Here is a 531,314-nt window from a genome sequence, read left to right as displayed (position 1 = left end):
AGCTGCTTCATTATTAGCATGTTAGCATGCTAACATTAGCATAGGTGAATTTTTTTTTCAAGATTTACGTTAGCATTGCTCACGTCCTAATATTAGCATAGCAACATAGTGGCTGTTTTCATGAGTACAAACATATTAACATTTGTGTTAGCATTCTAACATTAGCATTGTAGCATTTTTTTTATATTTTAGTATTAAAATACGCAGTTAATATACATATAGTATACAATACGAGAGTTAATAACTAGTTGTAATTTTCCAAGAGCTCATTTGTGAACAAACATTCGCTTTCCGAGGAAGACATTTTGCATGCTAGCTGTACCAAATGCTTGTTGATGTGGGGGGGGGGGGGGGGGGGTGAATCCATGGAGCACACAAACCTGAAACGCCAGCGCCACAGTGTTTGAAAAAGACACAAGGTTTCCCAAAGACCTCCGTGGCCTCACAGGGGCTGCTCGGAGCGTGTGCCCGAATACAGTGCACCTTGCTGGGCCACAGCAGGTTGCTCCTCCCCCTCTATACTCTGGTTCTCCTGGTAGTAGTCATGTCATGATGTTCCATTAGGACACATCTTCATTTCCTCCAGTCCTCCTTAGGTCCAACAACGCTTCCATGTAGATTGGATAAAGGTATACGTGTAGCGTATAGAAAGGTTAGAAAGGAAAGTTACGATGCAAGTATTGAGTACAGTAATTGTGTCCAGTATAGTATTGTTTTGTAGTACAATGGCGTGCATGAATCAGTCTGCTGCTAATGATTCATGTGCTTTTATTCCCGAGGATGCTGGCATGATGACGGACGATGAGGTCAGAGGTCGTAACAGTTCCCGCACGGCCATGTTTGGAAGCGGTGACAGGAGTAAGGAATGGCCTTCCTGTTGATGCTCAACACGCGTTCCCTGCTCATTCATGAACGTTGTATCGGGACAGGAATGTGCTGGACTTCACCTCGGATGGTGAGACACTTCCCGGTCGGGACACACTGTCGGCAGCATGTCTGTTGCCCCCCCCCCCCCCCCCCCTCCCTGCGGGAAAGGAAGGAACTCTCCATCCAGGTGGTCCCGACTGAAGGACGCCTGGCACACGAGGCTTCCGATGCTGCTCCTGGTTAGTGCTGCTGTTTTCGTCTGAAGGGAACACGGTTCCGCCAGGGACCTCCGGGTTCTCCATGGTCCGCCAGAGTCCTCCATGGTTCTCCATGGTCTTGCCAGGATCATCCAAGGTCTTGCCAGGGTTCTCCAGGGTGCTGCCAGGGTTCTCTATGGTCTTGCCAGGGTCCTTCACGGTTCTCCAGGGTCTTCTAGCGTCCTGCCAGGGTTCTCCAGTGTCATCCAAGGTCTTTCCAGGGTCCTCCACAGTCCGCAGAGTTCTCCAGGGTCATCCAAAGTCTTGCCAGGGTCCTCCATGGTCCACCAGGGTCCTCCAGGGTCTTCCAGCATCCTGCCAGGGTTTTCCAGGGTCCACCAGTGTTCTCCAGGGTCATCCAAGGTCTTGCCACGGTCCTCCATGGTCCACTAGGGTCCTCCAGGGTGCTGCCAGGGTCTTCTAGCGTCCTGCCAGGGTTCTCCAGGGTCATCCAAGGTCTTGCCAGGATCTTCCAGGGTTCTCCGAGGTGCTGCCAGGGTCATCCAAGGTCTTGCCAGGGTCCTCCAGGGTCTTCCAGGGTCCTCCAGGGTCTTCCAGCATCCTGCCAGGGTTTTCCAGGGTCCATCAGTGTTCTCCAGGGTCATCCAAGGTCTTGCCAGGGTCCTCCATGGTCCACCAGGGTCCTTCAGGGTCCTCCAGGGTCTTCTAGCATCCTGCCAGGGTTTTCCAGGATCCACCAGTGTTCTCCGGGGTCATCCAAGGTCTTGCCAGTGTCCTCCATGGTCCACCAGGGTCCTTCAGGGTGTTACCAGGGTCTTCTAGCGTCCTGCCAGGGTTCTCCAGGGTCCTGCCAGGGTCTTCCAGCATCCTCCAGGGTCATCCAAGGTCCTGCCAGGGTCCTCCAAGGTCTTGCCAGGGTTCTCCAGGTTCCCCTGTGTGTACACAGAGGTGAGTGGCAAACCACCCTAACATGCATCAACGTGCACACTATTTTTGGAGCAGCGGGAAGGATGTTGGTGGGAATGGGAAGGGGGGTGGGGGGGGGGGTCTGGACTGTCCTTTTGGTAACAAACAACAGGCTGGTGTTGGCAACCGTCCTTTTCCATGCAGCCAAAATCCTTTTCCATTTCCTGAAGCATAAATCATGAAGGGACACGAGCATCCTCTCCACATCCTCATCCTCCAAAGGAGAGGAAGACGTCGCACATGGGGGGGTGTTATTTCACGTCCAGAGGGCTCTAATGTTAAAAGGTGGATTTAGAAGGTTTCCTTTGCTCTACAAAAGTAAGGCACAGGGGCCACCTGCAGCACGCAGCTGTTTTTTTATTGCCCCGCCGCAATTTTCACTTAACGAAAAAATACAATCGGCACTAATTTTATAACATCGAATTTAGGAGGAAAAAAAGTCATATATTATATATTATATGATCTTAGTAGCATCAAGTGGACTCATCCAAGACTAACAGACTTTTTCCAATGCTGGAGCCTAGCCAGCATAAAGACAAAACATCATGAAAATAGCAGTAGACGAGCGGTGTCCAAAGGGTGGCCCGGGGGCCAATTGCAGTCAATGGCTTTTTTTTAAATTCATAAACCCCACTGCACTTTCTAAAATGAAAAAAGAACAACAGCGAAAATTAAAAAATCTGCAATAAATTTACTGGATTAAAGAAGTAATCGGGAATGGAGGTGACATATGTAACCCAATGGCGCCATCTAGTGGAGTCAATAACAGCCAGCATGATTGGGATAAAAAAGGCAATAATCCTCACTTCCGTTTCCAACAGTTGGACTTTCTTCTTCTGAATCTTCTTCTCATAATTCTGGCTTTATTCCCATCAAGTGTGGACTTTATTCTTGGAACATTACAACTTTTTCCGCAACCGAATTTGTCACAAAAAAAATTTTGATTTTTTTTTCCTCACCTCATAATATTAGTGAATAATATTTTTTGATAATTTTAACATTAAAATACTGAGGTTTTTGTAAGATAACATTTTTTTTACTCTTGATATTTTTTAAAACTTTATCTTAACTTTATCTCTAAGCTTTGTAAATATTACAATGTTATGATGTTATTGTCATAACTAATATTCTTACCTAATTTTCCAAAAATTACAACTGGCATTAGAATATTGAAACTTTTTACAAAATGTATTTTTCTTTCATATTTCAACTCTACTAATATTACAACTTTATTCCCAGATTTTTTTTATTTTTATGTTGTTTCCAAAGTATTTTGACTTTTCATAATATTGTGACTTCTTAAAATGTATTTTTCCTTTTATATTTCAACTTAAAGATACTAAAATGATTACTAAAATGGTATTTTGACATGTAAAATGCCTTTTTTGCCGAGTGATGATTCCAGGTGACTCAGCATGAGCAGTAGTATGCTGCCCTCTTGCGGCCACTTGCAGTATGAACGCTGGTATGAATTCCCTCGATGCTGTCCCTCAACAAACCACCAGAGGACATCAAAGTGACTGTCAGCCCTTAAGAGAAAAACAGGAAATAAAAGGTGAGACGTCATGACACTTGAATGTGTTTTTAATCTGTTTTGGGGGTTAATTTCAGCTTCACGAGGCATTTTAGTGTTTTTAAAAAATTCACTAAATCCAATAAAATCAGCAAAAACCAACTAGTGAAAACGCCCCCCACTTAATAAATAGCTGGATCCTTCTATTAAATGGGAGGGAAAAGGAAGAGAGGCAAAGAAATCCAAGAAGTGTAGAGGAGGCCCATAAATATTTTGTGGCCAATAAAAGGAGTCATGTCAGCATTTATGACTTTGGCCTCAACGAGCCAATTAGTCGGCCTTGTTAAATAGCAAATGAATCGGCCTTTTCAGCCTTCATCTTCTCTATGTCATAATCTCATATTGTCATAATGTCATATTGCCATAATGTCATATTGCCATAATGTCATATTGTCATATTGCCATAATGCCATCATGTCATAATGTCATATTGTCATAATGTCATATTGTCATAATGTCATATTGCCATAATGCCATTATGTCATATTGCCATAATGTCATATTGCCATAATGCCATATTGTCATAATGCCATCATGCCATATTGCCATAATACCATCATGTCGTATTGCCATAATGCCATCATGTCATAATGCCATCACGTAATAATGCCATCACGTAATAATGCCATCATGTCATAATGCCATCATGTCATATTGCCATAATGCGATCATGTCATAATTCCATCACGTAATAATGCCATCACATAATAATGCCATCATGTCATAATGCCATCATGTCATATTGCCATAATGCCATCATGTCATATTGCCATAATGCCATCATGTCATAATGCCATCATGTCATATTGCCATCATGACATATTGCCATAATGCCATCATGACATATTGTCAAAATGACATAATGCCATACTGTCATAATTTCATAATGCCATCATGTCATATTGTCATAATGCCATCATGTCATATTGCCATAATGCCATCATGTCATATTGTCATAATGCCATCATGCCATATAGTCATCATGCCATCATGCCATATTGCCATAATGCCATACTGTCATAATTTCATAATGCCATAATATTATAATGCCATAATATTATAATGCCATAATATCATAATGCCACGATGACATGATGTCATAATTTCATAATGCCATAATATTATAATGCCATAATGTCATAATGGCATATTGTCATAATGCCACGATGACATGATGTCATAATTTCATAATGCCATAATATTATAATGCCATAATGGCATAATGCCATAATAATATAATGCCATAATGTCATAATGTCACATTGTCATGATGTCATACTGCACGGCTCTTTAATCCCTTCACGTGGCGCATGTTAGGAATAATCTGGTGCCACATGAGGTGTAATCTGTCAGGGAGGGAGTGGGGGGGGGTGGGTGGCCGAGGTGGTGGGGGTGCTCGTGGGGGGGGGGGGGGTAGTGGTTTCCTTGGAACCGGAATTAGCTGTGAAGTGCGACCTTGAGGTGTGAAGGCGAGCTTCTCGGGGAAAAGACAAGAACATCTCGGCTACTTTGCACCTCGTTTGCACGTGAATATGCCCCCCCCCCTCAAAAAAAAAAAAAAAGAAAAGAAAAACAACAACAAGAAAAAGCGGACTCGGCAAACTCCCACCTTAGATAGAAAGTCATAGAAAAGTGAAAGTAAAAGAGAGACACGCAGTCTGCCGTTCAGTAGTGAGACTGGAATATCGATACTTCGATATCGATACTTTGGATTATTGATTGAATCAGGACTTTTATCGTTGACAAAAATACTTTATGTTTCAATCTGAGACCAGACCAGAAAGGTATGGGTTCACGTATCCCTCCTCTGGACGCCACTATGGGCCCACTGTCACCTGATGACCGGGGGAGGAGGGGGGGGGGGGGGGGTCGGAAGGGAAGCAAAGTGATGGGGGGGGTTGGGGGGGGGTCTTTCATTCGGATGCAAATGTCCGTCAGAGTTGACGTCAAGGCAGGGAAGAGTATACCTTTAGCATCTTGTCAACATCCCCACATCATGTGAGACCTCCACCAAGGCTGGAAGACCCGGACCCGGACTATACGTCGAAGTCGCCCTCGGGATCGCTTTCGGACTTGTTTTCCTTTGCTTGCCCTCCCCGAAGCATGTCACCCGAGAATTAAGCCTTTTATCGCCGAGCCTTCCTTCCAGCGTGAGCCGAGCCATGTATGTGGGGTACCTACTGGATAAAGAGACCGGCATGTATCACCAAGGCCCAGTCAGAAGATCCAGCATCAACCTGCCCCCCCAGAACTTCGTCTCCACGCCCCAGTACCCCGACTTCAGCGGATACCACCACGTCCCCAACGTGGACTCCCACGCTCAGTCGGCGGGGAGCTGGGGGCCCTCGTCGTACGGGGCCCCCCGGGAGGACTGGGGCGCCTACAGCCTCGGACCCCCGAACGCTCTCCCCGCGCCCATCAACAACTCGTCCCCCGCGCAGGTGCCCTACTGCTCGCCCGAGTACACCCACATGCACCCGCCGGCCTCCGCGGTGCTGCAGCCGCCGCCGCCGGACAACGTCGCCGGGGCCCAGCTCTCCCCGGACCGGGAACGACGCAACTCCTACCAGTGGATGAGCAAAACCGCCCAGTCGTCCTCCACAGGTGGGTGTCCCTCCCCGGGACCGGGGTCCCTTTTCGGCCAAACCGCGCGGGCCTCGTCCGAGGCCGGTTTCCGGGTCTGATCGGGACTTTGTCGCCCCGAAGTCGCTCCGTTCTTAGAAAAACCTTCGTCTTGGCTTCGTTCTTTTCCGGAGGTGGAAACTCGTTTGTCCGAACCCGGAGACAATATGCATCATTTTTATTACTTTTTAAAAGTCATACTTCATCTAATTTATGACTTTGCTAAAAAAAAAAAAGACTGCAGGCCTCCTTACAGAATGGATTCCACTTCTCTTCCTAGCCCACCAAGACCGGGACAAGTCCAGGAGACCTCCTTTTTGGGACCGAGAAAAAATTACAAAACGAAAAAAATATGAAAAGTTTGATTTAGAAAATGTGGTCCTTTTCTCTTTTTAGATGGAGACAAATATAGAAAAAAAAACACTTTGGAAAAACTCCTCATGAATCTCATTTCAAATCAAGAAAATGAAAATGTGTTAAATTTCCCCAAATTCCCTAAAAATCATCTAAGCAGCTCGTGCAGAAAATATGATTTTAAAATAGAGGAAATGTACTCAATATGGCTCGTTTCTTTTTTAATTCCCCATTCATATTTATAATTATTTTCATGAAGGGAAATGTCTTTAAATATCCCCAAATGTAATTTAAAAGTCCATTACTTCGTTTTAAAATTGAGACAAATGTGTACAAATATTCAATTTCCTTTTTTAAAAACGAATGTAACGAATACTTCACATCTCATTTTGGAAGGAAGGAAAATATTAATATCAAAATAGCAACAAACTTTTGTCATCTCAATCTTGAGGTCATTTTTCAACGAAAAACATTTATTTAGAAAAAACCTGATGACAATAATACTGTATATACTATATTTTATACTGTATATCTAATACTGAATATAATTTTATACTGTATATATATATCTTATACTGTATATCTAATACTATATATTATACTGTACAATATTCTAGCAAATATTGCAAACAAAATCCATGAGGTTTTGAAAAGGAGAAAAGTGTGTAAAATTGTATATTATATTATATTATATATAATATTATATTATATCTCCTTTTGAAATGGAGGAACAATTTCTATGTTGCAGTAGAAATGATTTCCAAATGGAGTTAAAGACCCTCGTGTGGTTTCATATTTCATCATATTTCATTAAACAAATGATAGTATATATATATATATATATATATACATATATAATGGAAAATACCCTCGTGTGGTTCATACGGCATATTTCATCATATTTCATTCAAGTAAGACTAATGATAATATAAATATATATTGAGAAATATCCTTATGTGTTTCATGCAGTCTATTTCATATTCAAATGAGGAAAAAACACAGTATATGTATAAATATTTTTTAGGGATGTGATTTATAGAGTAAATGTAATTTTTAAAGGAAGAAATATGAGGTAAAATATGAAATATGCCAAGTAAATTAATTAGTCTATGGAGAAAAAGGATGAATAAAACAAATGAGCTGACTATACGTTACTGTATGTACTTAGTACTTTGTACTGTATTGTTGTAGTGGTGTACTAAAGTGTACTATAGTGTACTATAGTGTAGGTGACGTGGTGTAATCGTGCCTCCGTGCATGCCCAGACATCCTGGTGTAGCAGTCCTGGTGGAGATGGTAGATGATGGTAGATGCGGGTACCCCCGACGGCGGAGGTGCGTGGGTACGGGGAGCGTGGGAACGTGGAGCCGGCGAGGCGTCCCATCGGACGGGAGGCGTGACGGAGCGGCGCCAGGCCGCTTGTCATGCTAATAACGGCGGCCTGGCTGGGCCGTCACTTCCCCGCAAGACTGACTGGGCAGACCGGGGTTTGACTTCTTGTTTGTGTGCGTGTGCGCGTGCGCGACGGCCGTCATATCCGAGCTGCTTTCGACACCTCCTCACTTTGATATGCACCCACGGGACGGGACGGGACGGGACAGGAAGGGTCCTCTTTCAACAGACCTCCGTGTACCCAACACGGATGCATGTGTACTGCATGTACTCTATACTGCATGCATGTATACTCTATAGTATATTATAGTGCGTGGAATGCGGCTTCAAGCGTGCAGACACATTCTGGACCCCCCCCCCCCCCCGACCCCCCCATCTTATCTCCGTGTTTCTTTGCAATCTGCAAGGAGAATCATTGCGATGGGCTTCATCATCAAAGGGCCCATTTGCGTATGAGTAGACCAAAGCCAGGAGATGTGGATTTGGGGTCTCGGCCCATAAAGATGCTCGGAGCCGATAGGCCGCTTGAGGCATGCGGTCCGACCACCTGGCCGCCTCCTTTTGCCTTCCTCCTTCCTTCCTTTCCTCCTTCCCTCGCTCCCTAACAGACAATCATGTGTTTTTTTTCTTCCTCCGCAGGGAAAACGAGAACGAAGGAGAAGTACCGGGTGGTCTACACGGACCACCAGAGGCTGGAGCTGGAGAAGGAGTTCCACTTCAACAGATACATCACCATCAGGAGGAAAGCCGAGCTGGCTGTCAATCTGGGGCTCTCGGAGAGACAGGTTGGTGCAAGACACGTCACGTGATCACGGCAGCACATAAACTACATTCATCTCAACCACTGGAGGAAGACATCTAGTTATTATTTATCCATATATCCATCTATCTATCTATCTATCTATTTATGTATTTACTATCCCATCAACATGCAAGGACAGTAAAACCCTATTGACAAATCACATAAACATGCAAGCTATATACAGGTGTATATCATTATATATACCTATATATATAGGTGTGTGTATAGGTATATAGGTGTATATATGGGTATCTGGTGTATACAGCAGCATGTATAGATATATATAGGTGTGTATGGGGTATATAAGTGTGTATATATAGGTGTATACATAGGCGTGTATATATATGTGTGTGTATATATAGGTGTATACATAGGCGTGTATATATATGTGTGTGTATATATAGGCATATATAGTTATATCTAGGTGTATATATAGTTATATATAGGTGTGTGTATATATATGTATAGGTGCATATATATAGGTATATTGGTGTGTGTGTATATATAGGCATATATAGTTATATCTAGGTATATATAGATATGTCTGGTGTATATATAGGTATATACGTGTATATATAGGTATGTATAGGTGTGTATATATAGGTATATAGATGTGTATATAGGCATATATAGTTATATCTAGGTATATATAGATACATCTATATATAGAGAGATGTCTGGTGTGTGTATATATAGGTATATAAGTGTGTATATACAGTATATGTAGGTATATAGGTGTATATATAGGCTTATATAGTATAGTATATATAGTAAAAGTAGGTATACAGGTGTATATATAGGTATATAGGTGTATATATAGGTATATAGGTGTGTATATATAGGTATATATAGGTGTGTATAGGTATATGTAGGTACAGCAGCACCAAATTATCACTGATATAGATATAGCACATGTTGCCCAGTCATAGCAGCAAAAATTGATTTAAAAAGCACAAATATGCAAAAATGGTTAGAAATGATATCAATGTGTACCAAATATGTTAGAAATGATATCAATACGTACCAAATATATTAGATATGATATCAATACGTACCAAATATGTTAGAAATGATATCACTACCTACCAAATATGTTAGATATGACATCAATACATACCAAATATGTTAGATATGATATCAATGTGTACCAAATATGTTAGATATGATATCAATACGTACCAAATATGTTAGAAATGATATCAATGTGTACCAAATATGTTAGAAATGATATCAATACGTACCAAATATGTTAGAAATGATATCAATACATACCAAATATGTTAGAAATGATATCAATACGTACCAAATATGTTAGAAATGATATCAATGTGTACCAAATATGTTAGATATGATATCACTACCTACCAAATATGTTAGAAATGATATCAATACGTACCAAATATGTTAGAAATGATATCAATGTGTACCAAATATGTTAGAAATGATATCAATACGTACCAAATATGTTAGAAATGATATCAATACGTACCAAATATGTTTCCCCTGAATGAGCATGGATTAAATATTGATGAAATGTTTCCAAATGGATTCCAGGTGAAGATCTGGTTCCAGAACCGCCGCGCCAAGGAGAGGAAGCTGATCAAGAAGAAGATGGGTCAGTCGGACGGCAGCGGGGGTTCGGTGCACAGCGACCCGGGCTCGGTGAGCCCCCTGGCCATGCCGGGGTCCCTCAGCCCCTGCACGGACATCCACGGCGGCCTGTACCCCCCCCAGGCCATGAACACGTTGCCTTCCATCAGGAACATACAGCCCGTGACTGTCACCCAGTGATCGCACCGTTCACCTTTTGTGGACCCACGGAACCAAACGGAGCACTCCGACACGCTGCAGGACACTTGACCGGCACGGGGCCACCAGGGCACCCGGTCTGGGCCCCCGGTCTGGGCCCCCGCACTCCCTCCCAGCCGCTACACCTTGGGATTTACTACCGTTAGGACTGCTGGAGCTTCTATCCTCACATAACGGCCTTTTATAGAATAGTTCAAATTACATTAGGGCAGGGTTGCTGGAAAGATTCCCAAACAACCTTGACATTGTTTGTGACTTAATAACATATAAATATTGGGGGGACGGGGTGGGGGGGTTGTATGTGATGTGTGAATGTGTGAACTGTTTTTTTTCCCCTGCACATTCAATCAAGTGTAATAAGGTTTGATGTTGACAATGTAAATAAATAGCTTTTTGCAGTTTTTCTATTATTTTCATCCTAGCATTATTGTTTTTATTGGTTTTCTTTATTGTTTTGCAGCAAAAAATTATTTAAAAAAAAAAGACAAAGCAGCAAAAATTGTACACATGAGATAAATACATAGCAGGCTAACAAAACTACCAAATTTCTCTTATTTGGTCCCAGTGTGTTAGCATCGCTACCATAAATGACAGCAGGTTGTTGACCCAGTAGAACACCCCAAACCCCAATAAAGTGGGAGCCAACATAAATCAGCTTGATGATGATATTTAGGAAATATTCATCATTGTAAATGGCCAAGGGTCAAGGAGGTCAAACAACTAATTTCCCTGACAGATTATTTATGAGCTTGTTGTTCTAACAACATAACAGCCTGTCTGAAAACCCATAATGTTTATTTCTATCCAGTTTATGGTCTTATGTACTGAATTTTAAAGACAAATGTCTTCCTGTGAAGTTAATGTTTATTTCTAACTTTTTAGTTGATATTCAATAGGCTAGTTTACTAATCCATATAACACATAACTTTAAAATAATAGTATAGTAAATAATACGTCTAAACTAATGTGCTGTTTGGCATTTTCATCATTGAATTCGGCCTCTGCGTGCTCGCTCCCTTTGACGATGGCGTGCGCAGCCCCGCGAGTGACGTCATGAGCGCCTCGCTGCCCACCAGCCAACATGGCGGACTTTGATACCATTTATGAGTTAGAAGATGACGACGACGAACGCGTAGTCATCGAGGAACACTTGTCCAGATACTTCCCGGAGCCCGTGGTAATGCGCGGGGCCGGCCACATCACAGTGTAAGTGTTTCGCATGTTTTCTTTGTGCGTCACACGCCGCCTCGTCGTCGCTTGTTGTGGTGTCTTCCATCATCAGTTGCTAGCATGCTAACCAACGAGCGAATTGACGCGTCCGCTAAAAGCAGCAGGAGTGAACGCGTTGTCACTCTTCGTGTTGTTACGACATTAAGGTAACGTCGACTGTACTTTGCGTCACCTTGGCAACCTTTATGCTCCCGCGCTTCTAGCTGTGGCTCGTGAGGTACCTAGCAAAAGTACCTAGCTAAAGACTCGTAAACACGTCACCAACAGCAAACGTAAACACGTATAAACAACAAATGTAAACATAAATAGCTTAGACGGGACAATGTGGGGAATTTAACCTCTTACATTACTTGATAAAACTAATAGCTATTAGTGTTGCTTTGCACAGCCATGTTTGTTTTTGTTCCAAATGTATTCAATGTAAACACTTAGCACGTGCCGTTGCACCGATATGGAATAGAAGCTAAGCTACAAATTCCCCCACTGAGGGACGAATAAAGGCGTATCTTAATCGTAATCTAATCCTAAAAGTATGTATTTCATGACATGCCTATATGTAAACAATGTGTTGTTAATGCACACTTATGACAATCATTTTGTGGTAGACTTCATTGCATACTGTAACATTTATTTACGTGTGAAAAGTAGAAGTTATGCTAAATACTTTTTGCTATTTTTAGCTTTTTCTTTAAAAAAAAGATATTACTTAATTTTTTTGTGGTGAAATGGTTCTGATAGTATGCTACTAAAGAGACGTAAACAAAATGACGCATCAAGTCTGTGTAAACAAACACACAGTCACAGAAACATGATATAAAACTATAGTTCCTACGTGTATTGATCGTGTATCATTGACGTACGTCATATTTGTCATTTTCAATCAGTCATGAATTTTCTGTGGCTGGAGTTATTTCACTCTGTGTAAATTGGAGCTACATATGTATATAATGTCATGTATTCAGACACAGAAGTGGTCACTATAGCAGGGGGTGTCCAAAGTGCGGTCTTTTTCCTTACATGGTCCCACAGAATATTTGGAACCAAAATGAAAGCCGGTCGGCCACGGAACATGATGAATTAGGAATAGGACGAATTGGGCACAGCTAAAAATGACCAATAATGTAATGCGATTGGAATATTTGTGTCCATGTGTACGTGGCTAGTGTGTTAGCATGCTAACGTCAGTTTTCTTCTTGTAATATTTATTTCCATAACCATTTCCATGATCAATTTCATCAAGTTGTGACCGTTTTCTGGATAGGATACGACTTTTTCTCTCCATATTTTGACTTTATTCTCATCAAATGTAGCCTATATTATTTATTATATAATAGGGAGAGAAATAATGAGTTTTTATTATTTGTGTTTGTCCAGGTTCGGTCTGAGCAACCGCTTCGACACAGAGTTCCCCTCCGTCCTCACAGGAAAGGTAGGTGATGGATTTCCACGTTGCTAGCATGTGTGCTACCTTGCGGTGGAGATGAATCCCACAGCTAACGCCAGCGTCATTCCTTTGTCCCGCCGGGGGCCTTTCAAGCGCTTCCCCAAAGCGGGACCTATTGAGTGGCGAGGCCTAGCCGGGCAGGGCCGCGCACCCTCTGTCAATGAGTAAGCCGTGTGTAGGGCCCGGGCCGGTCGCGGCGGTGGAGGGGTCGGACGGCGGGTGATAAAATAATGGCCGGGACAAGAAAGGGCGGCTTCCTGGGTCAGACGCAGGAAGACAAAAAAGGGCTGCGGGGGCCGGAGCAATGCGGAGGGAAGTGGGGGGCAATAAACACGAGCTCCGCCATTGTGAGCCACGCTGACACGTGATGGACGAGCTCCCAATTATGATGATTGAAGGCTGCGGATCAGGATCAGGCCCCGCTGGCCTTTAGTCCTGGGCTCTTTGGCCTGTTTGCAAAGAGACCTTAGCATCCTGTCATAAAACATTACGACCCTTTTATGGCGTACACACCGAGCCAGGAATGAGCATCTATTCAGTCAGCCGCCTTTCACCGCCGCCGCCGTGCGGCCAGCAGGCCAGCAGGCCAGCAGGCGCGATGCTTATCTTTCCTCTTGGCCTCTTCTGGCGAGGCATCATGGCCGCACCTCCTCTATACGCACGCACACGCGGCCTGAAACTTTCACTTTTTCAACATATACAACATTTATTTTGACAAGTTTACACTTTTTAATATTTACACTTTATTCCCCATCATATTTGGATTTTATTCCCATAGTATTTTATTATCAGTTCTATTTTATTTAGCCCTTATTCCCATAATAGTATGACTTGTTTCCCCTAGTATTTTGATTTTATTACCATAATATTTAGCCCTTATTCCCATAATAGTATGACTTTATTCCCCTAGTATTTTGATTTTATTACCATAATATTTAGCCTTTATTCCCATAATAGTATGACTTTATTCCCCTAGTATTTTGATTTTATTACCATAATATTTAGCCCTTATTCCCATAATAGTATGACTTGTTTCCCCTAGTATTTTGATTTTATTACCATAATATTTAGCCTTTATTCCCATAATAGTATGACTTTATTCCCCTAGTATTTTGATATTACTACCATAATATTTAGCCCTTATTCCCATAATAGTATGACTTCATTCCCCTAGTATTTTGATTTTATTCCCATAATATTTAGCCTTTATTTCCATAATAGTATGACTTTATTCCCCTAGTATTTTGATTTTACTACCATAGTATTTAGCCCTTATTCCCATAATATTGACACTTTATTCCCAGAATATTGTGACTTTATTCCCATAATATTGTGACTTTATTCCCATAATAGTATGACTTCATTCCCCTAGTATTTTGATTTTATTACCATAATAGTATGACTTTATTCCCCTAGTATTTTGATTTTACTACCATAGTATTTAGCCCTTATTCCCATAATATTCACACTTTATTCCCATAATATTGTGACTTTATTCTCATAATAGTATGACTTTATTGCCCTAGTATTTTTATTTTATTACCATAATATTTAGCCTTTATTCCCATAATAGTATGACTTTATTCCCCTAGTATTTTGATTTTACTACCATAGTATTTAGCCCTTATTCCCATAATATTGACACTTTATTCCCATAATATTGTACCTTTATTCCCATAATATTGTACTTTTATTCTTATAATATTGAGACTTTATTCCCATAATAGTATGACTTTATTCCCATAATATTGTGACTTTATTCCCATAATAGTATGACTTTATTACCCTAGTATTTTGATTTTATTACCATAATATTTAGCTCTTATTCCCATAATATTGTACCTTTATTCCCATAATATTGAGACTTTATTCCCATAATAGTATGACTTTATTGCCCTAGTATTTTGATTTTATTACCATAATATTTAGCCCTTATTCCCATAATATTGAGACTTTATTCCCATAATATTGTGACTTCATTCCCATAATATTGAGACTATTCCCATAATATTTAGCCCTTATTCCCATAATATTGATACTTTATTCCCATTATTTTGAGACTTTATTCATACAATATTGTCCCATATTGTAATTCTTCCCCTGCCTAGTATTCCCAAAATGCCAACTTTGTTTCTGACATTTTTAGGACATAAAAAAGCCAAGATGTTTTTTCCTGAATCTTCCAACTAAAGCGGATTTATTTTCCCTTTTCATATTAGGAACTTGTTCTTGTAAAATTGCAACTTTTTTCTATTATGAAAATTATATTCTATATATTCTATTCTATTACCTATTTTCTATTATTATTCTTTTATGAAATCACAGCTGTTTTTTCTACTATTTTGTGTGTGCTTATTTCAGCTTCTTGTAATATTATTCTGACTTTATTCCCGTAATATTCTGACTTTATTCTCGTAATATTCTGACTTTATTCCCGTAATATTCTGACTTTATTCCCGTAATATTCTGACTTTATTCCCGTAATATTCTGACTTTATTCCCGTAATATTCTGACTTTATTCCCGTAATATTCTGACTTTATTCCCGTAATAATCTGACTTTATTCCCGTAATATTCTGACTTTATTCCCGTAATATTCTGACTTTATTCCCGTAATATTCTGACTTTATTCCCGTAATATTCTGACTTTATTCCCGTAATATTCTGACTTTATTCCCGTAATAATCTGACTTTATTCCCGTAATATTCTGACTTTATTCCCGTAATATTCTGACTTTATTCCCGTAATATTCTGACTTTATTCCCGTAATATTCTGACTTTATTCCCGTAATAATCTGACTTTATTCCCGTAATATTCTGACTTTATTCCCGTAATATTCTGACTTTATTCCTGTAATATTCTGACTTTATTCCCGTAATATTCTGACTTTACTCCTGTAATATTCTGACTTTATTCCTGTAATATTCTGACTTTATTCCCGTAATATTCTGACTTTATTCCCGTAATATTCTGACTTTATTCCCGTAATATTCTGACTTTATTCCCGTAATATTCTGACTTTATTCCCGTAATATTCTGACTTTATTCCCGTAATATTCTGACTTTATTCCCGTAATATTCTGACTTTATTCCCGTAATATTCTGACTTTATTCCCGTAATATTCTGACTTTATTCCCGTAATATTCTGACTTTATTCCCGTAATATTCTGACTTTATTCCCGTAATATTCTGACTTTATTCCCGTAATATTCTGACTTTATTCCCGTAATATTCTGACTTTATTCCCGTAATATTCTGACTTTATTCCCGTAATATTCTGACTTTATTCCCGTAATATTCTGACTTTATTCCCGTAATATTCTGACTTTATTCCCGTGATATTCTGACTTTATTCCCGTGATATTCTGACTTTATTCCCGTGATATTCTGACTTTATTCCCGTGATATTCTGACTTTATTCCCGTGATATTCTGACTTTATTCCCGTGATATTCTGACTTTATTCCCGTGATATTCTGACTTTATTCCCGTAATATTCTGACTTTATTCCCGTAATATTCTGACTTTATTCCCGTAATATTCTGACTTTATTCTCGTAATATTCTGACTTTATTCTCGTAATATTCTGACTTTATTCCCGTAATATTCTGACTTTATTCCCGTAATATTCTGACTTTATTCCCGTAATATTCTGACTTTATTCCCGTAATATTCTGACTTTATTCCCGTAATATTCTGACTTTATTCCCGTAATATTCTGACTTTATTCCCGTAATATTCTGACTTTATTCCCGTAATATTCTGACTTTATTCCCGTAATATTCTGACTTTATTCCCGTAATATTCTGACTTTATTCCCGTAATATTCTGACTTTATTCCCGTAATATTCTGACTTTATTCCCGTAATATTCTGACTTTATTCCCGTAATATTCTGACTTTATTCTCGTAATATTCTGACTTTATTCTCGTAATATTCTGACTTTATTCCCGTAATATTCTGACTTTATTCCCGTAATATTCTGACTTTATTCCCGTAATATTCTGACTTTATTCCCGTAATATTCTGACTTTATTCCCGTAATATTCTGACTTTCCCCCAACCTTATTTTCTTTAGTTATTTGTTATTATTATTTATATTATTATTTATTATAGTTAGTTATTATTACTTATTTTACCACTTTCAAAAAGTTTTTTAATGCTTTTTCCTGATGCTACTAAAATGTTATGTTTTTTCTCATAATATCATTATTTAGAGTCATTTTATTGGAATGTTTATTTTTTCCCACATTTTTCCATTTGTACTCCTGCTTTGTGTTTTGTTCCTGGCGAAAGCGTACTCTGAGAATCTCCCGTGCGCCTCCTAGGTGGCGCCGGAGGAGTTCCGCACCAGCGTGGGCCGCGTCAACGCCTGCCTGAAGAAGAACCTTCCGGTGAACGTCAAGTGGCTCCTGTGCGGCTGCCTGTGCTGCTGCTGCACGGCCGGCTGCAGCCTGTGGCCCGTCATCTGCCTCAACAAGCGGGTAAGCGTGCTGCCTTCAAGGACGTCCCGGCCGTGGCGGCACGTTCACGGTCCTCAACTTCTCTCTGCTGCGCTCGTCTTGCAGACCAGACGCTCCATTCACAAGCTGCTGGAGTGGGAGAATAACAGATTGTACCACAAGGTAACGCACCCACACCACACCTGTCTACCTGTGTGGGGGGGGGTCATTGGGGGGGGGGGGGGGGGGGGCGTTTCCTTTCTTTGTTGAAAGGAAACGCACTTTGACCTCTGACCCGCCTCACCGACCCTCCTGGCCGTGTGAGCTCTTATTCTTTTTATTTCATACGCCCCCCCCCGAATATTATCATCATATTCATCATATTATTGGTCCTGAAAATTAATTTGTTTCTAAGGACTTTTGTCTCTTTTTTTTATTTTGTTTTTTAGCTCTAGTTTAACTTTCTTCTCATAATATTATGACTTTATTCCAATAATATTTTAATATTTAATTAATAATATTTATATTATATATTATATTATAATATTAATATAATTTAATATAAATATTATAATATATATTTATATTATAATATTTATATTAATATTTAATATTTTAATTCGTTAAAAATTAATTAAATTAATAAATTAAAAAAAATAGTTTTATATTAAAAAAAAATAGTTTTAAATTTGTATGATTTTTTTCAATGCGAAATATCAGTGGAATATTTTCTTCTATTTCCCGATATTGTACATCTGCAGTATATCTGTCTTCCTTTCCGTGTACAAGTACATACAGTATGTATATACAGTATGTACATACAGTATGTACATACAGTACACCCCCCCGATAGGCTGCTTTTTAACATGCGCAATATGATGCATTCATGGGTCTATAAAAGGGCCGTGATAGATAGCTTTAACTTTTTCTTCTTGGAATATTTACACTAATATTCCAACCAATGTATGGATTCATATTTTCATATCTCTGTGTGTGTTTGTGTTCAGCTGGGCCTGCACTGGAAACTGAGCAAAAGAAAATGTGAGAGCAGCAACATGATGGAATATGTAAGTACAGCAATCATTATCATTATTATTATTGATTATTATGAGGATCATTGCGATATCAAATGAGCCATAACCTTTTCATCATATTACCACGTTCATATCGAAGGTCTCTCTTCTTTCATATTCCAACTTTATGCTCCTCCAATGACTTTATTTTCATTTTATTCATAATTACGGCTCTTTATTTTTAATTTAAATAATATTTTAGTGCTTTCTCATAATATTTGAACTTTATTAATAATACAGTAGCAGCAATTTGATTTGATGATGTAAAGTGTCCCAGTCTAATGTCATGACACGTGTCCACTGATTGGCTGGGATCAGTCACATGCTTCCACCTGCTCCAAAAAAAAAGCTGTAATAATAGAATATTTAGACTTTATTCTTTAGAAAAAATGTTTTTTAAATGTCAACTTTGTTGTTTGTTGTGATATCATTTTGTGTGTACGGCGTGCAGGATGCCAGTAATGTTTCTCCTTCCTGTCCCTGTCCCCCCCCCCAGGTGATTCTTATAGAATTCTTACCTAAATATCCCATATTGAGACCCGACTGAGGACCGCCGCCTCCTCCTCTCCTCTTCAGTGCCTTGTGGGAAGGAACTTGCAACACTGTCACTTTTGCTTTGGAGCGCATTTTGCACATTTTCTCCAGTCAACTCTTCTACGACCCCCCCACCCCACGCCCATGCCCCCCCGCCCTCCTTGCACTTGCCCTTTTCTTCCCCAGCAGAGGAAGAAGCAGCATCCACCTGGACGTCCTTCTAATGTTACCTTCTAATGTTACTTCCGCTTTTGCTCCAGTTTGGACGGAGAAAGGATGCCCGACGTTTGACCACAGCAGGAAAGCCGGGGGGGGGGGCGCCCCCGGACCCCCCCCGGCCTAAACGTCCAGTGCAGGTCATCATCCCCCTCCATCTTCTTCTTTCCTTCCTGTAGACTTGACGTGCTGTTTATCATCCATGTGCATTGTTTACATAGCGTAGCTGTTTGTGTCGGCCAATGAGACGAGCCGTACCGTAGTTGGACCCGTTTACCTTGGAAGCCATAAATACTGTACAGTATATCCATATGGGCCACGTACAGTGGCGTCGCAAACATGCCACCCGTGGGTCTCGCGGCTCCGGTGTTCTGCCAATTACTTTCAGCCACGCCCACTAAAGTATTTTTGTGCAAGATTGGAAACGAGCACCGGCGCTCATTTCAACGTTTGTATTTATTTCACCCGTTTTTACTCTTTTTGTTGGGAGTCCAATGTTGCTGCATCCGTTTGTACTTAGAGTGCCTCTCCCATACTTCAACCACGCATCCCACCTGCCCCCCCCCCCGGGACCCCTGCCCCCACCTCCTGACTACTGTCTTGTCAATGTTTGTTCAAAAAAAAAAAAACAATCCTCGCAAGAAAATAAACTCATTTGGACTTTTCTCAACGAGTGTTTTTTTCACTGCTGCTTGGCTGGTAAGTTCACCTCATCCTGATCCTGAAAAGTGCATTTTGAGCAAGTTGAAAAAAATGAAAAAAAGGACATACTAACCCCTTACGTTTTTTTCTAAAATGACCAATTCAAAAACTGGCATTTTATGCCATTTTTGGATGCTCCTTGGGCCCCTGTTGAGCGTGTGTGAGGTTTCCCGTGTTTATTTTAACAGAAAAGTGCATTTTGAGCAAGTTGAAAAAAATGAAAAAAAGGACATACTAACCCCTTACGTTTTTTTCAAAAATTGACGCCCTAAAATTTTGTCAGTTTATGCCATTTTTGGATGCTTCTGGGGCCCCTGTTGAGCGTGTGTGAGGTTTCCCGTCCAAAAATGGCATAAACTGACAACATTTTAGGGCGTCAATTTTTGAAAAAAACGTAAGGGGTTAGTATGTCGTTTTTGTCATTTTTTTCAACTTGCTCAAAATGCACTTTTCTGTTAAAATAAACACGGGAAACCTCACACACGCGCAACAGGGGCCCCAGAAGCATCCAAAAATGGCATAAACTAACAAAATTTTAGGGCGTCAATTTTTGAAAAAAACGTAAGGGGTTAGTATGTCGTTTTTGTCATTTTTTTCAACTTGCTCAAAATGCACTTTTCTGTTAAAATAAACTCGGGAAACCTCACACACGCTCAACGGGGGCCCCAGAAGCATCCAAAAATGGCATAAACTGACAAAATTTTAGGGCGTCAATTTTTGAAAAAAACGTAAGGGGTTAGTATGTCGTTTTTTTCATTTTTTTCAACTTGCTCAAAATGCACTTTTCTGTTAAAATAAACACGGGAAACCTCACACACGCTCAACAGGGGCCCCAGAAGCATCCAAAAATGGCATAAACTGACAAAATTTTAGGGCGTCAATTTTTGAAAAAAACGTAAGGGGTTAGTATGTCGTTTTTTTCATTTTTTTCAACTTGCTCAAAATGCACTTTTCTGTTAAAATAAACTCGGGAAACCTCACACACGCGCAACAGGGGCCCCAGAAGCATCCAAAAATGGCATAAACTGACAAAATTTTAGGGCGTCAATTTTTGAAAAAAACGTAAGGGGTTAGTATGTCGTTTTTTTCATTTTTTTCAACTTGCTCAAAATGCACTTTTCTGTTAAAATAAACTCGGGAAACCTCACACACGCGCAACAGGGGCCCCAGAAGCATCCAAAAATGGCATAAACTGACAAAATTTTAGGGCGTCAATTTTTGAAAAAAACGTAAGGGGTTAGTATGTCGTTTTTTTCATTTTTTTCAACTTGCTCAAAATGCACTTTTCTGTTAAAATAAACACGGGAAACCTCACACACGCGCAACAGGGGCCCCAGAAGCATCCAAAAATGGCATAAACTGACAAAATTTTAGGGCGTCAATTTTTGAAAAAAACGTAAGGGGTTAGTATGTCGTTTTTTTCATTTTTTTCAACTTGCTCAAAATGCACTTTTCTGTTAAAATAAACTCGGGAAACCTCACACACGCTCAACGGGGGCCCCAGAAGCATCCAAAAATGGCATAAACTGACAAAATTTTAGGGCGTCAATTTTTGAAAAAAACGTAAGGGGTTAGTATGTCGTTTTTTTCATTTTTTTCAACTTGCTCAAAATGCACTTTTCTGTTAAAATAAACACGGGAAACCTCACACACGCTCAACAGGGGCCCCAGAAGCATCCAAAAATGGCATAAACTGACAAAATTTTAGGGCGTCAATTTTTGAAAAAAACGTAAGGGGTTAGTATGTCGTTTTTTTCATTTTTTTCAACTTGCTCAAAATGCACTTTTCTGTTAAAATAAACTCGGGAAACCTCACACACGCGCAACAGGGGCCCCAGAAGCATCCAAAAATGGCATAAACTGACAAAATTTTAGGGCGTCAATTTTTGAAAAAAACGTAAGGGGTTAGTATGTCGTTTTTTTCATTTTTTTCAACTTGCTCAAAATGCACTTTTCTGTTAAAATAAACTCGGGAAACCTCACACACGCGCAACAGGGGCCCCAGAAGCATCCAAAAATGGCATAAACTGACAAAATTTTAGGGCGTCAATTTTTGAAAAAAACGTAAGGGGTTAGTATGTCGTTTTTTTCATTTTTTTCAACTTGCTCAAAATGCACTTTTCTGTTAAAATAAACACGGGAAACCTCACACACGCGCAACAGGGGCCCCAGAAGCATCCAAAAATGGCATAAACTAACAAAATTTTAGGGCGTCAATTTTTGAAAAAAACGTAAGGGGTTAGTATGTCGTTTTTGTCATTTTTTTCAACTTGCTCAAAATGCACTTTTCTGTTAAAATAAACTCGGGAAACCTCACACACGCTCAACGGGGGCCCCAGAAGCATCCAAAAATGGCATAAACTGACAAAATTTTAGGGCGTCAATTTTTGAAAAAAACGTAAGGGGTTAGTATGTCGTTTTTTTCATTTTTTTCAACTTGCTCAAAATGCACTTTTCTGTTAAAATAAACACGGGAAACCTCACACACGCTCAACAGGGGCCCCAGAAGCATCCAAAAATGGCATAAACTGACAAAATTTTAGGGCGTCAATTTTTGAAAAAAACGTAAGGGGTTAGTATGTCGTTTTTTTCATTTTTTTCAACTTGCTCAAAATGCACTTTTCTGTTAAAATAAACTCGGGAAACCTCACACACGCGCAACAGGGGCCCCAGAAGCATCCAAAAATGGCATAAACTGACAAAATTTTAGGGCGTCAATTTTTGAAAAAAACGTAAGGGGTTAGTATGTCGTTTTTTTCATTTTTTTCAACTTGCTCAAAATGCACTTTTCTGTTAAAATAAACTCGGGAAACCTCACACACGCGCAACAGGGGCCCCAGAAGCATCCAAAAATGGCATAAACTGACAAAATTTTAGGGCGTCAATTTTTGAAAAAAACGTAAGGGGTTAGTATGTCGTTTTTTTCATTTTTTTCAACTTGCTCAAAATGCACTTTTCTGTTAAAATAAACACGGGAAACCTCACACACGCTCAACAGGGGCCCCAGAAGCATCCAAAAATGGCATAAACTGACAAAATTTTAGGGCGTCAATTTTTGAAAAAAACGTAAGGGGTTAGTATGTCGTTTTTTTCATTTTTTTCAACTTGCTCAAAATGCACTTTTCTGTTAAAATAAACACGGGAAACCTCACACACGCTAAACAGGGGCCCCAGAAGCATCCAAAAATGGCATAAACTGACAAAATTTTAGGGCGTCAATTTTTGAAAAAAACGTAAGGGGTTAGTATGTCGTTTTTTTCATTTTTTTCAACTTGCTCAAAATGCACTTTTCTGTTAAAATAAACACGGGAAACCTCACACACGCTAAACAGGGGCCCCAGAAGCATCCAAAAATGGCATAAACTGAGAAAATTTTAGGGCGTCAATTTTTGAAAAAAACGTAAGGGGTTAGTATGTCGTTTTTTTCATTTTTTTCAACTTGCTCAAAATGCACTTTTCTGTTAAAATAAACACGGGAAACCTCACACACGCTCAACAGGGGCCCCAGAAGCATCCAAAAATGGCATAAACTGAGAAAATTTTAGGGCGTCAATTTTTGAAAAAAACGTAAGGGGTTAGTATGTCGTTTTTTTCATTTTTTTCAACTTGCTCAAAATGCACTTTTCTGTTAAAATAAACACGGGAAACCTCACACACGCTCAACAGGGGCCCCAGAAGCATCCAAAAATGGCATAAACTGACAAAATTTTAGGGCGTCAATTTTTGAAAAAAACGTAAGGGGTTAGTATGTCGTTTTTTTCATTTTTTTCAACTTGCTCAAAATGCACTTTTCTGTTAAAATAAACACGGGAAACCTCACACACGCTCAACAGGGGCCCCAGAAGCATCCAAAAATGGCATAAACTGACAAAATTTCCGGGCGTCAATTTTTGAAAAAAACGTAAGGGGTTAGTATGTCGTTTTTTTCATTTTTTTCAACTTGCTCAAAATGCACTTTTCTGTTAAAATAAACACGGGAAACCTCACACACGCTCAACAGGGGCCCCAGAAGCATCCAAAAATGGCATAAACTGACAAAATTTTAGGGCGTCAATTTTTGAAAAAAACGTAAGGGGTTAGTATGTCGTTTTTTTCATTTTTTTCAACTTGCTCAAAATGCACTTTTCTGTTAAAATAAACACGGGAAACCTCACACACGCTCAACAGGGGCCCCAGAAGCATCCAAAAATGGCATAAACTGACAAAATTTTAGGGCGTCAATTTTTGAAAAAAACGTAAGGGGTTAGTATGTAGTTTTTTTCATTTTTTCAACTTGCTCAAAATGCACTTTTCTGTTAAAATAAACATGGGAAACCTCACACACGCTCAACGGGGGCCCCAGAAGCATCCAAAAATGGCATAAACTGAGAAAATTTTAGGGCGTCAATTTTTGAAAAAAAACGTAAGGGGTTAGTATGTCGTTTTTTTCATTTTTTTCAACTTGCTCAAAATGCACTTTTCTGTTAAAATAAACTCGGGAAACCTCACACACGCTCAATGGGGGCCCCAGAAGCATCCAAAAATGGCATAAACTGAGAAAATTTTAGGGCGTCAATTTTTGAAAAAAACGTAAGGGGTTAGTATGTCGTTTTTTTCATTTTTTTCAACTTGCTCAAAATGCACTTTTCTGTTAAAATAAACACGGGAAACCTCACACACGCTCAACAGGGGCCCCAGAAGCATCCAAAAATGGCATAAACTGACAAAATTTTAGGGCGTCAATTTTTGAAAAAAACGTAAGGGGTTAGTATGTCGTTTTTTTCATTTTTTTCAACTTGCTCAAAATGCACTTTTCTGTTAAAATAAACACGGGAAACCTCACACACGCTCAACAGGGGCCCCAGAAGCATCCAAAAATGGCATAAACTGACAAAATTTTAGGGCGTCAATTTTTGAAAAAAACGTAAGGGGTTAGTATGTAGTTTTTTTCATTTTTTTCAACTTGCTCAAAATGCACTTTTCTGTTAAAATAAACATGGGAAACCTCACACACGCTCAACGGGGGCCCCAGAAGCATCCAAAAATGGCATAAACTGAGAAAATTTTAGGGCGTCAATTTTTGAAAAAAAACGTAAGGGGTTAGTATGTCGTTTTTTTCATTTTTTTCAACTTGCTCAAAATGCACTTTTCTGTTAAAATAAACTCGGGAAACCTCACACACGCTCAACGGGGGCCCCAGAAGCATCCAAAAATGGCATAAACTGAGAAAATTTTAGGGCGTCAATTTTTGAAAAAAACGTAAGGGGTTAGTATGTCGCTTTTTTCATTTTTTTCAACTTGCTCAAAATGCACTTTTCTGTTAAAATAAACACGGGAAACCTCACACACGCTCAACAGGGGCCCCAGAAGCATCCAAAAATGGCATAAACTGACAAAATTTTAGGGCGTCAATTTTTGAAAAAAACGTAAGGGGTTAGTATGTCGTTTTTTTCATTTTTTTCAACTTGCTCAAAATGCACTTTTCTGTTAAAATAAACACGGGAAACCTCACACACGCTCAACAGGGGCCCCAGAAGCATCCAAAAATGGCATAAACTGACAAAATTTTAGGGCGTCAATTTTTTAAAAAAACGTAAGGGGTTAGTATGTCGTTTTTTTCATTTTTTTCAACTTGCTCAAAATGCACTTTTCTGTTAAAATAAACACGGGAAACCTCACACACGCTCAACAGGGGCCCCAGAAGCATCCAAAAATGGCATAAACTGACAAAATTTTAGGGCGTCAATTTTTGAAAAAAACGTAAGGGGTTAGTATGTCGTTTTTTTCATTTTTTTCAACTTGCTCAAAATGCACTTTTCTGTTAAAATAAACACGGGAAACCTCACACACGCTCAACAGGGGCCCCAGAAGCATCCAAAAATGGCATAAACTGACAAAATTTTAGGGCGTCAATTTTTGAAAAAAACGTAAGGGGTTAGTATGTCGTTTTTTTCATTTTTTTCAACTTGCTCAAAATGCACTTTTCTGTTAAAATAAACACGGGAAACCTCACACACGCTCAACAGGGGCCCCAGAAGCATCCAAAAATGGCATAAACTGACAAAATTTTAGGGCGTCAATTTTTGAAAAAAACGTAAGGGGTTAGTATGTCGTTTTTTTCATTTTTTTCAACTTGCTCAAAATGCACTTTTCTGTTAAAATAAACACGGGAAACCTCACACACGCTCAACAGGGGCCCCAGAAGCATCCAAAAATGGCATAAACTGACAAAATTTTAGGGCGTCAATTTTTGAAAAAAACGTAAGGGGTTAGTATGTAGTTTTTTTCATTTTTTTCAACTTGCTCAAAATGCACTTTTCTGTTAAAATAAACATGGGAAACCTCACACACGCTCAACGGGGGCCCCAGAAGCATCCAAAAATGGCATAAACTGAGAAAATTTTAGGGCGTCAATTTTTGAAAAAAAACGTAAGGGGTTAGTATGTCGTTTTTTTCATTTTTTTCAACTTGCTCAAAATGCACTTTTCTGTTAAAATAAACTCGGGAAACCTCACACACGCTCAACGGGGGCCCCAGAAGCATCCAAAAATGGCATAAACTGAGAAAATTTTAGGGCGTCAATTTTTGAAAAAAACGTAAGGGGTTAGTATGTCGCTTTTTTCATTTTTTTCAACTTGCTCAAAATGCACTTTTCTGTTAAAATAAACACGGGAAACCTCACACACGCTCAACAGGGGCCCCAGAAGCATCCAAAAATGGCATAAACTGACAAAATTTTAGGGCGTCAATTTTTGAAAAAAACGTAAGGGGTTAGTATGTCGTTTTTTTCATTTTTTTCAACTTGCTCAAAATGCACTTTTCTGTTAAAATAAACACGGGAAACCTCACACACGCTCAACAGGGGCCCCAGAAGCATCCAAAAATGGCATAAACTGACAAAATTTTAGGGCGTCAATTTTTTAAAAAAACGTAAGGGGTTAGTATGTCGTTTTTTTCATTTTTTTCAACTTGCTCAAAATGCACTTTTCTGTTAAAATAAACACGGGAAACCTCACACACGCTCAACAGGGGCCCCAGAAGCATCCAAAAATGGCATAAACTGACAAAATTTTAGGGCGTCAATTTTTGAAAAAAACGTAAGGGGTTAGTATGTCGTTTTTTTCATTTTTTTCAACTTGCTCAAAATGCACTTTTCTGTTAAAATAAACACGGGAAACCTCACACACGCTCAACAGGGGCCCCAGAAGCATCCAAAAATGGCATAAACTGACAAAATTTTAGGGCGTCAATTTTTGAAAAAAACGTAAGGGGTTAGTATGTCGTTTTTTTCATTTTTTTCAACTTGCTCAAAATGCACTTTTCTGTTAAAATAAACACGGGAAACCTCACACACGCTCAACAGGGGCCCCAGAAGCATCCAAAAATGGCATAAACTGACAAAATTTTAGGGCGTCAATTTTTGAAAAAAACGTAAGGGGTTAGTATGTCGTTTTTTTCATTTTTTTCAACTTGCTCAAAATGCACTTTTCTGTTAAAATAAACACGGGAAACCTCACACACGCTCAACAGGGGCCCCAGAAGCATCCAAAAATGGCATAAACTGACAAAATTTTAGGGCGTCAATTTTTGAAAAAAACGTAAGGGGTTAGTATGTAGTTTTTTTCATTTTTTTCAACTTGCTCAAAATGCACTTTTCTGTTAAAATAAACATGGGAAACCTCACACACGCTCAACGGGGGCCCCAGAAGCATCCAAAAATGGCATAAACTGAGAAAATTTTAGGGCGTCAATTTTTGAAAAAAAACGTAAGGGGTTAGTATGTCGTTTTTTTCATTTTTTTCAACTTGCTCAAAATGCACTTTTCTGTTAAAATAAACTCGGGAAACCTCACACACGCTCAATGGGGGCCCCAGAAGCATCCAAAAATGGCATAAACTGAGAAAATTTTAGGGCGTCAATTTTTGAAAAAAACGTAAGGGGTTAGTATGTCGTTTTTTTCATTTTTTTCAACTTGCTCAAAATGCACTTTTCTGTTAAAATAAACACGGGAAACCTCACACACGCTCAACAGGGGCCCCAGAAGCATCCAAAAATGGCATAAACTGACAAAATTTTAGGGCGTCAATTTTTGAAAAAAACGTAAGGGGTTAGTATGTCGTTTTTTTCATTTTTTTCAACTTGCTCAAAATGCACTTTTCTGTTAAAATAAACACGGGAAACCTCACACACGCTCAACAGGGGCCCCAGAAGCATCCAAAAATGGCATAAACTGACAAAATTTTAGGGCGTCAATTTTTGAAAAAAACGTAAGGGGTTAGTATGTAGTTTTTTTCATTTTTTTCAACTTGCTCAAAATGCACTTTTCTGTTAAAATAAACATGGGAAACCTCACACACGCTCAACGGGGGCCCCAGAAGCATCCAAAAATGGCATAAACTGAGAAAATTTTAGGGCGTCAATTTTTGAAAAAAAACGTAAGGGGTTAGTATGTCGTTTTTTTCATTTTTTTCAACTTGCTCAAAATGCACTTTTCTGTTAAAATAAACTCGGGAAACCTCACACACGCTCAACGGGGGCCCCAGAAGCATCCAAAAATGGCATAAACTGAGAAAATTTTAGGGCGTCAATTTTTGAAAAAAACGTAAGGGGTTAGTATGTCGCTTTTTTCATTTTTTTCAACTTGCTCAAAATGCACTTTTCTGTTAAAATAAACTCGGGAAACCTCACACACGCGCAACAGGGGCCCCAGAAGCATCCAAAAATGGCATAAACTGACAAAATCTTAGGGCGTCAATTTTTGAAAAAAACGTAAGGGGTTAGTATGTCGTTTTTTTTCATTTTTTTCAACTTGCTCAAAATGCACTTTTCTGTTAAAATAAACACGGGAAACCTCACACACGCTCAACAGGGGCCCCAGAAGCATCCAAAAATGGCATAAACTGACAAAATTTTCGGGCGTCAATTTTTGAAAAAAACGTAAGGGGTTAGTATGTCGTTTTTTTCATTTTTTTCAACTTGCTCAAAATGCACTTTTCTGTTAAAATAAACACGGGAAACCTCACACACGCTCAACAGGGGCCCCAGAAGCATCCAAAAATGGCATAAACTGACAAAATTTTAGGGCGTCAATTTTTGAAAAAAACGTAAGGGGTTAGTATGTCGTTTTTTTCATTTTTTTCAACTTGCTCAAAATGCACTTTTCTGTTAAAATAAACACGGGAAACCTCACACACGCTAAACAGGGGCCCCAGAAGCATCCAAAAATGGCATAAACTGACAAAATTTTAGGGCGTCAATTTTTGAAAAAAACATAAGGGGTTAGTATGTCGTTTTTTTCATTTTTTTCAACTTGCTCAAAATGCACTTTTCTGTTAAAATAAACTCGGGAAACCTCACACACGCTCAACGGGGGCCCCAGAAGCATCCAAAAATGGCATAAACTGACAAAATTTTAGGGCGTCAATTTTTGAAAAAAACGTAAGGGGTTAGTATGTCGTTTTTTTCATTTTTTTCAACTTGCTCAAAATGCACTTTTCTGTTAAAATAAACACGGGAAACCTCACACACGCTCAACAGGGGCCCCAGAAGCATCCAAAAATGGCATAAACTGACAAAATTTTAGGGCGTCAATTTTTGAAAAAAACGTAAGGGGTTAGTATGTCGTTTTTTTCATTTTTTTCAACTTGCTCAAAATGCACTTTTCTGTTAAAATAAACTCGGGAAACCTCACACACGCTAAACAGGGGCCCCAGAAGCATCCAAAAATGGCATAAACTGAGAAAATTTTAGGGCGTCAATTTTTGAAAAAAACGTAAGGGGTTAGTATGTCGTTTTTTTCATTTTTTTCAACTTGCTCAAAATGCACTTTTCTGTTAAAATAAACACGGGAAACCTCACACACGCTCAACAGGGGCCCCAGAAGCATCCAAAAATGGCATAAACTGACAAAATTTTAGGGCGTCAATTTTTGAAAAAAACGTAAGGGGTTAGTATGTCGTTTTTTTCATTTTTTTCAACTTGCTCAAAATGCACTTTTCTGTTAAAATAAACACGGGAAACCTCACACACGCTCAACAGGGGCCCCAGAAGCATCCAAAAACGGCATAAACTGACCAAATTTTAGGGCGTCAATTTTTGAAAAAAACGTAAGGGGTTAGTATGTCGTTTTTTTCATTTTTTTCAACTTGCTCAAAATGCACTTTTCTGTTAAAATAAACACGGGAAACCTCACACACGCTCAACAGGGGCCCCAGAAGCATCCAAAAATGGCATAAACTGACAAAATTTTAGGGCGTCAATTTTTGAAAAAAACGTAAGGGGTTAGTATGTCGTTTTTTTCATTTTTTTCAACTTGCTCAAAATGCACTTTTCTGTTAAAATAAACACGGGAAACCTCACACACGCTCAACAGGGGCCCCAGAAGCATCCAAAAATGGCATAAACTGACAAAATTTTAGGGCGTCAATTTTTTAAAAAAACGTAAGGGGTTAGTATGTCGTTTTTTTCATTTTTTTCAACTTGCTCAAAATGCACTTTTCTGTTAAAATAAACACGGGAAACCTCACACACGCTCAACAGGGGCCCCAGAAGCATCCAAAAATGGCATAAACTGACAAAATTTTAGGGCGTCAATTTTTGAAAAAAACATAAGGGGTTAGTATGTCGTTTTTTTCATTTTTTTCAACTTGCTCAAAATGCACTTTTCTGTTAAAATAAACTCGGGAAACCTCACACACGCTCAACGGGGGCCCCAGAAGCATCCAAAAATGGCATAAACTGACAAAATTTTAGGGCGTCAATTTTTGAAAAAAACGTAAGGGGTAAGTATGTCGTTTTTTTCCATTTTTTTCAACTTGCTCAAAATGCACTTTTCTGTTAAAATAAACACGGGAAACCTCACACACGCTCAACAGGGGCCCCAGAAGCATCCAAAAATGGCATAAACTGACAAAATTTTAGGGCGTCAATTTTTGAAAAAAACGTAAGGGGTTAGTATGTCGTTTTTTTCATTTTTTTCAACTTGCTCAAAATGCACTTTTCTGTTAAAATAAACTCGGGAAACCTCACACACGCTCAACAGGGGCCCCAGAAGCATCCAAAAATGGCATAAACTGACAAAATTTTAGGGCGTCAATTTTTGAAAAAAACGTAAGGGGTTAGTATGTCGTTTTTTTCATTTTTTTCAACTTGCTCAAAATGCACTTTTCTGTTAAAATAAACACGGGAAACCTCACACACGCTAAACAGGGGCCCCAGAAGCATCCAAAAATGGCATAAACTGACAAAATTTTAGGGCGTCAATTTTTGAAAAAAACGTAAGGGGTTAGTATGTCGTTTTTTTCATTTTTTTCAACTTGCTCAAAATGCACTTTTCTGTTAAAATAAACACGGGAAACCTCACACACGCTCAACAGGGGCCCCAGAAGCATCCAAAAATGGCATAAACTGACAAAATTTTAGGGCGTCAATTTTTGAAAAAAACGTAAGGGGTTAGTATGTCGTTTTTTTCATTTTTTTCAACTTGCTCAAAATGCACTTTTCTGTTAAAATAAACACGGGAAACCTCACACACGCTCAACAGGGGCCCCAGAAGCATCCAAAAATGGCATAAACTGACAAAATTTTAGGGCGTCAATTTTTGAAAAAAACGTAAGGGGTTAGTATGTCGTTTTTTTCATTTTTTTCAACTTGCTCAAAATGCACTTTTCTGTTAAAATAAACTCGGGAAACCTCACACACGCTCAACGGGGGCCCCAGAAGCATCCAAAAATGGCATAAACTGACAAAATTTTAGGGCGTCAATTTTTGAAAAAAACGTAAGGGGTTAGTATGTCGTTTTTTTCATTTTTTTCAACTTGATCAAAATGCACTTTTCTGTTAAAATAAACACGGGAAACCTCACACACGCTCAACAGGGGCCCCAGAAGCATCCAAAAATGGCATAAACTGACCAAATTTTAGGGCGTCAATTTTTGAAAAAAACGTAAGGGGTTGTTAGTATGTCGTTTTTTTCATTTTTTTCAACTTGCTCAAAATGCACTTTTCTGTTAAAATAAACACGGGAAACCTCACACACGCTCAACAGGGGCCCCAGAAGCATCCAAAAATGGCATAAACTGACAAAATTTTAGGGCGTCAATTTTTGAAAAAAACGTAAGGGGTTAGTATGTCGTTTTTTTCATTTTTTTCAACTTGCTCAAAATGCACTTTTCTGTTAAAATAAACACGGGAAACCTCACACACGCTCAACAGGGGCCCCAGAAGCATCCAAAAATGGCATAAACTGACAAAATTTTAGGGCGTCAATTTTTGAAAAAAACGTAAGGGGTTAGTATGTCGTTTTTTTCATTTTTTTCAACTTGCTCAAAATGCACTTTTCTGTTAAAATAAACTCGGGAAACCTCACACACGCGCAACAGGGGCCCCAGAAGCATCCAAAAATGGCATAAACTGACAAAATTTTAGGGCGTCAATTTTTGAAAAAAACGTAAGGGGTTAGTATGTCGTTTTTTTCATTTTTTTCAACTTGCTCAAAATGCACTTTTCTGTTAAAATAAACACGGGAAACCTCACACACGCTCAACAGGGGCCCCAGAAGCATCCAAAAATGGCATAAACTGACAAAATTTTAGGGCGTCAATTTTTGAAAAAAACGTAAGGGGTTAGTATGTCGTTTTTTTCCATTTTTTTCAACTTGCTCAAAATGCACTTTTCTGTTAAAATAAACACGGGAAACCTCACACACGCTCAACAGGGGCCCCAGAAGCATCCAAAAATGGCATAAACTGACAAAATTTTAGGGCGTCAATTTTTGAAAAAAACGTAAGGGGTTAGTATGTCGTTTTTTTCATTTTTTTCAACTTGCTCAAAATGCACTTTTCTGTTAAAATAAACTCGGGAAACCTCACACACGCGCAACAGGGGCCCCAGAAGCATCCAAAAATGGCATAAACTGACAAAATTTTAGGGCGTCAATTTTTGAAAAAAACGTAAGGGGTTAGTATGTCGTTTTTTTCATTTTTTTCAACTTGCTCAAAATGCACTTTTCTGTTAAAATAAACACGGGAAACCTCACACACGCTCAACAGGGGCCCCAGAAGCATCCAAAAATGGCATAAACTGAGAAAATTTTAGGGCGTCAATTTTTGAAAAAAACGTAAGGGGTTAGTATGTCGTTTTTTTCCATTTTTTTCAACTTGCTCAAAATGCACTTTTCTGTTAAAATAAACACGGGAAACCTCACACACGCTCAACAGGGGCCCCAGAAGCATCCAAAAATGGCATAAACTGACAAAATTTTAGGGCGTCAATTTTTGAAAAAAACGTAAGGGGTTAGTATGTCGTTTTTTTCATTTTTTTCAACTTGCTCAAAATGCACTTTTCTGTTAAAATAAACTCGGGAAACCTCACACACGCTAAACAGGGGCCCCAGAAGCATCCAAAAATGGCATAAACTGACAAAATTTTAGGGCGTCAATTTTTGAAAAAAACGTAAGGGGTTAGTATGTCGTTTTTTTCATTTTTTTCAACTTGCTCAAAATGCACTTTTCTGTTAAAATAAACACGGGAAACCTCACACACGCTAAACAGGGGCCCCAGAAGCATCCAAAAATGGCATAAACTGAGAAAATTTTAGGGCGTCAATTTTTGAAAAAAACGTAAGGGGTTAGTATGTCGTTTTTTTCATTTTTTTCAACTTGCTCAAAATGCACTTTTCTGTTAAAATAAACACGGGAAACCTCACACACGCTCAACAGGGGCCCCAGAAGCATCCAAAAATGGCATAAACTGACAAAATTTTAGGGCGTCAATTTTTGAAAAAAACGTAAGGGGTTAGTATGTCGTTTTTTTCATTTTTTTCAACTTGCTGAAAATGCACTTTTCTGTTAAAATAAACACGGGAAACCTCACACACGCTCAACAGGGGCCCCAGAAGCATCCAAAAATGGCATAAACTGACAAAATTTTAGGGCGTCAATTTTTGAAAAAAACGTAAGGGGTTAGTATGTCGTTTTTTTCCATTTTTTTCAACTTGCTCAAAATGCACTTTTCTGTTAAAATAAACACGGGAAACCTCACACACGCTAAACAGGGGCCCCAGAAGCATCCAAAAATGGCATAAACTGACAAAATTTTAGGGCGTCAATTTTTGAAAAAAACGTAAGGGGTTAGTATGTCGTTTTTTTCATTTTTTTCAACTTGCTCAAAATGCACTTTTCTGTTAAAATAAACACGGGAAACCTCACACACGCTAAACAGGGGCCCCAGAAGCATCCAAAAATGGCATAAACTGAGAAAATTTTAGGGCGTCAATTTTTGAAAAAAACGTAAGGGGTTAGTATGTCGTTTTTTTCATTTTTTTCAACTTGCTCAAAATGCACTTTTCTGTTAAAATAAACACGGGAAACCTCACACACGCTCAACAGGGGCCCCAGAAGCATCCAAAAATGGCATAAACTGACAAAATTTTAGGGCGTCAATTTTTGAAAAAAACGTAAGGGGTTAGTATGTCGTTTTTTTCATTTTTTTCAACTTGCTCAAAATGCACTTTTCTGTTAAAATAAACACGGGAAACCTCACACACGCTCAACAGGGGCCCCAGAAGCATCCAAAAATGGCATAAACTGACAAAATTTTAGGGCGTCAATTTTTGAAAAAAACGTAAGGGGTTAGTATGTCGTTTTTTTCATTTTTTTCAACTTGCTCAAAATGCACTTTTCTGTTAAAATAAACACGGGAAACCTCACACACGCTCAACAGGGGCCCCAGAAGCATCCAAAAATGGCATAAACTGACAAAATTTTAGGGCGTCAATTTTTGAAAAAAAACATAAGGGGTTAGTATGTCGTTTTTTTCATTTTTTTCAACTTGCTCAAAATGCACTTTTCTGTTAAAATAAACTCGGGAAACCTCACACACGCTCAACGGGGGCCCCAGAAGCATCCAAAAATGGCATAAACTGACAAAATTTTAGGGCGTCAATTTTTGAAAAAAACGTAAGGGGTTAGTATGTCGTTTTTTTCATTTCTTTCAACTTGCTCAAAATGCACTTTTCTGTTAAAATAAACACGGGAAACCTCACACACGCTCAACGGGGGCCCCAGAAGCATCCAAAAATGGCATAAACTGACAAAATTTTAGGGCGTCAATTTTTGAAAAAAACGTAAGGGGTTAGTATGTCGTTTTTTTCATTTTTTTCAACTTGCTCAAAATGCACTTTTCTGTTAAAATAAACTCGGGAAACCTCACACACGCTAAACAGGGGCCCCAGAAGCATCCAAAAATGGCATAAACTGACAAAATTTTAGGGCGTCAATTTTTGAAAAAAACGTAAGGGGTTAGTATGTCGTTTTTTTCATTTTTTTCAACTTGCTCAAAATGCACTTTTCTGTTAAAATAAACACGGGAAACCTCACACACGCTAAACAGGGGCCCCAGAAGCATCCAAAAATGGCATAAACTGAGAAAATTTTAGGGCGTCAATTTTTGAAAAAAACGTAAGGGGTTAGTATGTAGTTTTTTTCATTTTTTTCAACTTGCTCAAAATGCACTTTTCTGTTAAAATAAACACGGGAAACCTCACACACGCTCAACAGGGGCCCCAGAAGCATCCAAAAATGGCATAAACTGACAAAATTTTAGGGCGTCAATTTTTGAAAAAAACGTAAGGGGTTAGTATGTCGTTTTTTTCATTTTTTTCAACTTGCTCAAAATGCACTTTTCTGTTAAAATAAACACGGGAAACCTCACACACGCTCAACAGGGGCCCCAGAAGCATCCAAAAATGGCATAAACTGACAAAATTTTAGGGCGTCAATTTTTGAAAAAAACGTAAGGGGTTAGTATGTCGTTTTTTTCATTTTTTTCAACTTGCTCAAAATGCACTTTTCTGTTAAAATAAACACGGGAAACCTCACACACGCTCAACAGGGGCCCCAGAAGCATCCAAAAATGGCATAAACTGACAAAATTTTAGGGCGTCAATTTTTGAAAAAAACGTAAGGGGTTAGTATGTCGTTTTTTTCATTTTTTTCAACTTGCTCAAAATGCACTTTTCTGTTAAAATAAACACGGGAAACCTCACACACGCTCAACAGGGGCCCCAGAAGCATCCAAAAACGGCATAAACTGACCAAATTTTAGGGCGTCAATTTTTGAAAAAAACGTAAGGGGTTAGTATGTCGTTTTTTTCATTTTTTTCAACTTGCTCAAAATGCACTTTTCTGTTAAAATAAACACGGGAAACCTCACACACGCTCAACAGGGGCCCCAGAAGCATCCAAAAATGGCATAAACTGACAAAATTTTAGGGCGTCAATTTTTGAAAAAAACGTAAGGGGTTAGTATGTCGTTTTTTTCATTTTTTTCAACTTGCTCAAAATGCACTTTTCTGTTAAAATAAACTCGGGAAACCTCACACACGCTCAACGGGGGCCCCAGAAGCATCCAAAAATGGCATAAACTGACAAAATTTTAGGGCGTCAATTTTTGAAAAAAACGTAAGGGGTTAGTATGTCGTTTTTTTCATTTTTTTCAACTTGATCAAAATGCACTTTTCTGTTAAAATAAACACGGGAAACCTCACACACGCTCAACAGGGGCCCCAGAAGCATCCAAAAATGGCATAAACTGACCAAATTTTAGGGCGTCAATTTTTGAAAAAAACGTAAGGGGTTAGTATGTCGTTTTTTTCATTTTTTTCAACTTGCTCAAAATGCACTTTTCTGTTAAAATAAACACGGGAAACCTCACACACGCTCAACAGGGGCCCCAGAAGCATCCAAAAATGGCATAAACTGACAAAATTTTAGGGCGTCAATTTTTGAAAAAAACGTAAGGGGTTAGTATGTCGTTTTTTTCATTTTTTTCAACTTGCTCAAAATGCACTTTTCTGTTAAAATAAACACGGGAAACCTCACACACGCTCAACAGGGGCCCCAGAAGCATCCAAAAACGGCATAAACTGACAAAATTTTAGGGCGTCAATTTTTGAAAAAAACGTAAGGGGTTAGTATGTCGTTTTTTTCATTTTTTTCAACTTGCTCAAAATGCACTTTTCTGTTAAAATAAACACGGGAAACCTCACACACGCTCAACAGGGGCCCCAGAAGCATCCAAAAATGGCATAAACTGACAAAATTTTAGGGCGTCAATTTTTGAAAAAAACGTAAGGGGTTAGTATGTCGTTTTTTTCATTTTTTTCAACTTGCTCAAAATGCACTTTTCTGTTAAAATAAACACGGGAAACCTCACACACGCTCAACAGGGGCCCCAGAAGCATCCAAAAACGGCATAAACTGACCAAATTTTAGGGCGTCAATTTTTGAAAAAAACGTAAGGGGTTAGTATGTCGTTTTTTTCATTTTTTTCAACTTGCTCAAAATGCACTTTTCTGTTAAAATAAACACGGGAAACCTCACACACGCTCAACAGGGGCCCCAGAAGCATCCAAAAACGGCATAAACTGACAAAATTTTAGGGCGTCAATTTTTCAAAAAAACGTAAGGGGTTAGTATGTCGTTTTTTTCATTTTTTTCAACTTGCTCAAAATGCACTTTTCTGTTAAAATAAACACGGGAAACCTCACACACGCTCAACAGGGGCCCCAGAAGCATCCAAAAATGGCATAAACTGACAAAATTTTAGGGCGTCAATTTTTGAAAAAAACGTAAGGGGTTAGTATGTCGTTTTTTTCATTTTTTTCAACTTGCTCAAAATGCACTTTTCTGTTAAAATAAACACGGGAAACCTCACACACGCTCAACGGGGGCCCCAGAAGCATCCAAAAATGGCATAAACTGACAAAATTTTAGGGCGTCAATTTTTGAAAAAAACGTAAGGGGTTAGTATGTCGTTTTTTTCATTTTTTTCAACTTGCTCAAAATGCACTTTTCTGTTAAAATAAACTCGGGAAACCTCACACACGCGCAACAGGGGCCCCAGAAGCATCCAAAAATGGCATAAACTGACAAAATTTTAGGGCGTCAATTTTTGAAAAAAACGTAAGGGGTTAGTATGTCGTTTTTTTCATTTCTTTCAACTTGCTCAAAATGCACTTTTCTGTTAAAATAAACACGGGAAACCTCACACACGCTCAACAGGGGCCCCAGAAGCATCCAAAAATGGCATAAACTGACAAAATTTTAGGGCGTCAATTTTTGAAAAAAACGTAAGGGGTTAGTATGTAGTTTTTTTCATTTTTTTCAACTTGCTCAAAATGCACTTTTCTGTTAAAATAAACACGGGAAACCTCACACACGCGCAACAGGGGCCCCAGAAGCATCCAAAAATGGCATAAACTGACAAAATTTTAGGGCGTCAATTTTTGAAAAAAACGTAAGGGGTTAGTATGTCGTTTTTTTCCATTTTTTTCAACTTGCTCAAAATGCACTTTTCTGTTAAAATAAACACGGGAAACCTCACACACGCTAAACAGGGGCCCCAGAAGCATCCAAAAATGGCATAAACTGACAAAATTTTAGGGCGTCAATTTTTGAAAAAAACGTAAGGGGTTAGTATGTCGTTTTTTTCATTTTTTTCAACTTGCTCAAAATGCACTTTTCTGTTAAAATAAACACGGGAAACCTCACACACGCTAAACAGGGGCCCCAGAAGCATCCAAAAATGGCATAAACTGAGAAAATTTTAGGGCGTCAATTTTTGAAAAAAACGTAAGGGGTTAGTATGTCGTTTTTTTCATTTTTTTCAACTTGCTCAAAATGCACTTTTCTGTTAAAATAAACACGGGAAACCTCACACACGCTCAACAGGGGCCCCAGAAGCATCCAAAAATGGCATAAACTGACAAAATTTTAGGGCGTCAATTTTTGAAAAAAACGTAAGGGGTTAGTATGTCGTTTTTTTCATTTTTTTCAACTTGCTCAAAATGCACTTTTCTGTTAAAATAAACACGGGAAACCTCACACACGCTCAACAGGGGCCCCAGAAGCATCCAAAAATGGCATAAACTGACAAAATTTTAGGGCGTCAATTTTTGAAAAAAACGTAAGGGGTTAGTATGTCGTTTTTTTCATTTTTTTCAACTTGCTCAAAATGCACTTTTCTGTTAAAATAAACACGGGAAACCTCACACACGCTCAACAGGGGCCCCAGAAGCATCCAAAAATGGCATAAACTGACAAAATTTTAGGGCGTCAATTTTTGAAAAAAAACATAAGGGGTTAGTATGTCGTTTTTTTCATTTTTTTCAACTTGCTCAAAATGCACTTTTCTGTTAAAATAAACTCGGGAAACCTCACACACGCTCAACGGGGGCCCCAGAAGCATCCAAAAATGGCATAAACTGACAAAATTTTAGGGCGTCAATTTTTGAAAAAAACGTAAGGGGTTAGTATGTCGTTTTTTTCATTTCTTTCAACTTGCTCAAAATGCACTTTTCTGTTAAAATAAACACGGGAAACCTCACACACGCTCAACGGGGGCCCCAGAAGCATCCAAAAATGGCATAAACTGACAAAATTTTAGGGCGTCAATTTTTGAAAAAAACGTAAGGGGTTAGTATGTCGTTTTTTTCATTTTTTTCAACTTGCTCAAAATGCACTTTTCTGTTAAAATAAACTCGGGAAACCTCACACACGCTAAACAGGGGCCCCAGAAGCATCCAAAAATGGCATAAACTGACAAAATTTTAGGGCGTCAATTTTTGAAAAAAACGTAAGGGGTTAGTATGTCGTTTTTTTCATTTTTTTCAACTTGCTCAAAATGCACTTTTCTGTTAAAATAAACACGGGAAACCTCACACACGCTAAACAGGGGCCCCAGAAGCATCCAAAAATGGCATAAACTGAGAAAATTTTAGGGCGTCAATTTTTGAAAAAAACGTAAGGGGTTAGTATGTAGTTTTTTTCATTTTTTTCAACTTGCTCAAAATGCACTTTTCTGTTAAAATAAACACGGGAAACCTCACACACGCTCAACAGGGGCCCCAGAAGCATCCAAAAATGGCATAAACTGACAAAATTTTAGGGCGTCAATTTTTGAAAAAAACGTAAGGGGTTAGTATGTCGTTTTTTTCATTTTTTTCAACTTGCTCAAAATGCACTTTTCTGTTAAAATAAACACGGGAAACCTCACACACGCTCAACAGGGGCCCCAGAAGCATCCAAAAATGGCATAAACTGACAAAATTTTAGGGCGTCAATTTTTGAAAAAAACATAAGGGGTTAGTATGTCGTTTTTTTCATTTTTTTCAACTTGCTCAAAATGCACTTTTCTGTTAAAATAAACTCGGGAAACCTCACACACGCTCAACGGGGGCCCCAGAAGCATCCAAAAATGGCATAAACTGACAAAATTTTAGGGCGTCAATTTTTGAAAAAAACGTAAGGGGTTAGTATGTCGTTTTTTTCCATTTTTTTCAACTTGCTCAAAATGCACTTTTCTGTTAAAATAAACACGGGAAACCTCACACACGCTCAACAGGGGCCCCAGAAGCATCCAAAAATGGCATAAACTGACAAAATTTTAGGGCGTCAATTTTTGAAAAAAACGTAAGGGGTTAGTATGTCGTTTTTTTCATTTTTTTCAACTTGCTCAAAATGCACTTTTCTGTTAAAATAAACACGGGAAACCTCACACACGCTCAACAGGGGCCCCAGAAGCATCCAAAAATGGCATAAACTGACAAAATTTTAGGGCGTCAATTTTTGAAAAAAACGTAAGGGGTTAGTATGTCGTTTTTTTCATTTTTTTCAACTTGCTCAAAATGCACTTTTCTGTTAAAATAAACACGGGAAACCTCACACACGCTCAACAGGGGCCCCAGAAGCATCCAAAAACGGCATAAACTGACCAAATTTTAGGGCGTCAATTTTTGAAAAAAACGTAAGGGGTTAGTATGTCGTTTTTTTCATTTTTTTCAACTTGCTCAAAATGCACTTTTCTGTTAAAATAAACACGGGAAACCTCACACACGCTCAACAGGGGCCCCAGAAGCATCCAAAAATGGCATAAACTGACAAAATTTTAGGGCGTCAATTTTTGAAAAAAACGTAAGGGGTTAGTATGTCGTTTTTTTCATTTTTTTCAACTTGCTCAAAATGCACTTTTCTGTTAAAATAAACTCGGGAAACCTCACACACGCTCAACGGGGGCCCCAGAAGCATCCAAAAATGGCATAAACTGACAAAATTTTAGGGCGTCAATTTTTGAAAAAAACGTAAGGGGTTAGTATGTCGTTTTTTTCATTTTTTTCAACTTGATCAAAATGCACTTTTCTGTTAAAATAAACACGGGAAACCTCACACACGCTCAACAGGGGCCCCAGAAGCATCCAAAAATGGCATAAACTGACCAAATTTTAGGGCGTCAATTTTTGAAAAAAACGTAAGGGGTTAGTATGTCGTTTTTTTCATTTTTTTCAACTTGCTCAAAATGCACTTTTCTGTTAAAATAAACACGGGAAACCTCACACACGCTCAACAGGGGCCCCAGAAGCATCCAAAAATGGCATAAACTGACAAAATTTTAGGGCGTCAATTTTTGAAAAAAACGTAAGGGGTTAGTATGTCGTTTTTTTCATTTTTTTCAACTTGCTCAAAATGCACTTTTCTGTTAAAATAAACACGGGAAACCTCACACACGCTCAACAGGGGCCCCAGAAGCATCCAAAAACGGCATAAACTGACAAAATTTTAGGGCGTCAATTTTTGAAAAAAACGTAAGGGGTTAGTATGTCGTTTTTTTCATTTTTTTCAACTTGCTCAAAATGCACTTTTCTGTTAAAATAAACACGGGAAACCTCACACACGCTCAACAGGGGCCCCAGAAGCATCCAAAAATGGCATAAACTGACAAAATTTTAGGGCGTCAATTTTTGAAAAAAACGTAAGGGGTTAGTATGTCGTTTTTTTCATTTTTTTCAACTTGCTCAAAATGCACTTTTCTGTTAAAATAAACACGGGAAACCTCACACACGCTCAACGGGGGCCCCAGAAGCATCCAAAAATGGCATAAACTGACAAAATTTTAGGGCGTCAATTTTTGAAAAAAACGTAAGGGGTTAGTATGTCGTTTTTTTCATTTTTTTCAACTTGCTCAAAATGCACTTTTCTGTTAAAATAAACTCGGGAAACCTCACACACGCGCAACAGGGGCCCCAGAAGCATCCAAAAATGGCATAAACTGACAAAATTTTAGGGCGTCAATTTTTGAAAAAAACGTAAGGGGTTAGTATGTCGTTTTTTTCATTTCTTTCAACTTGCTCAAAATGCACTTTTCTGTTAAAATAAACACGGGAAACCTCACACACGCTCAACGGGGGCCCCAGAAGCATCCAAAAATGGCATAAACTGACAAAATTTTAGGGCGTCAATTTTTGAAAAAAACGTAAGGGGTTAGTATGTCGTTTTTTTCATTTTTTTCAACTTGCTCAAAATGCACTTTTCTGTTAAAATAAACTCGGGAAACCTCACACACGCGCAACAGGGGCCCCAGAAGCATCCAAAAATGGCATAAACTGACAAAATTTTAGGGCGTCAATTTTTGAAAAAAACGTAAGGGGTTAGTATGTCGTTTTTTTCATTTTTTTCAACTTGCTCAAAATGCACTTTTCTGTTAAAATAAACTCGGGAAACCTCACACACGCGCAACAGGGGCCCCAGAAGCATCCAAAAATGGCATAAACTGACAAAATTTTAGGGCGTCAATTTTTGAAAAAAACGTAAGGGGTTAGTATGTCGTTTTTTTCATTTTTTTCAACTTGCTCAAAATGCACTTTTCTGTTAAAATAAACACGGGAAACCTCACACACGCTCAACAGGGGCCCCAGAAGCATCCAAAAATGGCATAAACTGACAAAATTTTAGGGCGTCAATTTTTGAAAAAAACGTAAGGGGTTAGTATGTCGTTTTTTTCCATTTTTTTCAACTTGCTCAAAATGCACTTTTCTGTTAAAATAAACACGGGAAACCTCACACACGCTCAACAGGGGCCCCAGAAGCATCCAAAAATGGCATAAACTGACAAAATTTTAGGGCGTCAATTTTTGAAAAAAACGTAAGGGGTTAGTATGTCGTTTTTTTCATTTTTTTCAACTTGCTCAAAATGCACTTTTCTGTTAAAATAAACACGGGAAACCTCACACACGCTCAACAGGGGCCCCAGAAGCATCCAAAAACGGCATAAACTGACCAAATTTTAGGGCGTCAATTTTTGAAAAAAACGTAAGGGGTTAGTATGTCGTTTTTTTCATTTTTTTCAACTTGCTCAAAATGCACTTTTCTGTTAAAATAAACACGGGAAACCTCACACACGCTCAACAGGGGCCCCAGAAGCATCCAAAAATGGCATAAACTGACAAAATTTTAGGGCGTCAATTTTTGAAAAAAACGTAAGGGGTTAGTATGTCGTTTTTTTCATTTTTTTCAACTTGCTCAAAATGCACTTTTCTGTTAAAATAAACACGGGAAACCTCACACACGCTCAACAGGGGCCCCAGAAGCATCCAAAAATGGCATAAACTGACAAAATTTTAGGGCGTCAATTTTTGAAAAAAACGTAAGGGGTTAGTATGTCGTTTTTTTCATTTTTTTCAACTTGCTCAAAATGCACTTTTCTGTTAAAATAAACACGGGAAACCTCACACACGCTCAACAGGGGCCCCAGAAGCATCCAAAAATGGCATAAACTGACAAAATTTTAGGGCGTCAATTTTTGAAAAAAACGTAAGGGGTTAGTATGTCGTTTTTTTCATTTTTTTCAACTTGCTCAAAATGCACTTTTCTGTTAAAATAAACTCGGGAAACCTCACACACGCTCAACGGGGGCCCCAGAAGCATCCAAAAATGGCATAAACTGACAAAATTTTAGGGCGTCAATTTTTGAAAAAAACGTAAGGGGTTAGTATGTCGTTTTTTTCATTTTTTTCAACTTGATCAAAATGCACTTTTCTGTTAAAATAAACACGGGAAACCTCACACACGCTCAACAGGGGCCCCAGAAGCATCCAAAAATGGCATAAACTGACCAAATTTTAGGGCGTCAATTTTTGAAAAAAACGTAAGGGGTTGTTAGTATGTCGTTTTTTTCATTTTTTTCAACTTGCTCAAAATGCACTTTTCTGTTAAAATAAACACGGGAAACCTCACACACGCTCAACAGGGGCCCCAGAAGCATCCAAAAATGGCATAAACTGACAAAATTTTAGGGCGTCAATTTTTGAAAAAAACGTAAGGGGTTAGTATGTCGTTTTTTTCATTTTTTTCAACTTGCTCAAAATGCACTTTTCTGTTAAAATAAACTCGGGAAACCTCACACACGCGCAACAGGGGCCCCAGAAGCATCCAAAAATGGCATAAACTGACAAAATTTTAGGGCGTCAATTTTTGAAAAAAACGTAAGGGGTTAGTATGTCGTTTTTTTCATTTTTTTCAACTTGCTCAAAATGCACTTTTCTGTTAAAATAAACACGGGAAACCTCCCACACGCTCAACAGGGGCCCCAGAAGCATCCAAAAATGGCATAAACTGACAAAATTTTAGGGCGTCAATTTTTGAAAAAAACGTAAGGGGTTAGTATGTCGTTTTTTTCCATTTTTTTCAACTTGCTCAAAATGCACTTTTCTGTTAAAATAAACACGGGAAACCTCACACACGCTCAACAGGGGCCCCAGAAGCATCCAAAAATGGCATAAACTGACAAAATTTTAGGGCGTCAATTTTTGAAAAAAACGTAAGGGGTTAGTATGTCGTTTTTTTCATTTTTTTCAACTTGCTCAAAATGCACTTTTCTGTTAAAATAAACTCGGGAAACCTCACACACGCGCAACAGGGGCCCCAGAAGCATCCAAAAATGGCATAAACTGACAAAATTTTAGGGCGTCAATTTTTGAAAAAAACGTAAGGGGTTAGTATGTCGTTTTTTTCATTTTTTTCAACTTGCTCAAAATGCACTTTTCTGTTAAAATAAACTCGGGAAACCTCACACACGCTAAACAGGGGCCCCAGAAGCATCCAAAAATGGCATAAACTGACAAAATTTTAGGGCGTCAATTTTTGAAAAAAACGTAAGGGGTTAGTATGTCGTTTTTTTCATTTTTTTCAACTTGCTCAAAATGCACTTTTCTGTTAAAATAAACACGGGAAACCTCACACACGCTCAACAGGGGCCCCAGAAGCATCCAAAAATGGCATAAACTGACAAAATTTTAGGGCGTCAATTTTTGAAAAAAACGTAAGGGGTTAGTATGTCGTTTTTTTCATTTTTTTCAACTTGCTCAAAATGCACTTTTCTGTTAAAATAAACACGGGAAACCTCACACACGCTCAACAGGGGCCCCAGAAGCATCCAAAAATGGCATAAACTGACAAAATTTTAGGGCGTCAATTTTTGAAAAAAACGTAAGGGGTTAGTATGTCGTTTTTTTCATTTTTTCCAACTTGCTCAAAATGCACTTTTCTGTTAAAATAAACACGGGAAACCTCACACACGCTCAACAGGGGCCCCAGAAGCATCCAAAAATGGCATAAACTGACAAAATTTTAGGGCGTCAATTTTTGAAAAAAACGTAAGGGGTTAGTATGTCGTTTTTTTCATTTTTTTCAACTTGCTCAAAATGCACTTTTCTGTTAAAATAAACACGGGAAACCTCACACACGCTCAACAGGGGCCCCAGAAGCATCCAAAAATGGCATAAACTGGCAAAATTTTAGGGCGTCAATTTTTGAAAAAAACGTAAGGGGTTAGTATGTCGTTTTTTTCATTTTTTCAACTTGCTCAAAATGCACTTTTCTGTTAAAATAAACACGGGAAACCTCACACACGCTCAACAGGGGCCCCAGAAGCATCCAAAAATGGCATAAACTGACAAAATCTTAGGGCTTCAATTTTTGAAAAAAACGTAAGGGGTTTGTATGTCGTTTTTTTCATTTTTTTCAACTTGCTCAAAATGCACTTTTCTGTTAAAATAAACACGGGAAACCTCCCACACGCTCAACAGGGGCCCCAGAAGCATCCAAAAATGGCATAAACTGACAAAATTTTAGGGCGTCAATTTTTGAAAAAAACGTAAGGGGTTAGTATGTCGTTTTTTTCATTTTTTTCAACTTGATCAAAATGCACTTTTCTGTTAAAATAAACACGGGAAACCTCACACACGCTCAACAGGGGCCCCAGAAGCATCCAAAAATGGCATAAACTGACCAAATTTTAGGGCGTCAATTTTTGAAAAAAACGTAAGGGGTTAGTATGTCGTTTTTTTCATTTTTTTCAACTTGCTCAAAATGCACTTTTCTGTTCAAATAAACACGGGAAACCTCACACACGCTCAACAGGGGCCCCAGAAGCATCCAAAAATGGCATAAACTGACAAAATTTTAGGGCGTCAATTTTTGAAAAAAAACGTAAGGGGTTAGTATGTCGTTTTTTTCATTTTTTTCAACTTGCTCAAAATGCACTTTTCTGTTAAAATAAACACGGGAGACCTCACACACGCTCAACAGGGGCCCCAGAAGCATCCAAAAATGGCATAAATTGACAAAATTTTAGGGCGTCAATTTTTGAAAAAAACGTAAGGGGTTAGTATGTCGTTTTTTTCATTTTTTTCAACTTGCTCAAAATGCACTTTTCTGTTCAAATAAACACGGGAAACCTCACACACGCTCAACAGGGGCCCCAGAAGCATCCAAAAATGGCATAAACTAACAAAATTTTAGGGCGTCAATTTTTGAAAAAAACGTAAGGGGTTAGTATGTCGTTTTTTTCAGTTTTTTTTCAACTTACTCCTAACGCACTTTTAGCCATGCTAGTACATCCAGCGGTTCATTTTGCCATTTTGTGCTTTGACTTTATTGAAAGGGAGGACAGCAGTGCACGAATGCTGCTGGTCAAGCTAGGAAATAATGACGGAAGACGGATTTTTAGGATAGAATTAAGGGCAAATATACATTCCTAGCCGTAAGAGTGCCGGTGTAAATACAAATAAATAGAAATATGGAGAAAAAAGCATGAACATCTGCATGTTCTGCATCATAGGGAACCTTCTAAAAGGGCATCAAGTTGGAAAAAGTGCAGCAAAAGTAGATACTTTGGTCTTTATAGTCGCCATCATCATCATCATCATCATCATCATCCTCGGGATTTGGTGATGAGGAGCCACCTTCATCCTTCATCTCAACTGTCCGGCTGAAAAACAGTCCCCAAAAATACAAGTGAGACTCAGAAAAGGATGAAGAATTTGTCCCAAATAATGAAAGACTTGGATGGCCATCACATCAAACCCACGCGCCGGCCCTTTAAGAAGGGCATCCCACAAGTCCTGTGCTGAGTCAGCAGTAGCAAGGCCGCAGCACAACGCTGTGTGGGCGGGGCTACACCAGACTCCCCGGCCAGGACACCACGGTCAGCGTGACTTTATTCTTCTGCAGCTTCAGCATGGGGATGAGCGACGAGTTGTTCATCCCCACCGTCGTGGCTCCGTTCACCGCCACGATTTCGTCGCCGCACCTGTGGGGGGGGGGGGGGGGGGGGGGGCAAACCGGCGTAGCGTTAGGGCGGGAACAACCCGAGATGTGGTGCGGTGGAGCGTGATACGTACTTGAGGCGCCCGTCAAAGTGAGCGGGCGTGCCCGGCACGATGGTCTTGATGAAGAAGGGCTGCTGGCCGCCAATCTCCTCGTAGCCTCCCACGATGCTGAAGCCCCAGCTCTCGTTGTTGCTCTTCTGGAGGACGATGTCCCGACACCAGTGCATGTGACTGTGGAAGCCCGCCGCGTCAGTTAGCATCAACGCTAACACAACGCAAGTGACAGGTTCACGTTCAGATGAAGTGACGAGGGTACCTGGGTAAGCCCAGCCATCTCGTCCACATCGGCGTCCAGTTGAGGGCGTCCTCCCGAGCGTCCTCCGGGGCGTCCGCTCTGTCGCCGCCCACGCCCTCGCCGTCTTCTTGGGAGTCTTGGGAAATGGTGTGAATGACACGTAGCGCCACCTGGGGTTGAGCCGCCTGCGCCTTCAGGGTGGAGACGGCCTCGCCGTACGTCAGCTGGGTCAGGTCCACGCCGTTGATGCTGAGCAGAATGTCACCTGACGCCAACAAACCACAATACGATGATGATACCGATAGCCGTCCATCCATCCATCCATCCGTCCATCCATCCGTGTACCTCTTTTGATGGTGCCGTCTCGGTGCAGACATCCGACAGGCTGCACGCTGGTGATGTAGACGGGAAGGCGACTGCGACCGTCCCTCCCTCCAGCGATGGTGATTCCCAGGGAGAGACGAGGCTCCTTCTTTAGGCTCACCGTCTTCTCCTGACTGGAAAAACCACCAGGAGGGTCCTGGAAGACCAACAACCACTTTCAGTACACTGACCATACACACTACATTTCACTTTCATTTCACAGCAGGTTTCTTGACATCTCATACACACTTATGCACTTAGTGTACTGCATTACACTTTACTTCTCACACACTCACGCACTCAGTGTACTGCATTTCACTGTACTTCTCACACACTTATGCACTTAGTGTACTGCATTTCACTTTACTTCTCACACACTCACGCACTCAGTGTACTGCATTTCACTGTACTTCTCACACACTTATGCACTTAGTGTACTGCATTTCACTCTACTTGTCACATACTTATGCACTCCGTGTACTGCATTTTACTCTACTTCTCACACACTTATGCACTTAATGTACTGCATTTCACTCTACTTTTCACATACTCGTGCACTTAGTGTACTGCATTTCACTCTACTCACACACTTATGCACTTAGTGTACTGCATTTTACTCTACTTCTCACATACTTGTGCACTCAGTGTACTGCATTTCACTCTACTTTTCACATACTTATACACTCTGTATACTGCATTTCACTCTACTTTTCACATACTTATGCATTCAGTGTACTGCATTTCACTCTACTTCTCACACACTTAGTGTACTGCATTTCACTCTACTTCTCACATACTCAGTGTACTGCATTTAAATCTACTTCTCACATACTTATGCATTCAGTGTACTGCATTTCACTGTACTTCACACATACTCAGTGTACTGCATTTCACTCTACTTCTCACACACTTGTGCATTCAGTGTACTGCATTTCACTGTACTTCTCACACACTTATGCATTCAGTGTACTGCATTTCACTGTACTTCTCACACACTTATGCACTCAGTGTACTGCATTTCACTCTACTTCTCACATACTCAGTGTACTGCATTTCACTCTACTTCTCACATACTCAGTGTACTGCATTCCACACTACTTCTCACATACTTATGCATTCAGTGTACTGCATTTCACTGTACTTCTCACACACTTATGCACTCAGTGTACTGCATTTCACTCTACTTCTCACATACTCAGTGTACTGCATTTCACTCTACTTCTCACATACTTATGCACTCAGTGTACTGCATTTTACTCTACTTCTCACACACTTATGCACTTTGTGTACTCATTTCACTCTACTTATCACATACTTATGCATTCAGTGTACTGCATTTCACTGTACTTGTCACACTTATGCACTCAGTGTACTGCATTTCACTCTACTTCTCACGCACTTAGTGCACTGCATTTCACACTACTTCTCACATACTTATGCATTCAGTGTACTGCATTTCACTGTACTTCTCACACACTTATGCACTTAGTGTACTGCATTTCACTCTACTTCTTACATACTCAGTGTACTGCATTTCACTCTACTTCTCACGCACTTAGTGTACGGCATTTCACACTACTTCTCACACACTTATGCACTTAGTGCACTTATACACATACAGAGTGCATCTGAGTAGTAGTAGATCCTTAAAACCAGCAGCGCATTGCTGTCATATAGAGGATCTTTCCTCACTGTTTTTGTTGTACGTCTTCAAGACAGCAAAGCACTCCTGTCATATATTAGATCTTTGACTTGCCATTTTTTCCCAGAAGACCCTTAAAAACAGCGTACACCGGCCATATAAAGGATCTTTGATATGTTTTTGTGCCCCCCCATCATAAAAAGCAGATCATTCCTGGAACTCTCCATCCATTTGGAAGATTTGATTCATCTTCCATGTAGCAGGAAATGCCCTGCTGACTAAAACAAACAGAAATAGGGAGCCCCCCGCCCCCACCGTGTGCTCCCACGTTAGCAGTAGCTCCATCCTGTTTTGAGGGCGTGGTCTGAGACCCACGGCAGACGTTCCAGTTCCAAGTCACATGCATGGAGTGGTGCCGCCAATCAACTGTAACAACCGGCCTTAATTGATTCCTCTTCTCAAGTCTCGCTAGTAACAAATGTGAAGCATGTGAGCGGGGTGGGGGCGGGGGATGTGGGGTGGTGGGGGCTCGGCGGAGGCAACGTGTGACCTCCCACACTGCGTTCTCGTAATGGAGATGTGTGGAAGGCAACAGCTCCCGCCAACCTCCTGCTTGACTCGGCGGAGACTGTAAACTGTCGGGAAGGGAAGCTTGGGGGAGGTGAGGGCTCTTCCTCCCCCCCCCCCCACAGCAGGGAATCCACCCCCCCCGGCGAGACGAAAAGGCTCGACTCTGCAGGCGAAAGCTAACTGTTACCCGCTTTGATCCTCTGCCACCCAAAGAAACAAGGCCCCCCAAAGAAAAACAACAAGAAGGAGGCAGCGGCCCCCATTGTGGCAGACTAGCAGCACCCCGGGCCTTTTGATCAGGACAGAAGGAGACCCTCCACCGCTGCTTTCATCTCCGCGCTCCGACGCAGGTGTCTGCTCTCAGAGCTATTCACCCCCCAGCTGGCGGGGCCGGGGGGGGGCCGCTGTTCTTCCTGGTGACGCTGTATGAACAACAGAGAGGGACTGACAAAGCGGCTAACGTCATAATTACACCACGTGAAGACAAACGATGGCTTTTTAAGCACGCTAGAAGCTGCCATGTACGCCGTTTGTAAACGATACAACCCACTCGTGTGTTCAGTACGTACATGGACGCAAGCTAACGCTGCTACCAAGGAATGGCTGCACACCAAAGGGCCAAAATGTGTCAGGACTTTGCACCCCTGCTAAGTCGCCCAATGCGGTGTCTGATAGACACGCCGCCACACGGTGGCAATGGCGTTCAACTCCAGATTTGACCTCATTTGTGTGATCCAAAAAATTCTGGTATCTGTAAAAAAATTTTTTTTTTTTCTGTAAAATTTGAGAATGATTCGTTGGAAAAAAGATGGCCGCCGTGAATCAAAACACGGGCAGGACTTGGCAACTAATGGCAACTGCATTCCACACTACTTCTCACATACTTATGCATTCAGTGTACTGCATTTCACTGTACTTCTCACACACTTATGCACTTAGTGTACTGCATTTCACTCTACTTCTCACATACTCAGTGTACTGCATTTCACTCTACTTCTCACATACTCAGTGTACTGCATTTCTCTCTACTTCTCACATACTCAGTGTACTGCATTTCACTCTACTTCTCACATACTCAGTGTACTGCATTTCACTCTACTTCTCACGCACTTAGTGCACTGCATTCCACACTACTTCTCACATACTTATGCATTCAGTGTACTGCATTTCACTGTACTTCTCACACACTTATGCACTTAGTGTACTGCATTTCACTCTACTTCTCACATACTCAGTGTACTGCATTTCACTCTACTTCTCACATACTCAGTGTACTGCATTTCACTCTACTTCACACATACTCAGTGTACTGCATTCCACACTACTTCTCACATACTTATGCATTCAGTGTACTGCATTTCACTGTACTTCTCACACACTTATGCACTTAGTGTACTGCATTTCACTCTACTTCTCACATACTCAGTGTACTGCATTTCACTCTACTTCTCACATACTTATGCACTCAGTGTACTGCATTTCACTCTACTTCTCACATACTCAGTGTACTGCATTTCACTCTACTTCTCACATACTCAGTGTACTGCATTTCACTGTACTTCTCACACACTTATGCACTTAGTGTACTGCATTTCACTCTACTTCTCACATACTCAGTGTACTGCATTTCACTCTACTTCTCACGCACTTAGTGCACTGCATTCCACACTACTTCTCACATACTTATGCATTTAGTGTACTGCATTTCACTGTACTTCACACATACTCAGTGTATTGCATTTCACTCTACTTCTCACGCACTTAGTGCACTGCATTCCACACTACTTCTCACATACTTATGCATTCAGTGTACTGCATTTCACTGTACTTCTCACACACTTATGCACTTAGTGTACTGCATTTCACTCTACTTCTCACATACTCAGTGTACTGCATTTCACTCTACTTCTCACATACTTATGCACTCAGTGTACTGCATTTCACTCTACTTCTCACATACTCAGTGTACTGCATTTCACTCTACTTCTCACATACTCAGTGTACTGCATTTCACTCTACTTCTCACGCATTTATTATGCCTGGATGTCTTCACCAAATGAAGAGAAACACAAAGAGGAACAGTAAGCAGATATTCTGATCACCGATTACTGCGGAAGTGCAATTTGCTGCATTTAAGAATGCTTGGAAATCCCAAAAGTGGTGTCTTTGAATGCAACCCTCCATGGCTCTTCATAACTGGGTCAAAGTGCGACTATGATAATAATATTAATACACAGCAATATGGTAAATGGTATTTCACTTGTCTTTTGCTTTTCCACCTCCAAGGCGCTTTGGCACATTTCCCTACGGATGAAAATTTCCCTACGGATGAAAATTTCCCTACGGGTGAACTTTTCCCTACTGGGGGAGCAACTGGGGGTTCAAGGATACTTTGACATGATCACAGCAGAACGGAGGATCGAACCATAACCTTCAGGTTGGGGGAGCACCACATGCCACCCCATATCATGCTGTCATTTATCTTATAAAATATGCAAATTAATCATGATTAATTCATTTGAAAAGTCTGATTAATTTGATACAAATGTGTAATATTTTCCCACCAAGGTGAGATTACTGAACAGCCTTCTTCCCGCTAATTGATGAGTCAGTGAAAGTCCCACTGATTGGTCCTCCATTGACAGGATTAAGGTTCCTTGGTACCTTCATGTAGGTGGAGCGGCGTCTGAAGTACTGTGGCTCGGGGACCCTCCTGGCTGCCCGGCCCTGGGGTCCGCCCTCCTCCATCGGCTCCGTCGGCCTCATGACCACAAAGTTAACACGCATCTCGCTGGCCTGCGTGGGAAGAAATGATGGATGGGATGAATGGAACGTGTCATGAAGGATGGCTTTACTTTCATTTTCACTTTACTTGCATCCGCGCCAAGCTAAATGAGCTAGCGTGACGATGTAACCGTGCGTACCTGTATGATCTGGGCGGCGCTCTCGGGGGTCCCGTGCCTCAGGTCGTGTCCGTTGATGGCCAACACTTTGTCGGTGTTCTTCAGCTTGCCGTCCTTGGCCGCCAGCCCCCCGGACAGCAGATCCAGGATGAAGACCCCGCTCTCCTCGGATTTGCGTATCAGCTTTATGCCCAGGGGCTCGGCGCGCTGACTCTTGATTAGCGTCACCTGCAGCACCGTGCCAGGGTTGTGGGCGGAGGACGTGTTGCCGTGGGCGCTGTGCGAGGGCGGCGGCGTGGCGGTGGACGAGGGAGGGTGATGATCGGAGCGCGGTTCCCTGGGTTTGAAGCCTTTCTCCTGCATGACGGTGAGCCTGAGGAGGGCGGGCTGGCGCAGCACGGCGATGGCCCGGGCGTGGGGGACGGACGCCAAGCTGATGTCGTTCACCTGCAAACGCCATGAAACAAGCGATACGCGTTTACTTCAGCTCGCCACCGTCATACACTAGGGAGCCTTTTGATGCTGATCTGACCCAAGAAGGTCTGGTTCTCTTCAAGGTGGTTCCTCGCTTGCTCATGGGGGGGTCGGTAGCTTTTCCTTTCTGCTCTTTATGTAAACATTTGTTGTCAATTGCCGGTACGGTGGTGCCTTGGTTAGCATCGTTGATGCGTTCCAGAAGGTCCAACTTAAACCAAAATGGACTCTAACCAAGGAGCTGTTCATGCGTGCAAATATACTATATATTCCTGCTCTGTCATTTATCATTTATGAATAAAATAAAGTAAAAATTAGCATATTTCTCACATACAGTGGATCCTAAATTAAATTGTTCCGGAGGGACCGACTAAAAATAAAATAAATAAAAATAAAAATAAAAATAAAAATAAAAATAAAAATAAAAATAAAAATAAAAATAAAAATAAAAATAAAAATAAAAATAAAAATAAAAATAAAAATAAAAATAAAAATAAAAATAAAATCAAATCAAATAAAAAATAAAAAATAAAAAAATATAAAAATCAAATAAAAATAAAATAAAATAAAATAAAATAAAAAATAAAAAATAAAAAATAAAAAATAAAAAATAAAAAATAAAAAATAAAAAATAAAAAATAAAAAATAAAAAATAAAAAATAAAAAATAAAAAATAAAAAATAAAAAATAAGCAAGTTTTCCCATATAAAATAATGTCAATCCAAGGAATCCATTGTTTGGTTGCAAATAGGGAGAAGAGAAAAACTAGTTTTTGTGCATACCAAAATCTATGCAGAGGGGTCTGCTGAAGACTTGTTAGCAAAAGTAAAAGTACTATTCAATGCTAGCATTGGGCATCTAATCATCTCCTAAATCCTGATACTACGTGTGAAGAGAAACTCCAAGTTTGGGCATGTTTTTGGCAAGATACTAAAACAAACGTTCCTCGCTCACAACCACCAGTTTACACACCTGACACCCTGCTGGCCGAGGTCTTATTTACATATCGATGTTGAAGTGCTGCCTTGCTGAAGGACTGACACCAAAAAAAGTACTTTGGTCAGTGAGTGACAGCAGAACCGAAGAGGAACCGAGAGAGAAAGAGAAAGAGAGCGAGAGAGAGCTCACGGCAATTACCGGTAGTAACCACACCTTGTTGCCATGGAGACCAAACCTGTCTATCATGAATATCTGCTTTCACATTCTCCTCAGTGTTTACAAAACTTGAGGGAACGTGGCAAAGAGCAGTACTACTACTCAAGAATGATCTAATATACTGCATCCTTTACTCGCTTACTTTGAATATCATTTCAAGCACTTCGGACAAGATATGTCGTCATGTGAACGCCCCCGACCCCCCCCAACACATTAGCACGTCCGTACAGGGCGCCCACCTCACCTCTAAGATGTGGTCGCCGGGTGCCAGACGGCCATCGCGGCCCGCTTGGGAGTCACGGAGCACCTCCTGGATGACGATGTTGCCCAGGGGCGTGTCTTTGCCCCCCACGATGCGCAGGCCCAGCTCTTCGTCGGGCTCCTCTCTGAAGAGCTCCACCACGTTGGACTCGGCCACCAGGCTGGAGCGCAGCGGCGTGTTGTCTGCGAACCACCCCCACAATACTACCATGAAACATATACTATGGAGCAGACAGATGTACTACTACTAGATGTACTATCTATCACGGTTTTATGGGGCTTTGGCTGCATGAAGGCTGCCCCACAGCATGGAGCTGCGGTTCATTCAATTGAACATGGTCTATTTTTAATCCACGTCTCTATGGATGCCGTCATGGAAGCTAAAAGACCTTCAGGGGTTAAGATGTTACATACCGTTGTGTCAATAACGTGCTGCTGAACGATACACGTGATGCTGGATTTTATGGTGTACAATGTATGTTGATGTACCTTACATAACCAAATGAGACAATATTGCAAAACACACATAATTAACTATTAACATTTTTTGTAATTACCTGAGTTTACTTTGATGACTTGCACTGAATTGAACCAGCCAGGGATGCATAGTCCGGACAGTAGCTGCTGATAGCCAGCCTCAAGCACACTTCCAAATGTTTATCAGTCATGGATAATATCCGTATCATAATATCCGTATAATATTCCATATCCGTATGGAAGTGATATGTTTTTTGCCTTTTTACTTGGTCCAGTTTTTGCCTTTTTACTTGGTCCAGCTCCTTCACTCATTTTAGTGACCATAAACTTTAGCGAGGGCTTTAAAATCTCGCAATTCGCCGACTAGCTTAGCACTTTGCATCATTGTTTACGCATGAGCGGTGACCTAAAGGTCAAAATTCAGTTGTCATCTGACTGGTTGTCCTGTATGTCAATCAAGTAACGGGGATGGATGATAGGCTGACATTGTAAGTTCTGCTGCACTTAGAGACGTCGTTTGATTTGATTGGTCGCCCGAAGGGCAACATTCAGTTGTCATCTGAATGGCTGCCCTGTATGTCAATCAAGTGACGGCATTGATGCTGGGATGATATTTTTTTAATGTCACGCCGCGATCGACCAGCGATCGACCAGTACCACCTCCGCGATCGACCGGTAGCTCGCGATCGACTTAATGAGCACCCATGGTGTACACAGTTAAACAAACAGGAGAGCTCAGAGGACATCTGGCACGCTTGGATCTTAAGGAGGTTCTAAGTAGACCTTGATGAAAAATGTGGATTCAATGTGAGGCTCATTGAACTAAAACAGCAGGATCCCATTTGTTGTCCATCAAGACACGGGACCATCCTGGACCCCAATGAAGCTCAGTACCGGTGCCATCAGACGCCATCTGCCAGAGAAGAAACATCTCCAAAGGCCTGGTCTTCCTTCAAGGTTTGGAATGAGCAGGAGAGCATCAAACATGGGACATTGAAAAGTGGAAGAAAGTCTTCTTCTCCCTGGACGGTGTTGATTGCTTCCATCCTTCAATGGGACAATGGAGCTTCAGGTGGTGCAGGGGCGTCAAATGTCAGATGTGGAGATGTTGCTCGTGACTGAAGGCCCTGGTCTTTGTGGTCATGACTGGCTTTTCAACACTTTAGCTGACTCTTTTGGACCACCCTGCGTCTTCATCTAATCTGGATTTATAAATCTGGACATGAGATCCAGACAGTGAAGGCATCTTCAGCACCTGGAGAAACATTCCCACTGGCCTCCAGGGAAGACGGGCATCAAGTATGACCAAAGCATTCACAAAACTTGGGCAGCTAACATTTGATTTCTATTTCAGGTTTGTTTTTAGCTAATAGCTTTAGCTTCTAATTCACTTTAATGCTAGTTTTCCATAAATTGCTTAGTTTATAATGGGTTTGGTTCTTCTTTTTGCTCTGCTTAGAACCCCCTCAAGATCCAACAGCGCTAAATGTACATTGGTGCCATTTTCCAACTGGCCTTATTATTTCCATACGCATGATATTAGTTTGCATGCTGGCTGTAGCTACCATGCAAACTAATATTTATTTCCAGACAGGCTTGCAAAACGCTGATGGTGATTTTCCAGTCCAAGGGCGTCTACGTGTTCCTACAGCTACACTAATGATTCACCTGTAGCAGACTTTGGACTCATGAGCAATTCTTCCAGGACTACAACCAACCCCCAACTACAACCTCTATTGGTCTTGTGTAAACATTAGCCAGTCATCACGATCATGCTTAGATAATAGATAATAATCACTTATGCAATGTTTTTTTTTACCCTCCTCGCTTTCTTCGTAGGCGGGGTTAATGAGCCCAGGATCAGGCTGGTCTCTGGTGGCACTGCGAGGTGGAGTTTCCGAATGTTTGGCGTCAGCAGCAGGCAACTCGCAGTCGCCTTTACGCCCCTTCAGTTCGTTCCACGAAGGTCTCTTCCTCTTCTCCGCTTCCTCTCGCAGTCTCCTGAAGGCAGGACATCTGAGGGGAAGGCGGGAATAAAAGTGATGACAGATCACTGGCTTTGTGTCAGGTGGGAGGGAGAGGCGTGGACGTGATAATGGCGACAAAAAAAAAAAAAAAAAAAACACGTGACACCGGGGCCGCCGACCACAACAGGCTGCGTCACGGCCGACCTCGGACGTGATAAGCATCTCGCTGACCGTGTGGATAACAAGGCTACTGATTTACAGCTCGGTAACCTCCGCTGTCGCGTGTCCGAAGCTGTGCGTCCATGAGGTGTTACACAATTTAGGGGTCACATGACTGGGCTCTCATGTTAATTATTTTCAACATCAGACCAGCATGTGACACATTTGATACTTGATGTCACATCATCCACACAGGACACTTCATTAGGTACATTATAAGAAGCTCATGCACAGTTCACTGCAGGTTGCAGACGAGGTGCACCGAATCATAACCGTGTTTATGAATCATATGATAGCAAAAATTTCAATATACCCGCTGTGGCCCAGCAAGGTGCACTGTATTCGGGCACACGCTCCGAGTAGCAAACCTTCAGCACTTTTCAAATCACTGCGGCGCTGACGTTTCAGGTGACCGATAAAGTTTTTTTTTTCCTGGACACGACATGTCCAGGGAAAACAGGACATTTGGTCACCCTATACAATTAGGGATGTCCCAATCCATTTTTAATAATTTATTTTGCCCTCACGTTTTTAATGCTTGTGTTTTGGGGTTTTTTTTCTCTTGAGTTTTCTTTTTTTAGTCATTTTTCCTTTGAAGCAATCTGTGATACTGAAGAATGGAAAGTGCATTATATATTGAATATATTATTATTATTATTATTATTATTATTATTATTATTATTATTATTATTATTATTTATAATAATAATAATAATAAAAAAATAAATAAAACAAATACATAAATACATAAATAATAAATATTATTATTATTATTATTAATAATAATTATTAATAATAATAATAATATTTATTATTTATGTATTTATTATTTTATTTATTATTATTATTATTATTATAAATAATAATAATAATAATAATAATAGTAATAATAATAACTATTATTATTATTATTAATCATCAGATATTGATATCGGGCCAATAAAGGGCCCAAAAAAAATCAGATTATATGGGTCTGCGTCGCACACCTCCAAGGTGAAGGAGGGGAAGGCAGGAGAAAAAGGAGTGTTTGATTTGCTCACCTCACTGGCTAATTTTCTTAATCTGTTATCTATACTATTTTTAATATTATCCGATTTATCACTCCAATGTCCAAACTCCCTCACATTTCATGCACTTCTGGGTTCTAATAAGGCGTCCCCCTCGTGTCGCCATATAAGTTAACCCAAGGTTGCATACGGATGACATGATTGGACAACGTTTAGTTGCCGCTGCAGGCCTATGTACCTACTGTTGTGACGGGTAAATTAAATATATGATCTATCAGTTACAAATATGCTTTCAGACGATCAATACCACTCTGGTTCGTGCGCTCTCCTCACCATCAACCAGTTAGCTTAGCTGAGGGATGTTGCCTGGCAACCAGCAAAGCTCATCCAGGAAGTTACTGTCCCGGGCTGAGGAAGTACCCCAGGCAATCTGGGACTAAGAAGATGCATCTCCGCTTTACTTTTAGGGCCTGCTATGGCCGAAAGGTCAAGCTAGCTAAAAGTGTTTTTTTCATCCTTTGCACTTTCTGTGTTCGACTGTTTCATTTCTTACTCTTGCTTTTGATATTTCTTTTATTTGAATCTATTTTTACTTGACCTATTTCTCTACTTTTTATGTTTTGTTTATACTCCTGTAGTGGATTCTGACTGTCACAGCCATTATGAAACAAGTAGTATGACGGGTACCTATTGTGCAGATGAGGCTGGAGTTCACAGCGTTGCATCTGCTGCTGGCACTCCGCGGAGTGAGGACACATGACGGTCAGCTTGTCCAGCAGATTCCTGACCAGCAGGCTGGACGGGCGACACTGGTGCAGCTGCAGGCGCTGGCGATCCACGGGGCAAAAGTCCTGCTCTTTCAAGAAGCTGCCCAGACAGTGGAAGCAATACGTGTGGCCGCAGGGGGTGTCCATGGGTCTGATGAGGGGCTGCAGGCAGATGTGGCACACCAGCTCGTCGTCCACGTCATCGGGGTACTCGTACAGGTGGCTTTCCTGGCCCTCGTGCGGCTGCCCGCACTCCTTGCAGACCCTCGCCCATGACAAGCCGGCGGCGGCGGCGGTGGCGGTGCCGCCAGCGCTCTTGCTTTCTGTTGCAGCCATTGAACTTCTCAAAGGTACATCCACTCAATTGGAAACGAGGTCCATCACGTCCATATCTTCATGTTCTGTGGAGAGAGAGACACACTGGGGTGTAATGAGGCGCTTCAGGAACTATTCCCGCTCATGGTGGCCACAGGAAATGACAAATCAAGCGAGCGATAGCAACATGGCGGCGAGCCGCAGCTGCTTCCTCTCAGCAGGCTTCCTGAGGGACAAAAGGAATTCTCATTTCAGCTGAAAAAAAAAATCCCGCTATATTCCACAAGAGGAGCTAAATGAGACAAATGAGAGCCGACTACAAGTCAAATCTTTGCTCAGACAAAACAAGTTTGAACCAAGCGGGCAGTAAAGTAGGTCCTGTCGCTAATGACCCCTTGCACTCCATCAGCAGCGCTCCCTCCCTTTGTGTACTTAATCTACTTACATTCTCCCTCGTAAGGACAACCCAAGTAGGAACACATTCTTGGTACAAACAGTTCACCTCCTAGACCACATACACTCAACATATAGTACAGTCAGGGAGGGACTAACCGTTAGGCAACATATAGTACTGTATAGTCAGGGAGGGACTAAGTACTGTATAGTCAGGGAGGGACTTACCATTAGGCAACATATAGTACTGTATAGTCAGGGAGGGACTTACCATTAGGCAACATATAGTACTGTATAGTCAGGGAGGGACTTACCATTAGGCAACATATAGTACTGTATAGTCAGGGAGGGAATTACCATTAGGCAACATATAGTACTGTATAGTCAGGGAGGGACTAACCATTAGGCAACATATAGTACTGTATAGTCAGGGAGGGACTAACCATTAGGCAACATATAGTACTGTATAGTCAGGGAGGGACTTGCCAGTAGGCAACATATAGTACTGTATAGTCAGGGACGGACTTACCATTAGGCAACATTTAGGACTCGGGAGGGACTTACCATTAGGCATCATATAGTATAGTTATGGAGGGACTAACCTTTAGGCAACATATAGTACTGTATAGTCAGGGAGGGACTAACCATTAGGCAACATATAGTACTGTATAGTCAGGGAGGGACTTACCATTAGGCAACATATAGTACTGTATAGTCAGGGAGGGACTAACCATTAGGCAACATATAGTACTGTATAGTCAGGGAGGGACTAGCCATTAGGCAACATATAGTACTGTATAGTCAGGGAAGGACTTACCATTAGGCAACATATAGTATAGTCAGGGAGGGAGTAACCATTAGGCAACATATAGTACTGTATAGTCAGGGAGGGACTAACCATTAGGCAACATATAGTACTGTATAGTCAGGGAGGGACTAGCCATTAGGCAACATATAGTACTGTATAGTCAGGGAAGGACTTACCATTAGGCAACATATAGTATAGTCAGGGAGGGAGTAACCATTAGGCAACATATAGTACTGTATAGTCAGGGAGGGACTAACCATTAGGCAACATTTAGTACTCGGGAGGGACTTACCATTAGGCAACATATAGTACTGTATAGTCAGGGAGGGGCTTACCATTAGGCAACATATAGTACTGTATAGTCAGGGACGGACTAACCATTAGGCAACATATAGTATAGTCAGGGAGGGACTAACCATTAGGCAACTAATAGTTCTGTATAGTCAGGGAGGGACTAACCATTAGTCAAAATATAGTAGTGTAGTCAGGGAGGGACTTACCATTAGGCAACATATAATGCTGTATAGTTAGGGAGGAACTTACCATTAGGCAAGATATAGTATAGTCAGGGAGGGACTAACCATTAGGCAACATATAATACTGTATAGTCAGGGAGGGACTTATCATTAGGCAACATTTAGTACTCGGGAGGGACTTACCATTAGGCAACATATAGTACTGTATAGTCAGGGAGGGACTTACCATTAGGCAACATATAGTATAGTCAGGGAGGGACTAACCATTAGGCAACATATAGTACTGTATAGTCAAGGAGGGACTTACCATTAGGCAACATATAGTACTGTATAGTCAGGAAGGGACTAACCATTAGGCAACATATAGTACTGTATAGTCAGGGAGGGACTAACCCTTAGGCAACATATAGTACTGTATAGTCAGGGAGGGACTAGTCATTAGGCAACATATAGTACTGTATATACTGCATTAGGCAAACAAGACAAACCACCATAGGATTTTTAGTTTTAAAAGTTTAAAAACGTGCTAAGCTAAGGCATAGGCAAGATCAATTCTCAGTTCCTAACGATGAAAGAGAAAACGGAGCAGATGACACCACAAAAAAGGCTCCAGAAACTTGGATTCTCAGGTGTCAGGGAGGCCTCATCCATGTTTTGTTAAAGGACTACTTTGACATACTTGGAGAACCCCGAGGGTAGACTCCTTAATCCTTCAATCTACCAAGACATGTTGGACTCTTCTATTCTTCCCACGTCCTTTTTTCTGTTCTAGCATGAACGTGTCCTTTGGAATACAAAGACGTCCGTCTCTCAATCCAACATCAGTGACCTCGGATCTCCCAAATGTTCTTCTGGATGGAATGACAAAAATTCCCAAAGACGCTTATACATTGTCTTCCCAGGAGACGGTGAAGTGTAGCTTTTTCTTTTATGTTGACTTCCCTCCATATAGCGTCTGTGGGGGGGAAGAACCATGCCAAAAATGTACACATGCAACAACTCATGAATATTACATAACAAGCGCAAGTAAAGTTGCCGTAAATGTCAGCGCAACAAAAGGAGTTTTAAGACCAACTCTTCTCATTGTTCTACGTTCAGACTTGCACAAATGACACAAAAACTACTACCTTGGCTTGTCTGAGTACATGAAAACAAGCCGCCCGTATTTACTGCTACTATCTGCGTATGCTACTCACCACGGGCGATATCTCCGGCGTGGAGCGGCGAGCAGCCAAAGCACGCAAACATGAGACTAACCTCGCAGCTGCCTCCCGTCTGAATGAAACCAGAGCCCTGCCTACCCTGCACGCTGTCAGGATAAAGTCTGGGCGTGCATGTGTGTGTGTGTGTGTGTGAAAGAATACTCGTGTGCTGTACAGGCATAAGGAATGCAGTAGTGAGTTGGTGGAACTGGACAGCGTGCTGATGTTGCACTTTCACAGGTAAAGTACGCTGATTGACCGAATACAAACACAAAACATCTGATTGGTAGACGCACACAATGGCTCTGGACATTTGTACTTGGTACACATGATACCTGCTGGTACTTGATAGTGTTCATTGGGGGGGGGGGGGGGGGGGGTCACAAGACGAGAACATGCAAGGTTTAGCATGCTAACTGCTGGCACGTTGAAATTAGCAAGTTGGCATTTTTGTTATTTTCAAACTTCGAGAGGGCTGCACGGTGTTCGAGTGGTTAGCGCACAGACCTCGCAGCTAGGAGACCCGGGTTCAATTCCACCCTCGGCCATCTCTGTGTGGAGTTTGCATGTTCCCCCCACATTCCAAAAACATGCTTGATTAATTGGCCACTCCAAATTGTCCATAGGTATGAATGTGAGTGTGAATGGTTGTTTGTCTATATGTGCCCTGGGATTGGCTGGCCACCAGTCCAGAAGACAGCTGGGATAGGCTCCAGCATCCACCGCGACACTCGTGAAGATAAGCGGTAGAAAATGAATGAATGAATAAACTTACATAAACAGTGTTTTCATGTTTGGTGTTAGCATGCCAACAGGAAACATGTTAGCGTGCTAAAATTAGCATTATTTTATTATTTTGCTATTCTCAAAAGCATACATTTACACACACAGTGGGTTCGTGTTAGCATGCTAACAGTTTACATGTTAGGCTGCTGGTATGCTAACATTACCATGTTAGCATTTTTAGCATTTGCATTTTTCCAGGTATTATCTTATATTGACACTATCATGCTAGGTGTCAACTTGTTAACTTGTTCCATTTTTGACAGCGGAGGCGATCAAACTGTGACTTCAGTAGTCGTAGACGTTGATGCCATGAGGGGAAAAACCTCCTTCCTATTGGACGTCCTCCTGCTGATGACCCGCCCCTCACTAGAGGAGACAGAAGAAAACAAACAAAACAAAACCAAGCGTGTGTACAAACACAACACATTAGCATTAGCATTAAAGTCACTGACATCCAAACGCTGTGTTTCCCGGTAGGGCTTAATAAAAGCACTCCTAAAGGTTCTAAATTCCAGAATCAAGGCTAGAATTTGACTATCACACTTTTCGCCATCACCTGAGACTCAAATAGTTGAAAAATATCATGACCTTTTACCACTAAATGCCTTGCCATCATGTGACAGCGTAAGCCCCACCCGCCCACAAGGGAACGTCGGTGGTCCTACAGTGTCCTTTAAGTCCCACAAGGGATTAGCAGCCTGGGCTCAAGTGCATGCTATGACGGAGGTTACCAATGCTTGTGGTTATGAATCACATGCGCCGCCACGCCCTCAAGTCAACTTAGGTGATGCTGGCGATCCAGACGCATGACTTCACACGTGCGTCATGTCGGATTACCAGAAAGAGGAATTACTCGGGGTGTCACCCGAGACACGAGATTGGGTCTACGGCCAAACTACGGCCCGGGGGCCACATCCGGCCCGCCAAGTGTTTGAATACGGCCCGCCCAATCTTTCCAAAGTATTTCATTTAAAGTCAACATACACCCTGGCATCATGGCCTGAGCCAACCTTTTGATGGTTTTATCAATTTCGTTTTTTGACATGGTCTGTTGTTTACAAAGTGCTCCTGAAAAAAGGGACACAAGCACATAATAATAATGAAAATTATTATTATTATTATTAGATTATTATAATAATTATTAGAACTATTATGATTATTATATTAATGCTAATTATTATATTAATTATATATAATATTATTGTTATATTTGCATATTTTACATAATAATAATATAATAATTATTATTTTAATTTTATTGTAATTAGAATATTTTATTATTTTTAAAATATTAAAATATAAATATAAAATAATAAATAATAATAGCAGATTGCATGACAATTTTACAGATACAATAATACCAGGTGGACTGTTACGTGTAAAATATATAGTCTGCCCCCGCCCCTGTAAATTTTGTCATATCAATGCGGCCCGCGAGTCAAAAAGTTTGCCCACCCCTGGTCTATGAGAACGGGACAAGACGAAAAAAGTACAGCGAAAAAAATATAAAAAAAGATAGCCGCCGCCAAGCTGAAGCTGAGTGACGGCCAAGGCGAAGGGAGTCGACAATGATGCCAGAAAAGTGGCACTGAGTTTGATAGGCGAGCGATTGGCACTCTGGCATTGATTGGCTTAGCCTGTTGTCAATGGAATCCACTCGTGCTATTTTTAATGTCAATAAGACTTTTTTTTTCTGAAGCAGAAATCTTGTCACTGTGACTAGTAAAGTGAGCATAAGATCTAGCGACTGCGAACAATCTAACATGTCGGGTTTAATCGATCCACGCAAGGATGAGTTAACGATTAACAAAGCCTTGTTTCACGTGTGCAGCAATGTCAACGTGAAAAATGTGGCGTTTGTCCCAGTGCTTTTTATAACTCCTAATGCTTTATTTAACATAGGTTAACCACACCTGCTCCACTGTAAACACATTTGAAGGTCGTATCCAACGTCATGACAACAGGATAGCATGATGCTACGTTTACATTTCACATCAAAACATCCTGATGCAAAAGGTGGAATCTGATAGGATCACTGCATGGATGGATTCACCGTTAAACGGGTAGTCCTCTTTTTATGATGCTCCGTGTTACTACGCACTGCCATGAAGTATTACAAAGACAACTACGTGGGTAGGCGGAGCAATACGTACTTTTTACCCTTCATGATGTCTCCCATGCATTTGATTGCAGTGTGTCAAAGAACATTGTTCCCTCACTATGTTGTCATTTTCCAAAATATTAATTATAGCAGTTTCGTGGTTCGTGGTCAAGTCTAAAGCCAATTAAAGCCACCATTACTACAGTCGTACAGTATATTGTAATGGCGCAAGTACGCTGTCCAGAAAAAAAAACAACATGCTAACATAAACAGCAATTCACTCATTGCAGTCGGGTCTGGAACCAATTAACCCAAATTAACTCGAGATGGCTGTATACGAGAAATAACACTGCGACAGTCATCTTTACGCTCCTATTATACTTTGTTTACACCACATTGCGCAACATTAATGCAAGTGATGTAATCACTGCAGCGACATAAGAAATGGCCGCCGCTCATAGCATATAACAAGCTAGCCTCCAATTTGTTTGTTTGAAATTAAGAAGCTAAATAAAAAAAAATACCACTTCCACATGTGACGGGAGGGCAACTTTTTTTTTTCACTACCATGCCATGCCATGGCTGACTACATGTACTGTTGTACTGTAATATGTTATCACTGTATCATTACTGATGCCTGGTGAGCAGAGTACTACATAGTACTTGTGTTTACCAACATGTATTAATATTAAAAAGGTGTTTGGTTTACGCTTAGAGGCAGCCATGAAGCGCAAATGGAGGTAGAACTTTTACTCGACTTACAACGCCATTGTAGGAAGGAGACTTGGTTGTGGACCTCCTGCAAAGACCCCCTGTCGTTTACTACCTAGCACGTGTGTTCAGTAGTTACATTTTTATGATATTAGTAATCAGAATCATGGAATGTGGAAGGAAGCCAGAGCAGAAAACCCACGCCAGCACAGGAAAGAACATGCAAACTCCACACTTTTCAGTTCAATAACAGCCTTCAAGCCGGATCTCCAGACTGTTATGGTCCACAACAATGCAGTACTTCACAATATCATGAAACAATGCAGTACTTCACAATATCATAACTACAAACACAAAAGTAATTCAATCCAATTAAGCCTGCCACCATAGTGGATCAATATTAGCAGCATTTTGAAGCAAATATGAAATATGAAAAGGGTGTGAGGGCTGCATGGTGTAAAAAGTGGTTAGTGTGCAGGCCAAACAGCTAGCAGACCCGGGTTCGATTCCCCGCTCGGGCATCTCTGCGTTAACACCGGTGTTCCCAATCACTTTCATTAACGCCAATAGCAACACTTGTGATTGATAATACTCATATTAGCTTTTCTGCAAGGTAATCCAGCCATAAAGCGGTCATTTGTAGAAGCAATGAAGCACAATGGCGGCGGCAGTACAGATTCAAAAGTGTCAGTTTCCATGTCGAGTCATAAAAAGTTGCCAAGGTGGGACGTTTATGACACGCTGCTTGTTTACAGCCCGCCTCATAAATAACTCACTGTCTCCATGTCAACGCCGGCCTTTGTTCATTTGTGCCTAATCACGCTCATGTCCAAATAAAGCACAAAATGTTCAATGACGCGAACAAGTCAACAATTCTATGTTTTCCAGATCTATACTTCCTCATCAGCTAACCTGCACGCGCTCACCCACGGGGGCATTTACTGTACAATATATTCACCCGGAAATGTCGTCTTTATGTTATATTATATGATCTTAAAGCGTTTCTTGTGCATATACTGTTACATTATGTGTTAAAAGTTGTAAAAGTTAGACCGAAACTCGCCTACCTGTGACTTGGTTTGTCGTCCCGGAAGTAGCTGACCTGTCTGTCGGCAGCCAGCAACAAAAGAAACTTATGGATTCAAAAACGACGTCAAAAGACTCCAAAAAGAAGCAAATATCCGCGTCTTCCTGGTGAGTTTGTTGTCATTTTATGTCGCCGTCGGTGAAACGTAGACCCGGGTGTTTGTTTCAGGTGTAGTTGTTCAACCTGCTGGAGCGGGGGGAGGGGGGCGTACACGAGTTTAGCAAGCATGCTAACCTGAAGGCAGGTGCATTAGCAACATGGAGTCTTTGTTTACACAGTAAAAACACGCCAGCTCCCGGGACACATGGGAAATAATTGACTGGTCAAAAAAAATTTATTTTTGCGAGATCTAGCAATGCTGTTTACATTAAGAAGTTATTTTTTTACTAATGTTAATTTTCCTTATAGGTTCAATCCAAACTGAATTGTCTCAAAAGGAAAAATATCAGTGGTGCAGTGGTGGAAAATGTTTGGAAAAGACCCCAGACCAGTTAATTAAACAACTTTGGTAACTAGTGTAACTAGGAAATAATTATTATAATAACAAAAGAGCTCCTAACTAACTAACTAACTTTTTTTCAACTAGCTAGCCGCCGCCAAGCTGAGGCCGAGTGATGGCGAATTCAAAGGGAGTCGACAATGATGCCAGAAAAGTGGCACTGAGTTTAACAGGTGAGCGATTGGCACTCCGGGATTGATTGGCTTAGCCTGTTGTCAATGGAATCCACTCATGCTATTTTATTATGTGATTTGTCCAGTGATAGGGACATATTGTTTCCCTTGTTTATGGCGGATAATTGGTTCTACACGTGACTTAAATCACTGAATTGCCACAAAATGTTGAAGAATGGAATATTTTATTTTTTAATAAATAGAAAACATGTTTACAATCTATTAAATCAGACTTCTAGCATTATTAGAGATTAGATTAGATTAGATTAGATTAGATTAGATTCAACTTTATTGTTATTGCTCATGTCACTTGTACAGGGCAACAAAATGCAGTTAGCATCCAACCAGAAGTGCAATTTTTTATTAGTACATTAGTATGGACAGATCTATGTAAATAAAACTATACAGGCTATGACTATAATACAGTGAGGATATGTACAGGGATATAAATGACTATAATATGGCTATTGTAGATTATACAGATTATAAACAGTATGGGTATGACAATATATAATAACAGTAATATATACAGTATTGCAATGGAGTGACTAGGGTATGGAAATGACTATAATATGGCTATTGTAGATTATACAGATTATAAACAGTATGGATATGACAATATATAATAGCAGTAATATGTACAGTATTGCAGTGAAGTGACTAGAGTAGAGTATGGTTATTGCAGATTATATAAATTATAAACAGTATGATCAATGAATCAACAGAGCCCTCAAGTCATGAAATAACACCTCTACAGTCACTTTTACAATTTGTATTACCCAACAAATTCATTCATTTTTTACCGCTTATCCTCACGAGTGTCACGGGGGTGCTGGAGCCTATCCCAGCTGTCTTCAGGGCTAGTGGCCAGCCAATCACGGGGCACATATAGACAAACAACCATTCCCACCACACTCACGTATTACTCAATATAGTAGATATAATCAGACAAAATAAGAAGAAAATGTATAAATGTTATTTATGATGAAAATGAAAACCAACAAATCATCGAAATACAAATTGGAAATGACAAATATGTCAATAGGATTCCGTGCAGCCCTGCGGCACTGTAAATGACCATCGCCATAATAAACTCCTGACAGCGTTATTAGCTTTTTAAAATTACAGTTGAGTTGTAATAATTATATGTAAAGGTTTCACAGCAGCAGCACACAAGAGTAAGTATCAGTATCCAAAAATTCCAAGTGTCAGAATATCTGTGAAAAATCATCAGTATCAGAAAATGTGGCTTTGTTTCCGAGCTTTCCTTCCCTGGCTGTAAATCGTGTAGGGGGTGGGGTGGGGGGGTGGGGGGGGCAGTGCTTTCACAGAGAGCTTTTACGGCACAAGGACTTCCCTTCCATCCTGCAGGGGGTACCATGCTTGACACCGTTCATGTGTCACGGCCCTTTTAACTGGCACATGCCCCTGCAGTCCCGTCCCATCCTTCCCATCCTTCCAAATCAATCCGTCCATCCATCCCATTCCGTCCCACCTCCGGAAAAGTAGCTCTTTCCCTTGCAGGCATGATGCGTTGTTTGCCAAGTTCTAGCATGTTCTGTATCATTGGCATGAACCATGTCTGCTATAGGCCAGTAATACTAAGATTGTTACTTCAATAAATACACATGATGTAAGTCAGTCACTGCAATAGTGAGTCTTTACGGAGTATAAACATGAGTGCTTGGAAAATGTAACATTCTTAGCAGTCATACAAGTTTTTGGTTATTTTATTAATATGTTTACAGTAGTTTTTCTTCATAGTAGATTACCTGCTTGTATGCGTCTACTGCTGTAACATCTAAATGTCCACACTGTGGATTAAATAAAGTATAATCTAATCTAATCTAATATTATGAGTGGCATAAAAACAATAAAATAATCAGGCTTGGTTTTGATTTATGACCGGTTAAGTATATGAAATGAGTATGGATGCTGGGAAAATGTGGCATTTTTGCGAGTCGTGCAAATGTAAAATAAGTCAAATTGTCTGATCGATATGTGTGAGTATTACATATGAATGAATATATGAAGTAATATTTCAACAAATAATCATTTCATTATCCCTAATGAATTCATGAAGGAACTGTTGTGGGGTACTTCAGCCTATGTGAATCATATAATGTGCTATTATAATGTACAGTACAGTCAATGTGTAGTACTGTCTATTGTACTGTATGGTGGCTCATAGCATAGTTAAGAAAGGCTGCCGCCTGGTGGTCAGTTGTGGTATCAGTTAACTTGCTTGAAGGGCAGTGGAGTGATGTGATTGTATTTACAGTGCACAGTCGCCCATGAGCCAAGCATGATATGGAATACGGGTGAAATATCTCCATTGGTGGCGGCGTGGCGCTTGAAGTCAACACATGAAGCCAACGCGTCTCTACGTTTGGCAAAGGTCTGCTTCCACAGCATTGAATTTGGTCATCTCATCGGCAGCTGGGAAACTTGGAAGTGGGGTGAAAGGAGGGAGACAAGATAAACACAGAGCTAACAATGCGCCACATCCTGGCCGTTGCCCGCGGCCCTTGTGTTTGAGCCCCCCGGTATATACCCTACAAACAAGACACACGTTGTTTGTCTTTCCTGGGATCGGTAAACATCCTCGACACAAACCAGTTCCTCTGCCGAGAGAAGAGGAGAGAAACTCGCACCAACGGGGGCAGCTGCACTCTCACTCCAGACACGCCTTTGATGTGCTGCAGCCTCGGCTGATCATCAGCACGTCTTGCTGGATATCTTCATGTCTTCTTACGCAACTTGACATCTTCTCCTCTGTTTGTGCCTCCAAGACCAAAAAAAAGCACGGTGATCTAATGACTCCTCGTCTATTTTTGGATAAAAAGGTCCACGTGCTTTGTTTTGGTAATGAATTGGCGCCTTTGCAGCTGTCTCACACAATCAAAGTGGAAGTACCACCACTCATTGGTCAGGCTGGTGGTAGTCTACACTCCTGATCAAAAGACACTTCACAGCGCTTGAAAAATGGCAAGAAAGTCAAAATAAGAATACAAATGTTGATACGGAAATTGGATGTGGATCAGCTTCATCTTTTCAGTGTCTCGCTTATTGTTACACTTGTATGACTCGTAAGAATGTTACATTTTCTGAATGTCCACACTCATTTTACATACTCCTTAACAAGATAGGACTGATTTTAGATTGTTTTTATAACAGTGTTTCACTTATTTTTACATTTGAATGACTTGTAAGAATGTTACATTTTCCCAGCATCCACACTCGTATTATATACTCCTTAACTGATAATAAAAAGTTAAGACTGTTAATATTTTTTGTTGCTTTTTTTTCTCATAACAGTGTCTCACATACAGTATTTTTACATTTGTATGCGTTGTAAGAATGTTACATTTTCCAACATCTACACTCATGTTATATACTCAGTAACTGATAATAAAAGGCTAAGACTGTTTATTTTTATTTTTTTTATGTTTCTCATAACGGTGTGTCACTTGGATTTATGCTTGTATGACTCGTAAGAATGTTACATTTTCTGAATGTCCACACTCGTTTTACATACTCCTTAACAAGCTAGGACCGATTTTAGATTGTTTTTATAACAGTGTTTCACTTATTTTTACATTTGAATGACTTGTAAGAATGTTATATTTTCCCAGCAGCCACACTCGTATTATATACTCCTTAACTAATAATAAAAAGCTAAGACTGTTAATTTTTTTTGTTGCTTTTTTGTTTCACATAACTGTGTCTCACATACAGTATTTTTACATTTGTATGCGTCGTAAGAATGTTACATTTTCTGAATGTCCACACTCATTTTACATATTCCTTAACAAGCTAGGACTGATTTTAGATTTTTTAAAATCAGCATCATAACAGTGTTTCACTTATTTTTACATTTGAATGACTTGTAAGAATGTTATATTTTCCCAGCATCCACACTCATATTATATACTCCTTAACTGATAATAAAAAGCTAAGACTGTTAATTTTTTTTGTTGCTTTTTTGTTTCTCATAACATTGTCTCACATACAGTATTTTTACATTTGTATGCTTTGTAAGAATGTTACATTTTCCAACATCTACACTCATGTTATATACTCAGTAACTGATAATAAAAAGCTAAGACTGTTTATTGTCTTTTTTTTATGTTTCTCATAACGGTGTGTCACTTGGATTTATGCTTGTATGACTCGTAAGAATGTTACATTTTCTGAATGTCCACACTCATTTTACATATTCCTTAACAAGCTAGGACTGATTTTAGATTTTTTAAAATCAGCATCATAACAGCGTTTCACTTATTTTTACATTTGAATGACTTGTAAGAATGTTACATTTTCCCAGCATCCACACTCATGATATATACTCCTTAACTGATAATGCAAAGCTAAGACTGTTTATTATTTTTTTGCTTTTTTTTGTTTCTCATAACATTGTCTCACATACAGTATTTTTGCATTTGTATGCGTTGTAAGAATGTTACATTTTCCAACGTCTACACTCATGTTATATACTCAGTAACTGATAATAAAAAGCTAAGACTGTTTATTGTCTTTTTTTTTATGTTTCTCATAACGGTGTCTCACTTAGACTTATGCTTATATGACTCGTAAGAATGTTACATTTTCTGAATGTCCACACTCATTTTACATATTCCTTAACAAGCTAGGACTGATTTTAGATTTTTTTTTTAAATCAGGATCATAACAGTGTTTCACTTATTTTTACATTTGAATGACTTGTAAGAATGTTACATTTTCCCAGCATCCACACTCATGATATATACTCCTTAACTGATAATGCAAAGCTAAGACTGTTTATTATTTTTTTGCTTTTTTTTTTGTTTCTCATAACAGTGTCTCACATACAGTATTTTTGCATTTGTATGCGTTGTAAGAATGTTACATTTTCCAACATCTACACTCATGTTATATACTCAGTAACTGATAATCAAAGGCTAAGACTGTTTTTTTTTTTTTTATGTTTCTCATAACGGTGTGTCACTTAGATTTATGCTTGTATGACTCGTAAGAATGTTACATTTTCTGAATGTCCACACTCATTTTACATATTCCTTAACAAGCTAGGACTGATTTTAGATTTTTTTAAATCAGGATCATAACAGCGTTTCACTTATTTTTACATTTGAATGACTTGTAAGAATGTTACATTTTCCCAGCATCCACACTCATGATATATACTCCTTAATTGATAATAAAAAGCTAAGACTGTTAATTTTTTTGTTGCTTTTTTGTTTCTCGTGTCTCACATACAGTATTTTTACATTTGTATGCGTTATAAGAATGTTACATTTTCCAACATCTACACTCATGTTATATACTCAGTAACTGATAATAAAAGGCTAAGACTGTTTTTTTTTTATGTTTCTCATAACGGTGTCTCACTTAGATTTATGCTTGTAAGAATGTTACATTTTCTGAATGCCCACACTCATTTTTTAAATACTCCTTAACAAGATGATTTTAGATTTTTTTTATCAGGATCATAACAGTGTTTCACTTATTTTTACATTTGAATGACTTGTAAGAATGATACATTTTCCCAGCATCCACACTCATGTTATATACTCCTTAACTGATAATTAAAAGCTAAGAACGTTTATTGTTTTTTTATTTTTTTGTTTCTCATAACAGTGTCTCACATACAGTATTTTTACATTTGTATGCGTTATAAGAATGTTACATTTTCCAACATCTACACTCATGTTATATACTCAGTAACTGATAATAAAAGGCTAAGACTGTTTTTTTTTTATGTTTCTCATAACGGTGTCTCACTTAGATTTATGCTTGTAAGAATGTTACATTTTCTGAATGCCCACACTCATTTTTTAAATACTCCTTAACAAGATGATTTTAGATTTTTTTTATCAGGATCATAACAGTGTTTCACTTATTTTTACATTTGAATGACTTGTAAGAATGATACATTTTCCCAGCATCCACACTCATGTTATATACTCCTTAACTGATAATTAAAAGCTAAGAACGTTTATTGTTTTTTTATTTTTTTGTTTCTCATAACAGTGTCTCACATACAGTATTTTACATTTGTATGCGTTGTAAGAATGTTACATTTTCCAACATCTACAGGCATTTAATATTCAGTAACTGATAATAAAAAGCTAAAACTGTTTGTTTTTTATTTTTCTCATAACAGTCACTTGGATTTATGCTTGTATGACTTGTAAGAATGTTACATTTTCCCAGCGTCCACATCATTTTATATACCCTCTCGCCGGTAATAGAAATAGAGTAAGAATAAGTTAACCTCTGCTGCTAGTCAAAGGGAAAGTCAGGTGTAATGCATTTCCCTTTTTCAACTCTTCTGCAACCTGACGTAATAATAATAATAACAATAATAATAATAATAATAATAATAGTAATAATAAGGAAACCTACAGGAGGGGTAAAGCATCTGGAGTGCTGCCATGAACTAATCATTAATAGGGGCCGTGTTTTTATAAGGCCAGCATCTGCTGTTTTGGTCAACAGTTGCTAAGGGGAAACCAAGGACGCTCCAGCTCGTCGTACACCCCCCCCCCCCCCCCCCCCCCCCAACCCTCTCCCCCGCCCCTCGCCCCTCTGGCCGCTATAGTGGAGACCAGAGCATCTTGCCCCGGGGAGGAGAGCAAGGCATTTGGATCAGGCCACAGCCTGTTCCTGCACCCCCAACCCCCCAACCCCCCCAGACCCCAAGGCCCTGTCTGGCCTCCACATGATGGCTTTTAATCAGTGACTTATGAGAGGAGCATCATGTGGTCACTTTGCTGATTGCGGCGTCCAAGACTTGGATTGGTGTTCCCTGCTACAGGACACAAATTGAATCATGGCATATAAAATTAGTGTGGACACTCGGAAAATGTTGCATTATTAACTATTAAATTATTAAATGTTTTAGAAGTCACATAAAAACAATCAAATAATCGATCTTAGCTTTGGTGTTCATTACCGGTTAAGGAGCATATGACATGAACTTGTACGCTCAGAAAATGTAACATTCTTACAAGTCATTCATTCATTCATTCATTCATTTTCCATCGCTTTTTCCTCACGAGGGTCGCGGGGGGTGCTGGAGCCTATCCCAGCTGTCTCCGGTACACCCTGGACTGGTCACAGGGCACATATAGACAAACAACCATTCACACTCACATTCATACCTATGGACAATTTAGAGTGGCTAATTAACCTAGCATGTTTTTTGGAATGTGGGAGGAAACCGGAGTACCCGGAGAAAAACCCACGCATGCACGGGGAGAACATGCAAACTCCACACAGAGATGCCCGAGGGTGGAATTGAACCCTGGTCCTCCTAGCTGTGAGGTCTGCGCGCTAACCATTAGACCGCCGTGCCGCCCCTTACAAGTCATACAAGTGTAAAAATAAGTGAAACGCTGATGAGTCCTTCTTAGCTGTGATGTATATTACTGGTTAGGGAATACATTAAATGAGTATGAACGCATGGAAAATGATGATTTTTCAATGGAACAATGGCGTATGAGGTCGTGCAGGGGCGTCAAATGGCATCCCTCATGACTGTGGTCTGTGTGGTAATGACAGGACGACGCTGCACTTCACAAAGGCGGCTAATGGAACCCCCCAAAGTGTATTTTTTGGCTACATATTTAAGTAGCGAACCGCTAATCATTTTGGCTAAGAAATGAGAGTGACTAGCGCTAAGGGCGCCGAGGATTTTATTGTGAAACGTCAAGGAGAAAAAGCCTCGCCATCTCTCCTCTCTGCAAATTTGCGGAGGCCCGGATTATCTTCAAGGGCTGGCTTGTTTGTACCTGCCGCGTCGTTGTGCTCGTCCACCCAGCATGACACCCCGTAGCCCAGGATCAGCTCCTCCGACATCAAAAGAGGCCGCTGATGCTTATCAGATAATATTCTTGTCCCCTTTGAGTCCAGCCTCCTCACACTGTTGACCCGAGCCGTGCACACGGTTCCTTACGGCCCCTTGGCCTTTCCTCTTCTTATCAGTGCGATGGCCAGGCCGTGATAAGGCAGGTCCAGCCTGGGGAGAAGGAGGGTGCTGTCCGCGTCCTCTTCTTGCATAACTGGGACCCTGTGCAGGCGCACTGGGGAGGTCGTTTCAGGGGTGAAAAGCCACTTCCGAGTAGACGCCACACAATCGGGATTCTGGGGCCCCGATCAGCAAATAGGGATTTTAAATCCAGGCGTCTCCAGCTTGAACCGCGATTAGCGCTACTTTATACTTTACAGGCGTGAGTAACAGTATGTGATGCTACACCGTCATCACCCGCCTCTTGCCCTGAAGACAGCTGGGATAGGCTCCAGCATAAGGATAAGCGGCGGAAAAGGAATGCATCAATGAATAACACTATTCCCTCTAGAGAGAGAGCCCTCTAGACAAGAAATAACACCCCTATAGTCACCCAAAGACAGCTGGGATAGGCTCCAGCGTAAGGATAAGCGGTAGAAAACGAATGCATGAATGAATAACATTATTTAGAGCCCTCTAGACAAGAAATAACACCCCTACAGTCACCCGAAGACAGCTGGGATAGGCTCCAGCATAAGGTTAAGCGGTAGAAAACGAATGCATGAATGAATAACACTATTAGAGCCCCCTAGACAAGAAATAACACCCCTATAGTCACCTGAAGACAGCTGGGATAGGCTCCAGCATAAGGATAAGCAATAGAAAATGAATGCATGAATGAATAACATTATTAGAGCCCTCTAGACAAGAAATAACACCCCTACAGTCACCCGAAGACAGCTGGGATAGGCTCCAGCATAAGGATAAGCAATAGAAAATGAATGCATGAATGAATAACATTATTAGAGCCCTCTAGACAAGAAATAACACCCCTATAGTCACCCGAAGACAGCTGGGATAGGCTCCAGCGTAAGGATAAGCGGTAGAAAACGAATGCATGAATGAATAACATTATTAGAGCCCCCCCTATAGTCACCCGAAGACAGCTGGGATAGGCTCCAGCATAAAGATAAGCGGTAGAAAACGAATGCATGAATGAATAACATTATTTAGAGCCCTCTAGACAAGAAATAACACCCCTATAGTCACCCGAAGACAGCTGGGATAGGCTCCAGCATAAGGATAAGCAATAGAAAATGAATGCATGAATGAATAACATTATTAGAGCCCTCTAGACAAGATATAACACCCCTATAGTCACCCGAAGACAGCTGGGATAGGCTCCAGCATAAGGATAAGCGATAGCAAACGAACGCATGAATGAATAACATTATTAGAGCCCTCTAGACAAGAAATAACACCCCTATAGTCACCCGAAGACAGCTGGGATTGGCTCCAGCATAAGGATAAGCGGTAGAAAACGAATGCATGAATGAATAACATTATTTAGAGCCCTCTAGACAAGAAATAACACCCCTATAGTCACCCGAAGACAGCTGGGATTGGCTCCAGCATAAGGATAAGCGGTAGAAAACGAATGCATGAATGAATAACATTATTTAGAGCCCTCTAGACAAGAAATAACACCCCTATAGTCACCCAAAGACAGCTGGGATAGACTCCAGCATAAGGATAAGCGGTAGAAAACGAATGCATGAATGAATAACATTATTAGAGCCCTCTAGACAAGAAATAACACCCCTATAGTCACCCGAAGACAGCTGGGTTTTCTGGCTTTGCATCCATACTGTGAGAACTCGGAAGCTAGTCGCTAGCCGCTGTGGTGAGGTGTCACTACACCAGTAATGTAGTTCTTAGGTGTAACAATGTTGATGATGGACATGCAGACTCGGTGGTACTCTTTGGAGGTTTTGACTCCGTTTAGGATCAGTGACTCAAGTATCCAAAGTCGGTTTGAGAGCACGAAGAGCTGGTATCGGCGGTATCGACGTTTCAGTACGGATAGTAAGCATGGGCTTTTTGTCATCACGCCGTCACGTGACCACAGCGCACTGGTCTGGCAGACAGACCAGTGGAGGCGAGACTGGTGTCCAAAGTCACGACCCTGCCCTGACCCGGATGAAGGAAATGGTCACGCTGGTGGAGACAAAGCAGGGCAAAGGAGAGTCTGAGAGGGGCTGGCCTGGTCGGGCCTCTAACAATGGCTGCATGCTCTAAATAAGAGCTTTAAGAGCACTGGGGGGGGGGGCGGGGGCGCGGGGGGGCACACAAAGGCCAAAGAACCCCCCCCCACCCATCTCCTCCTTCTCCTGCTCCCACATTGCAATAGAGCTGGCATTTCACACCGGCCCGTGAACAGCCATTCAATCCAACTACTGTTTGACCCCGCCCCTGGCCTACGCCGCCACGTCATGCGTACACGTCATGCGTACACGTCACACGTGTTTCATGTGCAACATCTGCACACGCATCTTATCCATGAGAAGAAGTCACATGTCTGCGGCAGTAATAGCTCCCTCGGGACGGAGAGACGGCTCGCTAGACCCTCCGTCTGGGTCAACTACCCCGCAGCGAGGGCTGAGAGAGGCCACCACGTGACCCCCGTGTCCTTCTCAATGGGCCGCCCCTCCCCTGTACCTGTATCAAGGTGTGGGGGCCGCATATCAAACAGGGCGCCGCGGCCTTTGATGTGGATGGAAACACAAACAGAGTCGTAATAGCTTATTTGTTCCCTTTAGTCATTCATTGAGCCGCTTGTTGAATGTGTATGCCTTCAAAGGGAGGCCCAGCGCCACGCGCCCGCGCTACAGTAGCCGAGAGGGGCGGCCCGGTACGGCCCGGCCCGGCCCGGTACGGCTTGGAGCCCCCGCAACCTCGCAAGGGAGGACCATCTGGCTTCCTGTTCCTCCTTAGATTTGATATTGATTTATTGGCTGTACGTGGCCAGATAAGGGGGGACACCAGCTGACACCAGACAATGGGCCTCCTGGTTATCTACTTCCTGCTAAATAGCTCATGCGTCAGTCCTTCTTGGGACAAAGTCACTCAAATACAACATCAAATGGCTGCATATGCATACTGTATAGTATCAAATAGCTATAATTCCTCATAATACAGTATGTATGTTATATACAAATATCAACAAATAGCTACCCATACTGTATATACTGTACATATACCAACATATTGAAATGATTTCCACTCGCGCTTGTGTTTACAAATACGCTTATTAGCCCCCCTGCATCTCTTTGAGGCGGGGCTGACGACAACCGGATGTGACGTGACGTGAAAGTCGGCAGCAAGGATGCTAACGAGGAAGGATGTTTTCCGATGGCGGCGTGGCGTGTATTAATAGGAGGACCAGACGCCGAGTAGAGGATGCAGGCTAACCGGCGTAGCGTAGCTTAGCTTAGCTTCCACCGCGTAGCAAAGTTTAAAGTGGCCCCCGCTTTCTTCACTTTTCTCTTTCCTTTAATATTCATTCATTCATTCATTTTCTATCGCTTATCCTCACTAGGGTCACAGGGTATGCTGGAGCCTATCCCAGTTGTCTTCAGGCGAGAGGCGGGGTCCACCCTGGACTGGTGGCCAGCCAATCACAGGGCACATATAGACAAACAACCATTCACACTCACATACATTATTACTTCTAACTTATTATTATTACTTACATTGTTCATTATTACTTATTCTCCTAACATCATAACTTTTTTCCATAATCAACGTTATTTGTTGCTTTGTTTTTCACAATGTTACAATTTGAAGAATATAATTTTTTCTTTCATATTTCAGCTCTATGCTACTAACACGACATGATTTTTTTAATTCTTGTAAAATGGATACTTCATAGTATTTCTTTTGTTTTTCATATTACAATTTTTTCCACCTTTTATGCTACTAAAATATCATATTTTTCCTCATAATATTGAGATTTTATTCTTGTTAAATGGCGGCTTTTTTATTTTCATATTTTGTCTGTTGTAAAATGACTATTTACTATTCCTATTACTTCTAGTTAATTTTCTTCTTGTAGTTATTGCTTTAATATTTGGTAACCAAATTTTCCAAAAAATTGCGACTTTATTTGTAATAATATTTTTCATAATATTGCAACTTTATTTTTTTCTTTACTATTTCAGCTTTATGCTAGTAAACTTCAATTTTTTCCTCATAATATTATAAGTTTATTCTTGTAAAATTATTTCTCTTCATGTTTTGTCTATTTTTTCCTCCTTTTTTTATTTTTTTAACTTTCTTCATGTAAATGTCATTATTATTATTATTATTAAGGTCTAATTATTCCATCATATTTTTGACTTTTAACATTAGAACTTTTAGTTTTCATAATATTTTGAGTTTAAAAGAAAACAAATAATTCAAATAAACATATAAGAATAATAAAGATAATTATTTTCATGAATATTTTAACTTTAAGCTCCTAAAATAATGTATTTTTCCTCATAATATTGAGAATATTCAGTCCCATAAAGATACCACTTATTCTTGCTAGGTTGCATAACATTCTTTTAATATTTGGACTTTATTCTTGTAAAATTACTGCTGTTTTTGTTTTTTGTAGTTTTCCGCGTGCCAATATCGTCCCCTGGAGTGCAATGCTGCAACACGATGATTCCCCCCCCCACGGCTGTCGTGGACGTGAGGTCCAACCTCGACTGTGTGGTACGTTTTTCAAATCCTGGCGTTGCTTTGAGGCCCATTTTGCTGTTTTTTTACGTCGGCGGCCTCCGTGGACGCGGTCGCGTATCTAAAAGGTGAAAGGTTAGCTCTAATGAGGTGCAAGATGGCGTTGGCTATTCCTAACAAACCCTGACGACCCTTCAGTGATGGAAAGCATATTTAAAAGCGGGGGGGCTCTTTTGCATAACATGTCTCCCGTTCCTGCTAAGTGAGCCAAAGAGAGAAGTGGGGGGCGGGGGTGTCAACACGGAGTTGTACTTCTGCCTGATTTTTCTCACCCCTGCACCCAAGACACATACAGACTGTGGTGTGGCTCCCCAGCCCCCCCCCAGCCTTTCTTCATACGCCCCTCCCCTCGCACAACACAAGCCTGTGATGTGACTGTCTCAGATAATGAGGTGAGAATTTTATTGCGGCCCTCTGTGAGCCTGGCACCAGTCTGCGAGGATGACAGCACCACCCCCCAAGCTCTTAGAGTCCCCAAGCGACCCGGATCAGTTGGCGGTGGGCGCCCTCTCTTGACCGCTTTCCCCCCCCAGCGCCTTCCGCTTAATGCACTTCAAAGTGAGAGATCAAGGGTGGGCTTGCGCATGACATGCAGGGAATGACAATGCCGGGCCGGCCTACGCCGACCGCTACGTGCCGCTCCCCGACACACAAAGGCGGGGCCGGCTGCTCCAGCACTGAGGAAGACTGAGGAAGACTGAGGAAGAGCGGGATATACATACAGGAAGGCGCTGGTCTGACTATTCTATGCAAAGGGACGACGCCGGGGCGCTTGTTGATAAGACAACACATGGAATGTTGCTTCAATTCCCAAATACTAGCACTCCACACTGACTATATAATATCCATAATGCCTTGCTTAGTGGCAGAAGCACCATTCCGGATACTATGATCCAGAATATGAAATATAGGACACCTTTGGAATTGTAGTGCTAATGTAGAACTAATATTGAATATTTATGCTGAATTAGATCCCTCTGAGTACTTTTCTCGTTACAAATTAAATCTGCAAGCAGGTTCAAGTTGAGGTGCGACACAGATTAATTCAGGAAGTGAGCTACAAGTGGTTCCAAGGGGTCGTGGTGATCATTTGTACCAATTACGATGGAGATCTGACCTTGTGGAGTCAAGTTATTCACGTTTACAGCATTAGGATCAAAGTTCTTACGGAATAGCTTAAAATGCTTCGTGTTTGTGTTTGGGAACCCCGAAATATGAACATTTGGGGGTGAAATAGAGATTTCGGTGGGTGTCTTATCTGTTTCTCGTTTTGTCTCTAGCGTCTTGTCTTAAACCATCTTCTTTTGGACAAAAAAACAAGCTTACAGTATGACCGGGATACTATGAACATCCAGCAGCAACACTACATTTTAGCATGACTGCTATTTAAATGGAAAATATACTGAACCAAGTCCACCATCTCCTTGGAGAAATGTTTTTTTAATCTGCTTTAGCCACTTCAGAGAATGAAAGAGCTAGCTTGTCAACATTTGCTTTCAAATATGGAACATAATTACAAACATTATAAACTTTTTCCTACACAGACAGTTTTTTTTCATCCTTTGCACGTTTTGGATTACGGATTATCCAGAAAACTGAGATCCCCAAACTTTTGATTCGTAGTATAAACCACATTTATAGTAATAATTACAGTTATTTTAGTACTACTGTACATCACTGCCAACAATTGGGTGCTACTGATATAAACATGGCCACTTGGCGCCCTCTAGTGGTGCTGTGGCGTCAGTCCATCCTCCTGTTTAGTCATGTGACATCGCCAGACTTTGATAGGCAGCCGATATCAATGAAATATCGGACCCGTATTGCTACTCATACTTTGGTATAAATTTGATATACACTTTTACTGTGTTATTACGGGCCACGAAGTGTTGCGTTCAAAGACACCAAGTCATATTAATTGAAATGCACATGTTTTTAGATGTATTTTGAAATTGACGTGTATTTTATGGGATGTCCGAGTATACTTGAATGCAGCACATTTTACTTCCTTGGTAAGAGTTACGCTAGTAAGTGACACGAATGTCCACTCGCTGTTTTTTTAGCTTTCTGTTCATTTACACCACATGGAAACGCACAACACAGATGTAGTGATTTTCGCAGTGTCCATGAACGCATCTCGCCATTGTCTATTGACAATGAGGAAGTGTTCCGAGGAAGACTAGAGACTTGTTTGTGAGTTGGACCGCCCCCGGCCAGTCACCTGAAACTGGTGCCGGCTGCCAAAACAGGATGCACTTCATCTTCTTCTAGGAATAGATGTCCGGCTCATGTCAACAGATTGTTGTTGTTGTTGTTGAGGAGAAACTAGCGTTCCGGCCAACCAAGGCCAACTAGTTATGGCCACTGTTAAAAAGGACAACAGGCTGACGAGTTGTCAAAGCTTCCTGTGTGCCGGTTTCGCTGGCTTGTTTAGTAAAAGCGCCACGTCTCCTTTGGAAGTGGTGAAAATTAAAAGCCAGGTGGGTACTTTTCACTGTAAGGAGGGCTTTTGGCAAAGTTTCCCCCTCATCTACCACAATGAGGGACTTAAGGGATTCTGGAAGGGAAACCTCGCCTCCTGTCTGCGATTGTTCCCGTACACTGCAATCCATCTGGCAACATACAGAAAGTAAGTGCGAGAGACTTTTATCCACATGTGCGGATGTTTTGTTGTTGTTTTGGGCTAAATGCTATGTTTGGTTGTTAGCCACACTTTGCTTCGGTGACGGCGTACTAGTGCGAGTACACTATTGTTGGACATAAGGAATTTAGTATAGTAAGGATTGGTGGGAATCAGGCACTTTTAATAAAAGTTGTCTTAAAACTTCTAAAATACCGCAATTTGTTGTAAAAATGTTAGTTTTGTTGTTGGTTATTCACTTCCTGTTTCAGTGCGCCTGTTTATTTTCAGCCAATCAGGTGGTTTTATTTTCTCAGTCGATTTTCTACAAGTACACAGCGGAAGTGCAGCCCTGAGTTACGTCTCGCAGGTACTCGTAATGGCGCTTAAATCGATCAGTAATCAGTAATGTAATCTCGCATTCGTGTTTGGTGAATATAATTGTTAATACGACACTTGTCTGATAAATGTCTTTAATAAGAGTTGCTACTCTGAAGACAACTACTGATGCCTGTCAGGTCAAACTCCGGGTGAATAAACAGAGATGTGCGGTGGGTTACTGTAGGTCAAAACGTGATCTGGTGGCACCGTGTGGTTGATAAATAAACACTTTGCTGATATATCTACACAAGGCAGTGGAAACTACACACACCCACACACGTTAATGCAACCACAATCACCCCACTTCCTCATTTGTTGTATTGTACACTACATTATGTTCTGGAAAAACACCCAAAAAGTACATAAATATAATGAAAAACACAATGTTTTCTCTGCTCTGTGTCTAGGATAGTCCACATTCACATGGATGAATTGGGCTTCATCTCCCAGGCGAGGGCCATCTTGGCAGGGGGCCTCGCTGGCGTGGCGGCCGCCTTGCTCACGTACCCTCTGGAAGTAGCCGAGACCAGGCTGATCGTGCAGCACTGCAGGGAGCCCACATACGTTGGCGTTGTGCACGTCATGTCCAAGATCCAACACTCAGAAGGGCTGCTGGCTCTCTACAGGGGCTTCTCGCTCACCGTTTTGGGTATGCCAGACGCAATCACGAAGAAAACATCTCCAATGGGCCTTATCCTTGTCGACAATGTGCTCTGCTTTGCTTCCAGGTGCGTTCCCCTTCTCTCTGGGATGCTACGTGGTTTACATGAACGTGGACAAGCTGTGGCAGGAGCCCCCGTTCCGCTTCTCCCCTCTGCAGAACTTCATCAACGGCTGTTTTGCCGCAGGAGTGGCTCAAACTCTTTCCTATCCTTTTGAAACTGTCAAACGCAAGATGCAAGTAAGTCACTGCTGCGCTTTCACACCTTATATAATGCAGTTATTGTATTATATAAATTATAGAATGCAGTATCACATTATGGATTCATCCTCACACAGTTTGGACTTTTCTGTGACGTCATATCTTTGTTTCTTCTTGGTGTGTATCTAATTTTTAGTACAGCATGATTGACATGTGAATTACAGGTTGTCATAATATTCTCACTTGAAAAAAAAATTAATTACATGAACAACAAAAACTTATGATGCCTTTGGGAATGGAGAAAATATGTCATTTTTTTACTGGTTGATTTAATTAAGAGTCCATCTTTGAATCTTAATGAGATTTCCAGCTTTGAATTCAATATTGAACTTGACTTGTTGTACTACCAGCCTAAACCCACAGGGGGGCGGTGTTGGTGTTCTTTACTCACTCACTCACTCGTTTCCGGTGTACAATGGCATCAGTGCTCAAATCTTTTCAAGTTTCCAGGCCAAATGTGGCGGTACAGACATAGAGGGTGCATGCTATAGGGTGTAGTATGCTATAGGGTGTAGTATGCTATAGGGTGTAGTATGCTATAGGGTGTAGTAACAGTCCACCTGGTATTATTGTATCTGTAAAATTGTCATGCAATCTGCTATTATTATTTATTATTTTATATTTATATTTAAATATTTTAAAAATAATAAAATATTATAATAATTAAAATAAAATTAAAATAATAATTATTATATTATTATTATGTAAAATATGCAAATATAACAATATTATTATATATAATTAATATAATAATTAGCATTAATATAATAAATATAATAATCATAATAATAATATAATAATTATTATTTTAATTTTTATTATTATTATGTGCTTGTGTCTCTTTTTTCAGGAGCACTTTGTAAACAACAGACCATGTCAAACAACGAAATTGATACAACCATCAAAAGGTTGGCTCAGGCCATGATGCCAGCTTGTATGTTGACTTTAAATTAAATACTTTGGAAAGATTGGGCGGGCCGTATTCAAACACTTGGCGGGCCGGATGTGGCCCCCGGGCCGTAGCTTGCCCACCCCTGCTATAGGGTGTAGTATGCTATAGGGTACCTGCTATAGGGTATATGCTTTGGGGTGTGTGCTATAGGGTGTATGCTATAGGGTATAGTTATATGCTAAGCTAACACGAGCTAGCATCACATTGTGCCCCGTATGCGCTGAGAAGGACACGAAGGGAAGGAACAATGGCGGCGCCAAGGACAGAATACTACATCCGCTTTTATCTGCCTATTATTAGCCGCTACCATCGCCTTTAACAGCAGCTGGGAATGTGAACGCATGGCGGGGGGCGTGCAGACGTTTTGGATAAAATGGCTAAAAATAGCCAACCAGCAGCAGCAGCAGCAGGCCAGGGATTCACTTTCCTTCAAACTTGGATTCTCTTTTAAAAAAAAAATTATTATTAATAATATTAATATTTGGACACATGTAAGAGAGCAAAATCACGGAGGAATAGAAATGATCCGTTCCAGGGTCAAACTGTCGCTGTGATAGCAGCTTTACCAATGGATTTATGAAGTGTGTAAACGTGTTCAAACGTCTTCCACTGGGGGCCACACGGGGACAATGAAAGGATGCATGTGGATGGACTGTATTGATTTAAGGAAAATATTAATTATGAGGTCCATTTGACTCAAAATTATTTTCCAATTTATGTTAATATTTCACTTTTTTCAATCATTTTAAGACATTTTCTTTTTATAACATTTCGACTTAATTGCCATAATATTATCAATTATTTCAAAATTTTAAGTTTCTCATAATATTCAAATATGGAAAAAAATAGCATAATTTTTGCTTTAATATTTCAAGTTAATGCTACTAAAATGAAATGTTGTGATGGCAAAATGATAGCTTTAATTCTCGTTATAATGGGACTTTTTCACAAGTGTATTCTCAACAAATTGCAACTTTTTCAGTTTTCATCATTTTTTCAGTATTTAAAAAAATTTTTTGCAATAGTTTTTTTTATTTTTTTTAAATTGGCCAACTATTTCAACTTTCTTCTTGTATATTTTCATCTCATAATCGTGACTTTATTGCCATATTTGGACTTTTTTGCCACCTCATTTTGCAAGAATGCTAACTTTTATGTTGTATTGTTATTTCCAAACTAAACAAAACAAAAAATATATATTTTCTTGTGATGGCAAAATGATAGCTTTAATTCTCGTTATAATGGGACTTTTTCACAAGTGTATTCTCAACAAATTGCAATTTTTCATTTTTTCAGTATTTTAAAAAAATTTTTGCAATAGTTTTTTTTAATTTTTTTTAAATTGTCCAACTATTTCAACTTTCTTCTTGTATATTTTCATCTCATAATCGTGACTTTATTGCCATATTTGGACTTTTTTTGCCACCTTATTTTGCAAGAATGCTAACTTTTATGTTGTATTGTTATTTCCAAACTAAACAAAACAAAAAAATATATATTTTCTTGAATATTATATTAAATGACATAAAATAAATATTATATTAAAATGACATTATTTTGATACTGCAATTTTTTCATCTAATATTTTGACTTTATTTTTGCAAAAATAAAAATTTTAAAATAATTTTTGCTGTTATTCTTAATGTAAATCCTCCACATGGTGGCGCTGTTGTTAAAGTCCATAAGGCAAATGATCACTGCTGTTCCAGACGAGCAGGCGTTGCATAAAGTGACTTTCCTACTTTCCTCCGTCGGGTGCGTTTGAGAGCTGTAAAAATGTCTTCTTTTGCGGTTCAGTCGGGTTAACGGCGTGCAGATTTGGCGGCGCAGTGAGAGTAAATGAAGCATGCAAACGTTATTTCCCAGCGGGAAGTGGCATATTGCATCATCAGGATGACAAACGGCCAATTAAGGAAGGAAAAAAAAAAAAGGCTCATTCACATTCTTCCTTCCTTGCAGGCCCAGAGTTCCCGTCTCCCCCATTTTGGTGGCGTTGATGTGCATTTCAGCGGCGTCACCGACTGCTTCGTACAGGTGGTGAGAAATAAGGGCGTCCTCTCGCTGTGGAGCGGCCTCGGTGCCAGCACCATTAAGGTACAAATCCTTTATTTATGGCTGTCAATCACACGCTGCTTTGCGTTTCCGTCACAAATAGAAAGAACGACTTCCAGGTATAAACTATGACCAACATAAAGCCATAAAACATTTTAGTAACTCCAAAGGCGACATTTGAACCTTTTGAGCCATTGCTCTCCAATGTGCGGCCCAAGGGCCGTTTGCAGGCCGCTGCTTTTTTTTTTATAGGCCTGTAAAAATATAATTAAACAAAAAAATTAATTAAAAATAATTTTAATTTTAATAATTAAAATAAATATAAATAATAAATATAAATATTAAAATAAATATTGACTGTAATTTTACCAGAAAAAATTATGACAAAAAGTTGTAATTTTAAGCAAATAACGTTGGAATATTATGAAGAAAACTAACATTGTCGAAGTACTAAAGAATAAAAAATATTTTAAAAAGTTAACAAAACAACAAATAAAGTTATAATTTTATGAAAATTATTACTTATATAATATAATATACAATGTAATATAATATATAATGATATAAAATATAATGATAATTAAAAATAATAAAGTCAAAATATTATGGCAATAAAATCATCATAAAAAAGTTAACAAAACAACAAATAAAGTTATCATTTTATGAAAATTATGACTTATATAATATAATATACATCGTAATATAATATATAATGATATAAAATATAATGATAATTAAAAATAATAAAGTCAAAATATTATAGCAATAAAATCATCATAAAAAAGTTAACAAAACAACAAATAAAGTTATCATTTTATGAAAATTATGACTTATATAATATAATATACAATGTAATATAATATATAATGATATAAAATATAATGATAATAAAAAATAATAAAGTAAAAATATTATGGCAATAAAATCATCATAAAAAAGTTAACAAAACAACAAATAAAGTTATCATTTTATGAAAATTATGACTTATATAATATAATATACAATGTAATATAATGTATAATGATATAAAATATAATGATAATTAAAAATAATAAAGTCAAAATATTATGGCAATAAAATCATCATAAAAACGTTAACAAAACAACAAATAAAGTTATCATTTTATGAAAATTATGACTTATATAATATAATATACAATGTAATATAATATATAATGATATAAAATATAATGATAATTAAAAATAATAAAGTCAAAATATTATAGCAATAAAATCATCTTTTCCACAAGAGAAAATTTACAAGAAAAAAGTTGAAATAGTTAAAAAAAAGCTAAAAAAAATAAATAAAAAGCTGTAATTTTTGAGGAAATATTGTGGCATTTCAGTAGTAGTTGAAAAATAAAAAGTAGTAATATTATGAGAAACAAACAAACAGAAAGAAAGTATATAGTAATAGTAATAGTACCAAAAGAAAATGTATTGTTAGAGAAAAAAGTAAAAAAAAAAAAAAAAAAGCTGAAGTCTATATGGATAAGTGTCATGTGACCATGTGGCCACGTGTCATGTGACCCTTGGCCCATATGGGAGGGGGCGGGGCAGGCATGGGAAACAATGCGGAGCGAGTCATTAATAGCGGCCCTATCCCCGGCGAGGTGAGCGGTCTGTCGGGGACAGCGTGACCCCCCCGCCCCCCCCCCCCCCTCTCCGATTTCAGCCACAAATGTCAAGGTGGCTTGTGTGTGTCGCCGGACGGACGCCGCGTCCAAAAGAGAAATATCCACGTGCCGTTTTTTGAACAGATCGTCCCCTACTTCGGCCTCCTCTTCACCTGCTTCGAAACGTGCAAGCGGGTGTGCCTCTACCGCAACGGGTACATCGTGTCGCCCCTCAGCTACAAGCCGGCGCCGGGCGTGGACCAAAGCCTGCGTCCCGCCGAGCTGCAGGAAGTCAAGCGCTACCTGAGGAACAGGAAGTTCGGCGCGGCGGGGCAGACCACCTTGGGGAACCGCTGGTGAAAACACTCACGCTAATAAAAGACACTCCATTAGGTACACGTGACAACCCCCCCCATCATCATCATCATCATGCTCACTTTGAAAAGTATTATTTATTACTCTTTGCTACTCAAATGAACTCAATTATACTACACATGCAGTATCCCGAGTATTTATAATATCTGCTGTACTTTTAAAAGTGTAGTTTGTGTACCTGGAGGTATGCAGGACTGGACCTAATCAAACATCATGACATGACTACTACCAGGAGAACCAGAGTACAGAGGGGGAGGAGCCGCCTGCTGTGGCCCAGCAAGGTGCACTGTATTCGGGCACACGCTCCAAGCAGCCAGTGGGACACCATGGAGGTCTCTGGGAAACCTTTTTTCACTTTTCTGGCGTTTCAAGTAGCTGATATGGTTTTTAGTGTGCTTCTTTGAAATATTTTATACAGTAGTTTTTTTTTGAGTACCTCATGATGTCGTATTGAGGGACAGTACTCCACAGTACTCCGCAGTAAACGCAAACATTACATTGTATGTTTTGTATTCCATGTTTCTACCTCTAAACATTGGACTTCCTGCAGTGTTTTGACTTGTGCAGGAAGTAATAACACCAGTGCCATTCAAACACAAAGCCCCGCCCACTTTGGAGTACAGTAATCCCTCGCGATATCGCGGCTTCTCAAATATAATTGTTTACATATGGCGTCTGTTTCGTGGTTATTAGTCAAAACATTTTGTTATACTTTGTTGTACTCCTACTTTGTTTATAACACTTATGTTTAACGTTAGTAACTTTCGAAGGCTAACGAGGTAGCGCGCTAGTTTGCTAGGCTAGCTGTGTAACCGTGCGGCTGTAAAATGACCATCGGTGTGTTATTTAATATCTCTGGGGCGCTAATAATGTTAGAAGCCGTATTTAGAAAGTCACAAACAAATATTTTTTGCTCTCACCGTGAAAAAAATCGATTTATTGATATTGAGTCATATAACTCGGAATTTCATTGAATGGATAAAAGGTGACGGTACGATTTCGTTTCTTTTGTCGTCTTTTCCTCACTGCCTTTGAAACACTTTCTTAGCTTTAGAATGCAAATTGGCAAGTCGAATTAGCTAGCTAGCTTGCTAACTATAGCTCGCTAGCTTGCTATGCTATCGCGTATGTTGGTGATTCCGTCGTTAAAGAGTAGTAGAATTGTTGGGGTGTCATGTCGTCAGGGCTCTAATAATATTTTAGAAAGCTATTTAGCTAGCTTTGTATGCTACAACTCCCCAAATCTTCTATTTATTCCATTTATTGATACGAATATGATAAGTAAATGATAAGTATATGATAAGAATATGACCGGCGGGTCTCCAACCAATCAACCGCAATAAACGAGGGATTACTGTCGTGGGTGATTAGCATGGTAACAATGTGTGCTATGTGCCTTGAAAGTTATTTATTCCGGTGCCTTAGTCAGTTATGACATAAAGCAGATCATAACATGCTGATTATTGCTGTCAATGAATGAATATTTATTCATAAACATCGTGTTGTTTGGGGAAGGATTTGTGTTACCTTCATTTCAGGGTCATACCATCTCACAGCAACCTAAAAGGTAATGTACCCCCCCCCCCCCCCGCCCCCCGCCCCCCTTAAAGTGTGTCAGCGGTCAGCTGATTGACACGTGGTTTGCCACCCGCTCCGCTTGGAGTGACAGCCAAAGGAGCGAAACAGCTGGGCTGACCTTTATCCGCCATAGCGGAGGACCCGGCCTCCGCCTCAGCTGCTTCGGCTGACCTCCCGACACGACCTTGAGACGTTTCTCACCATAAAAATATTTTTTTTATTTTTATTTTATTTATTATCGCTGTTCATCAATAAATGAAAAGACTTTGCAGAGGTTAGTCGTCGAAGTTAAGGATGTCGGAAGAATTCATCCAAGTGGACGATCTGACTTCTCCAATCAAAATATTGATATTTCCGTCATTTCAGGTCATGTTTGTTTGTTTAAATAAAGTTTTCAGCCTTCTATGCTTTTTAATAATCAGTCGTGTTCATGGTTTTATTATGATTTTTGTTTATTTTCACATATTTGACATGATTCTGTACTCTGTTTTTAGCTTGTGAATCACTTTGCTTCATCAATATGCTTTAGGGTTTTAAAAAAATTAATTACTTGATTTAATTAATTTAAAAGTATTATTCAAATTCAATAAAAATTTCAATATATTTTTAAAGTAAATAAATTAATTTTATCCGTAGATTGTATTATTTAAAATTAAATAAAATTAATACATAAATTTGAAGTCAAATATCTGAGCAGCCACTTGTGTGCCGACTCTATTTCATTTAGTGATTCAGTGACTCTTTTAAAAAAGAGTCGGAAGTCTCTTGACCAATAAAGAAGCTCACCACCAGTAGAGTTGAAGCAAAAGGAGCTAAGCCCCGCCCACTGACTCAGACGCTCCAATCACAGCGAAAGGCGGAAGTTGCCAGGGACTTCTTTCCTCCCACTTGGGCACTCCCGGCTCTTTAAATCCCTTGTGCCCCCCCCGTGAACTCGGCCATTTCACCCGGAGCGGCGAGCCACCCTGACCGAGAGACTTTGTTTCGAGAGCCCAGGAGGATGAGCGAACAAGCCGTTTCCTTCGCCAAGGACTTCCTGGCGGGTGGGATCGCCGCAGCCATCTCCAAGACGGCTGTTGCCCCCATCGAGAGAGTCAAACTCCTGCTGCAGGTCAGTCGTTTAACACCCCCCCCCCCCTTGGAGCCCTCTTTTTTTATTATTATTTTTATTTATTATTTTTTAAACTGTTTTTTTACTTAAGTTTTGTTGTAAAATTCTATTTTTACAAAGTAGAAATGATGTATGCTGCTAGAATGAAGTTATTTTCCTCCTAATATTACTTCATTATTCTCTGAAAATTCACTTTAGTTTTGGAAATTGCTGCTGATTTTTTTTCCCAGTTTTCTTATAAAACTTTTATTCTTGTAACATTTTGACTTTATCTTCATAAAATGACAACAGAGTCTTCATTTCTGTTGTTTTTGCTCCAACTATTATAACTTTCTTCTTGTAATCGGGACTTTATTTTCATAATATTTCAACTTTATGACAATAAAAGGAAATGAGTTGTCCTTATAATAGTCAGTGGCGTCATTAGAACCATTTTAGGGGGGGCTTCAGCTTGATATTTTTTATTTGTTTATTATTTATTTTTACAAAATTTCATATAATAGGGCAAAAGCAGGCTAATACTAGCCTACCAGAATAATGATGATAGTAATAATAATAATAGGCTAATGAATAATATAATAATGATTATTATATCATTGATCACTGTCCACTGGTTTTGTAGTGTAGATTGTGTGTACTTGTGTACATTTAACGGTGGCCTAAAATAATTGAGTATCTCTACTAAATCTGTCCAATATCACTGTTTTATACGAGGCCCCACTGCTAAAAGGCAGGCCAAAGATCATCTATTTCACATGAATGCTCTGCACCCACTTTTGACCCACTCTAGACATTTTTTCAAAGATCCTCTATATGACAGCAGCACCCTGCTGTGTTGAAGGAAGCACTGTACTGCTAAAACATCAATCAAAGATCCTCTATATGAAGGAAGTACTGTACTACTAAAACAATCGAAGATCCTCTATATGAACGAAGTACTGTACTGCTAAAACAATCAAAGATCATCTATATGAAGGAAGTACTGTACTACTAAAAAAATCAAAGATCCTCTATATGAAGGAAGTACTGTACTACTAAAACAATCAAAGATCCTCTATATGAAGGAAGTACTGTACTGCTAAAACATCAATCAAAGATCCTCTATATGAAGGAAGTACTGTACTGCTAAAACATCAATCAAAGATCCTCTATATGAAGGAAGTAGTGTACTGCTAAAACAATCAAAGATCCTCTATATGAACGAAGTACTGTACTGCTAAAACATCAATCAAAGATCCTCTATATGAAGGAAGTACTGTACTACTAAAACAATCAAAGATCCTCTATATGAAGGAAGTACTGTACTACTAAAACAATCAAAGATCCTCTATATGAAGGAAGTACTGTACTGCTAAAACATCAATCAAAGATCCTCTATATGAAGGAAGTACTGTACTGCTAAAACATCAATCAAAGATCCTCTATATGAAGGAAGTACTGTACTGCTAAAACATCAATCAAAGATCCTCTATATGAAGGAAGTACTGTACTACTAAAACAATCAAAGATCCTCTATATGAAGGAAGTACTGTACTGCTAAAACATCAATCAAAGATCCTCTATATGAAGGAAGTACTGTACTGCTAAAACATCAATCAAAGATCCTCTATATGAAGGAAGTAGTGTACTGCTAAAACAATCAATCAAAGATCCTCTATATGAAGGAAGTACTGTGCTGGTAAAAAATCAAAGATCTTCTATATGGAGGGAGTACAGTACTGCTAAAACATCAATCAAAGATCCTCTATATGAAGGAAGTAGTGTACTGCTAAAACAATCAAAGATCCTCTATATGAAGGAAGTACTTTACTGCTAAAACAATCAAAGATCCTCTATATGAAGGAAGTAGTGTACTGCTAAAACATCAATCAAAGATCCTCTATATGAACAAAGTAGTGTACTGCTAAAACAATCAAAGATCCTCTATATGAAGGAAGTACTGTACTGCTAAAACATCAATCAAAGATCCTCTATACGAAGGGAGTACTGTACTGCTAAAACAATCAAAGATCCTCTATATGAAGGAAGCACTGTACTGCTAAAACATCAATCAAAGATCCTCTATATGAAGGAGTACAGTACTGCTAAAACATTAATCAAAGATCCTCTATATGAAGGAAGTACTGGACTGCTAAAACATCAATCAAAGATCCTCTATATGAAGGAAGTAGTGTACTGCTAAAACAATCAAAGATCCTCTATATGAAGGAAGTACTGTACTGCTAAAACATTAATCAAAGATCCTCTATATGAAGGAAGTACTGTACTGGTAAAACAATCAAAGATCCTCTATATGAAGGAAGTACTGTACTGCTAAAACAATCAAAGATCATCTATATGAAGGAAGTATTGTACTGGTAAAACAATCAAAGATCCTCTATATGAAGGAAGTACTGTACTGGTAAAACAATCAAAGATCCTCTATATGAAGGAAGTACTGTACTGCTAAAACAATCAAAGATCATCTATATGAAGGAAGTATTGTACTGCTAAAACATCAATCAAAGATCCTCTATATGAACAAAGTAGTGTACTGCTAAAACAATCAAAGATCATCTATATGAAGGAAGTACTGTATTGCTAAACCATAAATCAAAGATCCTCTATATGAAGGAAGTACTGTACTGCTCAAACATCAATCAAAGATCCTCTATATGAAGGAAGTACTGTACTGCTAAACCATCAATCAAAGATCCTCTATATGAAGGGAGTACTGTACTGCTAAAACAATCAAAGATCATCTATATGAAGGAAGTATAGTACTGCTAAAACATCAATCAAAGATCCTCTATATGAAGGAAGTACTGTACTGCTAAAACATCAATCAAAGATCCTCTATACGAAGGGAGTACTGTACTGCTAAAACAATCAAAGATCCTCTATATGAAGGAAGCACTGTACTGCTAAAACATCAATCAAAGATCCTCTATATGAAGGAGTACAGTACTGCTAAAACATTAATCAAAGATCCTCTATATGAAGGAAGTACTGGACTGCTAAAACATCAATCAAAGATCCTCTATATGAAGGAAGTAGTGTACTGCTAAAACAATCAAAGATCCTCTATATGAAGGAAGTACTGTACTGCTAAAACATTAATCAAAGATCCTCTATATGAAGGAAGTACTGTACTGGTAAAACAATCAAAGATCCTCTATATGAAGGAAGTACTGTACTGCTAAAACAATCAAAGATCATCTATATGAAGGAAGTATTGTACTGGTAAAACAATCAAAGATCCTCTATATGAAGGAAGTACTGTACTGGTAAAACAATCAAAGATCCTCTATATGAAGGAAGTACTGTACTGCTAAAACAATCAAAGATCATCTATATGAAGGAAGTATTGTACTGCTAAAACATCAATCAAAGATCCTCTATATGAACAAAGTAGTGTACTGCTAAAACAATCAAAGATCATCTATATGAAGGAAGTACTGTATTGCTAAACCATAAATCAAAGATCCTCTATATGAAGGAAGTACTGTACTGCTCAAACATCAATCAAAGATCCTCTATATGAAGGAAGTACTGTACTGCTAAACCATCAATCAAAGATCCTCTATATGAAGGGAGTACTGTACTGCTAAAACAATCAAAGATCATCTATATGAAGGAAGTATAGTACTGCTAAAACATCAATCAAAGATCCTCTATACATGTTGCATGTCAAGCGTGGGGCTAAACGGGAGGGCGGGCCTGTCGACATTTGAAAGGCCCGGCGCGGCGTCGGAGGAGACAAGGTCACCGCAAGGTTGACGGCCCCCCCACGCGAGCACGGTGTAGTGACGGCGTCCCCCCTACTGTCCCCCCCCCCCCCAGGTCCAACACGCCAGCAAGCAGATCGCGGCGGACCAGCAGTACAAGGGCATCATTGACTGCGTGGTCCGCATCCCCAAGGAGCAGGGCTTCCTGTCGTTCTGGAGGGGGAACCTGGCCAACGTCATCCGGTACTTCCCCACTCAGGCCCTGAACTTCGCCTTCAAGGACAAATACAAGAAGGTTTTCCTGGATGGCGTGGACAAGCACAAGCAGTTCTGGAGGTACTTTGCCGGGAATCTGGCGTCCGGGGGCGCGGCCGGGGCCACCTCGCTGTGTTTCGTGTACCCCCTGGACTTCGCCAGGACGCGTCTGGCCGCCGACGTGGGCAAAGCCGGAGGGGAGCGCGAGTTCAAAGGTCTGGGCGACTGCCTGGTGAAGATCTCCAAGTCGGACGGCGTCAAGGGTCTGTACCAGGGCTTCAGCGTTTCCGTGCAGGGCATCATCATCTACCGGGCCGCCTACTTCGGGATCTACGATACGGCCAAGGGTGAGGTGTGGGCGGGGCGTGGGCGTGGTTGTGGGCGGGGCTCCTCCCCTCCGTTTCGCTGACCTTGTGTTTCCTCGCCAGGCATGCTTCCCGATCCCAAGAACACGCACATCGTGGTGAGCTGGATGATCGCTCAGTCTGTGACCGCCGTTGCCGGCCTCGTGTCCTACCCCTTCGACACCGTCCGCCGTCGCATGATGATGCAATCCGGCCGCAAAGGAGGTAATCCTGAAAAACATCACATTTCTTTACCTTCTCCGGGAACCAAACGCGCTCGTATCGCGCTCGGAATAGGAATGGATCCTCTATATGAAGGAAGTAGTGTACTGTAAAACAATCAAAGATCCTCTATATGAAGGAAGTAGTGTACTACTAAAACAATCAAAGATCCTCTATATGAAGGAAGTAGTGTACTACTAAAACAATCAAAGATCCTCTATATGAAGGAAGTACTGTACTACTAAATCAATCAAAGATCCTCTATATGAAGGAAGTAGTGTACTACTAAAACAATCAAAGATCCTCTATATGAAGGAAGTACTGTACTACTAAATCAATCAAAGATCCTCTATATGAAGGAAGTAGTGTACTACTAAAACAATCAAAGATCCTCTATATGAAGGAAGTAGTGTACTACTAAAACAATCAAAGATCCTCTATATGAAGGAAGTACTGTACTACTAAAACAATCAAAGATCCTCTATATGAAGGAAGCACTGTACTACTAAAACAATCAAAGATCCTCTATATGAAGGAAGTACAGTACTGCTAAAACAATCAAAGATCCTCTATATGAAGGAAGTAGTGTACTACTCAAACAATCAAAGATCCTCTATATGAAGGAAGTACAGTACTGCTAAAACAATCAAAGATCCTCTATATGAAGGAAGTACAGTACTGCTAAAACAATCAAAGATCCTCTATATGAAGGAAGTACAGTACTGCTAAAACAATCAAAGATCCTCTATATGAAGGAAGTAGTGTACTACTAAAACAATCAAAGATCCTCTATATGAAGGAAGTACAGTACTGCTAAAACATCAATCAAAGATCCTCTATATGAAGGAATTACTGTACTGCTAAAACATCAATCAAAGATCCTCTATATGAAGGAATTACTGTACTGCTAAAACAATCAAAGATCATCTATATGAAGGAAGTAGTTTTCCATCCAGAAAACCTGATACGGGATAGATCTAGGTCCTGTTCGTACCAGAACCACCGCCTAGAACCGCTAGGTGTGGAGCTGTGACGCTCCGAACCGCTTTCCAAGGATAATGTTGGAATTACGTCCATGATTGATTTAGAATCCCGGGAGAATGTCACATCCGACATCTGACATAATAGTCGTATGTTATGTTGGCTTCTTGGGCGGCACGGTGGTCGAGTGGTTAGCACGCGGGCCTCACAGCTAGGAGACCCGAGTTCAATTCCACCCTGGGCCATCTCTGTGTGGAGTTTGCGTGTTCTCCCCGTCCAGGGACTCCGGTTTCCTCCCACATTCCAAAAACATGCTAAGCTAATTAGCGACTCCAAATTGTCCATAGGTATGAATGTGAGTGTGAATGGTTGTTTGTCTATATGTGCCCTGTGATTGGCTGGCCACCAGTCCAGGGTGGACCCCGCCTCTCGTCCCGAAGACAGCTGGGATAGGCTCCAGCACCCCCCCCCCCCATGAGGAAAAATGGCAGAAAATGAAAGAATGTTGGCTTCTCATCCCAGATTTCCCAACCTGGAAGTCGTTTTCCAAAGATACCATCTCAGGTCACCCAGAAGACGGGACGAGGGTTCACTCTGAGCATTTTCCTCTCCCCCAAAGACAGCTGGGATAGGCTCCAGCACCGCCCTTGTGAGGATAAGCGGCAGAAAATGAATGAATGAATGAATGAATGAATGTTGGCTTCTCATCCCAGATTTCCCAACCTGGAAGTCGTTTTCCAAAGATACCGTTTCAGGTCCCCCAGAAGACGGGACGAGGGTTCACTCTGAGCATTTTCCTCTCCCCCAAAGACAGCTGTGATAGGCTCCAGCACCCCCTCGTGAGGAAAAGAGGTAGAAAATGAATGAATGAATGTTGGCTTCTCATCCCAGATTTCCCAACCTGGAAGTCGTTTTCCAAAGATACCGTTTCAGGTCCCCCAGAAGACGGGAAGAGAGTTCACTCTGAGCATTTTCCTCTCCCCAAAGACAGCTGGGATAGGCTCCAGCACCCCCTTGTGAGGAAAAGCGGTAGAAAATGAATGAATGAATGTTGGCTTCTCATCCCAGATTTCCCAACCTGGAAGTCGTTTTCCAAAGATACCGTCTCAGGTGACCTAGAAGACGGGACGAGGGTTCACTCTGAACATTTTCCTCTCCCCAAAAACAGCTGGGATAGGCTCCAGCACCCCCTCGTGAGGAAAATCGGCAGAAAATGAATGAATGAATGTTGGCTTCTCATCCCAGATTTCCCAACCTGGAAGTCGTTTTCCAAAGATACCGTCTCAGGTCCCCCAGAAGGCAGGAAGAGGGTTCACTCTGAGCATTTTCCTCTCCCCAAAGACAGCTGGGATAGGCTCCAGCACCCCCTTGTGAGGAAAAGCAGTAGAAAACGAATGAATGAATGTTGGCTTCTCATCCCAGATTTCCCAACCTGGAAGTCGTTTTCCAAAGATACCGTCTCAGGTCCCCCAGAAGGCGAGACGAGGGTTCACTCTGAGCATTTTCAGAAGCTTTGTGTATTATCATCCCAAGCCGACGCCCACCAGGCAACCGTTTTTTTTCCGAAATTCCGGGAATCAAACCCCTGTAGTATGGACGTAGCCTCACGTTTCTCCCCCCCCCCCCCCCCTTTCCCATGCAGCCGACATCATGTACAGCGGCACCGTGGACTGCTGGAAAAAGATCGCCCGTGACGAGGGCCCCAAGGCGTTCTTCAAGGGGGCGTGGTCCAACGTGCTGCGAGGCATGGGCGGAGCCTTCGTGCTGGTCCTGTACGACGAGCTGAAGAAAGTCCTGTAATGTTCTACGTACGTTCTACGTCTCCATGCTTTTTACCGGAACTTATCTTCTACATTCGCATGGACTCCGAGGCTACACGTGTATTTCTAGGGACCAACTAGTATTGGGCTACTAGTTGTACCGGAGGGGGGGGGGGGGGGGCTGCTATGCACCTTTAGCCTGTCTTCTTCTTCTTCGTCTTTTGTTTTTGGTGGTTCTGTTTGGGCCTTCCAGAGAAATAGAAATAAAGATCCTGAATCAACCTCCATCTTGACCTTTTTCTGCATGAACCACTGACCTTGGCGCCGCGTACACAAACCACCCCCCCCCCCCCCCAGGTTGTATTTGGGGCGGAGCCAAAATCAGCCGTGAAAGCCATGAGTGTCATCTAAGACGGGCGTCTGTCACTTTGCCAGAAAGTCTGACTTTACACGTCCAGATTTAGGGATGACCTGACTTATCTCCTGCCCGGCTGACACCCACTCCAGACTCTCCTTGGACCTTGGACCTTGGACCGTACAGACTACAGACTATAGACTACAGACTACTGATTGCAATACAATCCATAGCATCCATACCATCCATATAATCCATACCATCCATACCATCCATACCATCCATCCATATAATCCATATAATCCATATCATCCATATAATCCATACCATCCATAGCATCCATATAATCCATAGCATCCATCCCATCCATATAATCCATACCATCCATATAATCCATACCATCCATATAATCCATACCATCCATATAATCCATACCATCCATAGCATCCAAGCACAGCACCCTGGGCTTCATCAGGACTGAGTGTTGAGGTGAATGGATTACTCACGCTGGGCTGTTAAAGGATCAGGGGGTGGGGGGGGGGGGGTTGCGTAATGTCAGCTGTCAGACAGAATTGCATCATCATGGCTCAGCCGGCTCGTGACCTTGTGACCTTTCTTTAATTCACCTCCCCGACATCCTGTGGGATTGAAAAATACTACAAAGTACAAGAACAAACATACGCTTTCATCAACACATCTACATACAGTATATATACATATATATATATATTATCCATACATGTAATATCATCATTTTGACATTTAATCTCATCATTCTGACATTTAATCTCATCATGTTGACATTTAATCTCATCATTCTGACATTTAATCTCATCATTTTGATATTTAATCTCATCATACTGACATTTAATCTCATCATGTTGACATTTAATCTCATCATTTTGATATTTAATCTCATCATTCTGACATTTAATCTCATCATGTTGACATTTAATCTCATCATTTTGATATTTAATCTCATCATTCTGACATTTAATCTCACCATTCTGACATTTAATCTCATCATTTTGACATTTAATCTCATCATTCTGACATTTAATCTCACCATTCTGACATTTAATCTCATCATTTTGACATTTAATCCCATCATTCTGACATTTAATCTCATCATTTTGATATTTAATCTCATCATTCTGACATTCAATCTCGTCATTCTGACATTTAATCTCATCATTTTGATATTTAATCTCATCATACTGACATTTAATCTCATCATTCTGACATTTAATCTCATCATTTTGATATTTAATCTCATCATACTGACATTTAATCTCATCATGTTGACATTTAATCTCATCATTTTGATATTTAATCTCATCATTCTGACATTTAATCTCATCATTTTGACATTTAATCTCATCATGTTGACATTTAATCTCATCATTCTGACATTTAATCTCACCATTCTGACATTTAATCTCAGCATTTTGACATTTAATCTCATCATTCTGACATTTAATCTCATCATTTTGACATTTAATCTCATCATTTTGATATTTAATCACATCATTCTGACATTTAGTCTCACCATTCTGACATTTAATCTCAGCATTTTGACATTTAATCTCATCATTCTGACATTTAATCTCATCATTCTGACATTTAATCTCAGCATTTTGACATTTAATCTCATCATTCTGACATTTAATCTCATCATTTTGACATTTAATCTCATCATTTTGATATTTAATCTCATCATTCTGACATTTAGTCTCACCATTCTGACATTTAATCTCAGCATTTTGACATTTAATCTCATCATTCTGACATTTAATCTCATCATTCTGACATTTAATCTCATCATTTTGACATTTAAACTCATCATTTTGATATTTAATCTCATCATACTGACATTTAATCTCATCATGTTGACATTTAATCTCATCATTCAGATGTTTTCCTTATAATTCTGACATTTAATCTCATAATTTCTATTTTTTCTCATAATTCTGACATTTAATCTCATCATTTTGACATTTAATCTCATAATTCTGACATTTGATCTCATCATTTTGACATTTAATCTCATCATTTCTACATTTAATCTCATCATTTTGACATTTAATCTCATGATTTTAACTCATTGTTTTGTTCTATTTTGTTCCTGAGTGGTGGAAGTGATGTTCCATTTGTATCAGACGGATCCTGCCTGCCATAAGACCTTCTGTAACGCGGAGCCAAGTCACCATCACACACTTCCTGCATGTGCTTGACGTTAACCGAAGATCATTCCTCTTTCTTCCTCCTTGGAGATTCCTTGTTTTCTTTGGCCGCGCCCCCTTTTAAAGCCAATAAGAATTCAATCCTCACAGGAGCATTTATTCAAGTTGCTTTGCTTCTCGTCTTCCTCCTCCGGGCTCTTTTAAAATATAGTCTTCTTCATTTATGCATATGGGGGGGTATGGGGGTATGGGGGGGTGTTTGATTTGTGCCAATTAGTGTTCCAGAGTTTACCAGAGGCTAAAATGAGACTGTGGAAGCTGAAATTGGATTTCTTCCAAACACTTTAGAGTGAAATTCCCCCGTCACGTCAGTTGGCTTATCGGGATCTTTTTTCTTCTTTAAAAGGAGGCTTTCATTGCTTCAAGTTGACTTCCATTTGCTCTGCAAGGAGCAGGTTTGAAGGTTGCCTCCTGACTCCAAACAAACAACAATGGAACTCGATAAAAATATTCTCATTTATTGATTTTTTTTTTTACACTTTAGCTAACTAAATCCGTTTTTCAGCATCAAATTACGCTAAAAATGTCATTGAATAAAATAATTTGTGATTAGAAAATAAATTTGTTAAAATATGTACGGTGTTAATAATAATTTGAAAACTCACACAGACTTCCGTTTTTGGAAGACTGGTGTCACGTGACTATCCACGTCACACCTGATTGGCTGGCTGAGACGCAATTGATCTATCGAGTCTTAATTTCGTGTCAATTTTGAAACATCAAATTTATTTTCACTGTATTTTTAGAACACTATCTTAGCTAACAAAATGTGCTTATAGTTTTTTGTATTAATTGAAAATATTCATCATAAAATAAATGGACAAAATAAACAAATTGAATGAATTGTGTGTGTAAACAAAGCTTCGGCATTCAAGAAACAAACTATCTTTGATAGATGTAATTACATATACCAGTCGCTAGATGTCGCCTTCTCCCCGGTGACACGCGGACAGCAATCAGCCAATCACAGCGTCGCTTTTACCGCGTTAAGAAAAGTTTCATGTTTTCCGCAGCCGGTCTTGGACTTTTGCTAGCAAACATCACCCGATTCTTCGCCACTTTGACGATGCGGCTCGACGGAAGGGCCGCCATTCCGCTCCGTGTTCGGGTTCGGGGCCGAAAGAGAGGCTAATCATCACGACGAGGAAAAGATGTATCGATGGCGTCTGTCCATCGCGGTGACGCTGGGCCTGCTGTGGTACTTCACCGACTGTGGACGCACACTGGCGCAGTATTTGCTTTGTTTCTTCTTCTTTTGCTTGTCCACTCCGCTTTTAATGGCGAACAGCGGCCAGGAGAGCAGCACGCAAACCGAGGACGACCCACTCCAGGTGAAACTTTTAACGAAAAAAGCAAAGCCATCATGGAGTCGGAACGCTCGTTCACTTTGCATTGTAGCGTGACGAGGAAGGTGTTTTTGTGTGTACCAGGACACCGTGGATGAGCTCCGGTGTCCGGACCCCACTGCCACGGAGTCGGACGGCAGCAAACCCACCGGAGTCTCCCCTGGCTGCCACTATCCTCACGTCAAACGATCTTTGCAGCTAGGTGAGTGTACCAAACCCCCCCCCCCCCTGCGTGTCGTGGAGTGAAGGTGGTGTCACAGCAGCACCTTCTCCTTTTCCACATCAAGCTTGTTGTGGCAGCAAATGCCGTGGTGTGTTATGACTTGACACACTTTGAGGAGGAAGGAGCTCATGTTACATCAAACAAGGGAAGGGGGGGGGGGGGCTCCACCCCCCCACAGAAGATGGATGCTAGTGTACATGCATGCCTTATGTCAGGAACAGGAAGTAACATGTCTGCTGCTTAGTGGGCCTCATGGACGTGTCTTCACATGAGGGGCCACAGAGGACTGGGGTTAAATAATCATATTGTGTCATAATAATATCATGATATTAATAATTATTAATAATACTATGACGTTATGTCATCATTCAGTTGTGGAAGTGCCATCTGTGAAATGTTTGCAGCATTTCTGGAAACGCTGCGTTTCGACCGTATTAAAGAGCAGCGTTTCTTTTGGCACGACCTTCTGTGAATGCCCACCATTTAGCTGTTGTATTTTCTCACAGGACATGTATGCCGTCTGTGAAATGTTTGCAGCATTTCTGGAAACGCTGCTTTTCGACCGTATTAATGAGCAGCGTTTCTTTTGGCACGACCTTCTGTGAATGCCCACCATTTAGCTGTTGTATTTTCTCACAGGAAATGTATGCCGTCTGTGAAATGTTTGCAGCATTTCTGGAAACGCTGCTTTTCGACCGTATTAAAGAGCAGCGGTTCGTTTGGCACGACCTTCTGTGAATGCCCACCATTTAGCTGTTGTATTTTCTCACAGGAAATGTATGCCGTCTGTGAAATGTTTGCAGCATTTCTGGAAATGCTGCTTTTCGACCGTATTAAAGAGCAGCGTTTCTTTTGGCACGACCTTCTGTGAATGCCCACCATTTAGCTGTTGTATTTTCTCACAGGAAATGTATGCCGTCTGTGAAATGTTTGCAGCATTTCTGGAAACGCTGCTTTTCGACCGTATTAAAGAGCAGCGGTTCTTTTGGCACAACCTTCTGTGAATGCCCACCATTTAGCTGTTGTATTTTCTCACAGGAAGTGTATGCCGTCTGTGAAATGTTTGCAGCATTTCTGGAAACGCTGCTTTTCGACCGTATTAAAGAGCAGCGGTTCTTTTGGCACGACCTTCTGTGAATGCCCACCATTTAGCTGTTGTATTTTCTCACAGGAAATGTATGCCGTCTGTGAAATGTTTGCAGCATTTCTGGAAATGCTGCTTTTCGACCGTATTAAAGAGCAGCGTTTCTTTTGGCACGACCTTCTGTGAATGCCCACCATTTAGCTGTTGTATTTTCTCACAGGAAATGTATGCCGTCTGTGAAATGTTTGCAGCATTTCTGGAAACGCTGCTTTTCGACCGTATTAAAGAGCAGCGTTTCTTTTGGCACGACCTTCTGTGAATGCCCACCATTTAGCTGTTGTATTTTCTCACAGGAAATGTATGCCGTCTGTGAAATGTTTGCAGCATTTCTGGAAACGCTGCTTTTCGACCGTATTAAAGAGCAGCGGTTCTTTTGGCACGACCTTCTGTGAATGCCCACCATTTAGCTGTTGTATTTTCTCATAGGAAATGTATGCCGTCTGTGAAATGTTTGCAGCATTTCTGGAAATGCTGCTTTTCGACCGTATTAAAGAGCAGCGGTTCTTTTGGCACGACCTTCTGTGAAGGCCCACCATTTAGCTGTTGTATTTTCTCACAGGAAGTGTGTGCCGTCTGTGAAATGTTTGCAGCATTTCTGGAAATGCTGCTTTTCGACTGTATTAAAGAGCAGCGTTTCTTTTAGCACGACCTACTATGGATGCACGCTATTTAGCTCTGTTGCCATTTTGTTTACTTTGCCGACCAAACATCCTAGGGAGTGTTGGTTGTCGGGGCGAATCCTCTGCATCTCCTTTTTATTTTCAGTAAATCAGCACTGCTATACAAGCTGTACACTGACTACTCTAAAGTTTATTATCCCTTAAGAAGGTCCAGCATAATAATTGATGTTTACACGCAAACCGTGCTTTTGTGTGGCGTGTCTCCGCAGTGTTCCATCGCGTCTACGCGCGTCTGGTGGTGCCGTGGTACGACGTCCCCGAGCCGTTTGAGCGTCAGCCTCTACACCAGGTGCTCAGCAGGGAATTCGACACCGTCATCGACCGCGTGATCGCACACACGCGAGACTTTGACGTCTGCCAGCTGGTGGTGGGCTCCATTCGGATTCTGACGCAGCATCTGCACAATGCAAAGCAGTCCGACAGGTGACCATGTTTGATTTTCGGGAGAAGTAGCGACTTATAATCGGGAATTGATGGGAAGTTTTATTTATAAGAGTTAAAATGAAAGACCTATTACATATTTTTATTGTTTTTCCTTTATTCTTTCCCATGGAAAATACCTTCAGTGTCCAAACAAATGAAAGCACAAAGACTCAGCCGGAATGTATAGTGTCCCCAAGGGGGGTGTATGTTCTAACACCCTCCAAATTGATGCGTTCGCTGCCTTGCTGCTCTTTGCCCCCCATAATGTATCAGGATGTTTTACCACCTATGAATAATTGACCACCTGTTATGGGATTTACCTGCAGTGGTGGCTGTTTTTCTTGCCAAAATGGAGTCTTACATGTGATGGTGAACATCATTGCAGGCCGTTGAATGTTCTTCATCTGCTCTTTTTTTTTTTTTTTTTACCAGGGAGGTGATGTTCGGCTGCAGAGTCGAGGAGATGGCTCTGCTCAGGGAGCTCTCCGATGCTCTGGTGCGTAACCTTCTGCCTGAGCATCTCTGGAGCCAAGAACTCAACCGCTGTGCCTTGAATGAGATTGTTGCCTTAAAGGGTAAGGATGCATTCAAGGGATTCTGTTGTGGTACCTCCATGAGGTACAGAGGATCAGTGTTTGTTAGTAGAGCAATGCCAAAACTCCATAATGGAATTTCTATGGAAGCTGGTGGCACATACCGGAAGAATAGCTATGCTAGTGTGACAAACATTGATAGCATTCAGTGGGGGCGGAACCGTGGAGCATCGCTCAAGTGGCCGCAGCGTCACGTACAGCATGTACGTGTTGATAAAAGTACTTTAAAAGTATTACCACCTTTTAGACGGCCAAAAATACCACCTTTTTTGTCCACAACAAAGCATCATGTTTTTGTGTTGACATAAAATTGCTGTAGCATTGTGAACATAAGAGGGAATCAAACCAACAACCACCATTAAATATCCGCAGTCCAGCCATACGAGTGTAGTAAAAAAAAAAGTCCATTCACGTGCATGTTCTCGCGGCCTGATGATGCAACCCCAGCAGTGGGATGCTAAGTCGCTACGCTCCCTCGGCTGCCGACTATCTTATTAAATACTAACGTCAACTCGAGTGTTAGTCCTCTATTAGACAGCCATGTTGTGTTGCGGCGTCTACTATGTCTAGTATGTCGGACAAGTGCACACTTGCAGTGTTTATGTCAAAGTGGGTTAAGTTCACCACGGAGCTCGTTGGGGGTGACGGGCGAGGTCAAACACGGTATTAGAATTAAAGCTGCAGACACGCTAAACCGCGTGTAAGGTTAATTAAAAGCACTTTAAGGCGTCTAAAAGCCAACATGAAGGCTAGACGAGTTCCAATACTGAACTGGAATATCCATTTTTTGGAGCATTTTTCTGCAGAGATTTACTTTAGCGCCTTTAGGGTTTTGTCTTTAAACAGAAAACACAGAAACATAAAATCTCTAATCTTTCTGCGCGACACACTTTTCCGTGCGTTTGCTATAAATGACTTTTACAACCATAATTGAAGAATTATCTCTCAAGTCCAGGCTGCCTTGCTGCTATTTTTGTTGGCCGGCACCCAATGAATGAAGTATTGATGAAACGTTGTATTTATACACCGCATAATTGGCTTGGCAATATCACGCACGGCAATTCTCTCCCTCATAATGCCGTTTGTATCAGCTGTAATTGGCTTTATCATGCTGATAGCAGGACTAGCTTTTTTAAAAGATGCTTTCATGCAAGATATTAGACGTCTGGGATATGACAAAATATACAATATAGAGGTGCCGAATGCACCTTTGTGTATCTCCACTCCCTTGTTAGTACCGTCATTTCCTGACAACAGAGCACCCTGTCATGTAAGCCACACCCACAACATAAAAAATATTTGTATGTTTTTGCATCTTTCCACATCAGGACGGGGGATATTAAGAACACAGAAAGATATTACATAAACAGAAAAGTGGGCTGTCATGGCCGCCTGGATCCTGCTCTTTAAAGGACCAGCTTACATTGGAACCTGGAAAGTGGCCCATCTTGGGTACACTCTCCAAGTGGTTGGCAGAACCAGGCTAGAGAGCAGGTGGAGCCACATGGTGTGGCCCAGTAAGGTGCACTGTACCTGGACACACTCTTGGAGCACCCTGGTGTGCTGCCCTGGAGGCGGGTAGAACCAGGATATATAGGGGGTGGAGCCACCTAGTGTGGCCCAGCAAGGTGCACTGTACTTGGACACACTCTTGGAGCGCCCTGGTGTGCTGCCCTGGAGGCGGGTAGAACCAGGATATATAGGGGGTGGAGCCACCTAGTGTAGCCCAGCAAGGTGCACTGTTCCTGGACACACTCTTCGTGAGCCCCGGTGTGCTGCCCGGAGGCGGGTAGAACCAGTATATAGGGGGTGGGGCCAACCTGGTGTGGCCCAGCAAGGTGCACTGTTCCTGGACACACTCTTCGAGCTCCCTGGTGTGCTGCCCGGAGGCGGGTAGAACCAGGATATATAGGGGGTGGAGCCACCTAGTGTAGCCCAGCAAGGTGCACTGTTCCTGGACACACTCTTGGAGCGCCCTGGTGTGCTGCCCGGAGGCGGGTAGAACCAGGATATATAGGGGGTGGAGCCACCTAGTGTAGCCCAGCAAGGTGCACTGTACCCGGACACACTCTTCGAGCTCCCTGGTGTGCTGCCCTGGAGGCGGGTAGAACCAGGATATATAGGGGGTGGAGCCACCTAGTGTAGCCCAGCAAGGTGCACTGTACCTGGACACACTATTCGAGTGCCCTGGTGTGCTTCCCGGAGGAGGGTAGAACCAGGATATATAGGGGGTGGGGCCACCTAGTGTAGCCCAGCAAGGTGCACTGTACCTGGACACACTCTTGGAGCGCCCTGGTGTGCTTCTCAGAGGCGGGTAGAACCAGGATATATAGGGGGTGGAGCAACCTAGTGTAGCCCAGCAAGGTGCACTGTACTTGGACACACTCTTCGAGCGCCCTGGTGTGCTGCCCGGAGGCGGGTAGAACCAGGATATATAGGGGGTGGAGCCACCTAGTGTGGCCCAGCATGGTGCACTGTACTTGGACACACTCTTGGAGCGCCCTGGTGTGCTGCCCGGAGGCGGGTAGAACCAGGATATATAGGGGGTGGAGCCACCTAGTGTGGCCCAGCATGGTGCACTGTACTTGGACACACTCTTGGAGCGCCCTGGTGTGCTGCCCGGAGGCGGGTAGAACCAGGATATATAGGGGGTGGAGCCACCTAGTGTAGCCCAGCAAGGTGCACTGTACTTGGACACACTCTTGGAGCGCCCTGGTGTGCTGCCCGGAGGCGGGTAGAACCAGGATGTTGGGGGTGGAGCCACCTGGCCTGAAGCGTTTGTGGACTTATGGTAACCATATGTTGATTTGAAACAGTAGCCGCGTTTACATGGACCCAAATATTCCTGTTCCCTCACCGAGTGTCTGTTGCCCCCCCCCCCCCCAGGCCTGGGCCTGCTGGTGACATGGCTGTCTGACCCTGACAACCTCAACCAGCTGGTGGTGAGCCAGCTGGACAGCGTGACACCCAAAGGGTCCATGGAGGAGCTGTGCGCCTCCGACCTGGAGCAGGTCTCTCTGACCTCGTCGCAGGAGGAGGGCGAGCGTGGTGAAGGGTGAGGAGTAACGACGCGTGGACATGACATCCACGTCTCTGTCCTCCTCGCTGTCCTAACTTGTTGTCTTTTGTTTTCCAGGAGCTCGGAGGGAGCGGAGATTCCTACCGGGAGCAGGATCAAAGGGAAGAGCAAAGGTGTGCTTCATGGTCTTTTTATTGCGTATTTAAACTTTTACACCATCCTTAAAGCAAAATGCACCTTTTGGAATCGTACACAGTCCTGATGGACATGAACACAACACTCATTAATGCACATTATGGGACACACCCATTCCACGTAGAAATCCTGCTATAGAACACAATCCACAAATGTTATGGCATTAACATCTCCATTCATGATAACGTGGAATACTTAATACAGTACTTAATACTTACTTAGTACTTACTACAGTACTTAATACAGTATTTCAATCATTAGTGGAGCTTCTTTCCTGGCTGCATTGAAGGCACCGCAACAAGAAAGCAACATAGAAAAGAAAAAACAGCACCATTATGTAGCTTTACCTTTTGCTAGCCAGCTAGCAGCTAGCCGTCGTAATCGTAGGGCGTAAAAATGTTAATTACTCGTACTTCGAGTAATTACTTGTAGTACATTATTAAAAAAAAACAAAAACAAAAAAACCTTAAACTGTATTATGGAAAGCAGGAAGTGAACAAATGTAACAGTTAGTGATTGTAAAAGTACCAGATGGAGGGGTAGGATTTAATAAGCTTTGCTTCTTCCTACTCCTTTTGGACATGTGGAACTGAACTGATTATGGGATGCATTCAATTGTAATCTGATGCATGTTTAAATGAAATAAAACATTACCATTACTATAATAATAACTATATCACTGCTGCTCGGAGCGTGTGCCCGAATACAGTGCACCTTACCAGGCCACAGCAGGCGGCTCCTCCCCCTCTGTACTCTGGTTCTCCTGGTAGTACTCATGTTGTTTTTCTTATTCCAACATCTCGGTGTCCCACAGGGAAATCATGTACACATCATAAAAGTATCAGTATTGTTTATACTGTATTTTCATATTTTTTTTTTTTCCATGGTGCGCCGTCAGAACTGCGTTGTATTATCACAGCGGAAGTCCCCGCTGTCTATTGTTTGTTTGAGCTAATATCATGTCGTTTATTTGCTGCCTTGACGACGGGCTGTATGCAAACAATCATTACGGTGTCGTAATGAGCCCTGTGCATATGAGACTATCACCGCCCCGAATTTACATGATGCAGACAAACAAGCAGCCTACTAGAATGTGCAGCATCTATTTATCATCTATCTATGATCTATTTATCATCTATCATCTATCAGGTCTTCTCGTCAGCTTCTTTAACCACCAAAGCGTTGCTATGACTCCTCACAATGTTGCTTTATTGGTGTTTTTCTACCAAAGGTCAAGGTAGGATTCCGAGATATATCCTTTGTAAATATGAGATGGGGGGGGGCTGTCTGGGGGTGGACACGCTCACACGCTCACAGCATGAGGTCTGCCTCGTCTGTGCAATAACGAGATAGAAGCAAGGCAGCTGGACTCTTCTTGGTTGCTGTAGATGTTTTACCAAACAATAACAAAGCAAAAATTATGTCCTGGTGGGTGTGTCTACGGGGGCGGGCACAATAGCGGAGTGTCGCTTGGTGTGGTTAGTCAGCCTGGCGGCGAAGCGGCATGCTGGTGGACGCCATGAAACGATGCATAGGGTTGAGATGTTAGGACATTGATGGACAGGTGATGGTACGGATCTTCTCTTTTAGTCGGGGTGCATGATGAGGAAATGATCACATGATATCCATAAATCTCACATTAAAAAAACTCCCCAACGCCGGCTGCTCGGAGCGTGTGCCCGAATACAGTACACCTTGCTGGGCCAGATCAGGGCCATTTGGGCAACCGTTCATATCATGTTTTTGGTTTATGGACGATTACATGGACGCCTTCTGATGCTGAGAAGACTGCCTCAGCGCCACAGACGGCAAGAGGCCGCTTTTTGTCCACTGACCTCTATTGACCTTGGCTGTGTTTATGTCACTAATTGCGTTTATTTCATACATTTGGTGGGAAAAATTCCTATAATTCGATATTTGTAGAGAAGAACAAATAACTCTTGGTAAATCTTTCTGCTCCTTCCCTCTGTTTTTGTGTTTTGTTTGCAGAGGGTTGCATTTTTACAATGTGGGCCACCTGAGCCGCAGTTTGGACACCCCATGTTGTAGGATGCTTGAATGTGTTTTAATGTGAATGATGCAATTTTAGTGCTTGACGTTTTGTTGTAGATATTGTACTCGGCAACCAGACGCTTTGTAAGTTCCATTTCCTGTTCTATGGCTATCGTTACACTTTTTCTTTTCTTCATCACTGGTACCTTCTCTGGTGACGTCACACAAAAAAAGGCCAAGTAAAAGTAAAACACTATTCTATCCACTGAGCTGAAGGTTCCCAGGATTTAGTTTGACCTTTGAGGGCATCTTGTCCAGATTGTTTTCGTTCAACTCCTAATTGTTTGACTTTGGAGTTTTTCGTTGTTTGATCTGCTTTTCCGTCTTCTGGCAGGTAACAAGCTAAAAGCAGGCTGGTCCAAATTTGTGGACAAGATGAAGACCAAGAAAGCCAAGAAGAAGAAAATGAAAAAGCTGGAGCAGGAGCTGGTGTTGAGGCTGATGGCGGCCCAAGGCGACGCGTCCACCGAGGACGAGGTCAGCAGCAGAGAGGGCTCGGTTCACAGCCAGCACGAGTCGGACCGGGTGAGGCCCGTCGTCGCACTCCGTCACGCCGCTTGTGAAACATGGCAGACTCATTGTCGCTCCGCGGCCAAACCCCATTAGGAGGACAGCGATCTGGAGAACTACCTGACAAGCGTCCAAGAGGATATGATGGAATTCAAGCTGTCCTATGAAATGTGGCGTGTGGGCTGCTGGGCTGTCAGCATCCCTCATGTGAGTTATAAATATCCTGACGGGGGGGGGGGGTGCGGGGGGTGCCCTGCGGGGCCTGTGATTTGTCTGCAGAGGCTCCGTGAAAGCTTGTCCTTGGACGGTATTTTATCTCTGAAGCACATTTGGAGTGTTGGTGTGTGTGTGTTTGTTTGCTGTAGGCCGAGTGGGAAAATGAGGAGCTCATCTTCACGGTTCACCTGGAGGAGAGGGACAGCCCTGAAAATCTACACTGGGACATCAAGAAGAAATACATGGAATTCATCTACTTCCGAAACAGGTGGCAGGTACGTGGGCGCCCCTCAAATGATTCATTCAGCTTAAATAGCGTCCATATTCTTTGGAATGATGTTCTACGTTCAAAGCAAACGGTAAATTAGCAAGAATGACCTTTACAGTGGATTTGCCAGCAATGACGAGCTAGCTCTCACAGTTCAGCCTCAGTTCCGGAAGTGATGTCATCGGGTGTTCCATCAAGTGTTAGCATGCTAAAATTCATAGTATTTTTTATCAATAGAACTGAGAAAAACGTGTTTGCATGCTAACATTAGCATGCTATCATGCTAATGTTGGTGATAGCATGGTAACATTAGCATGATAGCATGGTAACATTAGCATGATAGCATGGTAACATTAGCATGATAGCATGGTAACATTAGCATGATAGCATGGTAACATTAGCATGATAGCATGCTAACATTAGCATGATAGCATGCTAACATTAGCATGATAGCATGCTAACATTAGCATGATAGCATGCTAACATTAGCATGATAGCATGCTAACATTAGCATGATAGCATGCTAAATGTTGGTGTTTGCATGCTAACATTAGCATGATAGCATGCTAACATTAGCATGATAGCATGCTAACATTAGCATGATAGCATGCTAACATTAGCATGATAGCATGCTAACATTAGCATGATAGCATGCTCATGTTGGCGTTTGCATGCTAACGTTGGCGTTTGCATGCTAACATTAGCATGATAGCATGCTAACGTTGGCGTTTGCTTGCTAACATTAGCATGATAGCATGCTAACGTTGGCGTTTGCATGCTAATGTTGGTGTTTCAGCCAAAGCAGAGTAAACAAGAGTAAAAAAGTCAGTAGAGTTTTCAAAGTCATGCCGAAATGATGTGTTGCTGCTGGATGTTCATCATAATCATGGTATGCCTGAAAAGCGTGTACTGTAGTTTTTGTACTGTTTGTGTTCTCTGTACGCAAAAATGACACACTTGCATTTTCCAGGACTCCACTAGCTTACCTGCTATCTTCCAACTCGACGAGATGGAGGTCAGCGATGAGGCCAAAGAAAAAGCCAAACTCTCGGTTGAGCACTTCCTCCAGGTAAGGAAGAAGGGACTTTGGTATCGTCCATGACTTAAAGCATCATCCACATTCTTCCTATGAGACATGAACACATGCCTTTCTCTTTCCTGGAGCTTCTAAAGATATCAAAACAGATAAAAAGAGACGAGGATAAGAATACACCTATTGGGGCGCACCTATTGCGCCTCCAAAAAGCACCACCAAGGCTCCATGTCCATCCTAAACCTGATCTTTGCTTTCCCAGGACTTGGTACGGGACCCTCTGATTGGACACACTCAGCCCGTATTCCAGTTCCTCTGTCCTCTGGAGAAGCTGCTGAGTGAGGAGCAACATTACGGGGGCGTCTGGGGTCTTCTGAGCGGGTTGGCTTACTTCCTGACCCCAGGTCAAGAGGATGAAGAGGTAACGTTTTTTTCTTTTTTTGTGTGTTCAAAGTCGACGATGGGGGGCTCTAGTATGGGACCACGTTAGATACCTGGGGGTACCTCATGTACCCATGTTGGATACCTTACCTGGGGGTACCTCATGTATCCACGTTAGCCCACTGTTGATGTTCCCACCATGTTGCTAAGAAGATCCCCCAGAAGGCAAGGACGCTATCTGAGGGATGCTAAGAGGAGTCCACATCAAAGTCATTCCTAATCCAAAGAAGCTCTCTTCCATGACGGGCGTCTTCCCGCCAAGCGTCTGTGTTGTTCCTAGGAGAGGCCAGCGGAGCCAAACGGGCCAAGCGGCTGTCATCCTAAGTGGCGTCTGGAGGGGAAACACGTTAGACGGGTCTTTTACGTATCTCGTATGCCGTGTTGGACCATGGAACACCATGGCTGGAGAGCAAAGGGCTCCGTGTCCGATAATGAGACAGCTTGGATCCGATTGGAATAGCTGGGCTTTATTTTTAGCATTGTTCCCTTGCTCTCTGATCAACTAGGAACATGCAGTAGTAGTAGTAGTAGTTGTAGTAGTAGTAGTAGTACTGTAGTAGCAGCAGTACCACAGGGCTAACGCTGCACATGGTGTTCCATGATGTTCCGAGGGGTTCCGTGGTGTTCCATGATGTTTGATGTTCTGAGGGGTTCCATGGTGTTCCATGGTGTTCCATGGTGTTCCATGATGTTTGATGATCTGAGGGGTTACGAGGGGTTCCATGGTGTTCCATGATGTTTGATGTTCCGAGGGGTTCCATGGTGTTCCATGGGGTTCCATGGGGTTCCATGGTGTTCCATGATGTTTGATGATCTGAGGGCTTCCAAGGGGTTCCATGGTGTTCCATGATGTTTGATGTTCTGAGGGGTTCCATGGGGTTCCAAGGGGTTCCGTGGTGTTTCATGATGTTTGATGTTGTGAGGGGTTCCGTGGTGTTCTGAGGGGTTCCGAGGGGTTCCATGGTGTTCCATGATGTTTGATGTTCCGAGGGGTTCCATGGTGTTCCAAGGGGTTCCGTGGTGTTCCATGATGTTTGATGTTCTGAGGGGTTCCATGGGGTTCCGAGGGCTTCCATGATGGTTGATGTTCTGAGGGGTTCCGTGGTGTTCTGAGGGGTTCCGAGGGGTTCCATGGTGTTCCAAGGGGTTCCGTGGTGTTCCATGATGTTTGATGTTCTGAGGGGTTCCGAGGGGTTCCATGGTGTTCCATGATGTTTGATGTTCTGAGGGGTTCCGTGGTGTTCTGAGGAGTTCCGAGGGGTTCCATGGTGTTCCAAGGGGTTCCGTGGTGTTCCATGATGTTCTGAGGGGCTCCGTGGTGTTCTGAGGGGTTCCATGGTGTTCCAAGGGGTTCCGTGGTGTTCCATGATGTTTGATGTTCTGAGGGGTTCCGTGGGGTTCCGTGGTGTTCCATGATGTTTGATGTTCTGAGGGGTTCCGAGGGGTTCCATGGTGTTCCATGATGTTTGATGTTCTGAGGGGTTCTGTGGTGTTCTGAGGAGTTCCGAGGGGTTCCATGGTGTTCCAAGGGTTTCCAAGGGGTTCCGTGGTGTTCCATGATGTTTGATGTTCCGTGGTGTTTTGAGGTGTTCCAAGGGGTTCCATGGTGTTCCGTGGTGCGTGTCTTCCTGATGTGTAATTGTTTTATTTTCCTCTCACAGAGCTCCATCCCACCGACAGAAGCTTCAAAAGAAATGAGCACAACGGAAGGTTCAAATCCCGGCGCCACCTCAGAGACCGCCTGTGTCCTTCACGGCCTTTCAGTTCCCACGATCGTCATCTCGCCATGCGAGCCTCTGCTGGAACCGCCTGAGGAAGCCGAAGCCGAGAAGGAACCCCAATCATCTTTAAACTACGACTCCTCCAGTCCGACTTGTGGGCGGGACAAGTCGGAGGACTCGGACAACCCTTTGACACACTTCAAAATGATCATCAAGGGTCTGACGCGCTCCAAATCCCAAGAATCTCTGGCCTCCGTCAAAAACCCCAGTGAGGAGGATCCGGATGACACGCCCACCACCTGTGGCCAAAACGGAGACCCTGACGGGGGGAACACGGAGGGGCCGTCATGGTTGCATTTCAGCGCCAGGTCAACCAAGAAGGAGAAGGCGTCCAACAAGGAGCCGAGGAGCCAAGGATCCTGGGAGCAGCTGGAGGCCACCAAAGCCATCTTTGATCTGCTGAAGGAAATCTCAGGTGGGTTCCTGCCCCCGCCTCGCACAAAGATGCCGAGCGGAGATTCCTTACATTATTCCGAGTTTATTCAGATTTTTCCATTTTTGTGTTTTTCTTTCCCCAAATCATTTCTCCTTGTTAAGTCATTTGATTCGGTATCAGACACTGAGTTGGATGATATCGTCTGATATTGATATCGGACACTGAGAGTTCGACGATATCGGCTGATATCGATATTGGACACTGAGAGTTTGACGATATCAGCTGATATCGATATCGGACACGAGTTGGACGATATCAGCTGATATCGATATCGGACACAGAGAGTTTGATGATATCGGCTGATATCGGTATCGGACACTGAGTTGGTGATATCGGCTGATATCGGTATTGGACACTGAGTTGGACGATATCGGCTGATATCGTATCAGACACAGAGTTGGGCGATATCGACTGATAACGGTATCGGACAGAGTTGGGCGATATCGACTGATAACGGTATCGGACAGAGTTGGGCGATATCGACTGATAACGGTATCGGACAGAGTTGGGCGATATCGACTGATAACGGTATCGGACAGAGTTGGGCGATATCGACTGATAACGGTATCGGACAGAGTTGGGCGATATCGACTGATATCTGTATCGGACACAGAGTTGGACGATATCGACTGATATCTGTATCGGACACTGAGAGTTGGATGATATCGACTGATATCTGTATCGGACACAGAGTTGGACGATATCAACTGATACCTGTATCGGACACTGAGACTTGGACGATATCGGCTGATATCGGTATCGGACACAGAGTTGGACGATATCGGCTGATATCTGTATCGGACACAGAGTTGGACGATATCGGCTGATATCGGTATCGGACACAGAGTTGGACGATATCGGCTGATATCGGTATCGGACACTGAGTGTTGGACGATATCGGCATCTTGGTTTTTGCAATAAAGCCGATATCGGACATCCCTACTGTATTCCCATCCTATTCCGTCTGTATTCCCACGATGATATCCATGTTTCCCAGAAATTAGGTGAAATGCTAGCTTAGCTTAGCATGGATGGATAGCTATGTTGACTACAATGGAGGAGAGGCTGCCTCCAAGCTGGGGTCCGCGTGCTGCTGGCGGCCAGTATGTAGGCATCTGTGTGTTCGGGCTCCACGACTAACGTTGCTGTCGTCTTCCTAGGAAATTCCATTCTCATCAACATATTTGACGCCATTTTGAAACCCGTCATGCCCATCTTAAAAAAGTGAGTGAGGTCGCCGCCTTTTCCTTCCCCACGCACGCCCTCTGACCTCGCGGCGGTCTCTGCTGGTCTCCGCAGGAAAGTCAACTCCTTCCTGAACAAGATCAACCCGACCGAGGCGGAGACGGCCGCCTACGTCAACACTCTGTGCGACAAAGTATGGCCTCCGGATCCCCTCCCCCCGGGGCCCCCCCGCACGGAAGAGGAGAAAAAGGAGAGCCGGGAGCGAGCGCACCACCTCGTCAGTGCTCGATGTACGACGCTGGCGGGATGAGCCATGGTGGCTGCGTGACGTTGGCTGATGCTTTCTTCTCTCCTAGACTCTCACTACCTTGTCCTCAAGAAGACTGACATGGAGAACGTGTTGAACCTTTTCCAGGACGCTGGCAAAAACAAAGCACTGGTTTATGTGAGTCACTTTTCCCTGTTTTTATCCTCATTAGATTCCATGGACACGCCTCTTTTTAGCACTAGAATCCACGCAAGAAAATAGTATGCTAACATTAGCGTGCTCATTTTTAAAACTGTTTAGTACAAACTTATAGAAACAATGCTATAATGCTAAGTGTTAGCATGCAAACATTCGTAGTATTTTTTTTGCCATTTTTATCAATAGAACTGAGAACACTGTCGGTGTTTGCATGCTAACATTTGCATGCTAGCGTGCTCATGTCGGTGTTTGCATGCTAACATTTGCATGCTAGCGTGCTCATGTTGGTGTTTGCATGCTAACATTTGCATGCTAGCGTGCTCATGTTGGTGTTTGCATGCTAACATTTGCATGCTAGCGTGCTGATGTTGGTGTTTGCATGCTAACATTTGCATGCTAGCGTGCTGATGTCGGTGTTTGCATGCTAACATTTGCATGCTAGCGTGCTCATGTCGGTGTTTGCATGCTAACATTTGCATGCTAGCGTGCTCATGTCGGTGTTTGCATGCTAACATTTGCATGCTAGCGTGCTCATGTCGGTGTTTGCATGCTAACATGTGCATGCTAGCGTGCTCATGTCGGTGTTTGCATGCTAACATTTGCATGCTAGCGTGCTCATGTCGGTGTTTGCATGCTAACATTTGCATGCTAGCGTGCTCATGTCGGTGTTTGCATGCTAACATTTGCATGCTAGCGTGCTCATGTCGGTGTTTGCATGCTAACATTTGCATGCTAGCGTGCTCATGTCGGTGTTTGCATGCTAACATTTGCATGCTAGCGTGCTCATGTCGGTGTTTGCATGCTAACATTTGCATGCTAGCGTGCTCATGTCGGTGTTTGCATGCTAACATTTGCATGCTAGCGTGCTCATGTCGGTGTTTGCATGCTAACATTTGCATGCTAGCGTGCTCATGTCGGTGTTTGCATGCTAACATGTGCATGCTAGCGTGCTCATGTCGGTGTTTGCATGCTAACATGTGCATGCTAGCGTGCTCATGTCGGTGTTTGCATGCTAACATTTGCATGCTAGCGTGCTCATGTCGGTGTTTGCATGCTAACATTTGCATGCTAGCGTGCTCATGTCGGTGTTTGCATGCTAACATTTGCATGCTAGCGTGCTCATGTCGGTGTTTGCATGCTAACATTTGCATGCTAGCGTGCTCATGTCGGTGTTTGCATGCTAACATTTGCATGCTAGCGTGCTCATGTCGGTGTTTGCATGCTAACATTTGCATGCTAGCGTGCTCATGTCGGTGTTTGCATGCTAACATTTGCATGCTAGCGTGCTCATGTCGGTCTATGCTCGCTAACATTTGCATGCTAGCGTGCTCATGTTGGTCTATGCTCGCTAACATTTGCATGCTAGCATGCTCATGTTGGTCTATGCTCGCTAACATTTGCATGCTAGCGTGCTGATGTTGGTGTTTGCATGCTAACATTTGCATGCTAGCGTGCTGATGTTGGTGTTTGCATGCTAACATTTGCATGCTGATGTTAGCATACAGAGTTTTAGCTGCAAGTACAAACACAGAAATACTTAATGCTATCATGCATTAACTTATTTTAGCATGCTAACGGAAGCAGAGTATCATTTTTGGCTGTTTTGAAACGCATGCTAAAGTTAGCATGTTAGCATGACGACTTGTGTATGATTTGAAGATGCTTGAAGACCTACAGAGTTGGAAGTGTAATATCATTAGTTTTTTTTTTTCCCTTTTTTCCAGATGCTTTTGTCATTCCTCTTCCGGGAATTTTTCCCTCAAGACCATTCCCTCAGCCTGAGCACTGCTGTCCTGCAGAAAGTGACCAACCTCACCACTTGACCTGTGAATGTATTTTTAATGGTGCTTTTTAATCCCGGTGTTTTTTTTTAAAGAATGTCCACGTATTTATGAAAGGCCTTCAACGCTGTACATCCTGAATGAAAACTGTGCCAGTCGCTTGCTGACATTTGACCTCAAGGTAAAGACGATGCCACTTTGTCACCAGATTTAATTGAAAAATGTCTTGGATTGTGTTGGATTCACGTTGTGACACACGGTGAAACTCCGAGACGACGACATGAAGCTACAAGTAGATTTCCTTTCTTTCACGCCTTCATTTGAAGCAATGTCACTTTGCGCACGTCGCCATCGCTTTGACTTTTCTATCCTGATTGACAGGACCTATTTACACCACGGATCATCTCCTCCTTTAATAATCGCATCAGACGTGACCGCCGCAGAAAACTTGAACATTGTCAGCTGTGAAATGTATTTTCTATGTACGGTATAGCTACCTGTTTTAATAAAAGACTTGACACTTTCACTTGGAGGTGGATGCTCACATCAAACATGCCAAGCTAGCTGTATATACATACATGGGTAAATTGGCTAAAATGATAGCATGCTAACAGTTAGCATGCTATCATCAAACATGCCAAGACTGTCCTTCAATGTCCCTACATCATACCATAGCTGTATATACCTGTAAATACATGAGAAAATTGGCTAAAATGATAGCATGCTAACAGTTAGCATGCTATCATCATACGTGCCAAGAATGTCCTTCAATGTCCCTACATCATGCCATAGCTATATATACCTGTAGTATATACATGGGTAAACTGGCTAAAATGATAGCATGCTAACAGTTAGCATGCTATCATCAAACTGCCAAGACTGTCCTTCAATGTCCCTACATCATGCCATAGCTATATATACCTGTAGTATATACATGGGTAAATTGGCTAAAATGATAGCATGCTAACAGTTAGCATGCTATCATCAAACATGCCAAGACTGTCCTTCAATGTCCCTACATCATGCCATAGCTGTATATACATGGGTCATTTGGCTAAAATGGTAGCATGCTAACAGCTAGCATGCTATCATCAAACATGCCAAGAATGTCCTTCAACGTCCCTACATCATGCCAGTTGTATATACCTGTAAATACATGAGAAAATTGGCTAAAACGATAGCATGCTAACAGTTAGCATGCTATCATCAAACTGCCAAGACTGTCCTTCAATGTCCCTACATCATGCCATAGCTGTATATACATGGGTAATTTGGCTAAAATGATAGCATGCTAACAGTTAGCATGCTATCATCATACGTGCCAAGAATGTCCTTCAATGTCCCTACATCATGCCAGTTGTATATACCTGTAAATACATGAGAAAATTGGCTAAAATAATAGCATGCTAACAGTTAGCATGCTATCATCAAACATGCCAAGAATGTCCTTCAATGTCCCTACAACATGCCATAGCTGTATATACATGGGTAATTTGGCTAAAATGATAGCATGCTAACAGTTAGCATGCTATCATCATACGTGCCAAGAATGTCCTTCAATGTCCCTACATCATGCCAGTTGTATATACCTGTAAATACATGAGAAAATTGGATAAAATGATAGCATGCTAACAGTTAGCATGCTCACATCAAACATGCCAAGAATGTCCTTCAATGTCCCTACATCATGCCATAGCTGTATATACATGGGTAAATTGGCTAAAATGATAGCATGCTAACAGTTAGCATGCTATCATCATACGTGCCAAGAATGTCCTTCAATGTCCCTACATCATGCCATAGCTGTATATACATGGGTAAATTGGCTAAAATGATAGCATGCTAACAGTTAGCATGCTATCATCATACGTGCCAAGAATGTCCTTCAATGTCCCTACATCATGCCAGTTGTATATACCTGTAAATACATGAGAAAATTGGATAAAATGACAGCATGCTAACAGTTAGCATGCTATCATCAAACTGCCAAGACTGTCCTCCAATGTCCCTACATCATGCCATAGCTGTATATACATGGATAAATTGGCTAAAATGATAGCATGCTAACAATTAGCATGGCCCCCGGGCTGCACTTTGGACACCGTTGGTTGAATATTTGAGTTTTTGCAAAAATGTTCATCCTCGTCATAACCTCCTGGGAGGTGATGTCATTGCCTGATGGGCTAGACGTGCATCAGAACAGGAAGCAGACACTAAGCTAGTCGGCCATCTTGGTTTTCATGTGGCATTTTTGGGAGGGTTTGGACCGTGTCTTGGCTTTCTGTGCAATGTGCTGTCGTTGAATTTGGTGTACGATACAGTATACTGTGAGCCAGGAATATAAACAAGTTTGGTGCTGTTATTGGCCTGGGGGCCGCACTTTGAACACCCCTGTACTTGGATGAAAAAAAAAAAAAGTCGTCTGACAGTTCATGTGAGGCAGCAATATTCATTATTTAGTACTTTTCATAGCTCGAGGCAATCCCTAAACAAATGGTGATAAAAAGTACATGAAGCAAGCGAGCGTATGGAAAGGAGGGAAAGAAAAGAAAAGCATGAATAATAAATCATCCCAGCATTAGCTCTTGTTTGGCTTTGTTCACTTGGGTCACACGGGACGCAACCTCCAGGCAGCGACTCTTATTTAGTTCCGAGTGGCCGAGTCCCTGCTTTTTCATCATGGGAATGTCCAGTAATTAATTGCGGGATGATTCAGGTCCGGGTCACCTCAGGGAGATTATTAGAAAGCGTGTCATTCTTCATGTTTTATTGTTTTTTTGACTACAGGGTTGTCCTGCAAGAAGGGCACGATTGGGAATCTCGTATCGGCATCTTAGCCTCTTGGGATGTTGATTTCTTTGTTTCAGCCTCCGCTAATAAATGTTCAATATATGGATGATTTCCTCATGAAAATACAGCAACTTCCATAACTGACATTCACAATATCATGTAGCGCCTTAGCTAACTTGCTCCAACAAAGTCCCACAGCAGTTGTATAGTGTCCTTACATCATGCCATGTCTGTATTTACATCTGGCCGTGAAGAAATTAGCAAAAAGGCAAACATGCTAACAGTTATCATGTTAACACCTAGCATGATAGCACTGGGTACCGAAAGTGCAAAGGCAGTTCTATAGTTCTACATCATGCGACATCTCCATTTGCATGTAGAAATGAGTAAATGAGCTAAAAAGCTAACTGTTAGCATGCTACCACCTAGCAAGAAAGCACTAAGTACAGGAAATTCAAATATGGTTCTATAGTGTCCCTGCGTCACCCCTTAGCACCAGTATTTGCATTATTTGAGACATGACAGAATTAGCTAAGATGCAAATAGTTAGCATGCTAGCTGCAAAAGTGCCAAGGCTGTCCTATAGTGTCCCTACATCATGCATGTGTGTATTGGCGTTTAGACATTATGCCATGCATGTTTTTGCATGTCAATATATGTAAGTACCTTAGCTAAAATGCCAACAATTAGCATGTACCTAGGTGTATACCACCTAGCAAGTTAGCAATATGTACCGAAAGCGCCAAGGCGGTTAAATAGTGTCCTTACATCATGTCATAACTGTAAATAGCTGTATATACGTGGGCAAACAGGCTAAAATGATAGCATGCTAACAGTTAGCATGCTATCATCAAACATGCCAAGACTGTCCTTCAATGTCCCAACATCATGCCATAGCTGTATATAAATGGGTAAATTGGCTAAAATGTTTGCATGCTAACTGTTAGCATGCTATCATCAAACATGCCAAGACTATCCTTCAATGTCCCTACATCATGCCATAGCTGTATATACCTGTATATACATAGGTAAATTGGCTAAAATGATAGCATGCTAACTGTTAGCATGCTATCATCAAACATGCCAAGACTGTCCTTCAATGTCCCTACATCATGCCATAGCTGTAAATACCTGCAGTATATACATGGGTTAAATTGGCTAAAATGCTAGTGTGCTAACAGTTAGCATGCTATCATCAATAATTTGCAGTTTTATCATTAAAACCCAGTCCACAGTCTCAAATAAAACCTTCTAATACCAAAATGAAGGTTGGGTGAATAATGAAACAACAGAGCTGATGCTCATTGCGTGTAGTGGTTCTCCAGGCCGCCGGGTGGCGCTGCGGGGACGAGCAGCAGCAAATAAACAAGCGTGGTAGAAACCAACATGTCTGCGCCCTGAAGGGTAGCAACGCGAACGGCGACCAACGTTAGCGTAACCAGGCAGGTAAGACTTTATGTTGTTCCTTTTCAGGGTGTCGCGGGTGCTTTTTGTGTTTGTGTTTTGTGCTCCGTTGTGGTCTTTTATTTGGTCGAATGTGCGGAGTTGACGTGAGAGTCAGGTTAGCTTTTGACGTCTAATGTGACTCGGTTTAAAATGAATGAGCGATAATTGGTTCCTAGTTGTGTTCCAATGTCATGGAAGTGTTTTTGCTTCGATGTTTTTTTTAAGGACATCTGCTGCATTTCGGATTACTTTAGCTCTGCTATTGGAAGTATTCTTAGCTCCTTTTAATTAAAGCCTTTTCGGGTCTTAACGTATTACATTTCCCTGTCTAGTTCTACTATATTCACCGAACATTGTTATTTTATTAAACAACTCATTAAAAAAGACGCACTAAGCACATAAACGCAACAGCAAGCTGTAGTTGCCTAGCTTCATTTCTGAGGAGTGACATAATGACATGGATATAAGACGACGTGTCTTTTTCAACCCTAAATTAATCTTACAATAACATTTTGAGACACCTATATGTGTCGATGTGTGAGTGACGGGTAGAAAAGCTCTCCTGAGGTAGAAGTGGTTTGGTGGTGGGTTTACATGTCTACATTAGTCATAATTAGCCGGCCTATTCCAGGGAATTATGTCATAGCGATAAATCCGACAGCATTAAAAAATAGCTCAGATAACTGATCATAAAAAAAATGACAAGTGTGGCTGAGGAAATCAAACGCTCATTTTTTGTTAGCGCTCCTTTGTAAAGAAAACACTTTAGGAGGAAGAACATTGTTCCAAATGCACCACGATGAGGGGCTAATCTGTTTGAAAAGGTTCCCCAGAGACCTCCGTGGCGGCACACTGGGTGCTCGGAGCGTGTGCCCGAATACGGTGCACCTTGCTGGGCCACATCAGGTGCCTCCTCCCCCTCTATAGTCTGGTTCTCCTGGTGGTAGCCATGTCATGATGGCTTTGGTTGATGAAATCCTAATTTGTTCCAGTCCAGTCGCCCCCCCCCCCCCCCCCCACACACATATTGCACTCTCATCTATATAACACATTTAAAAAAAAAACACTGTTAAGTTTAGAATAAGTAAATAGGAGAGGCTAACTGGTTAACTGGAACCAGTTGAGCTCGATAAACAAGGATGGATTGTATGTATATGTACACTTCCGTGAGGTGAGATTCCGCGTTTGACAAGAGCCTGGGATAGTCTTGGTCCCTCGTTCTGTTTGGGTTTTCCATGGAAATTTGACAACTTGACCGGATATATGCAATGTGGTGCTAGCAAGACATCAGGCGGCCGTATGAACATTTGCTTCTTGATTTTTATCAGGCTAAAATGTCAACAATTAGCATGTACCTAGGTGTATACACCTAGCAAGTTGTACTGCAATATGTACTGAAAGCGCCAAGGCAGTAAAATAGCTTCCCTACATCGTGTCATAACTGTATATACCTGTATCTACATGGGTAAATCGGCTAAAATGATAGTATGCTAACTGTTAGCATGCTATCATCCAACATGCCAAGACTGTCCTTCAATGTCCCTACATCATACCATAGCTGTATATACCTGTAGTATATACATGGGTAAATTGGCTAAAATGATAGCATGCTAACAGTTAGCATGCTATCATCAAACATGCCAAGACTGTCCTTCAATGTCCCTTCGTCATTACATAGCTGTATATACCTGGAGTATATACATGGGTAAATTGGCTAAAATGATAGCATGCTAACAGTTAGCATGCTATCATCAAACATGCCAAGGCTGTCCTTCAATGTCCCTACATCATACCATAGCTGTATATGCCTGTAGTATATACATGGGTAAATTGGCTAAAATGATAGCATGCTAACAGTTAGCATGCTATCATCAAACATGCCAAGGCTGTCCTTCAATGTCCCTACATCATACCATAGCTGTATATACCTGTAGTATATACATGGGTAAATTGGCTAAAATGATAGCATGCTAACAGTTAGCATGCTATCATCAAACATGCCATGGCTGTCCTTCAATGTCCCTACATCATACCATAGCTGTATATACATGGGTAAATAGGCTAAAATGATAGCATACTAACAGTTAGCATGCTAACAGTTAGCATGCTATCATCAAACATGCCAAGACTGTCCTTCAATGTCCCTACATCATGCCATAGCTGTATATACCTGTAGTATATACATGGGTAAATTGGCTAAAATGATAGCATGCTAACAGTTGCTATCATCAATCATTTGTAGTTTTATCATTGAAACCCATTTCACAGTCTCAAATAAAATAGGCTATTTTGTGGTGTTGAAGGTGCCTTCAAGTGCAATGTAGCGTTAAAGCTATGAAATACACACGGCAGAGTGGCTTGGCAGCCCCCCCCCCCCCCCCCCACACACACACCCCCAACCACCCCAGTCCAGAGGCTGTTGTGTTTATTTAGCTTCACATACTCGGCCATTATCATAAATATTTGATTCCCCATTGACCTTGAATGTAGCGACGCAATGATGAATAGTCGTAATAACAAATATGAATACTAGTTATGTCACATCAAGAGCAGCGTGTCGACATGAAGCATCATAATAGAAAAGTTGTTTTGAATGTGAAAGCTGCACGGAGACGAGGCCAAAGCGTGCGGGAAGCTCGATGCGCTCGCTGTTGTTTTAGCGAGTGGATGCTAATTACGAATTGAATGCGCTCAAGGCCGTCATGAAGCTTCGTTGGATTTTATGAATAAGACTCAATCAAAAATAAGTTAGCTCGCGGTAACGATACCAAGACCGCACAAGGACCTTGAAGACTCCATCTTCTCGGGCTCCGTGACGGCTCGGCTGGAAGAAAAGCTTGATGTCGTTCCGCCAGACTGGACTCTCAGGCAGTTGTCACACTCGGCTTGGCGTTTGTGAAGAGGGAACTTTATATAAAGTCGCAGCCTTTTGTGTCGCCGCAGATGACTGATGCTTCTCCCGAGAGTTCAATCATTGGAATTGCAGACGGGATTGCTATTGGTCTTGTGAAGTCCAGACAGAGTATGTTCAGAGCCGAGACGACCCCCATCCATCGCCTCGGCCTCATCTTCATTTTTCCTCCACGCTACATTTGCACTTTTTTTTGAGACTTCAATATCAGCGCCGTATCATCCCTGCAAATATGTTAGCATGTGAGGGTATGTAGATCAATAATGCTATCTGCCCCAATGGCTGGACAGGGCAAAAAAAATAAAAATGTGACAAATCAAGTCAATCTAAGTAAATAAATATTTCTTCAGTTAAAATGAAGCAAAATGCAATCACAAGGTTCAAAAAGAATAAATAATACAAATAATAAAAAATACAAAAGATCATATTCACAATTGCTCACTTGTAAACGTTAAACTTAAAGAGGAAGGGCGTTGTAGCAACCCCCCCCCTGCAGTGAGGAGGGGGGGGGGCCCATCGTCCCACCTGAAACACCACCGCTGCAGCGTTGTGCCAAAAGTTTGCCAGAGACCTTTGTGGCGGCACACTTGCTGCTCGGAGCGTGTGCCCCGGGTACAGCACACCTTGGTGGCTCGATGGCGGCTCCAATGGTGGCTTCAGTAGGGGCTCCAATAGGGGCTCCAATGGCGGCTCCAATAGGGACTCCAATGGCGGCTCCAATAGGGACTCCAGTGGCGACTCCAATAGGGGCTCCAATAGGGACTCCAATGGCGGCTCCAATAGGGGCTTCAGTGGCGACTCCAATAGGGGCTCCAGTCGCAGCTTCAATAAGGGCTCCAATGGCGGCTCCAATGGCGGCTCCAATAGGGACTCCAATGGCGGCTCCAATAGGGACTCCAATGGCGGCTCCAATAGGGACTCCAATGGCGGCTCCAATAGGGGCTCCAGTGGCGGCTCCAATAGGGGCTCCAGTGGCGGCTCCAATAGGGACTCCAGTGGCGACGCCAATAGGGACTCCAGTGGCGACGCCAATAGGGACTCCAGTGGCGACGCCAATAGGGGCTCCAGTGGCGGCTCCAATAGGGACTCCAATGGCGGCTCCAATAAGGACTCCAGTGGCGGCTCCAATAGGGACTCCAGTGGCGGCTCCAATAGGGACTCCAATGACGGCTCCAATAGGGACTCCAGTGGCGGCGCCAATAGGGACTCCAATGACGGCGCCAATAGGGACTCCAGTGGCGGCGCCAATAGGGACTCCAGTGGCGGCGCCAATAGGGACTCCAGTGGCGGCTCCAATAGGGACTCCAGTGGCGGCTCCAATAGGGACTCCAGTGGCGGCTCCAATGGCGGCTCCAATAGGGACTCCAATAGGGGCTCCAATAGGGACTCCAATAGGGACTCCAATAGGGACTCCAATAGGAACTCCAATAGGAACTCCAATAGGAACTCCAATAGGGACTCCAATAGGGACTCCAATAGGGACTCCAATAGGGACTCCAATAGGGACTCCAATGGCGGCCCCATTGGCGGCCCCAATGGTGCCTCCAATGGCGCCTCCAATGGCGGCTCCAACGGTGGCTCCATGGCGGCCCCCCCGGCTTCTCACAGCATGTGTCCCAATATAGTGCACCGAGCCGGGCTACAGCAGCTGCCTCCTCCTGCTGTATACTCTGGTTCTTACCTCCAGGTCCAGTTGAGTCTAAGTAAAAATAGTAGACATAAGAAAGGTATGTGTACCATATCGGCCATGAGTATTGTTTATGTGTTTTGTATACATTTGGTTAAAATATATAATCATATTGGGATACCTTGTACTGTATATGAAGAATATATCTCCGTGCATGAAGAATATTGTTCCTTTTTCCCTGTTTTGAGTAAAAGTGTCCCAGTCAGCCGCCATGACGCTCATTTTGATGTGGAGTAGTAGCTGTTTGTGACATCCTGTGATCTGCCAATCAAGCGTGATTGTGGGGGAGGGAATGTTATTTAAAGAAGCCAGTCAAGAAAACAGCCTCCCAGGGATTTGCAGGAAGTGGAATTGTGCTCGCTGTTCGAGTTCGGGGCTCCTGGTTTTGAACTGGGGATGCAGTGATGGGCGATGCTGATGCTGATGCTGATGCTGATGCTGATGCTGATGCTTCTTCTTCTTCTGCTGCTGATGCTGCTGCATTCGTTATTTTTTTCACACAGCCATGCGCTCGCTAAATGTTTTATATCTCCGCCGTGGTCTCCTAACAAATGGCACATCAGCCATCTGGAATCAAACACGATCTGCACAAAACTGCCGTGTATTTTTTATGACCTCTTTGGACCCAAACGGTTGGTGATGAGTGAGGGCGACCCCCCCCCCCCTTGATGATACTCCATCACGCTTGTCATCCTAAGTAGTTTCTTTTTAATACCAAAATATCCTTTGATGGAACGCTGACATAAGTACTTGTATTCAGTAGAATACAAGTAGTATGAATACAACACAGTACTGCATGAAGGCGACTGAAGTAGATGGGCACTCTTTAGCGTTCATAGAAATATGAAAATAATGGTGGAATCATTCATAACGTTAAGACTCACAAGCATCGGGCTCGATTCCAACTTTATTGACAAAGGTGATTTGTGTTGCTACAGGAAGTCAATGCGCAGTATTGCAGTAGTATTGCAGTATTATATGATATCGTCAATGTACCTGTCCATGGATATCGAACCTTGTTGGTGTTTTTTTTTTTTTTACAGGGCTTTGCATGCATTGTTAGCTTCCTCATGCTAAGTGTGTTCTCAGAAAAGGGAAAAATAATAAAAATAATAACTTGTTGGGAAAAAAAATGTTGGAAAGACATCAACGCCGGCGTTTGAGAGTCGGGTTAAAGCAGGTAGCGGCGGTAGCGGCGGTAGCGGCGGTAGCGGCGGTAGCGGCGGTAGCGGCGGTAGCGGCGGTAGCGGCGGTAGCGGCGGTAGCGGCGGTAGCGGCGGTAGCGGCCCAGTTGGACGTGATGAATGCTAACGTGGTGGAACAGCACACGACGGTCGTTTTGGGACCGGGGTCCCTCATCCCTCACCGGTAGCGGCGGTAGCGGCGGTAGCGGCCCAGTTGGACGTGATGAATGCTAACGTGGTGGAACAGCACACGACGGTCGTTTTGGGACCGGGGTCCCTCATCCCTCACCGGTAGCGGCGGTAGCGGCGGTAGCGGCGGTAGCGGCGGTAGCGGCGGCCCAGTTGGACGTGATGAATGCTAACGTGGTGGAACAGCACACGACGGTCTTTTTGGGACCGGGGTCCCTCATCCCTCGGCGGTAGCGGCGGTAGCGGCGGTAGCGGCGGTAGCGGCGGTAGCGGCGGTAGCGGCCCAGTTGGACGTGATGAATGCTAACGTGGTGGAACAGCACACGACGGTCGTTTTGGGACCGGGGTCCCTCATCCCTCACCGGTAGCGGCGGTAGCGGCGGTAGCGGCCCAGTTGGACGTGATGAATGCTAACGTGGTGGAACAGCACACGACGGTCGTTTTGGGACCGGGGTCCCTCATCCCTCACCGGTAGCGGCGGTAGCGGCGGTAGCCGGCGGTAGCCGGCGGTAGCGGCGGTAGCGGCGGTAGCGGCGGTAGCGGCCCAGTTGGACGTGATGAATGCTAACGTGGTGGAACAGCACACGACGGTCGTTTTGGGACCGGGGTCCCTCATCCCTCACCGGTAGCGGCGGTAGCGGCGGTAGCGGCGGTAGCGGCGGTAGCGGCGGTAGCGGCGGTAGCGGCGGTAGCGGCGGTAGCGGCGGCCCAGTTGGACGTGATGAATGCTAACGTGGTGGAACAGCACACGACGGTCTTTTTGGGACCGGGGTCCCTCATCCCTTGGCGGTAGCGGCGGTAGCGGCCCAGTTGGACGTGATGAATGCTAACGTGGTGGAACAGCACACGACGGTCTTTTTGGGACCGGGGTCCCTCATTCCTCGGCGGTAGCGGCGGTAGCGGCGGTAGCGGCGGTAGCGGCGGTAGCGGCGGTAGCGGCGGTAGCGGCGGTAGCGGCCCAGTTGGACGTGATGAATGCTAACGTGGTGGAACAGCACACGACGGTCTTTTTGGGACCGGGGTCCCTCATCCCTCGGCGGTAGCGGCGGTAGCGGCGGTAGCGGCGGTAGCGGCCCAGTTGGACGTGATGAATGCTAACGTGGTGGAACAGCACACGACGGTCTTTTTGGGACCGGGGTCCCTCATCTTGGAGTGCTTCTCATGAGGCTTTCCAACTCCTTTCCTCGGTCAGATGTTCAAGTCCGTGGCCTTTACCGAACAAAAGGCTGCCCTCTACAGCGAATGGGACTTCCCAGAATTCCCCGCTGCCGACGAGGCGCTCCTCGGCGCCGTGGGCGTATATTTAGTATTCACAGCTTCTGCTCGTTTATTGAGGTCTCTAATGACTTTCAAGCGTTTGTGCCAAGACGGGCAGGGACATGAAATTGCTTTTATGGTTTTGTTAGTTGCTATTTTGCTTTGCGTATCCAAGGACAGCAGCTCGTCTCCAGGGCTTCCCTCTTCCTCTTCTTCTTCCTCCTCCGCCGCCGCTCCTGCTGCGGCGAGGACGTGAGCTGCTGGCAAAGTACGCTGCATTTAGGGGGCGTGGCCAAAGTTCCACGTGTGGAACGGTGGCGATATTTAATCGATATTTATCGCTTTTTTCCCCCCATTTCCGGTGGAACCTTGGTTAGTGTTTTTCAGTTAATGACCACTGATGCCTTTTAGTACCTGAAGGTAAAAATAAATTGAATATATCCCTTTTAATCATCATTATTATTAATTTTTTTGCATGTCAAACTATCATTGTAAAATTATGAAAACGTGTTTTTGGCTTTTTGGAATGGATGAATTAAATTTGCATTGTTTACGGCAAAAATGGATTCAGTTAACATCCGTTTGGAAGCAAATTAGTGTGGAGCAACTTAGTGACGGGGTGTCGTGAGATCGAGTTCACGAGAATGAGACAAAACGAGATTATTACTTTTAAGGACAGTAAAAAAAAAAAAAATTATTAAAAATAATAAAATTTTTGACGACGTTATCCGACCACCAGACAGGATTCCTTATTTATAAGTGGAATATTTTCTTAGTTGGAGCTAAAAAATCTATTTGAGACCTTCTAAATGTATTTTATTTTTTTATTATTATTATTTTATTTTATTATGTTATTATTATAACTATATTATACTATTATATTATACTATATATGACTATATGCGTTACATTAACGCTCAGTTTGGACTCTTAGAAAAAACAATCAGACTGCACTTCCGGAATAACAAACAATAAACAGACTGTGTACATATATTTATACTGTTTATTGTGTATATTTTGTACTTTCATATTTTAATAGATGTGTCTGCACCTACTTCACCAAAACAAATTATAGTATGTGTTTGATCATACCTGGCAATAAACCATTTCTGATTATTATATTATTTTTATTTGGTAGTTGGTGCATGGAAAACCTGTTTAAGACCTTCTAAATGTATGTTATTTTGTATTATTATTATTTTTTATTGCGTTATTATATTATATTATTATTTTATTATTATTTATCTAAATTTATGTAATTTTTTGTTTAAGAATCCCAAATAGTACAACCTTGAGAAATTGAAGTGGTGACTAAGTTGTACTTTGCTACAATGTGAAAGTGGTTAGAATAGGAGATATTATTTTGTTCATTTATATGTAAATAAATTAAATTATCCATAATTCCTACTAAATGTGATGTAATGAGAGCTAAATCCTTCAAGTTACTTTTCCATCATGTGTGAAGAGTGGAAAAAAAAGTGTTAATCTATATTTTTAATCTTCAAGTCGGCCCCCATTGATGAGTCCTGAAAGCTTTTCATACAATGTGGATCCAACTTGGAATATTAATGCGGAGCTTAGTGGGAAGCGCTTTTATTTATTAAGCACCACGGGTAGCTTCCATCGTCACGTCGGCGTTCCGTCTTTAAAGCTCCAGCATCCTCCATGTGGCCACCGAAATAGGACTTGGCGCAATCCGGATCTGAAGCGGTTTTTGCTCGTTTGTTTCCACACACGCCGTGTTTTTGCCGACTCCTACTGGGAATGTCGCGCTTCTTTTTGAGGCGGTGGGGGGGCATTCAGTCGGTACAATGTGTGTGTTTTGGTGTTTTGCGGCCCCCCCTGAGGAGACGAGCAACAGGTTCTGTTCTTTTCAGTCCAACGAAAGAACAAGCAGGCCCCCCGCCGTCCGTTTTTTAGGGACCATTTTACCTTTTCAGGCTTCAACATTCACATGCAGCCGGAATTGTTTTACGGAATTATTTACAACATTTCGTGCTTCTCCTGGCTCCGCCATGTTGCACCACATTAATAACTATTACCCAATCCGTAATAGTTCAGTTCTTTATGTTGCCATGTCAACCACGCATTAATAAATCAAACATACTTAGCCTCCATATGGTAATACATCTTTAATAATAATCATTTACTATTTAAATGAGTCATTATTTTCTATTATGGGCTGCACGGTGGTCGAGTGGTTAGCATGCAGACCTCACAGCTAAGAGACCCGAGTTCAATCCCACCCTCGGCCATCTCTGTGTGGAGTTTGAATGGTTGTCTGTCTATTAGAATTATTTTCTATTAGAAAAATTTGCTTTGGTTAGAGTCCATTTTGGTTTGAGTCGGACCTTTTGGAAAGTATTGATGTTAACCAAGGCACCACTCGTGTGGGACCTTGACTTGGTTCTCCCGTCCACTGTCATTTCTGTGACTGACTTAGCATCGGCTACTTTCAAAGCCAAACCAGACCCGAGTTCAATCCCACCCTCGGCCATCTCTGTGTGGAGTTTGAATGGTTGTTTGTCTATTTGAATTATTTTCTATTACAAAAATTTGCTTTGGTTAGAGTCCATTTTGGTTTGAGTCGGACCCTTTGGAAAGTATTGATGTTAACCAAGGCACCACTCGTGTGGGACCTAGACTTGGTTCTCCCGTCCACTGTCATTTCTGTGACTGACTTAGCATCGGCTACTTTCAAGGCCAAACCAGGATCCGAGACCCGAGTTCAAATCCCACCCTCGGCCATCTCTGTGTGGAGTTTGAATGGTTGTCTGTCTATTAGAATTATTTTCTATTAGAAAAATTTGCTTTGGTTAGAGTCCATTTTGGTTTGAGTCGGACCCTTTGGAAAGGATTGATGTTAACCAAGGCAACACTCGTGTGGGACCTTGACTTGGTCCTCCAGTCTTCTGTCATTGACGTGACTGACTTAGCATCTGCTACTTTCAAAGCCAAACCAGGCTCCGAGACCCGAGTTCAATGCCACACTCGGCCATCTCTGTGTGGAGTTTGAATGGTTGTTTGTCTATATGTGCCCTGTGATTGGCTGGCCACCAGTCCAGGGTGGACCCCGCAGGACCCCCGGGGACCATTGTGAGGATAAGTGGTAGAAAAGGAATGAATTATTTTCTATTGGAAAAATTGCTTTGGTTAGAGTCCATTTTGGTTTGAGTCGGACCTTTTGGAAAGTATTGATGATAACCAAGGCACCACTCGTGTGGGACCTAGACTTGGTTCTCCCGTCCACTGTCATTTCTGTGACTGACTTAGCATCTGCTACTTTCAAAGCCAAACCAGGCTCCGAGACCCGAGTTCAAATCCCACCCTCGGCCATCTCTGTGTGGAGTGTGAATGGTTGTTTGTCTATATGTGCCCTGTGATTGGCTGGCCACCAGTCCAGGGTGGACCCCGACCTCTCGCCCCAAGACAGCTGGGATAGGCTCCAGCACCCCCATGACCCTCGTGAGGATAAGCGGTAGAAAATGAATGAATTAATGAATTATTTTCTATTGGAAAAATTGCTTTGGTTAGAGTCCATTTTGGTTTGAGTCGGACCTTTTGGAAAGGATTGATGTTAACCAAGGCACCACTCGTGTGGGACCTTGACTTGGTCCTCCAGTCTTCTGTCATTGACGTGACTTAGCATATGCTACTTTCAAAGCCAAACCAGGCTCCGAGACCCGAGGAGACCCAAGTTCAAATCCCACCCTCGGCCATCTCTGTGTGGAGTGTGAATGGTTGTTTGTCTATATGTGCCCTGTGATTGGCTGGCCACCAGTCCAGGGTGGACCCCCGCAACCCTCGTGAGGATAAGCGGTAGAAAATTAATGAATTATTTTCTATTGGAAAAATTGCTTTGGTTAGAGTCCATTTTGGTTTGAGTCGGACCCTTTGGAAAGGATTGATGTTAACCAAGGCACCACTCGTGTGGGACCTAGACTTGGACCTCCAGTCCTCTGTCATTGACGTGACTGACTTAGCATCTGCTACTTTCAAAGCCAAACCAGCCCCCCCCCCCCCCCCCCCCAACTTGTAAATCCAACAGATTGACTTTGAACGTTGGTCACCTTGAAGAGGATTAGAAAGGAGCCTAATTGCCTAAACAAGACACAGCGGTGGGCCTCACTTGCGCAATTAAGTGCACATGTTTAATTGCGAGCTAATTAATCTCTCCAAAACGAGCTCTGCCCTTGAAGCAAACTTGTTTTTCAATTATTTTCCAGCAGAAATGGCTTTTACACTTCTGATATTGCCGAGTGCTGGGAACGAATCGCTCGTTAAAAAATAAAAAAAAATTAAGAGAGAGAGAGAGGAAAAAAGAGCAACCTGTGGGGAGGAGCGCCGCGCATCATCATCATCATCACCTCACTCGAGCGTTTATGTCGACCTGGCATAACGGAGACAGACAATTGTCTGCCAGTGTAAACACTATCGAAAATGGCTATAAATATGCTAATGTTAGCATGCTACTAAACACTAAAGTATGTTCAAAGTGCAAATGTTTGTCTCGCGGCGTTTAAAAAAACAGGACAAAGAACCTCTGCGGCCAGTCTACGGCTCTACTATGCTAAGTTAGCATTTTAACAGTGTGTTTGCCAGTGTTGATGAAAATGACTAAAAATGTTACTATGCTAACATTAGCGTGCACCATATTGCATCGTGTTTCCGCGTATGTGTTCATGATATCAAAAATGTTTTATAATGCTAATGTTATCACGCTAGCGCTAACATGCTAACACCTCACATGAACGCACTGCTTACAGACGTTTCTACTCATGAAAACGATAAGTGTCTGCCAGTGTTAACACTATTGAAAATGGCTATAAATATGCAATTTTTTTTTACTATGCTAATGTTATCATGCTAGCGCAAATATGCTAACACCTCACATGAACGTGCCGCTTACAGACGCTTCTACTCATGAAAATGTTACTATGCTGATATTATTATATTACGATGTCATCATGATAGCGATGAAAATGGCTATAAACATGCTAATGTTAGCATGCTACTAAACACTAAAGTAATAGTAAATAGTAAATGTTTGTCTTGCGGCGTTAAAAAAACTGGATAAAGAACCAGTCTACGGCTCTACTATGCTAAGTTAGCATTTTAACAGTATGTTGATGGAAATGGTTAAAAATGCTAATATGCTAATGTAGCCTACCAACCTTGTTTGAGATGACAACGTTTCACCACATCAGCTCTCTTTTAATAAGGCGCTAATTTGAACGTCAACATGTCCGCGCCTCGTTCATCAATCGGGCATCGAACAAAGCGCATCAACGGCGCACAGGCCCCGGCAAACGGCTTTTACCGACGGACAACACGGATGCCAGGCATCGCCGAGCGTTCAGCCCCACGAGAAGCTACTCCGTGTTGGATCCCGCTGGCTTTGATTTGATTCTTCCCTGCAAATCGGCGGCGGTTGAAGCTTATTTTGCAGCCTCGAAGCGCGTTGCCGGCGCCGCGCCGTTAGCTGCGCCTTTGTTCCTTCAATGTAATGTAAATTCCGCAGCATGAAACGTGCTCTGAGTGCAGTTGCCGCGCTTTTATGTAGGTCAGTTCTTCACCGCCTTTTGCCTTGTGATGCCTGATTTCACTTAGCGGCGGTCTGAACCCTGGCTTTTATCGCTCATAATCCCAGCCGGAGTTTGCCTTTTTCTCTGGGCTGTTATTCCATTTTTCCCTAAATTGGAATTAAAATCTTCCCCTCCACCCTCGCCGTCGCGGTCCTTGGTTTGGATTGGTGGCTATTTTTGCACCCAGCTCTTCCACTGTGGTTATTTTCTGTTTCAGTTCCCGAAGAAGAGTCTTTACGTGAGCGCCCGCCGCCTCCGCGCCGCACTTCCTCTCGACTGAAGTAGCTTATCGCCCAAGTCGAGAGACTAAACGGCATCGTGCAAAAAAAAAAAAACGGCCTCATTGGGTTTGAACTTGAAGTGCTCACAAACGGGGAACCGTTTGCGTCTGTACCGCAGCGCTAAAACGGCGCCAGGCCCAATCCATCTCAGCAGTATTTTCTCCTCCGGTGATCTAATTGGATATCCTCTGTTGCTGACCGGGAATCATCGCCGTAACGCTTCTCTTCCCTCAAGTACTTTCTTTTATTGAATGGCGAATCACAAGGCGCAACCTTAAAACTTCTATTTGTCCCAAGGCCCCCCCCCCCTCATTGATCTTTGCTTTTTCTCTCTCTGACGGTTTTTTTTTTTTTTTACGGCTGCGCCGGTATCACATTTATTCCATCAGAGGATTAGAGGCCGCCGTTTATGTGCTCTGACCCCCCCCAGGGAAAGACCAGGACTTCAGGCTTTCTCTCCGCTAATTGACCCTTCGTTTGTCGTGTGCTTTTTGAAGTGGAGGTCCTCATCCTGGATGCGTGTATATAATCATACATCACATTAACCATTAATGTAAAGCATCCAAACATCACTGTGATAACTGAATTTCCACAATATTGGATTCAGTGTTATTAAATAAAACCTGTTACTTTCTAAACAAACTTTAAAAAAAAATTAAAAATTAAAAAAAAAATTAGAGCCCTGTAGACATGAAATAACACCCCTATAGTGTCACCTTTATGCTTCTATTGTTCATTATTTACTATTTATTATGATTTATGTCTTTATTTATTATCTATTATTATCATTATTTATTATTTAGAGACCGTTGCTAGCTAGAACGTTAGCCGCAAATGTATTTTTACCGAAAATGTACCACTTCCACATGGAATGGGAGAACATGTTTTCACTCTGTGATGTGTTACATGCCATTCATGTAACACATGCAGTGTTAAGGTAACGTCATGTAAGCTAATGTGTCACTACTGCCACCTAGTGACCGCAATACGACATATCAATATGGACCAATAATTGATCATAGTCCCACCAAACAGCCATCATTTCATTTATTCATTTCTTTATGAAAAACCGTGATCTAGCAAGGAAGCGATAATTGCTCATATTGCTAATATAGGCAAGACTATATAGATTTACTGTAATTAATCAAAGTTAATTAGTTCCAGGTCCGACTGTGATCAGTACATTTACACAAAGTAGGATATTCATATATATTCATATTTTTATTAGAGCATAGAAAACATGTCTGGCACCTTCTAAATACGGGATTTAACATTATTAGAGCCTTCTGAACGTGAAGTAACACCCCTATAGTCACCTTTACACTCTTATTAGCCAATATATTAGACATAATGCAACATTAAAATACATAAATAGTGGAGTATATGCCAATTCCCATGATAAAGAGTGTGGCCATGTTATTTGCAGCCTTGATGAAATATTATTTTCATATTTTGTCATCATAGAGCGACTGTGAAATATTAAAAAAATAGCTTTTTATGAAACATTTTCCTTTTTAAAGTAAATTTTCCACTTTGTGGCGTATGTGGCGTTTTCTTCCTGGTCCTTGACACTTACCCCCCCCCCCCCCCCCCCCCCCCCGGGAGGAACGTCTCTCGTCGAGCCGATCGAAGAGAAAGACTTTTTTCTTTTAATTACTCGCCCGCTGCCGCAGAGTGGCGAGGATGAGCCGTTTCTGCCCGTGGGGGGGTTCTTATTGACGTTTTCAACTTTATGATGTCGGATTGAACCACGTGCGTCTACGGGACTTTAGGGCGCTTTTGCGAATTCGATGTGGGGGTGTCGCAAGATCTCGCAGGATTCAAACACGGAGACGAGGCCTGTGACCATAATAATAAATCCACTCATGAATGAATCACACAACACATGAAAATGAATCATTTTTCTGGCTTGGACATTGGAGAGGCAGGATATTGTTTTTGCTTCTTTTTTTCTAAATTATATTAGGAAAGCAGGAAGAGAACAAATGATTGTAAAACTGATTGTAAAAAAATAAAATTAATAAAAAAAACTTAAATGATATTAGGAAAGCAGGAAGTGAACAAATGTAACAGTTACTGATTGTAAAAATTAAAATAAAAAAAGTAAAAAAATTAAATATTAGGAAAGCAGGAAGTGAACAAATGTAACAGTTACTGATTGTAAAAATTAAAATAAAAAAAGTAAAAAAATTAAATATTAGGAAAGCAGGAAGTGAACAAATGTAACAGTTACTGATTGTAAAAATTAAAATAAAAAAAGTAAAAAAATTAAATATTAGGAAAGCAGGAAGTGAACAAATGTAACAGTTACTGATTGTAAAAATAAAAAAAAATGTAAACAAATTAAATGATATTAGGAAAGCAGGAAGTGAACAAATGTAACAGTTACTGATTGTAAAAATTAAAAAAAATGTAAAAAAATTAAATGATATTAGGAAAGCAGGAAGTGAACAAATGTAACAGTTACTGATTGTAAAAATTAAAAAAAAGTAAACAAATTAAATGATATTAGGAAAGCAGGAAGTGAACAAATGTAACAGTTACTGATTGTAAAAATAAAAAAAAATGTAAACAAATTAAATGATATTAGGAAAGCAGGAAGTGAACAAATGTAACAGTTACTGATTGTAAAAATTAAAAAAAAATGTAAAAAAATTAAATGATATTAGGAAAGCAGGAAGTGAACAAATGTAACAGTTACTGATTGTAAAAATTAAAATAAAAAAATGTAAAAAACTTAAATGATATTAGGAAAGCAGGAAGTGAACAAATGTAACAGTTACTGATTGTAAAAATTAAAAAAAAAATGTAAACAAATTAAATGATATTAGGAAAGCAGGAAGTGAACAAATGTAACAGTTACTGATTGTAAAAATTAAAATAAAAAAAAATGTAAAAAATTAAATGATATTAGGAAAGCAGGAAGTGAACAAATGTAACAGTTACTGATTGTAAAAATTAAAATAAAAAAAAATGTAAAAAATTAAATGATATTAGGAAAGCAGGAAGTGAACAAATGTAACAGTTACTGATTGTAAAAATTAAAATATAAAAAAATTTTAAAAAATTAAATGATATTAGGAAAGCAGGAAGTGAACAATGAATGGCATAATATCAAAAACAGTATCAGTATAATTCAACGTCATAATTCCCTGATATCAGCACCCCCAATCAATATATCACCTCTGTTTTGCTCGTCAAACAGGCAGGAATCACCTTGGTGGGTTTGTTCCGTAGAACAACGGCATGAACGGAGTGAGCTCTTTTGTCATTCTCTTCCTTTTGTCTTTTAGAGGCTCTCCATCTCCAAGATGTCCAAGATCTCCAGGACAGCCAAGGCTGTGAAGAAGGTGGATCCAGGCGGTGTGATCCGGGCTATCGTGAGGTCAGGACAAGCGGCTCCCGGCCCCCCGCTGGGCCCCATCCTGGGACAGGTAAGAGCGCTTTTTTTTTTCCCCATCACTTTTCACAGTTGTCTGCGTGGCCCCCTCCTGTCAAGCCCCACTGCGCCTCCCGGAGCGCCTTTCCTATTCTTATTCTAGTCGCAAGCCTCCTTTGGTGCAGGTGGGTGCCTCGGCCTGACCCCGCTGCCTTGCTTTAGCATCGGATAGCAAAACCGTATGTGTATCCGTATCCATTAGAGTCCCTTTTTACGAGCCCGATGGCGTTTTGTCTTGGATGCATTATCCCGCTTTTATCACTGCAGACAAACATTCCAGATATACATGCTGTCATACGTGGAAGACCTATCCTAGGAGTAGCCTAGTCATTCCGGAAATGGAAATGGCCCCCGTTTTGTGGACAATTATTTGCAAAGGTCCGATGTCATGTTTTTCAACCAATCTCGCTCAAATTTGACACATGTTTGCTTCTAAGTTCCCCGAATCATTCCGGGTGCAATCGTACGTTTGTGTTCCGGTTCAAGGTTTTTTTTTTTTTTCCATACGAAAAAGAACTTTACCTTCTGGAATTGGAATTGGAATTCAAGAACCAATACAAGCAGTTGATGTTTGCTAAATACAAGGATGAAGAGTCTTCAACCGGTCATGATGTGCTATATATATCACTATATTGACACGCACTATGGTACACATTATGGCATTGGATGCTCATATCACCTCCTACTTCGGTACAGGACAAAAAATAAAAATAAAAATTTAAAAATTTTACATTAAAAAATGTAAAGTTTAAAATTTTTTTTAAATAAAAATAAACTTCAATTATATTAGGAAAGCAGGAAGTGAACAAATGTAACAGTTACTGATTGTAAAAAAATAAATAAATAAATGATATTAGGAAAGCAGGATGTGAACAAATGTAACATTACTGATTGTAAAAATTAAAAATTGTAAAAATTAATTTAAAAAACTTAAATTATATTAGGAAAGCAGCAAGTGAGCAAATGTAACAGTTACTGATTGTAAAATTAAAACTAAAATGTAAAAAAATCAATAATAAAAAAAATTATTAGGAAAGCAGGAAGTGAACAAATGATTGTAAAACTGATTGTAAAAAATAAAATTAATAAAAAAAAACGTAAATGATATTAGGAAAGCAGGAAGTGAACAAATGTAACAGTTACTGATTGTAAAAAAATAAAATAAAAAAAATTAAAAAACTTAAATTATGTTAGGAAAGCAGCAAGTGAGCAAATGTAACAGTTACTGATTGTAAAATTAAAACTAAAATGTAAAAAAATTAATAATGATTGTAAAAAATTAAAATTAATAAAAAAAACTTTAATAATATTAGGAAAGCAGGAAGTGAACAAATGTAACAGTTAGTGATTGTAAAAGTACCAGATGGAGGGGTAGGATTTAATAAGCTTTGCTTCTTCCTACTCCTTTTGGACATGTGGAACTGGGAACTGATTATGGGATGCACTCAATTGGAATGTTCAATGATGCATGTTCACATGAAATTAAACCATGACCATAATTTTATGAAAGTATAAGACCAAGAAGAGCAGCATATAAAAATAAATGTATATGATGGAGAGCCATGTGGTGCATTCTTAGCGCCGAGTCATTTGGTGAGTGATATGAAATAAACCGATGGAAGTATTGAAGCTCCATTATCCATATGAATATATTCAATGAGTCACCAAGACCATAATTCACCTTTCACTTTTAGTTAGGAGCCTGGTGCCAAATGTTCAAAGGCCACTTTAGCGCTGATGAGTGACACGTGAGACGCTTTTTAGCGGTCCAAGCGGTCCAAGACCAAGACTGTAGTGATGCAATACATCAATGACTTAAGCTTTGTCAACATATGACCATGAATCTACACTCTAAGCATCATGGGAACTGTAGTTCTTGATTAGCCCATGAAAGTAGCGGTCTCCAGCCTGAAATGGAGGGTGTATGTCCTCCTGACAGGAGAGTAAAACAGGCGGTACTGGAGAACCGGATGCAGACTATTAGGCAGCCATTTTTATGAAGATCATTTCATCGTGAAGGCTTTTCGCTTTTAAAAGTGTCTCGTCAAAGTGAAGTGTGCGTGGCTTTAAACCCGCGGCTTGTAAAAACGTAACGCTGTGAAGGAGCAATTAGCTACCGGCTTAATGGGCGTCCTGCAAATGGAACTTTAATTGTCTTTTGTATCATTTGGTGACAAGTGGCTGAAAGTGATGTCATTGTTACTTTCTTGCTTAGACACTATGGGTCAACTGGGGATACTATTTTTGTTTTTTATTTTTATTTTTATTTTTATTTTTATTTTTATTTTTATTTTTATTTTTATTTTTATTTTTATTTTTATTTTTATTTTTATTTTTATTTTTATTTTTATTTTTATTTATTTATTTATTTTATTTTTTTTTTACAGTTTTTAACTTGTGTGGTATTTGTATTTATGTTTATGTTCTAGCTAATCCAGCCTACCTGTTGTTGTGTATACAATCGGACAGCAACAATTGCTTTCAACACAACAGGAGTGTTAAAAAAAAAATAGAATTTAACAAGACACAAACAGGAATAATGAACATTAATTTTACAAAAAAAAAATGAAACTATTTAGAAAAAATAAAATTGTAATCCCACATGAAAAAGTTGTCATGAATAACATAGTTAGCATTTTAGGAGCAATATTTCTCATGTTTCCGTGTTGAAAGTCATGTTATGACTTTCTAAATACAATGTTTACCACTATTAGAGCCCTGTAGACATAAAATAACAGCCCTATAGTCACCTTTTACGCTCTTATTATTCATTGTTTACACCACATTGCTCAACTGTAATGCATAGGCGACAGGATCACTGCAGCACAAGCCACGGCGGCCACGGCTTGGACCGTTAGCAAGCTAGCAAGCTAACTGGTTAGCCTCCAGTTTATTGACTTACATCCATTCATTTTGTATACCACTTCACTTATTATTATATTTATTTCTTACTGATTGATTGATTTTCGGGGCGGCACGGTGGTCTAGGGGTTAGCGCACAGACCTCACAGCTAGGAGACCAGGGTTCAATTCCACCCTCGGCCATCTCTGTGTGGAGTTTGCAAGTTCTCCCCGTGCATGCGTGGGTTTTCTCCGGGTACTCCGGTTTCCTCCCACATTCCAAAAACATGCTAGGTTAATTAGCCACTCCAAATTGTCCATAGGTATGAATGTGAGTGTGAATGGTTGTTTGTCTATATGTGCCCTGTGATTGGCTGGCCACCAGTCCAGGGTGTACCCCGCCTTACGCTTTAATGGTCGCCTTCCATTAAAGCGGCGCCATTCGTCATGATGCTAGCTAGCGCTTGTTGTCTTGGCTGCTTTAGGCTGGAATTACAGGCCGGGATTAGCGGACACTTCGACTAATGAACGCTCTCACACGGGGAATTCATTTGTCGGGGGGGGGGGGTGATGGGGGCGGGAATGACAGAATGCCGAGACATTGAGAGGATCCGCTTTGGCGACTCCAGGATTGGATCTCTGCTTTTTGCAGATGATATTGTTCTGCCCAGGGTTCAATTCCACCCTTGTCCATCTCTGTGTGGAGTTTTCAGTTTTCTCCGGGTACTCCGGTTTCCTCCCAACATTCCAAAAAAAAACATGTTAGGTTAATTGGCGACTCCAAATTGTCCATAGGTATGAATGTGAATGAGTGTGAATGGTTTGTTGTCTATATTTGCCCTGTGATTGGCTGGCAACCAGTCCAGAGTGGACCCCGCCTCTCGCCCCGAAGACAGCTGGGATAGGCTCCAGCACCCCCGCGACCCTCGTGAGGAAAAGCGGTAGAAAATGAATGAATGAATGAATGATTGATTTTCTTTATTCTTGATTTTATTCATTTTTAATCTTATTTTGTGTAGAAAAATAAAAAGTAAGATATTTGAGAACAGTGGAATGTTTTATCAGAGCTTTTTTTAAATTTTTTTAATTTTTTTTGTTTTTAGTAAATGCGTTTTTTTTTTTTTTTTGGGGGGAAAAAAACCAAAACAACAACAACAAACAACCCAACAACCCAAAATCAATTGATTTAGTTTTAGTCTTTTTAGTCTTAGTAGCTTCCATTTTAAAAGAAGTCCCATGCAGACTTATAGGAAAGGACATAAAGACCGTCTTTTTTTAATACTTGTTAAAACATATACACTCAGTGGCGACTTTATTAGCATCTTCTGTCGTTAATTCCGCTTTTACGAACCTTATAACGTTCCTGTTTTTATTGACACTGGCGGAAAGGCCATCATTCTTCTTTACGTTCGTCATTTAAGCCCTAATGGGTGTCAGTGAAGCACTGGAGTGAATCATCTCCATCACGTGGGCTCCCTCTTCTGCATCCTAATGGACCAAAGACACTCCTGGTCATCACAAGAACCGTTGGGAAAAATGGCAGGAATTTACCTTTGGGAATCTTAGATCTTAGGAGGTTCTACGTAGAGCTTGAAGAGCACAGACTTTAGAAGTTGGAATGTTGGGTATTCCCAACTGTCGTCATCTCCGGATGGCAACATCAGCAAGGCCTCTGGTGGCCATCCGTTGCTGCTGAGCTCGGACGCAGTAAGACGGTCATTTCTTCTCCAGAACATCCTGAGGCTCATGGAACTAAAACGTCAGGCTCCAAATGGTTGTCCGTCAAGACACGGGACCTTCCTGGACCCCAATCTGCCAGAGGAAGAAACATCTCCAAAGGCCTGGTCTCCTTCAAGGTTTGAAATGAGCAGGAGACATCAAACATGGGACATTGAAAGGTTGGAAGAAAGTCTTCTTCTCCCTGGACGCTCCTGATGGCTTCCATCCTCATCCATCCTCATCCTCCTTCCACGGACGGATGGACAGAATGATGGACGGACAGGATGATGGATGGACAGACGGACGGACGGACAGGATGATGGATGGACGGACGGACGGACAGGATGATGGATGGACGGACGGACAAAAAGATGGACGGACGGACGGACAGGATGATGGATAGACAGACGGACAGACAGGTTGATGGATAGACGGACGGACGGACAGGATGATGGATGGACGGACGGACAGGATGATGGATGGACAGGATGATGGACGGACGGACAGAATGATGGACGGACGGACGGACAGAATGATGGACGGACGGACGGACAGAATGATGGACGGACGGACGGACAGAATGATGGACGGACGGACGGACAGAATGACGGACGGACGGACGGACAGAATGACGGACGGACGGACGGACAGAATGACGGACGGACGGACGGACAGAATGACGGACGGACGGACGGACAGAATGACGGACGGACGGACGGACAGAATGACGGACGGACGGAATGACGGACGGACAGAATGACGGACGGACGGACGGACAGAATGATGGACGGACGGACGGAATGATGGACGGACGGACGGAATGACGGACGGACGGACAGAATGATGGACGGACGGACGGACGGACGGAATGACGGACGGACGGACGGAATGACGGACGGACGGACGGAATGACGGACGGACAGAAAGATGGATGGATGGATGAACGGACGGACGGACAAAAAGATGGACGGACGGACAGAATGACGGACGGACGGACGGACAGAATGACGGACGGACGGACAGAATGACGGACGGACGGACGGACGGACAGAATGATGGACGGACGGACGGACGGACAGAATGACGGACGGACGGACAGAATGACGGACGGACGGACAGAATGACGGACGGACGGACAGAATGACGGACGGACGGACGGACAGAATGACGGACGGACGGACGGACGGACGGACGGACGGACAGACGGACGGACGGACAGAAGGACGGACAGAAGGACGGACGGACGGACGGACGGACGGACGGACGGACGGACGGACGGACGGACGGACGGACGGACAGAAGGACAGACAGAAGGACGGACGGACAGAAGGACGGACGGACGGACAGAATGACGGACGGACGGAATGACGGACGGACGGACGGACGGACAGAATGATTGACTGATGGACGGACGGACGGAATGACGGACGGACGGACAGAATGATGGACGGACGGACGGACGGACGGAATGACGGACGGACGGACGGAATGACGGACGGACGGACGGAATGACGGACGGACAGAAAGATGGATGGATGGATGAACGGACGGACGGACAAAAAGATGGACGGACGGACGGACAAAAAGATGGACGGACGGACGGACAGAATGATGGACGGACGGACGGACAGAATGACGGACGGACGGACGGACAGAATGACGGACGGACGGACAGAATGACGGACGGACGGACAGAATGACGGACGGACGGACAGAATGACGGACGGACGGACGGACGGACAGAATGACGGACGGACGGACGGACGGACAGAATGACGGACGGACGGACAGAATGACGGACGGACGGACAGAATGACGGACGGACGGACGGACGGACGGACAGAATGACGGACGGACGGACGGACAGAATGACGGACGGACGGACAGAATGACGGACGGACGGACGGAATGACGGACGGACGGACGGACGGACGGACGGAATGACGGACGGACGGACGGACGGACGGACGGACGGACGGACGGACGGACGGACGGACGGACGGACGGACGGACGGACGGACGGACGGACGGACGGACGGACGGACGGACGGACAGAAGGACGGACGGACGGACAGAAGGACGGACGGACGGACAGAAGGACGGACGGACGGACAGAAGGACGGACAAAAAGATGGACGGACGGACGGACAGAATGATGAACGGACGGACGGACAAAAAGATGGACGGACGGACGGACAAAAAGATGGACGGACGGACGGACAGAATGATGGACGGACGGACGGACAGAATGACGGACGGACGGACAGAATGACGGACGGACGGACGGACAGAATGACGGACGGACGGACAGAATGACGGACGGACGGACAGAATGACGGACGGACGGACGGACGGACAGAATGACGGACGGACGGACGGACGGACAGAATGATGGACGGACGGACGGACGGACAGAATGACGGACGGACGGACAGAATGACGGACGGACGGACGGACGGACGGACGGACAGAATGACGGACGGACGGACGGACAGAATGACGGACGGACGGACGGACAGAATGACGGACGGACGGACGGACGGACGGACGGACGGACGGACGGACGGACGGACGGACGGACAGACGGACGGACGGACAGAAGGACAGACAGAAGGACGGACGGACAGAAGGACGGACGGACGGACAGAAGGACGGACGGACGGACAGAATGACGGACGGACGGAATGACGGACGGACAGAAGGACGGACGGACGGACAGAATGATTGACTGATGGACGGACGGACAGAATGATTGACTGATGGACAGACGGCCATGTTTTCCTCCAATGATTAAAATGGTCTGACTCTGGATTTAAAGCTGTGGAATAATATTTTCTATGATATATTATATCTTCTATTTTAAAACTGGCACTGGAACTTGGACTAGTTGGTGTTTTTCCGAGATCTGAGTCTCGTCAACTGATCTTTTTAACTTGCGGCCGATCTGACGAAGACGTCCGCTGGGGTTTTCTTCTGCCATAAACGAGCTCGCCGCCTCACTGAAGTGGTTGTCTTCCTGATGGATGGATTGTTGAGCGGAATGTCGCGTCCTGGCCTGGTAATCACTTCCCACCAGCGGCGTGTTGAATTATGGATGGGAGCCTACATTTAAAGCCCTTTTTTTTTGTACTTACTTTGTCGGATTCGTGTATTTCCGTATCGTATCTTTACTGGGTTCCGTGTTTGTCTTCCGGTATGTTGACAGGTTAGATGAAAATCCCTTTAATTAGCTTTGCCGTTGCGAGCAAATCCCGACTGTCTTTGATATTTACAGTCGGATTCCTTGTAGAAATTCTTCCAAAGATGTTTACGTTACCTTTTGTTGAGAAGCCGTGCATGATTCCATCATTAGCATATTTAATAATAGACCAACATTCATAGATGGAAACCATATTTGATGTGCGTCCGGAGGATTACCAGCAATAAATCCTAATCTAGTTTCATAGCTGCACTGCAGATTGAGCATTTGGTAGCCATTGGGGGTCCAACGACGCGCCATCATGGCGGTTTGGCCCATCGCTCTTTTATCGCAAAATTTTGAAACATAAATCATAAATAAGTCATATATGTTGTGGAGTGCAACAGTAAGAGTTTGAAACCTGGAAAACCCAGTAGGTGTCATCAAATCCTTACCTAGGCTCTAGCATACTCCGTTGACCCTAATGAGGATAAGCAGTATTGGGGACGGATAGGTGGACACATGGATGGACGGATGGGTGGACGGACGGACTGATGGACGGACAGATGGGTGGACAGATGGGCAGGTAGATGGGTGGACGGAAGCGGCATCAAGGGTGGAGGGATGGACAGACGGACTGATGGACGGACAGATGGGTGGACAGACGGGGAGGTAAATGGGTGAACGGATGGGTGGACGGATGGACGGACCATAATGAGGGTAAGCGGCATCAAGGGTGGATGGATGGGTGGAGGGATGGACGGACAGACTGATGGACTGATGGACGGACAGACTGACGGACTGATGGACGGACGGACTGATGGACTGATGGACGGACAGACTGATGGACAGACAGACTGATGGATGGACGGACTGATGGACGGACGGACTGATGGACTGATGGACGGACGGACTGATGGACTGATGGACGGACAGACTGATGGACAGACAGACTGATGGATGGACGGACTGATGGACGGACGGACTGATGGACGGACGGACTGACGGACGGACTGACGGACAGACGGACGGACTGATGGACAGACGGACGGACTGATGGACAGACGGACGGACTGATGGACGGACTGATGGACGGACGGACGGACTGATAGATGGGTGGACGGACAGACGGACGGACTGATAGATGGGTGGACGGACAGACGGACAGGCAGGTGGATGGGTGGACGGATGTTTGGACGGACAGAATGATGGATGGACAGAAGGGTGGACGGACCAATGGACGGACGGACGGACGGATGGATAGACAGACTGACCCTAATGAGGATAAGCGGCATTAAGGGTGGATGGGTGGATGGACGGATGGATGAATGGATGGACGGATGGACAGACGGACGGACGGATGGAGGGACGGACAGACAGATTGATGGACAGTATTCCACTTCATGTCGGAGTCTTTTGCATCATTTCTCCTCCGTGGTGCACACTTTCATATTCTCTCCTCCAGCTGCGCTGCTGATGAAAGATTTAGCGGGCTGGATGCTAAATTGTGACGCGTGCCCCCGGTGTCGGTGGAATGTAGCTGCATTGGGGGGGCGGGGGGGGGGGGGTGGATGGCGTGCGAGTGTGAAGCCACACCAAAGCTCGGCCACGTGTCGTGTGGAGCAAACGGTAAATAAACGGCTGCGCTTTCGGCGGTGGCGTCAGCCCTTTAATCTTTGCCGGTCCCTCCCCCTCGGCGTTCCTCTCCCCCTCAGCCTTGTCGACTGCCGGGGCAAACGCAAACAAACCCGGGAACTAAAAGAAGGAGTGGGAGACAAAAAAACTGACAGCTTTGGCTCGGAAGAGTAATTACAGCCTAGACTGAAATTAGCGCAGACGGAAAAGAAGCGAGGGCGGCCGGGAACGCTATGAAAGGAACGGGAATATGCGAGGGAAAATTGCAAAAAAAAAAAAAGTCTATTCGGAATTTCACAGGTGCGATCATTTGAAGGAGGTAGTGATTTGCGGAGGATGATGCCTGCTTTTGTGTCTGGGAAATGTGGGAAGTTTTCCCAAGAGGGCGATGCACCGGGATTGAAATGGAGAGGGAGCGAGGGGGGGGGATGAAAGGAACGGGGTTGACGGGAGTTGGATTGCTGTTTACTACCCGCCCTCTTCCGCTTTTCTTTTTTTCCCCTGAAAGTGTCCTTTAAGTCTCATCATTCCCACCAGAACCAGGCGGCCATCTTTTTCCGACGGCGGGGGGCGGGGCGGCAGCCTCGACACAGCCTCGACGGGGAAGCCCAGACTTCCCTCGCCCCTCCTCGAGGCGTTCTCAAGTCATGCTCCGGGTCTTCCCAGGAGGTCTCCTACCGGATGTGTCCGGAACACCTTCCCCCTATCCCTGATGACAGTGATTCCCAGCTCATCCCAATCAGGAAACATTTGTAGCCGCCATCTTGTCTTTAGGTCACGACCCAAAGCTCACGACCTTAAGCGAGGCGAAGGAATTTAAATTAAGAGCTTTCCCTACGGATCGATTCCGATCCCGCCTGTCCGTCTCACGTTCCAAGCTTCCCTTCCCACGCTACTTGAAGGATCTCATTCCCGATCCATGAGAGTCGGAAGCCAGCAGGACAACATTCAGCCTATCCCAGCTGTCTTGGGGCAGGAGGCGGGGTCCACCCTGGACTGGTGGCCAGCCAATCCCAGGGCACATATAGACAAACAACCATTCACACTCCACACAGAGATGGCCGAGGGTGGAATTGAACTCGGGTCTCCTCGGGTCTTGGAGCCTGGTTTGGCTTTGAAAGTCAGTCACGTCAATGACAGAGGACTGGAGGACCAAGTCAAGGTCCCACACGAGTGGTGCCTTGGTTAACATCAATCCTTTCCAAAGGGTCCGACTCAAACCAAAATGGACTCTAACCAAAGCAATTTTTCCAATAGAAAATAATTCATTTTCTACCGCTTTTCCTCACGAGGGTCGCGGGGGGTGCTGGAGCCTATCCCAGCTGTCTTCGGGTGAGAGGCGGGGTCCACCCTGGACTGGTAGCCAGCCAATCACAGGGCAAATATAGACAACAAACCATTCACACTCATTCACATTCATACATATGGACAATTTGGAGTCGCCAATTAACCTAACATGTTTTTTTTGGAATGTTGGGAGGAAACCGGAGTACCCGGAGAAAACTGAAAACTCCACACAGAGATGGACAAGGGTGGAATTGAACCCTGGGCAGAACAATATCATCTGCAAAAAGCAGAGATCCAATCCTGGAGTCGCCAAAGCGGATCCTCTCAATGTCTCGGCATTCTGTCATTCCCGCCCCCATCAGCCCCCCCCCCCCGACAAATGAATTCCCCGTGTGAGAGCGTTCATTAGTCGAAGTGTCCGCTAATCCCGGCCTGTAATTCCAGCCTAAAGCAGCCAAGACAACAAGCGCTAGCTAGCATCATGACGAATGGCGCCGCTTTAATGGAAGACGACCATTAAAGCTCGGAGAGAGACGATTCCGACGGTGAGTTCAGGTCGGCTCCGAGAAGCGCGGCGCTTGACTCGATGCGCCACGCATCAAGACTTTTATCTCCTCACCCGAGGACGCCGATAGGACCCGCGTTGATGGCGGCGCGTCAACTTAATTGTGACGAATAAGCGTTGTGTCGTCGCTGTGGCGCTTGCGAGCTTTTTGTGCGTGGATGTAGCGTTTATGTGGTCTCCATTCAAAGGTAAAAACATGGAATCGAACCAGGCTGCCAAGCCGAGGCTGAGTGACTTTATCAAAGCGGAGGAGCCGCCAGTTATTCATCCTGAAGGTCTGATTGGCCTTCAGTTACTTTGGGCGAGATGGTGACAGCCTGCCAATAGCGGGCCCACGCCGCGCTCCATGAACCGCCGAGGCCGGCATCAACCACTTTAAAATTAAAAATAAAAAAATTATTAATTTGAAAAAAAACTTTTATTAAAAAAACTTAAATGATATTAGGAAAGCAGGAAGTGAACAAATGTAACAGTTATTGATTGTTAAAATTAAAATTAATTTAAAAAAATTAAATGATATTAGGAAAGCAGGAAGAGAACAAATGTAACAGTTACTGATTGTAAATTTTTTTAATTAAAATTATTATTTTTTAAATTAATTAAAAAAACTTACATTTGTTCACTTCCTGCTTTCCTAATATAACAGTTACTGATTGTAAAAATTAAAATTAAAAAAAAATATAAAAAAAACTTAAATGATATTAGGAAAGCAGGAAGTGAACAAATGTAACAGTTATTGATTGTTAAAATTAAAATAAAAAAAAACTAAAATGATATTAGGAAAGCAGGAAGTGAACAAATGTAACAGTTACTGAATGTAAAAATTAAAATTAAAAAAATTATTTAAAAAAATTAAATTATATTAGGAAAGCAGGAAGTGAACAAATGTAACAGTTACTGATTGTAAAAATTAAAATTAAAAAAAATTATAAAAAAAACTTAAATGATATTAGGAAAGCAGGAAGTGAACAAATGTAACAGTTATTGATTGTTAAAATTAAAATAAAAAAAAACTAAAATGATATTAGGAAAGCAGGAAGTGAACAAATGTAACAGTTACTGATTGTAAAAATTAAAATTAAAAAAAATTATAAAAAAAACTTAAATTATATTAGGAAAGCAGGAAGTGAACAAATGTAACAGTTATTGAATGTTAACATTAAAATAAAATAAAAAACTAAAATGATATTAGGAAAGCAGGAAGTGAACAAATGTAACAGTTACTGATTGTTAAAATTAAAATTAATAAAAAAAAATTATGACATTAGGAAAGCAGGAAGTGAACAAATGTAACAGTTACTGATTGTAAAAATTTTAATAAAAATGTAATGTTTTTTTAAATTAATTAAAAAAAACTTAAATGATATTAGGAAAGCAGGAAGTGAACAAATGTAACAGTTACTGATCGTAAAAATAAAAAATTATTTTAAAAAAATTAATGATATTAGGAAAGCAGGAAGTGAACAAATGTAACAGTTACTGATTGTTAAAATTAAAATTAATTAAATTTTTTTATGATATTAGGAAAGCAGGAAGTGAACAAATGTAACAGTTACTGATTGTAAACATTTTAATAAAAATGTAATTTTTTTTAAATTAATTTAAAAAAACTTACATTTGTTCACTTCCTGCTTTCCTAATATAATTTAACAGTTACTGATCGTAAAAATAAAAATGAATTTAAGAAAATTAATGATATTAGGAAAGCAGGAAGTGAACAAATGTAACAGTTACTGATTGTAAAATGTTTAATTGAAATTTAAATTTTTTTTTACAAATAAATAAAAAACCACTTTTTGTCCTGGAGACGTGTAGCATGACGACGGATGTCGGAATATCTTGACGCCATCCTGGACGGCGCTGAAACAAGACGCTAGGCTCCGTTGTGCACCCGTTGCTGTGAGCTACATATGACGTAAATATAACCAGCGCCGCCGTTTAATAATGTAGACGTCTGGCTGCTGTTTTTTTTTTATTTTTTTTCTCCCACCTCCAATGAAAAAGGGTTTTTGGGATTTGCCTGGTGGCTAGACATTTTATTTTGAAGGCTAAAAAAAAGTGCAAACAGAAGATGAACGTTGAATGTTTGTGTTCTTCCCTCCATTAGCTACATTGTTTATCAGACTTAGGAGTATTTTGTGTTCTAAATGGATTATTCATATGATTCACAACCCTTTATACCGTGTCTGGAAGCCGCAGTGCAGCAACAATATCCCCCCCCCCCCCCAAAAAAAAAAAGATGGCTGCTTTGTGCTTGACTAGGGCCTATTTATTATTAGGTGCCATAGAACAATGGCATGAACGGCGTGAGTCGGCAATGTGATGTAAACAATGACAAACAGGAGCGTTCATGTGACTATAGGGGTGTTATTTCATCTCTGCGGGGCTCTAATAATGGTAAAATTGTATTTAGAGCAGGCCATAAACGAATAAACGAATCGCAGATAATAACATGGTGCCATAGAACAATGGCATGAACGGCATGAGTCGCCAATGTGACGTAAACAATGACAAACAGGAGCGTTAATGTGACTATAGGGGTGTTATTTCATCTCTGCGGGGCTCTAATAATGGTAAAATTGTATTTAGAGCAGGCCATAAACGAATAAATGAATCGCAGAGATTACTGGATAATAGCATGGTGCAATAGAACAATGGCATGAACGGCGTGAGTCGGCAACGTGACGTAAACAATGACAAACAGGAGCGTTCATGTGACTATAGGGGTGTTATTTCATGTCTGCGGGGCTCTAATAATGGTAAAATTGTATTTAGAGCAGGCCATAAACGAATAAACGAATCGCAGATAATAACATGGTGCCATAGAACAATGGCATGAACGGCGTGAGTCGGCAATGTGATGTAAACAATGACAAACAGGAGCGTTCATGTGACTATAGGGGTGTTACTTCATGTCTGCGGGGCTCTAATAATGGTAAAATTGTGTTTAGAGCGGGCCATAAACAAATAAATGAATCGCAGAGATTACTGGATAATAACATGGTGCCATAGAACAATGGCATGAACGGCGTGTGATGTAAACAATGACAAACAGGAGTGTTCATGTGACTATAGGGGTGTTATTTCATGTCTGCGGGGGCTCTAATAATGGTAGAATTTTATTTAGAGCAGGCCATAAACGAATAAACGAATCACAGAGATTACTGGATAATAACATGGTGCCATAGAACAATGGCATGAACGGCGTGAGTCGGCAACGTGACGTAAACAATGACAAACAGGAGCGTTCATGTGACTATAGGGGTGTTATTTCATGTCTGCGGGGCTCTAATAATGGTAAAATTGTATTTAGAGCAGGCCATAAATGAATCGCACAGATGAGTGGATAATAGCATGGTGCCATAGAACAATGGCACGAACGGCGTGAGTCGGCAACGTGACGTAAACAATGACAAACAGGAGCGTTCATGTGACTATAGGGGTGTTATTTCATGTCTGCGGGGCTCTAATAATGGTAAAATTGTATTTAGAGCAGGCCATAAATGAATCGCACAGATGAGTGGATAACAACATGATGCCATAGAACAATGGCATGAACGGCGTGAGTCGGCAACGTGATGTAAACAATGACAAACAGGAGCGTTCATGTGACTATAGGGGTGTTATTTCATGTCTGCAGAGCTCTAATAATGGTAAAATTGTATTTAGAGCAGGCCATAAACGAATAAATGAAGACTAGCAAGGTCGGCAGCAGCACGACGGCCAATCAAAACCGTGGCAGACTCACACAATTCGCTCTCGATGCGAACTTGGCGTACATGGTTCGCTACGTGTTGGCGACGAGTTTCGCCAACCACACTTCCTGTGTGTGGCGGCCATAAGAGTCGGCAATGTGATGTAAACAATGACAAACAGGAGCGTTAATGTTACTATAGGGGTGTTATTTCATGTCTGCAGAGCTCTAATAATGGTAAAACTATATTTAGAAAGTCATGTTTTTTTTTTTGTTTTTTCAAAACTATACCATTTAACATTGAATACTTATATAGATGAAATACCGTGGGTGTAATATTTGTACTCCTAGTACTACTTCTTTGTGTTGCAGTGCTTCATCTCCTTCTGTTAAACAGTATAAATATTGCCGGTAAACTACTAAGTGGAGTTAAAAACTAACGTTGTTGGATACAGTAGCGGCGATAACAAAGAAAGACGATCATTTCCGCAGCGGAGTTGGAACGCCATCAATCAATCAGACAAAGAGAGAACGTTCCGGTGTTTCCCCAAAGACCTTCATTTTCTTTCACCATTTCGACAACGCAGAGTGATTAGCAAAAACAGTTTCACAGTGTTCCCAGCCAAGACGGATGATTGAATGGGATTGGGTTTTGTTTTTTTTTTTAAAGATGTACAAATAAGTTAATTGCAGCCTCAACGCCACACGATGACTTGACTCTTGGTCTTGAAAAAGAATTGAAAGCTACAAATGCAGGACGGACGATACAACCGGCACTATAAAACACAAAGACACATACGTACATTCCCGGGAATAATCCCAAGTTAGGAACCTTCAGATGTGAAACATGACCACACGTCTTTCCTTTCTCTGTGCTATAAAGACAGAAAAACAGCTAGCATGTGGGAGCTAACGACGCGTGTCATAATTACGCCACGTTGTATTTACATACTGTGACCTCCGTATGAACCAAGCTCCGAATGTAACAGTTATTGATTGTTAAAATTAAATAATTTTTTAAATTAATTTAAAAAAAACTTAAATGATATTAGGAAAGCAGGAAGTGAACAAATGTAAGTTACTGATTGTAAAAATTTAAATTTTTAAAAATGTATTAAAAAAACTTACATGATATTAGGAAAGCAGGAAGTGAACAAATGTAACAGTTATTGATTGTTAAAATTAAAATTAATTAAAAAAACTTAAATGATATTAGGAAAGCAGGAAGTGAACAAACGGAACAGTTACTGATTGTAAAAATTTTAATTAAAATTATTTTTTAAATTAATTAAAAAAACTTAAATTATATTAGGAAAGCAGGAAGTGAACAAATCTAACAGTTACTGATTGTAAAAATTAAAATTTAAAAAAATGTATTAAAAAAACTTAAATGATATTAGGAAAGCAGGAAGTGAACAAATGTAACAGTTGATTGTTAAGATTAAAATTAATTTAAAAAAATTAAATGATATTAGGAAAGCAGGAAGTGAACAAATGTAACAATTTACTGATTGTAAAAATTTTAATTAAAATTAAAAAAAATGTTAAATTAATTAAAATACACTTAAATTATATTAGGAAAGCAGGAAGTGAACAAATAACAGTTACTGATTGTAAAAAGTAAAATTAAAATTAGTTTAAAAAATTAAATGATATTAAGAAAGCAGGAAGTGAACAAATGTAACAGTTTTGATTGTAAAAATTTAAATTTAAATTTAAACAATTTTAAAATTAATTTAAAAAAACTTAAATTTATATTAGGAAAGCAGGAAGTGAACAAATGTAACAGTGACTGTTTTGTAAAAATTAAAATTAATTAAAATTTTTTTTTTATGATATTAGGAAAGCAGGAAGTGAACAAATGTAACAGTTAGTGATTGTAAAAGTACCAGATGGAGGGGTAGGATTTAATAAGCTTTGCTTCTTCCTACTCCTTTTTGACATGTGGAACTGGGAACTGATTATGGGATGCACTCAATTGGAATCTGATGCATGTTTAAATGGAATTAAACCATTACCATTACCATTACCATAAACCATCCATGCTAGCACGTTACGTTACCGTCAACCTTCCTGGTGGGCTTCATAATTAGACCCGCGATGTGCTTTGTTAGCTCCCTCATGCTAACTGTTTTTCCTCGCTTGTGTGTTCACGTGTCACATCAGGATTGGGAATGAGGTTTCCTTTAACGCCCATCAACACGCCATGACGCCAAGTCGTACAAGAAAACAAAATCCGAGTTTTTTTTTTTTTGCAGTGGGTGTGCATAGATCTGCATCCGGTGTTTTTGTGCCCGCGTTGGAGTCTAGAGTTCATGGGAGATGAAGGACTGAGCCAAGGGTGCTTCCGTGTGCCCGGGGCTGACGTGGGCGAGGGCGTGGCTTTGCGAGCACGACAGTGTGTGATAGTGAGAGGAGGCCACGCCCCCTTGGGACTGGCCCTCCCCCCGCTCCGAGCTCCGGCTCGGCGTTGTCGACTCTTTGGGTTCGGCTCCGGCCGCCGCCCCGGCCCCGCCGGGACCGCGCTCCTGCTTGTGTCTCCCCCAGGCCGAGGTCAGCTTCACGGCCAGCGCCAGCAGGTTCTTCCCCAGGAACACGGTGGACACTCGGGGGTCCCTGTACCACAGCATGCCCGCCCCCCTCAGTCCCAGGGTGAAGATGTTGATAGTGACCAGGCTGAGCCACGGGTACAAGGCCTCCTTACGGGGCCCCCGCTGCCCCGGAAGACCCGTGGCCCCCAGTTCCGTCAGCGCCACGCACGGCAGCAGCAGCAGGAGGGCGTAGCAGTAAAAGAAGACCAAGCCTTCCGCCCAAATGGGCAGCTTCGGCCCCGGAGCCCCGCCTTGGGCCTCCCACAGGCCGGCCTGCAGATCCAGCACGTCCAGAAGGTCCACCACCACCCACAGCAGCCGTCCCCGCACTTCCTGTTTCCTGCGTTGCGGCGTCATGTAGTCGGCGCCTGTGAGGATGAGAAACAGCGACGGCAGGCAGATGGACAGCAGAAGCGTCAGGACCTTCCTGGCGAGCGGGTCGGGCGGCCGCCGCTCCTGCCTGTAGTTGTGGCACACGAAGAAGAGCTTGAGCTGCAGCAGCGACAGGAAGAGGAACCACAGGGCGTTGGCGAAGCCTCGCCGGGACGAGCGCGCCTCCGACACCACGCCGGCCGACACGAAGCGCAGCGCCAGGAGGAAGCCCAGGTCGCCCAGCAACACGGCCACGCACTGCCACGCGCTCGGGCCCGGGGCCCCGCGAGGCCCCAGCATGCTCTGCTCCAGCAGGTAGAGGTCCACCACCGCCATGGTGCTCACCGTGACCAGGGTGGAGACGCACACCTGGGGCGTGGGCACCATGCCTGGAAACACATTTTTTTTTTTTTTTTAGCGGCGATGAAACGAAACTGGCGGTGACGCTCTTCCATGGCGTTCCCGCCGTATTCCTGATGAATCATGCTAGCTAGGTGCCGTGTCGCTACGTCTGTGCTCCGTGCTGTTTTGACGCCATCTTGTATCAAAGAAAGCCTGAATTGACTTTGATTTGCGCGGCGTCTTGTTTGACCGCTGTGTTTGTGGACACTACGCCCGGGGGGGTCGGGGGGGGGGGGGGGTGCAGACGCCTTTTGGCAGCTCATAACTCTGAGACCGCATAAACCTCGCTATTGATTTCCCGATGAGGAATGATCATCGACTTCCCAGTCATATCGAATGGACGTCTCTTTATCCTATGGCGGGACACGGAGCGCCGCGCCGTCCCGGAGCGCGTTGACCCTTCCGATGGGGGGGGGGGGCCGTGCTATTGTAATAGCAAATCCATAGCGGACTAGGTGTTTTGTAATGGCGACGCGTGGGCGTGATGGAGCAGGGGGGGGGGGTGGCTGCCTCGGAATAACGTCTGGTGTTGAAACAGGAATATTGATAGTTTGTCACTTCCTGACCCGCTGAAGGCACTATGCCCACGAGGCCATTTATCCCGTGGATTCGTCTAGGACAGGGGTGGGCAAACTTTTTGACTCATGGGCCGCATTGAGTTAACAAAATTGTGCGGGGGGCCAGAACATATATTTAACACACATGACTTTACGCTTATAATTTTAATAATTTTAATAATTTTTAATAATTTTAAATTTTTTTAAATATTGTTAAAATATTTTTTAATTTTTTACAATTTTAAAATATTTTTAAATAATTTTTAAATTTTTTTAAATAATTTTTAAATATTTTTTAAATATTTTTAAAATATTTTTTAAATATTTTTTAAATATTTTTAAATATTTTTTAATAATTTTACGCCTTAAATTATTTGTCTAATTTTAATTGTCATACTACCATCAGCTATATGTTCTTGTTTCTACGATTTATTTATTTATTTTTTAACTGAATAAGACATCCGACTTGAAAGTCATTTTGCCAGCTGGTATGTTAAAAGTTGAAATACTTAAAAGCAACTGGCGGGCCGGATTCAAACGTTTGGTGGGCCGCATGTGGCCCCCGGGCCGTAGTTTGCCCAACCCTGGTCTAGGAGCATCCATTGATGCGACTTGCGTTACAAGTGAACGCATCGTTTAAAAAGAAGTCACATGATGAAGATGAACACAAACAGGCTGGTACGACGAAGGCGTGTTAGCATCTCCAAAACAGACGTTTCTTCTCCCCAGATAAGGAAGTACAAATCAACAGCCGCTCGCCGACCCGTGGCGTCGACCCCTGTCCATCTCGCTGCCGAGGCGCTAGGAGGAATATACGAGAGCTGGGAGACTAAACTTGGGAGGAGGAGGAAAAAATGACTAAAATATGATGTTTGCTAAATACAATAAACCTGTCATGGATGTTCAGATCACCTCATACTTTGGTAATTAAAAATTAAATTAAATTAAAAAAACCTAAACTATATTAGGAAAACAGGAAGCGAACAAATGTAACAGTTACTGATTGTAAAAATTTTAATTAATTAAAAATAAAATATTAGGAAAGCAGGAAGTGTACAAATGTAACAGTTACTGATTGTAAAAATTTTAATTAATTAAAAATAAAATATTAGGAAAGCAGGAAGTGTACAAATGTAACAGTTACTGATTGTAAAAATTAAAATAAAAAATAATTTAAAAAAAACTTAAATTATATTAGGAAAGCAGGAGGTGAACAAATGTAACAGTTACTGATTGTAAAAATTAAAATTAATTTAAAAAATTAAATTATATTAGGAAAGCAGGGAGTGAACAAATGTAACAGTTACTGATTGTAAAAATTTAAATTAATTAAAAAAATTAAATATTAGGAAAGCAGGAAGTGAACAAATGTAACAGTTACTGATTGTAAAAATTTAAATTAAAAATAATTAAAAAAAAACTCAAATTATATTAGGAAAGCAGGAGGTGAACAAATGTAACAGTTACTGATTGTAAAAATTAAAATTAATTTAAAAAATTAAATGATATTAGGAAAGCAGGGAGTGAACAAATGTAACCGTTACTGATTGTAAAAATTAAAATTAAAAAATAATTAAAAAAAACTTAAATGATATTAGGAAAGCAGGAAGTGAACAAATGTAACAGTTACTGATTGTAAAAATTAAAATTAAAAAATAATTTAAAAAAAACTTAAATGATATTAGGAAAGCAGGAAGTGAACAAATGTAACAGTTACTGATTGTAAAAATTAAAATTAATTAAACAAAATAAATATTAGGAAAACAGGAAGTGAACAAATGTAACAGTTACTGATTGTAAAAATTAAAATTAATTAAAAAAAATAAATATTAGGAAAACAGGAAGTGAACAAATGTAACAGTTACTGATTGTAAAAATTAAAATTAAATTAAAAAAGTAATTTAAAAAAATGCTGTGGGCGTGTCCCATGGCGTGCATTCTTAGCCACATCTTTTTTTTTTTTTTTTTTAGCTCTTTTTATATCTTTAGAAGGCACAGAAATGTGAAATACATGTGTTGTGCGGATGATGGGCAAAATTCAAAGACTTAGCCGATAGCACGGTAGCGGGGGCCGAGCGCGGGTGCCCCCCCCAAAAAAGCTAACCGTGGTGTCCTGAGCGTGGGCGTGGAAATGAGCGCGTGTCTCCAAGTGAAAGATGAACACGCCTCTTGGCTTTAGGAATATCTCGGACGTTCGTATAGCGGCGTGTCCGGGAGCCGATGAATCAAAGCGAGAGCGGTTTCATCTGCCCGGATCCCCGGTGGGGGGGGGGGGGGGGGCGGCCATGTGCGGATCACACCCGCGTGTGTAATATGTGATTGTCTGAAAGCCCATTGTTTCATCAGCCTCTAAAACTTGATTACGGCTGGCCTAAAATTGGATGAATTCCTCATGTTCCCCTCCGGGGGCTGGCAAAGCTGATAATCTGCAAGATGGCGGCGGGGGAACTTTTATAGCCTTTTTTTTTTTTTTTTTTTTTGGCGGCCTCTTCAGCGATTCCACCTGCACGTTTAACCGTACGATGGAAACCTTCTCCCCGTGTGTTTGTCGTCTTGTTGCGTGTCAGCGCCATGTTCGCGAGCGAGGGGCCGTGCTGACGGCCCACCTGTCCGCTCGGCTCATCAATCACATGCCGATTCATCACGCGCGTTCCCTCCTTCCTGTCTGCCAGGTGACAGTGTTGTTGACAAGGTGAGGCAACCAATTTCGCTTTAAGCGTGAGTAATGGCGTACGGGCGAGTGTGCGCCGGGGAAATGATTTTTCCTCCATAAATATGCGCTTTGTTACCTCCGCCAAGGGCAACGTCTCCATCCTTGTTGTTGTTTGTTTGCTAATCGCACAAAACTATCTTCCCGTAAAATGGATGCGGTGGACATTTTCCTTAACGTCACGTGACGGGGCATTTTTCTACGTTTCCTTTAAAGCAGGGGTGGGCAAACTTTTTGACTCACGGGCCGCATTGATATAACAAAATTTCCGGGGGGGGGGGGGGGGGGGGGCAGACTATATATTTTACACGTAACAGTCCACCTGGTATTATTGTATCTGTAAAATTGTCATGCAATCTGCTATTATTATTTATTATTTTATATTTATATTTAAATATTTTAAAAATAATAAAATATTATAATAATTATATATAATTAATATAATTAATAATTAATATATTTAAATATTTTAAAAATAATAAAATATTATAATAATTAAAATAAAATTAAAATAATAATTATTATATTATTATTATGTAAAATATGCAAATATAACAATATTATTATATATAATTTTTGGCACCTGAATACACTGTAGGATAACACAAGTACAAGTACCTATTCTTTCTTTGTACTTTTCTTTAAAGTAATGTCCAAATCCGGTCTTGTTCTCACAGAGTATTGTTGTCACATCTCATTCGGTGACACCCACGGTGATTAATCATGATTAATTTAGTTAATTTAGAATGACATACGTATGTCAAAAAAGTACTTTTTGAGAATGAACGTGGTGGGAAAGACACCACAGGATAGTAAACTAATTCATTAGCGGGGTGGGGGTGGGGGGGGGTCGGTAAGGGGGGGGGGGGTAATCTAACCGAATCAATGTTCGATGTGAAAGCGGAACATCTGTTGATCTTTCAGGTAGCTGGCCAAGTGTCTCCCGGGGCTGGGGGGTCCTGGGGGGGGCATGCTCACCCCCCAACCCCCCCAACCCCCCCAGCTGTAGGAGATGTACCATAAGAAAATATGAAGCCTTATGTATCCCTGCCACCTGTTTCATAAGCGCCCCACGACGGAGGAGACGATCAGGGCGGATGTCGAAGTGAAGGAGACGGTAGTTACCGGAACCATTCGTCTTTGCACCCGGGCTGCTCCGAAGATGCTCCAGGCTCGATTCCCACCAAGTCGAGGCGATGTCTGTGACCAATAAAGTGGCTTTTTTTTTTTTTTTTTTACTGCCGACGATGGAGTCTCAGGGTCCGGGTTGCGTGCGGAGGCGAGTTTATCCCAAGAAGAAGAAGAAAGACATCCTCCGGTGCAGATGTGGCATCGAACACGGGCTCCGTGCTTTGGGGGATCCGAGAGGAGGAGATAGAGGAGGCGGAGGAGGATTCGATCGGCTCGCCGCAGTGTCGCTTCGCCAAGCGGAGAGCATCCGCTGTTGCTTGCGCTCGGCCGGGGGGCTCCGGTTCGGGGGGCTCCGGTTCGGGGGGCGGGGGGCTGCGAGGAGGGGGTCCGAAGTGGAGCGGAAGCGCTCGGCGGCGGCGATGCGCAACGCCTCCGAAGTGTGGCGTGCGGAGCGTGTGCGAGTTCGGCTGGGCACGTTGTTCATTTGTAAGCAGGTTACGTGCTCCTCCGCGGACCTCCCACTCTACCCCCCCACCCCCACACCCCCCTTACTCCCACCCAACCCCCCCACTTGTGGGAAGTTTACACGGGAGCATCCTTTGCATGTTTTTCATTGATTGATTAATTGATTGCTGTAATCATGACATGACACTTTTTTTGGGGGGGGGGGGCAGAATTTCCGGTGGGGGGGGGGGGGGGGGGTCTATTTTGCCCTCCCCACGTGACGATGAGGAGGAAGTAGAGCGAGAGATGCTTTCAGGCTGTAAACACAGAAGGCAGATGATACAACTTTAATTAGTCCTCCTTCCTCCTCTTCTTCTTCACTCCTGCAAGTCTTCCTCATCCTCTAACCCAGGCGGGGGGGGGGGGGTCCAAACCTGCCCCCCCCTCCCACCCCTCCGACAGACCCACAGTGAAAACTCCAAGCTTGAAACTTTACTCCAAGTAACCGTGGAGATGGATGAAAATTCAATTATTAGGACCAACATCCATTTTTGCCCCCCCCCCCCAAAAAAAAAAATATTAATTTAATATTTCAGTGCTGGAGCCTATCCCAGCTGACTTTGGGTCCACCCTAGACTGGACTCCATCCAGTCTATCGCTGAATATTCCGACTTTCTTTTGTAATATTAATCATAAATGCGATGCTATGACTTTACAGCCGCCCCTGGTTTATGCCGGTTAATCGGTTCTAGACCCGACCCGGGTCAACTAGGATCCAATGTTAATAAATGCATAATTAATAAATAAATGTTTTATTTTGACTCGGGTTTGAGTGCCTCATTCTCGAGGAGAACTTCTTTAAAAGTCTTAAATGAGGCAGATTTATTTTTAACCTTTGACCCCCCATGGTCCCAGAGCCAGGTCTTTATGCTCTTTATGCTAACAGCTAGCTTAGCATAGGGGTAGCCGCATGCGCCGCCCCCCGCTTTCCCGCTTTTAATCGTATATAGCGAAGTCCTGGCGAGTCATCCTTCTTGTCAGACTCAGCGATGCAACCTTTTGCTTCCCGGGACACATTTTCCATTTTTTTACCCCCCCCTCACAACCCCCCACCCCCCTCCGCACTCTAATTTCCCAACTCCGTGGGTGTGGTTGAAGGTCACGATGCAAAACCCGGTGACTGTCAAAGACCAAGTGGGAAGCGGTGTGTTGGGACGTCAGCGACGTTGGGGATTTTCCTGTCATATTCCATCAGGGAGTCTTGGAAGGATTCGGGGGGGTATAAACTATCCTAGCCTCATGGGGGGTGGGTGGGTGGGGGGGGGGGGGGGGCATTAGGCTGACCTCCAGGAGTGCAGTCGACTGCTTCATTTTCATCTCAAAGTCAGAGGAAGTCGCTTCTTAGGCCCAAACAGCAGATGCAGTTTTCGTTTAATAGCATCACTTATTTCTTCTTCCGCTGTCATTTTTATACTTTTATTATTCTTTTCATTGATGATAACATGTCACACTTGGAGTATTTTGGGAACTTCCTGTCTGGGTACTTGGATTTCTACACCAAAATGGCTCTAATACGTAATGGTAATGGTTTAATTCCATTTGACCATGCATCAGATTCCAATTGAGTGCATCCCATAATCAGTTCCCAGTTCCACATGTCCAAAAGGAGTAGGAAGAAGCAAAGCTTATTAAATCCTACCCCTCCATCTGGTACTTTTATAATCAGTAACTGTTACATTTGTTCACTTCCTGCTTTCCAAATATCATTTAAAGTTTTTTTAATTATTTTTTTTTAATTTTTACAATCAGTAACTGTTACATTTGTTCACTTCCTGCTTTCCTAATATCATTTAAGTTTTTTTTATTAATTTAAATTTTAATTTTTACAATCAGTAACTGTTACATTTGTTCACTTCCTGCTTTCTTAATATAATTTAAGTTTTTTAATTAATTTAAATTTTAATTTAAATTTTTACAATCAGTAACTGTTACATTTGTTCACTTCCTGCTTTCCTAATATCATTTAAGGTTTTTTTAAATTATTTTTTTTAATTTAAAATTTTTACAATCAGTAACTGTTACATTTGTTCACGTCCTGCTTTCCTAATATCATTTAAGGTTTTTTTAATTAATTTTTTTTACATTTTTAATTTTTACAATCAGTAACTGTTACATTTGTTCACTTCCTGCTTTCCTAATATCATTTAAGGTTTTTTTAAATTAATTTTTTTACATTTTTAATTTTTACAATCAGTAACTGTTACATTTGTTCACTTCCTGCTTTCCTAATATAATTATTATTATTATTTTTTTTTTTACGTTTTTTTCTGATTGAGAACATCGTAGCGTTACCTCGATGCATCGGGAGCCGGTGTGCGCTTAAGCTAGTCGTTAGCCGGCGTGCTGTGGCGAGGTGTCGCTACGCTAGTAATGTAGTTCTTTGGTGTAACAATGTTGATAACAACGTCGCTGTAGCTTGGTTCATACGCGGCTCCCATGATGGAAAAGGAGCCATCTTGGCGCCTTTTGGGGGCGGAATTGGTGCCTCTTTTGACCTTTGTTTATATCTTGAGAAGACACAGAAAAGAGAAAGACGTGAGGTCACGTCTCACGTAAGGTTTGATGATGGAGGAAACGTTTGAGCGATTAGCATGGCCTTGTTCGATGCCGTGAATATGCGCCACCGCATGTTTATGCATGGCGTCCGCGGCCTCGTTCGGGTCTGACAAGAGCGGATGCGAGCGCATATTCAGGCTGCTGACGGAGGGGAAACCTTCGTGCGGTCGCAGGTGCGTCGGCAACTGAGGGAACTGAGCGGGAACAAAAATGCATGAGGGATGTCGGGGGATGGGAAGGAGACGCCGGAATAGGTCAAGGGAGGTATTGTGCTTATGGAAGCGTTGCAAACACGGAGATAAAGGGCACAGACGTAGAAAAGGGGCCTCCGGCAGGCAGGATTAATCGCCCCTGGCAGACGAGGCCGCGGGAATAATTGCCCCGTGTAGCCGATACGATGAGCGGTTTGGTGGGAGGCCAGGTTAATGAAACTCTTGAGTGTGAAACACTCTCATTCATTAACTCCATTACCTCGTTCCTTTCATCTGGCCCGCTGGTGGCGCTTTACGGCATTCCGCCTCGCTAGCGCGTCATCCGGCTGATTAGGTTTTATGTCCCGGCCGTCAGATGCCCGCCCGCCACATCGCGGACGGCGTCGGCCAGAGGGAGCCGACAGACGGCGCCGCACGCTGCAGAGTAAATCTGATCCAATCAAAATTGGTAGAGAAACATTTTCCAGTTTCCAGTGGGGTGTGTGGACTGGTGGGACTGGTAACACTACGATTGTTTACAGTCGGGTGGAGAAGGGAGCATCAACGCCGACGCCGGCTGTTTGCGTCCAGCCCAACAGGAAGACAAACGTCCCGTTAGGAGGCCACACCCAAAGCTACGCCATGGCTGACAAGTGGATTGCATCATGCCTAAACGTTCCATTTTCAAGTCCATTAGGTCTCCCTCGGTCTTGACGGCGTTGTGCTGCTGTTGCCACGCCGCGTGATTGATCACTTGTGGGGGGGGGGGGCTGGACCACAAACACTAGCGGCCCTAATAGCCCCAGCAGCCCTAGCAGACCAAGCTCAGGGCAGAATAATGAGGAAGAAGAAGAAGAATTCACCTTGGGAGCGACTATGAAAGGTTGGGCCCTTGGACCACGGCTTGGTCCTTGCACCACGGCTTGGCCCTTGGACCACAGTTGGGCTCTTGGACCATGTTTGGGCCCTCGCACCACGGTTGGGCTCTTGGACCATGTTTGGGCACTCGCACCACGGTTGGGCTCTTGGACCATGTTTGGGCTCTCGCACCACGGTTGGGCTCTTGGACCATGTTTGGGCCCTCGCACCACGGTTGGGCTCTTGGACCATGTTTGGGCCCTCGCACCACGGTTGGGCTCTTGGACCATGTTTGGGCACTCGCACCACGGTTGGGCCCTTGGACCATGTTTGGGCCCTCACACCACGGTTGGGCTCTTGGACCATGTTTGGGCCCTCGCACCACGGTTGGGCCCTTGGACCATGTTTGGGCCCTCGCACCACGGTTGGGCTCTTGGACCATGTTTGGGCACTCGCACCACGGTTGGGCCCTTGGACCATGTTTGGTCTCTCACACCACGGTTGGGCCTTCGCACCACGGTTGGGCTCTTGAACCATGTTTGGTCCCTCACAGCACGTTTGGGCCCTCGCACCACGGTTGTGCCCTCGGACCACGGCTGGGCCCTTGGACCACGGTTGGGCTCTTGAACCATGTTTGGTCCCTCACAGCACGTTTGGGCCCTCGCACCACGGTTGGGCTCTTGGACCACGGTTGGGCTCTTGGACCACGGTTGGGCTCTTGGACCATGGTTGGGCTATTGGACCATGGTTGGGCCCTTGGACCACGGTTGGGCCCTCGGACCATGGTTGGGCTCTTGGACCACAGTTGGGCTCTTGGACCACGGCAGGGCCCTAGGACCACGGCAGGGCCCTTGGACCACATGTTGGGCCCTCACACCACGGTTGGGCCCTCGCACCACAGTTGGCCCCTCGCACCAGCATGTATCCCAGCATGAAGGTTGCCGGTTCGATCCAAGGTACCGAACCCCCAGTTGCTCCTGATGTTGCGTCATCAGTGGGTAAATGTGGAAGCGACCTGTTTTATCTCTTTTTATATCTTTACAAAGCGAGAGAGAGAACAACGTGGATGATGGGCAAAACTTTCCAATTTTCCTTGAATGCACCTTAGCCCCGCCTCTGGGGTCGCCGTCCACCCCACCTCCCATTCCTGCCACAGAGCAACCACGGTGCCCCCCCGCCCTCCCATCACCAGCGCTGTGTCTTGTTAAAAAGAGTTATTGAAGCTGAAAGGCCAATCACATTAAGACGTGTCAAACCCAAAAAAAAAAAAAAGCCTGAGAAGAAGATGGAGAATTTTCCGTGCGGGTCAAAATGGAATCGGCACGTCTGCGGAATTTCATTTCAAATGTCTAATTGCTCCTGTCATTGTGAGGAATAAAGACTCCCTAGCACGCGTGTCAAACTCGGGCCCGGGGGCCAAATCCGGCGGAGACGATATTCTACATAGCACGAACGTAGCAGCAACGTTGGAACTCTAGCAAAGCATGCTGGGAAATACTTCACGCTTCCACGGATGTTGATGAGAGAATGAGGAAGAGGTGGTTGACCTTTACCAGATTGACGAGACGGCCACCAGACGACATTGTGACTATTCCAACAGAATAGTCAACGGGGCATGCCCAGTAAAACGTAAACATCAACATTACGTGATACCGACTTCCCAGAGTTTTTCTTCCACTTGTTGGAATAACTCCGTATTGCCAGTTTTTGGCAATGGTATCCAAGGAAAGGAATATTCCAATCTCCTGTCTACATGTGTTGCTATAATCCAACAGAATAGTCAACGGGGCATGCCCAGTAAAACGTAAACATCAACATTACGTGATACCGACTTCCCAGAGTTTTTCTTCCACTTGTTGGAATAACTCCGTATTGCCAGTTTTTGGCAATGGTATCCAAGGAAAGGAATATTCCAATTTCCTGTCTACATGCGCCGCTATAATGCAACAGAATAGTCAACGGGCATGCCCAGTAAAACGTAAACATCAACATTACGTGATAACGACTTCCCAGAGTTTTTCTTTCACTTGTTGGAATAACTCCGTATTGCCAGTTTTTGGCAATGGTATCCAAGGAAAGGAATATTCCAATTTCCTGTCTACATTCGACGCTATAATCCAACAGAACAGTCAACGGGCATGCCCAGTAAAACATTAACTTTCCGTTTGAGCGGGTACAAGATACCTCAATCGGATTAGGGAAAGGAATATTCCACCCCCGGGAATCCCATTATATATTCATCGGGATTGGCACTTTTCTTTGGGAATGAGGCGTAAACAAAGGTTACGTTTTTTCCGTTTCAGCGAATAAACGGAATGCAATTGGAATTTTTGGGTCCATGAATACGCGGCTAGTGCTTCTCAGTTATTTTCTGTCATGCCCCCTCCCCCCCCCGGCCCCCCCACAGGGGACATATATTTTTTGGGTGTTAGAAGTACTACATAAACTGCTCATGTATTTATGTACATGAACTTGAACAATGGAGAGCATCCCGTCATATAAGAATGAAATTGCACGTTGAGTACTATAAATGTGTACATGTTGGTAGGAGGCGGGCCCCTTAGTCTATGTCCCCCCCCCCCCAGGGGACATACATTTTTTGGGTGTTAGAAGTACTAGATAAATTGCTCATGTATCTGAACTTGAACAATGGAGAGCATCCCGGCATATAAGAATGAAATTGCATGTTGAGTACTATAAATGTGTACATGTTGGTAGGAGGCGGGCCCCTTAGTCTATGTCCCCCCCCAGGGGACATACATTTTTTGGGTGTTAGAAGTACTAGCTAAACTGCTCATGTATTCGTGTATCTGAACTTGAACAATGGAGAGCATATAAGAATGAAATTGCACGTCGAGTACTATAAATGTGTACATGTTGGTAGGAGGCGGGACATAATAGTGATGGCTGACCTCCAGTACGAGTGGCGGGCGTATTAGCGTTTAGCCTTTTCTCAGCACCCCCCCCCCCCCCCATTGCTTTTCCTTTTGTGTGTTCTTTTTTCAACGGATGCCGTCTGTTGAGGAAGTCTATGTTTAGCCGTGTCTGCCCATTGTCGGGGCTTAAGCACGTCGTCGGGGGGGGGGGGCATTATCTGCGGCTGGTCAGCGGGGGCTTTTTCAAGCGCTTTGTGCCGCATGAAAAGGAAGCGTCTGATTCGCCGACAGATCATTAGGCGACACAAACACGAGCACGGGAAAGGGACCGCCATTGTGCCGGGCGACACCACCGGCTTTCTTTGATTCAGACGCCGCTTCGCAAGCTTTATGTGAATGCATCGTTAATTAATTACCCCCCCCCCCCATGATGCTTGATGGTTTATGGGATGCAAAGGAAGGGAAGAGTCTGTTGACATGGGAATACTATTAATAAGCACAGCAGGGAGGGGAAGGTTTGTGCAAAGAGAGGCTCTGAGGGGGAGGCCATTATTTCATTTTTTTTTGCTTCAATTCAAATAATCACCTCGCCGAGTTGGCCTCTTCTATCAGTGACCAGTGACGCTAGTACGAGTCCCGTTTGGAAATGTAGATGGAGGTGGAGTTTGTTCACACCTGGAGGTCAAGTTAGCATTTGATCAAGTACACCTGTTGATGGGAGCTCTTGAAATACAGACAGGAAGAGGGTTCACTCTGGGCATCGACTTTAACGGCTTCCATAGAACAACGGCGTCAACATCAACGGAGTGAGCCCTTTTGCCAGTCAAACAGTCGCTTTGTCTCCAGGAGGGATATATTGTTCTGTTTTTGTTAAAATATATATATTTTTGTTATTTTATTGTGAAAAATCTCATCTCATCCTCGTAATCCCAATCTCGTTATGGCAGCCATTTTGAATTTTACTTGCGGTGTCACATGAGCTCATGTCACAAAATATTGCCACATTAAAAAAAATGAGAAAATTTCAGAAAAAAATCGGTATGCGCCATGTTTTCCTCGCCTCTAAAACCGGCAGTACAGGAAGAGGGTTCACTCTGGGCATCGACTTTAATGACTTCCATAGAACAACGGCATCAACATCAATGGAGTGAGCCCTTTTGCCCTTCATACAGTCGCTTTTTTTTGTCTTTGTATTTTTCTGAAAAATATTGTTAAAAATCTCATCTCATTCTCGTAATCCCAATCTCGTTATCGCAGCCATTTTGAATTTTACATGCGGTGTCACATGAGCTCATGTCATAAAATATTGCCACATTTAAAAAAAAAAAAAAAAGACAAAATTTCAGAAAACAATCAGTATGCGCCATGTTTTCCTCACCCCCAAAACCGGCAGGACAGGAAGAGGGTTCACTCTGGGCATCGACTTTAATGACTTCCATAGAACAACGGCATCAACATCAACGGAGTGAGCCCTTTTACCAGTCAAACAGTCGCTTTTTTTTGTTTTTTTTTTGTGTTTGTATTTTTCTGAAAAGTATTTTTAAAAATCTCATCTCGTCCTCGTAATCCCAATCTCGTTATCCGAATTATTTCATTTACTCGTCACGTAAGCTCGTGTCACAAAATTTAAATAAAAAAAAATAAAAAAACATTTCAGAAAACAATCAGTATGCGCCATGTTTTCCTCGCCTCCAAACCCGGCAGGACAGGAAGAGGGTTCACTCTGGGCATCGCTTTCAGCACCTTGCCGTGTTGCTTCCTACAGTTTCTTAGTCTCAGTGGGTGGAGGCGGGGCCTCGAGCATACACACAGGGTGCAGAGGAGTGTAATATAGTGGAAATGAATTATTAGATTGTAACATATTGTCATATATTTGTCTTTTTGGTGTAATTTAATCCAAATCTTGTCCCGTTCTCGTAGCCCCAATCTTGTGTATGATTAGCTTAGCTATTTTTAATGTTATCAAATGTATCCATTATGATGTCATAATTGCCTCCTGTGGGTCCAGCCATTATACCCCCCCCCCCTCCCACCCCCCACGATAAGGACCCATGGCTGACATTCATGAGATGCTTTTGGAGTTATTAGTGGAGTTAGTAGTGGAGTTATTAGCGGAGGGAACTTTCTAGTCCATTAACCCCCAAGGAATGCCTCGGTGGTCCCGTCACAGGAATGTGTCGGGATGACGACCTTGTCATCAGAAGGTGGCTCCATGAAAGCGTATGAACCCCCCCCCCCCCCCCATTCCATTTCCAAAATGAATGTTTCTATCAGCGTGTTTCCTTCGGGAAGGATGTCGGGGTGAAGGCCAATTGAAATTCCGGCAATACTAATTAGATTCTTTATTGGACTTTTTTTTTGGTCAGCGAGGAGGCGCGGGGGCCGCATGTTGACTTAATGTCAGCCATCCATTTTGCTTTGGCTCCGCTTGGCCTGGCACGGGCCCGCAGAATGGGGAGGCTCATTCATCACTGGCGTTCCGTGGCTCCGGGCGCCCCAACCCCGGTGACAGACGCGCACATAAACAATCCTCCTCGCGCCACGGGCACGCACACGTGCGCACGCTTGACTGTGACTTTAACAAGGAGTCTCATATGCAGTGTAAAAATGTCAGCCGCTGAAAAATGACACCCACCCCCACCCCCCCCCCCCAACAGCGACACATGCAGATGTGGCCTGCCTGTCAAACTGTGATTGATGAGTGACGTGCAAGCTCCTCATCCATTTCAAACAGGACTGTCTCAGGATATCATGATGCATTTTAACCAGATTAATCACACGAATTAATCAGCATTAATCACCATTTTAACTATGCCATGGTGTCTGCATTTTCTAGAAATCATGATGCATTTTAACCAGATTAATCACACTAATTAATCAGGATTAATCACCATTTCAACTAAGTCCATTGTGACGGCATTTTCTAGAAATAATGATGCATTGTAACCAGATTAATCACACTAATTAATCAGGATTAATCACCATTTCAACTAAGTCCATTGTGACTGCATTTTCTAGAAATCATGATGCATCGTAACCAGATTAATCACACTAATTAATCAGGATTATTCGCCATTTCAACTAAGCCCATTGTGACTGCATTTTCGAGAAATCATGATGCATTTTAACCAGATTAATCACACTAATTAATCAAGATGAATCACCATTTGAACAATGCCCATTGTGACTGCATATTGTATAAATCTTGATGCATTTTAGTCAGATTAATCACATGAATTAATCAGGATGAATCACCATTTGAACTACGCTCATTGTGACTGCATTTTCTAGAAATCATGATGCATTTTAACCAGATTAATCATACAAATTAATCAGGATGAATCACCATTTCAACTATGCCCATTGTGACTGCATTTTCTAGAAATCATGATGCAGTTTAACCAGATTAATCACACTAATTAATCAGGATGAATCACCATTTGAACAATGCCCATTGTGACTGCATATTGTATAAATCATGATGCATTTTTGTCAGATTAATCACTTGAATTAATCAGGATGAATCACCATTTGAACTACGCTCATTGTGATGTTTTTAGCTAACCTTGGTTTTGGCATATCCCATGTCCATGTCGCCCTTGAACACAACATTCAGTGGGACTTGAAATATCAGTCCGAATCATCCAAAATGGCCGGCTTTGGATTGAAAGAGTGTAAGAAATAAATGCGTTATTGGTGTAAAAGTGCTATTTTTGACAGCCCTAATTTCAAAGCATCCATGTTTGCCGCCCCCCCCCCCCCCCCCCTCTTTCCCCCCATGCAGAGAGGCATCCCCATCGGCCAGTTCTGCAAGGACTTCAATGAGAGAACCAAGGAGCTGAAGGAGGGCATCCCTCTTCCGATCAGGATCAACGTGAAGGTACGTCCCCCGCCACCACCACCACCTCCGCTTGACCTCCCGTGTTTTGTCCCTGCCCCCCCCCATTGCCCACCCACGGCTGTGCTCGTTTACGGAGTGCTTCCATTATTCATACTCCACTGCGGAAGTGAGCCTTCTCCATTTGCATTCATTAATGAAGTCGTACCCGCAGGAACGCACGCAGTCAGGAAGCATTAAGTGATGTGAATGAGTGAAAAGACACGCCCCCCCCCCCCCCCCCCAACATCACCACTCATTATTTGACTCGACACCTCCCTCCCTCCCACCTGGAGTGGGCTTAGCAGAATATGTGTGTTGTAATTTGTGTTAAGAGGAGACTAATCCTGATGCTGGAGGAGCTGGAGGAGCCGATGCTCCTTGGCGGCCCTTCGCTGCCTCCTGCTGGGGAAGCGGGCATTACACTTTGGCCTGTCACGTGACAGCAGTGACAGAAGATAAGGCGAGTCATTGGAGATCAAACCACCGATGGCGCTTTTACGTTGGTGGAACCCGGAGATAATTAGCGCTGGAATCATAACAAATCAGGAAGTAGCCTGCTCATCTCCTAACGGGACGTCCTTCTTGGTCTCCTCAGCCCGACAGGACCTACGACCTTCACATCGGCCAGCCCACGGTCTCCTACTTCCTCAAGCAAGCAGCCGGCATCGCTAAAGGAGCGGGAAAGACAGGTGAGATGTCTCCTTGACTCCACTGGAACATCCGCATCCACGGCAGCATCTCCTTGCTTTGGAGCTTCCCCTTCACTGATGTTGCTTTCAAGGCCTTCAAGGCATCGTAGCGACACAGTAAAGGGAATTCTCCAGTGATGCTAGCCTGGGTTTCACACACGGAACATCAACCTTCAACGCTTTTAATGTCGATCAAGGCCACGAAACAGCCGGGATGGTGACGGTGAGAGCCGTGTACGAAATCGCTCAGGTCAAAGGCCAGGACGAGTGCTTCAAAGTGAGGAACACGTCCATGGAGAACGTGGTCAAGAGCATCATCGGATCGGCCAAGTCGCTCGGCATCAAGATCGTCAAAGAGTAAGTGTCGCTGACGCTTTTTCTCCCTTGAAAGAGAAACAATCAATGGAGTAGATGCATCTTCTTCATCTGGAGTCATTGTCCATTCTCCATCTTCTTCATCTGGAGTCATTGTCCATCAGCTCTAATGGTCCTTCTCACCAAAGAGGATCTCAAAATTTAGGATTTAGGAGTACCGTACTCCACATCCAATTTGATTCGCTTTTGCTTGTCTCTTCCATGTTCTTGCTCTGGTCGCCGCGTCTCCTCAGCCTCTCGGCAGACGAGTACAGAGTGTTCCTGGAGGAGAGGGAGGAGAAGTTGAAAGCCGACGCGGAGGCGGCAGCAGCGGCCGCAGCCGAAGCCGCCGGAAGCAAGAAGAGATGAAGGCTGGAGTTCTTCAACAGTGTTGTATGGGACTCTCCGTGGTGGCGCGTTACTGACACCTGGTGGTGAGGCCAAGTCCTGCACCACTTGCTAATTCCTGGACTTGTTTCTTCCGTGGAATAAACACTTCCGTGTTGTGTTCTTTGGTGTGTTTTTTATGTTCCAGTGTGTCGGTGTGTTAGTTCTCAACAGAGGAATGACATTTTGGGGACATTTTATTCCAATTTCCTGAAGCAATTTGGCTTCCGGTCAATCCAGGAAGTACACATGCTGTCCTTCTCATGGTGCATTCATTTCACTCACGCTTGATGGGTGTTGAAGGTGCTGCCCCTCTTTGGCTCCAAATGACACCCCCAAAATATAAGACCACCACGTCTAGTATCTTCTACTAATAGTATTTTACAAAAACAAATTGCGTATTTTATTGATATTTTGTTTTGAGAATTGATTTTATCGATCCGCACATCACCGATGTCGAATATTACATTTACATTTGAATGCTCCACGGGGGAATTTTCAATGTTCTTTACATCACGTGGTCAGCCTACGGGATTCTCGCAGGGACAAAGGAGACTACCGGTGTAGCGAGCTAACTGGTTAGCATCTCCAATGTACCAATTCTACACCGAAGAAAGTGTTTGAAATGGAGTGGTGAAGGAGAACAAAGTCGACAAAACTTAAACCCTAGCCTTAAAACGAAACCTTAACCCAAACTCCAGAAGGAATGAGAGGAGAACCCCGTTTTTCATCCATTCTCCGCCATGTTTGACTGCTGAAGAAGACCCTGGTCTCCAAACTCAGTTTGACAGGTAATGTACCGGGTTCTCTCCGGTCTCATAACATTACTGTTGCCTATTGACCACAATACTACATATAACTTGTATTTCTTTCTTTTTTTTTAGTACAAAAATGCAATAGTCAACGATGAAAAGCTATGATTTATTATTTGAAAAGGCGCGAAATGACGTAGCAAAATGTTTACAGTAAGAGTACTTCCGTGTTCAGAGCGGATGTTTGCTGTCGAATTTCAAATTAAGAGCAGCACGTTGGTTGAGTTTTTGTGTTTAATTATAGGACATGCAGCGCACACAAGTGAAATAATGCGATATATGGCTAATCGAGCTATTCCTGTGTGTTTTCAGCAACACTCGGACCGAGTGTTAGCATTTGTTTTTCAAAAGACGAGGCGAATGACCAACACGGAACTGAAAACATAATATAACTATAATTATTTTTATACAAATTTCCCCACTGATGGACGAATAAAGGTATATCTTAATTACACTATCGCTTTATAGTAAGCGATGCATAAATGCTGAAGCTGGAAATTCGATTATGTTTGATGATGTTTTGATCACACACTTGCATCATGTCGAGTGCAGTTTCAGCTTCTTACCAGACGATGGCAGCAGATGACTAGTTCCGAGCAGCTCATCTTTACTGCACCACTGACAACCGCAAAAGGTCGGTATGGAACAGAATGTACACCTTAATAGGAAATATGTCATAAATTAAATAGATATGTCATCAATTATGTTGCTTTTGGCTTGCAGTGATGCGAGTTACTTCATGTATTTCCTTAACAGGATGAGGATAACATGAATTTCTATTTGTTTCATGACATTTATTGCCATTGATCATCTTCCCTCCGCATCCGTCTTTACTGTACCTCTAAATTTAGCCTCCCTTCACTCTCTTTGTCTCCTCAGTCCGGCCCTCCCCTCCCTGAGCAGCTGAATGGGTGCTGAGAATAGACTTGGAGGGCTGCTGAGCAGGAATGCCTATATATGGAGCCTCACAGGTACATCCAATGAATGTGGGTAAGTGTGCTTTGTCAAAGAAAGCTGTGTGTGTGTGTCATCATCATCATCCTCATCATCATCATGATGGGTGGGAGGCCAAGCTTTTGAACGCGAGTGCGCATGCTCGTACGCACAAAGCTCCGTGTGCGTCACTCTGAGTCAGATGGAGTCTCATTCTGTCTCGTCATGCGTGTGCGTCAGTGCTGTTGCTGAGCGAAACGCGCTCCGGGGGAAGAAAAGGGGAGGAGGTGGGGAAGGATGCTGGGGCGCCGCCACCACCACCACCACCGCCGCTGATGATGCTGATGATGATGCCGGTGCTGATGCAAGCTGCGCTGTGACGACACATGAGCCGCATTAAGTGCACTTTATTATAAATGCATTTGTCGACAATCAAATACACTTATAAGCAACACCATTAGAACACTGGTCCACAATGTCCGTTCTGTAAGTATATAGTCCTATTTCAGCCATAGAAATATGTCATATGTACAAACATTTTCATACAAATCCATTTTTCATACAACCTTCTTGAAAAGATGCAAAATATGCTCTTAGCGTCCTCCAGTGTCTCACACACACACACACAAAATAGTTTACACAGTATATTAAGTTAGCCGTTAACAGCTAGAACGTAGGAATCAATCCTTTACTTGACCGTAGACAACTCTACGTGAGCGTGTCGACACCGCAGGAATCGTACCGTCCTCAAGCCGTACGTCGCTTGGTGAACGATAGTAGCGGGTAGCACCCCAAACCCCTCTCAAAAAAGAAGAATCGCTCGTCGGCGCCAAAGTCGATTGTGCCTCCATTAACACACACACCCCCCCCCCCCCCCCCTTGCCTCCGAGCGGAGTCGTGATGTCACATTGGATGATAAGCGGGCGTACAGAAGCCGCTATAAGCTGCCAGCATTGCAAATATTGATGCTGCAAGAATATCCGGCTCAAACCGAACACCCCCCCCCCCCCCCCCCCCCAAAAAAAAAAAAAAAAACCCGGAGTCCACATTCAGAGTCTCAATGTACAGTACGAGGAAAGGGGAGTCCGCCGTGGAAAAGTCTTCACATGCGTCACTCAGTTTGTTTGTTGCACATCACCAAAGGTCAACACAAGGTCAGATGGACGGAGACACGGATGGAACGTTGAAGGTTTGAAGCCGCAAACTCAAAATTCAAACGTTTGAAGTGTGCTATCTATCAGGTGACTGTCCTCGTACCTTTTTATTTGAGTTTTGAGTTTGCGTCGCTGCACGTCAGGCAAAAAAGTGCGAGAAGTCAGGCTTTTTTTTTTTTTTTTTTTTTTTTTTCTTTGTGTCATGTCCACAACCATTTTTCACTACGAGTGAATACAAATGCATGTCTGTAAGTTAAACAAGTTAACAAGCTCAGAGCTCAAATCCGCACCACATGGACTCAGGACTCAGTCAGTCAGGCGTCCATGTTGTTGTTGTTGTTGTTGTGTGTAGTTTAAACGTCGCACCAGGTGTCGTAGAATACAGCTTCATGGTTGAACAAAAATAGGAAGGCCATTTTTGTTCCCGGGAGACATGGAGGCGTTAAGTTGTATATACATTATGTATATTTATACACTTCAATATGTTTTACTTTGCAGTAAAAGTGTCTCCACAAAATATGACAATATGCCATACTTGATGAAGTAAGTCACAGACTTATTTTAGAACGGAGGGATGCTTCCACTCCCATCTGGAAGACAAAGAAAAGGGCAAAAGTCAGCATTGTCAGGACATTGTCCTCCCCCAGGAGGAGACGGGCGGGGCTGTTCTCACCTTCGTGGAAGCACTGCGGCGATGGATGACACTGGAGTTGATACAACTCAGGTTGTTGCCCTAAACCAGGGGCGATCGAGGCACCTGCCCCAAACATGGGCTCCAGCACGGCCAGTTCCTCCAGGAGGGACTGAGCGCAGGACACGGCGGCAGGCGCGGGGGAGACGACCGGTGTGGAGGAGGCGGCGGAGACGGCGGCGGGTGCCGGCGAGGCGGTGAGGAGCAAAGGAGGAGAAGTCGGTATGGAGGAGCAGGAGGACATGGGAGATGACGCCACCTCGATCTCCATGGCTTCCTCCGCTGGCTCCTCCTCCCTGTCGGCCTCGGCCGTCGTGGTCTCCCCGCGCACGTCCGCGGAGTTAGCTTGCGCCGATTGGACGCTACAGAATTGGCCCGCTCCCTCAAACTGGGAGGCTTGGTGCCAGCACACGGGGGTCTGGGGGGAGACTGGGCTGGGGGGGCTGGGAGGAACGTCTTGGAGGATGCTTTCCAGGATGCTCTCTTCAAACAGAGAGTCGTCGTCCTCCAGGAACGTGGGAACGTCCAGACCTCGCCACACTTTGATGGGATAAAACTCCCGAAGCACTTGGATGGAATAGGCCGTGTCGGCAGAAGACAGGAAGGGGGAAGGGGGCGAGGACGAGGGGGACATGGACGGAGGGGACAGCTTGGACAGGAGCGGGTCCAGGTAGAATCCCTCCGCCAAGGAGCTGATGTGCTGGGCCAGGAGGGAAATCTCCGCCCTTTCCTTCTCCCGTTCTCTCTCCACGGAGAAGAAGGAGAGGCAGGGCTGCTTCCCGGGTGACGCCTCCGGGGTGAGGAGCCCCTCGGGGGGGCACTGGAGAGGCCCCAGCGGCACGTCGACATAGAGCGGACCCCGAACCTCGGGGAGGGTCATCACCGTGCAGTCGCCGTCTCCGGGGCTGTCTGGGGTGGGGGGCAGTTTCTCGTACAGGGCCCCGCAGCAGGGCTCCACGGGGAACAGGAGTTCCGTGGTGGGGAGGCTGAGTGGGAGTTTGGCGGACAGGGTGGTCGGGGGAGCCGGGCTGGAGGCGGTGGTCGGAGGGGCCGAGGGGGACGTGGAGGGGGCCAAGGAGGTGGTGGCGGTGGCTGTGGTGGCAGAGGGCGGGGGCGTAGTGGTACCGGTGGGGTCGAAGCTGAACAGGGGTTCCCCGAACGGGAAGCTGGCCCCTCCGACGTGGGGGGTGTACGGCGGCGTGCACACAAACTCTTTGGTCTGCTGAGCTTGTGAGGTGGGCACGGGGGGCAGCGGCAGGGGCAGGGCGGGCAGCGGGGGGTCAAGTTCGAAGGAGGGCGGCATCAGGATGTTCTGCGTCAAAAAGTCCAAGTCGGACACCGTCTCCACCGTGACCGGAGTGGGAGACGGCGCCGCAGGGGGGCTGGGCACGGGAGGCGGCTGGAAGAAGGCCTCCTCCTCCAGAGAGGAGATGCTGGATCGGGGCTCCCCCTCCAGGCGCGCCACCTCGGCAGCCGAGCTGGCCCGTTCGTCGGACGAAGCCACGCTGCAGCCGGCCGTGCTGAAGTCGAAGGACTGGCCGGACAGGCCGCTGCTGCCCGGGGTGAAGACCTGGTCTGGGCTGGAGAGGGTGTCTGGGGACTGCAGGCCCACGCCCTCCTGCTGCGAGGGCCCGGCGCTGAGAACCAGACTGAGCTGGCCCTGCTCGGAGCTCAGCTGCTGACGCACCGACCAAGCCTCCGACTCGCTGAGGGGGACAGAACCAAAGCGGGTTAGGACTCGAACCTTTTTCATTGTTTGCTTTTCCTGCCTTCTAACCGAAATCACTTTTAACCCAATACGGTTCCTCGCATAGAACATCAAGGAACATACTTTAACCTCAGAACTTCACGTTTTATTAAGATAGCGTTTTCATTCCCTCCCGGGTTGTGCTGATGCCAGATCGCCATAGCAACAGAGCGTACCTGATGACGTAGTTGCTGCTGCTGACGGGGATCTCGCCAGGCTGCAGCTGGAGGACCATGTAGATCCAAACCCACGTCTGGTCCCGGGCTTGCACTCGCACCACCATTTCAGCTCGGCCCTCTCCTCCCTCTCGCACTGGTGAGTCACAGCAGGAGTTAGTAATCCCGTTAATCATCCGCCCCCCCTTTTCGCTTTCCCTCTCTCTCTCTCTCTCTCTCTTTCAGCATGGCATCAGTGGGCACGGTGTGTGTGTGTGTGTGTGTGTGTGTGTGTGTGTGCGGGCACACTTACGCAGGCTACGGTGTTGAGCGGAGGCATGTGCCAGATCCTGCGGGTGGAGGAGGCTGTACCAGGAGCAGGACCGTAAAGCTGCCACATCAAAGCCCAGATAGGAGCTCACGCTGCAGGAAAGAGTGGGCGGTCATTCGTGACGTCAACGTCAAACGCCAAAGATCAAAGGTCACGCTACACGACCTACCTGTCCTGGGCAGCCTGCAGCCGCATGTCGCGGTCGTGCTGCGAGTGGAAACAGGCCAGGAACGGGTTGGCGTCCCCCTGAGGAGCGCCGGGCGCGCTCTCGGATGCCCCCGAGCGGGCGGGGTGAGGCTCCAAAGGGGAGCAGAAGCACACCCAGACCGGGTTGGAGGACCAGTAGGTGCCGGCGGCGGCGGCGGGGGCGGTCGGCGAGACGGAGGGAGCAGAAATGCAGCGAGCTCGGATCAGAACCAGCTTGTTCCCGGCGCTCTGCCTGCGCACCGACTTGGAGGTGTTGAAACGACAACGGAAGAGGCGATCTGCGGATGGGAGAGAAGATCATCAGGACTCGAACGCAACACAAAGACGCATTTCAAAAGCGTCCCGTCTTCTCACCCGTCTCAGGGGAGGTGGATCTCGCCAGGTTGTTTCTCATGGCGAGCTGATCCGAGGCGTCGATGATGTCGTACACGCTGTCCCCCTGCGCCACGAGATCCACCTGACGCGACAGACGAGCCCACCGGATGAAGCAAAAGCGCGCGCGGCGGCTCCGACGCATCTTTAATCAGGAGCGTGGACTCACCATGGAGTGGCCCAGGTGCTCGGAGACGCTGTCGGACAGGTAGAGCAGCTTCCCCTCTCCTGTGAGCAGCATCAGGAAGCCCGGCAGCGCCTGCATCAAGTCGGCGAGCTCGTGGAAAGACAGGAAGCCCGCGCTCTGCTCTCCGGGTGCGCTTCCCGCTTCTAGATTTGGTCAAAAAACACACACGGGGGGAGAATCAGCTGGGTTTCAGGCTGCAGCGCATCAGCACCACGGATAGAGACCAAGTGTACTATACGCGCTGCGTTTCAGCACCACGGACAGCGCCGTGTGTGTTGAAGAACACTTGTTGATGTGCTCTTACCCTGTGAAGTGAAGAAGACGGATTTCCTGGTGTACATGCAGGCAAGGGACATGATGTGCAGGTACGACAGCCTGGCTTTGTCCGTGTCCGAGATGGGCAACAAGTCCTTCAGGTTCCGGATCTCGGCGTTGATCTGGTCCCGGCGAGCCTTGGACGCTCCTTTGGTCGAGCGGTACATGCTTGCTTGATGCTGCAGTGCAGGTCGGAGGATGGAGAAAAGGAAGGACAATCCCACTTCACACTCGCAGGTGCCGATCTGTGGAAGTGATGTTATTGGACTTTCATCGCAGCTCTTTTTTTCCAGATATTTTGGGAAAGGTTCTCCTGGAGCTCCTCTCCTCTCCGGATGGAGAGCGGCTGAACGGGCGGCTGTGCTCGCCGCGTCTCTCAGCACTGAAGTCCGGATTCGGGGAATGTGTTTGAGCGGGGACTCTGCTCGCAGGGCTCTTATATAGCTTGGGACCAGGGGGGCCCCCGACGCGCCAACACCGACGTAAGAAGAAGGAGGGAGGAGGATGAGAGAGATGTCTCATATCAGTGGATGCTGGAGCTCCCTCCTCCCTCCCTCCTCACCTCCCTACTCCCTCCTTCCTCCCTCTCCTCTCGGTGACTGTGCCCGACGTCAGCTCTTCCCTCTCCCCGGTGATGACGTCGGGATGAAATCGGGAGCTCCGGCGACGCAAAAAGCCCGATTTGGACAAAACCGAGTAAGGGGCGGAGCCAGCGTAGAAACGTAAACGGAGTCACCGAGCTCAGGAAGGGGAGGGGGAGGAGGAGGTTGCGTCGAAGAATGTCTGACTACAATTCATCTCGGAGCTTGTTAGTGAACGGTGCTTGTTTTTTTTTTTTTTTTTTCAGGCGACATCGAACGTCTCATTTTGAATGGAGGTCAGTCGTAAAAGATTACAGCATTAGAACCAACACCCGCCCGTTTATCTAGCAGATCTTATCTAACAGATCTTATCTAGCAGATCTTATCTATTTTTCGGCAGCTGCCGAGTGAATGAAGAAAGGAATGAATGAATGCAGCATCCTGCGGCAGCCATGTCTCTCCCCACGTGAGAAGATGTGATGTTTCTAAAAATAGATCCGTGTACCTATCCATCTACTGGATCTCTAGCTGGCTTACCGGCGCCCCCTGCTGACGCCCCCCTGGAGCCACCCCCCCTGCTATTTAGACCACTTAGGAGGGAAAAATACATATTTTTATTATTATTTATTGTTATTATTATTACATATTGGAGCTAGGATGTGTGTTTTTATGTATATTTTATTGGTAATGATTCTGCTATGCTTTTATTTCCCTATTCCAAAGTGGTGAGCATGTCATAGGAAAACACACTTTCTTTTTTCTGTGCGTTCTAAAGATATAAGAAGAGGTAAAAAAAAAAGGCAGCTAATTAATGCACGCCATGGGACGCGGCAAAGAGCTCCAAGGTTTTTGTGAGCGTGTAGTAAAAAGGCACGCTGATGCTAACATGTCATATCATGTCAACGTGTCTTGGTGCGTTGATGTCACATGGCAACATGGAAAGGAAGCAACAAGCTCCATTATGTAGCGTCACTTTTGGCTAGCGGCCTGAGTCTGAAGCTAGTCGCTAGCACTCGCTCGCTAACTACGTATACGCCAGTAACGTAGTTCTTGGGCGTAATAATGTTCACAACAATAATAATAATATCTTTGTTTCATATGCAGCTTTATGAAAATTCGAGTTCCTCGCTAAGCATGTTTGAAACAAAGAAGCCGGCAAAGAAGAAAAGACCAACGCATGAGTGTTTCCAAAAAGGGAAACACAAACATGGCGGGTCATGACATCACTTTTCCCTTTTTAGCATTTCTGTGCGCCGCGTCACACGCTCCTTCATCAATAGAAGGATCAATTGATGTCCTTAAGTACGTCAGCGTGCAAAGCTTGTGTGCTATTTCTGGTTTGCATGTGACAATTTGAGGAGCAAAGGTCATGTGATTCATGCCGTCTTTCATAGGAACACGGGAGAAGCTGTCATGCGGTTGGAAGTGGCGCCATCGAGTCTTCATCCTCAACACAGGAGGACGAGGAGGCTGGAGTGTAAAGGTGAGGATGTCGGGGGCAGGGGGGTGGGGGTGGTTGGGGGGGTTAATGAGTGGTCAGCCACTGTCATTTTGTGAAGCATGGTAGAAGTGATTTATGCAGACAAACACTCCACGCTGTTGTTGCAAGTGAAGCATCCTGGCGCTTGTCATGCTAATGTCTTCCATTGAGAGCCATCATTGGGGGGGGGGCAGAGGGCCGCGTTTCAACCGCCGCCTCCTCTCCTTATTCACGGTTGTTGTTTATTAATGTACAAGATCGATGGAAGTTGAAATAGTTGTTAAAAATAACAATAATGTAGTATATTTTGCCACTGCTAGCAAAAAAACTGAATTTTTTTCGCTGTTTTTTTTCTTTAAATGTAAAAAACCGTTAGGGATGCTCTGATAGATCGGCTACCGATTATATCGACCGATTTTTGTAAAAACATGATCGACATATGCCATTAAATACCTTTCAACGCCGATCACCTGTTGCTAGCAACACTGTAGCCCACATCGACTCTTCCATGCGGTGTTGTGTCTTGCCCTAACTAACATCTTTGGCGGCTTCGTCCTCTCACTTCCTACACAACAAAGGCAAACATGGCTGCCGCTGGAAGCTAACTGCTAACCCTACCGCGAAAAGTACCTGGCGTTGGTAGCACGTTAAAAGGCTTGAATACGGCGTTTGAAGAACAACACTCGGTGGAGTATGGTGACTTTTGGAGGCAGCTAACGCTCAGCACACATAGATAGACCCTAGCATGGAGTGGGTTCGTCCGGCTGTGATACGTCGACGTCGTCGCCATTTTGGATGCGTCAATGTTGAGTAAAAGTATTGTATATTGGGAAACACCATAAATGTGAGAATATAAAATGCAGCGTTTTAGTCTCTAACTGTTTCCCAAGTATATTGGTACGTGTGAATGTATAAACGAAATGAATTAACTGACATTTCTTTGTAGAAAGGCGGTTTATGGAAGTGCCGTCGTGACATATCTAATATGGCGGCGACGTTGACGTACGACTCAGCGCTGGATGAGTCTGCACTCGCCTGTCAACACGGCTAAGCTAATAACCCGAAAAATGATTGAATTCATCGGACGAGAGCAGCTTTTCTCAGCGGAGAAAGACACAAAGTCTCCGTGAAGAAGACTGCTCAGCTTCTGGAAGTTTCACAAGTCTTCAGAAAGTAAGTGAAATGTGTTTTTGTCTAAATGAAGGTTGTTTGATGGTTAGTTTTTTTTACATGGAATAGCCATTAGCAGGGGTACAGCCATGAAAAACATCACGTTGTCACCCCCTTTTACTGATTATGACTATTTTTTATTTGTAATTGCCTATTTTTTGACCAATAGCACTCATTAGAAATACTTAAATTACTTTGTAATGTGTTATGAAACCATATGATTGGTATTGGTAGCATCCCGCCATGCTTAGGGCTTTGGTTTTGCAGTGGGTGGGCCTTGCTGGAAAAATGTTGGACATTAGCAATGGCGTCATTAGGCCTATTTTAGGGGGCCTTAAAATGATCATAAGCCCCCCTAAATAATTTTATATTTTTTAATTTATTAAAAAAAAAATTTTAATTGATTTTACATTTTTTATCCAAAAAAGGCACACAAAGCATACAAAAAAGGCAAAAGCAGGCCCCCTAAAATGTTCATAAGCCCTCCAAAATAATTTCATATTTTTTATTGTTTTTTTTTTCTTTTTTTTTTTTTTACTAAAAAAATCTCTGACAAATTTCATATTATAGGGCAAAAGCAGGCCCCCTAAAATGTTCGTAAGCCCTTCTAAATAATTTGATATTGTTTATTGATTTTTTATTGATTTTTTTTTTTACTAAAAAAATCTCTGACAAATTTCATATTCTAGGGCAAAAGCAGCCCCCCTAAAATGTTCGTAAGCCCTTCTAAATAATTTGATATAGTTTATTGATTTTTTATTGATTTTTTTTTCAAACAAAATCTCTGACAAATTTCATATAATAGAGCAAAAGTAGGCTAATAAGCAAGCCAATAAGCAGGCTAATACTAGCCTACTACTAAAAATAAGAATAATGATGATAGCAACAATAATAGGCTAATGAATAATATAATAATGATTATTATATCATTGATCACCGTCCACTGGTTTTGTAGTGTAGATTGTGTGTACTTGTGTACATTTAATGGTGGCCTAAAACAATTGAGTATCTCTACTAAATCTGTCCAAAAGTGGGAAAAAGTTATATCCCGGTTTTTGTTCCTTATTTGTTTTTTGGGGAGATTTTTTGGAATATCTACTACATTCATTCATATCCTGTGCATCTCCAGTGGCTAAGGCCCCCCTGTCCTCAGAACCTAGTGACGCCCCTGCACATTAGACATTAACTCCTGCTGCCTTATGTACTTAATGTCATCTGCTGGCTGCTTTTGGTGGCAAAATCACATCCACTTCATGCTTCCACTCGATCAAGCAATCAATCACCTCATCAATGGCTTGCACTCCTGCTCTCACCGCCTATGCTAGCTGCCATGTTCATTGGCTCTCATTCATTCACACTGACTCTGTGTTCCTGCCTTGCATGAACACACATACACACCGGGGGGGGGGGGGGGTTTAGAGAGGAAGGTGTGCCGGTCACAGACTGTACGGAATGTCAGTGGATTTGTTGTGCAGCCGGCCGGCCGCCAGGTGTGACTTTCACAGCACCACAAGACAGACATTTGTCCATGGGTCGGCGTGTTCCTGTTCCTGTTCCTGCACGGCTTTAGTCATCATCACCTCGCATTGACACAACATCGTCATCATCATCATCCTCATCATCATCATCAGCAGCAGCAGCCTGAGCTGACACTTGTCAAAGTTGCTGCAGATCAAGCATGACGAGCCAACATGCAAAACAAGCTCAGAAATAAGACAAGTGCTTTATTTTGGGAGCACTCCGGCGTGGCGGGGGGGGACAAAGTCGCATAGAAAAGACACGCTCATAGGCGTCCTTCCTCCAAGGTGCTCTTTTTCTTTCTCAGATTATTTTTACACCAAGACGTTCAAGGCCCGCACTTTGTTTCTTGCAAGAAAGGAAGGAGCTAATCTGTCGCCTGGCAACACCTCCTACTGCTACATCCAAGCCGGAGCAAAATAGCATGGGCTTTAGAAAGACACACAAAGGTGAATAGACATGACATACTTTCATTCACATGCATATCCGCTCCCTCGGCTATTGCAGCAAATGACAAGGACCGCGTCTTATCTTGGTATCCATCCATGAAAAATGACAGATAATAGTCATAACTGAGGGTGGGTGATATGTTTATATAGTGGTATACCGCTATAGATTCCTCCAATGATAAGAAAATTACTTATAGCGGTACAAATGATGGCGGATACATCATTTGGGTGTGGAAGTATTTACTCGCAGACCGCTCAATTCCTGGCACAAAATCAATGATCACACCGATCAATCCATATAGGAAGGTGCCAACCCATGTTCTATTTTTATATTTTGGAGACAATAGCACGACTTTAAAGCGGCATCTTAGACCTCTAATAGTGATTTATTCATGTATTATTTGCTAATAATATTTTTTAAAGATCTTACTGTTCATGATATGTGAACTAAATATGTCTATTTATTTCTATTTTTTTTATTTTGAAGACAATAGCACAACATTAAAGCGACATCTTAGACCTCTAATAGTGATTTATTCATGTATTATTTGCCAATAATATTTTTTAAAGATCTTACTGTTCATGATATGTGAACTAAATATGTCTATTTATTTCTATTTCTATTTTTTTTATATTTTGGAGACAATAGCACGACTTCAAAGCGGCATCTTAGACCTCTAATAGTGATTTATTCATGTATTATTTGCTAATAATATTTTTTAAAGATCTTACTGTTCATGATATGTGAACTAAATATGTCTATTTATTTCTATTTCTATTTTTTTTTATATTTTGGAGACAATAGCACGACTTTAAAGCGCCATCTTAGACCTCTAATAGTGATTTATTCATGTATTATTTGCTAATAATATTTTTTAAAGATTTTACTGTTCATGATATGTGAACTTAATATGTCTATTTATTTCTATTTTTTTTTTATATATTTTGGAGACAATAGCACAACTTTAAAGCGACATCTTAGACCTCTAATAGTGATTTATTCATGTATTATTTGCCAATAATATTTTTTAAAGATCTTACTGTTCATGATATGTGAACTAAATATGTCTATTTATTTCTATTTCTATTTTTTTTATATTTTGGAGACAATAGCACGACTTTAAAGCGGCATCTTAGACCTCTAATAGTGATTTATTCATGTATTATTTGCTAATAATATTTTTAAAGATTTTACTGTTCATGAAATGTGAACTAAATATGTCTATTTATTTCTATTTCTATTTTTTTTATATTTTGGAGACAATAGCACGACTTTAAAGCGCCATCTTAGACCTCTAATAGTGATTTATTCATGTATTATTTGCTAATAATATTTTTTAAAGATCTTACTGTTCATGATATGTGAATTTAATATGTCGATTTATTTCTATTTCTATTTTTTTTTTATATTTTGGAGACAATAGCACAACTTTAAAGCGACATCTTAGACCTCTAATAGTGATTTATTCTTGTATTATTTGCTAATAATATTTATTAAAGATCTTACTGTTCATGATATGTGAACTTAATATGTTGATTTATTTCTATTTCTATTTTTTTTTATATTTTGGAGACAATAGCACAACTTTAAAGCAACATCTTAGACCTCTAATAGTGATTTATTCATGTATTATTTGCTAATAATATTTTTAAAGATTTTACTGTTCATGAAATGTGAACTAAGTATGTCTATTTATTTCTATTTCTATGCTTTACATACTATAGAGATGTTTTATCATAACTATTACTTTATATTTTATTTTATTTTTTATAAATATATAAAAAAATTATAATTTTTGTATATTTTATTTTACTTTTTTCTCTTATTTCTCACATTGATTGTTTAAATCATACATGAGCATTTTTAAAATGCATTTATTATTCTTGAGAATCAGTATAACTGATGATACTTTCTTCTCCCTGGTCTTTAGAAGAAGACGTTTTCCTCGTCGCCGTGACTCCCAAAGTTGATCCCAGAGAAATGGTCTTCATGAAAGAAGTGCACGGTGGTGAGGAGGTGTGAAACGTTGCTGCAGCGTTGAGTAGAACTTTTTCATCCACTACAGTGCAAAGTGATGCAAGCTGTGAACAAGAAGCGTCTCCCTCCTCCTCCTCCTCCTCCTCCTCCTCCTCCTCCTCCTGGCTTGTCTCTTGTAGCCTTGCACCTTTTCTTTGTGCTTTTCAATAACCACTCTATTTTTAGCAGCCAGGGCGCACCGCACAAGGCGCTTTGTTTTGTTTTTGGTGGCGTCGAGTCTCCCCAAGGTCGCTAGACTGTGGCAGTGGCACAATGGCCGCCCTAAATATTGCACAAAAGTGTGGGGGCATCGTGCACCGCTGTCAAGGATGGCGACTTTTCAAACGGCTTTGGCTTCTTTTCATTGGCGTTTTATGGAACGCTAGAAAGACATCTTCGCAGGACACTTTATTAGGGACACCAGATACATCCTTTTACATGCTAAAAATGATTGTCGTCATTTTGCTCCTCTCCTGCAGTTAAACATCCAGAGTATAGAGGGAGGGGGGCACATGCTGTGGCCCAGCAAGGTGCACCGTATTCGGGCACACGTGATGCCATGGAGGGCTCTGGAAAAGCGCAACAAGTAGCCATGCTATTGAAATATCAAATATCCTCACTAGGGTGTGAGTATGCTGGAGCCTATCCCAGCTGACTTCGGGCGAGAGGCGGGGTCCACCCAACCCCAGGGCACACAGCCAAATATGCCAAATTGAAGAACTCTATTCATAAAAAGCATGATATAATATTTTATAAGCCACATTGTCAGTGTTTCCATGACCTTTGTCCACTGATTGGCTAAGAGAAGTCACATGGCTTCCACTGTGGCCATGCCGTAAATGCACATATGTGAGCCATAGCTTTTATCAAAGTCGTTTTTTTTTTTTGTGTGTGGGAGCAGAGGAGGATTTCATCGGCGCGACGGCAAAGATGGCGGCGCGTACGGCGTGTCCTGTTACATACCGACACAGACGCTCCCGCTCCCGGTCGCCACAGTGGTGCTGATGCAGGGGTTGCCATGGCGACAGCATGTTGGATGGTGAGAGACCTTCTAGCAGCAGCTCTCTCTTATTTGGAAGAAAAGGCTCCAGAGGGGAAGAAGAAACGTCCACCGGACATTGGTCTCTCCTGTCAATCATCTTAGGAAATGAGTAATAGTATAATGAGGGAGATATTCATTATTTTTTTAAGTTGTTTTTGAAAATGAGTTTGCGGCGAATGTGACAATGTTACGAGAATCCAATCCAAATTACGTGGGAATTATTCTCATAACTACGAGAAGAAGAAAGTTGAAATGAAGACAAAAGATATGAATCATATGCATTTGTAGCTATGGTGAAATATCCTGTGTACTGTCTACACTCTAACCTTTCAGCATATTTTTCATATTTACCCCAGGTCTTGACGGTTCCCGGCCTGGCTGAGATCTTCCACACCAGCCTTGTGAGATGTCACCTGCATCGGGTTCCTTCTGGATCCACCTTTGGGGGGGCAACAGCTCACACCCCTCCTTTACATTCACCAACCTTCTCGTCGGGGTTGAGAGTCTTGTGTAATATACTTGGCTTTCGTGGCAGCTCGCCCCCGCAGCCGCACCGTAGCAACGCTTTGTTGTTTCTTGGTAACGGCCTTTATATAACATCTAAGGAAGCCAAGGTAGCAAGCATACTTCACATCCTTATGGAAATACTTTTGCAAAACTCTGAAAAGCTGACTGTGTGTGTGTGTGTGTGTGTGTGTGTGTGTGTGTGCGCGCAGATTTTGAAAGCCAGAAGTCAACCTGAGGTGACGGCATGGCTGTGCAAAACACACTTCCTGCTTCCTCTCAATCACATGTCATACAAGACATTATTAGAGACCTCTAGACATGAATTAGCACCCCTATAGTCACCTTTAGACTCCTATTACGCAGTAGAGTAGGCATAATAAGGGAAACTAAGACACAGTGTTCACCCCCGTCCAAAAAGCTGCAGGTTTGGGACCCTACACTATTTTTTTTTGGAGCGATGATGAAATTAGAACAAGGTGTGTGTGTGTGTGCGCAGATTTTGAAAGCCAGAAGTCAACCTGAGGTGACGGCATGGCTGTGCAAAACACACTTCCTGCTTCCTCTCAATCACATGTCATACAAGACATTATTAGAGACCTCTAGACATGAATTAGCACCCCTATAGTCACCTTTAGACTCCTATTACGCAGTAGAGTAGACGTGATAAGGGAAACTAAGACACAGTGTTCACCCCAGTCCAAAAAAGCTGCAAGCTAACACTTAATTAGCTGCTAAGCTAATCAAGTGTTGCCTTGTAATGAGGCACTTCCAGAAAAAAAGCATTTCACACTCAAGCTTGATTTGATTTTGTGATTTTTTTTTGTTCAAGATGCTTTTTGAAGTTTGGGATGGCTCTGGACGCTGGCTTTCACAGGAAGTCATCACAGGAAGTTGCGCCTGAGTCCAGGCGAGGAGAAAAAAAATGGGACTATGGGAATATGTCTTTCCAAGGTTTGAGTCAAGAGCACGAGATGTAAGTACCGGTTTCTGCTCGTCTGTGTAGCATTATAACGTGTGCATACAAGGGAATGCTAACACAGCAGGTGGCCCCTCCCCCTCCATACTCTGTACTATACTTCTGTACTGTACCGTATGTAAACACTCACATGTACACCATGTATGCATTCCCACGCGCGAACACATCTCTACTTTCTATGCCAACAGGAAATGATGCCACACACACACACACACACAGCCCGCCTACCCCGCTAACACACTTAACGCCAACGCCAGACGAGGTTACGTAACGTTCGTGTGGCCCACTACTCCTATTGAATATTTTTTTTTTAAACGTATGTGTTGATGAAGAAGGCATAGAAATGTAGGCTGGATGACCAGGATGTTATAAAAGCAGGCAGGCTTAGATCTCTGGGATGTGGCGCCCCCTGGCGGACACACGCGGCGCCTCATGATTACGTAAGGGAGAGCTGTGAGTCATCACCCCCCCTAGCGAGGACAGATGGAAGGTGTGTTGGGGAGGGGGTAAGGTTTTCCTCACCTCCCGTTTTGGGGATGGTGGTTGAAAGAACAGGACGCTTGAAGGTTAAAAGGAGTTCCCCGATCTTTTTAAAATTTATATTCCTGTAATTTTGGTGCATTAATAGAAATTATTACATGACTGTATTATAGTATATCGTGGTATTTCATGAAAATATACACCACAAATACATGATTATTCCCATAAAAGTACATGTATTATATTTAAAAAAACACAAGTCACAAGTAAGTGAACAAATATAACAGATGGGGGGGGTAGGATTTAATACGCTTTGTTTCTTCCTACTCCTTTTGGAACTGATTATTAATTATTGATTATGTTCTATGGCCCTACCGATGCCCAGAGTGAACTTTCTTCCTGCCCGATAGGAGGGGGGGGAAACAGACACTTCGTGTTTGTTTGCTGCGTGATGAACTTATTTCTTTGTGACACCCCAGCTTAATCGTGCATCCAAACCATGTGATCTGCAGGCACGCCCCCACCCCCTTCAACAGGAAGGCGGCATGCAGTAATGAAGGTGCATTCAGGGACACGGGTAAAATGGTATATTGTTTAATAGTAGTTTGAAAAAGTACAAAGACAACGTGACAAACCTATGAGGTGAAACGGTGAAGGTCGTGTGCACCCTGAGGTGAGACGGGACGGGGGGGGGGGTTGGGGGTGGTGGTAGTGCACCAGAAGGCAACGTGTGTTACGGGCCCCGAAGCCAGGAGCGGAGCGGTGGAGCAGTGGAAGAGCGGCAGCCAGCAGCTCTTCGCTGGCTGATGCCGACTAAAACCGAAGAAGACGTGGTAATATTTCACTTAATAAGCTGGCCTGGCGTCACAGTTTTTTCATCTTCCTCTTCCTTCCTCCCGCCGCGTCCTTTAAAAGGTGTACGGCCCAATGTAGATGGAGAGTCTGAGGGCGGAGCTGCTCTGGTAGCTGCCCTGGTAGCTGAGCAGGGGGTTGACGGACACCATCTCCAGGTCCAGCGTGTACTCTCTGGGTCCTGAGACGGCACGGGCCAGGACCAGCATGGCGCTGATGTTGTTGATTTGCTGCGAGGGCGCACACACAACGGCAGGGACGTCAGCACGGCGGCCACGAATCACGGACGCAAGACCTTCTCACCCTGATGTAGAAGTCGCCGTTGTCGTCGCCCGAGCGGATCCTGAAGGTGTTGTAAGCCCCCGGGGACACGCTGGTGGCCTGGATCTGGAAGATGTCGGAGGGCACGGAGCGCTCCGAGGTGATGCTCATGTAGCGGTGCACGATGGAGAAAGGTACGTCTCGACAGGCGGGCTTGGTGGCGGGACACACGCAGCGACTACGAGAGAATAAAAACCATCACAGCTGCAGTTCTCAAGTCAGCCAGCAGAGGGCAGTAAAGCGTCACTAATGACCCAGTAACGTTTTCACTCATTTACTCAGCTGTACTTTAGAAAACTAAGTAGTTTGATTGATTAATGTGTTTTAAGTACTTTATACTAAGTTGCAAAAATCCAGCCCAAACTATTAACACCCTGGATTTATTTATTTTATAAGTGATAATACAGAAAAACACCCAAAAAATTAATAAAAACCAAAATTTGACATTTATTTATTTATTGTTATTAACATTATAAATATCTATTTATTTAAATATTTATGTATTAATATATTTATTAATTTTATTTATTTAAATAATATATTCATATTTTATTTGACTTTTAAATTTGAAAATTTGCAAAAATAAATTTAAAATAGAAATGTAAATAAAAACAAAAAATAGATATAATTAAGATGAAGGGGTATTGCAATTTGATGAGAGTAAATTTGTAATATTGCGGGGGGGAAATAATATCATTTTAGTAGCACTGAGCTGAAAATACTACAGAAAATAAATATGATGTAATATCAGAACCAAATAACATTTCCATATTTTGGAAATGGTGCTGGGTAAGATTTGTAATATTGTAATCTGAAAGTGAAAGTGTTATGGGAATAAAGTCCAAATAAGAAGTGACGTTGGAAAGGAAGGTGGACTTACTTATCCGACACCTGCACGTACGGGTCCTGGCAGCGGTTGGCGTCCACACACTGGTAGCGGCCATGGAGATTGACGCAGGTCTGCGTGTCAGTGCACTGATGCTCGCCCGTTTCGCACTCATTGACGTCTGTGAAGGACACAATGACAGCTGCAGAGGCTGGGGGTTTGAGGGGGGGCGGCGGCGGTGTGCGGGCGCGGTCACTCACCCTGGCAGAGTCGCGTGCCTTGCAGCCGGTAGCCCTCGGGGCAGACGCAGGAGAACTTTCCCGGCTCGTTGACGCACTGATGCTGGCACAGGTAGCTGGAGTAGCTGCACTCGTCCACATCTGTCACAGCGGACACCTTGTCACTCAAATGGAGGCGGGGTTAAGGGTCGGCGTCGGGTCGAGGTCTTACCGTTGCAAGCAAAGCCGTCCGGGCCCAGCTCGTATCCGTGGTCGCAGCGACACAGGAAGGTGCCGTATGTGTTGTAGCATCTCTGAGAGCAGGGAGCCCCCATGTCACACTCGTTCACGTCTACCATGGACACACGGACAAGCACACGCTAAGAAAATGGCGGACATTGATTCACACAGTTTGATATTATACTCTACATTCTTCACTAATTGAAAGCCGACGTTAAATTACCAAGAATGACATTTAAAGTTGATGGTTCCACCCATGATGAGCTAGCGTTAGCTGGTCAGCACCGTTTCTGGAAGTGATGTCATCAGGGTGGCGAGTAAACAAACATTTGTGGAGGTAGATGCTGGACTTCATCCAAATAGTAGTAATACCAAAAGTGATGTGTTGCTGCTGGATGTTCATCATATCCCAGTCATACTGTAAGTTTGTTTTCTTTTCCAAAAGAGGAAAATTTAAGACTAAAATGGAGGAGGAAAGTTCCGTTGTTTGCAGTGATCATTTCACTGATGACTGCGATGAAGGAACACCTTGAAAGTATGCTAGAAACGCATTTTGAAAAAGGATGCTATTCCGCCGGTACGCAGGAAGTCATGTCTTGGTCCTATAATGTCTTCTAGACAGTATTCCATGGTAGCGACAAGGCTGTAAAGGCCCTTTACGGATAAGGATAAGGAACTCCGCAGCCATTTCCATTACCAACATCTCCATGTCTTCGGGCTTGAGTACTGAAATGGTGACTGTAATGACCGTAAACATCCTCCATGGTACACCGCCATGTTTGTTTACCTGGGAGATACTACGTACTCCCATGGCGTCGCTATCATGTCATCACATAGCTAGCTCGTCATGGCTTTGCCATCAAGTACAAATGTCATTCTAGATCTTCTATTGTTGGTTTTCCAGAAGCGACCAATGTAGAACAACATTCCATTGATCCGTCGACGTTCCGTTTGGTCGGGATTGTTTAGGGAGTCCTTCCGGAAATACAATGCCTTATTACTCACCCACGCACGAGCGGTTGTTTCCCGCTAGCTGGAATCCGGGCTCACACTGGCATGAGAAGGAACCGGGAACGTTGACGCAGCGATGCTGACAGTATCTGTACCTGCACTCGTCGATGTCTGAACACAGACGGGGAATTAAATTCTGTTGATTCACACCACACATACGTGTCCCTGAATGCACCTCGCTGTGACAGCAAGGAGGTGTTTATGAGTTGGAGATATTTGGTGTTGGAATGGCGCTGATGTTGATGCGTTCAGGTGGTCACCGTATGAACGAGCGTCAGAGGTCCGGCCTACCATGGCGTGCATGTGGTAATTACGTTAAAAATATTACCGTAGTCAATGAAAACAATATCTTCAGACGGGCGTGTGTGCTGAGTTCAAGAGACATAAAAAAGAGCGAGGCGCGGCCGTTCCTCACCGATGCACTCGGTGCCGACCTTGCGGTAGCCGTCGGGGCACTGGCAGCTGAAGGCCCCCAGGGTGTTGATGCACTGCTGGCTGGGCTGGCAGTCGTGCTCGTCGCGCTCGCACTCGTCCACGTCTGGGTCATGTGACAGAGGAGACACAGGAATGTTGTTATGGTGCGCCCCGCAGCTGGGGGGGGGGGGGTGTCGTCATGTTGAAGTGTGGCTTGGACACGGCAGCTGTCCTCGTGTCCAATTCCCCCCTCCGTCCCTCCCCCTCGTTTAGCCACCTGTCCCCCTCCCTAACATGTCCGCCATGCCCCCCCGCGCACACCCACCCACGCAGCTGTCTCCCTGCGGCTCGTAGCCCAGAGGACAGGGGTTGAAGGCCTCGGTGGGCGCGATGGGGGGCTCGGGGGCCGGGATGACCGAGGCGGAGCGGGGGAGACACAGGTAGCCTCCATAATGGTTGAAGCACTTCATCTCCCCCTTGCAGGCATCCGGGATGGTCTCGCACTCGTTTATATCTGATGGGAGGGGGGGGGGGGGGGGCGGAGGACATGTCACATGACGTCATAAAAACACAGACGTAGACAGAAGTCATGTGACCAGCGTCACCTTTGCAGTGCTCCGTGTGGGGGTCCCAGTGGTAGCCATCTGTGCATTCCTGCAGGCAAGCCAACAAAGGAGGACATGATGATGATGATGATGGTGAAGATACGCTACGTTCAAATCTCACATTAAGATGAAAACGGACTTCAGATTATTTAAAAAAAAACATGCAGCAATGAGGCAAGATGCCCACACTGTGTGGGTGAGCAAACCAAGTGCTCCTTTTCCCTCCTGTGGCCTGTGGTAATGTCCCTGAGCTCACTGGTAAACAAACGTCAGGGACGTTAGGACTCCATGCTAGTACTAGTAGTCGCCATGAGGGGGAGACAAAAACCTGACTGGTAATTATGACTTTATTCCCATAATATTTGGACTTACTCTCACGTCTAATGACAGTATCCACTCATCACAGATGTAATCTCATGTGTCAGTACTGCCACCTAGTGGCCACATATCATAATAGACCTATAGTATAGTCTACCAGCACACGGCCTCATTTATCCATCCATCATCTATGCTGCTTACCCTCACCAGAGATAAAGGAGGGAGCGATAATGGCAGCGCAATGTGGAGGAGCTTACTGTATAATAATACACTGAATATAATATACACTGAGTATAAATAAAAAATAAGTATCTCTATTATTATACGCTCAGCCAAACCCAGCAGGCACATTCATGGCATGGAACATTTAGTTGAAATGTTGTATCCTTAAACTATTTTAGTCTTATTTTATTATTTCTACTTGGGGTTTGTCAAATGTAGAGGCCAAATGTCCAAAGGGTTCATGAAGGGTTCATGAAGGGTTCACAAAATCACAGTAGTTAGTGAGGAAGGAAGCACCCTACTTCACCAGTTAGTGAGGAAGGAAGCACCCTAACACTCAGGAGTTAGTGAGGAAGGAAGCACCCTAACCTTTACGACTTAGTGAGGAGGGAAGCACCCTAACCTTCGCGAGTTAGTGAAGAAGGAAGCACCCTAACCTTTACGACTTAGTGAGGAAGGAAGCACCCTAACCTTTACGACTTAGTGAAGAAGGAAGCACCCTAACCTTCACAAGTTAGTGAGGAAGGAAGCTCCCTACTTCACAAGTTAGTGAGGAAGGAAGCACCCTAACCTTTACGAGTTAGTGAAGAAGGAAGCACCCTCACCTTCACGAGTTAGTGAGGAAGGAAGCACCCTACTTCATGACTCAGTGAGGAAGGAAGCACCCTAACCCTCAGGAGTTAGTGAGGAAGGAAGCACCCTACTTCACAAGTTAGTGAGGAAGGAAGCACCCTAACCTTCACAAGTTAGTGAGGAAGGAAGCATCCTACTTCACAACTTAGTGAGGAAGGAAGCACCCTAACCTTCACAAGTTAGTGAGGAAGGAAGCACCCTACTTCATGAGTTAGTGAGGAAGGAAGCACCCTACTTCACGAGTTAGTGAGGAAGGAAGCACCCTACTTCACGACTTAGTGAGGAAGGAAGCACCCTAATCCTCACAAGTTAGTGAGGAAGGAAGCACCCTACTTCACAAGTTAGTGAGGAAGGAAGCACCCTACTTCACAAGTTAGTGAGGAAGGAAGCACCCTAACCTTCACAAGTTAGTGAGGAAGGAAGCACCCTAACCCTCAGGAGTTAGTGAGGAAGGAAGCACCCTTCTTCACGACTTAGTGAGGAAGGAAGCACCCTAACCTTCACAAGTTAGTGAGGAAGGAAGCACCCTACTTCACAAGTTAGTGAGGAAGGAAGCACCCTACTTCACAAGTTAGTGAGGAAGGAAGCACCCTACTTCACGACTTAGTGAGGAAGGAAGCACCCTACTTCACGACTTAGTGAGGAAGGAAGCACCCTACTTCACGACTTAGTGAGGAAGGAAGCACCCTATTTCATGAGATAGTGAGGAAGGAAGCACCCTATTTCACGAGTTAGTGAGGAAGGAAGCACCCTATTTCACGAGTTAGTGAGGAAGGAAGCACCCTACTTCACGAGTTAGTGAGGAAGGAAGAACCCTACTTCACGAGTTAGTGAGGAAGGAAGAACCCTACTTCACGAGTTAGTGAGGAAGGAAGCATCCTACTTCACGAGTTAGTGAGGAAGGAAGCACCCTAATCCTCACAAGTTAGTGAGGAAGGAAGCACCCTAACCCTCAGGAGTTAGTGAGGAAGGAAGCACCCTAACCCTCAGGAGTTAGAGGAAGGAAGCACCCTTCTTCACGACTTAGTGAGGAAGGAAGCACCTTAACTTTTACGAGTTAGTGAGGAAGGAAGCATCCTACTTCACGAGTTAGTGAGGAAGGAAGCACCCTACTTCACGACTTAGTGAGGAAGGAAGCACCCTACTTCACGACTTAGTGAGGAAGGAAGCACCCTACTTCACAAGTTAGTGAGGAAGGAAGCACCCTACTTCACAAGTTAGTGAGGAAGGAAGCACCCTAACCTTCACGAGTTAGTGAGGAAGGAAGCACCCTACTTCATGACTCAGTGAGGAAGGAAGCACCCTACTTCATGACTCAGTGAGGAAGGAAGCACCCTAACCCTCAGGAGTTAGTGAGGAAGGAAGCACCCTAACCCTCAGGAGTTAGTGAGGAAGGAAGCATCCTACTTCACGAGTTAGTGAGGAAGGAAGCACCCTAACCCTCAGGAGTTGGTGAAGAAGGAAGCACCCTTCTTCACGACTTAGTGAGGAAGGAAGCACCCTAACCTTTACGAGTTAGTGAGGAAGGAAGCATCCTACTTCACGAGTTAGTGAGGAAGGAAGCACCCTACTTCATGAGTTAGTGAGGAAGGAAGCACCCTAACCTTTACGAGTTAGTGAGGAAGGAAGCATCCTACTTCACGACTTAGTGAGGAAGGAAGCACCCTACTTCATGAGTTAGTGAGGAAGGAAGCACCCCAACCCTGAGGAGTTAGTGAGGAAGGAAGCACCCTAATCTTTACGAGTTAGTGAGAAAGGAAGCACCCTTCTTCACGACTTAGTGAAGAAGGAAGCACCCTAACCTTTACGAGTTAGTGAGGAAGGAAGCACCCTACTTCATGAGTTAGTGAGGAAGGAAGCACCCTACTTCACGACTTAGTGAGGAAGGAAGCACCCGAACCCTGAGGAGTTAGTGAGGAAGGAAGCAAGGCGACCCACGGGACGTAGACACGGACACAAGCGAGCCACCCATACCGTGTAGGTGTCACTTTCTTGGGGCGGCTGTGAAGTAGCACGATGGAGGAGCACGCACACGCACAAGATAGACACACACACCCCCTGCATGCTAGTACGCTAATGGACGGGAGACAATAACACACACGCAGCTGGGATCAGGTGACTCGGGGCAGCCAATGAGCATCTGGGGAGAGAAAGAAACATAAACATTACAAATAGCCCCCCAGGACGCCATCATGGACTTTACTGCCGTTTACTACATAAGCCGACCAAGGGAATCAAACCCAGCAAAGCCACTAAAAGTAGTCCATCATAAGCGAGGCAGCTGGGACTCCAACAAACAGTACGGCCTTGATCGTAAGCAGCAACACGCTCGCGTCCTGTTCTCCTGCCGTGCCAGGTAGGAGAACATAAACATGGGTGATGTAGCATCACAGGAATACTTGTTACAGAAAGCCCTCTGTGTCTGGAAGCTGGCGGGAACGCCAGCCCCCGGAATAATGGCTTCCCTCGGCCTTCCGCTGAGTCACGGTGGGAGTACGTCTAAACTCTCAATGGTGATTCAGTCTTTCAAACTAACTCTTAGCCCGTGTCACCGTGTTTGGTACGCTGCACACGCTACACCGTCATCGTCAAGTCTTTATTTGGGGAATATTTGGCTTTATTTGGTACTACTACTACTGTTACAAAAAAATAATAATAATAATAACTCTAATTTTCTAAATGATTATTATGATTATTATTATTGTGTTCTATGGCTACATGGACGCTACAAAAAGGAAAGATTAGACTCCCGTCTTTCATCTTTACCCTTTTCTGTTCTTTAGTAACCAGTAGAGGAACGTAGGCATGTTTCAGGCAAATATCAGTTCCCCACTACAAAAGGAAGAAAAGCAGCTTTTTGTGAAAATTCCAAGCATGAATTTCACTTTGAAATATCACTATTTCTTTATAAATATAACACCATCAACTATATTATTACAATTATTCACATTCATATATATATATATATATATATATATATATATATATATATATATATATATATATATATATATATATATATATATATATATATATACCAAATAGATAAAAATCTAACATAAAAAATTCTACTTTGTTTCTACACTGGTTATTTTTTTTAGTTGAACAGTTTTCTCAGGCTGATGTAGCAGCTGTCAATCATGAGTGAAGAACAGTACACAACATAGTACTATACTGGATGATGTACAATAACATCTATCCTGTTACTTTGCCTCCATGACATCAAGAGTATCAGTTGTTGTAGTGATGGCAGATGTCCACTAGGGGGGTCATGGGACGCGAGGAGGGTCCACGGGACGTGAGGAGGGTACACGGGATGCGAGGAGGGTAGAGGAGACGAGACGCGAGGAGGGTACACGGGACGCGAGGAGGGTACACGGGATGCGAGGAGGGTACACGGGACGCGAGGAGGGTACACGGGATGCGAGGAGGGTAGAGGAGACGAGACGCGAGGAGGGTACACGGGACACGAAGAGGGTACACGGGACGCGAGGAGGGTACATGGGACGAGGGGAGGGTACACGGGACGAGGGAAGGGTACACGGGACGAGGGGAGGGTACACGGGACGAGGGGAGGGTACACGGGACGAGGGGAGGGTACACGGGACGCGAGGGGAGGGTACACGGGACGCGAGGAGGGTACACGGGACGCGAGAAGGGTACACGGGACGTGAGGAGGGTACACGGGACGCGCGGAGGGTACACGAGACACGATTTCACACCTCAGCCATCGGTTCGAAAGTGTGACAGGAAGTTCTAATCCGGCTGTCTGAAAAGACAAAGAGCAGGCCACAGACTGACGTGGTCCCCCCCGCCCCCCACCCCATGACAGGAGCGTGACATCACATGGTATTTATGAGCCGTGCGAGGGAAGGGGGGGAGCAGCACAAACATGTCCTCCGTGCTAACGCATAGCGGCGTGAAGTCAGATGGCCGCGGTACGTGATACGTGACCTCTCGGGACCGACGGGGGCGGAAATGAGAAGCGAAAACAAAGTGACCATCCGTCTGGGGTCCAGTCACGGACTGCGTGGGCGTCGGCCCGCTACCGCCGGAGATCAAGCGGCGGCGGACCTCTGGAATGCCCGTGGCGAGGATGTGGGCGCCGTTTCTCAGCTGGGATGCCCTGGCACGGTCCTCGTTCCCACAGTATCAGTTTCCGGGAAACCCCCCTCACGGATCACATAAGGGACAGCGGTGCACACGGGGTGCGTTTGGACTCTGGGAGGGGCTTGACATTATTTTCATCCAATAAGCGTCTGCGACCCGACCTCTGCACGGCCATTTTTAAATTGGCAGCCGGACCAATTTAACAGGCAAAATGTCAGCTGGCTTATTTCACAAGTGGCCACCTGTGGACTTGGAAAAACACACATGGGACCACACGTGGACCCGCGTGGACCCACGCACGTCCACACGGCGAGATGGCCCGCCTCCTCTTACTCGGCCGTACACGGAGAAGCCGGGGTGCACGGAGGCCCTGGTAAAGCTGGGACACCCTTGGATGCGGGGTGAGGAATGGGGGGCTTTTCCAGGGATTACTCTTCCAGAACACCCTGCCAAGTGGGTCATTATTATTATTATTATTATCATTATTATTGTTATGATTATTATCATCCCGGGCCCAACGCCAAGCGAGGCCCCCTGCTGTCGGCCAGCGAAACAATGAAACGTCCATCAAACTGTCAACAGGTGTTACGCCATAATTCCACTATTGAGCCCCCCCCACCCGACCAACCCTCAAGCCAAGCCCCCTAAGGGTTTTGATCAGAATGCTATGTCGGACATGCTAGCATGCTAGCGCACACACACACAATAGATATTGTCGTCATCAAAAAAAATGTTCAATGCCATACGGACAATTGGTTGACTGCATAGACGGCGGCCATGTTTTTCGAGTTTTCCCCAAAGCTAAAGTGCAGTGGTTTGCAGTCAGGGCCTTCAAGGCCTTCTCTGCTGGCCTAACCATCACCAGACGCATTGACTTACATTACAAACTTTTATGTTTATGTTCACTTTGGTTCTTGGCCGCAATGCTTCCAGTAGTGTGTGTGTGTGGGGGGGTTCTCTACAGCCATGTTTCATCTCCTATGTTCCCAGGGCCTTCAGGATCAGGAGTGCTGGCCTCTGTTGCATCCACACTAGAAGCAAGCGGGGCTATAACTAAGCTGACCTCCGATTGGACTTCCTGGTGGACAGATCAGGTGACGTTATGGCCGCCCTCTCCGTGAGTAGATAAATATTCATGATGATGATGATGATGACAACCTTTCATCACGAGGCCTTCTATTGGGAGCGCCAACGTTACGAGATTATTGTCGTATTTTTTCATACCGTTTGGGAAAAGAAACTCGGTGACCGACTGAAGGCCTCGCCATCAAACGCATCGCCGCCATCGGTCACATGTGGAGGCATGCCCACACTTCCTGTTCTAAAAGTCACACAATTAGGTTCATTAAGTCCAGTATTAAGTCCAGTACACCTGTTTGTGTCGTACACCCCGACTTGGACCATCCGCCTGTCCGTCAAGCTGAGATGGCGACCGCGTCCCCGTGACGACGTCCCCCCCCTTCCGTTACGGATCCGAGCACAGCGCCCGTGGGCCGCGTCATTTCCACCCCACAAGTCATCGAAATCCTCTCACCTCTTTCCGGCTTCTCAGCCGGGATGTGAACTCACCAACAAGTCCTCGGTGGGCTTCAGACGGTGCGGACCCTGGCGTGGGACCTCCGGACTGGTCAGGGAAGTGGTCCCTAGATCTCCGAGCGGGGCACCCTGAGAGGGAGAGAGTGAGCGGAAGACAGCTGGAGCAGCTGAACACATGCGGAGGGAGGGGGGGCGAGCGAGCCTGAGACAAGAGAGCAAGCTGGGACCGCCCACTCTTCTTACCCCCACCCCCCCCCAAGCCGGCCCCCTGCACAGCCACCACCACCACGTCTAAGATGCGAATTCCTGGTCTGTGGCCCAAATCCCAAAAAATCCATCCAAATGGCGGGAGAACAACAACTTCACAGATTCACACACACATGACCCCCCCCTGGACCCCGCCCCTCCCTCCCACACTAAACCGCCATCCATCCTGGTCCAACAACACACCTGGTTTCATTTAAACTAAACCCCCCCAAGCTCTCCCACCCTTCTCTCATTTTACCCCCCATACACCTATATTTACCCCCCCCAAACCCAAACCCCAACCCCACACACCGCCGTCTTTCTCTTTTTCCATGAGGCCACTAAAAAAAGCTTCTTCCAATCTGACGTGCGGGGTATTTATAGCCCGGCAGCCACGGAGAAATACATGGAATGTTGACAAAAATTAGAGAGTGGAAGAGAACGAGAGTGGAAAAAGTGTCTGCTTACTCAGCAGAAAGAAGCGGCGGCCCTTTTTCTGCCTCGCGATGCCTTCAAGCAAACTCCTATCATTATCCTTCTCCTGCTCCTTCTCCTGCTCCTTCTCCTGCTTCGCAATGACTAATCCGTTGCTCCGCTCGGAATCATTTCCGGCTGCGGCGTGACTCCCTAAACATGCATCCCCCCATGTGTCGCAAACAGGTTGGGATGTTGCTTAACCCGCGTCCGTGTCAGCGTGACTCAAGCTGGACTGTGCTACGGATTCATTCCAGAACATTAGGACCAATCCCCCCCCCCATTTTTGGGCGGCGGGACAGCGTTTGTCCTGCTGTGTCCTTGCAGCGTCTTCCTGGGTGGCGGCAGCTGTCCTTACAGGAGGATCTTGTTAAAAATCACACTGTCACCCCCCCTCCACCCTACGCCTGGGCCAACTGTGCGGAACCCCCACCACCACCACCACCCCCCCGTGTGGTCCCCTTCTTACTCTGACCACACACAGGCGTGTCACAAATTGGTCAAATGAAATCCAGCTTTTAAAGGATCCCTCACACTGTGCTAAAATATATTTAATATATATTCAATATTGTTTACATTGTTGGTTCGACATGTTTTATAACTCTACATTTGCTAAATATGACTTCTCTAGTTCAGGGGTGGGCAAACTTTTTGACTCGCGGGCCGCATTGATATAACAAAATTTCCGGGGGTGGGGGGGCAGACTATATATTTTACACGTAACAGTCCACCTGGTATTATTGTATCTGTAAAATTGTCATGCAATCTGCTATTATTATTTATTATTTTATATTTATATTTAAATATTTAAAAAATAATAAAATATTATAATAATTAAAATAAAATAAAAATAATAATTATTATATTATTATTATGTAAAATATGCAAATATAACAATATTATTATATATAATTAATATAATAATTAGCATTAATATAATAAATATAATAATCATAATAGTTATGATAATAATATAATAATTATTATTTTTATTTTTATTATTATTATGTGCTTGTGTCTCTTTTTTCAGGAGCACTTTGTAAACAACAGACCATGTCAAAAAACGAAATTGATAAAACCATCAAAAGGTTGGCTCAGGCCATGATGCCAGCTTGTATGTTGACTTTAAATTAAATACTTTGGAAAGATTGGGCGGGCCGTATTCAAACACTTGGCGGGCCGGATGTGGCCCCCGGGCCGTAGTTTGCCCACCCCTGCTCTAGTTGATGGCACCAAACATGACTTCCAGCCGTTCGGCCTAATTCCAGAAGTGACGCCGTGGGAGCGCCACCACTCAGGTAAACAAACAAACATGGCGGCGTACCAAACAGAGAGGATGCTTCCTGTGATTCCTGCCGAGATTCGAGTCACGTGTCAATCGTTTTTCAGGAGACAAGAAGGGGAGAAACGTTTGGACTTAAGCCTGAAGACGTGGAGATGAAGATTGGGTGGCCTTCAAAACACTGAATGGTAAGTGGAAATGACCGTGGAGTTCCTTCTTCTATAACCTTGGATGTCATTCGTCTTTTTTCTGTGTACGGTCGGAATAGCATCCTTTTCCAAAACGTGTACATTCAAGCCTAACCCTTCCTGTGAAGGTGTTCCTCCATAGCGGGTCCTCAGTGAAACGATCATTACTAAGACCGCAACTCCACTTACGTCATCCATTGTTGCTTTAAACGTCCCCTTTTGGGAAAGAAACACTTAGTAGACTTAGAGTAGGACTCTAATACTTAAGAGTATGACTGGGATATGATGAACATCCAGCAGCAACACAACAAGTGATGTCACTTGGGGAAAGGCTGAACAGCGACAGCTAGCTGGCTGTCAAAAATGGAATTATTTATTCTAAATTATTTGTACAAATTACTGTTTATGCTGTAAATTGTTCGTATTTGATTATTCTCCACATTATTATTTATTATTATTATTATTATAAGGGAGCCAGGCAACGACATTTCACTGCTGTGTTATTGTGCAATGACAATATATATAATATATATATATTGTCAAAAAATAATAAAATATATATAATAAGTTTATCTATCAATCAAAATATTGAAGCAAAGTTAGTGAAACAAGTCATGGACCCTTTAAGGCAGGGGTGGGCAAACTACGGCCCGGGGGCCACATGCGGCCCACTAAGCGTTTGAATCCGGCCCGCCAGTTGCTTTCTATGGTCATGGTTTTATTTCATTTGATCATGCATCAGATTACAATTGAATGCATCCCATAATCAGTTCCCAGTTCCACATGTCCAAAAGGAGTAGGAAGAAGCAAAGCTTATTAAATCCTACTCCTCCATCTGGTACTTTTATAATCAGTAACTGTTACATTTGTTCACTTCCTGCTTTCCATAATACAGTTTAAGGTTTTTTTTGTTGTTTTTTTTTATAATGTACCTCGTACCGAAGTACGAGGTGATGTGACCCTACAATGACATAATAATTTGATCACTTCCTGCTTTCCTAATATGGTTTAAGGTTGTTTTTTTTTTTTTTTCGTTTGTCACGTACCGAAGTATGAGGTGATATGACCATACCATGGCATAATGGGTACCATAGTAACTGTCAATATAGTGATTTATTGTATTTATTAGTGATTATTTAGCAAACATCAACTGCTTCTAAATATTTCAAATTTTAACAATTTTAACAACAGCTGGCAACATAAGTCAAGTCGGATGTTTGATTCAGAAAAAACAAAACTGTAAAATTAAATTTCGTAATTTGCTGTGGTCTGATAGTGACAGCTGATAGTATGATTTACAGATAAAATTAGACTAATAATTCAATGCGGACTGTCAGAATTATAAGCGTAAAATAGTGTGTATTAAATATATATTCTCCCCCTTCCCCCCCCGGGACAATTTTGTTAAATCAAAGTGGCCCGCGAGTCAAAAAGTTTGCCCACCCCTGCTTTAAGGTCTAATCCGCAGCTAGGGTCACTTTTGCTTTCAAAATGTGTCCTTTATTCTCCCGTCTCGTCTCTCATCTCCATCCAGGGAGTGAAGCCAGCGATGTGGACTTTAAACGTGTTTAATGTAAGCCTGAGGCGGATAAAACAGCAGACCAACATTAGACGATAAGATGACATGTTAGTGTAAATATGCTCTTTATTTACAAAGCATACGTAAAGACAGAGAGAGGACATGAGGAATAAAATAACACGTAAGAATTACTCATAAGACAAACAAGGGAAGCAGAAACCGAGGGAGCCAAGATAACAGCTTAGCCGGGGGGGTATTTTTTTGGGGTGGGTGGGGGTTAACCCTTGTATTATGTTGCGGGTCAATTTGACCCGTTTCAGTTAAGGTTAACAAGGTTAACTAGCATGATTTGTTAACCCTTGTATTATGTTGCGGGTCAATTTGACCCGTTTCAGTTAAGGTTAACAAGGTTAACTAGCATGATTTGTTAACCCTTGTATTATGTTGCGGGTCAATTTGACCCGTTTCAGTTAAGGTTAACAAGGTTAACTAGCATGATTTGTTAACAAATCATGCTAGCATCATGGTAGTTAACCCTTGCATTATGTTACGGGTCAATTTGACCTGTTTCAGTTTTTGTGTTAATGACCCTAGATGAGGAAAAGTCACAAAATTTCATGAAGAAAGAGAAAGGATAACCAGTACTTTGGTCAACACAAAAACTGAAACGGGTCTAATTGACCCGTAACATAATACAAGGGTTAACAAATCATGCTAGTTAACCTTGTATTATGTTACGGATCAATTTGACCCGTTTCAGTTTTTGTGTTCATGACCCTAGATGAGGAAAAGTCACAAAATTTCATGAAGAAAAAGAAAGGATAACCAGTACTTTGGTCAACACAAAAACTGAAACGGGTCTAATTGACCCGTAACATAATACAAGGGTTAACAAATCATGCTAGTTAACCTTGTATTATGTTACGGATCAATTTGACCTGTTTCAGTTTTTGTGTTCATGACCCTAGATGAGGAAAAGTCACAAAATTTCATGAAGAAAAAGAAAGGATAACCAGTACTTTGGTCAACACAAAAACTGAAACGGGTCAAATTGACCCGTAACATAATACAAGGGTTAAAGAAAACAACAAGGGCGAGGGAGTGTAGAGAAACCTTTTCAGTCGTGATACATTTTGAAGATGCAGCTTTTGATGACGCCCATGTATCGGTCCCACACCACCTGATGCCTGATGAGGGAGAGAGAGAGAGAGAGAGATGGAGGTCAGTGATTGGCTGAGGAGAGACAGGCGGCCTGTGTCGGCTCAGCAATGCGGTGGGCTGTTCGTTCTTTTATGAATATGTCTTTGTTAAGGCCGTGGAGGTGCCAAGCAGACCTGTAGTGGATTTCATTCCACGGTGGAAGCCATGCGGCTCCACGCCCATCGGGCACAATTTTGGCGGATAATTGCTTCTATGAAGTTCCAATCCAATCCACTTTATTTATATAGCACATTTTATAAACAGAGTTTCCAAAGTGCTGCACAGACGAGTAAAAATAAAAAGTAATAATCCAAAACTAAAAGAGCATTTAAGAAATTAAATAATAAAATAGATATTAAAATATTAAAAACAAGAAACAAAGCAATAAAAGTATAAAAAAAATAGAACCAATTACAATAAAAACAAAGAACTAAAAGACACAGGACCATACGACTCACTCTGAGTTAAAAGCCAGAGAATAAAAGTGGGTTTTAAGACGAGACTTATAGCTTAAAGTTGCGCAAAATCAAGTGCTGTCGAATGATTAATCGTGATTAATCACCATTTGCAAGTATGTCTGAAATATGCCCTTTTTACTATTTTTATTGAAAGAAAAAAGAGGGAATTATGACATAATACTAAATAATAATAAATCCATTAAAAATAGCTGAGATAACAGCAGTTTTTTAATGCTCCACCGAGGTGAGGAATGTTTTGTTTGCGCCTGCGTGTGACGTTTAGGGCCTGTCGTAACTCCACTGGCTTCGCTTGTAAACAAACACTGACTTTCTGAGGAACACATTCCACGTGCTAGCTCTACCAAATGGGCAATAAACCGATCCTGCACTTTTGCCAGAGACATCCATGGCGGCACAGCTGGTGCTCGGCACATGTGCCAGAATACAGCGCACCTCGCTGTATTACTGTGTTTCTCCTGGTAGTAGTCACGGTGTTGGATTAGAACAAACTATGTCATGGATACCAGGAAGCCATATTGAGACACTGGAGGACGTACAACGTGACGAGGAGCACCAAATGGCCAAAGTGTTGATGTGACCGTGTTTACTCTTCCCAAAGTTAGCCCACCTTAAAGGGAGGTTATAAAAACACCCCTGGTGGGCCTGGTGCCACCCCAGCAATACTCACTTGAAGGTGTCCAGTATGTGTACGGAGTTGGCGTAGTGAGTCAGATACAGCTTCGTGTCCGACGCCGTCCATCGGTCGGAGCGACACGGCTCGATGAACTCCAGGCAGAAAGGGGGGGGTGTTAACATCAACGCAGCTTCTAGCCTTTCAAAAAAAACACAAAAAAAAGAAGTAGAAAAGCCCACACCTTCTCCACCAGGTCGATGAAGAAATCCCGGACATCTTTGGTGTTGGTTAACTTGGCTGCGATGTTTACGAGGCCTCTGGAGAGATTCTGGAACGATGGAAAGTCAAGACTGTTTGGCATTTGACCAAAGGATACAGTTGGAAAAGTGCAGCTTCACACGGACACTCCTGATCAAAATGTACATCTGGCGCTCTTTGGATCTCAAGGAGCTTCTAAGGAGAGCTAGAAGATGCCACAATAAGAAATGGGCTGTTGGTGAAAATGTGGTATTCAGTCATGATCTCTTGATGGCAAAGGCAAAAAAGCTTTCTCTCTTTGAACGAGATGGGATTGTTAAGCTTTACTCCATTTCTTCTTAACATTTTGAAGCTCCACTAAGAACCTCCTGAAGATCCAACAGTGCCACATGTACAATCTTGACATGAAAGCTTTCTTCAGGAGTGTCCACGCTAGTAGCACGATGAGAAGCCTCTTCGTTGCTTTTTTCACCTTAAAATTGGCCTCCATGTCGTTGTAGGCTTTAGTTTTCCCCCTGAGGGCGGTGCACACGAGACTGCGTGGACACAAAGGACGGAAGGGACAAACGATGAGGTTGATATGTTCCCTATTCAGCATTATTCGGGCGAGCGGCCGTCAGACCTTTTGTGTTGATCCAGCAGATCTTTGTCTGAGATCAGAATCTTCAGCTCCTTCAGCTCTTGTAGGAATTCTTTATCCAGATCCACGTCCATGTCCTCCACCATGTTATCTGGAAAGACGAAGATGCGTTGAACGTCACGTTACAGGATAGCACGGTGCTTTGTTTGTGTTGTTTCGGGCCAAATGTCAGCTCCACACTAACTCCAGACTTGACTAATTTAGCTTCCTTTCTTTCAGGAACAAGGAAGTGGACCCAACACGGCCAATATTTAAAATAAATTTTAAAAAATATATATTTATAAATAATAATAAAAAATATTTAAAAATATTTTATAATTAATAATATAAATTTAAATTTTTTATATAATTTTTTAAAATATTTATATTATATAAAAATATTTTATAAAAATAAAAATTATTTATTAAAAAATTTTAATAAAATTATTAAAAATAATAAAATAAATAATAATAAATTCAATGATCCCCACTTAAACGCACCTCCTTTCATTTCTACTACGTTGTGGTGGAGTACCACGGCTGTCACCGTCCAAATACTTCTGCAGCGCCGCATTATATCATCTCGCTGCTAATGCGTCCTGCTGCTGTAGCAAAACAACGGCCGTCATTCCTCGTGCAGGCGTATGAGGACCTCTGGTGGCCATCAGAGGTAGGAACAACTCTGACATAGGACTGCCGAGGGAACCGTTGCCACGATTACTGAAAAGCTGTTTAGCAAGAAGCCGTAGCGTTTTGGTGCAGACTCCCTTTCCACTGTGATGCTAATGTAATGCTAATATTACTGTAATATTCCTAATAGAGCTGCCAAGCCATTACAAGTTTTGGCCTCAGTGGAGGTCGGCCTTAAGCGAGCCATCCTGGTATCCATTCCCCCTTTTTCTTGGGCGCATCCCTCGGGCGTTATCTCCTGCATTGCACCCACAGTTAAGACGCTTCGAGAAAACGAAATCCCTCACCGACGGCTCCGACTGTCCAGTTGTTGATAAGCTGCCCGGCGCAGAAAGCAAAGTCCTGGAATGTGAGATACTGCAGCTTCCTTTTCCCCGTCTCAAAGCGATTGTTGGCAAAGAAAACAATGGCGGCGTAGTCCCTGAAACGGGCCGAGGAAGGCGTTAGTTCGAATCTCTATCATGCTACGTAGTGAAACATAAACATCAAATTAGCAACACTTTGGGAGTAAACTCAGAGCCCCAAAAGGTTTGTTTTTTTTTTACCTTGCCAGCTTGTCTGAGAGGAGGAAGTGCTGACGTATGTTCTCCACTAGGGGGCCCTTGAGCTCTTCCACCACTTTGAAAACACGCTTGAAGTTGTCAAACTGAAGGGAAAAACAAGCACATGAGCTCCCTTTCAATAAACATACTGGATATACGATGATGGCGTTTAGAAAATAGCTTGTTTACTTCTGCTTTGTCTACAGGAAACGACCAGAGGTGGAACGGAGCGAGTGAAATATTTAGGGGTGGGTGGAGGAATGATGGAATGGAACGTCCATGTGAGCATCGCCTGCTGTACACAGTCAGCAACAAAGCAATGGACAAGGTCTGGTTCTTTTAAACCGTATCCGTTATTATGGGTGACTTGTACACTCTTCCCAGCATGACACAGTACAGTAATCCCTCTTATATGTCGATTCTTTGGATATTCATTACACAAAGTATGATTCCTTATTTGCAAATGGGATATATTTATGATTAGAAGCATAGAATACATGTTTAAGACCTTCTAAATATGTTTTTTTTTACATTATTAGAGCCCTCTAACATGAAATAGCACCCCTATGGTCATATTTACACCCGCATTTTGGACTGGACATTGATTCATAGTGGACTGGACTCTGTATGAGACTGACCTGACGTCTGCAGCTTTTCAGAGTCACGCCCGTCTTGGCACTGATATCGTCCAAGTCTTTCTTGGTTCCTTTGGAGAGCTTCTTCCCCAGAACTTCACGCACAAATGCGTCATCGAAGGCGTAGTATCTGAATCGGGGAAACACCAATTGGGAAAAAGAGGTGGGTGTGTATCTATGTGAATATGAGACAGCGGCGAGTGACCAATCATCTTAGTCGGGCCAAATGACAAAAGTATGCTAGCTGGTGGTCTTCATCTTCAGCCGGTGACATCCAGCAGCTGTTACGCTTTATTAAGAGTCCCTTAAAGGGGACCTGCTCATTTTTCGGCCCTTGGTATTGAGTTGTGGTCTCCTATAGAGCAGCTACGCAGCATAAGCTTTCTAGTGCTTCCAGAATCTGCACCTATTCTTTGGATTTCATGCTTCCCTGTTTTAATGTATTCCACCCACAGCCCGCCTCCAGACACACCCACTCCACAGTGGTTGGTCACATTCTGAAGCCGACCGGACGGTCCCACGTTTCTCAACAAAAGAGGTTACTTCAAGACCGTCTCTCAATGGTAAGTAGCTTTAGCATTTTAGCATTAGGTTTTCCACGTCGTCGCTAACGTCCAGTGTGGCCACTAATTGTGGTGGAAAACAGCTATTAGCACCCCCCCCTCTCCCCCCACCGTATGCACACTCTATCATGCTACGCCGACATCACGCCTCATTGCATCACCTCTCTATGAGCATGGCTTGTCGATGAGGCGGGATCTGGAACAGCAGCTGGTTGGCCAGTTTGGCCGGACTGTGCAGCAGACGCTCACACATCTGGAAGGTTCGGTACTGGTCCATGGTGTCGCTCAGCAGAACATCTGCGCTGGCTTCGCACTCCTCCAGCACGCCGCCCTCCATTCTGACCTTCACCGCGTCATTTACTGTCGACGTCAACAAATCGTTGTTAATTCCACGTGAACGTACGTTCATTTTCTATCCCACTCTCAGCACAACATATGTACATTATAGACATCTTATTTATTTGGAAATGAGGAACGGGTGTCCTACATCACCTGTGTATCCATCCAACCAGAGCTGATAAACCTCCTCGTCCATGATAGTGGTGTTACCCACAAACACATCCAGCTCTACAGCCATCTGCACTCAAAATACATGTTTAAAACACAGTGAAACATACAATCTGACAGTAGCATTCGTTTAAAGTGTTAAATATTTAGTCACTGTGAAAACAATACCTTGTTTTTGTGTCCTCCAAACACCTTAAAGCGACAAACTACAATGACATGACTCTTGCTAGCTAGACTTTATGCTACATGCTAGCTTACCGTGCTAGCTACGTCGAAAAGGAAATGCCAATAAACACACTGGAATATAATAAACCGGAATATCATAAAATAGAGCAGTAATGAAGTAAATTCTCCCGTAAAGCCGAAACCTTTTTTTTTTAAATATACTTCACGTCGATGTAGTTACAATGTTGTCAACACCAGCAGTCGCCACACATCTACTTCCGGGTTTCTAACGTCACCGGAAGTATCTCGGAAGCCTCGACGCTATACGTAACATGTCTCACTTGATCATGACGTAATGTCCAAGCCGCCTAATAATAAAAACAGCATTTCTGTTCAAAAGATTGCAATCGTATCATTCCGCTCGGTGTATTTATCTTATATAATCCAAAAGCACATTACATAATGGCGTCTGTTGTTGAGCTCTTTTACATATTACCGAACGTCTGCAATTATTATGCTCTTTTAAGAGCTTATCGTAAGTTCCATGTTAAATTGTGATGTTTCCCATGCAGCTTAAACCCATCTTGTATATAAAGGACTGCCAATGTATTACGATAAATATTGCAGTGAAATCCTACACATTATTTGAAAAAGTATACTCAAATGTCTATGTTTCGTACATGGTTGGATTCGCCTATTAATTATTTCCTAGTTTCTTCAAATATTCAGAGCACATCCGCCGGAGAGGTGGGACATGAAATACGCAATCTGCTCTCTTTTCCTCCGGCGATTAATCTAAATAAATCCCCGCAAATCCCTCGTCTCACCCTCCCTTTTCCGTGTTGCTGCATGTGTCCTTCACAGTGACTACACGCATCCTTTTTTTGGCGGATCCCTCGGCTGCACATTTCATTTCTAAACTCACATGACAATCTCCGATTCCGCCATCAGTAGGTTAACACCCCGCATTGTTGGGGTCCGCTTGTAACAATGGAGGTGGGACACAGGGCGGAAGGATGTGTATGAATGCCCCCACACCACACCGAGCTATTGAAAAGGGGCCCCCCATTGTTGTTGTTTGAAAAGAAACGAGCAGACCACAAACGCATCTTTGCTTTGGGGATTGCGTCTGTCATTCCGCTCCTAACATCCCACAGGAAGTGGCTTTAAATGCATGACATACTTTACAATATCGGTAGCATTGGAACAAAACTAGCAGTAGCACCGTGCATGTTGTTTACATCCTGCAAGGAACATCCTACAGGAAGTGGTTTCACAGGCATTTCCTTGGAAATGTGATTGTGTGTGATTGTTGTTGTTGTTGTTAGAAAGAGGCTAGCAACTACGTATTTTTATATTTAGGGCGTTTATGGACCCTAAACTCCACAGTATTTTCTTGGAAATGGGCTTCATTCCGTGGAAACGGTGGGACCTGTGCCAATACTCCCATTTTAGATAACAACATAGCCTTTTAATATACCTCTTATGATTTTTTAATGATGTCTACAACAACCGGGAGAGACTTAAGGAGATGACAAATATTTATGATCTACCACTGATAAAAGCATCAAAACTGTGCTAAAAGACTGGTGCTTCCTGTAGATGTCAAAATAAAACTTTATTTAATATTAAGAACAGCAAACGAGCATTAAATGGAAGTGAAAATTACAATATTAAGTCTTAAATTGTTGGAATTGTACAAGTTTGTCTGTTTTAAAAACAACGCTTGGCTTGAGCGTAAACAGTCGGACTATTGGGCTTTTATTTTGAAGTACAAGCAAAGCTATTTCCGGTGAAGTCTTTAGCTTGATGCAGTTAGCTGCTAGCAGATTCACAAACCGTGAAAGTGGCGGAGGAGGCGGACATTGTGGCGCTGACCCTCCGGCCCAATGAGGAGCAGAAACCCCGGCGGTCAGCTGAGCAAAAAGGAACGTTTTTAAATTGTGCTTTGTTTTTTTTTTACACGCGGAGTAATGAACCCTTCGTGAGAAGCCCCCTGCTTTCTCCCCCCCGTTGGCAGCCACCGAACCGGGGAAGAGCCGAGTCCATTCAGCCGAGGCGAGCGGAGGACAATCCGATCAGACGATGGCAGCGGCGGTAGAAAGCCAACATCTGCGGGCCGTCAATCACCGGAGCCTGATGGAATAAATAGGAAAAAGAAGCAGTGGATCGAAGTGGGTTCCGTATTTGCCTTGAAAACACCCTCCAAAATAAGCACAGTTCCTTTCCTGTTCCTGTGGAGGCCTCTGCTGGAAGAAGCTGCTTACAGGTTGATTTAGTTTCCTTTGTGGTGCATTTCACTCATTCGGCACTGAAGATCTCCCAACTGGAAGCTTTCTGCCTCCGGCGTGATGCTCACACCTGGAAGACAACACTGCATGAGGGTGTCGAGCTCCTGAAGCACATTTTCCATTCTCAGGGATTACCGTAGTAGTGGGGGGGTCGTTGTGACATGACGGAGAAGATGAGCAGCGAAAGCGAGCTCCTGAACCGGGAGCTGTCCAAGATGTCCGACGAGGACCTCTTGGCGTGCTCCAAGGAGGAGCTCCTGAGTCGTCTGCGCAAGGAGGAGTCGGAGAAGATCTCAGCCCTCATCCAACGCGGGAGGCTCATCAAGGAGGTGAACAAACAGCTGCAGGGCCACCTCCTGGAAATCAGGGAGCTGAAAGTCATCAACCAGCGTCTGCAGGAGGAGAACGTGGAGCTGAGGGACCTGTGCTGCTTCCTGGACGACGACCGGCTCAAAGTGAAGAAGCTGGCGCGGGAGTGGCAGCTCTTCGGGCACCACGCCGCTAAAGTGATGCGGGAGGACCTGGGGGGCTACTTGAAGAAGCTCGCCGAGCTGGAACGCATGCAGGACGGCCTGGTGAAGGAGAACCTGGACCTGAAGGAGCTGTGCCTGGTCCTGGAGGAGGAGTGCGTGAGCAGGAGCGACTCCAGCCCCGGCGGCTCCACCGAGCTCGCCCTGCCTTGCATGGTGGCCCGGGACCTGGGCGACGGGAGTTCCAGCACGGGAAGCGTGGGGAGTCCGGACCAGCTCCACTTGGTCTGCTCCCCGGATGACTGAAAAAAGGGCTCAAACGTGGATGCTGAGGGCTAGACGAGCGGCGACGGCTTTGTCGGGCGTTTCCATCGAAGCCTTCGAACGCTGCAGGACTTTCCCGGCGCCGCCATCGCCGGCGTTTTCATAGGCCGGATAACCCGAGGTCGATTTTACAGCTTTTTCTAACGACTCGTCTCTTTTTCGAGGGGCACAATTCTCCTTTTGCAGTTCTTTGTTGTTTAAAAAAAGACGGACCCATCTGGGGGTTCCTTGAACGCACCGTGCACTGGACTAGCCGACACTGCTGGAAAAAAACCCAGCGGGCACGCGACGCTGAAACGACGTCAATCGGCTGTTGACGTCTGTCATCGTCGGGTTCCGACGTCAGTTAACATTCGGACTCAACGTTGCAGTTCGACATTCCTTAAATGTTCCACTTCAATGTTGTCCCGATTTTACGAATACGGTTTTACTGGAAATGTTCAACGCCACGAGTCGTTCCTCAACGTGGCGTGCCTGCTGGGTGAGCCTTTTCTTCTGGACTTCCACTGGACTATCGTTGATCTTCTTCAAATCAAAGATCGATTCCAATCCAGTTTTGAGCCATATTTAGTCCATGGAATCCCAAGCACTGAAACCGGATCGTAAAAGAGCGTATTTGATATTCCATATTAGACGCGAGTGCCATAAGACGTGCATGATGCTTGTTTTTCTCAGCGCTATGATGTGGCGGCCCCTTCAGGTTTACAGCGGCGGGTACAAGACCGGACCCGGCACGCCACGTGGATGTTTTTGGACCTCGCTCGGAACTGGTAGTTTGACGCTTTTTCAAAACGAAAAAAAAAAAACAAAACGGGAAAATCCAACTGGAAAGTCTTTGTATCAGACCGGAAAGGTTTCTGTTTCCATTCTACTGCGTTTTTTTTTTTGTTTCTTGCTGTTGTTGTTCACTTTTGGGGTGCCTTCACACTTGTCAGGTTTGGTGGGGGGCGCCGTCATTATGGCTCCGATAACCCGTTGTTTAAAAAAAAAAAAAGAAAAACTCTAATAAGGCGAGATTACCCGTACTGTGCTAGTATTAGCCTCCAATACAAAAAGACACCAGCTCCAATATGAAACTAGTCGCTAAGTGGCTAGCAGGCTAACCGGCTAGCAGCTAGTTTCATGTGGTGTCGCGAGGTCAAAATCGGATTAAAACTAATTTAATCTCTATGCTACTAAAATTGGATTATTTTTCCTCATAATACTACAAGTTTATTCTCGTAAAAATGTGACTTTTTTCCCGCAATATGACTTTTTTTTTTTTAGCCGCAAACCGGCTAGCGGCTAGTTTCATGCGGTGTTGCGAGGTGTTGTCACGCCAGTCAAAAACGGATTAAAACTAATTTAATCTCTATGCTACTAAAATTGGATTATTTTTCCTCATAATACGACAAGTTTATTCTCGTAAAAATGTGACTTTTTTCCCACAATATGACTTTTTTTAGCCGCTAACTGGCTAGCGGCTAGTTTCATGTGGTGTTGTAAAGTCAAAATCGGATTAAAACTAATTTAATCTCTATGCTACTAAAATTGGATTATTTTTCCTCATAATACTACAAGTTTATTCTCGTAAAAATTTGACTTTTTTTTCCCACAATATGACTGTTTTTAGCTGCTAACTGGCTAGCGGCTAGTTTCATATGGTGTTGCGAGGTCAAAATCGGATTAAAACTAATTTAATCTCTATGCTACTAAAATTGGATTATTTTTCCTCATAATACGACAAGTTTATTCTCGTAAAAAATTTACTTTTTTTCCCGCAATATGACTTTTTTTAGCCGCTAACTGGCTAGCGGCTAGTTTCATGTGGTGTCACGAGGTCAAAATCGGATTAAAACTAATTTAATCTCTATGCTACTAAAATTGGATTATTTTTCCTCATAATACGACAAGTTTATTCTCGTAAAAAATTTACTTTTTTTCCCGCAATATGACTTTTTTTAGCCGCTAACTGGCTAGCGGCTAGTTTCATGTGGTGTTGCGAGGTCAAAATCGGATTAAAACTAATTTAATCTCTATGCTACTAAAATTGGATTATTTTTCCTCATAATACTACAAGTTTATTCTCGTAAAAATGTGACTTTTTTCCCAAAATAGGACTTTTTTTTTTAGCCGCTAACCGGCTAGCGGCTAGTTTCATGTGGTGTCGCGAGGTCAAAATCGGATTAAAACTAATTTAATCTTTATGCTACTAAAATAAGATTATTTTTCCTCATAATACTACAAGTTTATTCTTGTAAAAATTTGACTTTTTTTCCCACAATAGGACTTTTTTTAGCCGCTAACTGGCTAGCGGCTAGTTTCATGTGGTGTTGTGAGGTCAAAATCGGATTAAAACTAATTTAATCTCTGTGCTACTAAAATTGGATTATTTTTCCTCATAATACGACAAGTTTATTCTCGTAAAAATGTGACTTTTTTCCCGCAATATGACTTTTTTTTTAGCCGCAAACCGGCTAGCGGCTAGTTTCATGCGGTGTTGCGAGGTGTTGTCACGCCAGTCAAAAACGGATTAAAACTAATTTAATCTCTATGCTACTAAAATTGGATTATTTTTCCTCATAATACTACAAGTTTATCTTGTAAAAATTTTACTTTTTTTCCGCAATAGGACTTTTTTTTTTAGCCGCTAACGGGCTAGCGGCTAGTTTCATGTGGTGTCGCGAGGTCAAAATCGGATTAAAACTAATTTAATCTCTATGCTACTAAAATAAGATTATTTTTCCTCATAATACTACAAGTTTATTCTTGTAAAAATTTGACTTTTTTTTCCCACAATATGACTTTTTTTAGCCGCTAACTGGCTAGCGGCTAGTTTCATGTGGTGTTGCGAGGTCAAAATCAGATTCAAACTAATTTAATCTCTCTGCTACTAAAATTGGATTATTTTTCCTCATAATACTATAAGTTTATTCTCGTAAAAATTTGACTTTTTTTCCCCACAATATGACTTTTTTTAGCCGCTAACTGGCTAGCGGCTAGTTTCATGTGGTGTTGCGAGGTCAAAATCGGATTAAAACTAATTTAATCTCTATGCTACTAAAATTGGATTATTTTTCCTCATAATAAGACAAGTTTATTCTCGTAAAAAATTTACTTTTTTTCCCGCAATATGACTTTTTTTAGCCGCTAACTGGCTAGCGGCAAGTTTCATGTGGTGTCGCGAGGTCAAAATCGGATTAAAACTAATTTAATCTCTATGCTACTAAAATTGGATTATTTTTCCTCATAATACGACAAGTTTATTCTCGTAAAAATGTGACTTTTTTTCCCGCAGTAGGACTTTTATTTTAGCCGCTAACCGGCTAGCGGCTAGTTTCATGTGGTGTCACGAGGTCAAAATCGGATTAAAACTAATTTAATCTCTATGCTACTAAAATTTGATTATTTTTCCTCATAATACGACAAGTTTATTCTCGTAAAAAAATTACTTTTTTTCCCGCAATATGACTTTTTTTAGCCGCTAACTGGCTAGCGGCTAGTTTCATGTGGTGTTGCGAGGTCAAAATCGGATTAAAACTAATTTAATCTCTATGCTACTAAAATTGGATTATTTTTCCTCATAATACAAGTTTATTCTCGTAAAAATGTGACTTTTTTTCCCGCAGTAGGACTTTTATTTTAGCCGCTAACTGGCTAGCGGCTAGTTTCATGTGGTGTCGCGAGGTCAAAATCGGATTAAAACTAATTTAATCTCTATGCTACTAAAATTGGATTATTTTTCCTCATAATACTACAAGTTTATTCTCGTAAAAATGTGACTTTTTTTTCCCACAATATGACTTTTTTTTAGCCGCTAACTGGCTAGCGGATAGTTTCATGTGGTGTTGCGAGGTCAAAATCGGATTAAAACTAATTTAATCTCTATGCTACTAAAATAAGATTCTTTTTCCTCATAATACTACAAGTTTATTCTCGTAAAAATGTGACTTTTTTCCCACAATATGACTTTTTTTAGCCGCTAACTGGCTAGCGGCTAGTTTCATGTGGTGTTGCGAGGTCAAAATCGGATTAAAACTAATTTAATCTTTATGCTACTAAAATTGGATTATTTTTCCTCATAATACTACAAGTTTATTCTCGTAAAAATGTGACTTTTTTCCCAAAATAGGACTTTTTTTTTTAGCCGCTAACCGGCTAGCGGCTAGTTTCATGTGGTGTCGCGAGGTCAAAATCGGATTAAAACTAATTTAATCTTTATGCTACTAAAATTGGATTATTTTTCCTCATAATACTACAAGTTTATTCTCGTAAAAATGTGACTTTTTTCCCGCAATATGACTTTTTTTTTTTAGCCGCAAACCGGCTAGCGGCTAGTTTCATGTGGTGTCGCGAGGTCAAAATCGGATTAAAACTAATTTAATCTTTATGCTACTAAAATTGGATTATTTTTCCTCATAATACTACAAGTTTATTCTCGTAAAAATGTGACTTTTTTCCCGCAATATGACTTTTTTTTTAGCCGCAAACTGGCTAGCGGCTAGTTTCATGCGGTGTTGCGAGGTGTCGTCACGCCAGTCAAAAACAGATTAAAACTAATTTAATCTCCATGCTACTGAAATGAGATTATTTTTCCTCATAATATGACAAGTTTATTCTCGTAAAAATGTGACGTTTTTCCTTTTTTTTTTTTACCCGCTAGCGGCTAGTTTCATGTGGTTAGGGTTAGCGGCTAGTTTCATGTGGTGTTGCGAGGTGTCGTTACGCCAGTCAAAAACAGATTAAAACTAATTTAATCTCTATGCTACTAAAATGAGATTATTTTTCGTCATAATGCTAAAAGTTTATTCTCATAAAAATGTGACTTTTTTTCCCGCAATAGGCTTCATATTTGAACGTTAGTCTGCTAAAATGACTGCCGTGTTTTGCATTTCTGCTGTTTTGCTACTTTTATGACTTTATTCCCATAATATTTTGACTTTATATTTGTAACATTATGTGAGGGATGTCTGATATCAGCATAAAAATGTGATATCGGTCTACATCGGTATCGGATTATTTCCTGACCATGAAAACCGATATGAAAAAAATGCTGTATGGTATCGGTTTTCGGCAAAAAAAAGCGAAAATCGGACATCTCAAAGTTATCTTTTTCCAGAACCTAGTTTGTTTCTCATAATATTTCCATGTTTCAGAATATGATTTCTCCTTATAATATCACATTATTAGTTACTAGTAGAATCCATTTTTCTTGTTAGACTAGCGTTGTAAAATGCCATGCTTGCATACGTGCTGCAGGCCGCACTTTGGACACCTTTTGTTTCCTCGTCTTCACCGCACCGCAAACTTGACAAAAGTATCGAACCTGACGTGTGAACGCAGCCTCGGTTGCTCCTCTTTTGGTCTCCTGTGTATGCTTTGTATTTGCCCTGCAACACCAAGGACAGTTTGACCTTGGACTCTTCTTGCTTTGTATGAACTGGAAGGACCAAGGAACCCTTTTAGTTGACGTGAAGCCATGCCCAGGATGTTCCCGGAGATGTTTGATGGCGGGCTGTGTGCTTGGTAGTGCATTGAAGAGCTTTAAATACAGTACAGTGCTACGACACGATTCCGACGACCTTTCTTTGTGTGTCCGCCGTTTCGCCAACACGTGCTGACCGGATTGATTTGCGCACGTGTTGTTTTGACCTTCACGCCGGGCCGCGTCCATGCTCTGACTTTACAGATGTTCATCAGTTTTATTTTTGGGTCCCGCGCTGACGAGGCTGATGCTTAGTCAAGTGTTACAATGACAGCAGTTAGCATTGCTAGCATGCTAACATTAACATAGTAGCATTTTAGACATTTTTATTAACACTTAGCACTATTGTCCTATTTGCTAACGTGAATGTTTGCATGTTAGCATTGTTAGCACGCTCGCTAACATTAGCATACTGGCATTTTTAGCCGTTTTCATTGGTAGACACCATGCTACCATGTTAATGTTAACATGCTTTCATTTTTATCCATTTTCATAAGTAGATATTGATATAAATGGCAATATTATGCTATATTTTAGCATGCTTGCAAATAATTTTAACATTAGAATGCTAGCTTGCTAAGATTAGCATAATGGCTTTTTCCCTTTTTTTAAGTAGAACTCTCATGTTAGATGTTAGCATAGCATGCTAATGTTAGCATACTAGCGTTGTTATATATCATGATTGTCATATGCCATTATTGTTATATGTCATATTAGCATAGTAGCATTTTTTCAATTTTCATTGACATTTATATAAACAGCAATATTATGCTATATTTTAGCATGCTTGCAAACAAATCTAACATTAGAATGCTAGCTTGCTAACATTAGCATAATGGCTTTTTTTGCCCTTTTTCTAAGTAGAACTCTCATGTTAGGTGTTAGCATAGCATGCTAATGTTAGCATATTAGCATTGTTATCCTGCTAATATTAGCATGCTAGCATTTTTAGCCATTTAAAGCCAAGTAGAGACATATATACACAATTACTGCTTTCATGTTAGGTGTTTGGCGTAAATGCTAGTATTACCTTTTTTAATGTGGGACCTTGAACACCACGTTTGTGTTTGCGTTTCATATATATGAAAAATTGAAATAATTTGCCACCAGCAGCAGTCAAACAGTTCCTTTTATTGTCTCTGAAACAGCGCAGATGAAAATATGAAAAGTAAGGCACTGCCCACCCGAAAATGGCACCCTTCAGAGAACATTATCAAAAATATATTACACTCTCCATAATAAATATAGTATCTCTATTAACTCCTACGGCCCAGCCTTAGTGGTCAATATATTGTCAATATGATCAAATATGTAAAAGAGTAATAATAATAATAATAATAATCCCCGGCATGCTGTTCATCCTAAACAAGTCAAAATCTATAATCTATAATTTCTATAAAGTAGGAGCATAATCATGAATGCTTTTAGATGAAATGAAGCACATTTTGAAATGATGGTTGATGGTTTGTTTCCATGTTGCCTAGCGACCCCCCCCACCCCCTCCAGGAGGACGTTCAATCACAGTGTGAGGATAGTTGGCGAGTGCAAGGAGTGATCCGATTGGTCGCCGCTGCTGCTGCTGCGGCGATGCGCCACGCCGCAAGCCTGCGGCGCCTGAGACGCGGGGAAGTTGCCCAGAGGCGCCGCCGCGCCCGCCGACACCGCGGGGGTGCCGCCGTCCGAGGGGTAAGTGAAGATCATGCTGGCGGTGAAGGGCGTGAGAGACGGGGTGGATGTGAGGACGGGGGTGTGCAGGGACTCCGACTCGTGGCTGACGGCGGGGGCTAGCGACGATGACGTCGACAACGACGACGACGATGATGTCACAGGTTTTGTCGGGATGGTGATTTTCGGTTTGGGCTTCTCCAACTTTGCCGCTTGCTTCCTCGATGGTCCCGCTCTGCCGCTGTAGTCCTCGGGCTCCATTTTGATGCACGCCAAGGACGACAGCGACGAGCTGGGATCCGAATCCGAGTCGGAGTCCTCGATTTTGCAGATGGGGCGGTGGGCCTCCAGGACCAATTCCAGCTTTTCTTTCTCTTTTTGCAAATCGGCGATCTCCTTTTGTAAACGAGACTTCTCATCCTCAAGCTCGTCGGTCTCCTAAAAAACAAAGTAGAAGACAATTAAGGACCCACCGAGACCCACCCGTGGAACCGTTAGACTCTAGACCAGATCGGTTTCTGTCGTGTCTCCATGTAGGACCGCCTGATTTAAAATATTTCTCCAACCATGAGAGCATTCCCGTATCCATGCGTTACATTGGATGTTGACTACTCTAAATGTGTACATGTTGGCAGGCCAGTCAGTGAGGAGCTTTCTACCGACTAATTGGAAGTTGGACTGTGTTTGCGGTGATCCCGAAAAGCCAGGCTTACGTTTTGCAGCGAATCCGTCAGCTCCCGACGCCGATTGCGACATTTTGCTGCAGCCAGCTTATTCCGCTCTCGTCTTAGCCTTCGCCTCTCCAGCTCCTCTTGAGACAACTGGGAAAGAAAACATCAGTTTTTCAGTGCAGGTCTTTAGCTCGGACTACGGAGACGTCTTCTTTTGCAGTCCGAGTGCTTTGATTTTTATTCAGCATCGCTCAAAAGTTTTCACATTCCGCTTTCAACTTGATGGCAGTGGTTTTCTCAAATGTGGCAATAATTGTTTCTGCGTCAATACGTCTTTTTCTACTATGCCAAAAATATGATTTCATGTCAATAATATAATAATGTCAATAATATAATAATGTCAATAATATAATAATGCCAATATTTCAAAAATGTAAATAATGCCAATAATATAATGTCAATAATGTCAATAATATGTCAATAATGTCAATAATATAATCATGTAAATAAATAATATAATAATGTCAATAATATAATAATGTCAAAAATGTCAATAATATAATGTCAAAAATGTAAATAATGCCAATAATATAATGTAATTAATATAATAATGTAAATAATATAATGTCAATAATATGTCTATAATATAATCATATATATAATATAATAATGCCAATAATGTAAATAATGTCAAAAATGTCAATAATATAATAATGTCAATAATATAATGTCAAATATGTAAATAATATAATGTCAATAATATAATAATGTCAAAAATGTCAATAATATAATAATGTAAATTATATGTAAATAATATGTCAATAATATAATCATAAATAATATAATAATGTCAATAATATAATGTCAAATATGTAAATAATATAATGTCAATAATGTAAATAATATAATGTCAATAATATAATAATGTCAAAAATGTCAATAATATAATGTCAATAATGTAAATAATATAAAGTCAAAAATATAAAAAATGCCAATAATATAATGTAAATAATGTCAATAATATAATGTCAATAATATAATCATACAAATAATATAATGCCAATAATGTCAAAAATGTCAATATAATAATGTCAATAATATAATGTCAATAATATAATCATACAAATAATATAATGCCAATAATGTCAAAAATGTCAATATAATAATGTCAATAATATAATGTCAAATATGTAAATAATATAATAATGTCAATAATGTAAATAATATAATGTCAATAATAAATGCCAATAATATAATAATGTCAATAATGTAAATGTTAATAATATGTCAAAAATGTCAATGTAAATAATATAATAATGTAAATAATATAATGTCAATAATGTAAATAATATAATAATGTCTAATATAATAATGTAAATAGTATGATAATGTCAATAATACCAATGTAAATAATATGATAATGTCAATAATGTCAATGTAAATAATATAATGTCAATAATATAATAATGTCAATAATATTCATTCATTCATTTTCTACCGCTTTTCCTCACAAGGGTCGCGGGGGGTGCCGGAGCCTATCCCAGCCGTCTTGGGGCGAGAGGCGGGGTCCACCCTGGACTGGTGGCCAGCCAATCACAGGGCACATATAGACAATAATATAGAATAATATAATAATATGAATATTAGTCATCAATTGTCTGCTCCTGTGTGTGCGCCGCCCTGGCCCCGCCTTCATTGGCATCGTATTGAACGATTGCCACCCTTTCAAAGACCGATGAGTCACGCTCAGACCCAACGGTGACTCAGGTGTGAGTCATATTACATGACTTGCTAACCCCCCCCCATGTGAGTCATGTGCAGGCCTGTACTTCCTGTACAATGAACTTCTGTGATACTAGCGTGACGGAAGCGGACTCATCAAAAAAAAAAAAAAAACAGGACTTTTGGTGAAAGTGAGTCGGGTCATTAGCATCTTTTTTTTTTTTCCTTTTTGCCATGCAGCCTTGCTCTGTCGGCCATGTTTGTTTGTCGCAGCTCATCATTTCACTCAGTCAATATTGTCTCCGAGTAAACCGGGGAAATAAACAACACGCACTTAGTCATCAAATATGGCGTTTTGGATGAAGCTGAAGCATCAAGTCGTTGCGCAAGTCGCACCGTGACGCCACGTACGTATGTGTCATGGCGGCCGTCGCAGGATATTGCACACCCGTTTGGACGCCACTTCCCGATAAGTCAACGCCGTTGAGACACGCGTTGGATCATACCAATTATTTCTGCCTTACGTGTTCGTCCATCCTGCGTCGCGTGGAAACGGTTGCCGTGTTGGCGCTTGCCCTTATGACCCCCGGCCTGATGAAATGGGAGTGTGGCGGGCGCGCCCCGGAGAGGGACGGCGACGGGTAGGGTGGCGCCGGAGATGGCGAGGGACCGGGCGGATGCATTAGGGAGGGCTGGACCAACCACTGGAGGTCCTGGTTGGTGGTGATGGCGTTGAGGCTTGGTATGAAGTGGCTGCTGCCCGCCATGGTGTATTTCTGAGAAGAAAAAGTTAATTAGAATAAATGAAGCGCCATTATCGCTATAGTAAATAGTAGCTGATGTGTACTAATAGTGTACTGAATTTCCCTTCAAGCAAATGTACACAAATGCAGGTATTTAGGTAGGCTAGGGATACAGGTTTGACACACTTTCTATTCCTCTTACACCAAAGCACGTATGTTAGCATGTTATACATATTATACATGTTATACATGTTATAACAGCCATAATCCAAGCATAAATACGGTAAATAGAACAGGTATAGTCTCACCTGTTCCGGCTGTGTAGTGTTGGTGCTAGTCGTGCTTTCCAGGGAAGCAGAATTAGACCCAGAAGCGCCTCCCGGGTAGGCTGGGTCGCCTCTTCCGTGGCCCCCTAAGTTCCTGTACATCCTCTTTGTTGATATTAATTCAAATTTAAAAAATAAATAAAATAAAAGCGGTCCCGGACGTGGATTATATACTCCTCGTTGCTAGCTAGCTAGCAAAAAAGTAACTTTCAGTTTGTGTGGCGGTTCAAAGTGACAGCGAAGCCGGAGGTACAGACGAAGTCGGTCGAGTCCAAACGGCTACGAATCCAAGGGGTGGTCGGGAAGGAAATGGCGGCTTTTTTTTTCTCCCCGGTCGTCCTTCAATGTTTAAAAATGTCTCTCATGCAACACATCGCGCTTAGTCACGCATCTACGAGCCAAAGTCTGGGAACGATCGTGTCGTTGTAAAGTCTTAAAGCGGCAAGATAGTTTCGCCACGCCCCCTCCCCACTTACGGGAAATAATGGTTGCCTGGAATCTCTCGCGGAATCCACCACGTGACGTGACGTCATTGACCTAATATGGTGAAGAGAGAGGGATTCCTGAGGCGTCTTCCGCCCTCGTGGAGAGACCATACCAGCATGTTCTCGATAGAAAGCGTTGGGGAAATATTACACAACATGCTAAGTGTTTAAAGTCAACAAACGAGGGGCTGGCGAACCATTTCAAATTTGAATCCAATTTAAACGTTTTCATCGGTATTTTACAAACGTATTCGTGTGTTTTAACAGCTACTAAAACTGTCATTTTAGTAGCATAAAGTAAAGAAAAAGTTGTAGTATTATGAGAAACAAACAAAACAATAAAGTTGTAATTTGTGGAAAATTAGGTTTTGCTAAAAAATTGCTAAAAGAAAGATTAAATAGTAAAAAAAAAAATGAAATGGAAATGGAAAAAAAATTACCGGAATAAAGTCAAAATATTACACATTACACGTACCAACTTTTTTTTGTTTTACTTGTAATATTATGAGAAATAATCAATCTCTATGTTGCAGTTTGTTCACTTCCCAACTTTTTATGAGGAAAAAAATAATATATAATAATGTGTAACATTATTAAGTGTAAGTGAAAAGAGTGTAGATTGGTAATTAAAAAATAAATCAATCATGAAGTAAAAATCTTAGTGTTAGTTGATGTTAGTGTCTATTTTATTTCTTACAACTCATGAGCATATGTTATGTTATATTTGTTTATTATCATTCAAATTTTGCTCTCATTTTTCTTATTTTAGTCTTCCAGTTCTATTCCCTGTAGGGCAGCACGGTGGTCGAGTGGTTAGCATGTAGGCAACACAGTGATTGATTGTTTGTGCAGCCATTGTCGGCGACCCTAGTGAGGATAAGTGGCGTAGATGGATGCAATTCAAGTACTTTGTATTGTACTAATGTATTTTTTTTTACATGTATTATGCAGGCCACGTAAAATAATGTACGATAACGCCTGCATTTGATTGGCTAATTCACTCCAATGAATGGTTACAACTCACTGATCAAACATACTTCATCTTTGCACTGCTAGTGTTACAAAACGGGATGATCATTTCAAGGGTGCACTTCAGGGCAATTATGAAATACGGGGGTGTGAGCAAATTGCGTTTGCGGTTTTAGAGAGTTGCCCTCCCTTGACAAACCACATCAATGTCACATACATGCCTGTGGAGCTGAGTCAGCGTGCTACCGCAAAGCTGCCGAATTACATCTCCATGTCCTTCTTTCTTCTTCTTCTTCTTCCTTTTCTTGTTATTCACGCCACGATTCCACCGAGGCAAAATTGGGCTAAGTTGTCACAACAGCTGCCGCTGACCTTGCCGTCCCTCGGGAAAAGCGAGTTCCCGGCACGGGCTGATGTGTCCCGGCTGCCGACCTGTTGAGCCGACGTCTCACGTTACCGCTAATACTTGGTCCTGAAAAGGCGGCTGATCGTTTTTATGGCGAGACTTACTCATCGTGTCATAGTTAGCGCTTAAGAGGAAGAGGAAAGGCACACTACTTGGTCCTGGTCGCAGGAAGTCGCCCCAACTTGTTGTTCGTTGAGCCAATTTACTGTCAGGTGTCCCGTTTCGGAACGCCGTCTCGTAATAACGAGGGCAAGTTTACAGGAAGTTGTTTGTTCTGAGTGGATCGTATGGCAATAAGGTGCGCGCCACATGACTCAAGCTTGTGGAATGTGGTGGCGAGGATGATGATGATGGTGATGATGATGACACGTGTCAACCTTTCACCCACTTACACTCCATCCTCATCAAATGCCAATCACACCCCGCCATTTTCACTCATTCCAGCAATAAATTGCTATTTTTTTTTTCTGTTTTCATTTCCTCTTTTCACTTTCCCTCCAAAGAAAGTGAACCTCTAAAGGAAGTGTGGATTCCAATGCCGTTTACTCACCCTAAAAGCTCCATATTTATTCACTTAGTCATCCACTATAGCACACGGCCCACCCACATCCTACATATAAACACCTACTAGTACAGCTACAATGTGGATTGAATGTGATTTAGTGTCAGGTATTCATCATCTCTGGATGGCAAAGGCAACAAAGCTTTCTCTCTTTGAACATCCTGCGTCTCCCCCTCGTTTAAATCCAATGGAGAACATTTGGGGATTTATTTATTTAGAAAAATGGCCGATGGTCGATGTCCCAGATGATAAAATCATTGTATCCTAAAGCAGTTCCAGGACAGTACTAACCGTGCCAGTCAGGAATTGATATGTTGTACTGATAACATGACATCTGTGATAAAATAGGATAAAACCTGTGTGAAATATCACTAGGGTACAAATAAATACGAACTGTATTTGATAGTGGAAATCTTTGTTTACGTAGTAGCGTGGCTAATGTGCGTCTTGTGTGACATAACAACAAATATCAGTTTAATTACAAGCAGGAGTTCCAATGATTACATTTTAATGTATTAATTACCTTTCTGTGACCACTCACACAAATATTTTTTTATTTTTTTTTATGTTTTATTGGAACAGAGCACAAACAATGAACATACAAAGAGTATATACATACAAAAGTGGCAACAATTTTGAGAAAATTTCAAAATAAAGACAAAGCAGGCTAATGTAAGAGACAAAAGGGCTAAAGTAAAGGTAAACGATAAATAAAAGGCAAATAAAGTAGCAAAATACAAATAAGGGGAGGAAAGAAAATAACCCACACAAACAGTTAACCCCGCTGTAGCAACCTTTTTTATTTTTAAATAGTTAAATTTTGTAATTTAGTAATGTAGTAATTTTTTATTTTTTAAATTTGTTATTTTTTTTATATTTTTACATTTTTATTTATTTTTATTTTTTATTTTTTCCCGCTGTAGCAACCTTTCCACACGGAAGTACTAACTCTCACTGTCCCTCAACCCATCCTGTACGTTCACTGCCACGCAGGCAACGTCAAGTCAACCAATCACATCAGAGTGGGCGGGTCCAGTCGAGCACTTTTGATAGCCACGTAGCTAGCTAGCAAACGTTAGCAGACTTGGTAAGTTTTCTTTCTTATCCACGTTGTATTCTCTTTTAAATAGTTAGATGTCAGGTTTGTAATCTTGCCAAAGAGATGTTTTGGTGTTTGGTGGTAGCGGTGCCATTTATTAAGACCTTATCATTTTTAGTGTGTTAGCGAGCTAACGTGGGGCGGCGTTAAAGTTTAGGAAAGGTACTGTTAGCTGTATATTTTGATTTGTATAAAATTAATTAATCGCCACTAACATTTTCCAGTGTTGAGTGTTATATGTCTTTAAAAACATGCATTAGCTAATATGTCACTGTTTCTATCTCGGAAGCTAACGTCAGCGAACGTTACCATGGATTTGCCACATCATGGATACCGAGCAAGTAAGTAGAAAATGAATCACCATTTTACCGTAATACTCTTTTCGCAAAAATAACACCTTTCAGCCATTTATGAGTACTTACTTTCATTTTTTTGCTCGCCAAATAAAGAGGTCAGAGTCCTTCATTGCTGTCATAAGGAAGCAAAACATGTACCATAACAGTAGTAAAGTTCCCCTATTGTACGCAGTATATTCCACGTTTAAACTGTCTAAATTCTAACATAATGGCGAGTATTTTAACATACACTTCCAAATACATTATTGTGGCACCTCCTGAGACTTACTAAAACTGTAATATTTCAGTTCTTCTCATGTATAGTTATCAAAACCCTTATGACTGATTTCATGTAGTGTTAAGGTAATGCAATGTAAGCTAATGTTTGGTGTCATTACTGCTACCTAGTGGCCAGAATACTACATATCACTTGTATTTCCATATTTTTGAGCTAATAATAAAGTATATTTATTATTGCTGTGCTTACCCAGGTAAACAAAGAGGTCGTCAAGCTCCGATGGGTGGAGAATCCGTGCTTTTTGACGACACTAGCACATCCGCTAGTCAGGGCTATTACACTCCAGGTTACAACATGGCGGCGCCCTCCAGCGACATGCAAGCTGGCGTGAACAACTTGTTCACCGACCCCATGGCCAACGCCGCCATGATGTACGGCTCGTCCATCGCCAACCAGGGCAAGGATATGGTCAACAAAGAGGTGAGCGTCATCGCTTTATAGCCGCCTCCCCCCCCCCCGTAAACATACATATGGCTGTGAAAGGATGTTTTGCTAAGATGTTGCTATCATGGAATAGTGTTTAGAAGACGTTGACTTAATTTGTTCTGAGACAACTTTAACATTGTTTATGTTGTCTTTTTTTTGTACCGGCGGAATAGCATCATTTTTCAAACTGCGTCTACATCGTACTTTCAAGCCATTCGCGTCTTGTAAAGGTCCAAAGAACCGAATTCGAGGTGGGCGTCCATTTGCCTATTGCTCTCTGCACTTTTTGTTTTAAAGTCTCCTCTTTTGGAAAAGAAAAAAATAACTTTCAGTAGCACTTGGATTCGGTGAACATCCAGCAGCAACACAACATTTTGGCATGACTAGTATTTGGATGAAAAAAAATACTAAACCATGTCCATCTGCCTCCAGAAGTGTTTGTTTACTCTACAGCAGGGGTGCTCATTAAGTCGATCGCGAGCTACCGGTCGATCGCGGAGGTGGTACTGGTCGATCGCTGGTCGATCGCGGCGTGACATTAAAAAAATATCATCCTCGCATCAATGCCGTCACTTGATTGACATACAGGACAACCAGTCAGATGACAACTGAATTTTCACCTTTAGGTCACCGCTCATGCGTAAACAACGATGCAAAGTGCTAAGCTAGTCGGCGAATTGCGTCAGATTTTAAGCCCTCGCTAAAGTTTATGGTCACTAAAATGAGTGAAGGAGCTGGACCAAGTAAAAAGGCAAAAACTGGACCAAGTAAAAAGGCAAAAAACATATCACTTCCATACGGATATGGAATATTATACGGATATTATGATACGGATATTATCCATGACTGATAAACATTTGGAAGTGTGCTTGAGGCTGGCTATCAGCAGCTACTGTCCGGACTATGCATCCCTGGCTGGTTCAATTCAGTGCAAGTCATCAAAGTAAACTCAGGTAATTACAAAAAATGTTAATAGTTAATTATGTGTGTTTTGCAATATTGGCTCATTTGGTTATGTAAGGTACATCAACATACATTGTACGTACAAATAATCCTCAATACATTTGAAAATAAATAGATGTTTTGCATTTTTGTAGTGGGTAGATCATTTTGACTCGCTCATTTTAAAAGTAGCTCGCATGCTGAAAAAGTGTGAGCACCCCTGGTCTACAGTATATTACATATTTAAGCAAAAAATGAAGTCTCAAACGACTCATCCGTGTTTATTGACTCTGGAAAAACGAGTGTAGAACATCCAGCCCAAATGTTTGCCCTTTGTTTGCCTTTCAGATCAGCAGGTTCATGTCGGTGAACAAGCTGAAATACTTCTTCGCCGTGGACACCAGATACGTGCTGAGGAAGCTCATGATCCTCATGTTCCCGTACACGCACCAGGTAATCGCCACTTCATCGGGAAACGGCACTCTGCTACTCAATCTCAAGGGACAGACTCCTGGCCTTACCCAGTGTCCGCTGACGTTTAGGAACGCCATTATGCTGTATGTAAAAGCACACCGCACATATAAAGCCCTCTAAAAAAGCTCCCAACAAGTTTTATGGTTTTTATGTCACACAAAAAGAGTATTTTGCTTTATTTTGGTCTTTTGGCATAGCAACATTGAAAGCAACAGTAACTTAGCGTACACCTAGAGTCCAAAAAAAACACTAAGTGAGAAACTTGTTAGGGACTGGCGTAAAACGGCGGATACTCTTACCGCCATGAAGACAACAAAACAGTTGGTGTACTTAAAACTGTTTGTTACATAAACGTGTGTAGCTGAATAAGCATCGTGTTAGCATATATTCCACATATTTATATTTATTGTTAGAACTTGCCTTCCAAGATGACGTCATGTTTGTTTTGGTCAAGTAGTTTAGAAAATAAATTACCTGCAAAAAATGCCACTTATTACTTACTTGGCCTTGTGCGGCTTATTTATAGTCCAGAAAATACGGTAATTGTGGCTAATGACTTTTTGCCGTCCTTTAGGACTTTCTCACGCTTAGCAGATGTTGGTTTGTTCGAGGTAGCCAAAGGTTTCTTTCTTCACCTCCCAAGGTTCTTGAGAAAATCCTCACGCTGTTTTTTTTTTTTTGTGCGATACTTCTTCAACTGCAGCATCTTTTTCGGACTTGAACAGAAAAATACCGACACACGGCCGACATCACACCTCTGCTTTTTTTTTTTGGAACTTTATTTTGGACCTTAGCACGCCAACAGCGGTGAACCTGCAAACAGGTCCGTCTACACCAGGGGTGCTCACACTTTTTCAGCATGCGAGCTACTTTTAAAATGACCGAGTCAAAATGATCTACCCACTACAAAAATGCAAAACATCTATTTATTTTCAAATGTATTGAGGATTATTTGTACGTACAATGTATGTTGATGTACCTTACATAACCAAATGAGCCAATATTGCAAAACACACATAATTAACTATTAACATTTTTTGTAATTACCTGAGTTTACTTTGATGACTTGCACTGAATTGAACCAGCCAGGGATGCATAGTCCGGACAGTAGCTGCTGATAGCCAGCCTCAAGCACACTTCCAAATGTTTATCAGTCATGGATAATATCCGTATCATAATATCCGTATAATATTCCATATCCGTATGGAAGTGATATGTTTTTTGCCTTTTTACTTGGTCCAGTTTTTGCCTTTTTACTTGGTCCAGTTTTTGCCTTTTTACTTGGTCCAGCTCCTTCACTCATTTTAGTGACCATAAACTTTAGCGAGGGCTTTAAAATCTCGCAATTCGCCGACTAGCTTAGCACTTTGCATCGTTGTTTACGCATGAGCGGTGACCTAAAGGTCAAAATTCAGTTGTCATCTGACTGGTTGTCCTGTATGTCAATCAAGTAACGGGGATGGATGATAGGCTGACATCGTAAGTTCTGCTGCACTTAGAGACGTCGTTTGATTTGATTGGTCGCCCGAAGGGCAACATTCAGTTGTCATCTGAATGGCTGCCCTGTATGTCAATCAAGTGACGGCATTGATGCTGGGATGATATTTTTTTAATGTCACGCCGCGATCGACCAGCGATCGACCAGTACCACCTCCGCGATCGACCGGTAGCTCGCGATCGACTTAATGAGCACCCCTGGTCTACACTATTGGTGCCAAACTCTGTAGCGTCAGGGGCCACAGCTTTGATTCTCCTGACCTCCGCAGCGGCATACTTGCTGCTCGGAGCATGTGCCCGAATACAGTGCACCTCGATGGGCCACAACAGGTGGCTCCTTCCGCTCTATCCTCTGCTTCTCCTCGTAGTAGTGATGCAATATTTGAGTAGCACAAACCGACAGGTACGCTTGGTCAAATCCTAAATTGTTCCACTCCTCCTTACCTCCAGGTGTGAACAGGCTACGCTTGCATCTAAATGTTAAAAAGTAGTTATCGGTTCTGGTGGCGCTGGAGTCGTGCAGGCAGCGCTTTGAATAACTTCCTGTGTACATTCGGCAGGATTGGGAAGTTCGCTACCATCGGGACACTCCGCTGACTCCGAGACAAGATGTGAACGCGCCTGATCTTTACATACCAAGTAAGCTAGCGCGTCAATCACCCCGGGATCCTGCATTTTCCACACAATGACGTCTCCTTCTGCTTCCTCAGCCATGGCTTTCATCACCTACGTTCTACTGGCGGGGATGGCTCTGGGCATCCAGAAAAGGTGAGGAGTTCGCCCTCGTTCCTTCATTTGGCACCAAGTCACACCTTTTAGAAGCTGGCGGCTGATTGGCTCGTCGTGCTGTGCGCCAAGGTTCAGTCCGGAGGTGCTCGGACTCTGCGCCAGCACTGCCCTGGTGTGGATCATCATCGAGGTCCTGGTCATGCTGCTCAGTTTGTACTTGCTAACAGTACACAGCGACTTGTCCACCTTTGACCTCATCGCCTACAGCGGATACAAATACGTCGGGTAAATGTTTGTCCACGACAGGAACAACACGGTACCGTCATACTCACGGCCGTGTTCTGTCCAGGATGATCTTCACCATGCTGTGTGGCTTGATCTTTGGCAGCGATGGCTACTTCGTGGCCCTGGCCTGGTCCTCTTGTGCCCTTATGTTCTTCATAGTAAGTACCCAAGTACAGTACTCGCCGATTGACGGCAGGTAGGTGCTTCCACAACCGACTGTGGGCAGTTAATAAACACCAAGCACTTATCTTCTTTCAGACTAGTTCCCTAAAAGCTAGCTCTGTAGCCCGCACTCGGAACTGCAGGTCAGACCGAAGCTATACACCCGGATCGTTACTGACACCTAGTGGCCAGTGCACCACATATCACTTCTCATCACGTCTTATTTTGAAGTTTTGATTGATTTAGGCCAAGAATGTGTCCAATTTGCTTGAGTCTGCATATTTTTTGGCTTAATAACGGGCCAAAACGACAAAGTGGTGACGGTGTTCCTCATTTTTGGTGTTTAATTGCTTCCAGAGTTCCTCAAAGTTGCAACATGAAATAATCACCTTTAAACTCATTACCCAATATACTAGATAGAATGACATAATATGAACTGTTTAAGACACAAGCATGTGGACAGGAAGTCCTGGTAACCTGGGTTACTATTATGGCGATGGTGACGACTATTATTCATTCATTCATTCATTTTCTACCGCTTTTCCTCACAAGGGTCGCGGGGGTGCTGGAGCCTATCCCAGCTGTCTTCGGGCGGGAGGCGGGGTACACCCTGGACTGGTCGCCAGCCAATCCCAGGGCACATATAGACAAACAACCATTCACACTCACATTCATACCTATGGACAATTTGGAGTGGCCAATTAACCTAGCATGTTTTTGGAATGTGGGAGGAAACCGGAGTACCCGGAGAAAACCCACGCATGCACGGGGAGAACATGCAAACTCCACACAGAGATGGCCGAGGGTGGGAATTGAACCCTGGTCTCCTAGCTGTGAGGTCTGTGCGCTAACCAACTAGACCGCCGTGCCGCACGACTATTATTATTATTATTATTATTATGTTAGCTTTGTGACTGAGATAAATAAATAGAAAATAATGAAAGCGTGTCACTAGTGACACCCAGTGGCCAGTAGATGTCAGTTCATCAATGTCTTGTATGGCCTTAAGGTGTTAGCATTCAAGTTCATTGAGGACATTTGAATGCTACATTTGTCGTCTCATCAAAACTGCGGCACAGCCCAGCGACCCGTCACAGCGTCACAGCACACGTCGGAGTCCGCATCTTGTCTCAATGAACCGCAGCTGCCCGGTGTCGCCAGCACTCGTGCATCCCCAGACCATGCCGCTACCACCGCCATGCTGCATCTGTGTTTCTGTAGCGTTCACTCGACGAGAAGGAACACCGGCGTTGTCGCTTTTTGGGAAGACGCCACCAGCGTCGACGTTCCTCACCCAGCTTTTCCTATGTGCGCAGGTCCGTTCCCTGAAAATGAAGATCCTCACCTCTCTGGCGTCGGACTCCATGGCAACCGGCTCCAGCGCCAAACCCCAGGTCCGCATGTACATCACCGTGGCGACCGCCATCTTCCAGCCCGTCATCATTTACTGGTTAACGTCTCACCTGGTCAGGTGACTGTGAGGCGTTCACGGGACCGGACGTCCCAAAAAAGAAAAAACAAAAAAAGCGTGTGTGACTGTTTGTACACTTGCCTTCTTTAATATACGTTTTTGCCAGCCAAGTCCAGCCATGCCTGCACGGTGTTGACTTTGTCAAGCGGTGAAAATACAACGTTGTGTGTAGTGATTCCGACAAATACTCATTTTTTCCGCTGCTTAACGTTTTGTTGTTTTTTAAACAAGGGCTGTTAAGATTGGAAGGTTTGTCAATGAGTGGAGAGTCGCTAGCACACAAACATGACTCAAATGTCTGTATCGATTTTATTTATCTAAATATGACAAAGCATGATGTTTGGATTTTTTTTTGTAGGGGAAAAAAATAAATATATTCAGCTTTGTGTAGTCAATTGTCGATTGTAGGCTTTTTCTATGAGCTTCAGTGTCGTCATGAAAGGTGCTGTCTTTCACGGTTAGCTACATCCCGCCCTTTATTTTGCTTATTTTGGATAGTTCCTTTGAGACAACAGATACAATAATTACACAGTTGTTGCCGTATATGGTTCATAACGCGATATATGACTTATTTGGCTGTGTTTACATGACGTGGACATGCTCCGGCATCATTGCAGGGACATAACAGACGGCTGCAGCTAGCTTAGCAAGCTAGCTGGTTAGCTTGCTAAGCAAGCTAGCTGGTTAGCTTGCTAGCTTATTCGAAAGTCGCTATTTTTCAAAAAGAGTGGGGAAGAAGGCCAAATTAGACAAACTTAATAATGGTAGTTCAAACTCTTAATTTATTTATTATTTTTTACTTTATTTTCTATAATAATTTTCACGTATTTGATTTTGTCTTGTTTTTTGTGCCCCTGTATTGGCTAGCAAGATACGCTGCTTCCTTTAAATACTTAAGGCGGAAGGACAAATCTTCACTTTAAGTCATTATAGTGAAGAATATAGATATAGAATGTAGAATATAGGTTATTCTGATGGAGCACTGGGGTGACAAAGATACAAAAATAGCCGACTAGCATGATTTTTACAGACTGTTGCCACGAGAGTAACAACTTCCTGTTGGTGTCCATGTTTTTTTTTTTAATATGTATTTAATCCATCATCTTTGGCTTTTTGCTGTCTCGTGACGCTCCTCCACCGGGAGCGCGCTCGCGGACACGCACGAGGCAAAGCGTCTCTTTGGTTTCCACGGCAACGCCACCACAACTCAACACGCACCAGGAGATCCGCCTCTCTCCCGGCTGTAGGTTTTGGCCCCCCAAGAAATCCACCTTTAACCCCGACCAAGGTACATTTTGACCTCCTTTGTGTCCACTGGAACTCTTTGGGCTTCTTGGGTGAGTCGAATCCTTTCCTGTTTTTGTTCGTGTCCCGAAACAAGAACGATTATGAACGAGCCTCACCTGAAGGGAACAAAAGGCGGCTTTCTTGAAACTTTATATTGTTCCGCCATTTGCTATTTGAACTGCGTGCTTTGTAGACAACAAGAGCCTTGTGGTGCACGTAGTGTGCTAAAAGGGAACACGTCTAGTCCCGAATATACCGGTTTATAACGTCATGATGGCGGTGGAGGTGGTGGACACCACCGGTGCATGTCATGGACTTTGATCGTTATGGTGGATGAACAGAAGAAAGTGGAGCCCATGGCTAACATTTAACTGCACACTTAGCACACTAAGTTATTGATCATGACTTAGTTATTGATCATCATTGTTGTTGCACCTTACGCTACACCTGCAAAATAATACAACTTTTGTAAATGAGGGATGCTACCCTGTAGGGACCCTACAACAAATCAACATGTCCATATTAGGACTTATTTTATCTTATTGTCTTCACTATATTGGTTAATATGAGTGGACAGATTATTATAGGGGTGCTATTTCATATCTAGAGATCTCTAATTACGTTAAAGTCATATTTAGAAGGTGCTAAACAAGTTTATTATGCCTAGTGGGCCTTATTTAATATTATAATCTGTATTGGGAGTGTAAATATGAGTGTAAAGGTGACTATAGGGGTGTTATTTCATATCTAGAGGTCTCTAATTATGTCAAAGTCATATTTAGAAGGTGCTAAACAAGTTTATTATGTCTAATGTGTCTTATTTAATATTGTAATCTGTATGGGGAGTGTAAATAGGAGTGTAAATGTGACTATAGGGGTGCTATTTCATATGTAGAGGTCTCTAATTATGTTAAAGTCATATTTAGAAGGTAGTAAACAGGTTATTATGCCTAGTGGGCCTTATTTAATATTATAATCTGTATTGGGAGTGTAAATATGAGTGTAAAGGTGACTATAGGGGTGTTATTTCATATCTAGAGGTCTCTAATTATGTTAAAGTCATATTTAGAAGGTGGTAAACAGGTTCATTATGCCTAGTGTGTCTTATTTAATATTGTAATCTGTATTGGGGGTGTAAATAAGAGTGCAAATGTGACTATAGGGGTGTTATTTCATATCTAGAGGTCTCTAATTATGTCAAAGTCATATTTAGAAGGTGCTAAACAAGTTTATTATGTCTAATGTGTCTTATTTAATATTGTAATCTGTATGGGGAGTGTAAATAAGAGTGTAAATGTGACTATAGGGGTGCTATTTCATATCTAGAGGTCTCTAATTATATTAAAGTCATATTTAGAAGGTGGTAAAAAGGTTTATTATGTCTAATGTGTCTTATTTAATATTATAATCTGTATTGGGAGTGTAAATAGGAGTGTAAATGTGACTATAGGGGTGTTATTTCATATCTAGAGGTCTCTAATTATGTCAAAGTCATATTTAGAAGGTGCTAAACAAGTTTATTATGCCTAGTGTGTCTTATTTAATATTATAATCTGTATTGGGAGTGTAAATAAGAGTGTAAATGTGACTATAGGGGTGCTATTTCATATCTAGAGGTCTCTAATTATGTTAAAGTCATATTTAGAAGGTGCTAAACAGGTTCATTATGCCTAGTGTGTCTTATTTAATATTGTAATCTGTATTGGGAGTGTAAATAGGAGTGAAAATGTGACTATAGGGGTGCTATTTCATATATAGAGGTCTCTAATTATGCTAAAGTCATATTTAGAAGGTGGTAAACAGGTTTATTATGCCTAATGTGTCTTATTTAATATTGTAATCTGTATTGGGAGTGTAAATAAGAGTGTAAATGTGACTATAGGGGTGCTATTTCATATCTAGAGGTCTCTAATTATGTCAAAGTCATATTTAGAAGGTGCTAAACAAGTTTATTATGCCTAGTGTGTCTTATTCAATATTATAATCTGTATTGGGAGTGTAAATAGGAGTGTAAATATGACTATAGGGGTGCTATTTGATATCTAAAGGGCTCTAATTATGTTAAAGCCATATTTAGAAGGTGCTAAACAAGTTTATTATGTCTAATGTGTCTTATTTAATATTGTAATCTGTATGGGGAGTGTAAATAGGAGTGAAAATGTGACTATAGGGGTGCTATTACATATCTAGAAGTCTCTAATTATGTTAAAGTCATATTTAGAAGGTGGTAAACAGGTTTATTATGCCTAGTGTGTCTTATTTAATATTGTAATCTGTATTGGGAGTGTAAATAAGAGTGTAAATGTGACTATAGGGGTGCTATTTCATATCTAGAGGTCTCTAATTATGTTAAAGTCATATTTAGAAGGTGCTAAACAAGTTTATTATGCCTAGTGCGTCTTATTTAATATTATAATCTGTATTGGGAGTGTAAATAAGAGTGTAAATGTGACTATAGGGGTGCTATTTCATATCCAGAAGTCTCTAATTATGTTAAAGTCATATTTAGAAGGTGGTAAACAAGTTCATTATGCCTAGTGTGTCTTATTTAATATTGTAATCTGTATTGGGAGTGTAAATAGGAGTGAAAATGTGACTATAGGGGTGCTATTACATATCTAGAAGTCTCTAATTATGTTAAAGTCATATTTAGAAGGTGGTGAACAGGTTCATTATGCCTAGTGTGTCTTATTTAATATTGTAATCTGTATTGGGAGTGTAAATAAGAGTGTAAATGTGACTATAGGGGTGCTATTTCATATCTAGAAGTCTCTAATTATGTTAAAGTCATATTTGGAAGGTGGTAAACAGGTTTATTATGCCAAATATGTCTTATTTTCTCATATCATGTCCGCTATATTTGGTAATAGGAGTGTAAAGGAGACTATAGGGGTGCTATTTAATGTGTAGAGGGCTCTAATTATGTTGAAATCATATTTGGAAGGTGTTAAATGAGTTTATTATGCCTAATATGTCTTATTTTCTCGTATCATGTCCGCTATATTGGGTCATAGGAGTGTAAAGGTGACTGTAGGGGTGCTATTTAATGTATAGAGGTCTCTAATTATGTTGAAATCATATTTAGAAAGTTGGTAAACGGGTCTATTATGCCTAATATGTCTTATTTTCTTGTATCATGTCTGCTATATTGGGTAATAGGAGTGTAAAGGTGACTATAGGGGTGCTATTTAATGTATAGAGGTCTCTAATTATGTTGAAATCATATTTAGAAAGTTGGTAAACGGGTCTATTATGCCTAATATGTCTTATTTTCTCGTATCATGTCAGCTATATTTGGTAATAGGAGTGTAAAGGTGACTGTAGGGGTGCTATTTAATGTGTAGAGGGCTCTAATTATGGTGAAATCATATTTAGAAGGTGGTAAACTGGTTTATTATGCCAAATATGTCTTATTTTCTCATATCATGTCCGCTATATTTGGTAATAGGAGTGTAAAGGAGACTATAGGGGTGCTATTTAATGTGTAGAGGGCTCTAATTATGTTGAAATCCTATTTGGAAGGTGTTAAATGAGTTTATTATGCCTAATATGTCTTATTTTCTCGTATCATGTCCGCTATATTGGGTAATAGGAGTGTAAAGGTGACTGTAGGGGTGCTATTTAATGTATAGAGGTCTCTAATTATGTTGAAATCATATTTAGAAAGTTGGTAAACGGGTCTATTATGCCTAATATGTCTTATTTTCTCGTATTATGTCGGCTATATTGGGTAATAGGAGTGTAAAGGTGACTATAGGGGTGCTATTTAATGTGTAGAGGGCTCTAATTACGTTGAAATCGTATTTAGACGGTGGTAAACAGGTTTATTATGCCAAATATGTCTTATTTTCTCATATCATGTCCGCTATATTTGGTAATAGGAGTGTAAAGGTGACTATAGGGGTGCTATTTAATGTGTAGAGGGCTCTAATTATGTTGAAATCCTATTTGGAAGGTGTTAAATGAGTTTATTATGCCTAATATGTCTTATTTTCTCGTATCATGTCCGCTATATTGGGTAATAGGAGTGTAAAGGTGACTGTAGGGGTGCTATTTAATGTATAGAGGTCTCTAATTATGTTGAAATCATATTTAGAAAGTTGGTAAACGGGTCTATTATGCCTAATATGTCTTATTTTCTCGTATCATGTCGGCTATATTGGGTAATAGGAGTGTAAAGGTGACTATAGGGGTGCTATTTAATGTGTAGAGGGCTCTAATTATGTTGAAATCCTATTTGGAAGGTGTTAAATGAGTTTATTATGCCTAATATGTCTTATTTTCTCGTATCATGTCCGCTATATTGGGTAATAGGAGTGTAAAGGTGACTGTAGGGGTGCTATTTAAAGTATAGAGGGCTCTAATTATGTTGAAATCATATTTAGAAAGTTGGTAAACGGGTCTATTATGCCTAATATGTCTTATTTTCTTGTATCATGTCGGCTATATTGGGTAATAGGAGTGTAAATGTGACTATAGGGGTGCTATTTAATGTGTAGAGGGCTCTAGTTATGTTGAAATGGGTTTATGATGACTCCAATGTTGTCTTGTTGTCTTTCTGTCAGCGGTGGACAGGAGAGCCAAAGAGACGAGATGGACAATAGCTGTCCCACGCCCCCCCGCCTGTCTCCGTGCCCCATCGCTTTGGGAGGCCCCTTCTCCCTCTCCCCGCCAGGCCACCACATCTCCCTCCCTCTGTCGCCCATCTCCTTCCCGCCGTCCCCAACCTCCCTTTCTCCGGCAACAGCGGATTCTCTCCGGTCCTCTTCGTCGCCTCTTTCCAACTGCTCGGCGTCCCATCACCCGGAAGCGGGACCTCCTCCGATCACCTCAGACCAGGACGACCTGACCTGCCTCAGCTGGCTGCATCAGCGGGGAAACCTGCTCCCCCTGCAGCCACTTTCCAAAGCCCCAACGCCGCTGGCTCAGCTGGAGTCAACCGGCCAGCATCCCGCGTCCGCTAAGCCACCGTACTCCTTCAGTAGTCTCATCTTCATGGCCATAGAGGACTCGCCCGACAAGAGGCTCCCGGTGAAGGACATCTACGGGTGGATCGTGGACAATTTCCCCTACTACAGGACCGCCAGCGCCGGATGGAGGAACTCGGTGCGCCACAACTTGTCCTTGAGTAAAAGCTTCTGTCGCATGGAGAGGGACAAAAGTCAGGTGAGGACATCTAAATACTGTAATAATATGTACTACTATATACTGTACATGTACTATATACTGCATATGTGCACGGTTCCAGTCGGTGGGGAAGGGGTCTCTGTGGTGCGTGAGTCCGGAGCATCGAGCGGCGCTGCTGGAGGTTCTCCGGAAGACGCACACGTTCCACGGCGCCAGCAGGAACCTCACCAGCGAGCCGCCCCTGTAAGTGGGATGACCTTTGCTGCTAGCCTCTATAGCTTTTAGCCTAGCTTTTAGCCCTCCTAGCGTCTCTTTGTCGTCCGTGCAGGCTGGACGGAGTGGACTACGGCGTCTCGGCGGCGTGCGACTCCATGGACATGTCAGGTTGGAAATGGCGTTATCCGTTTCTGCTTCTTCCGTGGTGGCGTTCTCTGTCGGTTTTTTTACTGCGGCCTCTCCTCGCCGGCTTTCTCGGCATGCAACATTTTTCTAGTGTTTGCACTCCGTTGCCATAGCGACAACCTTCTATTCCCTCGGTAACGCAGCAATAACCTCTTTAATGTCCTCGTTTTTATATGCAGGCGTCTGTGTACTGTAAATACTGCGTACTGTACAACAACTGTACATCATTCTACTGCTTCTACATGCACAATATGTCAAAAGTACTTTAACTTTAACACTTTTATATGCACAATACTTCAACTATACATTGTTTTACTGCTTCTACATGCATAATACTTCAACTATACATTGTTTTACTGCTTCTACATGCATAATACTTCACCTACACATTGTTTTACTACTTGTACATGCACAATACTACAACTGTACATCGTTCTACTGCTTCTACATGCGCAATATGTCCAAAGTACTTGAACTTTACCACTTTTACATGCACAGTACTTCAACTATACATTGTTTTACTGCTTCTACATGCATAATACTTCAACTATACATTGTTTTACTACTTCTACATGCATAATACTTCAACTATACATTGTTTTACTACTTGTACATGCACAATACTACAACTGGACATCGTTCTACTTCTTCTACATGCGCAATAGGTCAAAAGTACTTGAACTTTACCACTTTTACATGCACAGTACTTCAACTATACATCGTTTTACTGCTTCTACATGCACAATACTTCAACTCTACATTGTTTTACTACTTGTACATGCACAATACTACAACTGGACATCATTCTACTGCTTCTACATGGGCAATATGTCAAAAGTACTTGAACTTTACCACTTTTACATGCGCAATACTTCAACTATTCATTGTTTTACTACTTGTACATGCACAATACTTCAACTATTCATTGTTTTACTGCTTCTACATGCATAATACTTCAACTATACATTGTTTTACTACTTGTACATGCATAATACTTCAACTATACATTGTTTTACTACTTGTACATGCACAATACTACAACTGTACATCATTCTACTGTTTTTACATGCACAATATGTCAAAAGTACTTTAACTTTAACACTTTTACATGCACAATACTTCAACTATACATTGTTTTACTACTTGTACATGCACAATACTACAACTGTACATCATTCTACTGCTTCAACATGCGCAATATGTCAAAAGTACTTGAACTTTACCACTTTTACATGCACAGTACTTCAACTGTACATCGTTTTACTGCTTCTACATGCACAATACTTCAACTATACATTGTTTTACTACTTGTACATGCACAATACTACAACTGGACATCATTCTACTGTTTTTACATGCACAATATGTCAAAAGTACTTTAACTTTAACACTTTTACATGCACAATACTTCAACTATACATTGTTTTACTACTTGTACATGCACAATACTACAACTGTACATCGTTCTACTGCTTCTACATGCGCAATATGTCAAAAGTACTTGAACTTTACCACTTTTACATGCACAATACTTCAACTATACATCGTTTTACTGCTTCTACATGCACAATACTTCACCTACACATTGTTTTACTACTTGTACATGCACAATACTACAACTGTACATCGTTCTACTTCTTCTACATGCGCAATAGGTCAAAAGTACTTTAACTTTACCACTTTTACATGCACAGTACTTCAACTATACATCGTTTTACTGCTTCTACATGCACAATACTTCAACTATACATTGTTTTAGTACTTGTACATGCACAATACTTGATCTATCCATCCTTTTACTGCTTCTACATGCACAATACTTCAACTATACATTGTTTTACTACTTGTACATGCACAATACTACAACTGGACATCATTCTACTGTTTTTACATGCGCAATATGTCAAAAGTACTTGAACTTTACCACTTTTGCATGCACAGTACTTCAACTATACATCGTTTTACTGCTTGTACATGCATAATACTTCAACTATACATTGTTTTACTACTTCTACATGCATAATACTTCAACTATACATTGTTTTACTACTTGTACATGCACAATACTACAACTGGACATCATTCTACTGCTTCTACATGCGCAATATGTCCAAAGTACTTTAACTTTACCACTTTTACATGCGCAGTACTTCAACAATACATTGTTTTACTTCTTGTACATGCATAATACTTCAACTATACATTGTTTTACTACTTGTACATGCACAATACTTCAACTGTACATCACTTTACTGCTTCTGCATGCGGAATATCTCAAAAGTACTTTTAACTTTAGCACTTCTACATGCACAATACTTGATCTATACATCCTTTTACTGCTTTTACATGCACAATACTTCAACTATACATTGTTTTATTACTTGTACATGCACAATACTTCAACTATACATTGTTTTACTACTTGTACATGCACAATACCTGATCTATCCATCCTTTTACTGCTTCTACATGCACAATACTTCAACTATACATCATTTTACTACTTGTACATGCAGAATATGGCAAAAGTACTTTTAATTTTACCACTTGTACATGCACAATACTTGATCTATGCATCCTTTTACTGCTTCTACATGCACAATACTTCAAAATGTTTTATTTTACTGCATATACGTACGCAATACTTATATGTACACAATACTACCACACACACATTATTTCAAATACTTCAACTACACATTATATTACTGCTTCTACAAGCACAGTACTTTATTTTGCTGCTTGTACACATTCAGTACTTGAACTTTACTTTAACGTGCTGAGGGCCAATAAATATACAGCCTTTGGCCACAAAAGGCCCCGGGACCGCACTTTAGACACCTCTGCCACAGAGTGTCCTATTTTTTTCTGCGTTTGCTTCCATTGTTTTGTGTCGTCCAGATTCCCTGTCCCCCTCCCTCATGCTGACCCCCAGCCTGGCCTCCGACAATCCAACTTTTGACGAGCACCCGGATTTTCCTTTGACCCCGGATCACGAGGAGCTGGTGGCCATCGAGCCGGTGGAATACCAGCAAGAGGAGCTCGGCGGGGACTTGGAGAAAGACCCCCTGTCCGACAGCGGCTACATCGAGTTGCATTACTACCAGTCTCAAGAGTACCAGTACCTGGTGTTGCCCGACGACAGCGAGCTGGACCTGGAGACCGTGGAGATCCTCCAGCTGGACGCCGAGGCCCAGGAGGCTGCCGGGTCGCTCCTGGACCTGGCGGGGGGTGGATATTAAGATATTCATATCCACGGATTGGATCTTTGTTGCCTCTATTCTTTGTGACCAAGGCACTGCCCCGGTGATTTAGATGTACTAGTAGTACTAGTAGTACTAGTAGTCAGCACTTTTTGGAGTATTCCTAATTGTATTTCATTCTCAGGTCTGGAAGATGTGCTTCCAACTATTTCTTCATATTATGTCCTACGGTTACATCATGTATTCATTATACTCATGTACGTCATAACGCCTTCAAGTAGCCTAAATATCGGGCTGCTCGGAGCGTGTACCCGAATACAGTGCACCTTGGAAGTGATGCGCTAGTAATTATATCATGATAGTTAGTGTACACGTACACCGTATGGCTTTTTCTGGAGTGGAAAACCCCAGGTTTGAAGTTATAAAATATATATAATACTAACTTTTGTTAGTATAGTATAGTAGTATAGTCCTAACACTTAACTGTGACCTCAATTTATAATTAAAAAAAAAAAACAAGCCCACAATGACCCGTTCATGCTGCAACGACTGACTAGAGAATAGTATATTTTCATGTATTTATCTTTTATTTGGCTTTCATTCAGGATTGGTCCTTATTTCATACTCGGTCATCGTGTGGATTGTTATTCAATGTCCGTATTGTTCTATAAAATTTGAGACTGTGAGTATAAAGGTGTTTATTTATGAATATCTTGTACATACACTTCCATAAGAATGACACTGCCATCTCAGGCTTCAGGGTCATCTCCGCTGGTCACCTCGATTGTATTTTTTTAATCTAACTAATTAAATCTGTGGTTCTGTTATTGTCAATGTGTCTTTGAGTTTTAAATACATTCTATAGTTAGAATATTAAAAATAATTTTTATATATTTTATTTATTATTTTTATTTATTTTTTATGTATTATTTTTATTTATTTATTTTTATTTTATTATTTTTATTTATATTTATATATATATATTATTTATTTTTATAATATATTTATATTTACATTTACATTTATATTTATATTTATATTTATATTTATATTTATATTTATATTTATATTTATATTTATATTTATATTTATATTTATATTTATATTTATATTTATATTTATATTTATATTTATGAAAGACCTCAGTCACATTGTCAATGTGTTTTTGAGTTTTAAATACATTCTATAGTTAGAATATTAAAAAGAATTTTTATATATTTTATTTATTATTTTTTTTATTTTTTTATGTATTTTTTATTTTATTATTTTTATTTATATTTGTATATATATATATATTTATTTATTATTTATATATTTATGAAAGACCTCAGTCATATTGTCAATGTGTCTTTGAGTTTTAAATACATTCTATAGTTAGAATATTAAAAAGAATTTTTATATATTTTATTATTTGTATTTATTTTTTATGTATTATTTTTATGTATTATTTATATTTATATTTATATTTATATTTATATTTATATTTATATTTATATTTATATTTATATTTATATTTATATTTATATTTATATTTATATAAGCCCTCAGCCATTTATGTTGTACAAAAAAAGCCCTTTATATGTCCTTAATCCTTTTCCGTAAAACCAAAACACATGACGATTATGTGATTCACAGAAAAAGCCGTAAATTCCCCTTCAGGCGTCAATAACTACATTCCCCACATATCACCAGACGTTTAGCAGCGTGACGGGTATTGTAGTCTTACTCTGAGTGAAGCCACCGTATGAGAACGCACATTCAAACCCCATTTCCCAGGGGTCGTTGCGCGGATTTAAAGCGGAAGTGTGGTGCGATTAGCTCTTGGAAGAAGTTGACATGGTTGTTTTCATGTCACTCTAGGGGAGAAGGGGGGGCGGGAAAAAGTTCGGTTTGCCTTTTTTCTTCGGTTCTTTTAGCTAGCTTCTGTCGACGGCGTTTGGAGGCTTTTAACGGTCACAAAAGGCTTCGCAGGTGAAGAGAAAACGAGGTAAACGAGGTAAAGTGGTTTTCTTTTAACATTCTTTTGATTGTTGTAAACGCTGCTAGTTGTGTAAAATTGTTGTGTGGGTTTAATGCTAAGACGGCTAAATGTTAGCTTAACTTGTTGTTGTTGAATAAATGGCGATTTTAGACAACGCTAGGTAGTTGTTGTATTAGAAGCGTTTTAGCTAACACTTGTTGAGCTGTATTTCTTTTGACTACAGATGTCAGTTGACACCAAATTCGTGTTTATTACAACAAGAAGTACATATTAGCTTATTGACATATCATTATTAGCATACTAACGTATTCCGTCCTTGGCTTTCTTCATGAAAGAGGCAAGTTGTCATTGCAGTGTAGTGCAGATCCGACGCATTCAGTGCGGAGCAATGTTTGGCATGCTACCTCCGAGCGCCCCACCCTTGGCCGGTTCACCCTTTTGGTGAGAGACGGGACTAAAACATGAGATGAATAACCGCAGAAGACACAGTGAGCGCCCTTGTCTTCTTAGTCATCGTGGGAGATGGCTTCCTCCATAACAACAAAGGAGCTTTTTTTTTTTTAATGGACGTCCAATCAATTGAGCAAACTGTAAAAGTCAAAGTTTACCATGTCCGCCTTGGTATTGAGTTTATTTATCCAATCTGTAGCTGATATCAAAACCAACACAACACGTGACAACACCCATGGCAAAATTACACCCATATAGTCCCTGCCGCAAGGCATGCTGGGTAGCTCTCCCAACTTGCGCCGTGTTTGTCGCGTTTTTGCTTGATGGTATAAAACATGTGGGGGAGTAAACCTTCACATACAATGTTTTCATTCACAGTTCGTATTATTGTTGTTGTTGTTGTCACAGGACTGCCCAGCATGTCCTGCGGGCACTGTATGTGACTAGCAATTGAGGTTACATGTTACGTTTTACGCTTAGTTTTTGTTGACGTCGGAGCAGCAATAAATATATAAATAGTATAGAAGTCTCACTTATGTGTTAAATTACTCGTTATCCGTGATTTGTTTGTTTCTTTCAGTTTTTTCCTGATTACGGGAGTCGCCATAGCGACCACTTTTGATCCGCATACTAATTTATGTTTGTCATATAGGGTGATAGGAATGTATATGTGACTATAGGGGTGTTATGTCATGTCTAGAGGGTCTCTAAAAATGGTCAACAATTGTCCTCCACAGCTTTTCAGTGCTCTAACCACGAAAAACTACGAAAACAAAAAAATGATTAATGTTGAATCCGATTTCATGGAAATTCATTCAATTATATGTGCACGTTTTATTGAGACGAGCCTTATGCCTTAAATTATTTTCATTTTTTTCCTGATTACGGAGTCGCCACAGCGACCACTTTTGATCCGCATACTGATTTATATTTGTTATATGGGGTGATAGGAGTGTAAATGTTACTATAGGGGTGTTATGTCATGTCTAGAGAGCTCTAATAATCGTCAAAAATTGGTCATCCACAGCTTTTCTGTGCTCTAACTACGAAAATATTCAATTAGTTAATATTGAATGCTATTTCATGGAAATTCACTTGTCTATAACTAATGAGCAGTTTTGTGTCGGTGTCCATTTTTTCTTTTTGGCGCCTAAAAAAAGATGTCTGCACAGAATGTCAGGTGCTTCTGATGTGTTTTGATTGACAGATGTTTGACGTGTGTGTGTCTCCCACAGGGACCAGTAGCTGGGAACAATGGGCAGCGAGCCGGGTCCAGTTCAGATCGTGACGGTGTGCAAGGAGGAGCACTCCTTCACGCTGAACGAGGAGGCGTTGGCACGCGTCCTGTTGGCCCCCGAGGTCCGGGACAAGCACGTGGTGGTTCTGTCGGTGGCCGGGGCCTTCAGGAAGGGCAAGAGCTTCCTGCTTGATTTCATGCTGCGCTACATGCACAGAAAGGTGAGCCACGCTCTCACGCGGGTACGGGGTGGCATTTCGGGGGAGGGAGCACGGAACGGCGGAGAAGACGCACGTTGTTGGGATAAGAATCAAAAAGGCAACAAAAGCTGCAGGCACGTTGCTTGGGTGCCTCTCCCTGCTGCAACATGTCAACTGACGAGTTTGCTGAACAGAAATTGTTTGGCTGTCAGCATCGTCACTTTCTCTTATTGTGTGCGACTCTCGCAGCAATTACCGCCGCGTCGGCTTTGCGTCATCGGACCTGTTGAGTCGCCTCAATCCTTACATGAATGGGGATACGCCATCGTGTCGGAAATGACCCCAACTGGGGGCTCGCCGATCCATTCAGGCAGCAAGTCCATGAAAGTATTTAACATACGATGTATGGATCACGTATTTTGAATTGAACATTTCAGTCATCTTCCTCCTTGGTATACGGTATATATTTCATGTTACCATAGACATTATTCATATAGATTGATATTTTAGTTTATTTTTATTTTTTTATTTTTTTTTTATTTTTTAAAATTAAAATAATTTTAAAATAATTTTTTTCTTGTTGAATTTAACTTTCTCTTGATATTTTTATTTTATTTCAGAAAGTTACAGTTGTTTTTATGAATTTATTTATTAATATATATAATATTATTAATATATATAATATATTAATATTTGTACTTTGTTCCGGTGCATCAGAACCTCATTTTCCAAAAGTTCCAACTTTATTTGTTGTGTTGTTTAATTTAAAAAAAAAATTCCTGTGACATTTTGATTTTATTCTTATGAAATTACCACACATTTTTCAGTTTTTAAAAAAAAATTCTTGTTAAATTCTAGTTTTAGAATGTGCCATGAGACGATAACAATATTACATAAATAATACAAATACAAAGAACTTAAATAAAAAGGTAGAACAATATTACATAAATAATACAAATACAAAGAACTTAAATAAAAAGGTAGAAAATAATAAGACTTAAATGAAAATGTAAAATAAAATAAAAATGACTTAAATAAAAAAAATTAAAAAGCCGAAAAGTAACTTCAATAGAAATGTAAATGAATTAAATAAAAAATATAAATTAAAAAAAAATGACTGAAATACAAATTTAAATGAAGTTTATTGGAAATGTGGGTGCCAGGTTGAGACCATTGGAGACCATCGGGTGTCCTCCACGCTGATGTTTGGGACGGATAAACGCCAAGTGTAATTGCTGACACCCGGAGGAAGGGATCGTGTTTGAGTTGCTCACGGATAAACGTGACGTACTTGAAGTAGACCGTGATCCGAGTGACTGCAGATTATTCATGTCGCTTCACCGTACGTCCTCGTCATCGTGCTCCTGCAGGACGACAGGAACTGGCTGGGTCAGGATGACGAGCCGCTCACTGGATTTTCTTGGAGAGGCGGTTCGGAGCCGGAGACGACGGGCATCCAGATTTGGAGCGAGGTCTTCCCCATCCAAAAGAGCGACGGAACAGAGGTATTCATACACAACATGACAATAACGGCAGCCATTTTACAAGAATTGTTCCTGCGTGTCCTCCTCCAGGTGGCGGTGGTGCTGATGGACACCCAGGGAGCGTTTGACAACCAGTCCACGGTCAAAGACTGTGCCACCATCTTCGCCCTCAGCACCATGACCAGCTCCGTTCAGGTGCCGTGACATCGTGCATACGCAGGTCATAGGTCATCACGTACTAAACCGAATGATGACAAGTCTTACTTGGTCTGTGTTTGTAGATCTACAATTTATCTCAGAACATCCAAGAAGACGATCTGCAGCAGCTGCAGGTCTGTTCCTGTTGCTTCTTGCAACCTTTCCTGTTCGTCTTTTTGGCGGATCACAAAAGTCAGTACACTCTTTTCAAGGGAAAATACTGTAATATTTGCAAAACCTGCCCTGGAGATGCACAGTATATGAATGAATGTAGTAGACATTCAAAAAAAATACAAAAAACAAATAAGGAACAAGAACCGGGATATAACTTTTTCCCACTTTTGGACAGATTTAGTAGACATACTCAATTATTTTAGGCCACCATTAAATGTACACAAGTACACACAATCTACACTGCAAAACCAGTGTACGGTGATCAATGATATAATAATCATTATTATATTATTCATTAGCCTATTATTATTACTATCATCATTATTCTTATTTTTAGTAGTAGGCTAGTATTAGCCTGCTTATTGGCTTGCTTATTAGCCTGCTTTTGCTCTATTATATGAAATTTATCAGAGATTTTGTTTGAAAAAAAAAAATCAATAAAAAATCAATAAACAATATCAAATTATTTAGAAGGGCTTACGAACATTTTAGGGGGCCTGCGGATAATATTTGGACTGTATTATTCTACAGTTCTACTTTAAACTATACTTGAACTATACATAATTTCCCTCAAATTGCAGCTTTATTGTTTGTTTACTGTTGAAAAATATTACTATAATATTACTATAATACTATTATGATTTTATTTTCCTAATAAGAAAATAATATTAATTATAATAATATTTTTAAATTTGTAAAAATGAAATTAATTATTTTGGGGCTTTTTTTAAAAATAAGTTTTCTTGTTTAATTTTATATTAAAATGTGCTGAGGGCCAATCTTCACTCTCATAATATTTTGACTTTCATATTGTAAAATTATACTTTTTCATTTCTTCGTTTTCTCTTAATATTATGACTTATTATGACTGTTTTTTTTTTTTTTCATTTTTGTCAAATCGTTGCTTTTTTGCCCCCATTTTTGCTGCTGTTGTTTTCAGTGTTAAGTGTTAAAAAAATGGCGGGGGCAATAAAAAATGGGTTGTAAATGTCCCCCCACCCCGGTATGACCGCAGTTTGGACCTCTGTGGTTTAGACAGGAGGCCATGTGATTTAAATTGGTAGTAAATCTGTACTTCTGTGGTATGTTAGATACTATACCTTTAAAGATATTATAGCAGTGAAGTATTTGTATTATTTATATTTACCGTATGTATCATCTTCACAGCTCTTCACGGAGTACGGACGCCTCGCCTTGGATGAAATCTTCCTGAAGCCCTTTCAGGTAAAATGGTTCCCCGCAAAGAAGAACATTTGGGTTTTTCTGTTTTTTCTGTTTTTGGATAAACAATTGTTCCCTTTTTCTCCCAACTCTGCAGTCCTTGATGTTCCTGATCCGTGATTGGAGCTTTCCCTATGAGTACACGTACGGCTTCATCGGAGGCAATGAATTCCTGGATAAACGGCTCCAGGTACGTCAGTACTGTTCGGAATGGAATGTTTTCCGATGCAAGTATGTCGCAATGATTCCGAAACAGACTGGAAAATACTCCATCCCTACGCAAGTGTGCTCCTGTTCGGAAGCGGCACACCAGGCGTCGGGACAGACGCGCATATTTGATTCATTGGTTGTCGGTTGAGATCCGATTCTTGTTGAGACGTGAACCTTTTTAAAGGTGAAGGAGCAGCAACACGAGGAGCTGCAAACGGTGAGGGAGCACATCCACTCCTGCTTCACCAACATCTCCTGCTTCCTGCTGCCCCACCCGGGCTTGAAGGTCGCCACCAGCCCGTCTTTCCAGGGACAACTCAGCGGTGAGCTCCCCCCCCCCCCCCGCCTTCGGGCGCCGTCCCACGCCACGCGCATCATAATAACGCTCATTTCCGTCAGCCGTGGCGCCCGAGTTCAAGGAGCAACTGAAGGTGCTGATCCCAAACCTGCTGTATCCCGACAACCTGGCCGTGAAGGAAATAAACGGCAATAAAGTCACCTGCCGGGGCCTGCTGGAGTTTTTCAAGGTAACGCCCCCCCTCGCCGCTCACGGTTTGAAAAGCAGCTCGTCACATGTGAAATGTCTGCCGTCAGGCTTACATCAAGATCTACCAGGGAGAAGACCTGCCCGAGCCCAAGAGTATGCTCATGGTATGTGCCGGAGTATCCGCAAGAGTTTTTCTTTGGAATATTATAAATGTTATTTTATGTTAATGTTAATATTATAAATGTGATTGTGTGTCTCGCAAGGCGACAGCAGAGGCCAACAACCTGGCAGCCGTGGCGGCAAGCAAGGATCAGTATTACAAGAACATGGAGAAGGTTGGTTCTCGGGGGTTGGGCTCATAGTCGAATCTTAACGGGGGTCACACACACACACACACACACGAGAGACGACCACGGGCCCGATTATCGCCAAGCCACACAGCTATTGGAGATTTCTTAAAGGGTAAATAAAAGCGGCGGCCACAGTAAACATATTATATAAATTTACGTTATGTTAGATTCCCAACATCCACTATTAACAAGCCTGCACCATCATACACGTTATACGCCCGAATATGACAGCCAATCAAAACCGTGGAAGACTGTATGTGAGCACGCCGCTCGCTGCGTTGGCGATGAGTTTCGAGTTCCAAATACGTCCAAACTGCGTGCTTGCTTGGCGTGCCGCTATAAAAGCCAAAGCTAGTCCGCACTAATGATTAAAAATTGTTATGATTATTATTTATTCATTCATTCATTTTCTACCGCTTTTTCCTCACGAGGGTCGCGGGGGGTGCTGGAGCCTATCCCAGCTGTCTTCGGGCGTAAGGCGGGGTACACCCTAGACCAGGGGTCAGCAACCCGCGGCTCCAGAGCCGCATGTGGCTCTCCAGCCTCTTTGTTGCGGCTCCCTTTGCAATGCTTGAATATTTTTTAGCACCCGTGTGGTGAAAATGCACGTCTTTGTTATGAGTTTACAAAAATCCAACTTTGTGTGAGACCATGAATGCATCCTGACTGAGTTCTGACTGGTGACTGAATGAGCAGACAGGATGCTATCCAGTTCTCTCTGACAGGTTAACATGAAGGGAAATGAGTAATACTTTGAGTTATTTGAGTTATTAATTATTATTAATGAGTTATTTGACGATTCTAAAAAATAAATTAGAGCTCATTTAAAAACAAAAGTTTATCTCCAGTACTAGCAAGAGTACTCCAACTCGTCTTTTTTTTTTTTCCCTCCAATGTTGTTTTAAACATACAACGTTTTGCGGCTCCAGGCTATTTTTCTTTAGTGGGCAAGTGGGTGAAATGGCTCTTTTCATAGTAAAGGTTGCCGACCCCTGCTCTAGACTGATCGCCAGCCAATCACAGGGCACATATAGACAAACAACCATTCACACTCACATTCATACCTATGGACAATTTGGAGTGGCTAATTAACCTAGCATGTTTTTGGAATGTGGGAGGAAACCGGAGTACCCGGAGAAAACCCACGCATGCACGGGGAGAACATGCAAACTCCACGCAGAGATGCCCGAGGGTGGAATTGAACCCTGGTCTCCTAGCTGTGAGGTCTGCGTGCTTATTATTTATTCAAAATTATTTAGATTATTTGTACAAATTACTGTTTATGCTTTACATTGTTGTTCATATTTGTCATCTATTCTCAACATTATTATTATTATTATTATAATTTATTATTATTTATCTTCTTTTGTCTCTGGTATTATACTGGAGCCAGGCAACGACATTTCATCGGCAATTTCACAGCTGTGTTAATGACAATAAAGGAAGTCTATCTATGATTTACCATATTTATATTAAGTATTAAGTATATTAAGTGCTCCTAAATGACTTTTGTACAAATACTTCATTTTAAGGGTGTACCAGTAGTTATTATAATGTAATAATGATAAATCTAATAACATTAAAATAAGCTCTGATCACCGATAATTAAAATAAAACCCTCCCAATAAGGTGAGATTACCCTTAATGTGCAGGTGAGCAAATCAAGCGCTCCATTTTCCTTCCTGTGATGTGAACAGCTCGCTAACAAACAAACATTCACTTTTGTGTGCTACTCTTTGCTTCCCGCCAGATGTGTGGCGGAGACCTGCCCTACGTGGCTCCGGAATCCCTGGAGGAGAAGCATCACTTCTTCTTCAAGGAGGCTCTCCACAGCTTCTCCTCCACCAAGAAGATGGGCGGCCAGGAGTTCTGTGACCGCTACCAAGCCCAGCTGGAGAAGGAGCTGGAGGAAATGTGGGAGTCGTTTGCCAAGCACAACGAGGTGAGAGACGCCGCTCTGTATTGTTTATACTGACGAGAAAATGCATGTTTAAAAAACATTTTGTTTGCCCCCCCCCCCCCCCCCCCCCCCCCCCCACAAGTCCAAGAACCTGTTCAGCGCCTTCCGCACGCCAGCGGTGCTCTTCGTGCTGGTGTGCTTCCTCTACGTGTTGTCGGGTGTGCTGTTCTTCATCGGCCTGACCACCTTCGCCCTGGTGTGCGACTGCGTTCTGGGCGTGGTCATGATGGCCATGCTGACCTGGGGCTTCATTCGCTACACCGGCCGCTACCAGCATGTGGGCGGCGCCATCGACCAGGCCGCCGGCGTCGTCTTGGAGCAGGTGAGGCTGAAGCTGTGGATTATCGCAGTGGAGTGACGTCCCTAGAAAAGAGTTGAAGTCATTATGGTGTAATTCCACATTTTAGCCACTAGATGGTGCTAATGCTGTTATCCAGAATTCACGCTAATGGTGGATTTCCTGCTGCATTGGGAGGTTGCATCCTGGGTGTGTGTTTTCAGAGCCTGTTATCATCATCATCATTTGAGACCTTGCAACAGTGGTGGTGGTGTTTCTCATCCTTTTACTCGACTACTAAAACTGATAAAAAAAACAGCACAAATTATTATTTTTCTCCACTTTTAGATCTCACAATAACTTCAGTTATACTAAAAAAAATATCAAACCTCTCCATGTTGGTATTATTTTAACCCTCTAAATGCCCATTTGCTTCAATGATGTCACCGTTTGTGCTGAGTCATAAACACCCTCTAATTTCAGGGTTTCATTTTGTCCAATTTGACATATTTACTATTTAGAGCACATCTACAGGAAGTCATTACCACCATCACAATGAACAGCAGATAAAATATGTTTTTAAATATGTCACTACTTGATGTCCACTCTCATTTTAAACAGTAAAAATGACAAATTGTACTCATTTGAAACAAAATGAAACCCTGAAATGAGGAAATGCGTGTTTCTGTTATGAAGAATGGTGCTTGTGATGGAGGTCTGTGGGACTTATGAAAGCATCAAAATGTTATTATATGGAAGAAAAAAATAACAAAAACAGTGACGTCATTAAATCAAATTGGCATTTGGAGGGTTAAAATAAATACACAAATATTTACATTTTTTTATTCCAATTCAATTTGATCTGGGAACACATTTTAATTTTGAATATTGTGATAACATTAATGGGTTATATTTATAGCAAGGTATCCGAAGTGAATCCATTATTCAGTCACACACTGGTGGTCATCTATATCTGTAGATAGATGTGGAGGCAAGGTGGTGGAAGTGTCTTGCCCAGGGGCACAACAACAGTGACTTTCATGAACGCGAAGATCTTGGTAAAATCACGCCATACGGAGTTACGCAACCTTTTTTTATACAAACCAAAAAGGGTTCGAAGAGAGGTTTCTCACAATATGAGGACACCACAAACCTTGGAAGCTTTTTTCACATTTTGGCTCTTTCTGTCCTCAGGCCACCGTGGTGTTGAACAAGTCCAAAGGGCAGAGCGTCCCTCACGTGAAGAAATCCAGTTAGACGGACCTGCGGGGCTTCGTGATCTGGACCTCAGCACACCACAGCCCAGCAAAGGAGCCCACAGTCAGCACTAAAAGCCTTATCATTCCACACGCGACATGCAGCTCAACAAGCACACACACACACACGGACACAACGGAAAGATGTTCCCAAAAAAAGCCAGCATCTGTCTATATGTGCACGGGAGCGAGGTCTTATTACTACAGGACTATTTTGGTGACACCGCCACGTTACGAGCCGGGAGAAGTGTTCATTTAGCTTTTAATTACCGAAGACGGTTTCTTTTGGGATGCAAAAATCTTAGCCAATACCAAAACATGCTTGCTTTAAAGCGAATAACGTGGGAGATATTCCTCAGCGGCTCTTTTTTTTTTTTTTTTTTTGACTTTGTGCCTTAAAGCATTCCACTCTTGTGAGATTTAACATTCCCTGTCATTTTCTACACGTTGATTCGCATTGTCGTAGCAAGGAGAACATTATGCACTTTCTGTCTCCAGGTTGGAGAAACCACATGAGAATATAGTCGTGTACTCCAAAGTCTTTGTTGACCATTCCCTCGACGGGAACACGTTACTTACAAAACACTAGATTGTCTTTTTAGATCCGTTATTTATAGGAACGTGTTTACAACCCCAAAGATTATATTGATTAATGTTCCTTATATAACGCAAATCATCAAATAGCATCCAAAGACTTATCTTGGCGTTTTTGGTTGGCGGCCTCTTTTTGAATTCTATTACTCTCTGTTGGTTGGTCTCCATGCATAATATTGTGACTGCAGATTTCGACCTGTAGTCGTTTTGCATGCAACAGTCTCAGGATTGGCAGTAAAAACCGTTAGCAACACTGCACCGCTAGAAGTGTTGAACGCAAACATCGACAGCAGAGATGGTTGTCATGGAATAAACACTTGGACGATTCCCAACTTTTTCCACTGACATGTCTTTGTTTTTTATTCTATCGATTTGGTCAAATGCAACTGTGTGATGAGGAGATTCCCAAAAATAGTGGAACGTTCCCGTCGAAATGATTGTTGCATTAGGTCCTTAAAAGCAGCCTTGACGGTTTTTGACTATTCCTGCTGTCTGTCTTTAATAGCCGTTAAGTGTAAAGAGGATCTTTGACTACTGTTTTTGTACTACATTCTTAAAAACAGCAGTGCTCCTGTATAGAGAATATTTGCAGCAGCAGAGCACTTCTGTACATAGACGATCTTTGACTGCAGCGCTTCTGCCGCTAAGGGTTTTTATAAAAGAGCCTTAAAGCAGCAGCACTGTAATGTAAAGCGTCTTTGTACCATTGAACACATTGTTTACGCTTTAATGTATTAGTCAGTGAAGCTTGCATTGACAAATACAAAACAACGAGGGTCCTTAGCATTCTTAACATATATAAAACATGCACGGTATGTTGAGGGCGTGGTCTCCACAAAGCGAACAATGAGCTAATGCTTCTGTTACAAACTTAATCATTTTAGTGTCGAGTAGAGAAATACAACAGACATTATTAGTAGTGTGTTGTTATTTGTGTCGAAAAGAGTGCTTTGTGTTTCCCCTTTAATGGAATGTAGGTCGCCATGACGTTTCTTTTCTGAAGTGGCCATCTTGACTCCGGCTTGCCCTCACGGTGGCACGCTTGTCCCTTTTTAAAAGGCTGGAAAAGAAATGTCGAGTCATCGTCGTTATCCTTTCGTTTTCCGCCGTTCGAACAAAACATCCCATGATGCCTCTCGTCTATGGCCGCCCTCTCTTAATACGTGTGTGTCTGTGTTGTCTTTTTCCTCTCCCCGCAGCGCGACGCCGTAAAAATGTCCGCCATGGCCATTTTTTGGTGTTCCTTCTTTCCTTATATGGCAATGAGCGTCGCGAGGCCCGACCCCTCCTCGCGCGCCGAGCAAAGCGCGTGCACTGACCAACGTTCACTTCCTTATTTGGAAGTGAGTTCAACACAGCCCGCAGAGAGGGAGAGAGGGAAAGAGGGAAAGGGATGGATAGGGATGGATGGTGGTCAAATTAACGCCTCCTTTCCACTGGATTGTGTCTGTTTTATTCACTGTAATGCAGCTAGCTAGTCGATTTGGTTAAGCCCATCTTTGCCGTACTTTAACAGTTAACAGGGAAGCGCGTTGGGAAAATTACACGTATTTTGGCAGCCATGTTGGTCCAGGCATGAAAAGCAGAAAATGATAGCGGAAACAAAGCAAAGCAATATTTAAAATGCTTATATAGCTAATTATGTGCTATTTTTTTATTAGTATTGTGGTGTGTTAATTAGAAAAAATATTTATTGGTGAAGCAACAGAAAATAAGTAGACTATCGTTTTTATTTGTCAACCAACAAAGAATATAAATTAATTCGAGCAAGTCAAATAAAAACAATCATTTCTGTTTACAACTAAACACTCAGTTTATGGACTCGTATAATGTAACAAAGTAAACATTAGCGGTTTTCTATAAAAAATAAAAAAAAAATAAAAACCTCAAGGGCGCGCTCCCACTCGTGCACGTTCCTCGTACACTGCACAGTAGGCGCGTGCACATGACACGCGCGTTCGCGTGACGTATCCACAGAGCGGGTGAGAGAGAGAGAGCAAAGTATTCATCATCAGTGTGCCCATTCAATTTGTGTCCAGACGCTGACCAACTCACAGCTACAACAATGGTATGTCCTTTTGTACTGCATTCAACGGGCTTTTTTAGTCAACAAAACCTAGGTTTACATCTTTTTGGCATATTTCTGTTTCAACGTGTCCCCCTTTTTTCAACATAATAGCCGTCTATAGTGCCCATACATAGATCAGCCTGTGTTAGCTAGTCCTCCATCTCCACTTCTTCCAACACAACCTGTTTTATAAATGCCGTTTTTCATTCATTATATGTTCCGTTATAATTAGAGATTTAAAAAAAATAATAATAATCGACGTCCAGTTCGAACACGGCCTGAACGACTGGCGCCATTTCGTTCATTTTCGCTATTCGCCCACATACAACGGCGGCTTTTATGTGCGTCTTTGTTAAAAAAATGACTTGGAAAAAAAAAAATTCGCTCCGTTGTCATGACTATGCTTCCTTATCCGTGTCCAAGCGTCGTGTTTCCGTTATTTCCCCCCGCATACTTCGCCGTTGTTCGCACTTAAATAAGAGTGTCGGCTGGCAGGTGCAGCGTCCGCCTCGGGGCTACGTAGCTAACGGTATTGTTAGCCTAGCTTAGCCTAGCTTAACCAGCTAGCTTGCCGACACAGAAAATGACATCCATTATGGCTGCGTTAGCTGTGATTTTTTTTCTACTCTTCTTTGTCTCCTTTTGACGCTATTTCACACCTTCACTTCGGAAATTTTTGAGCAAAATATTTATATTGGTACAAATTTAGCAGAATTATGATAATGGGTGTTTTGTACCAAGAAATGCTTGTAATGATACTTATTGCCTTATATAGGAAGCTAACGGACACATGTGCTGCATTCACGGCCCCACCCTGAATTTGGTGCATCTTCTTGTCCACAATGGAGCCCAGTGATAACAAAGGCACCTTTTTTCGGTGTAGTCACGCCGGTCTCCACTTGTCATGTGAGGTTTTTGCCACGTATTTTGGGTCAGGTCTAACATGAACCGAGTTATTAACGTTATGTAACCCACCCCCTCCTCCCCGGTGAGGCAGGAGTTGCATCCGCTAGTGGAGGAAAAGCTAACGGGGCCGCCGTGTCCGGATCCTCGGTGCATGGCTGCTGCCTGCTGCATCTTCTTCTTCTTTTGTTGCGCATCTCATTTGTGGCCCTGCCTGCCTTTTTTTTTTTTTTTTTTTTTTTTTTTTTTTGCACGTCACGGCAACAGCAGAGAGGAATTACGCTGCACTTTCTGCATCATAAAGCTGCACTGGGAATTTTTATATTATGCACATAATATTATTTAAATCACTTCTAGGGGCTTTTTTTTAGATCCGCTCTGGATCTATTCCTTGGAATTCAAATATGAGGCTGTAAAAAAAGTGCATCTGGGGTTTGAACCTTGCCTCCTCCATGCAAGGAGGTAAGAGATTAGATAAGATTAGAATGGAAATCAAGGCATGGCGGCTGGATTGCAGCTGCCGGAAAACAAAAACGGCCTTGTGTGGTGGTGGTGTTGGTGGTGGTGGTGGGGGGGGGGGGGGGGGGGGGGTGATGGGGGGGGGTGATGGGGTGATGACTTTTCTTCATAGATCGTCAAACACATTTACAAGGTCAGTTAACGTGCGGCTTCAGAGTTGTTTCCGTGTAATAAAAGCGCACTTGATTTGCAAACAGCAACAGTTAGCCACTTAGCGCTAACCCTCTGAGACCTCTCCTCCGCACTGTACACGTTTAATAATTTAATAATAGATTAATAGGGCCTGACAGGAAATTGATCAAAACACGGAACTGTATCTCTGCGCGATATTTTTAGGAAATCAATATGAGGATTAAAGTTACAGTATGGAACTTAATGTACTAAATTACGTGACAAGATTTCTTGTTCCCTTCTAAAAATAAAATACCCTGCCATGTGATAATTAATAAATCATGTATTGATGATTAATTACTAAATGAAAATAAACTTTTTCCCACCCGGGAAAAAAACTACACATCAAGATTTTGTTCCATTTAGTGGATGCAAACATTCACAAAGTCATGGCTCTTTAATAAGGCAGCATTTCAAGAAATGCTGCAAATGTGGAAGATGACATATTAAAAGAAAAATTTAAGATAATATATTATTATTTATTATAATATTAGTGGTTTAATTGGTCTCAAAACATGTTGACCCTAATATTGTTCAGTGTCAATTTGCGGGAAATTAAATTTAAATAAAGGTTAAATAAAGTTATAGCTAACTAAATATTCCCAATTCCTTCCGAAAAGTCGGACAAAAGCACAAACGTATGAAAACCCAGGGAATTTTTCCCATAAATTCATCCATACATCCATTTTTTATATCGCTTATCCCCATTAGGTTTGCAGGGGGTATGCTGGAGCCTATCCCAGCTGTTTTCGGGGCGAGAGGCAGGGTCCACCCTGGACTGGTGGGCAGCCAATCACAGTGCACATATAGACAAACAACCATTCACACTCACATTCATACCTATGGACATAATAATAATTTTCTAGAACCGTTTCATTCAGTTGCGTTTATTTTGAACATCTTTCTTTGGCCCCATGGCGGGTTATTTCTCCATTTAGCCGTATAGTAATATACAGTGCAGGCTGAAGCGGTGAAGTTGTGACTATTAAGTGTGAAATACTCTGTTATTACAAATATTTGTTTTCTTTATTAGCAGCGGAATAAATAGTATCAGGATGTGAAACACAGAAAGGGAAACTTTGCTTCTTCCTGCTGCTTTTCAGACACGCTGAAAGGGTGCAAAGGTGGCGTTAATGGAGGGCGTTTTGACGAGTACAAACGGGTGGGAGACGTGGCGGACGGGGGTTGCGTGCTGGTTAATGATTACACACGCCGGCACCGCCGCGTGGTTCATCCCCACTTCACGCCCAAAGCAAACATGGCGTCACGGCAATGTCGGGAGACCTTTTCTTGTCCTTCCTGCCCCGTTTCCTTTTCCTTTGTCCATTTTCTTTACCCTCCCCCATTGACACATTGACGTTTCTCTTCCACTCTGCTCTCTCTCGCTCTCTCTCTCTCTACCCCCCCCCCCCTCCCGCCCCCGCCCCCTCATGAGATTGCATTTGGCTGTGATGAATTGGCTTAAAGAAAGTCAGCAGACAGCCCCGCAGAGTGGGCGACCTGATGGAGCAGATGTGACCTGTCGGTGACACGACAGTAGCGCCATTGTGGCGTGTGCGTGAACCCTGCACAGCGCCGCACGGTCACCGGCGGCGAGCAACAACCGGAAGCACGGCTGCAACTCCAACAATTAGGACGCGTGCACGAGTGTGGGCGCAACACGGGGGGAGCCGTGGAAGACATGTAAACATGTACGGGTTCAAGCGGGGATGCATTCCGACCGCCACCTTCGCCTTCCTCGGCTTTGCACTAAGTATTTATTTCATGTGCAGGGCGATGCCCCTCCCTGCCCACTCACTGACTTTTTTTTTCCCACAGTCCTACTGTGGATCTGTGGAAACATCACATGCAGTCAGATGGGGTTTCACTTCAAGTCCTGGTCATGGCCGCCTTTTTTACATTTAAGCTGTTGTGGTTTACCCACAGCACACAGCGTTACTTGAAGTCATCCACCCCAGCACACAGCGTTACTTGAAGTCAGGACACAGCGTTACTTGAAGCCATCCACTCCAGGACACAGCGTTACTTGAAGTTAGGACACAGCGTTACTTGAAGTCATCCACCCCAGGACACAGCGTTACTTGAAGTCAGGACACAGCGTTACTTGAAGCCATCCACTCCAGGACACAGCGTTACTTGAAGTTAGGACACAGCGTTACTTGAAGTCATCCACCCCAGGACACAGCGTTACTTGAAGTCAGGACACAGCGTTACTTGAAGCCATCCACTCCAGGACACAGCGTTACTTGAAGTTAGGACACAGCGTTACTTGAAGCCATCCACTCCAGCACACAGCATTACTTGAAGCCAGGACACAGCGTTACTTGAAGTCAGGACACCGTGTTACTTGAAGTCATCCACCCCAGGACACAGCGTTACTTGAAGTCAAGACACAGCGTTACTTGAAGTCAAGACACAGCGTTACTTGAAGCCATGCGTTACTTGAAGCCAGGACACAGTGATACTTGAAGTCATCCACCCCAGGACACAGCGTTACTTGAAGTCATCCACCCCAGGACACAGCGTTACTTGAAGCCAGGACACAGCGTTACTTGAAGCCAGGACACAGCGTTACTTGAAGCTCTGCGTTACTTGAAGTCAGGACACAGTGATACTTGAAGTCAGGACACAGTGTTACTTGAAGCCATGTGTTACTTGAAGCCAGGACACAGTGATACTTGAAGCCAGGACACAGCGTTACTTGAAGCCAAGCGTTACGTGAAGCCAGGACACAGCGTTACTTGAAGTCAGGACACAGCGTTACTTGAAGTCAGGACACAGCGTTACTTGAAGTCAGGACACAGCGTTACTTGAAGTCAGGACACAGCGTTACTTGAAGTCAGGACACAGTGATACTTGAAGTCAGGACAGCGTTACTTGAAGTCAGGACAGCGTTACTTGAAGTCAGGACAGCGTTACTTGAAGTCAGGACAGCGTTACTTGAAGTCAGGACAGCGTTACTTGAAGTCAGGACACAGCGTTACTTGAAGCCAAGCGTTACTTGAAGCCAAGCGTTACTTGAAGCCAGGACACAGCGTTACTTGAAGCCAGGACACAGCGTTACTTGAAGCCAAGCGTTACGTGAAGTCAGGACACAGCGTTACTTGAAGCCAGGACACAGCGTTACTTGAAGCCAGGACACAGCGTTACTTGAAGTCAGGACACAGCGTTACTTGAAGCCAGGACACAGCGTTACTTGAAGCCACGCGTTACGTGAAGCCAGGACACAGCGTTACTTGAAGCTCTGCGTTACTTGAAGTCAGGACAGCGTTACTTGAAGCCATGCCTTACTTGAAGCCAGGACACAGTGATACTTGAAGTCAGGACACAGTGTTACTTGAAGCCATGTGTTACTTGAAGCCAGGACACAGTGATACTTGAAGCCAGGACACAGCGTTACTTGAAGCCAAGCGTTACGTGAAGCCAGGACACAGCGTTACTTGAAGTCAGGACACAGCGTTACTTGAAGTCAGGACACAGCGTTACTTGAAGTCAGGACACAGCGTTACTTGAAGTCAGGACACAGCGTTACTTGAAGTCAGGACACAGTGATACTTGAAGTCAGGACACAGCGTTACTTGAGGTCATCCACCCCAGGACACAGCGTTACTTGAAGTCAGGACAGTGTTACTTGAAGCCATGCCTTAGTTGAAGTCAGGACACAGCGTTACTTGAAGTCAGGACACAGCGTTACTTGAAGCCAGGACACAGCGTTACTTGAAGTCAGGACACAGCGTTACTTGAAGTCAGGACACAGTGATACTTGAAGTCAGGACACAGTGATACTTGAAGTCAGGACACAGTGATACTTGAAGTCAGGACACAGTGATACTTGAAGTCAGGATACAGTGTTACTTGAAGCCATCCACCCGAGGACACAGCGTTACTTGAAGTCATCCACCCAAGGACACAGCGTTACTTGAAGTCAGGACACAGCGTTACTTGAAGCCAGGACACAGCGTTACTTGAAGCCAAGCGTTACTTGAAGCCAGGACACAGCGTTACTTGAAGTCAGGACACAGCGTTACTTGAAGTCAGGACACAGTGATACTTGAAGCCAGGACACAGCGTTACTTGAAGCCAAGCGTTACTTGAAGCTAGGACACAGTGATACTTGAAGTCAGGACACAGCGTTACTTGAAGTCAGGACACAGTGATACTTGAAGCCAGGACACAGCGTTACTTGAAGCCAGGACACAGTGATACTTGAAGTCAGGACACAGCGTTACTTGAAGTCAGGACACAGTGATACTTGAAGCCAGGACACAGCGTTACTTGAAGCCAGGACACAGTGATACTTGAAGCCAGGACACAGCGTTACTTGAAGCCAGGACACAGTGATACTTGAAGTCAGGACACAGCGTTACTTGAAGTCAGGACACAGCGTTACTTGAAGCCACGCGTTACGTGAAGCCAGGACACAGCGTTACTTGAAGCCAGGACACAGTGATACTTGAAGTCAGGACACAGCGTTACTTGAAGCCAAGCGTTACTTGAAGTCAGGACACAGCGTTACTTGAAGCCACGCGTTACGTGAAGCCATGATCCAGGGCGGCCAAGCGCTGGTCTCGGCCACACCTCAGCACTTTCTTCCTGATTTATCACTGACCTCCTGAACTGTGATAGTCACATGCCATCCTCTCTGGGGTGGGGGTGGAGGTGGGGGGGGGGGGGTTGCTGCGAACATTGCAGTTGTTTGCATGCGAGCCAGAAACGGCTAGCGCTGCAGGTATCTATGACTATTGATCCACGGTGAGAGGAACCCTGGAAGTGCAACCTAATCCGTGACGCTCTTTGACTTCCAAGATGTTCTCATTTCAAAAGGAGAGGCTGACTGTTATTATGGAAAATTATATTTTTACATATTTGGCCTAAATTCAACCCTTTCAAGTGTAAAAGTTTCAAAATGAAGTAAAATACAAATACATCGTAAGGCACTAAAAGCCGATGTAGTATTCCACACTGGCCACCAGGTGTCGCCAGTAACACATGCATCAGACCAGATGGACATTATTTTTTTATTGCTGCTTTGAACGATCTCAGAACAGGCACAATAATATCATCATCATCATCATAACAATATTCATAATCCTAATAATAACACGGGCTACTTTAATCCAGCTAATGAACACATTTATTGCGACACACACAAGCACAGGTCTTACTTACTTCTTACATGTCTTATTTTCTCTGATTATATCCACTATATTGTATAAAGGTGAATGTAGGGGTGTTATTTTTTCTCTGGGGGACTCCAATAATGGATGTATAGTCACCTATACACTCATATTAGCCAATATAATACACATTAGAAGTGAAAATAAGACATAAAAAACTTGTTTAGCACCTTCAAAATGTTTTTTTTTAATTGGAGCCCTCTAGACATGAAATAGCACCCCTACATTCACTGTTAAACTCACATTAGCCAATATAATAGACATTATAAGTGAAAATAATACTTAGAAAACTTGTTTACCACCTTCAAAATAAGTTTTTTAACATTAGAGCCCTCTAGACATGACATAGCACCCCTACAGTCACCTTTACACTCATATTAGCCAATATAATAGACATTATACGTGAAAATAATACTTAGAAAACTTGTTTACCATCTTCAAAATAAGTTTTTTTTTTAATCAGAGCCCTCTAGACATGAAATAGCACCCCTACATTCCCTGTTAAACTCACATTAGCCAATATAATAGACATTATAAGTGAAAATAATACTTAGAAAACTTGTTTACCACCTTCAAAATAAGTTTTTTAACATTAGAGCCCTCTAGACATGACATAGCACCCCTACAGTCACCTTTACACTCATATTAGCCAATATAATAGACATTATAAGTGAAAATAAGACATAGAAAACTTGTTTACCACCTTCAAAATATGTTGTTTTTAATTGGAGACCTCTAGACATGAAATAGCACCCCTATAATCACCTTTACACTCATATTAGCCAATATAATAAACATTATTAGTGAAAATAAGACATAGAAAACTTGTTTACCACCTTCAAAATATGTTGTTTTTAATTGGAGACCTCTAGATATGAAATAACACCCCTATAGTCACCTTTATACTCATAATTAGCCAATATAATAAACATTATTAGTGAAAATAAGACATAGAAAACTTGTTTACCACCTTCAAAATATGTTGTTTTTATTTGGAGACCTCTAGACATGAAATAACACCCCTATAATCACCTTTACACTCATATTAGCCAATATAATAGACATTAAAAGTGAAAAGGAGACAAAGAAAACATATTTACCACCTTCAAAATGTTTTTAAACATTATTAGAGCTTTCTAGACAGGAAATAACACCCCTATAGTCACCTATATGATACTTGCTGCAGTGGCTGTCGTCTCCTTCAATGTAAGATTGAATGTTCAGACAAGTATTTTTGGAGGTAATTTGACCGAGACGGTGGAGAAATAATCTAAAGCAAAATGGTGGACATGGAGGATCGTAGTTGAGCATCGCCGTGAATGAAGGTCTCCCTCCCCGTGTGCCGACAGGCCTCCGGTGTGAAGGTGACGGACGAGGTGATTGCCGTGTTCAACGACATGAAGGTGCGCAAGGTGCAGGCCAACGAGGAGGAGAAGAGGATGAGGAAGAAGGCCATCCTCTTCTGCCTGAGCCAAGACCGCAGGAACATCGTGCTGGACGACGGCAAAGAGATCCTGCTGGGCGAAGTGGGAACCACCGTGACGGACCCCTACCAGCACTTTGTCAAGATGCTGCCCGCCGACGACTGCCGCTACGCCCTGTACGACGCCACCTACGAGACCAAAGAGACCAAGAAGGAGGAGCTGGTCTTCATCTTCTGGTGAGGGACTTTGTTGCACCTCATCTCCACTCATGGTTTTTTTATACTTTGTACTCTTTGTGTACTAAAAGTACACGAGTCAAATATATGTCGGCCATCTTTAATCATAAAACATATTAACTGATGATGCACCCCCTTTTCCCAGGGCTCCAGAATGCGCCCCCCTGAAGAGCAAGATGATCTACGCCAGCTCTAAAGATGCTATCAAGAGAAAATTTGAAGGTGGGAAGCTTTAAATTATACATTTTATGCAAATTAGCCCAGGCTGCACGGTGGTCTAGTGGTTAGCGCAGAGACCTCACAGCTAGGAGACCCGAGTTCAATTCCACCCTCTGACATCTCTGTGTGGAGTTTTCTCCGGTTTCCTCCCACATTCCAAAAACATGCTAGGTTAGTTAGCGACTCCAAATTGTCCATATGTATGAATGTGAGTGTGAATGGTTGTTTGTCTATATGTGCCCTGTGATTGGCTGGACCCCGCCTCTCGTCCAAAGACAGCTGGGATAGGCTCCAGCACCCCTCGCGACCCTCGTGAGGATAAGCGGTAGAAAATTAATGAATGAATAAAACGATCCCAGGGCGGCACGGTGGGCGAGTGGTTAGCTCGCAGACCTCACAGCTCGGAGACCCGAGTTCAATTCCACCCTCAACCATCTCTGTGTGGAGTTTTCTCCGGTTTCCTCCCACATTCCAAAAACATGCTAGGTTAGTTAGCGACTCCAAATTGTCCACAGGTACGAATGTGAGTGTGAATGGTTGTTTGTCTATATGTGCCCTGTGATTGGCTGGCCACCAGTCCAGGGTGGTACCCCGCCTCTCGTCCAAAGACAGCTGGGATCGGCTCCAGCACCCCCGCGAACATGAGGATAAGCGGTAGATGAATGAATGAGTAAAATGATCCCCTTCCTCAAAACCTACTTGGTGGCCATTTTTTACACTAAGATGCAGGTGGGCTGCCCCCTAGTGGCGGGTGGCAAGTATAGCTGTCTCTCTGCTGTCTGTTTGTCACGTGATGCTGGAGGATTTCTATTGGACAACAAGCTGCAACGCTCCTTTTTTTTCAAATGATCCGTTATCTTTGTAATGTTGCCGAATGTATCGCTGTGATGTCATAATTCTCTCATATCTGCCCCATAATAATAACCCCCCCATTCTCCGACCCCCCCGTTTCACAGGTATCAAGCACGAGTGGCAGGTGAACGGTTTGGAAGACCTGAAAGACCGGCACACCCTGGCAGAAAAGCTCGGCGGCAATTCAGTAGTCAGCCTGGAGGGATGCCCTATATAAATATTGCCCCCCCCCCAAAAAAAACCCCCCACCCCCTACCACCTCACCCTGTTCCCCTCTGGCTTCATCGGGGGGGCCTGTCAGACACATCTGTGGGGTTTAGCTGTTCATTCCAGTGTGGTTTAAGGGAGAAGGGGCGACCTAAGATATCAGAACCAGCACCATTTGTGGGACTCTCGGGGGAGGGATACTGCGGGGGCGGGTACGGGAGGGGGTGCGGTGACAGTTGAATAAGTGAATCATAATTCCAAAAAAAAAAAATATACAGACTGTCATTCCAAGTTAAGAGAATATGAACAAACACACACACAAGATAAAAATGAAGGATGATGACAAAAACACGGGTGTTTTTTTTTTTTGTTTTTGTTTTGTTTTTGCCATTTTCCATGTGAACACTCGCAAAGACGGGAGACGGGCATGGACAAATTTTTAGTTTTCCAAACATTCTAGTGAAGTTGTGTAACTTGTAGTTGAAGCCAGTCTAGTGGAAACTAATTCATTCTTCATTGCACAAGACGTATCAAACATTCTCTTGGGAAAACGTGGTTTAATATATAATATATTCTTTTTTTTCAACATGCAAAAATTCCAAAACTTGACTTGTTCTTTTCTCTTTTTTTTTTTCCTTTTCTCGTTCAGACAAGAAAGGCATTTGATGTTTATCACACACATTCCTCTTTACCTTTTCAAACCAGGATCTCCTCGTTTTAATAATTCAAACAACATTGTCGGCGTTCTGAAGGTCTTGACTGAGAGTGACGTGTAAATGAAGGACAAGGGGTCAGAGTTCAGACTGAATATTGAATGGTGGATGTTTTGTATCGTCTCCTATCTAATAAAAAGCACTAAACTACTGACTTGTTTTGTTACTCTCTTTTTTTTCGGACGTGTGAAAATGTACTTCAATATTCCAATCTCCTGTCTGCATGTGACGCCATAATCAAACAGAATAGTCAATGGGCATGCGCAGTAAAGCGTAAACATCAACATCACGTGATACCGGCTTCCTTAATTTTTTTCTTCCACTTGTTGGAATAACTCCATATTGCCATTTTTTTTTATTTAGTTTAGATAATTTAGTTTGAATCAAAAACAAAAGTGCCGATTGCTGGCCTCCATTTTTACAACTGAAGAACGTCTCGAGCTGCGTGTTACGTCACATCTGAGCATGCGCAGAAAGAACGCAACCGGGACAAATTAAATCAGGAAAAGATCAAATTAAATCTTGCTAATATTTTATAATTAAACTAGGGACATGTTTTATATAGATATATATTTTATTTTTTAAATAAAAAATAGATTTGTGAATAAAGTATCGAAGTGTTATTCTGTTCCACAGATGGCGGTAATGCACACCGGAAGCTGCTTGCCAACCGCCAATAAACCACAGAAGAAGAAAATCACACGAAGAAGAAGAACCGCACCCTGACAACTTTCTGTTTGAGCGGGTATAAAATACCTCAATCGAATTAGGGAAAGCAATATTGGCACTTTTAACAATAAAAAAGCAAATTGAGTAAAATACTAAAATTACAATAAATTACCAATTATTAAGAACTAGTATAAGAATTAAAACTTTTAGGCTAAACATGGAATTAGCAACATGCTAGCTAGCAGCTATGTCTGTGCATGCTAGCAGCCGCAGGTAGAACGTTTATGACAAAATTACCCAAATCCTCCCACCGAAAAATAGGAATATGGAACTAGACGACATTTATTAGATCAAAGAAATATATAAGGTTGTATATCTGTTTAAATTCAATCGATTTTTCAGGCAATATGACGTTGTTTTGTGTTTTGTTTTTTTCTGACAAGATTATCCACGTATTGTTTTTATTTGCGTTTCTGTTTTAGACAGTTTTTAGACTTAGTCTTATCTCAGCATCAGAAATAATAAAAATAATAACAATTTGCGTTCTTGAATACATCCGTGTATGTGTCCTTTTTACGCAGTATTTCCGGGCTGCTAAACGAGCTCGCTAGCTAGCTAGCTAGCACTTTTTTTTATTAAATATATATTTTATTACGAACTTAACTTAAAAAGGAGTATAAAACAGTATAAGCAGAATTACAGGAACATGTTTTGTGTTGTTACAGTCCGGGAATTATTTTATTTTTAAAAACGCCATGTTTAAAAATGGGGGCACCTGTGATGCCTTCAGGGCAGTCGTGACTTTCAACGCCTGGATCCGAACTGACGTTTCGTGGCCAAATCCGCTCTCTCACTTTTTCAACTCCTCCCTCGACACTCCCCCCTCCTCCCTTTTTCAGGTCTGTCCGTCTGCCTTGCTATCATTCATTGCTACGCACGAAAAAATATATAACTGTAATCCATTTTGCAGCAACCAGACATTGATTGTTTGCTTATTTTTGTTGCTTGCCGTCACTACAGTCGCTTTTCCCGGACTGGCTTGAAGGCGTGCCCGCTGTAAACAACCATGGCTGCTGACGACATTGCACCGAGTCTTCGTGGAAAAGAGTACCTTCACCCACGTTGATTTGTAATCTGATAAGGTAGGATATTGTTGTTTTTTTGTTACAGACATGCGTGTCTTTGTTTGTTGCTTTATTATTATGGAAGTGTCATGGATGTGTGTTACTAGGGGGGGGGTTATGGTGTTGTTTCTGCAGTCATAACTGATACCGGAAGGGACAATCCGTGTCAAATCTTGACTTTAGATCCATTCCAGCCATGCAGATCATGCAGAAGAACACTTAGATATTGCTTCCTGGTTGCATGCTCTTATGTCCGGATGCATTCATCCAGCCTTGTGTCCTTGTGTCCTTGGATCCTTGGGTCCTAACACCCAAGCCACCATGGCACATAGTGTTGCCACAACTTGCCTACACATACACACATTCCCAAAGGAAGTGTTGTGGTGCTCTTGGCTCATTGAACTATAAAACCAGTCACGACAAGTTCATGCTCCCCCCCCCCCCCCCCCCAGGCTGTGGACTCTGCACCAGTTTATCGAGTTTTTTTTTTTTTTTTTTCTTGACTGAATATCAACTGAGCTGATCAGACAACCACGCAAAAACACATACACCTTTTATTAATCAACTACACATTTATGGCCCGGAACGATGATGATGATGATGATGATGAACAATACTGCCAACTGTTGAATGGCGAACCTACGCCAAAAGATGAGCAATGCGCAAAATTGGCAACTGAATATTTCCAATGAGATGAAATAAAGAAAATGGTGGAAAATACGAGGCGTGCACCAAATAAGGGAGTTATGATGTCATAGCGATACATCAATAAAATAGCTCAGATAAACAATAATTAAAAAAAAAATGCTCCAATGAGGCGAGATTACCCGTATGGTGGATGGCGGACTTGGCTCAGTATAATTTTCATCCATCATGCCAAAATGTTGTGTTGCTGCTGGATGTTCATCGTATCCCAGTCATACTGTAAGTTTGTTTTCTTTTCCAAAAGAGGAAGGTTTAAGACAAAAATGGAGAAAGCGAGTACTGCTTACCGTATAATAATAATAGTACTATATAATAATATAATAATAGTAATGTTGCAGGTCTAACAGGTCTATTATTAGTGTCCGGAACTGTTTACATTTGAGCAACTATACTCCTTCCTACATGCCGCTAGTATTATTGTTCATAATTATTTTCTACATTGTTGGGTTTTTGAAAACCGTACAGTTTGCTTGCTAACAAAATTAGCAAGAATTATACAGCTAGCTTTCACGGTTTAGCCTCATACCCGGAAGTGACGTCATCGGGGCGACACCTCTCAGATAAAGCAGAGTAAACAATCTCTTCTGGAGGTAGATGGTGGACTTGGTTCGGTATAATTATCATACAAAATGCCAAAATGTTGTGTTGCTGCTGGATGTTCATCGTATCCCAGTCATACTGTAAGTTTGTTTTCTTTTCCAAAAGAAAGTCGTCGCTTCCATCAACTATAAATTTCATTTTTGCATTCAAAAATCGAACAATAAGTCTTCATACTTTGTTCCTTTTGCGTGAGGTGTGTACTTGATTGAATGAGACCGGGTACTGAGAGGATTACTAATACTTAACCTAATTACTTTGTTCCCTCCCTCCCAATATGATGATTATTTATGATTTTGTAGATCATTTGTCATGTGCTTTTTAATCAATCACCTGGTCGTTGATGTTGTCCCTCGCCAATCCTTGCCAGACAAGACAAGCTCCTCATGCTAACAGCAGCTAGCTTTGCACACTACGCTAGTTTTGTCCAGATTTAACTCTTACTGCCAAAGTACAATTTGATGCATTTAAGTACGTATGCAGAAATACAGAAAATCTACACTTGAATGCAAGTTAAGTTACGGGGTGTCTTTGAACGCAACCCTTCATGGCTCACAAGACGATTAAAGTTTGATTCGAATGATAAGAGTGTTAGCTAGTTAGCTAGTGTAAGCTAGCGTTAAAAGAAATGAGTGTTAGGTAAATACATTTGTATACATGTGTGCTATCTTTTAGCTTGATATAATCGGCATACTAGCATTTTTTGCTACTTTCATGGGTAAGTAAACGCTTACCAGTGTCATATGCAAGGTGTTAGCATGTTAGTAATGCTAGCATGCTAAAGTTAGCCTAGTAGTATATCAGGGTCGCTAGGCCTGGCTCCCTTAGCAACATACACGCCATGCTAACATGAGCATACTAGCATTTTTTGTTTTCTCTAATATATCCTGACTGCTATCATGCTAGGTGTTAGCATGCTAATATTAGTCAGTTAGCCTAGTAGTATTTTCAGCCATGTGTGTAGGTAGACACTGTTATTGTAGGCATCAGCATGCTAATGTTAACATGTTGCTATTGTGTTAGCATGTTAGCATTGCTAGCATGCTAAAGTTAGCCTGCCAGTATTTTCAGCCATGTTAACATGTTGCTATTGCCAGCATGCTAACATGAGCATACTAGCATTTTTTGTAATTTTGACTATATCCTGATGCGCTATCATGCTAGGTGTCAGCATGCTAATGTTCGTCAGTTAGCCTGGTAGTATTTTCAGCCATGTTTTCAGGTAGACACTATTATTGTAGGCATCAACATGCTAATGTTAACATGTTGCTATTGTGTTAGCATGTTGGCATTGCTAGCATGCTAAAGTTAGCCTAGTAGTATTTTCAGCCATGCTTGTAGGTAGACACTATTATTGTAGGCATCAGCATGCTAATGTAAACATGTTGCTATTGTGTTAGCATGTTAGTATTGCTAGCATGCTAAAGTTAGCCTAGTAGTATTTTCAGCCATGTTTGTAGGTAGACAATATTATTGTAGGCATCAGCATGCTAATGTTAACATGTTGCTATTGTGTTAGCATGTTAGTATTGCTAGCATGCTAAAGTTAGCCTAGTAGTATTTTCAGCCATGTTTGTAGGTAGACAATATTATTGTAGGCATCAGCATGCTAATGTAAACATGTTGCTATTGTGTTAGCATGTTACTATTGCTAGCATGCTAAAGTTAGCCTAGTAGTATTTTCAGCCATGTTTGTAGGTAGACACTATTATTGTAGGCATCAGCATGCTAATGTAAACATGTTGCTATTGTGTTAGCATGTTAGTATTGCTAGCATGCTAAAGTTAGCCTAGTAGTATTTTTGTTTGTAGGTAGACACTATTAATGTAGGCATCAGCATGCTAATGTAAACATGTTGCTATTGTGTTAGCATGTTACTATTGCTAGCATGCTAAAGTTAGCCTAGTAGTATTTTCAGCCATGTTTGTAGGTAGACACTATTATTGTAGGCATCAGCATGCTAATGTAAACATGTTGCTATTGTGTTAGCATGTTAGTATTGCTAGCATGCTAAAGTTAGCCTAGTAGTATTTTTGTTTGTAGGTAGACACTATTCATGTAGGCATCAGCAAGAAGCTAATGTTCACATGTTGCTATTGCCAGCATGCTAACATGAGCATACTAGCATTTTTTGTGATCTTGAATATATGCTGACGCGCTATCATGCTAGGTGTTACCATGCTAACGTTAGTCAGTTAGCCCGGTAGTATTTTCACCTGGATTCAGCTTTGACTTTGAGTCCCCACTGGGCGTGTCTCATCGAAGCCCACGGTCTGCAGTGGCATCACTTAACGTGGTACGACAGCGCCGGGGTTCGGGGGGGGGGGGGGGGGGGGGGGGTCGGGTTTCGCAGGATGCAGAAGGTCATCGGCGAGAGCGCTGCGTAAGGTCATTTTGGGGCGGTGACGTTGTTGTCCAAGAAGCAGTCGGGCGCCTTCCACTCCAGCGGGTGCGGTGACGGTGTCATGTGACCCCGGAGGGTCTCTTATAGTAAAGTTTGGAAGGCGGGGGGGGGGGGTGTTTGCTACGTCGGACTAGGCTTTGTTCTTGTGTTTGGAGGGTGGATGTTCAAATTCAATTTCCTTCTCCCTCGCCCCCCCCCCCCCCTGTTATACCTCCTTCTCCGCCTCCACTGCGGTGTTCTCCTTCTGGGTTGTCTTATCTGCATGCTCTCTCTCACACACACACACACACACACACATTGCCTCACACTCCCCCCCCCCCCCCCCCCCCCCCCCGCAGCTTCCTCGTCTGTGTCTGCCACCATCAGACAGCGACTGATGATATCTAGGCCCCTCCCCTCCTATTGTTTATACACATGATACACCACACCCCCCCCCATTTTTTCGACATTTTTAGACACCCCAATGATGTCACATCACGTCATTCCCCCCCTACACCCGCTTCCCGGGGTCCTCGTATCCACTTTGAAAAGCAGCATGTGCCTCGGCCATGACTGTGCTTTTGCCCGTGGGGGGAGAAGAAGGAAAAAAAAAAAAAAAAAAAAAAACCTGGCAAGGACATACTCTGCGGAGGGGGAGGAGCTGCTGTGGGACACCGCCGCATCCATTGGCCGCACGCTGGCTGCTTCCTGCCCGCACCGGCGCGCCCGATTGGCTGGTAGCTTTCCACATCATAGTCGGCTTTTTTTTTTTCCACCCCTTTTTTTCCTCGTCCTCTTCCACGTTTTTTTAGTCGCGTGGTCGCTGTTAATCATCGCTGTGGCCCGTTTTCAAGGACGCCGCCTCTTGCGGTGTGATTCACGGCGAGTTGGTCTGATCCAGGAAGTTGACGTGACGTCTCTGTCAATACTCCTCCCTCTCTCTCTCTCTCTCGTTCTCGTTCTCTCTCTCGCTCTATCACTTAATCAAGACATATCTTCCCCCCTTTACACCCTCCCTATTTGTTTCTCCTTCCTGCCTCGTGGTCCTCATCACCGCCGCCCTCCTCCGCCTCCTCCAGCGTCACCACGCAAGACACCGACGCCGCTTTTTGATCATCAAGAGACTACAAAATGTCTCAAGGATTGTGTGTTTTTTCTGCTTCCTCCATCAGGCGCCAGGCCCCGCGGCACAAGGGCACGCAGACGATGACGAGGGAGGAGTAAACAGCAGCGAGGGAGGAAGCGGAACTCCAAAGTGCCTACCGTGAGGAGTCATCTACCACTTTTTTTTTTATATAGAATTGAGGAGGACAACGACACCGGGAGCCTGCTAGCTACATTGTCAGAAGATAACCACCGAGTCCTCCAACTTCTCATTTCAAGGACGCCGACCCGCTCCATCATCTCGATACTCAGAAGTCATTCGTCTCCGGGCAGACCCGCCTCAGCAGACTTCCACCATGTTGACGTGAACGTAAGAGCGGCGAAGGGTCGCTAGGCCTCGGCTCCCTTAGCAACACACCCGCCATGCTTGCTCTCTTTGCTTTCATTGGTGGCTTTTTATGTGGACCCAGCCGACCTCTAACGTTGAACCCTGCTATCTCAGCGCGGTAGAACGTCAGCTGACGCTTTTCCCAGGAGGAGCCAAACAGGGAACACGGAAATCTTTTTTTTTTTTTTTTTTTTTTTAATCCGTACATCACCATTTGACGCCACTTTTCCATCCACTCTTGTTCCTCCGTGATGGCCGTCAGCATGAGCATGGGGCGGGACACCAAATGGTTGACCCTGGAGGTATGTCGGGAGTTCCAAAGAGGCACCTGCTCGCGGTCGGACGCCGACTGCAAGTTTGCCCACCCGTCCCGCAGCTGCCATGTGGATAACGGACGAGTCATCGCCTGCTTCGACTCGCTCAAGGTAACGACGACGCTCGCTTTTGGTCGACTCGCGGGCCCGTAGAATATTTGTACCGTCATCCGAGTGACGACGGCGCCGGTTGCGGCATGGTTACCCGAATGCTGCTCATTCGGAACCACTGTTTTGAATCATAACTTTATCGATCGCTTGGGCGTGTGCCCTCCAGAGAAACAAAACTAAGCATCATAATGCGGAATGCAAATCTCACCTGCTCGGTTAGCGTCTGAATAATTTATGCGTCTTTCCATCGCGCAAGGGCGGTCCGCCCTCAACACGTGGCGTTTCAAACATCATTCCCTCGCTCTTATTCATTTTTTCAAATATGAAATTCATGATTGTGCTCGACTATAGCGTATTATTGTTCCAAAAAATCAATCAAAAGAGAAATCACATGTCGTACACAAACAAAGAATAGGAATGTGGGTGTTATATTATGTCCGCAGGGCTCTAATCGTGTTGACCCTCGCTCTTATTAATTTTTTCAAATATGAAATTCATGATTGTGCTCGACTATAGCGTATTATTGTTCCAAAAAATCAATCAAAAGAGAAATCACATGTCGTACACAAACAAAGAATAGGAATGTGGGTGTTATATTATGTCCGCAGGGCTCTAATCGTGTTGACCCTCGCTCTTATTAATTTTTTCAAATATGAAATTCATGATTGTGCTCGACTATGGCGTATTATCGTTCCGAAAAATCAATCAAAAGAGAAGTCACATGTCGTACACAAACAAAGAATAGGAATGTGGGTGTTATATTATGTCCGCAGGGCTCTAATCGTGTTGAAAGCCGTATTTGGAAATTATTAGTCATAACATACGTAAATATGTTGATTTTTGGTCGCCGGGTGGCAATAATGACACAAAACATTCACATTCATTACCTTACATGACATTACCTTAACGCTGCATGATGGTGTGTTCTACACATCAGAGTGAAAAAAAGTGTTTTTGGGCTTCTTACTTTGTCCTTCTTCCCCACACCGTTTGAAATCCTTTCTTAAATGTTTAATAAATACATTAGAAGCTATCTAGTTAGCTCGCTAGCATGCGATGCTAAAGGCCGTCTCAGTAATCATGGAGCCTGCGCATTACAGTGGAGCAATGTGGTGTAAACAAACAATAACAGGAATATAAAATATAAAGGTGACTATAGGGGTGTTATTTCTTGTACACAGAGCTCTAATTGTAAAAAAGTGTATTTATACTGCATTGACTTTGGTTGACTTACCTTGTGTTTCTTAAACATTTTGTGGGGGTGACGCACAAAGTAAGAAGCCAAAGATGTACCACTTCCACACATGATGGGAGGTGAATTTTTTTTTAAACATTTAACATTTAAACATTTTTGTGGGGGTGGCGGACAAAGTAAGAAGCCAAAGATGTCCCACTTCCACACATGATGGGAGGTGAAGTTTTTTTTAACATTTAAACATCAAACATTTAAACATTTTGTGGGGGTGACGGACAAAGTAAGAAGCCAAAGATGTACCACTTCCACACATGATGGGAGGTGAAGTTTTTTTTAAAACATTTAACATTTAAACATCAAACATTTAAACATTTTGTGGGGGTGACGGACAAAGTAAGAAGCCAAAGATGTACCACTTCCACACATGATGGGAGGTGAATTTTTTTTTTTTAACATTTAAACATCAAACATTTAAACATTTTGTGGGGGTGACGCACAAAGTAAGAAGCCAAAGATGTACCACTTCCACACATGATGGGAGGTGAATTTTTTTTTTAAACATTTAACATTTAAACATCAAACATTTAAACATTTTGTGGGGGTGACGGACAAAGTAATAAGCCAAAGATGTACCACTTCCACACATGATGGGAGGTGAAGTTTTTTTTAACATTTAAACATCAAACATTTAAACATTTTGTGGAGGTGACGGACAAAGTAATAAGCCAAAGATGTACCACTTCCACACATGATGGGAGGTGAAGTTTTTTTTTTTAACATTTAACATTTAAACATCAAACATTTCAACATTTTGTGGAGGTGACGAACAAAGTAATAAGCCAAAGATGTACCACTTCCACACATGATGGGAGGTGACGTTTTTTTTTTTTTTTTGCACCCTCGTGTGGGACATGTCATTGCATGCAGTGTTACGGTAATGTACTGTAAGATAACGTCTTATCGATGTAACATTACTGACACGGGTATCATTATTATCACAGTAATGTTGATGTGTTAAAAATGTGTAAGAAATACTAATACACACACTGAAGTCAATTAACAAAGTTTTATTTAAAAAAAAAACATAAATAACACACTCAATTCGCCATAATAGAGCATAATGGGGCCCCTTTAAGTGCTTCTTCGTCCTGGCGCTGATCAGTTGTAGCGTTTTTGTATCCTTGTTGAAACATATCACTCCTGTCGGCATGAGTCCCTCGCAGTTAGCTTCTTTTGCTTCTTATATTGGCTAGCACAGGCGGTTAGCCAGCAGCTCACATAGCTAGCTAGTTTGGTAGCCTTGAGCACAAGAAGAGAGATAGATTGAAGAAGAAAATGGGCGGGGCAGACAGAAGAGAGACTATAGACTAAAAACACTCAACTTCCCACAATGCAGTTCTCGTGAAAAGGCCCGACTCGGCTTGTAACGGCGTTCACACGCTGTAGCCGCAGCGCCGTATTAGCTGCAGGATTCAATGATTTGCTGTCCCAATACTTTTGCCCATAGAGTGTATACACAATTCCGTTCCGTGGTACCATTTCCCACACGACCGCTTTCAGACGGTGTTCCATTTCCATCACCGGTGTGGTCGGGCGGGTGGGTCGAGCTTCGCCGACGGCGCTGCGGCGGTTCTTCTGAGTCACTTTCAAAAACTCGACCGCAAGCCAAACACCGGCACAGTGGCAAAGTGGTGCTCTGCTGGACTTTGAATGAAGCATTGTGCTAAAAAAAAAAAACGACAGTGGACTATTGTCGCCGTGACCGCACGTTGCTTTGCGAGACATTTCTCTTCCCGAGGCGTCTTTGTGTGCGAGCGTCGCCCGTGGCCGCGCTCTCCTTGTTTATTGAATTTATTATTGGGCCATTTTTCCGTGTTATGTCGTCCAGAGCAGCGGCGAGATGGAGATGGGGGGGGGGGGGGGGACTAGAGGGGGGCCTAGCAACAGGAACAGGAGCGCCCACCCATTGGATAGTTTGATCTTCCCCGAGTGTCATGGCTGTTTTTAGCACCGAGCAACAGTCTGCCTCGGCCTGCTGCTTTGCTCAAAGGCCAGGATGGTGCATTTAAGGCCGCTTGGAACTGTTGGAACCCCCCCCCCCGGTGACTGGCAGTTGAAGGTCGGCAGTATAAAAGCATCGGCCCCTCCCTCCTTTGTTGGTTTTATGGATTTATCTCCTAATGGACGCCGTTCCTCCTCCATCAAGCTCCTCCATCTGGTCACTCTGAAGCCACCACGTGGTTCTTGCCAAGTTCTTTTTACCTGACTAGGCTCCTTTCTTCGTCATCTCACATGACGGACAGCCAATGGGAGATGTTTGGTTGACGTTTGAGTTCCATGAGGCTCAGGATGTTCTGGAGAACTTCGAAATGACTGTCTTAAAAATGACAGCAATGGATGGCGACCAGAGGCCTTGCTGATGCAGCTCAACGATCCCACCTTGTTGTGCCGTCTGGAGATGATGACCATCACGACCTGGAGGCCATCCACTGTCTGGAACGGGTGTCCGTTTTTGTGAATCCGTCCCCAAATGTTCTCCGTTGGACTGAGATGAAGATGAAGACGCAGGATGGTCCAAAAAAGTGACATCATTCCTCTGGAAGACTAACGAGGACCTTCAGCCATGAGTGATGACCCCTGAAAACATCTCCACACAGCCGTTTGACACCCCTGCACGACTTGAAACTCCATTGTTCTATAGATGATGAACATGATGGATGGAGAACATCTCAGGTGGGATCTCCTTGTCATGCCAGTAACGTAGGAAGCCATCAGGAGCGTCCAGGGAGAAGAAGAACTTTCTTCCACCATTGTGTGTCTCAACAATACTCAACAATCCCACCTTGTTGCCATCCTGAGATGGTGACCATCACGACCTGGAGGTCATCCACTGTCTGGAACGGGTGTCCGTTTTTGTGAATCCATCCCCAAATGTTCTCCGTTGGACTGAGATGAAGATGAAGACGCAGGATGGTCCAAAAGAGTGACATCATTCCTCTGGAAGACTCTCCACACAGCCGTTTGACACCCCTGCACAACTTGAAGCTCCATTGTTCTATAGATGATGATGGTGGAGAACATAGGAAGCCATCAGGAGCGTCCAGGGCAGAAGAAGAACTTTCTTCCACCCTTCAATGTCCCATGTTTGGTGCTCTCCTGCTCATTCCAAAACTTGGAGGAGACCAGGCCTTTGGAGATGTTTCTTCTCCGGCAGATGGCATCTGATTGGGGCCCAGGATGGTCCCGTGTCTTGACGGACAGCCAATTCTGATCCTGACGTTTTAGTTCCATGAGCCTCAGGATGTTCTGGAGAAGTTAGAAATGACTGTCTCCACAATGCTCAACAATCCCACCTTGTTGCCGTCGGGAGATGACGACCATCACGACCTGGAGGCCATCCACTGTCTGGAACGGGTGTCCGTTTTTGTGAATCCATCCCCAAATGTTCTCCGTTGGACTGAGATGAAGATGAAGACGCAGGATGGTCCAAAACAGTGACATAATTCCTCTGGAAGACTCTCCACACAGCCGTTTGACACCCCTGCACGACTTGAAGCTCCATTGTTCTATAGATGATGATGGTGGAGAACATAGGAAGCCATCAGGAGCGTCCAGGGAGAAGAAGAACTTTCTTCCACCTTTCAATGTCCCATGTTTGGTGCTCTCCTGCTCATTCCAAACCTTGGAGGAGACCAGGCCTTTGGAGATGTTTCTTCTCCGGCAGATGGCGTCTGATTGGGGCCCGGGATGGTCCCGTGTCTTGACGGACAGCCAATGGGATCCATGAGCCTTCAGGATGTTCTAGAGAAGCTCAGAAGCACTTCAATGCTCCTTTGCTTTGCTTCCTTTTCAATGTTGAAGCTCTGCTCTGAAGATCCATCAAATGTCCTGAACATTCTTGACGTTTTTCACCTGGTCCTAATATTTTGAGGAACGTTTTAGCCTCCCTAGTCATTCCCGTGATACGTGAACTTCCTGAAAATGCCAACATCTGAGCTCACGGGACTTTTTGCTTATGACAAACGTTTGCTATCTTCAACACGTTAGCTGCGGGTTAGCTGAGTTAGCTTCCACGTTGGATCCTCTGCAGCTTTTCCAAGACGGAACACAGCAGCATCCATCACCGTCACGAGGCGGCATGTTCCGGGTGTGGCCGATGACAAAGCCACGCAGATGTCATTTTTAACAACCACTCTGCAGTGGCGGGGGGGGGAGGTTTAATGGCGGCTGCAGTTCCTCCCCCGCTGACCTGCAGTGCTCCTGATGAGCGAGTTGAGAAGTTGAGAAGGAAAATGAAGGATTGGAAATCCGTGGATTGACTTTGGGATGTACGCAGTGGTCTCAGTTGGGTCATGGTGATGATCAGCTGATCATATTGAATGATTGGCGGCTTAATGATCCATTGCACTAGTGGCTCACATCATTATTGCACTCTTATATTACATGTGCTATAAACACACACGCACAAATCCTAATGTGGGACAATATATATAAAAAAAAATATTAAATCATAATGTATTTATTTTTAAATTATTATTAATTAATCATTGTATTATTCATTATTTATTTGTTTAATTATTTTATATTTTTTATTTATTACTATATTATTTTATTATTTTTTTTATAATTTCTTAAAATATATATATCATTATTTATATTCTATTATAAGTAATCATTGTATTATTTATTATTCATTATTTATTTGTTTAATTATTTTATATTTTTTATTTATTACTATATTATTTTATTATTTTTTTTATAATTTCTTAAACTATATATATCATTATTTGTATTCTATTATAAGTAATCATTGTATTATTTATTATTCATTATTTATTTGTTTAATTATTTTATATTTTTTATTTATTACTATATTTCATTACTATATTATTTTATTATTTTTTATAATTTCTTAAACTATATATATATCATTATTTATATTCTATTATAAGTAATCATTGTATTATTTATTATTCATTATTTATTTGTTTAATTATTTTATATATTTTTTTATTTATTACTATATTTCATTACTATATTATTTTTTTATAATTTCTTAAACTATATATCATTATTTATATTCTATTATAAGTAATCATTGTATTATTTATTATTCATTATTTATTTGTTTAATTATTTTATATTTTTTATTTATTACTATATTTCATTACTATATTATTTTTTTATAATTTCTTAAACTATATATATCATTATTTATATTCTATTATAAGTAATCATTGTATTATTTATTATTCATTATTTATTTGTTTAATTATTTTATATTTTTTTATTTATTACTATATTTCATTACTATATTATTTTTTTATAATTTTTTAAACTATATATATCATTATTTATATTCTATTATAAGTAATCATTGTATTATTTATTATTCATTATTTATTTGTTTAATTATTTTATATATTTTTTTATTTATTACTATGTTTCATTACAATATTATTTTATTATTTATTATTTTTAGAATTTCTTAAAATATATATATGTCCTTTAGATATCATTATATATATTCATTCATTCATTCATTTTCTACCGCTTATCATCACGAGGGTCACATGGGGTGCTGGAGCCTATCCCAGCTGTCTTCGGGACAAGAGGCGGGGTCCACCCTGGACTAGTGGCCAGCTAGCCAATCACAGGGCACATATAGACAAACAACCATTCACACTCACATTCATACCTATGGACAATTTCGCAGAGTCGCTAATGAGCCTAGCATGTTTTTGGAATGTGGGAGGGAACTGGAGTACCCGGAGAAAACCCACACAAACTTCACACAGAGATGGCCGAGGGTGGAATTGAACCCTGGTCTTCTAGCTGTGAGGTCTGCGTGCTAACCACTCGACCACCGTGCATTATTTATTTGTTTAATTATTTTATACTGTTAATTTATTATTATATTTCATTACTATATTATTTTTTATAAATTCTTAAACTATTTATATATTTGTTGTTATTATTTTATATATTTTTTGTTTTATTATTTTTTATTATTTATTTTTTATATTATTATTTATTTTTACAATAATTTGACATGTAATTTTAAATTATTGCACACAAAGAATTGTACATTTAGCATCAGTTTAAAAGCCATTTTTTATATAATAAGTATTTTATTGCTAGCACAGTATAACTTTAGCCATATGAAAAAGGTTTGCCAGTACCTTGGTGGCGGCACACCGGCTGCTCTGAGCGTGTGCCCGAATACAGTGCACCTTGCTGGGCCACAGCAGGTGGCTCCTTCCCCTCTAAGCTCTGGTTCTCCTGGTGGTCGTGACGTGTGACAGTGATGTCATGATATTTGATCAGCATCATCCCGTCTTCTGTTCTTCAGGGCCGCTGCACACGAGAGAACTGCAAATACCTGCACCCGCCCCCGCACCTAAAAACCCAGCTGGAGATCAACGGCAGGAACAACCTGATCCAGCAGAAGGCGGCGGCAGCCATGTTGGCTCAACAGATGCAGTTCATGCTGCCCGGCACGCAGCTGCAGCCCATCGTGAGTAGCCGGTGATGCTCATCACGTTTTTTTTTTTAACATTTTACCGTTCGATCACCTCAAGATGGCAGCTTTATCCACCTCTGCATGCGCTTTAAAATGTTGTTTACATCGAACCCATCAGTGGTTTTATTATTTTATTTACTGGCAGAGCAGCTCCTGCCATAAATAACAACCTCTTTCCACGGCACGTTCCAAAAATGTCATTTAGACTTTATTATCTCACAAAAAAAGTTGTAATTTTATGAGAATTATGTTGTAATATTGTGATAATTTTAGTAGCGTGAAGCTGAAATTTATGAGATTTTTTTAAAGTCATAAGAGAAACAAACAACACAAAATAAAGTTGCAATTTTTGTTCAATTAAGTGAGGAAAAAGTTATAATATTATGACAGATTAAATTAAAAATAAAATTAATAAAATGAAATATTTAAAAAAAATAAAAATAAAAAAATAAAATATAAAATTAAAGAATGTTGAAATAGTTGGGAAAAAAACATCAAGTAAAATTAAAAATAAAATTAATAAAATAAAATATTTAAAAAATTTAATATAAAATTAAAGAACGTTGCAATAGTTGGGGAAAAAACATCAAGTAAAATTAAAAATGAAAATAAAATTAATATATTAAAATATTTTTAAAAATTACAATTAAAAAAATATACAACTAAAGAACATTGAAATAGTTGGGAAAAAACATCAAGTTAAATTTAAAATTAAAATAAAATTAATAGAATAAAATATAAAAAAAAATTAAAAAATAAAATATACAATTAAAGAATGTTGAAATAATTGGGAAAAAACATCAAGTAAAATTAAAACTAATAAAATATTAAAAAAATAAAATATAAAATTAAAGAACGTTGAAATAATTGGGAAAAAACATCAAGTAAAATTAAAAATAAAAATAAAATTAATATATTAAAATATTTTAAAAAATTACAATTAAAAAAAATAAAATATAAAATTAAAGAATGTTGAAATAGTTGTGAAAAAACATCAAGTCGTTTATCTGATTTTCCGCCATTTTCCGAAACCCTCAGACAACATTCCCACTGACACCCTCCCTGGCAACGAGTCCCAGCATGGCGTTCAGTCCATACCTAAGCCACGTGGGCCCAGGCATGGGTTTGATGCCGGAGCTGCTGCCCAGCGCGCCCCTGCTGGTCCCTGGAAGCCCCACCGGCCTCGCCTCGGTGGGGAACGGCACCACCGCGCAGAAACACACGCGCACCGACAAGCTGGAGGTATGCGAGAGGGTTTGTTTGCCTTTCTTTGTTGTTTTTTTTTTTTTTTCCCCGTGCGGTGAAAGGTAAACGTTGCTCACCGCTCCCCACCGGCTTGCCAGGTTTGTCGAGAATTCCAGCGTGGGAACTGCACGCGCGGAGAGAGCGACTGTCGCTACGCTCATCCCCTGGAGGCCGGAATGGTGGACTGCAACGAGAACTCGGTCATTGTTTGCATGGATTACATCAAGGGGCGCTGCAGCAGAGATAAGTGCAAGTACTTCCACCCCCCCACTCACCTGCAGGCCAGGATCAAGGCTGGGCAGCACCAGGCTGGACAGAACACCACATCCGCCTCCTTGGTGAGCACAATGGAACGCAACACTGTCACTCATTCAGGGAAACAATTTTAATATTTTTATGTATGTTAAAATTGACACAATATAGGCAGTTTTATCGATATGTGATACAGATGCTCTTAGAAAAAATGTCTCCTGGTTGATGTACGATAAAAGGCACACAAAAAACACCAATAATCCATGCAGACATTTTTTATTTGACCTCTGAGCTGGTGACGTCACATGAACTCATCTCGTACACTGCAGTGCCCTCTTGTGGCGACAGACAGAAACAGCACTTTGTCAACATATCATCCAAATGTGGGGAAGTGGCAGGAATGTCACTGTTGGATCTCAAGGAGGTTCTAAGTGAAGTGTTGTGGTTAACCTTGCCATCTTGTCTCCATCCGTGTGGTTCAGGGTCTGCCAACAGGAGGCGTGCAGTCGCTACCAAAGAGGCCCATGATGGAGAAGAGCAATGGCGCCAACGCCGCCGCCGCCACCGTCTTCAACCCCAACATGTTTCACTACCAGCAGGCCCTAGCTAGCATGCAGCTCCAGCAGCCGACCTTCATCCCCACTGGTGAGTGTCTTGTCTCCTACTGTGGAACCTCTAATGGTCTGTCTCAGTTTTTTGTTATTGCAACAACCCGATAGGACGTAATGGACGTCCAACATCCGCCTTTATTTCAAATTAAGCATTTGACGACATAAAAAAATCAAAATACAAGGCTGAAGAAGCACTGTAATTGTGGATGTAGTACACTACATCCACCACTAGGTGTCATTGTTTGGCGAGGCAAGTCACAATAATCCTTTCAAACCATGTGTGAAAAGAAGCTAACTACTGTAAAATATAACGACGGTACGTCAACTCTGCAAAAGGGAATTATGATTCCATATCGATAAAAATACGATAACATGAAAAATAGCTCAGATAACCCGATAATTTTACAAAACGCTTCAAATTAAAACAGCCTGTCCTAACTTCCTCTGAGCTCACTTGTGAAGCTCTCAGACATTTTGCATGCTCGTTGCACCAAATTCTCTGTGATGAGTGAGCACGTTAAATAGATTAAAAAGGTTAAAGTTCTTTTTTTTTAATGCACAAGATTAGACGCATGCAAAATCCAGAAAATGATATGTAAATGTTAAAACTTAGGGGGGAAAAAGTGGGCTAATAAATTGACAATAATTTCAGAAAACAACAGATGGAATGATACAGCACTCTACAAGAAGCAATGAAGTCTGGAAAATTAAATAATAATTTTTTTTTTAAAAATCCAAAACTTTGTTACAACTATAATGATGAAAATTGTAATATTAATGATGATTATAATAATAGTGATAATAATAACAATAATAATGGTAATAATGATAAAGATTATAACAATAATGATAATGATAATAACAATAATAATATTGCAAAAAGGGGTAGGCATTTATAAGCTTTTGGGCTTGTGATCAGATAGTTGAATACAAATGTAAATAATGGAAAGTTATATTTTGATTGATGTAAGAAATGCACTGTAATGTTTCATATATTAGCCCAAATAAAATGTAAAAAAAAATAAAAATGAAAAAAGCAAAAGGTTTCCCAGAGACCTCCGTGGCATCACACAGCGTGTACCCGAATACAGTGCACCTTGCTGGGCCACAGCAGGTGCCTCTTCCCCCTCTATACTCTGGTTCTCCTGGTAGTAATTCATGTGCGAGTAGTACCGTCGTGATATTTCATTAGTACACACCAACAGGTACACTTAGTCAAATCCTAATTTCTTCCACTCCTTCTTACCTCCAGGTGTGCACAAACTACACTTAAATCTAAATTAATTAGTAGATATTAAAAAGGTATCTGTTAGAAAAGATTATTGTGTCAGGGCCTTGCCTCGTCAAACAATGACACCTAGTGGTGCATGTAGAGTACTACATCCACAATTACCCTGCTTATTCGTATTGTATTTTGATTTTTTATGCCGGCAAATGCTTAATTTGGGCCACAATTAAGTAAAATTAACTTTAAAAAAAATTCTAATTGGGTGTTACTTAGTGAAAAATGCCGATAGAGTAAGGGTGCGATGTTGGAACCGCCATGCAGCACCACGGAGCGGTGTACCGCTAAAGTGTGACACAGGCGTTACCCCCACTTAGCTTGTTAGCTTGTGTGCAGGTTTGTGTTGTTTACTACGAGTAACACGGTCCGAGACCCGAGTTGCATCGCACAAGCGGTTGTGTTTGTCGATTGATCATCGGCCGTCTCCATGCTCATGTCCATTTGGAATACAATGGTCAGATACTGCAGTCTGATCGCATTGTATGTACGTATGTACTACATGTACTGTATGTACTACGTGTCTGGTTACACGCGGTGTTACTTTTAGCTTTTAGCTTCAGCGTCCAATGAAAACACGCCTTTTGTTTGTCTTTCCTTTGCTTTTTGCATGCCGTGCCGTGACGCTCGTACAAAACCCATCCGGCCGATATGGCTTGACCTGTGCCGTTGCCATGGTAACCATAACAACATTCCTGTCCCTCCTCCTCCTCCTCCTCCTTTTCCCCCGTCCCCCTTTCCCTGCATCCTCGTCCTCTTGTCTTTTGTCTGACCCGCCTGAATAAAAGTCCCCATGATGCACGGTGCCGCCACCGCCACCGTTGCGCCGGCCTCCACCGCAGTCACCAATGTTCCTTTTGCCGAATCCGCCGCCTCCGATCAGGTTTGCACTTTTTCCAATTGAGCTCTGTAGACTTCTCCATTGTCATGTTAAGCGTGTGTGTGGCGTCTTGGTGCGATGTGTGTCGTATAGCAGGTTAGCATATGTTAGCATGATTCAATTTGAGGTTGCATTTGAGGACTGTACAAATGTTTACGTTAGCACTCGGTAAGGTCATCAAATCTTACAAAGCATCAGCATTGAGGTGAAACCTACAGTATAGTAGCCGAACTGTGCAGAAAATGGCAGAAAGTTAGATGGTGCGTTCAAGTGCCAAACAACATACACATGCAAAAACTTTGGAATTTTTAATAAAATAATGGTCCATAAATGTATATTCATTTACTTCAAATTTGGCGTAGCAATTTTCAAAAACAAGCCCCGTGCCCAAAAATGGCCACCGTCGCCACACTTTGGACACCCCTGGTATGCACCGCATTATAGCACAGCATGACTATGATGACTATGATGATGATGATCTCCTCCTCTGTCGTCCAGTAGAACCTTCTGAGCTTCTGACCCCCGACCCGGTGGAGCTGCAGTGCGTTCCCATGGAAACCCACCTCTGCCCCGCCCCCAAACTGCTGATGGCGGCTCCGGTGGCGCTAAACCCAGTAAGCCTTTCCCGACACGCCAGTTAAGGTCCCACACGGAAAGGCCAGCGTGTCCGAACGTGAGCACGCTATGCTTTTCGGAGTTGGGGGGGGTTGGGGGGGGGGGGCTGCGTTGGAGAGCCACCATGTTTTTACAGCCATACATACCGACACCTTAAAAAGTGCAGACGTGTCAGTCGTGCACGCCAAGGGAAATGAAGAAACACAAAGAGAAAGACTAAACGCCCTTTATGGGTTGGCGGCCCGACCTTTGACCTTTGACCTTTGACTGTTCCAAAGTCAGAAGCAAATTCTGGAGGGGGGGCGGGGGGGACCAGTTGAATGGCAAACAGACGTGCTTCACTATCATGACATGTTTACAAACGTGACCTTTCACCTTTCACTTGCTCTGTCTTACGTTGTTTGTGCCTTTCTTTCTTTCACGCGCTGCAGAGGAGACACGGATTCTTTCCGTACCGAAATTCCAATAAGCATCAATCGTTCCGATCATCGGGTCACAGATAAGTCCAGGAATGGTGTCGTGTCACCGCAACGATAAGAGCAAAACGACCATATTTGAGTTTTACTACAAAAAAAAAAAAACATTTCAGTTCCTAATTTTTTTTTTTTTACCTTTTCCACTTCCACTCGTCTGGAAGTCCGGAAGCGATGAATCACGATCAACTATAAATGAGGGACGACTTCCCGGGATCGTGGTTAACGAAGACGAAGTCACCAAAGTTTTTATGACACCATTATTTTGTTTACACAGTTAAACAGGATGTGGCGAAAAACGCTTTTATTTTGAAGGCCGAAAGCGTGTGTGTGTGTTGAGAATGTCGAGCTGGGTGCAAGAATAACAACGGTGCCTCTCGTGCTTGTTTTTAAGCCAACCTTCGTGTTTGGGATGAGAGTCCGTCACGGTCCAGCGGTCCGCCGAGGAAACACGTCGTCACGATGACGGCGTTTAATTCCCAAATTGTCCTTAGATTCTGCACCATACAGTGGATCCCGTTTTTATTGGCCAACTCCACGAAAATCCGAGGGCCCAACCATTTTTAACCTTGCAAATTTGATGACTTTGGACTCGACTTTAGATGACTTGAATTTGTCTTGGAGATAAATGATCCATCTACCCACCCACCATCAAAGACTTGCAAATCCACTCGGACTTGATTAGGATTTTAATATCAATGACTGAGGATTCGACTCTGACTGTCACATTAGTGACTCCGGACTTGACCCAGACTCTCACATCAATGACTCGAGACTCGAATTTGACTTTCACATGAGTGACTTGGGACTAAACTCAGACTTTGACATCAATGACTCGACTCAGACTTTGACATCAATGACTCGGGACTTGACTCGGACTTTGACATCGATGACTCGGGACTCGACTCGGACTATGACATCAATGTCTCTGGACTCGGACTTTGACATCAATGACTCGGGACTCGACTCAGACTTTGACATCAATGACTCTGGACTCGACGCGGACTATGACATCAATGACTCGGGACTTGACTCGGATTTTACCATCAGTGACTCATGAGCTGACACGGACTTTGACATCAATGACTCGGGACTCGACTCGGACTTTGACATCAATGACTCGGGACTTGATTCGGACTTTGACATCAATGACTCGGGACTCGACTCGGACTTTGACATCAATGTCTCGGGACTCGACTCGGACTTTGACATCAATGACTCTGGACTCGACTCGGACTATGACATCAATGTCTCTGCACTTGACTTGGATTTTACCATCAGCGACTAATGAGCCAACACAGACTATGACATCAATGACTCGGGACTTGACTCGGACTACGACATCAATGACTGTCACATCAATAACTTGGGACTCGACTCTGACTTTGACATCAATGACTCTGGACTCGACTCGGACTTTGACATCAATGACTGTCACATCAATGAATCGGGACCTGACTCGGACTCAATGACTCAGATGAGGTGGCTCCGGCATCTGGTCAAGATCCTTCCCGGATGGAGGGCGCATTGGACCAATAGGAGGCCTCGGGACTTGCAAAACAGGAACTGGCTCCCACCTCTGATCAGGACCCTGGTCAGCTGACCTTGGGCCAGGCGCCTCCTGACATGTCCACCGCCTCCAGTTAAGTTAGGCTAACATGTATATTTTACGGGACACGGGAGGAAGCAGAAGTCACCACACATGCGAAACCCCCGCATTGATGCCCAAACGGCCAACATGGCCGCCATGCTACCCACTCATTTATTTCCATTTTGAAGGCTTTGCCTTGAAAATGTCGCCTTTTTACGGCTCTTCTAGAGCGCTAGCGAATGTCACAGACGTCGCGTGTGTGTGTTTCAAAGTCGCCGGACTCTAAACGCAGAAATCGGCGGCTGCCGACTTTTACCCAAATTCGAACGTGCCTCCGGATGATGGACGTTTCATTTGGTGCATTGCGCTAGTCGTCGGAAAACTTCTTATTGTTAGTATTACGGGTGCACGATATGCGGGATTTATCACATTTATCACTGTTTAAATCCAATAACATTCAAAAAACGTGACGTTCAGGGCCCGTGGTAACTTCCGCTGACCTCTTGTAAACAAACTTTTATTCTAAGAGGAAGAAAAAAAAAATCAACAAAAAGTTTCCCACAGACCTCCATGGCGGGACACCGACTGCTCGGAGCATGTGCCCGAATACAGTGCACCTTTCTGGGCCACAGCGTCTCTCTTCTCCCCCTCTGTACTCTGGTTCTCCTGGTCGTTCCAGTCCTAAATTTTAAATGTAAACTTTAAAAAGTAGATATACGAGAATCAGTAAAATACCGTGTATCTCTAGTTTGTACACAACAATGAAGTACTGAAGATGTACCAGTTGTGTGAATGTACTACCCAATGCTACCAGTCGAAAGATGACATGTAGTCACTCTTAGCTATGTTTATATTAGCCGCCATGCTGCTACTATTATCGCATAGATTAGCATTAGCCGTCTAATGTGATTCATGTAGAAGTAGCCGTGGTATAGCAGGTGTATTAGCAGGTATAGCCCTGCCTTTAAGAGTACTAATATATACGTAATATACGCCAAAGTGCCCCAACAAAAACATAAACCATCAACTTAAAGGAAGCCGACTAAGCTAAGTCTCGGATGCGTTGAATGTGCAGGAAAATCTACTTTGTACAATTTTTTTTTTTATTATCAGACATAATAAGCTTTGTCCATACGGCCAAGAAAAAACAAAATAATTCCGAGTTTAGTCTCGGTCTCCTCTGCCCTTTGTTTTGCCGCTCATGTCTGCCGGATACAAAAGGACTCCATACTTGATCAGGAAACTGTGCCTCCTGGCGGCTTTTCAAGGGGGGGGGGGCAACCTCTTCTCTCTTTTTTTTAACTTTCATTTTAGTGTTTTTTCTCAAATTTGTGTGTATGAGATGTTCTTCAATACGGTGGAACCTTAGCTAGCGTCATTCGGAGAACCAAAATGGCTACATTTAGCTCATTTTTAACCTAATTTCAAGTGATGTGACACCAAAAGTAAATATGAAATATAAATGAAACTAAGTGTGATTTCGGAATACGTTCCAGGAACCAAAGAAATGCGGCCATAAACTCACAGCCAAGCCAGGAAAGCGACATTCCCAACAATAACACAACAGTATTGTGTTGGGATATAGAACAGGACTTACTTTCCCATCCAAGATGGCGGTTCATCTCGCTGCCACATCGTGTCTTCGGGAACGATCACGTCCTCAATGGAGAGGAAGTCCCATTAAATGTCCGTGTATCCCTTCCGGTCCCCATTTGTATGCTTTTACGATGGATTTAGGCATGGAAAACTACAATGGTAGGGAAAACTGCAGGCTTTTCTGTGTGTTTTAAAGATATAAAAACAGCTAAAAATAGACAGCAAAGAGTTCACGTCAAAGCCTCACAAATGCTCCATTTACATAATATGACCTAAGTATTACCCAAGATTTATTGTTATTATTATTATTGTCGCCAGTACCTCGCCGCTAACAGCTAGCTTAGGGGTCTGTTTGGTCGCTATTTTGTCGCTAATTCAGATGCATCACGAGTCTTTCAAGGTTCCGTGTCGGAGTCCGGTGCTCGGTGAGGAACAACGGAAAAAAAACGGAAACTGATCCGAAAAGGTTGCCGACCCCTGGGCTACCTACTAGCCGGCTAGCTACTAGCCGGCTAGCGACTTGCTTAACCACACGCTCACAACGCCTCAGGAAACTAGCAAAAGGTAACGCTACATATCGGAGCTGCCGTCTTTTTGTTTTCACGCTAGCTGTAGCGCTACTTTGTGTGTTGCTACGTGACATCAATACGCCCGCTAAAGACCAAAATAAGGCAAAATACTGTCGGCATGACATCATCACGAATGGACGTGTTAGCACATGTTCATAGCTTAGAGTTCTTCAATATGCGGAACAGGTTATCAGATAGGAATTAGCCTCCTCTTTTACCTGTTGTGGTATCTTTATAATGCACAGAAAAGTGAAATATTCAATAAGGCTTTAAGACCGCCATTGGACTCACGTAGCGTGTCAACAACGCCACACGCCAAAATTGTGACCGCCAAGCGAGGTTCCGCCGTATGCGTGGGTTTGTTTAGCCAAAAAAAAAAAAAAGGGCCTTATCGTCATCGCTAACCGTCGCTAGCTAGCTAGCAGACGTAGAACGATAACAACGACATGTATTCATCTTTTATTTGACACAGCATGAAGGTACTCACATCAACTATACATTTGTACACAACAATGGGGGAGGGGGGGTCATTGTTTGTGGTAACAGTTGCTATGGCAACAAAGAGACAACATGGCTACCTTTCTACGGTCCTTCTGGAGAACTGGATAACTTATTGGGAAAAAAGGGAATGTTGATGTCTTTTCTGTGAGGAATTGTTGAATAATGGGGGTTTATTTTGTTGTTTTGGTGTGTGTGTGTGTGTGTGCGTGGGGGGGGGGGGGGTTGGGGTAGTTTTTTTTTTTTTTTTGGATTAAACCCGTTAAGGCTTGTAAAGCAAACACCTATCAGGGAGGTCAAAGGGGGGGTTTTGGACCCGATGCAAGCAAAGCATCTTCTTGACTTCTCGGGGGTCCAGAAGTCTCTCTGCGCCCAGCTGGGCTGGATGATGTCGATCCTCGCTCGGGGTGGGGGTGGGACGGGGGGGGTGTCTAATACGAATGTGTGACCTTCACCTTGTTTGCACTTATGTACATAAAGAACTACGGCATAATACTCCAAATGTATTTTCAATAAATAGAGATAAGACTTGCTTAGAATGTCAGAGCAGCGCATCGTTCGTGTTACGTCATCTTTTTTTATCTTTGCTCAGAAGATCCTTTGCTTTTTTTTTGTCTTTTTTTTTAGTGAAAGAGGCCAACAATCAAAACATTACATGCAAATTGGGGGTGCACGATAATTATCAGGCCGATATGATGATGTCATACTGATACAAATGATAAAAAAACAACCCAAAATTACCCGTACGGTGCAGGTGGACAAATCAAGCCCTCCTTTTTTTTCTCATGTATTGTGCCTTTATGATGCAAATATGCTTTTCACTTCCGCTTTTCATTTGACATTAAAAAAAAAAAAAACGGTTTTGTTGGCGAGCTTCAGGATAAGCCATAATTTGATAAACTCACGGGAAGAAGGAAAAGTCTCGATCGGTTCTCTCCTTTTCTTCTTGTAGAGCTTTCATGTGCTTTTGTGCTACTTGCCAATTACTTTTCAGTGTATAGATTAGCAGTATTATGATTCATATGAGTAAGGTACTGTGCCTATTATTCTGTTTGACCTTTAATAAAACACATCATTGTGATCTCAACTGCTTAATCTCATTATTATGACTCTCTTTGTTTACTTTTCATTTTTTCCACTGTTATCCAATTTAAAGCATTGAGCTAAATGTATTTTTCTGCAAAAGTGTTTCTGAAATTATTAGTTTAAATCTGTTTTTTAAAAAGTGTACTGTGTGTGATTTTACTTCATCTTATAAATTATGTAATTTTATTATTTATTATTTTTATACTATTATTTCCAGTTTACTAGTTGAAAAATGAAGACACATATTTTCAATTTCCATGTTTGTCCACCAGATGGCGCTATTGTGCTTTTAATCTGGAAAAAAAAAACACAACCGGAAGTCAGGGTAGAAGCTAGCCGACAGCGCTCAGGAAATCGGTTCGGGATCCAAAATGGGTGTTTTCACGCCATAAAACCTCCTCAGCTTGTTAAATTCCCTACTGGGGCCCGCTTTGCTTGTTTCGCTTCTTTTTTAAGATTAGCTTTTGAGCGGTAAATCTACCGGCAGTGCCTCGATAGCACTCGGACTCCCCAAGGTGGCAAGCCAAGCCAACCTAGCCTGGGCCGGAAACAGAACCAGGGCGGCCGGGACACAAGGAAGACTGGCCGATACGCCAGCACTGCGCTTTGCGGCACCAGCGTGTGTCTGTGCGGGAACAATCATGCCGTCTGTCGGGTAAATATAATGCGTTACACGGTGCGTGTAACAAAAAGACAGGCCTTCCAACAGTGCCTCCGCTTCTCAACCAAGTCGAACCTTTGAAGTTCGAGCATGGCTCCGCGAGAATTTAGCCACAGGCGAGTTAGCTGCAAGCTAGCTAGCTAACACCGGAGTGAGCGGATATAAACTTTTTACTTGGCGAGTTTTAACCTTAGTTTGACGGCGTGCCTGAAACAAATATGAGCGCCGAGGTCAGCGTTACTATGGACGTATATATGCCGTTTTAATTCGTCTCATTTGCAGTCGCTTTTCTTTTAAAAAAAAAAAAACGTTAAATGTTCGGGGAGCGACTCTAGCTAGCTAGCTAGCTAAGCCGTTAGCTGCTAAAGTTAGCCCGCTTCTTCCGCCTCAAATGAAAGAATACAAAGTGGTGGTGCTGGGCAGCGGCGGCGTCGGCAAGTCCGCGCTGACCGTCCAGTTTGTCACCGGCACCTTCATCGAGAAATACGACCCCACCATCGAGGACTTCTACAGGAAGGAGATCGAGGTGGACTCGTCGCCCTCCGTGCTGGAGATCCTGGACACGGCGGGGACGGAGCAGTTCGCCTCCATGAGGGACCTGTACATCAAGAACGGCCAGGGCTTCATACTGGTCTACAGTCTGGTCAACCAGCAGTCTTTCCAGGTAAACATGCGGGCGTGAACGTCATTGGCCCCCCGGTGTCAGGGCGGGGAAGGGGGGCACAAAACATGGCCTGACATCAGCTTAGCAGCTTTGGAAAAGATGTTTTGTTTATTTATTGTCCAGTTCTATAGACTTTGAACACCCCCTCCCCGCCATATGTGATCCAAACCCCCACTAATCTAATCCTTTTGTTACGTATAGATGTATAACATTAATAAAAGCGGCATATTCAATTGATTGTATTGTATTGCTGGCCATTTTGTTTCAAGTCTTTCACAAGAAATTGGACTTGCGACAACGCCGTCAGTGCCGTGCTACAAATTCGTGGGTACTTCCTTACGGATGCCAAACAGCTGAGGCGTCACAAGATATTGGGAGATTCAAAATATTGTGTGGAAATATGGGCTAATAACTATAAAAGCTAATCTTCACTGGCTAAATGTACTGCAAAAAAGGCCAGTAAGGATAATTCATAATGCCGCCTACAGAGAACATACTAACTCCTTATTTCTAACAAATGTAACAGTTACTGATTGTAAAAATTTAAATCAAAATTTAAATTAAAAAAACATAAATGATATTAGGAAAGCAGGAAGTGAACAAATGTAACAGTTACTGATTGTAAAAATTAAATTTTAAATTAATAAAAAAAAACTTAAATTATATTAGGAAAGCAGGAAGTGAACAAATGTAACAGTTACTGATTGTAAAAAATTAAAATTTAAATTAATAAAAAAACTTAAATTATATTAGGAAAGCAGGAAGTGAACAAATGTAACAGTTAGATTGTAAAAAATTGAAATTAAAAAAAATTATAAAAACTTAAATGATATTGGGAAAGCAGGAAGTGAACAATTGTGACAGTTACTGATTGTAAAAATTAAATTTTAAATTAATAAAAAAAAACTTAAATGATATTGGGAAAGCAGAGAGTGAACAAATGTAACAGTTACTGATTGTAAAAATTTAAATTAATTAAAAAAAAACATAAATGATATTAGGAAAGCAGGGAGTGAACAAATGTAACAGTTACTGATTATAAAAATTAAAATGAATGATAATAATAATGAAAAATTATTTAAAAAAAACGTAAATGATATTAGGAACGCAGGAAGTGAACAAATGTAACAGTTAGTGATTGTAAAAGTACCAGATGGAGGGGTAGGATTTAATAAGCTTTGCTTCTTCCTACTCCTTTTGGACATGTGGAACTGGGAACTGATTATGGGATGCACTCAATTGGAATCTGATGCATGTTCAAATGAAATTATGATCATGAATGGATGAAAATCGACTGGATGATTTGATTGATTGACACGTGGGTGTGTGTCAGCTTTCCTCGTCTCCCGCCTCCAAACAGACAGGAAGAGGGTTCACTCTGTGCATTTCTTTCAGCACCTTGATGCCTTTGTTCCACGGAACAACGGCATGATTCGAGTGGGCCCTTTTATTAATAATAATAATGATGATTAAAGCCATATGTTCAACACAGAGGTGTCCAAAGTGTGGCCCGGGGAGGTATTTGCAGCCCTCAGGGCAGTCATTTTACACAAATAAACTAGAAATATTGGAATTAATTCAAATAAAATTAATTTTCCTCATAATATGACTACTTTATGTTTGTAAATTTACGACATTTTACTTAATTACTGCTGTTTTTTTTTTCATTTTTCACATTTTGTCATATATTATGACTTTATTTCCCTAATATTTTGACTTTATTTCAATAATATTATGACATTTTCCACAAGTTAATTTTACAGAAATTTATCATTTGTTACATATAATGACTTTTTAAAAAATAAAAAAAAAATTATTAAAAAAATATGTCAGGATTTTTATATGGCATCATGTGACACTCGTTATGGAATCCTAAAAAAAAAACGTTTTAATTTCCTCCCGCAGGACATCAGACCCATGCGAGACCAAATCGTGCGAGTGAAGCGCTTCGAGAAGGTGCCGCTGATCCTGGTGGGCAACAAAGTGGACCTGGAGTCGGAGCGCGAGGTCGCCGGTTCGGACGGCCGAGCCCTGGCCCAGGAGTGGGGCTGCCCCTTCATCGAAACCTCGGCCAAGAGCAAGACCATGGTGGACGAGCTGTTCGCCGAGATCGTACGGCAGATGAACTATTCCACGCTGCCGGAGAAGCAGGAGCAGTGCTGCACGGCCTGCATGGTCCAGTGAAGACGGAGGTGTGCTAGCAAAAAAAAAAAAAAAAAAAGCGAGGACGCGCGTCCCCCTTTTGTCGGTTAAAAACGGTTCACACGCCGAGGGGAAATGCAACACTTGGATGACTTGGCGTTGCAGCACCGCTAGAGTTCGCGTGAAGGACGAGTGTGGGTGGTGCTGCTCGTGATGTTCTAGTATCTCAGAGCGCCGTGAAGAACACGGCAGTTAAAGCGGTTTGTACAACGAGGGAAAAAAGCGACATCCTGGAAAAGAAACGATGTTCCAAAACAGGAAACGGACTCGTCGTTGTCTAGAACGAGAAGTGTCATGGTTGGCACATATGAAAAACAATAGCACTTGACTTACTAGCGCTAGCAAAACAGTACAGTACTACTACACTGTAGTACCGTGCCTGGACCCACCTCACGCCTACACTAGACTAGGACTAGGACTAGAGGGCTGGATGGAGACCCATGTTCACTAAACAGTCCAGTTGGAAATGGCGCAGAAAGATGAAAATGTAAACACTTCCTGTTAGCCATTGCTAGCACGCACCTGCCCTTACAACTACGTCGTCCTTAAGACTTAGAAGGTTATCAGATGGAAACTTAAAATGGCTTACGGATAAAATGGCAGTCAGAATTATGAGATCAAAAATTGAAATTAGGATAAAAAGTCAAAATTATGAGATGAAAAGGTCACAATTATGAGAGAAAAGTCAAAATCATGAGATTACAACTCCTAATTATGGTTATAAAAAAGTCAAAATTAGATTAAAATGTCATGTGTCATAATAAAAAAAGTCAAGTCAATCAAGTTTCAAAATTGAAATAAAAAATCACAATAATGCGATAAAAAGACATTTCATGAAAATACTATAATTATGAGGAAAAGTGAAAATTATGAGGTGAAAAAGTCCTAATTATGAGATCAAAAGTCGTAACTATGAAAGTCATATTTGAGATAAAAAGTCAAAACTATGAGATGAAAAGGTCACAATTATGAGAGAAAAGTCAAAATCATGAGATTACAACTCCTAATTATGGTTATAAAAAAGTCAAAATTAGATTAAAATGTCATGTGTCGCAGTAAAAAGTCAAGTCAATCAAGTTTCAAAATTGAAAAAAATATCACAATTATGCGATAAAAAGACAAAATTTGATGAAAATACCATAATTATGAGGAAAAGTGTAAATTGAGGTGAAAAAGTCCTAATTATGAAATCAAAAGTCGTAACTATGAAAGTCATATTTGAGATAAAAAGGTCACAATTATGAGATGAAAAGGTCACAATTATGAGAGAAAAGTCAAAATCATGAGATTACAACTCCTAATTATGATTATAAAAAAGTCAAAATTAGATTAAAATGTCATGTGTCATAATAAAAAAAAGTCAAGTCAATCAAGTTTCAAAATTGAAATAAAAAAATCACAATAATGCGATAAAGACAACATTTGATGAAAATACCATAATTAGGAGATTACAACTCCTAATTATGGTTATAAAAAAGTCCAAATTAGATTAAAATGTCATGTGTCATAATAAAAAAAGTCAAGTCAATCAAGTTTCAAAATTGAAATAAAAAATCACAATAATGCGATAAAAAGACATTTCATGAAAATACCATAATTATGAGGAAAAGCGTAAATTATGAGGTGAAAAAGTCGTAACTATGAAAGTCATATTTGAGATAAAAAGTCAAAACTATGAGATGAAAAGGTCACAATTATGAGAGAAAAGTCAAAATCATGAGATTACAACTCCTAATTATGATTATAAAAAGTCAAAATTAGATTAAAATGTCATGTGTCGTAGTAAAAAGTCGAGTCAATCAAGTTTCAAAATTGAAAAAAATATCACAATTATGCAATAAAAAGACAACATTTCATGAAAATACCATAATTATGAGGAAAAGTGAAAATTATGAGGCGAAAAAGTCCTAATTATGAGATCAAAAGTCGTAACTATGAAAGTCATATTTGAGATAAAAAGTAAAAACTATGACTTGAAAAGGTCACAATTATGAGAGTAAAGTCAAAATCATGAGATTACAACTCCTAATTATGGTTATAAAAAGTCCAAATTAGATTAAAATGTCATGTGTCATAATTTAAAAAAAAGTCAAGTCAATCAAGTTTCAAAATTGAAATAAAAAAATCACAATAATGCGATAAAAAGACAACATTTCATGAAAATACCATAATTATGAGGAAAAGTGAAAATTATGAGGCGAAAAAGTCCTAATTATGAAATCAAAAGTCGTAACTATGAAAGTCATATTTGAGATAAAAAGTCAAAACTATGAGATGAAAAGGTCACAATTATGAGAGAAAAGTCAAAATCATGAGATTACAACTCCTAATTATGATTATAAAAAAGTCAAAATTAGATTAAAATGTCATGTGTCATAATAAAAAAAAGTCAAGTCAATCAAGTTTCAAAATTGAAATAAAAAAATCACAATAATGCAATAAAAAGACAAACTTTCATGAAAATACCATAATTATGAGGAAATGTGAAAATTATGAGGCGAAAAAGTCCTAATTATGAGATCAAAAGTCGTAACTATGAAAGTCATATTTGAGATAAAAAGTCAAAACTATGAGATGAAAAGGTCACAATTATGAGAGAAAAGTCAAAATCATGAGATTACAACTCCTAATTATGGTTATAAAAAAGTCAAAATTAGATTAAAATGTCATGTGTCATAATAAAAAAAGTCAAGTCAATGAAGTTTCAAAATTGAAATAAAAAAATCACAATACTGCGATAAAAAGACAAAATTTGATGAAAATACCATAATTATGAGATTACAACTCCTAATTATGGTTATAAAAAAGTCCAAATTAGATTAAAATGTCATGTGTCATAATTTAAAAAAAAAGTCAAGTCAATCAAGTTTCAAAATTGAAATAAAAAAATCACAATAATGCAATAAAAAGACAACATTTCATGAAAATACCATAATTATGAGGAAAAGTGAAAATTATGAGGTGAAAAAGTCCTAATTATGAAATCAAAAGTCGTAACTATGAAAGTCATATTTGAGATAAAAAGTCAAAACTATGAGATGAAAAGGTCACAATTATGAGAGAAAAGTCAAAATCATGAGATTACAACTCCTAATTATGGTTATAAAAAAGTCAAAACTAGATTAAAATGTCATGTGTCATAATAAAAAAAGTCAAGTCAATCAAGTTTCAAAATTGAAATAAAAAAATCACAATAATGCGATAAAAAGACAAAATTTGATGAAAATACCATAATTATGAGATTACAACTCCTAATTATGGTTATAAAATAATCAAAATTAGATTAAAATGTCATGTGTCATAATAAAAAAAAGTCAAGTCAATCAAGTTTCAAAATTGAAATAAAAAAATCACAATAATGCGATAAAAAGACATTTCATGAAAATACCATAATTATGAGGAAAAGCGAAAATTATGAGGCGAAAAAGTCCTAATTATGAAATCAAAAGTCATAACTATGAAAGTCATATTTGAGATAAAAAGTCAAAATTATGAGATGAAAAGGTCACAATTATGAGAGAAAAGTCAAAATTATGAGATTACAACTCCTAATTATGATTATAAAAAAGTCCAAATTAGATTAAAATGTCATGTGTCGTAGTAAAAAGTCGAGTCAATCAAGTTTCAAAATTGAAAAAAATATCACAATTATGCGATAAAAAGACAAAATTTGATGAAAATGCCATAATTATGAGGAATATTTATTTATTTTATTTATTTTATTTTATTTTATTTAGTCATATTTGAGATAAAAAGTCAAACCTATGACATGAATCAATTCCAAGATTCCAAATCCTAAATATGAGACATGAGTGTCATGTGACCAAGAATAATTTTGACTTTTTAATCTCCTGAATTTGAATCCATGTCAATTTTTATCACATCAATATTATATCCAGACCGGCAAAATTCTGCAGTTAGTTTTTAATCTGTCATTGATTGATTGATTGATTGATTGATTATGACGACAGGCTTAGCCGCATCACTTTTTGACATTAGCGCCATGTTTGATGACGTTAGCAAATACGCAGGCAATCCCAAACTAACGTGCCCCTTGTGTCCACTTTGCTTTGCAGATGCTGTGCTTGTTTATTTCGGATCGCCACAAGCATTTTTTGGAACGGAGCGAGGGGGGGGGGGGGGCCCACCAAACTCCGCCCTGCCCTGCCCTGCCCCGCCCACGTTTCTGTCCGAAGGATTCCCGAGCGTCTTAACAGGAGAGCGTCTGACAGCCGAGATGTCAGTCCTATTTTTGATATCCTAACTCTTTAGAAGATGTTTCTGCTGCAACTTGAAAATTTTTTTTTTTTTTTTTCGTGACGTAAAGCGGAAAGGGATGGCGTCACGGACAACGGACTCGGGCGGCCATCTTTGGATGTCCTTCTTTTTCCCCTCCTTTTAGTCAGAAACGGCCCTCAAGTGTAATAAACGAGTGTTTGTGAGGTAGCGGCCTCTTTTTTTTTTTTTTTTTTTTTTTTTAAAGCTGCTTTAATCACCGTTTTAAACTTTATGACTTGTATTATGTCACAGTTTTGAAGAAGTATTTCATATTCTTATGGAAATGGATTTGAAGCATGCCTTGCTTTTAAGTTGCTGCGCTGCAAGTACGCGCTTCCTCCTATTTTTTTTTTTTTTAGAATTTGTCTAGACTTCCGTGTCTCCATGCTGAAAGTGCAGCTTTTTATTTGTATTTTTGTTTTGTTTTTTTTAACTTCAGGAAACGTCGACAGGAAGTTTGAGTGTCTGCCGGCGGCCATCTTTACACCTTTTTAAATTTGCATGCTCAAAATGACTCCCAGAATTGGATACTGTACGCATCATTATGTGAGGCGTCACGGGCATATTTGTGTTAGTCGACGCCCCCCCCCCCCCCCCCCCCCAAACGTTGCTTTAAAGATGCTGATTGTTGTGGGTGAAAGACTCCAGCTGCAAACGTAAAAAAGCAGATTTAACATTGCTTTTTTTTTTTTTTTTTTTCATAGTAACATATTTATTACAGACTAATGACGTGAGTAGCCAGTTTCAGCATTTCATTTTATACTAGTTTACTGCTTTTGTGACTTCAGGCGACATGGTATTTTGTGTTTTGAGTTTTTTTTTTTTTGTTTGTTTTGTTTTGTTTTTTTAAGCTGAGAATTTAACAGAGCCTTAAAATAATTTCTGGTGCATCCTGGTGTCTCGTTTCTTCTTTTTTCAAACTTAAAAAGAGATGGAAACTCAATTATAAGACAGTTAGCAGAAAAAAACTTGAAATATGAAAGAAGTCATTAAATAAAATTAAATTATGATAGAAAAGTTACTTGGAATTTACTTAAATACAAATTTAAAAAAAATACTTACATAAACCTTCTCTTTGGTCCTCCTCTATGCCTCTTATGGCTTCTAACATTTAATATCCCTCTGATAGGACAATTATACATTAGTCAAGATATTAAGAAAAAAGGAATTTAATTGGAAAGTAGTTCAGTACGTCGCAGTTCTCCATCAGGCCTCAGGGGGCAGCAAAGCCAGTTGTAACAATGACGTCACGTATGTACCCGGAAGAGACCGTCAGATGGCGGCCTAATGTTTTGGTGATGCCGGAAGAGACAGAAAATAGTAAAAATAAGTGTAAAATGTCAGTTTTCTCTTGAAATAAGATGAAGACTATTTGTTACCGTGGGCACTACGAGCTTATTGAGAAAATAACGTCCGCCAGTGCCATTAAGGTGAGTAGAATAGCGTGGGACTTTCCAATTGCGAATAAAAATGTCTTAAATATTTAAATGGGCTGCACTCGTCATTTGAATGTAAACGGATGGCTCTAATAGGACAATTATACATTAGCCAAGATATTAAGAAAAAATGAATTTGATTGGAAAGTAATTTCACAAGAATGAAGTAATATAAGCAAAAAAGTTCAGTACGTCGCAGTTCTCCATCAGGCCTCAGGGGGCAGCAAAGAGAGTTGTAACACAATGACGTCACGTATGTACCCGGAAGAGGTCGTCAGATGGCGGGCTAGTGTTTTGGTGATGCCGGAAGAGACAGAAAATAGTAAAAATAAGTGTAAAATGTCAGTTTTCTCTTGAAAGAAGATGAAGACTGTATTTGTTACCGTGGGCACTACGAGATTATTGAGAAAATAACATCCGCCAGTGCCATTAAGGTGAGTTAAAAAGCGTGGGACTTTCAAATTGCGATTAAAAATGTCTTAGTTAAATATTTAAATGAGCTGCACTCGTCATTTCAATGTAAACGGATGACTATGATAGGACAACTATACATTAGTCAAGATATTAAGAAAAAATGAATTTAATTGGAAAATAATTTCACAAGAATAAAGTAATAGGAGCAAAAAAGTTCAGTAGGTTGCAGTTCTCCATCAAGCCTCAGGGGGCAGCAAAGAGTTGTAACACAATGACGTCAGGTATGTACCCGGAAGAGGTCGTCAGATGGCGGGCTAGTGTTTTGGTGATGCCGGAAGAGACAGAAAATAGTTAAAATAAGTGTAAAATGTCAGTTTTCTCTTAAAAGGCGATGAAGACTGTATTTGTTACCGTGGGCACTACGAGCTTTGACGAACTTATTGAGAAAATAACGTCCGCCAGTGCCATTAAGGTGAGTTAAAAAGCGTGGGATTTTCCAATTGCGATTAAAAATGTCTTAGTTAAAAATTTAAACGGGTTGCACTCGTCATTTGAATGTAAACGGATGACTATTGATGCTCCTACAGGCTTTAAAAGATCGTGGATATGAGCGGTTAGTACTTCAAGTTGGACGAGGGTCTTTTCTCCCGGACTCCCAGACCTGTCCACATGTAAACCTGGAGGTTTTCCGTTTCAAGGACTCCATAGCAAAGGACATGGAGCAAGCCGACCTCGTCGTCAGCCATGCAGGCGAGTAACAATATGATTCATTTCCATAATTCGCACTGCTTATCTTTCAAAATGAAAAATCAGGCAGGCAAACACAGCTATAGCTAACCACAATGTACCTCACCAGGCATTGTCCAGTGGTTTAGGATTAAATCATAACAATAACACAGGCTACTGTTGGGGCCTTAACCCACGACAGGCTCCAACTCAACTCCGAACCTCCTGACATCACTTCCTGTATAGCAATGATTCCCAGCCTGGGGTATGTGTACCCCTGGTGGTACGCAAACAAATTGTCGGGGGTACATGTACACAAGATGATTATAAATATTTAGTTGTTTGATGGAACATGTGCGCTACAACTAGTTTCCCCGGGGAGACAATAACCTGTGACACAGCAGTTTTATTTGCATCTTAAATAGCGTATGCACTCTTATTTTGTTTACTATTTTGTAAAATGGCCATTACGATACATTAATGATACATTTAATGAGACAATATCCGCCGCAGGAAGTACGGCGGAACTGCTAAAGTGTTATCTTATTTGTCTAATGTGTCTTATTATCGAGTAATGGGGTGTAAAGGTGACTATAGGGGTGTTATTCCATGCTTTGAGGGCTCTAATAGTGTTATTAAAAACATATTTAGAAGACCTTAACCAGGTTTTTTTATGCTGGATTCTCTCCCTGCTGACTTTGACTGGAGGCGGGGTGCACCCTGGACTGGTTCTGGAACCAATTAGCTGCCATAAACGAGTGACAACTGTATCGTTAGTATTAATTATTAGGCTACATGTCTAATTATACATTGAATTATACAAACATTGGACACTGATGAGGAAAGAAATGATCCATATTGATTCAAAATAAATGCAATGGATTCTCCTGTCCTTAAATCCCATTTCTTCCAGGAGCGGGAAGCTGCCTGGAGGCCCTCGGCGCCGGGAAAGCCCTGCTGGTGGTGGTCAACGACAAGCTGATGGACAACCACCAGATGGAGCTGGCCAGGCAGCTCCACAAGGACTCCCACTTGCTCTACTGCACTTGCAGGTACGGCACGGCACGTGGCGTCCACGGTAGCGTGGAACGGCGACGGATGTAAGCGTTGGTTTCGCCCTCTCAGCACTCTGACAGAAACACTAAGGAGCATGGATCTCTCCGTTCTTCAGCCATTTGTGCCCGGTCAGCCAAAGAAGTTTGCAGCTTTCATGGCTGAAGCTCTTGGTCTCCAGTGAAGCTTTGGTGTCCATTGTTTGATATTTTGGGAATGCGGTGAAGATCAGACATCCTTAGAGCTGAGACTGTCTTCATCTTGTCGGCCAAGTAGGCCAAAGTGCAGCTTCCATGTTGTTTTGTCTCTTAGTGCACATGACTCGGTGTCACGTTCACCTCAAACTTTGTAGACCTTGGCGGCTTACCTCCAGGTGAAGAAGAAAAATAGTCCTAGCAAAAACATCTTCATGAATAAATCTTTGGATATTTGGATCTATGATTTCATGGGGCACGCCCTGTCGTTTCTTTCAGCATGAAAACGTCTTCCAGCAACACAACGCTCCAATCTGGAGTTAGATGGATTGACCTGAGAATCATAATAAGACGAAAAGTTATCATCAAGATGAAAACTTAAAATGGCAGACGGATAAAATGTCAGAATTATGAGATCAAAAAATTGAAAAGTCAAAATTATGAGCTGAGAAGGTAACAATTATGAGAGAAAAGTCAAAATCGTGAGATTACAACTCACCAACTAATTAATTTTAGTTAATTAACTAACTAATTATGTTATTAAAAAGTCAAAATTTGATAAAAATGTCAGAATTATGAGATCAAAAAATTGAAAAGTCAAAATTATGAGCTGAGAAGCTCACAATTGTGAGAGAAAAGTCAAAATCATGAGATTACAACTAACCAACTAATTAATTTTAGTGAATTAACTAACTAATTATGTTATTAAAAAGTCAAAATTAGATTAAAATGTCAGAATTATGAGATCAAAAAATTGAAAAGTCAAAATTATGAGCTGAGAAGGTCACAATTATGAGAAAAAAGTCAAAATCGTGAGATTACAACTAACCAACTAATTAATTTTAGTTAATCAACTAACTAATTATGTTATTAAAAAGTCAAAATTTGATAAAAATGTCAGAATTATGAGATCAAAAAATTGAAAAGTCAAAATTATGAGCTGAGAAGGTCACAATTATGAGAAAAAAGTCAAAATCGTGAGATTACAACTAACCAACTAATTAATTTTAGTTAATCAACTAACTAATTATGTTATTAAAAAGTCAAAATTTGATAAAAATGTCAGAATTATGAGATCAAAAAATTGAAAAGTCAAAATTATGAGCTGAGAAGGTCACAATTGTGAGAGAAAAGTGAAAATCGTGAGATTACAACTCACCAACTAATTAATTTTAGTTAATTAACTAACTAATTATGTTATTAAAAAGTCCAAATTAGATTAAAATTTCATAGTTCTGAGATAAAAAAAATCATGAGGCCAAAAGTGCAGTGTTTACATGCGCGGACGGACCATTTAGCAAAAAAATCTGAATTAACTTGCAGCGTGAACGTAGCCAATAACTTACCACTTCCACACGCAATGAGAGGAGAACGGCTGTGCCGGCTCAGTATCCAGTCTCCATGCAGTGTGAAAGGTTTGTCATCTAGATCCTCGTGACCACAGGACTGCGTATATCTTGTCGTTCAATATTTTTGACTAATAATCGGCCGTAGTCAACCACCCAAAAGCCATCATTCGTTATGGATGACGGTATTCGTGTTCTTAAAAACTTTATTTAAAAATAAACCACTGTAATCCAAGTTACAGGCAGAGTAAATATGTTGTTGTGATTATTCCAACGTGACCATTGTGCAACTCACGGCCGATCTGACCATACGAGAATATTTGCACGGTAACCTGATAGTCAGCCGCCTCTGTCAAGGTCACACACAGAACTCTTATTAGCCGCAGGTCCACACCTGCTGGTACAGACGGGGTGTTGATTTAGCTGTGGCATTTTGGTCATTACACTCGTAAAGCCTTTGTTTGAACAAACTGAGAATTGAGTTGTTTGTGTCAACATTTGTTTCCCTGAGGAAAATCCAAAACAAGCCGTTCAAGTAACACTTTAACATCATTAACTGTCATACAAGTGTAAACAGACAACATGGCGAGTGAACAGTGAGTGACTATGTATGCAGTGAAATACTGTCATCTAGTGGCCATGTGTAGGCATTGCAGGCATTCTTAATCTGAACCGGCCATGCAATCAATTCTGCGCATGCGTGAGACATACGTCACGTCCTCTTGGCTTTTTTTTTTTTTTTTAACCACAGACGTGCGGTGCTAAGCTAGGTATTTTTTTATGTTCTAACGTAAATGTTAATAACCATAATTCATACATGTAATAATTTTGTGGTATTTTATTAGAGACTCGTATTATAATCCTTTGTTAGCATATCGTTTATATATTGTACCAAGACTGGTGTATTTATTTAATAAATGTGAAGCTAACTGGTTAGCTGGCTAGCGTCTGGACTCCCCACAGCATCAATGTGATGTCAACAATGACTAATATGAGTGTAAAGGTGAATATTGGTCATTTTATGTGTACAGATAATGTTAAAGTACATATTTAGAAAGTCATAAACAGTTTTTTTGTACTCTCATTACAAAAATATTCAATTTATTAACACTGGCTCCTACATCGCTGAAATGCATTTATCGCGGCCTGGTCTGGGATCAATTAACCGCTATAAACAAGGATGACAAAGGTTCCACTGTCATATGACGCCATTTGTCGTATTTTGATTCCCCCCATGATTTGGTCCGCTTTAGACCGGTTCCGCCCGCCTCTTCAATCGGATTCACATGATGTTTGCGCTGACCAGAGGTAATTTAATAGAGTTGGACATTTGTGTTGCAGCTCCGCATTCAAAACTATAAACAGTGAGGCACAATCTGGTAATAAGGAGCTGAAAGCATCATTTCACAGCACAATACCAGGAGGGGGTTGTTACTAATAATACACAGTCTTGCATAAATACTTCCTGCATTCATTGCTTTCAGTTCTATATATGTGGATTATAAATATACTGTAATAAATACTGTCACCGTTCAGTAAAAATATTGAACATTATTGTCCAATATGATATAGTAAATGGGTTTCGGGTCAGGATACCCATTGAAGTATGAAAAAAATCTGGTTTAAAAGCTTTGTTAGATTGTAATATAGAGCCTATTCTGCTCCATTAAGATGAGATAAGAGTACGGCCATACAAAGAGTAACAACAACAGCATGAAAACGTTTGCTGACCAGCCGTGTCACCACATGACAGCCAATTTTTTTACTGTCTTGCCCTTTTACTTTCCTTTTACTTGCAGCCATGCCAGTTCTACGGTCGTGACTCATTTTCATCTGACCTCATATACAGCTCAGCAATATCTCAAATTCTGTATTTCCATCCAGAGTTTCATTTTCCACAGTGGGCGTCTTCATACTTTCCTTTCAAAGACGATACTTGTAAAAAAAAAACCAACAAAAAAACAAGTGCAGAATCATTTCCCAGTAGCGCTAAAACCACCATGATTTTCGGTTTTACGCTTCAGCTGTGGTTACCTAAAAGTTACCTAAAATACGCCACATGTCCCCTTTTGAAATGCCCTGCAGTGGGAGCTTAACCAATCCAATCAAAGACTTAAGTCTTCTTCACATGCATGAACGTTGAGGAAAAGTACACAAAATTGTTCAGTGCTAGTGAATCACTTTTATATTGTGCATACGCTAAACATTTTGCTGATTTACACAAGCAAAAAGTGATTAAATTAAATTATGTGCCACAATAATCCAATTTGAAAGACTTTTTAAAATATTGTAAATGATGACAGACTCAAATTTATACAGTTTTGTGCCAAGTTTGTTCCTGTATGCGTGCATGCATTATTATTTTTTTTCCCAATTTATTGTTAAAAAAAACAACAAAGTAAAAGGGGTAGAGTTTGTTGGTTTTGATTGAACCACAATTTCATTTATTTTCATGTTTCCTGTTTCTTGCTTTCCTTTTGGCTTCTTTTGTTTACGAAAAAAATAAGAAAACAAAAAATAAATATGTATACCAGTCCCTTTGTCTCTCCACTGCACTTGTTTGCAGATGTTCTTAAACACTTCCGCCTTCCTTTAAACAAGCCCCGCCCATCTACGCTGTGATTGGCCTCACTTACTCTCGCTGTCTGCCAAGCCCCGCTCCCTCTGAGCTGTGATTGGTCCACACTGTTACCGGAGTTGTCAGCTCGCCTGTTGGAAGATTTCGCCTCCACTGTGAGCCAGACTCGCTCGAGCGGCGGAAGCCTGGTCGCTCCTCTTCGCCGTCTCTTTTGTTAGCTCTCGCCCTGGAAGAAAAAAACACGACAGCCGCATTCATGTAATTTGCACACGGACTGGAAAATGATCATCTGTACGAATAAAATGGAGTACCCTCTGAGAAGCCCGCGCCAGCTTGTCCAGAAACAGGTAGGTGACAAGCTAGCCAAGTTAGGGCTAACAAAATAACGGACTTCATTCATTTTGCCAAAGGGATTATTTCACAGCAAAGACGAAATAAACACTCATTAAACAACATCTTTCACTTACATTTAACCTTTTTGCACTACGGAGCAACCATTTAGCCAAGCTTCTTGCCAATTTGAACGTCACTTAAATTAACATTGCTAGCAAAACTTATTATCGGACTTGCTAACTTCGCTAAGTGGGCGATTTTTGTTACATTTTAATAGGGGAGACTATTAAAAATAACTTTATGAGGATTTTCTTTAAAGCCTCGACTTTATCATGAACGTCATATTTTTGAATGCATGTCACGTAATACCTGAGACTTAAATTTTGGGCCGCGATGGAGCATTCAAAGACCCCCAGTCTCCATTGCTATAATGTATATTTAACGTAAATATGTTCAAATCAACGAAGCATAGAAAGATGGGGGATGACGTCAGCAGAAGATTTGGGAGAAAAGTATCAGGTGAAGAAATGCAGTACCACCGCTAGCCGGATTTTAACACATCGTACGGATGTATTGCAGTTTTGTTTACCTAAACGTCGACTGAGTTAATTTGCTAAGCCTTTTTTTTTCTTCTTTTAATATGGTGGTGTTTTTTTTTGCAAGCTGAACTGGACTGCCAATCAAACTTGTTTTTCTCCTCTCGCCGCTGTATTACAGTTTGCAACAGATAGAGGGCGCTGTTTCAAGTAGCCCCAAAAAAGAGATAGATAGATAGAGAGACATGTTTGCTGCAGATTCTGTGGAGCAAAAACAGGGAGGAAGGTGTGAGGAGCTTTGGAGAAATGTAGCACAGCGCCATGCTTTGGATATCGTGCAAAACATGGAGAAGCAATGCGCACAAAACATGTTTACTGACCCGCTTTATGTTCTCAGAGATTGGTGCAAGTTTGATTCCAACTAACCCTGCAGCGCCGAGTTGTTTTTCCTGCTTGTGTTTAATGTGCACACCCCCCCTCCTTCTTCTTCTTCTCCCTGAGCTTCTTTTGGGTTGTTTTTTGTGCTGGTCCCTGAGTTCAGGTTGCATAGCCAAAATCAGCCTTGCCTGCCTCCTGCTTCCGGTGTTTTTTTTTTTTTTAAGAGGGGGGTAGGGTGTACTAGTGTACTAGTGTATTAATGCACGCACATGATCAGGATGGACCCCCCCTCAAATGTAATTGGAATGCAGATTGAATGTCCTTCTCTTCTATCTGCAGCTGCAGCAGCCCACTAGCAACACATGACCCACAAAAATACACACACACACACACACACACACACACTGACACATTTACCCCCAAGAGGACCGACCGCATCGTTTTTCAACACTTGTTTTTGTGACGTCTCCGTCCTGTCCATCATAGGCTACGTCGGATACCCTATTTGGGATGTTTTTAAACGTGCTCGTCCACATGACCAAAACAAATCTAAAAGCAAAGCATCCAGGAAGTGACGTTCATGCGCAAAAACACGACGTCATGTCAAGTTGTGCACCCAATTTCGATTTAGTTGCTGCATGACATAATTTAACACACAGGTGTCAAACACAATGTGACCCGGGACCAGATTGGCGATAATAATAATAATAATAATAAAAACAATAAAATATGAATAAAAATATTTTAAATAATTAAAAATATTTTTAAAAATATATTACAATTCAGACTAAAATTTGTACAGTTTTGTGCCCAGTTGTTGCTTGTTTGTTCCAGTATGCGTGCATGTATTATTATTTTGTTTCCCTCCAATTTATTGTAAAAAAAACAACAAAATAAAAGGGGTAGAGTTTGTTGGTTTTGATTGAACCACAGTTTAATTTATTTTTTCCTGTTTCCTGCTTACTTTTTGGCTTCTTTTGTTTTCGAAAAAAATAAGAAAATAAAAAACAGGACATGATTTAACACATGGGTGTCAAACGCACGGTGACCGGGGACCTTATTTGCTGATAATAATAATAATAAAAACAATAAAATATACATAAAAATAAAAATATTTTATTTTAAATAATTAAAAATATTTTTTAAAATATATTATAATTTTATACGTTTTATTAAAATTAAAATTAAATAAAAATAATCAAATAAAATAGATTTAATTTCTTGCTGAATGTGTTTGTTGTGTCACTTTTGACAGGAAGTTTGTAGAGTTTCTTACTAAAGTCCTGCCTTTGTTGGTAAACAATATAAACCACATAAAAATTCTAATCATGCAATAAGAGGCGATATTTAAAAATCATGATGATGGATATGGATTATGTTGTATGATATTTTAGCTAACATTACTGCTGTGGATATTCTTGTCTTTGCTGACGGCAGGTGCATATTTTTTTCCCGCATCTCTTGCAACCATCTGCAACCGCACCGCAAATTCTTCTTGAATGCACACTATCAACCCCCCCGCACCCCCACCCCCACCCCCAGTCTTTGTCTCCATCTACCTTGTTTGTGACTTGCAGAGTATCAGTGCCTTGCTGTGTTGCGGGTGGGCAGACTGTACTGTAATAAGCGTGGACGGATCGGTGCACAAAGCCCCCTCATGGACACTCCTGCCCCCCCCACCCCCCTCCCCTCCATCATACTGTTTACCGCATGGAACCGGGGCGAACAAAAATCTGCTTTGTAATAGCTCATCCGCTGCTAAATGATGATTTAGTCCTGCGGCCGCCCACGCATGCTGCTTTTTTTTCCCCTCTCATGTGGGCGGACAATAAGGAGTCTCTCCTTATGGGGACTGCTACTGCTGCTGTTTGCACCTTTTGGGTTTGTTTTTTTCAAGCAGTAGAAATGAAACTGTGTTTTACATCTGCAACCCCGCCCCCCACCCACCCGGTATATTAATCAGGAATATTGGTTTGTTCTTGAAGACATCATCATTCAAAGAGTTGCATGTCTTAGGACAGGGGTGGGCAAACTACGGCCCGGGGGCCACATCCGGCACGCCAAGTGTTTGAATACGGCCCGCCCAATCTTTCAAAAGTATTTAAGCCAACCTTTTGATGGTTGTATCAATTTGGTCGTTTGACATGGTCTGTTGTTTACAAAGTGCTCCTGAAAAAAGAGACACAAGCACATAATAATAATAAAAATTAAAATAATAATAATTATATTATTATTATGATTATTATATTTATTATATTAATGCTAATTATTATATTAATTATATATAATAATATTGTTATATTTGCATATTTTACATAATAATAATATAATAATTATTATTTTAATTTTATTTTAATTATTATAATATTTTATTATTTTTTAAAATATTTAAATATAAATATAAAATAATAAATAATAATAGCAGATTGCATGACAATTTTACAGATACAATAATACCAGGTGGACTGTTACGTGTACAATATATAGTGCCCCCCCCCCCCCCCCCCCCGGAAATTTTGTTATATCAATGCGGCCCGCGAGTCAAGTCAAGTTTGCCCACCCCCTGTCTTAGGATGTCATTTTAAAAACGAAGCGCTCAGAGGAAAGTGGTCTTTGTTGTCGTCTCGTCAATCAGGAACCGGTATGAAACTGAATCATGTCATTCGGCACAGCATCCAGTGTGGTTCCTGTTTCTCTCACGCTTGTCCAGACATGCTTGGTTTAAGTAACGAAGTCACAAATAATCTTCATTGGTTTATTCCGCAATGGCTGAGGTGACAAAAGGGTTTATTTTCCTCGTTGGCGTAGTACACAAATGTACATTGTTTGTAATTATTGTCTTTTGGTTTTTTTTGTAATTTTAATTATTAAAAAAAATTTTTTTTAATTATGTCTTCAAGAAGGAACGTGTTTATGGTGATTATGCCAAAGATTTGAATCAAGTGTCAACAGTTTTTTTTTTTTGGGGGGGGGGGGTACATTTGGTGATGAACTAGAGAACTCGCAGAACATGGATCACCGCTTTAAGACACGGAGGTGAAGATTGGTGGTCTTCAAAACCCAGAATGGTTGCTTAAGCCTTTCCGTTCTTGGGTTCTTTACATCCCGTTTTTAGAACATAGAATACGTTGCAGCCTTGTCGCTCTCATGGAATCGTGTTTACAAGACCTGAGTAACTCTGCGGCAACTTTGACGTAGTGATTGGTGTTTTTCCGGAATAGCATCCTTTTTCCACCAGGGAATCGATGATGACTTTGGTAGTTTTCAAAAGTTCCGAGGACTATACGAGAAGCTGAGTTAGCTTTAGCGCAGAACAAAAAGAAGCACCGAAACAAAGCGACGGTAAGACTGTTAGCATGTCTTTATTCACGGCGGTTAGCGTCGCGGCACGCTCGTCGGCAGCTGCCGTGTTTGCAGAGGGAAGCCGGCGTGAACGTCAATGGGTCTTTTGAGTGGCAGGCACCCGTGTGTCCTACATCGCCCCTCCACGTTTCCCAACACTCCTCACCGTCCACGCGCCGCAGCCGGTCGCCCGCTGTTTTGATTTACAGCTCAGCGTCAACTCGACACCGCGCTACCGTCATCGCGCTCGGATCATCTTTGGCGGTCTCTACGTACGTAGGTGACGCAGTACTTGTGAAATACTACTTGGAGGTACTGGCTGTTGATTAGTGTAGTCGTGTAGTAGAAGGTTTGACAGGATTGTACATTGCATGGCACACAAAAGACCAAGTTTGGTCATTTTGGTCAAAGTTGTTATTTTTCATAAGCAAGCAAAAGCATATTGCTTTGTAAATAAAATATAATAAATATAATAAATATGGTAATATTAACTCCCTAAAGCAGGATTGTTGCAGCTGCACATTCAATATAATTTAACAAGAAAGCTAAAAAAAAATAACTACATGGAAAAATCTGCAGTAATTTATATATTTATAGTAATATTTGTTAATTACACATACTGTATAGTGTTATTTATTTTATTTTGAAGTGTTAAAGTTTATTCTGACATTTTTTCAGAGCTGCTCGAACAAAAAGTTGTCAACTAAGGTGAAAAAAGCCATAATTTTCCCGAAATGATGTCACGCCATCATGAGGAAAAATGTCGTAAAAAATGTCGTAAAGCTGAAATGTTCAAGAAAAGAAAGAATTGATTGTTTTTCTAGTCGTAATACTGTGATAAAATAACAACACAAAAAAAGTAGTAATTTTCTTGGAAAAATTAGGTTGAGAGAAAATTTCTGATGTTATAAAAAAAATAATAATATAAAATAATATATAATTAAAAATAAAGTCAAAATATTATTAGAATTTTTTTTAAACTTAAAAAAAACTGCAGAAATAGAAAAGAAATTACGAGCATAAAGTCAAAATATTAAGAGAAAACTGATGTTATAAAAATAAAGTAAAAATATTATTAGAATTTTTTTTAAAACTTAAAAAAACTGCAGAAATAGAAAAGAAATTACGAGCATAAAGTCAAAATATTAAGAGAAAACTTCTGATGTTATAAAAATAAAGTCAAAATATTATTGGAATTTTTTTTAAAACTTAAAAAACTGCAGAAATAGAAAATAAATTACGAGCATAAAGTCAAAATATTAAGAGAAAACTTCTGATGTTATAAAAATAAAGTCAAAATATTATTAGAATTTTTTTTAAACTTAAAAAAAACTGCAGAAATAGAAAAGAAATTACGAGCATAAAGTCAAAATATTAAGAGAAAACTTCTGATGTTATAAAAATAAAGTCAAAATATTATTAGAATTTTTTTTAAAACTTAAAAAAACTGCAGAAATAGAAAAAAAATTACGAGCATAAAGTCAAAATATTAAGAGAAAACTTCTGATGTTATAAAAATAAAGTCAAAATATTATTAGAATTTTTTTTAAAACTTAAAAAAAACTGCAGAAATAGAAAATAAATTACGAGCATAAAGTCAAAATATTAAGAGAAAACTTCTGATGTTATAAAAATAAAGTCAAAATATTATTAGAATTTTTTTTAAAACTTAAAAAAAACTGCAGAAATGGAAAAGAAATTACGAGCATAAAGTCAAAATATTAAGAGAAAACTTCTGATGTTATAAAAATAAAGTCAAAATATTATTAGAATTTTTTTTAAAACTTAAAAATCTGCAGAAATAGAAAAGAAATTACGAGCATTAAGTCAAAATATTAAGAGAAAACTTCTGATGTTATAAAAATAAAGTCAAAATATTATTAGAATTTTTTTAAAACTTAAAAAAAACTGCAGAAATAGAAAATAAATTACGAGCATAAAGTCAAAATATTAAGAGAAAACTTCTGATGTTATAAAAACTAAAGTCAAAATATTATTAGAATTTTTTTTAAAACTTAAAAAAAACTGCAGAAATAGAAAAGAAATTACGAGCATAAAGTCAAAATATTAAGAGAAAACTTCTGATGTTATAAAAATAAAGTCAAAATATTATTGGAATTTTTTTTTAAACTTAAAAAAACTGCAGAAATAGAAAAGAAATTACGAGCATAAAGTCGAAATATTAAGAGAAAACTTCTGATGTTATAAAAATAAAGTCAAAATATTATTAGAATTTTTTTTAAAACTTAAAAAAACTGCAGAAATAGAAAATAAATTATGAGCATGAAGTCAAAATATTAAGAGAAAACTTCTGATGTTATAAAAATAAGTCAAAATATTATTAGAATTTTTTTTAAAACTTAAAAAAAAACTGCAGAAATAGAAAAGAAATTACGAGCATGAAGTCAAAATATTAAGAGAAAACTTCTGATGTTATAAAAATAAAGTCAAAATATTATTGGAATTTTTTTTAAAACTTAAAAAACTGCAGAAATAGAAAATAAATTACGAGCATAAAGTCAAAATATTAAGAGAAAACTTCTGATGTTATAAAAATAAAGTCAAAATATTATTGGAATTTTTTTAAAACTTAAAAAAAACTGCAGAAATAGAAAAGAAATTACGAGCATGAAGTCAAAATATTAAGAGAAAACTTCTGATGTTATAAAAATAAAGTCAAAATATTATTAGATTTTTTTTAACTTAAAAAAAACTGCAGAAATAGAAAAGAAATTACGAGCATAAAGTCAAAATATTAAGAGAAAACTTCTGATGTTATAAAAATAAAGTCAAAATATTATTGGAATTTTTTTAAAACTTAAAAAAAACTGCAGAAATAGAAAAGAAATTACGAGCATAAAGTCAAAATATTAAGAGAAAACTTCTGATGTTATAAAAATAAAGTCAAAATATTATTAGAATTTTTTTTAACTTAAAAAAAACTGCAGAAATAAAGAAATTACAAGCATGAAGTCAAAATATTAAGAGAAAACTTCTGATGTTATAAAAATAAAGTCAAAATATTATTAGAATTTTTTTTAAAACTTAAAAAAACTGCAGAAATAGAAAAGAAATTACGAGCATAAAGTCAAAATATTAAGAGAAAACTTCTGATGTTATAAAAATAAAGTCAAAATATTATTATAATTTTTTTAAAACTTTAAAAAACTGCAGAAATAGAAAAGAAATTACGAGCATAAAGTCAAAATATTAAGAGAAAACTTCTGATGTTATAAAAATAAAGTCAAAATATTATTAGAATTTTTTTTAAAACTTAAAAAAAAACTGCAGAAATAGAAAAGAAATTACGAGCATAAAGTCAAAATATTAAGAGAAAATTTCTGATGTTATAAAAATAAAGTCAAAATATTATTATAATTTTTTTAAAACTTTAAAAAACTGCAGAAATAGAAAAGAAATTACGAGCATAAAGTCAAAATATTAAGAGAAAATTTCTGATGTTATAAAAATAAAGTCAAAATATTATTAGAATTTTTTTTTTTTTTACTTAAAAAAAAAACTGCAGAAATAAAGAAATTAATTACGAGCATGAAGTCAAAATATTAAGAGAAAACTCTTTTATTCCAACATGTAATATCAGGCAAAAAACATTTTATTAACATATAGTTGAAAAATAAAAACAAATATATGTTTAGAATATTTAAAAAAAAAACAAAAAAAAGTTGTTATTTTTGGAAAATTAGATTAGGGATGATTTTACAACATGATGGGAATAAAGTCCAAATATTCCGACAATAACATCCTTTCATTTTTGCCCCTCACTCTTTGTTTTTTTTTGTTTTTTTTAAATATATATTTTTTGTCCATATTTTATGATAGAGATTATGAAGCCAGGCCAGCTTCCTTCACCGCACGCTGCTGTTTGAGTTGGCGGCAGGCTCGCTTTCGCTGTGTTTGTTTCACTGCTCTCATCTACGAAAGTACCCCCCCCCATACCCCCCCCCCCCCCCCCCCCTCGTCGTAACCCACACAGACCGAATTTCACATTGTTTCTTTGTAAGCCGGCGACTCCCGTCAAGAATCGGGCAGTTTATTAGTGGTGATGTGTTCAGGTTCGCGGTACAGAACAGTACAGTACAGTACAGTACGGCACGGCGCAGGTGGGATTCAAACCTTTTCATAGAAGCGTTGACGGCAACCATGCATTAGCTTAGTTTGCCTTAGAGAAAATCTGCACTTTTTCGTGTTTGTTGACATGCAAAGACGTGCTACTTTTATGTCGTGATGCTTGACGAAGCGGAATCGAACCCGTCGCAATAAATCGTTTGTGTCGTTCCGCTCAGGCGATGGTGAACAACGAGAAGGAGCGAGTGTCGCTGCTCTTCGTGAAGGCTCTGAGCGGCAGGGGCAGCGTGGACGCCGTCTCCCAGCAGATGGCCTCCCACCCTCAGTACTTGGACAGCTTCCTGCGAGCGCAGCACTACATCCTGCACATGGACGGCCCCCTGCCCCTGCCGTGCCGCCATTACATCGCCATCATGGTGGGTGACGACTCGGAGCCCGTGCTGTCCGAGACCGATAACGAATTTTGTCGTGGTTCCCCGTCCTTTTCTAGGCGGCTGCACGACATCACTGCAACTACCTGGTGTACCTGCACTCGGCGCAGTTCCTGAGGCTTGGCGGCGACCCCCTGTGGCTGCAGGGCTTGGAGGCGGCGCCCCCGCGCCTCCGCCTCCTCGACCACATCAACAAAGTCCTCGCCCACCAGCCCTGGCTCACGGCCTGCTCACACATTAAGGTAAGAAAAGACGCTAACGTAACGTAACGTAGCGTAACCACGGACCGCACACATACGTGTTTGTGCCCCCCCGACACCCCCCCCCCCCCCCCCCACACACACAGACGCTCCTCAAGTCGGGCGAGCAGTGCTGGTCACTGGCCGAGCTGGTGCAGGCGGTGGTCATTCTGGCCCACTGCCACTCGCTGTGCAGCTTCGTCTTTGGCTCCAACGCCGACTCGGACTTGGCGCCCCTCAGCCGGTCCCCCAACGGGACACCGCCGACCTTCTGCCCCTTTGACGCTGCTAACGGCAACCCCAACGTGCCTCAGTCGGAGCACAGAGCACGGCGACGGGTAAAGGACATCCTCTTATGTCACACAAATATTATGTACTTGATTACGACCGAGTACTAAGACCTCACTGATTTCGACAATGGTAATGGTAATGGTAATGGTAATGGTAATGGTTTAATTTCATGTGAACATGCATCAGATTCCAATTGAGTGCATCCCATAATCAGTTCCCAGTTCCACATGTCCAAAAGGAGTAGGAAGAAGCAAAGCTTATTAAATCCTACCCCTCCATCTGGTACTTTTACAATCACTAACTTACATTTGTTCACTTCCTGCTTTCCATAATACAGTTTAAGGTTTTTTTTTATTATTTTTTTTAATTTTTACAATCAGTAACTGTTACATTTGTTCACTTCCTGCTTTCCTAATATCATTTAAGTTTTTTTTTTATTAATTTTAATTTTTACAATCAGTAACTGTTACATTTGTTCACTTCCTGCTTTCCTAATATCATTTAAGTTTTTTTTTTATTAATTTTAATTTTTACAATCAGTAACTGTTACATTTGTTCACTTCCTGCTTTCCTAATATCATTTAAGTTTTTTTTTATTAATTTTAATTTTTACAATCAGTAACTGTTACATTTGTTCACTTCCTGCTTTCCTAATATCATTTAAGTTTTTTTTTTATTAATTTTAATTTTTACAATCAGTAACTGTTACATTTGTTCACTTCCTGCTTTCCTAATATCATTTAAGTTTTTTTTTTATTAATTTTAATTTTTACAATCAGTAACTGTTACATTTGTTCACTTCCTGCTTTCCTAATATCATTTAATTTTTTTTTATTAATTTTAATTTTAATTTTTACAATCAGTAACTGTTACATTTGTTCACTTCCTGCTTTCCTAATATCATTTAAGTTTTTTTTTATTAATTTTAATTTTTACAATCAGTAACTGTTACATTTGTTCACTTCCTGCTTTCCTAATATCATTTAAGTTTTTTTTTTTTTATTTTAATCTTTACAATCAGTAACTGTTACATTTGTTCACTTCCTGCTTTCCTAATATTTAAGTTTTTTTTTTATTAATTTTAATTTTTACAATCAGTAACTGTTACATTTGTTCACTTCCTGCTTTCCTAATATCATTTAAGTTTTTTTTTTTATTAATTTTAATTTTTACAATCAGTAACTGTTACATTTGTTCACTTCCTGCTTTCCTAATATCATTTAAGTTTTTTTTTTATTAATTTTAATTTTTACAATCAGTAACTGTTACATTTGTTCACTTCCTGCTTTCCTAATATCATTTAATTTTTTTTTATTAATTTTAATTTTAATTTTTACAATCAGTAACTGTTACATTTGTTCACTTCCTGCTTTCCTAATATCATTTAAGTTTTTTTTTTATTAATTTTAATTTTTACAATCAGTAACTGTTACATTTGTTCACTTCCTGCTTTCCTAATATCATTTAAGTTTTTATTTTTATTAATTTTAATTTTTACAATCAGTAACTGTTACATTTGTTCACTTCCTGCTTTCCTAATATCATTTAAGTTTTTTTTTTATTAATTTTAATTTTTACAATCAGTAACTGTTACATTTGTTCACTTCCTGCTTTCCTAATATCATTTAAGTTTTTTTTTATAAATTTTAATTTTTACAATCAGTAACTGTTACATTTGTTCACTTCCTGCTTTCCTAATATCATTTAAGTTTTTTTTTTATTAATTTAAATTTTTACAATCAGTAACTGTTACATTTGTTCACTTCCTGCTTTCCTAATATCATTTAATTTAAAATTTAAATGTAATTATAATTTTTTACTTTATTTTATTAATATTTATTTTTATTAATTTTTTTTAAAAAACAATTTTTTAAATTGGTAATTTGGTAATTTTTAGGAAATTGTTCCACACGATGGAAGGAACCTTTCGTCTTGCTTCAGGCAACTTTTATTTATAACGTGGCAGCAAAACCTAGCACAAACAGATTAGCATGTCTAGCTAGCTTTTCTCACTTCCTGTAAATCGGTCTTGAGCAGCGGAAATGTATCGGTATCGGTTTGAACCAAAAAGATAAGGTCTCTAGTCCACCCAGGATGGACCCACGACCCACCGGTGTGGATCTTTAACCAGCATAACTAAACATTTTTAGTATTTGTTGGGGTAGAAAATGTGAGTTTCAGCTAATTAGCTAGCTAATTTGGGGCTCCGTGTGATGCATTCACAGTCTTTGGATTCGACTACCGATGCGCCGTGTCTGAAGGAGCGGATCCACAGGTCCACACAGGAGGAGCGAGACAGGCTGCAGACGCTCCAGCAAAGCGGTAAAACCCAAGACCGACATCAAGTATTCCGCCGGGGTCACGTGGCGTCACATCAAGACGCGCACGGCGGTCTGCTTCACATCTCCGCTGATTTTTTTTAAATCTTTTTCAGACGTGGAAGAAGAAGAGGAGATGATCTACTTTGCAGACCCCTCCCTCTTCATCACCGATCCCGACTTCTATTACCAGGACTTCGCCCGCCGGGACGACGACCACTTCCAAGTATTTCGAGCTCAGGTGAGGAGCGTTGACAAGCTGGTGGGGGCTGTAACCGTGGCAACTGATGCTACGTTAGCAACGCCGGACATTAGCATTGCAACAAGCGCTTTCCGGTCCTTTAACGTGTCTGGAAGCTACCCGGGAACTACTTCCGTACGCACGGCGGAAGAGTACATAGTCATTAGTCGAGATTAACGAGATTTCGCAATAAAAAAAACGATAAAATGAATTGAATGGTTTTGACTGAGCACCCGGATGCTTCATAGAACAACAGCAAACAGAGTGAGACCTGTTGTCAGTCAGTTTAAATGGCTGTGTTTTATACAGGGGTTCATTTAAGTCAGGGGTGTCCAAAGTGTAGCATGGGGGCTTTTTTTTTGGCCCATGAAACATGATAAATATATCATTCAACAACAAAACTTAAAAATATTTTTACAAAAATAAAGTCATTTGTGTAGCATATATATGAAATATTAAACAAAATAATATTAAGGACATTTTGGGGGCAAAATTAGCTTAGGGGAAAAATTATAATGTTACGAAAATAATAATAAATAAATCAATAAAAGTAATAATAAATAAATAAATAATACAAAAAATATTGTAGCATAGCGTTGAAATGTTTTTTCATAATAACTCGTAATATTATGAGAAAACAAAACAAAATAAAGCAATATTTTTTGGAAAACGAGGTTCGGGAAAAAGCTGTAATATTACGGGAATAAAGTCATATTTTTACAAGAGAATTGGTGAAGATAAAGTCAAAATATTACAAAAAGAAAATGATATAAATGAAAATGCAAACATTTGGGACAAAAGAGCAAAACGTGAAGTTTATACTAATAATTTTATACTAAAATCATTTTCACCAATATCACAAAGCTGTGATTCAATTTTCTAAATTATAAATCATTATTATAATAACAATTATAATAATTATATTATTATTATAAATTAAATTATAAATTAAATGATATAGATATAGAGCAAAATATGAAGTTTATACTAATAATTTTATACTAATAATTTTCACCAATATCACAAAGCTGTGATGCAGTTTTCTAAATTATAAATAATTATTATAATAACAATTATAATAATTATATTATTATTATAAATTAAATTATAAATTTAATTATATAGATATAGAGCAAAATCTGAAGTTTATACTAATAATTTTAAACTAATAATTTTCACCAATATCACAAAGCTGTGATGCAGTTTTCTAAATTATAAATAATTATTATAATAAGAATTATAATAATTATATTATTATTATAAATTAAATTATATAGATATAGAGCAAAATATGAAGTTTATACTAAGAATTTTATACTAATAATTTTCACCAATATCACAAAGCTGTGATGCAGTTTTCTAAATTATAAATAATTATTATAATAACAATTATAATAATTATATTATTATTATAAATTAAATTATAAATTAAATTATAATTAAATTATAATTAAATTATAAATTAAATTATAAATTAAATTATAAATTAAATTATTATAATTATAAATTATTATAATTACTATAAAATATTATTATAAATAAATATAAGTCAACTTACAAGGCATCATAGGAAAGGAACCGTTTTGCAACCAAGGACTTTGTGTCCAATAAAGATGGTCCATACGGACTCTTCCATGTCTCTGCAGGACTACTCATGGGAGGACCACGGCTTCTCCTTGGTCAACAGACTGTATTCGGACATCGGCCACCTCCTGGACGACCGATTCCGAAGCGTCACCGCCCTGTCGTCGCAGCACAGCCCCGACCTGAAGAGAGCCATCTGGAATTACATCCACTGTGTCTTAGGCATCCGGTGAGCCTTCCTCTTAAAGAGACACAACAACGAACGGACTCGAACGCAGTACATGAACGAAGTGGTTGTCCGCCTCGTCAGGTACGACGACTACGACTACGGAGAAGTCAACCAGCTGCTGGAGCGAGATTTCAAGCTCTTCGTCAAGGCCGTGGCGTGTTTCCCCGACCCCACCAAAACTCCAGCCTGCCCGCTCAGCTGGGCTCCACTGAAACCGTCGGAGCGGGTGAGTGCTCACGCGTTAGATTCCCTTTCACACACCGTTTGCTCGCCGCTATCCCGTCTGCTAACCCAACAGTTTCCCCGTCATCAGAGCAGCAATACTTTCTTTTTGACATGTAAATACAGATAAAATAAAGCGGGGCATTGGCAACCATGCTAATGTTAGCATGCTGACAGTGCTGACATCCTAATGTTACCATACATCATCTATCAGGGTAGAGCTAATGGCTGCGTATGTCAATACTTTTGAAAATGTCAAAATGTTACTATGCTAATGTCAGCATGCTAACGCTAACCTGCTGACAATGTTAACATTGTAACGTTAGCATGCAGCATCTATCAGGGTAGAGCTAATGGCTGCGTGTGTCAATACTTTTGAAAATGGCAAAATGTTACTATGCTAATGTCAGCATGCTAACGCTAACCTGCAGACAATGTTAACATTGTAATGTTAGCATGCAGCATCTATCAGGCTACAGCTAATGGCTGCGTGTGTCAAAATGTTATTATGCTAATGTCAGCATGCTAACACTAACCGGCTGACAATGCTAACATTGTAACGTTAGCATGCAGCATCTATCAGGGGTAGAGCTAGGTGTATGCATGTGCTAATACTTGTCCCAAAAATTTTACTATGCTAATGTTTGCATGCTAGCACTAGCATGCTAACACCTCACATGATAGCACTACTCATGAAAATGGCAGAAATGTTACTATGCTAATGTCAGCATGCTAGCACTAACCTGCTGACAATGCTAACATTGCATTGTAATGTTAGCATGCAGCATCTATCAGGGGTAGAGCTAGGTGTATGCATGTGCTAATACTTGTCCCAAAAATTTTATTATGCTAATGTTTGCATGCTAGCACTAACATGCTAACACCTCACATGATAGGACTACTCATGAAAATGTCATAATGTCACGATGCTAATGTCAACATGCTAACACTAACCTGCTGACAATGCTAACATTGTAACGTTAGCATGCAGCATCTATCAGGGGTAGAGCTAGGTGTATGCATGTGCTAATACTTGTCCCAAAAATTTTACTATGCTAATGTTTGCATGCTAGCACTAGCATGCTAACACCTCACATGATAGCACTACTTATGAAAATGTCAAAATGTTACAATGCTAATGTCAGCATGCTAACACTAACCTGCCGACAATGCTAACATTGCATTGTAATGTTAGCATGCAGCATCTATCAGGGTAGAGCTAGGTGTATGCGCATGTTAATACTTGTCACAAAAATTTTACTATGCTAATATTTGCATGCTAGCACTAACATGCTAACACCTCACATGATAGCACTACTTATGAAAATGTCAAAATGTTACAATGCTAATGTCAGCATGCTAACACTAACCTGCTGACAATGCTAACATTGTAATGTTAGCCTGCAGCATCTATCAGGGGTAGAGCTAGGTGTATGCATGTGCTAATACTTGTCCCAAAAATTTTACTATGCTAATGTTTGCATGCTAGCACTAACATGCTAACATCTCACATGATAGCATTACTCATGAAAATGTCAAAATGTTACTATGCTAATGTCAGCATGCTAACAATAACCTGTGACAATGCTAACATTGTAATGTTAGCATGTAGCATCTGTCAGTGGTAGAGCTAGGTGTATGCGCAGGTTAATACTTGTCCCAAAAATTTGACTATGCTAATATTTGCATGCTAGCACTAACATGCTAACACCTCACATGATAGCACTATTCATGAAAATGGCAAACATTTTTCTATGTTAGCATGCTAACACTAACCTGCTGACAATGCTAACCTTGTAATGTTAGCATGCAGCATCTATCAGGGTAGAGCTAGGTGTATGCGCATGTTAATACTTGTCACAAAAATATTACTATGCTAATATTTGCATAGCATGCTAACACCTTGAGCCTAGACTCAATAAATCCGATGGATTGATTGCGAGCCTTTTGTCGTCCTGGCTGTCCTCCTCCCGCAGATACACGTCAACCTGCTGATCATGGAGGCGCGGCTGCAGGCGGAGCTGCTGTACGCGCTGAGAGCCATCACTCAGTACATGATCGCCTGAGAAGTCGTGAAGAAGAAGAAGAAGAAGAAGCACACTTGTTGATTGACGTCTCTCCTCCGCGCTTGGAGCTCCAGACCAGAGACCTGCTGACGTTACCGAGCCGACTCCGGTGACATTTTTTTTTTTAAGAACACCGAGAGTTTTTTTTAGAAACTCAGCCTGGTGTTCTTTTTGTCGTCGGTGATATTTATATACCAGAGCGTGCCACACCCACCACCCTCATCATCATCATCATCATCAGCGTAGTGTCAGCACTTGATGGACATGTGCAATCAACTCTTGTAGGTACTAAATAATTTCCTTCAACTATTTGGACAAGATGAATGTTCTCCAAAAGGAGGAGGAGGAGGAGGCGGCGAAGGAGGAGGCCTTTTTTTTTGTTTTTTTTTTGGGACAATCCTCGTCAGTGTTGTCGTACTTTTGAAGGAGCGTTTTGAATATCCTGAGCTATTTGTACAAAAAAAAAAAAAAGCAAGAAGAAAAAGACTAGCTAACGACATCACCTTAGTTTCTTTAAAATAAGCACTTTTAAAACTTTCTATATTTATATGATGCAACTTAGCTTCTTCGTACAAATGGACTTGACTTGTCATGGGTCGGGGGGGGGGGGGGTTAGGCGTCATCTTCAATTCTGAATGTTTTCAGTGAAGACCTACTGAAGGTACTGGGTGGGGGGGGGTTAAAACCTCTTTAAGTAAAAGAGGAGAAAAGAATGTATCAAGGCAGAAGTGTCCACAAACACTCAATTTATGCTAAGCTATCTGAACAAAACATCCACATTTTAGCTTTGTCTTCCGAGCGACAAAGAAAGTTAGAGAAATATGTAATAGAACATCTCAATCATCATTTATTTCATTTTTACAATTGGAAGATTGGAGTTTTAGGAATGGAATATTTTCATTCCCACTCTGTTGTGGATATTGGGCCGCACGCATGGTGGCTAGTGGTTAGCATGTTGGCCTCACAGTGCGTGAGTGTGAACGGTCCACCATACCCGCAACCCTCGTGAGGACAAGCGGTATGGAGTATTTTCCCAGAATATTTTCCCAATAGTTGTTAGGAATGGAATATTTTCCCACTCTGTTTTAAGGTACTCAAAGTGTTTTCCCATAATATTTGATCAGTAGTTAGTCACTGATATTCTTATCTGCAACTGAGTATTTTTCTACTATAATTTTTCCAATATTTGTTAGGAATGGAATATTTTCCCACTCTGTTTTAAGGTACTCAAAGTGTTTTCCCAGAATATTTGATCAGTAGTTAGTCACGGATATTCTTATCTGCAGCAGATTATTTTTCTACAATATTTTCCTAGTGTTTGTTAGGAATGGAATATTTTTCCACTCAGTTCTGACTACTCTATTTACAAAAGAGTCGGATGATATTTTGAGAAAATACCGTGTCGTCTATCCAGAACAAAGTTGGGAAAATATTCTGTTGTAGATAGGAATATCCTAAACAGGGTGGGAAAATATTCCATTCCGCACAATACCAACAGATTATTTTACCAAAATATTTTTCCACTCTGTTGTAGATTAGAACATCATGAAGAAAATACTCCGTTGTAGATGGGAATATCCATGACAAAAGTAGGAATATATTCCATTCCTAACAGTGCGGAAGGAAAATGGCCCCTGGGCCGCACTTTGTACACCCCCTGATATAAAATCAAAGAAATAAAAGCGGATCCTGATGGAAGAAGAAGGTGAAGCTGAGCCACGGCCAAAATGATTGTTTTTGTTTTCTTCTGGTTTCGAGTCCATCAAACCAGAAGCGGACTTCCACAAGATCGCCGATTGTGGACGCGTCAGATTGACACTCATCGTTTTTGTATCGAAATCCACGGTACGGTTTGCAAAAAAAAACAAAAAAAAACGATGTACATCCTAGTGATCTTTTATTGTTGTTGTTATGAATATGTGGACTTGTTTCGTACCCCGCCTTCTCGTCCCAAGTCAGCTGGGAGAGGCTGATCCGGATTCCCATGACCCGGGTGAGGATTAGCGTTACGGGGAAAGGAAAAGGCAAACCGAGGAAAAGGAGAGGAAGTGCATATCTACAAAATAAAAGCGTTAAACACGAGGTGCCTTCAGATGGAAACTGGAGTGTTGCTAATGGAAGTTTGTTTTTGTGGTCACATGGAAATGTCTCATCTCATTTTTGAGGGCCTTTTCACACAGAACGATATTGCAGGTACGCTACACGTGCCTGCAAAAAACAACCTGGAAAGAAAAAAAATCATGTTTTCTATAAAGATACATTATGAAAAAAACTCCTTTGTGTTGTTTTTCCTCCATCTTGGTTTACCGTTGTGGTTCTCAGCCACCCACCATCACAACCACATTTTTAAAATGTAAACTTATCAAGCATATTTAATAAATGACTTTAGTTTTAATTTTGGCAATGACCCCGCGACCCAACAGTTGGTTTCCACCACTTCCCTACAGTGATATTGTCCCTCCATGATGAACGCACTTTGGCGCCCCAGTGTGGTAAGGATGTGGAACTGCACCAAACAAAATAGCGCACAGGAAATGGAAACGTTGTGACTCCTTTTCAGACTTGACTCTACTTCGTTAGTGTACTTTCACACTGTTAGTATAGTACAGTACAGTACAGTATACAGTACAGTACAGTATCTTCTGCCTATCTCTTATCGCATTATCATTTTTTTATTGACTTGTCACTAAAACAGTTCAAATGTAAGAAATGTTTCAACATGTGTCAGTGAACGTCTCACCGTTAAGTTCCATTTATCCACAAGTAAACTGTGACAAATAAATCAACATAATAGTGTGCTGCTCAAAAACATAATGGTTCAAATTTGTTATTATTATTATTATTGTTGTTGTTTTATCTGTTAATGTTGATCGACGATGAAATGAAAGTGCCTAAAATGGTTAATGATTATCGATTTGTATTGTATCGCACACAAGATGATGCCATTGAGAAACAGCGCCCCCCAGTGGCAGAATACATGTACACGCCCACTTACTAGAAATGTCGTGAGAACCACAAGAGGTAAGACTATGAATTCAGTCATTAATTAAAAACTCTCATATTATAATGTTGTTCAACAATGTCTCAGACATCGTATTAGTATTCTAGTCGTACTCGTATTGAAGATTTGTTGACTTAAATCGAAGCACGATGCTGGAATTTAACCCTTAATGCTACATGAGCTGTTTGTCCACAACTAACTCCGACATTATGCGTTTCAAATAAAATATATTTATTGTATACTTTATCCATAAAGCTACACTTGCCCCTAAAGATACCATATATCACATAGTGTACATTAAGGAGTGGGAAAGGCAGCCAAACTTTAGCGACGCTAGCATAGCTACGTGAGCGACAGTGTGCTAACTATTAGCAGCTAACATTAAAACAAAAATAAATTTCACAAGCAACTATTTTTGGTTTGCCTTTTTAGTTATGGATTTTAACTACCGCTCAGCTTTGTGATATAGATGAAAAAAGGTTTATTATTAGCAGAGTTCATAGTTCTCATCAACTAGTGTGCGCAATGCTTTGTGGGTAATGTAGTGTCAAGCAAGTCCAGTGTAGTGTTGCACGAGGGCAAATAATGCTGGTGAAATCTCAGTTTTCCTTCTCATAAGATGACACGTAATAATACGACTTTATTTATTAAAAATTGTGAGTCTATTCTTTTTTTTTATGTTTTAAAAAAGTAGTAATTTTATTAGGGAAAAGTATTAATATTACGTGAAGAATAAAGTGGGAAAATAGAGCAAATTTCTGACTTTATTCACAAAATTTCTGATTTTTCAGTGTTGGAAAAAAGTTTTTCAATTTACAAAAATAGTCATATTTTTTTTCCCTGTAATTTTTTAATTAGTACTTTTAAAGAAAGAGTACATTAACGATAAGTCATAAACGTAATATGTGTCATTGTGTAAAATTTAATACTTTATTCTCAAAATCTTAAGACTTTTCACTGTGGAAAAAAGTTGTAAATTTACAAAAAGTAGTCAAATTTTTTCCTGTAATTTTTTAATTATTTTAAAGAAGGAGTACGTTAACGATAATAAGTCATAATATTACAAGAATAAAGTCATAATATGTGTCATTGTGTCAAATTTAAGACTGTTTTCAAAATATCGAGACTTTTCTCTGTGGGGAAAAAAGTTGTAAATTTACAAAAAATAGTCAAATTTTTTCTTGTAATTTTTTAATTTTTACTTTTAAAGAATGAGTGAGTTAACGATAATAAGTCATACACGTAATATGTGTCATTGTGTAAAATTTAATACTTTATTCTCAAAATCTTAAGACTTTTCACTGTGGAAAAAAGTTGTAAATTTACAAAAAATTGTCAATTTTTTTCCTGTAATTTTTTAATTTGTACTTTTAAAGAAGGAGTACGTTAACGATAAGTCATAAACGTAATATGTGTCATATTTAATACTTTATTCTTAACATCTCAAGACTTTTCACTATGGAAAAAAAGTTGTAAATTTAATTTCAATAAAAAAAATTTAATTGTCCTGTAATGTAATTTAATTTAATTTAATCCTGTAATTTTTAAATTCTATTAAAGAAGGAGTATGTTAACGATAATAAGTCATAATATTAAAAGAATAAAGTCGTAATATGTGTCATTGTGTCAAATTTAAGACTTTATTCTCAAAATAACAAGCTTTTTCGCTGTGGAAAAAAATCTATAAATTTACAAAAATAATTTCATAAATGTATGACTTTTTTTTCCCATAAATTGTAACTTTTTAAAAAATTTTTTACAACTTTACTCTCATAAATGTAAGACTTTTGTCTGGTAAGTTTCCAACTTTTATGAAGCATGCAGGCCACATTGGGACACGTATGACATGTAATATTCCCACTTTTTTTTTCCTCATACAGTTCCGACTTCATCCTCATAAATGTAAGACATTTTTTTTTTCTTCTTGTAAATGTACCAAAATTAAAAATATCATATTTTTGCAACAACAAAGGCGATGGAGTCAAGTGGGGTTAAAAGCAGTTTATTGACTTTCAAAGTTGCTGTTTAGAACTGTTTGTCAGGTCTAGCTTGCAAATAAAGAAAAGAGCGAATGGGGGGGGGGGTCAGAGAATGGGGGGGGGGGGGTATTGAGATGAATCAAAAATGAACATCATTGTCTTAGGAGCAAGTCACCCACCTTCTAGAGGATCATTTTACAACAAGATAAACAACCTTTGCCATGTTCTAAAATACTGAATAAAGGGGGGGGGGGGGGGTTGGGGGGGGTTAGATTTCAAACATATCACGGGACTCCTTAAAGCCACACAGTGAATAAAACAATATACAGAAAAATAATAAGAAAAGGGAAAAAGTCAATATAATAACAACATCCAGTTGGAGAGAAATCATCAGAATTGGATCAAATTAATTAATTAATTGATTGATTGGATCTTTAGATTTCATTTTTTCCAGTGACCCAAGTCGGGGACTACAAATATGGAAAACAAAGAATATTCTTCCACTAAATTGCAAGAAAAAGTCTGATATGCATCATATTGATATGCTAATATGATATCCATCAACTAGCACCACTCCAAAGCAGGGAAAACGACACGGGCTTTTTCTTTGGATTGAAAAGCTTAACAGTGAAATGATCGCGGGAATTGAACTGTACACGGCCGACGGAAAATGAAATACACGTTAAAAAAAAAAAAAATTAAAAAAAAAAAAAAAAGGAGAAGAAAAGCTGGACTGTCCACAGTAACGTCATGCTAGTGTTTTCTAACATTGGCAGTCCACACAGCCCCCCCTAGTGGACTAAGCTAGTACTGAAATGCATAGCAGGAGAGCTTTTCCAAAAGACACAAAAGAATATGTAAAATATGGAAAATAAATACATTTTTTTTTTCATATTTGTTTTGCTTCCGAGCGATCCTGAGAGGTAACGGTTGTGTGTTTTTTTTTTTCATTTTATTTTTATTTTTATTAATTTTTTTGAGATGAGAAATGCAGAGAAGCTAGAAAAATACAAAACCTTGGCGAAAAAACTCCATAAATGTCACAAATTATTAATAACGTGCGCCCCCCCCAACCCCAGACGCTCCCTAAATGCCATGCAAATGCAAATATTAGTGTTCCTTTGGTTATGTAAGAAAAAACCATCTACATGCATTTATAAAAATAAGTATAGAAAAATTGCTATTATCTGAAAAATGTGTCTTCCAATGTAAAAAAAAAAAAAAAAAAAAATAATTAGTAATATATGTAGCATCTTTTTATCGTCTAGTATATTAAAGCTATAACCAAATATATTCTTTATTTTTTTTTTCATGATTTCTTTCAAGTTAGCACGGAAAAGTCATAACAGGAAGCCTTTTTTTTGTCGTTTTTAAAAGTCTAAAACGTCCTTCGAGATGACATTGAGTTCTTTACGTGAATCTGCATAGCGTGTCCTTAGCGTGTGCAACGTGTACATTAACATACATATCTCTAGGAAATGTTTTCAAAATCTAAATATTATCCCAAGTGCTAGAATAAACCCCCCCCCCCCAATTTGGTAACCAACCAAAATGTTTTGTCGGCAATTTAACCTCAAATGCCCTAAAAAAGTCACATGACCTGATTTTATTCGTTAAACAGCAAATCAGGGAGGCTTCATAAATCAAAAAAAATAATCTAACTATGATGGAAGTTGGAAAAAAATATTAGTGTTGAATCAGCACAAATGGAAGGGGGCGGGGCAAGTGGGAGGGGAAAGGGGAACGCCACCCGTGTATCGTCGTCATCAAAAAAAGTTCAAGTCTACGTGTGGCGGCGTCTAGCGATCGTCCACACGGATGATTTTTTTTTTTGTTGTTGTTTTTGCTTGTACCGTTCACACCTGGGTGAGTGAGATGGGTGGGGGCGGGGGGATGGGTGGGGGGGACTGGCCACGAGTGGGTGTCGCCCATCTAAAATCAGGGTACCAAAACACGGTCGTACCGCAGCCACCCTCAAAGATGGAACATCTTAAAAAAAAAAGTCATCAGTGAGAACTGGGTTTTTTTTGGGGGAGGGGGGGGGGTAAGTGTGTGCATAGTAGGCTGAAGGTACTCTTCAGCGCGTCCTGGTGTCCATGTCTCCTCGTTGTCCGCGTCCTGGCAGGCGACACGGAGACTGCGTCGGCCTTTCCTTGTGTCGCCATTTCGCCGAAGGAATGCCGTCGCCGGTGGTTTTGTCCTTTGCCGAGGTGATGAGGTCAGCTTTGGGGGAGACGGGAGGGTGGGCGGACGTGTCCTGGAACGCACAACGTCGGGAGAATGGGGTTTCATTACCGTATTGACCCAAATATAAGACCACGCTAAATAGACACATCAGTAGAAGAGGATTTCATTACCGTATTTCCCCAACTATAAGACCATGCTAAATAGACACATCAGTAGATGAATTCATTACCGTATTTCCCCAAATATAAGACCACACTAAATAGACACATTGGTAGAAGATGAATTCATTACCGTATTTCCCCAAATATAAGACCACGCTAAATACTAGACACGTTAGATGATTTCATTACCGTATTTCCCCAACTATAAGACCACGCTAAATAGGCACATTAGTAGATGATTTCATTACCGTATTTCCCCAAATATAAGACCACGCTAAATAGACACATTAGTAGAAGATTTCATTACCGTGTTTCCCCTAATATAAGAGCATGCTAAATAGACATGTTAGATGATTTCATTACCGTATTTCCCCAAATATAAGACCACGCTAAATAGACACATTAGTAGTAGATGATTTCATTACCGTATTTCTCCAAATATAAGACCACGCTAAATAGACACGTTAGTAGAAGATTTCATTACCGTATTTCCCCAAATATAAGACCACGCTAAATAGACACATTAGAAGATGATTTCATTACCGTATTTCCCCAACTATAAGACCACGCTAAATAGACACATTAGTAGATTATTTCATTACCGTATTTCCCCTAATATAAGAGCACGCTAAATAGACATGTTAGATGATTTCATTACCGTATTTCCCCAAATATAAGACCACGCTAAATAGACACATTAGTAGTAGATGATTTCATTACCATATTTCCCCAAATATAAGACCATGCTAAATAGACATGTTAGTAGAAGATGGTTTCATTACCGTATTTCCCCTAATATAAGAACAAGCTAAATAGACACATTAGTAGATGATTTCATTACCGTATTTCCCCAAATATAAGACCACGCTAAATAGACACGTTAGAAGATTTCATTACCGTATTTTCCCAAATATAAGCCCACACTAAATAGACACGTTAGAAGATTTCATTACCGTATTTCCCCAAATATAAGACCAGGCTAAATAGACACATTAGTAGATGATTTCATTACCGTATTTCCCCAACTATAAGACCAGGCTGAATAGACACATTAGTAGATGATTTCATTACCGTATTTCCCCAACTATAAGACCATGCTAAATAGACACATTAGTAGATGATTTCATTACCGTATTTCCCCAAATATAAGACCAGGCTAAATAGACACATTAGTAGATGATTTCATTACCGTATTTCCCCAACTATAAGACCATGCTAAATAGACATGTTGGTAGAAGATGATTTCATTACCATATTTCCCCAAATATAAGACCATGCTAAATAGACACATTAGTAGAAGATTTCATTACCGTATTTCCCCAACTATAAGCCCAGGCTAAATAGACACATTAGTAGATGACCGAATACCTGGCCAAGTCTTTAGCTGGGCACCCAGTTGTGGGCGGAGCCTTGCGTGGTGGCCGGCCCCACGTAGCCCTGGCCCCCGGGCAGGATGGGGTCAAAGTTGAAGTCGATGCCGTCGGCGTCCATGAGGTCGCTGTTGATGATGTAGTCCACGTCGCAGTCCAGGTTCTCGGTGAACATGTCCACGTCCAGGTCCGTGGGCAGACGGTCCGGGGTGGCCTGGAAGCAGGACGGCGCGGCGAACTGAGCCAGGCCCTGCAGAGCGGGGCCGGCCGAGGGGACGGCGTGGTGAGCGCCGCCCGCCGGCACGGCGGCGTGCTGGGCTTTGACCGCCGACATCTGCGCCAGGTCTTGGGGCATCCCGGCCAGGATCATGCCCAGGCTCATTTGAGAGTGATGCTGGTGTTGGTGGTGCTGATGGTGGAGGTGCTGCTGCATCTGAGCCTGGAGGCTCCTGGGGGCCACCGTGTTGGGTTCGAGACCCTTACCCAGCAGCAGCTGATTGGGTTTAGGCCGCACGCCCGCCACCGAGGACCCCAGACCCATGAGGCCCACCCCGCCGGGATTGGGTATGAGCGGATCCACCTGGGTCATGAGGACGTCACTCGGAGGAGGAGAATCCGAGGTGAGCAGGGCCTCGAGGCTGGAGGGCACGTGGGCGCCGTAGTGACCCGACCCACGAGAGCTGGAGCTGGACAGAGGGTTGAAGAGGGAGTTGCTGAATGCGGGGGGCTCCTTGCTGTTGGCCCCCACCGGGGCCTGGTTGCCGGTGAGGGGGGACGTCTGCGACGGCTGCAGCTGGTGAAAGGAGGAGAAGTTGGAGCCGCGGGGCAGCAGCGTGGAAGCGGACGGTAACGGGGTGGGGGGTGCCGGAGGTGCCGTGCTGGGGCTGGCGCCCCCTTGCTGGCCGGTCATCAGAGTCAGACCGTCGATCAGATCCAGCTCCTCCATGAGGGTCTCGGTGAGAGTGGGGGTCAGGGTGCTGGCGGCGTAGCGCCCCAGAAGCCCGTCTTCAGGGAGATTATCGTCGTCCTCCTGGCCCGGGGCGATGGGCGACAGACGCCCGCTCAGGGTGCTGGCGTTGGAGCTGGTGCGCGGCCGGAATGTGGTCCACATGTCGCCGTCGTCGAGGCTCCCTCGGGACGAGGGGCTGCTGCTGCTGACGCCCCATTTGGGGAACTGCTGCGACGAACCGGGGCTGTCTGCGCCGGTGGAACCCGCGTTGCCGTCGCCCTGCAGGGCCCCGGCGGCCCCGGCGCCCGCCTGCTTCTTGGTCTGCTTGGCCCGCATGCGGCTCTTTAGCAGCTTGCTGCTGTTGTCCATGGAAGCAGCTCGGCGGCGGGGGGCTTTGCCCGTTTTCCCTCCCTCGGGGTTGAGCATCCACCAGGAACTCTTTCCCGTCGACTCATTGTGGACCCTCAGAAATTTGTTGTGCAGCGATAGATTGTGGCGGATGGAGTTCTACGATTAAGAGATGGGGGGGGGGGGGGAGAAGGCTAGTAAGGTTAATAAATCAATGGGCAATGGCGGACATCTTTGCTATTCCGACTAAGTGAGCGGGAAGATGCGTTCACTTGTCATGGCTAGTCATGTAGAAAAAAAGGTCGACTGTTTGATGGCTTTGCTAAGCGCTACGTCGCTAATTTGGCTGAAGCCATCAAACAACTGACTACATACTTAATTAATAATTAGAATTAATTCATAATATTTTATAATTTAAATTATAATTAATTAATATTTAATTATTTTTTATTAAATAATATTTTATTAATTATAATTAATTAATAATTAGTTATAATTAATAAAAAAATTAATTAATAAAAAAATATAATTAATAAAAAAATTATAATTAATAAAAATATATAATTAATAAAAAATTATAATTAATAAAAAAGTTTTACAATTAATTACTATTTTTAATAATTGATAAAAAAATAATTAATAAAAATTTGTTATAATTAATTAATATTTTTAATAATTAATAATACTAATTAATTAATAATAATAACTTTTTTCAAGAGCAGGGATGGTACAGTATCTAGTTCTACATCTCATTAACAAAGAATTAATCTGTGGCGGGCTGAAAATGGCCGCAGAAAGGCATTTACCTGTACCCGTACAGATGATGTTATGTCAACAACGGTGCGTTCACTGACCTTCCACCCGGCAGAGCTGTTGCTGTCTCCTTTATCTCTGAAGTAAGGCACCGTCTTGACCATCCAGTCGTAAATCTGCGCCAGAGTGAGCCTCTTCTCCGGCGAGTTCTCGATGGCCTGGCTGATGAGGTCGGCGTAGCTCTGGTTGCCCCACGCGTTGCGCCGAGATGACCCCTTTCTGGGCGTGGCGGCAGCCCCGCCCACTCCGCCGACGGCTCCGCCCTCGGACGCCGGCGACGCTTTCTCCGGCTCGGACGCGATTGGCTGCGGCTCAGGCTTGTCCTCGTCGTTGGGCGGGGTTCCAGCGGTGGACTCGGTGCTGTCGGGGGCCTCCTGTTTCACGGCTGAGATGTCGGGCCTCGGAAGCGGCCATGTGCAGGACCGGGGTCGGCTCTGCGGCTCGAAATCTGGGTCGATGGGTGGCACCAGTGACTCCTCCATTGTGACGATGCTCGGTACTTCAACGCCCCCCTCCAAAAAAAAAAAAAAAGCGCCTCTTAAAACAACATCAACCTCTTCGATCCTCGGATGTCGCAGAAAAAAAACAATATGCTGCACACGCTGGCGCCTAGAAAAAAAAAGACGTAATAATCTGTGCACACCAATAGCAGCTCCAGCTAATCCTCAGATTGGAGATTAGGGAACCCAAATAATCTCCTTAATACTAACTATCATAAACCTTCTGATTTATACAGGAGGGAATGAGAGCTCTTTTGTTTGGATGAAATCAAAACAAAAGCAACAACATCTGGGCTGCCGTCTTTTAAATTGAAAATAAAAAATATTAAGATAAAAAAATCCACTCAACATGAACACCGCATTGTTAAAGTTGTAAATTCATTTAAAAAATTTTTTTTTTACAAAAAGTAGTTCCGTAGCAAATTTTGTTGTGAAAGGATTATCTGACTTCCGCTTCAATTTGTAAACAACTAAAAAAAAAAAGTCTAACACTTTCCACGCTGACAGTTCAAGAAGCCCCACAAAGTCGATAAAACTTCCAAATATCCAATGTATATCTTTTAAAAATATTAATATTACTTACTGACCAAAAAAAAAACGACTAAAAAATACGTGAAAGGGCAATTTAGGTGTGGACGATCCGCCACATTGCGGCCAAGCGCGTGTCACCATCTGCCATGTTTTCCACTCGTGCCGCCGCACACGATGCCACGACAAGCGGTTACAAAACGCCTCCTCGCCGAGGCCCGGAGCTCCGAATCCAGCTTCCACCGGCGCCCTGCTAGCAAATCTCTTCCGAGTGAAAGCCTTTCGCCGGGATTCGTTAAGGTGAAGCGGGGTGCTCCTCCGGCCTACGTCGCTCCGAAAAGTCGCCGCACTTTGAAAACAAGCACGGGTTGCCCCTCCGTAGCGTTAGCCGCTTAAGCTCCCCCTGCTACTCCGGACTTTTTACAATGCGCCGAAAAGTCCTCCGAGAGCCGCGGAGAACTGGCTTAAAGTCGCCGATTCAAGTGGTCGGCGACTTGGGTAAAAGTTGTTGTCGTCCCCGCGATCCGAATATCCGCTCCTTCGGTGTCTTTAATAGTTGTTTGCTTTTGTTTTGTTTTGAGTCCAGGCGAAGACTCCCTTCTGACGTCTGTTTACCACTGTCAAGCGAAACGCTCTGCGCATGCGTGCAGCGGCATTCTGGGAAATGGAGTCGTTCGATGAGAAGAGCGGCGTAAACAGCTCAGTTTTTGCCGTTTATAGGACATTATGTAACACTTTTATGATACTTGTTCTAAGTTCCAGGTACACACGGTCGATTAGGAACACGGACACACACAGATATGTTTTTAATCATAATAAATCATAAAACTTGTGAACTTTATTTTTATTATTTTTTTCCTTTACCACTGTACAACCATTAAAGTAGTCTGTCTGGTGTTTGCCATTACACAAACTCCACACAGAGATGCAGCAATGGTGAATTAATCCCTTGACGGCAAGGCCAGGAAGTTAACCACAAGTTTTTTTTTTTTACTTCCTACTTTTTTCTTTATTTTTTTTTATTTCCGTCATTCAATTGTCAACTTCAACAATATTATCGTAGCATAAAGAACCCTAACACATCCACCCATCGACTTAATATAATACTGGCTATAATACTGCTTGTCCTCTTTAGGGTCTCGTGTGAGCTGGAGCCTATACCAGGGGTACACCCGGGTACACCGTTCCACAGACAATTATACGGCTTTAGGGTCAGAACATGGAACGGTGGTGAACCTTCCCAGGAATGGCCGACCAAGAGGTCCCAAAAGACCCCACGACAACATCCCAAGAACTGCAGGCCTCAGTTAAGGTCAGTGTTCAAGACTCATGAGAAAGACACTGGGCAAAAAAACGGCCCGCAGATCTTGGTTCCGGGACCAAAACCACTGCTGAAGAAAAAGAACATTCATGCTTGTCTCAATTTATCCAGAAAACATCTTGATCATCCCAAGACCTTTTTAGAAGGAGTGTGTCCCATTACATTTGGCGTAAAAATAACATCATAGCAACAGTAAAATATGGTGGTGGTAGTGTGATGGTCACAACCAAACTTGGGTTGTGCTGCAGCACAATGATCCAAAACACACCAGCAAGTCCGTGTCTGAATGGCTGAAGAAAAACCAAATGAAGACCTCAGAGCGGTCTAGTCCAAGTCCTGACCTGAATCCTATTGAGATGCTATGGCACGACCTTAAAAAAGGCTTCATGCTGGGAAAGCCTCCATTGCGGCTGAATGACAACAATTCGGCAAAATCCCTCCACGTCACTTTAAGAGACTCATTGCAAGTTATCACAGATGCTTGATTGCAGTTGTTGCTGCTAAGCTAATAACTAAGCTTTGGATTCTTTATCTCCTTAAACAATAAGGTTAATTTATAAATATGCATTTTGTATTCAGTTGTGTTGTCATTAACCAACATTTACATTTATTTTATGATCTAAAAACATTTTTTAAAAAAACATTTAAGTGTGACAAACATGCAAAGAAAACAAGAAATCAGGAAGTGACAAATACTTTTCCACACCAGTGTATTTTTTACGAGTTGTTTCTGACAACTCGGGATAAGAGTTGTACTGTATGTGGGGAACAAAGTGTACTGCTGCCTGCTGGTTATTGTTTACCTGGCCTTAACCTGTTAACAGTGTGTTCTACTTCTTTTTTTTTTCTTGAACCTGATAAACAGGAAGCAGGTGCACAGTAAAACAACAAATGTAAAACCAAGTCGACCAGACGTAAGAAAATCAGTCTAAAAAATGAAGAAATATATATGAGGATTTTAATCCAATCCAATCCACTTTATTTATATAGCACATTTTATAAACAGAGTTTCCAAAGTGCTGCACAGACTAGTAAAAATAAAAAGTAATAATCCAAAACTAAAAGAGCATTTAAGAAATCAAATAATAAAATAGATATTAAAATATTAAAAACAAGAAACAAAGCAATAAAAGTATAAAAAATAATACTATATAATAAATTTTATTTTTTGTTTTTCTGTCACAGCTCTCATTTGATGATTAACAGATTTCCTACTGTAACTGAATGTATTGTAGTGTGTTACTTATTCTACCCCTTTGATTTAATAATTATTAAAAAATATGTCTCTAGTAGATTTATATTCAGTGTATATATTTCATATATTTTATTACTTTTACTACTACTATTATTACTTTTATCAAATATATATTTCATATATTTTTATTATTTTCATATTTATTTTATTAGGTTCTGGGCAGTTTGAGTCTACAATAACATTGTTAGAGTTGACAACAACAGAAAAAAACATGACTGACATACATATGATATGAAAATAAATACTGTAGATGGAGAACATATAAATGTCACACTTTTCTGTGCATAAAGTAAGCAGTTTCACATATTTTTAAACATTTTACAGTGACAGTCATGTAAAAAAGCTATTTAAAAAAAAAGAGTCCATGTAAAAGGCCGCCAAAGAGGGCATGTATGATTTCCCTCTTGGATATATTTGAAAAATAATTATCTTCTAAAGTTGTAAATGAAACACATAACCATTATTGTTACGTTAAACTAGCGAAAACAACCGACCAATGTGTCTTTATGCTGTTTTAAGCTAAAAAGCTGTGTAGAACTTCATTTCCCAGCGTCCCCTGCGACTGTTTTGTGTGTTTACAATCAGCTGACATCCGGCGTCTTCCCGTCCATTAGCCAGCGATCCCCACTTTGAAGCCTTATCCATCTGCATTCGATGTTTTCCTCTGGGAAAGCCTCGATTCGACTATTTCCCCCGCTTTATTGAATGTTCAATTCCATCATACGCATCAAATGCAGGTGAGCACGTCGGAATTGAAAACGAGAGTGTACATTTTGCTAAACAGTTAGCTTCCTTAATAGCCAGCGGCAGTGTTGGCAAAAGCTAATGCTAACATTAGCTTGCAACCCCCCCTCTTTTCGCTGGGGTTCGATGTGAGTAAGTTACTCTTGGCTCTTCACGGTCGTTCTTGTAATTAATTGACATCATTTAGTTTACATTTAAAGCCAGATAATTCGGCTAATATACATGGGATAATATGATATACCCCTTTTAATAGTAGCTAGCTGCTAAGATGGTGGGGGTGTTCGAAGGCTGCTAGCGTATTGGTGTTATATTTAAAGGTACAAAAGCGACACTCATTTCATCGGTTGTGATTTTTTCCGAGCTATTAAGACGTGTAAAGACGTGGTAATTGATCCGGTGCGGTCCTGGTGCCAGAATGTGCTATAAGCGGTTCACGTCGTGTTGTTTGTGTCAGGGCTCTGGCCGCGTCTCCAGCAGCTGAAGCACCCCCGTCCTGCCCTCTCTGCTCCGGGTCCACTGCCTTCTGTCCTCGCTGAGCCATGAGCACCCACGGGGATCTTGATATGGTGAGTCAGAGACTATTTAAAAAAATATATAAAAATTATTAAAAAATCATTAAAAATTATAATAATTTAATTATAATTTAAATACAATTTAATTATAATTAAATGCCACCGAAAACAACGAGAATCATTTTTTTTGTATTGGGCTATTGATGCCTCCATCATTGTTATATCTACAGTAAGCCCCACATACCGTTATCATGGTACTGATATTACAGCATCTTTTTCCACAAACGGAAGCCATTTTTGGCCGTGGAGGTAGGAAGTAATCGGTGGGTGGGTGGTTGGGGGGCAGGGGTGCTGGATTAACCAATGTCCATAAACACTTAGCCCGAGACAGTAGCCGCAACTCCTGTGAACACCATCTGTCTAATCTCTGTTAAAACGTTGCCCTACTTTCCTTTTAAGGTTTACACGCCCATTGATTAAGTCCTGACCCCGGTGCCCCCACCCCGGAATTTTGGAATGGAGATATTCACAACATATACATATGACATTCACAGCATGTGATTTGTAATGGGGCTAAGAATCCGTGTATTTGCTACATGGGAATGCTTAGCGGGATAAACAATTAGCACAAAAAGTTAACACGGTCTTTAGTAATATTTAAATACATTTGTAAAATGTTAAACTTCACCAAAAAATGTGCTTGAGTTCAAAATGTGTAGTGATTAAATTTAAAAAAAAGTAAAAAAGAAAAATATAAATACAGTTAATATAGGGAATAGGAAAAATATGTGTATAGTGGTACTCAAAACTAACAAGAGTAGAATAAAAAAATAAAATTATATATATAAGCGTGTTGCCAAATCAATATCCTTGCATTTGTATTGAGTGCACCCACTAAATAACCCACCATGGGGCCAAATAACATTGCCAGTGCCAGCACTTTGATAAAAACGGTGTACGAGAAGTACTTATATGAACAAGTTTAATACATTTATTGTTTATAATTACTTGGCATTGTTGTCTGCCTGTGAAATTATGATTCTTTACAAAATTTATTTTTTTTGTTAATATTTTTGGGTGTCCGGAATGGATGAATTGGATTTACATTGTTTGGTTCTTGTATATTTTTGTATTTTTTTTATATTTTTTTCTGGAACAAATTAGTAACACACATGGGGGGCGACACTGTGATATTGCTAGCAGTCACAATATATACTTATAATACATTTTGAAAATTAATATCATTTACTTTGTGGGTGTAATAATGTAATAATAATGTAATTAAAGTGCAGCTTTTGGCAAAATAGGTACTTGTGTACAGTATATTGAATATCGGCGTTAAGAAAGTGAATCCGTACACCGGAATCCTTAATCCTAAATTGTTGTACTGCAAAATCCATGCGCATCGATTCATAAGGGAGCAGAAGCTAAGTTGTTTTGACGTCGGCCTTCGGATTGGCGAACCCCGCGGACGCGCCCTGGAAGATGTTGCCATGAGAAAGCGGGCAGATTGGAGGTTGTTTTCATTCGACGGGGATGAAAGGCTTGTTAATATGACATGGGTATGTAACCCCACTTTGAGGTTATTCGGTTCAGCGGGGGGGGGGGGGGGGGGGGGGGGGGGGGGAGTGTGGGGCAGGGCGGGGGTCCGGCAGCGTGGTATTTGTAAACAGATCAGAGAGCAGGATGGGTGCCGCCTTGACGTCACACCTCGTGGTTAAGTCTCTTTGTTCTCTCTTCAAGTTCACCTTTAGAACAAAAGAAGGGAACCTTCAACAACGTAGGAGGTTCCTTTACGTATCTGCTGATCCTCAATTATTTCTGGGGGTGCACATGATGTGTATTTCCTTACAGGAAGCACTTGAACCCAGCTTTGAAAGACCAAAGGTTAGCATTGATGGAGGTACCAAAATGCTAAGTTCAGGGGAATCTTTTCATATTTATATTGACTGTACACCTCCAAGTTGGAGTTTCCACCTCCGGGTCGGGGATGCGGGAAGGTTGGAACATGAAAATGGACACGCACATTGGGGAGGTGTCGACAGTGATGCGCATTCTGCATCCTTTTGTTGTGTTGATGAGGAAACTGAGGCGAAGCTGGACGAAGAGCAAAGTCTGGGCTTCCCTGCTTAGTCTACTGCCCCCATCCCCATCCGACCCAAACCAGGATAAGCAGAAGATGGGTGGATAGCTTTGTTGTGTTTTGTATCAGGTTCTGGTCCCGGTGGGTTTAAATCTGATGTGGATTTACTGATGAAAAGTGCAAAGTTTTCCATCGTTTCCTTTTAGAAGATGTTGGACAAGGAGTCCCGTTTCTATTTGTAGTTCTTGGTTTTCATAGGAGTTTCCCGGTGGTGGTTCCCCCTCAAAGATCCCCCCCCCCACGCCCCTTCCCGCTTAGCTCCACACTGCCCATGCAAATTTAATAGCATGGCCCAGAGCTGTCTGGGACACCCGGGGTTATCGCATTAGGCCGACAGCCCGGAGCGGCGGGAGCTCGCCGGCCTTCAGACCCCGCCCCGGTCTGTATGTCGTCTGGCAAACGGTCCTCACTTTGCGAGGGAACGTGGATGTAAATCTCATTAGGCTGGAATTCCCCCCCCCCCCCTCCTCCACGTGTCGTGTCATGTCCGAGCAGGTTAGAGTAAGAGTAGGGATTCCACCGTGACCGCATTCTACTTATCTTGACTCTTTCAGGTGCACCTCCGCCTCATCCTGGTCAGCGGGAAAACACAGGACTTCACTTTCTCGCCAAACGACTCCGCCACGGACATCGCCAAGCACGTATTTGACAACTGGCCCACGGGTGAGCTCGCGTTACCGTTCTACACGTTTACACGAGTTGATCTAGCTCCTCATGTTATGTTTGTGTGTCTGCGACCGCCAGGTTGGGAGGAGGAGCGGGTCAGCAGCCCCAGCATACTCCGCCTCATCTTCCAGGGACGCTTCCTTCACGGCAATGTGACCCTTGGAGGTGGGCCTCCAAACACTTTGTGTCTTCTTGATTGCAAGCATCACGTGTTTCTTCTCTAATTAGCTGGAAGAGCACAACGTTACAATGTCTTGATTCCGTCTCCGCAGCTCTGAAGTTGCCCCCGGGCCGAACCACAGTCATGCACCTGGTTGCCAGGGAGACTCTTCCGGAGCCCAACTCTCACGGTGAGCACAAATACACAAATGACATCACTACACACGAGTGATGACGCCATTTTTATGCTATATTATTATTATTTGTGATCCATGCATTGTCAAAAAAATTGTCAAATTAACTGTTAGCATGCTAATAATAACAGGCTTACATTGCATCCTAACACCTAGCATGGTAGCACTGTTTGCTAAATGTTCCTATTCATAAACATTTGTTTGAAAATGCTACAAATGTCACTATAATTCTGTTAGCATGCTAAAATAACATGCTAACATTGCATCCTAGCACAATAGCACTGTTTGCTATATGTTCATATTCATAAACATTTGTTTGAAAATGCTAAAAATGTCACTATAATTCTGTTAGCATGCTAAAATAACATGCTAACACTGCATCCTAACAACTTGCACGATAGTACTGTTTGCTATATGTTCATATTCATAAATATTTGTTTGAAAATGCTAAAAATGTCACTATAATACTGTTAGCATGCTATAATAACATGCTAAGGTTGCATCCTAACACCTAGCACGATAGCACTCTTTGCTATATGTTCATAAACATTTGCTTGAAAATGCTACAAATGTCACTATAATTCTGTTAGCATGCTAAAATAACATGCTAACACTGCATCCTAACAACTTGCACGATAGCACTCTTTGCTATATGTTCATAAACATTTGCTTGAAAATGCTACAAATGTCACTATAATTCTGTTAGCATGCTAAAATAACATGCTAACGTTGCATCCTAACAACTTGCACAATAGCACTGTTTGCTATATGTTCATATTCATAAACATTGGTTTGAAAATGCTAAAAATGTCACTATAATTCTGTTAGCATGCTAAAATAACATGCTAACGTTGCATCCTAACAACTCGCACGATAGCACTGTTTGCTATATGTTCATAAACATTTGCTTGAAAATGCTACAAATGTCACTATAATTCTGTTAGCATGCTAAAATAACATGCTAACACTGTATCCTAACACCTAGCACGATAGCACTCTTTGCTATATGTTCATAAACATTTGCTTGAAAATGCTACAAATGTCGCTATAATTCTGTTAGCATGCTACAATAACATGCTAACACTGCATCCTAACACCTAGCATGATAGCACTCTTTGCTATATGTTCATATTCACGAACATTGCAAAAAAATGCTAGCATATCCATGCCAGCAATTCTACCATGCTAATCTTAGTACGTTAACACCTAGCGCAAAAGTGTCTTAAAAATGCAACTATGCTAATGTTAGCATGCTAGCATGACAGCGGTAATGCTTCATAATAGGGGTCTGACCATTTAAAAATAGCAGAAATTGTGTCCCTCGCTAGAAAAAAAGTTTGGACACACACCGGCTGTAGTCAACATCCCGTGGTTGTGATATCAAACTTTAGACGGCTAAATAGCGCCTGCTCCATTTTGCCGGAATTGCTTCAAGGGAGGATTCGTCAAAACAATTAATTCCACATTCTGTTCTCTATTCTCTATGCTCTATTTTCTATGCTCTATGCTATGTTTTCTATACTCTATGCTATGTTCTCTATGCTCTATACTCTATGCTATGTTCTCTATACTCTATGCTATTTGCTCTATACTCTCTGTAGGTCAACGAAACAGAGAAAAAACCACAGAGAGCAATTGCTGTCTCCTCTTGTAAGGAAACAACCCTTCCTATTCCCTTATCTATCTATCTACCACACACACACACACACACACACACACACACTTTTCCTCATGCTGGTCGTCATGTCAGCCGTGGACTAAATCACTGGAATTCTCTTCTCGTTGATGTTTTGGTTGAACTTTTTTTTTTTTTTTTTGTGCCAACGTATCCACACGCTTAACACTTGATCATCATCATCATCATCAACTGTGCCCGTGTCGAACTGCTGGACACATTTTTAAAGATTTTCCAAACCTTCGCCATGCCGCATATCCGCTTCTGCCTGAAAGGAACCAGGATGCTTTTTATGGATGGAGGAGACATCCACCTGAACGCTCTTAACCCCTTCATGCACTTAACACGTTTTAAAGGCAAGCGTGCGTTGGTGTTCCTCCTTCTCCTCTTCATCATCATCATCCTCATCCTGAACGGATCTTATATTTCTTCTCGGTAAGAAGAAGTCAAAGAGAAATTGTGCCATTGTCTTCAACCCACGTTTCTGCCTCTGCGTCACCGGCGGCGTCCGTGCCATGAAATGACGTCGCGTATTTGTTTATTCGGACCAATCGGGAATGACGTTCGGGAAAGAAAAGGGAACACAAAAGCGTCGCGTTAGGCCAGTCGCTTACAAAGCTGAAAATGGCGGCGGAAGCTCCTTCTATTCGCATGAAGAAGAGTTTTTTTGTTTGTTTTTTTTTAAAAAAAAAAAAGGAATTTCAGCGGTTTGACCTCCTTTTTCATTTGAATGCTGTCTTTACTTCTCGTTTGCCTTTTATTGTGGAATCCAGTAATATCATTAATATTGAAATTGAAATATATACATTTTTATCTTGTGTATAGGTATTTGTTCCAATTTCTGTGTGTGTGTGTGATTGATTGATTGATAATGATGGCGACTACTTGAGGGTGGGTGGGTGGGAAAACTTTTTGAGTGTCCTTTGTTTTGTCTCCGTGTCCCTGCTATGAAGTTTAGTCGGTATGAATAAATGTACAAACTAACATGCAACGTGGTCTATATCAACGCTTGTATCATAAAGGAATACATCTTGAAATAAGGCCACCATTTTTAGCTTGTGTTGCGGTAAAAAAAAATGGCGGCTCGATTGTGCTGACTCGTTTTTTTTTTTAACCCGATAACAGGCTGTCTTTCACACGGTTGACTTTTTAGTGTCAACTTGTTCCAGGTATTAAAATGACCTCCATATTTTATTGTATAGAAATGTGAATAACAATACATTTCTGTTTGAAATAAATCCCTCACACATGAGCACAATTCATCAATTTCATTTTAAGAAGTTGCTTTTTTTCAATTCCGTGTCTCTTCTGAAGTATACATTCTGGAAAAAGATGGTTTTTGAATGGTGTGATGATAACCATAGAACAGGAAGTGGAACATATTGTGGAAGAAGGTGGTACAATCGTCAGGACTTGAGTCACAATTTTGATGACTTTGGGTCTGATGACTTTTTATTGACAAAATGACACATTTTAAAATTTTCTTCTAATGCCACGGCACCGGCGTTGCAGGCGACTAAGTTTTTTTGTGTGCTGGGTTCAACTAGCCCGCAAAAACTCTTCCCGGGAACGTGAATTTTAAAAATAAGGTTAATTAAGGGTCGTTACGACAGGACGTCAATGTCACATGGAGGAGAAAAAAAGGAGCGCTTGATTTGCTCACTCACACAGTACGGGTAATCTTGTGTCATGGAAGTTTTTTTTATTATTTTAATTATTATTATTCATTAATTCATTCATTAATAATTTATTATTTTAATGCTTATTTTGTATAATTATTATTATTTTAAAGTGTGATGTCATCATTTCCTCACAGCGGCCTCATGTTAATTCAAAATTGTAATTTTAATTAATTTTAATTAATTTTAATTAATTTTAAAAGATGACATTGGCAAATTTAAATAACATAAATTTGTTTGCTTTGACTTAAAAGCAAGCAAATGAAAATAAATGCATCAATTAAAGCACAAAAATATATAAAACTGATGGTCAAAAATAAATTAAAAATATAAATTAAAAGTAAAACAAAATTTTAAATTATGATTCAAATAATTACAAATTAATTATTGTATTAAGTGTTTAATTATTTTTTATAAAAAATACTGAAGTGGAAAAAGTAAAGTACAAAAAACGGATTAAAAATGATTATTAAAATAATTACTAATTAAATAATTATTGTATTAATTAAGCGTTTAATTAATGATTAATTATAAAAAATACTGAAGTGTAGAAAGTATTCAAATTAAACTTAAATACAAATAAAATTGACTTTAAAAGTGCAAAAAATAATTGAACAAATGTTAAATTGACTTAAGTATAGAAATAAAAAAATATATAAAATTGACTTCAATAAAATTGTGTAAAAAAATATTTAAAAATGTGGCGTGTGATTAAATGAGCATAGCAAAATGTGTGTCCCAGTTCATAAAAGCTGAAGTGTAGCTTTCCATGTGTGCCACAAGGGGGCAGTGGACCCCAGTATATAAAACATCCAACAACACAAATTCCTTCTTTTATTTATTCCTGGATACGAATGCAGTGGAAGGAATGCTGGCATGTTGACATTTGGATGTTCTTCGTTCCTCCGAGGACATCAGGCCAGACACTTGACTCTAACTTGAACGCTTGTTCATCTGCACCATCATGTCCATATTTTTCCTGATTCCAGAGTCGCCACAACGGATCTTTTTGATCCGCATCCTGATTTTAGCTTGATCACTTTACCTTGCGCAGCTATTTTTCTTTCCACACTTCACATTTCCTGTTTTTTTAAAGAGCTTCAGTGTGCAAACGTGCAGCAGAACCTCAGGAGATGATCACATGTCTTTTCAACGACATGTTGACATTTTTACGACTTGGCCTGACCGCGAGCAGATGGACCACATGACTGAAAGCACGCGTACGGACTTTTTGTTTTAAGTGGCCGCCAGCAGTCCAAGCAATACTCACTGCTGGCTTGGTGCTGAGGCCACTTTGGGCTCTGGTAGCACATGAGGAGCATCCAGAAGTTCTTCTAGGTCATGTCATAGAAGAATTTCAGCTAAAATGAAAACTGTGGTGAGACCGGCCATGTTGTTTGGTCTAGTGTCAGGATGCTGAGGTTCTTGTTGGGAGTGACCATGATGGATAGGATCAGGAAGGAGTATATCAGAGGGACATTACATGTTAAGATAAGGTCGGAGAAGCCAGGCTGAGATGTCTACACTGGAGTGATCCAAAATCCACCCTTTTCCCTAAAACGACTGACCTGCAACTACCGCCACATTACGCAACCTGGCACAATCTGTCATATTGCTTGGGTGTCTTATGCAAAAATTAAAAAAAAAGTAATTAAAAAATGATATTAGGAAAGCAGGAAGTGAACAAATGTAACAGTTATTGATTGTAAAAATTAAAAATAATTTTAAAAATTTAATATTAGGAAAGCAGGAAGTGAACAAATGTAACAGTTACTGATTGTAAAAATTAAAATCAATTAAAAAAAATTAAATGATATACTGAAAGCAGGAAGTGAACAAATGTAACAGTTACTGATTGTAAAAATTAAAATTAATAAAAAAACGTAAATGATATTAGGAAAGCAGGAAGTGAACAAATGTAACAGTTACTGATTGTAAAAATTAAAATCAATAAAAAAAATTTAAATGATATACTGAAAGCAGGAAGTGAACAAATGTAACAGTTACTGATTGTAAAAATTAAAATTAATAAAAAAAAATTAAATGATATTAGGAAAGCAGGAAGTGAACAAATGTAACAGTTACTGATTGTAAAAATTAAAATTAATAAAAAAAATTAATGATATTAGGAAAGCAGGAAGTGAACAAATGTAACAGTTACTGATTGTAAAAATTAAAATTAATTAAATTTTTTTTAATGCTATTAGGAAAGCAGGAAGTGAACAAATGTAACAGTTACTAATTGTAAAAATTAAAATTAATAAAAAAAACTTAAATGATATAATGAAAGCAGGAAGTGAACAAATGTAACAGTTATAGATTGTAAAAATTAAAATTAATTAAAAAATGATATTAGGAAAGCAGGAAGTGAACAAATGTAACAGTTACTGATTGTAAAAATTAAAATAAAAAACTTAAATGATATAATGAAAGCAGGAAGTGAACAAATGTAACAGTTAGTGATTGTAAAAGTACCAGATGGAGGGGTAGGATTTAATAAGCTTTGCTTCTTCCTACTCCTTTTGGACATGTGGAACTGGGAACTGATTATGGGATGCATTCAATTGGAATCTGATGCATGTTCAAACGAAATTAAACCATTACCATAAACAGAAGCGCCGTGATTGGCTGGTGACCAGGGTGTATGTATACCTCCGAACTGGGATAGGCTCCAACATACTATCCTGAGTGACGAATAAGCTGATACGTTGTCCAAGTGTTCCTTCAATGCCAAGTGCGGTCGGTTATACAAGCCAAGAATGTTCAAATATGATATTCATATGGTATTCACATGGACGGTGTCAAACCTACGGCTCCTTGAGCGTCACAAAAGTGCATTAGAAGCATAAATCTTCTTAAATGCGCTCTTGTAGTCATAACAGAATAAAGCTGGACTTAAAAACATGTTCAACGCTCGTGTGTGTCTGTGTTCGATTTATTCAAGAATTCTTATGTCATCAGGGAGTTAAGATTGACCCCCCCCCTCATCTTTCTTATCTGGCAGATATGAAAAGCAGCTGTGAACACACGCTTGGATGAGGATGACCGCTTCTGGATGTTCAGGTAAGCCACACAGTGGACACTTCATTAGGCACATCCAAAACAGGAAGTGGCGTGCACTGCAATGCACCACAGCGCGGCGGATTTTGCCGTGTGTGCATTCCTTTGGAAGTCACAGTAAAAGTTCACCAGGCGAAAGTGGAAAACATAGAAAACTCATGGCGGGCCGGCATCAGACATTACTATTTTCCTAGATCTGCGCTAACCACTCGACCACCGTGCAACTTGTAATAAAGTCATAATAGTAATATTTCAAAGTGACAACTAGACCGTGCACCTGATTTAGATTTTATATCCGAAATAGACTTTAAGCATTTTGAAATGTCCATAAAATTCCATATTTTTTCCAAATTACATAAAATTCCATATTTTTCCAAATTACTTAAAATTCCATATTTTTTCCAAATTACATAAAATTCCATATTTTTTCCAAATTACATAAAATTCCATATTTAGTCACACCAAATTATGTTATCATAAATTATCATAAAGTTACGTTCTTTCTTTTCTCCTATATTCACGAGAATAACATTGAAATATTTATGATTTTATTATATAGGAAAATAAAATATTTAAAATAAATAAATAATATTTTAATAAAAATATTTTAATATATTATTATTGGAAAAGCGACCCCGAGTTCAATCCCACCCTCGGCCATCTCTGCCCCCCCCCTTCCAAAAACATGCTAGGTGCTAATGCTAATTAGCGACTCCATATTGTCCATAGGTATGAATGTGAGTGTGAATGGTTGTTTGTCTATATGTGCCCTGTGATTGGCTGGCCACCAGTCTACCAGTGTGGACCCCGCCTCTCGCCCCCAAGACAGTTTAAGAGGGACTTTGTTTTCCAAAGCGCGGACATCTCTGACATGTTGGACGGCGTCCTCGTTCCATCTGCATGATCTTGCTCAACGTCCTGGATCGCACGTGTTGCTGCGTGTTGTTCATTAAGACGACCCGACGCTTCCCTGCCAGTTGGAGTCGGGGGGGGCGGTAATTCCAGTTAGCGAGGGATCAGATGGAGGTCAGCCTCTCCGGAATATGTTACAGCTTTTATCCGGGCTAATGGGATCCCATGGCGGGGGGAATCCGAGGGTGCTGGGGATTAAGATACCCGGGCCTCCGCTAAACAAGCCGCGTGGCTTTTAACTTCAAAGGCGGCCACTGGGGTGCGTATTTAGGCCGTTCACACCTTGGAATCGCCCTTTCCCGTGCCGCCGCTCCGCTCCGCTCGCCGTGAATGTGACACCCCCGTGTAGCTCAATGACACGGTATCGAATGATGGCAGTGTTGGACGTGGACTTGGCACAGGAATTAAGAATTGGTGATGGAGAAACTAGTGGCCTTTTTTCTACCCTGCAGTCCTTGGTAATGGTAATGGTAATGGTAATGGTAATGGTTGAATTTCATTTAAACATGCATCAGATTCCAATTGAGTGCATCCCATAATCAGGTCCCAGTTCCACATGTCCAAAAGGAGTAGGAAGAAGCAAAGCTTATTAAATCCTACCCCTCCATCTGGTACTTTTACAATCACTAACTCTTACATTTGTTCACTTCCTGCTTTCCTAATATCATTTAAGTTTTTTTTTTAATTCATTTTAATTTTTACAATCAGTAACTGTTACATTTGTTCACTTCCTGCTTTCCTAATATCATTTAAGTTTTTTATTAATTTAAATTTTTACAATCAGTAACTGTTACATTTGTTCACTTCCCGCTTTCCTAATATAATTTAACTTTTTTTAAATTAATTAAAAAAAATATTTAAAATTTTTACAATCAGTAACTGTTACATTTGTTCACTTCCTGCTTTCCTAATATAATTTAACTTTTTTAAAATTAATTAAAAAAATTATTTTAAATTTTTACAATCAGTAACTGTTACATTTGTTCACTTCCTGCTTTCCTCATATCATTTAAGTTTTTTTATTAATTTTTACAATCAGTAACTGTTACATTTGTTCACTTCCTGCTTTCCTGATATCATTTAACGTTTTTAAAATTAATTTTAAAAAATTAATTTAATTTTTTATTTTTACAATCAGTAACTGTTACATTTGTTCACTTCCTGCTTTCCTAATATCATTTAACTTTTTTTAAATTAATTTTAAAAAATGTATTAAAATTTTACAATCATTAATTGTTACATTTGTTCACTTCCTGCTTTCCTAATATCATTTTTTTAAATTTATTTTAATTCTTACAATCAGTAACTGTTACATTTGTTCACTTCCTGCTTTCCTAAAATCATTTAAGGTTTTTTTTATTAATTTTAATTTTTTCTATCAGTAACTTACATTTGTTCACTTCCTGCTTTCCTAATATAATTTAACTTTTTTTAAATTAATTTTAAAAATATATTTAATTTAAGATGTTTACAATCAGTAACTGTTACATTTGTTCACTTCCTGCTTTCCTAATTATGAATTATTTATGAATTCTCATCATAAATGTACGGGATCATGTGACACGACGACTTGGCTTTGTCAGCGGCATCAAACCGTGAATGTGAAGGATCTTTTGTGGCAGTTTGGTGCACGTCTGTTTGCTAGGAACACATTCTTTGAGAGGTTATGTGTGTGTGTGTGTGTGTGTGTGTGTGTGTGTGTGTGTGTGTGTGTGTGTGCTGGCGAGACGTCAAACGGATGCTAATGCCAGAGGACATCCAGTAATGGCGGCGTGGCTCGGGTTCAAACCAGGGTTCGGCGTGTCCTTGCCGTGTTTGTTGTGGGTGAAGAAAGGCCAGCGAGTTGTTGAAGGCAGCGCTCTTTAAGCCGACAGTCCTTCAACACTGCCAAGTCCGTCAAACACACACATCGCATTCGACACTACGTGCAGGGGGGGCACGGGAATAAACCCCCCCTGCAAAATATTTCTCACTTTTATGGCTTTCACACTCTTTTTAAATCTTCACGACGACTACAGTATTGGAGTATAGAGTGTTTTCATTGCTAAGAGCTCCCCTAGTGGTGAAAACACAACATTGTACCTTGTCACTGTTGACCTTATGGAGTGCAAATGTCAGCTGAAGCCCCCCTAAAATGTTCTTAAATAATTTCATATTTTTTGTAGATTTTTTAAACAAATTTTTGATTTTTTTTTTACCAAAAGAATCTCAAATTTCATATAATAGGGCAAAAGCAGTCCCCCTAAAATGTTCTTAAATAATTTCATATTTTTTGTAGATTTTTTAAACAAATTTTTGATTTTTTTTACAACAAAATCTCAAATTTCATATAATAAGGCAAAAGCAGTCCCCCTAAAATGTTCGTAAGCCCTCCTAAATAATTTGATATTTTTTATTGATTTTTTTAATTTAAAAAAACTCTGACAAATTTCATTTAATAAGGCAGAAACAGGCCCCCTAAAATGTTTGTAAGCCCTCCTAAATAAATTGATATTTTTATTGATTTTTTAAATTGATTTTTTACAAAAAAAATCTCTGACAAATTTCATATAATAGGGCAAAGGCAGTCCCCCTAAAATGTTTGTAAGCCCTCCTAAATAATTTGATATTTTTTATTGATTTTTTAAAATTGATTTTTTCATTGATTTTTTTTACAAAAAAAATCTGTGACAAATTTCATATAATAGGGCAAAAGCAGTCCCCATAAAATGTTTGTAAGCCCACCTAAATAATTTGATATTTTGTATTGATTTTTTTATTTTGTTTTTATTTTGTGTTGTTTTTTTTTTTACAAAAATAAATATTTTTTTATTGATGTTTTAAATATTTGTTATTGATTTTTTTTTACAAAAAAATCTCAGAAAAATGTCATATTATAGGGCAAAAGCTGGCTCCCTAAATAATTTGATATTTTTTTATTGATTTTTTAAAATTTTGTTTTTATTTTGTATAGATTTTTTTTACAAAAAAAAATTTTTTTTATTGATGTTTAAAATATTTTTTTATTGATTTTTTTTTACAAAAAAATCTCAGAAAAATGTCATATTATAGGGCAAAAGCAGGCCCCCTAAATAATTTGATATTTTGTATTGATTTTTTAAAATTTTGTTTTTATTTTGTATTGATTTTCTTTTACAAAAAAATATATTTTTTATTGATGTTTTAAATATTTTTTATTGTTTTCTTTTTTTTTACAAAAAAATCTCAGAAAAATGTCATATTATAGGGCAAAAGCAGGCCCCCTGAATAATTTGATATTTTTTATTGATTTTTTAAAATTTTGTTTAGTATCATAAAAATTAAAAAGTATCATAAAAATTATTTTTTTAAAGCAAAGCAAGGTTTAACTCCCTACTACAGTATTTACTGTACGACTGCTTTGGTTTGGCATCAGACTCTTCGGGACGCCATGTGTGCCCCCCCCCCCTCCCCCTTTTGTGGGTGCTGGTTTTTCCCTGGTGTTTACATTTCCTGGATCTCCTTCAAATCTGTAATCAAGCAACCATGATGGTCCTTTTTAGCCATAAAACCCACAAGCTCATCCACGGAGAAGGGAAAGGCCTGGAGGTATGAAAAAAAAAAAAAAAAAAAAAAGATGTGCAGCCAAACCTCAGCGCGTTCCTGATGATGGAAGGAATGTGGAGGGAGAAGCCACGTTCTCCGCTTTTTATGCTTCATTTTCCATGCAGCTGTCATGTTAGCATGCTCGGCTACTTTTTCACTTGCTCAACTTAAAAAGGTGGTGAATAACTTAAAAAAAAAAAAAAAAAACACTGACCCAGATAGACGTGGTTTCTGTAAGTCGCTCCGCAGTATAAGTCGCACAATGCCAAAAATACATAAGTAGGTAGAAAAAAAACATACATAAGTCGCATTTTTTAATGTTTTTGTAATTTATTTTCTAAACTACTTCACCCAAACCGACATTACATCTTCTTGGAAGGCGAGTTCTAACAATAAAAGAATAGAGAACAGGATGAATAGGTGTAAGATATGCTAACACAATGCTAATTCGGCTACACAAAAAATAAACATGAACACAAAAGGTGTCATTAGGCCCATTTTAGGGGGAAACAAAATGTTCTTAAGCCCCCCTCTGAATACTAAATAATTTAATATTTTTTATTGATTTAAATTTTTTTTTTTTTTTACAAAAAAATTCTGATAAATTTTAGGGCAAGAATAGGTTTTAAAATAAATATTCACATCACCTGTTATTAATTTATAATCATAAATCTGTCCATTTTCCTTTATTTTGTGGTGTAAGGTTCTAACAATAAAAGAATAGAGAACAGGCTGAATAGGTGTAAGATATGCTAACACAATGCTAATTCGGCTACACAAAAAATAAACATGAACACAAAAGGTGTCATTAGGCCCATTTTAGGGGGAAACAAAATGTTCTTAAGCCCCCCTCTAAATACTAAATAATTTAATATTTTTTTATTGATTTTTTTTTTTTAAATTATGGATTTTTTTTTTACAAAAAAAATTTCTGACAAATTTTAGGGCAAGAATATGTGTTAAAATAAATATTCACATCACCTGTTATTAATTTATAATCATAAATCTGTCCATTTTTCTTTATTTTGTGGCGTAAGGTTCTAACAATAAAAGAATAGAGAACAGGCTGAATAGGTGTAAGATATGCTAACACAATGCTAATTCAGCTACACAAAAAATAAACATGAACAGAAAAGGTGTCATTAGGCCCATTTTAGGGGGCAACAAAATGTTCTTAAGCCCCCCTCTAAATACTAAATAATTTAATATTTTTTATTGATTTAAAAAATATTTTTTTTTTACAAAAAAATTCTGATAAATTTTAGGGCAAGAATATGTGTTAAAATAAATATTCACATCACCTGTTATTAATTTAAAATCATAAATGTGTCCATTTTCCTTATTTCCTTATAAGGTTCTAACAATAAAAGAATAGAGAACAGGCTGAATAGATGTAAGATATGCTAACACAATGCTAATTCGGCTACACAAAAAATAAACATGAACACAAAAGGTGTCCGGTGTTTATGGAACATAAACACTTTTTTTCATTTATAAGTCGCTCTGGAGTATAAGTCGCAGGAACAGCCAACCTATGAAAAAAGTGTGACTTATATTACGGAAAATACGGTATTTAATTCCCAAAAAAATGTAAATATTTGTAATATGTAAATACTAAATAATTTGATATTTTTTATTGATTAAAAAAAAATTGTTTTGTTTTTTATACATTTTAGGGGGAAACAAAATGTTCTTAAGCACCCCTCTAAATACTAAATAATTTAATATTTTTTATTGATTTAAAAAAACATTTCTGACAAATTTTAGGGCAAGAATAGATGTTAAAATAAATATTTTCCTTTATTTTGTGGCATAAGGTTCTAACAATAAAAGAATAGAGAACAGACTGAATATTTTTTAATATTTTTGATTAAAAAAAAAAATTTGTTTTGTTTTTTATACAAAAAATCTCTGACAAATTTTAGGGCAAGAATAGATGTTAAAATAAATATTTTCCTTTATTTTGTGGCGTAAGGTTCTAACAATAGAAGAATAGAGAACAGACTGAATATTTTTTAATATTTTTGATTTAAAAAAAAAAATTGTTTTGTTTTTTATACAAAAAATCTCTGACAAATTTTAGGGCAAGAATAGGTGTTAAAATAATTGGATAAATATTTGGATGTTGTTGTGGGGTCTTTTGAGACCTCTTGGATGTGAGCTCTCTGGGTCGTTTGGATTTTCACCATTTGTGGATAGTGGCTCTCGCTGTGTTTGGCCAGAGTCCCTTTTATGAAGCTTTAGAAATGGCTTCATAACATTTTCCATATTTTCCAGATCCCGATTGCTTTCTTTCTCTTTGCTTCCTGAATTTCTGGTTGTGTAGTTTGGGTTTTTTTTTCCCCGCTTAATAGTAAAATGTTTTCTTAGCAAGATGACTCATTGCTTTAGAAATCAGGCGATTTTCTTAACGTTCACACAAGATTGACGCTCTGTTATCTTTCCTGATGACATCATCAACGCAAAGCCTTCCCGAGGTCGGGAAATAATAGCCTGATCTCATTTCACTTCACGTTCTCACCAGCTGTACACACACACACACACACACATAAAACACACACATAAAACACACACTTATCAAGAGTCCCCTGTTGCCCGGCAACCATGTTGTCCGTGGGAAGCAGAAAAAGAACTCCAGTGATAACATTCCGGAACATTTCAGCTTCCACCACATTCCATGTAGGTCTCAGGTGCACCCTCAACATGTATGTGTGTGTGTGTGTGTGTGTGTGTGTGTTTTGGGGGCACAGTGGAGTCGTCCAAGTCAATTATTGAATCAAGAATCATGTTTGTATGGCCGAAGCTCCAAAATGGACGCATCGTTTTCAGTAATGTTCCTTTTTCTGACGTTCAATTCCGGGAAACCGATTGGGGGCCAACGTTCCGTGACTAAAAACGTACTTTATCATCAACATCAGACCAACTAAAGCATGGAAACATCAACATTTTGTTCATTTATTTTTATTATTCATTGATATCTCCAAAATGTAATATATCTATATACTGTATTTACACTCCGGGCTACTAAAATGACGACATTATTTTTCCTCTTACTTTATTTTTATAAATTTTTTGTAATTGTTTTAATTTTTTTATTTTTTTCACTATGATTAATTGATTAATTTATGATTAAAACAATTGAACAAAATGTTCTTAAGCCCCCCTAAATAATTTTATATTTTTTTATTGATTTAAAAAATAATAATTTGTTGTGTTTCGCTCACATTATGGATGCACTGAGTTGAGCTGATTCCACTATGATTAATTGATTAATTTCTGATTAACTTATATACTTTATTCTTGTAAAATTTTTGTAATTGTTTTTATTTTTTTCACTATGATTAATTGATTAATTTATGATTAAAACAATTGAACAAAATGTTCTTAAGCTCCCCTAAATAATTTTATATTTTTTTATTGATTTAAAAAATAATAATTTGTTGTGTTTCGCTCTCATTATGGATGCACTGAGTTGAGCTGATTCCACTATGATTAATTGATTAATTTCTGATTAACTTATATACTTTATTCTTGTAAAATTTTTGTAATTGTTTTTATTTTTTTCACTATGATTAATTGATTAATTTATGATTAAAACAATTGAACAAAATGTTCTTAAGCCCCCCTAAATAATTTTATATTTTTTTATTGATTTAAAAAATAATAATTTGTTGTGTTTCGCTCACATTATGGATGCACTGAGTTGAGCTGATTCCACTATGATTAATTGATTAATTTCTGATTAACTTATATACTTTATTCTTATAAAATTGTGCATTTTTCCTCATTAGATGACAACTTTTCTAATATTTTATTATATTATTCTCTTAAAATTACAGCTGTTTTTAATTTGTGTTTTTTTTAATTTTCAAACTAATTCAACTTCCTCTTTGCAAAATGTTTTTCTCAAAAATATGACTTTATTCCCGTAATATTTTTTCACTTTATTCTTACTATTTTTTCCACAACCTGATTTCTATTTAAAAAATGAAAATATATTCATTTTTTTATTATTTTTTTAAAATTAATTGGACTTTTAAAACACACCTATTTTTGTCTGAAATATTTCTACTTTATGTTTTCCTTGAAATATTAGTATGTAATTCTTGTAAAAATATTACAACTTTTTCCACAAGCTGATTTCTATTTAAAAAAAGACAAATATATTCATTGTTTTATTATGATTTTTTAATTAATTGGACTATTTTTGTCTGAAATATTTCTACTTGGTTTTCCTTGGAATATAAGTATGTAATTCTTGTAAAAATATTACAACTTTTGAACTGTACTTTTAGCTCCAGGCCACAAATGGCCGCCGGGCCACACTTTGAACACCCTTGATGTAAACCCTCAGACAGGAAGTGAGGATGTGTGTCCCGTAGGAGGAGCTGTGGACATAAAAGAGCGTTGGCCGTCAGCTTGTAAATATTTGCGTGTGTTTGTGTTGTGGATGCTTCGTGTCCTCCATGGAAACAGGAAGTGTGATCTGCTCTACGTGCTCTACGTTTCTCTCCTAGCATCACGTTTGCCTTTTTTACACACAGCTGTCCTCGCTTACTTTCACTTTGCCTCCTTTTTCATTCCTGCAGACACTTTTTCTTCAATCTCTCAAAGCCAACAGCAGCAAACACTCAAACAAAATAATCTCTGGAATCAAACCTTCTTCACATCTACATCGTGTACGATTCACACTGAAGGCATCAGCACAATTAAAGCAGCTCCTTACAACAACTATACTATATACCACTATACTATACTGTACTGTACTGTACTGTATACCAACATACTAATACTATACTATATTCCAATATACTATATTATATACCAATATACTAATACTATACTCTACTATATACCACTATATGACACTATACTATACTATATACCAATATACTAATACTATACTCTACTATATACCACTATATGACACTATACTATACTATATACCAATATACTATACTATACTATATACCAATATACTATACTATACTATATACCAATATACTAATACTATACTATATACCACTATATGACACTATACTATACTATATACCAATATACTATACTATACTATATACCAATATACTATACAATATACCAATATACTATACTATATACCACTATATGATACTATACTGTATACCAATATACTATACTATATACCAATACGTATACTATACTATATTATATACCAATACGTATACTATACTATATTATATACCAATATACTATACTATATACCAATACGTATACTATACTATATTATATACCAATACGTATACTATACTATATTATATACCAATATACTATACTATATACCAATATGTATACTATACTATATTATATACTATACTATACTATATACCACTATATGATACTATACTATACTGTATACCAATATACTATACTATATACCAATACGTATACTATACTATATTATATACCAATATACTATACTATACTATATTATATACCAATATACTATACTATATACCAATACGTATACTATACTATATTATATACCAATATACTATACTATATTATATACCAATATACTATACTATATACCAATATACTATACTACATACCAATATACTATACTATATACTATACTGTACTATACTATATACCAATATACTATACTATATACCAATATACTATACTACATACCAATATACTATACTATATACTATACTGTACTATATTATATACCAATATACTATACTATATACCAATATACTATACTATATACCAATATACTATATACCAATATGCTATACTATACTATATACCAATATACTATACTATATACCAATATGCTAAAACTATACTATATACCACTATATGATACTATGCTATGCTATGCTATACTGTACTGTACTGTACTATGTTATATACCAATATACTATACGATACTATATACCAATATACTATACTATACTATATACCAATATGCTATACTATACTTTATATACCAGTATGTATACTATAGTACAATATACCAGTATGTATACTATACTAATACTATACTTTACACCAATACGTATACTATACTATACTATGGTATGCTATACTATGCTATACTACACTGTTCTATACTATACTATACACCAATATACTATACTGTAGAGCCACAGTTTCCTCCAATGTCATACACTATGAACAACATGTCTTGTTGAAAGCAGAGGTAAAATGTTCCATTCCTATGAAACTGTATGTGTCATTCCTATGAAGAGTCCATCCTCTCTGCAGGCTAAGTGGCTAAGGATCCCGGCTACCGTATTGTACAGCAGCTACGGTGTTGAGGTGTTGGAATCCTTTTATTAGAGCCATGACTGAACATGTCCTGAGCATGAAGATACTTTGTTTGAGATATTATCTTCCACGCTTCCTTCCTTTGTGCCCAGACTAGTTGGCCGTGTGATGAGACACACTCTCCACTTCTCCTCCAATATCTGGCAACGCATTCAGGCCCCAAGCATTCCTCTCCGCTGGTTTTGCCAACTCTTTTTTTTCTTCTTCTTTTTTCCTCTTCTAGCATGTGCAGCCCAAAGCGGAATGACATCATGCCGAGGAGACGCTGTGGCTGGAATACCCAGAAGGCCCTGCAGGAGAACCGGGGACTGGAGGCAGCAGGCGGACGCTAGCAGTAGTCAGATGAACTCCTGATCAGGATGGATGGATGGATGGATGGATGGATGGATGGATGGATGGATGGATGGATGGTTTAGAGCATGGTTTTTATTCCATTTCATTGCAGTCATTCTCTGTCCTGTCTAGCGGAGGACTGGTCTGTCTGCCTCTGGACTTCCCACGCTGTCATCCGTCTGCCGTTTGAAAAGTCCCGACTCCAAACGTGTCACTCAACCGACACTTCATCAGTGGCGGTCCAACCAGAGACGTGGCCAGGCGTCCTCCTTTATCACGGTAATAACGCTTTCAGACACAGTTGGGAGATTCGACACTTGGCATCTCTGCGTGGAGTTTGATAATAATAATAATAATAATAATAATGATAATAATGATAATAATGATAATAATAATAATAATAATAATAATAATAATCATCATCATCATCATAATCATAATAATAATAATACATTTCATTTGTATAGCGCTTTTCAGAGTACTCAAAGATGCTTTACAGTGAAGAAAAAAAAAGAAAAAAAATAGTTGAGTAAAAAAAAAATTTTTCATGCATTAAAATATAACATTCATACATTCATTCAGAGCTCAAAGTGGGGTCAGGTATAAAAAAATTACACATTAAGTAATAATTAATAAAGAATAATAGCGTAAATGTGACTATAGGGGTGCTATTTCATGTCTACAAGGCTCTAATAATATTTATTTATTGAGGACAACATGGAAAAAAAAGTCCATATGTATTTTTAGTTTGTTTTATCTTGGTAGTGGTTATTTCAGAAATTAATTACAAAGATAAATTATATAAATTATATATAAAACTTATACAAATCTATAAATTATATAGATAAATTATGTATTTAAATATAGTTAATTACATGTTTTTTCATGTAAAAAAGGACATTTTTCCTTTTTTAAATTTTCTAATAAATTCTGAACCAAACAGAAAAAAAATTAAATTAACTAAAATTAATTAAAAAAAAAAATAATTAACTAATGTATTTGGTAAAATTTATTTAAAAATATCTATAAATCCAGACAGGTTTTCTATGCTCTTAATGACAAATATGTTCCATTTATTAATATTTATTAACATTGAATCCGATATCGCTGTTAACAGTGATAAACGAGGGATGACTGTAGAACCATGTGACTTGTCACAGCCAATCAAAAAATGGAACGATATGTTAAATCATATTTATTTAGGACAACATGGAAAAAAAGTCCATATGTATTTTTAGTTTGTTTTATCTTGGTAGTGGTTATTTCAGAAATTAATTACAAAGATTAATTATATATAAAAATTATATAAATTATATAGATAAATTATGTATTTAAATATAATTAATTACATGTTTTTCATGTAAAAAAAAAAAAATTTCCTTTTTTAAATTTTCTAATAAATTCTGAACCAAACAGAAAAAAATTAAAATTAACTAAAATTAATTAAAAAAAAATTAATTAACTAATGTATTTGGTAAAATTTATTTAAAAATATCTATAAATCCAGACAGGTTTTCTATGCTCTTAACTCCAAAAATATGCGTACGTGCAGCGGCCCCCCGGCCATCAAACAGAGGCAGCAGTGTCTCCGGGGTCCGGTCCGTGTCCAGGAATGTTCTTTCATGTGTGGACTCCTGCTGGGCATCAAACCACAGCGGGTTTTCTTTTGTCTTCAAGGACCACGTTGCGAAAAAGGAAGGCTATTTTTAAAGCACATGTAGCTATGCTAACAGGTTAGGCTAGCCTCTATATTTCATTTCTGCTGGCTTTAAATTAACTTTATTGCAATTGTGTGTCATGGTACTGTCACTTTAAGAGGACTGCAGATTTGTCCGTTTTTGTCTATTTTTGTTTGTTGTTAGATTCTATTTTTATAATATGCTGCAGGCCAAATAAAATAGCAGGCGTGTGCTGCGAATGGCCTCAAGGCCGCACTTTGGACACCCTTGACTAGAGACGAGAAAGACGTCATCCGTCATCCTGCGCTCATCAGTTTAGACACGGAAGAACGTGGAGCTTGGAGCTGAGGATGAGGAGCAGGTTGCAGGAGGGAAACCCGAGACAACAAGGTCCACATTGTCGTCGTCCCCCCGACCCCCCCACCCCCCCAGCCTGACTTGTGTCCTTGTTGGGAGATTCCTGAAAGCGCCGTCGCCGTGACTGGGAGCTCTTGTTCGGCACGCCCATCCCGCACCTCAACGCCGCATCCCAAATTCCACAGGTTTCCCAGAGAAGCCCAAGCAAGGAGCTGGAGATAGCTGGAGGTCAAGGCCGGAACATGACCCCCCCACCCCCCACCCCCTCATCATATTGTGGTCACCAGGTGGCAGTAATGACACATTACCTTACTGCCATGTTACCTTAACACCATGAAAGCAGCCATACCATGTCCCAAATCAACAACAAAACAGTTCCTCACGTTCTGTGTGGAAGTGGTATTTTTTTTGTCTGCTTAAATTAAAAAAAAAAAAATTCAAGGCAAAGTATTTAGTGCACTAGCTGGACTTCCTGCAGCATAAGAGATGCAATGCGTTGTAAACAAAGAATAATAAGAGCGTAAATGTGACTATAGGGGTGTTATCTCATGTCTACAGGGCTCTAATAATGTTAAAAATTGTATTTAAAAATTCAGACAGGTTTGTTATGCTCTTAATGACAAAAATATTCAATTTATTAGTATTGAATCCGATATCGCGGTTACCAATGATAGATGAGGAATGACTGTAGAACCATGTGACTTGTAACAGCCAATCAAAAAAATGGAACGATATGTTAAATCATATTTATTTAGGACAACACAGAAAAAATGTTTTATGTTGGTACTGTTTATTTCTGAAATTCATTCTAACAATCGAGATAAACAAAATAAATAATATTTTTAAATCAAATTAATTACATTTTTTTTCATTTTTTCATTTTTTATTTTTTTTTAATTAATTTTTGAACCAAACGGAATTTTTTTTAAATTTTATTAACTAATGTATTTGATAAAATTATTTCTTTAGTTTAACTTTTTTCTTTCAACTGAAAGGAGACAGACCCACGGCTTATACCGGGCAGGCGCTAGGACCCTGCGGACACCGGGGCCCTGTGACTGGGACAGGTCTCTCCCAGATAGACGCTCATTGACCAGAGGAGACTTCATGTTGCGGAGGGAGCGTCTTTTTTTCCGCACACGCTGCGTGACAGTGCCCTGCCTCTGTGGCGCAGTCCACTCGACTCTACTCTACTTTACTCTACTTTACTCCACTTTACTCCACTCCGAGAGAGCTTCAACACCTTCCGAGCCGCCATTTTTCCATGCGGGGATGGGAGAGCAACACCTGGGAATTTGCTGCTGGTGCGTGGAATCATGGATCCCATAAACACGGACGGCACTGCTTGGTGAACAAGGAGGTAATATTGCAGTACATTTGACAGTAATACACATTAAAGAGTAACTTGTGACAAATAACTTTAATTTGATTAAGAAAAATCGGGAATTTTAAAGCTAAAGCTAATTTTAAAGTCCTATGGATTGATTTGTGACTCTTTAGAGTTAATGAATGTAAGCGTGGTGCGTTCGCTGACCTTTTTAAGACTCGGACACGGTTACTGGCAGGCGGCACTTTATCCTCCAAAGGGGGTATACGTTTCAACAAGTCACCGGGGTGTGGGTGTGGGTGCGTGTGGGTGAGGCCCCACCCTATAGCACCTTTGTCAGTAATAATGCTCTTTTTGTGTAGCAGCCATGTTTCAACCTGTCCCGTTCCACTTTTTACACACCTGCCCCCCCCCCCCCCAGGCCGTCTAATCCACAACTAATACTTACTCGATACATTTTTTTTATTCATATAATATAAATACATATAAAACATAAAGATAATCAAATTTCAAAATAAAAGTGTTTTCTTATTTTCAGGCTTTCACGGACTCGATCTTGTTTTTGTGGCGAAAACACAGACACGCATGTAAACGCTTTCGTCATCTTGAAATCCTATTTTCTTTCCTAATCTGGAATATATTCCAGGAACAAAAAGCTTCATTGTCAACACTTGAGCCGCTTTGTCAGGAGTTTAACTATGACCGAATCGTTCTTGTAATGCCCACCATGAAAAGACTCAACAAGTGTATATACTGTATATATATATATATACTCTTTGTATACTGTATATATATATACTCTTTGTATACTGTATATTGTGTGTATGTATATATATATATATATATATATATATATATATATATATATATATATATATACTCTGTATACTGTATATTCTGTATATATATACTCTTTGTATACAGTGTATACTGTATATTCTGTATATATATACATATATATACTCTTTGTATGCTGTATATACTGTATATTCTGTATACATACTCTTTGTATACTGTGTCTACTGTATATTCTGTATATATATATATATATATATATACTCTTTGTATACTGTATTTTCTGTTTATATATTTATATACTCTTTGTATACTGTATATTCTGTATATACATACTCTTTGTATACAGTGTATACTGTATATTCTGTGTATATATATACATATATACTCTTTGTATGCTGTATATACTGTATATTCTGTATACATACTCTTTGTATACTGTATATACTATATATATACTCTTTCTATACTGTATATACTGTATATTCTGTATACATACTCTTTGTATACTGTATATACTATCTATATATATACTCTTTCTATACTGTATATACTGTATATTCTGTATACATACTCTTTGTATACTGTATATACTATCTATATATATACTCTTTCTATACTGTATATACTGTATATTCTGTATACATACTCTTTGTATACTGTATATACTATCTATATATATACTCTTTCTATACTGTATATACTGTATATTCTGTATACATACTCTTTGTATACTGTATATACTATCTATATATATACTTTCTATACTGTATAGAAATATATAGAATATGAAAAGTCATTTAAACTACGTGTACTATAAAAGGTAAGTTCATGTAGATTTATTACTTTCTATCGCTCTCCAAATTGCGGCCTGAGGGCCAACGACGGCACGCAGTTGTATTTTTTTTGGCCCGCAGCACATTTCAAAGAAGAAGAAGAACAGAAGTCCGCTCTTTTGTGACATCACAAAGGGACACTTTGACCCCGCCTCTTGTTACTGAGTGTTTTGAGCCATCATGTTTAGCATTGTTAGCATGTTTAACAGCAGAATACTATGTTTATGGGTCAGGTACGTGGGAAAAAGTAACATTTAAATATTTTGAAAAAAAAACTTAAAAGGAGGACAGCGTTACGTTAATAGTAATATGTTTTATGCTAAAGCTAAAATGTACTCGTTAGCATGTCTGCTAGTACTGCAAAATATGGACGAGTGACGCGTGGCCTTCATGTCCCCTCAGACATCACAATGAGCGCCCCCCTGACCCCCCTGCTCCTCCTGCCCCTCGTCCTCTCGTCCGCCCTGCAGCCTCCACGCCGCCCCGCCGCCACCGCCCCCCTCCACCACGTCCCCACGCTGGTCCCCCACAGCCCGACCCCGCTGGGGCGCTCCCGCTTCAGCGCCCACACTCGTCTGGACTTCAGCACTCACTGCAACTCCAGCTGCTTCCACCAGGGACACGAGGCGGCGGACAAGCTGGCCTTCGAGACGCTCTACTGGGACGGCTCGCGTACGCTCACCAATGTGGACGTCAGGGACGAGGATGACGATGATGATGATGACGATGAGGGCGGGGTGAGGCCCACACGCAAGCGCGTGAGGCGTCAGATTTACGGCGCGGACGGGCGCTTCAACATCCAAGGAGACCACTTCCTCCTGGACTACCCTTTCTCCACCGCCGTTCGGATCTCCACGGGGTGCACCGGGGTCCTGGTGTCACGGTGGCACGTCCTGACCGCCGCCCACTGCGTCCACGACGGCAAGGATTACGTCAAGGGGGCGCGCAAGCTCAGAGTGGGCTTCCTCATCCCGCCGTCCGTCAACGGTACCCGAAGCGACCCGTCGTCCGCAAAGAAGCCTCTTGTGCGTTGGGTGCGGGTGCGCCGCACACGGGTGCCCAAAGGCTGGATCCAGGGCCCGCAGGAGATCAGCATGGACTTTGACTACGCCCTGCTGGAACTGCGCTCGCCTCACCGCCGACCCTTCATGCGTTTGGCGGTGGCGCCCGACTTGGACGACCTCCCGGGCCGACGCATCCACTTCTCGGGGTTCGACAGCGACAGACCCGGGGAGCTGGTCTACAGATTTTGCCCCGTGGAGCAGGAGTCCAGTGACTTGATCTACCAGCACTGCGACGCCAGGCCCGGCGCCAGCGGGTCGGGGGTGTACGGGCGGGTTTGGGACAACTACTTGGAACGCTGGGAGAGGAAGGTCATCGGGATCTTCTCGGGTCATCAGTGGCTGGAGATCGACGGGGAGAACAAGGACTACAACGTGGCCGTGCGAATCACTCCTCTCAAGTTTGCTCAGATCTGCTACTGGGTGCACGGAAACCGTTTGGATTGTTCCCAAGACTGAAATTCCGACATCCATCACCTTTTTTTATTGCGACTGCAGCCGTAAACAAACCCGCCCGTGATTCCGCTTATTTACATTACACAGAATGTTTTACTAATATATCTTTATGGGTCTACTTTTTAAAACTTAAGGGATTATGCTCATGTCGGTGTAACATCGAGAAACGAGATTGTTAATTTTATTTTTGCAAAAATGCTTTTATATATTTTAATAAATAGAGCTCTACGACAGCGTTGGCCTCAGTTGTCTTTATTGGAGTTAAATAATGGCACAATAGCGCCCACATGTGGCCATAAGTGGCATTGCAGTTTAAATCGTTTCTTGTAAAAAAACATTTTTTCTACTAATATTACGACTCATCAAAATATACCAGGATAACAAGTGTGATTTATCAAAGTAAAATATTAAATATAGTATTGTGAGGTACTTTTTTCAAGTACAAAACGAGCAAAAACAAGTCAGTTTACAGTTTGTTTATATTCATTGTTTCCAGACGCAACAGCTATATAGGATTCAGTGCTAATAAATTGAATATTTTAATAGCTAGAGAATAGAAATCATATTCATAACTTTCTGAATATTGTTTCAACAGTATTAGAGCCTTTTAGGCATGAAAAAAATGCAACTGCGGGACTCCAGACGGAAGTTAGCTAGCAGGCTAGCAAGCTAGCAAGCTAGCAAACGCCAGAATATATACTGAACATAATAATACGTCTTGTGCAATCAAGAATGAACGAGTTTACACTCCAGTTGGTTTTAATCACAGTTATGAAACTTAACTAAAGAATTACAAAGTTTGGAAACATTATATGATATATTTTAATCGATATTTATGACCGCCTTGGGTTCAGTGCTTTATTTGGGGTTGAAGGAGTGGTGCTGTACCGCCATCGTGTGGTCAAAAGTAGAATTGTGGTTTCAAATGGGTCTTGGCAGGTCACGTGGTTTCCCATTCAGTGGCGCATCTTGTGCTGCCTAGTAACAGGTGGCATGTTCAGGCATGCTGAATTGTCATTGGCTCAGAGGTTAGGGGGCGTGATTCAAATACCGTCTGGTCATTTCCTTGAATGTTCTTCATGTTTGCTAGTCAAGTGAGTGTCGCCCACTGTTGTCTTAAATGAAAAGTGGGTGAAAAAATGTTAGTATTTTACCGCTGACGTCATGACCTCGCTTTTTTTCTTTCTTCTGGCCGTGCAAATACACAACGTGACGCCTGGTAAGTCCACTTTCTTTCCAATTTCGTACAACTCGAACAACCTAAATCCTCTTTGGACTTTCACTTCTCTTACTTGTCATTCTCTGTTTACTATAAAACACGATATTCGTCCAAAAAGCCTTTTATTTAACCTATTTGGGCCAAATGGAATGGTAAATAAATATCTGGAGTTTTGACCTAGCTTGACTCCAACACGGAACACGGAAGAACACCGGAAGCCGGAAGCTGTCTAAAACTATAGCAAGTTGTGGGCCCATGTGGAGATGTAAAGAGGTTCCGACGGGAGATTTAGATATAAGTGGCGACCAGAGTAGCGTCGGCAATAACGGACTCAAAATGTTAATTTTATTTTTGCAAAAATACTTTTATATATTTTAATAAATAGAGCTCTACGACAGCGTTGGCCTCAGTTGTTTTTATCGGGGTTAAATAATGGCACAATAGCGCCTACATGTGGCCATAAGTTGCATTGCGGTTTAAATCGTTTCTTGTAAAAAAAAACTTTTTTCTATTAATATTACGACTCATCAAAATATATCAAGATAACAAGTGTGATTTATCATAGTAAAATATTCAATATAGTATTGTGAGCTACTTTTTTCAAGTACAAAACGAGCAAGTCAGTAGTTTACTTCCTTGTTTATATTCATTGTTTTCCAGACGCAATAGCTATATAGGATTCAGTGTTAATAAATGGAATATTTTCATAACTACAGCATAAAATATCATGTTCATAACTTCCTGAATATTGTTTCAACAGTATTACAGCCTTGTAGGCGGGACTCCAAACGGCTGTTAGCTAGCAGGCTCAGTAGGGTAGCGGATTAATTTGCATTAATTTGGACCTAAACACCAAAAATATTTTCTTTCAAAATTACTATTCATTCATTTTCTACCGCTTATCCTCACGAGGGTGCTGGAGCCTATCACAGCAGAGGAAACCGGAGGTCTGTGCGCTAACCACTTGCCCACCGTGCAGCATTCAAAATTACCATTCCTATAAAAACACATGATAAAGGAAAAACTGCTGTGGTATTTGAATGATATTGCATTCACCTCAGTTATGGTTACAGTCGTTCTGCAGCGCCCTCGTGTGGCCATTAGTGGCACTGCGGTTTAATTTGTTGACCTATAAACATCATTTTTTAAATATGAAAATGATTACTCACAGTAAAATATGTATTTTTGTAAAATATATGACTATATTTTACTAAGCCCCCCCCTTTTCATAGCTGTCTCAGGCAATACCTGTAACAAAGTTACAAGCTAGTGTTTTTTCTAGTAACTTTATTCTCGTTAATGTACGATTTTGTGGTTGTAAATCGACTTTATTTTAACTTCAGTTCCGAGAATTGCCTGAGACGGCTATTTAAAAAAAAAAAAAAAGGGGGGGGGGCAAAGGTAATATTACGTCTTTGTCCTCCATAAATTTTCCCACTTTTTACTTGTAAATTTGCAACATTTATGACATTATTCTCGTAAATATGCCTTTTTTCGTAAAAATCTCAAGATTATTTTCTTTCAATGTGATCCTAATAGTCCGTCTTTATAAAATGCATATTTCACACATAGTGGCAAATGGTGATTAATCATGATTAATTTCAAATCGGTGATTGTTATATTTTGGTATACTGTTAAATGATGCTGCTGCTGTCAGTTTGAATTGAGCACCCTCTGGTGGTAATTCCAGGGAACTACACTATAGAAAATAAGCACACTTGACTGAGTTAAAAGGTTATTTTTTTATGTGTATATATATATATAAAAAAAACAACAAAATATGCATGATAAGTTCAGTTACTTTACAGTATCAGTTAGACTACACATTGAGGTATCCATTTCCTGTTATAAAAAAAAAGCTACATTTGTCAATGTTTGCATTTGAGACACTTAGAAAAACATTGCTTTTTGACATTAAAAAAAAAAAGGTATTACGTTGTTCATTATAAAAAATAATAATAATAATAACGCGGTACTGTAACGATAAACGACTTGAAGGCAATGCTCACAATTGAAAGGCAAAAAAGTCAAGATGATTCAAAAGAATCTTTGATTTCTGCCTGAGTCGCTTATGATCAATATATGTTCAGCTTAATCGTGAAATAATCATCCCCGAAATGATTTTACATGAATCAGTCATTTGCATAATGTGGTTCTAGGACACAAAATGTATAAATTAATACAAAAAGAAACATCACAGTATAATAAAATCACAGTAGGATTAATTAGTTATAATATAACGTGTTTGTTTTGAAATGATTATTGACAATGTACAATTATAAATAACAGAAATATTCTGTAAATGTTACCTTTTGCAGCCGTTTTATGTATTTTTTTTTTTTTATGTCAAGGTGCTGCTCCATAATAACTAAAAGTAAGGCCTCTTTTTTTTTTTTTTTTTTTTTTTTTTTTTTTTAAGAACCTCCATTATTTAAAAAGAGTCATTTCATTTCCACTGCTCCACGTTGTCCACGTAGTCCTCCACGGTGCCGTTCTCATCCAGCTCCCACCACACCGGCATCAAACCCTCGGACTCCACTGCGTCTTCCTCAGACCGTGGTACCGACTCGGTTACGACAAGATGTCGGTCAAGCGTAGGGGGCGTCGCTGTGGGCTTCTTGATTCCGAGTCTCCCGCGCAGCCGCCGCCTCCTCTCCTGCTGCCGCCTCTCCCTGGCCTCCCGGCGCTCCTGCTGCCGGGCGAACTGGAAGCGTTGCAGGAAAAGATCGCGGGCGTATTCGTAGAGCTCCACGTCCCATCGGTTGAGCTGGCGGATTCGACGCTGCGTCTCAACCGGGACGTCGACGCTGGAGGCCCGCGTGCCGTTGAGCTGTGTGAAAGGTTCGATGAACTCCAAGTTGAAGGTGCGCTCAAACAGGTACTGCGTCTTGCGTTGGTATTCGGTTAACCCGTAGAAGGCCATGCCGCGGAGATTACGCTTGGCGCTCTCCAGCAGCACCGCCCAACGCTCGTCCTCGCTCATGGCCGAGACGTTGTAGCATCCCACCAGGCTCAGGTCAGCTAGCATGCGCGTCTGCCGGTTGTTAGCCAGGTTATAAGGGCAGTCCATGAACTCCTGCAGGGTGCAGCCCGACCAGTCGTCTCCCGGGTAGCAGCTGGGAAGCTCGGACAGCGTCGGGGAACGTCCGTCGCACACGTGCAAGGACGCCTTCCAGGTGGCGCCGCGTTGGACGTGACGCCACTCGCTCAGGTAGCGTGACACCGGGTCTCTCAGGATGGTGATGTAGTAGTAGTTCCTGCTGGAGAGGGACAATACAACGTCACGGCCGTGTTAAATAAATATCTTATCTATATGTAAATAAATAAATATTTTATATATATATGTAAATAAATAGTTTATATATGTAATTATAAATATTGTATATATGTAATTATAAATAAATATTATATATGTGTAAATAAGTAAATATTATATATGTAAATACATAAATATTATATATGTAAATAAATATAATATAAATAAATATTTTATATATGTAAATAAATAATTTCTATGTAAATATAAATATTTTATGTAAATATATATGTAAATAAAATAAATATATATAAATATAAACAAATATAATATATGTAAATATATTAAATATTATATATGTGTAAATAACAAAATATTATATATGTAAATAAATAATATATGTAAATAAATATTATATGTAAATAAATATAATATAAATAAATATTTTATATATGTAAATAAATAATTGCTATGTAAATATAAATATTATATATATATATAAATAAATGATTATATATGTAAATAAAATAAATATATATAAATATAAACAAATATAATATATATGTAAATATATTAATATTATATATATATATGTAAATAAATATAATATAAATAAATATTATATATATATGTAAATAAGTAATTTATATATGTAAATACAAATAAATATTTTATATATGTGTACATAAATATTGTGTATATATATGTAAATAAAATAAATATATGTAAATATAAACAAATATAATATATATGTAAATATATTAATATTTTATATATGTAAATATAAATAAATATAATATATATAATATGTAAATATATATAATATATGTAAATATATATATATAATATAATATATATAATATATGTAAATATATATAATATATGTAAATATATAATATATGTAAATATATATAATATATGTAAATATATATATAATATACTATATACAATATAATATAAACAAATAACACAACTGCTGAGGTCACCAATTAGCACCTGGTCAAAAAACATTGGCAGCTTTGGCTGTGGGCGACCTCCTGAATCAGGCCGCAAGATAGTAGCATGGGAGTGAGCCTCCTATATACTTCCTATATACTTCCTATATACTTCTACTACAACTACAATCTTTCCAGAATTTCCAAAATTTTGGATCAGGGTTGCATTTCGTTAGACAACACATGAATTTGCTTTGTTGCCCTATAAGACAAAGATCAGGGAAATTTGGGTTTTGGTGTTTGATTATGGACCACCAGATGGTTCCCCCTGCGGTTGGCCTACCTCAGCATGGCCTTGGGGGCTTCCCTGGAGTCCATCCGTGACGGGACGCAGCTGGTCAACTCGGTCCAGTCCGCATGAAGGCCGCAGCTCCAGCCTGTGGAGAACCGTGAAAAGAGCCACGTCTCCTTCTTTCCAGGCCGGTAACAGGTGCACTTCTTCTGGCCGGCATGGCACTCGCACGGCCTCTCCAGCTGGATGTTCCTCACCAGGTGGCGACCGAACGTGGTGCCCCCCGTCTTTTGGATGTGCAGGAACACAATCACGTCGTCTCCTTTTATGTTAAAATCCACCGCGCGATTCAAGTCATTTTGGGTGAAATTGAAGCGTGGGATAAAACGCACCAGGGCGCCGTCTTCTGCAATGTAAGGATCCCGTTGCTCTTGGAGATCACCGGGAGTCCCAGCGGCACCGGCCACGCTGAGCCAGGAGCCCAGCCGGTGGAGCATCCGGCACTCGGACCTGCTCGGGCACACGTACTGGATCATGATGACGCCGAAGATCAGCGCCATGAGCAGGACCACCAGGAGCCTGTGGTGGCTGCTGGACTTCTCATCCATTTTCCCGACAGGAACAAGATAACATCACTCGAGCGGTTTGCGTGGAAATGGGAATCCACTTGGAGGAACGTACTACTACGACAAAACAAAAACAAGCATGCTAGCGCTGCTAGCTAGCTTGCTAACACTAGCTAGCTTTCTTTGATAACATACGAAAACACCCATGCTAGTGTAAACTCCCGCTGTGTTAAACTGAAAGTAAAGGTAAACAAATCGTACAAGATGGTCGCTATTCACACCGTATTGTTTGTGTGTTTCGTGGTGGGTCGGAGCTTTTTTCCCCACCGACCAATTCTTGACCTTTCTTCCCGATAGCCTCTGCGTGATTTCGGTGTGAAAATGACGTCATCGTAGTGCCTGCCACGGAACGCCCCCAAATCAAGTCAAGTCACTAAGGTACATACTATATATATTTACAATACATTAACACAATTATGACACGTTTCAAAATATATATAAATATATATAAAATATAAATATAATATATATATATGTCGAAACTAAAAAAAGGCGAAAAATAGGCAAAATACACGAGATATATAGATTTTATGGCAAACTGTAATACGCCGAAATAGCTCAGTTGGGAGAGCGTTAGACTGAAGATCTAAAGGTCCCTGGTTCGATCCCGGGTTTCGGCATTTTGGTACTGGTTAGCTCAATGGCTACCCGTAATATACCTTATAATATGTTTCATCTTATTAAAATATTACGTGAATCAAAATTAATAAATGCATCAATTTAAAGGAGGGAATAGTAGGATTTAAAAAGAAAACGCAGGTTCTGTTTTTTTTTGGTGACCTAGTAAAGGGATAGAAGTGACGTCAACGCTACGTCAGTGACAGAGGCACAAATCGTATGTGTAAAGAAGACGTCCCACTCTCAACTCAAAGAACCAATACAGTCACGGCTTTCCACGACTCCGTGATGAATTAATATAAATATATATATTAATAAATTAATATGTGCCTGTTTAAATTAAATTCTAAGGTCAAACGAGTGACGCTAATTAAATAGTTTTTAATTAAATATGAGTATGGAATTGTGTGGTACAGAGTAAGCTGTCTTACATCCGTCCTATCTTTGACTGAACAAGTTGTGTAACTGTTCGGCCATAGTTGGTCCCCGCCCTTGTTTCAGTGTGTCAGTCTTCGTTTAAAAAGCTAGTTTGCAAACTCTCCGTGTTTGCACTCCAGAAAGATGCCCTAACTTTTAATGCATTTTCACTTTACAACCAACCCACTCTTGTGACCCCCCCCCCCCGCCGGACATGGAGCTGGACCGGCGGCTGTTGCTGGCTCACTGCGCCGCTCACGCCCTCTCCATGGCGGCAGGCTTGCTGGTGGTGGTCCCCATGGCGCTCAATGGCTCCGCGTTTAAAGGCCGTTGTGCGCTTTTCTCCACCGGCCACTGGAGAACAGAACCCGGCTACGGTGGAGCAGACACGGGGGTCTTTACCCACCACCGCTTGGTAGTGCAGCAGTGGGGCCCGCCGGCGGCCTGCCAGTTTGCCACTTTCGTGGGTATTTTCACGGTGCTTTACGGGGCGGCGCAGGGCTGGAGGAGCCTCTTCTACCTCCACGGACGACACGACGAGTAAGCCCGCATGAACAAATATATTAGTTATTAGTTATATAACTATATAATATATTATATTAGTTACTATTAGCTAGTTGACGGCACTCTTAACCTCATTATGGCGCCATTAGCAACTATGCTAACATGTTTAAATGGCAGCACCGGAACTAGCATAATAGCATAATAGCACTTTAGCCCTGTAATGTATATATTGTTATTTACTCTACATTCTTAACGTCTTGGGGCAACCAAGACTAATAACACTTATAAATAAATAATATATTCATGTTTATGAGCGTAGTTTTCAGCTAATGTTTATTTACGCCATGTTTATGATTGCATATGTTTCCACACAGCACCTTGTTTTCATCCTTCCTGACGGTGCTGTTGAGTGTGTGTATGTTCTTCCTGTCCGGGGGCGCCAGTGTCATCTTGTCTCTGGGTCTGGCATCCTGGTGTGCCACGGTGACCGACAACAACACACAACCATTCAGGTCGGCCATTATGTTTGTGTGTATGTTTTGATACTGCTTGGTTCTTGTACCCAAACTGAACGAGTCGTCCTTTTTTTTTTTTGCGGATATTTAGCTGTGCGGCGTCCCAGTCTGTGCCGCTTTACCTCGACGTGGACACCTCGTCCTTCTACGTGGAACTCAGCCTGGCACAGGTACACGCTAACAAGTAGACACACAATAATAATGTTTTAGTGGTCATGGATCTTGCCCTGAGGAACGTGCCGAGGTCAAAGTTCACTACAAAAGTGAATTGCAACATGAAATAATACATGAAATGAAAAAGGCCAGGTAAGGGTTGTCTACAGCCGTATGCTCTAATACGGGAGCGGCCAAGCGTTTTTCACCAAAAAATGAAAGGATGCAATTTTGACACTTTGTAAATATATACTAAAAAGTTCTATATATATATATATATACAGTAAAACTCAGATATATCGGATAAAAAAAAAATCTTACATTTGTTCACTTCCTGCTTTCCATAATACAGTTTAAGGTTTTCTTTTTTTTTTTTTTAATAATGTATATAAATGTGATATGACCATATATCTCAATGCTAGTATGTCGTTACTGCCACCTAGTGACCACAATACTGTATATCACTTGTAATTACATTACAGTAAACCTCGGATATATCGGAAATTCGCTCACAACGGACAGATAAAAAAAAGAACCGATTTTTCTGTAATGCATTTCCAATAAAAATTCATTGCATATATCGGATTTTTTATAACGGATTTCGCCTATTTCGGACAAAATCTCCAGTCCCGTTCCAATGCATTTCCATGAAATTTCCCTCGCATATATCGGATGGCCGCATCGTGGCGCTCCCGATTCGCCCGAATCGTGACAGGCCGCTATACGACGTCATTTGCAGCGTTTGCAGCGTTCAGGTACATTGGAAACATAGTCAAGGAAGTGCCTTTTTATCACGGATAAACTCCGATTTACGCATATACCGGATATAAATCCGATATATGCGTAAAACGGACATTTTCCGGTATACGCATATAACGGATTTCGCTTATATCGGACAAAACCAGTGGGAACAATTGAATCCGATATATCCGAGGTTTACTGTATTTTAGTATTATTCTCATTTCATTCTTATAATATTTTGACTTTATTGACAGAATATTATAACTTTTTCCCTTTTAAATGTTTTTCAGAAATTCTCATAATATTCCGACTTAAAAAAAACATATTTTTCTTTAATATTTCAACTTCATGCTACTAAAATGACATTATTTTTTCCTCCAAATGTAACTATTTTAGTTAAATTATGACTTTTCTGGTTTATTCTTGTCAAATTACTGCAATTTCTTGCCATTTTTGCCGTAATTGTTTTTTTTTAGCTTGCTTGTTAAATTATATTTTTAGAATATGCCATGGGATAATTAAAAAAAAAAACTCCATAAGTCGCAAATGGCCCCAGAGCCACACTTTGGACACCCTCACTGTAATAACCACACATGAAGAAGTGATTTTCAGTATTTCCTTCAGATGAAATGACATGAAAAAGAATGATGTCATGTGCAGTTAGTGTTTCGGAACTCCGTGCCAGGTTCTCCCACTTTTCCAAAGTGCATCCATAAGCGAATCCGACTGGGATTAAAGATCCTTGCAGTGAGACTGATTCCTTGTTTGTGTGTGTGTGCACGTTCAGGCATCTCTGTGGTGTGTCACGCTGCTGTGGTTGGTTGAGTCCGCCGTGGCCTTCATGCGTCTCTACCACTCGCACAGCGGTCCGTGTCTCCTGCGGGAGAAGGAGCTGCTGCTGAGGGAGGCCGCCGCGTCCGAGGGCTCCGCCGCTACGCCGTTTGCTCCGGACACGCCCACCGTCTTGGTCTGATGCCTAACTGTCGCCGAGAGGTTCTTTTTTTGTTTTCTTTTTCCCCACTTTATATCCTCTTTAGCTCACGTCGAGTCACTCCACACACTGACGTTGCACTGCTAGCATGATTAACTTCCGTGTTGTCACATGAATCCAAACACATGTGTAGCACTGTCGTCTATATGTGAAATATCTGCGTGTATTTGAAGAATATTTCGTAGTGCAGAACAATTTCACTGCCACTAAAAAAAACACAGTACTGGGAATTTGGTTGGAGAAAATGTTACAGTACTTTAGGAATAAAGTATTAATACTGTGAAAGTTGAAATAGTTCAAGAAATTAAAAAAAAACAATTTGTAATGTTACAAGAAAATTTAATTATGAAGAGAAAAATGTTATTTTACGAGTGTGAATGTATAATATTATAGGGAAAAAAAGCAGCTAAAATATTACAAATTTTCTTTAAAAAAATGCACGTAAAAAAACAAACAAAGTACATTTTTTTGCAAACATGGTTGGGTAAGAAGTTGTACCATTATGGATACAAAGTTTAGACATTATAGGAATAAAGTTATGAAACAAGAAGAAGAAAGAAAAAAGAAAAGCAAAAATGTGATTTCATAGTACTAATACTCCATTTTTCTACTCATACCACAAAGCTGATTTTTCCTTGAAATAATTATATGTAATATTTTTTTAGCATTAAACTTAAATTTTACAGTATGTGCCCCCCCCCCCACCCTCACCCCCACCCCATGGGCGGCACTATAAGACACTATATAGTGGAAATGTCAATAAGGTGTATGTCGGAAAACATGGAAAAACAGCACCATCTGGTGGACACCGAAAGAGTGACGTTCATGTCCGCTGCGTTTCCTGCCTGAATACGTCATCAGTATTAACCCGTAGCATTTTAGCAAATGTGCTGCTTTTCCTTGTCCTTTTTGTAAACAAACGCATGGCTGCATTTACGGATATAATTCCTACCATATCTCTGCCACGTTTTCGCTCACCGTTTTGTGAGATTTACACATGAATGTGAAATATTCAAACTTAGCGTCGAGATGCTTTTATTGTGAAGCATCCGGCGAAGGGCGGCTCACCGTGTGAGCTTGACGTGCCCTGAACGCCTCGTCACGTGTCTCCCGATGAAGATTTGTTGCAATGACGCTGTCTGTGTGGATGCGACCCGAGATGTCATGAACCCGGAAGTTGATCAGAGACCGGAAGAACGAGTCTGTAGCGGCAAGGCAACTTTGCGGAGTTTTGAATAAAGAAATGATGCGAAGTTGTTGCCCATGCAGTCGTGATGATGCGCCCACAGCGGAGGGACAAATCTGAAGAAAAGAGATTTGACTTTTTGTCAATTGTAACTGAAGTGTGGATGTTTTTGGATCGTTTTGTTGCCGAGCAGGTGTTTATTTTCTACCTCTTGTCGAACCGAGTCCTGTTCATGCACTTGTCTAATAAAATGCTTGTCATTTTGGAGAGAAATGTGTCCAAAGTCGTGATTATACAATTTTTATTTCCACCAAGACTGTCAAAAATAGCGCATTAACAGCGTGAACGTTCTTAGACTCATTAACGCATGCGCATCAGGTCGTATCTTAGCCTCATTAACGCATGCGCAGCAGGTCGTATATTCTTTTTTTTTTATTATTTAAGTCGTAATATTAGAAGAAAACAAAACAAAATAGTATGGTAATTTTTGTAAAATTACTTGGGAAAGACGTTACATGTCTAAAATAAAGACAATAAAAAAAGACAAACAATAAAGTCCAAATATGAGAAGAAAATTTACAAGAATAAAGTAGACAAAAATCAAGACGAGTAATAAGAGAATACATTCAAAATATGAGGAAAAATACTTTTATTTTTTATACTTTTTATTCATTTTAGCAGTATACAAATACTAAATAAATATATATAATATAATAATAATTATAACGATAATTATAATGATAATTATAATGATAATTATAATAATACCATTATGATAATTATAATGATAATTATAATATAATTATGATAATTATAATATCATTATCATAATTATACTAATTATATTTTTATTATATAATAAATATAAATATTAAATTAATAGATATTTTTAATCGCAACGTAATGAGAAAGAAAAAACGTTGTAAAAGTTGTAATTTCTGAAAAATTACATTGGGGAAAAAATATATGGGTATAAAGTCAAAATATTATGTGAATAAAGCCATGATATTACGAGAAAGTAATAAAGTAATAAAGTTGAAATTAAAAAAACAACAGCAGCAAAACGTCGAGATATTAAGAGAAAAAATAAAAGTTGTGAGGAAAAAATGCTGCAATTTTAAGAGAATAAACTCGTAATATAAGCAAAGATGTCATTCTATTAGCATAGTATTGAAATATTAAAAAACAATGTAGGTTATAATCAATGCTATATTCTCCGATACGGTAGGTGGCGGTATGTGCCTTTAAGTCATGGTTGCAGCCCGTCTTTAAACCAAAGAAGAAGAAAAAAAAAGCGGCTAACCAATCAGAAAACAGGGCTCCATATTGAACTGTTGTTTTTGATGTGAAAACGGTACCTTTTTCCACAGTTTCGCTTAATATTTGCCGTGATAGAACTTGACCACGTATACTGTGTATAACAGTAAGAATGAAACTAGCGGACATTAAGAAGCTAAAAGTAGCAGAACTCCGGTCCAGGCTTGAAAAAGCTGGGTTGGACCACAGGGGACTGAAGACCGAGCTGGTAGGCAGGCTGTGGTCGTCGCTGGATCACCGCCAAAACGCAGACGACGGAGCGACGATTTTAACAGTTTTGACGGAGGAGGCGGCTTCGTCTCCCCCTGTCGATCCAGACCAAACCGCCAGAAAGTATTCCGACTCCGCGACACAGACCGAAAGTGAAGTGCGGAGTCCTTTAACCGACTCTGTTCAGGATGACAACCAAGTCGAGAGGGGCGAACCGGAGCCACCACAAAATGACGACAGAGGTCGGGCTTTCTACGAGTTTAAAGAGGAGATACGATATAAAAGGTTAGGGGGAATAACTAACTTTAAAACTTAAAGTTACTGTGACTGTTTTAACCGTGTTTGGGATGCATTTTGCTTTAAATGAGCAACCGTGGAAGTCAACGTAAAGCGAGAGCAAGTGTCGTAAACGCGGAAGTCAGATTCTGAGGGCATTTTCCGCCAATTTGGTGTTTTGAACGAATATGACTGACATTTGCCAGATGAAATTCGTTTTAAAAACACTTTAGAACTATCTATGCTCTTAAAATTAGCCTAAAATGCCATAGAATCACACAAAAACCCAGAAGCAACTGTTGGTTGCCACAAATATTTCACTTAACATAAACTAATGCAATCCCTTCTGTAAAAGTGAAACACGTACACACGTCTTTCTCTTATTTATGCCTTCTAAAGATATACAAACGGGTAAAAAACAAAAAAAGAGGCAGCTAATTAATACATGTAATGGAACCTATTCTGCCTAGAAAATCTGCTATGAAAACACGTCCACAATCCTCCGCAACGAGGTTTTATGGTTTTATATCCATGCTATACATAGGTCACTTCCTGAATTAGTCCCAGGGCCACCCAGTGGCAACAGGAAATGGAATACACAAGCCCTCCGACGTACATGGATGTCCCTTTAAGGCGTATTATATCACACTTTTCTGAAGACGTCAGTGTTGTATTCTCTCCGTCAACCAGAGCCAAGCCACCACAAGCGCCCCCGGCGAGAGACGAGACACATCGGGTTGAAGTTGAAGTTGAAGACGCAGTCAGACTCGATTCACGTGAGCATTTCAACACTTCACGCATGTTTTTATGACATCAGTTAATTCAATACTCGTTTTGTTTTTTTAACTCAGATGACAGTCATCTTCATTTTGAGGTGGGGCCAGACGGCGCCTGCGGTCAGCCCCGCTTCTGGGACAGATTCCCCCTGCTGTGGTCAGGCTGCAGGCTCACCCACGGGGTGTCGCAAGGCAGCGTGGGCTTCGAGGCCAGACTGGATAGGAGGTTGATCGGCAGCAACGCGGCGGACGGCGTGGAAAGCGGCGAGTCCTACGGGATGCGAGTAGGCTGGTCCTTGGCCCAAACGTCACTGCTACTAGGTAAGATGTTAGTGTCAGATGTGCATTTGCACCATTGGTAGGATTGGTCCAACCCCCCCCCCCCCCTCCCGTCAGGAAAGTTGTTGTTTCATTTGTAAATAAAGGAAGTTATGGATCCCTGCTGTCAACAAACAATTTCATTGGCCCGCTATGAGTGATGTCACCGCCTTTGCAGTCCCCTTAACCATAATACCTGAAGTAATTACGCCGCCAATATTCGACCAACGTCCGCCATGATGGCTAGCTTATAAGTGTCATGTCTACGGGCGAAAAGATAGTTGTTTCATGTGATTTCTGAGTTTATTTAAAACAACTAAAGTGGATCATAGTTAGCAAATATTCATTCATTTTCCACAGCTTGTGCTGGAGCCTATCCCAGGTGTCTAATTATTAAATAAATACGTTAAAATGTGTAGTACAACCGGTTAAAAAGATAAAAGTGAGGCATCTTCTCCAAAAACAATCCTTTTCAGTAACGACAAGAGTGAGTGCTCTTCTCGCTACTAGTCTTTGACGTTTTTTTTCCCTCGCTCCGTGAAACACAAGCTAGCAACGGCAGAAATGAAGTTCGAAAAGCTTATAAACAAGCTGTGTTTGTTCTAAAACATTTCGTCCTTGTGAGTATCTGTGTAAAAAAACACTAAAAATAGCGAGCTTAAATGTTTCCGAATTCTGAATTTGAAAGTGTTTGTAGCTGCGACGTACGTAGCTGTTAGCTAGCTTTTGTTTTGGCTAGCTAATTGTGGTTAGCTTATTTAATGTACATTTATAGATAATAAGCTCATAAACAAGCTGCGTTTGTTCTAAAACATTTCGTCCTTGTGAGTATCTGTGTAAAAAAACACTAAAAATAGCGAGCTTAAATGTTTCCGAATTCTGAATTTGAAAGTGTTTGTAGCTGAGACGTACGTAGCTGTTAGCTAGCTTTTGTTTTGGCTAGCTACTTGTGGTTAGCTTATTTAATGTACATTTATAGATAATAATTGTATTCTCTGTGTGCTAGAATTACCGCACGCATACATTCACGACAAAGAAAGCAATAAAAGTAAGCCTTGTGTACGGAGTTTCCGTTATTTATTTCGCTGGCTGTCTAGCAGCATATAGTTACATGTTGTGTATTTGTATTTTACCTAATGTTGCCATTTTTATGCTTGAAAATGCTTAATTTGGTCCAAAAAATTGCTAAATTTTGTTAAATATGAATAGCTTTTGACAAATCATAGGTTCTTTGCTAATTTGTGCATTTTTGAAACACAGTGATAGAATGAGGGGCGGCTATCCATCATCTTTTATTTCTTTGCTTTTCCCCACTTGGCGTTTAGGTGAAGAGGCCGTTTCTTTTGCTTATGACGGACGAGCAAGAAAAGTGAGCGGCGGAGTGGAAGACGACTATGGAGAGACGTTTTCCCAGGGCGATATCATTGGCTGCTATGCTGTGAATGACTTTTTTTCCCCTTCTGAATCTTCGTTTCAAGTGAATTTGCACTAATCGTCAGCATTCCCACCCCCACACAGGCTTTCTCCGCAAATGGAAGCGTTCAGCTCTCCTTCCATAAAAACGGTCGCTTCATGGGCGTGGCTTTTTCCCTCGACGCATCAGTGCTTCAAGGCCGCGCCCTATACCCTCACGTCCTCTGCAAGAACTGTTCTGTCCACTTCTTGTTGGACCCCACGGCTCCTCCGTGGTACCGCGGCCCTCCCGGCTTCACCCCGCTGGCGGCGCTCCCTGCCGGGCTGAGGCTTCGCAACACATTGGGCCCAGAATCCATAGCGCAGTGTGAGGTGGGTTGTTATTTGAAGGCAAAGCCTCTTCCTATATCATTGGAGCTTCTACTGCGTCCACAGGTGGTGTTGATGGTGGGCCTACCGGCTTCTGGGAAGAGCCACTGGGCTAAAGCTCACATGCGCCGCCATCCAGAGAAACAATACAAGCTGCTGGGCACGGAGGAGCTCTTGGCTTGCATGATGGTCGGTACAAAAATCATCACGCTGCATCATCACCTCGTCCATAAATGTCAAATGTGTGTGGGCGGTGTTTTAGAGAGGAGGAGCCAGGGAGCGGCGGCTGCAGCAGGCCGCTCGGTGTCTGACTGAATTAATCCAAAGAGCCGCTCACACGCCAGGCAACTACATCCTGGACCAGGTAATGTTTCGCTTGGCAAGGTCTAGCCTTTCTGCTTTATGAGATTTAATTACAGCTGTCATTTTTGAGAAAACATTTAACTGAATTAGTTATTATTTTACCCTGTTTCCAATCTCTTCCAAAAGGTTTTACCTTTTAATAATTGTTCGGCTGATTTCACTTCTTTTTTTATTTACATTTATTTACCTTCTCATTAATTTTTATTTTTGTTTATTATATATATATATATTTTTCTTTGTATATTTTTGTATTATAAATAAAATTTATTCAAGGATAAGCAGTAGAAAATGAATGAATTGTAGAAATGTATTTGTTATTATATATTGTACTAGTATATTAATTCAGGAGTGTTCAAGGTCTAACCTTTCTGCTTTATGAGATTTAATTACAGCCGTCATTTTTGAGAAAACATTGAAATTAATTAGTTTATAATTGTTCAGCCGATTTCACTTCTTTTTTTTATACAAAACTTAGTATTTACATTTATTTACCTTCTCATTAATTTATATTTTTGTTTATTTAATATATATATTTTTTCTTTGTACAGTAAACCTCGGATATATCGGACTCGGATATATCGGAAATTCGCTCACAACGGACAGATAAAAAAGAACCAATTTTTCTGTAATGCATTTCCAATAAAAATTCATTGCATATATCGGATTTTTTATAACGGATTTCGCCTATTTCGGACAAAATCTCCAGTCCCGTTCCAATGCATTTCCATGAAATTTCCCTGGCATATATCGGATGGCCGCATCGTAGCGCTCCGATTCGCCGAATCGTGACAGGCCACTATACGACGTCATTTGCAGCGTTTGCAGCGTTGCCTGCGCGTCCAGGTACATTGGAAACATAGTCAAGGAAGTGCCTTTTTATAACGGATAAAATCCCATTTACGCATATACCGGATATAAATCCGATATATGCGTAAAACTGACATTTTCCGGTATACGCATATAACGGATTTTGCTTATATCGGACAAAACCAGTGGGAACAATTGAATCCGATATATCCGAGGTTTACTGTATATTTTTGTATTATAAATAAAATTTATTTAAGGATAAGCAGTAGAAAATGAATGAATGTATGAATGTAGAAATATATTTCTTATTATATATTGTTGTACTTTTGTGTTTTTTGGCACAAGAGGGTACAGAGGCGATGACCCACCAAATCATTTGACTTAAGGGCAATTTTTAAGCCGTCCACTAGGTGGCAGAAGTGCATTTGATACCAAGTACTGGTGCTCACTGCTGGGGGGGAAATGTTTCTTTCCTCCAGTGCAACATCCTCTTCTCCGCACAGCGTTACAAGCTGCAACTGTTCGCCGACTTCAGGCATCGCTCGGTGGTGGTTGTTTTTCCCTCAGCGGCCGAGTGGAAAAGACGCCTGTCGGAACATCAGAAGAGCGGGGAAAAGATCCCCGAGATCGCCCTGCTCAAACTCCAAGGTGGGTGACACGTTCCCAGCACGGATACAACGTAAAGGAAGAAATTCAAGTCCGTCCTTCGCTTGTGATGTCCAGTCAGCTGCAGTCTTCCGGAGCAGCACGGCCAACTTCCGGACGAGCTGCGGTACGCCGAGCTGCCTCAGGAAGCGGCGGGGCCGCTGCTGCAGGAGTACAAAGACCAGGCCCGACGGCTTTTGCCCCCTGTTCCAAAAACGGAGAAAAAGAAGAGGTACCCGCAGAAGAAAAGACCCCGCCCACATGGACCTCTGCCGCCTCATTGGATCAGGGGGAGTGGCTTAAAGGGTACATACGCTACATCATCATGTGGTATCACTTCCTGTCGGTGTAATGGCCAAGCATCCTGTTTTTTGTCTGTGTTATGAATATTTTTCTTTCAGGGTGGAACGACGCAAGGCCACATATGCAGACTTGGAGCCCACAGCCCAGATATGTGAGTATAGATTAGCTTAGCATCAGTTCACTATACTGTAATTGGTCTACCGTATTGATTATATCTTATCTTCCGTTTCAGTGGAACGCTGTCTATTATGACCAAGCCATGTGCTACAACAGCGGATATGAGAACTTCTGGTGAAGAAAAAAAAGTGCCCTGAGGTTGTATCGATTAATTATCAGGGAATTAAGACATCATGGCGATTAATCCAACAACATTAAAAATAGCTCAGATAAGCAATGATTTAAAACAGAGGTAGGGAACCTATGGCTCGGGAGCCAGGTAGGGCTCTTTTGATGACTGTATCTGGCTCTCGAGCATTTACCACAATAAAAATGTATGTTTGCTAACATTTTAAAGTAAACATCACAGAAATCACTGTTAAAAATATTCAAAATCAACAACTTTCTTATGCATTTTAATCCGTCCATCTATTTTCTACTGCAATACGGCCGACCATATCCATCTTTTTTGATGATATTTTCCAAATCAAACACCAAAACTTGATTATTACTGGGTAATGCGGTAGTGTACCTCGGTCATTAAGATGTCAACATGTAAACTTTCCTCCTTTAGTCAAATAGTCACCTAGCTAAAGCTGCAGAACCAAGCCTTCTGGCAAAGATGGCCAAAAGAATGAAATATACTGAGTACGGTGCAAAACCATGCAGCAGCAGAAGTTGCATTAATGGCAGCAAGTATTTGATTTATTATTAGACACTGCGCTGCTCACGAAAGTGTGCTGGCCACACCCCCTTGGCGTGGGGTAGTGTGCCTGGTCTACGTAATTAGAGCCCATTATATCTAAAACTGTTGGTCTTACATAAAAATGCACACATTTTATTGCATTCAATATTTAAAAAAAAATGTATATGGCTCTCACAGATATACATTTTATAATATCTGGCCTTCATGGCTCTCTTAGCCAAAAAGGTTCCCGACCCCTGATTTAAAAAAAGGTGAGATTAGCCGTACTATGCGGTTGAGCATCTCTGGTTGTATCTATGCAATCAAAGTGCTCAGTGTTGACTTCACAAACTGTCTAAAAGTGCAATTTTTTAAATATTTTTTATTGAAAATACTTTAATACATAAACTGTACAGTTTGGAATAACGAGTCGGCTTTCTAGCGCTCTTGACAGGAGTAATAAATCTCAGTCGTATTACAGCAGAGCTTGCCAATCCTTGCCTAATGTGACCTCCGAGCGCCGCTTTCTTCGCCTCTCGTTTCCGCGTCAGGCTTCACTCTTTGGTAAAGCAGCACCGCCCCTTTGGCGGAAGGACACAGCTCCGCCCACAGAGGGCTGCCCCTGTCCAGCCCCAACACCTCCTGTCGGGGGAATTTTTCTTTACGTTATCATTTTTCCGTTTGACGCGGGTCAACGTTTCTCACCACTTTGTCGAGGAAGACGATGTCGGTGGACTCGCTGGCCTCGGCTCCTCCTTTCCAGTACAGCGCTTTGACTTCAGCTGATGACAGTGAACAACTGAGGGACGCAAACGACAGCTTTAGGGGCGATGCACACGGGAACGTGTATGCCCTGAAAACTGAATCTGAAAACTTAGGCAATACTGAAACTTGCGTTTCTATTATTTCAATATTAATTCAATATATTATTATTATATAATTTAATTCAATATATCCACATTTGATATTTATTTGACCCTGTTTCCTCATGTTATATATATTATCTTGGCTTCACTGCTACCAGCCTGAATTTTACTCTGTATCAGATCAGACATAATCAGTACTATCCCACATCACTACTATAGGGGACTCAAGCTAGCAAGCTAACCAGTTAGCCTCAGCTTTAAACCTCACAAAGCCAAAAAACATACCACTTCCACACATAATGGGAGGACAACATTTTTTTTTTCTCACTCAAAATATATGGGACATGCCGTGGCTGACTTCATGCAGAGTTAAGGTAACGTCATGTAAGCTAATGTAATGATAATGGTTTAATTTCATTTGAACATGCATCAGATTACAATTGAGTGCATCCCATAATCAGTTCCCAGTTCCACATGTCCAAAAGGAGTAGGAAGAAGCAAAGCTTATTAAATCCTACCCCTCCATCTGGTACTTTTACAATCACTAACTTACATTTGTTCACTTCCTGCTTTCCATAATACAGTTTAAGGTTTTCTTTTTTTTTTTTAATAATGTATATAATAATATATAATGTGATATGACGATATGTCTCAATGCTAGTATGTCATTACTGCCACCTAGTGACCACAATACTGTATATCACTTGTAATTACATACAGTAAACCTCGGATATATCGGAAATTCGCTCACAACGGACAGATAAAAAAAAGAACCAATTTTTCTGTAATGCATTTCCAATAAAAATTCATTGCATATATCGGATTTTTTTTATAACGGATTTCGCCTATTTCGGACAAAATCTCCAGTCCCGTTCCAATGCATTTCCATTAAATTTCCCTGGCATATATCGGATGGCCGCATCGTGGCGCTCCCGATTGGCCGAATCGTGACAGGCCGCTATACGACGTCATTTGCAGCGTTTGCAGCGTTCAGGTACATCGGAAACATAGTCAAGGAAGTGCCTTTTTATAACGGATAAAATCCCATTTACGCATATACCGGATATAAATCCCATATATGCGTAAAACGGACATTTTCCGGTATACGCATATAACGGATTTCGCTTATATCGGACAAAACCAGTGGGAACAATTGAATCCGATATATCCGAGGTTTACTGTATTTTAGTATTATTCTCATTTCATTCTTATAATATTTTGACTTTATTGACAGAATATTCAATTTTTTTTCCTTTAAAAGTTTTGCAGAAATTCTCATCATATTCCGACTTAAAAAAAAACATATTTTTCTTTAATATTTCAACTTCATGCTACTAAAATTACATTATTTTTTCCTCCAAATGTAACTATTTTAGTAATTTCTGTAAAAACGCAAGGAAGTGATAATTTAACTACGATGCCTCAAGTGATGACCGTATGTATTTTTAGCAACACTGACCTAATTGACCTAATTTAGTCATGGGGGGGTGGGGCTACAATGTACATTAATATAAACCAACACGCTTATTAACGTGCCATTGTCAGCCATGTTTTTTTGTTCATTTTTGACTGAAAGCCTTTAAGCCGGGCCGTCTGCAGCTCCAAAATGGGAATACGCGACTTCCCAATCCCAAGAATTGTCAAAGCCAGACAAACCTGACGTAGAACTCTGCACTCGGTCTCCCGGCGCTGGTGTGATTCAGAGCGACGCCCATCAGCAGAGGCTCTCCGAGGGAGCTCAGAGGAACGTTCACCTGGAGATAACCTTATTTAGCAAACACGTTCACTTCTACTACTGACCAGTTAACGAGGGCCCACCTCGTCTCTAATCTCAGCACACACAGATAAGAAAAGCTCAGAGACGACAGCTTCGGGACTCTTCTCCAGCAGGTTCATGGTGATGGTCTCCTCACCCAGACTCTCACACACCAGCTGAGGATGACGAGAATAACGTTTAGGTAACACCGATGCATGAATCACGACCATAAAGTGATACCTTCGGTTCTGGGTGACCACCAGGAATGTCCAGCTTCTCGCCCGCCTCGGCGACTTTCTGACTGCGCCTGATCAACACCACCCGTTTGTCACCCGTGCACATGATGGCGCCCACGCCCAACGGTTGGGCCAGCAGGGCATCGCCGCCGCCAAAGTCCGCCTTACCGCGTCTACGGAGGTCTGCCACCGCCGAGGACCAGTTGGTCCCCAGGTAGTCCTTGTAGGAGGTGAGTCCGACTCTCAGCGTGAGCAGCGGCACGTCAAGCGTCTCCTTGTCTGTAGAGCCTCGGCGTGACTGACGGCAGCGCGAGAGCTCCGTGGCAGGCGAAGCCAAGCGGAAAGAGTGCAGTCTGAATTTGGCGCCGTTGAAAAGCCACGGCTCCTTGGACACCCGTGCCGCCCAGACCTCTGCGATGTGACGTTCGAGATCTGCGTCCGTCTGACGATTATACCTGTAAGTCCACATTTAAGCACCTCCCTCACATGTTGTAAATATGTTTAACACGCATAATCCCACCTTTCGGAGAGCTCCACACGCACTTGGGATTGACGCAGCCCTCGCCAGGTTTCACAGTGCAGCAGCAAGGACACTTCAGGGTCCATCCTTGGAGGTGTTCCTAATTACTAATACGGAAAATATGCAATGGTTGTTCATAAAGTCCAAAACATAAACACATTTATAGCTATTATATGCGTTATCACGCATTCTATGACATCATTTTACAATATGCTAAACTTTATTATCCAACGCCGGTAGCCTATCTGCTCCATAGAGGCCTGGAGTCTACCCGGTCAACAAAAACCAGTGACTGACCTGTAGCCAACGCGGTCTATATAACGGTTAGTAGCCTGCCTTGTCAACGAAGGCCTGAATCCAACCCATATAGTCTACCCGGTTGTCAAAGGCCAGGCGTAGGTATGAGATAAACACCCACACCACCTTCTTGTTTTGCCATGAGTTATTTCTTGAAGAGTGAATCTCCTGCCGACCCCAAATGGAGCCAAAAAAAGTTGCCTGGATAAAGACGCCGATAAATGTACAACACAACATAATGTATAAATGTATTCCTTTCATCCAAATTGTCCATAGGTATGAATGTGAGTGTGAATGGTTGTTTGTCTTATATGTGCCCTGTGATTGGCTGGGCCACCAGTCCAGGGTGTACACAGCTGGGATAGGCTCCAGCACCCCGCCTCATGAGGACGAAGCGGTATAGAAAATGAATGAATGAATGGCTTTATTTTTGCACGGAGGTAAATAATATGACATCAAACGCAACACAATTATGGACAAACTCCAACTTTTCAAATGTTAATTTCCGTAGCTTGCAAACAAAATGATATACAGTAAACGTATCGGAAATTCGCTCACAGTAACTTACATTTGTTCACTTCCTGCTTTCCATAATACAGTTTAAGGTTTTCTTTTTTTTTTTTAATAATGTATATAAATGTGATATGACTATATATCTCAATGCTAGTATGTCATTACTGCCACCTAGTGACCACAATACTGTATATCACTTGTAATTACATACAGTAAACCTCGGATATATCGGAAATTCGCTCACAACGGACAGATAAAAAAGAACCGATTTTTCTGTAATGCATTTCCAATAAAAATTCATTGCATATATCGGATTTTTTATAACGGATTTCGCCTATTTCGGACAAAATCTCCAGTCCCGTTCCAATGCATTTACATTAAATTTCCCTCGCATATATCGGATGGCCGCATCGTGGCGCTCCGATTCGCCGAATCGTGACAGGCCGCTATACGACGTCGTTTGCAGCGTTGCCTGCGCGTCCAGGTACATTGGAAACATAGTCAAGGAAGTGCCTTTTTATAACGGATAAAATCCCATTTACGCATATACCGGATATAAATCCCATATATGCGTAAAACGGACATTTTCCGGTATACGCATATAACGGATTTCACTTATATCGGACAAAACCAGTGGGAACAATTGAATCCGATATATCCGAGGTTTACTGTATTTTAGTATTATTCTCATTTCATTCTTATAATATTTTGACTTTATTGACAGAATATTCAAATTCTTTTCCTTTAAAAGTTTTGCAGAAATTCTCATCATATTCCGACTTAAAAAAAACCAGTGGGAACAATTGAATCCGATATATCCGAGGTTTACTGTATTTCGCTTACCTGTATGGAGTGTGTATCCTTGCTTTCTCTTCCGCAAGTGGCAACCTGGGTACAACCCAAAAAAAAAAAAAAAAACAGGAGAGAAGAAGTTAATATTTTTAGCAAAATAACTCCCCAAATTCATAGTTTGTGAACAAAAATGTAGTATAATCCACTTTTGCGTCGTTGGCTCAATTTCAATCCGGGGGACTGCATCCTACCAGGCCAGTAGCCTAACCCGGTCTACGGATGCCACACATTCTCAGGCTCCTAATCCAGCTGCCAATCAGCCCGGTGAATTCAGACCGTCTAACCGGCCTCGCACTTCCTGGTTGGGTCACATTGTCTCAAATTTACCCTGACGTCATGACAGAATCATATCAGCCTTCAATCACAACCGTAGATTAAAAAGTATAACTACAGTGAAGGCGAACAAGCTAAATTTACACTATAGAAGCAAAGTTATTTGTTTTTTATGGAAGTTTTACAGGAAAGAGAATCTCTCTGCAGATAAACCTAATACATTAAAGAGTAGTAGTATTAATAGTTCCTTTATTTATTACTTTTTCACCATATATATTACATATATGATGTAGTCTAACAATGTAGCATCCTGCACTGCATCAAGCTGGAGGGCATGTGAAATAATGAGGTGCAGGAAGCCAAAGAGGAGGAGAACATCCTCCATATTCATCAATCTTTGCAATCAATACAGAAGATTAAAACCACAAGAGCAGTAGTTTCATATGTATTCGTTTACGTTCTTTACTCGTACATATTATTTATAGTTGCTTTCCTGTATGTGCATTTCCTCAATTTCCACGAAAGACGGAAGCAAGACAAATGTAAACACAAGAACGTTCATAAATGCTAACACACATAATGACTATCTTGTTATGTTCATAATATGAAGTGTTAGTTCATTAAATACCGGCAGTAACATCACAATCAAACATTTCCACTTTGCGAATAATGTATGACATTTAAACGCCACTCTACTTACACAAATAAATCAATACAAACAAACGAATACTTGTTCATTCATCGATACTTACGCTCGATTCCGTGAGCTTTGCACCGTAATGTTGACTTTTTTTTAAAGGCTAGACGGAAGCGCGCAAAGAATGCTGGGATATGATGGACTACGAAGTTTGGTTGGGGTGCAGACTTTTTTCCTCAATGGAGAAAGAAGACACATTTGGGGGAGGCTTCGCGCAGCATGATGACGTCATGCGAACCGCCAAATGTACATTTTTAGGATGCATACCCCGGATTCAAACACACTGGTGTCTTTTCCCCCGAGGGTCCTCGTGCAAGTCCAGTTACAGGAAGCGACGTCATTGGTTGGCATCACACGTGACCTTAGAAATCTTAAATACGACGAGAAATATTATGTACGCATTTGTTAAGACATGTCGATTTATTGCAAATCAAATGACCAGTGTCCCAAAACATACACGTGCCAAGCATTTACGTCAATACACCGATTTTCAATACCGTTTTCTGTCATAATAAAGTATAATATGTACAATATGTATGTATAAGTCGTTTATTTTGAAGGTGTCGTATTTCTATTTCCGGTGTGAGAGTCGTGCATGGACGGAGTTAACTGCACTGAAATGTGTTATGAAACCCTGTCATTCTGGTATGTCAGTTTTCTGCTTTTTGTCCACAATGCCGCGATTAGTAAGGAGTTCACGCAAATTAATTTGATGTTTTTTTGCCGTTTATAACTCGTTGTTAGCAACTTGTTTGTTTAGATTGTTGCGGTGACAGGCGATGCTAACAGTGCTTGATGCTAACTCCGGCTAGCATTGTGTATGTTGTTGTATAATGTAGTGTTGTACAGCGTGTATCTATGCTGTAAGATAATTTTAGGGGGATTCTGCTGCCACGCAATGATAAAAGTCACTTTTAAACGCGGTACCATTCTTGTTTACATAGTTTGAACCTCCAGCTAATAACCATTTAGCCCACATTATGACACATAATGACTTTCCAATGTCAAAATGACGTTATTATTGCTTTGTCTCCCTTCTAAATAACAGTGTCACCCTTGTTATGGTGCTCAGACAAGTCAGGGTGCGGTGGTAGTATTTGTTGACATCAGCCATTGTACCCTTTTCATGCAACTAAAAGAAACAAGGTAACCAAAATGGCTTCTTCTTGGTAATACAGTTACACAGCTGTAATTGACACATGGGTAACACATGCCTTCTCTTCAAAGGAAGAGCTGCCGGGCATCTTATCACCATGCAGTTGGAGGCGCAGCTTCGTCTCTGCCAGAGTTGCCTGTGGTGCTGCAAGAGTGGACTGCGTCTGTTTTCCCACAACGTTGCACAAAGGTAACATCTATAAATATACTAGCGCTCCACCTGTTTGGTCAGCTACAAGATACAAAAGACAAAAAGGCACCTGACTGAGGCCGTCACAATCCTTTTTTACACGCTTTAACAATGTGACTTTTCCAGTTCCAAACCACAAACGATATTTAATCACATGAGGGCTGCACTTTTTAAGGACCTATTAAATAAATACAAAGGCAAAACAATTAGTTAAGTTAAAAAAAATGACGTGCTGGCTCAATCCGCAAGACTTTCATGCGTAGGAAAAACACATTTTGTAGCACGATAATTGTCTTACATATTAAGATAAGATAAAATAAACAATATAAACAACCTAATATTAACAATATCAACAGTTTTACCCACTTATATACAAATACAGTATGCATATAATATGAAACAAAATGAAATATATGACCAGTCTATACACTGAGATGCTGGTGAGTTAATATGAGGCATTATAGAAATACTTCACATAGAACTTAATATATTGCATTTAGAGCTTATTATTGCAGATAAATGATATTATTGTCAAGAATACTTTGAGACCATTTTTTCATTAATGTAATGAATATGGCACAATGTATGTAATTTGTGGTAAGTAATAATATATCAACTGCTTGGCTGTGTTTTTTTTTTTTTGTTTCATGGCAGAAAAGCTGCAAACCACTACGACCTCCTGGGAGTCAAATGTGATGCCACCTTGGATGAAATCAAAAATGCATTTTTTCACAAATCCAAAAAGGTAATCATCGGGTGTAATAATACAATATCAGACCGCACGAGCCTTTCTCACACCCCGAGCAGAGATGTATGTTAGAGATACCCCGATCAGCGTTAGACTGGACTGACCCGTTCCATCGTGTGCCCCCGCAGCTACACCCAGATAGTGACCCGTCAAACCCAGCCCTGCACAGCCAGTTTGTGCAGCTGAACGAGGCCTACCGTGTGCTGAGCAAGGAGACCAGCAGGAAGGAGTACGACTTCAAAATCAGACACCCCTACAGAGGAGGAGGAGGAGGAGGAGGCCGGGCCTTCCGATCAGCATCCAGTCAGGGAACCAGGTGATGATTTGAAGGCCTTTGATTGCAGAAGAATAGCAATTGATTCTATGTAGCGTATGTAAATATGGACGCATTAATTTAGCCATCATAGCCCTTCCCCCAAAATTAGAAATTAAATGTATAAAAAGCAGTGAGTGATGAGTAGCTCTACCATTCTTCTCCATGAGGTGAAAGATGGTTTTGGACATGCTTGATCCACATCTTCTCAAGAGGCTGGTGGGAATGTTGCTGCCGGCACAAGAAGATGCCTTCACTGTCTGGAACTCGTGTCCATTTTTGTGAATCCATCCCCAAAATGTTCCTCATTGGATGTAGATTTGAGGAAGAAGCAGCATGGTCCGAAAGTGTCTGGTTATTCCTATGGAAAAAGTTCTTGACCACACAGACCAGGGCCTTCAGTCACGAGCAACATCTCCACATACCCGGCTGCTGTTTGACCCCTCTGCACCACCTGAAGCTCCACTGTTCCATTGAAGGATCATAATGATGGAGAACATCTCAGGTGGGACCTCCTTGTGGTAGCCATCAGGACCGTCAAGGGAGAAGACAACCTTCCACCTTTCGATGTCCCATTTTTGGTGCTCTCCTGCTAATTCCAACCCCCCATTTTAGACCCGGCACTGGTAGCGCCCTTCATCGGGGCCCCAGGATGGTCCAAAAATGTCAGCTTGTTCCTCTGGAAGAAGTCATTGGTGAAGAGCCAGTCATGGCCACACAGACCCAGGGCCTTCAGTCACGAGCAACATCTCCACATAGCCGACTGCCGTTGTGTCGTCTACATCGTGATGATGTAGAACATCTCAGGTGGGATAGGACCTTGTTGTCTTGCTAGTAACGCAGGAAGCCATCAGGACCGTCAATGGAGAAGACAACCTTCTTCCCACCTTTCACTATGCCATGTTTGGTGCTCTCCTACTTATTCCAACCCCCCATTTTAGACCCGGCACTGGTAGCGCCCTTCATCGGGGCCCCAGGATGGTCCAAAAGTGTCAGCTTGTTCCTCTGGAAGAAGTCCTCGGTGAAGAGCCAGTCATGACCACACAGACCCAGGGCCTTCAGTCACGAGCAACATCTCCACATACCCGGCTGCCGTTTGACCCCCCTCTGCACCATCTGAAGCTCCACTGTTCCATTGAAGGATCGTGATGATGTAGAACATCTCAATTGGGATGGGACCTTGTTGTCTTGCTAGTAACGCAGGAAGTCATCAGGACCGTCAATGGAGAAGACAACCTTCTTCCACCTTTCACTATGCCATATTTGGTGCTCTCCTGCTAATTCCAACCCCCCATTTTAGACCCGGCACTGGTAGCGCCCTTCATCGGGGCCCCAGGATGGTCCAAAAGTGTCAGCTTGTTCCTCTGGAAGAAGTCATTGGTGAAGAGCCAGTCATAACCACACAAACCCAGGGCCTTCAGTCACGAGCAACATCTCCACATACCCGGCTCCCGTTTGACCCCCCCTCTGCACCACCTGAAGCTCCACTGTTCCATTGAAGGATCGTGATGATGTAGAACATCTCAATTGGGATGGGACCTTGTTGTCTTGCTAGTAACGCAGGAAGCCATCAGGACCGTCAATGGAGAAGACAACCTTCTTCTACCTTTCACTATGCCATGTTTGGTGCTCTCCTGCTAATTCCAAAACCCAATTTTGAAGGCCGCTCGGCTCCACTAACAACCTTCATCTGGGCCCGAGGATGGTCCCGTGTTTTGACGGACAGCCAAAGGGATCCTCCGACTTTTTTCTTTTTTGCATTTTGATGCTCCGCTTAAAGGAAAAGTGCACTTTTAAAAAGACAAAAACACATATTTTTTTCTGTGCATTCTAAAGATATAAAAAGAGCTAAAAAAAAAAAAAAAAGAGGCGTCTAAATAATGCATGTAATGGGACACATCTATTCCACAGAGAAAACCTGCTCCAAAAACCCGGTAGCATTGATTTTTTTAACAATATTAATAACAATATCGCTGTAACTCGGTTCATATGCAGCTCACATGATGTACATTCACCCCCCCCATCCCTCCCCCTCACCAGCAGCACGGCGGCGGAGGACAACATGCGCTACTGGGAGCAAGTGTACCAGTCTCACAGCCAGGAGATGTCGGCAGAGGAGAGGGAGCGGCAGCGGAGGAGGAACTTCCGCCTGATGGGCTACTGCCTGCTCACCATGGTGCTCAGCGTCGGCGTGCACTTCGTCTTCTTCAGGTGGACTTTCCTGCGGTATTTTATTCACCGCTTTTGGACCACTTTGGAGGAATTTATGACACCATAGAATGAAATGAAAAGTGGACTTTTTCTTTTTTTTGTATTTTTTTTTTTATTCAAACAATCTTTAAGGTTTGTTGCTTCATGCAATAAGAACACATTTCATTTAAATAAGTAAATTAGATTGACACTTTACGACAGGGGTGGGCAAACTTTTTGACTCGCGGGCCGCATTGATATAACAAAATTTTTTGGGGAGGGGGGGGGGGGGGGGCAGAATATATATTAGACACGTAACAGTCCACCTGGTATTATTGTATCTGTAAAATTGTCATGCAATCTGCTATTATTATTTATTATTTTATATTTATATTTAAATATTTTAAAAATAATAAAATATTATAATAATTAAAATAAAATTACAATAATAATTATTATATTATTATTATGTAAAATATGCAAATATAACAATATTATTATATATAATTAATATAATAATTACCACTAATATAATAAATATAATAATCATAATAGTTATAATAATAATATAATAATTATTATTTTAATTGTTATTATTATTATGTGCTTGTGTCTCTTTTTTTCAGGAGCACTTTGTAAACAACAGACCATGTCAAACAACCAAATTGATACAACCATCAAAAGGTTGGCTCAGGCCATGATGCCAGCTTGTATGTTGACTTTAAATTAAATACTTTGGAAAGATTGGGCGGGCCGTATTCAAACACTTGGTGGGCCGGATGTGGCCCCCGGGCCGTAGTTTGCCCACCCCTGCTTTACGACCTCTAAATTAGTGCTTCCGTTTGTGGCGGGTGAGTTAATGATCCACCAGATCCAGCAGAGGGCGCTGTGGTGACAAAAAGCAGCAGTCATCCATGTGTAGTGTACTTTTCTGCCCCCTTCAGGCCTGACGTGGAACAGCGTAGCTTGGCACCAAATTATTATTATTTTTTCAATCAAACAGCTTTGGAAGTAGAATGCAGCCATCCTCGCTGCCTGGTCTATCGACATCTTAGCACGGATGGCTGTGATTGGTTGAAGTTCTCCTTGGAGGAGTGTGTGTCACTTGTCATGTGTTCTTCTGCTCGCAGAAAGCTGGAAGAGGTCCACACGAGCTACATGGACGAAAAGGATCGTGTCATCGCCGAAATATACAACGAGTCCAAAGAGAGGGCCAGGTGGGTGGGGCACTCTTTGTGTGTTACTACGATAAAGTCATCCCTCCATTATCACGGTTAATTGGTTCCAGACCCGACCATGATAAGTGAATTCACATTATTGCGTAACAGCTTATGTTTGCATCATTTATTCATTCATTTTCTATAATTTATCCTCACGAGGGTCGAGGGCGTGCTGGAGCCTATCCCAGCTGTCTTTGGGGGAGGGGCGGGGTCCACCCTGGACTGGTGGCCAGCCAATCACAGGCCACATATAGACAAACAACCATTCACACTCACATTCATACCTATGGACAATTAACCTAGCATATTTTCATTCATTCATTTTCTACCGCTTTTCCTCACGAGGGTCGCGGGGGGTGCTGGAGCCTATCCCAGCTGTCTTCGGGCGTAAGGCGGGGTACACCCGAGACTGGTCGCCAGCCAATCACAGGGCACATATAGACAAACAACCATTCACACTCACATTCATACCTATGGACAATTTGGAGTTGGCTAATTAACCTAGCATGTTTTTGGAATGTGGGAGGAAACCGGAGTACCCGGAGAAAACCCACGCATGCACGGGGAGAACATGCAAACTCCACACAGAGATGCCCGAGGGTGGAATTGAACCCCGGTCTCCTAGCTGTGAGGTCTGTGCGCTAACCACTAGACCACCGTGCCGCCCTATCTCAGAATTATGACTTTTAATTTCTTTTAGACTTTTTTTCTCCCTCATAATTGTGACTTTTTATCTCCTAATTTTGACATTTTATTTAATAATTTTGAGTTTTTATCTCAGATTTTGGACTTTTTTTGATCTCATAATTTATTCTAATAATTGACATTTTATCTCATAATTTCAACTTCATAAATATGACTCTCTAACTAAAAGAAAACTTGTCTCCTAATGTAGTGATTTTATTATTGTGCCTGTTGTGAGGTCATTAAATCTGCAATAAAGGTCTGTTGTTCTGGCCATCAAGTCTGCTGCTCACGTCTCACCCAACAATTAGTGACACCTAGCGGCCGACGTAGAGTACTACACTCTAATGGTAATGCTTACTGTATATTTGCAATTGAGTTAATGTAGCCATTTTTATGCTTTAATGTAAATAATTAAATGTTTAATTTAGGCTTAATTGGCTTTTTGCCTGATCGTAAACAGTAGTCTGCAACAAAACAGCATTATTTATGAATGAATCCGTGTTTTTGAGTCAAATCCCTCGAATGTTGCGGACTTGAGACTTGGACTTGTCCCCTTTTTTGCTCCTGACTCGTTTCTGTCTTTACAGGGTCAACGGTTTTAAGAAGCAGACAGAAATCCTCCGACAGAAACATGCCGAGTTTTTGGAGAAATACAAAATCCCCAGCACTCGAGAGAAGTAGGAGATTATGAAAGGTGTTTGGAAGCAGAGACACACACACACACACAAAAACATACTGTACATACATACTGTACATACATGATGTACATTCTGCTCTCATACACAACTGGACTGGAGGAACGTGTAGAACGTTTTTGAAATGCCTTGAATGAAGAATTAAGGATGATGGAAAAAAAAATGTGCATCATTAAAATCCTTATGTCTTGATTGTAGTACATAGTAGTACATAGTACAGTATACATACCTGATTTTTATTTTTCTCCAATTGTATTAGAATGTAAATACCAATACTAAATCAGAATTAGTGTATGTCGCCAAAATGTCGCCACGTGACACTCAGCATCTTTTTCATATTTTCATATCGCATAATTATAACCTTCCTATCTCAGAATTATTAGCATTTATTTCATTGAATATATTAGTTTATTATCACTGTGTTGTTGTATCACATCATTTTGATGTCTTATATAATAATGAAGGGCGGCACGGTGGTCTAGTGGTTAGCGCGCAGACCTCACAGCTAGGAGACCAGGGTTCAATTCCACCCTCGGGCATCTCTGTGTGGAGTTTGCATGTTCTCCCCGTGCATGCGTGGGTTTTCTCCGGGTATTCCGGTTTCCTCCCACATTCCAAAAACATGCTAGGTTAATTAGCAAACTCCAAATTGTCCATAGGTATGAATGTGAGTGTGAATGGTTGTTTGTCTATATGTGCCCTGTGATTGGCTGGCCACCAGTCCAGGGTGTACCCCGCCTCTCGCCCGAAGACAGCTGGGATAGGCTCCAGCACCCCATGTGACCCTCGTGAGGAAAAAGCGGTAGAAAATGAATGAATGAATATAATAATGACTTATATTGTCTTATTATTTCAACCATTATCTCATAATTATGACTTATAATTTTGACTTATCTCATAGTTATGACCTTTTATGTCATAATTTCGGCTTTAGTCGTCATTTCACAAGAAAGATTGTATTGCTTTCTTTCTTCCGATGCCACAAATGTGATCCCTTTTGCGTTTTATCGCAATGACACACCGGCACAATGGCTCCTTTCTATCCAGATGAGCCAACCCCGGTGTGACATCATGCCGAGGAAAGACGGTCTATTGATTTTTTCGGGAATTAGCTCCCTAAAGTGGCGTGTGAAGCACGCTTAAGTTCATCAAACGTTTTCTTCTTCTTCTTCTTCTTCTTCTTGTGTCGGCCCCCCTGCGCTACCAGATAAGGTTTCCCCTCCTCCTGACACCCCCATGTGGTCCGTCATAACCCAAACACGCCACCATGAAAGCGACTCCAGTCACACACACACACACACACACACGATTTAATTGACCTTCACAGACACTGAAGGTTGTCCAGTCACGTTCACATTCCTCACAAGCCATCATGTGGAGAAAAAAAAAACCATCGATGAAGATCATCAGATGTTTGTTATTGACTTGGTTTCTTTCAGTTAAGATGGCGACATTTTATATTTTTTAGCATAAAAAGATAACCCACACAGGATGTAATAATAACAATTGTAAATGTTTATTCTAAGGGGAAAGCTTCGATGACTTTATGCAGCCAAGGTTTGTCCACTTGCTCTTTGCTGACCTCAAGCGGCCTCTAACGTAATTACACCTTTCATATACAATCACCAGGTGCTTCAATTGGAGCTGGACTTTGGGGATATTTATTAAATTATTTCAGATATTTTGGAGTTTAGGCTGCACGGTGGTAGAGTGGTTAGCGTGCAGGCCTCACAGCTAGGAGACCCAAGTTCAATTCCCACCATCTCTGTGTGGAGTTTCCATGTTCTCCCCGTGCACGCGTGGGTTTTCTCCGGGTACTCCGGTTTCCTCCCCCATTCCAAAAACATGCTAGGTTAATTAGCCAACTCCAAATTGTCCATAGGTATGAATGTGAGTGTGAATGGTTGTTTGTCTGTATGTGCCCTGGGATTGGCTGACTCAAACCACAGTCATAAAAAAATCATGGCCATCCAGTCAACGTTTCCAGAAAGATGAAAATTCGAGTTTGGCGTGCAGAAAACATGGAAATGATGAATAAAAGGTAGATTTGATGACTTTATTCACATAATAAACATAATTTTCTTGCCATAATGTAACTTTTTCCCTAACCTCATTTTATTATTGTTTTTCATAATATTATGACTTAATAATTTTTTTTTCAGATTTCCAGTCATTGCTGCTGAAATGACATTTTCCAGGTATCATGCTGGTAACTTTCTTATTACAATATGACTTTTTTTTTTTACTTTATTATACTCCTAAAATTCCACCTGTTTTTTTTCAGTCAGTTCTTCTAATCATTTTTTACTTTATTTCCATATTTTGACTTTATGCTTGCAACACTGTAACCATTTTTTTCCATCTCTGTGTTACCAAAATGACTATTCATATTTTTCATCATTTATTCTCATTTTTTTCTCATTAGAAGGTGACTTTTTTCTCATAAAATTTGTTTTTTTCTGTTTTTCAACTTGTTTTTGCAATTACAGTTTTGTTTAGATATTAGTCTATATATTAGTCTTGTACTAATATAAAAAAATTATTGTCATTATGAATGTTGCCATAATATTTTCACTTCATTTTCATAACATTATATGTTTTTTCTGCAACCTATTTTTTTAATGGCAACTTTTTTTTCATAATATTATGACTCCAAAAATATGATATTTGCTTAAAACTTAATTTTTTTTGTGATATTCCAACTTTTGTTTAGGAATATTTTGACTTTATGCGTGTAAAATTACTGCAGATTTTCCCTTTTTTTGTTATTTTATTATATTTTTTTCAATGAATTTTTTGGAAGGTGAAAGGTGAAATTTTGGCTTTTTTTTGGTGCCACACACGGCCCCCAGGCCAGACTTTGGACCCCCCCACCCAATATCCGGACGTGACCTCATGGCAGCTCCCCTTTGGCATGGGGGGGGGGGGGGGCATGCATGCATGCTGTGACCCCTGCTGAGGGGGATGGAGGTGGGGGGGTCAGCGGCACCTGTACGCAGTGTACCCCCTGCTCCGGGCGTCCCGTTTCGGAACAAAGTTGCGGAGCTGCGCAATAACGCTTCTTCTTCTTCTTCCGCGCTGCGTGCGTCTCAAGGGCAAAAAAAAAAAAAAGCTCCGAATGAAGACCGCTCGCTAACCAACAACACCTTCTGTCTCTTTTGGCAAAGCCCCCTCCGCCACTATGAGAGCCCCCCCCCCTCCCTGCCTCTCTTTCCTGCGTGCCCTTTGCCGCTTTCCAGGAGGTCTTTCCTATACGATGAGCCTGCTGGCGGAGGAAGGTGACGTGCTCCGCCGGAGCGGCGGCATGGAGACACTGTGACCGAGCTCGGAGCAGGAATATGCGGCAGTGTCGCCCCCCCTCCCTCCCTTCCTGTCATACGCGGTGGATCTATCTACATGAGCAGCATCCTTTTATTTCAATCCCGGAGGATTCGAAGGTCCGTCCGGAGGGGAGAACGCACGTCGCGGATCCGCTTCGTGTGATCCTTCGGACGGCGTCCGTCAAGTAAAGTTTGACCAAGTCCTCCTTTGTGATCATCACCATTTTGGAGCGGACATGGAGTCTGTCATTGAGAGGCGGATAACGTGAGAGTTTGATGCCCGTTTCAACTTGGGATGAAGATGCCACCCTGGAGCGGAGACTGGCGAGTGAAAGCCGGCATTGAGCGTCTTTGATCGGTGACGGAGGACACGGAGACATCTTTGCATCTGTCCAAAAAAAGATAAATATATATTTTTTTTTTACCCGGCCCTTGGACTCCTGCGCACAATGGGGATTATGCTCCAAGTTATTCTAGGAATGTTTCAATTCCTGCTGCTCACCAGAATTCCCAGCTCCCACGCCAAGGTATGTAGTCTGTACCGTGTCCGTGTCTTCGTGTGCATGCCTGCGTGACCTCTAAAGCGCCTTTCATGATCGCTGTCCTCGCATTGGCCGCCACTGGCATCAGCTGGTCGGCGAGCTTTGGGGACGTCATCCTGGTGGGCAAACGCACCATCAGATGGCACCTTTGACGCGTCTCGATGGTCCCTGTGTCCGTCCCAACGTGTCTCCGTGGTCCTGTGTCCGTCCTGACATGTCTCTCTGGTCCTGTGTCCGTCCCAACATGTCTTGATCGTTGTTGTGTCCGTCTCCATGGTCCATTCGTCCATCCCGACGCGTCTTGGTGGTCCCTGTGTCCATCCCAATGCGTCTCGGTGGTCCCTGTGTCCGTCCCAACGTGTCTCCGTGGTCCCTGTGTCCGTCCCGACATGTCTTGATGGTTGTTGTGTCCGTCTCTATGGTCCATCCATCCATCCTGACGAGTCTCGATGGTCCCTGCGTCCGTCCCGACGCGTCTCCATGGTCCATTCGTCCATCCCGACGCGTCTTGGTGGTCCCTGTGTCCATCCCGACACTTCTCAATGTTCCATCCCGACGCATCTGGATGGTCCCTGTGTCCATCCCAATGCGTCTCGATGGTCCCTGTGTCCGTCCCAACGTGTCTCCGTGGTCCCTGTGTCCGTCCCAACATGTCTTGATGGTTGTTGTGTCCGTCTCTATGGTCCGTCCGTCCATCCCGATGAGTCGCGATGGTCCCTGCGTCCGTCCCGACGCGTCTCAATGGTCCATCCGTCCATCCCGACAAGTCTCGATGGTCCCTGTGTCGATCCGGACTCACATTGGTGGTCCCTGCGTCCATCTTGATTGTCCCTGCATCCGTCCCGACATGTCTCGGTGGTCCCTGCGTCCGTCCCGACGCCTCTTGGTGGTCCCTGCGTCCGTCCCGACGCCTCTCGGTGGTCCCTGCGTCCATCCCGAGGCGTCTCGATGGTCCCTGTGTCCAACCCGACGTGTCTCCATGGTCCCTGTGTCCAACCCGACGCGTCTCCATCGTCCCTGTGTCCAACCCGACGCGTCTCCATGGTCCCTGTGTCCAACCCGACGCGTCTCGATGGTCCGTGTCCATCTCGACACTTTTCGATGTTCCGTTCCGACGCGTCTCGATGGTCCCTGCGTCCAACACGACGCGTCTCGATGGTCCCTGCGTCCAACCCGACGTGTCTCGATGGTCCCTGTGTCCAACCCGACGCGTCTCGATGGTCCCTGTGTCCATCCCGACGCGTCTCGATGGTCCCTGTGTCCATCCCGACGCGTCTCGATGGTCCCTGTGTCCATCCCGACGCGTCTCGATGGTCCCTGTGTCCATCCCGACGCGTCTCGATGGTCCCTGTGTCCATCCCGACGCGTCTCGATGGTCCCTGTGTCCATCCCGACGCGTCTCGATGGTCCGTCCCGACACGTCTCGGTGGTCCCTGTGTCCATCCAGACGCGTATTGGTGGTCCCTGTGTCCATCCAGACGCGTATTGGTGGTCCCTGTGTCCATCTTGATGGTCCCTCCGTCCATCTCGACATGTCTTGATGGTCCCTGTGTCCATCCTGATGCGTCTCGGTGGTCCCTGTGGCCATCCCGACGTGTCTCGATTGTCCCTGTGTCCGTCCAGACGCGTCTTGGTGGTCCCTGTGTCCATCTTGATGGTCCCTGTGTCCATCCCGACATGTCTTGATGGTCCCTGTGTCCATCCCGACGCGTCTCGATGGTCCATCCCAACGCGTCTCAATGGTCCCTGTGTCCGTTCCTACACGTCTCAATGGTCCATTCCGACGCGTCTCGATGGTCCCTGCGTCCGTCCTGACGCATCTCGTGGTCCATGTGTACATCCCGACGCGTCTCGATGGTCCCTACGTCCATCTTGAGGGTCCCCGACGTGTCTCAGCGGTCCCTGTGTCCATCTCAACACATCTCAATGATCCATCCCAACGCGTCTGGATGGTCCCTGCGTCCTGTGTCCGTCCCCACGCGTCTCGATGGTCCCTGTGTCCATTGCTTCAAATTACAACATTGGTTCAATTTTACAATTCAACTTTACGAGTCCAACAATTTGTCAATGTTTCATCTTAACCTTCTATCAATCCTGCTGGCTTATTTTCCCATTGTTAAAAACTGGTAATATCCGGATATGTAATCGCTAAAAACGCTAGCTAACTAGCGGTGTAGGAAAGGAGGGTTTTCCTACGATCTGGCAACCGCTAATGTGATTGTAATTCCTGGTTGTGTAACCAAAATACAAAGAAAGGCTTGTTTATCGAGCGCTGATGTCAAAGTCAAACCACGCAGATGACAGACGGGGGGGGGGGGTATCATTTATTGACGAGACGCCGTTTGTCCTTGAAAAGATTCTTTTTTTCCTCGTTTGGCGATTGAGGCGACACGTGAACTCATCTTCAACTCGCACTCAAACGCAACCAGGCCATCGTGTTTTTTTTCTTGTGTAGCAGACGGGCAGACGCAGGGGGGGGCATCCAGCTGCTAGAGCTGCTCTCTTTTACTCATTCATGAGGCCGGACTACCCACAAGCACTTTCTGGCGCCCCCTGTAGGCTGGGGGTGCAAACTGCTACACAAACTCCAGATAGAGCTCTCCACTAAAATCATTTAAAATTATTAAAAAAATTTAATTATTAATAATTTAAAAACAAACATGGCAACATAGGAGATATAAGAAAATAGAATAAATAAATACAGGAATAAATCCTGTGTGCGTATTTAATGCTTCTCCTCCTATTCTGTGTGGAAGTGGTACATTTTTGGCTTCTTAAGTGTAGAATGCAACCAATTAACCACGTTAAAAAAAAAACAACTAAACAAGAAAATTAACAAAAACAAAAAATTTACTAAAATAAAGTATAAATGTTAGAAATTAATAATATTTTTCAGAATTAATTCTTTAATATTAATAATAAAACAAAGAATAAATTTGCATATTTTCGAAAATAAGGTTGTGGAGAAGTCATTATATTAACAAATAATAATAATAAATTAACATATTTTGGGAACAAAGTCCAAATGTTATTGGGGGGGACACTTATGGTTGGGGGGGGGGTCAAGCTTTGGCGTTGAGTGACAGCGCCACCATTTGGTGAATTTTGCCAGAAATGGAATAGAAACTAGTAAAAACAAATGTCACACTTCTCTTACTAGAGGTGCCTTTCTGTGGCACCCCCCCCCCCCCTCGGGGGGTTGGGGGGGGGGGGCATAGCATAGTGTCAGACAAAGATAGTCATTTTAACGTGTGTGTGTGTGTGTGTGTGTGTGTAAAAGGGGGTGGAACTGTTTAAAGGGGTTCGACTGAACAAAGTCTACATTCCCTTGCTAGTGGCCTTGGTTCTTTTCACACACACACACACACACATATGCAAACACACACATACAAACACACACACACACACACACAATTGGACTTTAGTGTGTGTCAGAGTTAAAATGTGGGGGCGCCCCTCCCGCGTCATGAACGACTACATTGTGTGTCACACATCCCTGAAACACACCATAATGCATAACACATAATAATAGTAATAATACAAATAGTCTGTTCCGGGGTCAAACTGTGGCCATCATGAAACCAGTCTAGCATTGTTGTTTGTTTTTTTTTGTTCTATAAATGTTTGTGTATGTATATATATTCTCATGGGACAATACCACAGAGAATAAACAACATTTTAGAGTAGTCAGTGTACAGCTTGCATCCCTTGCTGCATAAACGAATCCCTCATTTATCACGGTTAATTGGTTCCACACCCAACTGCGCTAAGCGAATTCATGCAGTCGTATTCAATATTAATATAAAAGTGAATATTTTTCTGGTTAAAACACAGAAATTCTATTTATTTACGTGACATTGCGCAATCCACAGGATCACCGCAGGGCCGCTAGCGTAACCAGCTATCGAGCTAGCCTCTGCGGTTATTCTAAACTTATTCTAAAGTCTTTAAAACGGGTGTGACGAAGAACCAAAAAAACTACCACTTCCACACTGAATGAGAGAAGAGCCGCATTCCCTCTGGGCTGTGCTCGGTGGCGCTGGGTGGGGGGGCTGCATGAGTGCTGAAACAAAGCGTGATCCCCCCCCCTCCCCTCCCTCGGCAGGGGGGGGGGAAAGTGGGCCGCCTGGCAGCGTTCCAACACGATGACGAGCCCAAACAGACTTTTAGGATGACGAGTCGATACAGAGCGGGATGGATAAAAGCCGTGAGGCCTACCGACTGCGTTGCCAGCCATGGAGACAAAGATGGCTGTGTTGACTCAAATACTCTACTAAGGAGTACACAGACTACTATCCAGGTTTACTATGTATGTACATGTATACTGTAGTATTGTTATTCATTAGCGTGAAGTTAATTAATTGACTATTTCTCTCCCGCCAGCTGGCTCACTGGCGACCCACGGAGCCGTCCAAATCCAGAGAAGGTGCGTGGACATACTTCCCCCGACATAACCGCCCCCCGTCCCGGTCCCCCGACTGTCCGCTAATAACGTGTCGCTTGGCGTCTCCCCTCAGTGCGACGGTGGTTGGAGGTGTACTCGCGGAGCGGCTGCGAGCCCCGAGAAACCTTGGCGGAGGTTTGGCGGGAGTTGCCGGGGGAGACGCATCACCTTTTCGTGCCCTCCTGCGTGGCGGTACGGCGATGCGGAGGATGCTGCGCGGACGAGGCCATGGAGTGCGTTCCGTCGCTCACGCGCACGGTCACGATGGAGGTAGAATAATATCGTTGATATCCACGTTGGAGCTGGTCTTCACCGTGTGTGTGTGTGTGTAGCTGATGAGGACTTCCTTCATGAAGCACGAGCTCATCGAGTTGCCCTTCGTGGAGCACAGCCAGTGTGAGTGCCGGTAAGAAAAACTCACACACAAACACACACACAATTCAAATATATTACAGCATCTTTACAGGGTTTTTGTTTTTTTCAGAATAAAAGCAGCGTTCCAACCGACACCAACGACAAGGTAATCGATCGCTTTATCACGTCTCTACTCGTGTCTCCGAAGTAGCACAGGCCGCCTTTTTTTTTTTTTTTTTTTTACCCATTTGTGTATTTCTTACACTGCGATTCTGCACTTGTCAGACGTAATGTATGCCGTATATGAACACTACTGCTTAAAAGCTTGGGATCACTTGCAAATGTATTTGTTTTCCAAAGAAAAACAATTTTTCGTGCATTTTACAAACAATGAAAATTTATCAGATAATTTTCAAAGAAGGATGTACATTTTTAAAATTTATTTAATTAATTAATTAATTAATTTTCGATTTTTTTTTTTTTTTTTTGTCACAAGGTGATATGACCATACAATGACATAATGGGTACCATAGTGAACCCTGACAACTTTCTGTTTGAGCGGATACAAGATACCTCAATCGGATTGGGGAAAGGAATATTCCACCCCCGGGAATCCCATTATATATTCATTCGGAATGCCACTTTTCTTTGGGAATGAGGTGTATACAAAGGTTACATTATTTCCGTTTGAGCAAATAAAGCGAATGCAATTGGAATATTTGGGTCCATGTATACACTACCGCTCAAAAGTTTGGGATCACTCACAAATGTATTTGTTTTACAAAGAAAAACAATTTTTCATGCGTTTTACAAACAATGAAAATTAATCAGATAATTTTCAAAGAAGGATGTACATTTTTAAAATTTATTTTATTTATTTATTATTTATTATTTTATTAATTTTTTTGTTACATAGCAAAGTACAAGTACATAGTGAAACATTGCGCACCCTGACAACTAGATACCTCAATCGGATTTGGGGAAAGAAATATTCCACCCCCGGGAATCCCATTATATATTCATTCGGAATGCCACTTTTCTTTGGGAATGAGGTGTATACAAAGGTTACATTATTTCCGTTTGAGCAAATAAAGCGAATGCAATTGGAATATTTGGGTTTGGGATTAGTTTGGGATCACTCGCAAATGTATTTGTTTTCCAAAGAAAAACTATTTTTCATGCGTTTTACAAACAATGAAAATTAAGCAGATGATTTTTAAAGAAGGATGTACATTTTTAACATTTATTTTATTTATTAATTTATTTATTAATTTATTTATTTAATTTTTTTTATTTTTTTGTGACATACCGAAGTACAAGCTGATATGACCATACAATGACATAATGGGTACCATAGTGAACCATAGCGCACCCTGACAACTTTCCGTTTGAGCGGGTACAAGATACCTCAATCGGATTTGGAGAAAGGAATATTCCACCCCCGGGAATACCGATTATATATTCATTCGGATTGGCACAAACTGGGTCTAACAAGGACAGAAAAACGCTGCACAAATATCTGAGAGTGTGTAGTTTAAGACAAAGACGCCTCACCTGGCAGCTGCACTAAAAAAAAAAAAACAAAAAAAAAACCTGGACTGGTGGCCAGCCAATCACAGGGCACATATAGACAAACAACCATTCACACTCACATTCATACCTTTTGGCTAACTAACCTAGCATGTTTTTGGAATGTGGGAGGAAACCGGAGTACCCGGAGAAAAGCCACGCATGCACGGGGAGAACATGCAAACTCCACACAGAGATGGTGGGAATTGAACTCGCTAACCACTCGACCACCGCGCAGCCCTCGTTTATCACATTTATTTTGTTCCAGACCCGACCGTGACAAGTGAATTTTCCACCGAGTCGTATTCAATGCTTACACTTTCATAAAACAACCGCATGAACGGAGTGAGACCTTTTGTCAGTTTGGGTGGAGGCGGGGCCGCTAGCATACACACACAGTGCGGAAAGAGTGTAACGCATTAGAATGAAATGACCACATTGCAACATCGTGCCGTTGCGATCGAACTTTTGATTCCGTCTGCAACCCGCCCCGGAACAGATAGATCCGTGACCCGCTTTTGGGTCTCAACCCAGCAGTTGAGAACCAGCAGGGGTGTACCGGCTCCATTCAAATGTTTCATACGGTTTGTATGAAACGATACAGCTGCAGACCCGGGTGGATTGAATCCAGCATCACAGGAAGTGATGACGGCAGCTTTGCGTCGGCGCGTGTAAACGCCGGCGCGTCGCCACGTAGGAACCGAGCACGCCATCATCGTATTTATGCGGCCGTGCTTCCTGTTTGGATGTGGACATAAATAAAGAATTCCAACGTATGAGCGTGGCGTATGTGTGTGTATACACTGTAGGTTTTTGTTAAGTGACTCGGTCTGGGGGGGTTTGATGTGCGAGTCCTTTGACTCCTCCGTGCGTCATACCGCGCCGTAACGACGCGTTCAAGTTCCACACGTGTGGTACAATTAGTCCTTCTGTGTAATGTTCGACATCTCTGTGTGTGTGTGTGTGTGTGTCATGGAGTTAGCATCTGTGTCGCTAACTGCCCCCCCGCCCCCATCCCCCGGGGGCAGCCCGCATCCTGTTGTCACCATAGCGATGATGTTATCTGGCCCCGGCCATGTGCTCACACATGATGGGGCTCAGTCACGCATCCATCAGCGTCTATTAAAGCTGCGTCGCCGCCGCCGTCGCCGCCGTTGCCCCCGACGACGACGACGACAACAAGAGTACATCATGATAACGTTGCATAGCTTGTTTACACGCCACAAATATTTACATATGTTCCTCGTTCCGGGCGTAGGAACCCTGGTTGACTTTCTGAATATGATCTTGAACACATTAGAGACCCGCAGGCATAAAAAAGCACCCCTATAGTCACCTTACCCTCCATTTGGATGAACATTTTTACACTGTTGAACCTGACAAATTGTTGAGCTGAGAGTTGAGAGTCATTTCTAACTTCTCCAGAACATCCCGAGCAAAGACACGGGACCATCCTGGGCCCCAATGAAGGGTGGTACCAGTGCCGGGTCCAATTTGGGGGTGGTGGGAATTAGCAGAGGAGCACCAAACATGGGACATTGAAAGGTGGAAGAAGGTCGTCTTCTCCCTTGAGGGTCCTGATGGCTTTCTACATTACTGGCATGACAAGAAGATCCCACCTGAGATGTTCTCCACCACCCTCATGATCCTTCAATGGAACAGTGGAGCTTCAGGTGGTGCAGGGGCGTCAAACGGGAGCCGGAATTAGCAGAGGAGCACCAAAAATGGGACATTGAAAGGTCGTCTTCTCCCTGGATGGTCCTGATGGCTTCCACAAGGAGATCCCACCTGAGATGTTATCCACCACCATCATCATCCTTCAATCATGTTCTCCACCCTCATCATCTTTGAATGGAACAATGGAGCTTCAGGTGGTGCAGGGGCGTCAAACGGTAGCCGGCTATGTGGAAATGGTCTGCGTGGTCATGACTGGCTCTTCAACACTTTCACCAAGAACTTCTTCCAGAGGAACAAGCTTCTCTTTTGGACCATCCTGGGCCCCAACGAAGGGTGGTACCAGTGCCGGGTTCAATTTGGGGGGTGGGAATTAGCAGAGGAGCACCAAAAATGGGACATTGAAAGGTGGAAGAAGGTTGTCTTCTCCCTTGGATGGTCCTGATGGCTTCCACAAGGAGATCCCATCTGAGATGTTCTCCACCATCATCATCATCCTTCAATCAGTGGAACAATGGAGCTTCAGGTGGTGCAGGGGCGTCAAACGGCGTTGCTCGTGACTGAAGGCCCTGGTCTGTGTGGTCAAGGACTTCTTCCAGAGGAACAAGTTGACTCTTTTGAAGCTCTGCTAGAAGATCCAGGAGATGGAAACATACGTTCTCGACATTTTTTCAACTGCTTTTGAAATTTTGATGAGAAATGTAAAGTCCATGCAAAGCAGCGGGTGGCCCAAGCGAGCTTTTCTTCCTGTCACTCACACCTGTGTGCCTAATGTTAATCAATGAAGCATCATTTTTTTATTTTATTCATATTTTTCCGAATTTGGGTCTTATATTCCGGTCAGTCCGATGATTAATAATTATTAAATAATAATAATAATAATAATAATAATAATAATAATAATAATAATAATAATAATTATTATTATTATTATTATTATTATTATTATTATTATTATTATTATTATATTATTGTTCCATTGAATTATTATTATTATTATATTATTATTATTATATTATTATTATTCATATTTTTCCGAATTTGGGTCTTATATTCCGGTCAGTCCGATGATTAATAATTATTAAATAATAATAATAATAATAACAATAATAATATAATAATAATAATAATAATAATAATAATAATAATAATAATAATAATAATAATAATAATAATAATAATAATAATAATAATTATTATTATTATTATTATTATTATTATTATTATTATATTATTGTTCCATTGAATTATTATTATATTATTATTATTGTTATTATAATAATAATAATAATAATTATTATTATTATTATTATATAATATAATATAATATAATATAATATAATATAATATAATATAATATAATATAATATAATATAATAACAATAATAATAATAATAATAATAATAATATAATAATAATAACGATGATGATGAATAAAATCTTCCTTTGACGTTCCCAGGCCCAATCACGCGGCAACAAGAGGCAAGAAGAAGAGGAGAGGAAAGAAGACGATGTCAGCGTCCAGAAGAGCGTATGTCAAATATCAATTTCATCTATTTATTTTTTTTGAATATGCGATGTATATTCTACTGATGCCGCTGTTTACACGAGGCTATCTGGTCTTCGTTATTTGACACACTTATTTGGATTTCCTTTACAGACGCATTAGTCAAGGTCTGACACACACACACACACACACACACACACACACACACACACACATGCTCACTCACCTCTGTGTGCTACTCGGGCCTCAAAGAGATCTTTGTGGTCGGGATACAGTCAGAGGAACATAATGCGCCTTTGTGGCCACGTTTAACACCCCACAGCGTTTTTTGTCAAGTGCGATGATGACGATGACGACAACCGATAACGACAGATTATAAACAGATAATATAAACATGCGTGCTGCGTTTTAGTGGGCTGGAGGTGTGAACGTAATGGTAATGGTAATGGTAATGGTAATGGTAATGGTAATGGTAATGGTAATGGTAATGGTAATGGTAATGGTAATGGTTTAATTTCATGTGAACATGCATCAGATTCCAATTGAGTGCATCCCATAATCAGTTCCCAGTTCCACATGTCCAAAAGGAGTAGGAAGAAGCAAAGCTTATTAAATCCTACCCCTCCATCTGGTACTTTTACAATCACTAACTCTTACATTTGTTCACTTCCTGCTTTCCTAATATCATTTAGGTTTTTTAAAATTAATTTTAATTTCAATTTTAATTTTTACAATCAGTCACTGTTACATTTGTTCACTTCCTGCTTTCCTAATATCATTTGTTTTTTTTATTAATTTTAATTTCAATTTTAATTTTTACAATCAGTCACTGTCACATGTGTTCACTTCCTGCTTTCCAATTTTAATTTTAATTTTAATTTTAATTTTAATTTTAATTTTAATTTTAATTTTAATTTTAATTTTAATTTTAATTTTAATTTTAATTTTAATTTTAATTTTAATTTTAATTTTTTAATTTTAATTTTAATTTTAATTTTAATTTTAATTTTAATTTTAATTTTTACAATGAGTAACTATTACATTTGTTCACTTCCTGCTTTCCTAATATAATTTAAGTTTTTTTTATTAATTTTTTTTACATTTTTTCATTTTATTTTAATTTTAATTTCGTTTTTTACAATCAGTTACTGTTACATTTGTTCACTTCCTGCTTTCCTAATAATTTAATTTTTTTTTAATATTTCTTTTTCCATTTTTTATTGTAATTTTAAATTTTACAATCAGTAACTGTTACATTTGTACACTTCCTGCTTTCCTAATATAATTTAAGTTTTAAATTTAAATTTAAATTTAAATTTTAATTTTAATTTTAATTTTAATTTTAATTTTAATTTTAATTTTAATTTTAATTTTAATTTTAATTTTAATTTTAATTTTAATTTTAATTTTAATTTTAATTTTAATTTTAATTTTAATTTTAATTTTAATTTTTACAATCAGTAACTGTTACATTTTTTCACTTCCTGCTTTCCTAATATCATTTAAGGTTTTTTTTACATTTTAATTTTGATTAAAATTTTCTTTTTAACGTAGTCCTAGCATAGAAGTGTTTCAAATGTACTTCTTCCCTGAGATCATATTTCTCCTCTCTTGTAGAGAAGTATTGGATGATATTTTTAGCTAATTGGTTATTTTTAGCCTTATGCATTATTTTAGCTGTTTGAAGATGAACTATATCAGCAAGTTGAAGTATTTGTCATTTTACAAATAAGGAGTTAGTATGTTTGCTGTAGGCGCCATTATGAATTATCCTTACTGGCCTTTTTTGCAGTACATTTAGCCAGTGAAGATCGGAGCGCGTGCGTGGGAAGAGGTGTTAAGAACTTGCGACTCCGGTGACGGGAGATTGACAGGTGTGATTAGCGAGTGCGCGTGTTTCCCATGACAGCATAAAAGAACTAGCGCACCTTTTGGCTGTCAGTCATATCCGGGCCCCATGGGGTCAGTAGGGGGGGGTCCGTTTGGGTGTGATGTCCCCTCAGCACCCATCCATCACCCAGAAGAGGCTTTATTCAAGCTCCAGCAGGGGTGAAATCTGTGTCATTTGCTCCCAAATGCCACCTTCTCTGTCCGTGCCAGCGGCAGGCGTGGTCATCGGGGGCCCGAACAAAGATGGCTTCTCTCTGCCTCATTAAGTAACTTCATTATTCGCCCGCCTCCTGGGAAGACGCGAGTACAAAACCCAGCACAAGTAAATGGAGGTGCTGAAGAAGAAGCTAGTCTGGTGCAAATCTGGATAAAAATGCAAACAATGATGTTAGAGTCTGTTTCCATCATTGATGCCACCAAATTTATTATTATTATTATTATTATTATTATTATTGTATTTTTTCCATGTCGTATAAGTACCTTTTACCCTTATCACCCCCCTTGATAGCCAGCACCATGCCGCATTAAAAGTGCAAAAAAATTTCATGACCTCCATGGCGGCCCACCAGCTGCTCGGAGCGCGTGCCCGAATACAGTGCACCTTGCTGGGCCACAGCAGGTGCCTCTTCCCCCTCTATACTCTGGTTCTCCTGGTCGTAGTCATGTTCTAGTAGTCATGTCATGGTATTTATATTATAGTAGTATTACTATAGTATAGTATTTATATTATAATATATAATATATATATATATAAATAAAATAAATAGTAATAATAAAGTCAAAATATTCAGAGGAAAAAGTAGTAAGAACATTTTAGGGGGGCTTCAGTTCCCCCTAAAATTTGTCAGAGATTTTATTTGTAAAAAAAATTCAATAAAAAAAATGTAAAAAATCTATTTAAAAAATCAAATTATTTAGGGGGGCTGAAGCCTATTTTAGAGGGACTACAGTGCCCCCTAAAATTTGTCAAAGATTTTTTTTTGTCAAAAAAAATTCAATAAAAAAAAATGTTAAAAATCTATAAAAAATATCAAATTATTTAGGGGGGATGAAGCCTATTTTAGAGGGACTTCAGTGCCCCCTAAAATTTGTCAAAGATTTTTTTTGTCAAAAAAAAATTCAATAATTTTTTTTTAAATCAATAAAAAATATCAAATTATTTAGGGGGGCTGAAGCCTATTTTAGAGGGACTTCAGTGCCCCCTAAAATTTGTCAGAGATTTTTTTTGTCAAAAAAAAATCAATAAAAAAATGTTAAATATCAATAAAAAATATCAAATTATTTAGGGGGACTTAATAACATTTTAGGGGGACTGAAGCCTATTTTAGGGGGGTTCAGTTCCCCCTAAAATTTAGATTTTTGTTGTAAAAAAAATCAATAAAAAAATGTTAAAAATCAATAAAAAATATCAAATTATTTAGGGGGGCTGAAGCCTATTTTAGGGGGACTTCAGTTCCCCCTAAAATTTGTCAGAGATTTTTTTTGTCAAAAAAAATCAATAAAAAAATGTTAAAAATCAATAAAAAATATCAAATTATTTAGGGGGGCTTAATAACATTTTAGGGGGACTGAAGCCTATTTTAGGGGGGTTCAGTTCCCCCTAAAATTTAGATTTTTGTTGTAAAAAAATCAATAAAAAATATCAAATTATTTAGGGGGGCTGAAGCCTATTTTAGGGGGACTTCAGTTCCCCCTAAAATTTGTCAGAGATTTTTTTTGTCAAAAAAATCAATAAAAAAATGTTAAAAATCAATAAAAAATATCAAATTATTTAGGGGGCTTAATAACATTTTAGGGGGACTGAAGCCTATTTTAGGGGGGTTCAGTGCCCCCTAAAATTGAGATTTTTGTTGTTAAAAAAATCAATAAAAATATCAAATTATTTAGGGGGGCTTAAGAACATTTTAGGGGGACTTCAGTTCCCCCTAAAATTTGTCAAAGATTTTTTTTGTCAAAAAAATTCAATAAAAAAAATCAAATTATTTAGGGGGGCTTAATAACATTTTAGGGGGACTGAAGCCTATTTTAGGGGGGCTTCAGTTCCACCTTAAAATTTAGATTTTTTTGTAAAAAAATCAATTTAAAAAAATCAATTAAAAATATCAAATTATTTAGGGGGGCTTAAGAACATTTTAGGGGGGCTGAAGCCTATTTTAGGGGGGCTACGCTACTAGTGTTTGCCAAGAATTCTTCCCACACTCTAAACACATGATCCAACCCTTCTTTTCCAGGACCCCCGTCCTCTCATCCCGACCCACCAGCCCCCCTTCTTCGCCGTCCACGCGGCCTTCCTGTCGACCCTGCAGAGGGCGAAATCGGGCGTTGGATGCCGGGTCTTGTCGCTGTCTCTGCACCGTCACGGCCGAGAGCTGCGGCAGGAAAGACAGGAGGTTGGATTCTCACCGTTGCAGGTTGGTACGGACGGAGTCTTGGAAAAAGCGCCGGGACGTTTTTGGGAGCAAAACCAGGAAATCAAAATTAAAACCACCATTTTTTTTTTTTTTTTTTTTTTTTTTTAGTCTACCACTTTTTTGAGCCTCAGGATGTTTTTCGGAAGTTTGACATGACCTCTTCTCTCTCTCTCTCTCTCTGTTTCTCTCTATCCTTTCAGGTGTGATGCCGTGAGGACCTAACGACCTCCGCCTCCCAACAGGAAGTATGAGCGCACAGCACGCCACCTTGTAGTCGCTTTCTAGCCGAGCCACCAGTGTAGCCATCCTAGACCTACGTAGATCATGTATGTACACACGTGTGGGTGTGTGTGTGTGTGTTTCTGTGGTCTCACATGTACAGTACACACGTGCACGGACTTGTCCGCTTGGGAAAAACGCTGATTTACGGATATAAACATTCCCGATGGAGCCTCTTTGGACTCTCTTGTAACGGGACGATATCTACGTATGGAAGCGCAACATACAGATGGTTCGTGTCGAGGCCTGTGTGTGTGTGTGTGTGTGTGTAGGATCGAAATACTCAGAGACGCCATACGGGATATATAGGATATGCGCTCGGAATGTCATTCGGAGTCGGTATAAACCAGGGGTGCTCACACTTTTTCAGCATGCGAGCTACTTTTAAAAATGACCGAGTCAAAATGAGCTACCCACTACAAAAATGCAAAACATCTATTTATTTTCAAATGTATTGAGGATTATTTGTACGTACAATGTATGTTGATGTACCTTACATAACCAAATGAGCCAATATTGCAAAACACACATAATTAACTATTAACATTTTTTGTAATTACCTGAGTTTACTTTGATGACTTGCACTGAATTGAACCAGCCAGGGATGCATAGTCCGGACAGTAGCTGCTGATAGCCAGCCTCAAGCACACTTCCAAATGTTTATCAGTCATGGATAATATCCGTATCATAATATCCGTATAATATTCCATATCCGTATGGAAGTGATATGTTTTTTGCCTTTTTACTTGGTCCAGTTTTTGCCTTTTTACTTGGTCCAGTTTTTGCCTTTTTACTTGGTCCAGTTTTTGCCTTTTTACTTGGTCCAGCTCCTTCACTCATTTTAGTGACCATAAACTTTAGCGAGGGCTTTAAAATCTAACGCAATTCGCCGACTAGCTTAGCACTTTGCATCGTTGTTTACGCATGAGCGGTGACCTAAAGGTCAAAATTCAGTTGTCATCTGACTGGTTGTCCTGTATGTCAATCAAGTAACGGGGATGGATGATAGGCTGACATCGTAAGTTCTGCTGCACTTAATGCGGGAAATGCGGGAAATGCGTAAAATGCGTAATCCGGGAAAGAACACAAGGTCCCCCCCCCCCCCGCCCCCTCTAGAGAACCTCCAAAGCAGGGGTGTCCAAACTGCGGCCCGTAGCAAACAAGAAACACACAAAAAGCAGTCATTTTAACACAATGACGTCATAAAGTCATGACAAAAAATAAAGATTTTAGCAGCATAAAGTTAGCAAAATAGCAAAAATAAATTTCAATTTAGGCAGAAAATTAGGTCACGGGAAAAAAAGTAGTAATGTGACAAGAATATTGTCCAAATATTACCAGAAGATGAAATAGTTATGGGAAAAAAGCAACAGAAATGGAAAAAAAAAAACTATCCCAACAAAAAAATGGCGTCATCTAACCACAAAAAGGTCTGAATTTTACCATAATAATATCACACTAATTATGTTATTATGTCATTATGTCATTTTAGTAGCATCAAGCTAGAAGTATAACATTTCGGGACAATCGGCTTGCGGAAAAAATTCTACGAATAAAGTCAAAATATTATAAATAAAATAGCCATAATTACCAGAAAAACATTTGCAAGAGGAAAGTTGAAATAATTGGAACATAAATAGTTATAGTTTGACAAAAATTAATTTTTTTTTGCCATCCCAAATTTGATGATGTGAAACTTTAGCGTGGTTTAGCACCAGAATACAACAATTTAATGACTTTTGTAGAAAAAACGATTAGAAAGTGATTAGAAACTTGAAATATTATACTTAGAGACGTCGTTTGATTTGATTGGTCGCCCGAAGGGCAACATTCAGTTGTCATCTGAATGGCTGCCGTGTATGTCAATCAAGTGACGGCATTGATGCTGGGATGATATTTTTTTAATGTCACGCCGCCATCGACCAGCGATCGACCGGTAGCTCGCGATCGACTTAATGAGCACCCCTGGTATAAGCGATGCTGAATGTACGTATCTGTGTGGTCCCGAGAGGGGGGGGGGGGGGTGGGGTTTTAAGGGAGGTCTGAAAGACCCATATGGGTTATCCTCGGCGCCCCCTCATTCAGAGGCGCATGAGCGCCATTTGTTTTAATTTGGGCTCTTTTTTTTTTTTTTTTGTCTCCCATCTTTTCCTCTGCTCGCCCCACATATTGAAAGCCGTCCGCTCGCACTGCCTCTCTTTTTGGGGGGCGAGTGAGAAGAATGACAATAATGAGGTCTGGCGTCCGTCCACTGCTCTGCAACCCCCCCCCCCCCCCTTCACACACACACACACTTGTATTCACACTTAAAGCAGCAGGAACACACACACACTCACACAAGCAATGTGAAATCAGCAGGTAGCCATCTTTTTTTTTTATATTACTGCACTTTTTTGGTGAAAATATAAGCCTCAATTTGATATATTTTATAAAAAGCGAACATGTAATGCGTCTGAATAAAGCGCCACACATCACTAGGAACCGGAGGGGGGGGGGGGGGGTAAATGTATAGAATTTAAAGGCCATATATACGTATTATAATCAGTGTTGTTTTCTTTGAGGACGGGAAGGAATCCGCCGCTTCGAGCCGAGACGAGGCAAAAAAAACGCCGGAGTTGCGTCGACGCGGCGGGCCGCCCCCCCCCCAACCCCCCCGAGAAGCATAATGGCGCAGGTCAGGGAGTTAAAACCTCTTTTCTTTCTCTGTATTTTTTTTTTTCCGACTGTGTCATGTGCTCCATTTTTTTTTTTTTTTTAACCAGTCACATTTTGTCCCTGCGGTATACACGGGATTCAGTGCTAACCCCCCCCCCCCCCCCCCCATCCACCCACCCACCCACCACCAGCCAGGGTTCAACAACAGTCTGCTAATAAACGCTCGGCGCGCTAGCATAAACTATTTATGACGCTTCCATCGCTACCTCTCTAGTAGTTTACGTTCCGTCTACATCCGTAATCCGGGAAAGAACACAAGGTCCCCCCCCCCCCCGCCCCCTCTAGAGAACCTCCAAAGCAGGGGTGTCCAAACTGCGGCCCGTAGCAAACAAGAAACACACAAAAAGCAGTCATTTTAACACAATGACGTCGTAATGTCATGACAAAGAATACAAATTTTAGCAGCATAAAGTTAGCAAAATAGCAAAAATAAATTTCAATTTAGGCAGAAAATTAGATCACGGGAAAAAAAGTAGTAATGTGACAAGAATATTGTCCAAATATTACCAGAAGATGAAATAGTTATGGGGAAAAAAAGCAACAGAAATAAAAAAAACCCAAACTATTCCAACAAAAAAATGGCGTCATCTAACCACAAAAGGTCTGAATTTTACCATAATAATATCACGCTAATTATGTTATTATGTCATTATGTCATTTTAGTAGCATCAAGCTAGAATTATAACATTTCGGGACAATCGGCTTGCAGAAAAAATTCTACGAATAAAGTCAAAATATTATAAATAAAATAGTCGTAATTACCAGAAAAACATTTGCAAGGGGAAAGTTGAAATAATTGGAACATAAATAGTTGTAGTTTGACAAAAAAGAAGTCAAAATATTCCAAGAAATTCTGGCGAGACAGAAAAAAATAAATCAAATTTATGTAAAAAAAAATAATAGAAATTGAATTATTTCTCATTATTTGATGACTCTTCATATTTCTCATTTATTCTTGTCAAATTATGGCTCTTTTCTGTCTTGTATTTTTTTTTTAAAGAATGTACCAAGTGCCCCTAATAAAACAGTGGCAAATATTATATGAGAAAAAAATATAAATATTCAGAATATTTAAAAAAAAATTAAACTCAGCTGTAATTTTACAAGAAGAAAATCCAAATATTACACAAAAATCATGTAATCTAATATGAAAAAAGCCATTATTTTACAATAATTATGTGATAACATTGTGGTACACAATAATGTCATTTTTAGTAGCATAAAGTTGAAATATTAAGGCCTTTTTTTATGCCATAATATGAGACATAAATTAATGAAATTGTATTTTTTTAATTGTGAAACAAGTTCTAATGTTGCAAGAATATGAGAAGAAGAATATGCCCCAAAAAAGTATTTTAATTAAATTTATTTATTTTAATTAAAATTTATTTAATTAAATTTTAATTAAATTTATTTAATTAAATTTTAATTAAATTTATTTAATTAAATTTTAATTAAATTTAATTAAATTTATTTAATTAAATTTTAATTAAATTTAATTAAAATTAAATACAATTAAAATAAATTAAAAAGAAAGATGTTTATTCTTGTAAAAGGGCCGCTTTTTTCCAATTTAACCGTTGTTGATTCTTTTTAAATGTTAGTAAATGGCCCCGGGGCCACACTTTGGACACCCCTGGTTTGAACTCTTCCACTTGTAACAATGTAACAACGTAACACACACACACACACACACAGTAAATGTAGCGTTTTGTTCTGCTTATGTATATTCGTGATGATCGTATCCAGATCGCACTTTAGTTCGGGTTCGTAACGCACACGCCGTCTACGTAAGTCAACCGTACGTCTACTCTGGCGCTTCCAGCACGGCCGCCATCTTGGGACATACCGTAATATTGTCCCGTCTGTCCTGTATCGGAACATCCGTAGCGATATATATCTCCGTCCCGCGTCACGCGTCCTCTACCGTAGCGGCTCCTTCCTCGGCTCTAGCGTCCCGACGTCTCTGACATTCCTCGGACTCGAACGTGTCGTCTGTGTTTTGCTGCTACACCATTTGTGCCCTTCGAGGACATCTTTGCAGGTTGATGTTGTCTTAGTCGAGTGTATAAAAGCCACTGGAACACGGCAAACCGAGTGTACCGCGTCAAATGTATCGGAATTGATCCATGCACCGTGTTACAGATGTTATTATTAAAGCTCTTATTTTTCATACAAAGCTCTGGCTTATTTTCCTCCATCCCGTCCCGTCCCGTTCCATCCCGTCCCGCGTAAAGGAAGGAAAACACGCTTTTGGGAATGTGTTTTCAAACACAATATTTTTCCCCGTTTTTCTCTTATCTCGTCTGTCGAGGCAGAAGCTGCCGGAGGACAAACACACGCTCGAACTTTATTTGTTTTATTCATGTAGTTTCACGTAGTTTTATTATGTAGAACCGTTTGAAAATTGCTGCTGAATCTGTCCTGGATGGCAGATTGGGGTGCGATGCTTGGCTTTGACCGGTAGAGGCGCTGTTGAGTCATGCATCACTTGTATGCATATATTAGTTCTTCCTCATTTTCAATATAAAAGGCCTAAATAAATTCCTCTAAAATACATTTTGGACATGGAAGTATGTCTATTCATCTTTTAAAAAATTATAAAAATAAATAAACAAAAATAAATAAATAAATAAATATAAATAAAATAAAATAAAATGAATAAATATCATAAAAATATAAATAAATAAATAAAAATATCAAAATATTAAGGGAATAAAGTCTTATTATTATATTATTAAAAGAAAGGTTAAACAGAAAGTTGGAAAAATGTAAAAAAAAAAACACAGCTAAAGTCAGAATATTAAAAGAAAAAAGTAAATTTAATGAGAATAAAGTCATAATATTATGAGAGAAAATAGCAAAATAACGTCGTGTAGTAACATAAAGTTGAAATAATTAAACAAGTAATTTTTTTGTGAAAAGTTTAATTTTGGGGAAATTAGGGTGGGGAAAATGTAGAATATTATGGGAGTAAAGTCATAATAGTTCAAAGAAAAGTGATAAAAATGTAAAAAAAAAAAAACACAGCTAAAGTCAGGATATTAAAAGAAAAAAGTTTATTTTAATTTAATGAGAATAAAGTCATAATATTACAAAGGAAAATAACGTTGTGTTAGTAACATAAAGTTGAAATAATTAAACAAGTATTTTTTTTTGTCATAATAGTAATCCATTTTTGGAAACTTAGGTTGTGAGAAAAAATAATGTCATATTAGTAGCATGGACTTGAAATATAAAAAAAAATTAAGTGATAATATTAGGAGAAAAAAACAATTAAAGTTTAATTTTGGGTAAATTAGGGTGGGGAAAAATGTAGAATATTATGGGAGTAAAGTCATAATAGTTAAAAAAAAAAGTGATAAAAATGTAAAAAAAAAAAAACACAGCTAAAGTCAGAATATTAAAAGAAAAAAGTAAATTTTATGAGAATAAAGTCATAATATTATGAGGGAAAATAGCAAAATAACATTGTGTGGTAACATAAAGTTGAAATAATTAAACAAGTGGATTTTTTTTAAAAATAATAATAGCAATCAATTTTTGGAAACTTAGGTTGTGAGAAAAAATTAGAATGTTACGAGAATAAAGTCAAAATATTATCGTAATATTACGAGGAAAAAATGGCGAGATAAAAATGTACGAGAAGACATCAGAAATGGAAAAAAGGTGTCATTTTAAAGGGAACGACGTCAAATTATTGAACAAAATTTGCAATTTTATGAGAATAAAGTGATCATATTAGGAAGAAAAAATGTCATTTTAGTAGCATGGACTTGAAATATTTTATATTTTTTTTTATTATTTTTAATTTAATTTAATAATTTAATTTTTAAAGTGATAATATTAGGAGAAAAAAACAATTAAAGTTTAATTTTGGGGAAATTAGGGTGGGGAAAAATGTAGAATATTATGGGAGTAAAGTCATAATATTTCAAAGAAAAGCGATAAAAATGTAAAAAAAAACACAGCTAAAGTCAGGATATTAAAAGAAAAAAGTAAATTTTATGAGAATAAAGTCATAATATTATGAGGGAAAATAGCAAAATAACATTGTGTGGTAACATAAAGTTGAAATAATTAAACAAGTGGATTTTTTTTTAAAATAATAATAGCAATCAATTTTTGGAAACTTAGGTTGTGAGAAAAAATTAGAATGTTACGAGAATAAAGTCAAAATATTATCGTAATATTACGAGGAAAAAATGGCGAGATAAAAATGTACGAGAAGACATCAGAAATGGAAAAAAGGTGTCATTTTAAAGGGAACGACGTCAAATTATTGAACAAAATTTGCAATTTTATGAGAATAAAGTGATCATATTAGGAAGAAAAAATGTCATTTTAGTAGCATGGACTTGAAATATTTTATATTTTTTTTTATTATTTTTAATTTAATTTAATAATTTAATTTTTAAAGTGATAATATTAGGAGAAAAAAAACAATTAAAGTTTAATTTTGGGGAAATTAGGGTGGGGAAAAATGTAGAATATTATGGGAGTAAAGTCATAATATTTCAAAGAAAAGCGATAAAAATGTAAAAAAAAACACAGCTAAAGTCAGGATATTAAAAGAAAAAAGTAAATTTTATGAGAATAAAGTCATAATATTATGAGGGAAAATAGCAAAATAACATTGTGTGGTAACATAAAGTTGAAATAATTAAACAAGTGGATTTTTTTTTTTAAATAATAATAGCAATCAATTTTTGGAAACTTAGGTTGTGAGAAAAAATTAGAATGTTACGAGAATAAAGTCAAAATATTATCGTAATATTACGAGGAAAAAATGGCGAGATAAAAATGTACGAGAAGACATCAGAAATGGAAAAAAGGTGTCATTTTAAAGGGAACGACGTCAAATTATTGAACAAAATTTGCAATTTTATGAGAATAAAGTGATCATATTAGGAAGAAAAAATGTCATTTTAGTAGCATGGACTTGAAATATTTTATAATTTTTTTTTATTATTTTTAATTTAATTTAATAATTTAATTTTTAACGTGATAATATTAGGAGAAAAAAACAATTAAAGTTTAATTTTGGGGAAATTAGGGTGGGGAAAAATGTAGAATATTATGGGAGTAAAGTCATAATATTTCAAAGAAAAGCGATAAAAATGTAAAAAAAAACACAGCTAAAGTCAGGATATTAAAAGAAAAAAGTAAATTTTATGAGAATAAAGTCATAATATTATGAGGGGAAAATAGCAAAATAACATTGTGTGGTAACATAAAGTTGAAATAATTAAACAAGTGGATTTTTTTTTTAAATAATAATAGCAATCAATTTTTGGAAACTTAGGTTGTGAGAAAAAATTAGAATGTTACGAGAATAAAGTCAAAATATTATCGTAATATTACGAGGAAAAAATGGCGAGATAAAAATGTACGAGAAGACATCAGAAATGGAAAAAAGGTGTAATTTTAAAGGGAACGACGTCAAATTATTGAACAAAATTTGCAATTTTATGAGAATAAAGTGATCATATTAGGAAGAAAAAATGTCATTTTAGTAGCATGGACTTGAAATATTTTATAATTTTTTTTTATTATTTTTAATTTAATTTAATAATTTAATTTTTAAAGTGATAATATTAGGAGAAAAAAACAATTAAAGTTTAATTTTGGGGAAATTAGGGTGGGGAAAAATGTAGAATATTATGGGAGTAATGTCATAATATTTCAAAGAAAAGCGATAAAAATGTAAAAAAAAAAACACAGCTAAAGTCAGGATATTAAAAGAAAAAAGTAAATTTTATGAGAATAAAGTCATAATATTATGAGGGAAAATAGCAAAATAACATTGTGTGGTAACATAAAGTTGAAATAATTAAACAAGTGGATTTTTTTAAAATAATAATAGCAATCAATTTTTGGAAACTTAGGTTGTGAGAAAAAATTAGAATGTTACGAGAATAAAGTCAAAATATTATCGTAATATTACGAGGAAAAAATGGCAAGATAAAAATGTACGAGAAGACATCAGAAATGGAAAAAAGGTGTAATTTTAAAGGGAACGACGTCAAATTATTGAACAAAATTTGCAATTTTATGAGAATAAAGTGATCATATTAGGAAGAAAAAATTTTAGTAGCATGGACTTGAAATATTTTTTTTTTTTTTTTTTTAATTTAATTTAATAATTATATTTTTTTAAGTGATAATATTAGGAAAAAAAAACAATTAAAGTTTTTATTTTGGGGAAATTAGTGTGGGCGAAAATGTAGAATATTATGGGAGTAAAGTCATAATATTTCAAAGAAAAGCGATAAAAATTATTTAAGAAGAAAATTGAAATATTTGGAAAATTTGGGGAAAAAAAAAAAACAGAAAAATTGAAGTTGATAGCAATAATGATCTTTTTTCTCCTTCAATTATGTGACAAAGCTGAGATGCAATATTCATAAGTTATTATCAAAGCGACATCCTTCCCTTTTCCACGAAGTGACCCCCGCAGGAAGAAGCTCTCGTAGGCCGCTACGGGATGAACAAGAATGCACCGCTAATTGTTCTTAATGATGATGGCGAGGACGCGGCGTAGCGGCGAAAGAGACGCTGCTGCTGCCGAGCCATCCGTCATCATCATGGTGCCACGACTATATTTAGCATCAAGATGAATCAGACGAGCGACTGAGTCATGCGTCACCCAAGAAGACGAGATGTCTCCCGAAATCTTCTCTTTTCTCGTACTGCAACCTCATGTCTAATTCATCGTGTGACCTTTCTCGTAGTGACCTTGACGTTCGTATCACTTTGCCAGTCTTCCTCTCGTTTCATCGATCGTCCCGACCGTTTGTCTTCCTGTATTTTTCCACCGCTGCTGTTTTGGTTTTGCTAGCATACTCCCGCCGTGGTTTCCTCCCTCTTTTTGTAGCAGCAGCTGTGTCCAAGCAGGTACTGAACTCTTATCTGCCCCGTGAGTGTGTGTTGTTGTCTGATGCTATCAGCACTCGGGACACCAAAACGAAAAGACAAATGAAGTTTATGCAACGACGATATACGATAACAGTACGGATGTATGAGCTGTTTTTCTGCAAAGCAAACAGGAAAGCGAGCGAGCGTGTTTGCCGTCCAGCGTGAAAACACAAAGGACACTGTTTTTTTTTTGGGTTTTTTTTTTGGTCATTTGCAGAGCAAACTACCAGCATTATCTCCCAACATAAACACGGGCCTCATCTGTCACGGTCCGATGAAGGACATCAACCTTGAGCTCTCACGGTCCGCCAACCGGGATTGGGGAAATGAAATGAGATTTCCCCGAGTCTGTTTCGCAGATGAAATCTGGTGTTGTGTTGCTTTGTGTGCTCCCACAAAGTCGGCTTATTTTCGGTTAACAAATACGTAGCAAAAATAACGAGCAGAAGAAATGGATGAAGAAGAAAAAACAAATGAGCAGAAACGACATGAATGTCCAAGCAGAAGAGGCAAAGTCCAACAAAAACTGCGAGGAAACACGCCAAAATTAAAACGGATATACCTAGCATGGTAGCGCTAAGTGTTTAGATAAGTCTCTACTTATAAAAATGTCCAAAACACTACAATGCAACATTAGTATGCTAACAATGCTAACGTTAACATGCAAGCCAGCATGGTTGAGGTAAGTGTCTGCGTGTGGAATACTTAATAAAATGTAAAAAAAATGCTGCCATGTTAAATTTAGCATGCTAGCAATAACATGCTAACACCTGTGTTTACATAGGTTTCTAAAAATAGATAAAAAGCAACTATGGTGGTGTTAGCCATGCTAAAGTTAGCTAAACATAGCATGACATTGCTATGTGTCTGCCATGTCAAAACTACAAAAATGGCTAAAAATGCTACAACAATGTTAGCATGCTAGCATTGGCATGCTACCCACTAAAATGATAGCAATATGTGTTTCTGTAAGTCTCTACTTGTTTAAAATGTCAAAAACACTACAATGCAACATTAGTATGCTAACAATGCTAACGTTAACATGCAAGCCAGCATGGTTGAGGTAAGTGTCTGTGTGTGGAATACTTAAGAAAATGTAAAAAAAAATGCTGCCATGTTAAATTTGGCATGCTAGCAATAACATGCTAACACCTGTATTTATATAGGTTTCTAAAAAATAGATTAAAAAGTGTTAGCAATGCTAAAGTTAGTATGCTAAACCTAGCATGACATCGCTAAGTGTCTGCCAATGTTAAGACTACAAAAATGCCTAAAAATGCTACAACAATGTTAGCATGCTAGCAATGCTAGCATTAGCATGCGACCCGTTAGAATGATAGCACTATGTGTTTCTGTAAGTCTCTACTTGTGAAAATGTCAAAAACGCTACAATGCAACATTAGTATGCTAACAATGCTAACGTTAACATGCAAGCCAGCATGGCTGAGCTAAGTGTCTGTGTGTGGAATACTTAAGAAAATGTCAAAAAAAGGTTCCCATGTTAAATTTAGCATGCTAGCAATAACATGCTAACACCTGTGTTTACATAGGTTTCTACTATATGAAAATAGATAAAAAGTGTTAGCGATGCTAAAGTTAGTATGTTAAACCTAGCATGCCATCGCTAAGAGTCTGCCAATGTTAAAACTATAAAAATTGCAAAAAATGCTAGAACAATGTTAGCATGCTAGCAATGCTAGCATTAGCATGCTACACGTTAGAATGATAACACTATGTGTTTCTGTAAGTCTCTACTTGTTTAAAATGTCAAAAACACTACAATGCAACATTAGTATGCTAACAATGCTAACATTAACATGCAAGCCAGCATGGCTGAGCTGAGTGTCTGCGTGTGGAATACTTAAGAAAATGTCAAAAAATGCTGCCATGTTAAATTTAGCATGCTAGCAATAACATGCTAACACCTGTGTTTAGGTTTGTACTCATGAAAATAGATAAACCTAGCATGACATCGCTAAGTGTCTGCCAATGTTAAGACTACAAAAATGGCTAAAAATGCTACAATGTTGTTAGCATGCTATCAAAAATATAAAAATATCAAAAATATAAAATATAAAAAGGCTAAAAATAGCATGTTAATATGCTAATGTTAACATGCAACACCAAACATGGTAGCGCTAAGTTGGTGTTTTAATACTCACTAAAATTGCAAAAAAATACTACCATGTTAGTGATAGCAATGCTAACTGCTAGCATGTAGCATGGTAGCATAATATACCAGGAGTTGTTCATTTTGACTAGCTACCAAAAGGTGGAAATAACAACTTTTTCCCTCAGTAATTGTTCCTCAATTAATGTTTACTTTTTTGAAATTATTTTTTGTATTTTTATTCTATTCCAGATTGACAAAAATTATATTTGTTACAAAAATGTTACAAAATTGTAGCAGTACAAAATGTTGTTGTGTATGTTGATAGCTTGCTTGATGGGGGGGGGGGTCTAAGAATTTGTTATTTTTTTAAGGTGAGGGTATTTTTGTGGTCTGTGCATGTTTGCTCATGTCAGACAGGGGATGCTGGTACCAGATACCAGATCAGAGAGCCCACCAGGTTCATATCTCTCTTACATAATCTCTATATCATATCTCTATACATAACCGAATCATCTGTACTAATGCGGGTGTATTATATGATACTTTCTGGAGATGTGGCGGCCTCTAGCGGTGAGAAGTCGCACCTGCATTAATTTACTGTCGTTTTCAGCAAACGTGGCAGTGACGTCAAAACCGGAAATGCCCCGGATCGGAACTTTAACTCGGGTAGTGTATTTTTCCCACCTTTTCACAGAAGGCCCTCTGAAAATGGTGTAATTTATTCACAAGTAAGTCTGAATCGAGTCACGTTTGGTTTGTGTGTGTTATTTAAGATTAGGGTGGTTTATTTGATGGAATTCGGGCATGGAAAGCGAAAGAAACCGTCTGGAAAGACTAGCTAGCTTTCTGTGGCTAACGTTAGCCTTAGCCGGTCAGCTGTGAGGTTGAATCGACGGCCTTCCGGAGAGAATGACATATAATGTCATATTCCCATCAACAATACAAAGCAACCAGTTAAAGTGTTGTTTATTGTCACGATTACAGTACGATTAGCAACAATTTAGTTTATCCCAGACTGGCCTTTTTGCTAGCTAGTAGTCGAACAGCTAGCTTCAGTTAGCATCGGTAATCAGCTTTCACGTCATCTGTGAGTCACTCCGACACCATGACGCATTGACACGTCTTTAATTGACGGGCTGAATGGATAGAAATGTGGCTCCCAATACTACTTCGTCTTTACCAGATCCACTCCACACGACGACGACGACGGCGTTGCAGTTCCAAGTGTGGGCTGGTGACCGTTGACCGGCGACAGGATGACTTGCCGTGACCGGACCATCGAGTTCCAGTCGGCCTGTAAATCGCTCCAAGGCAGACAGGTGGGCCGGGTTCTTGTCTTTGACTTTATTTGACAATATTAATAATTAAATTACTGCATAAGAACATTTATGGTTCGCTGTAAGTGCTGGTTTTAGTTGCTTGTTTACTTGTTTTTCCATCTTTGGTGTTATAACACAGTGATCCCGTTTGTTTTGCATTATGGTGCGTTCAAACTCGTCAAAACAAACTTTGGTCCGTTTGCTCTGTTAGCATGCTTCTTTTTGTCACGCGTGAACGCAATCCACAGATCCCAGGACCCCCAAAAAATAAAAAAAATTGAATATTATGATAAACAAATCAAAGAATAACGTTACAGTTTTATTTAAATTAGGTTGGGGTGAAAGTTAGAATGTCTTGATAATTAAAACAAAATTAAAATTAACTAATAAAAATTAAAACTCGCTATTAAAACACTTCCAACAAGCTTTTATGAGGCATTGGGAACGAGTGTGTGGTGAAGCTAGTTGCTAGCCAGCTAGTAGCTAGCTAAACGAATATTGGCGTATAAGAATAATAACAATGCGTAGCCTTAGTGGTGCTTTTTGGAATTTTTTTCTTTATAGGCGGAATATAGGACCATAGATCCACATTGAGAAAAAAAATAATCAAGATTTTTTTCCGAGAAAAACGTTAGCGCGCAGACCTCAAAGCTAGGAGACCCCGAGTTCAATCCCACCCTCGACCATCTCTGTGTGTAGTTACCATGTTCTTCCCGTGCATGCGTGGGTTTCCTCCAACATTCCAAAAACATGCTAGGTTAATTAGCCACTCCAAATTGTCCATAGGTATGAATGTGAGTGTGAATGGTTGTTTGTCTATATGTGCCCTGTGATTGGCTGGGTCACCAGTCCAGAGTGGACTCCGCCTCTCGCCTGAAGACAGCTGGGATAGGCTCCATCACCTCCGTGACCCTCGTTAGGATAAGCGGTAGAAAATGAATGAATGAATATTATGAGAATGAAGTCATATTATTATGTTATTATTACTCAACAATAGCAAAAATACATAAGGAGAAGAGTAAGTATGGATAAAAAAAGTTAATACCAATCATACGCATTGTCGCTGATAATACTGTTAATAATAATACTAATACAAATGTTTAGCCCGTAGTGGTTATTTGCGTTAAACGGCAGTCATTGACGCATTAGTATCTATTAAAGTAAAATATTAATAAAGTAATTTTTGGTTTGTGGTTAGGATTACAATGTATTACATATCTTCTTTACTTCCATTGTTTACTAGAATGGAGTGCAGCCCAGCAAACCAGCTCTCAGCGCTCTCAGGCAGCGCAGTGACTTTACGGTCATGGCCAAGTAAGTCCACCCAAGATTTTCATCACATCGCCCACCAACATTGACACAAACAAAACTTTTCATTGTATGTTTTCCTCGCAGGAGAATCGGAAAGGACCTCAGCAATACATTTGCCAAGCTGGAAAAGCTCACAATCTGTAAGCTAAAATTGTATATATAATAATGTATGGTACCTTGGTTAATGTCATTAATCTGTTCCGGAAGGTCCGACTAAAAGCAAAGCGGACTCTAACCAAAATTTCCCATAGAACATAATGTAAATCTGATAAATCCATTCCAGACACCCAAAAATGTTAACACAAAACATATTTTACAGACAATAATTTTAGTTTTACATGCAGAAAATGATGCAAAAATAAATGTAGCCAACTGTATTTGTTTACCATCATTACATATACTTTAAGGCTGTAACGCCCTTCACCATACACTTTACTCAAACCGGACGTAAACCAAAAAAATGTGCTAACCAGGGCGGATGTTAACCGAGGTACCACTGCGTATATAGAATATACACTCTAGTACTTCCTGGTGTGCTGATTCCTTTTTTATGCTGCTGTTGTTTGTAGTGGCCAAAAGAAAATCTCTATTTGACGACAAGGCTGTGGAGATTGAGGAGTTGACGTATATCATTAAACAAGTGAGTCATTATCGCCGAATCATGAACAACTTATTAAAAAAAAAAAAAAAAATAGCGATGAAACGCTAAAATGTTTGTTGTTTGTACATTTTTGTATAGGACATAAACAGCCTAAACAAACAGATAGCACAGCTGCAAGACCTGATCAGGTCGCGTGGCGCTCCGGGTGGCAAACACATCCAGACCCACTCCAACACGATAGTGGTGTCCTTGCAGGTAAAGACCCCCCACACACACGCTTCAGTTTCAGACCTAATTTTAGCCAAGTATTTTTTATTTTTTATTTGGAGACGTGTTGCCATAATTAATCACATACATTAATTTTATTCCCTAGTCCAAACTGGCCTCGATGTCCAATGACTTCAAGTCAGTCCTGGAAGTCAGAACAGAGGTGAGTCACGCTTCAAATTTCACTCCCTGAATATAAGCAGCACACCCCAAATTTCATAAGAATAACAATTTTGTACATTTAATAAGCCACACTTGTCCGTAGACCGCTCGAATGATAGCGCTATCTGTTTCTATAAGTCTCTACCTGTGAAAATGTCGAAAAACGCTACAATGCAACATTAGTATGCTAACAATGCTAACATTAACATGCAAGCCAGCATGGTTGAGCTAAGTGTGGAAAATGTCAAAAAAAATGCTGCCATGTTAAATTTAGCATGCTAGCAATAACATGCTAACACCTGTGTTTAGGTTTGTACTCATGAAAATAGAAAAAAAAGCAACTATGCTAGTGTTAGCGATGCTAAAGTTAGCATGCTAAACCTAGCATGACATCACTAAGTGTCTGCCAATGTTAAGATGGCTAAAAATGCTCCAACGATGTTAGCCTGCTAAAATATAAAAAATAGTAGTATAGTAGCAATAGTAGCATGCTAGCAATAACATGCTAAAACATGTGTTTACATAGGTTTCTACTCTTCATATGAAAATAGATATAAAAGCAACTATGCTGGTGTTAGCGATGCTAAAGTTAGCATGCTAAACCTAGCATGACATCACTAAGTCCGTAGACCACTTGTGTCCATATGGTAACGTGGGTGTGATATATGTGACATTAGCGTCCACATCACTACTTCCTGTATTTGCACTCTTGAGCATGATGGGAACTGTAGTTCTTTTAGCCACATCAGCGTTTAAAGGGACACTGACATGAAGTTGTATGACATCCAGATCTGGCTTCCAAAACAATATTCATTCAAAAGAGTAATCGGATCACAAACGCATGACTCCATCGTATCGCTGAAGGTCCATTGTTGTGCCTGTTTTTTGGGAATGTCATACAACCTCATGTCTAAAAATCCCAGTCTGGAATTGACCGTAATGGTGCAGTTGTGGTTTTGGAATCATGCGGCGTTCCCGTCGTGTTTCTCGTCTCCGTATGCAGAATCTGAAGCAGCAGCGCAGCAGGAGGGAGCAGTTCTCCCAACCCCCTTCTGCCTCCTCCCCTCTGATGGCCAATAACTTCAGTAAGTCCACACACTGCTAATTTGGCTTGCTTTTCTCACAGTAAAGTGGTGGCGCTGGGGCTAAGGACGGCACTTTTTTTGTTGTATAGCTCCCGCTGAGGGCGTGTTCACTCCGTGTGGCGGTTCAAATCAGCGCCTCACAATCCAATTCCCACCGAAATGTATATTTGATTGCGCCACACAAGCCGCCTTTTTAACCTTCCTCTTGTGTTAGCTTTCTGCTATCATCTATTATGCTAACGGGTCGGTTTTGACCCATGTATTAAATCAGCTATAAAAATACACTAGCTTCTCATGTCCTGGTTACCTTCTTAGGCTTCCTCATCCATGAAAATGTTGCTTTTAATACTTTTGGTGTGGGCATGGAGGCCATTTTTTGTCACTATACCCCTCCATTTTAATTTCCAAAAATGGTAAAAATGAACCTCAAAAGAATCATATCAATAAATTGAAGGTTCTTTTGTTACCTGGCTATTACTGGGGGCTATAGAACATATCTCTTAAATCAATTAGTTTTATTTATGTTCTCATTTATACTCTTTTTATAACATATTGCGCAACTGCAATGTGTCTTGAGACGCATGCTAACTCGCAAACAAGAGAGCTAGCGACCTAAACGGTAGCCTCCAAGTTATTTCCTTTTAAACGTAAAAAGCCAAAACTTACCACTTCCACACGGACAGGGAGGATAACTATTAACAGTTATTTAACATTTTAACATGAACATTAATCAAACGTAATATTTTTTTTCTGGGTACATGATACCATACAGCATCCATATCAAACTTGCACATGTCCACATGTGGCCCGCGGGCCGCGTGTTTGAGACCCCTGCTTAAAAGTCATATTATTATAACCGGGTCCAAACTGACCCTAACAATACAGTGGTGATAATTTCAACCAGACCATTTTAAAATGTAGTAAAAAAATTATTTTTGCGGTTTTATTTTGTTGAAATAGAGTTTCCTGACCAAGTCAAAAAAGCCTTTAATGCAATAAACAAATTTTATGTGATTTTTTTTTTTTTTATGCATTAAAATGTAAAACGGGTCGATGCCGACCCTAACACAAGAGGAGGGTTAACCCAGACGGAAACACCCGAGCATCCCACACACGGTTTTCCGGCGTGATTAAGCATCAGAGTGAACACGCCTTAACGAGGCCTCCTGTCATGGCTTCATTCAGTCATGTCAGCATGTTAACACGAGCCTTTTATTATTATTTTATTAGTACAAATGTCAACAAATAACAAACCCCAGCTGCTGTGAAAAGACTGCTTTTAAAAAAAGAATAATTCCAGTCAATAAAAATCCATGTGAATGACTCTTCCCCATGTATTTGGTCCTCTGTAACGCAAAAATGACAAAATATTTTAGGGAGCCGCAAAAAAGGGGCCCAGGAGCCGCATGCAGCTCGCGAGCCGCGCAATGACTACCAGGGCTTTACAACCTCAAATGTAAAAGGTATTTCCCTGGACCGCTTGACTCTCTCAGCGTGTATAATTAATAAGAATAATAATAATAATAATAATAACAAGCCCAGCCCTTCTTTCCTGCTTTCCTCATCTCTACCATTTGAGGACTTGTTAGCATCTGAGCTGTTGTCTACTTTTCTACTTTTTTTTTGTCTTTTTGTCCCCTCAGAGAGTTCGGTCCTGATGCAGGACGAGTCCAGGAGTCTGGGCGACGTGGCCATCGACATGGACTCGCACGCCAATCCCTTGCAGCTCCAGCTTATCGATGAGCAGGTTGGTAGCGACGGTACCCGACTTTACCGTCTCTGCACGGTCTCCAAGGTCCACATTTATGCTCCCAAGACTACAAAGCTATGCTACTGGCTAGACCGGGAGGCTTTGGGAATCCTGTGCATTTTTCTTTCCGGCAACCTTTGTAGTAGCTCTTAAAAACAGTAATGTTTCTGTCATATAGAGGATCTTTGACTAGAATCCTCGTAGTACATAGCTCTTAAAAACAGTAATGTTTCTGTCATATAGAGGATCTTTGACTAGAATCCTCGTAGTACATAGCTCTTAAAAACAGTAATGTTTCTGCCATATAGAGGATCTTTGACTGGCGTTTTTCTGTCATGTAGAGGATCTTTGACTAGAATTTTGTAGTAACTCTTAAAAACAGTAATGTTTCTGTTGTATAGAGGATCTTTGACTGGCGTTTTTCTGTCATACAGAGGATCTCTGACTAGAATTTTTGTAGTAGCTCCTAAAAACAGTAATGTTTCTGTCATATAGAGGATCTTTGACTAGAATTTTTGTGGTAGCTCTTCAATACAGTCATGTGTCTGCCATATGGAGGATCTTTGACTAGAATATTTGTAGTAGCTCTTAAAAACAGTAATGTTTCTGTTATATAGATGATCTTTGACTGGCGTTTTTCTGTCATAGAGAGGATCTTTAACTAGAATATTTGTTGTAGTAGCTCTTAAAAACAGTAATGGTTTCTGCCATATAGAGGATCTTTGACTAGAATCTTTGTCGTAGCTCTTAAAAACAGTAATGTTTCTGCCATATAGAGGATCTTTGACTGGCATTTTTCTGTCATGTAGAGGATCTTTGACTATAATTGTTGTAGTAGCTCGTAAAAACAGTAATGATTTCTGTCATTTTGAGGATCTTTGACTAGAATCTTTGTCGTCACTCTTAAAAACAGTAGTGTTTCTGCCACATAGAGGATCTTTGACTAGAATCTTTATAGTAGGTAGCTCTTAAAACAGTAATATTTCTGTTATATAGAGGATCTTTGACTAGCGTTTTTCTGTCATATAGAGGATCTTTGACTAGAATCTTTGTAGTAACTCTTAAAAACAGTAACTAGTATTTGTCGTAGCTCTGAAAAACAGTAATGTTTCTGTTATGTAGAGGATCTTTCACTGGCGTTTTTCTGATATATAGAGGATCTTTGACCAGAATCTTTGTAGTCGCTCTTAAAAAACATTAATGGCAAATTCCTCTTGTGTCTTGCTGTCACAGGACTCGTACATCCAGAGCCGGGCGGACACTATGCAGAACATCGAAAGCACCATCGTGGAACTGGGCTCCATATTCCAGCAGCTGGCACACATGGTCAAAGAGCAGGAGGAGACCATCCAAAGGTTAGTCCATTTTTTTGTATAGACGGTAATTAGCGGGCTGATACGAGGGAACTATGACGTCATACCGATAAATCTGATAACGTTAAATTAAAAAAAAAGTCAAGATGAGGTGAGCAAATCAAGTGCTCCTTTTCTCTTCGGCTCACTTGTAAACAAACATCCACTCCCGGAGGAAGACACTTCACATGAGGGGGGGTGGGGGGGACCCCATCCAGCAACAGAACCCCTTATCAGCCCCCGGAAACGCCAGGACCGCAGTGTTTGAAAAGAAAATACACCGCTCGGAGCGTGTGCCCGAATACAGTACACCTTTCCGGGCTATGCCAGGTGGATCCTCCATTTGCTACATTGGTCTTGAGAAGCAGAAGGTTGTCGGTTTGAAAAAAAAAAAAGTCTCGCCAAATAAACCCTTGGCCTTCCCTCGGCAGGATCGACTCCAACGTGGAGGACACGCAGCTCAACGTGGAAGCCGCCCACTCGGAGATCCTCAAATACTTCCAGTCCGTGTCGTCCAATCGCTGGCTCATGATCAAGATCTTTCTCGTACTCGTCGTCTTCTTCATCATTTTTGTCGTCTTCCTCGCTTGAAGAAGAGCGGCGGCCGCATTGCATGATGGGAAGAGAAGCTGAAGCTGGACTCGCTTTTGAAGGACACACGAGCTTTGGATACAAACTTTCGTACGGAGAACTTTATCCAAAGGAAGTTATCTTAAAGGAACGCTTTTCTCCTGCGTGAATAGAACGACTTGTACTTTGACCAATTATTCATCAACATTTAATCCATACGGCTTTAAATCAACGGTTTGATTCTGCAAACTTTTTTTTTTTTTAATTTACTTTCCGTATACGACTTTGCCAAACTGCGTCGCTTCTGAGATGATGCTCCTTTTTTTTTTTGGAATTTTTTTCTCCTCCCGCAAGCCTCCGGTGACAATGTGAAATATTTTTAGATATATTTGTTTATTTGCCAAATGCATAAAAGGAGCAGCGGCACAGCTGACACAACACAACCAAGCACAAGCAGACCCAGAACGGGAGAACTTTGCCGACAGAAGCCCCCCCCCCCAGCTGGTCCTTGTGTGGAAAAACCGCTTATGCAACAACGAGAGCTTTTGGAATGAACGCGTATGGACGTTGTGATCCCGGGAGATTCCAATCTTCAAAAAAAAAAAAAAAAAAAATTTCATGTTTGACATCAGCGCTTATGAAGGGGTTTTGAAGGCAACCTAATCGACCCTGGAGGTTTCTATTTTCGGATGTCACACACCGACTCCTCTCTTAAGCTCATGTACAGGATGTTATTTAAATGACCAATTTTTAAGAAGAAATAACACATTCTTCCACTTACTTTTTTTTTTTTTTAGCTGACTGCCTTACTTTGGATGTACAAAGTGCAAATAGTGATAACGGTGTATTTGATCGGAAAATGCAAACGAATAAAACAATAATAGGGTGCCCGGCATTGTGGGATTGTGTTGTGCGATAAGAGGATTAGTGATATAATTAGATCACGTACCAAAATAGATTCTATCGTTTATCGCATTCACGTACGCTCAGGATGACTCCTCACATCTATATTATGTATTCGGAAAAGCCTTTTTGTTGAATCGGTAGCACAAAAAAAGGCATCGCATAAGCTAGGGGTGTCCAAAGTGCAGCCCGGGGGCCAATGTTTGTGTAAACAAAAATGTAAAAAGAAGCTGAAATGTTGACAATAATAAAACAAAGCTTGCTTTTTCATTACACTTTATACACTAACCCATCGTTTATCATGTTTTTTAAAATTTTTTAAAAATTTTAAATTAATACATTGTAGCTGTAGATTAATCTATTATTAGTCAAACGTAAATATGTAGTATGTAGTATTTTGGACACCAGGTGGCAGTAACGACACAAAACATTTAGGATATTAGCTTACCTTACATTACCTTAACACTATATGAAGTCAACCATACCATCTACCACATCAGGTACGTACATAAAGCTTCTAAGCTAACTGGCTAGCAAGCTAGCGGCCGTTGCGATGTAGTGTAAACAATGAATAATAGGAGGCGTGGTCTATTATTACTCACACATGTAAATACAAATATACAGTATGTAGTATTTTGGACACCAGGTAGCGGTAATGACAAACACATTTGAGATATTAGCTTACCTTACATTACCTTAACACTATATGAAGTCAACCATACCATCTACCACATTAGGTACATACATAAAGCATCGAAGCTAACTGGCTAGCTAGCTAGCGGCCTTTGCAATGTAGTGTAAACAATGAATAATAGGAGGCGTGGTCTATTTTTACTCACACATGTAAATACAAATATACAGTATGTAGTATTTTGGACACCAGGTAGCGGTAATGACAAACACATTTGAGATATTAGCTTACCTTACATTACCTTAGCACTGTATGAAGTCAACCATACCATCTAAAACATTAGGTACATACATAAAGCATCGAAGCAAACTGGCTAGCAAGCTAGCGGCCGTTGCGATGTAGTGTAAACAATGAATAATAGGAGGCGTGGTCTATTATTACTCACACATGTAAATACAAATATACAGTATGTAGTATTTTGGACACCAGGTGGCGATAATAACATAAAACATTTGAGATATTAGCTTACATTAACATTAACACTAGGTACATAAAGCTTCGAAGCTAACTGGCTAGCTAGCTAGCAGCCGTTGCAATGTAGTGTAAACAATGAATAATAGGAGGCGTGGTCTATTTTTACTCACACGTAAATACAAATATACAGTATGTAGTATTTTGGACACCAGGTGGCAATAATAACACAAAACATTTGAGATATTAGCTTACATTAACCTTAACACTAGGTACATAAAGCTTCGAAGCTAACTGGCTAGCTAGCTAGCGGCCGTTGCAATGTAGCGTAAACAATGAATAATAGGACTGTAAAGTAACTATAGATGTGTTGTTTCATGTCTACATGGCTGTAATAATGTTAGCAACCCTATTTACAAAGTCATAAACAGGTTTTCTATGCTCTTAACTACGAAAATATTCCATTATTAACATTGGGACATGGATACCGGAAATGCATTTAACGCTGTCGTGGAACTAATTAACGTTATAAATGAGAGACAGAAAATATGTTTATATTCACGTAGTAAGATCACATAAAAACTTTTTATGACTTTATACGCTGGAGTTTACCATTATTAATAATTTAATAGTCACTCTTATTACCCAATATGAGTAAAAGAAAATAAGCCATTTGTGTGTTTCAATGAATGTCTTCCGGACGCGTGAACAGGAAGTGAAGTCGGGGATTTAGCGCTCAAGTATGCTCACAATAGTGATGATAACTATTATTATTAATACATTATTAAGGTGTATATTGCGAAATGAATAAATATAAAATAATATAAGCGGTAGAAAATGAATGAATGAAGAAGTTTCTGGCGAAGAAGTCCGGACCGTGTTACTAGTGACACCTAGTGGCCGGTAGACTACAGTTCAATAAAACTTTATTTGTAGTTTTGTTCATTTACAACACAAAATGCTTAATTTGGGCAAATAATACGTAATCTTTGCTTAAATATACATTTTATTGGACTAATAATGGCGCCATATACCATTTATTAAGTCAGTATTTCCTGATAAACAGCGATAGAGTGCGGGAGCAATGTTTTACAAAATAAAATTTTACAAAATATTTTTTGTAGCATATATTTACACTTCTGTGACCTACACTTCCTGTACATCATCATCATCATCAGCCTTGGGCGCTTTGCTCCAAAGGCGTAATCTCCGGCATGCTGCGGCTCCTTCCCTTCCTAGATCTGGCCTTAATGGCCTCCTCCTCGTCCTCTCCTTCATCCTCCTCCTCCTCGTCCGACCAATCCACCTGCTGCTGCAGGTTCCCCCTGGATCCCCTCAGGCCGCTCCCCTTGAAGAAGTATCCCGTTCGGAATCTGGTGCGGAATGTGATGAAGGAGAGGCTCTTGCTGCGCTGCTGCTTGATCAGGGCGCCGCGAGGCGTCTGCTCGTCGTCTTCTCCCGAGGTCAGCTCCTCCAGGCAGTCCCGCAGCACCGTGCGGAACAGACGGGGAACCTCGTAGACCTCGGGCTCCATCTGGGACACCAGCTTCCTGAACCTGCCGGAGTGTCAGATGACGTACAACATTCCCAAAGACGGATTCTTAGAAGGTAGCCCGAGGACACGCGGCTTTCAGTTTGTGCAAAAAGACAGCAACGCACTCCTCTTTCTGTTATATAGAGGATCTTTGACTGGCATTTTTCTGTCATATAGAGGATCTTTGACTAGAATCCTTGTAGTATCTCTGAAAAACAGTAATGTTTCTGTTATATAGAGGATCTTTGACTAGAATTTTTGTAGTAACTCTTAAAAACAGTAATGTTTCTGTTGTATAGAGGATCTTTGACTAGAATTTTTGTAGTAACTCTTAAAAACAGTCATGTTTCTGTTGTATAGAGGATCTTTGACTGGCGTTTTTCTGTCATAGAGAGGATCTTTGAGTAGAATATTTGTCGTAGCTCTTAAAAAGAGTAATGTTTCTGTTATATAGAGGATCTTTGACTAGAATCTTTGTAGTAGCTCTTAAAAACAGTAATGTTTCTGTTATATAGAGGATCTTTGACTGGCGTTTTTCTGTCATACAGAGGATCTTTGACTAGTATATTTGTCGTAGCTCTTAAAAACAGCAATGTTTCTGCCATATGGAGGATCTTTGACTAGAATTTTTGTAGTACCTCTTAAAAACAGTCATGTTTCTGTTATATAGAGGATCTTTGACTGGCGTTTTTCTGTCATATAGAGGATCTTTGACTAGAATTTTTGTAGTAACTCTTAAAAACAGTAATGTTTCTGTTGTATAGAGGATCTTTGACTGGCGTTTTTCTGTCATAGAGGATCTTTGACTAGAATTTTTGTAGCAGCTCCTAAAAACAGTAATGTTTCTGTCATATAGAGGATCTTTGACTAGAATCTTTGTAGTAGCTCTTAAAAACAATAATGTTTCTGTTATATAGACGATCTTTGACTGGCGTTTTTCTGTCATATAGAGGATCTTTGACTCGAATTTTTGTAGTAACTCTTAAAAACAGTAATGTTTCTGTTGTATAGAGGATCTTTAACTGGCGTTTTTCTGTCATATAGAGGATCTTTGACTAGAATATTTGTAGTAGCTCTTCAAAACAGTTGTGTCTGCCATATGGAGGATCTTTGACTAGAATCTTTGTAGTCGCTCTTAAAAACAGTCAAGTTTCTGTTATATAGAGGATCTTTGACTGGCGTTTTTCTATCATATAGACGATCTTTGACTAGAATCTTTGTAGTAGCTTTTAAAAACAGTATTTTTTTCTGCTTTATAGAGGATCTTTGACTAGAATTTAAATCCTTGTAGTATCTCTGAAAAACAGTAATGTTTCTGTTATTTAGAGGATCTTTGACTAGAATATTTGTAGTCGCTCTTAAAAACAGTAATGTTACTGTTATATAGAGGATCTTTGACTAGAATATTTGTCGTAGCTCTTAAAAACAGTAATGTTTCTGTTATATAGAGGATCTTTGACTAGAATCTTTGTAGTAGCTTTTAAAAACAGTAATGTTTCTGTTATGTAGAGGATCTTTGACTGGCGTTTTTCTGTCATATAGAGGATCTTTGACTAGAATCCTTGTAGTATCTCTGAAAAACAGTAATGTTTCTGTTATTTAGAGGATCTTTGACTAGAATCTTTGTAGTCACTCTTAAAAACAGTAATGTTTCTGTATTAGAGAAGATCTTTGACTGGCGTTTTTCTGTCATATAGAGGATCTTTGACTAGAATTTTTGTAGTAGCTCTTAAAAACAGTCAGGTTTCTGTTGTATAGAGGATCTTTGACTAGAATCTTTGTTGTACCTCTTAAAAACAGTAATGTTTCTGTTATATAGAGAATCTTTGACTGGCGTTACTCTGTCATATAGAGGATCTTTGACTTGAATCTTTGTAGTAGCTCTTAAAAACAGTCAGGTTTCTGTTGTATAGAGGATCTTTGACTAGAATTTTTGTAGTAGCTCTGAAAAACAGTAATGTTTCCGTCATATAGAGGATCTTTGACTGGCGTTATTCTGTCATATAGAGGATCTTTGACTAGAATCCTTGTAGTATCTCTGAAAAACAGTAATGTTTCTGTCCATATAGAGGATCTTTGACTAGAATATTTGTAGTAGCTCTTAAAAACAGTAATGTCTCTGTTATGTAGAGGATCTTTGGCATTTTTCTGTCATATAGAGGATCTTTGGCAAACATTTTTACAGCAGGTCTTTAAAAACAGCAGAGTGCTCCTGTCACATATAAGATCTTTGACAAGCTTTTTTGCAGTGCGCTCTGCAATCCTGTCATATTTGGGATCTTTGACTAGCATTTTTTGCCGTAAGTCCTTAAAACCAGCAGAGGTTTCCTGTCTCATAGAAGATCTTTGACAAGATGTTTCTGCGGCAGGTCTTTGGCTGGCACTAGGGTGGTCTCACCTGACGATGACAGGCCCGCACTGGGCGGGGGGGATCTTGGCGCAGAGCCCCTGCAGCTCCAGCAGGTCGTTGGGGGTCAGCTGGTACGGCTGCGGGTTCTGCGTGTTGGCCAGCCAGGTGTAGTCCGCCACGGTGGAGGAACCTCGCCGGCGGCGGCGGCCCTCCGTGGCCTGTTCCAGGCGGATGCGTTCGGTTCGCTTCACCATGGCGCCCAACTCCAGCATCAGGGTGTTGGTGACCAGCTCCTCGCTGGTACGCTGGCCCGCTACTTTGGGTTCCAGGGAGAACACGGCCGACCACGGGAACATCTGCAAAACATCCGTTTTGGGGCTACTTTGTATTTTATATTTAATACAGAGCTCTGTGTTTGCCATTTAAACCGCGGGTACCCGGATTTGCACCCCTGCTTTAAACAAACCTGGCTTGTAGATGACAACCTATAACGTGAGGTTGTCATAATGAGCCAATTACGATGGAGCTGCTTTTGAAATCTGCCTAGCAACAAGGTCGCAGGGGGGTGCTGGAGCCTATCCCAGCTGTCTTTCGGGCGAGTGAACAAATGTAACAGTTACTGATTGTAAAAATTAAAATAAAAAATAATAATAATAATTAAAAAAAAAATTAATTATATTAGGAAAGCAGGAAGTGAACAAATGTAACAGTTACTGATTGTAAAAATTAAAATTAAAATAATAATAATAATAAAAAAAACTTAGTTATATTAGGAAAGCAGGAAGTGAACAAATGTAACAGTTACTGATTGTAAAAATGAAAATTAATTTTTTAAAATTAATTAAAAACCTTAAATGATATTAGGAAAGCAGGAAGTGAACAAATGTAACAGTTACTGATTGTAAAAATTAAAATAAAAAAAAGAAATAAAAAAACTTAATTATATTAGGAAAGCAGGAAGTGAACAAATGTAACAGTTACTGATTGTAAAAATTAAAATTATTTTTTTTAAATTAATTTAAAAAAAACCTTAAATGATATTAGGAAAGCAGGAAGTGAACAAATGTAACAGTTACTGATTGTAAAAATTAAAATTAAAAAAATAATAATAATTAAAAAAACTTAATTATATTAGGAAAGTAGAAAGTGAACAAATGTAACAGTTACTGATTGTAAAAATTAAAATTAATTTTTTAAAATTAATTTAAAAAACCTTAAATGATATTAGGAAAGCAGGAAGTGAACAAATGTAACAGTTACTGATTGTAAAAATTAAAATGAATAATAATAATAATAATAATACACTTTAATTATATTAGATAATTATAGTAGTAATATATAGTAATATAGAATATATTAGTAATATAGACAAATATAGACAAACAACCAATCACACTCACATTCATACCTATGGACAATTTGGAGTGGCTAATTAACCTAGCATGTTTTTGGAATGTGGGAGGGGAGAACATGCCGAGGGTGGAATTGAACCCTGGTGTCTTAGCTGTGAGGTCTGCGCGCTAACCACTCGACCACCGTGCCGCCGACCACGATTAAATTGATAACATTAAAATTTGGGATTGGCTTTTTTTTTTTTTTGGCCGATATTTGTCCAACTCGCAATTTCCGATACCGATATCAACCGATAGCGATATGTGTCACATGACATGTCATTTTTTAATATCGCTTTTCATGATTGGGGCAAAAAAAAATCTGATACCGATATCAATTAATATGTCATTTTTATGCCGCTATCGGGTCGATAATTATCGCTATTATTGCCGTTTTTAACCGTACTCAAGGAAATGAAATGCTAGCATCGCCTTTTGTTTCATGCAAAGATGTCACCGGAACATTTGGATGCATGAATGCCTTATATGGAATATGAATGTTCTATATTAAATATTAAATATGACATCTTACCTTGCCTTCACCTACTGTAGATATCAATCAGTTGCTAGCAGCCAAACGTCTTGCAGACCTCCATGAGCAAAAAAGAAGCTCCTCGGGCGGCGCCGCTGCCTGTCATGTGGTCCCGACGTATGTGTGTGTGAGAGAATTCCGGATTGGGAATGGATATAATCCTGTCCCGAGAGTGGATGACGAGAAAAGCTGATGAGGCACACCAGGGTATGATATTAGAAGTTTTATTAGCCATCATTTATGAAAAATGATGACCGTATGTCTGCAGCTTTGTAGGACAAGGAACCATATTTGGTACCTTCAAGGAAAAGCTAACTTTTTTGGGAATTTTGCCGCCCATCATCCATAAATCCTTGTGACGCATGAACACATGTCTTTATTTTTCCTGTGCGTTCTAAAGATACACAAAGAGCTAAAACTAACCATGTCTATAATGGTGTACTAAGGCCACGTTGAGAAAAAAATACTTAAAAATTTTGAGAATAAAGTAAAAAAAATACTTTTATGAGAATATTATGAGAGCGCCACAAATGCGGGAGAAGGGCTAGCCATGCTAACCTGCTCTGTTTTGCTGCCATGTTATAAATAATAGCAAATAATCTGAAGCAGGAGGAACGTTTCCTTCCTTCCTCGTGACTTTTTTTTTAATTGTAAAATTACGACTTTTTTTTCGTAGTATTACAACATTTTATTTGTAGAATAATTTCATAAATATATGACTTTATCCTCGTAATAATAATAGTTTTTTTTCATAATTGTACAATTTTATTCTCCTAAATTTACAACTTTAAATTCCTGATTTTGCAATTCTTTTTCTTAAATTTAAGACTTTATTCTTTATTTTATTCTTAATTTATTACCTTGACTTTTTTCTTGTAGTATTGCAACATTTTATTTGTAGAATAATTTCATAAATCTATGACTTTATTCTCGTAATAATACTAGTTTTTTTTCTTAATTGTACGATTTTATTTTCCTAAATTTACAACTTTATTTTCCTGATTTTGCAACTTTTTTTCTTAAATTTAAGAATTTATTCTTTATTTTATTCTTAATTTATTACCTTGACTTTTTTCTTGTAGTATTGCTACATTTTTTGTAGAATAATTTCATAAATCTATGACTTTATTCTCGTAATTTATTTATTCTCCTAAATTTACAACTTTATTTTCCTGATTTTGCAACTTTTTCTCTTAAATTTAAGACTTTATTCTTTATTTTATTCTTAATTTATTACCTTGACTTTTTTCTTGTAGTATTGCAACATTTTATTTGTAGAATAATTTCATAAATCTATGACTTTATTCTCGTAATTTATTTATTCTCCTAAATTTACAACTTTATTTTCCTGATTTTGCAACTTTTTCTCTTAAATTTAAGACTTTATTCTTTATTTTATTCTTAATTTATTACCTTGACTTTTTTTTCGTAGTATTGCAACATTTTTTGTAGAATAATTTCATAAATCTATGACTTTATTCTTGTAATAATACTAGTTTTTTTTTCATAATTGTACGACTTTATTCTCCTAAATTTACAACTTTATTTTCCTGATTTTGCAACTTTTTCTCTTAAATTTAAGACTTTATTCTTTATTTTATTCTTAATTTATTACCTTGACTTTTTCTTGTAGTATTACAACATTTTATGTAGAATAATTTCATAAATCTATGACTTTATTCTCGTAATAATACTATTTTTTTCTCATAATTTTATGACTTTATTCTCCTAAATTTACAACTTTTCCTGATTTTGCAACTTTTTCTCTTAAATTTAAGAATTTATTCTTTATTTTATTCTTAATTTATTACCTTGACTTTTTTCTTGTAGTATTGCAACATTTTTTTTGTAGAATAATTTCATAAATATATGGCTTTATCCTCGTAATAATACTAGTTTTTTCTCATAATTGGACGACTTTATTCTCCTAAATTTACAACTTTATTTTCCTGATTTTGCAATTTTTTCTCTTAAATTTAAGACTTTATTCTTTATTTTATTCTTAATTTATTACCTTGACTTTTTTCTTGTAGTATTGCAACATTTTTTGTAGAATAATTTCATAAATCTATGACTTTATCCTTGTAATAATACTAGTTTTTTTTCATAATTGTACGACTTTATTTTTCCTAAATTTACAACTTTATTTTCCTGATTTTGCAACTTTTTCTCTTAAATTTAAGACTTTATTCTTTATTTTATTCTTAATTTATTACCTTGACTTTTTTCTTGTAGTATTGCAACATTTTTTGTAGAATAATTTCATAAATCTATGACTTTATTCTTGTAATAATAATAGTTTTTTTTAATAATTGTACGATTTTATTCTCCTAAATTTACAACTTTATTTTCCTGATTTTGCAATTTTTTTCTCTTAAATTTAAGAATTTATTCTTTATTTTATTCTTAATTTATGACATTTTTATTGTAATATTGCAACTTTTTTTTTTTCAAAATGTATTAATTTTCTACCGCTTATTCTCACTAGGGTCGCCGGTGGGGGGTTTGCTGGAGCCTATCCCAGCCAATCACAGGGCACATATAGACAAACAACCATTCACACTCACATTCATACCTATGGACAATTTGGCGTCGCTAATTAGCCTAGCATGTTTTTGGAATGTGGGAGGAAACCGGAGTACCCGGAAAAAAAAAAACCCACGCATGCACGGGGAGAACATGCAAACTCCACACAGACATGGCCGAGGGTGGAATTGAACTCAGTTCATGCTAGCTATGAAGTCTGCGTGCTAACTTTTTTCTCGGAAAAAAAATTGCCTATAAATCCTTCTGAAAAAAAATTCCAAAAAGCACCATTAAGGCTCTGCATTGTTATTATTCTTATACACCAATATTTGTTTAGCTAGCTGTTAGCTGGCTAGCAATTAGCTTCACCACACACTCATTCCCAATGCCTCATAAAAGCTTGTTAGAGGTGTTTTAATATCAAGCTTTGTCGGCGGTCCCATTACATACATTCATTAGCGACCTCCTTTTATCTGTTTGTATATCTTTAGAATACACAAGCAAAAGGATGCCAGACTCATTGCAAGTCCTATGATTCCTATACATGAGTGTTATTACCAAGTGTTGCGTAACAACGCCTACGTAGCGTAATCCCCCGTCTCTGCTGGGTCCCGCTAGTCGGTGTCGCTTCGTAGCTTCGTCCCCGGGTTTTCCACACCACTCAGCACTGAGCCACCAAATCCCAGATTAGATTCCAATCCAGCTCCTACCTGGAAGAATGCTTGTTTGTCACGGTGATTATGATCTAATAAAAGGAGCATATAGCCGATGCTATGCGTGTTGTTGTTGGCGTCCGGTTTAGATGCTCGGAACTTCATTTTGGAAACCTTCTTGAGGTGCTAAAAAAAAAAAACTGCTCATGATACGGAGTCCATGTACCTGTTAAAGTTCTGGTCCAAATCCAAGAGTCCCCCTAGATTTTTAACCTAATTATTACTTTGTAGAAAGAGACGGTCTCAAGGTGACTTTCTCTTTCTGTCCGTGGACCGACGTGTCCAAAGTGTGGCTCGAGGACCATTTGTGGCCCGACAGCACAATCTACAAATATTACTTAATAAGAAAACTAAAAAAAAAATGAGAATATTATGAGTGCCACAAATGCGGGAGAAGGGCTAGCCATGCTAACCGGCTCTGTTTTGCTGCCACGTTATAAATAAAAGCCTGTCTGAAGCAAGAGGAGGTTTCCTTCCTTCCTCATGACTTTTTTTTTTATTGTAAACTTTAACAGCACAATTTACAAATATTACTTAATAAGAAAACTTAAAAAAAAAACAGCAGAAATAAAAAAAAACATTGTAATTTTTAAATATTAGTAGAAAATAGTTGTAATATTATGGAGTAAAACAACGCCATTTCAGTAGTTACAATGTTGAAATATCAAAGATTTTTTTTTTATTTTTCTTTAAGTCATAATAGTATAAAAAAATAGTAATATTGGAATTTTTGGAAAATTAGGTTACAAAAAAAAGTTATATTACAGCAATAAATTCCAAATATTACAGCAACAAAGACATAATTTACTAGAAATTTACAAAAAAAAAGAAAATCCCAACATGTTATATAAAAAAACAACTATAAATGTACAAGAATAAAGTCAAAATAACTTTATGCGAACATTATGAGAAAGAAACAAAACAAAAGATAAAGTTGCATTTACAAAATGAACAATGTCAGTGGATGGATGGATGGAATTAAATATATTTTGTAACATTATTAGAGCCCTGTATTTATTAAAAAAAAACATAGTTACCTTTACAGTTTACTACTTTTACTACACATTGCAAGCTAGCGAGCTAACCAAAAACAGTGTTTTTTTTACTGGGTGGCTTGATTGTACGCCAGAATTTTATTACTTATTTTAAGTTTATATTTGCCTTAAAATTAATAATATCATGTACAAGTATTAAAACATATTCACAACGATTAAGAGCGCAATATTCCTTTAAGAACATTTCCTGTTTACGAGCGGTGCCCTTACAAAGATGGCGTCGCGTTTGTGCCTACACTTCCTGTTTCCGGGTTGCGTCACTGTGACGCACTACGTAGCACGTAGGACGTATTCGCCACCCCGTCAGTTGGCGTATGATAACAATAAACAACCCCGAAACAAGAGAAAGACACCGAGAGGACTTGTAGCTCAATTTCGACGCATAAAACTGTCGAAATATGAGCCGAGACGGCGGCAGACTGTTGGACTAGCGAGCCGTAGTCACGGGGGAGTCTTGTCGCACACGCAGAGGATCTATTTTTCGGACTTTTCATGTAAAGCCCGAGAGAAGTGGAGTTACCGTTTGCCCCTTCCCTTTAGCCCCCAGCAGCTAGCTAGCTGCGGCTTATTCCTGCCTTTTAGCTCGCTTCTCGCGTTCGCCTGTTATGCAGTTTCCAGAGGGCTGTCGTCGCACTCCTGGTTCTCCTCCGCCGCCTCTTCGCTCCCTCTCCCCGCTCTCGCTGGCCCTATGTCTCGCTGGCTTTTCCCCTGGTCAGGCTCAATCAAGAAGCGGGCCTGTCGGTACCTCTTACAGCACTACCTCGGTCACTTTTTACAGGAGCGCCTGAGCTTGGACCAGCTGGGCTTGGACTTGTACAATGGCAGCGGTGTCATCAAGGAAATTAACCTCGATGTCTGGGTGAGTGTCTTTTTATTGTTTGGTCCACCATCACAGCTGTATGTGTATGTCTATGTATGTGTGTGTTTGTTTTGTTCACCCGGAGCTGTTTCGCAACGACACTGCAGTTCAACAACAATCTCCAACGTCATGCTCTCTTCTCAGCTCGCATTTCTTCTCGGAAGAAACCCCTCACTGCTCCTCCATGTATCTTATCTTTCGTCACCTTTTAGCTTGACTTTGGTAAAATGGTTGAGTTTCATTTGAACATGCATCAGATTGCAATTGAATGCATCACATAATCAGTTCACAGTTCCACATGTCCAAAAGGAGTAGGAAGAAGCAAAGCTTATTCAATCCTACCCCTCCATCTGGTACTTTTATAATCAGTAACTGTTACATTTGTTCACTTCCTGCTTTCCTAATATCATTTACGTTTTTTTAATAATTTATTATTATTATTATTATTCATTTTAATTTTTATAATCAGTAACTGTTACATTTGTTCACTTCCTGCTTTCCTAATATGGTTTAAGGTTTTTTAATTTTAATTTAAATTCTTACAATCAGTAACTGTTACATTTGTTCACTTCCTGCTTTCCTAATATAATGTAAGTTTTTTTTATTAATTTTTTTACATTTTTTAATTTTAATTTTTACAATCAGTAACTGTTGCATTTGTTCACGTCCAGCTTTCCTAATATAATTTTTTTAGTAAGTTTTTTTACATTTGTTAATTTTAATTTTAATTTTTACAATCAGTAACTGTTACATTTGTTCACTTCCTGCTTTCCTAATATAATGTAAGTTTTTTTAATTATTTTTTTTTACATTTTTTATTTTTATTTTAATTTTTACAGTCAGTAACTGTTACATTTGTTCACTTCCTGCTTTCCTAATATAATTAATTTTTTTAATTAATTTTTTTTACATTTTTCAATTTTTATTTTAATTTTTACAATCAGTAACTGTTACATTTGTTCACTTCCTACTTTCCTAATATAATGTAAGTTTTTTTTATTTTAATTTTTACAATCAGTAACTGTTACATTTGGTCACATCCTGCTTTCCTAATATAATGTAAGTTTTTTAATTAATATTTTTTACATTTTTTTATTTCAATTTTTACAATCAGTAACTGTTACATTTGTTCACTTCCTGCTTTCTGGATATGGTTTAAGGGTTTTTTGTTTTTCATTTTTTTGTCCCGTACTTTAGCCACCAGGACACTCGCTTTTGTGACTTTTTGTCATCTTCTAACGTTTCATATCTTGACCAGGCTGTCAACGAGCTTCTGGAGTCTCTCGGAGCTCCCCTGGAGATAGTGGATGGCTTTGTGAGCAGCATCACGGTGACCATCCCCTGGCAAGCTCTGCTCACTGATCACTGCACCTTAGAGGTGTCCGGTCTCCAGATCACATGCAGGCCCAAGTACCGCACCGGTAAGTTGCCTCCAATGGTAATGGTTTAATTCCATTTGAACATGCATCAGATTCCAATTGAGTGCATCCCATAATCAGTTCCCAGTTCCACATGTCCAAAAGGAGTAGGAAGAAGCAAAGCTTATTAAATCCTACCCCTCCATCTGGTACTTTTACAATCACTAACTGTTACATTTGTTCACTTCCTGCTTTCCTAATATAATGTAATTTTTTTAAATATATTTTTTTAAATGTTAAAATTTTAACTTAAATTTTTTACAATCAGTAACTGTTACATTTGTTCACATCCTGCTTTCCTAATATCATTTAAGTTTTTTTTTAATTAATTTTAATTTTTACAACCAGTAACTGTTACATTTGTTCACTTCCTGCTTTCCTAATATAATTAAATTTTTTAAAATAAATTTTTTAAAATGGTAAAATTTTAATTTAAATTTTTACAACCAGTAACTGTTACATTTGTTCACTTCCTGCTTTCCTAATATAATTTAATTTTTTAAATACATTTTTTAAATGTTAAAATTTTAATTTTTACAATCAGTAACTGTTACATTTGTTCACATCCTGCTTTCCTAATATCATTTAAGTTTTTTTTTAATTAATTTTAATTTTTACAGTCAGTAACTGTTACATTTGTTCACTTCCTGCTTTCCTAATATATATTTTTTTTTTTTTCAATGAATTTTTTTTACATTTTTAAATTTTCAGTTTTTACAAGCGGGAGTGAGACAAAATCATATTTTATGAGTCAGCAATTTATTACAAAGGAGCATTAACGTGAAATTGTGGACCCTTTGGTCCATTTGGTGGGATTATTGGGCTTCATAAGCACGTGCTTTTATTTCCATGCAGGCGGGGGCTGGGACTCCCAAGGCTGGTCGTCCAGCATGACGTCCAGCATGCAGCTGGCTCAGGAGTGCCTGAAAGACCCCCCGGAAGCATCCGAGGAGCCGCCGGCCCCGCTGGAGGGGCTCGAGATGTTTGCACAAACCATAGAAACGGGTGAGCTTTAAAAGGGAGTCTTTGCACGCGTGCAGTATAGATTGTATGGCGGCATCGATTAGCCGCTGAAAACGCAAAAAAAAAAGACGGTTGTTGTCATGCGAGGTGTGCAGTCGCTTTTTTGCCGTATATAAACAACTGCTTCATCTCGTGCAGTGCTTCGTCGTATTAAAGTCACCCTCCTGGACACCATAGTCCGCATCGAGCACCAGCCCCCAGACCTGGAAACAGGCGTTGCCTTAGAGGTGCACATCAAACGGTAAGATTTTTTTTTTTTTTTAATTGAGATATTTTCTAGGCGGCACGGCGGCCGAGAATCAGTAACTTACATTTGTTCACTTCCTGCTTTCCTAATATCATTTAAGTTTTTTTTTTAATAAATAAAAAAAAAAAAATTTTTAATTTTTACAATCAGTAACTGTTACATTTGTTCACTTCCTGCTTTCCTAATATAATTAAAGTTTATTATATTATTATTTTTCATTTTAATTTTTACAATCAGTAACTGTTACATTTGTTCACTTCCTGCTTTCCTAATATCATTTAATTTTTTTTAATAAATAAAAAAAATAATTTTTATTTTTACAATCAGTAACTGTTACATTTGTTCACTTCCTGCTTTCCGAATATAATTAAAGTTTATTATTATTATTTTTTTTTATTTTTTTTTCATTTTAATTTTTACAATCAGTAACTGTTACATTTGTTCACTTCCTGCTTTCCTAATATCATTTAAGTCTTTTTAATTAATTAAAAAAAATTAATTTTAATTTTTACAATCAGTAACTGTTACATTTGTTCACTTCCTGCTTTCCTAATATAATTAAGTTTTTTTAAAATTATTATTATTATTTTTTATTCTAATTTTTACAATCAGTAACTGTTACATTTGTTCACTTCCTGCTTTCCTAATATAATTAAAGTTTTTTTTATTATTATTATTTTTCATTTTAATTTTTACAATCAGTAACTGTTACATTTGTTCACTTCCTGCTTTCCTAATATCATTTATTTTTTTTTAATTAATTTTAAAAAATATATATATATTTTTTTTTTGCAATCAGTAACTGTTACATTTGTTCACTTCCTGCTTTCCTAATATAATTACAAGTTTTTTTTAATTATTATTATTATTTTTCATTTTAATTTTTACAATCAGTAACTGTTACATTTGTTCACTTCCTGCTTTCCATAATACAGTTTACGTTTTTTTTTGTTTTTTTTGTTTTTTAAATAATCCACCTCGTACCAAAGTACTCGGTGATATGAGCATCCAATGCCATAATGGGTACCATAGTAAGTGAATAGAAAGCCGCCCCTCTTGTAAACCCCCCCCCACCCGCTAAACACACGAGCAGACGTCTCTTTTTTTTGCTAAACGATTGACCCGTGTTCCCCCCAGGCTGGAGTACTTTGACGAGGCGGTGCGGGACCCAGCCAGTCAGACTGCCGTGCCTGTGGACATCCACCAGCCGCCCGCCTTCCTGCACAAGATCCTGCATCTGAGTGCTGTCCGGCTCCTCTATGACGGCATGGGCGGGGCACAGGTCACGACGACGTCTTATATCGACTTGCACTATGGCTGCACCATCATTAGCGTGCCCATATGAGGGAGTTATGACTGATAATTCAATAACATAAAAAATAGCTCTAATAACTGAATATGAAAAAAAAACACTCCAAAGAGCCGAGATTACCTGGACTGTGCAGGTGAGCAAATCAAGTGCTCCTTTTCCTCCAGGCTATGACGTTAAAGGGCCCTTTGTGTTGACTTGCAGGCTCGCATAGAGCAGCGACACACAATAACCCGCACAGAAAGCTTTCTAGAGCTTCCGGCATCTGCACCTATTCCGGCTGCATTTCCTCGGATTTTCCAAAACGCCTTTTCACTTTTTGATTCGTTTCATTCCACTCACGGCTCGCCTCCAGGCACGCCCACTCCGCTGTGATTGGTCCCACTCTGCTTGTACCCAGGCATGCCCATATACTATTTTTGCATAGAGGCCTACTATCAACGACTGTCAGTCCTCTGCATCAATCTCCTGGTATGGCTGCTAATCCGAGTTCATCATTTTATAAGGATTATACATTTTTTAAAATATATATTTTAATAATTTTTTCATATTTTTTTTAAAAAATATTTTTTGTTTTGTTGTATTTTTTATAAGGATTTTTATAAGGATTATAAGATGATTAGAAAAGCCATCTAAAAATCTAAACTAAAACTAAAGTCTCTTACCATGCTGTTAACTACTCCCTTCAGAGAGCAGCACAAACCGGGTCTAACAAGGACAGAAAAACGCCGCACAACTGAAAAAAAAAATTTAAAAATATATATTTTAATAATTTTTTCGTATTTAAAAAAAAAAATTTTTTGTTGTATTTTTTATAAGGATTTTAATAAGGATTATAAGATGATTAGAAAAGCCATCTAAAAATCTAAACTAAAACTAAAATCTCTTACCATGCTGTTAACTACTCCCTTCAGAGAGTAGCACAAACCGGGTCTAACAAGGACACAAAAACGCCGCACAACTGAAAAAAAATGTTTGTGAAATGCATGAAAATGTGTTTTTCTTTGGAAAAAAAACTAAGAAATTTGCAAGTGATCCCAAACTTTTGAGCGGTTTTTGCATAGAGGCCGACTATCAACAACTGTCAGTCCTCTGCATCAATCTCCTGGTATGGCTGCTAATCCGAGTTTATCATTTTATAAGGATTATACATTTTTAAAAATATATATTTTAATAATTTTTTCATATTTTTAAAAAAAAATTTTTGTTTTGTTGTATTTTTTATAAGGATTTTTATAAGGATTATACGATAATTAGAAAATAGGATTATAGGATTAAGCATTATACATTTTTAAAAATATATATTTTAATATTTTTTTCATATTTTTTTAAAATATTTTTTGTTTTGTTGTATTTTTTATAAGGATTTTTATAAGGATTATAAAATGATTAGAAAATAGGATTATAGGATTAAGGATTATACATTTTTAAAAATATATATTTTAATAATTTTTTCATATTTTTAAAATATTGTTGTATTTTTTATAAGGATTATAAGATGATTAGAAAAGCCATCTAAAAAATCTAAACTAAAACTAAAATCTCTTACCATGCTGTTAACTACTCCCTTCAGAGAGCAGCACAAACCGGGTCTAACAAGGACACAAAAACGCCGCACAACTGAAAAAAAATGTTTGTGAAATGCATGAAAATGTGTTTTTCTTTGGAAAAAACTAAGAAATTTGCAAGTGATCCCAAACCTTTGAGCGGTTTTTGCATAGAGGCCGACTATCGACTGTCAGTCCTCTGCATCAATCTCCTGGTATGGCTGCTAATCCGAGTTTATCATTTTATAAGAATTATAAATTTTTAAAATATATATTTTAATAATTTTTTCATATTTTTTTAAAAATATTTTTTGTTTTGTTGTATTTTTTATAAGGATTTTTATAAGGATTATAAGATGATTAGAAAATAGGATTATAGGATTAAGGATTATACATTTTTAAAAATATATATTTTAATAATTTTTTCATATTTTTTAAATATTGTTGTATTTTTTATAAGGATTATAAGATGATTAGAAAAGCCACCTAAAAATCTAAACTAAAACTAAAATCTCTTACCATGCTGTTAACTACTCCCTTTAGAGAGCAACACAAACCGGGTCTAACAAGGACAGAAAAACGCTGCACAACTGAAAATTTTTTTTAAAAATATATATTTTAATAATTTTTTCATATTTTTAAAAAAAATTTTGTTTTGTTGTATTTTTTATAAGGATTTTTATAGGGATTATAAGATGATTAGAAAATAGGATTATAGGATTAAGCATTATACATTTTTAAAAATATATATTTTAATAATTTTTTCATATTTTTTAAATATTGTTGTATTTTTTATAAGGATTATAAGATTATTAGAATAGCCATCTAAAAAATCTAAACTAAAACTAAAATCTCTTACCATGCTGTTAACTACTCCCTTCAGAGAGCAGCACAAACCGGGTCTAACAAGGACAGAAAAACGCCGCACAACTGAAAAGTTTTTTTTAAAAATATATATTTTAATAATTTTTTCATATTTTTAAAAAAATTTTGTTTTGTTGTATTTTTTATAAGGATTTTTATAAGGATTATAAGATGATTAGAAAATAGGATTATAGGATTAAGGATTATACATTTTTAAAAATATATATTTTAATAATTTTTTCATATTTTTTAAATATTGTTGTATTTTTTATAAGGATTATAAGATGATTAAAAAAGCCATATAACAAAATCTAAACTAAAACTAAAATCTCTTACCATGCTGTTAACTACTCCCTTCAGAGAGCACCACAAACCGGGTCTAACAAGGACACAAAAACGCCGCACAAATATCTCAGAGTGTGTAGTTTAAGGTCCGTCACCTGGCAGCTGCACTAAATAGTACCCGTCAATCACCTGTGTCGGTATCAACAGTGAAGCGGGCCACTTCAGGATGCTGGACTTCCAAGAACTGGACCGCTAAGAAAAAGCCATATCTCAGACTGGACAAAAAAACATTCCCAAGTCATTCCAAAATTCTGTTTTTTTTCCATCCATAGGAGATTCCTGAGCAGAAAAAAAAGGAGCCGGGCGCTGCCAGCGAAGGCGATGATGATGATGATGATGATGATGATGATGATTCCGAAAAGGGGAAGCCCCTGGAGGTCTTCCTTTCCCAGCCGTTACTCATCGGAAGCTGCTCCGGTTTCATGGAGACCACGGTGAAGATCAAGCAGAACGACATGCTACCCGGACCAAAGGTTTGTGTGTTTTTGGCGTGATGTCCGGGGCCCGGGGACCCCGTGTGAACTTCTCTCGTGTCTGCCGTGTCCGGTCGGAGCAGTTGGAGTTGGACGGGAAGGTGGGCTGCGTCCACATGCTTCTGTCCCCGGCTCAGATAAGCCACCTGACAGACCTGCTGGCGGCTCTTTGCATCGAGACAGGTGTGGGACCGGGCGGGCGGGCGGATGGGCGCCACTTCCACAATGCGACTGCATTCCGGTGCCACGCTAAAAGCGTATTTTTGTGACCCTCTTAAGAGTCGGAGGCCAAGCATGGGGGCGGCGGGGGTGGCGGCGGGGGCGTGCACAGCCGCCCGCTGGACTCGGATGACCTGCGTATGATCGAAGAAGACCTCAGCAAGCAGTTGGGCTCCAGTCCGCGGGACCGGGAGTGGGACGCCGAGTGTGACCTGGAGCCTTACGTCACCACCCTGGAGAATGGCGGTACAGTATATTGACTGCGCTACCCAGCATGCCTTGTGGCCACTTGTTACCCACATAGAATGGTACTTATTATGTGTTGGGCTGGCTGCACGGTGGTCGAGTGGGTACTCCGGTTTCCTCCCACATTCCAAAAACATGCTAGGTTAATTAGCCACTCCAAATTGTCCATAGGTATGAATGTGAGTGGGACTCCAGTGCGACTTATGTATGTTTTTATTCTACCTACTTATGCATTTCTGGCTTTGTGCGACTTATACTCCAGTGCGACTTATGTATGTTTTTTTTTTTTACCTAATTATGCATTTTTGGCCTTGTACGACTTATACTCAGTGTGACTTATGTATGTTTTTTTTCTACCTAATTACGCATTTCTGGCCTTGTGCGACTTATACTCCAGTGCGACTTATGTATGTTTTTTTTTTATCTAATCATGCATTTTTGGCCTTGTACGACTTATACTCAGTGTGACTTATGTATGTTTTTTCTACCTAATTATGCATTTTTGGCCTTTTGCGACTTATACTCCAGTGCGACTTATGTATGTTTTTTTCTACTTAATTATGCATTTTCTGGCCTTGTGCGACTTATACTCCAGTGCGACTTATGTATGTTTTTTTTCTACCTAATTATGCATTTTTGGCCTTGTGCGACTTATACTCCGGTGCGACTTATGTATGTTTTTTTTTCGACCTAATTATGCATTTTTGGCCTTGTGCGACTTATACTCCAGTGCGACTTATGTATGTTTTTTTTTTACCTAATCATGCATTTTTGGCCTTGTACGACTTATACTCAGTGTGACTTATGTATGTTTTTTCTACCTAATTATGCATTTTTGGCCTTTTGCGACTTATACTCCAGTGCGACTTATGTATGTTTTTTTCTACTTAATTATGCATTTTCTGGCCTTGTGCGACTTATACTCCAGTGCGACTTATGTATGTTTTTTTTGACCTAATTATGCGTTTTTGGTCTTGTGCGACTTATACTCCAGTGCGACTTATGTATGATTTTTTACGACCTAATTATGCATTTTTGGCCTTGTGCGACTTATACTCCAGTGCGACTTATGTATGTTTTTTTTTTCTACCTAATTATGCATTTCTGTTAGCGACTCCAAATTGTCCATAGGTATGAATGTGAGTGTGAATGGTTGTTTGTCTATATGTGCCCTGGGATTGGCTGGCCACCAGTCCAGGGTGGACCCCGCCTCTCGTCCCAAGACAGCTGGGATAGGCTCCAGCACCCGGTAGAAAATGAATGAATGAACAAATGAACGTGTTGTGCTTTATGCTGCCAATTCCGATACGGATAATGACATGGATCAATTATACATATTTTATTTCCGATGACTGCTATTGAAAGACATTGATCACATGCCTTTCCACGGTTGATTGGCGGCCGTTCGTCTCTATTAAAAAGTCAATCTTAATAGATAATAACAGAGGACCGTTTGTCGTCGTGTTGGCGTCGCAGAAATGTTCTATTCCATGGGACCTGCCGGGATGAGCAGCAGCGTGACGTCCGTGCGCTCCGGTAGCGAGCTGTCTGATAGCGACATGGATTCTTCCACGCACTCGCTGGCCAGTCTCACTCAGCCTGCGGCGCTGGCCGCACAGGTACGCCGCGTGTACGTGTTTACGTGCTAATTGTTGATATATGTGTATATATATATATAATGCCGCTTGTGTCCCCCCCCCCCCCCTTCCAGGGCCTCATCAACTGTCCCAGGCGTTACCCGGTAGCAGGCTGTCTTCCCAGTCTACCGCAGAGCAGCCATCGAAGCCGAGGTAACGGCGAGGCGATGCGAGGCGAAGACGAGGCGACTCAAACCGCCGCGACTCACGGCCTCCGTTCTGGGACACGCCCCCCCCTTTTGCAGGACGTTCCCGCAGCGGCCACGCGGAGCAGCTGAAGCCCGACGCTCTGCTGCGTCTGACTCTCGGCGGCCTCACCCTCACCATGCTGCAGGAGGACCCGCCCCCGGGGCCGGACGCCGCGTCCTCGTTGGCTCAGGTGTCTCGGGTGTTCTTCAGGGAGCTGGCGTTCTTCAAGGACGGCATGTTCGGCGAGCGGGACTTCCACAACCTGAGAGGAGGCTTCGCCAAGGCCTGCCCGCATTCCCACCTCAGGTGGGGGGGGGGCGGACCCGCCGACATCGAACGTAACGCACGCTTCTTCATGGCGTCCAAAGTCTAAATCCAACCCTCTCCTCTTAGAGTGACGGGCGCGGCCGTGCAGGTTTTCTGTGAGATGCGGAGCGGGCAGCGCAACAGTCGGGCGGTGACCTCCGACCTCTCCTTCAGCAGACTCGAAGTGTTGGAGTGCGTCTGGGATAAGGGCACGCCCGAGTACAGCGAGGTACACAAACCTTGTACTATGGTGTATTGTCTATACTTTGTTATTTTTTTTATTCATTTTCTACCGCTTATCCTCACGAGTTGGGTGGGGGGGGGGGTGCTGGAGCCTATCACAGCCGTCTTCGGCCGAGAGGCGGGGTCAATACCCCGCCAATCACAGGACACATATAGACAAACATAATGCATAATATGAGGCACAAAAATAAATAAAAAGTTACAATATTATGGGAATAAAGTCATAATATTACAAAAAATAAATTTACCAACATGATTTAAGAAGAAAGTAATTTAATAAATGAATTTTTAATGAATAAATAACTAACAACATTGTCGTGATATTGCAGTATAAGAAAGAAAACAACAAAAAAAAATACAATATTATGGGAATAAAGTCATAATATTACTAAAATGAAAATTTACCAACATGATTTAAGAAGAAAGTAATTTAATAAATGATTTGTTAATTAATAAATAACTAACAACATTGTCGTGATATTGCAGTATAGGAAAGAAAACAACAAAATAAATACAACATTATAGGAATAAAGTCATAATATTACAAAAAATAAATTTACCAACATGATTTAAGAAGAAAGTAATTTAATAAATGAATAATTAATTAATAAATAACTAACAACATTGTCGTGATATTGCAGTATAAGAAAGAAAACAACAAAATAAATCCAACATTATCGGAATAAAGTCATAATATTACAAAAATTAAAATTACCAACATGATTTAAGAAGAAAGTAATTTAATAAATGAATTTTTAATGAATAAATAACTAACAACATTGTCAGGATATTGCAGTATAAGAAAGAAAACAACAAAATAAATACAATATTATGGGAATAAAGTCATAATATTACAAAAATAAAAATTACCAACATGATTTAAGAAGAAAGTAATTTAATAAATGAATAATTAATTAATAAATGACTAACAACATTGTCGTGACATTGCAGTATAAGAAAGAAAACAACAAAATAAATCCAACATTATAGGAATAAAGTCATAATATTAAAAAAAATGAAAAATGACCAACATGGTTTAAGAAGAAAGTAATTTAATAAATGAATTATTAATTAATAAATAACTAACAACATTGTCAGGATATTGCAGTATAAGAAAGAAAAAAAAATACAACATTATGGGAATAAAGTCATAATATTACAAAAATGAAAAATTACCAACATGATTTAAGAAGAAAGTAATTTAATAAATGAATTGTTAATTAATAAATAACTAACAACATTGTCCTGATATTGCAGTATTAGAAAGAAAAAACAAAATAAATGCGACATTATAGGAATAAAGTCATAATATTACAAAAAAATTACCTACATGGTTTAAGAAGAAAGTAGAGCTATTTAATAAATGAATTGTTAATTAATAAATAACTAACAACATTGTTGTGATATTGCAGTATAAGAAAGAAAACAACAAAAAAATACAACATTATGGGTTATTATTAAGTCATAATAATGTGAATGTAAAAAATTAATGTGGTGTGCTTTATGCTGCCAATTCCGATACGGATAATGAAATTGATAAATTATACATATTTTATTTCTGATGACTGCTATTGAAAGACATTGATCACGGATGATTGGCGGCCGTTTGCCAAAAGGAGAAAATGAATGAATGAATGAATTGCATTGTGGGAAGTTGAGTCATCTCCAGCTAGCTTGCTAGCTTGCTAGCTAGCTTGTAAATGGAGGCGGTTGGCAACAGGAAGTAGTACTGCAGCAAAATGTCGTACAAAAACGCCCACTTCATTTTGTTGTCGGACCCGCAGGTTGATGACCAAAATTCCAATTTTTTTTTTCCCAGTTGCTCCAATTCCGGAAAGCCAGTATGTTCACAGTCGGGGTGGCGGCCAAGCCGTGCGCCCAGCTCCACTACACCCTGACCGAGAGCCACCTGAGGAAGGTACGCATCACACACACACACACACGCGTGTGGCGGCGTACACGCAAAAGAAGCCGCCGCCCCCAAAGCCCCCCCGCCCCCACATGTGAATGTTTTGCAGGGCAAACAGCGAGTGGCGCGGCGTGAAAGCGCGCTGCGAGTCGAGCTGGAAGATCTCAGCGCCGAGTTGGACTTGAACGTTCTCGCTCGGTTGCGCAACCTGAGCGCGGCCTTCAGCCACATTCCCGCCGAGAACGCCGCACCCGACGCCTTACAGGTGACGCTCCACGGAGACCCGGGTCGCTAAGAGTCCTCCCGTTTTGACTCGTTTTTTTCCAGACGCAGACCATCGAGATGTGCTCCTCCTTCTCCCTCCTCGCGCCGCACGCCGTCCTCAAGCTTCGTTTCCCCGTGCCGGACCTCCGCCCGCCATCCGAGCGCCATCCTCCCAACCGGAGAGCGGTGAGGGCGGAGACGCTGGTGTTGGAGCTCACCGATCTGGTGCTCAAGCATCAGGAGGCGCCCGACCTCCAGAGAGAGCAGCCCTGCCCGGGTCAGCTGACGGCGCCCAGCCTCACCCAGCTGCTGGAGGCGTCCTTCACCGACCTGCACGGTGGGGGCCACACGCCACCGCCCAGATTAATTCATCGATTATTCCGTGAAATAACTCTCCGTGGACTCCCGACTTATTAGCAATCACAACCCAATCAATTGATTAAGTTACAATTCATAATAAGAATATTGTTTATTATTCCCAGGATCATATGAGGGCTGGGAGGGAGGTTCCTTCCCCTGCATCACTGTGAAGAAAAGCCATGACTCCATGCCAAGGTGGGTGGCGGCCATATTGTAGGAAGTTAACTACATTAGCGTTGGTGGAAAGCTCGAGCTTCACTCTGTTTTAGACAATTTTCTGATGATTATTTTGTTCAAATTTTTCAAATATTTCAACGTTCTTCTGCTAATGTTTTTATTACAATTTAAAAAAATGTGTTACGACTTTATTCTCATAATATTTTGACTTTGTGCCTGTAATATTATGACTTTTCCCAAAAAAAAGTTTCTAAAATGTCAATTTTGTTTCTTATAATAACACAAGTTCAAAAAAAGCTAAGCTACAAAAATTAAAAATAATTAAAAAAATACAAAAATTCAAAATACAAAAATAAAATCTCTACAACTTTATTCTTGTAAAATTACAGCAATTTTTTTCCATTTTCACTATTTTTTTTCTAGCTATCTTAACTTTCTTCTGGGACATTTTCTTCTCATAATTCTTTATTTATTATTCCCATAATATTTTGACTTAATTTTCCCAAACACATTTTCCAAAAGTTACAAAACAACATTTGGTGTTGTTTTTTTTCCCCCAACTATTTTAACTTTCTTCTCATAATTATGACTTCATTCAAATAAATATAATTTTTTAATTATGGCTTTATTCCCATAATATTCCGACTTAAAAAATAACCTCTTTATTCCACCCTATGCTGCAAAAATGACATTATTTTTCTTGATAATAATACTTCTCATAATAACACAACTTCAAAAATGCTATGCTACAAAAAAAATTATTATTTTCTCTCGAAGTAAAATGTCAACTTTTTTTCTCATTCTCGATTTAAACTTTATTCTTGTAAAATTACAGTAGTTTTTTTTCATTTTCATATATTTTTTTAGCAATCTTAACTTTCTTCTGGTACATTTTCTTCTCGTAATTTATTTATTATTCCCATAATATTTAGACTTAATTTTCCCAAACAAATTTTCCAAAAGTTACACCTTTGTGTAACAATGTTTGGTGTTGTTTTTTTTCCCCAGCTATTTTAACTTTCTTCTCATAATTATGACTTCATTCTAATAAATATTATTTTCTTAATCATCACTTTATTCCCATAATATTTTGACTCTGACAACTATGTTTCTCATAATATTACAACTTAAAAAAATAACAATTTTTCCCACTCTATGCTGCGAAAATGACATTATTTTTCTTGATAATATTACTTCTTATAATAACACAAAAATGCTATGCTACAAAAATTATATTATAAAATGGCAACTTTTTTTTCTCATTCTTGATTTCAACTTTATTCTTCTAAAATTACAGCAGTTTTTTCCATTTTCACTGTTTTTTTTTTCAAGCTATCTTAATTTTTTTCTGGTACATTTTCTTCTCATAATTTATTTAATATTCCAATAATATTTTGACAAAATTCTCGTAATATTATGATTTTTTTACCAAACAAATTTTCCAAAAATTACAACTTTGTTGTGTGTTTGAAAACAATATTTGGTGTTGTTTTTTCCCCCAGCTATTTTAACTTTTTTTCTCATAATTATGACTTTATTCTAATAATATTATTTTTTAATTTTGACTTTATTCCCATAATATTATGACTCTGACAACTATGTTTCTCATAATATTACAACTTAAAAAAATAACATTTTTTCCACTCTATGCTGCAAAAATTACATCATTTTCCTTGATAATATTACAGGTTTGTGCTTATTAAATTGCAACTTTTTTTATTTTTCATATTTTGACTACAGCAGTTTTTTCTTTTTCTGCTTTTGTTTGTTTTCAGCTCTTTCAATTTGCTTCTTGAAATGTCGTAATTATCACATTATTAAAATTTGACTTTATTTTCAGAATATTATGACATATTTCCACAACTTAATTATTCAAAAATTACAATTTATTTGTAAGATTACTATTTTTTTTTGTATTATTTTTTTTACTTTATTCTTGTAAAGTTACTGCTGACTTGACCGTTTCTGCTGTTTTTTTTTTTTTTTTAGTTTTGGGAAATTGTATGATTAGAATGTACCACAGGCCGATGAAGAAAGAGCCGCACTTTGGGCACCCTTGCTTTACACAAAGCTCCTGCGGGGGCTTTTATTGTGTAGGAAGAGGAAGTGCCATTTTTCCCTGTTAATCAAACCACCGTTGACTACTTCCTCCTATCTGGCATCCGTCCTCCACAGGCTATCCGTGCGAGTCCGAGGAGGCGAGATGCAGGGCCAGGCGGCGGGTCTCGCCGGCTTGAACCTGGGCCTCGTTAGAGACCTGGGGGCCGCCTTCTTCGAAAGCCACTGCGAGCTCAACGACAAAACCAGTTCCCCGTTCTCGTCCAACCGCACCATGTTCGAGACTGAGGAGGTTGCCAGTTGTCTTTTTTTTTTTTTTGCTCCTCGTTTCCGAGCCGCCCGCTCACGTCTCCCCCCGTCATCGGTGCAGATGGTGATCCCGGCCGACCCGGAGGAGATGCGTCAGTTCCAGTCCCAGTGCGTGGCTCAGTGTCAGTGCGCCGTGGACGTTCGATTCCCCCTGGCCTACGTCCTCCTGCCCAGCAAGCAGGCCTTCCAAAGCGTCTACAACAGGTAGAAGAAGAACGCGTCCACGTTGTTGACGACTCGCTCGTCGTCATGATTTGGTGATGACCGGGCTCCTCTCTCCGCAGGATCAATAACGACCTGCTGATGTGGGAGCCGCCGCCCACTCCGCCCCCCCCGGCCCACGGCTCTGTGCACGGCCGCCAACAGCACGACGAGTTTCAACTCTGCAAGTCGGCCTTCCGGCTGGGTGAGTTCTGGCCTTTTTTTTCACGTTATACCGACGGGAATGTGGGGGGGGGGACCGGATAGCCCAGGGGTGGGCAAACTACGGCCCGGGGGCCACATCCGGCCCGCCAAGTGCTTGAATATGGCCCACCTGTTTTTCATTTAAACTCAACATACAACCTGACATCAAGGCTTGAGCCTTAATAATATAATTAATATAATATTATTAATTATTGACATTATTAATAATTAATAATAATAATAAATAAAATAATAATAATTATTAATAATAGTAATTATTATTAATAATAATAATAAATAAAAAATATTGAATAATAATAATAATTATTATTATTATTGTTATTATAATACATTTAATTTATAACACACTTTACATCAAATAAATCATCTCAAAGTGCACATATAGCAGATTGCATGACACTTTTACATGTAAAACGTGTGTAAAATATACGTGTAAAAATTGACGGTTACGTGTAAAATATTATATAGTCTGCCCCCCCCACCCCCCGTCAATGTTGTTAAATCAATGCGGCCCACAAGTCAAAAAGTTTGCCCACCCCTGGGATAGCCGCTTTGATGCGTAGCCGCCCAATCAGCCATTATAAGAATCGGCTATAAATCCTGAGGCTAACTAAATCAATCCCGTTTTATAATCCCCAACACCCAATCCCATGGCTATTTTATTTATTTATTTATTTATTTTTGCAAAAAAAGAGGTGATGATGTAACTGCACACTAAAAGAGCTCACTGTTAGTCATTGTTTTTCCTTTTAATTGTGGTAATTGTTTTTAATTCTGTAAAGCACTTTGTGTTGCATGTCTTTGCAGGAAAAGTGCTCTACAAATAAAGTTGATTTGATTTGATTTAATAAGAGCGCAGCATTTTATTTTTTATTTTATTTTATTTTTTATTTTATTTAATTTTTATTTATTTAGATTTATTTATTGTCATTTTTATTTATTTATTGTCATTTTTATTTATTTTTCATTTTATTTTATTTTAATTAATTAATTATTTATTTTATTTTATTTTATTTATTATTCTTATTATTTTTTTATTATTTTTTTTTGAACTGTAGAATGGTTTGAACCAAATTGAATCGTTTGTACACTGTATCGTATTATATGGAATCCTCCTGTTTTTCACACATACCATTTGCGTGTACCAAATAATCATGCCATAATCAATCAATCGTTGATCATAATAATTGATTATAATCAATGCATCTTCTATGCATTTTTTTTTTATTTTTTTTATTTTAATTTATTTATTTTAATCAAACAATTTAATTTTTTATTATTTTTTATTTAATTTTTATTTTACAAAATTTCTATTTATTATTTTATTTATTTTTGTATATTTTATTTATTTTTATTATTCCTATTATTTTATTTTTTATGTATTTATTTATTTTTAAACTGTAGAATGGGTTTGAACCAAATTGAGTCGTTTGTCCACTGTATCGTATTATATGGAATCCTCCTGTTTTTCACACATACCATTTGCGTGTCCCAAATAACCATGCCATAATCAATCAATCATTGATCATAATCAATGCATCTTTTATGCATTTTTATTTTATTTATTTTTTATTTTATTTTATTTTAATTTATTTATTTTAATTAAACAGTTTATTTTTTTATTATTTTTTTATTTAATTTTGTATTATTATTTTTTTCCCAATTTTTATTTATTTATTATTTTATTTATTTTTGTATATTTTATTTATTTTTATTATTCCTATTTTATTTTTTATGTATTTATTTATTTTTAAACTGTAGAATGGGTTTGAACCAAATTGAGTCGTTTGTCCACTGTATCGTATTATATGGAATCCTCCTGTTTGTTCAAACATACCATTTGCGTGTACCAAATAATCATGCCATAATCATTGATCATTGATCATAATCAATGCATCTTCTCTGCATTTTTATTTTATTTATTTTTTATTTTATTTAATTTTAATTTATTTATTTTAATTAAACAGTTTATTTTTTATTATTTTTTTATTTAATTTTGTATTATTATTTTTTATTTTTTTTCCAATTTTTATTTATTTATTATTTTATTTATTTTTGTATATTTTATTTATTTTTATTATTCCTATTATTTTATTTTTTATGTATTTATTCATTTTTAAACTGTAGAACCAAATTGAGTCGTTTGTCCACTGTATCGTATTATATGGAATCCTCCTGTTTGTTCAAACATACCATTTGCATGTACCAAATAATCATGCCTCGTCTCTTCTCTGTGATGCAGACTCGGACTCGGAGGAGGACGAACCTCAGTTCTACTTGGCCAGCGAGCCGTCGTCGGGGAGGACAAAGTCGGCGCTCCAGCCCGACCACAACCTCAGCCTCCTGTCCCTCACCGTGGTCATCGGCAAAGGTCGCCTCCGAGCCCGGACGGACGAGAAGGCAAGTCAGACGCTAGTAAGCGACTCGCTGAGCTAACGTCGCTGAGCTAACGTTCTCGGTGGAACCGACCCCAGGAGGACCAGAGTCGCGGGGAAATCGTGCTGGACCTGGAAGGCGGGAAGATATTCAGTGTCGCGCAGCACCAGAATGACCCGAATCTCAGTTTCCTGTGCGTGGAGAGTCGCCGGGTGGAGCTCTACCATCGAGGTACGTCACATGGTACATCGTTAGCGCTTTAAGTTGTCATTTCCTGTTTCCTCCCCCGCCCCTCCGTAGCAGTCGTGAAAGACGCCGCTATTCCTCACCGAATAGAGATGCCCAAGTTCAGCGCCCCCAAGCACTTGGACCCGACCATCTACCCCACCGAGGTGGGGGTCAGCAGTGTGAGCGGCAGGGAGGCGGAGCCACAGATGCTGTCCACGGCCATCAAAATCACACTGGACCCGCACAGGAACGTGAAGGTACGCTACAGCCTCATCGGGGGGGGGGTTAGGGGGTTCTACGCAACTATTGAAAGATGGGGCGTCCCAAGATATCGCCCGATTAAAACATTGGTGAATAAATAATAATAGGTAAATGATCATAATCATCACTGATATTTTGCTGATTAGTAAAGAACGGAAAAAAGGTAGAAACCAAGTTTTTCTGTCATATTAATATATTAATATATTAATATATTAATATATTAATATATTAATATATTAATATATTAATATATTAATATATTAATATATTAATATATTAATATATTAATATATTAATATATTAATATATTAATATTAATAATATATTAATATATTAATATCAGTCAGAATGATCAAAAATGGTTGGCACCGAAAAGGACGGCTTTTGAAAAATTATTGATTGAATGAGTTCAAGGAAATATTGCATTATTATGATATTGTTGCTATTATCATTGTTAATTAATAATAAATAAAAAATATAATTATATAATATTATTGATATAATATTTATTAATAATTTAAAAAATATTAAATAATTATTATTAATTAATAATTTATAATGCACTTTACATCAAATGAGTGATCTCAAAGTGCAACAGTTACAATAAAAAAATAAGTTATTATAGAAAATATAAAAAAATACTTACTTTATTAAAATATGTATTTTTATAAAAAATAAAAGTAATTATATATTTGTAATAATAATAATATAATATATTGATATATCAGTCAGAATGATCAAAAATGGCTGGTACCGAAAAGGACGGCTTTAGAAAATGATTGATTGAATGAGTTCAAGGAAATATTGCTTTATTATGATATTGTTGCTATTATCATTATTAATTAATAAATAATAATATTAGTTAATATTACTATAATATTATATAATATTATTACTATAATAATAATTAATAATATTTATCAATAATTAAATAATTTATCAAATAATTTATTAAATATTTTATTAAATAATTAAATGTTTATTAATATTAATTAATAATTTATAACGCACTTTACATCAAATGAGTGATCTCCAAGTGCAACAGTTACAATAAAAAAATAAAAGTTATTATAAAAAATATTTTAAAAAATACTTATGTATTTTATACTTATGTAAATAAATATTTGTATAAAAAAATACTTGTATGTATTGTATTTTTTATACAAATATTTATTTTAGAAAAATAAAAGTAATTATATATTTATAATAATAATAAAAATACATTATATTTGTATAGCACTTTTCAGAGTACTCAAAGACGCTTTACAGTAGAGAAAAAAAAATTAATAATGCGTCATGGCGAATTATTCATGTTTCCATAAAATGAATAATACTCCTGTGTCCCCTCCAAGGAGTTTCTAGTCGCCCTTCGACTTCAGGGGGCGACCATGCGGCATTACGTCACGCAGACCAATCACAGCTGGCACGAACAGGTAAACCGTTCAAGCCACCACGCTGCACAAATATTAATAATAACGTCATATATTAATATCCACACTCTTGGTTCCGCAGCTTGTTGACTTCCTGGATGTCATCGATGACCCGATCCTGGGATACACGGCCCCGGCTGTCATCACCGTCCTCCACACACACTTAGCTACCTGCGCCGTGGACTACAGGTTCGATGCCGCGACTCCTTTCACGTGGCGGAATCCTCGTATCGTATTAAAAGCTCCGTAACGTTTGCTTCTCGCCCGCCAGGCCGCTGTATCTACCGCTACGAATGTTGCTCACGGCGGAGTCCTTCTCTCTGTCCAGTAACATCATCGTGGACACGGCCACCTTCCACCTCAGGTAAACATCATACACTAAATTGTGGCGTTTAAAATTGTTTTTTTTAATTATTATTATTATTATTATTCAGATTCATCCTTGATGACTCCGCCCTCTACCTCTCCGACAAATGTGACAGCGACGTTGTGGACCTGAGGAGGGGTACGCAACTTGTCACACGCCCCACATATACTGTACACTCACAGGCCAGAACATTAGGAACAGCAGCAATCCTAATATTACGCATGGCTGACCTTATAATAATAATAATAATAATAACTAGAAAATTCCCGCGGAAATTTTGATGGGCCCGGTGCGCCAATGGCTACCGTGCTAGCACCTAGCAAGACAGCCTCAAGTACCGAAAAGGTTGATGCAGTCCCATAGTGTCCCCACATCATGCCATGTGTCTATTTGCCTTTAGAAATGAGTAAATTAGCTAAAATACTAACATGCTAACAGTCATCATGCTAGCACCTAGCAAGACAGCCTCAAGTTTAGAAACTGCCAAGGTTGTCCTATAACCTTCCTACATCATGACATGTGTGTATTTGCCTTTAGACATGAGTAAATTAGCTTAAATGCTAACATGCTAACAGTCATCATGCTAGCACCTAGCAAGAGGGCCTCAAGTTTAGAAAGTGCCAAGGTTGTCCTATAACCTCCCTGCATCATGCCATGTGTGTATTTGCCTGTAGACATGAGTAAATTAGCTTAAATGCTAACATGCTAACCGTCATCATGCTAGCACCTAGCAAGAGGGCCTCAAGTTTAGAAAGTGCCAAGGTTGTCCTATAACCTCCCTACATCATGCCATGTGTGTATTTGCCTTTAGACATGAGTAAATTAGCTAAAATGCTAACATGCTAACAGTCATCATGCTAGCACCTAGCAAGAGGGCCTCAAGTTTAGAAAGTGCCAAGGTTGTCCTATAACCTTCCTACATCATGCCATGTGTGTATTTGCCATTTAGACATGAGTAAATTAGCTTAAATGCTAACAGTCATCATGCTAGCACCTAGCAAGAGGGCCTCAAGTTTAGAAAGTGCCAAGGTTGTCCTATAACCTTCCTACATCATGCCATGTGTGTATTTGCCTTTTAGAAATGAGTAAATTAGCTTAAATGCTAACATGCTAACAGTCATCATGCTAGCACCTAGCAAGAGGGCCTCAAGTTTAGAAAGTGCCAAGGTTGTCCTATAACCTTCCTACATCATGCCATGTGTGTATTTGCCTTTTAGACATGAGTAAATTAGCTTACATGCTAACATGCTAACAGTCATCATGCTAGCACCTAGCAAGAGGGCCTCAAGTTTAGAAAGTGCCAAGGTTGTCCTATAACCTTCCTACATCATGCCATGTGTGTATTTGTCTTTAGACATGAGTAAATTAACTTAAATGCTAACATGCTAACAGTCATCATGATAGCACCTAGCAAGAGGGCCTCAAGTTTAGAAAGTGCCAAGGTTGTCCTATAACCTTCCTACATCATGCCATGTGTGTATTTGCCTTTTAGACATGAGTAAATTAGCTTACATGCTAACATGCTAACAGTCATCATGCTAGCACCTAGCAAGAGGGCCTCAAGTTTAGAAAGTGCCAAGGTTGTCCTATAACCTTCCTACATCATGCCATGTGTGTATTTGTCTTTAGACATGAGTAAATTAACTTAAATGCTAACATGCTAACAGTCATCATGATAGCACCTAGCAAGAGGGCCTCAAGTTTAGAAAGTGCCAAGGTTGTCCTATAACCTTCCTACATCATGCCATGTGTGCCTTTTAGACATGAGTAAATTAGCTTAAATGCTAACATGCTAACCGTCATCATGCTAGCACCTAGCAAGAGGGCCTCAAGTTTAGAAAGTGCCAAGGTTGTCCTATAACCTCCCTACATCATGCCATGTGTGTATTTGCCTTTAGACATGAGTAAATTAGCTAAAATGCTAACATGCTAACAGTCATCATGCTAGCACCTAGCAAGAGGGCCTCAAGTTTAGAAAGTGCCAAGGTTGTCCTATAACCTTCCTACATCATGCCATGTGTGTATTTGCCATTTAGACATGAGTAAATTAGCTTAAATGCTAACATGCTAACAGTCATCATGCTAGCACCTAGCAAGAGGGCCTCAAGTTTAGAAAGTGCCATGGTTGTCTTATAACCTTCCTACATTATGCCATGTGTGTATTTGCCCTTTAGAAATGAGTAAATTAGCTAAAATGCTAACATGCTAACAGTCATCATGCTAGCACCTAGCAAGAGGGCCTCAAGTTTAGAAAGTGCCAAGGTTGTCCTATAACCTTCCTACATCATGCCGTGTGTGTATTTGCCTTTAGACATGAGTAAATTAGCTTAAATGCTACCATGCTAACAGTCATCATGCTAGCACCTAGCAAGAGGGCCTGAAGGTTAGAAAGTGCCAAGGTTGTCCTATAACCTTCCTACATCATGCCATGTGTGCCTTTTAGACATGAGTAAATTAGCTTAAATGCTAACATGCTAACAGTCATCATGCTAGCACCTAGCAAGAGAGCCTCAAGTTTAGAAAGTGCCATGGTTGGCCTATAACCTTCCTACATCATGCCATGTGTGTATTTGCCTTTAGACATGAGTAAATTAGCTAAAATGCTAACATGCTAACAGTCATCATGCTAGCACCTAGCAAGAGGGCCTCAAGTTTAGAAAGTGCCAAGGTTGTCCTATAACCTTCCTACATCATGCCATGTGTGTATTTGCCTTTTAGACATGAGTAAATTAGCTTAAATGCTAACATGCTAACAGTCATCATGCTAGCACCTAGCAAGACAGCCTCAAGTTTAGAAAGTGCCAAGGTTGTCCTATAACCTTCGTACATCATGCCATGTGTGTATTTGCCTTTTAGACATGAGTAAATTAGCTTAAATGCTAACATGCTAGCAATTAGCATTTAGCCACAGGGAGAGTTGAGATGTTTAAGCAGCAGTCTATGGGGCTTGCATTACTGAGCAAGCCCATAATAATAATAATAATAATAATATTGGCAAATGCCAATGTTTTTGTTTGTGTGACACAGACTACGTTTGCGTCCTGGACATTGACCTCCTGGAGCTCGCCATCACCACGTGGAAAGGCAGCGACGCGGGCAAGCTGGTGAGTGGCGCCCGTCCGCCGGCACGCCTCGTTCATAAGATAACAATTTTAAGACAACAAAAGATAAGATATGACTTTATTTGTTCCTCGGTGGGGAGGAATTTGCATTGCACAGCAGCAAGAGAACAGAATCAGTTCAGCGGTATAAAATACACAATATCAAAATAAACAAGTATTAGCAAATTAACAGTTTTACCAAGGGTTATATACAATACAGTTTGCAAATAATATGAAATATGAGATGAAATATATGAAAAAAAAAAAGTTGCATTATGCATTTTTGGCCTTGTGCGACTTATACTCCAGTGCGACTTATGTATGTTTTTTTCTACCTAATTATGCATTTTTGGCCTTGTGCGACTTATGTATGTTTTTTTTGTACCTAATTATGATTTTTGGCCTTGTGCGACTTATATTCCAGTGCGACTTATGTATGTTTTTTTTCTACATAATTATGCATTTTTGGCTTTATGCGACTTATACTGCAGTGTGACTTATGTTTTTTTTAACCTAATTATGCATTTTTGGCCTTGTGCGTCTTATACTCCAGTGCGACTTATGTATGTTTTTTTTCGACCTAATTATGCATTTTTGGCCTTGTGCGACTTATACTCCAGTGCGACTTATGTATGTTTTTTTTTGTACCTAATTATGCATTTTTGGCCTTGTGCGACTTATACTCCAGTGCGACTTATGTATGTTTTTTTTTCAACCTAATTATGCATTTTTGGACTTGTACGACTTATACTCCAGTGTGACTTATGTATGTTTTTTTTGTACCTAATTATGATTTTTGGCCTTGTGCGACTTATATTCCAGTGCGACTTATGTATGTTTTTTTTCTACCTTATTATGCATTTTTGGCCTTGTGCGACTTATACTCCAGTGTGACTTATGTATGTTTTTTTTTACCTAATTATGCATTTTTGGACTTGTGCGACTTATACTCCAGTGCGACTTATGTATGTTTTTTTTCTACCTAATTATGTATTTTTGGCCTTGTGCCACTTATACTCCAGTGCGACTTATGTATGTTTTTTTTTCTACCTAATTATGCATTTTTGGACTTGTGGGACTTATGTATGTTTTTTTTTCGACCTAATTATGCATTTTTGGCCTTGTGTGACTTATACTCCAGTGCGACTTATGTATGTTTTTTTTCTACCTAATTATGCAATTTCTGGCCTTATGCGACTTATACTCCAGTGCGACTTATATATGTTTTCTACCTAATTATGCATTTTTGGCCTTGTACGTCTTATACTCTGGAGCGACTTATAGTCCAGAAAATACAGTATTATATCTGCTAAACAGGGGTGGCCAAACTGTGGCCCCCGGCACATTGTCGAAATAAATCAAATCAAATAATAACATATATAATAAGATATATATATGTATTATATAATAATAATAAAAATAATTACCCGCAAAAAATTTGACTTATTACTCCAGTGCGACTTATGTATGTTTTCTACCTAATTATGCATTGTTAGCCTTGTGCGTCTTATACTCTGGAGCGACTTATAGTCCAGAAAATACGGTATTATATCTGCTATGCAGGGGTGACCAAACTGTGGCCCCTGGCACATTCTCGAAAAATAAATAAAATCAAAACACCCTGCAAAAATATGAAAAATAGAGCAAAAAGGCAAATAAAAAAAAATGATCCAGTTCATTTTCATTTGTTGTTCGATTCCTGAATTTCTTCTCGTGTCACGTTTGAATCCCGTGAGATCTCGTGACAGCCCTGACGACTACTAGCAGGCCTGATGTTCTCCGCTCTCACGTGTTCTCCAGACTCAGCCCCTTTTCGAGCTCCGCTGCTCCAACAACGTGGTCCACCTCCACACCTGTGCGGACTCGTGCGCCGCCCTGGTCAACATGCTGCAGTACCTTGTCTCCCAGGGTGACCTGCACCCCCCTCCCCGACACACCTCACCCACAGAAATCGCCGGACAGAAGCTTCCGGTACGGGGCGGCCATTATTCACTGGAGACGCGGTGATGTGAAGATAACATCTAACATCTAACATCTTCTTATTCGTTTAGCTGTCCGAGAGCCCCGCGTCCGTGCTGCCTTGTCCTGCTGCTGAAACCACGGAGATCAACCAGTATGATCTGACCGATGCCTTAATCGACACGGAGAAGAGCCACCAGGAGGAGAGGCTCGATCCAGGTTCTGCAGACACATTTTTTTGTCAGCGCATTCGGTTAGCAAGACATGCTAATAGCACCGGCGTCCTTTTGTTTTATCCAGGCTCGCCCTCCATGCCCAGAGGCTCGCCGGTCTCCGTCTACCTGTTCCCCGGCGAAGCCTCCAAGCACGACCTCTCCGTGCTCGAGGAGGAGGAGGACGACGACGACGACTCTGAGCTGGACGGGCTGGTCGCCACGGCGACGGAAGCGCACGCGGATACGACGATGGACGAAGGCTCCGAGGGCTCCACCGACAACGACGACTTTTGCATCCTGGAGGCTCCCGGCATGGGCATACCCGTAAGGCTCCGCCTTGTTTTTTTATCAATTATTACCACGCTACGCTTTGGTATGCTATGCTATGGTATGCTACGCTATGGTATGCTACGCTTTGGTATGCTACACAGGTATTCACTTCCTGCTTTCCTAATATAATTTAACTTTTTTTTAATTCATTAAAAAATTTTTTTTATTTTTACAATCAGTAACTGTTACATTTGTTCACTTCCTGCTTTCCTAATATCATTTAAGTTTTTTTATTAATTTTTTTTTAATTTTTACAATCAGTAACTGTTACGTTTGTTCACTTCCTGCTTTCCTGATATCATTTAAGTTTTTTTTTAATTATTTTTTTAAATTTAAATTTTTCAATTTTAATTTTTACAATCAGTAACTTATATTTGTTCACTTCCTGCTTTCCTAATTTCAAGTTTTTTTAATTACTTTTTTTTTCAATTTTTCAATTTTAATTTTTACAATCAATAACTGTTACATTTGTTCACTTCCTGCTTTCCTAATATCATTTAAGTTTTTTTTTATTAATTTTTTTTCATTTCAATTTTTCAAATTAAATTTTTACAATCAGTAACTGTTACATTTGTTCACTTCCTGCTTTCCTAATATCATTTAAGTTTTTTTTATTAATTTTGTTTTCAATTTAAATTTTTACAATCAGTAACTGTTACGTTTGTTCACTTCCTGCTTTCCTAATATCATTTAAGTTTTTTTTAATTATTTTTTTTTCATTTCAATTTTTCAATTTTAATTATTACAATCAGTAACTGTTACATTTGTTCACTTCCTGCTTTCCTAATATAATTTAAGTTTTTTTTTAAAGTCCTGTTTATGTCTAAAATGGCTTATTTTCCATGATCATGTCAACTAAATTGGGTAATAGTAGCGTAAAGGTGATTATAGGGGTGCTATTTCATGCCTAGAAGGCTCTAATAATGTTGTATTTAGAAGGTCATAAACAGGTTCAACTATGAAAATAGTGATATTGAATCCTACTGTGTGGAAATTCACTGATTGACTTTACGTGGCGTCCTTGCAGCCCAGAGACGGGGAGCCCACGGTGACCGTTCTGTCCGAGGGTCCCATCCACGTGAAGGACAGTCACTTCTCCAGACCTCGAGGAAGCTCCGACCTGCTTCGCGCTCCCGGCCGCTTCCCGGTGCCCCAAAGCAGAGTAGTGCTGCGGGAGATCTCCGTGGTGTGGCATCTGTACGGCGGCAAGGACTTCGGCGCCAAGGCCTCGTCCGTACACGGCCAGCATGCCAATAAGTAAGACGCAAAATCAGATTCATTATGGGCTGGCTCGGTAACCAGGTGCTAGCATGGTAGCCGTTAGCATGTTAGCATTTAAGCTAATTTACTCATGTCTAAAGGCAAATACACACATGGCATGATGTCGGGAGGTTATAGGACAACCTTTGTAGTTTCTAAACTTGAGGCCATCTTGCTAGGTGCTAGCATGGTAGCCGTTAGCATGTTAGCATTTAAGCTAATTTACTCATGTCTAAAAGGCAAATACACACATGGCATGATGTCGGGAGGTTATAGGACAACCTTGGCACTTTCTAAACTTGAGGCCCTCTTGCTAGGTGCTAGCATGATGACTGTTAGCATGTTAGCATTTAAGCTAATTTACTCACGTTTAAAGGCAAATACACACATGTCATGATATAGAGAGGTTATAGGACAACCTTGGCACTTTCTAAACTTGAGGCCCTCTTGCTAGGTGCTAGCATGATGACTGTTAGCATGTTAGCATTTAAGCTAATTTACTCATGTCTAAAAGGCAAATACACACATGGCATGATGTCGGGAGGTTATAGGACAACCTTTGTAGTTTCTAAACTTGAGGCCATCTTGCTAGGTGCTAGCATGATAACTGTTAGCATGTTAGCATTTAAGCTAATTTACTCATGTCTAAAGGCAAATACACACATGGCATGATATAGGGAGGTTATAGGACATCCTTGGCACTTTCTAAACTTGAGGCTCTCTTGCTAGGTGCTAGCATGGTAGCCGTTAACATGTTAGCATTTAAGCTAATTTACTCATGTCTAAAGGCAAATACACACATGGCATGATGTAGGAAGGTTATAGGACAACCTTGGCACTTTCTAAACTTGAGGCCCTCTTGCTAGGTGCTAGCATGATGACTGTTAGCATGTTAGCATTTAAGCTAATTTACTCATGTCTAAAAGGCAAATACACACATGGCATGATGTCGGGAGGTTATAGGACAACCTTTGTAGTTTCTAAACTTGAGGCCATCTTGCTAGGTGCTAGCATGATAACTGTTAGCATGTTAGCATTTAAGCTAATTTACTCATGTCTAAAGGCAAATACACACATGGCATGATATAGGGAGGTTATAGGACATCCTTGGCACTTTCTAAACTTGAGGCTCTCTTGCTAGGTGCTAGCATGGTAGCCGTTAACATGTTAGCATTTAAGCTAATTTACTCATGTCTAAAGGCAAATACACACATGGCATGATGTAGGAAGGTTATAGGACAACCTTGGCACTTTCTAAACTTGAGGCCCTCTTGCTAGGTGCTAGCATGATGACTGTTAGCATGTTAGCATTTAAGCTAATTTACTCATGTCTAAAAGGCAAATACACACATGGCATGATGTCGGGAGGTTATAGGACAACCTTTGTAGTTTCTAAACTTGAGGCCATCTTGCTAGGTGCTAGCATGATAACTGTTAGCATGTTAGCATTTAAGCTAATTTACTCATGTCTAAAGGCAAATACACACATGGCATGATATAGGGAGGTTATAGGACAACCTTTGTAGTTTCTAAACTTGAGGCCCTCTTGCTAGGTGCTAGCATGATGACTGTTAGCATGTTAGCATTTAAGCTAATTTACTCATGTCTAAAAGGCAAATACACACATGGCATGATGTCGGGAGGTTATAGGACAACCTTTGTAGTTTCTAAACTTGAGGCCATCTTGCTAGGTGCTAGCATGGTAGCCGTTAACATGTTAGCATTTAAGCTAATTTACTCACGTCTAATGGCAAATACACACATGGCATGATGTCGGGAGGTTATAGGACAACCTTGGCACTTTCTAAACTTGAGGCTTTCTTGCTAGGTGCTAGCATGATGACTGTTAGCATGTTAGCATTTAAGCTAATTTACTCATGTCTAAAAGGCAAATACACACATGGCATGATGTCGGGAGGTTATAGGACAACCTTTGTAGTTTCTAAACTTGAGGCCATCTTGCTAGGTGCTAGCATGGTAGCCGTTAACATGTTAGCATTTAAGCTAATTTACTCATGTCTAATGGCAAATACACACATGGCATGATGTCAGGAGGTTATAGGACAACCTTGGCACTTTCCAAACCTGAGGCCATCTTGCTAGGTGCTAGCATGATGACTGTTAGCATGTTAGCATTTAAGCTAATGTACTCACGTTTAAAGGCAAATACACACATGGCATGATGTCGGGAGGTTATAGGACAACCTTGGCACTTTCTAAACTTGAGGACCTTCTTGCTAGGTGCTAGCATGATGACTGTTAGCATGTTAGCATTTAAGCTAATTTACTCATGTCTAAAGGCAAATACACACATGGCATGATATAGGGAGGTTATAGGACAACCTTGGCACTTTCTAAACTTGAGGCTCTCTTGCTAGGTGCTAGCATGTTAGCATTTAAGCTAATTTACTCATGTCTAAAGGCAAATACACACATGGCATGATGTCGGGAGGTTACAGGACAACCTTGGCACTTTCTAAACTTGAGGCCATCTTGCTAGGTGCTAGCATGATGACTGTTAGCATGTTAGCATTTAAGCTAATTTACTCATTTCTAAAGGCAAATAGACACATGGCATGATGTGGGGACACTATGGGACTGCATCAACCTTTTCCGTACTTGAGGCTGTCTTGCTAGGTGCTAGCATGATGACTGTTAGCATGTTAGTATTTTAGCTAATTTACTCATTTCTAAAGGCAAATAGACACATGGCATGATGTGGGGACACTGAAGGACTGCCCCAAACCTTTCAGGACCTGAGGCTGTTTTGCTACGTGTTAGCACGGTAGCCGTTATCATGTTAGCATTTTAGCTAATTTACTCAAGTTTAAAGGCAAATACACACTTGGCATGATGTGGGGACACTATGGGACTGCATCAACCTTTTCCGTACTTGAGGCTTTCTTGCTAGGTGCTACCGCGGTAGCCGTTGGCACACCGGGCCCGAGGTTCACAGCACAGGTGGCCAGTCCATCAAAATTTCCGCGGGAATTTTCTAGTTTGATCTATCGCATCACATGATCTCTCGCTCTCTCTCTCTCTCTCTCTCCAGGGGTCGAGCCATCCCGTCTGGCGTCCGAGGCTCCCCGTCTCGCTCCGTCGGCTCCTCCCGTCCGCAGAACTCCTGGAGGTGGGCAGGAGGTAGCGGGCGTCAGCACAGCCTCCTCATGGAGATCCAACTCACCAAGGCGTGTCACCATTTTTACATAGCGAGCACAGCTTGAAGACGCCGCCCGCTAATATGCTAATATGCTAATATTCCTGTCCCCAGGTGTCCTTCCAGCACGAGTCCTACCCAACGGCGGCGTTGGCGGCGGCGGGTCAAGACAGCGACGCATCCGTGTCCGCGGGAGTCGGCCCGGCCGGGGAGCAGCCTCTCTCCAGGCAGGTTTTCATCGTCCAGGAGCTGGAGGTCCGAGATCGTCTGGCCTCCTCGCAGATCAACAAGTTCCTGTACCTCTACACCAGCGAGAGCATGCCTCGACGAGCCCACTCCAACATGGTGAGCCTGCGGTTCGATACCTCACGTGCGTATGACTTTGGATGACACGCATTCTGTTTTTTTTTTCATATCAGTTGACCATAAAGGCCCTGCAGGTCTGTCCCGAGTCTGGTCTTGGTGGTCCCGAGTGTTGTCTTCGGGTCAGCCTGCTGCCGCTCCGACTTAACATCGACCAGGTACTTTGCTTGTTATTCGCAGCCATGTTTTGTGATGCAGTACAATTCCAACATTGCAGTATTATTTATTCAAAGTTACCATTTTTTTTCCTCGTAGTATTGCAACATTTTTTTTGTATAATAATATCATAAATCTATGACTTTATCCTTGTAATAATACTATTTTTTTCTCATAATTGCACAACTTTATTCTCCTGATATTTTTCCTTAAATTTAACACTTAATTACCTTTTTCTTGTAATATTGCAACTTTTTTTACTGCAATAATAATATTCAAACATTAAAATTAATTTATTAATATTATTAGTACTTCCAAAAAAGACATATTGTACTTATTCCCAGCCTAAATGAAGCATTTTCAAGCATAAAAAATATCAAAATGAACTATAAAATGCAGTGAAATCCAATTGTATTGTGTATGCAGTACTCTCTTTTGGCCACTAGGTGTCATGGATTGTCGTGATCAGTCATGATTGCAGGTTTAAATGATCTCACAATCGGCGCTACAATAATACCACAATAATCTAAAACTTGTCTCTGATGTCACTTCCTGTTCTCTACACATCGCAATTAACTGCAGTAAACGAGGAACAAGCGTCGTATATAATAATTACAGATTAGTATAATTTGGCTTGTGTGTGTTTTTATATTTATTGCGACCTTTTCCTTGCAGTCCGTGCACATCTTAAGCAGCCATTTTGTTTTGTCCAGGAATATTCAAACAGTAATACTTTCAAGTAGTACTTTCAAAAAAGTCAAATTGTACTAATTCCAGGCCTAAATGAAGTCTTTTCAAGCATAAAAATATAAAAATTAACTATAGAATGCAGTGAAATCCAATTGTATTGTGTATGCAGTACTCTCTATTGGCCACTAGGTGTCATGGATTGTCGTGATCAGTCATGAATGATCTCAAGGGCGCTACAATAATACCAGTGTTGTATATAATATATATATCCTTGCCGTCCGTGCACATCTTAAGCGGCCATTTTGTTTTGTCCAGGACGCGCTCTTCTTCTTGAAGGACTTTTTCAGCAACCTAGCTTGCGCTGTTAACCCCTACCAGCCCGTGGACCCTGCAGCTGAAGGTAAAAAGCTCACACCGCCGTAGTTTGCGGTAGTTGGTACTTTCGACGTCGCCATTAATGTGTGTTTCCGAACCAGTGAAAGCGGACCCCTCCCAGAAGGCGTCGGAGGAAGCGGAGTCGGGCGGCGCCGGTCTGGGACTCGACCTCACGGCGTCCGTGGAAACCACTCACAGTGAGCAGAGCTCCTCCTCTGCCGGCTCCACGTCCTCTTCCGAGCAGCCGATCTACTTCCGGTATCGATTTATTTCAAAACGCGTATTTCGTTTAACGATTATGGACTCATAATTATGTTTCTTTACGTTTTAGCGAGTTTCGTTTCACTTCCGAAGTGCCTATCTGGCTGGACTACCACGGCAAACACGTGGTCATTGATCAGGTGAGCGTCATTGAACGCCACGGTCGTCAATAACGCAGACGTCATCGATATATATTTTATTTTATTTTCCAGGGAACGTTTGCAGGAATTCTGATCGGCTTGGCTCAGTTGAATTGCTCCGAGTTGAAGCTGAAGCGGCTGTGCTGCCGACACGGGTTTGACCGACACATGTTTTGCGCCTCCCGGTGCGCTTTTGCGGCGTACTTACGAGTATTTTTTTTTTTTTTTTTGCTTTTTTTTTCTCGCTCAAGACTACTCGGCGTGGATAAAGTGATCCAGTACGCCGTCACCGAGTGGCTAACCGACATCCGGAAGAATCAGCTGCCGGGGATTCTGGGAGGAGTCGGACCCATGCACTCTGTGGTGCAGCTGTGTGAGTACCGTTTTAGCGTTTTACCGTTTCACGTCTTCGTCGTCGTCGTCATTCGCTTGGCTTCTCCGCAGTCCACGGCGTCAGGGATCTCTTCTGGCTGCCCATCGAGCAGTACAGGAAAGACGGGCGCATTATCCGCGGTCTCCAGAGGGGGGCGGCGTCGTTCGGCACCTCCACGGCGTCGGCGGCGCTGGAGCTCAGCAACAGGCTGGTGCAGGCCATTCAGGTATCTCCCGGCGAACATTTGGGACGTCGTATTCATCGTTCATTCATCCGTTCATTTTCAATTTCGACCGATTTTTTTCCTCACGAGTGTCGCCGGACACATTTTGGAGTCGCTAACTAACCTAGCATGTTTTTGGAATGTGGGAGGAAACCGGAGTACCCGGAAAAAAAACTCACATATGCACGGGGAGAACATGAAAACTCCACACAGAGATGGCCGAGAGTGGAATTGAACCCTGGTCTCCTAGCTGTGAGGTCGGCGCGCTAACCACTCGACCACTGTGCAACCAAGTAGGATTCATTCATTCATTCATTCATTTTCTACCAGGGGGTGCTGGAGCCTATCCCAGCTGTCTTCGGGCGAGAGGCGGGGTCTGACTGGTGGCCCAGCCAATCACAGGGCAAACAACCATTCACACTCACATTCATACCTATGGACAATTTGGAGTCGCTAATTAACCTAGCATGTTTTTGGAATGTGGGAGGAAACCGGAGTACCCGGAAAAAATTGAACCCTGGTCTCCTAGCTGTGAGGTCGCCGCGCTAACCACTCGACCACTGTGCAACCAAGTAGGATTCATTCATTCATTCATTCATTTTCTACCGGGGGTGATGGAGCCTATCCCAGCTGTCTTCGGGCAAGAGGCGGGGTCCACCCTGGACTGGTCGCCAGCCAGCCAATCACAGGGCACATATAGACAAACAACCATTCACACTCACATTCATACCTATGGACAATTTGGAGTGGCTAATTAACCTAGCATGTTTTTGGAATGTGGGAGGAAACCGGAGTACCCGGAAAAAATTGAACCCTGGTCTCCTAGCTGTGAGGTCTACGCGCTAACCACTCGACCGCTGTGCAACCAAGTAGGATTCATTCATTCATTTTCTACCGCTTTTCCTCACGAGGGTCACGGGGGGTGCTGGAGCCTATCCCAGCTGTCTTCGGGTCGAGAGGCGGGGTCCACCCTGGACTGGTAGCCAGCCAATCACAGGGCACATATAGACAAACAACCATTCACACTCACATTCATACCTATGGACAATTTGGAGTCGCCATGCAAACTCCACACCACACAGAGATGGCCTGAGAGTGGAATTGAACTAGGGTCTCTTTTTAAAAATGTTCTTAAGTCCTCCTAAATAATTTGATATTTTTTATTGTTTTTTTTTTTAGAATTTTTTTTTTTACAAAAAAATCTGACAAATTTCTTATTATAGGGAAAAAGCAGGCCCCCTAAAATGTTTTTTTTATTTATTGTTTTTTTTTCATTTTACAAAACACCTATTATATCAAATTTGTCAGAGATTTTTGTAAAAAAAAAATCAATAAAAAAAATAAAAAAAAAATGTTTGCATTTATGAATGATGTCATAAATCTTTATCCTCGTAATAATACTATTTTTTTCCTCATAATTCTACAAATTTATTCTCCTAAATTCACAACTTTATTCCCCTGATATTGCAACATTTTTTTCTTAAATTTAACACTTTATTACTTTTTTCTTGTAATATTGCAATTTTATTTTTTACAAAAAAAAACTGACAAATTTCTTATTATAGGGCAAAAGCAGGCCCCCTAAAATGTTTTTTTTAATTTTTTATTGTTTTTTTCATTTTACAAAAAAACTATTATATCAAATTTGTCAGAGATTTTTGTAAAAAAAAATCAATAAAAAATATCAAAACAAATTTTTGCATTTATGAATAATGTCATATGCCTATCCCAGCCGTCTTCGGGCAAGAGGCGGGGTCCACCCTGGACTGGTGGCCAGCCAATCACAGGGCACATATAGACAAACAACCATTCACACTCACATTCATACCTATGGACACATTTTGGAGTCGCTAATTAACCTAGCATGTTTTTGGAATGTGGGAGGAAACCGGAGTACCCGGGGAAAAAACCTCACGCATGCACGGGGACAACATGCAAACTCCACACAGAGGGTGGAATTGAACCCTGGTCTCCTAGCTGTGAGGTCTGCACGCAAACCACTCTAACCACCGCTTTATTTATGTCTAATGTGTCTTATTTCATTTGATATCTATTTTACTAAGTAATACAAATATAATGGTGACTATAGGGGTGTTATTTCACTCTTAGAGGGCTCTAATAATGTTATGAAGCGTATTTAGAAGATTGTAAACTATGCCACAATTGGGAAAATATTCAATTTATTAGTATCGAATCCCACTTCACGGAAATGGGAATTAGCGATGTCGGTTTTGTGTGCAGTTCAAATGTAGCAAAAAAAAAACGAAAAATTTTTTTTTTGAGAGGGACGACGGGGGCTCTTATGTCAATTTCCGTCCCCTCATCCGCAGGCCACGGCCGAGACGGTGTACGACATCCTGTCCCCGACGCCGCCCCTCAACCGCTACGCCATCGCCGAGGGCCGGGCCCCTCCCGTGCGGCCCCGCCGAGCCGCCCAGCCTGCTGACCTTCGAGAGGGCGTGGCTAAGGCGTACGACACCGTCAGAGAGGTCAGTGCCGCACACGTGTGTCGACTTCAGGGACCGTGTGGGAGCGTTGGAGAAGCGGCGTTCCTTCGTATTTGTGGACACCTCGGCGGCGCCCCCTATTGGTTGCGTCACTTCCTGCTTTCCTAATAGCATTTAAGTTTTTTTTATTATTTTTTATTTATTTAAATTTTAATTATTACAATCAGTTAACTGTTACATTTGTTCACTTCCTGCTTTCCTAATATCATTTAAGTTTTTTTAATTATTTTTTTAATTTAAATTTTTAAATTTTAATTATTACAACAGTAACTGTTACATTTGTTCACTTCCTGCTTTCCTAATATCATTTAAGTTTTTTTTTATTATTTTTTATTTATTTAAATTTTTAAATTTTAATTATTACAACAGTAACTGTTACATTTGTTCACTTCCTGCTTTCCTAATATCATTTAAGGGTTTTTTAAATTATTATTTTTTTTCAAATTTCAATTTTTCAATTTAAATTTTTACAATCGGTAACTGTTACATTTGTTCACTTCCTGCTTTCCTAATATCATTTAAGTTTTTTTAATTATTTTTTTTTATTTAAATTTTTTAATTTTAATTATTACAACAGTAACTGTTACATTTGTTCACTTCCTGCTTTCCTAATATCATTTAAGGGGTTTTTTAAATTAATTTTTTTTCAAATTTCAATTTTTCAATTTTAATTTTTACAATCGGTAACTGTTACATTTGTTCACTTCCTGCTTTCCTAATATCATTTAAGTTTTTTTTATTATTTTTTTTAATTTAAATTTTTTAATTTTAATTATTACAACAGTAACTGTTACATTTGTTCACTTCCTGCTTTCCTAATATCATTTAAGGGTTTTTTTTTAATTAATTTTTTTTCAAATTTCAATTTTTCAATTTTAATTTTTACAATCGGTAACTGTTACATTTGTTCACTTCCTGCTTTCCTAATATCATTTAAGTTTTTTTAATTATTTTTTTTATTTAAATTTTTAAATTTTAATTATTACAACAGTAACTGTTACATTTGTTCACTTCCTGCTTTCCTAATATCATTTAAGGGTTTTTTTAATTTTTTTTTTTATTTAATTTTTTACAATCAGTAACTGTTACATTTGTTCACTTCCTGCTTTCCTAATATAATTTTAATTTTTTTTAAAGTCCTGTTTATGTCTTATTTTCCATGATCATGTCAACTAAATCGGGTAATAGTAGTGTAAAGGTGACTATAGGGGTGCTATTTCATGTCTAGAAGGCTTTAATAATGTTGTATTTAGAGCCATCATTTATGAATTCTGTTCTGAAAAAATGTTTTTTCTTCCACGAACGTCTGCTTCTGTTCCTCTGCAGGGGGTGATCGACACCGCTCAGACCCTCTGCGACGTAGCGTCCCGCGGCCACGAGCAGAAGGGTCTGCCCGGCGCGGTGGGCGGCGTCCTGCGGCAGATCCCGCCCACCGTGGTGCGACCTTTGATCGTGGCGTCGGAAGCCACGTCCAATCTGCTGGGCGGCATGCGGAACCAGATCAAACCCGATGCGAGGAAGGAGGACTTCCTTAAGTGGCGGACGGAGGACTGCCAAGAATGATGAATGATGTTTTTTTTTTTGTTGTTTTTTTTTGTGGCGTCTGTGTGAGGATGCAAGCGTGTGAGAATGCGAGTTTTTTTTTTTTTTTTTTGAAATTTTGCATTTCTGTGTAGACCAGGGGTGGGCAAACTACGGCCCGGGGGCCACATGCGGCCCACCAAACATTTGAATCCGGCCCGCCAGTTGCTTTTAAGTATTTCAACTTTTAACATACCAGCTGGCAACATGACTTTCAAGTCGGATGTCTTATTCAGTAAAAAAAAATAAATAAATAAATCGTAGTTTGATGTGGTCTGATGTTTAAAGTGCTCCTGAAAAAAAGGAAACAAGAACATATAGCTGATAGTATGACAATTAAAATTATACAAATAATTCAAGGCGTAAAATTACTAAAAATTATTTAAAAATTATTAAAAAATTATTTTAAAATTATTAAAAATTATTAAAAATTATTAAAAATTATTAACAATTATTAACAATTATTAAACATTATTAAAAATTATTAAAAATTATTAAAAATTATTAAAAATTATTAAAAATTATTAAAAATTATTTAAAAATATTTAAGAAATATTTAAGAAATATTTAAGAAATATTTAAAAAATATTCAAATTATAAAAATTATTAAAATTATTAAAATTATTAAAATTATAAGCGTAAAATCATGTGTGTTAAATATATGTTCTGGCCCCCCGCACAATTTTGTTAACTGAATGCGGCCCATGAGTCAAAAAGTTTGCCCACCCCTGGACTGTAGACTAACAAAAATGTTAGCGTGTGATTGGATGCAAAAAAAAAAAAAAAAAAGGAACACGATGACTTAACACCTACTGCGTTTCCCCGATGCCCAGTGTTGTGTGTATGCGTTCCGTTCTTGATTCATGTATGCAGCAGCAGGGACTCTGTGAGTCCCCCCCCCCCATTACCCCCCCCATACCCCCCACACCACCACCACCACCCCACTCAGTATTGCACAGAATCTCCTCACTGTTTAGTGTGTAACATATCGCCATCATGTTTTTTTTTTTTTTTCCACTTCATGGACACGTTTGGCCGACGAGATGTTGTGATGATGTGTAGTAGTCACCTCTGCAGACACACAAGCACCAGAACAACAGCTTTTATTGCAGATTTCAAGGATGTCACAGCAGGCACAATAATCCCGAAAACAGGATACTGCTGCCGTGGTAACCCACGGCAACGTCACTTTCTGTCCGCCCCCCAACTCAGCTCCCCCTTTTACATCAACACACAAACAGGAACAACAACACTAGTTTTATTTGTAGTTCAAATGGCGCCCGGTTTTGAATCAAAACTGAAACAAAACACGAGAATATTCCCATGTATTGTGCCATAAGGCTTACAGAGTGACCTTTTTTTTTTTTTTTTTTTTTTTTTTTTATAATTACCACAGTAGCTTGTGTTGCCTTTTTTTTTCTCTCTCAATTCTGCAGTCATGCAACCTAAAAAAGCCAGACTGAATTCCCTTCATTATGTTGCATTACTTAACAAAATAATAGCAGATTTCAATTGTCTATCTTCTCCAAACTGTCATCAAAGAAGTGTCAGCGTTTGTTTTTATCGCCCCGGTCTTTAGTTGCCTTCCTGTATTTTTATGTTTATTACTTTTTTTTTTTTTTTAACATTGACAGTATATGTTTAACTCAATGGGGATGTGAATGTAGTGACCATCAAAGGATGAGGAGTCGGTGATTATACATATATATATATACATATAAAACGTTTTACATTTTTTATCTGGTTTTGTTGAATAAATGTGAGTTTATGCATGTCTGTGAGGATGGAAGGATGATTGATTGATTGATTGATGCTTGTTAATGACGATTTATGATATCATGAAATGTATGAATGAATGGCCTGTATAGTACAAAAAAAAAATGAAGATATTAAAAAAAATAAATAAAAACTTTAGACTTTGGTGACTTACACCTGAAACTCTCTCAGACTGAAATTAATTATGTGAAATACTGATTTTATTTTTAATTAGTAAAATTGGCGTAAAGTATTAGCGATACGGATCCAGTACGGTACTAAATACTATGTTTGGCTGCGGTGGGCGGGGTCTTGGATTTAAAAGATTTTATTCTATTCCAGGCAATATAAAACATGATAAGTGACACCAGTTACCGATATCATTATTTTGGCAATTTTAATATACCGATACCGATACTTTGAGTGACTTCTTTGCCCCCCCACAAAAAAATAACGGAACCAACCGGCAGTGGAAACGTTTCCGGGGAAACTTTCAAATCGTTGCGCCGGCCCGCCCACTTTTCTCTACTTCCGGTCCACATGTTGTTGAACATACGGCGGTGATATATTCATAGTTATTTATCGGGGGGAAAATAATTGTCTTTTTTTAGAAGTTATATAGCATTTTGGCAAAAATGAAGCTTCTTACGCATAACATGTTGACGTCACACGTGAAGGGAGTCACTAAAGGATACCCGTTGCTTATCAAGGTAAAAAAAAACGTTAGCATAAACAAGCTAACATGCTAGTTCATGCTAATTTGTAAACGAAAGTGTTGTCAAATATTCTACAAGGCTGTCAAGATAGTATATGTATAGTATAAGGGACACGGATGGTCTATTAGCTTAATAGATTATGAAGTTTATTAGAATTTTTGAAAACGGAATTAAAGGAATTGAACGGAATGGGAAGAAATCGATCCAAACAGGGATCAAAATGGTCGTATCGGTATCGGATCGATGCTAGCGTGTTTATGTCGATGTTTTGCGGTTGCCTTCCATGTTAAAATTAGCTAAATATCAGTGTTTTTAATAGCGATCGACAGACTTCCGGGAATGCGCGTGTAGCAGGGTCCTCCGGCAACACAAAGCTGCCCCGGCGGATGCCTGTTTGAAAATAATGCGGCGGAAAAATAAATCGGCGAACTTAAGCGCTTATCGGCCGATACCGATTCGAGTTAAGAACGCAAATATTGATGTAACGGTCGATCTTTTAGTTTTTAAATACAAAAGTGTTTTTGTATTGTTACATTGTTTACATATTCCTAGAATAAGTCACAGGAAGTGAACAGAAATCAATGTTGTGCTTTTCCACTACAGGCCACCGAGGTGAAAGTGAACGAGGTGGAGTTCAACCCCCAGTTTGTCAGCCGGATGATCCCAAAGCTGGAGTGGAGCGCTCTGGTGCAAGCTGCAGATGAGGTCAGAAGATATTAAAAAAATACTTTGTGTTTGTTTTTTCGTTTTCTAAGAAACCGTTCTTGTCGCCATAGTTGGGACACCGACAAGACCTGCCCGGTGATCTGGTCTCGGACTTTGAGAACAACGAGGAGTTCCTGAAGAAGGTGCACAGAGTTCTCCTGGAGGTACGTGTGAAGTATATCTTTGCTTAGTATTTTAGTTTTTACAGTGGTTAATTTTGTACATTTATGACTAGTAAGCGCTAACGATGGATCTTTGCGATCGATCGATAACGCTGAGATTGATCCATCGTTAGCGCACAAATCCATCGATTTCTGCTCTCACTATCGATGGTATGTGTGTAGTTTGTTTCAAACGGTAGCCTTCAAGTTATTTCCTTTCAACTTAAATAGCCTAAAAACTTACCACTTCCACACAAATAGGGAGAATAACTATTAACAGTTATTTAACCTTTAACATGAACATTAATCGTAATAACGTAATAATTTTTTTTCTGGGTACATGATACCATACGGCATCCATATCAAACGGTAGCCTTCAAGTTATTTCCTTTCAACTTAAATAGCCAAAAACTTACCACTTCCACACCGATAGGGAGGATAACTATTAACAGTTATTTAACCTTTAACATGAACATTAATCAAACGTAATAATTTTTTTTTTCTGGGTACATGATACCATACGGCATCCATATCAAACACTAACATTAAACTTTTGGCCCACGGGCCCCGTGTTTGAGACCCCTGGTTTAAAGCGAAAACATGAAATTATAACGACGCTGCCACGCTGTTGGCATCTAAACAAACTACACACATACCATCGATTGTGAGAGCAGAAATCGATCGATTTGTGCGGTAACGATCGATCGCGTAGATCAGGGGTGGGCAAACTACGGCCCGGGGGCCACATCCGGCCCGCCAAGTGTTTGAATACGGCCCGCCCAATCTTTCCAAAGTATTTAATTTAAAGTCAACATACAACCTGGCATCATGGCCTGAGCCAACCTTTTGATGGTTGTATCAATTTGGTTGTTGGACATGGTCTGTTGTTTACAAAGTGCTCCTGAAAAAAGAGACACAAGCACATAATAATAATAATAAAAATTAAAATAATAATTGTTATATTATTATTATAAATATTATGATTATTATATTTATTATATTAATGCAAATTATTATATTAATTATATATAATAATATTGTTATATTTGCATATTTTACATCATAATAATATAATAATTATTATTTTAATTTTATTTTAATTATTATAATATTTGATTATTTTTAAAATATTTAAATATAAATATAAAATAATAAATAATAATAGCAGATTGCATGACAATTTTACAGATACAATAATACCAGGTGGACTGTTACGTGTAAAATATATAGTCCCCCTCCCCCGGAAATTTTGTTATATCAGTCAAAAAGTTTGCCCACCCCTGGCGTAGATCCATCATTAGCGCATAATAGATATAAAAACTTGTGGTAGACCTTTTAATAACCATCTTTTTTAATTGGAATAGCTGTGTCCCATTATGTGGATTTAATTAGGTGTCTTTTTTTAAATATGTTTTTACATCAGAAAGCACAGAAAAAAAGAACAATGTTTATTTGTGTCTCGCATATAATGTGGATGACAACATCCATGACAACAACTTTAAGCTTTGGCGCCACCTAGCGGCTATGACAGGACTCACACGTGTCCCTGTTACCGCTTCAGGTGGAGGTGATAGAAGGCTGTCTGAAGTGTCCCGAATCGGGACGAGAGTTCCCCATCTCCAAAGGAATCCCCAACATGCTTCTGAATGAAGATGAGGCGTAGGGAAAAGTTTTTTTTTTTTTTCAGTTTTACCACTCGGAAGTATTTATTTTTGTATCCTTGTTTGTTTTTTTTTTGTTTTTTTCCCAAATAAAACACGGTAGCTAGTTTTTGCGGTAGTTGTTATTATGTTGCGTTGAAGCTGCGTAGACGTCTGGGGGTTTGAACGGAGCGCTGCAGGCCGCATGACGTGGCAGCGGCTGCTCTATATTTGGCTGCAAATTGTTTTGCAGTATTTTTTGCAGTATTTTTTGTTGTATTTTTATACAAACCAACCGCACATCACAGCCAAAAACAGCGATTAAGAAAATGAACAGCTAACCCGTCTTTATTAAGTCGAGTCCAAACAAGCGTGTTATCATTTTAAAGTGAAATAAGAGCCCCCTCAGGCAGGCAGGCAGCGCCCCCCCCCCCCCTTACCTTTCTTTCCCTTCTACTTAACACAATTACAGGCCCGCGCCCACAACTATAATGACAGTATGATGGGATGGCGGGAGAGCACCAATAAAAGCCACCCTTTGACAGATTAACGGTCGTCTGCCAATCCTAAACTGTAATTAACAACGAGATGGGTGAGATTGGAACCTTGGAAAGAGAGATAAAGTGGGCTTTCGCCGTGAAATGCCGGAGCGCTGCGCTTTGGAAAATGGCTGCCGTCTCGACGTAGTTATTATATCGTCTGGAGGCAGCTAGTATGCTAAGATATACGTTCAGATACTTTACGTAGTTGTCTAAACCAGCGCTAAAACGTCTTTTTTTAGCTTGAACCGCTAACACGGCCAGTATATACAATGTTATAAACCAGCTTTCAGTTAGCATTGATGCTAGCTTGGACCGCTAACACGGCCGGTATATATAATGTTATAAACCAGCTTTCAGTTAGCATTGATGCTAGCTTGGACCGCTAACACGGCCGGTATATATAATGTTGTTATAAACCAGCTTTCAGTTAGCATGGATGCTAGCTTGGACCGCTAACACGGCCGGTATATATAATGTTATAAACCAGCTTTCAGTTAGCATTGATGCTAGCTTGGACCGCTAACACGGCCGGTATATATAATGTTATAAACCAGCTTTCAGTTAGCATGGATGCTAGCTTGGACCGCTAACACGGCCGGTATATATAATGTTGTTATAAACCAGCTTTCAGTTAGCATTGATGCTAGCTTGGACCGCTAACACGGCCGGTATATATAATGTTGTTATAAACCAGCTTTCAGTTAGCATTGATGCTAGCTTGGACCGCTAACACGGCCGGTATATATAATGTTGTTATAAACCAGCTTTCAGTTAGCATGGATGCTAGCTTGGACCGCTAACACGGCCGGTATATATAATGTTGTTATAAACCAGCTTTCAGTTAGCATTGATGCTAGCTTGGACCGCTAACACGGCCGGTATATATATATAATGTTGTTATGAACCAGCTTTCAGTTAGCATTGATGCTAGCTTGGACCGCTAACACGGCCGGTATATATAATGTTATAAACCAGCTTTCAGTTAGCATTGATGCTAGCTTGGACCGCTAACACGGCCGGTATATATAATGTTGTTATAAACCAGCTTTCAGTTAGCATTGATGCTAGCTTGGACCGCTAACACGGCCGGTATATATAATGTTGTTATAAACCAGGCATGTATATATATATATATATAATGTTGTTATAAACCAGCTTTCAGTTAGCATTGATGCTAGCTTGGACCGCTAACACGGCCGGTATATATAATGTTGTTATAAACCAGCTTTCAGTTAGCATGGATGCTAGCTTGCAGAATTAATGAGTGTATTTCATGCTATTAGCTTGGACTGCTAATCACTCTGCTGTTCAACATGGCCGACATAATAATAATAATAATAATCAATTGGCTTATTTTCTCTGATTGAATACACGATATAAAAGTAAAGTGAATATAAAAGTGACTATATGGATGTTATTTTGTATCTAATAATGATTTAAAAACGTATTTAGAAAATCATAACCAATTTTTCTATGCCATACACACCAAAATATCTCAATTTTAAAGAAGGAATAATTCGTTCATCATCCATTAACCGCGATAAACAATGCATTAATATCATTTTCGCCGTCAAATAATGTACAAGTTACAATTAATAGCAGTTTAACTGGATGCTACGCTAGCTTTCAGTTAGCATCGATGCTAGCTCGGACTGCTAACCACTCGGCTTTGCTTACGTAAAACATCTCTTCATATCTTAAACTTTGATTTGTGAATAGAGTAAAGTTAGCGGTTTTGCCCTCTTATCTGGATGCTACGTTAGCTTTCAGTTAGCATCGATGCTAGCTTGGACTGCTAACCACTCTGCTTTACGTACATAAAACATCCCTTCATATCTTAAACTTTGATTTGTGAATTGTATGTTTTTTTGCCGTCTTTTATCTGGCTGCTAAGCTAGCTTTCAGTTAGCATCGATGTTAGCTTGGCCTGCTAACCACATTTCTTCATATGTTAAACTTTGATTTGTGAATGTGTATGTTTTTTTTTTTACATAAGATGGCTTAAATAGAGTAAAGTTAGCAGTTTTGCCCTCTTTTATCTGGATGCTATGCTAGCTTTCAGTTAGCACCGATGCTAGCTTGGACTGCTAACCACTCGGCTTTACTTACATAAATCATCTCTTCATATATTAAACTTTGATTTGTGAATAGAGTAAAGTTAGCAGTTTTGCCCTCTTATCTGGATGCTACGCTAGCTTTCAGTTAGCATCGATGTTAGCTTGGCCTGCTTTGATTTGTGAATTTGTATGGGTGTTTTTTTTTTACTTAAGGTGGCTTAAATAGAGTGAAGTTAGCAGTTTAGTCCTCTTTTATCTGGATGCTACGCTAGCTTTTAGTTAGCATCGATGTTAGCTTGGCCTGCTTTGATTTGTGAATTTGTATGGGTGTTTTTTTTTTTACATAAGGTGGCTTAAATAGAGTGAAGTTAGCAGTTTAGCCCTCTATTATCTGGATGCTACGCTAGCTTTCAGTTAGCATCGATGTTAGCTTGGCCTGCTTTGATTTGTGAATTTGTATGGGTGTTTTTTTTTTACATAAGGTGGCTTAAATAGAGTGAAGTTAGCAGTTTAGCCCTCTTTTATCTGGATGCTACGCTAGCTTTCAGTTAGCATTGATGTTAGCTTGGACTGCTAATCACTCTGCTTTACTTACATTAAACATTTCTTCATATCTTGAACTTTGATTTGTGAATAGAGTAAAGTTAGCAGTTTTGCCCTCTTATCTGGATGCTACGCTAGCTTTCAGTTAGCATCGATGCTAGCTAGGTCTGCTAACCACTCAGCTTTTTTTAACATAAGGTGGCTTAGAGTGAAGTTAGCAGTTTTGCCCTCTTATCTGGATGCTACGCTAGCTTTCAGTTAGCATTGATGTTAGCTTGGACTGCTAATCACTCTGCTTTACTTACATAATACATCTCTTCATATCTTAAACTTTGAATTGTATGTTTTTATTTTACATAAGGTGGCTTAAATAGAGTAAAGTTAGCAGTTTTGCCCTCTTTTATCTGGATGCTATGCTAGCTTTCAGTTAGCATCGATGTTAGCTTGGCCTGCTTTGATTTGTGAATTTGTATGGGTGTTTTTTTTTACATAAGGTGGCTTAAATAGAGTGAAGTTAGCAGTTTAGCCCTCTTTTATCTGGATGCTATGCTAGCTTTCAGTTAGCATCAATGCCAGCTTGGCCTGCTAATCACTCTGCTTTACTTACATTAAACATTTCTTCATATCTTAAACTTTGATTTGTGAATAGAGTAAAGTTAGCAGTTTTGCCCTCTTATCTGGATGCTACGCTAGCTTTCAGTTAGCATCGATGCTAGCTTGGCCTGCTAACCACTCAGCTTTTTTTTAACACAAGGTGGCTTAAATAGAGTGAAGTTAGCAGTTTTGCCCCCATTTAATCTGGATGCTATGCTAGCTTTCAGTTAGCATCAATGCTAGCTTGGCCTGCTAACCACTCAGCTTTTTTTTAACACAAGGTGGCTTAAATAGAGTGAAGTTCGCAGTTTTGCCCCCATTTAATCTGGATGCTATGCTAGCTTTCAGTTAGCATCAATGCTAGCTTGGCCTGCTAACCACTCAGCTTTTTTTAACATAAGGTGGCTTAGAGTGAAGTTAGCAGTTTTGCCCTCTTATCTGGATGCTACGCTAGCTTTCAGTTAGCATTGATGTTAGCTTGGCCTGCTAACCACTCAGCTTTTTTTAACATAAGGTGGCTTAGAGTGAAGTTAGCAGTTTTGCCCTCTTATGTGGATGCTACGCTAGCTTTCAGTTAGCATCGATGTTAGCTTGGACTGCTAACCACTCTGCTTTACTTACATAATACATCTCTTCATATCTTAAACTTTGAATTGTATGTTTTTATTTTACACAAGATGGCTTAAATAGAGTAAAGTTAGCAGTTTTGCCCTCTTTTATCTGGATGCTATGCTAGCTTTCAGTTAGCATCGATGTTAGCTTGGCCTGCTTTGATTTGTGAATTTGTATGGGTGTTTTTTTTTACATAAGGTGGCTTAAATAGAGTGAAGCCCTCTTTTATCTGGATGCTACGCTAGCTTTCAGTTAGCATCGATGCTAACTTGGCCTGCTAATCACTCTGCTTTACTTACATAATACATCTCTTCATATCTTAAACTTTGAATTGTATGTTTTTATTTTACATAAGATGGCTTAAATAGAGCAAAGTTAGCAGTTTAGCCCTCTTTTATCTGGATGCTAAGCTAACTGGTAGTTAGCTGTCACTTTTAACTCCATTTTCTGATTTTCAAAACGCACACTTGAGGATTGTGTGTCTTTTTTTAGAGTGAATTAAAATGTGTCCACTTTGGTGAGGGAGTCAAATGGCTCTTATCCACAAAGTAACACTCCCACTCCCACTCCCACTCCACACACACACACACACACACATGCTTTGGTCGCCACCAGCCCCGCCTCCCGACTCTCCTTCTCGGTCTGTGTGGCTCAGTCAGAACTCCTCACGGTAATGATGGCGTTCCATCTCTCAGCGGGTCTGGAGTCCACTTCATCCGGTCTAAATCCACCACAAGGACTTTCTTTCATACGTCTTGTCGTCTTATAAGGTCGTTTTTTTAAAAAAAAATTTAATGTTTATGTGCGGGGGCACCGCCGTGGTCGTCGTGGTGTTGCAGCGTAACTGAACACTTATAGAGTCGGAACAGGAGGACTTTCTTTCGTGGGACGTCGGAGGTTTATTTGGATATGTGGCTCCGTTGGCCCCGCGGGTGTGGGAGCGGTCTGGGTTCCTTTTCGGCGGACTTCGGCGACATGGGCTGAAGCGTGCCGGTCGTTCTTGTTGTTTTCCAGAGGAATGGACAATGGAGTCTGATAGAAGAGTTTGTTGTTTTTGTACAAATTGTACGGATCGTTCTAGAAATGCTCGCTTGCTAGCTAGCTTAAGTACATAGAAGTCATATATTTGAAGTTAAAATTTGGCTTTTTTAACACTGGAATTTATTTAAAAAGTTGTCAGATAAAGAATTTAAAGCGTTAATTCTACTTTTTTGACGGTTTCTTGATGAGGTGTGTAATTGTCGGTTATCGTTGGCGTTGGCGGTGGGTGGTTTAGCCTAGCCTGATATCAGCCTGCTTTTAAATGTACTTCAAGTCTCTGACGCAAGCTTGGTTTTAGTTTAAAAAAAGTACCCCCCCCACACAAGGAGGACTTCCCCCCCCCCAATACAGTTGGACGATAACTCCGTGGACAATGCGTCTGTCTCGCCTCGCCTTGCTGCTCCTCCTCCGTCTCTCCGTGGCGTTGGTCAAGGGCATCAACACTTGTCAGTTCATCAACCTGGACGAGCAAAAATCCCGGCGCATCGAAGCGGTGCGCGGACAGATCCTGAGCAAGCTGCGGATCCAGAGCCCCCCCGCCGACGACGACAACGACGACGGCGACACGGTCCCGGCGAGCGGCACGGTGCCTCCGGAGGTCATGTTGCTGTACAACAGCACCCGGGAGCTGCTGAAGGAGCGCGGCGGCGGCGCCGGGGAGTCGGCGTGCGAGCGGGAGAGCAGCGAGGAGGACTACTACGCTAAGGAGGTGCAGAGGATCGACATGCTGGCCCCCACGCAAACAAGTGAGTCCTGTCATAATGGGGCGTTTTCGTTTGTAACCACGTGTTGCTAGGCAGAATTCGGAGACGAAAAAAAGAATAACTGCAAATTATATGATATGACGCCAGGGGCGTCACTAGGTTCTGAGGACAGGGGTTGGGGGGGGGGCTTATCCCCCCCCACAAAAAAAAAAAAATTAAATAAAAAAAAACAAATTTAAAAAATCAATAAAAAATATACAATTATTTAGGGGAGGTTAAAGAACATTAATCATTATTCTATTATTAATTAGCCTATTATTATTACTATCATTATTTTTCTTGTGATTATTACTACTACTACTAGTGGTAGTAGTAGTAGGCTAGTATTAGCCTGCTTATTGGCCTGCTTATTAGCCTGCATTTGCCCTATTATATAAAATTTGTCAGAGATTTTTGTAAAAAAAAAAAAAAAAAATCAATAAAAAATTAATTTAAAAAATCAATAAAAAAATATCTAATTATTTAGGAGGGCTTACGAACATTTTAGGGGGGCTGCTTTTGCCCTATTATATGAAATTTGTCAGATTTTTTTGTAAAAAAAAATCAATAAAAATTGTCAAATTATTTAGAAGGGCTTACGGACATTTTAGGGGCCTGCTTTTGCCCTATTATATAAAATTTGTCAGAGATTTTTTTTGTTAAAAAAAAAACAACAAATTTAAAAAAATCAATAAAAAATGTACAATTATTTAGGGAAGGTTAAAGTATTATTATATTATTAATTAGCCTATTATTATTACTATCATTATTTTTCTTGTGATTATTACTACTACTACTAGTGGTAGTAGCAGTAGGCTAGTATTAGCCTGCTTATTGGCTTGCTTATTAGCCCGCTTTTGCCCTATTATATAAAATTTGTCAGAGATTTTTGTAGAAAATTTTAAAAAAATCAATAAAAAATTAATTTAAAAAAAATCAATAAAAATTATCAAATTATTTAGAAGGGCTTACGAACATTTTAGGGGCCTGCTTTTGCCTTATTATATGAAATTTGTCAGAGATTTTTTTGTTAAAAAATTAAATTAAAAAACAAATTTAAAAAATATAAAAATATTTAGGGGAGGTTAAAGAACATGAAGTATTATTATATTATTAATTAGCTTATTATTATTACTATCATTATTTTTCTTGTGAATTATTATTATTATTATTTTTCTTACTACTACTACTAGTAGTAGTAGCAGTAGGCTAGTATTAGCCTGCTTATTGGTTTGCTTATTAGCCTGATTTTGACCAATTATATCAAATTTGTCAGAGATTTTTGTTGAAAAAAAACAATAAAAAATATCAAATTATTTAGGAGGGCTTACGTTAAAAAATTTGTTAAAAAATGTTTTTAAAAATCAATAAAAATATACAATTATTTAGGGGAGGTTAAAGAACATTAATCATTACTATATTATGAATTACCCTATTATTATTACTATCATCATTATTCTTCTTCTGATTATTACTACTATTGGTTTACTTATTAGCCTGATTTTTTTATACATATATTTAAATTTCATATAATAGGGCAAAAGCAGGCCCCTAAAATGTTCGTAAGCCCTCCTAAATCATTTGATATTTTTTATTGATTTTTTTTTTACAAAAATCTCTGACAAATTTGATATAATACGTTTTTTGTAAAATAAAAAAAAAATTAAATATCAATTTATTATATCAAATTATTTAGGAGGCCCCCTAAAATGTTCGTAAGCCCTCCTAAATCATTTTATATTTTTTATTGATTTTTTTTTTTACAAAAATCTCTGACCAATTTGATATAATACGTTTTTTGTAAAATAAAAAAAAAACAATAAAAAATATCAAATATTTTAGGAGGTCTTATGAACATTTTAGGGGGCCTGCTTTTGCCCTATTATATGAAATTTGTCAGATATTTTTTTTGTAAAAAAAAATAAAATAAAAAAAAAAAAACATCAATAAAAAATATCAAATTATTTAGGGGGACTTAAGAACATAAAAGAGACCCTAGTTCAATTCCACTCTCAGTCCATCTCTGTGTGATGTGGAGTTTGCATGGCGACTCCAAATTGTCCATAGGTATGAATGTGAGTGTGAATGGTTGTTTGCCTATATGTGCCCTGTGATTGGCTGGCTACCAGTGCAACACATCAGATAAACTATAAGCTTATTGAATTGTACTTATTGCTAAGATGGAAATGTTGCGTATTCTTCCTTATGTAGAAGTATAAGAAGGGAAGTAGCGGACTGAGCATGTGCTATCTCCAGACATCACGTCATGGATGCAGATGGTAGAAGCACAATTGAGATGCCACTAAATGTTAGGGTATGAATGAAGGGAACACACGTCGGCCAAGGAAGGACTTGACTTCTTACATAACGTTGCAGCGCGTCCTCCACTTACTTTAATCCCAACCTTCCATTTGTGTTCGATTCCCGCAGACGCGGTGCAGACGCTGCCGCTCAACCCGTATTACCGAAGCGTCCTGTTCGACGTCGGCGGCGTGGACTTGACAAACAGCACCCTGGTCAAAGCCGAGTTCAGGATCTTCCGAGCCCCCAACCCGCAGGCCCGGGCCTCCGAGCAAAGAGTGGAGATCTATCAGGTACGGGGTTACAGTCAGTCGTCCGTCCCCCATATTGTGGTTCCTTGTTTCACTCTGTCACGGTTTTTACAAAATTTTCCAAAATATATTCATAAATCATGTTGATCATTGGTTGAATACGACCTATTATTAATACAAAAATATGCATATTTATGCTAATTTTATGCTTTTTAAAAGACATTTTCTTTCAAAAATTATCCATGGGCAGTAACTGGCCCCAGGGACGCCCCATGGAGGCCCCAGGGACGCCCCATGGAGGCCCCATTGGACGCCCCATGGACGCCCAATGGAGGCTCCATTGGAGGCCCCATTGGACGCCCCATTGGAGGCCCCATGGACGCCTGATTGGAGGACCCATTGTTCGCCCCATTGGAGGACCCATTGGTCGCCCCATTGGAGGCCCCATTGGTTGCCCCATGGTCGCCCCATTGGACACCCCATTGGAGGCCCCATGGACGCCCCATTGGACGGCCCATTGGAGGCCCCATTGGAGGCCCCAATGGAGGCCCCATTGGAGGCCCCATGGACGCCCGATTGGAGGACCCATTGGAGGCCCCATGGACGCCCGATTGGAGGACCCATTGGTCGCCCCATGGGAGGACCCATTGGTCGCCCCATGGGAGGACCCATTGGTCGCCCCATTGGAGGCCCCATTGGTCGCCCCATGGTCGCCCCATTGGACACCCCATTGGAGGCCCCATGGACGCCCCATTGGAGGCCCCATGGACGCCCCATTGGAGGCCCCATGGACACCCACCCCATGGTCGCCCCATTGGAGGCCCCATGGTCGCCCCATTGATTTCCCCATCGGTCGCCCCATGGCCGCCCCATGGACGCCCCATGGTCGCCCCATTGGTCGCCCCATTGGTCGCCCCATTGATTTCCCCATCGGTCGCCCCATGGCCGCCCCATTGGTCGCCCCATTGGTCGCCCCATTGGTCGCCCCATGCCCGCCCAATTGGCCTGCCCATTGGCCTCCCCATGGTCGCTCCATGGTCGCCCCATGGACGCCCAATTGGACGCCCCATGGTCGCCCCATTGGACGCCCCATTGGACGCCCCATGGTCGCCCCATGGTCGCCCCATTGGACGCCCCATGGTCGCCCATGGTCGCCCCATGGTCCCCCCATGGTCGCCCATGGTCCCCCCATGGCCGCCCCATGGCCGCCCCATTGGTCGCCCCATGGTCCCCCCATGGTCGCCCCATGGTCCCCCCATGGTCTACTGTATTGAGCAATATCTGTGTCAATGTGTTTTAAATATGGGTGTTATTTCATGTCTAAAGGGCCCTAATCACGTTTAAAAAGACATATTTACATATAAGACATATTTACTAGATTGTTACCAGGCTTTTTATTCCATAACTATGGAAATATTCCCTTTCTATATAAGGAGTCCTACTTTGGGGGAATGGACTGGAACCAATGAAGTCCCCTCACGTGTAAAGTTGACACCAAAACCAAACATCATGAAATCAGCACTTAGCTTCCATTTGAAAAGAAAATAAAGTGAGATTATTGGGCTCGTCGGAATATGGCAACAATCTCTAGATGGACTGCGAGAATGACTTTGTGGCTCCGAGCAAATATTTCACACCTTCCACAGAAATCCCAGCGTTCCGAGTCACCATCATTTCCATCCCTCGTTCTTCTTTTCCCTCCTCTTTTTCTATTTTGACTTTATGACCTTCCACGCTTAGACTGTTATTTCGCTGCTATGCATAAATGAGCTCCTTCGCCGCAGTGGAAACGAGCACCCCGAGAAAGGGAGCGTCGACCTCTGCCAAGGCCAAACGCTTGACAAAACAATCCGGGACTTGAACCGGAATTGGATGCTTTCTTCCTTCCCACTTCTCCATACGGTTTTATGGGGAAGGGGGCACACCTGGTACTTTATTGATACGTAACATTTGAACATCCAAGTCTACGATAAATATACACGACCGCTCCAAAGTTTGGGATCACTTGGGAATGTTTTTGTCCAGTCTGAGATATGTTTTTTTTTTTTTGGTAGTCCAGTTCTTGGAAGTCCAGCATCCCTGAAGTGGCCGCTTCACTGTTGATACCGACACTGGTGATTGACGGCTACTATTTAGTGCAGCCTTCTTTTCCTTCTTTGAAAAAATAAATTAATTAAAAATAAAATGTAAAAAAAAAAAAATCTGTCATCTAAAACAATTGAAAATTGAAATAATTAAAAATAACAAAATAGAGAAAAAAATACATTTAAAGTGTCTTTTTCATTTGTCATCTAAAACAATTGAAAAATAAATACATTAAAAATAACAAAATAGAGAAAAAATACATTTAAAGTGTCTTTTTCATCGTAATCTAAAACAATTGAAAATAAATTTATTAAAAATAACAAAACAATTGAAAATAAATAAATTAAAAATAACAAAAAAGAGAAAAAATACATTTAAAGTGTCTTTTTCATCTGTCATCTCAAACAATTGAAAATAAATAAATTAAAAATAAAAGAGAAAAAATACATTTAAAGTGTCTTTTTCATCTCAAACAATTGAAAATAAATTAATTAAAAATAACATTTAAAATGTCTTATTCATCTGTCATCTCAAACAATTGAAAACAAATTAATTAAAAATAACATTAAAATGTCTTATTCGTCTGTCATCTAAAACAATTGAAAAATAAATTAATTAAAAATAACAAAATTGAGAAAAAATACATTTAATGTGTCTTTTTCATCTGTCATCTAAAACAATTGAAAATAAATTAATTAAAAATAACAAAATAGAGAAAAAAACATTATAATGTCTTATTCATATGTCATCTCAAACAATTGAAAACAAATTAATTAAAAATAACATTAAAATGTCTTATTCATCTGTCATCTAAAACAATTGAAAAATAAATTAATTAAAAATAACAAAACTGAGAAAAAAATACATTTAAAGTGTCTTTTTCATCTGTCATCTAAAACAATTGAAAATAAATAAATTAAAAATAACAAAATAGAGAAAAAATACATTTAAAGTGTCTTTTTCATCTGTCATCTAAAACAATTGAAAAATAAATTAATTAAAAATAACAAAATTGAGAAAAAATACATTTAAAGTGTCTTTTTCATCTGTCATCTAAAACAATTGAAAATAAATTAATTAAAATTAACAAAATAGAGAAAAAAATACATTTAAAGTGTCTTTTTCATCTGTCATCTAAAACAATTGAAAATAAATTAATTAAAAATAACAAAATAGAGAAAAAAATACATTTAAAGTGTCTTTTACATGTTTATTATTTCCAGGCTTTTGCAGGCCACATGATATGGCCGCCCAAAGATTCTCATTAATTTTCATCATTTGGGAAATGGATAAAAATGTTTGTGAAATGGAAATTTTTTTTGTGAAATGCATGAAAATTTGGTTTTCTTTGGAAAAATAAGAAATTTGCAAGTGATCCCAAACCTTTGGAGCGGTAGTGTACGTATTAAATCCAGCATTTTGCTTTGGAATATTTGAAGTACATCACATAATATGTCACAGAAAGTATTATTTGGAAGCTTTTTGTAAAATATAACGTGGCAAATATCACAGAATATAAAAATAACCCACTTCAGCTTTTTAGTTTGGTGACAAAGTCAGCAGCTCTTTGTTACCAGCAAGGTGTACTGTATGAGGGCGCATGCGCCGAACAGCTAGTTGAGCTTTTGGTACAACTAGCACACAAAATATGGCTGTTATTGGAGCCATTTTTAATTTTATTGATTTATCTTTATGACGTCATAGTTCCCTATTATGTTGCCGGATCATTATGCTACACCGCTACTGTTTTTTTTTTTGTCTTAACGTCCATTTTGTCTTTGTTGACGTCAGCTGCTGAAGCCGGATGAGGACAGCACGTCCACTCAGCGTTACATAGACTCCCGCACCGTCCAGACCCGGGCCAGGGGGTCCTGGCTGTCTGTGGACGTCACAGAAACTGTCAAGGACTGGGTGGCAGAGCCAGGTCGGCGTCACACCATCTTCATATTCCATGTTCTTATGCATACTGAATGTCTCTCTCTCTCTTTCTCTCTTTCTCTTTCTCTCTCGCTCGTCCCGCCAGAGAACAATCTGGGCTTGAAGCTGGGCGTCCATTGTCCTTGCTGCACCTTCGTCCCCGCCACCAACAACATCCTCCCCAACAAGAGCGAGGAACTGGAGGCGCTCTTTGCTGGTTTGTTTACGTTTTTTTTTCATTAACGCACAATCAAAATGGCGTCACGATGATATTCATTTAACGTTGTAATACTGTAAACGTAATACTGGACCCCCTCGTATTGCAGTAATTAGTACTTCATTATATATGTAGTATTGTAGCTGCTGGGGAGGCCGCCTTTATTTGTGCAGGGCATTTTTGAAAATAATACAGTCTCCGTCTTTTATTGATAAATTAGAATTTTCACAAAATAGGATTTAATGTTAATAAATGTAATATTTTCATAGTTAGAGCAAAGAAAACCTGCTTACAAACTTTTTAAATACACGTTTTAATATCATTAGAGAACTAGAGACATTCTGTCATCTAAAACAATTAAAAATACATTTATTAAAAATAACAAAATAGAGAAAAAAATTCTTCTTTTTCATCTGTCATCTAAAACAATTGATAATAAATTAATTAAAAATAACAAAATAGAGAAAAAAATACATTTAAAGTGTCTTTTTCATCTGTCATCTAAAACAATTGAAAATAAATTAATTAAAAATAACAAATTAGAGAAAAAAAATAATCTTCTTATCTGCCATATAAAACAATTGAAAATAAATTAATTAAAAATACATTTAAAGTGTCTTTCATCTGCAATCTAAAAGAATTGAAAATAAATTAATTAAAAATAACAAAATAGAGAAAAAAATACATTTAAAGTGTCTTTCATCTGCAATCTAAAATAATTGAAAATAAATTAATTAAAAATAACAAAATAGACAAAAAAATCATCCTTTTCATTTGCCATCTAAAACAATTGAAAATAAATTAATTAAAAATAACAAAATAGAGAAAAAAAATACATTTAAAGTGTCTTTTTCATCTGTCATCTAAAAGCAATAGAAAATAAATTAATTAAAAATAACAAAATAGACAAAAAACTCATCTTTTTCATTTGCCAATTAATTAAAAACAACAAAATAGAGAAAAAAATACATTTAAAGTGTCTTTTTCATCTGTCATCTAAAACAATTGAAAATAAATTAATTAAAAATAACAAAATAGACAAAAAAACTCATCTTTTTCATCTGCCATCTAAAACAATTGAAAATAAATTAATTAAAAATAACAAAATAGAGAAAAAAATACATTTAAAGTGTCTTTTTCATCTGTCATCAAAAACAATTGAAAATAAATTAATTAAAAATAACAAAATAGAGAAAAAAATACATTTAAAGTGTCTTTTTCATCTGTCATCTAAAACAATTGAAAATAAATTAATTAAAAATAACAAAATCAACAAAAAAAATCATCTTTTTCATCTGCCATCTAAAACAATTGAAAATGAATTATTAAAAATAACAAAATAGAGGAAAAAATACATTTAAAGTGTCTTTTTCATCTGTCATCTAAAACAATTGAAAATAAATTAATTAAAAATAACAAAATAGACAAAAAAATTCATCTTTTTCATCTGCCATCTAAAACAATTGAAAATAAATTAATTAAAAATAACAAAATAGAGAAAAAAATACATTTAAAGTGTCTTTTTCATCTGTCATCTAAAACAATTGAAAATACATTAATGAAAAACAACAAAAAAATAAAAAAAATAAAAATAAATAAAAATAACAAAATAGAGAAATAAAAACGCTATACATTCAAATATAACCAACATGTGTAGCTAAACTTTGCCAAACTGCTATCATTAGCTATCATTAGCTGCATGTGTTACGTGGGGGGGCGTGTCTAGCGTACTCAAAGCAGGAAGAGGACGTAACAGGATCCAGTTAGCATATTTCTAATGTATCATATTTCCGTACGTTTCCCTCGTTGAAGGCAAACCTGCGTGTTAGAGACGGTGCAGGTGTACTTAATGTTGTGGCCTGAGTGTAAATCCGCTCGGAATGCGGCAGTCACATGACCCCCGCCGTGTTAAAATAACGGCCACACTGTTCCCCGACACAGTGCCGTACTTATTCTAGCATCGACTTAGTCCAAATTTACACTCGGGCTAAATGTCAACAAGAAATATCAATGTTTGATTGGGCGCTTAGACAAGCAGGAAGTTGTTTTTTTTTAGCCCCGCCCCCTCACAGTGGATGAACGGCGACTGAATGTGAGAGTAAACATGTCATATGTTGCAGGTTGTGTTACTTATTAGCATGATAGCATGTTAGCATGATGCTAACAGTTGTTAGCCGCCATATTTGACACCAGTTGTGTTTGTCGTTTTTTTTTTTTTTTTTTTTTTTTTTTTTTTTAGGCGTGGACGACGAGCAGCTTCGCCGCATCAAAATGCAAAGCCAGGTCAAAGGTCAGGCGGATTCCAGCACCAAGACGCCGCACCTCATCCTCACCCTGCTGCCCAGCGACAGGGTGGACAACCCGGCCAAGAGGAACCGCAAGAAAAGGGCGGCGGCCACCGACGCCGCCACCTGCTCCCGGTAGGACGCCATGTCATCACGACTCGACTTTTTGCCGACTATGATTGTGCGGCTAAGCTAACAATAGCGTGTCGGTGTTTAGACTGCTATTTAGTCTGGCATGGGGGGCGGACGGGGACCGAGGACTCACTTGTCTCTCTCTCTCTCTCGTCCAGCGGCTCGGAATCGGGCTGCTGCCTGCGTTCGCTCTACATCGACTTCCGACGAGACCTCAACTGGAAGTGGATCCACGAGCCCAAAGGCTACAAGGCCAACTTCTGTGCCGGCAACTGTCCGTACCTCTGGAGCGCCAACAACCACTACAACATGGTGGGTTTCACACCGTCCGCCACACGTCCTCTATGTCACGTATTGATCACCAAACAATTGGAAGTATTACTCAACGGCAACGCAAAATTTACTATGAGTTATTGTTTATGGTAATGGTAATGGTTTAATTCCATTTGAACATGCATCAGATTCCAATTGAATGCATCCCATAATCAGTTCCCAGTTCCACATGTCCAAAAGGAGTAGGAAGAAGCAAAGCTTATTAAATCCTACTCCTCCATCTGGTACTTTTACAATCACTAACTGTTACATTTGTTCACTTCCTGCTTTCCTAATATCATTTAAGGTTTTTAAATTATTTTTTTTATTTGAATTTTTACAATCAGTAACTGTTACATTTGTTCACTTCCTGCTTTCCTAATATCATTTAAGGTTTTTAAATTATTTTTTTTATTTGAATTTTTACAATCAGTAACTGTTAAATGATATTGGAAAAACAGGAAGTGAACAAATGTAACAATTACTGATTGTAAATATTGAAATTAAAATAAAACAATTAATTTAAAAAAACTTAAATTATATTAGGAAAGCAGGAAGTGAATAAATGTAAGAGTTACTGATTGTAAAAATTAAAATTAAAATAAAACAATTAATTAAAAAAATGAAATTATATTAGGAAAGCAGGAAGTGAACAAAGGTAACAGTTACTGATTATAAAAATTAAATGATATTAGGAAAACAGGTAGTAAACAAATGTAAGAGTTACTGATTGTAAAAATTAAAATAAAACAATTAATTTAAAAAAAATGAAATTATATTAGGAAAGCAGGAAGTGAACAAATGTAATTTTTTTAAATTTTTTACAAACAGTAACTGTTACATTTGTTCACTTCCTGCTTTCCTAATATAATTTAAGTTTTTTTAAATTAATTGTTTTATTTTAATTTTTACAATCAGTCACTCTTACATTTGTTCACTTCCTGCTTTCTTAATAGAATTACATTTTTTTTATTTTAATTTTCACAATCAGTAACTGCCGTTTGTAGCCGTTTGAAGATGAACTATATCAGCAAGTTGAAGTATTTGTCATTTTACAAATCAGGAGTTAGTATGGAGTTAGTATGTTCTCTGCAGGGAGATAGTTTAGGGAGAAAAAAGTGAATCCAAAAAGTGATTTTGCAGGATTGTTGTCATTCAGTCACAATGAAGCCATTTTTGTTTTACTTTATACAATCTGCACACTGACTACTTTAAAGTGTAACCTTTGACCCCTGAGAAGCTGTCAAATGTCCTAAAAAAAAAATGATTGCGGTTAAAAATAAACAAACCTTTTTTTTTTTTTCTTTTTTTTTTGTGTGTCAGATTCTGCCGCTGTACAACAAACTCAACCCGGAAGCCTCGGCCTCGCCCTGCTGCGTCCCCCAGGACCTGGAGCCCCTCACCATCATGTACTTCATCGGGCGCTCGCCCCGCGTGGAGCAGCTCTCCAACATGGTGGTGAAATCCTGCAAGTGCCGCTGACGGGGGGGGGGGGGGTTGGGTGGGACTTCCTGTCTCTCGGTCTGGACGCTGTAAATAAATCCACATACCCGAACCTCATCGGTGTGCGTTACGTGATGTTACGTTACGTTACGTGATGTTACGTGATGTTTACCTTGGACTGTTGCTGAGATGAAGAAAGAGGAGCTTGTGTTCCACGCTGCCAGCCAGATCCTTGTGGTCCCCCCTCCGAAAGTCCGCCCGCCCGCCTGCCCGCTCGCTCGGCGTAAACAGGATGTGAAAGGTTTCCAGACACCGGGCCGGGGCCGGGACGCTCACCAAAGCCTTCCATTTAAAAAAAACGGGTCTCCACCTTCTGGCATTTGTGGCGGGAGGAGTGACGTCGGCATGCATGCATGCATGCTAGGACTTTTTTTTTTTTTTTTTTTTAATTTGTTATCGTGTCAAAATGTCCACTCATCGTTTTTTTTTTTTTTTTTGTCTTCTGGTTCAACGTTGGAGAAAAAAACTCTCAATTCTGGAAATAAAAGAAAAACATCCACAGGGTTCATTTTTAAATATAGACTCTGGTATGCTAGTGGTTTCACTTCCTGTGTGTGTGTGTGTGTGTGTGTGTGTGTGGTGAGGTCATACGTGATGCGACTGAAACGGCTGCTCCGGCGTCCAGTCATGGAAGTATGAAGTCGGTGGTCAAGCTGCGTTTTGGGAAGAGTTATGCAACAGGAAAACACTGCTGTCCATTAAATAGACATATCCGCTTCACTTAACCTCACCACTAAAAATATAAAAATACGCCTTCAGCAGACGCCTCCTGTCATTCAATGGATCTTTGATTTGGGTTTTTTTTTTTTTTTTTACAGTGATGATAATAATAAAGTACCACCTTTGACCTACTCACTTGTCTTTTGTTGTTTCATAATTAGAAATAGGATTACATTTAAAATCATAAGACACTTTTTTACACATAAAAGGCCGTAAAAAAAACGTAAGGGGTTAGTATGTCGTTTTTTTCAGTTTTTTCAACTTGCTCAAAATGCACTTTTCTGTTAAAATAAACACGGGAAACCTCACACACACTCAACAGGGGCCCCAGAAGCATCCAAAAATGGCATAAAATGCCAAAATTCTAGGGCGTCAATTTTTGAAAAAAACGTAAGGGGTTAGTATGTCGTTTTTTTCATTTTTTTCAACTTGCTCAAAATGCACTTTTCTGTTAAAATAAACACGGGAAACCTCACACACGCTCAACAGGGGCCCCAGAAGCATCCAAAAATGGCATAAACTGACAAAATTTTCGGGCGTCAATTTTTGAAAAAAACGTAAGGGGTTAGTATGTCGTTTTTTTCATTTTTTTCAACTTGCTCAAAATGCACTTTTCTGTTAAAATAAACACGGGAAACCTCACACACACTCAACAGGGGCCCCAGGAGCCTCCAAAAATGGCATAAAACGCCAAAAATCTTGGGCGTCAATTTTTGAAAAAAAACGTAAGGGGTTATGTCGTTTTTTTCATTTTTTTCAACTTGCTCAAAATGCACTTTTCTGTTAAAATAAACACGGGAAACCTCACACACGCTCAACAGGGGCCCCAGAAGCATCCAAAAATGGCATAAACTGACAAAATTTTCGGGCGTCAATTTTTGAAAAAAACGTAAGGGGTTAGTATGTCGTTTTTTTTCATTTTTTTCAACTTGCTCAAAATGCACTTTTCTGTTAAAATAAACACGGGAAACCTCACACACACTCAACAGGGGCCCCAGAAGCATCCAAAAATGGCATAAAATGACAAAATTTTAGGGCGTCAATTTTTGAAAAAAACGTAAGGGGTTAGTATGTCGTTTTTTTCAGTTTTTCAACTTGCTCAAAATGCACTTTTCTGTTAAAATAAACACGGGAAACCTCACACACGCTCAACAGGGGCCCGAAAAGCATCCAAAAATGGCATAAAATGCCAAAATTTTAAGGCGTCAATTTTTGAAAAAAACGTAAGGGGTTAATATGTCGTTTTTTTCATTTTTTTCAACTTGCTAAAAATGCACTTTTTTGTTAAAATAAACACGGGAAACCTCACACACACTCAACAGGTGCCCCAGAAGCATCCAAAAATGGCATAAAATGCCAAAAATCTTGGGCGTCAATTTTTGAAAAAAAACGTAAGGGGTTAGTATGTCGTTTTTTTCAGTTTTTCAACTTGCTCAAAATGCACTTTTCTGTTAAAATAAACACGGGAAACCTCACACACGCTCAACAGGGGCCCGAAAAGCATCCAAAAATGGCATAAAATGCCAGTTTTTGATTTGGTCATTTTTGACAAAAAACGTAAGGGGTTAATATGTCGTTTTTTTCATTTTTTTCAACTTGCTAAAAATGCACTTTTTTGTTAAAATAAACACGGGAAACCTCACACACACTCAACAGGGGCCCGAAAAGCATCCAAAAATGGCATAAAATGCCAAAATTTTAGGGTGTCAATTTTTGAAAAAAACGTAAGGGGTTAGTATGTCGTTTTTTTCAGTTTTTTCAACTTGCTAAAAATGCACTTTTCTGTTAAAATAAACACGGGAAACCTCACACACGCTCAACAGGGGCCCCAGAAGCATCCAAAAATGGCATAAAATGCCCAAATTTTAGGGCGTCAATTTTTGAAAAAAACGTAAGGGGTTAGTATGTCGTTTTTTTCATTTTTTTCAACTTGCTCAAAATGCACTTTTCTGTTAAAATAAACACGGGAAACCTCACACACACTTAACAGGGGCCCGAAAAGCATCCAAAAATGTCATAAAATGCCAAAATTTTAAGGCGTCAATTTTTGAAAAAAACGTAAGGGGTTAGTATGTCGTTTTTTTCATTTTTTTCGACTTGCTGAAAATGCACTCTTCTGTTAAAATAAACACGGGAAACCTCACACACGCTCAACAGGGGCCCCAGAAGCATCCAAAAATGGCATAAACTGACAAAATTTTAGGGCGTCAATTTTTGAAAAAAACGTAAGGGGTTAGTATGTCGTTTTTTTCATTTTTTTCAACTTGCTCAAAATGCACTTTTCTGTTAAAATAAACACGGGAAACCTCACACACGCTCAACAGGGGCCCCAGAAGCATCCAAAAATGGCATAAACTGACAAAATTTTAGTGCGTCAATTTTTGAAAAAAACGTAAGGGGTTAGTATGTCGTTTTTTTCATTTTTTTCAACTTGCTCAAAATGCACTTTTCTGTTAAAATAAACACGGGAAACCTCACACACGCTCAACAGGGGCCCCAGAAGCATCCAAAAATGGCATAAACTGACAAAATTTTAGGGCGTTAATTTTTGAAAAAAACGTAAGGGGTTAGTATGTCGTTTTTTTCATTTTTTTCAACTTGCTCAAAATGCACTTTTCTGTTAAAATAAACACGGGAAACCTCACACACACTCAACAGGGGCCCCAGAAGCATCCAAAAATGGCATAAACTGACAAAATTTTAGGGCGTCAATTTTTGAAAAAAACGTAAGGGGTTAGTATGTCGTTTTTTTCATTTTTTTCAACTTGCTCAAAATGCACTTTTCTGTTAAAATAAACACGGGAAACCTCACACACACTCAACAGGGGCCCCAGAAGCATCCAAAAATGTCATAAAATGCCAAAATTTTAAGGCGTCAATTTTTGAAAAAAACGTAAGGGGTTAGTATGTCGTTTTTTTCATTTTTTTCAACTTGCCCAAAATGCACTTTTCTGTTAAAATAAACACGGGAAACCTCACACACACTCAACAGGGGCCCGAAAAGCATCCAAAAATGGCATAAAATGCCAAAATTTTAAGGCGTCAATTTTTGAAAAAAACGTAAGGGGTTAGTATGTCGTTTTTTTCATTTTTTTCAACTTGCTCAAAATGCACTTTTCTGTTAAAATAAACACGGGAAACCTCACACACGCTCAACAGGGGCCCCAGAAGCATCCAAAAATGGCATAAAATGCCAGTTTTTGATTTGTTCATTTTTGACAAAAAACGTAAGGGGTTAGTATGTCGTTTTTTTTCATTTTTTTCAACTTGCTGAAAATGCACTTTTCTGTTAAAATAAACACGGGAAACCTCACACACGCTCAACAGGGGCCCCAGAAGCATCCAAAAATGGCATAAACTGACAAAATTTTAGGGCGTCAATTTTTGAAAAAAACGTAAGGGGTTAGTATGTCGTTTTTTTCATTTTTTTCAACTTGCTCAAAATGCACTTTTCTGTTAAAATAAACACGGGAAACCTCACACACGCTCAACAGGGGCCCCAGAAGCATCCAAAAATGGCATAAACTGACAAAATTTTAGGGCGTCAATTTTTGAAAAAAACGTAAGGGGTTAGTATGTCGTTTTTTTCATTTTTTTCAACTTGCTCAAAATGCACTTTTCTGTTAAAATAAACACGGGAAACCTCACACACGCTCAACAGGGGCCCCAGAAGCCTCCAAATATGGCATAAAATGACAGTTTTTAAATTGGTCAATTTTGAAAAAAACGTAAGGGGTTAGTATGTCGTTTTTTTCATTTTTTTCAACTTGCCCAAAATGCACTTTTCTGTTAAAATAAACACGGGAAACCTCACACACACTCAACAGGGGCCCCAGAAGCATCCAAAAATGGCATAAACTGACAAAATTTTAGGGCGTCAATTTTTGAAAAAAACGTAAGGGGTTAGTATGTCGTTTTTTTCATTTTTTTCAACTTGCTGAAAATGCACTTTTCTGTTAAAATAAACACGGGAAACCTCACACACGCTCAACAGGGGCCCCAGAAGCATCCAAAAATGGCATAAACTGACAAAATTTTAGGGCGTCAATTTTTGAAAAAAACGTAAGGGGTTAGTATGTCGTTTTTTTCATTTTTTTCAACTTGCTCAAAATGCACTTTTCTGTTAAAATAAACACGGGAAACCTCACACACGCTCAACAGGGGCCCCAGAAGCCTCCAAATATGGCATAAAATGACAGTTTTTAAATTGGTCAATTTTGAAAAAAACGTAAGGGGTTAGTATGTCGTTTTTTTCATTTTTTTCAACTTGCTCAAAATGCACTTTTCTGTTAAAATAAACACGGGAAACCTCACACACACTCAACAGGGGCCCCAGAAGCATCCAAAAATGGCATAAAATGACAAAATTTTAGGGCGTCAATTTTTGAAAAAAACGTAAGGGGTTAGTATGTCGTTTTTTTCATTTTTTTCAACTTGCTCAAAATGCACTTTTCTGTTAAAATAAACACGGGAAACCTCACACACACTTAACAGGGGCCCGAAAAGCATCCAAAAATGTCATAAAATGCCAAAATTTTAAGGCGTCAATTTTTGAAAAAAACGTAAGGGGTTAGTATGTCGTTTTTTTCATTTTTTTCAACTTGCTCAAAATGCACTTTTCTGTTAAAATAAACACGGGAAACCTCACACACGCTCAACAGGGGCCCCAGAAGCATCCAAAAATGGCATAAACTGACAAAATTTTAGTGCGTCAATTTTTGAAAAAAACGTAAGGGGTTAGTATGTCGTTTTTTTCATTTTTTTCAACTTGCTCAAAATGCACTTTTCTGTTAAAATAAACACGGGAAACCTCACACACGCTCAACAGGGGCCCCAGAAGCATCCAAAAATGGCATAAACTGACAAAATTTTAGGGCGTCAATTTTTGAAAAAAACGTAAGGGGTTAGTATGTCGTTTTTTTTCATTTTTTTCAACTTGCTGAAAATGCACTTTTCTGTTAAAATAAACACGGGAAACCTCACACACGCTCAACAGGGGCCCCAGAAGCATCCAAAAATGGCATAAACTGACAAAATTTTAGGGCGTCAATTTTTGAAAAAAACGTAAGGGGTTAGTATGTCGTTTTTTTCATTTTTTTCAACTTGCTGAAAATGCACTTTTCTGTTAAAATAAACACGGGAAACCTCACACACGCTCAACAGGGGCCCCAGAAGCATCCAAAAATGGCATAAACTGACAAAATTTTAGGGCGTCAATTTTTGAAAAAAACGTAAGGGGTTAGTATGTCGTTTTTTTCATTTTTTTCAACTTGCTCAAAATGCACTTTTCTGTTAAAATAAACACGGGAAACCTCACACACGCTCAACAGGGGCCCCAGAAGCATCCAAAAATGGCATAAACTGACAAAATTTTAGGGCGTCAATTTTTGAAAAAAACGTAAGGGGTTAGTATGTCGTTTTTTTCATTTTTTTCAACTTGCTCAAAATGCACTTTTCTGTTAAAATAAACACGGGAAACCTCACACACGCTCAACAGGGGCCCCAGAAGCATCCAAAAATGGCATAAACTGACAAAATTTTAAGGCGTCAATTTTTGAAAAAAACGTAAGGGGTTAGTATGTCGTTTTTTTCATTTTTTTCAACTTGCTCAAAATGCACTTTTCTGTTAAAATAAACACGGGAAACCTCACACATGCTCAACAGGGGCCCCAGAAGCATCCAAAAATGGCATAAAACGCCAAAATTTTAGGGCGTCAATTTTTGAAAAAAAACGTAAGGGGTTAGTATGTCGTTTTTTTCATTTTTTTCAACTTGCTCAAAATGCACTTTTCTGTTAAAATAAACACGGGAAACCTCACACACGCTTAACAGGGGCCCGAAAAGCATCCAAAAATGCCATAAAATGCCAAAATTTTAAGGCGTCAATTTTTGAAAAAAACGTAAGTGGTTAGTATGTCGTTTTTTTCATTTTTTTCAACTTGCTCAAAATGCACTTTTCTGTTAAAATAAACACGAGAAACCTCACACACACTCAACAGGGGCCCCAGAAGCATCCAAAAATGGCATAAAACGCCAAAAATCTTGGGCGTCAATTTTTGAAAAAAACGTAAGGGGTTAGTATGTCGTTTTTTTCATTTTTTTCAACTTGCCCAAAATGCACTTTTCTGTTAAAATAAACACAGGAAACCTCACACACACTCAACAGGGGCCCCAGAAGCATCCAAAAATGGCATTAACTGACAAAATTTTCGGGCTTAAATTTTTGAAAAAAACGTAAGGGGTTAGTATGTCGTTTTTTTCATTTTTTTCAACTTGCTCAAAATGCACTTTTCTGTTAAAATAAACACGAGAAACCTCACACACACTCAACAGGGGCCCCAGGAGCATCCAAAAATGGCATAAAATGCCAAAATTTTAGGGCGTCAATTTTTGAAAAAAACGTAAGGGGTTAGTATGTCGTTTTTTTCATTTTTTTCAACTTGCTCAAAATGCACTTTTCTGTTAAAATAAACACGGGAAACCTCACACACGCTCAACAGGGGCCCCAGAAGCATCCAAAAATGGCATAAACTGACAAAATTTTCGGGCGTCAATTTTTGAAAAAAACGTAAGGGGTTAGTATGTCGTTTTTTTCATTTTTTTCAACTTGCTCAAAATGCACTTTTCTGTTAAAATAAACACGGGAAACCTCACACACACTCAACAGGGGCCCCAGGAGCCTCCAAAAATGGCATAAAACGCCAAAAATCTTGGGCGTCAATTTTTGAAAAAAAACGTAAGGGGTTATGTCGTTTTTTTCATTTTTTTCAACTTGCTCAAAATGCACTTTTCTGTTAAAATAAACACGGGAAACCTCACACACGCTCAACAGGGGCCCCAGAAGCATCCAAAAATGGCATAAACTGACAAAATTTTCGGGCGTCAATTTTTGAAAAAAACGTAAGGGGTTAGTATGTCGTTTTTTTTCATTTTTTTCAACTTGCTCAAAATGCACTTTTCTGTTAAAATAAACACGGGAAACCTCACACACACTCAACAGGGGCCCCAGAAGCATCCAAAAATGGCATAAAATGACAAAATTTTAGGGCGTCAATTTTTGAAAAAAACGTAAGGGGTTAGTATGTCGTTTTTTTCATTTTTTTCAACTTGCTCAAAATGCACTTTTCTGTTAAAATAAACACGGGAAACCTCACACACACTCAACAGGTGCCCCAGAAGCATCCAAAAATGGCATAAAATGCCAAAAATCTTGGGCGTCAATTTTTGAAAAAAAACGTAAGGGGTTAGTATGTCGTTTTTTTCAGTTTTTCAACTTGCTCAAAATGCACTTTTCTGTTAAAATAAACACGGGAAACCTCACACACGCTCAACAGGGGCCCGAAAAGCATCCAAAAATGGCATAAAATGCCAAAATTTTAAGGCGTCAATTTTTGAAAAAAACGTAAGGGGTTAATATGTCGTTTTTTTCATTTTTTTCAACTTGCTAAAAATGCACTTTTTTGTTAAAATAAACACGGGAAACCTCACACACACTCAACAGGGGCCCGAAAAGCATCCAAAAATGGCATAAAATGCCAAAATTTTAGGGTGTCAATTTTTGAAAAAAACGTAAGGGGTTAGTATGTCGTTTTTTTCAGTTTTTTCAACTTGCTAAAAATGCACTTTTCTGTTAAAATAAACACGGGAAACCTCACACACGCTCAACAGGGGCCCCAGAAGCATCCAAAAATGGCATAAAATGCCCAAATTTTAGGGCGTCAATTTTTGAAAAAAACGTAAGGGGTTAGTATGTCGTTTTTTTCATTTTTTTCAACTTGCTCAAAATGCACTTTTCTGTTAAAATAAACACGGGAAACCTCACACACACTTAACAGGGGCCCGAAAAGCATCCAAAAATGTCATAAAATGCCAAAATTTTAAGGCGTCAATTTTTGAAAAAAACGTAAGGGGTTAGTATGTCGTTTTTTTCATTTTTTTCGACTTGCTGAAAATGCACTCTTCTGTTAAAATAAACACGGGAAACCTCACACACGCTCAACAGGGGCCCCAGAAGCATCCAAAAATGGCATAAACTGACAAAATTTTAGGGCGTCAATTTTTGAAAAAAACGTAAGGGGTTAGTATGTCGTTTTTTTCATTTTTTTCAACTTGCTCAAAATGCACTTTTCTGTTAAAATAAACACGGGAAACCTCACACACGCTCAACAGGGGCCCCAGAAGCATCCAAAAATGGCATAAACTGACAAAATTTTAGTGCGTCAATTTTTGAAAAAAACGTAAGGGGTTAGTATGTCGTTTTTTTCATTTTTTTCAACTTGCTCAAAATGCACTTTTCTGTTAAAATAAACACGGGAAACCTCACACACGCTCAACAGGGGCCCCAGAAGCATCCAAAAATGGCATAAACTGACAAAATTTTAGGGCGTTAATTTTTGAAAAAAACGTAAGGGGTTAGTATGTCGTTTTTTTCATTTTTTTCAACTTGCTCAAAATGCACTTTTCTGTTAAAATAAACACGGGAAACCTCACACACACTCAACAGGGGCCCCAGAAGCATCCAAAAATGGCATAAACTGACAAAATTTTAGGGCGTCAATTTTTGAAAAAAACGTAAGGGGTTAGTATGTCGTTTTTTTCATTTTTTTCAACTTGCTCAAAATGCACTTTTCTGTTAAAATAAACACGGGAAACCTCACACACACTCAACAGGGGCCCCAGAAGCATCCAAAAATGTCATAAAATGCCAAAATTTTAAGGCGTCAATTTTTGAAAAAAACGTAAGGGGTTAGTATGTCGTTTTTTTCATTTTTTTCAACTTGCCCAAAATGCACTTTTCTGTTAAAATAAACACGGGAAACCTCACACACACTCAACAGGGGCCCGAAAAGCATCCAAAAATGGCATAAAATGCCAAAATTTTAAGGCGTCAATTTTTGAAAAAAACGTAAGGGGTTAGTATGTCGTTTTTTTCATTTTTTTCAACTTGCTCAAAATGCACTTTTCTGTTAAAATAAACACGGGAAACCTCACACACGCTCAACAGGGGCCCCAGAAGCATCCAAAAATGGCATAAAATGCCAGTTTTTGATTTGTTCATTTTTGACAAAAAACGTAAGGGGTTAGTATGTCGTTTTTTTTCATTTTTTTCAACTTGCTGAAAATGCACTTTTCTGTTAAAATAAACACGGGAAACCTCACACACGCTCAACAGGGGCCCCAGAAGCATCCAAAAATGGCATAAACTGACAAAATTTTAGGGCGTCAATTTTTGAAAAAAACGTAAGGGGTTAGTATGTCGTTTTTTTCATTTTTTTCAACTTGCTGAAAATGCACTTTTCTGTTAAAATAAACACGGGAAACCTCACACACACTTAACAGGGGCCCGAAAAGCATCCAAAAATGTCATAAAATGCCAAAATTTTAAGGCGTCAATTTTTGAAAAAAACGTAAGGGGTTAGTATGTCGTTTTTTTCATTTTTTTCAACTTGCTCAAAATGCACTTTTCTGTTAAAATAAACACGGGAAACCTCACACACGCTCAACAGGGGCCCCAGAAGCATCCAAAAATGGCATAAACTGACAAAATTTTAGGGCGTCAATTTTTGAAAAAAACGTAAGGGGTTAGTATGTCGTTTTTTTCATTTTTTTCAACTTGCTCAAAATGCACTTTTCTGTTAAAATAAACACGGGAAACCTCACACACGCTCAACAGGGGCCCCAGAAGCCTCCAAATATGGCATAAAATGACAGTTTTTAAATTGGTCAATTTTGAAAAAAACGTAAGGGGTTAGTATGTCGTTTTTTTCATTTTTTTCAACTTGCCCAAAATGCACTTTTCTGTTAAAATAAACACGGGAAACCTCACACACACTCAACAGGGGCCCCAGAAGCATCCAAAAATGGCATAAACTGACAAAATTTTAGGGCGTCAATTTTTGAAAAAAACGTAAGGGGTTAGTATGTCGTTTTTTTCATTTTTTTCAACTTGCTGAAAATGCACTTTTCTGTTAAAATAAACACGGGAAACCTCACACACGCTCAACAGGGGCCCCAGAAGCATCCAAAAATGGCATAAACTGACAAAATTTTAGGGCGTCAATTTTTGAAAAAAACGTAAGGGGTTAGTATGTCGTTTTTTTCATTTTTTTCAACTTGCTCAAAATGCACTTTTCTGTTAAAATAAACACGGGAAACCTCACACACGCTCAACAGGGGCCCCAGAAGCCTCCAAATATGGCATAAAATGACAGTTTTTAAATTGGTCAATTTTGAAAAAAACGTAAGGGGTTAGTATGTCGTTTTTTTCATTTTTTTCAACTTGCTCAAAATGCACTTTTCTGTTAAAATAAACACGGGAAACCTCACACACACTCAACAGGGGCCCCAGAAGCATCCAAAAATGGCATAAAATGACAAAATTTTAGGGCGTCAATTTTTGAAAAAAACGTAAGGGGTTAGTATGTCGTTTTTTTCATTTTTTTCAACTTGCTCAAAATGCACTTTTCTGTTAAAATAAACACGGGAAACCTCACACACACTTAACAGGGGCCCGAAAAGCATCCAAAAATGTCATAAAATGCCAAAATTTTAAGGCGTCAATTTTTGAAAAAAACGTAAGGGGTTAGTATGTCGTTTTTTTCATTTTTTTCAACTTGCTCAAAATGCACTTTTCTGTTAAAATAAACACGGGAAACCTCACACACGCTCAACAGGGGCCCCAGAAGCATCCAAAAATGGCATAAACTGACAAAATTTTAGTGCGTCAATTTTTGAAAAAAACGTAAGGGGTTAGTATGTCGTTTTTTTCATTTTTTTCAACTTGCTCAAAATGCACTTTTCTGTTAAAATAAACACGGGAAACCTCACACACGCTCAACAGGGGCCCCAGAAGCATCCAAAAATGGCATAAACTGACAAAATTTTAGGGCGTCAATTTTTGAAAAAAACGTAAGGGGTTAGTATGTCGTTTTTTTTCATTTTTTTCAACTTGCTGAAAATGCACTTTTCTGTTAAAATAAACACGGGAAACCTCACACACGCTCAACAGGGGCCCCAGAAGCATCCAAAAATGGCATAAACTGACAAAATTTTAGGGCGTCAATTTTTGAAAAAAACGTAAGGGGTTAGTATGTCGTTTTTTTCATTTTTTTCAACTTGCTGAAAATGCACTTTTCTGTTAAAATAAACACGGGAAACCTCACACACGCTCAACAGGGGCCCCAGAAGCATCCAAAAATGGCATAAACTGACAAAATTTTAGGGCGTCAATTTTTGAAAAAAACGTAAGGGGTTAGTATGTCGTTTTTTTCATTTTTTTCAACTTGCTCAAAATGCACTTTTCTGTTAAAATAAACACGGGAAACCTCACACACGCTCAACAGGGGCCCCAGAAGCATCCAAAAATGGCATAAACTGACAAAATTTTAGGGCGTCAATTTTTGAAAAAAACGTAAGGGGTTAGTATGTCGTTTTTTTCATTTTTTTCAACTTGCTCAAAATGCACTTTTCTGTTAAAATAAACACGGGAAACCTCACACACGCTCAACAGGGGCCCCAGAAGCATCCAAAAATGGCATAAACTGACAAAATTTTAAGGCGTCAATTTTTGAAAAAAACGTAAGGGGTTAGTATGTCGTTTTTTTCATTTTTTTCAACTTGCTCAAAATGCACTTTTCTGTTAAAATAAACACGGGAAACCTCACACACGCTCAACAGGGGCCCCAGAAGCATCCAAAAATGGCATAAACTGACAAAATTTTAGGGCGTCAATTTTTGAAAAAAACGTAAGGGGTTAGTATGTCGTTTTTTTCATTTTTTTCAACTTGCTCAAAATGCACTTTTCTGTTAAAATAAACACGGGAAACCTCACACATGCTCAACAGGGGCCCCAGAAGCATCCAAAAATGGCATAAAACGCCAAAATTTTAGGGCGTCAATTTTTGAAAAAAAACGTAAGGGGTTAGTATGTCGTTTTTTTCATTTTTTTCAACTTGCTCAAAATGCACTTTTCTGTTAAAATAAACACGGGAAACCTCACACACGCTTAACAGGGGCCCGAAAAGCATCCAAAAATGCCATAAAATGCCAAAATTTTAAGGCGTCAATTTTTGAAAAAAACGTAAGTGGTTAGTATGTCGTTTTTTTCATTTTTTTCAACTTGCTCAAAATGCACTTTTCTGTTAAAATAAACACGAGAAACCTCACACACACTCAACAGGGGCCCCAGAAGCATCCAAAAATGGCATAAAACGCCAAAAATCTTGGGCGTCAATTTTTGAAAAAAACGTAAGGGGTTAGTATGTCGTTTTTTTCATTTTTTTCAACTTGCCCAAAATGCACTTTTCTGTTAAAATAAACACAGGAAACCTCACACACACTCAACAGGGGCCCCAGAAGCATCCAAAAATGGCATTAACTGACAAAATTTTCGGGCTTAAATTTTTGAAAAAAACGTAAGGGGTTAGTATGTCGTTTTTTTCATTTTTTTCAACTTGCTCAAAATGCACTTTTCTGTTAAAATAAACACGAGAAACCTCACACACACTCAACAGGGGCCCCAGGAGCATCCAAAAATGGCATAAAATGCCAAAATTTTAGGGCGTCAATTTTTGAAAAAAACGTAAGGGGTTAGTATGTCGTTTTTTTCATTTTTTTCAACTTGCTCAAAATGCACTTTTCTGTTAAAATAAACACGGGAAACCTCACACACACTCAACAGGGGCCCCAGAAGCATCCAAAAATGGCATAAACTGACAAAATTTTCGGGCTTAAATTTTTGAAAAAAACGTAAGGGGTTAGTATGTCGTTTTTTTCAGTTTCGTCAACTTGCTCAAAATGCACTTTTCTGTTAAAATAAACACAGGAAACCTCACACACACTCAACAGGGGCCCCAGAAGCATCCAAAAATGGCATAAAATGCCAAAATTTTAGGGCGTCAATTTTTGAAAAAAACGTAAGGGGTTAGTATGTCGTTTTTTTCATTTTTTTCAACTTGCCCAAAATGCACTTTTCTGTTAAAATAAACACAGGAAACCTCACACACACTCAACAGGGGCCCCAGAAGCATCCAAAAATGGCATTAACTGACAAAATTTTCGGGCTTAAATTTTTGAAAAAAACGTAAGGGGTTAGTATGTCGTTTTTTTCATTTTTTTCAACTTGCTCAAAATGCACTTTTCTGTTAAAATAAACACGGGAAACATCACACGCACTCAACAGGGGCCCCAGAAGCATCCAAAAATGGCATAAAACGCCAAAAATCTTGGGCGTCAATTTTTGAAAAAAACGTAAGGGGTTAGTATGTCGTTTTTTTCATTTTTTTCAACTTGCCCAAAATGCACTTTTCTGTTAAAATAAACACAGGAAACCTCACACACACTCAACAGGGGCCCCAGGAGCCTCCAAAAATGGCATAAAATGACAGTTTTTAAATTGGTCAATTTTGAAAAAAACGTAAGGGGTTAGTATGTCGTTTTTTTCATTTTTTTCAACTTGCTCAAAATGCACTTTTCTGTTAAAATAAACACGGGAAACATCACACGCACTCAACAGGGGCCCCAGAAGCATCCAAAAATGGCATAAAACGCCAAAATTTTCGGGCGTCAGTTTTTGAAAAAAATGTAAGGGGTTAGTATGTCGTTTTTTTCATTTTTTTCAACTTGCTCAAAATGCACTTTTCTGTTAAAATAAACACGGGAAACCTCACACACGCTCAACAGGGGCCCCAGAAGCATCCAAAAATGGCATAAACTGACAAAATTTTAGGGCGTCAATTTTTGAAAAAAACGTAAGGGGTTAGTATGTCGTTTTTTTTCATTTTTTTCAACTTGCTCAAAATGCACTTTTCTGTTAAGATAAACACGGGAAACCCCACACACACTCACCAGGAGCCCCAGAAGCCTCCAAAAATGGCATAAACTGACATAATTTTCGGGCGTCAATTTTTGAAAAAAACGTAAGGGGTTAGTATGTCGTTTTTTTCATTTTTTTCAACTTGCTCAAAATGCACTTTTCTGTTAAAATAAACACGGGAAACCTCACACACGCTCAACAGGGGCCCCAGAAGCATCCAAAAATGGCATAAACTGACAAAATTTTAGGGCGTCAATTTTTGAAAAAAACGTAAGGGGTTAGTATGTCGTTTTTTTCATTTTTTTCAACTTGCTCAAAATGCACTTTTCTGTTAAAATAAACACGGGAAACCTCACACACGCTCAACAGGGGCCCCAGAAGCATCCAAAAATGGCATAAACTGACAAAATTTTAGGGCGTCAATTTTTGAAAAAAACGTAAGGGGTTAGTATGTCGTTTTTTTCATTTTTTTCAACTTGCTCAAAATGCACTTTTCTGTTAAAATAAACACGGGAAACCTCACACACGCTCAAAAAGGGCCCCAGAAGCATCCAAAAATGGCATAAACTGACAAAATTTTAGGGCGGCAATTTTTGAAAAAAACGTAAGGGGTTAGTATGTCGTTTTTTTCATTTTTTTCAACTTGCTGAAAATGCACTTTTCTGTTAAAATAAACACGGGAAACCTCACACACACTCAACAGGGGCCCCAGGAGCCTCCAAAAATGGCATAAAATGACAGTTTTTAAATTGGTCAATTTTGAAAAAAACGTAAGGGGTTAGTATGTCGTTTTTTTCATTTTTTTCAACTTGCTCAAAATGCACTTTTCTGTTAAAATAACCACGGGAAACCTCACACACGCTCAACAGGGGCCCCAGAAGCATCCAAAAATGGCATAAACTGACAAAATTTTAGGGCGTCAATTTTTGAAAAAAACGTAAGGGGTTAGTATGTCGTTTTTTTCATTTTTTTCAACTTGCTCAAAATGCACTTTTCTGTTAAAATAAACACGGGAAACCTCACACACGCTCAACAGGGGCCCCAGAAGCATCCAAAAATGGCATAAAATGCCAAAA

General features: G+C 40.3%; 36 protein-coding genes, 2 long non-coding RNA genes and 1 other non-coding gene across 72 annotated transcripts; 29 read left to right on the top strand and 10 right to left on the bottom strand.

Annotated features, from left to right (window-relative positions):
• The first annotated feature begins 5,559 nt into the window (after positions 1 to 5,559).
• On the top strand, positions 5,560 to 10,886 carry cdx4 (caudal type homeobox 4). The gene is made up of 3 exons (XM_058060818.1): positions 5,560 to 6,228; positions 8,632 to 8,777; positions 10,349 to 10,886. The coding sequence occupies exons 1-3, from the start codon at positions 5,787 to 5,789 to the stop codon at positions 10,583 to 10,585; spliced, it is 825 nt and encodes a 274-aa protein (XP_057916801.1). The 5' UTR covers positions 5,560 to 5,786; the 3' UTR covers positions 10,586 to 10,886.
• A 757-nt stretch (positions 10,887 to 11,643) lies between these two features.
• Positions 11,644 to 20,222, top strand: chic1 (cysteine-rich hydrophobic domain 1). Its single transcript, XM_058064916.1, has 6 exons — positions 11,644 to 11,809; positions 13,208 to 13,262; positions 17,608 to 17,763; positions 17,848 to 17,904; positions 18,729 to 18,788; positions 19,291 to 20,222. Exons 1-6 carry the CDS (start codon positions 11,685 to 11,687, stop codon positions 19,339 to 19,341), a joined length of 504 nt encoding a protein of 167 aa, XP_057920899.1. The 5' UTR covers positions 11,644 to 11,684; the 3' UTR covers positions 19,342 to 20,222.
• Positions 20,223 to 46,948: 26,726 nt separating this feature from the next.
• lnx2b (ligand of numb-protein X 2b) lies at positions 46,949 to 68,195 on the bottom strand. 5 transcript variants are annotated; one of them, XR_009123973.1, is made up of 11 exons: positions 67,627 to 68,195; positions 59,688 to 60,168; positions 57,627 to 57,823; positions 55,314 to 55,513; positions 53,462 to 53,887; positions 53,202 to 53,333; positions 48,308 to 48,482; positions 47,984 to 48,227; positions 47,740 to 47,898; positions 47,427 to 47,648; positions 46,949 to 47,327 (listed from the first exon to the last, which is right to left on the bottom strand). XR_009123973.1 is itself a non-coding variant. In XM_058064498.1 (10 exons), exons 2-10 carry the CDS (start codon positions 60,101 to 60,103, stop codon positions 47,513 to 47,515), a joined length of 2,085 nt encoding a protein of 694 aa, XP_057920481.1. In that variant the 5' UTR covers positions 60,104 to 60,168; positions 67,623 to 68,195; the 3' UTR covers positions 46,949 to 47,512. The 5 variants fall into 5 exon arrangements, 4 of the variants coding, with proteins under 4 accessions (XP_057920481.1, XP_057920479.1, XP_057920482.1 ...); XM_058064498.1 differs by having other exon boundaries at positions 46,949 to 47,648; positions 67,623 to 68,195; XM_058064496.1 differs by having other exon boundaries at positions 46,949 to 47,648; positions 67,627 to 68,194.
• On the top strand, positions 67,400 to 72,819 carry LOC131116739 (uncharacterized). Its single transcript, XR_009123984.1, has 4 exons — positions 67,400 to 67,753; positions 68,055 to 68,154; positions 68,233 to 68,318; positions 70,600 to 72,819. It is a non-coding gene; the product is annotated as an uncharacterized LOC131116739 (long non-coding RNA).
• A 10,223-nt stretch (positions 72,820 to 83,042) lies between these two features.
• Positions 83,043 to 91,808, top strand: slc25a43 (solute carrier family 25 member 43). The gene is made up of 5 exons (XM_058064795.1): positions 83,043 to 83,521; positions 84,301 to 84,542; positions 84,622 to 84,794; positions 87,727 to 87,861; positions 89,579 to 91,808. Exons 1-5 carry the CDS (start codon positions 83,250 to 83,252, stop codon positions 89,792 to 89,794), a joined length of 1,038 nt encoding a protein of 345 aa, XP_057920778.1. The 5' UTR covers positions 83,043 to 83,249; the 3' UTR covers positions 89,795 to 91,808.
• A 355-nt stretch (positions 91,809 to 92,163) lies between these two features.
• On the top strand, positions 92,164 to 99,938 carry slc25a5 (solute carrier family 25 member 5). Its single transcript, XM_058057631.1, has 4 exons — positions 92,164 to 92,498; positions 96,321 to 96,807; positions 96,889 to 97,029; positions 99,650 to 99,938. Exons 1-4 carry the CDS (start codon positions 92,388 to 92,390, stop codon positions 99,805 to 99,807), a joined length of 897 nt encoding a protein of 298 aa, XP_057913614.1. The 5' UTR covers positions 92,164 to 92,387; the 3' UTR covers positions 99,808 to 99,938.
• A 3,351-nt stretch (positions 99,939 to 103,289) lies between these two features.
• On the top strand, positions 103,290 to 120,700 carry si:rp71-46j2.7 (uncharacterized). 5 transcript variants are annotated; one of them, XM_058064929.1, is made up of 19 exons: positions 103,290 to 103,696; positions 103,796 to 103,913; positions 105,968 to 106,181; positions 106,614 to 106,756; positions 109,661 to 109,829; positions 109,911 to 109,966; positions 112,098 to 112,124; positions 112,375 to 112,565; positions 112,647 to 112,757; positions 112,916 to 113,041; positions 114,005 to 114,103; positions 114,330 to 114,488; positions 116,170 to 116,704; positions 117,886 to 117,949; positions 118,025 to 118,200; positions 118,267 to 118,355; positions 120,101 to 120,178; positions 120,253 to 120,338; positions 120,539 to 120,691. In XM_058064929.1, exons 1-18 carry the CDS (start codon positions 103,517 to 103,519, stop codon positions 120,295 to 120,297), a joined length of 2,580 nt encoding a protein of 859 aa, XP_057920912.1. In that variant the 5' UTR covers positions 103,290 to 103,516; the 3' UTR covers positions 120,298 to 120,338; positions 120,539 to 120,691. The 5 variants fall into 5 exon arrangements, with proteins under 5 accessions (XP_057920912.1, XP_057920911.1, XP_057920915.1 ...); XM_058064928.1 differs by having other exon boundaries at positions 120,253 to 120,700; XM_058064931.1 differs by lacking the exon at positions 112,098 to 112,124 and having other exon boundaries at positions 103,291 to 103,696; positions 120,253 to 120,700.
• Positions 120,701 to 122,864: 2,164 nt separating this feature from the next.
• LOC131109578 (uncharacterized) lies at positions 122,865 to 129,396 on the top strand. Its single transcript, XM_058061743.1, has 3 exons — positions 122,865 to 122,873; positions 127,864 to 128,991; positions 129,334 to 129,396. Exons 1-3 carry the CDS (start codon positions 122,865 to 122,867, stop codon positions 129,394 to 129,396), a joined length of 1,200 nt encoding a protein of 399 aa, XP_057917726.1.
• Positions 124,267 to 176,018, top strand: mrpl11 (mitochondrial ribosomal protein L11). 2 transcript variants are annotated; one of them, XM_058058841.1, is made up of 6 exons: positions 124,267 to 124,393; positions 140,781 to 140,921; positions 174,378 to 174,473; positions 175,069 to 175,162; positions 175,360 to 175,519; positions 175,771 to 176,018. In XM_058058841.1, the coding sequence occupies exons 2-6, from the start codon at positions 140,799 to 140,801 to the stop codon at positions 175,883 to 175,885; spliced, it is 588 nt and encodes a 195-aa protein (XP_057914824.1). In that variant the 5' UTR covers positions 124,267 to 124,393; positions 140,781 to 140,798; the 3' UTR covers positions 175,886 to 176,018. The 2 variants fall into 2 exon arrangements, with proteins under 2 accessions (XP_057914824.1, XP_057914835.1); XM_058058852.1 differs by having other exon boundaries at positions 124,303 to 124,389.
• Positions 156,496 to 164,044, bottom strand: tmem265 (transmembrane protein 265). The gene is made up of 2 exons (XM_058058831.1): positions 163,603 to 164,044; positions 156,496 to 159,197 (listed from the first exon to the last, which is right to left on the bottom strand). The coding sequence occupies exon 2, from the start codon at positions 159,193 to 159,195 to the stop codon at positions 158,152 to 158,154; it is 1,044 nt and encodes a 347-aa protein (XP_057914814.1). The 5' UTR covers positions 159,196 to 159,197; positions 163,603 to 164,044; the 3' UTR covers positions 156,496 to 158,151.
• A 2,662-nt stretch (positions 176,019 to 178,680) lies between the features above and the next one.
• npas4a (neuronal PAS domain protein 4a) lies at positions 178,681 to 183,947 on the bottom strand. 2 transcript variants are annotated; one of them, XM_058065187.1, is made up of 8 exons: positions 182,797 to 183,938; positions 182,475 to 182,635; positions 182,288 to 182,390; positions 181,896 to 182,211; positions 181,709 to 181,818; positions 181,417 to 181,552; positions 179,476 to 181,199; positions 178,681 to 179,392 (listed from the first exon to the last, which is right to left on the bottom strand). In XM_058065187.1, the coding sequence occupies exons 1-8, from the start codon at positions 182,972 to 182,974 to the stop codon at positions 179,364 to 179,366; spliced, it is 2,757 nt and encodes a 918-aa protein (XP_057921170.1). In that variant the 5' UTR covers positions 182,975 to 183,938; the 3' UTR covers positions 178,681 to 179,363. The 2 variants fall into 2 exon arrangements, with proteins under 2 accessions (XP_057921170.1, XP_057921169.1); XM_058065186.1 differs by having other exon boundaries at positions 178,681 to 181,199; positions 182,797 to 183,947.
• Positions 181,682 to 197,433, top strand: LOC131120095 (uncharacterized). Of its 2 annotated transcripts, XR_009126658.1 has the most exons (6): positions 181,682 to 184,871; positions 185,815 to 186,041; positions 189,937 to 190,022; positions 190,924 to 191,061; positions 191,421 to 193,860; positions 193,943 to 197,433. It is a non-coding gene; the product is annotated as an uncharacterized LOC131120095 (long non-coding RNA). The 2 variants fall into 2 exon arrangements; XR_009126657.1 differs by having other exon boundaries at positions 191,421 to 197,433.
• efemp2a (EGF containing fibulin extracellular matrix protein 2a) lies at positions 193,598 to 205,440 on the bottom strand. Of its 2 annotated transcripts, none has more exons than XM_058065189.1 (12): positions 205,048 to 205,440; positions 204,332 to 204,462; positions 200,662 to 200,827; positions 197,515 to 197,563; positions 197,235 to 197,423; positions 196,911 to 197,033; positions 196,490 to 196,606; positions 195,477 to 195,596; positions 195,287 to 195,406; positions 195,081 to 195,207; positions 194,183 to 194,378; positions 193,598 to 194,109 (listed from the first exon to the last, which is right to left on the bottom strand). In XM_058065189.1, the coding sequence occupies exons 3-12, from the start codon at positions 200,749 to 200,751 to the stop codon at positions 193,936 to 193,938; spliced, it is 1,305 nt and encodes a 434-aa protein (XP_057921172.1). In that variant the 5' UTR covers positions 200,752 to 200,827; positions 204,332 to 204,462; positions 205,048 to 205,440; the 3' UTR covers positions 193,598 to 193,935. The 2 variants fall into 2 exon arrangements, with proteins under 2 accessions (XP_057921172.1, XP_057921171.1); XM_058065188.1 differs by having other exon boundaries at positions 204,367 to 204,462; positions 205,048 to 205,439.
• On the top strand, positions 203,279 to 238,519 carry yif1a (Yip1 interacting factor homolog A (S. cerevisiae)). 4 transcript variants are annotated; one of them, XM_058065191.1, is made up of 15 exons: positions 203,279 to 203,891; positions 206,084 to 206,351; positions 206,443 to 206,523; positions 212,650 to 212,771; positions 213,095 to 213,241; positions 213,534 to 213,641; positions 224,347 to 224,548; positions 231,800 to 231,851; positions 232,337 to 232,563; positions 233,860 to 233,964; positions 236,043 to 236,121; positions 236,193 to 236,250; positions 236,341 to 236,496; positions 236,561 to 236,654; positions 237,975 to 238,519. In XM_058065191.1, the coding sequence occupies exons 7-15, from the start codon at positions 224,450 to 224,452 to the stop codon at positions 238,131 to 238,133; spliced, it is 1,029 nt and encodes a 342-aa protein (XP_057921174.1). In that variant the 5' UTR covers positions 203,279 to 203,891; positions 206,084 to 206,351; positions 206,443 to 206,523; positions 212,650 to 212,771; positions 213,095 to 213,241; positions 213,534 to 213,641; positions 224,347 to 224,449; the 3' UTR covers positions 238,134 to 238,519. The 4 variants fall into 4 exon arrangements, with proteins under 4 accessions (XP_057921174.1, XP_057921173.1, XP_057921175.1 ...); XM_058065190.1 differs by lacking the exons at positions 203,279 to 203,891; positions 206,084 to 206,351; positions 206,443 to 206,523; ... (1 more) ...; positions 213,095 to 213,241; positions 213,534 to 213,641 and having other exon boundaries at positions 224,310 to 224,548; XM_058065192.1 differs by lacking the exons at positions 203,279 to 203,891; positions 206,084 to 206,351; positions 206,443 to 206,523; ... (2 more) ...; positions 213,534 to 213,641; positions 224,347 to 224,548 and adding an exon at positions 231,390 to 231,498.
• fibpa (fibroblast growth factor (acidic) intracellular binding protein a) lies at positions 208,824 to 215,292 on the bottom strand. Of its 2 annotated transcripts, none has more exons than XM_058065195.1 (11): positions 215,239 to 215,292; positions 214,134 to 214,223; positions 213,803 to 214,001; positions 213,082 to 213,208; positions 212,447 to 212,547; positions 212,189 to 212,322; positions 211,215 to 211,323; positions 211,065 to 211,128; positions 210,576 to 210,662; positions 210,389 to 210,486; positions 208,824 to 209,229 (listed from the first exon to the last, which is right to left on the bottom strand). In XM_058065195.1, exons 2-11 carry the CDS (start codon positions 214,216 to 214,218, stop codon positions 209,160 to 209,162), a joined length of 1,074 nt encoding a protein of 357 aa, XP_057921178.1. In that variant the 5' UTR covers positions 214,219 to 214,223; positions 215,239 to 215,292; the 3' UTR covers positions 208,824 to 209,159. The 2 variants fall into 2 exon arrangements, with proteins under 2 accessions (XP_057921178.1, XP_057921177.1); XM_058065194.1 differs by lacking the exon at positions 215,239 to 215,292 and adding an exon at positions 214,317 to 215,090 and having other exon boundaries at positions 208,825 to 209,229; positions 214,134 to 214,218.
• ccdc85b (coiled-coil domain containing 85B) lies at positions 215,662 to 222,944 on the top strand. The gene has a single exon (XM_058065196.1). The coding sequence runs from the start codon at positions 216,766 to 216,768 to the stop codon at positions 217,378 to 217,380; it is 615 nt and encodes a 204-aa protein (XP_057921179.1). The 5' UTR covers positions 215,662 to 216,765; the 3' UTR covers positions 217,381 to 222,944.
• Positions 225,034 to 228,842, bottom strand: fosl1a (FOS like 1, AP-1 transcription factor subunit a). Its single transcript, XM_058065197.1, has 3 exons — positions 227,972 to 228,842; positions 227,445 to 227,696; positions 225,034 to 225,348 (listed from the first exon to the last, which is right to left on the bottom strand). Exons 1-3 carry the CDS (start codon positions 228,089 to 228,091, stop codon positions 225,190 to 225,192), a joined length of 531 nt encoding a protein of 176 aa, XP_057921180.1. The 5' UTR covers positions 228,092 to 228,842; the 3' UTR covers positions 225,034 to 225,189.
• A 496-nt stretch (positions 238,520 to 239,015) lies between the features above and the next one.
• si:ch211-145o7.3 (forkhead box protein N2) lies at positions 239,016 to 248,960 on the top strand. 2 transcript variants are annotated; one of them, XM_058062654.1, is made up of 5 exons: positions 239,016 to 239,417; positions 243,982 to 244,582; positions 244,665 to 244,786; positions 244,872 to 244,927; positions 247,847 to 248,960. In XM_058062654.1, exons 2-5 carry the CDS (start codon positions 244,010 to 244,012, stop codon positions 248,185 to 248,187), a joined length of 1,092 nt encoding a protein of 363 aa, XP_057918637.1. In that variant the 5' UTR covers positions 239,016 to 239,417; positions 243,982 to 244,009; the 3' UTR covers positions 248,188 to 248,960. The 2 variants fall into 2 exon arrangements, with proteins under 2 accessions (XP_057918637.1, XP_057918630.1); XM_058062647.1 differs by having other exon boundaries at positions 239,016 to 239,466.
• Positions 248,961 to 249,995: 1,035 nt separating this feature from the next.
• atl3 (atlastin 3) lies at positions 249,996 to 261,347 on the top strand. Of its 2 annotated transcripts, none has more exons than XM_058060467.1 (14): positions 249,996 to 250,144; positions 251,815 to 252,037; positions 253,387 to 253,521; positions 253,591 to 253,695; positions 253,782 to 253,832; positions 255,040 to 255,096; positions 255,191 to 255,283; positions 255,488 to 255,626; positions 255,703 to 255,830; positions 255,898 to 255,954; positions 256,054 to 256,125; positions 257,891 to 258,082; positions 258,183 to 258,422; positions 259,572 to 261,347. In XM_058060467.1, the coding sequence occupies exons 2-14, from the start codon at positions 251,834 to 251,836 to the stop codon at positions 259,632 to 259,634; spliced, it is 1,536 nt and encodes a 511-aa protein (XP_057916450.1). In that variant the 5' UTR covers positions 249,996 to 250,144; positions 251,815 to 251,833; the 3' UTR covers positions 259,635 to 261,347. The 2 variants fall into 2 exon arrangements, with proteins under 2 accessions (XP_057916450.1, XP_057916459.1); XM_058060476.1 differs by having other exon boundaries at positions 250,012 to 250,135.
• A 786-nt stretch (positions 261,348 to 262,133) lies between these two features.
• On the top strand, positions 262,134 to 272,870 carry cfl1 (cofilin 1). The gene is made up of 4 exons (XM_058060491.1): positions 262,134 to 262,295; positions 270,415 to 270,725; positions 270,871 to 270,947; positions 271,901 to 272,870. Exons 1-4 carry the CDS (start codon positions 262,293 to 262,295, stop codon positions 272,011 to 272,013), a joined length of 504 nt encoding a protein of 167 aa, XP_057916474.1. The 5' UTR covers positions 262,134 to 262,292; the 3' UTR covers positions 272,014 to 272,870.
• A 572-nt stretch (positions 272,871 to 273,442) lies between these two features.
• On the top strand, positions 273,443 to 297,647 carry mbnl3 (muscleblind-like splicing regulator 3). Of its 6 annotated transcripts, none has more exons than XM_058048946.1 (8): positions 273,443 to 273,461; positions 274,406 to 274,527; positions 279,367 to 280,111; positions 287,659 to 287,823; positions 288,868 to 289,071; positions 289,173 to 289,412; positions 289,809 to 289,971; positions 292,598 to 297,647. In XM_058048946.1, the coding sequence occupies exons 3-8, from the start codon at positions 279,938 to 279,940 to the stop codon at positions 292,738 to 292,740; spliced, it is 1,089 nt and encodes a 362-aa protein (XP_057904929.1). In that variant the 5' UTR covers positions 273,443 to 273,461; positions 274,406 to 274,527; positions 279,367 to 279,937; the 3' UTR covers positions 292,741 to 297,647. The 6 variants fall into 6 exon arrangements, with proteins under 6 accessions (XP_057904929.1, XP_057904920.1, XP_057904948.1 ...); XM_058048937.1 differs by lacking the exon at positions 273,443 to 273,461 and adding an exon at positions 273,477 to 274,284; XM_058048965.1 differs by lacking the exon at positions 273,443 to 273,461 and adding an exon at positions 292,008 to 292,102 and having other exon boundaries at positions 274,292 to 274,527; positions 292,601 to 292,772.
• Positions 297,648 to 299,540: 1,893 nt separating this feature from the next.
• rap2c (RAP2C, member of RAS oncogene family) lies at positions 299,541 to 306,928 on the top strand. The gene is made up of 3 exons (XM_058049030.1): positions 299,541 to 299,852; positions 301,758 to 302,044; positions 306,131 to 306,928. Exons 1-2 carry the CDS (start codon positions 299,580 to 299,582, stop codon positions 302,034 to 302,036), a joined length of 552 nt encoding a protein of 183 aa, XP_057905013.1. The 5' UTR covers positions 299,541 to 299,579; the 3' UTR covers positions 302,037 to 302,044; positions 306,131 to 306,928.
• Positions 306,929 to 307,494: 566 nt separating this feature from the next.
• On the top strand, positions 307,495 to 310,392 carry zgc:92907 (uncharacterized protein LOC436733 homolog). Of its 3 annotated transcripts, none has more exons than XM_058048998.1 (5): positions 307,495 to 307,762; positions 308,571 to 308,654; positions 308,770 to 308,932; positions 309,822 to 309,960; positions 310,034 to 310,392. In XM_058048998.1, the coding sequence occupies exons 1-5, from the start codon at positions 307,694 to 307,696 to the stop codon at positions 310,143 to 310,145; spliced, it is 567 nt and encodes a 188-aa protein (XP_057904981.1). In that variant the 5' UTR covers positions 307,495 to 307,693; the 3' UTR covers positions 310,146 to 310,392. The 3 variants fall into 3 exon arrangements, with proteins under 3 accessions (XP_057904981.1, XP_057904991.1, XP_057905000.1); XM_058049008.1 differs by lacking the exon at positions 307,495 to 307,762 and adding an exon at positions 308,036 to 308,202; XM_058049017.1 differs by lacking the exons at positions 307,495 to 307,762; positions 308,571 to 308,654 and adding an exon at positions 308,038 to 308,202.
• Positions 310,393 to 314,204: 3,812 nt separating this feature from the next.
• sesn4 (sestrin 4) lies at positions 314,205 to 330,965 on the top strand. Its single transcript, XM_058048922.1, has 9 exons — positions 314,205 to 314,426; positions 322,973 to 323,170; positions 323,245 to 323,427; positions 323,532 to 323,762; positions 325,941 to 326,037; positions 326,150 to 326,274; positions 327,921 to 328,087; positions 328,169 to 328,313; positions 330,286 to 330,965. The coding sequence occupies exons 1-9, from the start codon at positions 314,361 to 314,363 to the stop codon at positions 330,373 to 330,375; spliced, it is 1,302 nt and encodes a 433-aa protein (XP_057904905.1). The 5' UTR covers positions 314,205 to 314,360; the 3' UTR covers positions 330,376 to 330,965.
• Positions 330,966 to 335,348: 4,383 nt separating this feature from the next.
• Positions 335,349 to 342,860, bottom strand: foxo4 (forkhead box O4). Its single transcript, XM_058060693.1, has 3 exons — positions 341,225 to 342,860; positions 339,072 to 340,529; positions 335,349 to 337,612 (listed from the first exon to the last, which is right to left on the bottom strand). Exons 1-2 carry the CDS (start codon positions 341,663 to 341,665, stop codon positions 339,084 to 339,086), a joined length of 1,887 nt encoding a protein of 628 aa, XP_057916676.1. The 5' UTR covers positions 341,666 to 342,860; the 3' UTR covers positions 335,349 to 337,612; positions 339,072 to 339,083.
• On the top strand, positions 342,356 to 351,560 carry ubl3b (ubiquitin-like 3b). Of its 2 annotated transcripts, XM_058060737.1 has the most exons (7): positions 342,356 to 342,511; positions 343,347 to 343,523; positions 345,986 to 346,097; positions 348,741 to 348,849; positions 348,931 to 349,017; positions 349,125 to 349,202; positions 350,807 to 351,560. In XM_058060737.1, the coding sequence occupies exons 3-7, from the start codon at positions 346,071 to 346,073 to the stop codon at positions 350,857 to 350,859; spliced, it is 354 nt and encodes a 117-aa protein (XP_057916720.1). In that variant the 5' UTR covers positions 342,356 to 342,511; positions 343,347 to 343,523; positions 345,986 to 346,070; the 3' UTR covers positions 350,860 to 351,560. The 2 variants fall into 2 exon arrangements, with proteins under 2 accessions (XP_057916720.1, XP_057916709.1); XM_058060726.1 differs by lacking the exons at positions 342,356 to 342,511; positions 343,347 to 343,523 and adding an exon at positions 345,358 to 345,524.
• A 15,073-nt stretch (positions 351,561 to 366,633) lies between these two features.
• Positions 366,634 to 373,480, top strand: LOC131109095 (serine protease 23). 2 transcript variants are annotated; one of them, XM_058060714.1, is made up of 4 exons: positions 366,634 to 366,747; positions 366,876 to 367,022; positions 369,775 to 370,139; positions 372,140 to 373,480. In XM_058060714.1, the coding sequence occupies exon 4, from the start codon at positions 372,148 to 372,150 to the stop codon at positions 373,255 to 373,257; it is 1,110 nt and encodes a 369-aa protein (XP_057916697.1). In that variant the 5' UTR covers positions 366,634 to 366,747; positions 366,876 to 367,022; positions 369,775 to 370,139; positions 372,140 to 372,147; the 3' UTR covers positions 373,258 to 373,480. The 2 variants fall into 2 exon arrangements, with proteins under 2 accessions (XP_057916697.1, XP_057916690.1); XM_058060707.1 differs by having other exon boundaries at positions 366,856 to 367,022.
• A 2,506-nt stretch (positions 373,481 to 375,986) lies between these two features.
• hs6st2 (heparan sulfate 6-O-sulfotransferase 2) lies at positions 375,987 to 379,929 on the bottom strand. Of its 2 annotated transcripts, none has more exons than XM_058064605.1 (2): positions 379,008 to 379,929; positions 375,987 to 377,730 (listed from the first exon to the last, which is right to left on the bottom strand). In XM_058064605.1, exons 1-2 carry the CDS (start codon positions 379,562 to 379,564, stop codon positions 376,920 to 376,922), a joined length of 1,368 nt encoding a protein of 455 aa, XP_057920588.1. In that variant the 5' UTR covers positions 379,565 to 379,929; the 3' UTR covers positions 375,987 to 376,919. The 2 variants fall into 2 exon arrangements, with proteins under 2 accessions (XP_057920588.1, XP_057920587.1); XM_058064604.1 differs by having other exon boundaries at positions 375,994 to 377,733.
• A 200-nt stretch (positions 379,930 to 380,129) lies between these two features.
• trnaf-gaa (transfer RNA phenylalanine (anticodon GAA)) lies at positions 380,130 to 380,202 on the top strand. Its single transcript has one exon. It is a non-coding gene; the product is annotated as a tRNA-Phe (tRNA).
• Positions 380,203 to 380,627: 425 nt separating this feature from the next.
• Positions 380,628 to 384,971, top strand: zgc:153018 (Transmembrane protein 179-like). Its single transcript, XM_058064607.1, has 4 exons — positions 380,628 to 381,157; positions 381,496 to 381,633; positions 381,728 to 381,806; positions 383,318 to 384,971. The coding sequence occupies exons 1-4, from the start codon at positions 380,832 to 380,834 to the stop codon at positions 383,501 to 383,503; spliced, it is 729 nt and encodes a 242-aa protein (XP_057920590.1). The 5' UTR covers positions 380,628 to 380,831; the 3' UTR covers positions 383,504 to 384,971.
• A 1,045-nt stretch (positions 384,972 to 386,016) lies between these two features.
• Positions 386,017 to 394,125, top strand: si:ch211-107m4.1 (heterogeneous nuclear ribonucleoprotein U-like protein 2). Its single transcript, XM_058060039.1, has 10 exons — positions 386,017 to 386,519; positions 387,201 to 387,286; positions 387,362 to 387,607; positions 388,930 to 389,042; positions 389,123 to 389,575; positions 389,649 to 389,750; positions 391,036 to 391,204; positions 391,280 to 391,507; positions 391,603 to 391,655; positions 391,737 to 394,125. Exons 1-10 carry the CDS (start codon positions 386,137 to 386,139, stop codon positions 391,797 to 391,799), a joined length of 1,896 nt encoding a protein of 631 aa, XP_057916022.1. The 5' UTR covers positions 386,017 to 386,136; the 3' UTR covers positions 391,800 to 394,125.
• nudt22 (nudix (nucleoside diphosphate linked moiety X)-type motif 22) lies at positions 392,713 to 398,628 on the bottom strand. Its single transcript, XM_058060085.1, has 8 exons — positions 398,411 to 398,628; positions 397,377 to 397,421; positions 395,724 to 395,830; positions 395,208 to 395,658; positions 395,030 to 395,143; positions 394,868 to 394,965; positions 393,051 to 393,144; positions 392,713 to 392,987 (listed from the first exon to the last, which is right to left on the bottom strand). The coding sequence occupies exons 3-8, from the start codon at positions 395,807 to 395,809 to the stop codon at positions 392,847 to 392,849; spliced, it is 984 nt and encodes a 327-aa protein (XP_057916068.1). The 5' UTR covers positions 395,810 to 395,830; positions 397,377 to 397,421; positions 398,411 to 398,628; the 3' UTR covers positions 392,713 to 392,846.
• dnajc4 (DnaJ (Hsp40) homolog, subfamily C, member 4) lies at positions 395,265 to 405,594 on the top strand. 3 transcript variants are annotated; one of them, XM_058060125.1, is made up of 9 exons: positions 395,265 to 395,417; positions 395,489 to 395,660; positions 399,404 to 399,501; positions 399,583 to 399,700; positions 400,355 to 400,445; positions 400,577 to 400,764; positions 402,802 to 402,972; positions 404,082 to 404,168; positions 405,446 to 405,594. In XM_058060125.1, exons 4-9 carry the CDS (start codon positions 399,609 to 399,611, stop codon positions 405,537 to 405,539), a joined length of 723 nt encoding a protein of 240 aa, XP_057916108.1. In that variant the 5' UTR covers positions 395,265 to 395,417; positions 395,489 to 395,660; positions 399,404 to 399,501; positions 399,583 to 399,608; the 3' UTR covers positions 405,540 to 405,594. The 3 variants fall into 3 exon arrangements, with proteins under 3 accessions (XP_057916108.1, XP_057916118.1, XP_057916100.1); XM_058060135.1 differs by lacking the exons at positions 395,265 to 395,417; positions 395,489 to 395,660 and adding an exon at positions 398,933 to 399,000 and having other exon boundaries at positions 402,805 to 402,972; XM_058060117.1 differs by lacking the exons at positions 395,265 to 395,417; positions 395,489 to 395,660 and adding an exon at positions 398,933 to 399,000.
• Positions 405,595 to 408,567: 2,973 nt separating this feature from the next.
• On the top strand, positions 408,568 to 426,330 carry vegfba (vascular endothelial growth factor Ba). 2 transcript variants are annotated; one of them, XM_058060099.1, is made up of 9 exons: positions 408,568 to 409,400; positions 413,521 to 413,724; positions 413,799 to 413,841; positions 413,933 to 414,129; positions 414,192 to 414,265; positions 414,344 to 414,379; positions 418,916 to 418,987; positions 423,085 to 423,264; positions 423,465 to 426,330. In XM_058060099.1, the coding sequence occupies exons 1-9, from the start codon at positions 409,323 to 409,325 to the stop codon at positions 423,484 to 423,486; spliced, it is 906 nt and encodes a 301-aa protein (XP_057916082.1). In that variant the 5' UTR covers positions 408,568 to 409,322; the 3' UTR covers positions 423,487 to 426,330. The 2 variants fall into 2 exon arrangements, with proteins under 2 accessions (XP_057916082.1, XP_057916090.1); XM_058060107.1 differs by lacking the exon at positions 413,521 to 413,724 and having other exon boundaries at positions 408,635 to 409,400; positions 423,465 to 426,103.
• A 9,528-nt stretch (positions 426,331 to 435,858) lies between these two features.
• stx5a (syntaxin 5A) lies at positions 435,859 to 444,889 on the top strand. Of its 2 annotated transcripts, XM_058060061.1 has the most exons (12): positions 435,859 to 436,017; positions 436,473 to 436,608; positions 437,852 to 437,922; positions 438,004 to 438,059; positions 438,489 to 438,559; positions 438,659 to 438,775; positions 438,894 to 438,950; positions 439,953 to 440,034; positions 441,411 to 441,497; positions 441,678 to 441,781; positions 443,018 to 443,139; positions 443,568 to 444,889. In XM_058060061.1, the coding sequence occupies exons 2-12, from the start codon at positions 436,546 to 436,548 to the stop codon at positions 443,725 to 443,727; spliced, it is 990 nt and encodes a 329-aa protein (XP_057916044.1). In that variant the 5' UTR covers positions 435,859 to 436,017; positions 436,473 to 436,545; the 3' UTR covers positions 443,728 to 444,889. The 2 variants fall into 2 exon arrangements, with proteins under 2 accessions (XP_057916044.1, XP_057916055.1); XM_058060072.1 differs by lacking the exon at positions 441,411 to 441,497 and having other exon boundaries at positions 435,860 to 436,017.
• Positions 444,890 to 445,191: 302 nt separating this feature from the next.
• zgc:162144 (RD3 domain-containing protein) lies at positions 445,192 to 451,677 on the bottom strand. Its single transcript, XM_058060146.1, has 3 exons — positions 451,519 to 451,677; positions 449,644 to 449,951; positions 445,192 to 447,267 (listed from the first exon to the last, which is right to left on the bottom strand). Exons 2-3 carry the CDS (start codon positions 449,949 to 449,951, stop codon positions 446,886 to 446,888), a joined length of 690 nt encoding a protein of 229 aa, XP_057916129.1. The 5' UTR covers positions 451,519 to 451,677; the 3' UTR covers positions 445,192 to 446,885.
• A 4,363-nt stretch (positions 451,678 to 456,040) lies between these two features.
• On the top strand, positions 456,041 to 494,980 carry atg2a (autophagy related 2A). 2 transcript variants are annotated; one of them, XM_058060011.1, is made up of 42 exons: positions 456,041 to 456,671; positions 457,930 to 458,092; positions 458,945 to 459,094; positions 459,251 to 459,353; positions 460,497 to 460,641; positions 463,697 to 463,897; positions 463,981 to 464,080; positions 464,177 to 464,362; positions 465,839 to 465,981; positions 466,074 to 466,152; positions 466,245 to 466,494; positions 466,582 to 466,723; positions 468,557 to 468,655; positions 468,756 to 468,911; positions 468,974 to 469,247; positions 469,393 to 469,465; positions 471,623 to 471,797; positions 471,876 to 472,018; positions 472,099 to 472,220; positions 474,483 to 474,640; positions 474,715 to 474,847; positions 474,920 to 475,101; positions 476,458 to 476,538; positions 476,618 to 476,724; positions 476,807 to 476,899; positions 476,970 to 477,040; positions 479,930 to 480,006; positions 481,804 to 481,974; positions 482,055 to 482,181; positions 482,263 to 482,501; positions 483,535 to 483,764; positions 486,820 to 486,955; positions 487,039 to 487,269; positions 487,344 to 487,445; positions 488,449 to 488,533; positions 488,610 to 488,766; positions 488,840 to 488,909; positions 488,982 to 489,064; positions 489,161 to 489,282; positions 489,354 to 489,508; positions 491,836 to 491,994; positions 493,339 to 494,980. In XM_058060011.1, exons 1-42 carry the CDS (start codon positions 456,501 to 456,503, stop codon positions 493,573 to 493,575), a joined length of 6,081 nt encoding a protein of 2,026 aa, XP_057915994.1. In that variant the 5' UTR covers positions 456,041 to 456,500; the 3' UTR covers positions 493,576 to 494,980. The 2 variants fall into 2 exon arrangements, with proteins under 2 accessions (XP_057915994.1, XP_057915983.1); XM_058060000.1 differs by having other exon boundaries at positions 456,045 to 456,671; positions 474,917 to 475,101.
• A 667-nt stretch (positions 494,981 to 495,647) lies between these two features.
• On the top strand, positions 495,648 to 498,675 carry trmt112 (tRNA methyltransferase activator subunit 11-2). The gene is made up of 4 exons (XM_058060171.1): positions 495,648 to 496,058; positions 496,668 to 496,769; positions 496,841 to 496,933; positions 498,492 to 498,675. Exons 1-4 carry the CDS (start codon positions 495,984 to 495,986, stop codon positions 498,591 to 498,593), a joined length of 372 nt encoding a protein of 123 aa, XP_057916154.1. The 5' UTR covers positions 495,648 to 495,983; the 3' UTR covers positions 498,594 to 498,675.
• Positions 498,676 to 499,844: 1,169 nt separating this feature from the next.
• On the top strand, positions 499,845 to 515,693 carry tgfb5 (transforming growth factor, beta 5). Its single transcript, XM_058060048.1, has 7 exons — positions 499,845 to 504,705; positions 507,133 to 507,296; positions 511,131 to 511,263; positions 511,363 to 511,473; positions 513,713 to 513,893; positions 514,049 to 514,202; positions 515,526 to 515,693. The coding sequence occupies exons 1-7, from the start codon at positions 504,333 to 504,335 to the stop codon at positions 515,682 to 515,684; spliced, it is 1,275 nt and encodes a 424-aa protein (XP_057916031.1). The 5' UTR covers positions 499,845 to 504,332; the 3' UTR covers positions 515,685 to 515,693.
• The last annotated feature ends 15,621 nt before the right edge of the window (positions 515,694 to 531,314 follow it).

The sequence above is a fragment of the Doryrhamphus excisus genome, chromosome 2 (genome assembly GCF_030265055.1).
Source record: "Doryrhamphus excisus isolate RoL2022-K1 chromosome 2, RoL_Dexc_1.0, whole genome shotgun sequence".
Classification (NCBI taxonomy): domain Eukaryota; kingdom Metazoa; phylum Chordata; class Actinopteri; order Syngnathiformes; family Syngnathidae; genus Doryrhamphus; species Doryrhamphus excisus.
The sequence above is the reverse complement of the archived record's forward strand: the minus strand, read 5'-3'. Positions and strand labels throughout refer to the sequence as shown.

Coding starts and splice junctions, on each gene's coding strand:
- cfl1 (XM_058060491.1), top strand. Junction 270,726..270,870: donor GAGCTGGTCTTCATCTTCTG/GTGAGGGACTTT, acceptor CCCTTTTCCCAG/GGCTCCAGAATGCGCCCCCC. Junction 270,948..271,900: donor TATCAAGAGAAAATTTGAAG/GTGGGAAGCTTT, acceptor CCCGTTTCACAG/GTATCAAGCACGAGTGGCAG.
- fosl1a (XM_058065197.1), bottom strand. CDS start 228,091: ATGTACAGGAACTTAGGGGGCCACGGAAGAGGCGACCCAGCCTACCCG. Junction 227,697..227,971: donor ACACTACACAGCCGGAACAG/GTGAGACTATAC, acceptor TTTTCTTCTCAG/AAATACACCATGGCGGGCAG. Junction 225,349..227,444: donor GACGCAGGATGGACGAACAC/GTAAGGCAGAAA, acceptor TTTCTTTCCCAG/TTGTCTCAAGAGGAGCTGGA.
- zgc:162144 (XM_058060146.1), bottom strand. CDS start 449,951: ATGTTCCCGTGGTCGGCCGTGTTCTCCCTGGAACCCAAAGTAGCGGGC. Junction 447,268..449,643: donor TGCGGGCCTGTCATCGTCAG/GTGAGACCACCC, acceptor ACACTCCGGCAG/GTTCAGGAAGCTGGTGTCCC.
- si:ch211-145o7.3 (XM_058062654.1), top strand. CDS start 244,010: ATGGACAATAGCTGTCCCACGCCCCCCCGCCTGTCTCCGTGCCCCATC. Junction 244,787..244,871: donor CTCACCAGCGAGCCGCCCCT/GTAAGTGGGATG, acceptor TCGTCCGTGCAG/GCTGGACGGAGTGGACTACG. Junction 244,928..247,846: donor CGACTCCATGGACATGTCAG/GTTGGAAATGGC, acceptor TGTGTCGTCCAG/ATTCCCTGTCCCCCTCCCTC.
- stx5a (XM_058060061.1), top strand. CDS start 436,546: ATGACTTGCCGTGACCGGACCATCGAGTTCCAGTCGGCCTGTAAATCG. Junction 438,776..438,893: donor CGATAGTGGTGTCCTTGCAG/GTAAAGACCCCC, acceptor TTTATTCCCTAG/TCCAAACTGGCCTCGATGTC. Junction 441,782..443,017: donor TCCAGCTTATCGATGAGCAG/GTTGGTAGCGAC, acceptor TTGCTGTCACAG/GACTCGTACATCCAGAGCCG.
- chic1 (XM_058064916.1), top strand. CDS start 11,685: ATGGCGGACTTTGATACCATTTATGAGTTAGAAGATGACGACGACGAA. Junction 11,810..13,207: donor GGGGCCGGCCACATCACAGT/GTAAGTGTTTCG, acceptor GTGTTTGTCCAG/GTTCGGTCTGAGCAACCGCT. Junction 13,263..17,607: donor CCTCCGTCCTCACAGGAAAG/GTAGGTGATGGA, acceptor TGCGCCTCCTAG/GTGGCGCCGGAGGAGTTCCG.
- tgfb5 (XM_058060048.1), top strand. CDS start 504,333: ATGCGTCTGTCTCGCCTCGCCTTGCTGCTCCTCCTCCGTCTCTCCGTG. Junction 504,706..507,132: donor GCTGGCCCCCACGCAAACAA/GTGAGTCCTGTC, acceptor CGATTCCCGCAG/ACGCGGTGCAGACGCTGCCG. Junction 511,474..513,712: donor ACTGGAGGCGCTCTTTGCTG/GTTTGTTTACGT, acceptor TTTTTTTTTTAG/GCGTGGACGACGAGCAGCTT.
- foxo4 (XM_058060693.1), bottom strand. CDS start 341,665: ATGGAGGAGTCACTGGTGCCACCCATCGACCCAGATTTCGAGCCGCAG. Junction 340,530..341,224: donor ACAGCTCTGCCGGGTGGAAG/GTCAGTGAACGC, acceptor TCTTAATCGTAG/AACTCCATCCGCCACAATCT.
- yif1a (XM_058065190.1), top strand. CDS start 224,336: ATGTTGCCTAGCGACCCCCCCCACCCCCTCCAGGAGGACGTTCAATCA. Junction 233,965..236,042: donor TGTTCCCGTACACGCACCAG/GTAATCGCCACT, acceptor TACATTCGGCAG/GATTGGGAAGTTCGCTACCA. Junction 236,497..236,560: donor AGCGGATACAAATACGTCGG/GTAAATGTTTGT, acceptor TGTTCTGTCCAG/GATGATCTTCACCATGCTGT.
- ubl3b (XM_058060737.1), top strand. CDS start 346,071: ATGAGCACCCACGGGGATCTTGATATG. Junction 346,098..348,740: donor CCCACGGGGATCTTGATATG/GTGAGTCAGAGA, acceptor TGACTCTTTCAG/GTGCACCTCCGCCTCATCCT. Junction 349,018..349,124: donor CGGCAATGTGACCCTTGGAG/GTGGGCCTCCAA, acceptor CCGTCTCCGCAG/CTCTGAAGTTGCCCCCGGGC.
- atg2a (XM_058060000.1), top strand. CDS start 456,501: ATGTCTCGCTGGCTTTTCCCCTGGTCAGGCTCAATCAAGAAGCGGGCC. Junction 474,641..474,714: donor GAGCCCGGACGGACGAGAAG/GCAAGTCAGACG, acceptor AACCGACCCCAG/GAGGACCAGAGTCGCGGGGA. Junction 475,102..476,457: donor ACCCGCACAGGAACGTGAAG/GTACGCTACAGC, acceptor GTCCCCTCCAAG/GAGTTTCTAGTCGCCCTTCG.
- slc25a5 (XM_058057631.1), top strand. CDS start 92,388: ATGAGCGAACAAGCCGTTTCCTTCGCCAAGGACTTCCTGGCGGGTGGG. Junction 96,808..96,888: donor GATCTACGATACGGCCAAGG/GTGAGGTGTGGG, acceptor TTTCCTCGCCAG/GCATGCTTCCCGATCCCAAG. Junction 97,030..99,649: donor GCAATCCGGCCGCAAAGGAG/GTAATCCTGAAA, acceptor TTTCCCATGCAG/CCGACATCATGTACAGCGGC.
- trmt112 (XM_058060171.1), top strand. CDS start 495,984: ATGAAGCTTCTTACGCATAACATGTTGACGTCACACGTGAAGGGAGTC. Junction 496,059..496,667: donor GATACCCGTTGCTTATCAAG/GTAAAAAAAAAC, acceptor TTTCCACTACAG/GCCACCGAGGTGAAAGTGAA. Junction 496,934..498,491: donor TGCACAGAGTTCTCCTGGAG/GTACGTGTGAAG, acceptor TTACCGCTTCAG/GTGGAGGTGATAGAAGGCTG.
- rap2c (XM_058049030.1), top strand. CDS start 299,580: ATGAAAGAATACAAAGTGGTGGTGCTGGGCAGCGGCGGCGTCGGCAAG. Junction 299,853..301,757: donor TCAACCAGCAGTCTTTCCAG/GTAAACATGCGG, acceptor TTCCTCCCGCAG/GACATCAGACCCATGCGAGA.
- LOC131109095 (XM_058060714.1), top strand. CDS start 372,148: ATGAGCGCCCCCCTGACCCCCCTGCTCCTCCTGCCCCTCGTCCTCTCG.
- hs6st2 (XM_058064604.1), bottom strand. CDS start 379,564: ATGGATGAGAAGTCCAGCAGCCACCACAGGCTCCTGGTGGTCCTGCTC. Junction 377,734..379,007: donor GCCCCCAAGGCCATGCTGAG/GTAGGCCAACCG, acceptor GTCCCTCTCCAG/CAGGAACTACTACTACATCA.
- slc25a43 (XM_058064795.1), top strand. CDS start 83,250: ATGGCCACTGTTAAAAAGGACAACAGGCTGACGAGTTGTCAAAGCTTC. Junction 84,543..84,621: donor CTTCTCGCTCACCGTTTTGG/GTATGCCAGACG, acceptor CTTTGCTTCCAG/GTGCGTTCCCCTTCTCTCTG. Junction 84,795..87,726: donor CTGTCAAACGCAAGATGCAA/GTAAGTCACTGC, acceptor CCTTCCTTGCAG/GCCCAGAGTTCCCGTCTCCC.
- npas4a (XM_058065186.1), bottom strand. CDS start 182,974: ATGTACCGCTCGACCAAAGGAGCGTCCAAGGCTCGCCGGGACCAGATC. Junction 182,636..182,796: donor CGTCTTCTTCACTTCACAGG/GTAAGAGCACAT, acceptor GACCAAATCTAG/AAGCGGGAAGCGCACCCGGA. Junction 182,212..182,287: donor ATCCACCTCCCCTGAGACGG/GTGAGAAGACGG, acceptor TCCCATCCGCAG/ATCGCCTCTTCCGTTGTCGT.
- atl3 (XM_058060467.1), top strand. CDS start 251,834: ATGGGCAGCGAGCCGGGTCCAGTTCAGATCGTGACGGTGTGCAAGGAG. Junction 253,522..253,590: donor AAAAGAGCGACGGAACAGAG/GTATTCATACAC, acceptor GTCCTCCTCCAG/GTGGCGGTGGTGCTGATGGA. Junction 255,627..255,702: donor TTTCCAGGGACAACTCAGCG/GTGAGCTCCCCC, acceptor CATTTCCGTCAG/CCGTGGCGCCCGAGTTCAAG.
- zgc:92907 (XM_058048998.1), top strand. CDS start 307,694: ATGAAGACTATTTGTTACCGTGGGCACTACGAGCTTATTGAGAAAATA. Junction 307,763..308,570: donor CGTCCGCCAGTGCCATTAAG/GTGAGTAGAATA, acceptor TTCTCTTAAAAG/GCGATGAAGACTGTATTTGT. Junction 309,961..310,033: donor TTGCTCTACTGCACTTGCAG/GTACGGCACGGC, acceptor TCGCCCTCTCAG/CACTCTGACAGAAACACTAA.
- cdx4 (XM_058060818.1), top strand. CDS start 5,787: ATGTATGTGGGGTACCTACTGGATAAAGAGACCGGCATGTATCACCAA. Junction 6,229..8,631: donor CGCCCAGTCGTCCTCCACAG/GTGGGTGTCCCT, acceptor CTTCCTCCGCAG/GGAAAACGAGAACGAAGGAG. Junction 8,778..10,348: donor TGGGGCTCTCGGAGAGACAG/GTTGGTGCAAGA, acceptor AATGGATTCCAG/GTGAAGATCTGGTTCCAGAA.
- efemp2a (XM_058065189.1), bottom strand. CDS start 200,751: ATGCAGGGGGTGTGTGTGTCTATCTTGTGCGTGTGCGTGCTCCTCCAT. Junction 195,597..196,489: donor AAACAACCGCTCGTGCGTGG/GTGAGTAATAAG, acceptor TGTCCATGGTAG/ACGTGAACGAGTGTGACATG. Junction 195,407..195,476: donor GGACGGCTTTGCTTGCAACG/GTAAGACCTCGA, acceptor CCGCTGTGACAG/ATGTGGACGAGTGCAGCTAC.
- LOC131109578 (XM_058061743.1), top strand. Junction 128,992..129,333: donor ACTCTGGTTCTTACCTCCAG/GTCCAGTTGAGT, acceptor AGGGATTTGCAG/GAAGTGGAATTGTGCTCGCT.
- tmem265 (XM_058058831.1), bottom strand. CDS start 159,195: ATGGTGCCCACGCCCCAGGTGTGCGTCTCCACCCTGGTCACGGTGAGC.
- fibpa (XM_058065195.1), bottom strand. CDS start 214,218: ATGGCTGTAGAGCTGGATGTGTTTGTGGGTAACACCACTATCATGGAC. Junction 214,002..214,133: donor CTGGTTGGATGGATACACAG/GTGATGTAGGAC, acceptor TGACGTCGACAG/TAAATGACGCGGTGAAGGTC. Junction 212,323..212,446: donor CTCTCAGACAAGCTGGCAAG/GTAAAAAAAAAA, acceptor GGCCCGTTTCAG/GGACTACGCCGCCATTGTTT.
- dnajc4 (XM_058060125.1), top strand. CDS start 399,609: ATGCAGTTGGAGGCGCAGCTTCGTCTCTGCCAGAGTTGCCTGTGGTGC. Junction 400,765..402,801: donor GCATCCAGTCAGGGAACCAG/GTGATGATTTGA, acceptor CCCCCTCACCAG/CAGCACGGCGGCGGAGGACA. Junction 402,973..404,081: donor GTGCACTTCGTCTTCTTCAG/GTGGACTTTCCT, acceptor TTCTGCTCGCAG/AAAGCTGGAAGAGGTCCACA.
- lnx2b (XM_058064498.1), bottom strand. CDS start 60,103: ATGGCTGCAACAGAAAGCAAGAGCGCTGGCGGCACCGCCACCGCCGCC. Junction 53,334..53,461: donor GCGCCGCCCAGATCATACAG/GTACGCACGGTT, acceptor CTTCCCACGCAG/GCCAGCGAGATGCGTGTTAA. Junction 47,649..47,739: donor CACTTTGACGGGCGCCTCAA/GTACGTATCACG, acceptor CCCCCCCCACAG/GTGCGGCGACGAAATCGTGG.
- mrpl11 (XM_058058841.1), top strand. CDS start 140,799: ATGTCCAAGATCTCCAGGACAGCCAAGGCTGTGAAGAAGGTGGATCCA. Junction 140,922..174,377: donor TGGGCCCCATCCTGGGACAG/GTAAGAGCGCTT, acceptor CCCCCCATGCAG/AGAGGCATCCCCATCGGCCA. Junction 175,163..175,359: donor TAAAGGAGCGGGAAAGACAG/GTGAGATGTCTC, acceptor ATGTCGATCAAG/GCCACGAAACAGCCGGGATG.
- si:rp71-46j2.7 (XM_058064928.1), top strand. CDS start 103,517: ATGTATCGATGGCGTCTGTCCATCGCGGTGACGCTGGGCCTGCTGTGG. Junction 106,182..106,613: donor AATGCAAAGCAGTCCGACAG/GTGACCATGTTT, acceptor TTTTTTTACCAG/GGAGGTGATGTTCGGCTGCA. Junction 120,179..120,252: donor GCACTGCTGTCCTGCAGAAA/GTGACCAACCTC, acceptor TTTTTTTTAAAG/AATGTCCACGTATTTATGAA.
- mbnl3 (XM_058048946.1), top strand. CDS start 279,938: ATGGCCGTCAGCATGAGCATGGGGCGGGACACCAAATGGTTGACCCTG. Junction 287,824..288,867: donor GCACGCAGCTGCAGCCCATC/GTGAGTAGCCGG, acceptor CGAAACCCTCAG/ACAACATTCCCACTGACACC. Junction 289,413..289,808: donor ACACCACATCCGCCTCCTTG/GTGAGCACAATG, acceptor CGTGTGGTTCAG/GGTCTGCCAACAGGAGGCGT.
- nudt22 (XM_058060085.1), bottom strand. CDS start 395,809: ATGGACCCTGAAGTGTCCTTGCTGCTGCACTGTGAAACCTGGCGAGGG. Junction 394,966..395,029: donor GTGCTGAGATTAGAGACGAG/GTGGGCCCTCGT, acceptor GGTTATCTCCAG/GTGAACGTTCCTCTGAGCTC. Junction 393,145..394,867: donor AGTGCAGAGTTCTACGTCAG/GTTTGTCTGGCT, acceptor TGCGTCCCTCAG/TTGTTCACTGTCATCAGCTG.
- ccdc85b (XM_058065196.1), top strand. CDS start 216,766: ATGACGGAGAAGATGAGCAGCGAAAGCGAGCTCCTGAACCGGGAGCTG.
- si:ch211-107m4.1 (XM_058060039.1), top strand. CDS start 386,137: ATGAAACTAGCGGACATTAAGAAGCTAAAAGTAGCAGAACTCCGGTCC. Junction 389,576..389,648: donor AGCTCTTGGCTTGCATGATG/GTCGGTACAAAA, acceptor GCGGTGTTTTAG/AGAGGAGGAGCCAGGGAGCG. Junction 391,656..391,736: donor GGAGCCCACAGCCCAGATAT/GTGAGTATAGAT, acceptor CTTCCGTTTCAG/TGGAACGCTGTCTATTATGA.
- sesn4 (XM_058048922.1), top strand. CDS start 314,361: ATGATCATCTGTACGAATAAAATGGAGTACCCTCTGAGAAGCCCGCGC. Junction 314,427..322,972: donor GCCAGCTTGTCCAGAAACAG/GTAGGTGACAAG, acceptor CGTTCCGCTCAG/GCGATGGTGAACAACGAGAA. Junction 326,038..326,149: donor GCAGACGCTCCAGCAAAGCG/GTAAAACCCAAG, acceptor AATCTTTTTCAG/ACGTGGAAGAAGAAGAGGAG.
- vegfba (XM_058060099.1), top strand. CDS start 409,323: ATGGGGATTATGCTCCAAGTTATTCTAGGAATGTTTCAATTCCTGCTG. Junction 413,842..413,932: donor GCCGTCCAAATCCAGAGAAG/GTGCGTGGACAT, acceptor GTCTCCCCTCAG/TGCGACGGTGGTTGGAGGTG. Junction 414,380..418,915: donor CAACCGACACCAACGACAAG/GTAATCGATCGC, acceptor TGACGTTCCCAG/GCCCAATCACGCGGCAACAA.
- zgc:153018 (XM_058064607.1), top strand. CDS start 380,832: ATGGAGCTGGACCGGCGGCTGTTGCTGGCTCACTGCGCCGCTCACGCC. Junction 381,634..381,727: donor AACAACACACAACCATTCAG/GTCGGCCATTAT, acceptor GCGGATATTTAG/CTGTGCGGCGTCCCAGTCTG. Junction 381,807..383,317: donor TGGAACTCAGCCTGGCACAG/GTACACGCTAAC, acceptor GTGCACGTTCAG/GCATCTCTGTGGTGTGTCAC.